Raw genomic sequence first — 571305 nt, 5'->3', positions numbered from 1 at the left:
TGAATGTATTCTGCAAGTCTGCACAACGCTGCCTTTGTCTCTCATCGAGGGGACAGTTAGGCCCCGCCTAAAGCTCATAGGAAATTATGACGCCATTTATATAAAACGCACTTTACGTGTGTATGGGTTGTTGTTTTTTTTTTAACCTTTTGCATGGTACATTTGTACATATACATACAGTGGAACCCCATTATACCGCGATGTAATTGCGTTAATTCGGGGTCAATGGGAAATGAAGCAAAAATTGATGTTACAAAAGATCTATTTGCGACAAATCGCAGCAATCACGCATTATGGCAGAACTTCTGTATATACAACGTTATTGAAACAGTACTGTACTAGTACAGGAAATTATCTAGTGTGGTCTGTTTTCTTAAAACAAACTGCTACTTGCAAAATCAAGAATGATTTGTAGCTATAAAATGTTGATGCTGCCCACATCCTGAGTTTCTAGCCATCTCAAACTAGCCTCTGACACTTTTGGTGGTGGAAGCTGGCTCATCATCATCAGCGTTGTCCAGTGGTGTAGCTGTGACTTTTCACTGCACATGTGCCCATAGGAGCCAAGTTTTCAGAATTATTGGGGGTGCTAAGCCCAATGAAAATAACCCCTCCCTGGACACATACAAGGAATTTTCTCAATATTGGGGGTGCTCAAGCACCCACAGAGTCGGCTCCAATGCATGTGCCACAATTTCTTAGTCACGTGAAACCCAGGCCAGGATATCATTTTGCACAGGTTTGAGTTTTTTTCCAAATATGTTTATGGAATTTTAATTACAAAGTATACAACAAATGTAAATAAAGATTGAACATCATAAACAAGAACGTGGGTATCACATGAGTATCCAAAATTATGAGTACATAAAAATAGACATAAATGTATAAAAAAAAAGTTTGTAGGATATATATCCCAATGGAAAAAGGTATATTATTAAGAAGAAAGAAATGTATCAAGTTTCTTCCAGTTGCGATATTGTCTACTGGAACAAGGAGATTGAAGGTCCAAAATCTTATGTTTCCTAAATAAAATAATCCAGTTCCACCACATATGGTCATCCAACATAGAGTTATCTTTCCAGTGACTGATAATTAATTTTACTGCTACAGAAATAAGGAAGTCAAACAAATATTTAATGCCTCCTCAGCTAACTGCATGTCCTCTGGAGAAAAGCCAAAAAGAATTTCCTGTTGAGCATCATCATTCTCATCAATTGTCGATGAAGGGAATATGGGCCCAAACCTCTTTAACCAGCATTGCTCGATGCAAGTTGCTGAGATAGCATCCCAGGCCTTTCCACCGAGGTGGCAAACCTCCTTCAAGTTGAGTGATGCCCAGCGCTGCATCAACTGTGGCAGTGTTATCTGCCGTCATTCTCTTAATTCACATCTGTAGTTTCTTTTATATCAAATATTTATTGTTATCACGCACATTCAAAGAATACAATTCCAACAGAAAAAAACACATCCAGAAGTATCATCAAGAATTGGTGGAGTAATGACAGTCTTTTCAAAAGTGCTCCCATCCGCCCCCAGAGAAGAATTCAAATACTCCCATTGAACATATAGTTTAAGTACTACTTCCAGTTGTCTGTTTAAAGTATTAAGAAAAGCAGAACGAACCCTAACTGAAAAAGAGTAACAAAACGTTTTTGGACTTTCACACCCCCCTCCTTCGCTGTAAGATGCTCCATGGTAAGGAGTTCGTTAATACATAAGATTCTTCCATTGCATCAAAGTAGGAGGGGTGGGAGAGATCCACTGCAACAAAACACAGTGCTTAGCTATAAGGGCAGCTTTCTGCAGAAATAAGCCCAAGTAACGGGCTTGAGTTCTTTCATGGGCTGATGATCAGAAGCAAATGAAAGCGCTAGAGGCTGTGTTTGCTACTGCCCCATGATCAGAGCCCCTGAGCGCGAGAAACAACGCGCTTGCGGTCTCTGAACGCAACTAGCATGCAAATGCATGCAAAACAGGGCTAAGCTATTCATCCCCAATGATCAGCAACCAGCGCACCAAAGATTGGCACGCTAGCCATGGAAAACCCTATGCCAGCTTGAAGCTGGCGTTAGGGTTTGCAGACCATTGGGGAGGAATGGTGAGCCCTGTCCAATTTGCATGCTAGCGGGCCCCCATTCCCCCCAATGCAGCAGCCCCTGCAGGAACCCCAACCGAACTGACCCCACCCCAGCACCTCTGGTCCCCCCCAACCCCCCCCCCCCCCCCGACAGGTTCACAGGAGGCTACAGATTTGGTGGGTCTCCAGCCCTCCCCAACATCCCTCAGGTGGCCCAGTGGGCCTTGGGTGAATTTCCCCCCCCCCCCCCAGTGGTCTAGCGGCCCTTCCCCACCCCCTACCTTAAGTTGGAGGAGGAAGGTGGCCTCCTTCCATCAGCGCCGCCTGCAAAATGGCAGCACCCAGCCCTAACCAGTGCTTCCTGGGATGCACTGGGCGGGGCTTCACCATATGGTGTGAAGCCCCGCCCAGTGCATTCCAGGATACACTGGGCAGGGCTGGGTGCCGCCAATTTGCAGGCGGCACTGATGGAAGAGGAGAGAAGGTACCCCCCCTCCTCCAACTTAAGGTAGGGGGGTGGGGAAGGGCCGCTAGACCAGGTCAGAGGGATTCACTAGGCCACCAGGGACATACGAGGGATGTTAGGGGGGCTGGAGACCCCCCCCAGATCTCCAGCCCCCTCCCTGAATCTGCGTCAGGAGGACTGGAGGTCCACTGGACCTCCGGACCCCTGTTGCTGGGGGGGGGTCGGGTCAGCTCAGGGTTCCTGACCAGGGCTGCTGAACCGGTGTTGGGGAGGGTCAGGTTGGGGGGACCAGAGGTCCGCCAGACCTCCGGGCACCGGGGGTAGTTGGGGTCTGGTGGTCCCATGGCCCTCCAGGCCCTGTGTTTGACTGGTGTGGGCTTTTGACAGCCCAGACCTGTCAAACAAGTGCGGGAGGATTCAGGCACAATCCTCCCGCACTTCTACCTCATGATCAGAGAGAATTGCTTGCTTAAATTTGGAACAGCACGGGGCTTTTGATTAACTGCCTATCAGAACCCTAGGGTGCATGCCATCTGGTTCAGGTAATTTTACCACTCTTTAATTTGTGAATTTGAGTCAGTACATCTTCCAGGTTCACAGAGATTTCTTTCAGTTCCTCCATATCATCACCCTTGAAAGCCATTTCTGTAAAAGGGAGATCTCGTACATCTTCTTCTATAAAGACAAGCAAAGAATTCATTCAGCCTCTCCACTATGGCCTTGTCCTCCCCGAGTGTCCCTTGTGCTCCTTCATGATCTAACAGTCCCAGGGATTTCTTCACAGGCTTTCTGCTTCTGATGTACCTGAAAAAGTTGTTACTATGAGTTTTTGCCTCTGTAGTACGTTTCTCTTCATATTACTTTTAGCCTTCTTTATCAGTGCTTTCCATCTAACTTGCCAGTGCTTATGCAGCTTCTTATTTTCTTCATTCAAGTCCTTTTTCCATTCTTTGAAGGATGTTCTTTTGGCTCTAATAGCCTCTTTTGCTTCACCTTTTAACCATGCTGGCTGTTGTTTGCTCTTCTTTCCACCTTAGCGTCTGATGTTAGTTAATAAATACGGGCGCCATCATTTCTGACTGAGAAAAGCTAAACTGAACAGCCACGGATGTGGAGGAAGATAAAAGTCTGTCTTCATATTAAAAATTGGTTAATGCTGCATACAATTGACTCTTCTCTCCATTTGACAGAATTGTATTCCACGAGCCCTGATGAAGTGAACGAAGGCCGTGGAAAAGATTAATGGATGGGTCAAGATGTTCTTAAAAGCTAAGTAAAAGCTGATTTATTTTGCTTATATGTACTTCAATAAAGCTATTTTTTGGAACTTGTGCTAATGATGACTACATGAACTGTTGCTTATGTGGCTTGTGAGCGAATAGAGAGTCAGTTGAAGCTTTTCCTTCCATTTTGAACAAAATGTTGAAAATATTTTGGACATTGCTATTGAAGTTATAATTGCTTGAGAAGGTGACAGACATTACTATAATAAAAGTAGGTGGTTGTGAAAAATAGTCTTTATAGAAAATTCTCCCTGGGGAGTGCCCATTTTTGTTTATAGAGGATTCTAATAATTTACTGTGCTGTAAGTAAGTAATTGCTTGATGTGTTTTCATTAACTGCGATTAAATATTTCCTTAGCAAAGGTAGCAACCATTTTTATTTTTTATGTCCTCTTTTTTTTAATCTCCGCAGATATGGTAACCGTATTTTAACAGACAATGAAAAAGGTGCCGGTACTCAGTACCCCCAAGTACCCCCTCAAAAAACAAACAAATCTGGGCCTATCTGAACACGTTAATTGCAGTCTCTCAGCTTCAGGGTAGAGGCATCTGCAGTGACCATCACTGCTTTCCTCATGGGGGGCCCCCTTAATCTAGCTCTGGCCTGTCTTTTATACTTCTCCATGCCCTCCTGGCTCCATCCCTCCCATGTCACTTCCCTCTTGGACGGGACTAGGGTTATAAGGTGGCCCTGATACTGAGGGAGTGTTCTTAAGCGAAAGTGGCAGCATCCTTTACACTCCCTCACAATCTTCTTATGAAAAATAATATGAAAAAAGAAACAGGCAGAAAAGACAGTAAGGGAAGTTTCAGGGCTCCAGTGCCACTCCATAATGTTGCTGGTAGCAGCTGCCATTCTCCCATTTCCTACAGGATTATTATAGAAAGGTTTTCCTTATCTGTATTTATTTTTCTCCCTCAGCTTTGGGAATTGAGTCTCTTAGATATCTTGTTCTTTTACATAGCGCATGAGGAATTCATTTCAGTTGTTATTTTTCTAGTGACCAGACTAGGGGTGGGGTGTGATGAGGTGGTAAGCAAGGCCGGTGCAGCCTATGGATCAGGTGAGGCGCTGGCCCAGTGGCCCAGTGTGCTGGTAGCTAAAGGGTGCCAAACGCCCCAGCCCGTGACATCACCAGCTCATAGGTTAAGAAAAGCTTCTCTTACCGTCAGTCCTGACTCCTAGTATGGAGGGGGCATGGGCTAGAGAATGACACGGGGACAAAGTTTGTCATCGTTCCCACCCCATCCCCATCGGTTCTGTCTCCGTCCCCACCCTGTCCCCACCAGGGGTGTAGCCAGACTTCCGTGGGAGGGGGGTCCAAAGCCCGAGGGGAGGGAGGCACATTTTAGCCCTCCCCCCGGCACCGCCCCCCCCCCCCCCGCCGCCATTGCCACCCCTCCACATCTTTTCCGAACCCCCTCCTGCCGCAAACCCTCCCCCGCCGCCGCCTACCTTCACTTTTGCTGGCGGGGGACCCCACTCCCCGCCAGCCAACGTCCTCTCCGTCCTGCTCCTGCTCTTGTTGCATGCATTGCTGACGTGCAGGACGTCAGACTCAGAGAACAGAGTTCTCTGAGTCTGACGTCGCACGTACAACGTGCAGGACGTCAGCAATGCAAGCAACAGCAGGAGCAGGATGGAGAGGATGTCGGCTGGCGGGGAGTGGGGTCCCCCACCAGCAAAAGTGAAGGTAGGCGGCGGCGGGGGCGGGTTCACCGGGAGGGGGGTCCAGGCTGGAATCTACGGGGGTCCAGGCCCCCTCAGGCCCCACGTAGCTACGCCACTGGTCCCTGCAGGTTCCTTCTCTGTCACCGCCCCGTCCCCACAGTCCCTGTCTCCGTCCCCATGGGCTCTGTCTTCATCTGCAGAAGCCTCGAACAATTATGATTTTATATTTAAATCTTTTTATTAAAGTATAAAAAGGAACAATATGCTGTGTATAAATTACAAATAGAAAACAATCATAACAGCGAGCAGCTATAATAACCTTCCTCCCCACCACTCTCTACCCTTCCAACCCCAACAATAGCTGATTTCTACTACTTCAAGGAATCCTAATCCACCCTGTTATAATGTCCAGGGGTACAAAATACAACCCGTTCTGTATGACCTAGAGGGGAGAAATATGCCCTATTTTTAAATCTGTGGATTAATAGTCATCAACAATCTCAGGATTCAGTCTATCTCTCCTGTCTTCCACAGTCCTTCCTGCAATAGAATATGTCTTCGTAGAAGATGTGCTGGTAGCAAGATGTACAGGATCCCCCATGCAAATTTTGCTAGTTGTGTCCAGCATGTTTGCTAGTTTTTCCAAAATATCAAAATATCGTTGTCTGCATCACTCAAACATAAATAACAGTCCAGTTCATTAACAGGATTCAAAATAGAAAAAGACACGGGGACAAAGTTTGCCCCGTCCCCGTGGGCTCTGTTTCCATCCCTGCCCTCGTGGGATCTGTCCCCATCCCCGCCCCGTGGGATCTGTTCCTGTCCCCATCCCCGCGGTTACTGTGGATCCCCGTCCCTGTGTCATTCTCTAGCACTGGCACCTTCAGTTGGCCTGTGAAGCTGTTTAGGCCTGCCCCCTAGCTGGAGCTCTCTTTTTAGCACAGAGCACCTTGTAACTGTCTTCTACCACCCTGAAGACGGCTGTGAGGCACGCTGGGATTGGACACCCAACATCCAATCCCAGTGTGCCTTGCAGGGAGGAGTGGGACACTGAAGCATTTAAACTGCTTCAACCTCTATCGTAATTTTTTTTTGGCCTGCCTCTGCTGCCACTTGCTTTCTGTGCTCTGCCACTGCCTGCCTGCGCTGCCTTGGCTGCTGCCAGCCTAAAAAGAACAGCTTTTCCACTGGTGCTTAACCTGGTAAGGGGCCCCATCTTGTTCTGAGTCCCAGGGCAGGTGGAAGTTGCTGGTCTAGGGCACCACTGTTATGTTTCAGGGTAGTGAGCCCTTGTCTCGTAACGGAGGTTTACGATAGACTGAATCCTAGCATAGGAGCCAACTTTACAAAATTATTGGGGGTGCTAAGCCCAATGGAAATGACCCCTCCCTGGACACATACAAGCACCCACAGCACCCACAGAGTCGGCTCCAATGAATCCTAGTAAGCAGAGTAGAGACAGGCCAAAATAGGGCCCAAGGTCTGGAACAGGACAAAAGCCAGAGCAGGCCGTACACAAGTAAAACCACAGGGTTCAGGAACCCACTCGCACACAGAAACTAGCGGCTTCTCAGGATTTCACTCACACACAGAAACTGGAAATACTGCTGGAACCCACACTCACAGAGACATCTCAGGACCCACTGGAGCAAAAGCTACCAGGCGGCTAACGACACAAGAGCATCTAGGCTAGTGCCCGATGGGGTTAAGGCCCCTCCCGCCACATGCTGGCAGCGCAATCCTGCTCCTGAGTCACCGTAGGGCTGTGACAGCCACAACCTCTTGAGTTGGCCCTGAGTATCCCTTCCCAGTGTGGTGTGTGTCCCCCCTCCCTATTTTCCCTTTGTGTTTCTCCATTGTTTTTGTGTTCCTATATGGTGTGTTTTGAGTATTAGTTCTATATTATATTGTTTTGGGGATGTGGCACTGTTACATGAGTCCTGAATTATATAATCTGACTGTGTTGTAATGCGCATGCTCAGTTTCATTAAAACGAGCGTGCACAGCGCCTGAAAACAGGACAGGGTGCTAGGCAATGTGAGACCAGCGCGGGACAAACAACCCTCGCCAGCCAAGGTACCTTCGCAGTGGGGGGGGGGGGGGGAGCGGTGGCAGGAGGCAGTGGCGGCCGGGGGAAGCAAAGGTGGTGGCGGGAGGGTGGCTGCAGGGAGGCGAGCCAAAATGTGCCCCCCCACACCTTGGGCTCTGGCCCCCCCCCCTCCCATCAAGGTCTGGCTACGCCCCTGCTTTTGGGAGGCAAAGGAAGAGAGAATGTGACAAACACTGTGCTTACCTTTAACAGTGTTGTCACATGGCCTCCTAACATGCTTCTCACCTCACGTGCCCCTATACACTCTTGCTCTTCTGCTTTGTTTCCCTTTCCTTTCCAAACCGCTCCCTGTGAATATCTCTGCCCCCTACTACATACCATTCTTCCTCCTCTTTCACCTTTGGTCCTATTTTTCTTCTCTCCTCTCTTTCACACTCATCTTCCCTTTTGCTCTGCAGCATTGGTAATGTTGGCACTCCCTTTGCGTACTGCCCCAAAAGAAATATAAATCTTGCGCCACACGGAGGGACAGTTGGAGAGTCTGGATGTGATGCACGGGCCTTAGATTGGGAGCATATGAGGTCCTTGGATAACATATACCTTTCATCTCCACTAGGTGGCAGTCAAGTCTTTAAAGCATCAATTTGTTCGAGTATGGAATGCTGTCTGTAATATTTGCAGAACATTTCTCTGGAAATAAAGGTAAAAAAAATAAGGGATACCCATTCTTGACTTGTTTTTGGTTGCTGTACTTGCAACTACACTACTTTATCCAAGACAGAGAAGTGGCCAAGGGTTAGATAGAACTACAGGGGATGAAAAGGAGAACAAGCCTAACTGATCAGGTTAATGGGATGTATAGATGGTTGTAGCTTTGTGTCTGAGGCTTCGCTTGCCTTGGAGAAAAGGACCACAGCTTCCACAGTGCACTGCGGCTCAGTCTGATCATGAAGGGTTGGAGAGGGATTTCCTCAGCCTAGTTAAGGTTCTCAGCTGATCTCATTTCCTCTCTCATCCCCATAGAACCTGATGCAGACCTAGATTTATCCCCATTGCTTATGAATTTGTATCTCCATCTTTCCCACGTGATGAGTAGAGACTCCATCTCCCTTCAGGCACCGAGTGTAAAACCAGAACTGGATGGGATTCAGAAGGTAAAGCACTGAACCTGCACTCAGGGCCATCACCAGGCACAGAACTTATTTCTAGCATCTGATGATGTGGAGAAAGGAAACCACTCAGTTTTACTTCCTCTGTCCTTGCTCATACGAACATAAGCATTGCCAATACAGGGACAGATCAAAGGTCCATCAAGCCCAGTATCCTGTTTCCAACCATGGCCAATCCAGGTCACAAGTACCTGGCAAGATCCTATAAGAGTAAAACAAATTTTATGCTGCTTAACCTAGAAATAAGCAGTGGATTTTCCCAAGTCCATTTTAATAATGGCTTATGGATTTTTCTTTTAGGAAATGATCCAAAGCTTTTTAAAACCCTGTTAAGCTAACTGCTCTCTACAAATAAAAAGGTAACTGACTTTTGTGCTAGTTGAAAATGAAAAAAGCCCTTCCTCTTTGACCTATGCCCAGTCACAATTTTTGTGAAGGAAAAGGCATGTCCCCTAGTATGTGAGAGAACACTGCAAGCTTGCCCCAGCAGGAACTTGGAATGTGATCCTTGCCGCTTCTTCTGTACTGTGCTGATCCTGGAACATGATTTGGGGATGTCAAGTCTGAACACAGGAAATGTTGGTCCCAGAGGACAACCTGGCATTTCACACGGGAAAAGGGTGAGGAAGCCGGGGCTTGGCATTGTGCCATGGCCTCTCCCAGAGGCAGCGAAGGGGAGACGGAAGAAGAATTCTATAAGTACTTTATGAAAGACAGCAAAAAATAAACCAACTCTGAAATGCTTCTATGCAGGGTGATGGGAAAAGCATTAAATCAGCTGAATTTATATTTATATAGTTCAATTTGGTTTTATGATGAGTTTGTTATTGTAAGTTTTGAATAATGTATATAACTTTGTAAGCCACTTAGGTTTGTAGATAGGCGAGATATAAGAAATTTTAAAATAAATAAAATCAGAAGGGTCTCAAAGGACAATGTGTCAGGATCTATTCCAGACACAGCAATCCTCTTCAGGTTTTTGTTCTGTCCCTTCTCAACCAAGAAGATGCATTTAGAGTTTAGGAGCAGTTGTTCCAATCCTTGGGTTTGGATGGAGGAGAAGATGTTAAACGGACACCTGGGCTTTCTGACCCAGGGCCTGGCACTGAAGCTTGGTGGTAAACTTTCAGCACAGTATCTTTTGTTTGTTTCACGTTAAAGAAAAAAATTATTTCAGTGTAATAAACTAATGAAGTGCATTGCACACAGTATTTTTTAAATTTTATTTATTGGGATTTATTAACAACTTTTATGAAGAGATTCACCCAAGGCTGTGTACAGCAGGTACAGTTTTACATCAAACTTACAATTTTGTTAACAGCATAGCAATAGTAAAATTAACAAATAAAGACATAGAATGAAAGAGGAAAACTTGAAAGCAGCAAATTGAGACCTAATAATAAGACTGCCATGAAAAAAGATTGTAAAAATATACATATTTAACAGCTCTGAAATTCAAATAACAGAGACATAATGCAACATCAGCATAATACTAATATAACACCTAATAAGCACACATTAGAACATTCAGATAACATTGCTATGATACTAATGCTTTTCTGCAATACAGCTTACCATATAGCTGAGGGGCCAAGTGCAGATATATAAATGGAGACAAGATGGGTGGTACAGCGTCAGTTGGGATAAATAAATGGTGGCTGAACTAAAAGCAAGTTCTTTGTACAGTTAATCAAGATATAAGGAACTGGTCAAAGTTACAGCGTGTGTAGCAAGCTAGTTCAGATGCAGAATGGGTGTATAGTCAGTCACCCTATGTATTAAAGGCTTTCACCTGCTTTCTGAGAAGTTCTGAGAGAAGAGGACATTTCTCTGGTAAGTGAACACTATTTTGTTTTGTGCTTTGGGAAATTAAAGATTGGGGTTTAAAGAAGGAATTGTAGGTTAGTGATAGGCAGAATAAAAAGATAAAAAAGCAAATTTTATCAACTAATCTCCATAGTCTTTTCCCCTTAGTTTTAAAACTTGAACTTGTACCACAGCATTGACAGATAGCCTCTAGCAGGCAACTGCAGGGTCTAGTTTAGTATTAAGGGGGAATAAAAAAAGAGAGGGGGGAGGGAGCAAGCAGGACCTAGTTTAGTATTAAGGGGGGAATAAAGAGAGAGAGAGAGAGAAAAGCAAGCATTATTAATTAGTTGCCATATAGTGTACAACCTTTTTCCCATAGTTTTAAACTGAATTTTTTTCTAGAAATAGGCATTTTTCCCATAGTTTTAAACTGAAACCTTTTCTAGAGGTAGAAACTTAACAGCCCAAAACTCTTGTTCTAACAGACAGTTATTTTCTGTTCTGTGGTTGCTGGAGAGGTAGCATGTCCAGTGACCTCAATTAGGTGTTAATTAAGGTGTGGGGAAGTAGACTATTTGCATAGGTTGCTGAGTTAGCTTGAAAGAGCCTGTTTAAAAAAGGCCCCTTAGATTCAAAACTTATCACCCCCTTCCCCTGACAACCCAGCATAATTTATTATTATTACTAACAACATTTGTATAGCGCTACCAGACGCACGCAGTGCTGAACACAAGACATAGAGAGACAGTCCCTGCTCAATAGAGCTTACAATCTAAAAATAATACAGACAGACAAGACAATTAAGGGCGAGGGAAATACTGGGAGAGAAGGAACAAGGGGAGACAATTGAGTAGTAGCTAGGAGCCAAAAGCAGTGGTGAAAAGGTGGGTTTTCAGCATAGATTTGAAAACAGGTAGAGATGGAGTTAGACGTACAGGCTCAGGAAGTCTATTCCAGGCATAAGGTGCAGCGAGGGAAAAGGAACGAAGCCTGGAGTTAGCAGTGGAGGAGAAGGGAGACGACAAGAGAGATTTGTCCAGTGAGCGGAGTTTACGGGGAGGAATGTAGGGAGAGTGGAGAGGTAATGGGGAGCTGTAGAATGGATGCATTTAAAGGTCAGTAAGAGAAGTTTGAATTGTATGCGGAAGCAGACAAGGAGCCAGTGAAGTGACTTGAGGAGTGGGCTAGTATGGGTATAACGATTTTGGCGGAAAATAAGTCGTGCTGCAGAATTTTGGACAGACTGGAGAGGAGAGAGATGGCTGAGAGGAAGACCAGTGAGAAGTAAATTGCAATAATCGAAATGAGAGGTGACAAGGGTTTGAACAAGGGTTCTGGTAGCGTATTCAGGAAGGAAGGGGCGGACTTTTGCTAATGTTGTAGATAAAGAAACGACAGGTTTTGGCGATCTGTTGAATATTTACTTTGGAGTAACCATTATTGCTGCTGTCATACTTCTAGTCAATTCCTCCTCCTTCAGTTTATTGTATTAAACATCTCTGTTAATGGTGTTGCAAGTATCCCCCTGCACTTTTAATACTATCACTAAGGAAACCCTTCTAGGCCTGAGGCCTTACTATCCTTCAGAGATTTAGTAGCTTCTGAGGTTTCCAGTATCAAATTATCTCTGTTCCTGCCCCAGTTTATTTAAGGTAATGCCATCAACATATTCCTATCGTCCAACCCTGAATCCCTGTCTTTTTCATACAATTTTAGATAAAATTCCCTTTATTATCAAAAAAGCATATCTGTTTGATCTCTAATTTTCTGTATTTGTCAGGCCCTTAGTCTCGCTTTGAATATATTAGCCAACAATCTCCCAGCCTCTTTTGATTAAATTTAACTTGTGGGCTATATCTTCTGTCTTCACTGCTTGTACCTCTTTCCTAGCCTCCTGTATTAGTTTATAGTCCCTCTTGGCTAAAGTAGCCTTGTATTTTCTTTCTTGTTCCTTGATCCATCACCTCAATTCCCCTTCCCTTTTAAATTTTTGCCTTTTCTGTTGTGTGGCTTCATCCTCTCCCACAGGATAGGCTTTGTCACTTCCTCAGTATCATTATTCTTAAAATAGCCTGTAGTTCCTGTTCTAAAGCCACATATACCAGCAGGTCATCTAGTAATCACTCATTAATTCTCCAGAAAGTGATTCCTTTCTACTGTTCCTGGTATTTTAGGGAAGCCCACACCAGTGCATTATCAGACCAGGTGATGGAACCTATCAGTCTGTACCTGGAGTGGAGGAGTGGCCTAATGGTTAATGTACTGGCCTAAGAACCTGAGGAACTAGGTTTGATGCCTACTGCAGCTCCTTGTGACCCTGGGCAAGTCACTTAACCGGTGACGTAGCCAGGTGGAGCCACGGGGGCCTGGGCCCCCTCAAATTTGCTCTGGGTCCCTGGTTGGCAGACAGGGGTCCCCAACCCCCGCCAGCTGAAGACTTCATCCAGCGCTGCTATGCGGCACCACCACCACATTGCCTGCCTTGCTCTCCAGGAGTGGAGGAGTAGCCTAGCGGTTAGTGCAGTGGACTTTCATCCTGGGGAACTGAGTTCAGTTCCCACTGCAGCTCCTTGTGACTCTGGGCAAGTCACTTAACCCTCCATTGCCCCTGGTACAAAAAAAGTACCTGAATATATGTAAACCGCTTTGAATGTAGTTGCAAAAAACTCAGAAAGGCCTGGCTATGCTCCTGCACTTAACCCTCCATTGCCCCAAGTACAAAAAAACAAACAAAAAAAAAAGATTGTGAGCCTCCTAGGGACAGAAAGTACCTGTACATAATATATATAAACCACTGTGGTTATATCACAGAATGGCGGTATAGCAAATCCATGACCCTTTTACCTCTTGCACTCCATATCCATTAAGATAATATATGTCCCAAGCGGGTGAGATCCTTTGATACCGAGATGCTCATATTCAATTAGAAAGAAGAAGGAAAGTTGACAATCCCAGTAGAGGAAATAAACAGAAGTGAGAGTGTCCATATTCTTCAGCTTCAACCCTATTATGTCAGTAATGTGCCACAGTACATGCTGACCAATGCCTTGAGTGGTGTGGCAGGGAAAATGCATCACAAGACAAACACGTTTTCAACTGGGCTTTAAATTCATCAAAAGATACCAGATATTATTCTATCAAAGATGACCTGGGATCATAAGAGTTCAGATACCAGGTCATCTTAGTGTTTGTTTCAGTTCAGGGTGTGGTAGGGTGGGAGGGGGGAGAGGGGTGATTTTGACTGCAAATTGTTATTTTGAACAGGGACAAGGGCAATGAGGGGAGAGGGTGGGGGAGCATTCTTATAAAACAAAAATAGGATTATGTGTTCTCCAGCTCTTTGCTTTTTGTTGTCTTTGATTATTATTCTGTTATGTTTGATGGCAGTTATTGTCTAGACTTGATATTTAGTTGATAGTTGTTGGATATATTTGATCCTGAATAAAAAACGTTTAAACTTAAATGTATCAAAAGATGGATGTAAATGCAGGGAAATGGGGAGAGCATTCCATAGTGTTGGTCCACTGACGCTAAAAAATAGTTGATCTAATCTAATCAAATACAGTCTACCTAAAGGAAAGTACTACAAGTTGAGTCTGAGTGGAGGATCTCAGGGCGTGAGAAGGTACATAAGGTATTAGTAGCTGGGAGAGGTATAAAGGGAGGCCACTATGATATACTTTTGATATATAATTTTGAAGGTGATTCTGTGGATAACTGGGAGCCAGTGCACTTCTTTAAGCAGAGGGGTCAAGTGGTCATATTTTCTTAGTGCCTGTGAGTAGTTTTAATTGCAGTGTTTGTATAAGTTGCAGTCGTCTAAGATCCTTAACATGACGACTACGAAATAGAGCACTGCAATAGTCTAAAGAGCTAACGACACTACTCCAGGAGGATGAACTACTGAAAGAGATATTCCCATCCCCACTACTGCTGGCCTTCTGACAGCCACCCGACTTAAAGCACAAACTAGTGAGAAGCAAGCTCCCGATGGAAACTCAAAAAGAAAAGAGTGGTACACATCCTTGCAATATATCCAGCTGCAAACTATGCCAAAACATTTCACAGGATCCCACAGTCATTCACAAAGGAAAAATATTCAACATAAATGAATCCTTCACATGCGCATCCTCCAACATGGTATATATCATTCAATGTAAAAAGTGTGACACCTACCCCACCTTCTTTCCTATGAGACTGTCAATGGAATGCTATGATGTTTCACTTATATATACTGTTATTTATCAACATTTGCTTATCTCTGATCTGAAGAAGGGTTACCTTCAAAAGCTAATCAAAAGTTAGTCCAATAAAAAAAGGTATCATCTTATTTTCTCTGTTTTATTTTATTTCTGTTGATTACCTTTAAAGGTGGACTAACACGGCTACCACATCTCTGTACTCCAGAAATACCTGAATCTCGCAGCCTAGTAATTAGGAGTGATTGATCATTGAGATCAAATGCTACCAAAAGACTTAGGGAGCTCAGGAGCACCTTTAAAGAAAAATAAATCATTTTTATTAAGCTTTTTCAAATACAGAACAATTACAGATGACATCCCTAACCATTCAAACTACCCCCTCCTCCTAGTACCCACCCCCAACATGGAAATACAACTCTTTGGAAGAGAGGTACTTAATTTACATAGTTAATGTTTCTAAACTAACAAACTTCACAAGTGGTACATGATAGAGTTCAAAAAAGTGGACCATATCTTTAAAAAGTAATTCATTTTTTTTTAGCTCCTTCTCCCATGGCAGATGAGCCTTCCATCCATAGTAAATAGTGCATTTGATTGCGCTACTGTGCCAGTGTTGAGGGTCCTGAGTGTATCCATTGTAATAACTTGCAGCACTTTGCCACAAAGATTTTTGCACAAATAAAACAGATTTAGTAATATCCAGTTCTCAGTCATCCTCCAAGTCCAGTAGACACAATTTTGCAATCTTAGGAATGGGTGTTTCACCAGACCTCTTAGATGAACACATATAGAGGAAAAATATCCACCAGAAGGCGGAGAACTCTAGACGCCCCACGGACAACAACAAGAAATGAAATAAAAGTGGGAGGGTGACCAAGGATTCCAAAGACTGAAAGGATATATAATAATAAAGATGTTTATTGAGGTATAAAGACTCGACACAACGTCGTGTTTCGGCCGTTAGGCCTGCATCAGGAGTCTAGAGGGGCATTTTTGATATGACGTCTAAGTCTGACTTTAGATGTTTTGCTCAAAATGTCCAGAATCCGAAGAGCGACTATAGTGATTTTCAAAACTACAAAACATCTATCTTTTTTTTTTTCCGAAAAAGGACACTTGCTAGATGTTGTGCTCTGTGCGTTTATCTTTGTGATCCAGCTTTGAAAAAAAATCATTCAAGTGAAAAGTACACAAAATCAAGCCATTGGGATGTAGGAGGAGCCAGCACTCATAGTAGACTGGCCACAAAGACATCCCAGAAGAGCAATGGGGCGCCCTGGGGGACACTGCAGTGGACTTCAAATACATGCTCTCAGATACACATCTCACTGTTGCTCCCTTATTTGGTATAGTTAGCCCTCTAAAACCTACCAAAACCCCACTGTACACCATTACAATAGCTCTTGTGGCTGCAGGTGACACTTATATGTGGGTACAGTAGATTTTTGGTGGGTTTTGAATGGCTCACACTTTCTACCACAAGTGTGACAGTTAGAGTGGATTATTGGCCTGGGTCCCCATCTCCACAGTGCTCTGCACTGACCACTAGGCTAGTCCAGGGACTTGCTTGTTGCTCTAAAAGGACTGGCTCTAACTGAGGCTGTCAGAGGCTGGTGTGTACTGTTTCTTTCACATCTTTGGGGGGTGGAAGGGGGTCAGTGACCATTGGGGGCTAAGGGGGGTCATTCATGTATTCCTCTAGTGGTCATCTAGAGCACTTTTTGTGACTTAGTCATTATTAAAACAGGTCTAGTTCAAATTGTCTTAGTTTTAGGCCTGGACATTTTTGTTCTGTTCCATTATAACTGAAAAACGTTCAAGTTTTAGGAATGCCGAAATCCCGCCCTGACACACCCCCTTGAGATTTGGATGCACTGCAGACAAACAGCATAGAAAAACGTCTGCAAAATGGGCTTTGAAAATACTGATTTGACCATTTTGGCGAGAAAAACCGCCATCTGCCGGTTTATGCCGCTTTTAATGAGCCCCATAGTTTCTCAAAAGGTGGTAATGTTGGGGCAGGTCCACCAGCAATACCAGTCAGTACCTTCTATGTTCCCACATCTGTGACAGTTACCAGATCGCTCCTCCCAGACTCTGCTGACCCAGATTTGGCATAAATTCCTGCAACTAGATGTAGTCACGCAGATGGGCCCTAGGTGTATTCTATAAACCACACCTAACTTTATTTTTTTTTCGGTGCCAATTTTTAAGGTGCTATATATAGAATCTAACCCAATGTGTCACCTGTATATACTACTAATACTTTTGTGCTGTTAATTATAATAAGTTGTTAACCACATTGAACCTGATCTATTGGGATAATGTGAGATACAAATGAAATAAATAAATATATGATACTGTTTGTATATATTATATATATTCCATATTTAGATTTTAGTTCTGCAAAGGAAAACAGTTTGTGTCTCCTGATTAAACAGTTGAGACAATGCATAGATCCCTTTCCTATCCCAGTCTTGGAACCCCATTCCTTGCAAACCTGGAATAAAATCTTTATTCCCCAGTATTGGCAGATAAGGAGAATACATTCACAATCTGAATCTCTTTCTGCTTGCTCTCCAAGCCCAGCAAACCAAAGTTAAAAGCATGTTATGTCTCAAATGTGCAGGCAAATCACAAACCTTAGAGTGAAGGAGATAATATAGTACAACCTTAAACTTTACATTATGCTCCAAATCCAAATTACAATAAATACCTTTTCCAACCAGCCAATCTGTCGCCTGACGCAGACAGGCAACATTATCAGGCTCATTTTCGAAAGAGAAGGACGTCCATCTTTCGATATAAATCGGAAGATGGACGTCCTTCTCCCAGAGACGTCCAAATCGGTATAATCAAAACCCGATTTTGGACGTCTCTAACTGCAGTCCGTCGCAAGGACATCCACATTTCAAGGGGGTGTGCCAGAGGCGTAGCGAAGGTGGGACTTGGGCATGCCTAACACTTGGACGTCTTTGACCTACAATCAAAAAAAGCAAGGACGTCCATGACGAACACTTGGGACGTTTTCACCCGGACGTGTTTTTTTAACTTATAAGGCACAAAAAGGTGCCTGGAATGACCAGATGACCACCAGAGAGAATCGGGGATGACCTCCCATTACTCCCCAAGTGGTCACTAACCCCTTCCCACCGTCAAAAAATATCTTTAAAAATATTTCGTGCCAGCCTCAGATGTCATACTCAGGTCCATGACAGCGCATGAAGGTCCCAGGAGCAGTTTTAGTGGGTACTGCAGTGCAGTTCAGACAGGTGAACCCAGGCCCATACCCCCCCCCCTACCTGTTACATTTGTGGAGGAAACAGCAAGCTCTCCAAAACCCACCACAAATCCACTGTACCCATATATAGGTGCCCCCCTTCACCCGTAAGGGCTATGGTAGTGGTGTACAGTTGGGGGGTAGTGGGTTTTTTTGGGGGGAGGGGGATTGGGGGGCTCAGCACACAAGGTAAGGGAGCTATGTTCCTGGGATCATTTTATGAAGTCCACTGCAGTGCCCCCTAGGGTGCCCAGTTGGTGTCCTGGCATGTCAGGGGGACCAGTGCACTACAAATGCTGGCTCCTCCCACGTCCAAATGGCTTGCATTTGGACATTTTTGACATGGACATCTTTGGTTTCGAAAATCACCGAATGTCATAAACGTCCATGTCTAGGGACGCCCAAATCTAGGGACGTCCAAATTTAAGGATTTGGATGTCTATGACGGTATTTTCGAAACGAAAGATGAACGTCCATCTTTTTTCGAAAATACGGTTTTCCCCGCCCCTGGATTTGGGCGTTTTGCAAACACATCCAAATCTCAACTTTCACGTTTCTTTCGAAAATGCCCCTCTATGTACTTTAAGATCTGGAAGACGCATGCCTCTGTTTGGGATCAGCAAAGACTGTATTTTAATTCTGGGCTTTTTCCCTGTCCACATAAATTGTCAACATACTGTTTCATAATCTGAGATCTTTAATTTGTAATCTAAGGGGGAGATACTGTAATATATAAAGCCACTTGGGCCGGAGGATCATCTTAACCAATGAAATATGGCCCATCAATGATAACAGAAGTTTCTTCGAATTAGAAAGGAGTCATCTTGATTCCTCTATCAAGGGAATTACATTAGAAGCATATGGAGTGTTTAATTGTCTTGGTATTATCAGTCTTAGATACTTCAACTTTCCCTGCTGCCGTGCAAAAGGAAAGGCTCTCCGGCCCTCTCCTCCTGCAAACAGAGGCCAGCATTGATGATTTAAAGAGAATCCATGTACGTGGAGAACTCAAGAGGTCCCACGGAGAAGCTCAAAATGAGAGGAAAGTGGGAATAAGAACCAGGATATCCAAAGACAGGACCACAGTAGTAACTCAATGAATGAAGGTTTATTGGAACATGAAATGACTCAACACAACGTTGTGTTTCGGCCGAAAGGCCTACATTAGGAGTCTGTATATTTGATAACAAATGAACGTCCAGAAGTAGCAATGATAAATTGTAGTGGTCTTTAAAAAGACTGTTGATTTTAAATGTTTGCAGGATCACGAGTAAGGCACAGAAACGTCCATGGCTAGGGACGTCCAAATCTAGAGATGGCAAAATTTAAGGATTTGGACATCCCTGACGGTATTTTCGAAACAAATAATGGACATCCATCTTGTTTCGAAAATAAGGATTTCCCCGCCCTTGGATTTGGACATTTTGCAAGGACGTCCAAATCGCAACTTGGACATCCCTTTCGAAAATGCCCCTCTTTGTAATCTGGCTGCACTTATTTTTTGCATAGATCTTCAAGTCTGTTTTTATTAGAGAACTAGGCCATGGGCTTTTTTGGGTTCTTGCCTAATTTTGGTATGCTAGTTATCAACCTTGGACTACAAAAACCAGTAATGTCAAACCAAGAAAATATTTATTATAAAGTAAATCAACATTAAAACAGTGCAATCTTAATACCCATCCACCCCTAATACAAACAACTCAGAGAGGGTGGTTGAAGCCTGGAATGCTGTCCCAAGGGAGGTGGTCAAGACAGAAACAATGACGGAATTCAAAAAGGTGTGGAATGAGCCTCTCTCTAATCAGAAAATTGATGGTATGTAAATAGCAAAACTTAAATGTTTGCATATGTGTGGATGTGTCAAGTGGTACTTAGATGGGCAACTCTGGCTGTGAAGAACTAAGGGGTCCTTTTACAAAGCCACGGTAAAAAAAGTGGATTGTGGTAGTGTAGGCATGGGTTTTGGGCGTGCGTTTAAATATTTTTCAGCACACGTACCAACAATTCCTTTTTTTTTTATTTCTCAGAAAATGGATGTGTGGCAAAATCAAAATTGTTGCACGTCCATTTTGGGTGTCTGACCTTACCACCAGCCATAGACCTAGTGGTAAGCAATCTGCATGGTAACGACCTGCGCGCGTCAGATGCCACTTGGCACGTGTCCACTACGCGCAGCAGAAAATAAAAAATAGTTTTTGGACCCGCACCAAAAATGAAATTAACGCAAGAGCCACGCAGTAGTCGGGCAGTAAGTTCATTTTGGCATGCATTGGGCGCGTGTAGATGCTTATGTGGCGTAGTAAAAGGGGCCCTAAGGTCAGTGCTGAGTAGACATGTATGGTCTATGACCTGTATATGGCAATCCGGTTTAGGATGGGCTAGAAGGGGCTTCAACGACAACTTCAGTAGCTGGAATGTGAGGACAGTGCTGGGCAGATTTTTACACTCTGTGTCCCGCAAATGACAAGATTGTACTGCTATGGAGTTACAGCCTGTCTCACTGACACAGACTACTCAATAATTACTGTGGATTCTTTTGGATTTGTATTAGATAAATGAAACCTTTATTAGAGGTGCTAAATTCTACAATGATTAAGGTATATACAATGGTTAGCTATATACACACAATGGATTAGCTATATAAACAATCATTACATCACTGGTCTCTACATCTAAGCAATGCTAAGAGTTCTTAGACCAGGAAAGGAAGCAATAATACATTATATACATACAACATCACTGGTCCTTACATCATCCAGTTTCTTAATATCAGCTGGGGGGACCCGGTTCACAGCGAGAGCCAGGAGCTTCTTTGACCAGGAACAGATCCTCTGCGCAACGCGTCCATTCACAGATGAACCCCCACTCTGCTGTAACAAGCCCCCCTTTTTATTAGGCTTAGAGCTCATGATCAGAGCTAAGGAAAATTACAGAATGCTTCTCTGTTTAGGTAAACAAGCCATACTGTGGGAACATGGTCACATGTTTTCCAAGTCCAGGTGGCCAAGCTGAACTTCCAAAAACAAGCACTATCCTCCCCTTCACATACCAAATTAATTAGAGCTGTGTCTTATCTTCTGCATTCCAACTTATTTTCACACAGTCAAAGTTAAACAATCATTTTTAAACAGAATTACTTCTAACCAACAATATAGACCACGAGTGCAGTGGTCGGTCAAGACAGAGTTGAAAAACAATCTTTAAAATTCAGTTGTATTACAAAGATGGAATCAGATAGGCTGGAGTGGGCTTCAACGGCAACTCTAATAGTTGGAATGTAAGGCCAGTGCCTCCTGGACTTACGGTCCATGTCCCAGAAAGGCCAAAGAAAGACAATGAACAAGTATTTATATCATTTTCCTTATTGGTTTACTCATGAACTGATAATGAATGTGACTGTTGGGCAGACTGGATGAACTGTTCAGGTCTTTTTCTGTCGTCATTTACTATGTTAAACGCATAAAACTGTACTGTATAGTTTTCTTTCCATATATAACTGACTAAGATCCTCTTGATGAAGCTTCAGTAAAATAGTCTGTATAGAGGACTGGGAATGCGCAATATAGTGCTACACTTTGGTGCCCCTGAGGTTACCCATTCTGAATGCAGAAGCTGACTATGGATGTTATTTATATACATTGGTGAACTGGTTGCTGTGTGAGCCTCCCTTTGAAAGTCTGTTTAGTGGAGAGGACAACAGCAGTGTGAACTGTGCAATTTTGAGCTCCTTAGGGAGTCATATATAAAATTTGGACTTTGTATTGTGGTGAGGGAGAAGCATCTCCTTGATCTTAGTCAGTTATATAAGGAAATAAAACTATACAGTATTCATTTTTATTAGAATTTTTGTATTAGGGGTGGGTGGGTATTAAGATTGCATTGTTTTAATTTGATTTAATTTTTTAATAAAAGTATTTTCATGGTTTGATATTACCAGTTTTTGTGATTCTTAGGTTTGTAGGTCTGGTATATTTTGATATATGTGATTGGAACCCATATTTATAATATATTAGTTATCAACACCACATTAAGACCTGATGTAAAAGCCCTTCTCTGGAGGGCATCTGTAAAAGCAGCTTTCAATGTTTGAACTACAGTGATGGGTCGGCATTTTATAATATTCCATCGGCAATCCATCAGGCCCTGGGGTCTTATTATTAGCAGGCTGCACAACAGCCTTTGTTATTTCCACTCTGATCAATGGAGCATTCAACAACTGCAGATTATTATCTTGAAAGACTGGAAGATTCATCCCATGTTAAATAAAAAAAACTCTTGTAATAGGCTTGGATTCCCATGTCTTAATGCATAATCATCACAATTATATACAACTTCTTCCCTATAAAAATAGAGACTGAAGTGGTTTACAAATCATATACCCCCATTTACAAAGCCGTTCTAGTGGCTGCTGGTGCGGTAATTCACTTTGAATGGGCTGTGTCGGCATTGCCGTGCAGCTTTGTAAACAGGAGGGATGGTTAAAAAAAAAACCCACTCAAAATAACACTAAGCTTCTTGGTAAAATTTCTGAAACAAGAATGTCTTTAAATTTCTCCAAAACTGGAGATAGGAATTCCTAACGGACCCAGGAAAAGTGTTCCATGCTGAAGCTGCCCTATATGAGAACGATTGCTCTAAAACTTTCTTAAAATGGATACACTTAATTGAGAGAAACATCAATGTGTAAACTCGACTTTGTCTATAGCTCACCTTTTATCTCTCTCTCTGTATATATATATATATATATATATATATATATACAGTGGTGGAAATAAGTATTTGATCCCTTGCTGATTTTGTAAGTTTGCCCACTGACAAAGACATGAGCAGCCCATAATTGAAGGGTAGGTTATTGGTAACAGTGAGAGATAGCACATCACAAATTAAATCCGGAAAATCACATTGTGGAAAGTATATGAATTTATTTGCATTCTGCAGAGGGAAATAAGTATTTAATCCCTCTGGCAAACAAGACCTAATACATGGTGGCAAAACCCTTGTTGGCAAGCACAGCGGTCAGACGTCTTCTGTAGTTGATGATGAGGTTTGCACACATGTCAGGAGGAATTTTGGTCCACTCCTCTTTGCAGATCATCTCTAAATCATTAAGAGTTCTGGGCTGTCGCTTGGCAACTCGCAGCTTCAGCTCCCTCCATAAGTTTTCAATGGGATTAAGGTCTGGTGACTGGCTAGGCCACTCCATGACCCTAATGTGCTTCTTCCTGAGCCACTCCTTTGTTGCCTTGGCTGTATGTTTTGGGTCATTGTCGTGCTGGAAGACCCAGCCACGACCCATTTTTAAGGCCCTGGCGGAGGGAAGGAGGTTGTCACTCAGAATTGTATGGTACATGGCCCCATCCATTCTCCCATTGATGCGGTGAAGTAGTCCTGTGCCCTTAGCAGAGAAACACCCCCAAAACATAACATTTCCACCTCCATGCTTGACAGTGGGGACGGTGTTCTTTGGGTCATAGGCAGCATTTCTCTTCCTCCAAACACGGCGAGTTGAGTTCATGCCAAAGAGCTCAATTTTTGTCTCATCTGACCACAGCACCTTCTCCCAATCACTCTCGGCATCATCCAGGTGTTCACTGGCAAACTTCAGACGGGCCGTCACATGTGCCTTCCGGAGCAGGGGGACCTTGCGGGCACTGCAGGATTGCAATCCGTTATGTCGTAATGTGTTACCAATGGTTTTCGTGGAGACAGTGGTCCCAGCTGCCTTGAGATCATTGACAAGTTCCCCCCTTGTAGTTGTAGGCTGATTTCTAACCTTCCTCATGATCAAGGATACCCCACGAGGTGAGATTTTGCGTGGAGCCCCAGATCTTTGTCGATTGACAGTCATTTTGTACTTCTTCCATTTTCTTACTATGGCACCAACAGTTGTCTCCTTCTCGCCCAGCGTCTTACTGATGGTTTTGTAGCCCATTCCAGCCTTGTGCAGGTGTATGATCTTGTCCCTGACATCCTTAGACAGCTCCTTGCTCTTGGCCATTTTGTAGAGGTTAGAGTCTGACTGATTCACTGAGTCTGTGGACAGGTGTCTTTCATACAGGTGACCATTGCCGACAGCTGTCTGTCATGCAGGTAACGAGTTGATTTGGAGCATCTACCTGGTCTGTTGGGGCCAGATCTCTTACTGGTTGGTGGGGGATCAAATACTTATTTCCCTCTGCAGAATGCAAATAAATTCATATACTTTCCACAATGTGATTTTCCGGATTTAATTTGTGATGTGCTATCTCTCACTGTTACCAATAACCTACCCTTCAATTATGGGCTGCTCATGTCTTTGTCAGTGGGCAAACTTACAAAATCAGCAAGGGATCAAATACTTATTTCCACCACTGTATATATATATATATGTGTGTGTGTGTGTAACCTAGAACATTTTTAAAAATAAACAGGCTTTTAAACTCGTGGAAGCCAATGAAGTTTCTCAAAAAGCAGGGAAACATGGCCAAATTTTGATCTTCTAAATATTAATCAAGTCGCTGTGTTTTGGACAAATTGCATTTTCTTCGTAACACCCACTGTTATATCTCCATAAAGGGAGTTATAGTAGTTGAGTTGTGATAAAATTGTAAACTGAACTAAAACATGTACCTGCCGTATTATCATATTTAAAGAAACAATGCTTTCCGTAAAACAAGGCTTTTTGATATGAGTGCATTCAATAAATTGTGTGTAGAGAAAGCGTTCCCAGGAGCAGTTTAGCCATCTGCAACCTTGCCATCCAGAGTTCTCTGGACAGAGTCAAAATCTCCTGATGTAATTTCTTATTTTTATACTTTACATATGAAATTCTCTCCTCTCAACTGCTTTCCCTTCCTTCCAAAACAACCTAGGGTTGTCACTGCTGGAAAGGGATTTCTTCCCCTAGGCCCCTAAGGAAACAGCAAAGGAGGGCAGTATTCCAGGGCTTAGTACCAATGCATTCGGCACATGGTCTGAAATGGCTAAGGAGCCTATCTCCACGCTAAACACTTTTGAAAATAAATTTTCTGAAACCATGATGTAATCTAAACTACTCTGGGTGTCTTGGGCTCAAGAGATGAGCATGCTCCTTTTTCAGAGGATGGAGTATACACCACACATCTAAAATGCCCAGAGTACTATTTAAAAACATGTCCTCCCCCATGCTCCCATTCCCTATTCCACAGAATAATTAGTTCTATCTACCACCACCCCATTGAAAATCCCAACCCAACCCAATCCCATACCCTGCTGTCCTGCTACTTGGCCAAGGAGGTTAAAAAAGAGTCCCTACTTGGATTATTAGGTGCTTACAAAGACACCAAAATCAATTATTTCCCCCCAAATTTTCCTTGACTTATCTACTATTCTCATCTGTTAACACTTTCTGCTCTAGAAATGGGACTGCCTTATGGATCAGTATCGCCACACCCACCCTTCTACTTACTGGGCAGGTGGAATTATAGCAATGTCCAACCTATTCTCAAACTTTTTTATGTTGATCATCTGTCAAATGTTTCTTGTAGTAAGGCAACTCCCACCCATTCCCTTTTATCCCCCAAACAGCGCAGTCTTGGTACTGTGGTGATGTCGAAACCGTGTATGATGTGGTTGTAGCACATGTGTTTTATCTAGATTAGGGGTTCTCAACCCTGACCGCAGGACACAACTAGCCAGTCAGGTTTTTAGGATATCCTATATAATAAAAAGCACCCCCAACATTCTGAAGCTGACTCCATGGCACTGTGGCAGTGTAGGGTTCGTAAGTCTGTAGTTCAGCGTTTCATTGGCTCTCACTGTCCCCGCCCTCACGTCGAGGAAATGGAATGCTGCATAGTTGCCAAGCAAACAAATGCGACGTCACAAGAAAGAAGAACCAATCAGACAGAACGGAACTTGGAGGAGGGAAGTGGAGTGGATTGAATGATTCTCTAACAAACAATCATATACAGGGAGGTACGAACATCAGTGGAGGCAAGTGCACAGAACGGAAGGGAAGATAAACATTTAATCACTTTGTCACTCACACACACACACACACACAATCACTCTGTGTATCTCTCTCTTACACTGTCTGTAAAACACACTGTCACTCTCAGTCTCTCACATGGGCAACTGTATGTTGCATTCTCAGGAGTAAGGAGCTCTTCTGATGTGATTGTTAAACTGATTGAAGGGCCTGAACAAGGAAAACTTTTACCACATTGTAACAGTTTACACGAAAAATATTGTATATAAAGAAATCTTACACATGTAAACAACAATTATATTCAGAATACAACCGTGGAAACATTAATGGCGGGAACTCATTACATTGCTAGCGCCCGTTTCATTGCGTTAAGAAACGAGCCTTTTTTTACTAGTCTATAATAAATATGCATGAGATAGATTTGCATAGAATGGAGGCAATGCATGCAAATTTATCTGGCTAAGTGTTTCCTGTGGACTGGATTGAGAGCCCCTGATCTAGATAGATAGTCATGTAGTTGAAGGGAAGCTACATTTTCTGCAACCTTAGAAAGCAAGGGAAGATTGGCAATAGGCCGATAGAACATGTGGAATTACTCTTTAGAATGTTTAAGATGAGGACAGCTGGCCACAGCTTTCCAAGTTGAAGGTACAAGACCATTTGCAAGTACTAATCAAGTGATGTAGGGAAGACAGTATGAATGTCTCTAGACCAGTGGTTTCCAAACCTGATCCTGGAGGCACCCCAGCCAGTCAGGTTTTTCAAGATATCCACAATGAATATTTGTGATAGAGATTTGCATGCATGGCTGCAGGTTTAGAAACCACTTCTTTAGCTGTTTGAACATAGCAGAAGGTAGTGAGTCTTGAAGCGTTGTAGTTGATCTTATTGTTTTTAGTAGTTTAGAGACTACCGAAATCAAGGGAATGTTAAAGGCAGAGTGTACTATAGTGAGAAAGCCGATTAGCTTTCTCAAGAGATGATAGTGTGCCTGAAGGTGAATTTGATGGAAGGGTGTGTAATGTTTGCACTGTAGTGATTTTTGCATGAAATTTTGTTTTCAGCTAAATCCTGAGTGGAAACAAATGAAGAAGGCAATACTGCAGATCCAGAGGAAGTAAGTGTCCGAAAAAATGCTATAAAGTTTGGATGATGATGATGCATTCTCCAATACCCTACAACATTCAGATGCTGAAATAGTCGTCTCAACGTTCTATGCCCCCTGGCCCCGCACTGCCACCATTCCCCAAATTAGCTAAAACAGGATCCACTGTTAGATTGAAATTCCTTTTCTCTTGACAATTAAAGCATTCTCTCCAAAATGTTGGCTCCTTGTTTAGTATTGGGGGGATATTGGGCTCCAGATAGTGCAAAGTACGGCGGTGCAGTTACTTAAAATTTAAAAAATCTTCCAAACATGTGTCGCCACTCTTAGCTGACCAACACTAGTTACCCATTGAACAGCATATTATGTTTAGTATTATGTTATTAATACCAGATATTATGTTTAGTATTTAGGGGGTCTTTTACAAAGGCGTGCTAGTGTTTTTAGCGTGTGCCAATGATTACCATGTGAAACGCTAGAGATGCTCATATGAATATATGGGCAGTTTTTCTTATGCCAATCTTACTAGGAACCTTCTATATGTAAACACTTCAAATTACTCGGTCCTAGGTATACATTTCCCTCCACCACCTTCATCCAATATTCACAATGTTTTAATATTTTTATATTTCAGTTTACCTCAGTGGTGCTCATTGCCCGGTCATTATTTCTGTGGCAATTGCTTTAGCACCCAAATCTTCATCGGCTGTATATAATCATTTATGTATAATTTAAACACTTATCTGTGTAAGTATTCGGACTGGGGGGGTCAAAGATGTCCAGGACGATGAAGATTTGGGTGCTAAAGCAATTGTCACAGAAATAATGACTGGGCAATGAGTACTACTGAGGCAAACTGAAATATAAAAATATTAAGGCACAGGAATATATGGGCATATCTAGCATTTAGCATGCGCATATTTAATACACGCTTTAAAAACGCTAGTCACCTTTGTAAAAGGAGCCCTTAATGCCTTGCAGTTAGAGGGTCCAGTTTATTTAGCTGACTTATTGCAGCAGTATAATCCAACTAAAGATTTTAAGTTGGCTTCTCAAGGTCTCTTGGTGAGACAAGTAATATTAAATTACAGTCTACTTAAAGAGGAGCTTTTGCAATCCTAGGGCCCAACTTTGGAACAAACTACCTTTAGAATTATATCAGATACACTGTTATGCTCGAGTTAAAAAAAAAGTTTAAAGGCTTGGTTTTATAGGAAACTAGTAAAACAGGCCCGTTTCTGACACAAATGAAACGGGCACTAGCAAGGTTTTTCTCAGAGTGTGTATGTTTGAGAGTGTGTGTATGAGAGTGACTGTGTGTGAGAGAGAGTGAATGTGCGAGTGTGTATGACAGAAAGAGAGTGAGACCGCTGGGTGCGAGTGTGTCTCCTCTCTCCCCTGCCCCCCCTCCAGCCACCCAGCCATTCTCCTCTTCCCTGCCCCCCTCCAGCCACCCAGCGATTCTCCATTTTCCCTTGCCCCCCCTCCAGCCACCCAGCGATTGTCCTATCTCCCCTGCCCCCCTCCAGCCACCCAGCGATTGTCCTCTCTCCCCTGCTCCCCCTCCAGCCACCCAGATTCTCCTCGCTCCCCTGCCCCCCTCCAGCCACCCAGAGATTCTCCTCGTTCCCGTTTACCTCCGTCTTTGAAAGCCTTGTCCGTCTGTAGCCTTCCCTTCAACTTTGTTCCCCTGCCCCCCTCCAGCCACCCAGAGGTTCTCCTCGCTCCCCTGCCCCCCCCCTCCAGCCACCCAGAGATTCTCCTCGTTCCCGTTTACCTCCGTCAAAGTGGCCGCATCTGTGAAAGCCCTGCCCGTCTGTAGCCTTCCCTTTAACTTTGTTCCCTCTGAGTCCCACCTGCTGACGTCATTTCCTCTTTCTGCGAGGGCAGGACTCTGAGGGAACAAACTCGAAGGGAAGGCTATAGACGTTGAGGTTGTGCCTCGTGCTGCTATCCTGTGGTTGGTCAGTGCTGTTTGTGATGAACCCGGAAGTGCGTGACGTCAATTCAGGAGATGGATACAGCGTTAGAGGCAGCATGAACCCTTCAAACTTTCACTGCCACGGAGTCAGCTTCAGAACGTTGGAGGTGCTTTTAATTATATAGGATGTTTCTTTGAAGCTAGGTAACATAAGATTGCATGCTATGTATTTTAAATTTGTAATTCACTTCGAGCTTATGGTGAGGCAAAACATTAAGGGCTTCATTTACAATGCCGTGCTAGCAATTCCCATGTGGCAAATGAGGGAGCCCATTCAATTCACATGGGCTTCCTCTCATTTGCCACGCTGGGAATCACTAGCGCGGTTTAATAAAAGAAACCCATGCTTTAAAATGAAGTCTACTGTCAATGCTTCTGAATCCAGCTTTGCCCTTAGTAGAAGATAATGCCCTACCTCTGTTTCTTTGGTGAAGTATAGTTCCCCTCCCACTTTGTGTTGTAGTTAAGTGTTCATCAGATCTCCTAAAGTGGGTTTCCTGAATGAACAGAATATCAGCCTTGGCTGTGCATTCATCCTTAAAGTTCAGACTCCTTTTAAATTTATTTATCAACCTTATATCCTGCCTATCCAATCCATCTAAGCAGGTTACACAACACACACACAACGAAACAACCAGCAAATAACATAAAATAACAAAAACAAAACAAATCTAAACTATAACAGAATTAAAAAAAAAAAACAAAAAAAACCAAACAGAATGCCTCACAAAACAAATATGTTTCAAATGCTTTTTAAACACTGGCAATGCAGTAATCTGGCACATTTCCAAGAGGAAGAGTATTCCAGAACGTGGCCCAACCACAGAAAACATATGCAAATGTTCGTCCTGCCAGTGAACCTTGCGAAACGAGGGGACAACCAAAAAACACCCACCTTGAGATCTCAAATCCCTTGAAGGATGGTAGACCTTCCAGCACTGCACAATGACTGTAGGGACATTATCATGCAAGGCCTTAAAGACAGACATCAAAACTTTAAACTTAAGTTCACCAAACCACTGGAAGCCAATGTAACTGAGCTAATTAAGGAGTGATATACCTTACTCGGCCACCAATTAAATGGTGTGCCGAGATTCTTTATATTCACTGTAGTAACCTGCATCTCTTTAGCTATACTCTCCAAGGACACTCTGAAAACCCTCAGTAGACCAGGCCCCCTACCCTACTTTTAACCCCCCCATCCCTATTCTCCATTCATTCCCCATTTCAACCATAAAGGTGTTCTCCCTAGAAATTGTGATGCTCTGCAACCAGGACACCTTCCTGTTCAATAGGCAATTCCCCAAGCAGACTCCCATCACCAGCCACTATCACACACTTGCTCATCACAGACTGTTATTCAACAACTCAGTCCCTGCTGACTTCCCCCTCACTTCCACATCCCTTCTGCCCCCACCCTTTTTTAAAAATCATTCCCCAGTCCACACCACTCATGTCAAAAACCCAACCATTTGAGGATTACCTATCATCTGTTTTGTGTGCCTTTTTCTCTCTCATATCACCCATTAGGGGCCACCCTGGGCACTCATCCTACCCTGCCAGCCTCTGAAGCCTCAGACCATCTTCAGACACTTTTCCAACAAGGATTCATGTAGGGGTATTGCTTCTGTCCTATGTGGGGTATCTAAGATTTTACTCCGGCATCTTGTAGGGCTTGTACCATTTCATCCAGCGATCACTTTGTATGTCTTTGCACCTGCCATAAATGCCAGGCTGAACGGATCAAGCCATTTATACTGTTTTTGCCCCTTAATTTAATAGTATATATTTTCAGGTCTTCTCCTTTTAAGCTTAATTAGAGAGAAATCAGCATATATTAAGATCTGGTGGCTTTCCTGTTCTAGCACCGACTTCTTCATGATCTAGGCTGTTTTCTGTTTGGTTAAAAAAAATCCTGTATGCAGATAATTTTTCATGACAGGTTCAGCTTTGATGTGCTGAAATCATGGTGAGCCCTATTGGTCTTTCCTTCTATCTGCACCTCTGCTACTTCACCCATAGCTAGTATCCTTGTTCCTTCTCACCCAGTACTTTCCTCGCCCTTAATTGTCTTGTCTGTCTGTCTTTTTAGGTTGTAAGCTCTATCGAGCAGGGAATGTCTCTCTGTGTCAGGTGTTCAGCGCTGCTTGCGTCTGGTAGCACTAAACAAATGTTAATAATAATATGGCCCCACATATGTGCCTAGCAATAGACATGCAATATTTGTAAAGCTCCACTTTGGGGATGCCCCAGTTTCTTAATTTAGTCACGCAACCTGTTTTCCAGGTCTTCAAGCCTTTCTATCTGCTGTTGCTTCTGTTCCAAACTTTTGATTTTCTTCTTCAAATCTAACCATTCTTCGTTCTGCTCATCAAGCAAATTCTCTGTTGCCTCTATGCTGTGCTTCAGTGCTGTCAGCTCCATACAGATTTGATGCGGGATCTCCTGCTTAACATAGTAACATAGTAGATGACGGCAGAAAAAGACCTGCACAGTCCATCCAGTCTGCCCAACAAGATAACTCATATTTGCTGCTTTTTGTGTATACCCTACTTTGATTTGTACCTGTGCTCTTCAAGGCACAGACCGTATAAGTCTGCCCAGCACCATCCCCACCTCCCAACCACCAGCCCCGCCTCCCAACCCCGGCTCCGGCACAGACCGTACAAGTCTGTCCAGCACTATCCCCGCCTCCCAACCACCAGTCCCGCTGCCCACCACCGGCCCTGGCACAGACCGTACAAGTCTGTCCAGCACTATCCCCACCTCCCAACCACCAGCCCCGCCTCACGATCCTGACTAAGCTCCTGAGGATCCATTCCTTCGGCAAAGGATTCCTTTATGCTTATCCCACGCATGTTTGAATTCCGTTACCGTTTTCATTTCCACCACCTCCCGCGGGAGGGCATTCCAAGCATCCACTACTCTCTGCTTCTCCAATCTGACTTCTGCTTTTAGCTCCAAATATCATTCTTGCAGCTCCCCTGTGGTCAGAACCTCTGCAGTATCAATGTGCTCTTGGTTGGGCAGCCTCGCCACTCTCGGGCCCCCGTGGCTCCCACCATCACCATCTTTGTCAATGCATGCTGCTCATGCTTCCTGCCTAGGGTATGAGAAATATTTAAGATGGATCAGTTTACATTTACCAGCCATATGGGTGAGCTCTCTACTCACCAGTTATTTTCATGGAAAAGTCATGTGGGGCATGCAGGAATGTATATTTTATTTGCTTTCAGTCGCCTGGCTTCCCAGAACTTCTCAGCTGCATGACGTTATTTCCTCCATTCAGTTCTATTGTGTTTAGCAAAAATAAACCTCCACCGCTGCTCTAACCTTGGCAGAGCTTTTTCTGTATCCCTACCATGGTAATTATTAGCATGAACCTGATCTATAACAGTATGCTTCAAAGAGGAGACATATCACTGTTCCACGTAATGGCTTACCAATGCAGCTCCAGCCTTTCAGTTTTTTTTCATATAACCCCCCTGATATTCAGCCGGCGGCAGGCAACGCGGTTAGCTGACACCATCGACGCTGACCCCGGATATTCAGTGCCAGGCTGTTTCTAGCGACTGGCATTGAATATCCTTTTTTTTCTGGCTAGTTATGTGACTATTCAGCACTGGCCAGTTAAGTTACTAGCAGGCAAAGATAGGACTGCTATTTATGTGGTCCAGTTTGCCCGCTAAATTTAGCCAGCCAGAGCATGAATATTCACGGGTAGCCGGCAACGTCACACGATCTAGCCGGTTATTGACTAGCACTGATGGAGATAATCAGTTATCTTGCACTGAATGTTAGCGCTTAGCTATTTAACCAGACAGGAGCCATTCTGTTCAACGACTTATGATCTAAATTGATGATTTTACCAGATTATATTACATGGGCCAAAGGTCATGTAAACTACAAAAGTAGAGCTATAACTGGTCATATTTAAAAATGCTGCTAATCATTTCTGTAGCACTGCAAAGAGTATGCAATTCTGTACACGAAACACATAAGACACCATAAGCTCCGTCAGGCAAGAACTATCTATTCAAGACTGACAAACAGGACAAATAAGGAACTAGTGAGTTATTTATTGTGGGAATGATTAAAACAAACATGGGTACTGAGGAGGTGAGTAGGGGGTTAAAAGCAGCCTCAAACCAGAGCCAAACTTCAAGTTCAAGAGCTAACATAATACTAAGTCTGGTCCACCATCATATGACAGACTTCCCAACATCACAGAACTCCCCTGTGCGTAGTAAGAGGTGTTCAAACCAAGTGCAGCTATCCCCAGCTGCATCAACACTGACTTGATGAAGTCAGTGCTACTTCAGCAACCCAGGCATTCCTGCCACTAGCCTGGGGTACTTATAGCTTGCCCTGGGCAAAACCCCCCCCCCCCCCCCCAACTAGCTGCGATCAGTTGTAGCCAGGAAAAGTTCTCACATTTCTTCCAAATCATTACTGAATAAGGTTGTTGCCAATGTCTTATAGATGTATACCATGTTTCCAATAAAAACCTTCCCAAAGTTTTTTTGCCCGAGGGTGTAATAAAACTTGACCTGTGTGACCCAAGAGGCAGTTCGCCAGTTAACCTTCCTCCCTTTTGCCCAAATTCTTAGCTGCTTATAAATTAGGTGAACGGTAATATCAGACCAACCAAAGACTTTATGAAAAGTTGTGAAATGACCGACAAATCATGCCTTGCTATCTGGACCAACTTAATACATGACCGAGCTTCCAAGTCTTCGCCAGTTACATAATGAAGGTGTTGGATTGGCCCTCATTTGCTGAAGGAGTGGAATGAGCTGATCCCACTTCATTCCCCCAACCAGGGGCGTAGCTAGGTGGGGTCACGGGGGCATGGGCCCCCACAGATTCAGCCCTGGCCCCCTCTACTTTCGACCCCCCCCTCCTGCTGCCGCCACCGACCCTCCCCTACCGCCACCAGGTACCTTTGCTGGCAGGGGTCCCCAACCCCTGCCAGCCTTAGTCTTCTTCAGCACTAGTCTCCGGCACATTCGCTGATCTGTGCTGTGAGTCCTGACTGATGTCCTGGGGACTTTAGTCAGGACTCGCAGCACAGATCAGTGAACGCGCCGGAGACTAGTGCTGAAGAAGACTAAGGCTGGCGGGGGTTGGGGACCCCTGCCAGCAAAGGTACCGGACGGTGGCAGCGGCAGAAGAGGGTCAGCGGTGGCGGGGGTCGAGCTAAAATATGCCCCCCCCAACCTTGGGCTCTGGACCCCCCTCCCGCCGAGGTCTGACTACGCCCCTGCCCCCAACACCCATCCAATGCACGTGAATGCACTTGGGAGCCTGCCTTTGAGCAGTGAGCAGCCCATTTATTGTTGCAACCATCTTTATTGGCAAATACGATGCCACAAAACAGCTACAGTATAATGCTATATATCCAGAATAAAGGCAAGCATCAGTATCAAACAACTCAGAACAGCAAGTCTGATATTTTTTTTGTTTTGGTAAAGTCCCACCCCCACCCCAATATAGTGCCCCACACTCCCCCATCCCCTCTGCTCACCAGGGCCGCCGAGAGGGGGAGGCAGGGGGGACAAAATTCCCCAGGCCCGGGGCCTCCAAGGGGGGATCCAGCGCGGAGGTCAGGCTGCCGGCGCTGCAGTCCCCAGTCTCACCTGCCTGCCCTCAGCGCCGTCCGCCACCGGGCCCCCTGCTTTAAAATCGGCAGCACCTCAGCTCCGTTTGGAAAGGCAGATCACCTCCCTTCGGGCCTTCCCTCCCTGTGTCCCGCCCTCGCGGAAACCGGAAGTTACATCAGATGAGGGCGAGGCACAGTGAGGGAAGGCCCGAAGGGAGGCGATCTGCCTTTCCAAACGGAGCTCAGGCACTGCCGATTTTAATGCAGGGGGCCCTGTGGCGGACGGAGCCGAGGGCAGGCAGGTGAGACCGGGGACTGCAGCGGCGGCGGCGGTGGAGAGGGGTGGCCTTGCCCTGGGCACGGCTTAGTCTCTCGGTGGCCCTGCTCCTCACCCTAATTAAGCATTTACCCCCGGATTCTATATAGTGCACCTAGATTTACACACGCTTCTGCACGTAAATCCAGGCGTATTTTATAACTATGTGCATACATGAATTGTTTTAACAAAGTGTGAAGCATTGTTAACAGATCTTAACAAGCAATAATGAGCACTAATTGGCAAAAATTAGAATTTACATATGTATATTTCTAAGCGTATTCTATAATGTACTGCACCTAAATTCTAACATGCACAGTCAAAAAGGGACGTGGTTAAGGGCATGGAAATGGGCATTTCATGGGCGTTCCAAAATCTAGGCACATTGTTATAAAATATGGGCTAGTGCATGTAAATCTACTCTCAGGGATTTACACCAGCTTTTCGTTGGCGTAAATGGACGTGTGTTGACTACGTCGCATGAACTACGCTTAAGCATATCTACGTGCAGTATTTAGAATATGCTTAGGCGTGATTACCTACCGTGTGTTAATTTTATACCCATCAAATCGACTAATTTTTATATATTTAAACATATCACATGTTTGTCTTCAGTATTTATTAGTTACCATATGGTAACTAATAAACACTGAAGATAGACATAGTGTGATATGTTTAAAGATATAAAAATTAGTTGATTTGATGGGTATATAATACAGTGTGACTAATTAATATTGAGTGTAACCCTTGTATTGATATAAAGATTTTCGTGTGTTAATTGTAGGTGCCTTATGCAGAGCCGTAGCGAGGGGAGCTGACACCCGGGGCAGGTCACCGCTGCGCACCCCCCCCCCCCGGGTGCAGCACGGCGCACCCTCCTCCCGCTGGAGTGCACCCCCCCCCGGAGCGCATACCTCCCCCCCCCCCGGAGCGCATACCTGCGGCGAAGGACGGGCGGGAGGGCCAATCCGCCCCGACTGCACGTTGCTGGGGTGTGTCGGCTCCGCGCTGGTTCACTGCTCTCTCTGTCCCGGAACAGGAAGTAACCTGTTCCGGGGCAGAGAGGGCAGTGCACCAGCGCGGAGCCGACACCCCCCAGCGGCGTGCACCCGGGGCGGATGCCCCCCCCCCCCCCCGCTTCCTACGCCACTAGCCTTATGTATAATATCTGGCCCTTAATGCATTAAGAAGAGCACTGCAAAATTTTTGATAGCCTTTTCTTCCAATTGTAGCGTAGTCATTCACTCTGAGCAGGCCCATTTAATAAACGCACATCCAACAGTCCACACCGTTCCACCTCCAGCATCAGGTCCTACAAAATAAAACACCGATGCCATTGGATTAAGGCAAGGGAGAAGAGGCAGTAGGGGACTCAGGTCTAAATAATGTAAGTTTTATATGCTGAAGATTTCCGTCTGCCAATCCTTTGCATAGTGATCGGGGTGGGGGGTGCTTTTGTGGCAGCACTCTGATTCTAAAGGAACGGGTGCTGAAATCCCTGGGATCATGTCCTGCATTCTCAAGATACTTGCCATGAACTGCTGTGAATTGGAATAGTGTCAGCGTGGAACCTTCCTGATGTATGAGAAAAAGCTCACCACCCACTGGTCAATGCAATGTAGGCTTTGATATTCAGTACAGGGCAAGTGGCCCAGGGAAGCCATTTATGTTAATTTTATAACCTGCCCCCACCCTTCTGATCCAGCTTGGATTAGTGAATTGTTAATCTCAAACTTGCATCCTCAAGGACAACATTATGGTGAAGTAACCCCTGTCGCAGACTTTCTTTCTTAGGAGGGGGATACTAATTCACAGATTCTGAAAACACCGAAAAAGGCTAATGAAAATGTAACCCTGAAAAGGCTAACCTAAAAGAAAAGAATGGATACTATGACATACCATACCTTTAAGAGAATCCTACAAGTGATGGGGCACCTCCAATCAGACTTGCGACCCACTTATACTATGAGTTTATCTTGTTGGGTAGTCTGGATGGACCGTACCGGTCTTTATCTGCCGCCATCTACTATGTTATTATGTTACTTCATGACTTCAGCCCACCATAACTTTATCATGAATTTCCTAGCAGGATTCCCCCAACCCACCACCTTCAGTATCAATACAATTCTTTTGTTTGTTTGTTTATTGCATTTGTACCCCACATTTTCCCACCTGGGTAGGTTCGATCTTGCATATACAAAAAAAAATAGCTCAATATGGGTTATGAAAATAAAATAAAACTAGACATACCTAGGATGTACAAAATAATTATACATAAAAGTATACATTTTAGCAGAGATAACATTGAAATAAAAAAAAAGTTTAAGTGCTTCCAAAATAACATAACTAGGTATCGGTCTAAATTCCATTCCACACCCTAGCTCCCTGCTAAAAAAAAGTTTACATATAAGTCTGATTATATCCAATTACCTTCCAAGTTGGAAAATATAAATTTTAATTGTTGTCTTAAATATAAGTTAGCGTTATCACTTGGAGCAAACAGTAAGTCAATCAAGTACTGGGGAGCCTGACCATAAACAATTAAAAAAAACTATAGTACAAATCTTAAAGGTGATCCATGCATGAATTGGAAGCCAATGTGATTTATAAAATAGCCTTGAGATTATTGTATTCAGCTAGAAAATTTGATAACATGACTCTCTCAACATAGGGAATAACTGCAGATAAAGACCTGCATGGTCCATCCAGCCCAACAGTCACATTTGTTACCAAAACATTATTGAACCAACAATCCAATAGTATTATTACTGCTTTTTACTTGCTATATAATGTTTCCCCCACCCCCACTGTGATATACAAGACCCACACTCATATGATATGAATGTGATATAAAATACCAGGGCTTTTTTTGAGGGGGTACTTGGGGATACTGAGTACCAGCACCTTTTCCATTGTCTGCTAAAATTGGCCCATGGTCCCCAAGTTTAAATTAAAAATGTCAGGCTCTGCATACTAATTCTGCCTTGTTATAGATTCTGTGACTGGTTGCAGTGGGCCTGGCTATTGTGGGGTGGGTCTCTCAGTGATCACCCCACCCCTGAAGGTGGCCTGGCATTTGAGTACCGGCACATTTTTCGCTAGAAAAAAACGCACTGTAAAATACACATACTTTCTCCTGATCCATCCTTGCCATTTGCAGGGCTCAGATCATTAAAAAAAAAAACAACAACAAAAAAGTCTGCCCTGCACTGGCCCTAATTCCCAGCTAGAGGAGTTGCCATTGAAACCTACTCCAGCCCATGTTGATCCGTCTTGCCATATACAGGACACAGGTCATAGAAGTCCATCTGGCATTTGCTTCACTTTCCCACTGCTGGATTTTCCATAGAAGCCCTCTCCAGCACATCCTAGTTCCAGAAATGTTCAAGCAAAAGTTCCATATGCATAAACCAGAATATCCAGGAAATTGTCCTTTACATCAAACTTGTTTATAATAAGATACCAAAACCAAATGCCTTTTTGTTGGGGGTGAGGCCCTGTCCTAGCCTACCCACCTGCCACCATCTGAATAGCTTTTTTTGTACTTACATCCATCCACTGGCAGGAAATAATGCCAAATACTCTTTCTCCAGACCATCTGAAAAAAAAAAATAATAATAATACACAGAGTAAAAACTACAAGTTAAAAATGATAATTTGGCACCTTCTAACATATACTGCAGTCTTCAGACTGTAGCCTAGCTTCCTTACACGTGGCCTCCCAGGAGGAAGGCTGGAGCCTGTGCAGTATGCTTGCCTTGTCCCCCCCCCCCCCCCCCCCCAACTTCCCTTTTTATAGGGCAGTAGACTCCTCCCCTACGCCCCACCCTGGAACCAGATTGGAGAGGAATAATTGTCTGTTGCTTCTACTGGAAGAGCTAGAGAGCCTGTCTAGAGCTCAGGTGGTTCCCTTTTTCTGCCTTTTCCCAGCGATTGATTCTGCAGTTCATAGGGCAAGCGTGTAGTGCAACTCCCTATTGCAGTTGGATGTGATTCTTGGTTTCTAGTCACTTCCTTTGCCCTTTGCGCACATTCCTGAGTTTCTTTACATGAGGGAATGTAGATAATGGCAACCCTGTCTCCCACACTGCCCAACTCTGATAATATTTGCCATTCTTTTCTAGTCTGTTCATCCACTGGCAGAGGGAGCACACAGGGCAGAGACAGCACAGGTTTCCCACTTTAATCCTGGCTAGGCACATCCTCAGTTCTAGTACTGTTCCCCTCCTCCTCCCCCGTACATAACTCTGCCAACGCACCTTAATCTTGCCCTGAGCTGCCAAGAGGGAGCAGTTTTTAATAGGATTTTCAGCACATGTTATAGTGAGGTGCCCCTCCCTCCTATTCCAGAAAAGTGAGATCGATAAGGCTCTTTCCCCAACTTCAGGGGCTTAGACTATTGCAGCTTGCTTCTCACAGGTCTCCCACTTAGCCATCTCTCTCCTCTTCAATCTGTTCAAAATTCTGCTGCACGACTAATATTCCGCCGGTGTCATCATGCTCATATTAGCCCTCTCCTCAAGTCACTTCACTGGCTTCCTATCTGTTTCCGCATACAATTCAAACTCCTCTTCTTGACCTATAAGTGCATTCACTCTGCAGCTCCTCAGTACCTCTCCACTCTCGTCTCTCCCTACATTCCTCCCTGGGAACTCAGTTCACTGGGTAAATCTCTCTTATCTGCACTCTTCTCCTCCACTGCTAATTCCAGACTCCGCTCCTTTTATCTTGCTGCACCATATGCCTGGAATAGACTTCCTGAGCCGGTACATCAAGCTCCATCTCTGGCCGTCTTCAAATCTAAGCTAAAGGCCCACCTTTTTGATGCTGCTTTTAACTCCTAACCCTTATTCACTTGTTCAGAACCTTTATTTTATCATCCTCACTTTAATATTCCCTTATCTCTTGTTTGTCCTGTTTGTCTGTCCTGTTTGTAAGCTCTGTCGAGCAGGGATTGTCTCTTCATGTTCAAGTGTACAGCGCTGCGTACGTCTAGTAGCGCTTTAGAAATTATAAGTAATAGTAGGTCATCCCCGCTTCCGAGATGCCCCCATGAACTTTGGTCATCCCCGCGATGGAAAGCAGTTGAGGATGCCCAAAATTGGCTTTCGATTATGCCAATTTGGGCGACCCTGGGAGAAGGACGCCCATCTCCCGATTTGTGTCGAAAGATGGGTGCCCTTCTCTTTCAAAAATAAGCCTGCAAGTTATCCAGTTCCAGGTTGGAGAGCGAGACAGTCCTGGTTTTGAATTTACATACCAAAGCAGTGTGGGGTTTGTGGTGCCTGATCCTGCCTATTGAAATTAGTTCTGCAAGTCCTATAATGCACCAGGATGGGGTAGTCAGAAATCCAGGTGTGGCCCCAAATCTCCAGCCTGGAACTAGGTAGACTGGCATCTCTGCTCCCCTGTGTCCTCCTCTTGCTATCCCCCAGCCTCTGGCCATTGTCACTTCTGAGCCTACTGCATGGCCTCTTGCTACACCTGACTGCGTGATACTTACCAATGCTCACCTCCATCAATGGCTAGTAATACCAGTGCGTTTTTTTCTAGAAAAAAAAGGTGCTGGTACTCAAATGCTAGGCCACCCTTCAGGGGTGGGGTGATCACTCAGGGACCTACCCCAGAATAGCCAGGCCCCCTGCAACCAGTCATAGAATCTATGGCAAGGCAGAATTGGTGTGTAGAGCCTGAGCTTTTTCATTAGAACTGGGTCCATGGGTCAATTTTAGCAGACAATGGAAAAGGTGCCAGTACTCAGTACCCTCAAATACCCCTAAAAAAAGCCCTGCGTAATACTGTCATAGCATGTTTATGGATACTCTGAGGAGGCCACTTGTTTGAGTGCAGGGGATGGTAGATTTCAAGCAATGTACTCAGGTAAATTATTCTACCTGAAAATAGCTCTGCTCTACCTGGCTAAAAGCGTATGTGGGCGTCCATAGCCAGGCACAGAAAAGCATAACGCAAAGCCTGTAATGCAGAAAGGAATGCAAAGAAATAGTGAAGTGATGCTCAAAAGAATCTTATGCAAATGATATGTGTTCTTAATTGGCACTAGCAAACCAAGGGGAGGGTCATACCTGGCACATGCGCCCAAAGGGTTTGCAGGAAGTGCGGCAAATGTGCAAGCACACATTGTCGCTGTAAATTTGAGCCTTTCAAATATAGTTAAAACTTTAATTTAGGGGGGGGGGGCATGTCAAGATGGCGGCCTGAACACGCTTGCTGATCGATCGATATTGTTTGCTGGAGTTTCCTTCAAATTTTGTCCTCTCAATATGCCTCACACCAAGAGAAAGGGGACAGTGAAAGGACAAACGCCGTTGGCCAGAACTTTATCCCCGATTCAGCAGACAATAGATCGATATGCAATTGGAATCCCACTTACCGGATTGGATGGACCCAAGCTGAGAGCCGAAGGAGGAGCGACGACTAACTTGGGATTAGAAACATCGTTATCACCTTTGGATAATAATCCTCCTCCGTGTCCAGCGCTTCTTGGGCGGAGAGCGGAGGCCCAGGCTGAATCGGAAGTCAAAATTGGCCGGACCTTGAACGGCACCGCACCCACCCAGACCGCAGGGGAAACGAACTTGGAGATTTTATCTCCCACTGAGATTACTCTGGAGCATGGGGGTAGACTGGGGGGCGAGGGGGGGCAATGTCCCCCAAACTACGATGACGTGACGACTGGCGCCAATAGTAAAAAAAAAAAAAAAAGCAGGTACGCGCTCGTCTCTGTCCGCTTCGCTTCCCTGTCCTGTCTGCGTCCCACCCGAAAGGAAATGACATCAGACGAAGGCGGGACGCAGACAGAGAGGGCAGGGAAGCGAAGCGGACGGAGAGACGAGCGTGTCTGTCTACCCCCTCTCTTCCTCCCTCCCTTTGGCACAGGCAGCAGTCTTCTTCAGCTTTTCTGTGTTCCTGGCAGCGGTAGCGACGTACACGCTGCCTTCGGCTCTGCCCCGAAGCCTTCTCTTCAAGTTCCTGTTCCTGCATAGGTGGGAACTTGAAGAGAAGACTTCCGGGGCAGACCGAAGGCAGCGTGTATACGTCGCTACCGCTGCCAGGAGCACAGAAAGGCTGAAGAAGACTGCTGCCTGCGCCGGAGGGAGGAAGAAAGAGAGAGGGGGGTAAACGGAGTCACGATCCTGGACCTCGCGGGGGCGGGGGCAGCAGAGGGAAGATGGATGGAACTGGGAGGGGTGGGGAGCAGAGGGAAGATAGATGGGACTGGGAGGTGTGGGGAGCAGGAGATGGATGGGACTGGGAGGGGTGGAAAGCATAGGGAAGGAGCATGCCACCTAGCAGGACTAGGGGCATGCGATGAAACTACAGTGTAGTAAATTTAAAACAAATCGGAGAAAAAATTTTCTTCACCCAACCTATAATTAAACTCTGGAATTCGTTGCCGGAGAAAGTGGTGAAGGCGGTTAGCTTAGCAGCGTTTAAAAAGGGGTTGGACGGTTTCCTAAAGGACAAGTCCATAAACCGCTACTAAATGGACTTGGGAAAAATCCACAATTCCAGGAATAACATGTATAGAATGTTTGTACGTTTGGGAAGCTTGCCAGGTGCCCTTGGCCTGGATTGGCCGCTGTCGTGGACAGGATGGTGGGCTTGATGGACCCTTGGTCTTTTCCCAGTATGGCATTACTTATGTACTTATGATGGGACTGGGAGGGGTAGGGAGCAGAGGGAAGGAGCAAGAGATGGATGGGACTGGGAGAGGAGGTGAGCAGAGGGAAGGAGGAGGAGATGGATGGGACTGGGAGAGGAGGTGAGCAGAGGGAAGGAGCAGGAGATGGATGGGACTGGGAGGGTGGGGAGCAGAGGGAAGGAGCAAGAGATGGATGGGACTGGGAGAGGAGGTGAGCAGAGGGAAGGAGCAGGAGATGGATGGGACTGGGAGGGGTGGGGAGCAGAGGGAAGGAGCATGAGATGGATGGGACTGGGAGGGGTGGGGAGCAGAGGGAAGGAGCAGGAGATGGATGGGACTGGGAGGGTGGGGAGCAGAGGGAAGCCTACTGGAAAGAAGACACTGCATAAAACAGAAGACACTGGGACTAAAGCGAATAGAAAAACTAAATGATCAGACAACAAAGGTAGAAAAAATATTTTATTCAGAATTTATTAATTGAAATATTTCAGCTTTTTGAAATGTGCATCTGTGATATTTTGCCTGTAAATTTCAATTTTTCTGGTATTGCTGCATGCTGAGTCTGACTTCTTGAGTTAACTTTCCAGTTCAGTATTTTGCCTTCATACTTTTTTATTTCTAGTTCCTTGTGTCATGTCTGTTGTGTCATGTGTTTTTCATGTGTGATTAAGGTGCAGTATTCTGCTAGCGTGTAGTATTTGCAGCCCTTTTTGTTTTGCTTTTTTTCACGAGGTAGTGTATTGGTGTTTTAGAGCCTGGTGTAATTACAGTTCTGCCTTTTCACGCATAAGGTTGTAGCTCGTCCTGTCCTTGGAATTAGTGCTGTTATGGTTTAGTAAGGATATGAGTGTGTTTTTGCACAAGTTTGTGTATAGCGTTTTGCAGTGGAGAGATTGTGTGTTGGCCTTACTGAGGTGGCATCAAAACATCAGAAAGGGTTTTAGAGCCTAAATCATGACACACTACCTCTTGAAGGATCTACATATAGAGCCTATGCATTTCTAAGGTCTACACTGGCATAGTATGGGAAAGGGGGTGGGGAAATACTACTGGAGATGAAGAGGGAGTGCTGGGTAAGGAGGAAAGAAGGAAGGAAGGGAGAAAGAGCTGGCTTGATATCTCATACATATTCATTATGGTTATTGCCCCAAAAAGCCAGCTCTTTTTCCCTTCCTTCCTCCATATTAGCATATTCATTTGCATATGTATATATGCAAATTAATATGCTAATATGCTTCGCCCCATTCTTTGCCCCCCCAAATGAAACAGTCAAACTACGCCTATGCTCTGGAGGCAATTTGGAAAGCTCTACACGATTTAAAGTTGATTCTTTAACAATTTCATTAGAAAAGACTAAACAGGAATCATTAATGCAAACGGAACAAATGCAGCATGAGCTGAAAAATTTTAAAGCTACTACTGAGGTTTTGACAACTAATAAATCTATGATACATAGGAAGATAGAACAAATAGAGAACTTAGACGTTTGAACCTGAGAATACTGAATTTTCCTTTTGTAGTGGGAATGAGCTCAGTTGACCTTTTTAAAAAATACCTACAGGAAATATTACTATATCCAGCTTCAGCTATACCTCCATTTAATAAGATTTATTACTTGCCGATACTTTTACAGTCTGAAGCTAGGCCTAATGGCGCAGAACCAATATTCTCAAGGAATTTGCCTTTAAACCAACAAAATACAGAAGGAATTCAGGATATTTCAGCACTACTAGAATAATCAATTTCTGAAGTGGCACAACGTCGAACTTTAATAGTTTCATTTGTATTTGAATAAGACTTGAACTCTGTGATGAAGATATACTTCAAAAACTATTCAAAAACATTTTGTGGTCAAAGAATTTGGATTTTCCCAGATGTTACTAAAACAACACAAGATAGAAGGAAAATTATTTTTGGCTCTTTTTGATGCTGCTTTTAACTCCTAACCCTTATTCACTTTGTTCAGAACCCTTATTTTATCATCCTCACTTTAATATTCCCTTATCTCTTGTTTGTCCTGTTTGTCTGTCCTAATTAGATTGTAAGCTCTGTCGAGCAGGGACTGTCTCTTCATGTTCAAGTGTACAGCGCTGCGTACGTCTAGTAGCGCTTTAGAAATGATAAGTAGTAGTAAGTAGTAGTTTTGGGCGCAACATATCTTCTACCATATCCCTGCAAGTATCTAGTAAAATATATGGGTAATAAATATGTTTTTTTAACCGGCCCATCTTAAAACATTCTTAGACATGAAAAAGCTATCCATTAAACCAAAGGAGCAAGAGAAGGTCAACTGATTATTTAGAGAATTTAATGGGAATACAGGCCAGGCCATTTACTATTGTCGTTCTAGAATATTATTTTTTTGATCCCCTAGTCTATTTAATCACCCTCCTCACATTATTGTGGTCTAAAGAATTGAAAAAATTGATCTAAATATTACCTTGATATATTACTTTATTAAGTTGTACTCAATCTTTTCAATGTATTTCCATTGCATGTTTATCGTGTAAAGATTGTAAAATACATAAATAAAATAATAACAAAACTTTAATTTTTGTAGAAAGCTCATGTTTAAGCGCAGAAAAACAGGCACCAATGTTTTCCTCAGACCTGTGCACACACTTGGTTCTCATTAGCAGCACTCAAACTTGCACAGGCTTTCTGCCACTTGCAAAAGAAGACAAAAACTGCAGTGCAATGTGAAAAACTGACAAGAAATCTTTGCTTGAAAACTACCTATGTTGCCCCTGAGGGCTAGTGTTTCCTTCTATGCATTACAGTGTGTTCATTGAGCATTGGAAAGGAATGCTTACTGACCTCACTAGCATCTAATTTGCGGTAATGTTTAGTGCACAAGTTAACACCCACACTCCAGCCCTTTGAGCATCCTGCACTTTCATGTGCCAAAACTAGTGTGGGCCATTTTTTACCATGGCTTAGTAAAAGGACCCCTTAACCAGCTACGGGTTGCCACATGAAGATAGGACTGACTTTTATACAGTCCTATTTACACGGTTAAGTTCTGAACATGTCATAACAAAACTCTGTAAGCCACATTGAGCCTGCAAATAGATGGGATAATGTGGGATACAAATGCAATAAATAAATAAATAAATAAATATCAGCACTTAACTGGCCAATTACTGACTCCACTCCTGGAATGTCCCCAAAATAACCAGTTTTGACTTTGGCACGAACTGGTTAAGTGCAGTTGAAAATTAGCGGTTAGCCCTGAACAGGCGATTTATCTGGTCCAGAGTTGTTTCTGGCTGATTAAATCGCTTTGAATATCAACCTGGCCATGTTACCCCCCCCCCCCCCCCCCCCCCCCCCCCCCACCAGCCGTCCATGCACATAAGCAGACACAGAGTACTCAGGGGGGCCTTTTTACTAAACTGCACTATAAGGGGCAATGCGCTATTTTTACCTCATGGGTTTCCCACACGCTGAGGCCACTTTAGCTTAGCCATAAAATGACCGCTATTTCAGTTTTTAAACTACACCAATAAACCAGTTTTTAAACTACACCAAGGGAGAGATCTCTAAAAAATAGTCCAAATCTGTACAAATTAGCTGCCAGTATGTGAGGGAAAGTGCTTGTGCAGCTACATGGGTGTTTGAAGACTGGGTCACACAGATTACTAGGAGCAGTGGTTCAGTTAGGACACAGAGCATGGCTTCATCGCACCTCTCTTCCTGGGTTAGGTCCCCTAGGCTCTGACAGAGGACAGGCTGGTTCAGGATACACTGCCCAGCTGTGTGTGTTTTTCCAGAGAACAGCTCACTGACAGTGGGCTAATTAAAACAAGAGATGCAACTGGTAAACTTTCCTTTGAATACAGATAATGCTAGACCCAATTTTCAGCAAGTCAAAAAGAATACTAGTAATGAGCTGAAAAATACTTAACTATCGCAGTCTATTCGATATCAGGAAATAAACTACACTTTTTTCTTATTTAAAGTGGAGAAAACAACCTCAGTAGTCAAGGCTTGGCAGCAGTGTAATAATAGCCAGCGTCAAATTGACTCCGTTCTTATCACCGGTCTGAAAACTCCACTTGCGTGTAAGTAAGGGCTCTAAATGGGGGTTTTTATTTATCCCATTAGAGAATAATATGTTCAACACATGATGTTAGGCAATTGCTTGAATGATAATGTTACTTAGCTTTAACAATTTCGCCCAATGTATAAGTACATTTTTGCTTATACTATCAAGTCTAAGTAAATGACAGGATATTATTGTGATTTCCAGGCAGTGTGACTTGCCGACAGTTACTTGGCCCCCTGAGGAAGCTAATCGTAATAGTGAAACGGTCAGCCCCGTTGGGCGAAATTGTTAAAGCTAAGTAACATTATCATTCAAGCAATTGCCTAACATCATGTGTTGAACATATTATTCTCTAATGGGAGAAATAAAAACCCCCATTTAGAGCCCTTACTTACACGCAAGTGGAGTTTTCAGACCGGTGATAAGAACGGAGTCAATTTGACGCTGGCATTGAGTGCTATTATTACACTGCTGCCAAGCCTTGACTACTGAGGTTATTTTCTCCACTTTAAATAAGAAAAAAGTGTAGTTTATTTCCTGATATCATATAGACTGCGATAGTTAAGTATTTTTCAGCTCATTACTAGTATTAAACTTTCCTTTGAACCTTTGCCTGCTTTAATTAAGTTTGCTAATTCTTAGGTGTTGCCCAATGGGTCAGGTTCTGTCATAGTAACATAGTAAATGATGGCAGATAAAGACCTGAACGGTCCATCCAGTCTGCCCAACAAGATAAACTAATTTTACATGGTATGTGATACTTTATATGTATACTTGAGTTTGATTTGTCCTTGCCATTTTCAGGATACAGACCATAGAAGTCTGCCCAGTGCTGTTCTTGTACTACAAGTTCTGAAGCTAACGTCGAAGGCCTTTAAAATTTAGACACCAGGCCATCCATATCTATTCAGTTACGATCAGGGCGTAGACCGTAGAAGTCTGCCCAGCACCGGTTTTGCTTCCCAGTTACCGGCGTTGCCACCCAATCTCTGCTAAGAAAGATTCTGTAGATCCTTTCCTTCTCAACAGGATTCCTTTGTGTTTACCCCACGCATGTTTGAATTCCATTACTGTTTTCATTTCCACCACCTCCCACAGGAGGGCATTCCATGTATCTACCACCCTTTCCATGAAAAAATACTTCCTGACATTACTTCTGAGTCCCCCCTTCAACCTCAATTCATGTCCTCTAGAACTGAAGTTACTTTAAACGATCTTTGGGACCACTATCAGAGCCCAGGTCTGGGGGGACAAGGGGGAGAAGGGGGGGTTGGAGTGAGGAGGGGTAGAGAGGGGTGGGGGATATTCAGGAGAAGGGGAAAGATAAAGGGGAGGGGGTTATTGTTAAAATTAGTTGATGCGGGACACTATTGTATTTCTTCATGTCGTATCATTTACCTTTCTCCTTTTGGGGAAATATTTGTTTGTTTAGTTCTAACATCAATAAAAAATGTTGAAATATAAAAAGATCTTTGAGACCTTAATTCTCGTATGGAGGAGATGTAAAGTCCATTGTTTAGTCTGTTTCTTTCTCTGAAGTAGTGGACAAATTTGTGAATGTGGATATTAACTTAAAGTCGTTAGATACGTCTGTCTCAGGTTTGGAATCTCAGGTTTCAGCTCTGAAAGCTGCTTCAGTCTCAAATTTGAATGATTCCCATGCAATTCATTTAAAAATAGGAATGATTGAAAATGCCAGAAGAGCTTGTAACCACCAATTCTTGAATTTTTCTAGAATTTATCTCCAGAAATTCTCTTGAGAAAGTACCTCAAGGATATTCTGAATTTACCAACATCTGAGACAATTTCCTTGGATAATTGCTTTTATTTACGTGATAAAAAGAAGCTGCAATTAGAAGAACAAGAAGTTGATCAATTACTAACACCTGAGGTTGATTTAACAACTTTCTTAGAAGACACTCAAGATGTTATTAGTTCAAAGGCTACCTTGCTGGTTACATTTATGAATGAATGAGATAAATGTATGATTTTGAAATTGTTCTTTGGGAAAAAAAATTAATGTTTTTCCAGATGTGTCCAGGGCTACGCAACTCAGAAGGAAGGCCTTGTTGGCTTTGAAATCTTGAGTACTAGCCCTGGGAGCAACTTTCTTCCTTAAATACCCATGAAAAATGTGGGTTACCATATGGCACCAGAAAAAGGAGGACGGATTGAACCAGCCAGGTTTTACTTCCAGTGCTTTCAATGGAAGTAATTGAGCCAGCCAGGTTTTTACTTCCATTGCTTTCAATGGAAAGCAATGGAAGTAAAACCCAGCTGGCTCAATCCGTCCTCCTTTTTCTGGAGCCATATGGTAACCCTTATTACTTGTCAAGATTGTAAGCTCCTTTGAGCAGGGACTGTCCTCTGTGTTAAATTGTACAGCGCTGCGTAACCCTGGTAGCGCTTTAGAAATGTTAAGTAGTAGTAGTAAGGGAAGGAATATGTTTTTTTTTTATTCTTTACAGCTCTAGATTTTTCTTAAAGGACATGAGAAATTATATACTTTCTGATTTGTGGAGTTAAAATATTGAATTGCACCTGATATATGGTTAATTAGATCCGATTATATTGTGATATTTTATTTTTTAATGCTACTTCTCTCTTAACTGGAGCTTGATGGTGGTTCGATATTAATGGTTATGGTTTCCGTGTGAATTTTTTTTGTGTAAATTCCATTGTGTTTATTTTCTGTATGCTTTAGAAAATATTAATAACATTTCAGAAAATACAAAAAATTTAAAACGAGGCAGAATCACTTTATTGCGTTGTTGCTGGTATCTGATTAAGGAGAATTTTATCACAGGCTTTTAAAAATATCCATTAGCATTATTGTGTGGTACTGATGGAGTACACAGCACTGTACACATTGAACATAAAATGCCAGAACTGGATACAGGAAGAAGCAGGAATCACTCACTGTATACCTCTGACGGATATTCACTTTATCTTCTCTGGGGTTGTGTATACTATAGGTGGTGTGTGACTAAACACACAAATATATATGGATATAAAAATATTGTACAGTGCTGTGTTGAGTGTAAGTGCCAATAAATATAACTATTTACTAAGTGTAGCTACATTTTAACAGAATATAGACAAGATTTTTATGGGAGGGTCTTGCTCCAATGCTTAGACTCTTGTTTATTCCAGCATGAAACTGATCCTTTGCTCAGAAGGACCTTTCTTCCATTTCCCCCCCACAACACACACAGGCAGAGGGTTGAGCTTGATGGGGTCTTCAGTAGAGAAATTCAGACAGAAATACTTCTGAGCTTTAAACTTGACTTGAGAGCCTTTCAGAAGTCGATACTGACCTGTTTTATTTTGTCCAGGAAAGGAAGAGAAGCTGGGGGAGGGGGAGCTCTGGGGTTTTTTACCTTTTTTTCATCACACTGATGAAAGGCAGAGCCTGCTCCCCCCCCGAACACTGCCCGGCAGCCCAGGAGCTATGTGAGGAATTCTGGGCCCTGAGCAAGGGGGAGGGGGGGGGGGGGCTGCTTGTGCCGATGATTTCCAGCTGTGCAGGCTGCCAGAGCAAGAATGCGACTTTTCCCCTACAACTGGTGTGACCTCCTGGTTCCCTGCCAGATCTCAGCCGCTCAGAGGTTTCCTGCCAAATCATGCATTTCCTCTTTAGCAAGAAATGGCTGGGTTAGGGTGGGGCGTGGGAGGGAAGGAGAGGTCTCTCTCGGTTATCCATCAGAACAGAGCAGCGCCGGCAAGTTCGGCAACGAATCCCTAGGCCCGAGGGCCCTCGCGACATCACGACGACAGCTGTGGTATGCAGTGGTCCGGTCTGGGGGGTGGGAGGGGCGGGGCTCGGCTGCTCTGCTTTTTTTTTTTGTTTGTTTGTTTTCTTTCAAGCAGCTTAACAAATGCGAGCTGAGCTCTGTTACGGCTAGTGAGAGGAGGATTGCTGTGATTGGGCAGCTCAGATGTATGCTAAGTGTTTGGCCATAAAGTGCATGTGTGATGGTTCCGGGGTGGGGAATGAGGAAAGAGAGTTCTACTTCTAATGGCCCTCAGGTGATTTCCCTTTCTTCCTCTGACACACAAATTCCTGTAGGAGACACGTATGGAAGAACAGGAAACAGACCCCGCTCATTGCCTAGACAGAGTACCTAGAGAATTAGATCAAGGGCATGAGTGGATGTAAATTATAGCAAAGCATTTGCTGCTGTTCCATGCAGGGATTTCGGCTGGGCCCCAAGATGGTGGACAGCATTAGGAACTTGTTGAGGGATGACTGAAAGCAGTGGTAAATGGATTTCACTCAAAGGAAAAGGAGATTAGCAGAGTGCGTTGGGGACCAGTCCTGTTCAATAGGCTTTGAGTGTGATATTGCAGAGAGAAAGGGAATGGGACTTGATATTCTGCCTTTCAGTGTGAGACTGCAGAGGGAAAGGGAATAGGACTTGATATACTGCCTTTCTGTGCTTTTAGCAACTACATTCAAAGTGGTTTGCATAGTATATACAGGTACTTATTTGTACCTGTGGCAATGGAGGGTTGAGTGACTTGCCCAGAGTTACAAGGAGCTATAGTGGGACTTGAACTCAGTTCCCCAGGATCAAGGTCTGCTGCACTGACCACTAGGCTACTCCTCCACTCCTCTGGGCTCTGACAGAGGGGGTAAATGGAGAAGTTTGTCTTTTTGTAGATGGCAAGAGAATGGGAGTAGATGGAGTGAGATATGATCTAAGAAGCAGGGGCGTAGCCAGACAGCCAATTTTGGGTGGGCCTGAGTCCAAGGTGGGTGGGCATGCATGAAAACTAAGCATGTGAAGAGGGGCTGGTGTTGGTTTCAGCTTGAGGCAAGTGCTGCCAGCTGCCGTTTGAAAGAGCACTGGCTGCCTGAGAAGGAGGAAATCTTCAGCCGACGGGGTTTGAGGACCTCAGCAGACCATAGCAAGAGTGCACAAATTTGGGTGGGCCATGGCCACGCCACTGCTAAGAAGGCTTGAGAAGTGGGCTGGTAAAGTAGCAGTTAAGGTTTGTTACAAAAATAGTACAGTGCCATGCACAAGGGACAAAGAGGCCATCAAAAAACAGACGTGGATAATTGATGGATCTAGGATAACGAAACAGTGTAATAAGGATGATTCAGAGCCAGTGACATGCTGGGGTGTACAGGGAGGGGCTTAATCAGCAGAATAAAAGGAGGTATTAATACCCTGCTTGGGGCCCTCACAGCTGTGCTACTTCATTGACTCCAAAGACAGATTTTTTGCCCCCATGGATCAGCAGCTGGCAGAAAGAAGTGGGAGTCTAGAGCCATTGCTGCCCCCAGAGCTGTTAGTTCTTCCACCCCCCTCCAGTCTGCAACAGGACTCAGCGAACAGCACTCCTCACCTGCTGCTTCCTCTGGGAGAGTTTAAAAATATATTTATGTTATAATGGGGGTCTCAAAGCATGAGCTGGCCTATTATACAGCTCTTGAGGCATATAAAAGATCTGTGGTTATTTTTAAGCGGAAGTATTTTGATGAGAAAAATTCTAAAGCTGCATCTCAATCTAAAGAATTATATGCTGTAGTTGATCTTTGGTTGTTCCCAGGTGTCATGGGTTACGTGTTCCGTTTAGTCAGCAATTTGCTTCTTGTTTTCAAGAGAATGCAAAAACGTTTGTTAATACGTTTCAGAGAACCATCTGTAAGGTTTCTGTGGTTGAAATAGAGACTTGGACAGATTTTTTACACCAGTTGAATTGCAGCAAATTATTCAAGTTATGCAAGCCTTAAATAATTTTTTTAGGCCCACTTAATTCTTGTTCTATTTCAGTTTTGAAGGCTTTTAAATCAGATTGAGGCCCTTCTATGACAACCATTATTAACAAAGCTTTTCAAGAAGGAGAAGGTCCTGCTTTAAAGAGGGCAATAGTTTGACCATTATTGAAAAAGATTGAGAATGAATTGCCCGAACTCTAATTTAATGGTTTTTGCTAAGGTTATGGAGAAGTTGGCTTTATCTCAACTGTCATATTTTGTGGAGCAGCAGTTATTTGACACGTCCGTTTGATTTCAGATCTAAACACAATACTGAAACTTTATTAATTTCTATGTTGGATAAATTTTGGGTTTTAATAGAGGGGAAAGTTTTTTTTTTTTCTGATATCATTGGTTGTTGTCGCAACATTTGATACTGTAGAATATGCTCTTTTAATTGAACATTTTAAGTTCATTTGGGATTACTAGTAAGGTGCTGCTGTGGTTTAAATCTGTCTTAGCAGATCACAAATTTTAAATGATTCAGAATTCTTCTAGATCAGAATGGGTCTCAGTAAAATCAGGTGTACCACAAGGTTCTTCTCTTTCTGCTCTTTTGTTCAATTTTTTCATGTGCCCAGTTTGTAAATTACTGGCTAATGTGGGTATTAGTTATCATTTTATATGCAGATGATCATTAGCTTCATTTTTCTGTACCATCTCAAATTGAAGAAGGAACTATATTGATTGAATTGTATCTTAGAACAGTACGAGCCTGGATGATTGTTAATCTTCTTTCTTTGTATATTGAACCCCCCCCCCCCCCCCCCCCCCCCCCCCCCCCCCCCCAAATATTATGGCTGTCTTGTTAGGAGAAAAATGTCCATTATCAAACTTTCAGTTTGAAAATGCATCTCTTCATATTTTGAACTCAGTGAAAAATTTAGGGGTTATTTTGGACTCTGCTTTATCATTAAAGCAACAAATTTCTCTGGTTATTAAGACTGTATTAAAAAATATGATTTATCACAAGACTTCAAAGTTTACTTTCTGCAGAAAAGTTTTGCTCTGTGAGTCAGAGTTATGTTTTGCCTCATTTGGACTACTGTAATGCTTTTTTTCTGTGGTCTTTCACAAGTGTCTTTGAGGACTTTACAGATGGCCCAAAATTCCGCTGCTTGGATAATTAGAGGTATGGGTAGGGTTTATCATGTAACCCTAGAACTTATTAAGCTTCATTGGCTTCCCATTGTTTGGCGTATTAAGTTTAAAATTTTGATGTTAGTTGTTAAGGCCTTATATAATGCCACAGTGGCCAATGCACAAAGTTTGAAAGTTTATCGCTCTTCAAGAGATGTAAGGTCACAAGGCCAGTGTTATTTGGGTGTGCCCTCTTTTCAGCAGTTCCGTCTGGAGGACGATTGTTCCCGGATATTCTTTGTGGTTGGGCCAACTATGCGGAATACTCTTCCTCTAGAAATGAATAAAATTACCTCATTATTGATGTTTAAAAAAAACAAAGGGATCCTTTTACTTAGGTGCGTTGGGTTTTGGGCGCGCACCAATCCATTTTTCATTGCACCTGTAAAAAAGGCCTTTTTAAACTTTTTGCCTAAAATGGACATGCGGCAAAATCAAAATTGCCGTGCATCCATTTTGGGACTGCAACCATACCGCCAGCCATTGACCTAGCGGTAAAGTCTCACGTGGTAACCGGATGGTAATGACCTACGTGCGTCAAATGCCACTTGGCGCACGTCCGATATGTGGGTCCGAAAATAAGAATAATTTTTCAGCTGCACGAATCAGACGTGCGTGAAAAATGAAATTACCTCAAGAGCCACACGGTGGCTGGGCGGTAACTCCATTTTGGCGTGCGTTGGGTTTGCATAGACGCTTACGCAGCTTAGTAAAAGGGCCCTTGTTTTGTGAGGCATTTCATTGAGAAATTGAAGTCAATTATTTGATGAATTCTGCTTTCTTTCTCCATTTTAGGAGTTGTATGTTATATGTATTTTTTTGTTATTTGTTTGTTTTAGATTTATTACTAGATTTAGATGTTGTTATTTATAACCTGCCCTTATCCAGAGCGAGGTACAATATACACTCATAAAAATACATAAAACATACTACACAAACATTTACCAAACAAAACCTAAACTAACATCAAAATTTGTAAACAGATGATCAAAATGTTCAGAATATCAACCTTATACTCAAATAGCGTAAGCAGAAAAAGCCAGACACATCAGGTGTCTCTTCAATTTATGCTTAAATGTCAGCAAATGGGTCTCATGCTTCAGTCCTCGCTGGCAAGCGATTCCATTCAATAGGCCCAGCAATCAAAAAGGACCCTTGTCACATCTAGATGAAATTGATTCATAGCAGGTACAATTAGATTTCCAGCATTCATTGATCGCAGCTGTCTTTGTGGAACATAACGCTGAATAGCACTCTTGAAATACACAGTAGAAGCATGAAACAAAATATGATGAACCAACATCAGCAATTTAAATTTCACCCTAAATGCTACCGGTAACCATCCCATCTGCTTTAAATGAGCTGAAATAGGATCATATTTCTACAAACCTGAAGCAAGGCGTACTGCCGAGTTCTGTACAATTTGCTATGATTGAATACAAGTTGCAGATAACTCTAGATATACAATATTACAGTAATCTAGGCCAGTTAACACCATAGCCTCCACTACTTGCACAAAATCCATTCTTGGAAGCAAATGACGCAATCTACTTACAAGATGTAATTTAAAGATTGAAGTTCGAATCAGGTGCTGAATCTGTGGCTGAAAGGAAAATCCAGAGTCTGTACCTGACTCGATACCCATACAGAGAGATACCTGACCAAAGAAACAAACTCTGGAAATACTAAGGGGGAATCAGCACTCACAAAGAGCAATGCTGTTTTCTTCACATTCAGCTTCAAGCAATTCTTTCCCAACCACAACAGAACTTTCTCAAACACACTCTGCATTTTCTGAACAGCATCATTTTTGAGTCATGTTGAGTGTAAGTTGTAAATAATAAATAGAGATAAATGCACGCCTCTATAGGATGTTTCAGAACCAGGGAGGAAGACAGCAGAGACTGTTTCACATAAAGTGCATAGTAGATGACGGCAGAAAAAGACCTGCACGGTCCATCCAGTCTGCCCAACAAGACAACTCATGTGTGCTACTTTTGTGTATACCCTACTTTGATTTGTACCTGTGCTCTTCAGGGCACAGACCGTATAAGTCTGCCCAGCACTAGCCCCGCCTCCCAACCACCAGCCCCGCCTCCCAACCACTGGCTCTGGCACAGACCGTACAAGTCTGCCCAGCACTATCCCCGCCTCCCAACCACCAGCCCCGCCTCCCAACCACTGGCTCTGGCACAGACCGTACAAGTCTGCCCAGCACTATCCCCGCCTCCCAGCCTCCAGTCCCGCCTCCCACCACTGGCTCTGGCACAGACCGTATAAGTCTGCCCCGCACTATCCCCGCCTCCCACCACCGGCTCTGGCACAGACCGTATAAGTCTGCCCCGCACTATCCCCGCCTCCCAGCCTCCAGTCCCGCCTCCCACCACTGGCTCTGGCACAGACCGTATAAGTCTGCCCCGCACTATCCCCGCCTCCCAACCTCCAGCCCCGCCTCCCACTACCGGCTCTGCTATCCAATCTCGGTTAAGCTCCTGAGGATCCTTTCCTTCTGAACAGGATTCCTTTATGTTTATCCCACGCATGTTTGAATTCCGTTACCGTTTTCCTCTCCACCACCTCCCGCGGGAGGGCATTCCAAGCATCCACCACTCTCTCCGTGAAGAAATACTTCCTGACATTTTTCTTGAGTCTGCCCCCCTTCAATCTCATTTCATGTCCTCTAATCAGTAAGCTTCTACTGGATGATGAGATATACCTGAAAGAACTGGGCAGACTGGAATCTGGATAGGTTGGTAGGTCTTTTTATACTATCAGCCTGTTACTGATGGTCCAGCTCAGATTTTTCCTTTAAGCAGTAACATTGTTTACTTTTTAAAATATTTATATTTATTTTTTTTATTTCATATTATTTGACAAGATTATTCTTATCTTTGAAATACAGCCAAAATAACACTTTTGAGATTAGCTTAAATTAAATACAATCAAGGAAAATTCTCAAAAAGAGAAAGAATAATTAATAAAATTACTTCAGCTAATTAAAGTTTCAAAACAAAATTATTATGCTTTCTTAGAGCACTTTCAAGTAGGGGGGATTAATGAATAGAGAAGATTGCTTAAGTATTAATTTTAAGACAAAACCAAGCTGCAAACCTCTTACTAATATTTCCAAGATGGTATTACAATTGCTTCATATCCAGAAATGATTTTAACTGGTCTGGTGAATAAAAAAACATATTTAGTATTACCCCTTACAGGGGTAGGCTAGAAAGAAAGTTTCTCCTACTTCCATTGTCCTTTTTTTCATAGCTAGAAAAGCTTTTCTTTTCTGTTGTGTTTGTTTTGTTACATCTGGATATATCCACACTTTTTCTCCTTCTAAGAGGGTATTAATATTCTTAAAGTAAAGTTTCATTACTAAGTTAAGATCTTGTTCGAATACGAATGACACTATAAGTGCAGTTCTTTCTGTTGTTTTATCCAAAGTTTGCTCCAGTAAAGCTGTTAAATTATCCAGATCTATATTAGAGTTTCCTGCTTCTCCCATTTTTCCCAATTCCCTCTTGGGGTTTGTAATATAGTATATTTTGTTAATTGGAGGAATAACTTCTAGTGGCATTTTCAATTTTTCATTTAAATATCTCTTGAATAAATCCATCGGGGGAATTCCCTGTGAGTTTAGGGAAATTCAGAAGTTGCAAGTTCAATCTCATATTATAATTTTCTATCTGTTCAATTTTTTGACTTAGCTCAGAATTATCTTTAACCACCAAATGTTTAAACTCTTGAAGTTTTTCAACATTATCTTGTAAGTCCAAAACTTTTACTGCTAGCTCTTGCTTAACAGATTCTACAGTATTTTTCAAGTCCTCGACTTTTAAATTAAGAGTTGCTACTTCACCTGACGATTAGATCTTTTCCAGATTTACCTCCATAACTTTCTCCGGGATCTTAGTCTTGGTTCTCGGCATCTCTTGCAGCGGCACTAGTCCCTCGCGTAGCAGCTCTTCCGATGCACTTCCAGCTACGGTCTGAGTCGCTTCCAGGGCAGCTGCTGACACGGCATGGAGGAAAATGCAATATTGGTGGTGAGAGAGAAATTTCCTCTCCCAGTGATGATTCCACTTCTCTGGTTTTCACCGCTAAGGGATCCGTTTCCCTCAATGTTTGAGAGGTCCCAGTGAGGAATTGCAGGAGCTCTCCTCACAGCGTCTGACTATGCAGCCATCTTGACAGGCCTCCCCCCCCCAGTAACATTGTTTACTATTAGTACTAGCACAGCCCTGTGGGTGTGCTGAGCTTGGGGTAGTTCATTGGGGTGGCCCTCTCCACTTGAACTACCCCAAGCTCAGCACACCCACAGGGCTGTGCTAGTACTAATAGTAGTGCTATAGAAATGATTAGTAGTAGTAAGGAACGGGGTTAGTGGGAAAACCGTATGGCCTAGTCTGGTCCGGCCGGCCCAGCTCGGCCCAGTACTGTCTGACTGTTCAGGCCGCTTCTGTTTCTAGTTTGTCAGCACCCTCAACTAATGTCAGGCGTTAGGATGGGTCCTGGAGCAATTGTTAACACTTTGATGTCTAGCAAAAGTGAAAGTGGTCAAGGCAGTGGGCTCAACGTGAAGAAAGAGAAATTCCAATAAAGAAATCCCAGGGCATTGTGAGATCTCAAAAAGTTTCTGGCAGATCTGTTAATAGATCTCTTCATCTCTTGTTGAGAGACTGGAGTAGTTCCAGAGAGCTAGAGAAGGGGCAGACATTGTCCCTTTTCCTTACAGTAGAATTAGGGAGGAGGCTATTAGTCACAGGCCGATCTCGATCAGATCAAGTCACTTAACCCTCCATTGCCCCAGGTACAAATAAGTACCTGTATATACTATGTAAACCGCTTTGAATGTAGTTGCAAAAACACCCACAGAAAGGCAGTATATCAAGTCCCATTTCCATCCCTTCCCCTTCCCTCTGCTGTGGTTAAATTAACGGAATCGCTCCACTATCATTTCCTTTTGGTAATCTCTCACATCTGGTAGGTTACAGATCTGAGGCAGCACAGGAAAATCATATCATTTTGATCGAAGTTTCATGACTGGGTGATCAGAAACTTAGATCAGGGGAGTTCTGGACATGGTGTACTTGGATTTCAGGAAAGCTGGAATTTGTTGCCAGAGAATGTAGTAAAATGAATAAATTAAATCCCACTGTGAAAGTATATACCAAAATTCAAAAGATGCATAAGAACTGACAATATATTTTTTTGAACTCTGTAGTGACTTGTTTCATGTGAGAACTCATCTCATGATTTGATCAGTTAATAAGCCTTTATTTCAACATAAATATTGTCCTTCATAAATTAGTATTTACTATAATATCCAACTTTATAAAAACATAATGAACTGATACTTAGAGGGGCATTTTCAAAAGGGATGTCCAAGTTTTGATTTGGACATCCTCGCAAAACGTCCCGATCCAGGGGCGGGGAAACTCGTATTTTTGAAACAAGATGGACGTCCATCTTTTGTTTTGAAAATACCGTCAGAGACGTCCAAATCCTTAAATTTGGTCATCCCTAGATTTGGTCGTCCCTAGACATGGACGTTTCTGATTTACAGCGATAATCGAAACCAAGGACGTCAATCTCAGAAACGATCAAATGCAAGCCATTTGGTCGTGGGAGGAGCCAGCATTTCTAGTGCACTGGTCCCCCAGACATGCCAGGACACCAACCGGGCATCCTAGGGAGCACTGCAGTGGACTTCATAAATTGATCCCAGGTACATAACTCCCTTACATTGTGTGCTGAGCCCCCCCCCCCCCCAAACCCCCCAAGACCCACTATCCCCAACTGTACACCACTACCATAGCCCTTACGGGTGAAGGGGGGCACATAGATGTGGGTACAGTGGGTTTGTGGTGGGATTTGGAGGGCTCACAGTTTCCTCCACAAACGTAACAGGTGGGAGGGGATGGGGCTGGGTCCGCCTGTCTGAAATGCACTGCAGCCACTAAAATTGCTTCAGGGACCTGCATACTGTTTTCACGGACCTGAGTATGATATCTGAGGCTGGCACAAAATATTTTTAAAGATTTTTTTTGAGGGTGGGAGTGGGTTAATGACCACTGGGGGAGTGATGGGAGGTCATCCCTGATTCCGGTGGTCATCTGGTCATTTTGGGCACCTTTTGTTACCTTAGTCGTAAGAAAAACAGGTCCAGGTAAAAATGTCCAAGTGCTCATCAGCGACGTCCTTTTTTTCGATTATGGGTCAAGGACATCCAAGTGTTAGGCACTCCTAAGTCCCGCCTTTGCTACGCCTCTGACATGCCCCTGTGAACTTTGGCCTTCCCTGTGATGGAGTGCAGTTGGGTATGTCCAAAATCGGCTTTCGATTATACCGATTTGGATGACCCTGGAAGAAGGACATCCATCTTCCGATTTGTGTTGAAAGATGGGTGTCCTTCTCTTTCGTAAAATGAGCCCAATTGTTTTCAAAGCAGGGCCAGTATATTGACATAGGCCATGATGTTTCACGACCAATTTCACTGCTTCAGGGAAAGGTCATGCTAATGCAAATGCTGTCACTTCTTCCAATATAACCATAATAATTTATCTTGACCTTCCTAATTTGAACAGAGAATGTGGTAAAAGCAGTTAGCTTAGCAGGGTTTACAAAAGGTTTGGATAATTTCCTAAAAGAAAAGGCCATAAGACAGTGGTTCCCAAATCTGATCCTGGAGGCACCCTAGCCAGTCATGTTTTCAGGATATCCGCAATAAATATTCATGAGAGAGATTTGCATGCAGTGGAGGCAGTGCATGCAAATCTCTTATGAATGTTCATTGTGGATATCCTAAAAACCTAATTGGCTGGGGTGCCTCCAGGACCAGGTTTGGGAACCACTGCATTATTAAGATGATCTTAGGAAAAACCATTGCTTATTTCTAGAATAAGCAGTATAAAATCTGTTTTACTGTTCTGGGATCTTGCCAGGTACTTGTAACCTGAATTGGCCACTGTTGGAAACATGATACTGGGCTTGATGGACCTTCGGTCTGTCCCAGTATGGCAGCACTTATGTTCTTTGGTTACTGTCCAGCACAGGGGGCTCATAAATCAACTGAACAGACGAGAGTTATTGCCTAGGTCAGAAACTGGTTGGGTGACATACAACAGAGAGTGTCAGTAAATGGAATTCACTTAGGAGTAAAAAAGGGTGGTTAGCGGAGCTCCTAGGACATTGATCCTGGAGTTGGTTCTGCTCACTGTTATCATCATAGGTGATATTAAGGCAGGACTAGTGGGAAAGATTTGTCTGTTTTTGCAGATGATGCTAATATCTGTAAATGGGTAGACACACAGCCTGAAGGAATAAAAAGATGAGATGTAATCTGATGTAACGAGTAGTCAGGAGTTTTTAATGCAGAAAAGTAGTCTGATCTATTTGGGAAGCAGAAATCCAAGATAGCAGTACATGGAAGGGGAGAAAACTGTTGGGATGAACATATCTTAGTATCTCAAGATAGTGTTCCACTGGCTGTCACCACTGCATGTGACATTATTCTGCTAAAATGCTTAGCAAGAGAGATTATCAGTAGAAATAAGTGGGGAAAGCATGTAGAGCCTGGCTCACAGAATTCTTTTCAACCTTTCTATATGCACCATTGTCTCTGATCCAGAGGGGAGGAGCGTAGGGTGGGTTGACTGGTGCATGTTCCAAACATTCCTTTGGTTTAGAGAGAATTGTAAATTGAAACCAAGTGTGATCATATCAACCATTAGATGTCACTGTCAGCAGATTTCAAAAGGATGCATTTTACTGTTTAAACACAGGCTACCACTATATCAAGACAAGAAGTATTGCCATGCTTGTCCACCACCAAGAGGCTGTACACATAGGAGCGAGTAGCAGTCTGCATGCAGGTAATTCGATAAGGGGGTGCCTAGATTTAGATGCATGGAAAGCACCTTTTCTATAAAGAAAAATAGATGCTTCCTTTTCTTTATAAAATGCTAGTGTAAATGACCAATAATATGTTTATATTGAGGGCATGATCACTCACGGAAACCGTGGAGCTAGTGGAAATGCTTGTGCCTAGATTTCAAGAGACTGCATTATCAGGTCCAGTGCAAGAGGATTGGGTGCCCTAGATGAACCGTCAGTCTTACACTATCCCCCCTTCCCCACCAAAGTAATTTTCAAGTCCCTAGCCTATCAGCTCACCCTTCAAGATTTTGATAATTCAACTCCACAATCATGATCATCCTATAGCAATTCTATACAAACACTTAATTGGACATCATACTTTTAAATATCAAACTTTGCTTTACAGGAGAAAGTTCACACTGATGGTTCTTTGAGTTTGTGTGGCTGACAGGAATTATTGTTTTGTTTTGATTGCAGTAGCTTTTTGCTGTCCCGTAGAAGCTGTCACCCTAGGCTTCTGCCTAGTTTGGCATAATGGTTAGGCCAGCCCCCTCCTCCATGGGTCTGGCATCTCTCCCTCCCTGCATATGGTCTGTAGCCCCGCCCAGTGCATCCCAGGATGCACTGGGTGGGGCTGGGCGCCGCCATTTTGCGGCAGCGTCAACCCAAGGAAGAGGAGGGAGGCAGGCTTTCTCCCTCCTCCAACTAAGGTAGGGGGGCCGGGAGGGGGTTGTCTTTTACGCTGGACCACCAGGGATTGGTCAGACAACGCTGGGGGGGGAGAGGGTGGGCTGGAGGTCTGCCGGACCTCCAGCCCCCCCCCCGTCGCTTGTTGGGGGGGTGTTGACTGGCGGCCACTGGACCACTAGGGAGTCATTTTGTGGGGGTTTGGGGGGGCTGGAGACCCACCGATCTCCAGCCCTCCTTGAACCTGGGGGGGGGGTGGAATCGTCGGGGGGACCGGAGGTTTGCTGGACCTCCAGCCCCCGTTGCTTGGGGCAGGGGTAGTCAGGGCCTGGTGGTCCCATGGACCTCCAGCTCCTGTGTTTGACAGGTTTGGGCTTTTGACAGCCCAGACCTGTCAAACAAGTGCGGGAGGATTGTGCTGAGTGCATGCTCAGACACAATTCTCCCGCACTTCTACCCCATGATCAGAGATAATTGCACTGCTTAAATTTGCATGCATTATCTCTGATTATCGGTGCGGTAAAGCCCCGCGCTGTTCCAGCGCTATTTTAGAGCGCTGTTTGGAACAGCACGGGGCTTTTGATCATCTGCCTGTTAGTGATTAGCAGTAATTGTCTAACCAAGTCTAAATGAACAAAAGACACTTTGGGGCCCTTTTACCAAGCTGTGGGAAAAAGTGCCCTGCGCTGGCGGTAGGGGCTGTTTTTCCTGCATGCCAGGGCCATTTTTACTGCAGTGGGTAAAAAAGCCCCCAGCACACATGGCCATGCGGTAAGAGAATTCTTACCGCATGGCCATGCGACGGGGAGCCATTACTGCCACCCATTGAGGTGGCGATAAGGGCTCCCGTGCTAACTGCCCAATTACTGCCGGGTTACCACCACTTCTGGGGGCGGGGTTATTTCTCCCCCGGAAATGGCGCACGCTCAGGGCGGGACTACCGCTGGCAGCCGCATTGGGCCAGCGGTAGTCCTGAAAGAGTGAGCGGTAAGCCCCCGTTGTGCTTAACGCTGCTCTGCAAAAGGTTGAGGCAGCACGCCTAGAAGCTGGATTTAATGGAATTGCTGTCTGGACTAAATTTGAAATGTATGTAGTTATCATTTTCCAAAAAGACTGAATATGTGGACATGACCATCACATGTGTGCCATACCACCTGCAGTAGAGCAGCTTCTCCAACATAGAGGAGAGAATTGTTCCTGCCATTTATAAAGTCATTGTGGTATAAGATAGGTGGAGTATAGGGTCCTCAGTTGTGTATTAACCAATGTTAATGACATGGACAAGTGAAAGCAGTAAGACCAAAACCATAGACTAGAAATGTTCAACAGGTTATTGTCCTATAAGCTCCTCCCAGAGATCCATCTAACGGAAGCGATGTGGCGGAAGAATCAAGAATAAACTTTTGAATAAACGGTAGATGAAATTTTTGATGGAGACGTTGAAAGTGAGCTTCTTTGAAAAATGCTAACGAATGAGTTATGTGCTCTAAACATACATCAGTCAAAATATGGTGCCGAATTTGGAAATATTGGAAGAGAGAGAGAGCTTTATATTAAGTGTATGAAAGATATCAGATGTAGTTCACAGATGAACATTCAGAAGCAGTTTAGCCAGGGGAAAGTTAGCTAAGTCTAAAGAGAGAACTGCCAAGTCTCCAGAATACTTAGAGTTGTGGTAAAGAATTGTAATGAGGTGTCTAATATTATCTGAGCCGTAACAATTATGTTTAAAGCTGGTTTGGTTCTGGGTGAATACATTCAGTAATAGCATATTCCTGTCTTTGATGTTTTTAGAATAATTGCACAAATGATGGTATTAGCCCATATGGATTACTGTAACATCATCTATTTGAGCTGTAAAGGGGCTATTTTTTAAAATAACTGCAAACGTCGTTAAATGCTACAGCCCAAATGATTTTTAAAAGTTTGAAATTTGAGAGGGCTGTGCCCCTATTGTTACTACTTCACTGGTTGCCGTCACGACCATGTATTATTTTAAAGTTATGTTAATTAGTATTTTTCATTTTACATGGATTTGCCCCAAGTTATATGTCTTTGCTTATTTATGTATCTGAAACTCTTGGCCCCCTGTTTACAAAGCAGTGCGGCATTGCCGACACAGCCCATTCAAAATGAATGGGCTGTGTCGGCAGTACCACACCGCCAGCTGCTAGCATGGCTTTTGTAAACAGGGGCTCTGGTTTGATTCGAGGGACTTCTTGGTATTGCATTATCCTGCTTCTAAGAAGGTTGTTTATAAGAAGGTTTTCTTTACAATATTTGCTTACCAGGTGGCTAATCATTGGACAAAATTTCCACTGGTAATTAGGTATCAGACAAATTATGGTAATTTTTGAAAAATATTTAAAACTTTTTTTATATAGAAGACAATTGATGTCCAGTTTATTCTATCTTTATAAAGTCCTGGGAATGCCCAGCTTCTTATTGTGTAAGCCACACTGAACTGTAAAGGTTATGTGTGGGGTATAAATGTCAAATGTAATGCAATATCGTAATCATTAAAAGCCAGACCAGCAGGGATGGGGACAGTAGTGTAGCCAGGAATTTGTAACAGGATACATCTCCTGCACTTCTTCCTCCCCTCCATACCTTAAAATCACTTCCAGATCTCGTGCAGGCAGCAGCAGAGGCACTCATAGGCTGCTTTGACTTGCACGAGGGCTTCCTCTCTAAACCATCCTGCCCTTCAGAAAACAGGAAGTTGCATCAGAAGGGGTAGAACAGTTCAGAGAGAAAGCCCTGGTGCAGGCCGCAGGCAGGCTATAAGTGCTGCTGCTGCCTGGATGAAGATTCGAGGTGATTTTAAGGCACAGGGTGGCAGGGAATTCTGAGAGTTTTGCAGGAATGGGAAGGGAAGAGAGAGATACCAGACTGTGCATTAAGGGCAAGAGGGAGAACAGAGGGAAATGCAAAGCACTATTAATAGTAATTGACTGACACTTTGACAGGAGGTGTGTACACAACACAAGCACCTTGAATGGCTATGCCACTGGCTAGGGGTTTGGCATCGGGGGGGGGGGGGGGGGGGGGGGGTGCATGGTGAGGAAAGCATGCAGAGCATGCCTTATTAACTGACTTGTAGCCGCTATGTGCTTGTATGTGTATCTTTGTGTGTGTATGCTGTGTGGCATACTGAGGGGGTGTGGGGGCGTGGGTTCAAGGAAAGATAGAACACAATAGGTAGATGCTGTAAAAAGATAGAAGAGAGAAAAGGAATGGCAAATGGAAAGGAAACCTTGGAAACAAAGTTAAGAGAAGACTGACAGAGATGTGCAGAAACCAGAGACTGGAACCAACATGATTAGAAAAATTAAATACCCAGAAAACAAAGGTAGAAAAAATATTTGATTTTGAATGTATTGATTGTAATATATCAGTTTTGGGATATGTGCATCTCTTATGTTCTTGTATTTTGATGAGTATGAGAAGTGCATTTGTTTCTCGTTTCAGTTTGCAGTACATGCAGAGCCTGGCATCTTAAAATTTTCAGTTCAGTTTTATCTGAATACATTTGTAATTTGTGATCACTTATCGTATTCTGCATTTGGTAAAGGTGTGTGTGTGAGAGAGGTGTGGTATTATACTTTCTATATTGGGGTCTGTAGCAGTCTGGCTTGCTGTGTTTTCCCATTAGGAGGGTTCTAGCTGTTCAAGGAGTAATATCTGCATTGCTGCCTTGTCATAGGTAGGGTTGGTACATGTGAGTGTTGGCAGTTAGCACTGTCAGGTTATAGCAGGTTTGCTGTAGGTTCTGAATATACTTTTTTCAGGGTTTCGTATTACTTTATAATGTGCTTGGCAGCAGAAGCTGTGCTGTTGTTAATGATGCATGATATCCAATCATGCGTTTTTTACAGGATTATTCTTGAGGGGAGATGGGATTGTGATTGTTGCTTTAGTAATCAAAATCTTGGGTAGGGTTTCTATGAGCCTGAACCCTGGTTCTTTTAAGTACCTAGCATTTCCTGCTGCTCAAAGCCACTCGATTGCTATTCTCTCTCTCTCCTCTCCACCCCTCCCCCCCCACACTTCTTCCTGGTTCACTCCTTCCTCTTGGGGCTTGACAGTAGGAGAGTGGAGATATGGTGTGATCAGTGGCGTACCAAGGGGGGGGGGCGGTCCGCCCCGGGTGCACGCCGCTGGGGGGGTGCTGCGGCGCGCGCCTGATGCCCTGTCTCAGTCCGATTTCGCAATTTGCATGTGTTCACTGCTCCCTCTGAGTCTGCCCCGGAACAGGTTACTTCCTGTTCCGGGCCAGACTCAGAGGGAGCAGTGAACACAAGCGAATTGCGAACTCGGAGACAGGGCAACAGGCGCGTGCCACGGCACCCCCCCCCCCAGTGGCGTGCACCCGGGGGGGGGGAGGTGTAATTTTGCGGGGGGGGGGGGGGTGCATCGGCGTTCCGGGTGTCAGCTAGGGTCAGAACGCCACTGGGTGTAATGGGTAGTCATTTCTGTAACCTACTCTTTTTGCTGCCAGCATCTCTTCTACCTCACTCAAAGCTCTTTGAATGGCATAGAGTGCTGGAGGCCAAACAGCCAGAGCTTGTGTTAGACATGCCAGGGCCCAGAACAGAAACTTGGGGTCTCAAAGGCCATGATCAGGTTGTGCCACCTTCAGCTTTGGACAGGCTCAGGGCCCCATGTGGTATGGTGGCCCAGGGCAGCTACCCTGGTTGTTACCCCCCCCCCCCCCCCAAACACAAGTCCTGTGCTGAGAACCGTGGACAGAGTAGGCAGTGTAAGTCAGGAAAAATGAATTGGCAAAGTGCTGCGCTCTCTTACTATCAGCTGTAATTGGAAGAGTACAAATACAGACATTGGTGACCGGGTGCCGGAGATCCATCTTTGTTAGCTCTGTATCTGTCTGTGAGGAGAAGGGAGTATCAGTTTGAATGGAGCAATCCTCTAAAAGCTATGTATCAACATTTCTGTGGTGGAGCTGCTGGAACTGCCTCTTCCATAGAAATACATTGGGCCATTTTGGGTTGTAAAGCACCTGCCCACTCATGGATATGAGCCAAGTATCTGTTCTGATCTCTCCTTGTAAGTCCTTATGCTCTTGTCAGTAAAGAAATCTCTGTCCTCCAAACAAACAGTCAGGTCCTGGCCTTGATGAGGTTACCTTCACTTAATCCCTTATGAATCAATCTCTGGTGAGGTTACCCAGAGGGCCTCAACCCAGCCAGCCTCTTTTCCCTCTATGGGGTTCAACAAAAAGGCCCAGCAAAGTTCAAGGAATAGTTCTTTGTGAGAAATTAAAAATATTCAGGAAATCGACCTTTATCTCAAACACACTTATGACATGCAAAAAGAATCCAAAGCAAATATAATTTAGTTAGGATCAGGCCCTACTCTGGCCTGCCTGCTCGCCACCACATAGTGTTGCTTTCAGCTACAACCATCCGCTGGTAGGAAATACTGTCATTTAAGCTTATTCCAAAATATACTAAAATAGGTAACCTGTGGATAAATAAACATATAAACATAGAAAAATGTAGGCAGATAAAGGCCATATAGCCTTTCCAGTCTACCCATCCATGCCATCTACTCTCCCTATCGCTCCTTTAGAGGTCCTATGTACTTGAATTTAGATCCTGTTTTCTTCTCCACCACTTCCACCAGGAGGCTGTTCCATGAATTCACCACCCTTTCCATGAAGAACAAAACAAAATAAAGCCCACAGGTAAAAAGTGAATGACAACATCCATACCTTCTTATCAAGGGTTTTTAGTTTCAGATTTGGCTCCAGCATCCTTCACAATGGCCTTCCCACCAGGAGACTGAGCTCTGTGCCAAACTTTCACTTATTTATTTATTTGTTGCATTTGTATCCCACATTTTCCCACCTATTTGCAGGCTCAATGTGGCTTACAATGTATCATTATTGGTAGATATCAGATTGGAAGATAACAATTGGTGTTACATAGAGATCATTATTATTATTATTATTAATTACATTTGTACCCCGCGCTTTCCCACACATAGCAGGTTCAATGCGGCTTACATAGTAAATAGAATTACAAAGTCTTGAAGGAGAATGTTACATAATAGAATTACACAGGCAGATATAAGAAAAAAAGGCTGAAGAAACTTGCAGCAGAGACAAAAACTCATAGTAACACCTTTTCAGGTACATCAGAAGCAGAAAGCCTGTGAGGGAATCCGTGGGACTGTTAGATCATGAAGGAGCAAAGGGGGCACTAAGGGAGGACAAGGCCATAGCGGAGAGATTGAATGAATTCTTTGCTTTGGTTTTTATGGAAGAAGATGTAAGAAATCTACCTGTACTGGAAATGGTTTTCAAGGGTGATGATATGGAGGAGCTGAAAGAAATCTCAGAGAACCTGGAAGATGTACTGAGCCAAATCGACAAGTTAAAGAGTGATAAATCACCTGGACTGGATGGGCTGGTATACATCCCCAGGGTACTGAAAGAACTCAAACATGAAATCGCTGATCTGTTGTTAGTGATCTGTAATCCGTCGTTAAAATCACCCGTAGTACCTGAAGACTGGAGGGTGGCCAATGTGATCTGGGAAATTACGGACTGGTAAGCCTGACTTCAGTGCCTGGTAAAATAGAGGAAACTATTATAAAATTACGGAATACATAGACAAACGTGGTTCAGTGGAATGGATTCAGCATGCATTCAGTCAAAGGACGTCTTGCCTTACTAATTTGCTTCATTTCTTTGGAGGCGTGAATAAACATTTGGATAATGGTGAGCCGGTTGATGTAGTGCATCTAGATTTTAAGAAACCTTTTGAAAAGTTTCTTGAGAGATTCCTGAGAAAATTGAGTCATGGGATAGGAGGCAATGTTCTGTTGTGGATTAGGAATTGGTTATTGGACAGAAAACAGAGGGTAGGGTTAAATGGCAATTTTCCTCAATGGAGGAGGGTGAATAGTGGAGTGCCACAGGGATCTGTACTGGGACCAGTGGTATTTAACATATTGATAAATGATCTGGAAATCTGAACGAGTGAGGTGATTAAATTTGAAAATAATGCAAAACTATTCAAAGTTGTCAAAACATATGCGGATTGTGTAAAATTGCAAGAAAACCTTAGGAAACTGGAAGATTGGGCATCCAAATGGCAGAAGAAATTTAATGTGGACAAATGCAAAGTGATGCACATTGGGAAGAATAATCCAAATCATAGTTACCTGATGCTAGAGTCCACCTTAGGAGTCAGCATTCAAGAAAAAGATCTAGGTGTCACTGTAGACAATACAATTAAATCTTCTGCCCAGTGTTCGGCGGCGGCCAAAACAAAGCAAACAGGATGCTAGGAATTATTAGGGAAGGGATGCAGAATAAGACCAAGAATATTATGTTTCAATAATTTTTATTGATGACTTAAGAAATCAGCCAATACAAATATTTAGGGAACATTCAAATTCAAATCACAAGAAAAGGAGAAATTCTTCCACATTTTGATTCTCCAATCATTATCATCAACTCTTTTATCATTTTATATCCCACCCCCCCCCCCCCCCCCCCCCCCCTTTATGGTTCCATAATTTTATTGGAGAAGGCAGAAAACATCTTTAACATACAAATGAGTCTGCGTAGTTAACTAACACTGTGTACTTAATGTTTTAACAGGTATAGCGCGTTACCCTTCATCCAACAACAAATGGCTCTCAGCTGTCGAGTCTACCTGAGTTTCTCTCCAGTAACTTTTTACAGTTCTTCCCCTGAGCTTCACCCCACTCTCCTCCCACCCCCTCCAAAGACCAAGAATATTATAATTCCTCTATATCGCTGCATGGTGTGACCTCGCCTTCAGTATTGAGTTGAGTTCTGGTTGCCGTATCTTAAAAAAAAAAGATATAGCGGAATAAGAAAAGGTACAAAGAAGAGCGACCAAAATGATAGGGCTGTTCAGCTTGGAAAAGAGACGGCTGAGGGGGATATGATTGAGGTCTTTAAAATCCTGAGTGGTGTAGAATGGATTTTTCACTCTTTCAGAAAGTACAAAGACCAGGGGACACTCAATGAAGTTACATGGAAGTACTTTTCAAAACAGATAAGAGGAAATATTTTTTCACTGAAAGAATAGTTAAGTTCTGGAACTCGCTGTTGGAGGATGTAGTAATGGTGGGTAGCGTATCTGGGTTTAAAAAAGGTTTGGACAAGTTTCTGGAGGAAAAGTCCATAGTCTGTTATTGAGTTGGACATGAGAAAGCCACTGCTTGCCCCAGGATTGGCAGCATGGAATGTTGCTTCTAATTGGGTTATGACCCAATGTATTTCTATGGAAGAGGCAGTTCCAGCAGCTCCACCATAAAAATGTTGATACATAGCTTTTAGAGGATTGCTCCATTCAAACTGATACTCCCTTCTCCTCACAGACAGATACAGAGCTAACTTGTGATCCAGATTGGCCGCTGTTGGAAACAGGATACTGGACTAGATGGACCATTGTTCTACTCTTACGCTCTCCAAGCACCACCCTGGGCCCATATTAGAGAGGAATACTTGCCTGTTGTTCCTATTTGAGGAACTGGAGGGCCTGACTTTAAAACTCAGGTGATTACTCTTTCCTAACAGATCCCTTAGAAATTGATTCTGCGTTTCACAGATCAAGCCTGTTCTGCAGTTTCCTATTGGGTGTGGAACTGATTCTTGGTTTCTGGTTACCACCTTTATCTCATATTTCTGAGTTCCTTTATTTGAGGGAATGTGGACACCCTCACAGGAGGGATGTTATTTCTCAGGAACCTTGGGTCAAATCTGCTTATTTTCAGATTCAGTGTTTCTTTTCCCTGGTCCCCCCAACACTAAATTTGGTCCAATTCTATTGAGTTTTCAGAGTTATTTTGCCCTTAGATTTTCAAAGACAGACAGGCATTTTTAACTTCTTATGTATAATTTTTTTCCAACATTCTGTTGGGTTGTAAAGAATAAAATGAGCTGGTGAGAGCTCATCTGGAGTACTGTGTCAATTTCTGGATCTAGACATACAGTGGTGGAAATAAGTATTTGATCCCTTGCTGATTTTGTAAGTTTGCCCACTGACAAAGACATGAGCAGCCCATAATTGAAGGGTAGGTTATTGGTAACAGTGAGAGATAGCACATCACAAATTAAATCCGGAAAATCACATTGTGGAAAGTATATGAATTTATTTGCATTCTGCAGAGGGAAATAAGTATTTGATCCCCCACCAACCAGTAAGAGATCTGGCCCCAACAGACCAGGTAGATGCTCCAAATCAACTCGTTACCTGCATGACAGACAGCTGTCGGCAATGGTCACCTGTATGAAAGACACCTGTCCACAGACTCAGTGAATCAGTCAGACTCTAACCTCTACAAAATGGCCAAGAGCAAGGAGCTGTCTAAGGATGTCAGGGACAAGATCATACACCTGCACAAGGCTGGAATGGGCTACAAAACCATCAGTAAGACGCTGTGCGAGAAGGAGACAACTGTTGGTGCCATAGTAAGAAAATGGAAGAAGTACAAAATGACTGTCAATCGACAAAGATCTGGGGCTCCACGCAAAATCTCACCTCGTGGGGTATCCTTGATCATGAGGAAGGTTAGAAATCAGCCTACAACTACAAGGGGGGAACTTGTCAATGATCTCAAGGCAGCTGGGACCACTGTCACCACGAAAACCATTGGTAACACATTACGACATAACGGATTGCAATCCTGCAGTGCCCGCAAGGTCCCCCTGCTCCGGAAGGCACATGTGACGGCCCGTCTGAAGTTTGCCAGTGAACACCTGGATGATGCCGAGAGTGATTGGGAGAAGGTGCTGTGGTCAGATGAGACAAAAATTGAGCTCTTTGGCATGAACTCAACTCGCCGTGTTTGGAGGAAGAGAAATGCTGCCTATGACCCAAAGAACACCGTCCCCACTGTCAAGCATGGAGGTGGAAATGTTATGTTTTGGGGGTGTTTCTCTGCTAAGGGCACAGGACTACTTCACCGCATCAATGGGAGAATGGATGGGGCCATGTACCGTACAATTCTGAGTGACAACCTCCTTCCCTCCGCCAGGGCCTTAAAAATGGGTCATGGCTGGGTCTTCCAGCACAACAATGACCCAAAACATACAGCCAAGGCAACAAAGGAGTGGCTCAGGAAGAAGCACATTAGGGTCATGGAGTGGCCTAGCCAGTCACCAGACCTTAATCCCATTGAAAACTTATGGAGGGAGCTGAAGCTGCGAGTTGCCAAGCGACAGCCCAGAACTCTTAATGATTTAGAGATGATCTGCAAAGAGGAGTGGACCAAAATTCCTCCTGACATGTGTGCAAACCTCATCATCAACTACAGAAGACGTCTGACCGCTGTGCTTGCCAACAAGGGTTTTGCCACCAAGTATTAGGTCTTGTTTGCCAGAGGGATTAAATACTTATTTCCCTCTGCAGAATGCAAATAAATTCATATACTTTCCACAATGTGATTTTCCGGATTTAATTTGTGATGTGCTATCTCTCACTGTTACCAATAACCTACCCTTCAATTATGGGCTGCTCATGTCTTTGTCAGTGGGCAAACTTACAAAATCAGCAAGGGATCAAATACTTATTTCCACCACTGTATTAGAGTTGATCCAGTGAGAGTCTGCCAAAATTGTGCAGAGTCTGCACCAGAGGATGTATGCAATTGTATAAGGATGCAAGGAGAGGAGAAAGACACATTCTGATACCTGCAAAGCATTAATAATTCACAAGAGATAAACATTTTTTTTCAGTGGATAGGAAGTTTAAGAACAAGACCTTGTAGTGATGAAGCTCAAAAGGTGCAGATGGGAGCGTAATAAGAGTGGGACTGAAGATGATCAGCACAACAGCGTTTCCTCATTTAATTAGATTCCCGATGGTAGAGCTGGCTAAGCAGATGGTTCTTTGAAAACTTTACATAGAAACATAGAAAATGAAGGCAGGCCATCGGGCTCATTTTCGAAAGAGATGGACGTCCATCTTCCGACATAAATCGGTACTTGGACATCCATCTCTCAGAGACGTCCAAATCGGTATAATCGAAACCCGATTTTGGACGTCTAGTGAAAGTCCGTCGCAAGAACGTCCAGATCTCAAGGGGGCGTATTGGAGGTGTGGTGAAGGCGAGACATGGGCGCTCCTAAGACTTGGACGTCTTTGAGCCATAATGGAAAAAAGCAGAGACGTCCAAAACTAAAACTTGGACGTTTTCACCCGGACCTGTTTTTATTACAAATAAGGCTCAAAAAGGTGCCCAAAATGACCAGATGACCACTGGAGGGAATCGGGGATGACCTCCCGTTACTCCCCCAGTGGTCACTAACCCCCTCCCACCCTCAAAAAACATCATTAAAAATATTACATGCCAACCTCAGAAGTCATACTCAGGTCCATGGCAGCACATGCAGGTCCCTGGAGCAGTTTTAGTGGATGCAGTGCACTTCAGACAGGTGGACCCAAGCCCATACCCCCCCCCCCCCACCTGTTACTTTTGTGGAGGAAACATTGAGCCCTCCAAAACACACCAGAAACCCTGTGTACTCACATATAGGTGCCCCCCTTTCACCCGTAAGGGCTATGGTAGTGGTGTACAGTTTGGGGTAGTGGGTTTTGGGGGGCTCAGAGCATTTTATGAAGTCCACTGCAGTGCCCCCTAGGGTGCCCGATTGTTGTCCTGGCATGTCAGGAGGACCAGTGTACTACAAATGCTGGCTCCTCCCACGTCCAAATGGCTTGCAAATGACTCTACCCCGGAATAGGAGGAAGTGACAACGGGGGTGGGATCAGCAGACGTGCCAGGCCACCGATGGCTTGAAGTCCTTGAAGTCTCTATTACCCCTCCCCCACGCAGGTGTCATCTCTGTACACTCAAAATAGAGCAAACCAACCTATGAACTGCTGCATCCACATTGTCATTCTTTATTGTTGGTAACATTTTTATTTAATCTCACTTATATTTTCAAACATGCCAGCTTGTGCAGCATACATATGTATACAGAGGGAGTAATAGAATAACTTTTCATAGGTAGAGTAGTAATTTGTTATAAATTGTCATCAGTTTGTAATTTCCAGGGGCTGATCATAAGGACACCCTAGCACGTGTTATATTCATGCAGAGATTTTTTTGCTATGATTACATATTTATTTATTTCTTCAAGTTTGGTTGTAAAAGACATTTTTGTGTGTGTGTGTGTGTGTGGGGGGGGGGTAATCTTTGTCTCCTGGCTGTGTGTTTGCATATAGATGAAGTTAACCAAGTCTATGTCAAGCTTCCTAATATGATTTGGTAACAGCATTTTCTCAGTTATTACCCAAATACGAACACAATTATAATGTTAATAAGTTTTGGATGTTACTGAATTCTGTTATTCTGTCTTACTGTATTTCCAGTTTTGGTGCAGTATCAAACCAATAGACTGTAGTAAAAGAAAAAGACAGCATGTGGGAACTTGCTCCTTTTGTTTTGTGGAAGTGGTATATTATAAAAATGCACTTGCCTTTTCTTATTACTACTATTTCACAGAGAGCTACTGAATAATGAGGGAAGGGCTTCCTTCATGCAGAAGTTCTGTCCTTATATCCAGTCCTTATCCCGTCCTTACATGCATTTGTTGTTGTGGTTCTGTGTTAAAGATAACAAAAAAATCTTTGAAGAAAAAAATCTCATGCTGCTCTTCTTGTTTGTCTGCTTTTTGGGTGAATGAGCAGCTTCATGGCAGGAATATTTTTAAATTTCCTCTGTGCCCTAAGATTGGTGACTTTCTAGCTCTTTGTTCCACAGGCTCAAGGAACTGAGCCGAATAGCTTGGTGTTTTTGGTCTCCTCTGGCAACATAGCTTTAGGATCAGTGTTTTATGAAAACACTAGTAAAAAAGCCCCGTTTCTGATGCAAATGAAACGGGGGCTAGCAATGTTTTCTTCTGTGTGCATGTGGGAGTGTGTGTGTCCCTGCCCTCTGGCCTCTCTCCCCTCCCCCCTCTGAGTCCTTCACTGTTACAGAGCCAGCGATTTGATTTCGTGCTCTGCTGTTTTCCTTCACTGACTGTGTTACAGAGAGGGCGGGGCAGACACTCATAGGGAAACTGGATATCTCGCCCCCTTTACACTTCCGGCTGGAGGCTTCATAGAACGTTGGTGTTTTATATAGAGAGATGTATTTGAATTTGATATCATGTTCTACTTATTCATGTAGGGCCCTTTTTTGTGGTGGTGGTGTTGGGATATGTTTTGCTATGGGCTCCTATGTTTCAGTTAAGCTGAAATGAATCAAATCAAATTGAAAAACCAATTCATACGAGCGAATCAAATTGAATCAAAATATTTTTGAGTGACTCGGACAGCACTAGCTTTTAGCAGGCGTAATGACAGAGCCCAAATCAGCACCGAATGCTGTTCTATAAAGGACTCGCTCCCTTGGCATTCATTTTTTTAGTGCTGAATTTTTGGTGTAATTTATTGAATTCCCTCCATTGTCCATGCAAAATCCGTGGTGTGCAACTGCAAGAGGGGCATGGACAGGTCAGGGGCATGCCTGCAGTTAGGTGCAAGAATTTACATCAGACATTGAGCTATCTTAGGTGCATTCGCCAAACGTTAGGTGTGCGACTGTGGACTTATGCTAATATTCTGTGACAGCAGTTACATATGTAATTGTCGTTATAGAATTGGCACAGCGTGCATCATCCTGACACCTAGCTTTAGGTGATCTGTAGAGAATTACTCCCTCCTTCCACACACACACACACACACACACACTCGCAGAAAAATATTTCTGTCCTGAGCTGTCCAGATAGTTATATAAATAGCAGTGCTGAATATCACCACTCTCCAGATACATCTGGAGATCAGTGGGATGCCTGGATATTTAGCACTGCAGTCTGGATACCATCTCATACTATAGCAGGTTGCCTAAATTTAAGCACCACCCCCCTAATTCTATAAACATTGCCAAAAATTGTGCGTGCAAATTTGGCCACACTCCCAATTTGTGTGTACAATTTAATTAAGTAACAATCTAATTAGCACATAATAGCAATTATTGGCACTTAAGTTAGATTTAATTGGAATATACATGTGTAAATGTAGGGACAGGATCTGTGCCTAAATTTTATTCGTGATTCAAAAAAGGGGAGTGCGGAAATTGGAGGTTCATGGGCAGATTGGGGGTGTTCCTAGCATTTACACATGTTGTTATAGAATAAGGGGGGGAATATGTGTCTAATTGAGACGTGTTTGTTTACACTATATTTCAGTTGGTGCAGTTGACTGCGTCTAAAGTTAGGTGTGATTCTTGGGTGTAAACGCTATTCTATAAACCGTGCCTAACTTTAAGTGTGGCTTATAGAATAGCGTTTTTTTTTTTCAGCACCAGTTTTTAGGTGCCATACATGGAATCTAGCTTCATATGCATGCTTAAATGTATATAACAAAGGAGAGGGAATCTAAAGCATAGGAGTCAAAGCAAATAGACAAAAAAACACAAGGAGCCTTCGAGAATGGGGGCGTCTAACTTCACTTTATTAAACAGACCTGACACGATCTGTGTTTCGGCAAGAGTTGCCTGTGTCAGGGGTCTGATGATGGTGTCTAGTTCCAAGGTGATGAAGGGTCAAAACCAATCCAACGAGGAAAAAACAGCATCATCTTGAAAAAGAGAAATCTGCTAAAAAAAACTTGATTAAATGTCACCAACCTAAAAGCATTCGCTTTTGGCAGTATGTGGTGTTTCTTCAGTGTGGGAAGAACTTTTTAACTTCAGGTTTGTCCCTGCGCTTTTAGGTTGGCGACATTTAATTAAGTTTTTAGCAGATTTGTTTTTTTTTCAAGACAAGACTGTTTTTTCCTCATTGGATTGGTTTTGACCCTTCATCACCTTGGAACTAGACACCATCATTAGACCCCTGATGCAGGCAATTGTTGCCGAAACATGGATCATGTTGGGTCTGTCCAATAATGTGAAGTTGAGATGCCCCCTTTCTTGAAGGCTCCTTGTGCTTTTTTGTCTATGTGCTTAAATGTATAGAATACTAGAAATTACAAAGGTGACTGGGACAGAACAGGAATTATGTGTGCAAGTGTGACCAGAGCACTCAGTGTTCTTTAAAAAAAAAATTATGCATTTTCAAATAGAACACAAAGAACAAAGCGTTGTACACAAAAACAACTATTAATATATAAAGAAATAATAACAAAAGGAAAATTTTAAATTCAACATGATGCGCATGAGTTTGATCAAAAAATACCCTGACTGCACATGCAGCTCAATGTCTATTAAGTGGAGCAGGACACTAGAGACATGATATGATGTGGCCATCATTTGTGAATTGACAGCCCCATTGAGTTCATGTCGATAAGTCATTTTTAAATTGTACAGTAGATTTTGTAATTTGATGTCCTTTACCCCAGCAATTTTTAAGAAGGACCTGATCAAGGATTAGTGTGTCTGTGTGAAATGTTGTGTCAGACGTGGAAAGATGGAGACAGAAACACTTCAACTTTTGAAAACGGCCTTTGGAGAAGATACTCTGAGTTGGGCGACATGTTTTGAGTGCTTCAGGCACTTTAAAGAAGGCAAAACTTTAATCAAAGATAGTGAAAGACTGGGTAGGCCTTCAGCTTCCAAAACCAACAAAAAGGTTATCCAGGTTTGTGAAATTATCACGCTAATCAACAATTGATAGAGAGGTTACAGAAGAAGTAGGAACATCATGCAGGTCTTTGTCAAGATATTTTGACCAATGTTTTGGGCATGAATCATGTTGCTGCAAAGTTTGTTCTTCATCTTTAACAATGTCAGAAGAGCTTTTGGAAAGGGCAGAAACTGACCCAGACTTCTTAGATAACATCGTAAGTTGGATTTATGGCTATGATGTGGAAACAAAGTGTCAGTCATCTCAATGAAAAACACCAAGTTCTCCAAAACCGAAGAAAAGTGAAGTCAAATGTGATAGCACTGATCATCTCATTTTCGATCACCATGGGATTGTTCTTCGTGAATGGGTACCAACAGGTCAAACAGTAAATCAACATTTTTATTTTGAGGTTCTGAAGAGGTTACATGTGTCATTGAGGAAGAAATGGCCTGAAAGAAAAATAGATTGTGGATGCAACATCACGAAAGCACACCTGCTCATGCTTCCCTTCTGGTTCGGCAGTTTTTGGCGAAGAACAAAGTCACCCTAATTCCCCAGCCACCCTAGTTGCCTGAATTGTCCCCATGTGACCTTTTTTTGTTTCCAGAACTGAAAATCTTGTTAAAAGGATGCCGTTTTCAAACAATTAAAGAGATCAGAAGTGGAAAAGACGTTGGTAGCAGTGTATAGTTGCTGCAGGGGACTATTTCGAAAAGGACCATTTTAATTTAGAATAAATTTTTATTAATTAATTTTTATGACATTAGTCCAGGTATTTTTTGATCAAACCTTTTATATATAATTACATCATCAGTCTACAATAAAAGGAGGCATGAATACTATAATCACGAGAGGCTGAAATAGGAAATATACAAAAAGAAAAAGCACAAGTCAACCAGACAGCAAAAATCTATTTTACCCTACTAACTTGGAACTGTGACCCACCAGATCTACTGTCCAAAAAGTGATATAATTGAAAAGGATCAAAGAAATTGAGTATCTTGCACCTAAAGCCAATACTTCCTGTCTCATATGCAGAAACCATTTTCCATCTCTCTTGTGTCCACCTGGAAATATCTGAACTCTGTCTCCCCAAGAACATAGTAGAAGCAGCTTGTCGCAAATCAAGCCTAAGTAAAGTATCTCTGTCCTATAAAAAGACAAAAGATATCTCATCCTGAGATCTTTCTAGAATAGCTGACACATTTAAACTATCAGAACAGAGTTCAGCAGCCACAGGACCCTCCATATTTTCCACTTGATCTAAAAAATATATCTTTTGCACAGGTGGTAAAATGTTTTCAGGATACTTGAGAACTTGTTTTAAGAACTCAGTTTGGGAAAGCTTACAACTAATAAGAAATAAAGTAAAGTAAATATATAAAAAGGGTCACAAATAGTGGACAAGTTAACAGATGGAAAATTAAGAATCCTTAGATTCGAGTCTAGCTCCATTTTCCAAGTTCTCAAGTTTGCGGTGCTTTATAAGAACATTCTGCTGTACTTGGCCCTCCACTACCTTCATCTGGGAGACAGAAAATTCTACCTCAAGCAATTTCTTTCCTTGGGTTCCCACCCGAGAGTCAAGAATTTTTAAAAACAAAGAATTGGCAACTGTGGCAGATACAAAATTTAAACACACCTTGTTAAGGGTTTCTGTTGCTGATCAAATAAATTCCAAATTTATCTTTAATGGTCTCACCAGTGGTTGAAGTGCAAAAAAAAATCTAATCCTCCTCCCATGGTCAGGGCAGAAGTCATGCCAACCTGAGATGGTGCTAGTACAGATCCATCTGGTGCAGTTCCTTTCTTTGCAAGAATTGCTGCTGTTACACCATCCTCCGCTCCCAGAGGGCCTTGCTCCTCCACTGTTGATCTGGAGTTGCTTCTCTCTACTGTCTCCATCAACGCAGTTCCTGATGTGCTGAGCTGACCCAGAAGGAGAGCAGGGCTATGCAGGCTCAACAAAATGTTGCCCTCCATGTCAGGGTTCCTCACCACATCAACCTCCACAAAGACACCCGAATCTGGGGCTAGCTTTGCAAAAGCAGCCATCAAGGTCTGTAAGGGGAGGGGATCCAGGGGGCAAGGAAGGATGGCCTCTGATTTTATCTTTGCGCCTAGTTGTGATAATAATGGAAAATATTCAGATAAAATCCTGCCTTACTCAGGAGCTGCTTACACAAATGTCTTGCTCTGTCACTACCTTGATCATGCACCTATAAGAACATAAGAGTAGCTGTACTGGGTTAGACCAATGGTCCATCTAGCCCAGTATCCTTTTTTCTGAACAGTGGCCAAGCCAGGTCACAAGTACCTGGCAGAAACCCAAATCATGATAACACTCCATACTACAAATCCCAGGGCAAGCAGTTGCTTCCCATGTCTGCCTCAATAGCAGACTATGGACTTTTCCTCCAGGAATTTGTCCAAACCTTTTTTTAACCCAGATACACTAACCGCTATTACCACATCCTCTGGCAGAGTTCCTTCCTGAGCTTAACTATTCTCTGAGTGAAAAAATATTTCCTCCTATTTGTTTTAAAAGTATTTCCATGTAACTTCCTCGAGTGTCCCCTAGTCTTTGTACTTTGGAAAGAGTAAAAAATTGATTTACTTCTACTCGTTCTACACCACTCAGGATTTTGTAGACCTCAGTCATATCTCCCCTCATCCATCTTTTTCAAACTGAAGAGCCTTAACTTCTTTAGCCTTTCATCATATGAGAGGAGTTCCATCCCCTTTATCATTTTGGTTGCTGTTCTTTGAACCTTTTCTAATTCTGCTATATCTTTTTTGAGATACGGTGACCAGAACTGAACGTAATACTCAAGGTATGGATGCACCATGGAGTGACACAAAGGCATTATAGTGTTTTCGGTCTTATTCACCATTGCTTTCCTAATCATTCCTAGCATCCTATTTACTTTTTTGGCCGCAGTTGCACACTGAGCAGAAGATTCAGTGTATACAACAACACCCAGATCTTCTTGAGTGTTGACCCCCAAGGTGGACCCTAGCATCAGGTAACTATGATTCGGATTATTCTTTCCAATGTGCATCACCTTGCATTTGTCCACTTTAAATTTCACCTGCCATTTGTACGCCCAGTCTTCCAATTTCCTAAGGTCTTCCTGCATGTTTTAACAACCTTGAATAATTTAGTATCATCTGCAAATCTGATCACCTCACTCGTCGTTTCGATTTCCATATCATTTATAAATACGTTAAATAGTACCAGTCCCAGTACAAATCCCTGTGGCACGCCACTGTACACCCTCCTCAATTGAGAGAAATGACCATTTAACCCTACCCTCTGTTTTCTGCCTAATTACCAATTCCTAATCCACACCAGAACCTTGCCTCCTATCCCATGACTCTGTAATTTTCTCAGGAGTCTCTCATGAGGAACTTCATTAAAAGTTTTCTGAAAATCTAGATACACTACATCAACTGGCTCACTTTTATCCACATGTTTATTCACGCCTTCAAAGAAATGAAGCAGATTGGTGAGGCAAGACTTCCCTCAGCTGAAACCATGCTGACTGTCCCATTAAATCATGTTTGTCTACGTGATCTGTAATTTTATTCTCTATAATAGTTTCCACTATTTCCAGTATTTTGCCTGGATCACCCCTAGAACCCTTTTAAAAAATCGGCAACACATTGGCCACCCTCCAATCTTCAGGTACTACAGACAATTGTAACAACAGGTTACATATTACTAACATCACATCAGCAATTTCATGCTTGAGTTCTTTGAGTACCCTTGGATGTATGCCATCCGGTCCAGGTAATTTACTACTCTGTAATTTGTCAATTTGGTTCAGTACATCTTCCAGGTTCACCGAGATTTCTTTTAGTTCCTCTGCATCATCACCCTTGAAAACCAATTCCAGTGCAGGCAGATCTCTTACTTCTTCTTCCGTAAAGACAAAAGCAAAGAATTAATTCAGTTTCTCCGCTATGGCCTTGTCCCCCCTGAGCGCCCTTTTTGCTCCTTTGTGATCTAACGGTCCCACGGATTCCCTCGCATGCTTTCTGCTTCTGATGTACCTGAAAAAGTTGTTACTGTGAGTTTTAGCCTCTGTGACAAGTTTGTTTTCATATTCTCTTTTAGCCTTCTTTATTAATGCTTTGCATCTGACTTGCCAGTGCTTATGCTTCTTCTTATTTTCTTTATTTGGGTCCTTTTTCCATTCTTTGAAGGACAATCTGTTTCAAGAGAGGAGGGAAAGGAAGACTCCAGCTGCATTGGCCAGGAATCAAACCCAGGCCTCCACATTGCAGGCAAGAATTCTGTCACCGAACCACCAATGCTTGGCTTGAACTCCTCAGTGGTGTTGTATAAAATATGTGCACGGATGCCTTTGTTTATTTATTTGAACATTTGTTATATCGCCAAATGATCCGAGGATATCAAGGTGGTTTACAAAAAAAAATGTATATAAAGGCCGAGTAGGCCATGGCATATAGACAATAGACATAGCAAATAAAAACAATATATGTAGGGAGAGGGGCAGGGTTGCGCAACAATAAGTACCTAAAATACAACAAAATTTAGAGAACACTGAACACAATAAGATAGGAGAAAAGAAGCAGTGGGCAGGGAGGGGTTTCGGAGTGAGCTAGAGGGAAAATAGCTAAATCAATGTGTCATGAGATAAAGGACTCAAAGGTTTTCCTGAAGAACCATGTTTTCACTGCAGTCTTAAAATTCGGCCGGGAATTGAGGGATCACGAATCTGGGGGTAAGGCATTCCACTGTGAAGGGGTACAGCAACAAAAAGCTATGTCATGAGAGGTTACCAGACATATTTGTGCCAAAGCAGGAGTCATCAGATGGTGGATTCCAGAGGACTTAAGGGAACCAGAAGGCCTGTAAGGGGTTAGGAGAGAGGCCAGATAAGGTGGAGACATGGAATAATAGGCATTGTAAGCATGTAAATGGAAGGGGATATTCTATAAAGGAATCAATGTGCCTAACTGGAGATAAAAAAATGTAAACACACCTTGTTCAGGGTTTCTACGCTGATCAAATCAACTTTGTCTTTAATGGTCTCACCACTCGAAATACGCAGTTATAGAATTGCCCCCGTAGTGACTGGAGATATATTTAAATTCTGTGGTCAGCATTTCAATAAAATGTCAACTGTGGAGTTTAAAATATTGACCTGAACATGCATTGTCCAGTACGCAAAGCCTCTTAAACCAGATGCCATAATTTCTACGATTTTCCCTCTTTCCGTTGATTTATCTGGCAACAGCTCCATCTGTATTGCATATCCGTGTTCATCCCACCATTTTTTCATAGCTGGAGCTCTCAGGCATGTCCAATTAGCTAAAACTATCCTTCATCCCATAAGGAATATATATGTTTTTGGCTATCTGGGCTTCTATGCCAATCTTTATCACAGGAGTAGTATAGAAAAATATTTGAACTTCTGATCACTAGACATATCTGGACCAGTTAAGACTTGTTTTCTCTTTTATATACTCACAAAATTCCCGTATAACAGGGCAGGAGTCAAGAATATATGATAATGTATCTTTATATCCACAATCCCTCCAGTATCTCATTGCCTTCGAAGGTACTGGAGTCATACAACCCCAGCTGAGATTCTTTATTATTAACCTACGACATTGGCTCAGATTACCCTTTTGCTCTCAACTCTTGAGATCTGGCCTCAGTGTCTTTACCTAGCAACTTGTTCTGGGCTCCATTCACGCCTTTTTGCTCCATTCTGAGGCCCATGCCTATTGTCTCATATATTCTGCTTCGCTCCCCTTGAATTTGGCTTTGAGGAACACCACCCTTTCTACCTGGTTTGGGGATCTCGATAATGTTTCCCTATTTGCCTTCTCAAGGATGAAGCCTGTTCATTGGGAAAAAAAGCATATACTGGAAAATCACCCACATTAAACTGGTTTCTGAACTCAGGTCATGAAGAAAATACTCCATCTTTAAACAACTGGGCGAAGGTCTTTAGGGGGTGAGTTAAGATTTCTAGGACAAGCCAGTATTGGAGTAGGTGGTGCTTAGGTTGCCACCCTGCTCTGGCAGCATATGATATGATGTGATATAGTACGTCTATTCTGCCAACTGCCAGCGATTAGGTTCAAAGCAGATTCCAAATATACACAAGAACAGTTATATCAATTTACAAATAAGATATCTGAAAAAAGATAAGTCTTTAAGTTTTTGCAAAAGGAGAAATAAGTAGGCATAATCCTTAGTGTAACTGGCAAAGAGCACCATAGCTAAACAGCCTGATAAGAGAAGGATAATTGTAGTGACCTTTTATGTTTTACACCTGAAAATAATGTAAGAAAGCAGACAATGATCAGCAGCTCTAGAAAAATTAGGAGATATAGGAAAAGCAAATAATGTTACCATGTACTCTGGACACTGACCATCAAACATTTTATATACCCAGTAAGCCAATTTAAAAAGAAATTTGGACATCAATCGGGAGCGAGTGTAAAATAACCAAACTTGAAATCACATGATCAAATCTTTTCTTCTTGAACACCACCTTAGCTGTTGTGTTTTGTAAATTCTGTAATCTATGAATCGACTGAGCTGATAATAATAAATGCCATTGCAATAGTCTAGAGGCGACAGAATAATAGATTGAACTAAAATAGCAAAATGTTTCTCAGACAACAAGGCCTGGATATTCATTAAAAAATACAGCCTTAACCACAGCATTAACCTGAGGAATCAACAATAAAGAGCTCATTTTCAAAGCATTTAGACTTACAAAGTCCCATAAGTTAATATGGAGCTCATTTTCAAAAGAGGAAAAACATCCAAAAAGTGGCATAAATCTGCATTTGGAAGAAGTGAGTCCTAAGTCCTAGTCCAAACAGACCAAAGACAGCTGACAAGCCCTTGGATTCTTCACCTTAACCAACTGCCGTTCCCCGGAGGTTGAGCCCCTAGGTTCAGGCAGCCAGCAGGACTAGTCCACAGCCAGGAAATGCAGACATCAGGAAACAGGCACAGCTCAGGGCAAACAGCAAGCAGACAAGTTGAGTCAGCACAGGCCAAGGCAGGCAGCATGGTCAGAAGTCAGCAAAGGTCAGGGCAGGCAGTGTGGTCAGAGGTCAGCAAGGTCAAGAGAGGGAGCAGGTACAATGTGGTCAGCAGTCAGCAAAAATCAAGACAGACAGCAGGCAGCATGGTCAGAAGTCAGCTAAGGTCAAGGCAGACAGACAAACGAAAGCGCATTCACAGAAGCAGCCAGAAGTTATTGCCGAAGCCCCAAGGGAGCCGCGGAGCCAGAAGAAGAAGGAGCTTGTAGCTGACATCACGAACCATCCGACGGGTCAACGCCATCAAAAATGCAGGGGCAGAGCCCCCTCCCAGAGCTACGGAGACACGTGGGACAGAGGGAGCCGTGCCGCAACGCCCCCAGCCACAGTGTGCCGCTGCTAGCAAGGGACTCCCATGCCTCTACAGTTACCGGTGCTGCCCCCCGCCGGACACCCCCAACACGCTCTCAGGTATGAGGGCATGACACCACCTTGTGGAGTGCCCCAGGTTTCTCCACTTTTTCCATCGTTATTTAATATCTATATGACTACTTTTTTGCCAAGGCATATTGTCCACATATGCAGGCAATATGTTTGTATTAATATTGGTCAAAGAAGACTTACCCCCTTCTCTGTCTCGTGTTTCGTTGTGTATAAATTATGCAAGGGTTCAAATTAAACAAAGAGAAGACAAATTTCCTGTTATACGTCATGTAAAATTTAATGGTGGTAATTTATTACTTGAACCTAAGCAATTGTTGGAAGTTTTGGTGGTTTGGGAGGGTGATCCGACTACGGTGGTAATTCACTTTGGTTAGCACGTAATCTGGCTGCTACTGTATAGGATCTGCCTTGTTAGGGTTTTATTTCCTGCTTGACTCCAGCAATATTGTGGACTAACGGATAATGTTTATTTCCTCTATTAAGTGGGTTTTCTGTATCTCTTTTTTCTGATTTCTTTTTCAAGTTTATGCTTGAATGTTATGGTGAAATTTTAAAATAAAACTTAAACAAAGAGAAGACAAAGCTTCTCTAGGTTAGTCGAAGAGATATCATTCCTACAGAATTGGTTATGTTGGATGGTCTGATTCTGAAGGCAGAGAAAGTATCTGAGATACCTGGAGGCATATTTTCAAAACACTTAGACTTACAAAGTTACATAGAGGGGCATTTTCGATATGACGTCTAAGTCCGACTTTAGACGTTTTGCAAAAATGTCCAAAATCTGAATAAGAACTCATTTTCCAAAAAGAAAAACGTCTATCTTTTGTTTTAGAAAATACTGTTTCTAACAACGTTTTGTGCTTTGGATGTTTTTTTTTTTGTGTGTGTTCATTTTCAAAACAAAAAAGTCCAAGTGAAAAACGTAGAAAATCAAGCCATTGGGATGTAGGAGGGGCCAGCATTTTTAGTAGACTGGTCTTCCAGACATCCCAGAAGAAAAATGGGGCACCCTAGGGGGCACTGCAGTGGACTTCAAAAATATGCTCCCAGGTACATATCTCACCATTGCTCCCTTATCTTGTCTGCTGAGCCCCCCCTAAACCCACTGCCCACAGCTGTACACAATAGCCCTTATGGGTGAAGGGGGCACCTATATGTGGGTACAGTGGGTTTTTGGTGAGTTTTGGAGGGCTCACAGTTTCCCCCACAAACGTGACAGGTAGAGGGAGATAGGGACCAGAGTCCCCCACTCCATAGTGCACTGCACTGACCACTACACTACTCCATGGACCTGCATGCTGCTCTAATAGACCTGGCTCTAACATCTGAATATGTTATAGAGGTTGCTAAATAGGGCCAGATTTAAGATTTTGGCACCCATAGGCAAGACAAGCAGCAGATTCCAGAGGAAGGAGTGTCAGGGATCCCCAAAATTCTAGTGAACTAGAAAAGAAGCAGAGGAAGGCGATAGTATCACAATCATGCACATGGCCCTAAAGAATTTTCTGTTTGTATTTATTGCTTATATAAACCACTTATCATAATTACTAAGTTATGAACAATACAGTCTACACATCACACAACACACAAAAAGAATCCACAATAAAGCAAATGCAATATTTGTACAATCTAAAATCCTCATCCCTAATAAACTGGAGCAAGCTATTCTTTGGCTTGGATATTTGGTGCCTTCAAAATTTGGCACCTTAGGCAGTTGCCAATGTTGCCTATGCCTAAATCTGGGCCTGGTCCACCTGTGTTTGTTGTAGTAACTGGAGCATGATCTGACCGTGCTAAATTATCTTTCTTTACTCTTTCCAGATTGTTATTTAGTTCTAAAGTGGGATGGAAGCCGTGTTAGTCCACTTTTAAAGGTAATAAATAGAAATAAATCAAAACGGAGAAAAGAAAATAAGTTAGTCTAATAAAAAAGATATCATCTTATTTTATTTTTTTTTGTTTTGATTTATTTCTATTTATTACCTTATTTAGTTGTGAATCTATATTTATTGGTGAGTATGAGTAATGCTGACTAGAGACAAATGTATAGTGTCTGATGTGGGGAGATCTCATTCGTCACACATTTAGGACACTCAGGTTCATAGGCATCCCATATAAGAGGCTTTGGGAGGCTAAACCTCGCCGGCTGGAACCGTGACCTTCCCCGTCTGCTGGGCCTGCTGCCTTCCTTAGCTCTCTCTTTCCCATCCCATCCAGTATTGCCTCATTTATTTCTCTCTCCAGGGCAGGTCTTAGGCATGGGCAACAGGGGCGGTCGCACAGGGCCCCGCGCTCCTAAGGGCCCCGCATCTCTGACACGTCTGTCCTCCTGTCTCGGAACACCTCCCTGCATCCACATTTCAGTAGCGAGCACCAGGCAACGGGAGTGATTTCCATATCCCGTCAGCTGCTGAGCCCAGAGCCTCCTCGCTGTTGCATCCCACCCCCTCTTGATGTTACCTCCTGCTTTTGCAATGACGGGATGCAGTAGCGAGGAGGATCTGGGCTTGGCACCTGACAGGATATGAAAATTGATGCCGCTGTCTGCCTCTCTCTACTGAAACGTGGTGGATGCACATCAAGGTACGGGGTGAGGTGGGGTTCTGAGAGCTCTAAACCTCCTTTTAAACTCTGATAAAGTATGGCTTATGGTAGCGGGCGCAGGGGGGGGTGCAGGCATGGGGCCCCACTGAAGTGGTCTGCACAGGGTGCTGCAACTGCTAAGACCGGCCATGTCTCTCTCCCCTCCTATCCCCCCTCCCCCGGTACTCTGCTGCTATCTTACAGCACATTTTGCTCCCTCTCTTCTGTTGCCACTTCTGCCAAGCTTGCATTAGTAAACAAACAGTGAAAGCATGCAGGACCACAGCTCTCCACATGTCACTGCTGCTCCTTCTGCTGGTCCCAGATGTTTTACCTCAGAGGAGGCAGGACTGGCAGAAAAAGCAGCAGTGTGCAGAGCTGCAGTCCCATGTGCTTTCACTGCTTGTTTACTACCATGGGCCCAGCAGCAGGTGGCAACAGGAGGGAGGGAGCAAAAAGTTGTTGTTTGGCAGTAGTGGGGTAGGGGAGTGAGAAAGAGAGGGGCAATACAGGATGGGAGGGGGCAGAAAGAGACAGAGGCAATGCTGGATGTGAGATAGAGAAGGGCAATACTGGACGGGGAAGAGAGAGAGGGGCAGGGGTAATCCTGAATGGTGCAAGGGGGAGAGAGAGACAGGGGTAGTGCTACATGCCAGGAGAGAGACAGACAGGCAATGCTGGATGGTGGGGTGTGGGTGGGAGAGAGAGAGAGAAGCAATACTGCATAGAGAGAAAGACAGGAATAATACTGCATGAGGGAAGAGAGAGACAGACGGGGCAATACTGAATGGTGCGAGGTGGGGGGGAACAATGCTGCATGCCGGGACAGATAGGGACACTGTTGGATAGCTGGAGTAGGGGAGAGAGACAGAGGAGAAGATACTGGGAGAGAGAGAGAGACAGAAAAAGGATGTTGGATGTCAGAAGGGAGAGAGACAAGAGTGGAGATAGTGGATGGCTAGAGAGAGAGACACACAGAGGAGATGCTGGATGGCAGGGTTAGAGAGAGAGAGAGATATAAGATGCTGAAGAGAGGAAAGAGTTACTACTACTACTACTTCTTATCATTTCTATAGCGCTACTAGACGTACGCAGCGCTGTACACTTGAACATGAAGAGACAGTCCCTGCTCGACAGAGCTTACAATCTAATTAGGACAGACAAACAGGACAAACAAGAGATAAGGGAATATTAAAGCGAAGATGATAAAATAAGGGTTCTGAACAACTGAATAAGGGTTAGGAGTTAAAAGCAGCATCAAAAAGGTGGGCTTTTAGCTTAGATTTGAAGACGGCCAGACTGTGGAATAAGAGGATGGAAAATGGGAGGGCCAGAGTGAGAGAAGGAGATGGGAAAGCTGTAGGTTATGAATGAAATCTGGGTGGATAGAGAGGTAGAAAAAAAATGGAAGAAAGCTGAAAGGAACAGATCAGTGTTGGAGCTTGGTGTAGTGGAGGAAATAAAGAAGACAGAGAAAAAGTACGAAATGGACAGGAGAACCCTTGTGAAGAGAGTTAAAAGAAGACAGGAAAGCAGTAACTAGAAACCGGGGCCAACACAATTAGAAAAATTAAATGGCCAGACAACAAAGGTAGAAAAAAGAATTGTATTATTAATTTAGGATGAAATAAGTGGTAGCTATGTTAGTCCACTTTAAAAAGTTAATAAATATAAATTGTATTGGAATAAATTATTATTATTATTATTAGGATTTATTTACTGCATTTTTGAAGGAATTCACTCAAGGCAGTGTACAGATACATTCTCCCCCAGATTCTACAAAGGTCACCCAAATTTGCACACCAAAATTTGGGTGTGATCCTAAGATATGCACACAACTTAATTGGTAAATGAACCAATTAAAGACAATAATTGGGCGCTAACAATCAATTATTGACGTTAATTGGCACCAGTTAGGATTTGCTTGTGCATCTGGCTGTGCACTATTCTGTAACACTGGGTGCCCAAATCCCTGAGCACGCAACCCAAAATAGGGCGTGGCCATGGAAGGGGCATGGGCGGGTCATGGGCATTCTGAAAATTTGCACGCAGAATACCGGCGATGTGAACCTAAATAGGGTGCCAGGAATTATACCCGGTTTCAGCAGGTGTTAGTCCTGGCACCCAAATTTTTGTGCGGGAATTGACGCTCTGGGGGAGATTCTATATATGGTGCCTAAAAAATCAGTGCGGAAAACATTTCCACCTAAGGATATTCTATAAGCGGCGCCTAGATGTAGGTGCGATATATAGAATACACTTAGTTGATATCCCAGCGCCTAAAACTACACGCATCTATTTACACCAATGAAAACATGGCGTAAATCCCCGGCATGTAGATTTAGGCACACAGAGCCATATTTATTATTTTATTTATTTATTTGTTACATTTGTATCCCACATTTTCTCACCTATTTGCAGGCTCAATGTGGCTTACATAGTACCATAAAGGAGTTCACCAATTCTGGTATGAACAATACAGTAATGTTGTGGTAGAATAAGGTTCGTATGTACATACACATTAGGGAATCGTAGAGAGGAAGAGTTTTTATATGTCCATTACGAGCTTTGGTTTCGTTCTGTTGCAGGGTACAGGCATTTAAGTTGGGTAGGTAGGGTATGCTTTTTTGAACAAGTTAGTTTTTAATGATTTCTGGAAGTTTAGGTGATCATAAGTTGTTTTCACGGCTTTTGGTAATGCGTTCCATAGTTGTATGCTTATGTAGGAAAAGCTGGATGCATAGGTTGATTTATATTTGAGTCCTTTGCAGCTTGGGTAGTGGAGATTTAGGTATGTTCTTGTTGATCCTGTTGTGTTTCTGGTTGGTAGGTCTGTGAGGTCTGTCATGTATCCTGGGGCTTCGTCGTAGATAATTTTATGAACCAGGGTGCAGATTTTGAAAGCAATACATTCTTTGATTGGGAGCCAGTGCAGTTTTTCTCGGAGGGGTTTGGTGCTTTCGAATTGCGTTTTTTCCAAATATAAGCCTGGGTGCCGTGTTTTGAGCGGTCTGAAGTTTCTTTATAATTTGTTCTTTGCATCCCGCATAAATTCCGTTGCAGTAGTCTGCATGGCCTAGGACCATTGATTGTATCAAGTTGCGAACTGTTTCCCTCGGGAAGAATGGTTTCACGCGTTTGAGTTTCCACATTGAGTGGAACATTTTCTTTGTTGTAGATTTCACTTGGTTTTCTATATTCTATTACGTTCTCTATATTCTATAACGACATGCGTAAATGTTAGAATGCCCACAAAAAGCCCATTTCCCCTTCTGTCACCAGGCCCCTTTTTCCCTGTGCACATTAAAATTTAGGCGCTCTGCATTACAGAATACGCTCAGCAATTTGTGTGCATAAATTCTAATTGTCAATTAGTGCTCATTATTGCTTGATAAGTGCTGTTAATGCTGATTGGCTTATTATGTTATGCACACTTATAGAATCCGCTTGGATTTCGGTGCAGAACACTAGGTGAGCTGTATAGAATCCGGGGGTAAATGCTGTTCTATAAAGGGCCCTCAGACTGGAACAACCTTTGTAGAACAGAGTTGAGCGCTGTTTTTGTTTCTGGTGTTGATTTTTGATCGCCATTTATGGAATTGGGCTCTTTCCCCTGGATTCTATAAAGGTCACAGAAATTTGAGTGCCAGAATTTGGACGCCAGCCTGAGCTGCATGTGCAGTTTAATTGGTCTAATGAGCCAATTAACAATAATTGAGCGCTAGCAATAATTGATGTTAATTGGCACCAATTAGGATTTGGCTATGTCCTATTCTATAAACACTGTTCGCCCTAATCCCAAAAGGGGGTGTGGCCATGAAAGGGGCGTTCTGAAAATTTGCACGCAGCGTTCTACAATACCACAGATGCGTGCTCAAGTTGGGAGCAAGGAATTATTTCTGATTTCAGCAGGCCTAAGTCCTGGCACCCAAATGTGGTTGTGGGAATGGTCGCTTTGCACTATTATAGAGAACGCTCAGCCTGGAAGGTTTACAGATTTTTTTAGCCAAACCAAACAGGGTGGAAGTCACCCAAAAAAACCCCCAAATATTCAAAACCGATAATAAAAGATAATAGTCCACATGATTTATTCATCCACAGTTGAAAAACCTGAATGCAGCTAGAATAATATGACCCAACAGGGGTCGTGTTTTGGCATGCAAGCTATACACATAGGACCCCTGATGAAAGCTTGCATGCTGAAACACAGCCCCTGTTAGGTCATATTCTTCTAGCAGCATTGAGGTTTTTCCGTTGTGGATGAATAAATCATTTGGACTATTCACTTATATTATGTCTTCAACATCTGTTTTTTTGGGGGGGTGATTTCCACCCTATTTGGTTCATCTCTTCACTTAACTATGGAAGAAGATTTTTTTTTTTTTTTTGTGACTGAGCGTCTATTTTTGAGCTCCATTTACTGGATCTGACCCTTTTGGACTAGTTTTCAGGTCAGGACAGTATACTGCTGTTATAGCATGCTTACTCTGACTAAAGGAAGGAGGTTTTGGCCTCTGAGAGATAGTAAAAAAAAATGTATTTAGTCCAATAAAAAGATATAACCTTATTTTTCATTTAATTTTATTTGTTAATTTTTAATGTAGCAATTGGAATATGTCAGTTTTTGAAATTATTTTGCACAGTACTGAGGGACATATGTCACTGTTTCTATTTCTCTGGTGTTGCACTGTTTAGTTTTCCAATAGATGTATTGATGTTCTGCCCCTGCAATGTTTACGGTGTTGCTTTTTCCTAGGAAGGCCCTTGTTGTGTGACTCCTGGAAGTCAGTACTGTTATGATATGGTGGAATTGCTTTGTAGGTTCTGAGTAATTTTGTAGGGTTATGTATTATTCACTCTGGGCCTCTTTTACAAAGCCGGTGTCACATTTCTTGACCAACAAATGAGCTTCCCAAGCTATCATTCTTTGCATGTCATTTCATACCGTCATATGCAAACACACAGTCACATTTAACAATTCTACCCCCCCCCCCCACACACACACTCCCTACTTTTCTTCCCCTTTCATTGAACTAGGACCTTCACCTGGGCGACCTTAAGGGAGTAGTGATGTCTCTGATGGCAAGCCTATCACCCAGAGCTCAAATGGCTTACATATGCCAATTCCTATTAAACACTCCAAAAGTCAAAATTGAAGACCCCCTCCCCCCGCCATTGCCGACCCCGCCACTAACTTTGACCTCCCCCCCTGCCGACGACCCTCTCGACCTCCCCTCCTGCCGCCAACCCTCCTCCACCGCCGCCTACCTTTGCTGGCGGGGGACCCCAATCCCCGCCAGCCAAGGTCCTCTTCTTCCGGCGCAAGGCTTCGTTCTGTTTCTGAGTCTGACGTCCTGCACGTACAACGCAGGACGTCAGACTCGCAGAAACAGAACGAAGCCTTGCGCCGGAAGAAGAGGACCTCGGCTGGCGGGGGCTGGGGTCCCTTGCCAGCAAAGGTAGGCGACTACGGGTTGGCGGCGGGGGGGGGGTCGAGAGGGTCGTCGGCAGGGGGATCCAGGGCCAAATCTACGGGGGCCCAGGCCCCCATGGCCCCACGTAGCTACGCCACTGATCTGCAGTAAATCACATTTCAAGGAAAGTGAACTTTTCTAAACATTCATGTGCCAACCAGTAGCGTAGCCAGGTTTAGGGCGCGGGGAAGCGGAGAGTGGACTGCCAACGGCACGTATCTCTGTTGGAGTTCCTCAGGGATCTGTCCTTGGACCCCTTCTTTTCTCAATCTACACCTCTTCCCTGGGCTCCCTAATCTCATCTCATGGTTTCCAATATCATCTTTATGCTGACGACACCCAGCTTTATCTCTCCACACCAGACATCACTGCAGAAACCCAGGCCAAAGTATCGGCCTGCTTATCCGACATTGCTGCCTGGATGACCAACCGCCACTTGAAACTGAACATGACCAAGACTGAACTTATTGTCTTCCCTCCCAAACCCACTTCTCCTCTCCCTCCACTCTCTATCTCAGTTGATAACACCCTCATCGTCCCCATCTCATCTGCCCGCAACCTCGGAGTCATCTTCGACTCCTCCCTCTCCTCTGCGCATATCCAGCAGATAGCCAAGACCTGTCGCTTCTTCCTCTATAACATTAACAAAATTCGCCCTTTCCTCTATGAGCACAGCACCCGAACCTTCATCCACTCTCTCATCACCTCTCGCCTTGACTACTGCAACCTACTCCTCACTGGCCTCCCATTTTGCCATCTATCCCCCCTTCAGTCCGTTCAGAACTCTGCTGCATGTCTTATCTTCCACCTGGACCGATATACTCATATCACCCCTCTCCTCAAATCACTTCACTGGCTTCCGATCAGGTACCGCATACAGTTTAAGCTTCTCCTATTAACCTACAAATGCACTCGTTCTGCAGCCCCTCCCTACCTCTCTACCCTCTTCTCCCCTTAAGTTCACACCTGTAGCCTCCGCTCTCAAGACAAATCCCTCCTTTCAGTACCCTTCTCCACCACCGCCAACTCCAGGCTCCGCCCTTTCTGCCTCACCTCACCCCATGCCTGGAATAATCTCCCTGAGCCCATACACCAGGCCCCCTCACTGCCCATCTTCAAAGCCTTGCTCAAAGCCCACCTCTTCATTGTTGCCTTCGGCACCTAACCACCATACCTCTATTCAGGAAATCTAGACTGCCCCAACTTGACATTTCGCCCATTAGATTGTAAGCTCCTTGGAGCAGGGACTGTCCGTTTTGTTAAACTGTACAGCGCTGCGCAACCCTAGTAGTGCTCTAGAAATGTTAAATAGTAGTAGTAGTAGTAGTAGTAAGTGACAGATTTGCATGAAAAGTAGGCACCGGTGCCTTCGGAAGTTCATTTGGGGGACCGAACCCACCTAGCTACGCCTCTGGTGCCAACCTGACAATATTTTGTTTCCAAAGGTTTGTGTATGTTTGTTTCATTAAAAAAAAACTAGCGCCATTGTTTACTCGGCGGTAATCGGGCAGTGCCACGCGCTGCCTGGTTAGCGCAGGAGCCCTTACCGCCACCTCAATGGGTGGCGCTAAGTGCTCTGCCCCGAAATGGCCGTGCAGCAGGTGCTTCATTTGCCGCACCACCATTTCTTAAAAGAAAAACAACCTTTTTACCTGCTGAGGTAAAAGGGGGCCTCAGCGCATGCCAAAAACAATCTTTTACCACAGTTTACTAAAAGGACCCCAAAATATATTGTCAGGTTGGCAAATGAATGTTTAGAAAAGCGTACTGTCTCATGTAGCACTTCTTGTCTCTGTTGCTACTGGTCTATGTTGCTGTGGAGTCCTCAGTGTACTTTTCTCTGTGCTCTGGTGTCCCAGCAATGTTTGGAGTCCCTGCTGTTATACTGTGGCATTCCCTTCTGTCTCCTGCTGGGTCCCACCACTAATCACAGTGCATCTATTCTCTGGCATGGTCTGTCTAGCCTTCCTGTCATCAGATTAACATACCAACAGCTGCAGAACTGGGCACAAGCCTCTAAAACACCAGTGTGCTTCAGGAGCACAAGACCAAACCTGCTTTTGTGTAGGTGGGAATGTTAGGTCATAGACGGACAAATAGTCTAGGTGCATCCATAATGTGCTCTTTGTTGCATTTGTTTTTAGGTGGCGTTCTATAAAAGTATTAGTTTAAACTTTTTTTTTTTTTTTTGCTTTAACATAGAGATTTCTATTTAATTGATGTCTCTATTTCTGGTTGGAAGATCTATAGCCATAGAGTTGGGGTATTCTGTGGTGTTCTTCTTACATCCAAACCTCTTCATGAGTTATTCCCTTACAGCTCTTTCCACTGAGATGCTTACTGTCAATAACAGGCTTCTTTGTTAGTCTTGATTACTTAATAATAATTGACGTGTTCCAACAACCCATCACCAGTGGTGGAAACAAGAAACTCATCCACGCTGGATCGTCCGTTTGTCGGGCCAATAAGGCTACACCAGGTGCTATAGTTCTTGGTCATTAGATGACGAATGGGCTACAGGGCTCAGTTTCCTGTGTTAGGCAGCCAGGGCAAAGAGATATAAAGATACTGGAGGAAAACAAAAATGGAAAAAATGGTCAATTTTCGGAAAATATTATGGAATGTTACTACTTATCAACAATGTCAAAAAGAATATTTCAAAAATGCATGAACCAAATTTGAAAACAAAAATTCCCAGACTCAAATTCTTACAAAGCAGTGACTAATGAATCAACATTGGGTCATTCTTTGAAACAAGGTCTTCACTGAAACAGAATTGGATGCCTTGAAACATGGAGCCAAAGAATATTCTGAACCACCTGAGCCACCCCTATGACATTCTATATCTGTATCTTTTTTTTTTTTCCCCTGATGTTTTTCCGATTTTTTTCTCTAGCCTTTGTTTTTATCTTAATAGAAATACAGAAAAAATATAGGCAGATAAAGACCATGTGGCCTATCCAGTCTGTCCATCAATGCCATCTACTCTCCCTATCACTCCCTTAGAGATCCTATGTACTTTTCCCCATCTTTCTTGAATTCAGATACTGTTTTCATCTCCACCACTTCCAGTGGGAGGCCGTTCCACAAATTCACCACCCTTTCCATGAAGAAATATTTCCTTAGGTTACTTCTGAGTCTATCCCCTTTCACCTTCATCCTATACCCCCTCGTTCCAGAGCTTCCTTTCAATTGAAAGAGACTCACATCCTGTTCTTTTATGCCACAAAAGTATTTAAATGTCTATCTTATCTTCCCTCTCCCGCCTTTCTTCCAAAGTATACGTATTGAGATCTTTAAGTCTTTCCCCATATGCTTTATGATGAAGACCACTGACCATTTTACTAACCGCTCTCTGAACTGACTCCATCCTATATATATATCTTTGAAGGTGCTCCAAAATTGTACACAATATTGTAATTGAGGTCTCAGTAGAGTCTTATACAGGGCATCATCACCTTTTTCCTACTGGCCATTCCTCTCTCTCTCTCTATGCATCCAAGCATCCTACTAGCTTTTGCTTTTCTACATGTTTGGCCATCATAAGATCATCACGTACGATTATACTCAAGTCCTGTTCCTCTTTCGTGTGCAGAGGTTCTTCACCCTCTATACTATACCATTCCCTCATATTTTTGCAGCCCAAATACATGACTCTGTGTGTGGGAGTGTTTTTTTAGCATTAAATCTAAGCTGCCAGATTCCAGACCATTCCTCTAGCTTTGCTAAGTCTTTTCTCATGTTATCCATAGAGGTGTCTACCCTATTGAGGGTTATGGGGGCGACCCTGGGAATAACTCAGCCAGACAAGGTATATAAATGTGAAAATAAATGTTTTATTCACCTGAACCCTGGGGCCTGTTACCTCACAGGCCGGAAACCTCAGATGCAACAGTTTCTCTGGTTTAGTAACAGTCTTGAGTAGGCCTCTGGCTAGCAGGCCAAGCAGTTTGTGACTGGTGGGGCTGTCCTGCCCCAAACACAACCTGCTAAAGTTCTCAGGTCTTCTGAGAACACAGCTTGTAAGCCTTAAAAAGAAGCAAAGTTTGCTTACCTCAGCCAGGTCACAACTTGTATATAGCAATTGCAACTGCATTTGCAGTGGCTCCTAATCTTCCTTCCCTGGGCCTCCTTAACTTCAGCCTGGCCCTGTCTTTTAAAGTCCCAGGTATTGACTGCACGGGTCCTGGCTCACTTCCTCCCGGGGTGGGATCAGTGCTCTTAAGGTGGCCCAGGATAATTAGAGAGGGACTTTTCTTAAGGGTGAGGGGTAGTGTTCTATAAACGCCGTTACACCCAGTCAGTCACTTTAGGGCCCATACTGAGGACACTCAGTTTATTTATTAGTCGTGTATGAGAAACCATGTCAAAGGCTTTGCTAAAATCTAAATACACCACATCTAGTGCTCTACCTTGATCCAATGATATTGTGAAGCACTTTAGATATCTTATAATGACTTTGCAGTATGTCAAATAAACTTGATGATTAGTCCTCTTATAGAATGAATGGACAAAGCTGAAGAGCAAGGAGAAGAAAATTGTTCTGTTGTTCGTGAACATCAAACAAATCATGAAATAGAAAGTGACCAGTTAACCTATCAAGAAAAAGATATGACTGAAAAAATCTGTGACTCACCAAAGATTCCACAAGAATATGATTACCAACACTAAAGCAGGAGAAAAAGAAAAATTTAACTGAAGCTCTGCATGATATCAATACATCAATCAAAACAATTCCCATGGAAACCATTGAAGAAACAAACTACTGTATTCTGCTGCCTCTGTTACTGTACAGGAACTCAGATGTCAAATAAAGAAATCCAAAACAATTTTGAAAAGGATAGCCAGATGGGAAAATAAAACAGCTGCAGGTATATGTGAGCAATTTGAAGAACCTGAAAGGACTACTTAAAAATTAAAGAGCAAAGCTTAATCTCGTTAAAAAATACAACTATATCAGACGTTTCAGAAAAACAAAGCAAAGAATTGTGGAGCAGCACAGAAAATTCAGCAAAAAACAACCAGTGTAGAACAAATCAAGATCAGTTTTATAAAAGCCTTGAAGCTGATCAACAAAACAATGAAACCTCTAAAAGATGTGATAAAGAAAAAAAAAACACCTGAATTTTGGAAATTTTGCAGAACCTCCCCCTCCCCCATTGTGGGAAGACCAAAAAGAACATAATAAACCACCATGGATCAACAAAGTTACGAGACAGTATGAAGGAAACCTGATGACAGATGATGTGATAACAATTGAAATGGTTCAAAAGCAAGCCAGAAAGGTCAAAAACTGAAGTGCCTCTGGAAAAGATGAAGTTCATGGATTCTGGCAAATACACCCGACAAGCTGATATCCCAGAGTAGCAACACAATTGAGCAGCATTCTGCCAACAATTAGTGAAAAATGAATGACAACAGGAAAACCTTTTGTTCCAGAAACTACAGGCCAATAACTTGCCCACCCACCACTTTCAAATTGTTCACTGGAATTATAGCTAAATTAGTATATACCCCTGCTATTTGTACTGGTGGTGATTCCACTAACAAGCAGAGGGCCTCTTTTACAAAACTAGCGATTCTTGGTGTGGCGAATGAGAGGAGGGAATTGCTAGCGCAGCTTTGTAAAAGAAGCCCATACTAAATTAAGCTAGCGGGCTCATTTTCGAAAGAGAAGGATGTCCATCTTTCAACATAAATCGGAAGATGGACGTCCTTCTTCCAGGGATGTCCAAATCGGTATAATCGAAGCTCGATTTAGGACGTCTTCAACTGCACTCTGTCTTAAGGTCGGCCAAAGTTCAAGGGGGCATATCGGAGGCGTAGTGAAGGTAGGACTTGGGTGTACCTAACACTTGGACGTCCTTGACCCATAATCGAAAAAAAACCAAGGACGTCCCTGACGAGCACTTGGGCGTTTTCACCCAGACCTGTTTTTCTTACGAGTCCACTGGAGGGAATCGGGGATGACCTCCCCTTACTCCCCCAGTGGTCTCCAACCCCCTCCCACCGTAAAAAAAATATTTTGTGCCAGCCTCTATGCAAGCCTCAGATGTCATACTCAGGTCCATGACAGCGCATGCAGGTCCCTGGAGCAGTTTTAGTGGGTGCAGTGCACTTCAGACAGGCGGACTCAGCCCCATCCTCCTCCTACCTATTACATTTGTGGAGGAAAGAGCGAGCCCTCCAAAGCCCACCAGAAACCCACTGTACCCACATCTAGGTGCCCCCCTTCACCCGTAAGGGTTATGGTAGTTGTGGTAGTGGGTTTTGGGGGGCTCAGCACACAAGGTAAGAGAGCTATGTACCTGGGAACAATTTATGAAGTCCACTGCAGTGCCACCTAGGGTGCCTGGTTGTTGGCCTGGCATGTCAGGGGGACCAGTGCACTAGAAATGCTGGCTCCTCCCACGACCAAAGGGCTTGCATTTGGTCATTTTTGACATGGACGTCTTTGGCTTCAAAAATCGCCGAAAATCGGAAACATCCATGTCTAGGGATGTCCAAATTTAAGGATTTGGACATCCCTGACAGTATTTTCGAAACGAAAGATGGACATCCATCTTGTTTTGAAAATACGGGTTTCCCTGCCCCTGGATTTGGACGTTTTGCGAGGACATCCAAATCACAACTTGGACGTCCCTTTCGAAAATGCCCCTCTGTGGGTACCAGCTTTCAAAATAAAGTAAAATAAATAACCCATTTACTCTATATGGTTGACCTAAAACTGTGTGGCAAATCAAAAGAGGAATAAATATTTGCGTAACGCAATTCACAACTTTAAGGGTCCTTTTACTAAGCAGTGGTAAGGCTAATGCATGGGTGGCATGCACCATATCGGCACTACTGCTAGGGTAGCGTGGGCACCTGGCGGTAATTCCAAAGTTGACTCGCGCTTTCCCGTGGTAGAAAATAATTTTCTATTTTCTAGCATGGGGGGGCATTCCCAGTGGTAATCAGCAGCACAGCCACATTGCCATGCTCTGCCTGATTACCACATGAGTAGCATGTCAGCCCTTACTGCCAAGGGCTTTTAATTTTAGCACACCACCATTTACTGCTGTATTTTAAAAGAAGGTCGTTTTACTTTCCGTGGTAAAAAAATGGCCCAGCGTTCACCAATACATCCAAACTAGCGTAGGCCACTTTTTACCACAGCTCAGTAAAAAGGGCCCCTTAGTGAAGACACAGTAGTGAAATTTGTGCAAACACTTGACAGGCAGAATCATAGACCTGGAATGAGACTGGGGATCTTGGACTAGACATTGGTGCCCAGGGCAAACCACTTGGATACCGTCAGGATGGTGGTACAGCTTCAAATGTGTTAAAATATTACTTATTACCTTAATACTTATTACTTATTACCTTCAAAAAGGTTACCCTACCGATCCAACGTAAATCCCTACACCCAGCAACACAGCACAACCAATGATCATATTGAACAATATACAATTTTCATTCCCTTCGACCATCACGGTGCCTGACACACACCTACCTAATTCGACCACAATACAACCTGTATTTGTTATTAACCGACTGGCGAACGCCTTTACGGCATTGTGTAAGCCACATTGAGCCTGCAAATAGGTGGGAAAATGGGGGGTACAAATGTAACAAATAAATAAATAGACTATGGTTTATAGCTAATGAATGAAGACTCGTTAAACAATTGGAACTAGAAGGAAATAAGTAGGATTATTAGAGGCTTCAGATTTCCTATATGACCGGGTCATAAAGAGCACTAGCTCAAATTATACCAAAAGTGTTCAGAAAATTCTAAGGGACCCTTTTACAAAGGTGAATAAAGGCCTATGCCCGTGCAGCATGGTATCAAAATCAGCATTACCACCCGGCTAGCGCGCGCACCTGGTGGTAATTCTGAGTTTGGCGTGTGCCAAAAACCCATGGTAGAAAATAATTTTCTGTTTTCTACTGCGGGGGGCTTTTCCCCACCATTGATCGGCAGTTGGTGCGTGCTGGATGGTTACAGTACAGGTAACGCATGAGCTCTTACCACTAAGTCAGTGGGTGGCGTTAAGGGCTCAGGCTGTAAATAGATACAGGCTGGTTTTAATTTTGCCACACGTGCATTTCCCAGCCCCAAACCCCCCTTTTTTCCAGACACGGTGGAGAAATGGTCCAGCTCGTATCCAAAACACATGCTCACACTACCGCAGGCCACTTTTTGACATGCCCTTATAAAAGGGTCCCTAAGTAATGTAATTGACGCTATTGACAAGCTGATTGAAATAAACTTGATTGATTTTTGGTTCAGGTGTATGGGGGGGGGGGGAGTATTTTATTTTTGTAAGTACTTTAAAAAAAGATGATCTGAATTTGGATTGAGTTCTGTATTCCTGATTGTTGCGGTAGGAGCTGGGTATGTTCGTATCTGTGATTCTTAATTGTATGTTTTTGCTTTGATCACCAAAAAAAAAAAAACCTGTTTAAAGTTGATTGAAGAACCAGGAAAGCAGTGACAATAATTCATACCCTACACCAGTGAAGTGACTTTAATTCATTGTATAGACCAAGAATCAAAGGAGGCAGAGGCATGTTTCAAATGAATCAAACTGAGGAAAAAGAAAAGCATGGTCTGAATGACTGCTTTACAGAACGCAAAGAGAACCATGTTAATTCAAGTTTGCAAAGAAAAAATTGTTGAAAACATCAGAATCAAAAACAGAAAGTAAAATGCAAGAAATACAATGCAAGTTCAACAACTGGAAAGACAAGCCATTGCAACAACAGATAAAAAAAATATTGATGGAAAATTTGACAAAACTCTATAATGGCAATGGCTTAAAAGCACACACAAAAAAAGGAATGATCTTACCAGTTCAACAAGCATTACAAACAAACATTAAGGCTAAGACTGAAAAAAAATGTCAAATGACAGCAAAAGCCAATAAAGCAAAAGCAAGGATGATGAAAATGCTGACCATCATCAGTGCCCAAACTTACTATAAACAGCGCTATGATATTGAGTGAAACCATTGGGAATCTTCAAAAAGTATGATTTTACTGCAGCAAATAATTATCATCTATTGGGATCATACCATTGAAAAGGTTATAGAAAATGAGCAGGTCAAGATCTTGTGGCAGTTTAAAATACAAACTGACACTTTTACAAAGGTGAGCCAAAAACTGGCCTGCAGCAGTGTGGGCACATTTTTTTGGCATGTGCCAGACCCTTATTGTACCGCATCTGGAAAAAAGGGATTATTTTAAAGAGCCGGAAAATGGACGTGCAGCAAAATGAAAACAAGCGCATGTCTATTTTTGTCCTGAGACTGTACCACCACCCATTGACTTAGTGGTAAGGTCTCACATGCTACCTGGGCAGTAAGCATGTAGTGCACACCAACTGCCATTCACTGTCAGGTAGGCACCCCGTGGTAGAAAATATGTTTTTGGTGTGTGCCAAATTTGGATTTACCACCCAGGGTATGCGGTAGCCAGGGGATAATGCCAATTTGGCATGTGCCGGATGCACATAGGCCCTTACGCACCTTCGTAAAATAGCCCCTTGGAACACAACTCTCCTGACATCAGGGTCTTAGAAAAGAAAAATGTATGGTTTATAAATATGGCAATAGCCAGTGATAGTAGAAATGATGAAAAACAGATGGAACCCCCCCCCCCCCCACAACAAAATCAAGTGATTTTCAAATTGAAGTAGAAAGAGTTTGTACCCAAAAATTTTTTTGATGTAACCTAGTAAATGTAAGCAGATAAAAAAAACTGTACGGTCCATCCAGCCTGCCCAACAAGGTGGCCAGAGTTGTATCTGGCTCTCTGCTCAAGTTCCAGGTCTTCGTGATTAACCACTGGCATCATAAATAGGGCAGTCGGCAACTTGCCTTACCAACCTCATATGGGCAGTTATAATGATGCAGTCTTGGAATGCACTACCACAATACTGTTGCTTTCAACCAGGGGCGTAGCCACGGGGGCCTGGGACCCTGCAAATTTCGTCTGGGCACCTGCTTTGGCTGGCGGGGCTCCCCAACCCCCACCAGCCGAAGCCTTCGTCAGCGCGGTCTCTGGCGCAGCCACGTTCACTGCCTGCCCCTGCTCTTCTTTCTTCTTGCTCCTCTTTTGCAAGCGTGCACAGGAGGAACAAGAAGAAAGAAGAGCAGGGGGCAGGCAGCGAATGCGGCTGCACCAGAGACTGTGCTGAAGAAGGCTTCGGCTGGTGGGGGGGGGGGGGCAAGGAGGCGAGGCGGTGGGGGGGGCACTCAAAATCATTTATTCACTAATATCAATGTTATAATTCTACTTCTCTCCTCCCCTCCCCCCCATACACATATACAGCACCTGCGATCATAGCAATACATTTGTGCGTATCATATCACAATTTCTCCCTGCCAATTGTGGGGTATAGACCATAGAAGTCTGCCTGGCAATGTTTCTAGTTTCCAACTACTGGAGTTTCTGTCAGAGCCCACTTCAGCCTTGATCCTGATCTGACTTTAGCCATTTGCGGGACCCAGACCATAGAAGTCTGCCTGGCATTGGTCTTACTCGCCTACCTCTGGAGCTATTCTGAGTGTTGCTCTTGGAGCTTCCCTAATTGGACCCCTAAAATTCTTAGAAATGTTAAATTTAAAAGACATGAACCTCATCAATTTTGCAAAAAAAAACTACCCTCCTTGGAATAGTACAAATTTTACGCCAGTTTTTGGGTTGGGCCCAAATTAATAGTTAATAATTAACTACTGAGTATAGGTTATCAACTTTTTATCTAGCTGGTTAATTACTATAGAATTATCTGCCACTAGAATTACATAACATGTCTTCTACAGTTTAGGAAACATCCGGAAGCTTATTTATTCAAGAACGCTTTTGAATAGCAATAATGCTAGATACGAAAGGATGAAAATTTTATATTTTTATTGTATGAGGGGGTCTTTTACTAGGCTACTGTAGTGTGCTGTAATGTTTTTACCTCACAGTAGAAATCAGCTGTCGGTAAACGCCAAGATGCCCTTTATATTCCTACTGATGTCTTGGAGTTTACCGCTAGCTGATTTCTACTGTGAGCTAAAAATGCTACCACGGCTTAGTAAAAGACCCCCTTAGTGATGATATGTGGTTGATTTAATTCTTTATTGTATTTTTTTATGTTTAACCCTCCCCCTCTCTTTTACAAAGCAGTGCAAGTGGCTGCCGGCGTGGTAATGCTGACATGCGGCTTTGTAAAACAGGGGGGGGGGGGGGGGTGTCAGATTTTTAATGCTGCCTTTCTTTTCTTCTAAGCACTATGGATACAATTATGTATATGTTATTGTAAACCACCTAGAATTTTGGAGATAGTGCGGGTTATATATATATATATATATTTTTTTTTTTTAACATAAATACAAATAAAATGTGTGGCATGCACACATGAAGACATAATAATAGTGTATGTTCATAATACACTTTCAGGCTTATTTTCGAAAGAGAAGGGCGCCCATCTTTTGACACAAATCGGGAGTGGGCGTCCTCTCAGGGTCGCCCAAATTGGCATAATCGAAAGCCGATTTTGGGCTTCCCCAATTGTTTCCCATCGCGGGGACGACCAAAGTTCCTGGGGGCGTGTCGAAGGCATAGCGAAGGCGGGACTGGGGCGTTCCTAACAGATCGCCACTCCACCCTTATTCTGAATGTCTTCTTTCCATAACTGTCTGCTTAATTCTTTTCTGCCATCCTTGATCTCTTTGTAACACCAATTGTATCTTTCACCCTGAAATGGCGATGCCATAACAGGTCTTTGTAAGCCACATTGAGCCTGCAAATAGGTGGGAAAATGTGGGATACAAGTGCAATAAATAAATAAATAAATGGGCGTCCTCGAACGATAATGGAAAAAAGAAGGGTGTCCTTGACGAGCACTTGGGCGACTTTACTTGGTCCATTTTTTGTTACAACCAAGCCTCAAAAAGGTGCGCGAACTGACCAGATGACCACCGGAGGGAATCGGGGATGACCTCCCCTGACTCCCCCAGTGGTGACTAACCCCCTCCCACCCTGAAAAAAACAACTTTAAAAACGTTTTTGCCAGCCTGCAATGTCATACTCAGGTCCATCGTAGCAGTATGCAGGTCCCTGGGAAGGGAGGTATGTGTGTGTCAGCGGAGGCATAGTGAAGGTGTGGACGTCCTTCTTTCCAACATTTTGGACGTCCTGAACTGCCCCCCCCCCCCCACAGAGACGGCCAAATTTCAAGGGAGTGGAGTGGAGGAGTGGCCTAGTAGTTAGAGTACTGGTCTTGCAATCCAGAGGTGGCCAGTTCATATCCAACTGCTGCTTCTTGTGATCCAAAATCCAAATAAATAAAGGGGGTGTCACATAAAGGGGGTGTCAGAGGCATAGCAAGCATGGACATCCTTCTCACAGAAACATCCAGAATTTTCATTTTGCCACACGTCCATTTTTGGCAAAAATAAGAAAAGGCATTTTTTTGTAGGTGCGCTGAAAAATGATTCTACGCGTGGCCAAAACATGCATCTACACTACCGCAGGCCATTTTTCAGTGCACCTTAGTAAAAGGACCCCTAAGGGCTTCTTTTACAAAGCCACGCTAGCAATTCCTGTGTGACAAATGAGAGGAAGCCCATAGGAATTGAATGGGCTTCCTCTCATTTGCTGCAACAAGAATCTGTTGCGCGGGCTTTGTAAAAAAAAAAAAAAAAAAGCTCTCAATTAATAAATACTTTAGTATAAATCTCGTTTCTGCACTGGTTTATCAAAAATTAAAATATGGAGGGAAAAGGCCTCAAAGATGTGTCGTGCTCACTGACATATGTCAGGATAAATTCATCATCAGCCTGAAAAAACCTCCTGAAAATCTAATTTGTATTTTATTTTAATTTTTTTTTATTCTACATTTTTTTAAAATCCCAGCAATGATCCTTTATATATTCACTATAATAAACAGAATTGACATTGTTCACAGTCATAGCATAATATCTTTGCAAATGCTAGACTCTGAATTGTATGGCACTTAACCTGCTAATACCGCACAGCCATTTCCTTTAAAAAAAAAAAACTTGTACCTGCTGTGGTAAATTTGTACCCCCCTGTGGTAAAAGGGGGCCTTGGCGAGCAGCAAATCCACATGCCAATGCTACTGCAGGGCCCCTTTCCACAGCTTGGTAAACGGGGCCCTTAATGCAAATGTAAAATACAATTAACAGCCAGTGTTTTGAGGGTCTAGCGTTGTCCGCCTTCAACCTTCCTATACCAAGGCTCATATAAAACAAATCTCATACACTGAAAATCAGTTGCTTCTCCTTCCCTCAAGGCCTCTTTGACCTAACTATCTCCAGTAGACCCATCTGCAGTGACAGTTTTTTTTTTTCATTTCCCGTTAGTTTTTCTAGACTTTGTTAAATGGCCACATATATAAAGCTTGTCTAGAGAAAGCCTAGTCCAGGAGAGCACAGTGTAAGTAATAGATGGCCACCCAGCTTGCCCACTTATTCATAGCCACACTGCTAAGGAGCTATTGCAACTAACGACCATAAAACATGACTGAATGTAAGCTATCACAAAAAGCTCTTGTTGTTTTCCTCCTCTGTACCCCACCATCTTGGCTTGATAAAGATACAAGTCTCTTTAATTCATACCCAGCACTTCTCCCTTCATTTGTCCTTTGCACTGATCTGGACAGCCACAGACACCAGTGTGACTGCTGCCTGAATATCCAGCCTCCTATTTATTTTATTTTTTTTCACATTTACATCCTGCTTTCAAACAAAAGCAGGTAACAAATCAAACATAATAAAATGACATTATACAATATCAAACGACTAATATCAAAATTCTCTCTTTAAGCAATACACAGAGATAATTTCATCTACAGTACATCCAAATCACAAGGGGGCATTCCTAACACTTGTACGTTTTTCTGCCATAGTGGAACAAAACCAAAGTGTCCAGGGCTAAAACTAAGATTTTTTGAGCTAGACCTGTTTTAATAACAACTAATCCACAAAAAAAGTGCCCTAAATGACCAGATGACCACTGGAGGAATAAAGGAATCACCCTTCTCTTACTCCCCTAGTTGTTACTGACCACTCCTATCCAGTGGCGTAGCCACAGGTGGGCCTGTGTGGGCCGGGACCCACCCACATAGGGCTCAGGCCCACCCAACAGTAGTATACGTTTAGCGGTAGCTGGTGGGGATCCTAATCTCTGCCAGCTGAAGACTTCCCCCTGATGGCAACGAAAATGTTGCTCTCCACGATACTGGCACCTACGCATGCTCAGTTTTCTGCGCATGTCTGCTGCAGACTGCCAAGGTGGAGAGAAGCATTTTTCCACCAGCTGAGATATTTTTTTGGTGCGGTGGAGAACACTTGGTGCCCACCTACTTCTTGCCTAGGCCCACCCAAAATCTGCTGTCTGGCTACGCCCTTGCTCCTATCCCCCCAAAATGTGAAAGAAATAGTACATACCAGGCTCTCTGACAGCTTCAGATGTTATGGCCAGTCCTATTGGAGCAGCAAGCAGGTCCCTGGAGTAGCCTAGTGGTTGCTGCCGTGCACTGTAGCGAAGGGGACCCAGGTCCATAATCCACTCTAACTGTTACACTTATGGTGGAAAGTGTGAGCCCTCCAAAACCCACCAGAAACCTACTATACCCACATATATGTGACAACTGCAGCCATAAGGACTATTGTAGTGGTGTACAGTTGGGAACAGTAGGTTTTTGGTTGGGTTTGGAGGACTCGCTATTCAAGAAGGTAACGGTGAGGTGTGTACCTGGGAGCTTTTATGTGAAGTCCACTTCAGTGCCCCCTAGGGTGCCCCATTGCTCTCCTGGGATGTCTGTGTGGCCATTTTACTAAGAATGCTGGCTGCTTCTACATCCCAATGGCATGATTTTGTGCGGTTTTCACTTGGACTTTTTTTTTTTTAATGGACCAAAAAGATAAATGCACAGAGCACAAAAACGTAGTAAGTGGCCAATTTCAATTGCTATATTCACCACTTGGACTCTGGATCTTTTCAGCAAACGTCCAAAGTTGGATTTAGACATCATATAAAAAATGACCTGCATTGCCTTTATAAAATAAAACGAAATGGGGTCAAAGTTCAAAAAGTAATAACAACAATCAAAAAGCACCTAAATATCCATCACTAAGGAGCCCTTTTACCAAGCTGTGGGGAAAGTTGGCCTTAGTGTGCCCTTACTCTGGTTTTCCCCATGCGCTAATGCCATATTTCCCCACAGCCGGAAAATGGACGATTTTCTATTTTCTCAGTTAACGGCCATGTGCTAATGTTAAAAAAAAAAATACAATCTACAAAATCCTAAGCAGAATTGTTCATTTAGAAAGGAACCCCTTTAATACTCTGCCTACATGACAGGTCAGAAAAAATTCCATATACTATATATAGAATGAAAATCCACTTCACGTGTTTGTACTATTATCATGCCAATGGCAATGTTCTTATCCATATCAGTTCATAAGTACAATGTACATATCCAGTGCGTACCTAGCTAAAAAAATGGACAACTTGCAAGCCAGATATGTATAGTGGCTCCCAATTCCCAAATTCTCTTGAAGGCTATCACAAAACGCCTAGCCACCCACCCACCCACCTGCGGTTACTCCACAACCACTTAGAGGGTCTGTCCCCAGCACAGCTCAGGTCCGCCTGCACCTGCCGCTTGTGTTCTCCTTCCGCTGACTGGGTCACAACCACCTCTGGGCAAGTCTTCCGCTCTCAAATGATCCCTAGTGATTTCTAGGTTACTGGGGCCACACTCCCAATGGTCCCACAGTTCCCAGAAAGCACTCACAGACCCAACACACAAACCACCATGATTCTTTATCATCCAGAAAAAGAGGCAATAAACTGAAACTGTTTGTTCTCTTGAAAATTGTACAAAAAAATGTGCAATCAGCAAACAATAACAGGTAACTGAACTATGGATCAATTATAACACTAACTAAACATTTGTTTACTTTCTGAAAAGTACCTGGGAAGATCAGGACATATGATTCACTGAGCCTCAGCAAAGAGATCTGTCTCTCTTTTCTCTCTGGCTAAGACTGAACTCAAAATCAGTAACTGCTAGTTAGCTACAACCCCAGGCCAATCAGAGCCCAGAATACAACATTTCAAAATATACTGCATCTTGCTTCCTGTTCATGTTAAATGAAAGAAAAGAGCATTCAGTTTCTGTAACAGCTTTACAGCAGAGAAACACCACCTGCTGGCCAAATGGAGAACTACACCGCAAGACATAATGCATGAAAATATACAATATATTTTACAGGTTTAAAACACACTTGGACCTTTTTACTGAGCCGCGTAGGTGCCTACGCGCTCCCAACATGTGCCAGTTTGAAACTACTGCCCGGCTACTGTGTGGCCTGGGCGGTAATTTCATTTTGTACACGCGTCTAGTAGGCGCGCCAGAAAATTTCCTACCTGCGGTGCTAACCGAGCGGTAATCAGCATTGTATGAGCACTGATTACTGCCCGGTTAACATGTGATACCTTACCGCTAAGTCAGTGGGTGGTGGTAAGGTAAGGTCTCAGGCTCAAAGTGGACGTGCGCCAAATTTCATTGTGCCACAAGTCCATTTTCGGCCAAAAAAAAAGGGCCTTTTATGCTGATGCGCAGAAAAATGAACTTGTGTTTGTCTACACCAGCACAGGCCACTTTTTGGTGCACCTTAGTAAAAGGACCCCACTGTTTCTTCACAAAGGCGTCTTCTGACAATTAGGAAAAAAATCCTCAGGGTCCTTCACGAAATGGCAAAATCCAGACAAGGGTCTCTGTTTCGCAAATGCTGCCTCAGGTGAAGTGCATTGTCAAAAAACCCCAAAAGGGTTAAAAAGAAAAATCAACATACCGCCAGATTCTATATATGGTGTCTAGCGTGCATGCAAATGTAACTCATGAATATTCATTGTGGATATCCTAAAACCCCAATGGGACTAGCTTGGGAATGGGTGGTTTAATGGAAGTCTGAGGCAATGACATTAAACATAAAATGGTCATGATCTGGAAGCATGGGTAAACACAAAGAGGAACAGGGAGAACTGATGCATCACACAGAGCTGACAAGTGACTCTGTTCCAGGAGGGAAACGTTTTGGCCAGTCCTGTTTTGAACTTGCATCCAACCCACCGTGGGATTTGTAGTCACTGTTTCTAACCCACTGAAATCAGTGCTGCAGGACCTATGATGCAACAGGATGAGAGTGTCAGAAATCTAGGATTGGCCAAAAATCTCGTTCCTGGAACTGGGTAATTTGGAAGCTGTGCATCACGGTTGCTACGCTTCATACTGCAGATGGCACTAGAAGTGACCATTTTTCTGTGCTCCTGTTAATTACTGTGTATATGTGTATAATAGCAGATCTGTCAGTTAAACACTAGGGTCAGCCTCATTACTTTCGAAATTTTCTGCCGGCACAATTACCCGAGGTCATAAGGAATGGAATTTGGTTCATGCTGTACGTGTGTGTGATGTCATCTGTGGCATCAAAACCTGTGTGGGGCGAACTGGGGTTCCTACTATCCTAGTAGCTTCACACCCGGAGATTGCAGAGAAGCTGCTGAAAAGATTTGAAAACATAAGGTGGCATCATGTCCAAACACTCTCCCAGCATCCATGACAGTCTTTCAGATTCGGTTGGGTGTTGCGTATGACTGGTAGCGCTATAGAAATGATTTGTAGTAGTAGTAGGGTTACCATACGTCTGGATTTACCCGGACATGTCCACTTTTTGAGGACATGTCCGGGCGTCCGGACGGCTTTGGCCAGCCTGCCCGTTTGTCCGGATTTCTGGACAAACAGGCTGGCTGGTGGGGGCGGGACTCCCCTCCCCTCCTCTCCCTCTACTATCCATGGTGGTCTAGAGGTACCTCTTCGTCTTCGGGGCTGGAGTGCTGCTACTAGCTGCCCTGCATACTGTGAGTCTGGCTCTCGGCGTTTCAAAATGACCGCCGAGACTTCAACTCTCGGTGGCCATTTTGAAACGCCGAGAGCTGGGCTCACCACAGGATGCAGGGCAGCTGGCAGCAGCGCTCCGGGCAGGAAAGAGGGGGCTCTTTCCTGCCCCGAAGAGGTACCTCTAGACCACCAGGGATAGTAGAGTAAGGGGAGGGGAGGGGGGGGAGTTGAGATGACGGGGGGGGGGGGGCAAGCTGATTGGGGGAGGAGGAGGGGAATATGTGTCAGGGGTGGGGCAAGTGTCCTCTTTTTATGAGGACAAAAAATGGTAACCCTAAGTAGTAGTAATTAATGTTTCCAGCTGATCCACTGCTGCTTTGCCCTGTTGCATGCCAGGATTTGTAGTTCTGGCTTTTGTTAGAGAAATGGAATGATGTGGTTGCTGTGTGAACTCCACTTTGGCAACAGACAGGCTGTAGGTGAATGATTTTTATTACACCAAATATATGTTTTGTAACTGGCTTTTCAGAGTTCTCCCTTTGTCCAGGTTAGTACAGAAATGAGAATTAGAAGAGCCTATAGTTGGATTGAGGGTAAAACCAGGACTAGCTTAGCTTGTTTGGAAAAAGGTGGAGCAGCCTTACAATGTGCGAAGAAGAGGGCGTGTTTGTTTTGCCCTTATCTGAGAGAAAAAGCTGCGCCCTCCCCAAGCAGGCTGCAACAGCACTAGGACCCAGGGGAGCCCGTTGCCGCCCTGGCCCTGAATTCCAGGCTGCTTTGCTTTCCCCTCCCCCTCCCATGCTGACGTCAGCAGCAGCTTGGTTGTCCCTCTCCCAGCTCCTCTCTGCGCTCCAGCGAAAATGCTGCTGTCGGTGACACCAAGGGCAGGACTCACCTCCTTCAGCTACACCAAGAGCAGCAAAAAGGTAAGCGCCCCATAGCCACATTGTCTATCCCCCCACCCTACACGATGCAGCACCCAGCTTGCTCCTGCCCCACTGCCCTCCCGCTCTGATGCCCTTGGAATTAAGGTCTGCCTTTAAAAGCAGTCAGTGGGTGTCAGATTCACCCTTGTGTGTGTGTGTGGCTGTGGTTCTCTCTATCTGCTTCTACGCTGGTGACTCAATCCAGGGCAGCCCTGGATTGAGGATGTGTTTTTAGTCAAGTTTTACTGTCCCTGTGGGGTAAAGTTCTCACCCACTCTTACTGTTGCAGAGAGAGAGAGTATCTAGAACTAGGGAAAAGTTAATCCAGGTTGGGGAGAGTGTGCTTTGCCCGGGTGTAAAAAGGCTTTAGGCTGCATCGCTTTTTGGTTGTTTCTTTTAAGTGTATGCGCCCTGCTCGGTGTGTATGTGCTGAGGGGGCTGAGAGAAACCCCTGTCAGTGTCCCTGAGACAAGTCTCTTGTCGGAGGGATTTAGTAACCGTACAGGCACCGGAAACACGTGAAATGTTGGGTGGCGGAGGAGATGCAGCGGCTGTGTGTGTGTGAAGGGATGAGTAGAGAGATTTCAGTGCCCCGTCGGCGTGAGAGCTTTCCTCCTGCCATGTCTGATCATTGCTCGTCATGCTCATGTGATGCTGTTGCTGCTGCGGCTTCCCTTTTTGTCGTGATTTTTTTCTGTGATGCAGCACGGTGGAGGGGGATGTTTGGCCAGATCTCATGATTCAGTCCTTGCAGATGGAATTGGGGAATACGCTTGTCCATGCTGACTGGTGGCTGAGAAATGTGAGAGTTGGGTGACTGGGGCACGCGTCACCATTTTCACCAATGGTACTAGAAGCCCTGCCTGCAGCGCTCTGCGGTCAGTGGAAGCTTTTCATTCACGTTTGCAGTGTGTTTCCTGGAAACGATTTTTATAGACCAGGCTTCAGGATTCAGATCTGCACTGTGACAGATGAGAGACATTTATGTGCTCTGAGATGTCCGTAGGCTCCATTTCCTTAGAAATGTTTCAAAGCTTCGGCAATAAAGCGGGGAGCCTGAAATCCTCCATCAGTCCACATTGTAGTAAATAGAGACTCGGTCGGAGCAGAACTTCAGGGTTTCATCCAGCTGTGCTCTGGGACGTTGCTGGAGGCTCTAAAGGACTGAAGAAACTGTAGCAATTTGTTGTTGTTGCAGCTACTGTAGCCAATTCCTCATCATAATTCTGAGGCAGGATTATCTTGTGCCTTCTTAATTTTGGAACCAGAAGCCTTAGCAGTGCATTGGCTGGCAGTGGTAGGCGTGACTTGTTTGTAGCAGAGGGTCTGAGGGTTACTGTACTCATGGGTCAAACATGCAGGCAACAGTAGTAAAAGTGTACTGTCTGTATCCAGAGCTCTGCATCTCCATGAGTGCAACCTTCAAATCTAAAGATCTCCCAAGTTTTCTGGCATTTGTGTCTGAATGTTTGAGCTGCTTTCTGGTGAAAGTTTTGGTGCTGGCAAGGAGAAGAAGTGCCCAGTCTCTATCTAGTGAATAACCGTGCAGTGGACGTGGGTGTGCCGTGCCATTAGTTTATGGGATATGTGGTCTATGTATATGCAGTGGTGTAGCTAGGTGGGGCCATGGGGGCCCGGCCCCCCCCCCAATTTAATCTGGACCTCTGGTTTTGCTGGTGGGGGTCCCCAACTCCTGCCAGCTGAAGCCTTCTCCGGCGCAGCTGCATTCCCTGCCCTGCTTTCTCTTCCTCCTGACGTCTGGACATCAGGAGGAAGATAGAACAGGGCAGGGAACGCAGAGGCACTGGAGAAGGCTTCAGCTGGTGAGGGTTGGGGATCCTTGCCAGCCAAGGTATTTTGCTGCTGTGCAGCAGAGCGGCGTGGAGGGGGGGGGGGCGGTGGTGGCAGGGCGGTAGACGAAAATGTGCCCCCCTCCCACTGCGAGGTCTGGCTACGCCCCTGCATGTATGAGCTGTGTTATTGATCCTTCAGGCAGGCTGGCTTCATGTGTGTGCTGTGATGCCACTTTCCGATTTCCTCTGGAAGTGAGAAACAGAATTGCGAGTGTCCTTCACCTTAAAGCTGACAAACCACTACTAAATGGACTTGGGATAAATCCACAATTCCAGGAATAACATGTATAGAATGTTTGTACGTTTGGGAAGCTTGCCAGGTGCCTTTGGCCTGGATTGGCCGCTGTCGTGGAAAGGATGCTGGGCTCGATGGACCCTTGGTCTTTTCCCAGTGTGGCATTACTTATGTACTTATGTAATCTGTTACTGCCATTCCTTGTCTTAAACCTCTTAATAAAATATGTTACAAATGAAAGGATCATGTGAAATTTATAGAAGCGGAGACACTTGTGCGTAGGTTGTCTTGGAAAGGGCTGAAGGCACTTTGATCTAGAGCAATGTGTACAGACCCCCTGCACAGAACTGGGCAGAAGTCTGGTTGAAGGTGCAAAAAATGGGAAAAAGAGGGGGGATGTGGTGTCAGTGGGAGATTTTAACCTGTCACAGCTCTTGAGTGTAACTCCATAAGGGGCAGCAAAAATCAGATGCCAAGATGTAGTGCACTGTGTGCAAGTTCCGTAATGGCATCTGGGCATTCCGTTTTAGAATGCTGGCATAATTTGGCAGTTATGTGCCAACATTTAGGTGTCCACTTGTGCCATGTCGGTAGTAGGTATAAATGCACATTCCTAAATGTGGCATTTTGGTACATAAGTAACAGTATCTGTAGGTAACGCACGTCAACTGTTGGATACACCTATGCCTTGCCTGTGCAGTTCCCCCTGAACACGCTCCTGTGCATTTAAGTGCTCAGCGAGTTGTGTGCTGAAGTTATACCAGTCGATATTTAAAACCCTTTAACCAGCCAGGAATGGCTCCTGGCCAGTTTAAATGGCCCCTAGCCGGCTATCCGATGATAATTCAGCGGGAGAGAGCTGGCTATCTCCCACTGGATAGAACCGGCTAAGTGCTAACCAGCAATATCGCATGATATTACCGGCATCGCTGGCTAAGTTTTGTTGACCAAATCTGGCTGTGTCATTGGCCGGTTAAGTTCAGACCAGCCAAAAATAAACCGATATTCAATGCCAATCGCCAGAAACAGCCCCTGCGTTAACTGTGCCTGGCTCAGCGCTGGCTACCTCCCACGGAGTACCAATTAGTGCCTAACTAGCACTTATGCACGTTAACAGTCGTGTGTACATTCTAGCATTCTATAATTTATGTGTGCAAATTGGTGCCAAACATAAGTACATAAGCATTGCCATGCTGGGACAGACCAAGGGTCCATCGAGCCCAGCACCCTGTCACCGACAGCGGCCAAAAGAACAAGCAATTTGTCCCGCCCATTCTAGAAATACTGTGTTATTCCCTCGTCCATTCAATAACATTCTATGGTTTTTGCTCCAGGAAGCCGTCCAACCCTTTTTTGAAGTCCGCTAAGTTAACGGCCTAATCACCTTTTCTGGCAGCGAATTCCAGAGTTGAACTACACGTTGAGTGAAGAAAAATTTCCTCCGATTCGTTTTAAATTTACTACGCTGCAGCTTCATCGCATGCCCCCTTGTCCCAGTATTTTTGGACAGTGTAAACAGACGCTCCACATCGACCCGTTCCATTCCACTCATTATCTTATAGACCTCTATCATATCTCCCCTCAGCCGCCTTTTCTCCAAGCTGAAGAGCAATCTTCTGGTACCAGCACGACGTCAAGATCACAAACCCAGGGAAAAGTTGTAAATTTGCTGCGCAATAAATTTTACCAACAATTTTTAAAACATGTTTTTAAAAAAATTTCTGGTAAAACTTATTATTGTGCAGCAAATTTACAAGTGACACAACTTTTCCCTGGTTTTGTGATCTTGACGTTGGTTTGGTACTAGAAGATTAGGATTTTCATTCATAGTTTTAACTTTATTATAACATGTTGGTACCAATTTGCACACATAAGTTTTATAGAATGCTAGCATGTGCACACACGACTGTTACGTGCACATCCTGGACTCCCTTCAAGGGTCTTTCATTAGACAAATGAGAATAGACTCCACTTGGAAAAGTACAAAACCTGATTTTTGTGGATTGAGAAAACGTGTCTAATGTTTAACCAGGTACCTACCTACCTGCTTGGACAGTATAGTTTTAGATTGCAGCCAAGGTGATAATCACTCCAGAGTCAGCCCTGGATTTCAAAAATGCTGACATTTAATGAAATAGGCAAGCATTTGGAGAGAAGGCACTGGGAGGGTGACATGATGTAAATAAACTGGCGAAGCAGTGGGCTATATTACAAGGAGCTGTAGAAATAGAAATAAATATCTGTGTTAGAAAATAATTAACAGTAATAAGGGAGAGGAGACCAACTTTTTTTTTTTTTTTTTAAAGAGGTAACTGAGAAAGTAAAGGCGCAAAGATCAACATTCAGGAGGTGCAAGAGGATAGAGAAGCACAGGGCAGACTATAAAGTTGAGCTGGAAGTGTTAGGATACGAAGTTGAGACAAAAAGATGTGAATGGAAAGAAAGAGAGCTAAAGAGGTAAAATTTTGTGACTGGAAAGACAGAGAGCTGAAGAGGTAAAATCTTGTTCAGGTACATCAGTGAATGAAGGAAGAGCAGAGGTGAGATGATATGATGAGAAATGTGTGAAGAGGAATGAGTCAGATACAGAAATATCAAACTAGTAACAGTGCTTGGAGTTTACAGAAGAATGGCCTGTAGGGCCGCTCCTTGAGGGAAAGGTACATATGCTGGTAGGGATAGTGGCCGTGCGTTTGTGTGGAGCTAAAAAAAAAACCCTGACAGTGGACAAAGTCATGAGACTGGACAGGATATCCTGGGATATTAACCCATTAGTGACCAATGTTCCCATAATAAAATCCCATATGGGAACGTTGCGGGGTTACTTTTCACTAAAGTGGGAGTAGCATCAGGCTACCGCAGCAGCCTGGCGGTACTTCTCAACCCCTGTGAGCCCGTTATATCTGGCGCTACAAAACATATTTATTTTGTAGCGCCAGTGTGTAACCGGCAGTAATCGGGCAGTCCACGTGCTACCCGGGTACTGCTGGGTTAGCGTGTGAGCCCTTACTGCCACCTCAGTGGTGGCGGTAAGGGCTCCCCTCCCCCCCTGAAATGGCCACGCGGCAAGTGCCTTACTAGCCGCATGACCATTTCCTGCAGAAAAGAGTGGTGTGGTAGCCGTGTTAGTCTCTACACGTCCGTAAAAACGAGTGGAAATTTTTCTGAAGGAAAGGATAGTGGAGCATCTTAAAGCCAGCAGCTTGCAGGACCCAAGGCAGCATTCATTACACAGCACAACAAAAAAAAAATTTGTTTGTGGGCTAGTGGCAAAAACCATGTTCCTATACTAAATTCAGTGTGCATATTCCAAATCCGAAGTCAGATTTTAACACGTCAGGGAAATTTTGTATGCATAGTTTTGCCCAAATGAATTAAGCACTTGGAAAGCATTGAATATTTTTTTACAGAACGAGTTTTACTCCAACATTACCTGATCTACATCAAAGTTTTCTTAGTAAACAGTATATTGAAAATGTAATTGAATAACAAAATTTCCAAAAGTCTCGTATTCCAGTTTAAAAGTCTTACTTCAGCAAGGCCTAGTACTGTTAAAAAAGTGCTTCAGGCATCTGCTTTTGCGTTTGTGACCGTCAGATTTTCCCGTTGCAAAAACCAGCAGTAGGCCCCCATCACATTGGGATTCCAGCGGCCTTGATATCTGTTCTCCATTGTAGAAATGTCTTTATGGAACCTGCTCTCCATGTTCCAATATATAATGCATAAGTGAATAGGCTTTGAATGTGTAACTTAAATCTAGATGTGTCAGGCAAATTCGGAGTTCATATTTGGGAATTGGCGGGTTCAATTTAGTATAAATCACGTTTTTTTCTGTCAGTAGCAAAATCAATGTTGCGTTGTGCCAGAGGGAGATTTTTTTGCCAGGCTCATCTAATCGCCTTCTTTGATGGGGGTGACCAGAATATTAGCGGGTCGATATTCAGAGTGATTTATTAACTGGCCTGAAATGGCTGCTGGCCAGATAAAATTGCCTGTTTGAGGTTAACCAGCCATTTTCAGCGGCCCTTAACTAGAGAGTGCTTCTGAAATGTCTGGGAGGGTTCTTTGGGTGGAGTCGGCCACTCGGCTGGTTAAGTGTCGATATTCAGAACTCAACCGGCCTATCTGCCCCTTAGCCATATAATTACTAAATATTGCACTTAACCGGTTGTTTTAGCTAACTCCCCCAAAATCGGAAATTCAATGCCGAAGCCCGGACATGGCCCGGCATTATATTTCTGGACATAATGCCAGAGACGGTCAGCAAAATGCTGAGCGTCGCCGGCTGAATTTTGACCTCTGTGTATACAGTGCGCACTGGGGCCCTTTTACAAAGACTGGTAGACTCTATGCACGTGCAGCAGCACGCGCCAAAACGAGACTACCGCCAGGCTAGCGCACCTTCCACCCCCCCCCCCCCCCACCCCGGCGGTAATTTCGGATTTGGCAGCACTCGTACTGCCAGGACAGATTAGTTTATGTCCTACCGCAATCAGCGTTTCCGGCGTTCATCGGCACGTTGGCGCGCACCAACCGGCCACGCGCAGTAGAGGCCACGTTTTGCCATGGCTTAGTAAAAGGACCCCCTGGATGTGGTTTAATTGAATTTCAGCAAAGTTTCTGATACCACCCCCAGAGGGGTTCCATGGGAAAATTGAAGGCCTGGGGGTGGGTTCCAAGTGTAGGACTGAGATAGATACGCTGAAGGATAAAATACAAAAGGTGATGGTGGATGGAATTTATTCTAGGGGTGAGGAAGTTGGATGGATGAGATCCATAGGGACTGAATCAGTCCTGGACCTGTTCTGTTTTATATCTCTTGTGACCAAGATTTGAATTTTGATTTAGGATTTACTTGCGTTTTCAAATCCAGCTCAAGCAAGTTACAATCGGTGTACGAAAGTTTATTTCCTTGTTTAGAAGGGCTGACAGTCTAAGCCAGATTAGCAGAAGAATCGGTTGTTTTGCAGATGCTAAGATATGCGACTTAGTGGACACACCTTGAGGAAGTAAAAGTAATGAGATGCAATTGAAGGAAACCTCTTGGCAAACAAAAGTTTAATACAAACAAATACAGAGTTGCAGATTTTGGGTGCAGAAATCCAAGGGAGTTGTGCATACTTAAGGCGTGATACGTTAATGTGTATGGAACAACAAAGAGACCTCGAGATGATTTTATATTCAATGATTCCAAGGTGGGGAAATGGTGTGATAAGAAGATGGTTGGAACTGGGTTTTCTAGTAAGACTAAGGAGCGGTTTAACTAATTTAAAAGATCCAGAGCATTTTTATCCAGTTTGGGGGCTTAGTTCTGGAAGGATGCATCTAGGGACTGAAGTGATGCCCAGAAGGGCGACCAAGATGTTTCAGAGTCTGTATCAGTAGAGGCTTAGAAATCTAAATATGCATACCCTTCAGGAGACTCAGCCCGATGAAAATTTCAGCTGCTTGTATTGTACTATTGTAATGTGTTTTAAATTGCTTGCTTGAACATCAGTGTTTTAGATAGACCTCAGGCTGGGAGCTACGCAGTCAGTAGGTTCAAATGTCGCTTAGAACATTCCCAATGTCGTGCACTGGTCCATACATATTTAATGCTTCCAATTTTTACATTTATATTCTGTGCTTTGAACTTTTATAGATTGTTAAACTTGTAATCTATAAAATGTTACTTAGGTTATCAGCAAATGGGTCGGCTACAGAGGGTTCTTCAGTACCAATCCTTCAATTGGTAGCATTAAATATGTATGGACCAGTGACTACATTGGGAATGTTCTAAGCAACATTTGAACCTACCGATTGCTTAGCTCCCAGACTGAGGTCTATCTAAAATACTGATGTTCAAGCAAGCAATTTAAAACACTTCCTATATAATAAAAACGCACCTCCAACATTCTGAAGCTGACTGCATGGCTGAGGCATTCCTGCTCTCTGTATCCATGTCCTGAATTGACATCACGTACTTCCGGGTTCATCACAAGCAGAAGTGACCAACCAACCACACGAGGTTTCTCGGCTTCAGAATGTTGGAGGTGCATTCTATTAAATAGGATTGGTCAGTTCCTTGAAGCACAGCCAGAGCTCAGCGTCCTGCACAGTAACGCTCAGACACCAGAGAGAGAGGGGAGCGGGAAGTATCTGTCACACACACACTCTCTCTCTCTCACACACACTCTCTCTCTCAGTCAATGTCTTTGTCTCTTACTCTCACACACACTATGTCTCACACTGTATCACATTCACTCTCTATGTGTCACACAGGTCACTCACACACTCTCTGGTCTCATACAGTCAGTCTCACAGAGAGTCTGTGTCTCACACACACTCTCTCGCACACACTGTATCAGTGTGAAACACACTCTCTCTCACACTGTCTCACATACGCACTTGCACACACACTCTCTCTCACAGACCACACTCGCACCCAGACTCACTCTCTCTCTCTCTCTCTCTCTCACACACTCGCACATTCACTCTCTCACACACAGTCACTCTCACATACATACTCCGAGGAAACCTTGCTAGCGCCCGTTTCATTTGTGTCAGAAACGGGCCTTTTTTACTAGTATTACAATAGTACATACAAGCAGCTGAAATTTTCATCGGGCTGAGTAATAATCTTGAACTGCTTGGTTAACCTGGATTTTGGTCGGTTTTTTTTGCGGGGGGGAGACTGCCCTTGAGGAGAGGACAGGTGAAATATGAATCACATTATATAATAGAGATATTCAGATACTTAAGAGGTATTTAATAATATAAAGGGTATGGATACTGTAGAACAAGGAGACATGATAGGTGTTAAACTGATAAGAGACAGGAAATACTTTTTCATGGAAAGGATGATTGACACATGGACTGACCTCCCATAGTAGATCCTGGTTGCTAAAAGAGTAACCATGTTCAGGAGGACATGGGATACGAACGGAGCATCCTCGATTGCTGAAAACAGAAAGGCCAGCCTGTTTGACCTAGTGATACATTTGTGTAAGGCTTCACAGCACCATATCCGCTTGCTTCAGTAATGGGTGTTGGACAGAATGTAGGGCACAGTTGTTAATGTGAAATGTTAAGTCCTAGCAGTTAACACAAGCATTCACATGGGCAGGTTGTCTCGCATACTGTGATAGTAGAATGGATTAGCAGCCGGGTGTATCTGGCATGTTGCATGTACTAGAGGTCCTAATGGAAATGTAGATGCTCATGTAACCGAGTCTGTCTGGCAGGCTTCACAGTGTACATTTTTGGGTCACAGCCTCACTAGAATTGCTAATATTTTTTGACAATCTTGTGGTTAGATTGTGGGGGGGGGGGGGGGAGAATGGGGGCAGGAAGGAACTGTTGTGTCCTTGTACCCAGGACGGTGATGGTAAGAGGAAGAATGTGAAGAAAAATTGTTTTGGGAGGGATGTGGTTGGGGTGGGGGGTCATACTATGGCTGGCAACTGGTATATATCTTTTAAAGTACAGATGTGATGACTGGGCAGACTGGACAGGCCAGTTGACCCTTTTCTGTTGTTACTGACTTCTTATACGAGTGTATATGTGCATGAATATGTACTCTCGGTTGAAATTCCTCATCCCTCTGATTGAAAAAGGCACTGAGAAAGGGAAATGTCCCTTTTCCCCTCTAAGTGGTCTCTCATTCTCAGGAGCATTACTTGCTCCAGCTTGTTAGATGAGCTGTGTTGATAGAAAGTTCATCTTCTATAGCTAAATGTGTCTTTCTGTTGAGAGTTTTTTTAGTTCAAAGCATTTTTGCTATTTTGAGCTTCCCTCAGTAAATCTGGACCTAGAATCACAAATGTTCTGTAACTGGCTCTCTCTATTAAACCACATCCCTTCTCTGAATTAGCCCCTCCGTTTTTCTTCGTATTTATACCCTTTCCCTGTGCTCATGAATTTGCCTTGGCATGGACATCCTAGCAAGAGTCCGACCCTTCCTCTGGTGTGGTAACTTAGTAAATGTCAGCAGATAAGGACAATAAGCCCGCCCAATCTTCCTTCCTGAGAATATAGCAGAGTTCTGCTGCAGTTTCATGTTAGTCGATCTTGCTGCCTGTTGTTGGGTGCTTCATGATCCATACATGTTGGCTTTATCTACCCTTTTGAAGGTAATTTTATAAGAGGGCACTTTAAGTGGGCAAGTAAAAACCTACAGCAGGCACTCATTTTCAAAAGAAGAAAAATGTCTCAAAAGCGACACAAAGCAGCAGATTGATGTTTGTCAGTTTTTGCAATTGTGAAAATTGTGAGCCTTCCAAATCCACAAATACCAACTGACCGTATAAATAGGAGACACCTGCAGACCTGAGGGCTTTTGTAGGGGGTACAGTAGGGTTTTAGGTTGTTCCTGGAGAGGTCACAATACAAATAAGGGTGGTTAAGGTGGAATTTGGACCTGGTCCCTTTATGTGAAGTCCACTGCACTGACCACTAGGCTGCCCCTCTGCTGGGATGTCTGTCGGACCAGTTTACTAGGATGCTGCCAGACAGACGTCCCTATGGTTTGTTTTTGTGCGTTTTCTCTAGGAAATAGTGATTATTCAAACAAAAAATACGACGTATCTTCTGGTTTAAAAATTGCTATGTTTAGGATGAAATCTTAGATATTTTCCGCAAAACATCTATGATTGGACTTAGACGTCGTATCGAAAATACAGCTGCACGTGTTATTATTGATTCTAGCATAAGTGGCAGAACTCAATCTGGACACGTACCAGTGCTTCGTAAGCAGGTGTAAATGTTTGCATCTAGATTAGCTATTGTATAATCTATGTATTGTACTTGCAAAGTTCAACCCATGGTCCACCCAAACTTCAATCCTGTGCAGGCATACCAATATAATACATGCCTTCGTTCTAAAGCTCATACTTTTACGCGGTCAGTATTTTATAAAAAACACGCACAAAATTACTTTATAAAATATAACAGCGAAATGTTCCATGTGAGTAAGATACAGGGCTAATTCCTCTCTATTCCTTGTCCATTCACACATATTTTTGTTATTATAGTGGGTCATTTTTTTGATTTTTTGTTTTACTATTACAGTTTCAGGATTACTCCACAGCAAGGGAAGCCGCCGCTGTAGAACCAGTGGTAAGTGCTGCCTAGGGTTTGCAGGACATACACTTAGTGATCATAGTATATGCATGGAGAGAAGGTTTTTTTTTTTTTGATGAGACCAAATTGGAACTTTGTGGTCTCCAACCTAAGTTTTATGGCTGGTAAAAAATCAAACATGACACATCATCCTAACACCATCTCTAGCGGTGCCAGCATTATATTGTGAAGGTTCTTTGCAGCAATATGGACAGTGAAGCTTGTGAAGTTCAAGGGAAAGAGGGTGCAAAGTTTGGCCAGACCCTGGAGGAAACCTGTTGCAGTCTGCCACGGGACTGGGGATAAGATTGACCTTTGTCAGCAGGACAATGATCCTAAGCACAAAGCAAAAGCAACAATGGACTGCCTCAGCAAGAAGAAAGTGAAAGTCTGTGAGTGGCCCAGACCTGAATCCCGTGGATAGACTTGAACACAGATGATCCTCATCCAACCTGAAAGAGCCTGACTATTCTGCCAAGAAGAATGAGCAACTGCAGCATCCCACTGTGGATCTTACTGCTGCGAAAGGGACTTCACCAAGTGTTGAGTGAAGGGATGTGAAGACTTAGGCAATCAACACTTTTTGGTTTCTTAGTCTTAGTAACTCTGAACATTTCTCTACATGTGTTTCATGTTGAAAGTTCTATGTGTAGATCGGTTGAAGAAGTCTACTTTTAATGCATTTTGAATTTTGGTTTTAGACAGCAGGATATGAGATACGGCAAGGGTCTGAAGACTGTTTTTGTACAAGGAACCATATAACTAAAATACAAGCTAGGGAAGCACTGAAAGTACACAGAGGTTCTAAATGGACTCAAAGGAAGAGACTGTGAAAGGAGAAGCTGAGGAGGGTCAGGTGGGGGGGGGGGGGGGAAGGTACTGCACAAAGCAGGTCTCGGCTTCATGCCCTACATATTGACTGTTATTCACTCAGGTTTATGATGTATCTAGGAAGGAGAGAGGCACATGTGATTACACATGCTCATAAAGGAGATACTGCATATCTGAGAACCTCCGTAGTGTCACATGATGCTGTGAAGCATTGAGTGTAGAGCCCATATGCTAGCCTGGGCATCCGGCAGTGGCATAGGCCTTGGAACAGGAGGAGCCATCTTGCAAACCCCTTCCTCTCGCCCCATGAAGCCTTTCTTCTCGTACCTTGCATCAGCACGTGTTTAAGTCTTGCTGGCTGGCTTCTGTCTCCTCTGAAAGAAGTTCAGAGAGGGTGGGAGCTGGCAGGCCTTTAGCATCTGACATCTCTGCACCGGGCTCTCCATGCGATGTCTCCAACATCCTTAGAGTTGCCACCCCCAGGGGAGCATGATAGGAGAATAAATACCTTGCGGACACAGCAGGGAAGAATGCATAAGATGGTTGGGGGGGAGGTCAGAATGATGGACACTACGTCCAACATAGAGTTGCCACCCCAGGGGAGCATGATAGGAGAATAAATACCTTGCGGACACAGCAGGGAAGAATGCTGAAGATAGTAGAGGGGAGGTCAGAATGATGGACATTCAGGGGAGGAGAAGAGAAGGCAAGAGAGATGCTGAAGGGGGAGGGAAGCAGACCGCCAAGACCTGTCGTTTCTTTCTTTACAACATCCGTAAAATCCGCCCCTTTCTTTCCGAGCACTCTACCAAAACCCTCATCCACACCCTTGTCACCTCTCGTTTAGACTACTGCAATCTGCTTCTTGCTGGCCTCCCACTTAGTCACCTCTCCCCTCTCCAGTCGGTTCAAAACTCTGCTGCCCGTCTCATCTTCCGCCAGGGTCGCTTTACTCATACTACCCCTCTCCTCAAGACCCTTCACTGGCTCCCTATCCGTTTTCGCATCCTGTTCAAACTTCTTCTACTAACCTATAAAGTATTCACTCTGCTGCTCCCCAGTATCTCTCACACTCGTCCTTCCCTACACCCCTTCCCGTGCACTCCGCTCCATGGATAAATCTTTCTTATCTGTTCCCTTCTCCACTACTGCCAACTCCAGACTTCGCGCCTTCTGTCTCGCTGCACCCTATGCCTGGAATAACTTCCTGAGCCCCTACGTCTTGCCCCATCCTTGGCCACCTTTAAATCTAGACTGAAAGCCCACCTCTTTAACATTGCTTTTGACTCATAACCACTTGTAACCACTCGCCTCCACCTACCCTCCTCTCTTCCTTCCCGTTCACATTAATTGATTTGATTTGCTTACTTTATTTATTTTTTGTCTATTAGATTGTAAGCTCTTTGAGCAGGGACTGTCTTTCTTCTATGTTTGTGCAGCGCTGCGTATGCCTTGCAGCGCTATAGTAATGCTAAATAGTAGTAGTAATAGAGAGAGAGACTGAAGAGAGGAGGGTGAGTGGAGCGGAAGGGAGAGATGCTGGAGACGAGGGTTTAAGAGGGAGGAAAGGAGAAGGATGCTGGAAAGCATGGGGGGAGGAATGCTGTGCACCACAGGGGGGTTTGAATGATAGACACCACAGGAAGAGGGGTGAGAGAAGGGTACAGATGCCAGAGAGAGAAGGGTGAGAGCAGGGGAGGAGCGAGATGCTGTAGGCCATAGAGTAGGTGGAATGGTGGACACTATAGGCAGGGGCAGGGGATGGGAGAAGGGAAGGAGGGGGGTGCCGGGGACCACGGGGGGAGGGAGAGAGATACTGTAGACCATAAGGGGTTGAGGAGGGAGGGGAAGGAGAGAGATGCTGGATAAGATGGGGGGGGGGGGGGGGAAGAGAGAAATGATTTGACATCATGAGAGGGGAGAGAAGAGGATAGATATGTTGAATACCATAGGAGGGGAGTAGGATGGTATGGGGGTGGAACTTGGGCACCCCAAACCAAAAAGCATTCCGTTGCCCCGGGCAATGGTGACTTCCATTTCATCAAGCAGATCAATCCATAGACTGGTGGGTTGTGTCCATCTACCAGCAGGTGGAGATAGAGAGCAATCTTTTACCTCCCTATATGTGGTCATGTGCTGCCGGAAACTCCTCAGTATGTCGATATCAAAGCTCCATCCGCAGGAGTCAGCACTTAGAGAATTACACCCACAAAGGGACACACTGCCCAGCTCACACCGCCAAAGCGGGGAGGGGAATCCGTCCAGCTCATCCCCGCAGAGTGGGGGAGGGACACCACACCCGCCAATGCGGGGGGGATCTGGCTTATCCTGCTACCGCAACCGCGGGAGGAGCTGGCTTACCCAAACACCACCGAAGCAGGAGGGATACAAAGCTACCCTACTGCCGCCCGAAGCGGGAGGAGCGCCGGCATAATTTAGTTATCAATCCAGCCACCATCGAACGGGGGGGAGAGGAATGGCAGCAGCTCACTGTAACTCAGAATCGTCTCACTCGAGGAAACTCCAATTGGAAAAACTTGACACGAAGTTCTCCTGAACGGGAACTGAAGAATAAACTGGAACCTGAAATATAACCAGAACAAAAAACAATACCGATATCTGGGAGGGACTATGGATTGATCTGCTATGATTAATGGAAAGAAAATTATCAGGTATGATACATACTTTTACCCTGCTTAGACACACAAGGATGCCATGCTTCGCTCTTTAAATGGTCATCATCTTGTGCTATCAGGTCCTAAGCAGGCCCACCTGGTACTAGGCGTTGGGCTTTCTACTTTGCAGCTCCATGTTTTACGGAACTCACTGCCTCTTTCTGTCTGAGCTGAATCATCTCTTTAAAAAATTCAAAGCTGCTTTTCAAACCTGGCTTTTTTATCATGCATTTTCTCCTTCATTGGCTGACTGTGATCCCATATTATTGGCTTCTTGACTCTCTCTCTTTTTTTTTTTTCTTTACTATACTTCTCCTTCCCTTTGGCTTCTGTTCCCTTTCCCCCTCCTATACTTTTATTTCCTTCCTTGATTATTTAGAATGGAATAAATGGATTCTATACTTTCCTATTATACTTTGTAGTTCCTTTTACTCTGTTGTTGTTGTATTTTTTAGATTGTAAGCTGCTTTGATCTGCTAGTTAACAAATGTGAATAAACTAAAGTGCTGACCGGGATATTCATCAGGGCTATCCCGCTAGTGCCTCTGAATATCCTTACAGAGCCCCTTAGCATTTGTGTGTTCCTCACCCCCACCTAGTCTTTATACATTTTGAAAGCATAAACAACTATTCCACTTCACTCATGATTGTATAGACCCATCATATATCCCCTCAGCTTTCTCTTCTCCAAGCTGAAGAGCTCCAACCTCTTCAGCCTTTCCTCATATGAGAGCTATTCCATGCCCTTCATCATTTTGGTTGCCCTTCTTTGAATCTTTTCAAATTTCACTATGTCTTGGTTTTTTTTTAGATGTGGTGACAAGAGTCTTTCATGAGGTTCTTTGTCAAATACCTTCTGAAATCCATATACAGTATACCAGCTGGTTCACCTTTATCCACATGCTTTATTCACACCTTCAAAAAAAAAAAAAAAAAAGCAGATTGATGAGGCAAAGGTGTTGCCTTTGTCTTATTAAACTATATGACTATCAATATCTACTATAATAAAACTCACCCTCAGCGTTCTGAGGACACTGACGTCAGTGAAGCCAAGCCACTGACAACAGTTCCTTCAGGTTCGAAGGTTCGTGGTGGTGAAGCCACCAGGCCCCGCCCTCGAGTCAAACGTCATGACAACGAGGGCGGAGCAAACGTTGATGGTGAGTTTTATTACTGTACCTGTGCTCCGCCCTCGCGTCAAAATGCGATGACGTCGAGGGCGGCACAGGAAAATCAACACCCACAAAGAGCAACGCTAATAACAGCGGCGGCAAACGAATCACCTACAACCGCGACGAGCCACGGGGCGGCCCAGGAAAATCGCCACTGATCTCCGTATGTGAGTCACCCCCCCCCCCCCCCCAAAAAAAAAAAAAAAAAAAAAAACCTAGCGCCCGTTTCATGCTCAGAGAAACGGGCCTTCTTTCCTAGTGTGTAATAATTTTATGCACATTGAGAAGAGAAATCCAAACTTACCTGATCCTAGGTTCCACCTTGGGGGTCAGCACCCAAGAAAAAGATCTAGGTGTCATACACAATATGCTACAATCTTCTGCCCAGTGTGTGGCAGTGGCCAAAAAAGTAAACAGAATGATAGGAATAATTAGGAAAGGGATGGTAAATAAGACCAAGAATACTATAATGCCTCCGTATCGCTCCACGGTGTGACCTCACCTTGAGAATTGTGTTCAGTTCTGGTCACTGTATCTCAAAGAAGAGTGACCAAAATGATAAAGGAGATGAAATTCCTCTCATCTATTTATTTTCAGCATGTGATATACTGCAAATTGTCCATTTGTTTCTTTATTTACATACTTGATATACTGCTTTATCTAAAAGCGAGGAAAGGCTTGGGCTCTTCAGCTTGGAAAAGAGATGGCTGTGGGGAGATACGATTTGAGGTCTACAAAATTATAAGTGATGAAGAATGAGTAGAACTGAATCGATCTTTTTTTTTTTTTTTAACTCTTTCAAAAAGTACAAAGACTAGGGGACACTTAATGAAGTTATATAGAAATACTTTTAACACAAATAGGAGGAAATATTTTTCACTCAACGAATAGTTAAACTCTGGAACTCTCTGCCGGAGGATGTGGTAACAGTGTATCTAGATTTAAAAAAGGTTTGGATAAATTCCTGGAGGAAAAGTCCATAGTCTGACATTGAGACAGACATGTGGAAGTTACTGCCTGCCCCATGATTGGTAACATGAAATGTTGCTACTATTTGGGTTTCTACAAGGTACTTGTGACCTGGATTGGCCACTGTTGGAAACAGGATACTGAGGTAGATGGACCATTGGTCTGACCCAATATGGCTGCTATTATGTTCTTATGACAAAATGGTAGAAATTGACAAGCTTACCAGTCTATAATTTCCTGGATCACTCTGGTACCTTTTTTGAAAATTTGCATTTCATTACCCATATTCCAAAGTTTTGAATGATTGTAAATGATTTTAATGATATGTTACAGATTACTAAAAGAAGGACTTCAGTTTCATTTTCTTGAGTTCTTCAGTATTCTTAGATATATACCATCTGGTCCAGATGATTTGTTACTCTTTAGTTTGTCAATCCACTGAGATTTGCTTTTGTTCTTTCAATTCATCACTGTTAAATACAATTTCAGGCATGAATATCTCTCTTACATATTACTCACTAAAGATAGAACATGGCAGTTGGAATTGACTTTCTGCTTTGGCATTTAATTTAATTATTAAAATTTTATTTACTGCCTTTTTGAAAAAAAAAATCACCCAAGGTATACAGCAAACATTATTTGAACATAGGTGACAGACTACAGCAGTAAAAATATTCAAATAACAGTATATTGTATTGCATACTATGCTACTTAAATTGTCAACACAATATGCAATCAAACATCTTAATAGACGGCATAGGGTGTGGTGTAAGCAAAGGTGGAATACATAGCTAAGATAGAGGAACAGGAGTTAGAAAATAAGGGGACTAATTTAAGAAAGGTGCATGAATATTATCTCAGCTAGGGTAAAAGTGGATAAGGAAATCCTGGTACAGTATGTGCGGCTAGTGTTAGTTCTTGTGTGCGCGGCCAGCAAGTTAATTGTATCTTCCATTAAAGACTTGGGAGTAGAGCCAAGCTTTCACCTGCTTCCTGAAGTAGAGAAAGTCTTGCATTGAGCAAAGCCTTTCAGGGAGTTCATTCCAGAGTGTGGGGCAGGGACATAGCCACGAGTAGGCCCAGGCCCACCCACCTTTGCCCGAGGCCCACCCAGAGATGGTGCACCCCATCCACCTACAATCCAGCATCGCTCCCTACTTTCCCTCCAGCAGGTCCGGAATCTACCACTTCTTCCTCCCGCCACCATTGCAGTGCTTGCAGCTTACATTTTCAGGCTGTCCACAATTCACACATGCAGTCTGGGGCCTTCCCTCTGCCACTGTGTCCAACCCTCACATAAACAGGAAGTTGCATCAGAGCGGACTGGATGCAGCAGAAGAGAGGGAAGGCCCTGGAGTGCCTGTGTGAATCGTGGATGGCCCGAAAATGTAAGCTGCAAGCACTGCAGCGGTGGTGGGGAAAGGAGAAGGAAGCGGCAGCGATCCTGGACCTGTGGGAGGGAAGGTAGCGAGCGATGCTGGATTTGGGGAAGGCAAAGATGTGCTGGACTTGAGGGAGGGGTTGCAGGGAAGGGAGAGATGTGCTGGACTTTCTGGGAGGAGGAGAAGGGGGCTACAGGGAAAGGAGAAGTGTGCTGGACTTGTGAGAGGAGGGGGCTGCAGGGAAAAAGAGATGTGCTGGATTTGTAGGAGAAGGGGGGCTGGAAAGAAGGGAGAGAAGTGCTGGACCCATGAGAGGAAGGGGGACTGGAAGGAAGGAAGAGAAGTGCTGGGCTTGCAGGAGGGGGAGAGAAAGGAAGGGAAAGAGATGCCAGACCAAGGGGATGAAGGACGAGAGGATCAAATGCTGAACCCTTAGGAGGAGGGAGGAGGAACCAGCAGGCAGGCAAGTGAAGCCAGATGCTGGAAGGGGGGGGGGGTGAGAGGGAGAGAAGCTGGATGAGGTGGGGTCAGAGAGTAGTACAGTCACATCGGCATGGGGGAGGAAGAGAGGGGAGAAGCTGGACAGGGAAATATAGGGACACGGAGAAAGGGAAATGGGACTTGATATACTGCCTTTCCGAGGTTTTTGCAACTACATTCAAAGTGGTTTACATAGTATATTTAGGTACTTATTTGTTTTTTGTTTTTTTCAATTCTCTTTATTGTCATCGGTACAATACATGCTCATAAGATGCACGATCTGATACAAACCATCAACACTTAGAACAGCATGACCTTCGTCACAGAAATATACACAAATAATATACATGAAGCACAATTGCACTTAACATTTTCTTCTATACCCTTCTCCCCACCCCCCCATATGATCTCCAATGGTGCTAGGAAACCTTACTATCTTATCATTTCCTCTAACTTCTGCCAAAGCAATGCATATTGCCTGCTGTCTGTGTTTGGAGATTTCTTATACAATGTGTTCTCATACTTTGCCATTTCTTTAACCTTCGCCACCCAACAGTTATAGGACACTGGTTCTACCCTTGTCCAACACTGCAGGATAGTTTTTTTAGCTGCCAGGGTAGCCATATATAAAAATCTCCGCTGTGGTTGAGAGAACCCTTGCTCCAGGAGGTCTGCCTGGTCTCCCAACAACAGCGAATGGTAGGACCATTCTACCGTCCCCTGGAGCACTGCGTTCAATACCCCAAAGATTTGGTTCCACAGTTCCAATTTAGGGCATTCCAGGAAACTATGTATGAAGGTACCTATACCTGCCTGGCATTTGGAGCATGTGTCCGATTCCCACAGCTTCATTTTCTTCCCCTTTTCACAAGTAATATATGCCCTATGGAGCAGTTTAAACTGAGTTTCTTGCCAATCCGCACATTTGACAAATTCGGCTAGTGACACAAACAGGAAATTAAATTTGGGTTGCGAATACTCAGTTCCCAATTCTCTATTCCACGCAAAGACAGCTCCTCCCTTCCCACTAGCTGATATAGCCATCTTCGTCAACTTATACCACATAGATAATTTATTGCCCTTCGGGGGTAAGCATAACACCATCTCATCCATTTTTCCATATGTCCATCCCTTCCCATACTTCCTCCACGCCTGTAGCCAATAATGTCGTGCTTGCAGATATTGTAACATTTGATTATTTGGGATCCTCCATGTTTCCTTCACTTGCGAGAAGGGAAGGAAACTATTGCTTTCTGTGGACACCAAATCTCCCCAAGTCACACATCCATTCTCTGCCCATCTTTTAAATACAGAGGGTCCCATGCCCACCGGGAAATCTACCAGTCCCACCATTCTCTGAAAGGGCGAGGCAAACGGGCTTCTATCCTGTCGACTCCTCCACCACTTCCATGCCATGCGGAGCGGTGTAAGAAAGCTAAACTGCTTGTTTGCAATGGTGCCCAGTCCTGGAGAGGTGTGTAATAGATTTATAAACGAATATGGTTTGCACCAGTCCTCCCACCAGTGGTTTGGGGTGAATTTTGATTGGCCACTAATACCTTCATATATTATACGCATCAGGGCTGCCACATTGTAAAGGCGTAGCTCAGGTAGATTAAGGCCACCCCTCTCCCTGTTGAGTATTAACACCTGATGTCCTATGCGTGCACCTTTATGCCTCCATATGAATGATCTTATAGTGATCTTATAGCGTTTAACTATAGAAAAGGTGATTACGACAAAATGAGAAAAATGGTGAAAAAAAGACTGAAAGGAGCAGCTCGCAGAGTAAAAAACTTGCATCAGGCGTGGATGCTGTTTAAAAACACCATCCTGGAGGTTCAGGACAAATATATTCCACGTATTAGAAAAAAGGGAAAAAAGACTAAACGTCAGCCGGCGTGGCTAAACAGTAAGATAAAGGAAATCATTAGAGCCAAAAAACAATCCTTCAGAAAGTGGAGAAGAGAACCAACTGAAAGTAACAGGAAAGATCATAAGGAATGCCAAGCCAAATGCAAAGCGGAGATAAGGAGGGCAAAAAAGGACTTTGAGAAGAAATTAGCGTTGGAAGCAAAAATACATAGTAAAAATTTTTTTAGATACATTAAAAGCAGGAAACCGGCCAAGAGTCGGTTGGGCCGCTGGACGAAAATGGTGTTAAAGGGGCGATCAAGGAGGACAAAGCCGTAGCGGAGAAATTAAATGAATTCTTTGCTTCGGTCTTCACCAAGGAGGATTTGGGGGGGACACCGGTGCCGGAAAGAATATTGAAGCGGGGGAGTCGGAGAAACTAACAAATTCTCTGTAACCTTGGAGGATGTAATGGGTCAGTTCAGCAAGCTGAAGAGTAGTAAATCACCGGGACCTGATGGTATTCATCCCAGAGTATTAATAGAACTAAAAAATGAATTTGCGGAGCTACTGTTAGAATATGCAATCTGTCCCTAAAATCGAGTGTAGTACCGGAAGACTGGAGGGTAGCCAATGTTACTCCGATTTTTAAGAAGGGTTCCAGAGGAGATCCGGGAAATTATAGACCGGTGAGTCTGACGTCGGTGCCGGGCAAGATGGTGGAGGCTATTATTAAGAATAAAATTGCAGAGCATATACAAAAAACATGGACTGATGAGACAAAGTCAGCACGGATTTAGTGAAGGGAAGTCTTGCCTCACCAATCTAATGCATTTTTTTGAGGGGGTAAGCAAACATGTGGACAATGGGGAGCCGGTTGATATTGTATATCTGGATTTTCAGAAGGCGTTTGACAAAGTGCCGCACGAAAGACTCCTGAAGAAATTGCAGAGTCATGGAATCGGAGGTAGGGTATTATTATGGATTAAGAACTGGTTGAAAGATAGGAAGCAGAGAGTAGGATTGCGTGGCCAGTATTCTCAGTGGAGGAGGGTAGTTAGTGGGGTCCCGCAGGGGTCTGTGCTGGGTCCGTTGCTTTTTAATGTATTTATAAATGACCTAGAGATGGGAATAACTAGTGAGGTAATTAAATTCGCCGATGACACAAAATTATTCAGGGTCGTCAAGTCGCAGGAGGAATGTGAACGATTACAGGAGGACCTTGCGAGACTGGGAGAATGGGCGTGCAAGTGGCAGATGAAGTTCAATGTTGACAAGTGCAAAGTGATGCATGTGGGTAAGAGGAACCCGAATTATAGCTACGTCTTGCAAGGTTCCGCGTTAGGAGTTACGGATCAAGAAAGTGATCTGGGTGTCGTCGTCGATGATACGCTGAAACCTTCTGCTCAGTGTGCTGCTGCGGCTAGGAAGCGAATAGAATGTGGGTGTTATTAGGAAGGGTATGGAGTCCAGGTGTGCGGATGTTATAATGCCGTTGTATCGCTCCATGGTGCGACCGCACCTGGAGTATTGTGTTCAGTACTGGTCTCCGTATCTCAAAAAAGATATAGTAGAATTGGAAAAGGTACAGCGAAGGGCGACGAAAATGATAGTGGGGATGGGACGACTTTCCTATGAAGAGAGGCTGAGAAGGCTAGGGCTTTTCAGCTTGGAGAAGAGACGGCTGAGGGGAGATATGATAGAAGTGTATAAATAATGAGTGGAATGGATCGGGTGGATGTGAAGCGACTGTTCACGCTATCCAAAAATACTAGGACTAGAGGGCATGAGTTGAAGCTACAGTGTGGTAATTTAAAACGAATCGGAGAAAATTTTTCTTCACCCAACGTGTAATTAGACTCTGGAATTCGTTGCCGGAGAACGTGGTACGGGCAGTTAGCTTGACGGAGTTTAAAAAGGGGTTAGATAGATTCCTAAAGGACAAGTCCATAGACCGCTATTAAATGGACTTGGAAAAATTCCGCATTTTTAGGTATAACTTGTCTGGAATGTTTTTACGTTTGGGGAGCGTGCCAGGTGCCCTTGACCTGGATTGGCCACTGTCGGTGACAGGATGCTGGGCAAGATAGACCTTTGGTCTTTCCCAGTATGGCACTACTTATGTACTTATGTACTTATGGATCTAAATAGCCTTTCGTCCTGTCTCTTAATCCATATGGGTATTGTTTGCAATGGGTATAATAGCTTTGGCAACAGAACCATCTTGACCAATGCTATTCTTCCATAAAGTGATAGAGGGAGATCTTTCAATCTCTCACAAGTTATCCTGATCTTATCAATTTGTTCCATTATATTTTTCTTATACATCACTAATGGGTTAGTACTCAAAAAGATCCCCAAATAGCGCATTGCCTGTGATACTGGTGGTATAGGGAGACTGCCAAACCTTGAGTTGTCTTGAGTTCCTGATAGTGGAAGTAATTCAGATTTTTCACAATTGACCCTTAACCCCGATACGTCCCCGAACTGCTTTACTAAGAGTAATGCCTGATCCAGGTGAGTAAATGCATCCTGCAGATATAAAAGGATATCATCCGCAAATAAATTGATGCGGATCTCCTTCCCCCCCACCATGAGGCCCCTAATCTTGTCACTCTGCCTTATTTTAATCGCCAACGGTTCAATTGCCATCAGGAACAGGAGTGGCGACAGCGGGCACCCTTGCCTTGTTCCCCTTTGTAACTCAAAGCCTTCTGTTAGGGTGTTATTTATCATCAGCCTCGCTCTTGGTTTAGTGTATAAGGTCTTAACCCACTCAATGAATCTGCCACTAATCCCGTACTGCTCCATCACCCAAAAGAGATACTGCCACGATATGCTGTCGAAGGCTTTTTCCATGTCTAGCCCCGCTATCACCTCATTCCCCTTTGTTCCTTTGTAAGTGTGAATTGCCGCCAATGCCCTGATAAGATTCATTGAGGCGTACCGGCCCGGAACAAATCCCGCCTGATCTTCCTGTACCACCCCGGATAGAGAGAGGTTCATTCGTCGAGCTAGAATAGCTGCTAGAATAACGTCCTGGTTTAATAAGGATATGGGGCGGTAAGATCCCACCTGCCCTGGATCCTTTCCTGGTTTAGGGATGAAAATAATATGTGCTAGATTTTGGTTGTGTTGTCCGTCATCTCCTCCCCCTGATAAATCATTAAAGAAGTCAACCAGTGGTTTAGTAATATCTGTCATTAAGATCTTATAATATTCAGGCCCATATCCGTCTGGGCCTGGGGCTTTAGTCAGCTTTAATGCCTTAATGCCTTGTTTGACCTCCTGCTCTGTTATAGGGGCGCTTAATCGTTGTGCTTGATCTGTGGCCATCTGCGGCACATGCAGGCCCTCAAAGAAAGCATCCCTCTGTAGTGGGTCTAGTTCCCGTTCTGCGTATAAAGATTGGTAGTAGTGAACAAATTGTTTATGTATTTGTGCTTCTTCATGGTACACTCTGCCTGTACTATCCTTTATTGATGTAACAATCTGTCTTTTCCTGTACGGTCGCACTAGGTTTGCCATAAGCTTCCCTGCCTTGTTGCCCCATTGAAAAAGTTTGAATCTCTGAAAATATATGTCCCTTTCAGCTCTGGCATTAAGCAATTGATCAATACATTTACGAAGTCGACCCAATTTCTCCCTGTACTCTTTATCCATGCTTCCCATATGTTGTCTACGCACTTGCTGGTACTCGGCCGACAATGTTAACAACTCTGCCTCTGTTTTTTTCTTTTTCCCAGCAGTGTACGCCAGGATGTGGCCTCTCAATACAACCTTGGCCGCCTCCCAATATACAGTTGGGCTCACTTCCGGGGTTTTATTATCCCTTTGATAATCTGCCCACTTCTCTCTCAAGTATGCTTTGAACGCCTCGTCTCTGTATAGGGTGGGAGAAAACTTCCATACCCTCTCCGTGGCTCCCTTAGTATATTCTATGGAGTACGCGATAGCTGAGTGATCTGACAATGTGTTATCCAGTATGTGTGCTGCTTTTGACACCGGGAATAGGGCCTGTGATACAAGAAAGTAATCTATTCTAGAATACGAATTATGCGGATTGGAGAAAAATGTAAAGTCTGAATCATAAGGGTGTAAAATTCTCCACACATCTATCAACCCCAGTTGGTGTATCAAAAAATTGACTCCCCTATGGTCCCATCCCTTTGTTTTGGATTTACTTGGTTTACAATCAATAGTAGGATCTGCAGTAATATTGAAATCCCCTCCCAAGATTCTCTGGTATTCCGGATACAGCGCCATCTGTGCCACTATATCTGAGAAAAATTTATGGTTGTATGTGTTTGGCCCATATATGTTGCAAAGGCTGATCTTTCGGCCCCTCAGCTCTCCCATCACTATGACATACCTTCCCTCCTTATCTTGTAATACCTTATGGATGGCTAAAGGCAGCTGTTTGTGTACTAAGATAGCAACTCCCCTTTGTCTGCTGTTAAAGGATGAATATACCACCTCTCCCACCCACCCTCTCTTCAGTTTCACATGTTCTGAGCTGGACAAATGGGTTTCTTGGAGAAAGGCGATATCCGCCCCCTCTTTTCTAAGCCAGGACATTATTTTGGTACGTTTAACTGGGGAGTGAATACCATCTACATTCAAAGATAGTATCTTCAAATTAACCATCTCCCACTCTATAGTCTATAATCCTCATGCCGTCCATTCTGCTCTTTTTATGTTCACGGCTGGCCTCCCAGCTGGACCCACCAGGAACCCCCTGCTTCTGAATTTCGGTTTCCATCAAAAAACATCTCCAACTTCCCCTTGCAGGCAATTTATCCCTTTCCCCCCCCCCCCACCCTTCCCTCCCCCTCCCGATTCCCCCTTGCTGTCTCTTTCCCCATCATTCACACAGTCCCTAACTCCTCTCCCTCCCATCCCTCCCTCTTCCCCTTCAAAGCCCTTCTGATTCCTCCTCTTCATCATCCTTCTCCTTCCCGTCTTCATACAGCAAGGAACATACATCTTACTCCCCCCTCGAACTCTTTGCCCAGTTATACACCCCCTAACCCCGTAACATCCCCCCACAGCAAAAATCAACATATCACAACCTATGTACATAACATTCTTATAACTTGCTGGAATTATCTCATTAACTGTTGCTCGAGAACTCTGCACTTTTCTCCGGAACTTTGGTCTAAACCGCCACTGCGCCAGTACATCAGGTCCATGTTTACTACATCACCCACTCGCTTAGTTCCAGACTTCATAGAAGCAGTGTCCTTGATAATAGCCTGATCATAACTTTTTAGCCTGTTTGGGGGGCATGAGTTTTTCTCCTGATATCACAGGTCTGACCCCAGTCACAGGGGATCTCTTAATATCAATATTGCCCCCCGTCCAGGTCTTTCCAGCTAGGCTCTCATTATGCAAACAAGGAATAAATTCAAAGTTAAATCAAACCATTAGATCCCATTCGATCTGTCCCACGAAGAGGTGTCTCCTTCAGCAGTTATTCTCTTGCTGGTACCTCTCTGTTCAATCTCTCCATGAACGCTTTGGCCTCTGCTGCTTCTTGGAACATCAGAGCTTTTCCTTCATGCCACACTCTTAGCTTCGCAGGGTATAGAAGTGAAAATCTGATGCCTTTGCTGTACATCTGAGAGCACGTGGGAGCCATTGCTCGTCTAAGCTGCGCCACCGCCAAGGAGTAATCATTGAACAGTAAGAGTTTATGTCCATTGTATTCTAGTTGCGTTTGTCTAGATCTTCCCTGCTTTAGCAGCGCTTCTTTCTCCCGCCAGTTGGAAAAATGAGCAATTGCTGTTCTGGGTTTATCTCCTTCTTTCCGGCTCCCAATACGATGTGCACGGTCGCATTGCCAAGTGCCGGTTCCTCCTCCTAGGCCCAACTGCGTAGGGAGCCATTCGCTAAAAAATTTGTAAAGTTCTCCCTCTTTCACTTCCTCTGGAAGCCCTACAACTCGCAGATTATTGCGGCGATTTCTGTTCTCTTGTTCCTCCACCTGTGCCTTGAGAGCTGCTGCTTCTTTTTGCAGGGTTTCGATCTGGGCCGCCATACCCGTTGTCGTATCTTCCTGGGCAAGCACACGCTGTTCCACCTCTGTTAGCCTGCGGGCCTGCGTGTCAAACTTCTCATTAATTTCCTCGACCGCAGAATGGATTTTGTTTAATCGGTCCTCCAGTGCCGCCGCTACTGTTGAGGATATCTCTTTCGCCCATTCTCCCGCGTTTTTCTCAGGCCCAGGTAAAGATTCTGGAGACATCGCCATCTTGGCAGCCTTTCCCGCGGGAGTGTGCTTATGTTTTATGGCGCCCTGATTTCTAGTGGGCATACCGCTCGTCCCGTTTCTCCGATTATGATCCGGTTTGTGCTGTGAGTTCTCTGACCCTTCGCGTTATCTTGGGGCCCTTCGGGGTGTAAAAAGGATTTCAAATAGCAGGTTTTTGCAAAGAATTCGAGGGAGCTCTCCCTTCCTGCTGCTGTTCAGGAAGCAGTCATCACGTGACCCCCCAGGTACTTATTTGTACCAGGGGCAATGGAGGGTTAAGTGATTTGCCCAGAGTCACAAGGAGCTGCAGTGGGAATCGAACAGTTCCCCAGGATCAAAGGTCCACTCCACTAACCACTAGGCTACTCCTAGGGAGATGCTGAACATAGAGGAAGATAAACACAGAGATGGAAGAAGATGGATAGTGGACATAGAAGAAATATGAAATGGACAGGAGACCTTGGTGAGCAAGTTAAAAGACAGAGAGAAGCAGAAACCAGAGCCTGGGACCAGCACGATTTGAAAAATAAAATGACCAGACAACAAAAGGTAGAAAAAATAATTAGATTTGAAATGTATATCCTGCGAGAGCCGATGTTGGACATGGCTGGGACCCAGGGCAGAAATTTGGGTGGGGACCCAAAAGCTTACTACCAGGCTGCATCTTCTTCTGCTTGCGGCAGGCTTGTGGCTCTCTCTGGCCAGGAGGCCAAGGGCAATTAACCTAGTTTTACCCCCTTAACACCATCCCTGGCATGGGCTATCTTGATATTTTGCACAGTGTAGGAAGAAATGCATCTCTTCTATTTCTCTAGTGTTGTACTACATGTGCGGTCTGGCTTCTTGGAATTTCGATTGAATTTATGTTTGTTTATTCTGTATTTGGCATTTGTGTTCTGTGTGAGTAACAAAGGTATTCTGTTAGCATGAATTTTTCTATGTAGTATTCTGTAGTAATTTGGCTTGTTCAGTTTTCTCAATAGATGTATTGATATTTTAGGGCCCCACTGGGGCCCTAAAATATCATAGGTAGGATCCTTGTTTTGGATCTTGATGCTGGCATGGTAGATTTGCTCTAGGTTCTGAGTGACTTTTTGTTTGATAGATTTTTCTATTACTTTACATTATGCCTGTTAATGAGATAACATTAGAAATAAAAATTTATGTATGGTGAGTTTTATGGGGAAATGTCCAAGCTCTGCTCGCACAGTTGGAGGAGAGCCAGTGTGTTCATTGCATGCAGAATATCTGGGGGAAGCATATGTGTGTTGGGGTACCATGGCTCAATGGGGGATGAAGAGTGTAGCCTCTTGTATTTCCCCTAACCCTTAATGTGGCCTGCAGCCACTGAAGCCTGCACTGCTACCCTCATTGAAGTTATTGGGAGTGGGGTAGGGATGGGGCATAAGTGCATCAGGTGGCAGGTTTTTCTCTAGTGCCATCCATCTAACCTGTTGGCCCACCCAAAAATTGCCTTCTTGCTATGCCACTGGTGGGGCTACTCCAAAGAAGGCTTGCTGGTGGGTGTCACATCGTGTTTTATCCTTTAAGCATAAGTAATGCCACATTGGGAAAAGACCAAGGGTCCATGGAGCCCAGCATCCTGTCCATGACAGCGGCCAATCCAGGCCAAGGGCACCTGGCAAGCTTCCCAAACGTACAAACATTCTATACATGTTATTCCTGGAATTATGGATTTTTCTCAAGTCCATTTAGTAGTGGTTTATGGACTTGTTCTTTAGGAAACCGTCTAACCCCTTTTTAAACTCTGCTAAGCTAACCGCCTTCACCATGTTCTCCGGCAACGAATTCCAGAGTTTAATTACGCATTGGGTGAAGAAACATTTTCTCCGATTTGTTTTAAATTTACTACACTGTAGTTTCATCGCATGCCCCCTAGTCCTAGTATTTTTGGAAAGCGTGAACAGACGCTTCACATCCACCTGTTCCACTCCACTCATTATTTTATATACCTCTATCATGTCTCCCCTCAGCTGTCTCTTCTCCAAGCTGAAAAGCCCTAGCCTCCTTAGTCTTTCTTCATAGGGAAGTCGTCCATCCCCGCTATCATTTTAGTCGCCCTTCGCTGCACCTTTTCCAATTCTACTATATCTTTCTTGAGATGCGGTGACCAGAATTGAACACAATACTTTGGAGAGGTTGTGGTTAGGGATTCTCCTTGGGAGGACCTTAGTGATCTTGGAGGTTTGTAGATGGAGATCCTGTTCTTTGGCCCATTTTCCTTTAAGGGCCTTAAAGATCAGGCATAGTATTTTAAATTTAGCCCTGTATTGTACACAGCTAGTGAAGTTTTTGCAGAAATAGTGTGATACGGTCACATCGCTTACAACCTTCTGTCTGTCTTGCTGCAGCATTCTGAATCAACTGGAGCTAGTGCAGACCCTTTGTAGTCAGACTAGTATAGAGTATGTTACAGTAATCCAATCTTGATGTTATCATGGTCTGAACCACTGTGACAAGACTTGCCTGCCGAATGTATGGAGAGGCAGCATAGTTGTCCAAAATGATAGAAACTACTCTTGAAGGTTGATTTAGATTTGAGGAATCAGTCTGTGTTGAGTCTAGCTGCATCCAAAGGTTAAGCGGAAGTTTGATCTTTCAAAAGAGATATTTTGATGTTGGAGATGTGCCTACTTGTGATAGGGACTCACAGGAGCTCAGTTTTCCTTGGGTTCAAGCAAAGTTTGTTTTTGGCTCATTCTTGAATGGCTGTTAAAACGGGTAGTCTGTTTATTCAGAGCTGTAGGTAAGTTGGGTTCAATGAGTATGAGTAGCTGCATGTCATTCGTGTAGATATAGAACTGAGTGTCCATCAACTAAATCAACTCATTAGTGGCTTGAGATAGATATTGAGCAGAATAGGCAAGAGTATTGAATATGCATCACTGTTTTTGCTTGGGATTGTGAATGTTCACAGCCCCTGAACTCTTTAACAGTGGTGACTGCTGGACTTACCACAGACTTCTACTGGATCATAACAATCAAATTGGCTCCCAGATGACAACTGGAGCAGACGCGTGACAAATGGAAGATTGATGTTGAAGGATTCAATGACCTAACATAACGAGTTTTCGTCCACCAGTACCTCCATGAAAAACTGGCAAATTCAAACCAACAGCATAAAGAGAATGTCCCTCACATCCACCATAACTGATGCCTGGCAAGAGGCACTTGGATTATCTACTAGGAAACATCAAAACTGGTTTGAAAGTGCTTTTTGTGCTTTACAGAGTGACCTCAACTCCAGGTAAAAGAAACCGAATCATCGGCATGCCAAGAGTGAGGTCTAAAGGAGGGCTGGTGACATGAGGAGCAGATGTCAGTATTCTGTGTGAAATGATTTTCCAACCTACAAGAAATGCTCAGTGTTCTCAAGAGTCATAGTAACATAACAGATAAAGGCACCTAAAGACCAAATGACTTACCCTGTCTGCCTGGTTGTTTCAGTTTACAGTACATTACATTGTGTTCCACATGACACCATGTATCAGAACTGCCAGACTTGGGGGATGGCTCACGGAGAGATAAGACAAAATTTCTCTATTGACTAAGTGTTAAGTGTGAGAAATGGGACTTAGTAAAGGTCAGTGATTGCCTGAAGATCTGTCTGTGAGTGAGTACTTAACACTATTACTGTGACACATAGCCAGACCGCAGTTTTTGTTTTTTTTTGGGGGGGTGGGCACATAATTTCCCTCCCCCTCGCGATACCACATACCCTAGACCCTGCTGCATATGAAACCTGATGGCAATGTTTTTTTCTGGGCTGTTGACAGGCTGGACACTTCTCCCACACATGCTTATTTTTTGTGAAACTGAGCATGTGTGAGGGAGGCCTGCCCCCACTCATGCATGAAAACTAAAACGTGGGGGGGAGGGGGGAGCGATCGGCACATCAGCAGCCCCAGGAATAGTGCTGCTAACGGCCAGGCCTCCGTAGCTTTGCACGGAATAGGGCTTCCGCTGGTGAGGCTTGAGAACTCCTGCCAGCCAAAGCGGCAAACAGCATCTCAATTTTGGGTGGGGGTGGGGGCTGAACCCAAACTGGGGGTGCTGGCCCTGAAGCCCTCCCCCATGGCTAAACCATTGCCATCAGCATAGTGGAGATCACTTCCTGAAGTGCAGGCACTCACTAGAGAGAATACTGAGCATTTCCCATGCATTGGAAGCTATCTCACACAGAATACTTGTGTTGACAAAGAAATCCAACACCACCTCAACTATGCAAGTGCAACCTTGGGTCATCTGAGGAGGATGCAGCACTGGATCCAAACTCAAATTCCTGGTTTATCTAGCAGCTGTGTTCCCCCAGCTCACTGTGTTAAACTGAAATGTGGTCGGTATTCAGGAGACGCCTCAAAATTCTGAAGTATCATCAACATTACTGGGGATGATTCTTTTTAAGGTTGATGCATCTGCCTGCTGACAGGATTTCTCATCCTCCTGCAAGCAAACACAACAAACCCTAAGACAGTGATCAGGTGCCATTTTGGCTGGGTTGATCATGATGTAAGGTTTCTTTCACTCAGCTCAGTCAAAAGGAGGATAGGGAGAGCATATCAAATATCTGTAAGGCCAGCTTATGAAGTACGATGTGGATACTAACGTGTGGGGAGCTCTTCGCTAGGATATCTCCAGCTAGTGGAAGAGTTTTTTTACAAGGATAACAGGAGCTGGGTCCGGGGCAAATAATGTTAGGGGGCCTGCCACCGCCACCACTGCCAACCTCCCCGGTCCCCTACTTGTCTGGAGTTGTTGAATGGCAGGCATCAGTGATCGAGAGATTCTGCTTTGCTGACCACAGGCCCCGTCCTGCCTGTTTCAACATAGGTGGGACACAACAGGAAGAAGTAACCATGGCTGGCAGAGAAGTGTCTCTTGATCACTGCTGCCTGCCGTTCAAAGACTCCAGGCAAGTAGGGGATGGGGGGTGGGAGGGGAAAACGCGGGATCTCACCTGGGCTGCCACTGCTGGGCCACCCTTAGAGGCTGGACCCTGGGAAATCTTGCCCCCTTGCATTCCCTCTTAGCGGCCCTGTTGGAAACATGTGCTGATGTTGCATTACAATTTGTCTGTCGTGGACCAGCCTGATAGCCTTATCTTTGCATTTAAAGATGGTTATCACGGGAAAACAAGGACCCTCAACTTCCTGAGTTCAGCAAGCAATTCTCATCGCTGAAAGATTGACAGTGAGAGGAGGGCCCTTCTATATAATGCAGGATGTTCTTTCCACCTTTGTTTTGCAACATTCCAGAACAATTTAAATAGCTGAATAGCTGGAGATAGTAAACATAGTAGATGATGGCAGAAAAAGACCTGCACGGTCCATCCAGTCTGCCCAACAAGACAAACTCATCTGTGCTACTTTTTGTGTATACCTTACCTTGATTTGTATCTGCCATTTTTAGGGCACAGACCATAGAAGTCTTGCCAAGCACTAGCCCCGCCTCCCCCCACCGGCTTTGCCACCCAATCTTGGCTAAGCTTCTGAGGATCCATTCTTTCTGAAGAGGATTCCTTTATGTTTATCCCACGCATGTTTGAATTCCGTTACCGTTTTCATCTCCACCACCTCCCACGGGAGGGCATTCCAAGTATCCACCACTCTCTCCATGAAAAAATACTTCCTGACATTTTTCTTGAGTCTGCCCCCCTTCAATCTCATTTCATGTCCTCTAGTTCTACCGCCTTCCCATCTAAGGAAAAGGTTTTGTTTGCGGATTAATACCTTTCAAATATTTGAACGTCTGCAAGTCTCTCCTCATACGTCTTGTAACGCAAAACCCATATCATTCTCGTAGCTTTTCTTTGCACAGCTTCAATTCTTTTTACATCCTTAGCAAGATATGGCCTCCAAAACTGAACACAATACTCCAGGTGGGGCCTCACCAACGACTTATACAGGGGCATTAAAATCTCTTTTCTTCTGCTGGTCACACCTCTGTCTATACAGCCTAGCAACCTTCTAGCTATGGCCACCGCCTTGTCACACTGTTTCGTCGCCTTCAGATCCTCAGATACTATCACCCCAAGATCCCTCTCCCCGTCCGTACATATCAGACTCTCACTGCCTAACACATACGTCTCCCATGGATTTCTACTCCTTAAGTGCATCACTTTGCATTTCTTCGCATTGAATTTTAATTGCCAAACCGTAGACCATTCTTTTAGCTTCCGCAGATCCTTTTTCATGTTTTCCACTCCCTCCCGGGTGTCCACTCTGTTACAAATCTTAGTATCATCCGCAAAAAGGCAAACTTTACCTTCTAACCCTTCGGCAGTGTCACTCACAAATATATTGAACAGAATCGGCCCCAGCACCGATCCCTGAGGCACTCCACTACTCACCTTTCTCTCATCCGAGCGAATTCCATTAACCACCACCCTCTGGCGTCTGTCCATCAACCAGTTCCTAATCCAGTTCACCATGTCGGGTCCTATCTTCAGCCCATCAAGTTTATTCAAGAGCCTCCTGAGGGGAACCGCTTCAAAAGCTTTGCTGAAATCTAAGTAGATTACGTCTATAGCACATCCCTGATTCAATTCTCCGGTCACCCAGTCAAAGAATTCAATGAGATTTGTTTGACACGATTTACCTTTGGTAAACCATGTTGTCTCGGATCTTGGCTTCCAGGAAATTCACTATCCTTTCCTTCAGCATTGGTTCCATTACTTTTCCAATAACCGAAGTGAGGCTTACCGGCCTGTAGTTTCCAGCTTCTTTCCTATCACCACTTTTGTGAAGAGGGACCAATCTGTCGTTCTCCAATCCCACAGAACCTCTCCAGTCTCCAAGGATTTAAATCTTTAAGAGGACCCGCCAGAACCTCTCTGAGCTCCTTCAATATCCTTGGGTGGATCCCGTCTGGTCCCACGGCTTTGTCCACCTTTAGCTTTTCAAGTTGTTCATACACTCTCTGTTCCGTGAACAGTGCTCTATCCACTCCGTTCTCATTTGTACTTTTGCCAGTCAATCGCGGTCCTTCTCCAGGATTTTTTTCTGTGATAACAGAACAAAAGTATCTATTTAGCAAATTTGCTTTTTCTTCATCATTATCTACATAGCGGTTCGCAGCATCTTTCAGTCTCACAATTCCCTTTTTAGTCTTCCTCCTTTCACTAATATATCTGAAGACATTTTTGTCACTCCTCCTTACATTTCTAGCCATTTGTTCTTGCGTTTCGCCAAACATATCTCTCTCTTGGCTTATTTCAGTTTCATCCGGTATTCCTCTGTGTTCCTTTTATTGAGTTTTTCTGTATTTCAGGAACGTCAACTCTTTGGCCTTTATTTTCTCGGCCACTTGCTTGGAGAACCATATCGGTTTCCTTTTTCTCTTGGTTTTATTTACTCTCCTTACATAAAGGTTTGTGGCCCTATTATTTTTTTTGTTACATTTGTACCCCGCGCATTCCCACTCATGGCAGGCTCAATGCGGCTTACATGGGGCAATGGAGGGTTAAGTGACTTGCCCAGAGTCACAAGGAGCTGCCTGTGCCTGAAGTGGGAATCGAACTCAGTTCCTCAGTTTCCCAGGACCAAAGTCCACCACCCTAACCACTAGGCCACTCCTAGTGGTCCAAGCTTCTTTCAGCTTGGACCACTGCCCTTCCACTTCTTGTTCGTCCTACCAGCCCATCAGCTCCTTCCTCAGGTATTCCCCCCATTTTACTAAAGTCAGCATATGCTTGAAATCCAGGACTTTGAGTTTTGAGTGGCCACCCTCCACTTCAGCTGTCATATCAAACCAAACCGTTTGATGGTCACTGCTGCCCAGTTGGGCACCCACTCAGACATTTGACACACTATCCCCATTTGTGAGCACCAGATCCAGCGTTGCTCCCTCCCTCATGGGTTTCATCACCATTTGTCTGAGCAGAGCACTTTGAAAAGCATCCACTATCTCTCTACTTCTTTCCCATTATGATTACATTACGGAACCTTCCAATCTACAGCTGGCAGATTGAAATCTCCCATCAATAGAACTGGGTCTGTAGACAAACACCCAAGTGGACAGAGGTTCTCTCCTTGCTTTTTAAGGTGATCCATATCGCGTCTTCCTTTCCCCAGGTCCCTGTCATTTCAGTCGCTGCGTTATCATTTCTCACATACAGAGCTACTCCTCCACCTTTACGACCATCTCTATCCTTCCTAAATAGATGGTTAGCATGTTCCCCCAAAACTAGAATGGTTTGAATTGTTGGACCTTCCTGCCAGTGTCAGAGGGAAGGTTTTAACACAGCCTTTGACTGCTGGGTGGTGGTTAATCTTCACAGACTGTACTGTAGACAGCCCCTGCTTAGTGAAGCTTAAACTGCCTTAAAAAAGGAGGACACAGACAAAACATATGGAATGGAGGTCTCTGAGTTTAACAGTGGGAGTTGCCTATCTTCTGTCTGGTATCAGAGAGGCTCCAGTCTGCATATCAAAAGTCAGTTTCCTCATCTGGCAGCATATAGAGCTCTTGGGTGCTCCCTTTACATCAAATTGAGATTTTTACTGGTTTCTTTAAAGCTGTTCAGTTTCCAGAAAGTTCGTGCATTTGGGATAATGCATTAAAAAAGTTATTTTTTTTCAGAGACACTTTTTATTTTCAAAATGTTATAGTCAAGATTTTTAAAAAATGTGGCCTGTGACCAGACATTTGATAGAGGCAGAAGAAAGAACAGTTGTAAAAGAGATCATAAATAAAGCAAGCATAAGAGAAAATATTAAGGGGTCCTTTTGCAAAGCTGTGGTAAAAAGTGGCCTGTGGTAATGGGGGTGCGTGAAATTGCTGTGTGCTGAGGGTGCTTGTTACCGCAGCCTACAAATGTAACAAAATAAATTATTTTAAAAGGAAGTCGTAAATGACCGTGTGCTAATAAAAATATTGGTGCGTGGCACTTTACTTTGAGCCCTTACTGCCACCTATTTAGCAGGCAGTAAAGGCTCACGTGCTAACATGGTGGTAATCGGACCGCGATGGTTGATTACGGCCGGCCACGCCTATGTCTGTTTTGCCGCAAGCTACCAGTACAGTAGCCCTACCGTGGCTTAGTAAAAGGACCTCTAAGTGGTGGATGAAAGATTAACAGATGCAAGATGTCTGTTATATTAAAAATGACTAATAATCTGGAAATCCCCAGGAGATGGAAGGAGGCTAGGAGATGTAGTGATATGCTAAACTGTTTGTCTTGGAGTCTAATTAAGAAATTACAGATTCCTATTGCAGAACCTAGTTTGATTGATATAACAGAGAAAAAAAAATAAAAGCTAGGCTTGTAGCTCATTGAGTGAAGTATTGTGCTTTTCATTGGTCATATCCATGTTTGTTTGATGTTGCTGGAGAAAACTTTTTTTTTAATTATAGATGTGAGATGTATACAGTATGTAAGCAAAACGGGAAAGTAAATTTGTAACAAGATGTGCAGCCAGTCCTAGGATTTACAATGATCAGTGCCATGCTATCCCGGGCAGAAAAATTTGTACGGAGAGAGCTACCCCTTGAGCCGTACCAGGGATAGAATGGAGGGGGGGGGGGGGGGGGGGGGAAAGGGGCTGCTCTGTTGGGCAGTACATCAGATGGGGGGGGGGGCTGCTTCTTTGAACAGTATAGGCGATGGGATTGGGGAGAGGGCTGCCCCGTTGAACAGTGCGGGGGGGGGGGGGGGGCTGCTTCGTGGGCAGTGCAGGGGATGGGGGGAGAGGAGGGCGCTCCCTAGGGCCAGCAGTCTCGGTGCTGGTTGCAGTGAGTGACGGCGATATATTCTTCCCGGCTCCCAGCCCCAGGAATTCCTGGAATTCCCTGTCCGGAGCCAGTGCCCCGCCTCGCGATGGGAGAAACGAAGTGTCGGAAGGAAGAGGGGGGAGGAGCTACAAGGAAAGGAATCGCTGCTCTGTAAATCTTCTCCCATTGAGAGTTCGAGGGTACCCTGGTCCTGGAGAGCAGTGGGTCTAGGTCCATCTTGGGCACACCGGAGGCAGCTGCGGGAAGGTTCTCCCTGTGGCTCGCAGATGCCCGACTCCCCTGTAGCCTCCCCCCGGGAATGTGCGCTATGGGCCGGTCCGGGCCGCTGGGCGGGGCTTCTGGCGCGCTGCTCTCTATGGGAATTGGTGAGGGCGGCGGAGGCTGCTGCTGCGGCGAACGGGCGGGGGCGGCCCCCAGGTTTGGCAGCCCCGACCGGCCCCTGCCGCTTCTCTCTCTGTCCGGTTCAACAGACGCGGCGGCGCCGGCGCCGTTTCTACGGCAGGGATCATGATTTTTTCCAGCGTGCCTCTAAGGATACCCGCCGGCAAACAGGTAGGCGGATGTCCGCTGACACCGAGGAGGGGATCCGCGCCCCCCCTTCCTTGCCAGAGTGGGCCCTTCCTCTGTCCTCATCCCCACATAGCCTCGGGCACTAGGGATCCTGCTTCCTTTTGGAATGCGGCTGCTAAAAAGTCCCAGAGTGAGTGGCGTCCCTGGCCTGCACACACACCGGGCTGCAGAAGAGAGAATACAGGCAGTAGGAATGCAGACCCCAAACTGAAGAGCTTACTATGCCTGCTTTAAAGTGTGAGAGGGAGGAGGGGGGGGGGGGTGTTTAAGTACCATGCTGGAAATCTCGGGAGTGAGAGGTGGAGTTAGGATTTTGCAACCTGAGTCCTGGGTTTACCTTATTCTAATCCAAATTATGAACGTTTGGGAAGATTTTGATGGGGATAATAAAAGGGCATGTTTTTTCTCCCTGGTGGGCACAGGTTTTCCCCTATGGACTTTTTTTTTTTACTTTGCTGTTTCGCCTGTAAAAGGAAGGGGGTAGAGGAGTATTTTGAAAGCTGCTAGGCCTGTGCCTTTTGTGCACTCAAGGATGGGAGTCACTGATAGCAGAAACACAATTAAGATTCAGACAGTGCCTTAATGCTTTTAGTTCCTTAGACTGGCTGTACCCCTCAGGTACTCCATTCCCCTTATGAATCAAATTCTATGCTTTTTTTTTCCCCATTCACCCCCCCCCCCCCCCCCCAAGTTAAAATAAATAGCTGTAAATGTTTTGCATCTCTTGGGCTTCAGGGGATTGTCTTAAGGCTGCCCATAAAAGCATACCTCCCCTTCAATCTGTTCAGAACTCTGCTGCACGTCTTATCTTCCGCCTGGACCGATATAATATCACCCCTCTCCTTAAGTCACTTCACTGGCTTCCGATCAGGTACCGCATACAGTTCAAGCTTCTGCTAACCTACAAATGCGCCCAATCTGCAGCCCCTCCTTATCTCTCTACCCTCATCTCCCCTTACGTTCCTACCTGTAACCTCCACTCTCAAGACAAATCACTCCTTTCAGTACCCTTCTCCACCACCGCCAACTCCAGGCTCGCCTCACCCCATGCTTGGAATAATCTCCCTGAGCCCATACGCCAGGCCCCCTCCCAGGCCATCTTCAAATCCTTGCTCAAAGCCCACCTCTTCAATGTCGCCTTCGGCACCTAACCACTATACCACTATTCAGGAAATCTAGACTACCCCAACTTGACATTTCGTCCTTTAGATTGTAAGCTCCTTTGAGCAGGGACTGGCCTTCTTTGTTAAACTGTACAGCGCTGCATAACCCTAGTAGCGCTCTAGAAATGTTAAGTAGTAGTAAAATGTAGCTATTCTCAGAAAATAGTTCACCCTCCTTATATCTGATCTACATATTGACTGAGATGTTGTGTTGTGTATGTGTGGAGGCAGGGGTTATTGTTCCAGAGAAAGGTCCCATTGCCTCTGATCACTGCCTTTCCTTAGATTTCTGCACCCCAAATACACAACGTTAGAAGAGAGCAGCATTGACTGGGGATAGGGCAAGTAGGGCCATTGGGATCCCCCAGCAAAGCTGAACAATGTCACTGAGGCACAGCTTCAAGGTGCTCAACACTTGCTGGGTCCATTCCTTAGTTTCTGGTGTGGTACTGAGGGAGGGAGAGAGAGTTCATGAGACAAGATGAGATTGGAGGACCTACATCTCATGTATACCCTAGAGGAAATACTTTCAGGGACAAGATAAGAAATTTATCAAGCAACCGTTAAACAATTATTGACCAATTCAATCTTTATTAATTATCAAAATAATCTAAACATTGTATATCCTGTCATCCAATCACATATACACACTCTCATCCATAACCCACATCCACAACCTAAAATCACTCCACATAATGCTATAAACGTTAAAGGATATAAAACCTATACAAAAACTACTATATGAAGATGTGCAGCAATTCTTTTCATAATGTTGTAGAAAGTCTTTTGCTCAACCTATAAACTCCTTTATGAGCAGATGTAGATAGTCTTTGCTTAACGAGTAGTCTTTGCTTAACGTGTAAATTCTATAATGAGCTCACACTGTGTATTCACCACAGAATCATAACATACGCTGTAGAGTAATTCACAATCTTTGACAAATGCTCAAAGGGTCTGTGGGCTCTATTAAATAGTAGTCGATGAGCACCACAAAAGTCAATCACACAAGTGGCTGCAAGCTCAATAGTAGTGCCAATTCAACTTGAGCAATCTTCTTCACTGCATCCTCCACAGTAAATTCGGCTTAAATAGGCTGATGATGATATTCGGAAAAGACCGACATGACCATGTTTTGCTAACCAAGCGTCTTCAAGGGTCTTTCACTTAGCTGCTATCAGTAGTCAGGAACTCACCCCCAGCAAGCAGCCGGTGTGTGTTCCACATATATAGCAGAAAAAGCAAACTCTCTTCAGAAGTAGTGTTGGTGGTCTTGTGTTATCATCTGTTTCCCTGTATTAGCACCTGCATACAGTTTTTTTTTTTTAATCTTAATGTTCCTTGTGATTCTGGGCAAGTCACTTAACCCTCCATTGCCCCTGGTACAAATAAGTACCTGAATATACTATGTAAACCGCTTTGAGTGTAGTTGCAAAAACCACAGAAAGGTGGTATATCAAGTCCCTTTTCCCTTTAGTTATATTTGACAAAACTTTAATAATCAAAGAATATAGAGGTAAATAAAGGCAGGTTTTGCCAGCCACCAAATGTCCCTGGAGTTCACAGGGGAGTATGGTTGGAGGGGGGGGTGGGGTTGGTGTGCTGTTGTTGAATAATAGTGCAGTTCTTGGAAAGGTCTAATCTGAGGCCCTTCTCCTTCATTTAAATGAAAGTTGGTCTCTCTTTGTAAACAGCAGTAGCACCACCCGGTATTGCTGTTACTGAAATTCGGCAGCTTCTGTGGCCATCCCCAGAGCAGTGCACTTTTAGATCCAATTGGTTCATGTCAGCTGTGATGAGTAGGTAGAGCAGTGGACTGAGACCCAGGGAGGTTCAAATCCACTGCAGCTCGTTGTGGTCTTGGGCAAGTTATTTAACTCTTCGTAGCCTCGGGTACAAACCTAGATTGTAAGTACTCTAGAGACAGGAAAATGCCTACTGTACCTGAATGTAATTCACCTGAGGTACATCTGAAAAGGGATGAGGTGAATATATAATGGAATAAAATTCAAGTCTGTTTACCCAGATGTAATACCATAGCACCTGCCTGATCTTAAGCTTTATCTTGCACCCTTCTCATTGCCTACTGTGGCTTCCTGTTACCACTGGGGCCTATTCAGAATTCACATCTACTTCTTTTTTTCTGTCCAATCTTAAGACCATGTCCTTCACTTTTCAGCCTTTTGCTATCTCTCCTATCTGTCTTCTTGTGACCTCCAGGCTGCTCCTCCTTGGGCCCCTTCTCCATCACCGATTCCCCCCTGCTTTCTACTGTCTTACTGTAGGCCTAGAACCATCTTCTTGAGTAGGTGCATCACATGCCCTTTTTGACATCCTGCCTAAAGATTCACCTCTTTGGAGGCTGCTTTTAAATGTTCAGCCTGCCTCTTCCAGATCACACTACATAATAACAATTATCCCAAACACTTTAATTTCAAATGTCCATATAACAATACTAGCTCCTAATACCCCAGTGCTTCACATCAAACATTTATCAAAAATGGGGATCTTCAGATTTTCAACTCTCCACCATCCGGGACGTTTGTCTCTGTAACTTGGCGTTGCTTACATCCTCATTGATCAACCCGTGCAGAGTTTTTTACTTTTTTTTTTTTCCTTCCATTATACTACTTATATGCTTCTGAATGAATCTATACCAAATGCTTCTTTATAAACATGAACTATAATTCAATTAAAAAACTTAGCTTTGTAACTGTAGTTCAGCAGCATTTTTCCTCCCAAAGCAAACCTCCGCCGACATGGCCAGGTTTCGATCTCCTTCTTCAGGGAAGAGGCATGCTGAGAAAAAAATATAAACCGTTATTCCAGGTCACAGCCATGTTGATATTTGGGAGGCTTCTTCGTCTTATCTGCCTCCTCACAGGATAGGGCTTGTCTTGTGTGTGTATCTGTGCACATCTGGTAGCTCTTTATAGACACAGCATCTGGAGATCCTCTCTTGAGTTCTCTTGGCGCCATTGTCTCCACCAGCTTCAATGCATTTACCGTGCTCTCTGTGAAGAAATATTTTCTGGGGTTAATTTGAAATGGGCCCTGTGAGGCAACTTTGACGACTTCTATATCCTTTGTGCCTCAGAGGTATTTGAATGTCTCGATCCTATCCTATCCTTTTCCTCTTGAGCAGATATATTTAGATCTTGAATCTTGCCTCTGATGGGACTGTGGAGCAGACAGTCGCAGGCCGGCACAGTTCAGATTGAATCGCAATAAGGCTGATGCTGATGGGATGTTCTAGTTTGATTTTGCCAATTTATTGCGTAAGAAAGTAACTCCCCTCATGTGCAGCAAGTTACTGTTACTAATCGGGTAACAAGCAAAGGCATCAACTACTTTGTATCGTCTCCAAATGGAGCTCTTCACCTCCGCAGCGACCTGTTCTGGGTTGAAATTTTGTGTTGGGCAGAAATTCTCGATTTTTTTGTGTGTTTTTTTCCCCTCTCTCTCCCCCCCCTCCCCCCCCCCCCCCCCCCCCCCCCCCCCCATTTTGAGATTTGTTTCTTTTAATGTGTAGTTCTCTGGGGCAAAATTTAATATAAAATGGAAATTTGAGACTTCTTAATTTTCCTGTCTTGTCCGCTTTCTGCAGACATTCTTTTGAAAGAGTTCTTTTCGGAGACATTAGCTATTCCTAACTCTGATGTAGTGGTGGTGGTTGTTTCTAATTGGCTTTTGGCAGTGAGCTGCTTGGATCTCGAATTTTTTAATGGATCATCCTGTTCTGTTTTCACTTTGTACACTTATATTTATTTAGGACAGTAGTACTCAAACCTATTTTGCTTTATGGAGTTCTTTTCTAACTTTGTGATGTTTTAGACTGTACACCGCTTTGGACCTGTTCACCAGTAAAGTCGATATAGCAATTAAAAAAATGCCCTTTCCCTCTTTAATATTAATTTGATTACCGTGATTAGTCATTTTTATGTTAAATGTAGTAGCATTCCTGACTTTTAAATATAGGCGAGACTGTAATGAAAGATTAGGAAATGACAGGATCTTGGTTTTTAGATTCTTTACCTTTTCCCACCAAGTTCTCTTGCAGTCTTATGCTTTCTCTTTTTTATTTTTCCTGCTAAGCCAGTGTGCCTGCACTACTAACTGTGTGTCTCTTGCATGTAAGCGCCTGACTGTTAAAGAAAACTTCCTTTGTGCTTTAATCCCTCAGAGATTTTGTCTCTTAATTGCTCTCCCCCTCCCCCAGAGACCTGGAACAATAATATAATTATCTTATGGAAGTGCTCTGATGCGCCTGCCTCCCCGTGTCCCCGTGTGAACCTTGCTGCTCATGGCCCCTCCTAAGTCCGGGTCTGTGTGTACTTCATAAAAACCTCCTGAGCTGGCTCTAGAGAGTCTGATGAGAGCAATGAGTATCCCTCGTTAAAGGGATTTAACCTACAGTTGGATTTTAGGAGGCACTTAACATGGGATCAGGGGCACTTTTCCTTTCCCCTAGTGTAAGAGGATAAGACATTTGCAGGCCAATTCTCAGAACTCCCGCAGTAAAGCCAACAGTACACATCCCTTACTACTGGAACAGAGCAGAGAATTAGCTCTCCGATTTCTCAAAGGAAATGATATTCAAATGTGCACTGTAAAAGTGAAAGCAGAGGGGAGGAAGGTGCGTGGCGCCTACGCAGAAGTGTCGCAGTAAGCACAGCTCATGCGTGCATGCCGGGGAAACCTAACTATGAATCACACGTTGATGCTGCTCTTCCGCGCTTTTAAATATAAGCTTTTCAATTTGTTTATTTTTTAATGTTTAAGCACAGAAAATGGACGCCAGTGTGTGCTTTCATGTTCAGGTATGCTAGGACTCTGGCGCACATTCCTTTCTCAGTACCAGCACTTCCAGGCTTGCACCGGCTTTCTTCCACTTCCAAAAGAAATCAAAACTGGCAGACTTTTTTTAAAGCCGGAAATCAAAAGAAATCCTCTCTTCAAATCTCTCACCACCAGCTCTGAGCTGGTGTTATTTTTTTCGGCGGTATGAGCAGGGTTTGTGAACTATTCTCTGAGCGTTGGGAAGGCATAGTAGATATTTAACATACGATTGATTACATTTTAAATACAATTTACGGTAAAGTCCTCTTGAGCGTTCCACGCAGATTAATATGTACACCAATCCCGTGTTAACCGGCCTTACCGCCAGTGGTAGGTTTTGAGAATTGGCCTGTTGTATTAAGGTATGTGTGGTCAGAAGTGATGCCAATATTTTAAATAATAAAAGGTGTGCTTATCTGTGCAGGCTGTGTGCAGTTAACCACCATACAGGAAGAGGTTTTGCACAGGAAAATAAATGCCAGGGTAAGAATGTTTGTACATGTTTAAGTCCTGTGTTCATGAAGCTGTTAGCTATTACCAGTGCATCTTTTCTAGCAAAAAAGGTGCCGTTACTCAAATGCTAGGCCACCCTTCAGGGGTGGATGATTACTGAGGGATCCACCCCACACTAGCCAGGCCCCCTGCAACCAGTCACAGAATCTATGACAAAGCAGAATTGGTGTGCAGAGCCTGAGCTCTTTCATTAAAACTTGGGGTCCATGGGTCAATTTTAGCAGACAATGGAAAAGGTGCCGGTACTCAGTACCCCCACAAAAAAAGCCCTCAATGTAGAGAAGTATGTGCGAGTCTTGAAGGCTTAACGGAGAGATTTTTAACACTGGGAATTTAATTTGAGGTGGAATAAAGCATTGAGCCAGCAAATAGGTGGGAAAATGTGGGATACAAATGCAATAAATAAATAACCCTAGTATAGGTTACTGTGCCAGTTTCATATACCAGTATGAGTTATCTGTAATTTTTCTTTTTTCAAGTAAACCCCTTTCCAACCCCCGACATCTTTAAAATGCTTCCAAGTGGACCCACCTTCTCCTGACCATTTCATGAATTAAAAGATGCTGTAGGGAAAATCCCACATCCATCCCAGAGCCCCCAGAAGTGCCCCCCTTGTATACCTTTTAATATACATGGAGGGGGGCACTTCAGGGAGTGGAGGAGCAGCCTAATGGTTAGAACAGGGGGATGAGGACCAGCCAGGGCTCAAATCCCACTGCGGCTCTTTTATGATCGTGGCCAAATGAATTAACTCTCTGCCTCTGAGATTAGGACAGGGAGATACCTAGTGTACCTGAATGAAGCACACCTTGAGCTAATTCTGAAAAGGTGTGAGCTAAATCCAATTTTAAAAAACTTGTTCAAGCATAGATTTTGTTTAGAAAAAAAAATCACTGATCACATATAATCCCTTAACAGAATTCCATTAAAATTTATACAGGGAGTTAGTGCACCTTAGTCTTAATGATGCTAAATGTTTTCCAGTGTCTGTCTTATAAGTGTTTCAGTAAGAATCCTAGCTTTAATCTGGAGGAGGAGAGGCTCTTGCCTCCTTGCGGGTTCCCTCCAGCCAGCATCTACTGCATCTCAACAGTGAGTGGTCCCTTGGCTAGCAGTGACTGAAGTAACGTTCTGTACCTATTATCACGGCTTTATGCGCACACATTTTTTTCTGTATGTGCCCTTTTTCTAATGCTGCAGTAGTTTGCATGCCATTAGTTTACTGTATCAAGAGTAAAGTGTGCAGGTCTATGTCCGATGGATCCCCCCCTCCCCTGAAACAGGAAGTGATGTCAGAAGGGGGAGATACGACAGTCATCGATGGTCTGGACTAATGGTGGCTTCGTGCTTTTGTGCTGGTTTTTATCCCTGGGAAGGGACTGCATGAGGGGAGGAGAAGGAGAGGAGAGAGATGCTGGACTGGCTACTTTTAATGAAGGGCCTCCTGTTAAACTGGGCCTGGGGCAGCTGCCCCTTTTGCCTGGGGGTGAGTGTGGCCCTGAAAGTCTGTGTGGTGAGGGAGTACCATATGTTAAGCTGTGTGCTAAGAATATATGCAGAAAATCAGCATGGTTGAACCAAGGAGCCGAATTAAGCCTAAAAGGATGTAGTGTTACAGGGGCGTGCTTGGTGGTATTTACTTCCAGTTCTTGATGGTCACATTGGTTTGAGTTTTCAGGATATCGCTGAGGAAGATTTAGTTTTATTTAGTTATGCATTTGTACCCCACATTTTCCAATATGTTGGTAGGTTCGATGTGGCTTACAGTTAGCTAAGATAGGATTGAGATTATGTAGGATTCAGGGAGGGTTACAGTTATTTTAGGGTGGAAAGGTCACATTATGAGTAAGACATATTTGCACCCATACTGCCTCTGTTATATAGAAATCTGTCTTATGCTTTGACTTTAGGATCAGACTAAAAACCTGACCTGTTGGTCCTCAAAGGGCTATGGTCAAGTGGCCTAGGCAGTAACTGGGACATGGTGACAACCCGTTCTCTGGTTAAGAGTGATAGGTTCAGATAAGGGAGGCTTCCTCCTTCCTGGTGCACAAAGCAGATGAAGAGCGGGGAGCAGAGGCCCATCGTGGAGACTGATTAGGACAAGGATGCAGGAATTCAGTCCTGGAGTGCCGTAAACAGGCCAGGATTTCAGAATATCCCTAATGAATATGCAGCATTTGTATACGATGGAGGTAGTATCCATTCAATTTATATTAGGGTTATCCTGAAAATCTGGCCTGTTTACGGCACTCGAGGGCTGGATTTCTGCATCCTGCTGTAGGACCTATGAGAACCATTTTGTCCTGGTACAGTGCCACAAACCCCGCTTTATCGCTCTTTCTTCGCCTGTCCTAGGTTGTCTAGTTCTCATCTGCCTGGCATATTTGCCCTCTGCTTTCATGTCTTTGCTCCCCCTCCCTTCCTCCATCTTAATTCCTAGTCTTCTGCAATTGGGAAATCTTTTGGCCCTGGTGGGTGAAATTGACTCTTAAAGGCCAAACTGCCTTGGGCTCAGGCTGTGAGAACTTTGGTTATCCTTAACCCTTGCTTCATGCAGTTCATGTCTACCTTTTTTTTTTTTTTTTTTTTTTAACTGGGAAACTTTGTAATGTCTGTTTTCTTGGGAGGAGAGCCCAGCCTTCCAGGCTTAACAGCATCTCTGTTAACCTTTGCTACTGGTGTAGTAGCATGATCCTAGGGATAAAAGACTACTTCTGTCACTAACATAGTAACATAGTAAATGATAGCAGATAAAGAACAGTACGGTCCATCCAGTCTGCCTAACAAGATAAACTCATTTTACATGGTATGTGATACTTTATATGTATACCAGAGTTTGATTTGTCCTTGTCATTCTCAGGGCACAGACTGTAGAGGTCTGCCCAGCATTGTTCTTGTACTAAATGTTCTGAAGCTAACGTCAAAGCCCCTTAAAATTTACACTTAAGCTCATCCATATCTATTCAGTCGCAATCAGGGCGTAGACCGTTGAAGTCTGCCCAGCACCGGTTTTGCTTCCCAATTACCAATGTCGCCACCCAATCTCCGCTAAGATTCCGTGGATCCATTCCTTATAAACAGGATTCCTTTGTGTTTATCCCATGCATTTTTGAATTCCGTTACTGTTTTTATCTCCGCCACCTCCCGCAGCAGGGCATTGCATGTATCTACCACCCTTTCCATGAAAATATACTTCCTGACATTACTCCTGAGTCTGTCCCCCTTCAACCTCAATTCATGTCCTCTAGTTCTACCGCCTTCCCATCTCACTAAGCAGAGGTTGTCCGTGGCACAGTGTAGACAGACACAGAGAAGGGACCATCTCAAGTAGAGCTTACAGTCTACTTGCTAGATGGATATTTGAGGAGAGAAAATGATGTGAGGGCTAGCCGGCATTCTCTGGGTGAGTAGTTTGTGGTATGTGGTTAGAAATCCTTTTTGTTTTTCAAAGAGGAGCTGAAGTACAGCTGAAGACAAACTGATACCATCCAAATATCCAAAGCGTAGCCTTAGCAGGGCTGTTATACACAGATGTAGCAAAATAATTTCCCTATCATCAAGCCGATCAGTCCATAGACTGGTGGGTTGTGTCCATCTACCAGCAGGTGGAGATAGAGAGCAATCTTTTGCCTCCCTATATGTGGTCATGTGCTGCCGGAAATTCCCCAGTATGTTCTCTATCTCAGCAGGTGTGTGGTCACACAGCTGCAGCTCTGGCTAGGTCTCCAAGCCTAATTGTTTAGGTTTTGTTGAGTACCTGGGGTTGAGGGCTCTTCGTGAGCAAGTGCAAACCTGGTGGTGCCAGGGCCCTTTTCTCCCCCCTCCCGCTGGCTCCATTAAAAAAAAAAAAAATTTTTAAACGTTCAAAATGGAAGTCCATTTGCAGCTGCTCACTGGAACAAGTCGTCGCTGCTCGGAGCAAGAAGCAGGTAATTTTTACCTTTTACTAGCGGGCAGGGGGTTCCCCGAACGGTCTCCACGTGGCTATGGCCGCGGATGGCAAGGGCGTGAAAAGACGCTCCCCGGAACGCGTTCGCGCGCCTAGCGGGGAAGCGGGGGGATCGAAGGTAGTCGCCCTTTTTGGGCGCCCTTTCGGAACCGGGAGAGTTCACTGGTTTTTCCTCCGGCGCGGCGGCCTTTCCCGCCTTAGGCGCCCATCCCCCGCTGGCCGCCCTCCCGGTCGTGACCGGCCACGCAGCTCAGTCGGCTTCTTCTTGGGCCGCCCTCGAGATGGGAGATATTAACAGCTTGGCCGCCCTTGAATCGGGCGACAGAAGTCGGCGAAATTAAAACGCCCTTCTTCCTGCGTGGCTCCTCGGAGTTTCACGCCGGACGCCATTTTGGACGCGCAACACGCCTCTCCCCCGCTACTGGGAGCGCAGATGGAGGGCGCCTCTAGGGCTGCGGCACAGGCTGCAGAAATGCACAGACTGGGGGGTTTCTCCCCTGAGTTCATTTTGCTGCTGCATCAAGCCTTTCTTATGCAGAACACTGCCCCTGCCCACCCCTCTGATCGGGGTGATGAGGCCTCTATGCTTAAGCGCCCTCAGGTGGATCTTCCACCCTCGGGGGACTCGGTCTCCTCTGATGTGGATGATGGCAGCGTGTCTGAGTTCTCCCAGAGATCCTTAGCAGAATCGATGGAAGAGACTGATACTCCGCATCGGCTTTTTTCGCTCAGAGGATTTGCCCAACCTGCTTGTGCAGGCCATGAGCATTTTGAAGATTGCCTCTCCGGAGGAAGGCTCTCTCTCAGCTTCTACTGGCTCCGCCATTATGCTGGGAACGAAGCGCCCGCCTGGAACCTTCCACGTTCATGAAGCCATGCAGACCTTAATTTCAGTGCAATGGGATGCCCCTGAGGCGAGCCTGAAAGTAGGGCTATATCCCGTCTGTACCCCTTTCCTGAGGGGGAACGGGGAAGCCTTTGTCTGGTCCACGGTGGATTCCTTAATCACTGCCGTGACTAAGAAAACGGCGCTGCCGGTGGAAGGTGGCACTGCCCTGAAGGACGCCCAAGACAGGAGAATGGAGGCGGCCTTAAAGTCGTCCTTTGAGGTGGCCGCTCTGAGTTTGCAAGCCTCGGTTTGCGGCTCCTACGTGGCTAGGGCGTGCCTGACTGTTTTGCAGCGGGCTTCCCCCTCGGACCCTTCCTGGAGGGCGGAATGGCCGACCCTGGAGTCGGGTTTGGCCTACTTGGCCGACTTGCTGTATGATGTTTTGAGAGCCTCGGCCAAGGGCATGGCTCAGACAGTCTCTGCGCGGTGGTGGCTCTGGCTTAAGCACTGGTCTGCTGCCATGCCTCTAAATCTCGCCTAGCCAAGTTGCCTTTTAAAGGCAAGCTGCTCTTTGGGAACGAGCTGGACAAGATTGTGACGGAGCTCGGCACGTCCAAGGGCAAGAGGTTGCCGGAGGTCAGGGCTCGGGCCGGCAGTGCCCGTCCTGGTCCCTCTAAGGGCCGATTCCAGGAAGCCCGTCGATATCGCCCGGGCAAGTCGGCCTCCTCTGCCTCCGCTTCCTTCAAATGGAACTTCTCCCCCAAGCAGCATTCCTTTCGTAGGGACCGCCGTCCTGGAGGTTCGTCTTCCGGCCCGCCCCCAGGGTCGCGTACCCAATGACGGGGACCTGGTCCATGGCCTAGTGCAGATAGGAGGAAGGTTGTCCTCGTTTCTGGGCGAGTGGACCAGGGTAACTTCAGACGCTTGGGTTCTGGAAGTCATCAGAGACGGCTACAAGCTAGAGTTCTGCCGACCCCTAAGAGACGGGTTTGTAAACTCTCCTTGCAAGTCTCGGGTCAAAGCAGCTGCCGTGCAGCAGACTTTGAGCAACCTGATCCGCCTGGGCGTGGTGGTCCCGGTGCCAGTAGATCAGCTTGGCAAGGGGCGCTTTGTGGTGCCAAAGAAAGAAGGATGTGCTCGGCCTATTCTCGACCTCAAGGGAGTCGATCAGGCCTTGAAAGTTCGGCACTTCTGGATGGAGACCCTCCGCTCCGTAATAACTGCGGTGAAAAGGGAGAATTCCTGGCCTCCCTGGACATCAAGGAAGCTTACCTACATATTCCCATCTGGCCGCCTCATCAGTGCTTTCTGCGCTTCGCAGTGCTGGGCCGACACTTCCAGTTCAGAGCCCTCCCGTTCGGGTTGGCTACGGCTCCGTGGACCTTCTCCAAAGTGTAATGGTGGTCATCGCGGCCTTCCTCCGCAAGGAGGGAGTGCAAGTCCATCCCTATCTGGATAACTGGCTGATCCGAGCCCCTTCCTATGCGGAGTGCGGGAGAGCTACAGACAGGGTCATTGCTCTTCTGAGCTCCCTGGGATGGATCATCAACTGGGAGAAAAGCCAGGTGCGCCCGACTCAGTCCCTGGAGTATCTGGGAGTTCGATTCGACACCCAAGTGGGCAGAGTGTTCCTGCCGGACAACCGGAGCGTCAAGCTTCAGACCCAGGTGGGCCAGTTCCTAGCCTCCTCTACTCTTCGGGCTTGGGACTATGTGCAGCTGTTGGGCTCCATGACGGCCACGATGGAGGTAGTGCCCTGGGCCAGGGCTCATACGAGACCACTACAGCACTCTCTTCTGCGGCGGTGAACTCCAGTCTCGGAGGATTACGCCGTACGCCTTCCTTTGGATCCAGCGGTGCGGAAGGCGCTGAGCTGGTGGCTGAGACCAGGCAACCTGTCCGCAGGAATGCCTCTTACGACCCCGGAGTGGGTTGTCGTCATGACGGATGCCTGCTTGACGGGCTGGGGAGCCCACTGCCTGGGACGGACAGCGCAGGGGCTCTGGTCTCCTGCAGAGATGAAATGGTCCATCAACCTCCTGGAGCTTCGAGCCATTCGGTTGGCGCTTCTAGAGTTTCTCCCGGTACTGGTGCTGAGGCCTGTACGGGTCCTGTCGGACAATGCCACGGCTGTGGCCTATGTCAATCGCCAGGGAGGTACCAGGAGCGCCCCGCTAGCCAAGGAGGCCATGAAGCTATGCCTGTGGGCGGAAGCGAATCTGGAACAGCTGTCGGCGGCCCATATTGCGGGAGTCATGAATGTCAAGGCGGACTTTCTCAGTCGCCATACCTTGGATCCCGGAGAGTGGCAACTGTCCGCTCGGGCGTTCTTGGACATCACGAAGCACTGGGGCCGGCCGAGCCTGGATCTGATGGCGTCCTCAGCCAGTTGCCAAGTGCTACGTTTTTTCAGCAGAGGACGGGACCCTCGATCTCTGGGAGTCAATGCTCTTCTCCAGCATTGGCCGGCACAGGAGCTTCTCTACGTGTTCCCGCCTTGGCCCATGATGGGCAGGGTGCTAGGCCGAGTGGCAAAGCATCCGGGCCGGGTGATCCTGGTGGGGCCGGATTGGCCCAGACGTCCCTGGTATGCGGACTTGGTCAGACTCTCGGTGGACGGCCCTCTGCGGCTGCCAGCAGAGCGGGGCCTCTTATGTCAGGGTCCCGTGGTGATGGAGGATCCCTCCCCCTTTGGTCTTACGGCCTGGCTATTGAGCGGAAGCGGCTGAGGAAGAAGGGCTTCTCAGACAAGGTCATCGCCACTATGCTGAGAGCGAGGAAGCACTCTACTTCCACCACTTACGCCAGGGTTTGGCGTACCTTTGTGTCGTGGTGCGAGGCAGGCTCTATATCGCCCTTTGCTGCTCCAATATCTTCAGTGTTGGCTTTCCTGCAAGAGGGGCTGGAGAAAGGCCTGTCGCTCAGTTCGCTGAAAGTCCAGGTGGCGGCTCTAGCTTGCTTCAGGGGTCGTCTGAAGGGGGCTTCCCTGGCTTCACAGCCGGATGTGGTACGCTTTCTCAAAGGAGTTAATCACCTGCGCCCCCCTCTGCACTTGATAGTGCCGACGTGGAATCTCAATCTGGTACTACGAACCTTGCAGAAGCCGCCCTTCGAGCCCTTGCCAAGGGCATCGCTGAAGGACCTGACGTTGAAAGCAGTCTTCCTGGTGGCTATCACTTCAGCCAGAAGAGTTTCCGAGCTCCAGGCGCTCTCGTGTAGAGAACCGTTCCTGCGATTCACTGAGGCAGGAGTATAGATTCGCCCAGTGCCTTCCTTCCTGCCCAAGATTGTTTCTCGATTCCATGTGAATCAGCAGCTTTACTTACCCTCCTTTTGTAGGGAGGATTACCCAGAGGAGTACCCTGCGCTCAAATGCCTGGATGTTAGACGGGTTATCATCAGATACTTGGAAGTGACCAATGATTTCCGGAAGTCGGATCATCTGTTCGTGCTGTTCGCAGGCCCTCGTAAGGGTCTGCAGGCATCTAAGCCTACAGTGGCACGTTGGGTCAAGGAGACGATCGCGTCAGCTTATGTGACGGCGGGGAAGTTTCCGCCTATTCAGCTGAAGGCGCACACTCTACTAGAGCACAAGCAGCCTCGATGGCGGAGTCCAGATCTGTCTCCTTGGAAGAGATTTGCAGAGCAGCTACTTGGTCGTCGGCTCATACCTTCTCACGACATTACTGCTTGGATGTGGCTGCTCGGGCCGAGGCCCAGTTTGGGGCTTCAGTGTTCCGTTCAGGGATTTCCATGTCCCGCCCTGGGTGAGTCCTGCTTCGGTACATCCCACCAGCCTATGGATTGATCGGCTTGATGATAGGGAAGGTAAAATTATGTATCATACCTGATAATTTTCTTTCCCTTAATCATAGCCGATCAATCCATAGCCCCTCCCAGATATCTGTATTGTTTGTGTTCTGGTTATATTTCAGGTTCAAGTTCAGTCTTCTTTTCCTGTTCACGAGGACTTCGTGTTCAAGTTCTTCCAATTGAAGTCTCTTCGAGTTGAGACGATTTTGTGTTACAGTGAGCTGCTGCTTCCTCTCCCCCCGTTTCGGCGGTGGCTGGATTGATAACTAAATTATGCTGGTGCTCCCTCCTGCTTCGCGCGGCTGTAGGGTAGCTTTGTATCCCTCCCGCTTCGGCGGTGTTAGGGTAAGCCAGCTCCTCCCGCGGTTGCGGTAGCAGGATAAGCCAGTTCCCCCCGCGTCGGCAGGTGTGGTTTCCTGCCCACCGCCCCGGCGGTGGTGCGCTGGAATATTTCCCCTCCCCCGCTTCGGCGGTGGTGAGTTGGGTAGAGTGTCCCTTTGTGGGTGTAATTCTCTAAGTGCTGAGTCCTGCGGATGGAGCTTTGATATCGACATACTGGGGAATTTCCTGCAGCACATGACCACATATAGGGAGGCAAAAGATTGCTCTCTATCTCCACCTGCTGGTAGATGGGGATTGATCGGCTATGATTAAGGGAAAGAAAATTATCAGGTATGATACATAATTTTACCATTTTATTGGGTGGATTGTGGCTCTCCTTTTGTTTGTCTGACCTGGAATCTTGGGCAGAACACTGGGATGTAGGATGGTGCACCAGCCAAGGTTAGTTTGATAACTGTACAGAGGGAGGGTGCGGGGCAGGAAAGATGAGTGAGATGGTGCTAGGTATGGAAGTGCATGTCCATGGCGTTTCAACACGACTGGGTGCATGTGAGCAGGCAGACCCTGACTAATTCTCTATCTGAACCCTAGAAATGAAAATGTGGTGTTGTACAGGGCTCGCCCCTGTCCCCACTTCTTTTCAATATCCTAATGTGCTCCTTTAGAAAACTGTCCCAGATGATATTGCTCTACTTATTTCTTGGAATGAAACATAAGGTATTGTCCAGCAGTGTGTTAATGTTGGAACATTCAGTTTTTGTGGGAATTAACTCAAAGTATTGTGACCAGATCCTACATCAAAGGTCCCTTTCAGTGATAGGAACAGTCTCCTCCTTTTGAGTCAAATGGGTATTGGGTGTTACCCTGGACCCTAAACTCGCCATGGAGAATCGTGTGGTGGACTTTGGTCCTGGGGAACTGGGTTCGATTCCCACTGCAGGCACAGGCAGCTCCTTGTGATTCTGGGCAAGTCACTTAACCCTCCATTGCCCCAGGTACAAATAAGTACCTGTGTATAATATGTAAGCCGCATTGAACCTGCCATGAGTGGGAAAGCGCAGGGTACAAATGTAAGACAAATAAAACCTTAAATGTATTAGAAAATCTGTTTTATTCAACCAATTTAAGAGCACTGTTGAGGGAGTTTTATTGTCCCAGTTAGATTATTATAATCTTCTTTATATTGGATGTTTTGGAAATTTACAGTAACATTTATAAACCATGCAAAACATAGCAGCTAGATTAATATGTAAAGTGAGGATGTTTGATAGAGTAACTCCCTTGCCGATTAAACAGCATTGGCCTCTAATACAGACCTGTGTCATCTTTAAATTATGTATCTGGTATTTAGAATGAGTAATGGACAAGTGGAGGAGTGGCCTAGTGGTTAGAGTACCAGTCTTGCAATCCAGAGGTGGCCAGTTCAAATCCCGCTGCTGCTCTTTGTGATCTTGGGCTAGTCACTTAACCCTCCATTGCCTCAGGTACAAACTGAGATTGTGAGCCCTCCTGGGACAGAGAAATATCCAGTGTACCTGAATGTGACTCACCTTGAGCTACTACTGAAAAAGGTGTGAGCAAAATTTAAATAAAATAAAAATACGTAAGTCATCTTATAAGCTTCCCTACCTCTGACAGGTTTCTACGAAATAATGAGCAGTTGATCCTGTATTTTCTATCAACAGTGGGTATAAAATATAAAAAGATAATTTACTTCAGTCTTTATATTCAATACCGCAAGCAACTGAAAACTTCTGTTTACGAAAACCCTAAAATTTAACCTGATTTTATATGAATTCATTTTTGTCATTCCCAGTAACCGACTGGCTTCTTTTATTGTAATCCACACTGAGCCTTTTTTTTTTTTTTTTTTTGTTAATTGAAGAATATAAGTGTTTATATTGTATCATCTACAAGAATACCCCTCCCACTCTGCACAGGGCTATACCTGTTCCCCTTTTGTATTAAACCCTTGGTGGCGTGTTTGAGTTGGTCATAATTTTAATAGAAATGAAAAGAAGTTTTGAGAGGTGGGTGTAGGTGCAGGTGTTGCGGGGCTGCTTGTGAACTCGTACACTGAAGTTCCTAGTCCACTCGCCCTCTGTAGAATTCGGTGCTATGATGTGATATTGACCTGAGGACAGCTAAGCTTGCTGCTGCAGGCTTCCCATTGACCTTCGTATTTGCATTAAAATTCTCTGCCTTAATCATATGGCTCTCCAGCTGAATACACCAGCATCTCTCTTCTCTCTGACAATCCCATATACTCTGAACCACAGTATTAGATCAGATGCACACCGTCTAGTAATTATCCTCTATTAAAAAGGCACACTTTGAATCTGTAAGAAACACAGCTTTTTAAAATATTTATGGCTCCTAAATTCTCTGGAATGATTTATCTTTTTTTCCAAATTTTGAAGTCACTACTGAAGGTTAATTCCTTTGAATTAAGATGCATAAATCCATTCCGATTATAATAGATATTTGCATTGCAGATACAGAGTCTGCACTGACTTTGTGTTTGATTATTATAGTTACTCTGTTTCTTTTGCTGTGAATGAGGAGTTTCCTATTAAGAGTCCTTTTTTTTGGTGATTTTAAAAAGTTTACCCAATTGTATTGTACATGGCTCTGATCTGCATAGCCAGTAATGATGGTATATCAAAACTAAATAAACACGAACAGACATTTTCAGCACCGAAGGCGCTCCTTAAATGTTACATACAACAAGACGGCCAGAGTACACAGCAAAAGCCATGCAGAACAAAGCACAAAGGGCTCTCAAGAATGGAACAAGTGGACTTTATTAATGACCTCACACAGACCGTGTTTTGGCGTAAACCAACGCCTGCCTCGGGTCAGTTCAACCAAGCGACACTCGATGCATAGGCTGTTGCACAAAGAAGAATGACTTTGTATAATATAAGTACTTTCTCTAAACTGGAGAGAGAGTTCCTGTTTTGGAGTGGAGTGTCATTGTTCTTTGTGTAACAACCTATGCACTGAATGTTGCTTGGTTGAATTGACCCCTGAGGCAGGCCTTGGTTTACGCCGAAACACAGCCCGTGTTGGGTCATTAATAAAGTCCACTTGTTCCATTCTTGAGAGCCCTTTGTGCTTTTTTTTTTTTCTGGAGTACCTTAAATGTTAAGCACACTGCGGTTGGCCTATTGAAGGAGTAAACCACTTCACTTCATGCCTTCTGTCAGTATTTTTCCTTCTGCCGTCACTCTTCCATAACTTAAAGGCTGTTACTTTATCTTTTGGGGAGGAGGGGGTAATATTCTGCTGTGGTATGTAACAGAACAGGGGTAATGGGAAGAGGGTGCCTGCATCAGCTTCACAGGCAGAGAAAACAAAGGGTTGCCAGTGGTCTAAAGACCAGATCTACAGGGAGGGAACTTTTTTGCTTGTGCACACTTCTGTTTCCATCAGTGTGTTTCAGCTGCCCTCTACACTAGGTAGGTTGCTCCTCACTGTAGCCTGGCTTGCATCCTGAACTCCCAGATCCCCTGGAACCTGTAGTGTTCTTTTGAACCTCTCTCTCCCTCGGGCCAAGTGTATTGGGACTGTTGATGCCTGGCTCTGTTTCACAGGGGTGAGGGGATTACTCCTTTTTTTTTTTCATGTCTTTTGAGGGTAGGGTCATATCTAGGCTGTAGATATCTGTCAGCATTAGTTGCAAAAGCTGTTCCCTCTTTCGTGATCTCCACTAAGACTGAGTTTAGTTAATTATGGGGCAATGGTGGATTGTTCCCTCTCACCCCCAGTTCTTTTCAATGCTACATTCTCCATACCCTCTGTGGTTGATCTCAGCTATCCTAGTTTGGAGTCAGTCACTTCTGTCTTTCGTTGCTTTTGTGCCTGCAGTTTTGTCTTTCTCGTTCTGCCTTTGAGATAAATGGCATTAAATGGAGATGGGCCTCTAGCTGAACTGGGTCTGTTGGCCTGGCTATGTTCACACAGATGCACTCCTAGTTGCAGAGTATAAGACCTGCCCTTTCTGGTATTCCCTGTCTGTGTGGGAGTTCTTTTGGCATGCTTGACTGAAAGAGAATCCTGTACTTTCGCTGGTTCCTGCTTCCCTGAGCTGCTGCAGTACTGGGCCATGTTTTGGTAGGCTTCTCCCCCCCCCCCCCCCCCCCCCCAAGTCTAATAACTTGCCATAGTACAGTGTGCTGGTGGTCTCTGGAAGCCACATAAAGGCCCGAGGTGCCTGCAGAGGGAGACTTGAACAGCCTGGCTTCTTGCAGTTGGTATCTGGCCTTTTGCCTTGGTTTTGTTGCTGTTTGGAATAAAGCCAGAGCTGAGGGCAAATCCAGTGTGCGTAAAACAGCTGTCCAGATGAAGGTGGAACAAAGACACCTAGCTCTGGGCGGGTTGGCTGGCATGGCCTAATCTGAAGAAGGAAAAACAAACTTCAAAAGTACAAGCTTCTCTCTTACACAGCACTTGGAGGAGGGAGGAGGCATATCCTAATGGTTAGTGCAGCGGCCTAGGGAGCTGGGTTTGACTCCCACTGCAGCTCCTAGTAACTCTGAGCAAGTTGCCCCAGGTACAAAATAAGTACATGCATATAATATGTAAACTGCTTTGATTGTGACCTCAGAAAGACAGTATATCAAATCCAGGAGTGGCCTAATGGTTAGTTCAGTGGGCTTTGATCCTGGCGACCTGGGTTTGATTCCCACTGCAGCTCCTTCTGACCTTGGGCAAGTCACTTAACCCTCCATTGCCCCAGGTACAAAAAAACAAAACAAAAAAACTTTAAACTGAGAGCCCTCTAGGGGCAGAGAAAGTACCTACATATAATGTGTACAGCGCTACATAAGTCTAGTAGTGCAATGAAAACAAAAAAGTGAGGACAAGTTGAGGAGGAAATCCAAAAATTTTTTAACTTTATTGGTGATCAAACGACCCGACACGGCTGTGTCGGGTCGTTATTTGATCACCAATAAAGTTAAAAATTTTTTTTATCTACAGCCTAGATATGACCCTACCCTCAAAAGACATGAAATAAAAGGAGTAATCCCCTCACCCCTGTGAAACAGAGCCAGGCATCAACAGTCCCAATACACTAGGCCCGAGGGAGAGAGATGTTCAAAAGAACACTACAGGTTCCAGGGGATCAGGGAGTTCAGGATGCAAGCCAGGCTCCAGTGAGGAGCAACCTACCTAGTGTAGAGGGCAGCTGAAACACACTGATGGAAACAGGAGTGTGCACAAGCAAAAAAAACTTCTTAAGTCTAGTAGTGCTACAGAAATGATTAGAAGTAGCAATGGGCAGGGTCACATGCACAGCCCTGTCACAGGCAAGGGACTGCATAGGCAGTAGCAGTAACACACACACATTGCCTCAGGGTTTGATTCTCAAGTATCCGGGTATGATTTATTTTTAATAATTAAATGAGCTTTATTAGTTAATAATCACTATTATAAAAGTGTTATATTTTCAGTGTAGAACTGCAGTTCTGAATGAGATGAATCGTGTAGTTGTAACTGGCAGATTACATAAAGCATTTCCATGCTGTAAGAAATTCAAGTAAACTATTTTGGGAGCTGTTAGCATTGTGTCCCATTATCAGATTTGTGGCTAGAGAAAATCAAATTGTGTGTCTTTTTATGAGGAGCTGGGACTGGGGGTATGCTGGGTCTGCAGAGGGACTGGACTGTCTTTTCCCTGTTTGGTCTGGGGAGCCAAACCTCTGTCTGCCTCACCTTCCACCCCCCCCCCCCCTTCCCACTATGGGGATTAGTTTTCAACAATTTGGGGAAAAGATTAGTGGTTTCCATTTGTCAATTTGGCACAGTTTGTGGGAACAGGAATGATCTGAGTTTGTGCCAGGCACCACACAGGCCAGAGTCCCATATTACTTTACATACAGACATCATTGCACATGCATGCACGCTTCCTCCCACCCCCACACCCTTTCCCCTGGATATGCCTTGATCTGTGTCCTGCCCCTCAAGAGTCAATATTCCGTTTGCTGCTCCTTGGGTGTTATTTCCAGTTTTGCTTTTCATTACCACGGAGGCATTGCTATGCCACCCACCTTGGAGGAGTATGGGAGTCTTATCTCTGGCTCTACATGGGGAGTGGGGGAGGCAGCCTTCTAGTAGACTCTGTCTTTGAAGTTTGAGGGTTGCTATATTAAACTTCTATGCCACCTTCTTTATAACGAGGTGCGCCCCAATGCGGGTCTCAAGAAGAGTAATATAATTGTGCATGAAGAATGATCCTTGTACAGGAAAGTAACACATTTTCTCTCCTCTTTTTTTCTCTCCAGCAGCCTTATGTTTCGACAGCTCAGCACATGGCTCCACCAAGCCCAAACAGCAGCAGCAGCGGAGGAGGTGGTAGTGGAGGGGAGCAGCTGAGCAAAACAAACCTGTACATCCGAGGGCTTCACCCAGGCACCACTGACCAGGACCTTGTCAAACTCTGCCAGCCGTAAGCAAGCTTCCTCTTCCTTAGATCTCTTCCTCTGCCTTTGCCACAGGACATTTTCATGGGCAGCTCTGCTGGAATCTTTCAGTGCTGATGCACTTGTAGGCCTTTCATTTGAGCTTGAAATCGCCATACCATGTTTTGTTGCTGTGGATGTGTTCAACAGACTCGGGGATGTTGGTGCAGTGGAAAAAGGGGCTCTGCTTATCTGAAGCCCATGCTTTACCCTCAGAGCTGTGAAGGTTGTGGCACTGGTGTTACCTCATGTGACAGGGATCTCTGTGGTCATTTCCTGGCCTTGCCGACCCTCTGGTACCTTCAGTCACCATATGTTCTGGGAGCAGTGCATGTGAGCTGCTTATTTTAAAAAATGATCTGTGTAATAGTATCATAATGGCATCACCCCCCTCCCCTCATAATGGCATTATCCCCCCCCTCCCCATGCTGCTGTACACAGGTGTTGGATCTGTTTTAGAAGATGAGGGGAGGAGAGGGAAGTATGTTGGTTTCATTGCCTGAAACATGATGAGCGCCTTCATTTCACTTTGACTTGTGAGAGCTGGGACTGGCTGCAAAATGGAATCAATATCTATTTGATTTCTTTAAATTTCTCTGGGGAGGGGGTGAAATGGAAGAAGAGGGAAAGGAGCAAAAAGGATCCATGGCTTTGGTCTTTGCTTGGTATCCATTTCTAGCAAATGACTGTTCGCTGACTGGCTTTTTTTTTTTTTTTTTAATCTGGGAGTTTAATGTATAACTGTGTGGCTGGCTCCCCCCTCCCTTTCCAGAGCATCCTGGGGCTGAGGCCTGGGCAGGGAGAGGCCAGGCAGGGGAGAGCTCAGTTCTGGCTCTTAACCTAGCATTACCCCAGCCAGGAATGCAGCAGAAATCTCCTGAGCGCTCACATGCTCAGTCCGCACATGGCGAGATGTGTGCTGAAGCAGGAAAACAATCAGGCTCCCCATCTTGCCTGTTCTAGGCTCCCTTCTTATGCCTCTAATTTATACTGTTAATGTAGAGCTTGGTTTTAGTAGTATTTATTTTAATTTTGGGTTGACAGTAATGTAAAGATTTGAGTGCTAGCCCATCCTTCTTGTCTCCCACTTTTTTCTCTCTCTTCTTGTCTCCTTCTCCCCTTTGCTCCCCTGTTAGGCCCTGGTGGTTTTTTTTTTTTTTTTGGTGGGGGGAGAGGGGAGGATTTTGCTGGATTTTGACACTACAGTCAATTCTCGGTATTCGTGGGGGATAGGTTCCTAAAAACCCTGCAAACACTGAAAATGCGAATACATAACCATTGATCCTACTGGGGGGGGGGGGGGGGGGGCTAGATTGGGAGACCTGTTCACCATACACGTTTGCTATATAAAACACATTTTATGTACCCTCCTTGTTAGTACAGTAACACTGAAAACATTTAAACATAACATATTTAAAAGTTATTGTATAAAATGTATGCTTGAATGCCATTATTTAAAAAAACAACAACCCCAAAATAGCATAAAACTGCAAACACGTGGGTTAAAGGATTCTTCACAGACACACGTCTTAACACAGTGATATCCATGAGAACAAGAAAAACAGTGTTGCCTTGCTGAACCCTCAAAATGTTTTGCCTATCGCACATGGCCGCGACTAGCCGAGAGGCACCCTTGAATAGTGAAAAATGGTTTGCTTATTATTTTGTGCGAATAAGCAAATCCACGAATGTGGAACACGCTAATACCGAGGATTGACTGTGTTTTTGGATTTCCTCTAGCACTGCTGTTTCCCCACAGAGAGGGAATTCTGCTCAAAGGAGAACAAAGTGTGTTTCTGTCCATCTATAAATAGGTGACCTTATATTGAATTTTAGCAGCCATTGAATTTCTGGTGCAGTGGTTCTGAACCTTATGGTCATTTAATTCCGGTATGTGACGGGCCACTATCTAGCTTATTTTTGAAAGGGAAGGACGCCCATCTTCCGACACAAATCGGGAGATGAGCGCCCTTCTCCTGAGGGCGCCCAAATCGGCATAATCGAAAGCCGATTTTTTGCATCCTCAACTGCTTTCCGTCGCGAGGATGACCAAAGTTCACGGGGGCATGTCAGCAGTGTACTGAAGGCGGGACAGGGGCGTGGTTAAGAGATGGGTGTCCTCGGCCGATAATGGAAAAAAGAAGGGCGTCCCTCACGAGCATTTGGTCGACTTTACATGGTCCCTTTTTTTTTCATGACCAAGCCTTGAAAAGGTGCCCAAACTGACCAGATGACCACTGGAGGGAATCGGGGATGACCTCCCCTTACTCCCCCAGTGGTCACCAACCCCCTCCCACCCTTAAAAAAAAATTAAAAACATTTTTTTTCCAGCCTCTATGCCAGCCTCAAATGTCATACCCAGCTCCATCACAGCAGTATGCAGGTCCCTGGAGCAGTTTTTAGTGGGTGCAGTGCACTTCAGGCAGGCGGACCCAGCCCCCCCCCCCCCCCCCCCCCCCCGTTACACTGGTAGTGGTAAATGTGAGCCCTCCAAAATCCACCCGAAACCCACTGTACTCACATGTAGGTGCCCCCCTTCATCCCTAAGGGCTATGGTAGTGGTGTACAGTTGTGGGGATTGGGTGTTGGGGGGCTCAGCACCAAAGGTAAGGGAAGTATGCACCTGGGAGCGATTTGTGAAGTCCACTGCAGTGCCCACTAGGGTGTCCGGTTGGTGTTCTGGCATGTGAGGTGGACCAGTGCACTACGAATGCTGGCTCCTACCACGACCAAATGGCTTGGATTTGGTCATTTCTGAGATGGCCGAAAACCGGGGACGACCATCTCTAAGGTCGACCATCTCAACATTTAGGTCGACCATCTCTAAGGTCAACCTAAATGTTGAGATTTGGGCATCCCTGACCATATTATCGAAATAGATGGACATCCATCTTGTTTTGATAATACGGGTTTCCCCGCCCCTTCGCCGTAACGTCCTTAGAAATGGACATCCCCATTCGATTATGCCCCTCTGTCACCCGCACGTTTATCAAAGGGTTGCACTAAAATATTCATCCTCCCTATTCTTCCCATTACAATTAGGAGCCAAACTTACATTATGTAAATAAGATGCTAAATTTAGAAATTTCAGAGGATACTAGGACATCGACTGCACAGAACTCCCTGGCTGAATGTTTGACACGACAGATTTTAATTAAAACTTGTGAGAAAGTCAGTCTGTGGGCCTCAGCTACCCCCTTGGAAGTGAGTATTCAAAAAGCTGCTGAGCAGGGAAGAAAACAGGACAACTTGGTTAACATTGTCTGGCTATTTAGCTTCTATTTATATGGGCTGAATGCACCATGTAAAATTGTTAGGATAGCTTTAGGTCTGCTATTTATCTGCTCAGATACCTGGATAACTTTGTCCAGCCAATGCTGAGCAGACAAATTGAAATCATGTCCCAAGAGTATTCCCAATGTGGCTTCTCCTTTTTTTGAAAATTCAGGTAAAATTTGGCCAGTCAAGGGAGGTGAAGTTCAACTAAGCAAAGTTGTCCTGCTGATGCTTGAAATGAGCTGAATGAATCTTCTAGATTGCTGACTGCCTCAGTCTCTGTCCTAATGGCAGTCCCCAGTGTTTTACACAGTAAATGCCTCATAATTAGCAGATTAGGGAGTGGGGTGTTCTAGCAGGATGCACTGAAGAATTTTGTGCACATAGGAAGGAGGGGATTCAGTTTTCAAAGAGGAGAATACAACAGTGGTGTGAAAATTGCAGAAAAATTAATGTTTTAGATACCTGTAGATTGAGGCAGGGTGAGGAATGAAGGGACATTCTGACCCCTCAAGGCAAAAACTAGTAACTGTCTGCTAATAAACGTATGAAAAATCAAGAGAATGCATTTTAAACGCAAAGTCAGAGCTTTTATTAAGCCAAGCTATGCTGTCTTTTCAAGTAAAGAGAACAGAACTTTGTTTAGCCAACTTCTGTGCATTAGTGCATGAGGCAAAACCAGCTCAGACTCATTTTTAGTAATTTTGTCAGATACTAGGTTTTACCTTGGGGTGGGGCATCAGCATGCCTTTTGGTCCATGTGGGATCAGTCCAGATGAGTTTTGTCCCTCCTAGCTGGAGATGGAAGCAAAGCAAAACTGTTTTCCCATTAAAGTTTGGTACAGCAAGGATGAAGAAGCAGCTCTTATGGCAGAGGATCTTGAGGGGAGGGATTGTACTTCTACAGTACAGCCAAGGTTGGGGCCTACCGGGGCTCTATAGGTGATGGTTGCTGGTGGCTCCAGGACTCCTGACCTTTAAGACTGCTTTCCTTTTAGGCTAAACTTTTTATGTGAAAATTTCTTTTAAGGAATATCCAGGTTGGCTGCTGCGTAAAGTTTATTAAAAAAAAAAAAGAGAGAGAAAAGATATTTGACAGTTGTAGCAGGCCTTGCTGCTCAAAGGAGGAGCAATAGGACCTGCCCACAATGCTGGTCTTGCTAGGACAGACTTTTTGCAAGCAGCAGAAGAAGCCTTGGAGGCTGAGGTAAGATGAGAACCTTTAGGTCCTGTAGCACATTTTTCCTGTTGCAGAACAGAGGGATGTCTCAAAACAGTATGAAGAAAAAAAGATCACTGGCAATAGTTCACACTCAAAACAAAAAATAGTGATCAACTGCAATCTGCTAGTATATTCAGGAATCAAAATCCCATATTCTTGGTGTCTTTTTCAGGGGGGAAAAAGAGCCTCAGTAGACACAGAAATCGGGGATATGTTCCAAAGAACAATATGCTGAGAGCTTCCTTCAATCGGCTATATTCAATCATTGGCTCATTAAAAACGAACAAACCTAGATTCCGCCATATTATGGGATTTCACTTTTAGTATACTTTTTATTTTTGTATTTTTGCTTTCTTTTAATGTGAATAACAACTTGAATACCACTGCAGATATCATATAATTACATGGAGCGAGCATTTGAGAGATTGAGAGAGACTTAACTTATAAATGGATCATCCCGACGGGGAGTCCGTTTCACATCTACTTCTTCAGGGGATGTCCTGGAACAGTCTCTGACTCAGTGACAGTGCTCTCATTGTTTAAAGCTCGGCAAGCAATGAGAGCACTGTCACTGAGTCAGAGACTGTTCCAGGACTTCCCCTGAAGAAGCAGATGTGAAACGGGCTCTCTGTCAGAATGGTCCATTTATAAGTTGTCTGTCTCTCAAATGCTCGCTCCATGTAATTATACGATACTAGTAAAAAAGGCCCGTTTCCGTTTGAAAGGAAACGGGCGCTAGCAATGTTTTTGGGTTTTTTTGGTAACCATACAGTTGTTAGAAAAGTATTGTGTGTGTGACACAGAGATAGTGTGTGACAGAGTATGTGTGTGTGTGTGTCTCCATATCCTTCTCCTTCCAGCAAGCACTTGCAGGAGCATAGGAGTGGGCATTGAAACAGAGTGTATGTGGGTGTGACAGAGAGACAGTGGCCGACGTGTTGCTGCTGTTGTGCAAAGCTGAAATCCAGTTTCGGAGTCTGACTGACGTCGTAACGTACTACGACGTCAGACTCCGAAACTGGATTTCAGCTTTGCACAACAGCAGCAACACGTCGGCCACGCGGAGGACGAAGATAGAAGAAAGTTAAAGAAGATCTCGGGTCGGCTGGCGGGGGTTGGAGTCCCCCGCCAGCTGAAGAAATATTTTTAAAGGTAGGACTCGGAGGAGGAAGCGGATCTCGGCTGGCGGGGGTTGGGGTCCCCCGCCAGCAAAAGTAAGCGACGGCGGGGAGCGAGGTTTGGCAGCGGGAAGGGAGGGGGGTGTCCGGCAATTGCGGGGGGGGGGGGCTAAAATGTGCCCCCTCCCTCTGGCCCCCCCCTACCGCTGGAGTCCAGATACGCCCCTGCTCAGCATATTGTTCTTTGGAACATATCCCTGATTTCAACATCTACTGAGGCTCTTTCTCCCCCCTGAAAAAGACATCAAGAATATAGAACAGAGGGGTGGCAACACAGATCCGCTGTGGCTAGCATGTATTCTCTTTCTCTCTGGGGAGATGCACAGGGTATGTCTTTGGAGGCCCTTATCCCTGGAGTTTATGCTTAAGATGTATCATGCATACAGCTCTGAGGGGCAGCAGCAATGAGATGCCTGCATCTCCTTTGGCCCAGGGGTCCCAAGTCTAATTGGGGCCGGGGGCCTGTGCATAAGAGATCTAAGTTAGTTCTGGACCATTGTGGGCACCAGAATCCTGTCTGACTTTCCTCAGTCCCAGTGGGACCTGTCCTTTGCAGAGTGACTTACCAGTGAGGGTAGGAGAAGAAGAAAAGAGTGTTTAGAAGTCTTAAGTTGTTTAAAGGGGGAGAATTTGCTCTCTTCCCCCCCCCCCCCCCCCCCCCCCCCATATTTCTCAGGTCATGAAAACCCTGAATATATTTGAGGAATCTGGGGATCTGATTCTCTTGGCACCTGCAGGCCTCCATGGGCTCTTCCCTTGCATCAGGTGCTTAGGGAGTTGATTTTAGCAGTAGGGAAGCATCCAGAGTGTAAGGCTTATGGTGTCCCCAGGCTGTGAGTACATCGTTCTCACTGCTAAGCGAATTGGAGGACAAACTATTGAATCTCCCTAGACTGAAGGCTGTGGTGCCTGTGGTCACCCAGAACACTATCCCAATAAAAGGGTATGCCCTCAAGAATTTGCAAAATCGAAGGCTGGAAGCCTTGCTTAAGCAAATATTTGATATCTCTAGTATGTCCTTCCAGGCCTCAGTTCGGGGGGGGGGGGGGGGGGGGGCGCTACTTGGCAAGGGTCCAGCTATTCTGGAATCAGTAGTCCCCAAGGCATAGTATATGAGGTAATGGTGTTGGGTCCGCTGGGAAACAGTGATCATAACATAATACTTGAGCTGATATCTGGAGTTAAGTCACTACGGAAATCTACTGTAGCAGCATTTACTTTTCAAAAGGGCAACTACGATAAAATAGAAAAATGGTTAAAAGAAGCTAAAAGTATCGGCTGCAAAGGTTAGGACTTTACATCAGGCATGGGTGTTTAAAAATACCATCATAGAAGGCCAGACCATGTATTCCATGTATTAACAAAGCTGGAAAGAAGAGCAAACGACAGCCAGCCTGGTTAAAAGGTGACTTGAAAGAGGCTATTAAAGCCAAAAGAACATCCGTCAAAGAATGGAAAAAATTCGAAAATAAAGAGCAACATAAGCACTGTCAAGCCAGATGCAAAGCATTGATAAAGATACCCACCAGCACAACAGACTACACAAATATCCTTGAATGTCTAGACCCAAAACCCGGAGAATGCCCAGCAGATCGATCATGGACCGACTTTGACACGCTCTCATCAACTGAAATCTCAGCTCGGAAAATACGCCAAATCACAATGCAAATTAGACATCTGCCCTAACAGTCTAATAAGATCCGCACCCAAACAATTCAAAATAGACCTCACGAACCACGTAAATCACAGGCTTCAAAATGGACTCTTTCCCACGGATAAAGGAAACATCCTACTCACTCCGCTACCGAAAGATGCTAAAAAAAGCGCAATGGACCTAACCACCTATCGACCAGTAGCATCTATTCCCCTCATGACCAAACTCATGGAAGGCATAGTGACGAAACAACTTACCGAATACTTAAATAAACACTCAATTCTACAGAAATCTCAATCAGGATTTCGATCGAATCACAGCACCAAAACTGTATTAGTATCCGCAATGAACTCATTCAAACAGGCAATTGCGACTGGTAACAACATCCTCCTCTTACAATTCGACATGTCCAGTGCCTTTGACATGGTTAATCATGATATACTAATACATATACTAGAATACTTCGGAGTAGGAGGCACAGTTCTCAAATGGTTCAAAGGATTCCTGACCACAAGATCATACCAAGTAACAACGAATGCGGACAGATCACCCCCCCTTGGATACCTGAATGTGGAGTCCCCCAGGGATCCCCCGCTCTCACCAACATTATTCAACCTAATGATGATACCTCTAGCCAAACTACTAGCCAATCAAAACCTCAACCCCTACATATATGCAGATGACGTCACAATTTACATTCCGTTCAAACACGATCTAAATGAAATTACCAACGAGATCAACCAAAGCCTCCAAATAATGCACTACTGGGCAGATGCATTCCAGCTAAAACTTAACTCAGAAAAAACACAATGTCTTGTACTCACCTCACAACATAACACAAAAAACTTCTCCACCATAATCACACCATACTGTTCCCTTCCTGTCTCACAAAACTTGAAAATTCTGGGAGTCACCATTGATCGAAACCTCACTCTTGATACCCACGTAAAAAACACGACGAAAAAGATGTTCTACACCATGTGGAAACTCAAGAGTAAAACCTTTCTTCCCGAGATACATCTTCCGTACCCTGGTACAGTCAGTGGTAATAATTTATCTGGACTACTGCAATGCACTGTATGCCGGATGCAGACTATCAAAAAAATCCAAACTGCCCAGAATAAGGCCGCCAGACTCGTATTTGGAAAAACTAAATATGAAAGTGCAAAACCCCTAAGAGAGAAACTTCACTGGCTCCCACTTAAGGAACGCATTGCGTTCAAGATCTGCACGATTGTACACAAAATCATTCACGTAGACGCCCCATTCTACGTGCTAAACCTCGTGGACCTACCTCCCAGAAACGCCACAAGATCATCCCGCAAATTTCTCAACCTGCACTACCCCAGCTGCAAAGGTCTTAAATACAAGCTGATGCATGCCACTACCTTCTCTTACATGAGCACGCAGTTATGGAATGCATTACCTACAGACTTGAAAGCAATCAAAGAAACAACTATCTTTCGAAAATCTTCACATGAGAGGAGCTCCATCTCGTTTATCATTTTGGTTGCTCTTCTTTGAGCCTTTTCCAATTCCACTTTATCTTTTTGAGCTAAGACTAGAATTGAAGGCAATACTCAAGGTGAGGTCACAGAAGCATTATAATATTCTTGGTCTTATTTACCATCCCTTTCCTAATAATTCCTAGCATCCTGTTTGCTTTTTTGGCCACCACCACACACTGGGCAGAAGATTTCAGCATATTGTGTACAATGACATCTAGATCTTTTTCTTGTGTGCATATTCCTAAGGTAGACCCTAGCATCAGTTAACTGTAATTCAGATTATTCTTCTCAATGTGCATCACTTTGCATTTGTCCACATTAAACTTCACCAATCTAATGCATTTTTTTGAGGGGGTAAGCAAACATGTGGACAATGGGGAGCCGGTTGATATTGTATATCTGGATTTTCAGAAGGCGTTTGACAAAGTGCCGCACGAAAGACTCCTGAAGAAATTGCAGAGTCATGGAATCGGAGGTAGGGTATTATTATGGATTAAGAACTGGTTGAAAGATAGGAAGCAGAGAGTAGGATTGCGTGGCCAGTATTCTCAGTGGAGGAGGGTAGTTAGTGGGGTCCCGCAGGGGTCTGTGCTGGGTCCGTTGCTTTTTAATGTATTTATAAATGACCTAGAGATGGGAATAACTAGTGAGGTAATTAAATTCGCTGATGACACAAAATTATTCAGGGTCGTCAAGTCGCAGGAGGAATGTGAACGATTACAGGAGGACCTTGTGAGACTGGGAGATTGGGCGTGCAAGTGGCAGATGAAGTTCAATGTTGACAAGTGCAAAGTGATGCATGTGGGTAAGAGGAACCCGAATTATAGCTACGTCTTGCAAGGTTCTGCGTTAGGAGTTACGGATCAAGAAAGGGATCTGGGTGTCGTCGTCGATGATACGCTGAAACCTTCTGCTCAGTGTGCTGCTGCGGCTAGGAAAGTGAATAGAATGTTGGGTGTCATTAGGAAGGGTATGGAGTCCAGGTGTGCGGATGTTATAATGCCGTTGTATCGCTCCATGGTGCGACCGCACCTGGAGTATTGTGTTCAGTACTGGTCTCCGTATCTCAAAAAAGATATAGTAGAATTGGAAAAGGTACAGCGAAGGGCGACGAAAATGATAGTGGGGATGGGACGACTTTCCTATGAAGAGAGGCTGAGAAGGCTAGGGCTTTTTAGCTTGGAGAAGAGATGGCTGAGGGGAGATATGATAGAAGTGTATAAAATAATGAGTGGAATGGATCGGGTGGATGTGAAGCGACTGTTCACGCTATCCAAAAATACTAGGACTAGAGGGCATGAGTTGAAGCTACAGTGTGGTAAATTTAAAACGAATCGGAGAAAATTTTTCTTCACCCAACGTGTGAATTCTGGAATTCGTTGCCGGAGAACGTGGTGCGGGCGGTTAGCTTGACGGAGTTTAAAAAGGGGTTAGATAGATTCCTAAAGGACAAGTCCATAGACCGCTATTAAATGGACTTGGAAAAATTCCGCATTTTTAGGTATAACTTGTCTGGAATGTTTTTACGTTTGGGGAGCGTGCCAGGTGCCCTTGACCTGGATTGGCCACTGTCGGTGACAGGATGCTGGGCTAGATGGACCTTTGGTCTTTCCCAGTATGGCACTACTTATGTACTTATGTACTTATGTACTTATCTGCCAATTGGATGCCCAGTCTTCCAGTTTCCTAAGGTCTTCCTGCAATTTTTCATAGTCCGCTCGTGCTTTGACAACTTTGAATAGTTTTGTGTGTCGCCTGCAAATTTAATCACTTCACTTGTCATTCCGATTTCCAGATTATTTATTGTTGAAAAATAATTTCAACTGAAACGTAACAAAAACAAAACACGGCAGTGGCAAAAACGATACGGAACCATAAGCCTATTGAAATATAGCAAGCCAGATGGACATAGTGAGAAGTCAGTCCTCCACTCCAAACTTTTCATAGAAAAAAAAAATCCCACCCTACCCATCCAAGGAAATCAGTGCCCCAAATACCAACACGCATGACCTTTACAAATTTAAAAGTCAACTTCCAGATCATTTATAAATATGTTAAATAGTACAGGTCCCTGCAGCACTCCATTATTCACCCTCCTCTATTGAAAAAAAATTGGCCATTTAACCCTACCCTCTGTTTTCTGCCCTGTAACCAATTCCTAATGCACAAAAGAACACTGCCTCCTATCCCATGACTCTAAATTTTTTTTCAAGAGTCTCATGAGGAACTTTCCAAAAGCTTTCTGAAAATCTAGATACACTACATCAACCTTTACCCATGTTTTTTCACATCTTCAAAGAAATGAAGCAAATTGGTGAGGCAAGACCCCCTTGGCTGAACTCATGCTGACTCTGTCCCATGAAATCATGTTTGTTCCGTAATTTTATTCTTAATAGTTTCCACTGGTTTGCATGGCAGTGAAGTCAGGCTTACTGGCCTGCAATTTCCCTATCACCCCTGGAACCCTTTTTAAAAATTGGTATTACATTCGCCACCCTCCAATCTTTAGGGACTACTGATGATTTTAACGACAGGTTACAATCACTAACAGTGGATCAGCAATTTCATGTTTGAGTTCTTGTCGATTTGGCTCAGTACGTCTTCCAGGTTCACCGAGATTTCAGTTCCTCCACATTGAGGCATATTTTCAAAGCACTTTGGGAGGCTAAGTTCCATAGGTTTCTATGGAACTTTGGGAGGCTAAGTGCTTTGAAAATGAGCCTCAACGTCACCTTTGTAAACCATTTCCAATACAGGTAAATATCTTAAATTTTCTTCCATAAAGGCCAAAGCAAAGAATTCATTCAATCTCTCTGCTATGGCCTTGTTCTCCCTGAGTGCCCCTTTATGATCAAACAGGCCCATGGATTCCCCTCACAGGCTTTCTGCTTCTGATGTACATGAAAAAAGTTTTACTGTTAGTTTTTGCCTCTGCAGCAAGGTTTTCCTTCATATTCTCTCTTATTTATTTTGTATTTATTTTATTGCATTTGTATCCCATATTATCCCACCTATTTGCAGGCTCAATGTGGCTTACATAGTTTTGTTAACATTGTCATTTCAGGATATCAGATACGGTTAGTAATGTGTGGCGATTAAGGAAGGGAATAAAGGAGGAGGAAGGGAGTGATTAGGGTAATTATAGAAGGTGGGCTTTCATAATTGAGTGAGTTGGTGAGGTGGCTTAGTGAGGCTATAGGTTCTCATTGTAGGCCTTGTTGAAGAAGAATGTCTTCAGAGATTTTCAAAAGATAGTTGTTTCTTTGATTGCTTTCAAGTCTGTAGGTAATGCATTCCATAACTGTGTGCTCATGTAAGAGAACATCATATCAAGGAGTAGGCTGTGATCAACAGTGTCAAAAGCAGCAGATAGATCGAGAAGGATGAGGATAGACTAGAAACCTTTGAATCTGGCAAGCGCCGTTTCAGTTGAATGAAGAGGGAAAAAGCCAGATTGAAGTGGATCAAGAATAGCTTGAGATGAAAGAAAGTCAAGACAACGGCAGTGATCAGCACGTTCAAGTATCTTGGATAGAGAAGGGAGGAGGGAGATGGGGCGATAGTTGGAAGGACAGGTAGGGCTCAATGAAGGTTTTTTTTTTTAAGGAGCGGTGTGACTATGGCATGTTTGAAGGCATCAGGAACAGTCGCAGTGGAAAGTGAAAGATTGTGGATATGACAGTTGAAAGGGATGACAGTAGGAGAGAGAGATTGTGGATATGACAGTTGAAAGGGATGACAGTAGGAGAGAGAGTGTAAGTAGATGGGTGGGAATAGGATCAGAGGAACTAGTAGTTAGTTTCGCGGAGGAAAGAAGATGTGCAGTTTCCTCTTCAGTGATTTCAGAAAAGTAAGAAGAGGAGGGAGGGCTTGGAGGGTTGAGAGAATGGACTAGATGGACCATTGGTCTGGCCCAGTATGGCTATTCTTATGTTCTTAACCTTTTCTGAGGTCTCCATCTCTAGGCCAAAGACAGTCATGGAATCATGAAATGTAGTCAGGATGTGAGGGCTGGGTGAGTAGTTTTTGTAGCATGGTTAGAAATCCTTCGACTTCCATTAGCAAGGGGCTTACTGAGATGGAGTCAGATTTTCATGGAAGACCCATCTCCATCCTTGCTTATAGCCTGGAGCTTGAGAGGATTAGGCTGAAAAAGGTTATTTGGCAACAGTAATCTTCACTCTGCTGAGGGCCAGAAAGTGATCAACTTCCTTAGTCTAAGTTAGTGTGGAGAGTCTGAAGTATGGCGCCACAAGGCATCTCTTCCCTTTTAAGGTTCTGGCACAAAATATTTTAGCATTCCCCCAGAAGGGACTGGAAAAAGGGTGGTTGCATTGGCAGGGGTACAGTAGATGCAGATCCCATGATAGCTTACCCAGTCTTAAGATTGCCTGGCACAGATGAAATGGACACAATCTATCTTCTGCCATTCAAGACAGTGGAGTGTGCAGATATTGAGAACTGTCAGATGTGAAATGGGTCCTCAGGAGTTGTGATGAAGCACTTTAGGAAACTGGACTGATGGAAAAGGGCAAAGAAAGAAGCTACATCAAAGGCCTCTAGAGCTAGGTCAGTGGTTATAAAAACCTGACTGGCTGGGGGACCTTCGGGATCAGGTTTGGGAACCATTGAGCTAAGCGGACAAGAGGCATTTTGCTTCAGCTAACATCAGCGGAGGGGGGGGTTGTCTGTGGACGAGGATTGCAGGACCACTCTACTAAAACGTAAGCAAAACACAGGCATATACAGCTGTAGAACATTTGCAGGGCAGCCACTCTGTCTTCCTTTCATTACTCTTCAAAGCATTATGGACTAGACATAGATGCCAGGCAAGAAGCCAGGTTTGGCACAGGGATATTGAGAGCTGCTCTGACCTCCTCCCAGCCCGCCTAGATGGAAGCTCCATTTGTCTGAACTGGTCTGTCATCAATGAAGAGGAATGTGAAATCACTCCTATTTTATACATTTCTTTGCATGGCCACAGACCAGGTCAGAACCCACTCAGTCTGTGGTGCGCTCCTTTCTTCCACCTGCAGGAAGTTGTAACAAGGGCCAAGATCTGTGGCTTGGGCCTGCCTGCTAGGGTAGGATGGGGAGGGATTAGGAGGTCTGTCTTAGTCCGGGCCTAACGAACAGATTCAGGATGGGACTCGGTTGTTCTTTTGCCTGACATAGGAGTAATGACTGACTTCCCAGCCACAGACAGTTTTGCGCCATAACCATCTGCTGGCAAAAGGGAATAACCCTTTCATGTGGAATAGTGTGGCAGAACTCAAGGAAAGAAAATAAAATTATCATGAAAGAAAAATTTCCCCTTTCTGTATTCCAGCAGCCAGACTAGGAAGTGATATTGGCTATTAGACTGGTGGATTAGCAGTCCATTCTCTTTCCTTGACCCTGACTGGCTTCCAAATACCAGAATTCCATGGCCAGGGATGTAAGATTAGCTGGTTACATATGCTTATGAAGTTATGGAGATCATTTGGCATGGAATAGTTGAAAAAAAAAGGATATTGGGGTGGATAGGAGCCTGGGAAGAGAAGGATGGAAATAGATGAACAACCTGTAGAACAAGGAGAGTAAGTGCAGTCAGCAGGTTGTAAAAGCTATGAGGAGGAACTAAGGTGGGGGGAGGAAGGAGAGGATGGAGATTTTCTGACAAATTTTAAAAAGAATTGAGAGGGCACAGACAAGGCCCAGGATGTAAGCACAGGCAGCAGGGTCTCTGCAAGAGAGCCAGAGCAGCAGACTGCTAGGGAGCTACACAGGTGGAGGAGATGAGGCCTGTTGGCAGGCCACACCTTAGGGCCTCAGGACTTCTGGGGATTGTGTGTGTTTTTCTTCTCATCAGCGCGGTCATGGCTGGGAAAGCTGCTTAACAGGTGAGCCCATGCTGCCAAGTGACATCAGGGCAAAGGCGCTTCAGTGTAAAAAGAAACAGACCAACAAGCTTGTTAGATCTTATTGAGGAACAGTGAGAAAAGCAGTGATGTAGTGTTTTAAAGGAGTAGCCTACAATTGTTAGTTTAATTCCATGACACCAGAGCAAAAGATCAGCGTTTTCCTTTTTCTAATGTAAAGGAGTAAGTGTATGTATGCATGCATGATTGCTGCTACATAGCTTCTTATTGACAGATAGTGGGGTGCAATGCACACCACACCCATGGACTGGTTCCCTTGCAAAGGCTCATCAAGGTTCCACAGATTGTTCAGAGAGGAGCAGCCCATGTGGTGTAAGAGAAGCCATTTGATTGACTGCAGACCTACATGTTGGGATAGTGCTGGAATCAGTCTGGAAAGTGTGTGTGTGGGGGCGGGGGGGGGGGGGAGGGTTCAGTAAGTTTGGGTTGTTGAAGAGCTGGGAGGAGGGACAGAAGGAGTTGAGGGGTTGATGTAAGTAAATGGGGGATAGGTATGGGGACATTTTAAGTTTATAAGCTTTTCATGGTAATGTTTTGCTGAGATGTCTGTGCACATACATCCATATAGACCACAGCAGGAGTAACCGGTGTGTAGCCCACTGGAGATTTTTAGTGAAAAAATGTTTTAAGTATCCAGTGAACACACATGACTTTAATTGCTCAACAGTTCGCTACTTCAGAAGAAATTCACAGATTTTGATAGTATGAATCATGCTATAACAAGCAAAAAAAAAATTAATGCACACTCACATGGATCATGGATTATGAGGTGCACTAGTGAGGAAATATGGATACCCCTGGACTACAGGCAGTGTCATACAATGATACACAAGGGATAGAAATGCCTGGGGATGGTCTATATTCCCTGCAGTGTGGGATACAGTGAGATAGAAGGGATAGAAATGTCTGGGGATGGTCTTTTATTCCCTGTATTGTCTTGTCTATGGTGGTCTGTTAACTCATAATTCTGGTGACAGAACCTCCAGGGTAGAATCTTACATAACTGGTGGACTGTTTTTGCTATCCTTTTGTAAAGTGCTCAGGATAAAGAAAGAGCTTGGCTCTGTCCCCTGATGTCTCACTTCCTTCACAGAGAGGTGGGGCTGTGAGTCAGAGCCCAGTTCAAATTGAAAACAGATTTAGTATCGCACACACATTATCGAGACAAAATGCCTGAACTTGAAACTCTTCACATGAGCTGCTGTTAAATAGGGTCGGAGAGGTGATGTCTTTCTCCCTAAATGTTCTTGTTGTTAAATCTGTCTAATTTCAAGCACAGCATTGTGGAAACCGCTCAGGTTGTGCATTTTGCTACACCCGGTTGCCTAGTCAGCTTCTTATTCTGGGGGATATTTTATGTATTTTAGTTATTCGCCTTTTCCAAATCAGATTGAATGCCTTTTAGGGACAGGGAAATACCTAGTATACCTGAATGTAACTCGTGCTGACATGAAAGTTTTGCACCTGAGCAATAGTGAGTTAAGTGACCTGCCTAAAGTCACAAGAAGCGCAAGAGGATTTTGAGCCCTTGTCTCCCTGATTCTCAGCACTGGGCTACTTCAGCACTTACAGGTTATTACCTCACTGTGCTGGAGGATGGTCTGTCTCCCCACCCTTGGACCTAACCAAGGTCCATAGTACTGACATTCTTAAGTGCAGGGGTGTAGCCAGACCTTATGGTGAGAGGGGGTCAGAGCCCATGGTTGGGGGCACATTTTGAGTGGCGCCCCACCGCCACGCCTCGCTTCGCCTCACCTCCCCCCCCCCCCCCCCGGCCTCGCAAATACCTTTGCTGGCAAGGGTCCCCAACCCCCGCCAGCTGAAGCCTTCCTTCAGCGCCGTCTCCGGTGCAACCGCGTTCCTGCCCTGCTCTTCTTGCTTCTCCTGTCCTGTGCACGCTCCATCTCAGTTTCACGTAAAGGAGCATCAGCGTACACAGGACAGGAGGAGCAAGAAAAGCAGGGCAGGAACGTGGCTGCGCCAGAGACGGCGCTAAAGAAGTCTTCGGCTGGCAGGGGTTGAGGATCCCCGCCAGCCAAACCAGGGGCCCGGACATAATTAGCGGGGGCCCAGGCCCCGTGGCCCCCCATTGCTACGCCCCTGCTTAAGTGGGCTCTTTCCCACAAAGGACGGAAGGCCAGAAGGGTTATGGGATCAAAATGTCTTTCCTTGCTGCTCTAAATTCTTAGTACAACTATTTGGCTAGTCTTGGTAACTTTGTTCATATTTCCTCCCTCCTTTAGATACGGTAAAATTGTCTCAACAAAGGCCATTCTGGACAAGACTACCAACAAATGCAAAGGTAAGATGAGCTGGTAATCGTCGGAAGTACCTATACTTTTTTTTCTCTGTCTCTCTGTCACCAATGGCATACTTTAAAATTAGAATGGCATACTTAAAGTCAGCCTGCTTGCCTGGGAGAAGGCCCTGGATCCCTTTGCAGTCTGTGATGTAACACACTGGACTCTTATGTCAGGACAGGGAAATTTGTTACTCTGAGAATGTGTGTGGTAAGCTGTTAGCTGCCAGGAAAATTCTGTAAAAGATTATTTCAATGGTGGGGGAGGAAGGGGGTGAGGGCTGCAGCTTTGAGACTCTCTACTGTAGAATGTTTGTTGCCTCATTTCTACGTACAGTGGTGTGAAGGGTTGTGAACCTTAAGTATAAGAATAATTAAAAGTTCTTACCATGATGCCCTTGCAATAAAAAAGCTATAAATTATCCAATTCAGTGGGCCTGTTTAGAATCGGTGTGTGAAATAGCAGTGAACACCTAGTTTCTAGGCATGATTAGTTACCTAATTAGAATCAGGTGCTTAGTAGAGTAACCGACTGCCCTGCAGAGTAAATCTTTACCACATAGTTTCAGCATTCTATCCTGTACAAAGATCCAAAAGATTTTGAGTTGGATGCCACAATGAAAAGAAAATTCAACAGACCCGTGAAAGAGTAGTACAGTGGTGTGAAGGGTTGTGAACCTTAAGTATAAGAATAATTAAAAGTTCTTACCATGATGCCCTTGCAATAAAAAAGCTATAAATTATCCAATTCAGTGGGCCTGTTTAGAATCGGTGTGTGAAATAGCAGTGAACACCTAGTTTCTAGGCATGATTAGTTACCTAATTAGAATCAGGTGCTTAGTAGAGTAACCGACTGCCCTGCAGAGTAAATCTTTACCACATAGTTTCAGCATTCTATCCTGTACAAAGATCCAAAAGATTTTGAGTTGGATGCCACAATGAAAAGAAAATTCAACAGACCCGTGAAAGAGTAGTAGATGCTCCTCTGGCTGAACAGGATTACAAAGCCATTTCTAGACATTTGGAGCTTCATCCATTCACCATCAGACAGTCTACATGTAGAAAAAGGTGACAGCGACCCTACACAGTGGCGGTTATCCTGCTAAGATCACTGCTAGAGCAAACTGAACTTGTCCAAAGAGGCTCAAAGAAACCACGAGGTGTGCTTCTGTCTGCAGCCAAGATCCAAGACATTGCAGAGAGTTGACTGAGACTTGTCAGGCCTACTGACTGTTATCCAGTGCTGCTCATCCATGTTGGTATGAATGATACTGCTAGCTGTCCCACTCAGCATAACATATCAAATGTGATTTCATGGCTCTGGGAGATAAGGTGAAGCAGATAGGTGCCCAGGTGGTGATCTTGTTGATCCTCCCTGTTCAGGTTAAAGGCCGCATCCTGGAGGCGAATGCGTGACTGTGGGTCATCAAGAGCGTTTCGGCTTCTTGGACCATGGGGTGATTTTCCGAGAGCAACTGAGCAGAGATGGTGTTAATCTGTCAGTTCCTGTAGAATGAGAAATAAAGTTTTGGCTCTAGAGACTGAGGGAAGAGTCTGACTTGGATTTAGCGTCTTATCACAGAGACGTAGTACACAGAAAACCACAACTGGCTATAATCTGCTCAGGAAGGACAAGGTAGGAAGAAAGGGAGGAAAAGTGTTTATATCCACTCCTACTTTACCTGAGATAACATTTAATCATTTCTCTGACCTCAGGTGCAACTTTTTTTAAATTAGTGTACTATGCCATACTTTGTGTTGTTGTTTGAATATTTTTACTGCTGTGATTGCCTGTTTGCTTATGTTTGATTTATTCTTACTATGCACTGCTTTCAGTGCAATTCCTTTAAAAAGGCAGGAAATAAATCCTAATAAAATATGTTAAAAATAATAATAAGGTAAAAGAAGTGGATAGATTCAATTGAGGGGCCTTCACAGTGGTATGTTATCAGAGTCTTATAACCTGCCAAATCTCCCAAAAGGAATTCAAGGTGAGGTAACGAAATAAACTTCAACATAAATCAGGATGTAACAAAAAAAAAACCTATTCAATTTAAATGTAGAAAAAAAAATTAAATGATGTATGTTAACTGTTTATAATTAGAAAAAAGTTACATCTTCAAAGCTTTCAGAAAAGCAAAAAGATTCATTATAGATTGTATCTGTACTGGTAAACTGTTCCACAGATGAGTAGCAGAAAATAATTCTTGGTGGACGTGAGGGGATCGCCTGGTGACTTGCCTGCCTGGTGCAAAGGTGGCGGACCTAACGCGTCACCTAGATAGGATTTTAGATAGTGCTGGGGAGGAGTCGGCTGTCTTGGTACATGTGGGTACCAATGACATAGGAAAATGTGGGAGAGAGGTTCTGGAAGCCAAATTTAGGCTCTTAGGTAGAAAGCTCAAATCTAGATCCTCTAGGGTAGCATTTTCTGAAATGCTACCTGTTCCACGCGGAGGGCCAAAGAGACAGGCAGAGTTCCGGAGTATCAATGCATGGATGAGACGATGGTGCAGGGAGGAGAGTTTTAGATTTGTTAGGAACTGGGCAACATTCTGGGGAAGGGGGAGCCTATTCTGAAAGGATGGGCTCTACCTTAACCAGGGTGGGACCAGGCTGCTGGCATCGGCATTTAAAAAGGAGATAGAACAGCTTTTAAACTAGAAACGGGGGGAAGGCCGACAGTCGCTCAAAAGCGCATGGTTCGGGATAAGGTATCTTGCAAGGATACCTCACAAACAGGGAAGATAGGGTTTCTGGATAGTGAGGTTGCAAAACAGACTGTGGTAGGCCAGGTGCCCTTAAATACAACCAAAGATCAGACGACAGATGGCAAATCATTAGTGTCAAGTACTAAGCATCATGCAAATAGGAACAACAAACATACTCTGAAATGTCTATATGCAAATGCTAGGAGTCTAAGAAATAAGATGGGAGAGTTGAAATATATTGCACTAAATGAAAAATTGGATATAATAGGCATTCTCCGAGGACAAGCAGGCTGCTTGTTCTCACTGAGGGGTGACGTCCACGGCAGCCCCTCCAATCGGAAACTTCTCTAGCAAAGTCCTTTGCTAGTCCTCGCGCGCACCGCGCATGCGTGGCCGTCTTCCCGCCCGAAACCGGCTCGAGCCGGCCAGTCTTCTTTTGTCCGCACTCGGTACGGTCGTGTTTCGCCGTGTCGAGCCCCGGAAAGTCGACCTCGCGCGTCCAAATTTATTTTTGACGTGTTTTTTTCTTCGGAAAAAGTTAAAGTGTCGGGAAGTGCTTCGAAACCCCCCCCCCCCCCCCCCCCCCCGGGTTTCAGACCACCCCTTCCCGTACTTCCAGCTTTTTGCCCCCGATAAGTTTTCTTTCGTCGTCGGGGTAGGCCTCTTTTCGGCCTCGGTCGAGATTTTCTCCCTTCTAAATTTTTTGGTGCTCTTTTTCCGTCATTTCGGATTTTGATTTCGCCGGCGTGATTTTTCCGCCCATGACATCGAAGCCTTCCAGCGGCTTCAAGAAGTGCACCCAGTGCGCCCGGGTAATCTCGCTCACTGATAGACACTCGTCGTGTCTTCAGTGTCTGGGGGCCGAGCACCGCCCTCAGAACTGTAGTCTGTGTTCCCTGCTTCAAAGGCGGACTCAGGTAGCGAGATTAGCCCAGTGGAACGTGTTGTTCTCGGGCTCTTCGTCGGCATCGGCACCGGGATCTTCGAGTGCATTGACGTCGTCAGCGTCCAGACCATCTTCCTCGGCCGCCACTGTATCGAGTGCATCGAGGCATCGGGCCTCTGCATCGGCGCCAAGGTATCGGGCGACTGCATCGACGTCGGTGGTACCGGGACCTCGTCTGCTGATGTCGTCGGACGGTGGTGCATCGTCAGGAGTGCAGGTGAGGGCTGTCCATTCCCCTGCTGGTGGCGGTGAGCCTTCGGGTGGGTCTCCTCCTACCCTGAGGGCTCCTGCGGTACAGCCCCCCCGAGACCGACCTCCTTCGGCCTCGGCCCCGAGGAAGCGACGGCTGGATTCTACGTCCTCCTCGTCGGTGCCGGGGAGCTCCGGTGACATGCTTCGGAAGAAGTCGAAGAAGCATTGACACCGGTCGCCTCCCCGCGTCGGCACCGAGAGCTCTGGGTCGCCGAGGGAATCGGCACCCAGCAGGCATCGGCACCGAGAGGACCGCTCACCCTCTGTTCAGGAGGTGTCGATGCGCTCCACTCTGGACAGCCCGGAACAGCCTCCTCGCCCGGAACAGGTTCTGACGTCGACGCCTGCATCGACCTCTTTGCCTTTCTCTGCAGCCGCTCTGAACGAGAGCCTCCGGGCCGTTCTCCCAGAGATTCTGGGAGAGCTGTTGCGCCCTTCCCCTCCGGTACCGGCGGTGCTTGCGCCTCCGGTACCGTCGAGCGTGGCGCCGGCTGGCCCATCGCCCGGGGTGAGGTCCCCGACGTCGGTACCGCGTGCGGTGCCGACTGCGGCCACCTCCCAGGAGGGCTCCCTGACTACGTCGGCGGAGGGAGCTTCGCCGATGCGGGCGAGGGAGTCTACCTCTCGACGCCCCCATCGTGGACGTGGCTCCACGGAGTCGAGCCGGGCGAGGTTGCAGACACAGGTTCGTGAACTTGTGTCTGACACCGAGGGTGAGGCCTCGTGGGAGGAAGAGGAAGACCCCAGATATTTCTCGGACGAGGAGTCTGAGGGTCTTCCGTCTGATCCTACTCCCTCTCCTGAAAGGCAGCTTTCTCCTCCTGAGAGTCTGTCTTTCGCTTCCTTTGTCCGGGAGATGTCTACGGCCATCCCCTTCCCGGTGGTTGTGGAGGACAAGCCCAGGGCTGAAATGTTTGAGCTCCTGGACTATCCTTCTCCACCTAAGGAAGCGTCCACTGTTCCCTTGCACCATGTCCTAAAGAAGACATTGCTTGCGAACTGGACCAAGCCACTAAGTAATCCCCACATTCCCAAGAAGATCGAGTCCCAGTACCGGATCCATGGGGACCCAGAGCTGATGCGCACCCAGTTGCCTCATGACTCTGGAGTTGTGGATTTGGCCCTAAAGAAGGCTAAGAGTTCTAGGGAGCATGCTTCGGCGCCCCCGGGCAAAGACCCTAGAACCTTAGACTCCTTTGGGAGGAAGGCCTACCATTCTTCTATGCTCGTGGCCAAAATTCAGTCGTACCAGCTCTACACGAGCATACATATGCGGAACAATGTGCGGCAGTTGGCGGGCTTGGTTGATGCTCTTCTCCCTGAGCAGGCCAAGCCTTTTCAGGAGGTGGTCAGGCAGCTGAAGGCGTGCAGAAAATTCCTGGCCAGAGGGGTGTATGACACCTTTGATGTTGCGTCCAGGGCCGCTGCTCAAGGTGTGGTGATGCGCAGGCTCTCATGGCTGCGTGCCGCCGACCTGGAGAATAGACTCCAGCAGCGGATTGCGGACTCGCCTTGCCGTGCGGATAACATTTTTGGAGAGAAGGTCGAACAGGTGGTAGAGCATCTCCACCAGCGGGACACCGCATTCGACAAGTTCTCCCGCCGGCAGCCTTCAGCATCTACCTCTACAGGTAGAAGATTTTTTGGGGGAAGGAAGACTGTTCCCTATGCTTCTGGTAAGCGTAGGTACAATCCTCCTTCTCGACAGCCTGCGGCCCAGGCTAAGCCCCAGCGCGCTCGCTCTCGTCAGCAGCGTGCGCCTCAGCAAGGCCCCGCGGCTCCCCAGCAAAAGCAAGGGGCGAGCTTTTGACTGGCTCCAGCAGAGCATAGCCGACATCCAAGTGTCAGTGCCGGGCGACCTGCCAGTCGGGGGGAGGTTGAAAGCTTTTCACCAAAGGTGGCCTCTCATAACCTCCGACCAGTGGGTTCTTCAAATAGTCCGGCAAGGATACACCCTCAATTTGGTCTCAAAACCTCCAAATTGTCCACCGGGAGCTCAGTCTTACAGCTTCCAGCACAAGCAGGTACTTGCAGAAGAACTCTCCGCCCTTCTCAGCGCCAATGCGGTCGAGCCCGTGCCATCCGGGCAAGAAGGGCTGGGATTCTATTCCAGGTACTTCCTTGTGGAAAAGAAAACAGGGGGGATGCGTCCCATCCTAGACCTAAGGGCCCTGAACAAATATCTCGTAAAAGAAAAGTTCAGGATGCTTTCCCTGGGCACCCTTCTCCCCATGATTCAGCAAAACGATTGGCTATGCTCTCTGGACTTGAAGGATGCCTACACACACATCCCGATACTGCCAGCTCACAGACAGTATCTGCGATTTCAGTTGGGCACACGCCACTTCCAGTACTGTGTGCTACCCTTTGGGCTCGCCTCTGCACCCAGGGTGTTCACAAAGTGCCTAGCTGTTGTAGCAGCGGCACTTCGCAGGCTGGGGGTGCACGTGTTCCCATATCTCGACGATTGGCTGGTGAAGAACACATCCGAGGCAGGAGCCCTGCAGTCCATGCAGATGACTATTCGCCTCCTGGAGCTACTGGGGTTTGTGATAAATTATCCAAAGTCCCATCTTCTCCCAGTGCAGAAACTCGAATTCATAGGAGCTCTGCTGGATTCTCGGACGGCTCGCGCCTATCTCCCAGAGACGAGGGCCAACAACTTGTTGTCCCTCGTCTCGCGGGTGCGAGCGTCCCAGCAGATCACAGCTCGGCAGATGTTGAGATTGCTGGGCCACATGGCCTCCACAGTTCATGTGACTCCCATGGCCCGTCTTCACATGAGATCTGCTCAATGGACCCTAGCCTCTCAGTGGTATCAGGCTGCTGGGGGTCTAGAAGACGTGATCCACCTGTCCACGAGTTTTCTCGAATCCCTGTATTGGTGGACAATCTGGTCCAATTTGACTCTGGGACGTCCTTTCCAAATTCCTCAGCCACAAAAAGTGCTGACAACGGATGCGTCTCTCCTGGGATGGGGAGCTCATGTCGATGGGCTTCACACCCAAGGAAGCTGGTCCCTCCAGGAACGTGGTCTACAGATCAATCTCCTGGAGTTGCGAGCGATCTGGAACGCTCTGAAGGCTTTCAGAGATCGGCTGTCCCATCAAATTATCCAAATTCAGACAGACAACCAGGTTGCCATGTACTATGTCAACAAGCAGGGGGGCACCGGATCTCGCCCCCTGTGTCAGGAAGCAGTCAGCATGTGGCTCTGGGCTCGCCGTCTTGGCATGGTGCTCCAAGCCACATATCTGGCAGGCGTAAACAACAGTCTGGCCGACAGACTGAGCCGGATTATGCAACCTCACGAGTGGTCGCTCAACTCCAGAGTGGTGCGCCAGATCTTCCAAGCGTGGGGCACCCCCTTGGTGGATCTCTTCGCATCTCAAGTGAACCACAAAGTCCCTCAGTTCTGTTCCAGGCTTCAGGCCCCCGGCAGACTGGCATCGGATGCCTTCCTCCTGGATTGGGGGGAGGGCCTGCTGTATGCTTATCCTCCCATTCCTCTGGTGGGGAAGACTTTGTTGAAACTCAAGCAAGACCGAGGCACCATGATTCTGATTGCTCCTTTTTGGCCGCGTCAGATCTGGTTCCCTCTTCTTCTGGAGTTATCCTCCGAAGAACCGTGGAGATTGGAGTGTTTTCCGACCCTCATCACGCAGGACGAAGGGGCTCTTCTGCATCCCAGCCTCCGGTCCCTGGCTCTCACGGACTGGATGTTGAGAGCGTAGACTTTGCCTCTTTGGGTCTGTCAGAGGGTGTCTCCCGCGTCTTGCTTGCTTCCAGGAAAGATTCCACTAAGAGGAGTTACTTCTTTCTGTGGAGGAGGTTTGCCGTCTGGTGTGACAGCAAGGCCCTGGCTCCTCGCTCTTGTCCTACACAGACCCTGCTTGAATACCTTCTGCACTTGTCTGAGTCTGGTCTCAAGACCAACTCTGTAAGAGTTCACCTTAGCGCAATCAGTGCATACCATTACCATGTGGAAGGTAAGCCGATCTCAGGACAGCCTTTAGTTGTTCGCTTCATGAGAGGTTTGCTTTTGTCAAAGCCCCCTGTCAAGCCTCCTACAGTGTCATGGGATCTCAATGTCGTTCTCACCCAGCTGATGAAACCTCCTTTTGAGCCACTGAATTCCTGCCATCTGAAGTACTTGACCTGGAAAGTCATTTTCTTGGTGGCAGTTACTTCAGCTCGTAGAGTCAGTGAGCTTCAGGCCCTGGTAGCCCAGGCCCCTTACACCAAATTTCATCATAACAGAGTAGTCCTCCGCACTCACCCTAAGTTCTTGCCAAAGGTCGTGTCGGAGTTCCATCTGAACCAGTCAATTGTCTTGCCAACATTTTTTCCCCGTCCTCATTCCTGCCTGCTGAACGTCAGCTGCACACATTGGACTGCAAGAGAGCATTGGCCTTCTACCTGGAGCGGACACAGCCCCACAGACAGTCCGCCCAATTGTTTGTTTCTTTTGATCCCAATAGGAGGGGAGTGGCTGTAGGGAAACGCACCATATCCAATTGGCTAGCAGATTGCATTTCCTTCACTTACGCCCAGGCGGGGCTGGCTCTTGAGGGTCATGTCACGGCTCATAATGTTAGAGCCATGGCTGCGTCGGTAGCCCACTTGAAGTCAGCCTCCATTGAAGAAATTTGCAAAGCTGCGACGTGGTCATCTGTCCACACATTCACATCTCATTACTGCCTGCAGCAGGATACCCGACGCGACAGTCGGTTCGGGCAGTCAGTTCTTCAGAACCTGTTTGGGCTTTAGGATCCAACTCCACCCCCCGAGGGCCCTGTTTGTTCTGTTCCAGGCTGCACTCTCAGTTAGTTGGTAAATTTTTTAGGTCAATCTCAGTATGTCCTCGCCGTTGCGAGGCCCAATTGACCATGGTTGTTGTTTTGAGTGAGCCTGGGGGCTAGGGATACCCCATCAGTGAGAACAAGCAGCCTGCTTGTCCTCGGAGAAAGCGAATGCTACATACCTGTAGAAGGTATTCTCCGAGGACAGCAGGCTGATTGTTCTCACAAACCCGCCCGCCTCCCCTTTGGAGTTGTGTCTTCCCTTGAAGTGTATTGTCTTGCTACATACTGGACTGGCCGGCTCGAGCCGGTTTCGGGCGGGAAGATGGCCGCGCATGCGCGGTGCGCGTGAGGACTAGCAAAGGACTCTGCTAGAGAAGTTTCCGATTGGAGGGGCTGCCGTGGACGTCACCCCATCAGTGAGAACAATCAGCCTGCTGTCCTCGGAGAATACCTTCTACAGGTATGTAGCATTCGCTTTACTGAGACCTGGTGGAAGGAGGATAACCAGTGGGACACTGTCATACCGGGGTACAAAGTATATCATAGTGATAGGATGGACCGGACTGGTGGAGGGGTAGCACTGTATATTAACGAGAGCCTTGACTCAGATTACAAATTCAGCAGGACACAGATCACACCTTTGAATAATTGTGGGTTGAAATTCCATGTATAAAAGGGAAAAGGACGGTAATAGGAGTATACTACCGTCCACCTCACCAGGATGAGCAGGTAGACGCAGAAATGAGAAAAGAAATCAGAGATGCAAACAAAATGGGCAATGTGATAATAATGGGTGACTCAGTTATCCAAATATAGACTGGGTAAATGTAACATCAGGTCACGCTAGAGAGGTACAATTCCTTGATGAAGTCAAGGACAGCTTTATGGAGCAGCTGGTGCAGGAGCCGACGAGAGAAGGAAAAGTTCTAAACGTGGTCCTTAGTGGAGCGCATGATCTGGTGAGGGACGTTATGGTACTGGGACCGCTTGATAACAGTGATCATAATATGATCAGTTTTGATATCAACCTTGAAGTAACTATACACAGGAAGTCAAATACGTTAGTGTTTAACTTTAAAAAAGGAGACTATGATAAAATGAGAAGAACGGTTAAAAAAAAACTTAGGGGGGGCAACTGAGAGGGTAAAAACTGTACAACAGGCATGGGCGCTGTTCAAAAATACCATCCTGGAGGCCCAGACCAAATTCCGCGAATTAGAAAAGAAAGACGGAAGTCCAAAAGACAGCCGGCGTGGTTGAAAAGTGAGGTGAAGGAAGCTATTAGGGCTAAAAGAAACGCCTTCAGAAAATGGAAGAAGGAACCGTCTGAAAATAACAAGAAGCAGCATAAGGAGTGTCAAAGCAAATGCAAGGCGCAGATAAAGAAGGCAAAGAGGAATTGCGAAAAAAAGATAGCATTAGAGGTTAAAAAAAAACATAGCAAAAAAGTTTTTCGGTATATTAAAAGCAGGAAGCCGGCAAAAGAATTGGTTGGGCCGCTGGATGACACAGGGGAAAAGGGGCGATCAAGGAAGATAAAGATGTAGCGGAGAGATTGAATGAATTCTTTGCTTCGGTCTTCACCGAGGAAGATTTGGGTGGGATACCGGTGTCGGAAATGGTATTTCAAGCGGATGAGTCGGGGAAACTTACTGACTTCACGGTAAACCTGCAGGACGTAATGGGGCAGTTGCAAACTGAAGAGAAGCAAATCTCCTGGACCGGATGGTATTCATCCTAGAGTACTGATGGAACTGAAAAATGAGCTTGCGGAGCTACTGTTAGTGCTAAGCAATTTATCCTTAAAATCGAGCGTGTTACCGGAAGATTGGAGGGTGGCCAATGTAACGCCGATTTTTAAAAAAGGTTCCAGGGGAGATCCGGGAAATTATAGACCGGTGAGTCTGACGTCGGTGCCGGGGAAAATGGTAGAGGCTATTATCAAAAACAAAATTACAGAGCACATCCGAGGACATGGATTACTGAGACCAAGTCAGCACGGCTTTTGTGTGGGGAAATCTTGCCTGACCAATTTACTTAAATTCTTTGAAGAAGTAAACAAACGTGGACAAAGGGGAGCCGGTTGATATTGTGTATCTGGATTTTCAAAAGGCGTTTGACAAGGTACTTCATGAAAGGCTACAGAGGAAATTGGAGGGTCATGGGATAGGAGGAAATGTCCTATTGTGGATTAAAAACTGGCTGAAGGATAGGAAACAGAGAGTGGGGTTAAATGGTCAGTATTCACAATGGAGAAGGGTAGTTAGTGGGGTTCCTCAGGGGTCAGTGCTAGGACCGCTGCTTTTTAACATATTTATAAATGACTAGTAAAAAAGGCCTGTTTCCGAAACCAATGAAACGGGCGCTAGCATGTGGTTTTTTTTGTGTGTCACAGAGTTATTTTGTGTGTGTGTGTGTGGGTGCGGTGTGTGTGCAGGTTGTTGATGTGTGTCTTTTTTTTGTTTTGTTTTGTTTTTTGCTTGGGGGTTGGGGGATGTGCTGTGCTGTGCTGGCAAAGTGGGTTGGATTGGTGTGTTTCTGTTGTGTTGTGTGTGTGTGTGTGGTTTTGTCTGTCAAGGAGGTTTGTGGAGGGGGGTCTTTCTGTTGGTGAAATGTAAATGTGGTTGTAGGGGGTGTCAGCCTTTGTTGAGTGTTGTTTTTTTTTTTCATGGTTTTTTTTTTTGTGTTGTGCTGAGGCAGCAGTGTTGTTTTAGATGGGCGGAAGGTTGAGGAGCACGTTCTTTGTCTGTCGGTATTTTTTGGCCGTTTCAGGGCTGCTGTAGGGGAATGCTGGAAGAGAAATGTGCTGTTGGAAGCAGCGCCATCTTTTTCCATTGGGCTGGGGTTCTGGGCATCCTGGAGGTGGGTGACGGCTTGCCTGAGGACGGGGATGGTTGTTTTAAGTTGGCGGAAGGGAGAAGAGCACGGTCTTGGGCCGTCGGGGGGTGATCCGGTATGTTTAGTCCATTTCAGGCCGGCTGCAGGGGAATGCTGGAACATTTATGTGCTGCAGGAATCAGCGCCGTCTTTTTCCGGGTGCTCGGGGAATCCCCGAGGTGGGAGACAGCTTGGCTGGGGATGGTTGGGCACGTCCTTGGCCGCTTCGGCAAAAGGGGAAGAGGAAGGGGGTGGGGAGTTACCTGCAGCCGCCTGAGAAACCATGTATTCTTTGTTTGTTTTGTATTATTAGTTTGCATTTCTGTTGAAGAAAGAGTGGATGCCTTTCTAATGATGGAGGTGGTGCGTCGGTGTGCGGTTGTTTCGTTAGTTTGGCAGCCAGTCTCCAGCGATTCCTAGGCAGGGAAGGAGTAGGGAAACACGCTCCGCGTGTTTCCCTACTCCTCCCCCTTCCTTGGTCGCTGTTTGCTACTGCCTGGGTCGCGAGTAATCCTTCCAGCTGGGCCGCAGCTTGTCCTTGTCCCAGATGGTGACGGGCACGTTGTTTTCCGGCTCCTCTGACTCCATGTCAAGCGATCCCAAATATAGTCTGTGCTATAGGCCCTCTGGCACTCTTCAGTACTGGCATTAGGCATTTAAAAATTTCCCTCCTCCCCCCCTCTCCCCTGGTCTATTTTTGCACATACCCACAGCAGGAATATTCTTCTCTCGTTCCAGCGGTGGTTCTGTGCTCTCCATGCTGCACAGATAATGAGCCATTCTGCTGGGGAATGCTCCTCCCTTATTGTCACGTAGTTTCCTCTGATTGGTCCGTTTTACGTTGCCTAGTGTTGCCTGGGAACGGTGTTGTGATGGTCCTTTGTGTTTCAGAATGTTGAGGGTGTTTTTTCTGATTGGTCCGTCATGCGAGGGCGGGGCAGAGAGACATGGTCAGTGTTCTGGCTTCACCACCATGAATCCATGAACCCTTCAGTGAGTGACTGAGTGACTTCAGAATGTTGAGGGTGAGTTTTATTATAGTAGATTTAGAGATGGGAATAACTAGCAAGGTAATTAAATTTACTGATGACACAAAGTTATTCAAAGTCATTAACTCGCGACAGGATTGTGAAAAATTTCAAGAGGACCTTAGGAGACTGGGAGACTGGGCGGCTAAATGGCAGGTGACGTTTAATGTGAGCAAGTGCAAGGTGATGCATGTGGGGAAAAAGAACCCGAATTATAGCTACGACATGCAAGGTTCCACGTTAGGAGTTACGGACCAAGAAAGGGATCTGGGTGTCGTCGTCGATTATACATTGAAACCTTCTGCTCAGTGTGATTCTGTGGCAAGGAAAGCGAATAGAATGTTGGGTATTATTAGGAAAGTTATGGGAAACAGGTGTGAGGATGTTATAATGCCGTTGTATCGCTCCATGGTGCGACCGCACCTTGAGTATTGTGTTCAATTGTGGTCGCCGCATCTCAAGAAAGATATAGTAGAATTGGAAAAGGTGCAGCGAAGGGCGACTAAAATGATAGCGGGGATGGGACGACTTCCCTATGAAGAAAGACTAAGGAGGCTAGGGCTCTTCAGCTTGGAGAAGACGGCTGAGGGGAGACATGATAGAGGTATATAAAATAATGAGTGGAGTGGAACAGGTGGATGTGAAGCGTCTGTTCATGCTTTCCAAAAATACTAGGACTAGGGGGTATGCGATGAAACTACAGTGTAGTAAATTTAAAACAAATTGGAGAAAAGTTTTCTTCATCCAACGCATAACTAAACTCTGGAATTCGTTGCCGGAGAACGTGGTGAAGGCGGTTAGTTTAGCAGAGTTTAAAAAGGGGTTAGACGGTTTCCTAAAGAACAAGTCCATAAACCACTACTAAATGGACTTGGAAAAATTCCAGGAATAACATAATAGAATGTTTGTACGTTTGGGAAGCTCGCCAGGTGCCCTTGGCCTTGATTGGCCGCTGTCGTGGACAGGATGCTGGGCTCGATGGACCCTTGGTCTTTTCCCAGTGTGGCATTACTTATGTACTTATGTAAAATGGATACATTTAACAGATGGAAAGACCAAAAGCAAGAAATTACATGATCTCAATAGAGTAAAGTTTTTTTTTAAATCTTAAAACCATTAAAAAATCCGCAGAACAGGTACCATATGAAAATTTAAAAACAAGACATAATACTTTAAAATGAATTTTAGCTCGGAACGGTAACCAATGTAACTTGGTCAGCAAAGGAGAGAGAACAAAAAAACATTCTAGCTGCCGAATATAGCTCTGAAAGGGGAAGTACTATTAAGTGATTTCAGTATGCTAGATGTTGACTGGGGGGGGGGGGGGGTGGAGGTTGGAGTGTGCCTGTTGCAGTGTCATCTAGAAGTAAGGAGATCTTGAATTTTCTACAGAAAATTGTTCCAGCAGTTGGTAATGGAATCCACGTGGGATAGGATCATACTGGACTTAGTGCTTATGAATGGGGGGAGTGTTTCTGATGGATGATCTGGTAACCAATGATTACCGGATTGTGCGGTTCAATATTAAGACACATGTGGACAGGGTTTATTCAAAAGTGAAGGTTCTAGTCCAAAAGAACTAACTTGGTTCAGATGGGGGAATGCCTCAAGGAGGAGGAGTTAGTTGGATGGGAATAGCTGGGGAAAGTAGAAAAGCAGTGGGCCAAACTGAAAAGAACTATTTTAAGGACAACTAAAGAACGTAATGGACATAATACAACTCTTCCGTTGTACGATTCCCTAGTGTGGCTGTGCCACATGAACTTTATCTTACCACAGCATCACTTTGTATTTGTTTACACCGGAGTCTGTAACGCCTCTCCGGTACTATGTAAGCCACATTGAGCCTACAAATAGGTGGGAAAACAACAAACCTAGAAAAATAAGTAAAAGTAAACGGACAAGGAGGCTTCTCTGGTTCTCAAAAGAAGTAGCTGAAAAAATAAGGAAAAAGGTTAGCCTTCATAAACTACAAGAGATCACAGAGAGGAAGATGGGCAACAATATCTGGAAAAGCTAAGGAAGCTGGTAAAGTAGTCAGTATAGCAAAGATGCAAATGAAACTGAAATATCCAATAGAGAAATATTGGGGAGGGGACCAGATATTTTTTAGATTGTTGGTGTTAGAAGGAAGTGCAAAAGTGGCACTGTGAGACTCAAAGGTGAAGGGGAAGACTGTAGAAGCTGATGAGGATAAAGTAAAATTGCTTAATAAATTTCTGTTCTGTGTTCACAGATGAAGGGCCAGGAGTTAGGACCACAGAAGACAAATACAAATAGGAATGGAAGTGTTGTTAGACCCTGAATGATTATCAGAGGACTGTGTTTATGAGGAGCTAGCTAAACTAAAGGTGTACAAAACAATGGGGCTGGATGGCATACATCCGAGGGTCCTGATGGAACTTAGGGAAGTTCTGGCTGCTCCACTTGCTGAGCTTTTCAGTGCTTCTCTAGAATCGACAGTGGTCCCTGAGGACTGGCGAAGGGCAGATGTGGGCCCTCTCCAAAAATAACATAGCTAAAGGGCGGTTAGTCTGACTTCTGTGGTAAGCAAGTTGATGGAAACGCTTCTAAAACGGAGTTGGTGAGGTTTCTGGAATCTTAGTGGACCGTAAGACCCAAGACAGCATGGATGTACTAGAGGCAGTTTTTGTCAGACAAATCTGGTTTAATTTCTTTGATTGGGTGACCAGAAAGTTGGATTGAGGTAGTGAGCTAGATAGTAACATAGTAGATGACGGCAAAAAAAGACCTGCACGGTCCATCCAGTCTGCCCAACAAGATAAACTCACATGTGCTACTTTTTGTGTATACCTTACCTTGATTTGTACCTGTCCTTTTCAGGGCACAGACCATATAAGTCTGCCCAGCACCATCTCCACCTCCCGCCACAGGCTCTGCCACCCAATCTCGGCTAAGCTCCTTAGGATCCATTCCTTCTGAACAGGATTCCTTTATGTTTATCCCACGCATGTTTGAATTCCGTTACCGTTTTCGTTTCCACCACCTCCCGCGGGAGAGCATTCCAAGCATCCACTACTCTCTCCGTGAAAAAATACTTCCTGACATTTTTCTTGAGTCTGCCCCCCTTCAGTCTCATTTCATGTCCTCTTGTTCTACTGCCTTTGCATCTCCGGAAAAGGTTCGTTTGCAGATTAATACCTTTCAAATATTTGAACGTCTGTATCATATCACCCCTGTTTCTCCTTTCCTCCAGAGTATGTGTGTTCAGGTCCACAAGTCTCTCCTCATACGTCTTGTAACGCAAATCCCATACCATTCTCGTAGCTTTTCTTTGCACCGCTTCAATTCTTTTTACATCCTTAGCAAGATACGGCCTCCAAAACTGAACCCAATACTCCAGATGGGACCTCACCAACGACTTATACAAGGGCATCAACACCTCCTTTCTTCTGCTGGTCACACCTCTCTCTATACAGCCGAACAACCTTCTAGCTACTGCCACCGCCTTGTCACACTTTTTCGTCGCCTTCAAATCCTCAGATACTATCACCCCAAGATCCCTCTCTCCATCCGTACCTTCAGACTCTCCCCGCCTAACACATACGTCTCCCGTGGATTTCTACTCCCTAAGTGCAAACACTTTGCATTTCTTCGCATTGAATTTTAATTGCCAAACATTAGACCATTCTTCTAGCTTCCATAGGTCCTTTTTCATGTTTTCCACTCCGGGGGCTGTACTTAGATTTTAGCAATGCCTTTGATACATTTCTGCATAGATGACTTCTAAATAAACTGAGTGCCCTCCTTATGAGCTCTAAAGTATTAGAGTGGGTTAGGAACTGGTTGCGTGGAAGATGACAAAGGGTTTGGGTTGCTTTTTTTTTTTATTTTTTACAAGTGATATTGTGGAAGGACTGTCTGGTAAGGTTTGCCTCTTTGTGGATGATACCAAACTCTGTAATAGGGCAGACACCTCTGATATGGATAATGTGAGGAGGGACCTAGCGAAGCTTGAAGAATGGTCCAGAATTTGGCAGCTATAGCAGCTAAGACTTTAATGCTAAAAAATGCAGGATCATTCACAGGGTTGTGGAGTCAATACACCAAACCTTTGACTCTGACTCCAACTCTTGACTCCTAATGATATTAACTCTTGACTCCTAATGATATTAGACAATTTTTTTTTGCTCTGGATCTAAAGTACTGGTAATTATAGTAGTTGCTCAAGGTGTTATGTCCAGGCACACTGTGCATTTCACTGTCCCTGGAAGGCTCACAGTTTAATATTGTACCTGAGGCAATGGAGGGTTAAGTGACTTGCCCAATATCACAAAGAGCATCAGTGGGATTTGAACCGGGCATCTCTGGATGTCAAGACTGGTGCTTTAACCACTAGGCTACTCCTCCACTCCTATATATAAGTATAAAATGATAAAACATAACACATTTATTTTTATGCTAGAATCAATACATTTTTACTGACCGACAACTCCACCCAAAATTGATTCTGACGCCACAATCCTGGTCATGCATTTGGACTGCAAAATATCAAGGAAGCAATACAGTATAGGGTGTGATGAAAGAGGAGCAAGACTTGGAGATGCCCTAAGGAGGCCACACAAGTAGAAAAGTCAGTAGTAAAAGCCAGAATGATGTTTGGGTGCATAGGGAGAGGAATGAATGACAGGAAAAAGAAAGCGATAGAGTATCTATGTAAGGCTCTTATGAGACCCCATTTTCAGTATTTTGTATAATTCTGGAGACCGCACTTTCAAAAAGGATGGCGTCAGTCCATAGGGCGGGTACTGAAATAGTCAATGGTCTTTGTCATAAAGCATATGGGGATAGACTTAAAGATCTCAATATATATACTTTTGAAAGATAGGCAGGGGTGGGGAAGATATGATGGAGACATTTAAATAGCCCTGTGGTATAAATTCACAGGAGGTGACTTTTTCAACTGAAAGGAGGCACTGGAATAAAGGGGCATATGGTGAAGGTGAAAGGGGCCAGACTCGGATGTAATATAAAGGAATACTTTTACAGAAAGGGTAGAGGATGTGTGGAACGGCCTCCTGGTGAAGATGACGGAGACAAAGTCTATCTGAATTCAAGAAAGCATGGAAAACGTGCATAGGAGAGGAAAGGATAGAGATGGTATGCGTGGGCAGACTGGGTAGACCATATGATCTGTCGTCATTTTATGTTTTAGACTGGCATCTAAAGATCTGTAGGCCTCTCGACTGCGGCTGATGTGAGGTTGCATATGTCAGCAATCGGGGAAAAAATTGGTCTAGAATGGTGGTTGAAAGGATAGCTAGGAAGAAACTACTGCGCTCCAAAAAGAACATTGCTGCCAGCCACAGGTTCATCAAAGAGCATCTGGTTGGCCCACAAGACTTCTGGAATAATGTTCTCTGAACAGATGAGTCAAACATTGAACTTGTTGGTCACAATTTATTTTGTGTGTGTGGCAAAATCCAAAAACTATTTTACAAAGTAAGAACCTCATCTCTAACTGTCCAGCTTGCTAGTGGAAGCAGCTTGGTGTGGGGCCACTTCGTTAGTTTTGCCTAGAGGAGAATTCTGGTTATCTGAGAGATGAAGCTGAGCTGGAAGGGGGTCATACAGCAGAACGACAACCCTAAACATTCAACTCTACCTACAGCGTGGCTAAAGAGGAAGAGATTTTATTTTGGATTGGCCAAGTCAAAAGTCCAAGCCTAAACCCTATTGAAATGTGACGAGACGTAGTGAGCTTGTTCACACAAGAGAACCCTCAAATGTGAAAGGTAACACTGGTTCTATATGGAAGAATCCAGCAAAATTCCTTAAGGGGGTGATGTGAGATTGATCAACAGTTACAGAAAATGTTTAGTGGTAGTTATTGCTGCTCAAGGAGATGCCAGCAACTACTGAATGAAGGGGGTTGCATACTTTTCAGACAAGGATATTTACTTTTAAATTATCACAATATTTTTTGTCTACTTTAGTTATTCAGTGGGGGTTATCTTTATTTCTTATTAGGGTTTAGATTGGGGATTTAATCATGTTTTTCAGTGTAAATGGTTAAAATACAGACTCTCCTAGAGAGTCCATAAACCTTTTCTCAGCACTCTGTGAATTGAGATACTAATAGCCTTCCCAAGGTTTTTTTTCCTTACTGTTAATTAAGCGACTAACAGGTTCTGGTTGGATGTAGTGTCCTGTGCTGTGTTAAATTCATGAGACAAAATGAAAATCTCTTCTACAGATTGCATCAGTTGCTCAGCTAAGACTCTAGGTATTCCCTTCCGGAAGGCATGCACTGGATAATAATGGCAGTCTCTCTCTCCCCAGTGCACTACCTTTTTCCAGTGCTTTGTAGTGTATCTCATGTTGATAAGGTTACCTGGATATCCATACAGACCTGTTGGCCTGCTGCCTTGTTTCCACAAATATCCATTCAGTTTTTTCTTCAGGTTCTCGGAAACAGCACTTAAAATGCCTGAGCTTCTGTTGTACTGATTGGTGTTTGCTTTTCCAGCTTTTGTCTGGGCATTGTAAGGAACATGTACAGAGTACACCTCGCTCCTCGCTGAGAAATTGCTATGCCAGCAGTTTTCTCAGAGTGTTCTACAGAACCACTAGAGGGCACTCCATGCTCCTGTTTAACTCGAGGACCTCTTTCTTCTCTACCCCCTTTTATTACAGAGGAAGAATTTCTAGCTCTTAGCTCCTCTTTGGAGGGAAAATGGATTTCCTTCCTGCTCCTTTCTCTGTCCCAGAAGCATCTCCTCTTCCTTTACTAACAGATTCCTCGTACTATTACTATTCCTGGCTTTACCAATACAAGTAAAAACATATACTGCTAGTTTCCATCTAAGTTTGATGCAGATTACCAAAGAACTATCAGGCATTCCTAGGATTCATAATACAACAAAGTATGCACCGCCCCCCCCCCCCCCCTCAATTAATACAACAAAGTATGCACTGTCCTCACCTGCTTTTTTTTTTTTTTTTTTTTAAAAGGGATATACCACAGTGACTGATACCATCTCATACCCAGGTTCAGATGACACAGGGACTTTGGTGCATGCCTAAGTCTTCATTTATCACCCACTGCACTTTTTCATATTTTGTTTTCAGAATTGTAAATGCAGTTCTTTAATGTTAGTGAAGATTGTGGTGTCTTAAAGGTTGGTTTCCATTATGTTCATTCCCACTATTCCAGGACGAGTGGGTAGTTATGTCCATCGACCAGCAGGTGGAGATAGAAAATACAGAACTGAACACCACTACATAGCTCCCTGCTAGCAACTCAGCTCCTCAGTATCTTCTATCTCCAGCAGGTGGATGGACAGACTGTCTCTGGTTATCAGGCCTTGCTCCTGGTCCAGTTCGTTGACTGGTTCCCAGTTGAGCAGACATACCTGGTGGTGCTTGGGTCCCTGTCATGCCTTCCCCCTGGGATGTTCTGCGCCTTTTCCCTGTTTTTCCTCAGTGTGAGAGCCTACTCAGCAACCAATCTGCTCAGAAGATGAAGAGTCGCAGACAACACAGTGAGTCTGGCAGGCCAGTGCTGCTGCTGTGCCCTGCTGTGGCAGGGGGGTGACTGTGTCCCCGGGTAGCGTGGACCCAGGGTGGTGGGTCCTTTTTGCTGTGCTTCAGGCCTCGGGACATCGATGGGAGCACTGCATGTTGGTGCTACAAAAAAAAAAAACATGGATGAAGTGGAGGAGCAGTTTTAGTGATTGGATCAGTGGAGTGAGAACCAGGGGAGCCTGGTGCAAATCTCACTACTGCTTCTTGAGGTCTTTGGCCGATACAATCAGACTGTGATTCCTCCTAAGACAGAAACTGCCTAATTCCCGATTCTATAAAATAAAGCGGGTGGGTAGCGCGGTGCGCCACATGTTTTCCCGCGCAGCGGCAGTCCCTGGCCATGGCAGCCCCCGCTTAGAGTGCGACCTTCTGCCCGTCATCGGGCTGCTAGGAGCAGTGGACAGTGTTCTTGGACTGCGGCACAGTGTGCAGTCCGGTTTCTGAGCGGAGGAGCTGATTCAGGGCTTGCACATACAGGGCACTCTGTCACAGTGCTTTTCTTTCGACTCCGGTCCCTGATGCAGGACCTCGGCGCTTCGCCTCAGAAAGAGATGGGAATGGTGGCCATTTTGTTTTTCGGCAGAAGTGAAGCCCCTGCGCAGCTGGCTGTGTCGGTGGAGGTCCCTTGGGCTGGGGCTAGGAGCCTCTTCTCCAGCGGGCCTGGCAGCTCCGGCGAGAGAGAGAAGAGATGGGGATCTCCTGCCTGTTCCCAGGGGATTGCGACTGCTGCCCCATGGAGACTTAGTCTCGGATTTCGCTACAGTTGGGCTGCTAGGAGGCGGCCCCCCTGATTTCAGAGGCAATTGCCATGCTCCCTAGGGGAGTTTCCGGAAGGTAGTCAAGCAGCTAGCCTTATGAAGGGCCTCGAGCCCGTTCAGGGTGTTCCCCCATTCACCTGGGCTTTCAAGTTCTACTTGCCGCAGTGTTGAGTGCATCTGACACAAGCCTACAATTTGGGAGGACCGTGGCTCGTTCTTTTTTTCTCTGGTGCCAGAAGGAGGAGATGTTCCCTTACCTAAGTTGGGCTCTGTGTCTGCAGTCACCTACAGTACTTTCCTCCCGGTGTTTGGCGGACTTGCCTTGAGGGATCTACTAGATAGAAAGCTGAAACGGGCTTTGCAGTGCACCTTGAGGTGACTGTTTTGGAGCTGCAGGCTTTTATTTGTGACACTTTGGTGGCACAGGCCTGTTTACAGTGGCATCAGTAGTCCCTTTTCCCAGGGCAGTCCACGGGCTGCCTGGATGGAGGCGGGCTTAGCCTGTCTGATGACCACTGACTGTGTATTTCATTCTTAGTGGTTCAGCCACAGGCATGTCATTGATGCTCTCCGCAAGGCATCAGTTCTGGCTGCGGGCGTGGGTGGCGGTTGCCACTTCCAAGGCCTGCGTGGTCAGGTTACCTCTTTGAGGCACATTTCTCTTTGGGAATGGCCTCAGCAGTTTGGTTCAGGAGCTGGGTGAACGGGCGGGCCCCAGCATTTTGCAGAAGATGCTCCTTGTCCCTCTGCTTGCCTTGTTTTATGACGGCTCCGTGTGTAGGTCTGGTCTTCTCAAGCATGTGTGGAGGCCCCTTCAACAATGGTTCGCCTCCTGTTTTTGTTTTCCTTTATGGTTTAGGTGTTCTTTTGGTTTCCCTGTGAGCTCGAGTGTTTCTCACAGAGGGCAGCACTTTAAGTTTCCGCATCAGATTCTTTGCTCCTGCTTCGTTCCCAGCTTCCAGCCTGGGATTTCGTGCAGGTCCTCGGTTTTGTGGCAGCGGCCCTGGAAGTGGTACCTTACACTCTGATGCGGCCAATTCATAGGGCCCTGTTCAGCCACTGTTCAGAGGGTTACAGCTTCTGGCTTTTCCCCTGGTGGTCGGACAGAGCTGAGGCCCTCATGATCAAAAGCCCCGCGCTGTTCCAAACAGCGCTCTAAAAATAGCGCTGGAACAGCGCGGGGCTTTACCGCACGGATGATCAAAGATAATGCATGCAAATTTAAGCAGCACAATTATCTTTGATTATCATGTAAAAGTGCGGGCGAATTGTGCCGAGCATGCGCTCAGCACAATCCTCCCGCACTTGTTTGACAGGTCTGGGCTGTCAAAAGCCCAAACCTGTCAAACACCCTGCCCCGAGGCCCGAACAAGGGGGGCTGGAGGTCCGTTGGGTCTCCAGCCCCCCCAAACCCCCAGAAAATGTCAAGTGGCTGCCGCCGGCCAAACCCTCTCCCACCCTCCCCCCAGCGGTGTCCTTTTCAATCCCTGGTGGTCCGTGAGGATAAGTAGAAATAGTACTAATAGTAGTAGTGACAGCCCCCCTCCCGGCCCCCCTACCTTTAGTTGGAGGAGGGACACAGCCTGCCTCCCTCCTCTTCCAGTCGACGCCGCCGCAAAATGGCGGCGCCCAGCCCTACTCATTGCATCCTGGGATGCGCTGGGTGGGTCTACAGACCATGTAAGGGTGGGGCTGGGCAGCGTCGACTGGAAGAGGGAGGCAGGCTGCGTCCCTCCTCCAACTGAACATGGGGGGGGGGGGATCTTCGGGGGGACCGGAGGTCCACCGGACCTCCAGCCCCCTGTTTGCGTTTGCTTTGGGGGGGAACAGGGGCCTGCCAACATGCAACTGCATGCTGGACAGGGCTCACCATTCCTCCCCAATGATCGGCAAACCCTAACGCTAGCTCGGAGCTGGCATTGAATTTGCCGCGACCAGCGACCCAATCTTTGGCGCGCTGGACGCTGATCAGTGGGGATGAATGCATTAAGCACTGATTAGCATGCATTTGCAGGCTACTTGCGCTAAGAAACCTGTTTAGCATGCACTTGCATGCTACTTGCGCTACGAGTCCTCAAGTGCGTTGTTTCACGCGCTCGAGGGCTCTGATCATGGGTCGGCAGCAAACTTCGGCGCTAGTAAGGCGTTAACAGCCTCTAACGCCGGAGTTTGCTTTTGATCATGAGGGCCTGAGGTGGTTGGCGGCTTCCCCAGTTGTTGACCCTAGGTAGGCCCTCCCCACTCCTGCCTTGGGAAGTGGGGTCTATGGAGGACAGTTTCTTGGGCTGGGGGTCCTTTGCTGGGGTCCCCTGGCATAAGACTCTTGGTCTCCAGTAGAGGCACATTGGCCCCTTTCCTGTGGAGCTGTGAGTGGTGCGCTAAGCTCTGGAGGCTTTGCCCCGTAGTTGGAAATGCTTTGATGTGGGCCTTTTCGGACATTGCTATGGCATGGGTCTCTTCTACTAGGGGGGGGGGGGGGGGGACTCCTAGCAGTCGGCTGGATTAGGAGCCCAGTTGGTTTTTGGCCGGGGCAGAGACACCTGTTGTGCCTTTCAGCTGTTTGAGCGGTTCCTCACATGGGGACTGACCTTCTTAGCAGGCACGCTCCAACTTCCAGCGAGTGGGAGTTGTCGGTCAAGCCGTTACAGCTGGTGATTTGTTGATGGGGCTTAGTTCTCTTGGCCTATTCCTATGTCACGCTTCCTCAGTTCTTCAGCAGTCGCAGGGAAGAAGACTCGGGGGCTAGACGCCCTGCTGCATTTGTGTCTGAGCGAGGGACTCCCGTGCGCTTTCCGTGCCGAAGTTAGGCCGGGAGTGGGGGAGAGTGGCAGTCCCTCGGGATACAGTTCTCCTGTTCTCCAGCCTGGACATGGCTCCATTGCTATGCAGATCTTGTGAAGCTCCTAGTTGGGGAGCTACTTCGATTCCCTTAGTTTCGAGGTTTCTTCTGTCAGGGCCTGGTGGTCATGGAGGATTCTTCTCCCTTTGGTCTTTCGGCCTGGCCCTTGAGAGGGCTCGGCTGAGGAAGAAGGATTAGTGGATTCAGTCGTGGCTTCTCTGCTTCAGGCTCTTCTTCCTCAGCGCCAGCCAGTTATTTGCGTCCTCCTTGTATTTTTGCGAGAGGGAGTATCGAGGGCTAGCGCTGGGATCCTTGTGGGTTCCAGTGGCAGCCCTGGCTTGGTTTCAGGGTCGTTGGCAGACCTCTTCTTTAGCGGCTCGTCCGGTTGTGATTCGTTTTCAGAGAGGTGCGGGTCGCTTACGCTGCCCTTCGAGTGCCTTTTCTGAATGGGATTTTATGCCGGTCCTTTGGGTGCTGTAGCACTCTCCATTTGTGCCCCATTGCTAGGTGTGCCTGACAGTTCTCGCGTAGAACTCGATGCTATTGGGGCGCTTGAAATGGGGGTCTTGTTTCGGGCAGTTTTGTCCTTCTTGCCCGAGTGCTTGTTGGTTTTTATGTAGTCGGCTATATGCCTCTCGCTGGGCTCTCTTGCGTATTTTCAAGATTCTCGATGTCTTCCGCTATTCGTATAGACCTTTTGGGCAGTTTGGTAAACAGCAGTTGGGTCTCTTGGCATTCAAGACTTCCTTTGCCTGGTGGGTGAAGCTGGCCGTGGTCTCGACCTGTATTCTGGGAGGCTGTTCTCCTCCTCGGGTTGGAAGGCACACTGTCCTGGGCGTGTGTCTATGTCTTGGGCGGAGGCTTCGTTGTCTTCCCTGATGGGTTTTTGTAGGCCAGAGGCGTGGGCTTCTCTGCTTGCCTTCAGTAAGCATGATGGAATAGCATGGGCCAAGCAGTCAGTGGCTGCATTTGGGGCGTCGGTTCTGCGTGTGGCAGGTTCAGCTTCCCACCCTCGTAGGGCTAGCTTTTGAACATCCCACTCATTCTGGAATAGTGGGAATGAACGTAATGGAAGGAGAAATTAGGACTTACCTAATGATTTTCTTTCCATTAGCTCTTCACACTATTCCAGGGGCCCTCCCTTGGTTCGACGCCCTCATTGGTGGCTCTATGCACTGTCTTGTATCCTGTTTTCCAGGGGCCTTGTCTTCGAATGCTTCTTGGGGCTGGATGTGTTGGTTGCTGACCATGCTTCTGATTGGGTGTTCTTCCTTGTTTGAGGACTGATACTGAGGAGCTGAGCTGCTAGCAGAGAGCTATGTAGTGGTGCTCAGTTCTGTATTTTCTATCTCCACCTGCTGGTTGATACACATAACTACCCACTCGTCCTGGAATAGTGTGAAGAACTCATGGAAAGAAAATTATCAGGTAAGTCCTAATTTCTCCTTCCATTACGTTCATTCCCACTATTCCAGAATGAGTGGGATGTTCAAAAGCTAGCTTGCTTGCAATGTTTATTCACCAAGTGGCCTAGTGGTTAGGGTGGTGGACTTTGGTCCTGAGGAACTGAGTTCGATTCCCACTTCAGGGACAAGGCAGCTCCTTGTGACTCTGGGCAAGTCACTTAACCCTCCATTGCCCCATGTAAGCCACATTGAGCCTGCCATGAGTGGGAAAGCGCGGGGTACAAATGTAAAAAAAAAAACCTCTTATGCATTTTCAGCCTGCTGCTAATCTTGTTCTGATAAACTGTTAGGAGGGATAGCTAGGCAAAGGTCTTCCGGGGGCCATGCATGCTCTGCAGAGTGGGGGAGGGAGGGGGTGAGAGACTAGTCTGGAAATGGGGTGAGAAGCCTGAGAATGGAATGGTACTCTCCTAACATCCAGCAATGCAAGCATGTGTGTGGCATATGATTCACAATGCGTGAGGGGACTGGAAATAGAGATGAGGAGAGGGGAAGATTAGGAAAAGTGGTAGCAAGGAGGAGAACATGGAAACAAATGGAGGAACGTGCAGAAAAGAGCATACAGGTAGCAGAGCTCTGGAAGACCAGGCTGTTGCGTGGGAGCAGACCTCGGCCTCTCAAATCATGTACCTGTGTTTTAGTTAAAAGAAAAGCAAAAGGTGCAGTCAGGGTATCTGTGGCAGTGACCCCAATCATTGGTCAGTATGCAGCATTTTGGCTGTTATTTAACCAAGGAAGCCTGACCCATTTGAGGACCAAATTAAGACACTGGTTTCACAGGTTAAGCCATCCCAGAATCCCTTAGCTCCACCTTTTGGAAGTGCAGAGTGAGACATGTCATGCTTCTCCTGGTTGCGGTGACCCCGCGACCCCTTCTGTTCATTGCTGATTCCTGGTGTGCTGTTTCTTCTCTTGCAGGATATGGATTTGTGGATTTTGACAGCCCGGCAGCAGCTCAGAAAGCAGTGACTGCTTTGAAAGCCAGCGGGGTGCAGGCACAGATGGCAAAGGTAAGATTTGTGGCAGTCATTGAACAAGTGTCCACTACCAACTATGGGCTTCTGTGGAACTGGCTTTCAGCGAGGAGGTGAGAGTGAATGCGGCAGCCTAGGCCTTAGATAGCAGTGCTGCGCACATGTGGAAATAGAGGAACATACATCCATACACGCTTGTTTCAACGAGTACTTCTACACATGATTTCACCATGTCCAGAATTATTTAATCCCTCTCCAGCCCCTTCCATTCAAATCCCATCTCTGCTGTTGCTTCTGCAATCCACATATATAAGCTATACGGAGCCTTAGGGCAGGGACTTCTGATCACGTAACTTTGTTTCTCTGAGGACAAGCAGGCTGCTTGTTCTCACTGATGGGTGACGTCCACGGCAGCCCCCTCCAATCGGAAACTTCACTAGCAAAGGCCTTTGCGCCACCGGTACCGTCGAGCGTGGCGCCGGCTGGTCCATTGCCCGGGGTGAGGTCTCCGGCGTCGGTGTCGCGTGCGGTACCGGCTGCTGTCGCCTCCCAGGAAGGCTCCCCGACTACGTCGGCGGAGGGTGCTTCGCCGATGCGGGCGAGGGAGTCTACCTCTCGACGCCCCCATCGTGGACGTGGCTCCACAGAGTCGAGTCGGGCACGGTTGCAGACACAGGTCCGTGAACTTGTGTCTGACACCGAGGGTGAGGCCTCGTGGGAAGAAGAGGAAGACATCAGATATTTCTCTGACGAGGAGTCTGAGGGTCTTCCTTCTGATCCCACTCCCTCTCCTGAAAGACAGCTTTCTCCTCCCGAGAGTCTGTCTTTCGCTTCCTTTGTCCGGGAGATGTCTACGGCCATCCCCTTCCCGGTGGTTGTGGAGGACGAGCCCAGGGCTGAAATGTTTGAGCTCCTGGACTATCCTTCTCCACCTAAGGAAGCGTCCACTGTTCCCATGCACCATGTCCTAAAAAAGACATTGCTGGCGAACTGGACCAAGCCTCTAACTAATCCCCACATTCCCAAGAAGATCGAGTCCCAGTACCGGATCCATGGGGACCCAGAGCTGATGCGCACCCAGTTGCCTCACGACTCTGGAGTTGTGGATTTGGCCCTAAAGAAGGCTAAGAGTTCTAGAGCATGCTTCGGCGCCCCCCGGGCAAAGACTCTAGAACCTTAGACTCCTTTGGGAGGAAGGCCTACCATTCTTCTATGCTCGTGGCCAAAATCCAGTCCTACCAGCTCTGCACGAGCATACACATGCGGAACAATGTGCGGCAGTTGGCGGGCTTGGTGGATGCGCTCCCCCCTGAGCAAGCCAAGCCTTTTCAGGAGGTGGTCAGGCAGCTGAAGGCGTGCAGAAAATTCCTGGCCAGAGGGGTGTATGACACCTTTGATGTTGCGTCCAGGGCCGCTGCTCAAGGTGTGGTGATGCGCAGACTCTCATGGCTGCATGCCTCCGACCTGGAGAATAGACTCCAGCAGCGGATTGCGGACTCGCCTTGCCGTGCGGATAACATTTTTGGAGAAAAAGTCGAACAGGTGGTAGAGCATCTCCACCAGCGGGACACCGCATTCGACAAGTTCTCCCGCCGGCAGCCTTCAGCATCTACCTCTACAGGTAGAAGATTTTTCGGGGGGAAGGAAGACTGTTCCCTACTCTTCTGGTAAGCGTAGGTACAATCCTCCTTCTCAACAGCCTGTGGCTCAGGCTAAGCCCCAGCGCGCTCGCTCTCGTCAGCAGCGTGCGGCGCAGCAAGGCCCCTCGGCTCCCCAGCAAAAGCAAGGGGCGAGCTTTTGACTGGCTCCAGCAGAGCATAGCCGACATCAACGTGTCAGTGCCGGGCGACCTGCCAGTAGGAGGGAGGTTAAAAGCTTTTCACCAAAGGTGGCCTCTGATAACCTCCGACCAGTGGGTTCTCCAAATAGTCCGGCAAGGATACACCCTCAATTTGGCCTCAAAACCTCCAAACTGTCCACCGGGAGCTCAGTCCTACAGCTTCCAGCACAAGCAGGTACTTGCAGAGGAACTCTCCGCCCTTCTCAGCGCCAATGCGGTCAAGCCCGTGCCATCCGGGCAAGAAGGGCTGGGATTTTATTCCAGGTACTTCCTTGTGGAAAAGAAAACAGGGGGGATGCGTCCCATCCTAGACCTAAGGGCCCTGAACAAATATCTGGTCAAAGAAAAGTTCAGGATGCTTTCCCTGGGCACCCTTCTACCCATGATTCGCAAAACGATTGGCTATGCTCTCTGGACTTGAAGGACGCCTATACGCACATCCCGATACTGCCAGCTGACAGTATCTGCGATTTCAGCTGGGCACACGTCACTTCCAGTACTGTATGCTACCCTTTGGGCTCGCCTCTGCGCCCAGAGTGTTCACGAAGTGCTTGGCTGTAGTAGCAGCGGCACTTCGCAGACTGGGAGTACATGTGTTCCCATATCTCGACGATTGGCTGGTGAAGAACACATCCGAGGCAGGAGCCCTGCAGTCCATGCAGATGACTATTCGCCTCCTGGAGCTACTGGGGTTTGTGATAAATTATCCAAAGTCCCATCTTCTCCCAGTGCAGAAACTCGAATTCATAGGAGCTCTGCTGGATTCTCGGACGGCTCGCGCCTATCTCCCAGAGACGAGAGCCAACAACTTGTTGTCCCTCGTCTCGCGGGTGCGAGCGTCCCAGCAGATCACAGCTCGGCAGATGTTGAGATTGCTGGGCCACATGGCCTCCACAGTTCATGTGACTCCCATGGCCCGTCTTCACATGAGATCTGCTCATGGACCCTAGCTTCCCAGTGGTTTCAGGCTGCTGGGGATCTAGAAGACGTGATCCACCTGTCCACGAGTTTTCTCGAATTCCTGTATTGGTGGACGATTTGCTCCAATTTGACTCTGGGACGTCCTTTCCAAATTCCTCAGCCACAAAAAGTGCTGACCACGGATGCGTCTCTCCTGGGATGGGGAGCTCATGTCGATGGGCTTCACACCCAAGTAAGCTGGTCCCTCCAGGAACGCGATCTGCAGATCAATCTTCTGGAGTTACGAGCGATCTGGAACGCTCTGAAGACTTTCAGAGATCGGCTGTCCCACCAAATTATCCAAATTCAGACAGACAACCAGGTTGCCATGTATTACGTCAACAAGCAGGGGGGCACCGGATCTCGCCCCCTGTGTCAGGAAGGCCGTCAGCATGTGGCTCTGGCTCGCCGTCACGGCATGGTGCTCCAAGCCACATATCTGGCAGGCGTAAACAACAGTCTGGCGACAGGTTGAGCAGGATTATGCAACCTCACGAGTGGATGCTCAATTCCCGAGTGGTGCGCCAGATCTTCCAAGCGTGGGCACCCCCTTGGTAGATCTCTTCGCATCTTGAGCCACCACAAACTCCCTCAGTTCTGTTCCAGGCTTCAGGCCCACGGCAGATTGGCATCGGATGCCTTCCTCCTGGACTGGGGGGAGGGTCTGCTGTATGCTTATCCTCCCATACCTCTGGTGGGGAAGACTTTGTTGAAACTCAAGCAAGACCGAGGCACCATGATTCTGATTGCTCCTTTTGGCCGCGTCAGATCTGGTTCCCTCTTCTTCTGGAGTTGTCCTCCGAAGAACCGTGGAGATTGGAGTGTTTTCCCGACCCTCATCACACAGGACGAAGGGGCGCTTCTGCATCCCAGCCTCCGGTCCCCTGGCTCTCACGGCCTGGATGTTGAGAGCGTAGACTTTGCCTCTTTGGGTCTGTCAGAGGGTGTCTCCCGCATCTTGCTTGCTTCCAGGAAAGATTCCACTAAGAGGAGTTACTTCTTTCTATGGAGGAGGTTTGCCGTCTGGTGTGACAGCAAGGCCCTAGATCCTCGCTCTTGTCCTACACAGACCCTGCTTGAATACCTTCTGCACTTGTCTGAGTCTGGTCTCAAGACCAACTCTGTAAGGGTTCACCTTAGTGCAATCAGTGCATACCATTACCGTGTGGAAGGTAAGCCGATCTCAGGACAGCCTTTAGTTGTTCGCTTCATGAGAGGTTTGCTTTTGTCAAAGCCCCCTGTCAAGCCTCCTACAGTGTCATGGGATCTCAATGTCGTTCTCACCCAGCTGATGAAACCTCCTTTTGAGCCACTGAATTCCTGCCATCTGAAGTGCTTGACCTGGAAGGTCATTTTCTTGGTGGCAGTTACTTCAGCTCGTAGAGTCAGTGAGCTTCAGGCCCTGGTAGCCCAGGCCCCTTACACCAAATTTCATCATAATAGAGTAGTCCTCCGCACTCACCCTAAGTTCTTGCCAAAGGTTGTGTCTGAGTTCCATCTGAACCAGTCAATTGTCTTGCCAACATTCTTTCCCCGTCCTCATTCCTGCCCTGCTGAATGTCAGCTGCACACATTGGACTGCAAGAGAGCATTGGCCTTCTACCTGGAGCGGACACAGCCCAACAGACAGTCCGCCCAATTGTTTGTTTCTTTTGATCCCAATAGGAGGGGAGTGGCTGTGGGGAAACGCACCATATCCAATTGGCTAGCAGATTGCATTTCCTTCACTTATGCCCAGGCTGGGCTGGCTCTTGAGGGTCATGTCACGGCTCATAATGTTAGAGCCATGGCAGCGTCGGTAGCCCACTTGAAGTCAGCCACTATTGAAGAAATTTGCAAAGCTGCGATGTGGTCATCTGTCCACACATTCACATCTCATTACTGCCTGCAGCAGGATACCCGACGCGACAGTCGGTTCGGGCAGTCAGTGCTTCAGAACCTGTTCGGGCTTTAGGATCCAACTCCACCCCCCGAGGGCCCTGTTTGTTCTGTTCCAGGCTGCACTCTCAGTTAGTTGGTAATTTTTTAGGTCAATCTCAGTTATGTCCTCGTCGTTGCGAGGCCCAATTGACCATGGTTGTTGTTTTGAGTGAGCCTGGGGGCTAGGGATACCCATCAGTGAGAACAAGCAGCCTGCTTGTCCTCGGAGAAAGCGAATGCTACATACCTGTAGAAGGTATTCTCCGAGGACCAGCAGGCTGATTGTTCTCACAAACCCGCCCGCCTCCCCTTTGGAGTTGTGTCTTCCCTTGCTTTGTTTGCTACATATGGGACTGACGAACACGAGCCGGTTCGGGCGGAAGACGGCCGCGCATGCGCGGTGCGCCTGGGCGCGCGAGGACTAGCAAAGGCCTTTGCTAGTGAAGTTTCCGATTGGAGGGGGCTGCCGTGGACATCACCCATCAGTGAGAACAATCAGCCTGCTGTCCTCGGAGAATACCTTCTACAGGTATGTAGCATTCGCTACATCACCTCCTGCATCATTCTCTCAAGCTTTTTGTCTGTCAAGGTGAGAGACTACGGACATTTAGATGTATGTGTACACAAGCATGGATATAGAGTGGTGATCTTCCATTCCAACTGCTTTTTCCATTTGTTCTGTGACTTACCCAGTCTAGAATACTCGAGAGAAGAGACAGATTCTGGAGACCAGAGGGGGAAGGAAAATAGATTGATGCTGAACACCACTGTGATTGGGGGTGGGAGGGTGGGGATCGAGCCACAAGCCACCCCTTGGTGGTAATGGGTGCATAGTTGAAGTTTGCCTAAGGCATTGGATTCCCTCGGGCTGGCCCTAGTCAGAATATTAATCCCATTTGAAAAAATCTCCTTCACAATGCATCAAAAGTTCTTTTCTAAAAGCTTGTTCCCCTTCCTCCCACCACTCCTCCTCAATCTCTGCTCCGTATATTGATGCATCTGTAAGTACCAAAAAAAAAAATCTGTTCTACACATTATATTCTCTTTGAAGAGAAGCAAAACTCTTATCTAAGATCCCTCCTACCTCTAAAAATTATCCCACTCTAAAAAGCCCTCTATGCTGCCATTCCCAAAATATTGAGCTTTCTATTCCTGCAATGAAATCTCCATTCCCACACAGTGATAAATAATTGGAAACTTATAAGGTTTCTTGTAAGTCCCATCCTTTTACTCACCCAAACCCCAGGCCCAATGGGCCTAACATTTTGCTTCCACCCTCAAATGGGCATGGGGTTGTGTTATGCAAAGCAAAGGACAACTAATACAGCTTGAGCAGCTGAACTTCCAAATGTGCACTCACCAGGTTTGGAAAATATAACCTAGCTAGTCTCTTGTATATTGTAACAAAAAAAAATGAAATTAGAGAGCCTAAGGGTAGGCAGACCGGCCCCCCTCGTATATTGCTTTCTGCATAAGGACTTCTTCTCACTGCTCTTCTACTCCTCCCCCCCCCCCCCCCCCCCCCAAGCAGGCTCACTTGCCCACATGAGCAGCAAACTCTAAGAAGTACATATAACTATTTGGGAGGTATAATCCCTTTTAGAAGGTGATCCCTATCCCTAAGAACGGCAGCTCATATCACTTAGCCAGTTCCACCTTTTAGGAAGGGCCCCTTTCTATGGATGCATTCCAGTCACGTGACCCCCCCCCCCCCCCCCCCCCCAAAATATCACAGGGAGCCCCACCACCATCTCTAGTAATGTGCAGTGCCACAGATGACCCCAATTGACATGTGGTCTGGAAAACCACTCCAAAATTTTCCAGAACTCCCAGAGACACCTCCAGTTCCACTAACAGAATCGGCAACCATCAGCAGATAAGCTGACTTAACTCCTGATCCCCTGTTCTAACACACCTTCCCCCTTCCCCCTTCCCCCAATCTTTTATCAATTTCCTAGCCAAGTGCTGAATACATAACGCAAATAGCCCTGGCTATAAAGGGCATCCTGTCGCATCTCACCTCCTTACTGAAACTGTTGACTTGAATACAAAATATTTATTCCTTTAATTACTAATTCCTAAATCCATGCTTGTTCAGTACATACCATAAATTGTCCTACCCAACTTTATCAAAGGCTTTTTTTTTTATAAATAAATCAATATTATTGGCAAATTCTCCAGGGGAAAAAAAAAAACACAAACAGTGAAAATTGGAGAACAGAAAAAGGGGAAGCTGTAGTCCATTAGAATATATAGACAACAAGAGAAACTATTATCACATGCAGTGTACTCTAATCTGTATGTGGGAAACAAACCTAGGACCACCAGTATCTTCAAAACATGAGTAAAAAGTGTTGCAAAATATAATACTTTTCAATAGAAATCCCAATTAGCAGGAAACGTACAAAAGATAAGAGAGCATGTCAACCAACTCCCATCCTCCTTCCCCAAGTAATGGGCTAAGGAAATATAACAGCTAAACAAGTTATCTCTTTAAAGAAGTAAACCACATAAAATTATCTGTTTAACAATATACTGTGAACCCTATGTGGGAGAGCTGTCCAGTACGGTTCCCAGATATTCTGAAACTGTGTCGATCTCCTGTCATCCCCATTTCTCACATTCCTACATATCATGAACGTTAAGTCAAACAGAGATCTTTTCCAGTAGATGAAACCTGGAGGATGCTTTTCTCTCCAGAAACACAAAATAGCCTTTTTCCCTAGCAACAGGCTCTTTCTTAAGAAAAGTCTATGGCTCTTTGAGCAAATTCTGTTCCAAAGCATGTTGGTTAGTGTGAAGGCAAAGATGTCAGCATACATAGACTGACAGAATGTCCAGATCTGTTTCCACAGGTCCACTACTGATGGATAGTTCCAAAACATGTGACTTAAATTATAGCTCTTGCTATATTGCACTTAGGACAACTACCAACAGTGGTTAGATGTGCTCAAAATGCTCTCCAAGGCAATGTGTAAGTTCAAAGTATACATTTATATCAAAGCTCTCTATGTATCATAGAGACAAATAAACTGGGAATATGTATCTGGTTCAGTTTTAATGATTCTATGTCGATCGTCCCAGATCTTCACTCCAAGCTCCTGCCAAGCCTTCAAAGCAGTACTCAGGAAGGAGATTTAGCAAAATTTATCAAAATGGGGTTAAAGATATTTTCTGCTTCTCTCGTAGTTGGAAACTGCTCTCAAATTTGAGCAGTTTGTGAAGTTAATCCTTTCAAACCAGCAAGATAGTGACATGCCAGAAAATATGAGAACATGGAGGTATAGAGGAGATCAAAAAGCGATCGCAACACCTCAAATTGATTTGTCCTTCTCCACCTAGCATGTATCCCGCCCATTTCAAACCTTTAAGATACCAATTCTGGAAAAGTATGGATTCCATGCAGGCTTAAATCCTCATTGCCAACCAGAGGAAGCAAATGCGATATTGAAACATTACTCCGTAAGCAATGATGACATCTCTTTCAGCTCCTGCTCATATGAGACCATACCACATGTTGACTCATCTATCAGCAGTTGAGGTTCAGAAATTTAAACAGGACTAGATACAAGAATGTTTCTCTTCAGCAGCTGGTAAAAAGAACGGTGTAGTCACATTATTGCTAAATCACTTACAATATTCAGTTATGTCTCACATGCATGTTCAGATGGACACTGGGTCCTGACAGTCTTGCAGATTGCACAAAAGAAAGTTGCTTTATTGAATGCTTACGCACCAAACTCTGATTATCCAGCATTCTTAAACTTTTATCTTCTCAAATTGCTATATCAGGGTCTGATAACATCGTTGTTGGTGGGAATATGAACTTGCCCCAGATGTTTTCATGGACAGAAAATCTTCTGTTAAACCAAAAGTCCTAAAGCGAATACAGCATTGAAATAACTTTTGGATTCCTGGAACTTGGGTGGACTCGTGGAGAATAATGCATCCTACTGACATAGACTTCACATTTCACTCTATTCCACGTAACTCCTTTTCTAGATTAGACTACCTTTTCACCTCTAAGTCTGTGGTTTCTGATATAATAGTGTACCGTTGAACCTATGCATATGTCAGATCATGCTTGCATAACATTCCGATTGGATGTGGAACAAATTAGTATATCTCCCAAACAGTGGAAATTTAACTCTTCTTTATTATTGGACCCTGATTTTACCAGGGGTCTCTGACTGGTACTCAAAATATTTGAGATTAATGATAATCCTTACATGGCGTTCAATATAATATGGGATGCCTACAAAGCCTATTTAACAGGAAAGGTTATTAATATAGTGCTCCGTAAAAATAAAATAAAAAAGGAGGAACTATCTAAACTAGAAGGTGAAATAAAGGCCCTTGTGGGTTTATATTTCAGAAATTCATCCTCGCAGCTCCTGTTATCCATACAAAAACTTTGATTCCAGTATAATCGTATACTCAGTACTGCGGCTGGGATCATGTTATTCTCTAAGCAGCTTACATATTACTCAGAAGCTAATAGAGCAGGAAAAATGTTAGCAAATTATCAAAAGGCAAAAAGACCTGCTACTTATATATATCTGCTATTAAAGATAAACATGAAAAAATTCTTACTAAAAAAGAAGACATCCTCAATCACTTTGTAGATTTTTATACTGAAATTTGTAAATCTCAAAGAAATCCCACTGATCAAAAAATTGCAAACTTTTTTTAGTTCGTTTAAATCTATTTTAATCAGAATCTGACCTGACCTAAATGCACCCTTTACTTTAATTGAGATCAACATGGCTATTGCATCTTTAAAATCGGATAAAGCTCCTGGTGGGGATGGGTACACTATTGAATATTGTAAGCAGTTCTCCAGTTTTCTCTCTCCTACTTTATTGTAACTCTATAATCACTTTGTGTACCAAAACATTGCAAAACAAAAACATATCAGTGTTGTAGAGCACAATTTTCTCTTTCAGATGATACTGTTCACAAGCTGATTCAGGCAGACTCTTTTTTAATAATTGGGCTTTGAACTTTGGTACATTTTACCATTTGCGCTGACAGTGCCAACTTGAAGAGATCCTGCAGGGCGGTTATAGATGCTGGTTAGTTGCAAATCTGGCAGTATTATGTCCAGCACAAGCATAATGCTTGTTCAAAATTTCAAGTCTGTATCTTTATTTGCATGGAAGTTGTTGCGTTCTGAATATTGGTCCAAATATGTTCCAATGAGTCGCGACCAATTTTGATGCACACTTTGAGTCAACTTGTTTGACTGGATTTTGCATCTATAATGTTAAAATGTATTTCATCGGAATTAGCATCAAAAACTGTACAGGATTTGAATTTTTTAGCCATTCTTATAAATGTGTTTGGATTTTATTAGACCCCAAAAATGGCATTTTGGTAAATGTCGCATGCTCACGGACTGACAACCTTTCAGAAAAGGGGGTCTAGATCTGCAACTATTGCAGTTAGACCTCAAATTTTGGGAAACTTCGTTTAACACCTGACTCGTGCAACAGATAAAACTTGAACAAAATTGGAGACATGATGGTGGGAAGGTTTAAACCACTTGGCATGGAATGACCCATATTTATGTAGATGATATCAAATTGTTCTTTAGGATAGAGAATTCTGTGAACGAAAGTATCCAGCTACTATGTTCATGCCTCAAAATGATTAAGCAATGGATGAAAGCAAACCAGCATTGTCTGAATATGGCAAAAACCCAGGCCATTGTCTTATCTTGCTCAGTCCCAGTTAATATTCCCGATTCTTTCCTAATAGAAGATATCAAGATTACGCTGAGCAAGAAAATTAGATCCCTGGGTGTTCTGATAGACTGCTGAAAATGAAATTGAACGTAGCGAAGATGATTAGTACTATATTTCAGGGGCATAGCCAGACCTCGGGGGGGGGGGGGCACTTTTTAGCCGCCTCCTCCCCGCCGCCCCCCCCCCCTCACCGCCACCGACCCCTCCTGCCACTTTGGACCCCCCCCTGCCGCAACCACAATCCTCCCCCGCCACTTTGGACTGCAACCGCAACCCCCCCTCCCCCCCCCCCCCCCCCCCCATCATGTACCTTGTTTGCTGGCAGTGGTCCCCAATCCCTGCCAGCCGAAGAGTCTTCAGCGCCGGTCTATTCCAGTGCCTTCGTTGTGGGATCATCTGTTTCTGACACCTTACGTCCTGCACGGAGCTACATGCACGGTGCAGGACGTAAGGCGTCAGAAACAGATGATCCCACAACAAAGGCGCTGGAGTCGACCGGCGCTGAAGAAATCTTCAGCAGGCGGGGTTTGGGGACCCCCGCCAGCAAACAAGGTACCTAATGTGGCAGGGGGGGGGGGTTAAATGTAGAGGGGCCCAGGGTGTAATCTGTGGGGACCCATGCCCCCACGTAGCTATGCCCCTGCTATATTTCCAAACTAAGACTTGTAAGATGGCTGAAGGACTAACTTCTGAGAATTTGTCTAGTGGTTCAAAGCATAGTAATACCACACTTTGATTACTGTAATGCATTACTGGTAAGCTCACCAAAATATGTTAAAATGCTGCAGCACGTGCTTTCTGGGAATGAACAGTTCGAACACATTACACCCGCTCTTATCGCTTTGCATTGGTTGCCTATTGCTTACAGAGTGCAATATAAGGTTCTGCTGTTAGTATTTAAGGTGTTCACCAACAAAATATTTCCAGTGATCTCAGCAAACTTGTATACACATCAGCCCTCTAGGTCCTTGAGGTCTGCATCCTCTAACCTGCTTGATATCCCCCCTTTCAAGACTTTTTCTAGATAAATACAGGAATTCGATCTTCCATATTGCTGGACCTAAACTGGAATTCCTTACCCAGCCAGCTCCAAGCCTTATGCAATTAGTCAAATTCAAAAAAGCTCTAAAAACTGTTCTTTTCCAGTAAGCCTTTGAGATCCCCTTTAAAGAAGTAAACCTTGAACCTCCATACAATGATAACAGACTTGTTCATGATGTATGTCTGAAAATAACACTGTGAATGTATATTGTTCCTCGCTCAGGATTGTAGATTGTGCAGGTTATACATTTTTAAATAAATGGTAATAAATTAGTATGTGCCCTAAAATGTACTCGGATCTGTCTAGAGAGATCACTAAAATATTGAACTGGTATGTGAGGTTTAGAAAGCCTTATGACCAAAATCACACTTGTGCACACTAAAGGGAGAAGTATTTGCAACATGGTAGCCCCCTCTGCTTTGAAAAAAATTAGTTGGACATTTTAAATGCGGTACAGGTTCGATTTGTGAAGTGACAGTTTGAAAGTTTTTCTGCATCCAGTTATGAAAGAAAAACGTAATTCTTAGGAATTTTTCGAATTGTAACATGGAAAATGTCGCTTATGCTGCTATTCTATCCAAATGAATTTACACTAGGGGGGAAAAAAAAAAAGGAAATGTAAAATCGGAGTTAATATAAAATTGCATGAAAAGAGAGGTCAGAGATCAACCTTGTGTGGGCCATTCAGTACAGACAGGACATAGATTTTCAGATAAAAAATTGTTTTATCCTGAATACTTCATGGAGGGGTGGAAATATAGATTTAAAAACTATTAAGGAGAGAACACTTTATTTGTGATAATACTGTAACCCCTGACGTTTTAAATCAAGAGACTGATTTTGGAATCTTTTTGTAACATCTTTGGGTAGTTGTATGGATTTTGAGAATTTTGTTGAAGCCTCAAAAAGTTGTTTGAACCAAATTTTAAATTATCAGAAGAAAGTGTTGCCTTCAAAAGCTACTGAAAAATATCATAAATTAATAAAAAGGTATCTTGCATTTTTCTTTTTATTTCTGTTTATAAAGTGGACTAACACAGAAACCACAGTGCTTCGTATTAACACCCCCCCTTTTTGCTGTTTGTAGCAACAGGAGCAGGACCCCACTAACCTGTACATCTCCAACCTGCCGGTGACGATGGACGAACAGGAGCTGGAGTCCATGCTGAAGCCATTTGGCCAGGTCATCTCCACCCGTATCCTGCGGGATGCCAGTGGGACCAGTCGGGGGGTAGGCTTTGCCAGGTGAGGACCCCAGTGCATTGGGATCAGTTTGGTAAATGGGGACTAATGTAGGTGATTGCCATATGTCAGTATAACAAACTGAGGCCCTTGCATTAGTGGAACCAGCTTTCAGCATGTGAAGGTCCTTAGTGGGCAGCAGAGGGGTGTGGGGACTTTGGTCTGGGCCTCACCAAGTGAGCCTTTTCAGTCTCAAGACCTGGATCAATCCTAACAGCCTGACCCAGAGGGTTTAAACACATTGCATATGTGGACCAAGTTCACATGGAGCCACTTTGTGATTGCTTTGCTTTGCTTTATTTATTTACTACTACTACTACTACTATTTAGCATTTCTATAGCGCTACAAGGCATACGCAGCGCTGCACAAACATAGAAGAAAGACAGTCCCTGCTCAAAGAGCTTACAATCTAATAGACAAAAAATAAATAAAGTAATCAAATCAATTAATGTGAACGGGAAGGAAGAGAGGAGGGTAGGTGGAGGCGAGTGGTTACAAGTGGTTACGAGTCAAAAGCAGTGTTAAAGAGGTGGGCTTTCAGTCTAGATTTAAAGGTGGCCAAGGATGGGGCAAGACGTAGGGGCTCAGGAAGTTTATTCCAGGCGTAGAGTGCAGCGAGACAGAAGGCGCGAAGTCTGGAGTTGGCAGTAGTGGAGAAGGGAACAGATAAGAAGGATTTATCCATGGAGCGGAGTGCACGGGAAGGGGTGTAGGGAAGGACGAGTGTGGAGAGATACTGGGGAGCAGCAGAGTGAGTACATTTATAGGTTGTAGAAGAAGTTTGATCAGGATGCGAAAACGGATAGGGAGCCAGTGAAGGGTCTTGAGGAGAGGGGTAGTATGAGTAAAGCGACCCTGGCGGAAGACGAGACGGGCAGCAGAGTTTTGAACTGACTGGAGAGGTGACTAAGTGGGAGGCCAGCAAAAAGCAGATTGCAGTAGTCTAAACGAGAGGTGACAAGGGTGTGGATGAGGGTTTTGGTAGAGTGCTCGGAAAGAAAGGGGCGGATTTTACGGATGTTGTAAAGAAAGAAACGACAGGTCTTGGCAATCTGCTGGATATGAGCCTTTTCAATAGTTGTAGCTCTTTCTGTACCTGAGGCAATGGAGGGTTAAGTGACCTGCCTAGGAGCTCAAGGCGCTGGAGTGGGATTTGCACCTTGATTCTCAGCCTGCTGCTCCAGCCACTAGGCTACTCCCTCCAATGGTGTTAGTATACATCTGTGTACTGCACATCCCAGACTGCCCCCTCCCCCACCCACACATACATCTTAATTGCAGGTTTCAGTGTCCCCTCCCTCTCCTTTCAGGATGGAGTCCACGGACAAGTGTGAAGCAATCATTGCACACTTTAATGGAAAGTACATCAAGACCCCGCCAGGAGTTCCAGGTATGTTGAGCTGTTGCTTTGATTTTTCAGTGTTGGGGCTTGGTGCTAGGAGGGCTCATGGGTTGGGGGTGGGGAATTGGGGCAGCAGTAGAGTCACACCTTGTGTGGCAGGGAGTGAGTTGAGGCACACTGGAAAAAGATATCAGGAAGACCTAAACTGAGACCAGGAGCACTCTCCCTTAGTTCTCTGCGTCTTGGGGATGAGGGGGAATGGCAGGGCAGTATGTCAGTGAAGGAGCTCAAGGAGAGAGCATTGCCAGGAAAGAGTGTGATTAGCTGGGGAGGAGAGGGCTGACACCTCAGTGCTGCTGTGCAAAAACTGCACCTTCTCTCTTCAGCCCCATCAGAACCATTACTGTGCAAGTTTGCAGACGGTGGACAGAAAAAACGCCAGAATCAGGGCAAATACTTGCAGAATGGTCGCGTGTGGAGCCGGGATGGGGACTCGGTAAGATATGGTGCATGGTCCTGTGTCTGTCTGTCTGTCCTGCTAGTCATGGGACTTCTGTGTGCATCCCATTAGGAACAGAGCAGTGATCAGCTAATTGGAAGACTGTCATTCAGGTGTTCACTAACAGTGTGTTGTACATCTTACAGGGTGGAATGACTTTGACCTATGACCCTACAACAGCTTTACAGAATGGGTGAGTGTTGCTGTCCATCAGATTGTTTTGTTCTGTCTCCTCTAAACTCCTATGGGTTGCTGCTTTTAGTAGGCCCCCAACTCTCATCCTCTTGGGTGCTGCTCTTGCCAATTTTCTGGCCCTGTTTTCAGAATTGTCTTTGTTCTCCTGACCCCATGTCTCTCGTCCTTTTGCAGGTTTTACACAACTCCGTACAGTATTGCTCCAAACCGAATGATTGCGCAGACGGCGCTGTCCCCTTACCTTCCCTCACCAGTGTCATCCTATCAGGTGAAGGCTCTGCCAGGCGATGTTGAAGGGGGGGGGGTAGGTAGGGATAGCGCTACCTAATCTGAGAAGATATTTCCATTCTGTATTGCTTCCACATTATCCTCCTCCCCCCCCCCCCCCCAAAAAAAAAAAAAAAAAATCACGGGGCAATTTTGGTACTTGTAGTTGTGCATATGCACAGTGCTTTGGGATAGGAGCACTAACATTGACCAAAAATTGTTCTGTGCTGACACCCCAGCAGTAAACTCCTAGGGAAAAGCAGTGTCTTGGCACTGGACTAGTAATTTACTGACTCCTGTTTCCCCTCTGATTTTTCTTTCTCTAGGTTCATAATCCTTCCTGGATGCACCACCAGTCATACCTCATGCAGCCTGCAGTGAGTACCTCTGCTTCCTGCTTCACCTTGCTGGACCCTTGAGGTCATCATGTTGGTGCAGGCAATTAGGATAAGTTTCAGGTCCTGCAGGAGGTTCAGCACGAGATGTGGAACTGTATCCCTTCACTGTCAGACCTCTTCTGCTGTACCTCCTTCATTCCCACCTTCTCTGCACTCACAGTCAGAGGCAGTATCCTGCCTCATTGTGTCCCCAGTGATCGCTTTTTATTTTTCCTTGATCTACCTCTTTCTGACATCCTCTCTTGTATGTCTTCATCTGCAGGGGACGGTTCTGGCCCCCACCATGGACCACACCATATCTATTCAGCCAGCTTCCATGATGGGACCCCTGACCCAACAGCTAGGCCACTTATCTCTTGGCAGCACTGGCACGGTAAGGGGGGAGGCAGACTGAGGGAATAGCAGGGGCTTGAATTGGACAAAGTTCTCCATCCCTTGTTGTGGAAGAGTGATATTCAACACGCACGAGTTTCTGGTGCCCTGTGGGGAAGAGAATGAGTGCCTTATTGTGGTAAATGCTGTATCTTGCCTTGGGTGCACTAGTGAGAATGGCAAGTAATATCCAAATAAACTAAATGGGGTGGGGCTGACTGAGAATTCAATAAAAGAGGTAATGGGCAGTCTCCTGGTAGTTGGAGAGATCAGACAGGAGGTGAGAGGGATGTTGAGGGGGTGATGAAACAAAAACGTCTCCTTACGTAGTAGAAAGGGGAAGCCAGTGAGGGAGATGTTGACGCTTCTGTAAAGGTCATTGAGAGCACAACTAGACCCTTGCGTCCAGTTCTAGCGATACAGTTCATATGGTACAGAGAAGGGCCTTCCAAATGTATCTGTTCCATCAGACCTGGGTCTTCATTATATATATATATATATATATATATATATATATACACACACACACACACAGTAGAGCAAGGCTTCTCAACCCAGTCCTAAGGCCAAACCCAGCCAGTTGAGTTTCCAGGCATCCACAATGAATATGCATAAGATAGACCTGTATGCATTTCCTCTGTATGCAAATCTTTTATGCATATTCATTATGGGTGCCCTGAAAGACTGACTGGCCGGGTGTGGCCTGAGGATTGGATTGAGAAGCATTGTTCTACAGATTAGGAGGGAGAAAGAGCTGCATGAGGAGGAACTTTGAGAAGGAAGGTGGTGTTGTGAGGCTCAGAGGGGATGGATTCAGGAGTAAGATTGGAAAGTATTCCTTTATGGAGAGGGTGTCGAGCGTGCCGAAGGGTCATCTAGGGGGAGACTGTGTAAGTTGAAGCAGCAACTAAATTGAAGAAAACAGGAGCTTAGGCACAAATGGAGAGCCATAAGGGTGCCTGAAATTGCTCCAGGACAGAAATTGGGTAGACTGGATGAGTCTTAAGGTATAAGCTGGTTTTCACTTGTACTTTTTTATTTGGGAAGGGGGAGGACCTGCTCTGCTGACTTCTTTTTGCTTTGATTCCTTTCTGTCAGTACTTGCCGGCCGCCGCTGCTGCTGCTATGCAGGGGACATACATCCCACAGTTCACACACGTGCCTTCTTCCAGCGTTTCAGTTGAGGTAAGAGTGTCTCTGCTTTAGAGAGAGACAAGAGGGCTTCACCTTACTGCTACCCAGAGCAGCTGCATGACCTAGCTTCCAGAAGAGAGACCTTTTGGCCCAGTCCTTCCATTTGAACTCGCTGTACATGAATTTGGTTGTCATTTACCAGCTTCGAGGAGCCCAAATGTATCTAGAGCAGAGCGATGGGCTCTCCTGCTTAAGGGTTCAGAGGCACGATAAGAGAATCACAAAATTGCAGGAAATAATACTTCAAAATATGCAATCTTCAGATTTTTCTCCATTTCTCCTCCTACCCCAATACACAGTTTTCCATGTTTGCTTTCTCTGGACTGTAGACCCATTAAATATATATTTGGAGCAGGCTCTAATGTGCTGGTCTTCCTGAAGTAAGATACAGTGGGGAAACTGCATCATGACCTGTGGGTGTGACACAAGTGTAAATGAAGGGCCCTCAGTGCAGGGTGGGGGGATCCACCTCAGAAGATAAGGGGGATTCCCCTCATTCAATCTCTGGGCTGCTTGGGTGAAATATAGAATTGTTCCTCTGTCATAGTGTAGTCTTGAAGCCAGGGGCGTATCTGAGGTTCGGCGGTAGGGGGGGCAGGGGCTAGAGTGAGGGGGCACATTATAGCCCCCCCTACCGCCGTCAACCCCCCCCCCCCCCCCCCCCCCCCCCCCCCCCCCCCACCGCCGTTAACCCTCCCTCCCCCGCCTACCGCCGTCACCTACCCCGAGGTCCGCTTCCTTTGGCTTTTTAAAATATTGCTTCAGCTGGCGGGGGACCCCAACCCCCCGCCAGCCCAGCCGCGATCTTTAACTTTTTCATCCTCGTCGTGCAGCGCGCTGTGAAAGCTGCATGCATCTTTAGATCCAGTTGGATGGAGTCTTGACGTCGCAGCACGTTGTAACGTCAACGTGCTGTGACGTCAGACTCTATCCAACTGGAACTAAAGATGCATCCAGCTTTCACAGCGCGCTGCACGACGAGGATGAAAAAGTTAAAGATCGCGGCTGGGCTGGCGGGGGGGTTGGGGTCCCCCACCAGCTGAAGCAATATTTTAAAAAGCCAGAGGAAGCGGACCTCGGGGTAGGTGACGGCGGTAGGCGGGGGAGGGAGGGTTAACGGCGGTAGGGGGGTCCGGGGCAAAATCTGCAGGGGCCCAGGCCCCTGTGGCCCCACGCAGATACGCCCCTGCTTGAAGCTAAGATGGTTTTGAGAAGCTGAATGTGTTACAGATCACAAGCAATGTAGCTGATTCTAGTGGTCCTGTTTCCCGACGCTAGAGAAAAGTCTAGAAGAGCTCTCTGAGATCACAAACAACGGCTCACTGCTTCCTTTTCAGAGATCTTGCATATCTCTAGCAGTGGGCCCAGCTAACATTTCTCCAGCTGACAGTTTGTGCCTTTTTCAGCATGCTTGATCATGTAAAGCAGAGCTAGATTCACAGCTCCTTGGGGGGGGGGGGGGGGACACAATGGTGATAGTGCTCTGTAACTGCATGTTGTCAGGATCATCCGTCTCTTGTGAACATGTGACACTTGTTTCCTGCCTCTCATCTGCAGGAGACCAGCGTCCAGCAGCAACAAGTTGCAGTAGAGACTGCCACAGATCACACGGCCTACTCCTATCAATATAACAAGTAACAAGGTAACCTGCCACTTATAACACACAAGACCAAAATGAATTCAATTACATGGCCCGCTCTTACTGGTGCTGAAAGGTGTGGGGGGGGGGGGGAGATTCATGAAGGTTTTTATCCTTTTGGGCTGTGGAGACCCAGGCACTTTTCAGAGGTAGTTTGTGATCCCAGCTTGTACTTTTTCAGTTTTCGCACCCTGTTATCTTCTCTTGGGTAACCACAATGGAGGAGATAATGTGGGCAGTTCCACACTCCTTATAAAAATGTTAGGGGTCGATATTCAAAGTGATCTAACTGGCTAGAAACAGCTCCTGGCTGGTTACATAAGTATTGCCATACTGGGAAAGACCAAAGGTCCATCAAGCCCAGCATCCTGTTTCCAACAGTGGCCAATTCAGGTCACAAATACTTGGCAAGATCCCAAAAAAGTACAAAACATTTTATACTGCTTATCCCAGAAATAGAGGATTTTCCCCAAGTCCATTTAATAATGGTCTGTGAACTTTTCCTTTAGGAAGCCGTCCAAACCTTTTAAAACTCCGCTAAGCTAACCGCCTTTACCACATTCTCTGGCAACGAATTCCAGAGTTTAATTACACGTTCAGTGAAGAAATATTTTCTCTGATTCGTTTTAAATTTACTACATTGTAGCTTCATCGCATGCTCCCTAGTTTTAGTATTTTTGGAAAACGTAAACAGACGCGTCACATCTACCCGTTCAAATCCACTCATTATTTTATAGACCTCTATTATATCTCCGCTCAGCCGGCTTTTCTCCAAGCTAAAGAGCCCTAGCCGCTTTAGCCTTTCCCCTTTATCATTTTCGTCGCCCTTCTCTGCACCTTTTCTAATTCCACTATATCTTTTTTGAGATGTGGCGACCAGAATTGAACACAGTATTCGAGGTACAGTTGCACCATGGAGAGATACAAAGGCATTATAACATCCTTATTCTTGTTTTCCATTCCTTTCCTAATAATACCTAACATTCTATTTGCTTTCTTAGCCACAGCAGCACACTGAACAGAAGGTTTCAACATTTCATCAACAACACCTAGATCCCTTTCTTGGTCTGTGACTCCTAATGTGGAACCTTGCATGACGTAACTATATTTTGGTTCCTCTTTCCCACATGCATCACTTTGCACTTGCTCACATTAAACGTCATCTGCCATTTAGTCGCCCCATCTCCCATTCTCGTAAGATCCTCTCTTGTAATTGTTCACAATCCTCCCGTGATTTAACAACTTTGAATAACTTTGAGTCATCAGCAAATTTAATTACCTCAGTAGTTACTCCCATCTCTAGGTCATCTACTATAATAAAACGCACCCTCAACGTTCTGAGGACACTGACGTCACTGCAGGCACTCACACACCGGTTCGTAAGTTCATGGTGGTGAAGCCACAACACTCACCATGTCTTCATGCCCCGCCCTTACGTCACACGTGATGATGTCGAGGGCGGAACACGAAAACAAGGCAAATGAACGCACGGGGAGCAGTAGTTTCCCTACTCCTCCCCTTCCAACAAATCCCAGCCGCCGCCGATGTGCCCATCACCCCGGCCCCTTTCACCACATCGCCCCGCCCCTGTCAAGGTAGTGCCCCGCCCCCGGTACCACACTCCTCCCCTCAACACCTTTCCTCCCCCCTGTCACCTCCCCTCCCCTTACGCCACTATCCCTGGTGGTCTAGCGGTACCTGTTCGCTCGGGCAGGAACAAAGAAACCCCCGGTTTCCATATCATCATTTTGATCAATCCATAGACTGGTGGGTTGTGTCCATCTACCAGCAGGTGGAGATAGAGAGCAATCCTTTTGCCTCCCTATATGTGGTCATGTGCTGCCGGAAACTCCTCTGTATGTTCTCTATCTCAGCAGGTGGTGGTCACACACAGCAGCAGCTCTGGCTAGGCCTCCAAGCCTAATTTTTAGGTTTTGTTGAGTGCCTGGGGTTGAGGGCTCTTCTTGAGCAAGTGCAAACCTGGTGGCGCCAGGTCCCTCCTTTTCTCCCCCCTCCCGCTAGCTCCGTTAAAAAAAAAAAAATTTTGGACGTCCTTAAGGGCGTTTATTTCGACGTTTATTTAAACGTTTATTGCAGCTACTCACTGGGACACCAGGTCGTTACAGCTCGGAGCGAGAAGCAGGTAATTTTTACCTTTTTATAGCGGGCAGGGGGTTCCCCGATCTCCACGTGGCCTATGGCGTCGGAGGGCGAGGGCGCGAAGAATCGCTCCCCGGACCGCGTGTGCGCTTCTAGCGGGGATGCGGGGGTTTTAAAGTCTGATTCGCCCTTGTTGGGTGTCAGTTTGGAGGCCGGTCAGTGTCCCGGGTCTTCCTCCGGCGCGGCGGTTTTTCCCGCCATAAACGCCCATCCCCCGCTGCTCGCCTCCGCCATCTTGGCCGGCCACTCTGCTCGGACGGCTTCTTCTTGGGCCGCCCTTGAGCTGGGAGACGTTCATGCCATGGCCGCCCTTGATTTGGGCGACGGCAAAAAAGCGGCTAAAGTTAAGCGCCGTTCTTCCCGCGCGGCTCCTTTGCGGAGTGTCGCGCCGGACGCCATCTTGGATGCGCAGCATGTTGCTCCCCCGCTCTTGCGAGCGCCGGTTGAGGGTGCGTCTAGGGCTGTGGCCCAGGCTGCTGAAATACACAGTCTGGGGGGTTTCTCCCCCGAGTTTATTTTGCTGCTGCATCAGGCCTTCCTTATGCAAAACGCTGCCCCTTCTCCCTTGTCCGATAACGGGGTTGAGGCCCCCGGAAGTAAACGCCCTCGGGTGGATTCCCAGGCCTTAGAGGACGCTGTTTCCTCTGATGTAGATGAGGGCAGCGTATCTGAGTTCTCCCAACGGTCCTTTGGGGATTCCTTGGAGGAGACGGATTCCCGCTCGGATGGAGCGGATGACCCCTCTGCAGCGCCGATCTTTCGCTCAGAGGATTTGCCCAACCTGTTACTGCAGGCCATGAGCATTTTGAAGATTTCCTCGCCAGAGGACGTCTCTCCCTCAGCCCCTGTTGGCTCTGCCATTATGCTGGGGACGAAGCACCCGCCTAGAACCTTCCACGTGCATGATGCCATGCACACCTTAATTTCGGCTCAATGGGATGTCCTGGAAGCGAGCCTCAAAGTGGCTAGGGCTATGTCCCGCCTCTATCCTTTGCCTGAAAGTGAACGTGAGGCCTTTATTTGGCCTACCGTGGATTCTTTAATCACTGCGGTGACTAAGAAAACGGCGTTGCCGGTGGAAGGTGGCACGGCCCTAAAGGACGCCCAAGACAGAAGATTGGAAGCGGCTTTAAGGTCGTCCTTCGAGGCGGCTGCCTTAAGTTTGCAGGCCTCAGTTTGCGGCTCCTATGTGGCCAGGGCGTGCCTGACGATTGTGCAGCGGGCTTCCCCCTCGGATGGCCGGCCGGCCCTGGAATCGGGCTTGGCTTATTTGGCAGACTTACTGTATGATGTCTTGAGAGCCTCGGCTAAAGGTATGGCTCAGACAGTCTCTGCGCGGCGCTGGCTTTGGCTGAAACATTGGTCTGCGGACCACGCCTCTAAGTCCCGCCTGGCTAAGTTGCCTTTTGAAGGCAAGCTGCTCTTTGGGGTCGAGCTGGACAAAATCGTGACCGATCTCAGCACGTCTAAGGGCAAGAGGTTACCAGAGGTCAGGGCTCGGGCCAGTGCTCGCCCCGGTATCTCCAGACGACGGTTTCAAGAAGCCCGTCGGTACCGCCCGGGCAAGTCGGGCTCCTCTGCCCCCTCTTCCTTCAAAAGGAACTTCTCCCCCAAGCAGCATTCCTTTCGCAGAGACCGCCGTCCCGGAGGTACGCCCTCCGGTCCTCCCCCAGGGTCTCGTACCCAATGACGGGGTCCTGGTCCATGGCCCAGTGCAGATTGGAGGACGCCTGTCCTCGTTTCTGGGCGAGTGGACCAAAGTAACTTCAGACGCTTGGGTGCTGGAAGTCATCAGAGACGGCTACAAGCTAGAGTTCTGCCGACCCTTAAGAGACGGGTTTGTACTCTCTCCCTGCAAGTCTCCGGTCAAAGCTGTGGCAGTGCAGCAGACCTTGGACAACCTGATCCGCCTGGGTGCGGTCGTTCCGGTGCCAGAAAATCAGCTTGGCAAGGGACGTTACTCCATTTACTTTGTGGTACCAAAGAAAGGAGGTTCTGTCCGGCCTATCCTCGACCTCAAAGGGGTCAATCGGGCCTTGAAAGTGCGGCACTTTCGCATGGAGACTCTCCGCTCTGTTATAGCGGCAGTGAAGGCAGGAGAGTTCTTGGCTTCCTTGGACATCAAGGAAGCGTACCTGCATATTCCCATCTGGCCTCCTCATCAACGCTTTCTGCGTTTTGCAGTCCTGGGCCGACACTTCCAGTTCAGAGCCCTCCCTTTCGGGTTGGCTACTGCTCCGCGGACCTTCTCCAAAGTAATGGTGGTCATCGCGGCCTTCCTGCGAAAGGAAGGAGTACAAGTCCATCCTTATCTGGACGACTGGTTGATCCGAGCCCCCTCTTATGCAGAGTGCGGCAAAGCTGTGGACCGGGTGGTTGCTCTTTTGAGCTCCCTGGGGTGGATCATCAACTGGGAGAAGAGCCAGCTGCGCCCGACTCAGTCCCTGGAGTATCTGGGAGTTCGATTCGACACCCAGGTGGGCAGAGTGTTCCTGCCAGACAATCGGATTGTCAAGCTTCAGGCTCAGGTGGACCAGTTCCTAGTAGCCTCTCCTCTTCGGGCTTGGGACTATGTGCAGCTGTTGGGCTCTATGACGGCCACGATGGAAGTAGTGCCCTGGGCCAGGGCTCATATGAGACCACTACAACACTCTCTGCTGCAGCGCTGGACTCCGATGTCGGAGGATTATGCTGTGCGCCTTCCCTTGGACCCAGCAGTGCGCAAGACGCTGAGCTGGTGGATGCAGACAGACAAGTTGTCTGCAGGAATGCCTCTGGTGACCCCGGAGTGGATTGTCGTCACGACGGACGCCTCTTTGTCGGGCTGGGGAGCCCACTGCTTGGGAAGGACAGCGCAGGGGCTCTGGTCTCCTGCAGAGGCAAAGTGGTCTATCAACCTCCTGGAACTCAGAGCCATTCGGTTGGCGCTTTTGGAGTTCATCCCGGTACTGGTGTTGGAGCCAGTACGGGTCCTGTCGGACAATGCCACGGCTGTGGCCTATGTCAACCGCCAGGGAGGTACCAAGAGCGCCCCTCTAGCCAAGGAGGCCATGAATCTATGCCAGTGGGCGGAAGCGAACCTGGAACAGCTGTCAGCGGCCCACATTGCCGGAGTCATGAATGTCAAGGCGGACTTTCTCAGTCGCCATACCTTGGAGCCCGGAGAGTGGCAGCTATCTGCTCAGGCGTTCTTGGACATCACGAAGCGCTGGGGCCAGCCGAGCCTAGATCTGATGGCGTCTTCGGCCAATTGCCAAGTGCCGCGCTTTTTCAGCAGAGGACGGGACCCTCGATCCCTGGGAGTAGATGCTCTTCTCCAACAGTGGCCGACACAAGAGCTTCTCTATGTGTTCCCGCCCTGGCCCATGTTGGGCAGGGTGCTAGACCGGGTGGCAAAGCATCCGGGCCGGATAATCCTGGTGGGTCCGGACTGGCCCAGACGTCCCTGGTATGCGGACTTGATCAGGCTCTCAGTCGACGATCCTCTGCGGCTGCCAGTGGAGCAGGGCCTGTTACATCAGGGTCATTACGGCCTGGCTATTGAGCGGCAGCGTCTGAGAAAGAAGGGCTTCTCAGACAAGGTCATTGCCACTATGCTGAGAGCGAGGAAGCGCTCTACTTCTACTGCTTACGCCAGGGTTTGGCGTATCTTTGCAGTGTGGTGTGAAGCAGGCTCACTTTCTCCCTTCACTGCTCCAATTTGTTCAGTGTTGGCGTTCCTGCACGAAGGTCTGGAGAAAGGCCTGTCACTCAGTTCCCTTAAAGTCCAGGTAGCGGCTGTGGCTTGCTTCAGGGGCCGCCTGAAGGGTGCTTCCCTGGCTTCGCAGCCAGATGTGGTGCGCTTTCTCAAGGGAGTTAATCACCTGCACCCTCCTCTGCACTCAGTGGTGCCTGCGTGGAATCTCAACCTGGTGCTAAGAGCCTTGCAGAAGCCGCCGTTTGAACCCTTGTCGAGGGCATCTCTGAAAGACCTGACGTTGAAAGCAGTCTTTTTGGTGGCTATCACTTCAGCCAGAAGAGTTTCCGAGCTCCAGGCGCTCTCATGTAGAGAGCCTTTTCTGCAGTTCACTGAGGCAGGAGTGACTATTCGCACAGTGCCTTCCTTCCTGCCCAAGATTGTTTCTCGCTTCCATGTGAATCAGCAGCTCTGTCTCCCTTCCTTTCGTAGGGAGGACTACCCAGAGGAATACTCTGCTCTCAAATATCTGGATGTGAGACGTGTCATCATCAGATACTTGGAAGTGACCAATGATTTCCGGAAATCGGATCATCTGTTTGTCCTGTTTGCAGGTCCTCGTAAGGGTCTGCAGGCTGCTAAGCCTACAGTGGCAAGATGGGTCAAGGAAGCCATTGCAGCGGCTTATGTGGCCGCGGGGAAGGTGCCGCCTATCCAGCTGAAGGCTCACTCCACTAGAGCTCAGGCGGCCTCGATGGCAGAGGCCGGGTCCGTCTCCTTGGAAGAGATTTGCAAGGCGGCAACTTGGGCTTCGGCCCATACCTTCTCCAGGCATTACCGCTTGACTGTGGCTGCTCGGGCGGAGGCCCGGTTTGGAGCTTCAGTGTTGCGGTCAGGGATTTCAATGTCCCGCCCTGGGTGAGTACTGCTTCAGTACATCCCACCAGTCTATGGATTGATCAGCATGATGATATGGAAGGTAAAATTATGTATCATACCTGATAATTTTCTTTCCATTAATCATAGCTGATCAATCCATAGCCCCTCCCAGATATCTGTACTGTTTATATTCTGGTTGCATTTCAGGTTCAAGTTTAGTCTTCAGTTCCTGTTCAGGAGGACTTCGTGTTCAAGTTTTTCAATGAATTCTTCAAGAGTTGAGACGAATTTGTGTTACAGTGAGCTGCTGCATTCCTCTCCCCTCCGTTTTACGGGGCTGGATTGAGACTTAAATTCTGCCGGCGCTCCCTCCCACTTCGTGCGGCAGTAGGGCAGCTTTGTACCCCTCCCGCTTCGGCGGTGTTAGGGTCAGTCAGCTCCTCCCGCGGTTGCAGTTGCAGGATAAGCCAGATCCCCCTGCATCGGCGGGTGTGGTGTCCCTCCCCCGCTCCGCGGGGATGAGTTGGACGGATTCCCCTCCCCCACTTGTGTGGGGATGAGCTGGGTTAATTCCCCTCCCCCGTTTGGGCGGTGGTGAGCTGGGCAGAGTGTCCCTTTGTGGGTGTAATTCTCTAAGTGCTGAGTTCTGCGGATGGAGCTTGGATATTGACATACTGAGGAGTTTCCGGCAGCACATGACCACATATAGGGAGGCAAAAGGATTGCTCTCTATCTCCACCTGCTGGTAGATGGACACAACCCACCAGTCTATGGATTGATCAGCTATGATTAATGGAAAGAAAATTATCAGGTATGATACATAATTTTACCTTCCTGCCCGGAGCGCTGCTGCTAGTTGCCCGGCTGCATCGTGTCTGAGGCCGGCTCTCGGCGATTCAAAATGGCCGCCGAGTTGAAGCTGCCTCACGAGACTTCAACTCTCGGCGGCCATTTTGAAACGCCGAGAGCCGGACTCCCACACGATGCACCACAGCCGTCATCCCTGTTCACTAACAAAAAAAAACAGATCCGAGAGCTGCCCGAGCAGCACCAGCAGTGCCCGCACGTTCTGGCCGATCAGCGACCCATACTCTCCGCTCACCTCCGGCGCAAGCAGCTGCAGCCCCAGTCGCTCCACTGTGCGCTTCAGGAAAGGCATGGCACCAGAACAGTCCCGCTCCCTCACAGCTCCGGGGGTGGGGGGGGGGGGGGGGGAAGCACTGCACTCACATTTGGGAAAAGCTCAGCCAGCGCGGCAAAAAAAAAGAAACCCACAAAACTAAAACTTTTGGATTGGGAGGATGGAGATAGAGATTTGGACATTGGGTGAAAAGGGTGAGCAGGTAATGAATGATTGGGAGGATGGAGATGGAGACTTGGACATTGGGTGAAAAGGGTGAGCAGGTAATGACATAATGGAAGACAGGATGGGGAGCTACAAGGAAAAGGATGATGCACTGAGGTTGAGGAACATGATGGGAAAAGGGGGAATTGATGTGCAAGGGAGTGCCCACACACTGTCTCACAAACACACCCACCCACACTGTGTATCTCACACACACACACAACATGTGTCTTGGGGGTCCTGAGACCTGGGAGGGGGGTCCCTGAGACCAGAGGGGGGGAGGGGGGGGGTCCCTAAGACCACAAAGAGGGGGGAAGGGGGGTTCTCAGACCACAGGGGAGGGGGTCCTGACACCTGAGAGGGGGGAGAGGGGAGGACACATACGCACTAGCACACACTCATTCGCACATACACACACTATCTCACAGACACACTCGCACCCACTCTCTGACACACACACACACTTGCACATTCACTCTCTCTCACACAGTCACTCTCACCGACACTCTCTCAAACATACACACTCCGCGGAAAATCTTGCTAGCGCCCGTTTCATTTGTGCCAGAAACGGGCCTTTTTTACTAGTTTATAAATATGTTAAAAAGCAGCGGTCCCAGCACAGACCCCTGGGGAACCCCCCACTAACTATCCTTCTCCATTGAAAATACTGACCATTTAACCCTACTCTCTGTTTTCTATCTTTTAACTAGTTTTTCATCCACAATAGAACACTACCTCCTATCCCATGACTCTCCATTTTCCTCTGGAGTCTTTCATGAGGTACTTTGTCAAACGCCTTCTGAAAATCCAGATACGCAATATCAACCGGCTCACCTTTATCCATGTTTGTTCACCCCTTCAGAGAAATGTAGTAGATTGGTGAGGCAAGATTTCCCTTCGCTAAATCCATGTTGACTTTGAATATGCTCTGTAATTTTGTTCTTAATAGTCTACCATTTTGCCCGGCACCGACATCAGACTCGTCGGTCTGTAATTTCCCGGATCTCCTCTGAAACTTTTTTTAAAAATCGGTGTTACATTGGCCACCCTCCAAACTTCCAGTACCACACTCAATTTTAAGGATAAATTACATATTACTAACAATAGCTCCGCAAGTTCATTTTTCAGTTCTATCAGTACTCTGGGATGAATACCATCAGGTCCAGGAGATTTGCTGTTCTTCAGTTTGTAGAACTGCCCCATTACATCCTCCAGGATTACAGAAAATTCATAAAGTTTCTCCGGCTCGTCAGCTTTGAATACCATTTCTGGCACGGGTATCCCACCCAAATCTTCCTCAGTGAAGACGGAAGCAAAGAATTCATTTAATCTCTCCGCTATGGCTTTGTCTTCACTTCTCGGTCATCTAGTGGTCCAACCGATTCTTTTGCCGGCTTCCTGCTGTTAATATACTTTAAAAAAATTTTTTTACTATGTGTTTTGGCCTCCAACAAAATATTTTTTTCAAAGTCCCTCTTAGCCTTCCTTATCATTGCTTTGCATTTGACTTGATATTCCTTATGCTCTTTCTTATTATTTTCAGTTGGTTCCTTCTTCCATTTTCTGAAGGATTTTCTTTTAGCTCTAATAGCTTCCTTCACCTCACTTTTTAACCATGCCAGCTGTCGTTTGGTCTTCCGTCCTCCTTTTTTAATACGCGGAATATATTTGGCCTGGGCTTCCAGGATGGTGTTTTTGAACAGCATCCATGCCTGATGTAAATTTTTGACCCTCGCAGCTGCTCTGAGTGTTTTTTTTCCACTGTTCTTCTCATTTTATCATAGTCTCCTTTTTTTTAAGTTAAACGCTAATGTATTTGATTTCCTTTGTAAACTTACTTCAAAGCTAATATCAAATCCGATCATATTATGATCACCGTTATCAAGCGACTCCAGCACCATTACCTCCCGCACCAGATCATGGGACTAGGTCTAGAATTTTTCCTTCTCTCGTCGGCTCGTGTACCAGCTGCTCCATAAAGCAGTCCTTGATTTTATCAAGGAATTTTACCTCTCTAGCGTGCCCCGATGTTACTTTTACCCAGTCAATATCGGGGTAATTGAAATCACCCATTATTATTGTGTTGCCCGGTTTGTTTGAGTCCCTAATTTCCTTTAACATTTCTGCATCCGTCTGTTCATCCTAGCCAGGCGGATTTGATAGTACACTCCTATCACTATCCTTTTCCCCTTTACACGTGGAATTTCAATCCATAGTGATTCCAAGAAGTGTTTTGTTCCCTGCAGAATTTTCAATCTATTTAATTCAAGGCTCTCCTTAATATACAATGCTACCCCTCTAATTCGATCCACCCTATCACTGCGATATAATTTGTACCCCGGTATGACAGTGTCCCACTGGTTATCCTCCTTCCACCAGGTCTCAGAGATGCCTATTATATCTAATTTTTCATTTAGTGCAATATATTCTAACTCTCCCATCTTATTTCTTAGGCTCCTGCCTAAGTTTTTAGTGGTTAAATTGGACCGCATAAAGTCCTATCTTTGTGGTATTTCTTATGTGGTTAAGTGCTGAATATATCACACTTAATCGCTTAAGAGAGAGCTGGCCGCATAAACCTGGCACCTGGACATGGCTCAGTATTGAATTTCTGGGAATAGCACTAGTGGCAGCTTAAAAAAAAACAAAAAAAAAACAAACCTGCTGCTGCTTGCTGAATATCACCTTTTATTTTTTCAGACGCAGATAACTTTATTGATTTTTATATCTGTTGCCAAAGAAATATATTAAGTGGTTTAAAGTAAAAATTAATAATTTAAACTTTTTTATTCTCTTGTAGGTTTGTTGCAGTAAGAAGTACCAGGCAGGCGAGGTTTGATTCTGCAACTTCCACAACCCACCATGGTGGTTTCTTATGCTGGCTGAACAATGGAGGAAAAAAAAACTGATATTTTTTTCTTTCTTTTGCAAAGAAACTTTTTTTTTTTTTTTTTTTTGTAAACTGCAATAGGCTTTCTACACTGAGGCACCAAAGGAGATGAACTGAAGAAAACAGAGACATTACACCCTTCTTCCCTTCCAAGAAAGAGACAATAAAACATCACAGAAGTCTGTTTTCATGAGGACATTTTTTAAAGGAAAATATTCAGTCACCTAAGCTTTTAACAGTTCTTTTCCACCCAAATTTGAAATCATTTTTGATGCAAAAGAGCAAAATAGTTTTTTGGTTTGTTTTTTTTGTTGTTGTTGTTGTTTGTTTTTTTAATTTCCCCCTCATTCTTAACCTTGTATTTTTTTCTTTGTTTTAAAGATCATCTTTAGGAACGAAAGATATGCAAACTGTTCTTTTTGATGTGTTTTTGAGGACTTTTGTTTTATTTTTGTTTTTAAAGCTATGAATTTTGTACAGAAGACTGCATTTCCTACCCTTGACCCTCTCTCCTGATGCTGGGTAGCTTCAGCTATAGCAAAGATGCTATTTTTTTATTTTTTTATTCTTTATTTTATAAAGAACAAACACTAAGTGTTGGAAATTAGTGACTTTTTCACAGACAAGGAGGATGCGGTGGCAGAACCTTTTGCTCGAGAATGGAAACTTTACGTGGAGCATAGCGTGTGACTGAGGGCCCATGTTGTTGCCTGATGTGCGATTCTGGCCCTGAACTCTCCCCCTCATCTCCGTTTGCTCCTTCAGATCTTGCTTGAGATTTTTTAAAAAAATGTTCTTATTTGTTGTACCATGGATGTTTTCTGCCTCTGTGCTACTGTTGGTCAGTTGCTAGCAGAATGGTCCAGCTTGGAACATGTGGCAATAGGGAGTGGGGGCAGGGGTCAGTTTCACACTGAGTTGGAACTTTTGGTGAAGTGGCCCCCGGATAGGCAAAAGGGTGGAGGGGAGGGGGTGACTGGATGGGACACAGAGCATGCACATTGTTTTAAGCCACCTCTGAGTTTTTATTTTTATTTTTTGAGTGACTCGTCTTGACTGGTAAGAGGCTTTAATAACCAAACGGGGCACAGCCCTTATCTATAAGCTCCAAAGGGAGTGGTCTTTGAAGTTGCCTACCTTCCAGTGTATTGCAATAGCTGATTTCTTTTGTTTTTTTTAAAGCTGAGTGAAAAGATGTCTGTACATCAGCTGCTGGTGTCATCTTAACTCTTAGGGGAGATGGGGGTGGATCTGTTGGTGCCACATAACACTGGGGGAGAACAGGTGTATGGCTGGGGCCACCTGACCTCAAGACAAGATTGTGACACGAATTTCTGGATCTCAATACAACTTGCTGTCTCTTCCTTCTCACTTCTGTTCATCCTTCCCTCTTCCCCTTAGTCCCTCATTTTGTCCTGACATGGTTCCCTTCAGCTTTTCCCTAAGATTACTTTGAACACTAAACTGACTGTCCAGGATTGAGGGCAGGTTCTCTGAGCTCCCTTCAGCCCCAGTTTAGCAGCAGAGCAAAGCAGTCCTTGAGCATTCTATTTTTGATCCAAGTCTGTTTTTCTCTTCTTTCCCAGTCAGTAAGAGGAGTTGACAAAACAAAGCGCCGAACCACACTTAAGGCTGGAGCAAAACTCTCCCGGTGTCATGGAGTCTGATTTGATGCTTCAGCTGCAGTGGCTGGCTAACTACTGCTTTTCTACGTGTGTCCCCCCCCCCCCCCCCCCCCCCCCAGATTCCTCCATTGTTTGGCATAGCGCATAAAAATGATGTAAAAGAGAAGGCAGGCGATGCTAGAGGCGACTCGGGCAGCAGAATTTCCTGCTGTCCTGTCTGTCTTCATCTTCTATGTTTGAGTGACCAGGAAACACGCTTTGTCTTGAAAGCCAAGAATTGATTAACTTTTTTTTTTTTTTTTTTTAATTTGTGGGGGAATTTTGTCTTGTAGATTTTGTAGGTTTTAAATTTGTATTTCTTTGGACAAATATGTTTCAGTGCATTGGACAATCAGAGCAAAAAGGAGAAAACACTATAGGAATAATATATAAGTGCAGAGGATGTATTATTGTTAATATATGTTTGGAGGATGGCAGGGGTTGTGGTGCTACAGGTTGCAGCAGGGGTATTGGCCCAGTAGATGTTTTTATTGTGTGTGGGTATGCGTGAAGGACGTTAATGGGGAATCTGGTTGCATTTTAAGAAATAGTGAAGTCTTTTAATGTTCCGCGGACTTTACAAAGAAATCTCCTCGACCTACCTAATTGAGAAATTTTGTTGCTGAGGCTTCCACATAATACATGTTACCACTTAGGAGTCCAGCGTTTGTCAGAGTAAGAGGGGAAACTTGGACTAAAACGTCATTAGTTGCTTTGTTTTAAAATTGAAATCCTCTAGAAGAATGATGCTGGGGCTGGTAGTTAGATAAATGCAATGGTTGAAAGCTGAACATTGTTTATAAATGCCCAGGAAAGACTGAAGTGGTTGAAAATCATTCTGCAGTGAGTACACCTCTGAACCTGGCTAACTTTTTTTTTTTTTGTGGGGTTTTTTTTTGTGTGTTTGTGTAGTGACTCCAGGTTCCTGAGCAAAGCACTGACATTTGGCATAGCCTGGACTGAACCTTTTTCTGATGGCAGCAGGTTTGGACTGTGTCAATGCTCCAAGACGGTCCTAGAATTGACATTTTAAAAATATATATTTAAAAAAGTCGGTGGCCAGAGAGGATGGCATCTGTCACAGGTTAATCATTTTGATGTGTACCCCAATACTGTGCAGTGTATTGTGTGAAGAGGGGACCAGAAACCTGAAATTCTATTTTTAAGTTTAAAAAATTAAATAAATGTGGTGATTCTGCCCCTTACTGCTTTAGGAAATACTTCTCCTTTTGGGCTGACCCTTGGGTTTTTAGGCTTTTTTTTTTAACCCAGAGAATCTTGTTTTAAAATGAGGGCTGCCATTTAAACCCGCTCCCTCCACCCCACCACCAAGCTGTGGCCAGTCCCTGCAATGTGCAGCCTGAAGGAAGCAGAGGGTAGTTCTGCCAGTGCTGAAATCCAGGCAGGCTGGCCCATAGCCATGACACCCCTAAATGTGACTGGCCAATTTTGTATCTCAAAGAGCAATCTCCCATTTAGTGGGGGTGGGGGTGGGGATTCATCCAGTCCCAGTGCATTTCAGTGGGGCTATACACTGTCTCACTTTCATCACATGTCCTAAAGCTGCTTCAAAATAACCAACCTAGCAATAGCTGTTCAGTTGGAGATGTTCCACCAACAGAGAGAGTGCTTATTGTATATAAAACGGGTGCAGGGCGTCCAAAACCTTTGTGTGAAAATATACCTCCTGCATATCCTGAAAACCTGGAGGAACAGCTTAAAAACCTCAGAGAGATCTGATATTGTACATAGATTATACTGCAAAGGTAGACATGATGGCATGGTTGTGACAGGGCTCTTTCTGTATCTCATAGTTTTTGACTGGTGTGTGAAGTCTGTATTATAGATAAACTAGGAAAAAATGCCCGTTTCTGAGTGCAATGAAACGGGCGCTAGCAAGGGACCCCCCTCCCTCCGAGCTACTTGCCTTGTTCGGGGTTCGCGTTCGCCTCGCGTTGCGGCCCTCGAGTGTTATAGCTCCGCCCTCGACGTCATGACATTTTGACGCGAGGGCGGTGCAGACACTCCAGGGCACACCGGATATCTCGGGCGCCTCAACTTCCGTGGAGGCTTCAGAACGTTGGGGTTGCCTTTTATATAGAGAGATAGGGTTGATATGATGGATAAAATGGGGGAATCGGATAGGCAGACAAGTAGAGACCTGTAAAAAGGGGTGAAAGAGATGGGAAACAAGGCCAAGTCACTTAATCATCCATTCCCTCAGGTACAAATTTAGATTTTAGGCAGTCCGGGAATAGGAAAGTAGATACTGTAGGTGAATGTAACCCACATTGACCTACAAATGAAAAAGGCATGAGCTAGATCCAAAATCCTTATCTCTTCCGTTGGTATGATTAGATGCAAACCAAACTGAATTGCCTTTGGGAGAGTACAGTGGACTCCACTGGATTTCTAGACTGCACCTTTGACCCTCCAGGCCCCTCCCCATTCACAGCAGGTGCACCTGAGTCCAGCGCCGTCTCCTCAGCATGGGCCAGAGAGAGCATGCCATGTGGATCTGCCTTCCCATCTCTGTCACAAGGAGTTATGGTTCTTGTCACTTAGTTGTTTGGCTGTCTACACAGCAAAGTGTGGCTCCCCCACCCCAACCTTTGCTGCAAGGACCAACAGTGGGAGCTTGCCTGCTGCTACCCTCTGCCGGCTACAGTGCAATGCTGATGCATGAGCTCAGACTGCTAGTATAAGTCTCCATGAGGTCATGAGCAGCTTGCTAAATGCATCTGTGCCTTTTCAGTCCCAAAATAGCCAGTGCTCTGACAGTCCTGCAGCCCTGTTTAAGTTCTCACACCAGTGACTTCATTTTTTTCTTTTTGTTAATGGTGGGGCCTAGGTTAACATGGCTAAATAGGTAATTTAGATGTTGACATCACCTCCAGCTCTCCTCTGAGTGGCTTAGCTTGACTCCGAAGTAGTGGGGCCATAGCCCACCCATGACTGCACCCCTGCTTGTCGATTTTTATGTTGCGGTTGTGTCTCACTTCTGCCAAATCTGTGGCTTAATTAAACATGTCTGCTATATCCCTGACTGCATCATGTGCTGCAATGGCATCCATACATAATTCGGAATTTGCTAGTAGAGACCTACTTTCTTTAAAAGAAAACAGAGAGGCTTTGCCATATTACATCATGGCCTCAATAAGGAGGACAGGAACCCACTTAAAATGTACTACATCTCAGCTCGGGTCAAAGAGGTACCATAGTCAGCTTCTAGCTCAACCCCTACAGCTGGATCATGGCTAAAAAGAGATGATAGCATTTTTACCTTCTATTCTCCACTCCCCCCCCCCCCCCCCCCCCCCCCACCAACTTGGCAACATGCAGAATATAGGCAAATGGCTTCTTTTCTCAGATGCAGAATAGCTGAAGTGAAGGATGTCCCAAAGTGGGTTGGGGGGGGGGGGGGTCCTGAAGCCATCTGTGGAGACAAATTCCACCCAGGCAACACTGAATATTCAGCTGAATACATATCCAAGACTGCCTTAAGAGATCAGGGTAAACCAAAACTGACAGTCAGTGACACAGCATTGACTAGCATAAGGCTTTTTGCTAGGAAGTCTGAATTTTGTCAGTCGCTATGAAGACACCTGTGTTGGTTGAGTGGAAGTCCATCATGGGTGAAACTTTGGGAAGGACAGTGTTGGATCTGCCAGCTCTCTACAGAATAACGGGCAGCCAGCCCTCTTTCATTTTCAACTTGTGTCAAGAAGCAGCATTGGATGTGTAGTCACTTCCTGCATGGACAATAGCAGGACTACATGTCCCAGATTGTGTGAGAGGTTGGCCTAGCTTCAGGTGTTTGACCAGAGCAGACTGTATGAACTGTGAGGTAATTTAACCGGAAGATTCTATATAGACTAATTTAAAGTTGCATTCGGTTTTTGGGTTTTTTTTTTTTTAAGAATTTGCTATTGTACAAATTGAGGAAGTTTAAAATTATTTTTGTAAACAAGAATTTTTTTTAATTTAGAGATTAGTTTTCAAGGCAGTAATATTATAGGTTTATTGTGTGGAAGCTGTGCTTTTGCAAGGAGGGGTATACAATACACCCATAGGTTCAGGTCTTATCCTACACCTAGAGAAACGTGATGGCAACAGGCAATGAGGGAGTTGGAGGTGCATCGTCTGTCCTCCAGAATTATCCTACTGGGATTTTAAAAATGCATTTTTCCTGTTAGCCTTTTTGTGGGGTATTTTTTCATTTTTGTTTTTCAGTTCATATTAATAGAACTTAGGATTGATTCATTGATTTTTGTCTTGCTTTTTCAAGACTCTACTCTGATTCCAAGTTTCCCTGTTTCTCTTAGATACTTTTACTCCGTTTTGGTTTGAGAGTAAAATCTCCCATGACCAAATGTCTTGTAAGGATATGAACAGATAATCACACCCTCTGGAAAGCCTTTACTCTTAGCATACTGTAGATTTTTTTTTTAAAGTTTAAAGGAATGTGATTTGTTTATATGACAGCATTTAGCCCCCATGAAATATGGATGTGGGAGCCCACCTGAGTATGGGTTAAGATGTGTAAAGGAATGCGAGTGAGGTCCATTTTGACTTGGTCATCTTGATTAACTCCATGTTCACCCATCATTATAAACCAGCACTGGCAGGATTCTAGTGGCTTTTTCTCCTACATTTCAGCAGAACATATTAAATACGGGATCAATATTCAGCTGGCAGTGGTGAGCAAGTTTTTAGCTGCTGCCAGTACTGTTCTTGGATATTCAGTGCCAGGCCACGGCATTGAGTATTTGGGTTTATGCGGCCAGCTATCTTTAACTGCCTAATCGACAGTATGTAAAGATAGGACTGTGCTATGTGGTGTGATTTGGCCGCTTTACTTGGGCAGGTGAATGCTAAATAAATACTTAACTGCATTGCTGACTCCGCCCCCTGATCGCCTACAAAATGGCCGGCTTTGAGTTTAGCAGGCTGTACCTGATACTCAGCGGCCCTAACTAAGTGCCATGCAGTATCAATGGATAGCCCTGCACAAGCGTTTCAGCCACAGGAGCCATTTCATGCTGATTCAATCACTTCAAATAGTATTGACTTGTTGAGTTCTTCTAATTCACATTGGTATATATAATTTTGTGTTCCCTTAAGTCAGAGTTTCTTAATTCGGTCCTGGAGTACCTCCTTGTCAGGTATTCACTATGAATATGGATGAAATGTTTGCATACAATGGAGACAGTGTATGCAAATCAATCTCCTATGTGTTCCTTGTGGGATATCTTGAAAACCTCAGTGGCAAGGGAGTACTGCCTTCAGTGACAATCAGGTGAGGCGGGGCTGGACTCCCTCATCCTGGGCCTGTAGGAACTGTGGCAGAGTGATCAGTTCGAGATTGGGAGTGACTACCTCTGTGGCAAAAGAACACTGTAGCAGTGTTTAGGTTTGCGTTAAAATAAATGTAAATCTACAACGGTAACGTCTTCAAGCTCAGCCTTTGAAGACTGTCGTTTTACAGCTGCCTCCATTCCCACTTCTGTACAGTTCATGCAGTCCTTAAGATAGTGCTTTAAAAGCAGCCTCTCGGCATACAAGGGGCTGTATACTCTGGCATATTATATGATGCTGCTAGATTGAAACGTCTCTATTTGGAGATAAGATGACTAAAAAGGTATGCTACACTGACATACTGGAGTTATTTTATATTACCAAAGATTTTAAATGCTGTTCAGTAGGCAGAGGATATGCTGTTGCTTCTGCTTATGGCAGTGTTTTTTTTTTAGTTGTCCCTTTTTCCTTTCTGACTACATTTTCTTGTTGGTTATGTGAGCTGGTCATAATCAGAAACTAACTTCCCTCCCTTTTTCATTGGATGGCTTTGGTTCAGGAGTTCTACACAACAGTACGGTTTCTTTGGCTCTGCAGGCAGATCCTGTTACCCATTTCTATGATTTCAGCTTTCACCGTGATCATTACGATCGCCGGCGCCCTCTCTCTGTTCCTGCTCTGGGCTACTTGTCACCTTGTGGCATCATTGCCAACACTATGATAGAAAGTTGGGCATGTTTACTGGTTAACATGACTCGTTTGCACTGTCACCATTTCTTTGCTGTTTAAATGTGTGGTTTGTTTGGGGGGTTTTTTTTGGTCGATGGAGATGGCTAAACAAATTTACACAAAATCGCTGAGAAGATTATGCCTATCCAGGAGTGTTTGTGGATGTGATAGGTGAGTTATGGGCCTATGGTAAAGGATCAGGCACATTGTGAGAGGGCTCTTTTTACTTAACATAGGTCATCCTTCAAAGGAAAGAAATGTGTATTTAACAACTATTTGCTCACGGTTGTGTGTAAAATCCCTCTGCTCCTAGATGATCCCAAGAAGAACTTGGTTTTCAAAGACTTGGTTACTGGAATGATTTTGAGTATTTTTTTGTAAGCATTCTCTCTACCTCTGTGCCAATAAGGAATAGTATAATGTTGCTTATGGTAGCAGTTCATTTTCATGCCCTCGTGAGCATAATTCACTTACTAAAAACAATAGAAGTATGGAAATATGTCTGTATTTTCTGCCTAGCAAAAGAGAAACAGTTGAAATGTGCAAATGTTCATCTTAACCACTACTGCCAGTATACATACATGGAAAGCCAGAAACTATGATCCAATTAAAGGGTCACAGCTTTTATTTATCGCCATCAGGGCTGCCAAGGAAGGGGGTGGGGAGAATTGGGCCTGGCCTCCAAGGGGGGGGGGGGGGGGGTCCAGCACCGGCAAAGCTTCTGGAGGCAGGCAGAAGGTTCTGCTCCCTCGGTCTATATCTCTCTCCTGCTTCTGAGTATTGGGACACAGGTGATTGGTCCCAGCACACAGGAGCAGGAGAGTGACACGCACGCTGAGGGAGGAGCAGACATAGGAAGGTAAGGGGGCGATGGTGGATGCGGCTGCTGCAGCCCTGCCTCAGGCCTAGCTCTTTTTCTTAGTGGCCTGACCACCACCCCTTCACACTCCAATCCCCACTAAATCTATTAGGAAGGAGACCTAGGAATAAGATGGGAACTTAAGGACTAAATAAAGTAGAGCTGAGGATTATAGTGATAACTTTGAAATCATTAATTTTTTATTTTGTAGTTTAAGAGGCTCTCCATTTTCCATGTTTGCCCACCCTCGCCTCAAGAGTTCTGTTGAAGCAACGTGGTGGATATCAAGTATCTCTTAGTTGAAGGGTTTTTGGTGAAGGCTACAGCTAAACCATAGTTAAAACACTAAGAGGCATATTTTCAAAGCACTTAGCCTTGGAAATTTGGAAGGCTAAGTGCTTTGAAAATATGCCTCCAAGGGACCTTTTTCCGAAAGTGCACTAAGCAGTTAATGCGTGAATTAGTGCACTGCACGGCCAAGACGTGGTAACTGCATTCTGTGTTGGCTTATGGGTGTTCACTGCACACTGGCAGTTCAGTAGGAACAGATGCACTTACCCCTGCTTCAAGGGAAGGCGTTAAGTGCGTCTGTACTAACGGCAACCAGTCATAATGTTAAGTGCATCTGTACTAACGGCAACCAGTCATAATGCATAACTGCAGAAGCAAGGCTGAGCACTTCTCCAACAGCTACTGCACTGCCAGTTAATATGTTAAAATCTTACTGCTGCTATGTCAGGGGCCCCTTAGTGTGAAAATTCAGGTATAAAAGCAAATTTTAAAGAGAGACCTTATTATGCCATCTGCCCCTCAGGTGGCTGCCTCAATCTGTAAGGCTGGGATTATCCGTATTCTTAGTGCACTGGTTTTGTACCTCCCCCCCCCCCCCCTTCTTTGAAGCACAGGGGGTTCACTTAGATGTCAAGGTTAAAAAAAAACACACACACACACACAAGTGGTACCTGTTTCCTAAAGGTGTACAGGCCAAAAGTGGAGTGGAAGAGAAGCCTAATGGTTAATGCGTTGGCCTGAGAGCCAGAGGAACTGGGTTCACTTCTCATTGCAGATCATTGGGACTCTGGATAAGTCACTTACCCCTCAGTTGCCCCAGGTACAAAATAAGTACCTGTTTATAATATGTAAACCGCTTTGATCATAAGCACAGAAAGGCAGTATATCAAATCCCTTCCCCTTGATTAGTTTTGCATTTTGCTTAGGAGAGTTTTTTTTATTTTTTGTTTGAGACAATGTCATCATTAGGAAATAGTGACTTCTTCAGCAGGGCTTTCCTGTTCTGGTTTATGGGAAATGTTTCAAATGAAGACGCATTCCGCTGTGAGCTCTGGCAAATGATAGTACTCATGCTTTGAACTTTTTAATGTCTGCATCTCTTACTGAACTAGCAGGACAAGCTTTCAATCAAAATGTAAACCTAGCAGTTGCTTGCTGTTGTCCATATTTTACACTAATCTTCACTAAATGTTTTCAGCAAGCTGCAACGCGTGTACATTTTCCTTTTGGAAAGGAGGAGAAATTCTGTGAATCGTAGAACAGCCCTGTCACCTGTCTTATGTCCCCCAGCACCTTCAGATCAGTTGCAGATGCCATCAGCCATGAGGCTTGTTTGCTTCTTCCACTGGCGTTTAGGATGTCAGCTCTTTAAGGTTACTGAAGGGGCATGAGGAGACCGAAAACCTTTGACAAGAAACCTGCGCTAGTGTCACAGCTGGAGGGAGTTTCATTGTTAGTACAGCAGGAGCCTTTTGTTTTCTAGCCTGAGTTTATAGGTGTCTGGCTGTGTACACCATACAGTACAGCTGCATGAAGAGGTCAGGGTACTGAATGTGTTAACAGCACTGGTCATGTGAACTGACTCTATTAATGCAAAATCTATGGTAATGAGATGCAAGGTATGCCGAATAGCTCCTTACCAATTACAGAAAGAAATGCAGCTATTAAAAGTTGCATTAATGCGGGGGGGGGGGGGGGGGGGGGGGGCATATTAGTGCTGTTGATTAATCAGTGTTTTTAACATTTATGATTGAATGTGCAAATATTAATGTTTGATTAAAATATCAGTACTATTAACATTTGACCTCTGCAGCCTGAGCACCTGGTGATCTAAGGTAGGACAGGCAGGAGCCAAGTCATGTTGCTTATGCCCATTCTGGTGTTGGGTTTTGCTGTCCCAACTTTACTGAATTAATAACCGGGCACCAGGCTGAATATTGCCACTATCCAGTTGACTGCCCAGTGTGCCATGGTGGTCAGTGGGTCCAGTCAGTGGCACTATCTGTAGAGCAATTAAAAATGCAATTAAATCTAATAAAAAAAATTTTTTAGTTGGGCAATCAAATTTTTAATTGCAATTAAATAACTATTGTTTTGCATTACTATGTGCATCATCCATTATAAATTATACTGCATTGAGAGTTACTGTTAATGCAGTTTGGTATATTGATTTTATGTTCTCTGCTGCCCCCTGGTGATGGTGGTAATGTACTGCCATATAGTGGTAGGTAGGAGCCACACCTTAACAGCAGCTTCTCCCCCCCCCCCCCCCCCTTCTCCCCTTGCAAAGTAGTGCTCAAGTTTCTCTTTAACAGGGTGCAGTGTTTTTGCTTTGAAACATGTGTCTGATTTATCTTGCTTCTAATCCAGGGATATCTATTTTTAGAAAATTATTAGTGAGATCATATGTTGAATTGCAGAGCTAGTTTGTTGGTAAATATGAAGTCCCTATTGCAGAAGAGATTTACAAATTTTGATATGAATCCTATAACATGCTGACAAATTCATGCAGCCTGAAGCTAGGGATTTCTGACTGTGGCCCACTGTTTGGGGGAAGGGAGGGGAAATCCGTCCTTAGCTATTTGCCCCCCTTATATTCTAGTCTTTCCTAGGGTGTGTTCATCGGTCTGGAAATTGTAACCTTCTAACCCACAGTACCCAATCAGCTGCTAGCTTGAATTAGTACAAAGTGACCTTTCTATTTAGTGAGTAAACCAGCAACATCGCACCTCCTACATGGGGGGGGGGGGGGGGGGAAATGTGGGCTAGGGGCATCAGTTGCTTTTTAGGGGTTAGGCAGAGACTACGGAGATCTTATGGTGATTACCACAGCTTCCTTTTTTCCTAAAAGGCACTAGTGGTTCTTGTTTTAGAGAGATCTTTAATATTTTTGAAGGGGGGTGGGTGGTAGCAGTTAGGGGATAAGCCTTTTTCTTTTAGTCCTGACCACGGCTGTCGAGGGTAGGCTTGGTGGGGGCCAGAGGAGGAGGAATTTTGTTGCAGACAGGTTTAGCTGTTAGTTTCCAGGTAGGAAGTTTTGCTTGCTGTTACAGTAATCTATTTTCTTTTGTATGTTTCATATTTCAGTGACTGTCCAGAACCTACTCTCTCCATTCCTGTTTCTTTTTCACCTTTCATCTACCTCACCAGCTGTCGGCAGCACATAGCTTCAGGACTTGGCCTTGTTTGTAAACTGCAGGGCTGACTTCTCAGAGAACTGGGGCTCAGAAAGAAGTCTTCCTGTTCTACCCCCACCCTCCCACCAATTGGGCCCCTTGTTCTCCTAGAGGGAGAGTTTAATGGCTTCCAATACTCCTTTTATTGCTGCTATTATAGGAAAGACTGTAAAAATGTGGAGTTTGTGTATTTTTTTTTTTAACCTGAGGGTTGTTTCCTTTCACGTTTTAATACAAGCCCTTCTGCAGTTGCAGGTTGCTAGAGGTGAGAGAGGGCAGGGTGAAAGGGGAGGGTTGGTGTTGTGCTTAATCTATAGTACCCAATCTATCTTAACCCTAGCAGGGGAACCAACAGGCACCTTAAAACTGATTACACCATAGGAGAAGGGCCATGTATATGGGGGCAGGCCTGATCTACAACTTGCTGTGTTTAAGGATCTTTTAGAAGGGAGTTGAGCTAGTATCAGAATGTAGGTGGTGTACATTGGTGTGGCAGTCTGTTATTGTTGCATAATCACACAACCTGTTGTAGCCTTTGAAGATAGTCTGTGTCTTTTATACCTAGATGCTTCTGGGCATGCCTGTAGTAGGGTGCAAATACCAGGTTTTTACTGGGTTTTGACTCTGACACATAGTTTCTCATGACCCTACACTAGGCATGCTTGCAAGATCTCAGTTGTTATCTATAAGGAGAAAATATTCTATACAAGCCAAGTGGAACTGTTATGTTACCAAATCTTGTGTTTGTGGTTGGCTCTTAACCTGCCTGAACTACACCTAAGAAGTGTCTCAATTATGGCAGCCTTGGAGCTTTTAGTTTCTTTTGGAAACAGGGAAGGTAATATTCTTACAGTTGCTGGAAATTGTGCAGGCCACTTTAGGCACTGTAAGGCCATAGGGTATGCCACAGTCTGCACCCTGCTTCAATCTTTCTCTCTCTCTCTCACACCTAACCAACAGGCAGGAACTAACCGTTTAATTTATACCTAGCAACATTTTGTACAGGTTTGTAAACTGTGTTTTGGTTTTGTTTTTTACAAAGTTGGTTTTGAATTTTATATTGGCTCCTGTATGCCTTTTTTTCCCTTACCTTACCCTGCTAAAGATTCATTCATTCCTGATCTTGCCCACCTCCCTTTTGAGCTAACAGTCACAGCTGATCTTATTTTAAGAAAAAATGTCTGCTGTTTTTAAATAAAAGATGAAATCTGCAAACCTGTTTCACTGTGCATATTATGCTGCTTGCAAGGAGCATAATTTAAGGGGCTAGCTTTTTGCATGAACTGAAGAGCTGTTATCCTCCTGCAAAAAGGTAAAGCAAATCCACCTCCATTGGGGGTTCTCAACCCAGTTCTTGGGACATACCCAGCAGGTCTAATTTCAGGATACCTACAACGAATGTGTATGAGAGAAATGTGTATAGAATGGGGCCTAGATGCACAAAAGTCCCTTTAAGAATCTGTATTTCCGGGCGATTTAGGGGAGTCAGTTGGTGAGCTGAGCATGCACAGAGCAGTCAATTGCTATGTGTGGTTGCTCAGTGCATGCTACAGACGGCTCTTATACACGCAGACAAGCAGTGTGTGAAAGCAGTAGATGAAACCCCCCCCCCCCCATTTTTAACATCAGGGTTTGGTTCCACCCCCAGCTGTTTGTTCTATTGGCTGGCTGACACCCTAGAATGCCCATCTTCCTGAAGATGGACTCTCATTGGCTGGCTGCTGTCCCAAATCCTCCCTGCAGGGCTTCCCTGATGATATCACTAGAGCTGTGAACTGATTGGATCTGAACTTACTGGTGTCTCCAGTAGTGAGTGGGTGGGACATACCAGGCTGACACTGTCCATTAGTTTAGCCCCTCTCTGTGCTTCTAGCATGGGAGATACAGTTTCCCCACAGATGCTGTTCTTGTCTTCCTTGCATTTTTGGTAAGTCACCATTACTTTTATGCTTTACATTTTGGTACTATGTCGTCGTCGTTCCCCCCCCCCCCCCCCCCCCATTTCTTGCCAGTAAAATGTCATTTGAAAAAGAAGCATGGCACAGCTTTCATACACACAAAGAAGCTGTGTGTATGCGGATGTACCTTTTTTTTTTTTTTTTGTACTCATCTTCCCTGCCTTGTTTCTCCGTTTCTCCTACTTGCAACAATGAAGAACGACAGCTCCAGCCCTCCTGTTAAAATTTCCACAGTAAAGGTAGGGACTGTTTTTGTGCATGGGGGTTGGAAATGGCTGTGCACTGCCATGCATACACATTATAATAGCTTTGCATTCTATTTTTGTTAGCTGCTACCATGACAGGAAAGTGGTTTGGAGAACCCTTTTGTGCATGTCACATTTTACTACTTGCTAAACTACCTAGAACTAGTTTAAAAACCACAGTGCTGGCTTGTTAGGTTTAGTACAGCTGGCCCTGAGTGCCTTAAGGAACTCTGAATTGTATTAATAATATACAGCAGCAAACCTAGCTGTAGTGGATAGAAAGCAGAAGCTATATAAAATGTTCTGTACAATGTTGCTCCCCATGGTTTCACCGTGAATGGAGGGAGGGGAGGCATTTCCTACCCTTCTAAGCATGCAATGCTTCCCAAATCTTTATTCTCTGACCCATTTTAAAACTTCATGTGTCCCAGCTGATGACAAAAATAAAACAGCTTATCCTGTACCCACCCCCCTTCTTCACCAAAGCACGCAGTCAGCACAGGCCCCTGTCTGACTGTGTGTATTCACAGATCCCAAATGGGGGCTTTGTGAATACAAAGAGGAGTGGTAGGGCCTAGTCACTGCCTCACAGTCCCCACTACTAGGTGTAGGTTGCAGTGGAGGTCCAGAGGGACAGTAGCCCTATATGTGTAACACCATCCACGGCGGAGAGAACCCCAGCTGGGAACCAGTGTATGGAGAAAGACTACACCCCAATACAAAATGAATCACCACCTCCTCCCCACCCCCAACCAGATACAAGCCATCATAACAAACGTGGGTGTTTTTTTATTCAACTGCCACGCATGGTCTAAGGTCAGACTTAATAAACATCACATTGCAACATGATTTCTAAACTCTCTTTTAAAAATTAGATTGGTCCTAAAAATATAGAAAGAAATAACTTTTAAATTCACAAAAACTGTACATTATCAAAAGTTTCACTAAAACAAACACATTGGGTTCTATTAAAAAAAAAAATGGGGTAGGGAGAAGGGGTAAAGAAGAATGCCCCTTACGTGGAAAAGGACCCTCTGAACCTGGATTTTTAACTCTCTAGTTTTAAAATTGATGGACCGCAGTAACCAGGGGTGGAATGAATAGGGCAGTGGCTTTGTCTTAATTAAAACAAAAACTTTTTAAAAGCAAGAAAAACATATGTATCATGGGACTTCCAGCAAAAGCTACAGGTTATCCAAAATTGAAAGTTTATATTAGGGTTTTGTGTGGAAACATACACTGATTTGTAAATGCCCCAGAACTGGTGGCTCTGCAATGTCCTTGCTTGTATGCAAGGGCTGTTAGTCACTAGGGAGCAGCCAGGCCCTCAGCAACATAAATTTTGGACACCTTTCCCAGTACAAACACATACAACTCTGCCCCCCTCCCCCCTTTTTTTTTTTTTTTTTGAGATTATTACATAAAAACATTAATTTTGTAAAACCAGTTGCAGAGAGCCTTTTACAAGGGGAAATACAAATGTTCCATTATCCACAGCCTTAAGAGCTCCTGTAGCCTTACTGATCAGGAATCTGAGACCACTGGATACAGTGCCTTAATTGGCTGAGAATTTGAGGCCTGCCTCCAAAATGCTAATGAGCCTGGTCACATCAGGCATCATCTATGGGTAGAAATGGAAAAATTAGCATAAAATAAAATAAAACTTTCCAAATAAAAGATTCTGGAGACAGCTGAGCGCAGAAAGTGACATCACAAACATTACATAAACATTTCCCATAAGAATAGTTCATAATATTACTTTAAAAAATATATATATATATAAACAACAAACAGAGCCATTGCTTGTTACAGTGCAGTTTAGATAAAATATAAATATTTATGTATATTATAAAGTCAATTCAAATAAATCTTCAATCCATCTCATTCAAAATGCAAACAGAAGTGCACTGAGGTTAGCTGATATAATATTGATGATAACAAAGAAAGGCTACTTAAAAATAAGCAGGGGCAGACATGGAGTGAGACACACTTTATTAAACCTACCTCTTCTCCTCCCCCCCCCCCCCCCACACACACACACTAATAATACCTCTATTCCAGTGCTTATGTGATGAGTCTAGACAAGGGGAAATTCACCACCCCCCCCACTACCATATTTCACTTTTTCTGTTCACATGGCTGGGGGGTGGGGGCATCAGGAATGTCCCCAATATCTCCTGCTTTTATGGGAATATAATCAGTCTGTTTTGCAGGGTGAGGGATGGGGGATCCCAGCAGTCCTAAGTCTAATGGGATGTTGTGTGCTCATTATTACCAGCCTGCTTGGACAACTGCCTTTCTTCTCCAATCAGTACCCGTAATCTTGACTCTGGCAGCATTGCTGACTAGACATGGCAGTGCCACTTGGCTGCCCTCTACCTGCACCCTCAGCTTAGAGATACAGGTCAGTGAACAGAAAATGGCTACTAACAAAAGTGTTGTTACAAAGGCTATGGGATGGGCTGACTAAAAGCTACAATACTGAGGCCCCTTGGAGAAAGCAAGGCCCATAGGGAAAGTAGCCTCAGTCAGCCTGTGTGAGACACACCACAGGGAAAAACTAGTGTTTCCCCCCCCCCCCCCCCCCCCCCCAGACAATTATTTCTAGCAGAGTTGTGAAATTTTCCCTCTAGATTCGTTGGGGGCTGGTAGGAAGTATTTACAGCAATTAAAATAAAAGAATAAATATATTTTACCCCAACACTTTGTCAACAAGTGGCTGGTGCTGAGCTGATCCAGTGCCACAAAAATATATACATCACTATGTACAGGAAAAGCAGTGCAAAGTGCCACAGTAGTGTCATGGTCAAGCACGCTCCCAAAATATTAAGACTTTTTGGACTAAAATTACAAAGTAAACCTAAGAAAAATAAAAAGAAGACAAAAGAAAAGTGGTCTGGGCCAGAACCTCAACACAACATTACAGTGATTGAAGATGCTAGGACACTGACATGGGGTGGGCTGGCCCAACAGAAGAACGCTATATAAAAAAAGGACTGGCCTTAACCCAACTCCTCCCCCCCCACAACATGGCACTAGTTTGGTGTCACTGGACCTAAATTTTAAAGTGCTGCTGGAAGGTGCTCTTCTATGACACAGAGGCAGTGAGGAAGGGCAAAGTGACAGCACAGACTACAGTGGAGGTAAGACTCAACAGAATTACCCTGAAAAGTGCAAAGCACATAAAACAAAATCCACAAACTTTAGCAGAAGGGAGACACTGCTCTATCTCATACCAGCCCCTAGGAACAGGCCATATCGCAGCAAGCAGAGTGAAATCATGAAAAACTCCATCCAGGCCAGGCCACTAACTTTCAACAGAGATATTGTCTGACTACTCACCCATGGTCCAGTGTTGCCAGGTAGTTGTGGAAAAATAAGAATGTTAGCGCTTGTTTTTTAAGCCAATCAGTTCCTAAAAATAAGCCCAATTTTTTAGGTCTTATAAAGTATGGCCTGGGTGGCAGAAGGCAGCCCTAATACAGGGGCAGTGCATTTTGTGATTAAAGCCTTCCATATAGCCAATGAGGACAGGAAAAGGCAGGACTGAGCACCAGCTGCCACACTTACTTGCAATGTTATCACAGCGACAATTATGGGCAATCAGTGTGTATAGCAAGTCAAATAAAAACAAACTACTAGTAAAAACAAACCCAAAAACAAGCTACTTGTGAGTTCAGAAAAAAACCCCCAAACAAACCCAAACTTGCGGGAAATAAGCTAAGTTGATAACACTGCCATGGTCCCACAGCGTTGAACTATATACATTCTGCGAAACTAGCACTGCACAGCATGCCCTGCCATTGGGACAGCTGGCTTTAATTTAGTAAATAGCTGCCAATTGTTGCAGACTGTTTGAAGGCTAAGTGACAGATTTCTGAGCACTATCAGCAGAGAAGGCCCTATAGAGAAACAAGCTAAAGCAGACCAGAGGAAGCAAGACTCTGCTAAGCTGCATCCTTGAGAGAAAATGTAATTTGTTGACACTGTTTTTGTCATAAAATGCTTAGATGTGAACATAAAAAGAGTCTAAGCAGACAGGGCAATGTTTTCAAACCCTAACAAAATGGGGCTAAAGGGGCAGTGAGTGATTCTTATATATCTTATTTATTTATTGGAATTTATTAACCGCCTTTATGAAGAGAGTCACCCAAGGCGGTATGGATGGTTCCTTGGGTTCTTAGTGAGGAAAGGAAGAGAGGCAAGAACTCAAGAGGTAGGAAATAGGAAAAAGGTGAGAGAGATGGGCAATTCCTGGAGGCAGCAATACTGAGCAGTCAGTCCCCATTGCCACAGAGAAAGGCAGAAGCTTTACTGGCCTGTAATACATCAACATTTCAACAGCACAGAACAGGGATAGGCATGACACGTGCTCAGTTCACAAAGAGTGCTACCTCTAGAATTCCATCCCCCTCAAACACATTCACTAGTAAACTATTGCTATTATTAAATATACCCAGCTATTTCTTTTCCTTTTTGTTTAATTAAAAAATAAAACACTGAATTTTTTTTTTGGCTTACAGTCCATGGTGGGTTTTTTTTCCTCCCTTGGTGCATCTGTGAAAAAAATGTTTGAACTCTTGCTGCTTCTGTTGCAAGAAACAATTTTCTTCCTGCATGCCAACACACAGAGTGAGGAGGACATGAGGCAAAGATGGAGAGAGGGCGTTTATGTCCCCAGCTGCACCACGCAAGGATCCCAGGTTTTAAGAGGGAGGGAGGGGTAGTGCAGAGAAACTTTGGCCCACCCCTTAGTCAGTGATCGGCCTGCTGTCTTCCCTGATAAAACTCTGCCCAGCGACTCTCATAGAATTTCCTCAGAGAGAGGCCAGCCTTTCCTACTTCCGAGTCATCTTCATTGAAGGTCTGACAGTTGTCAAACACCAGCATAGCATCTGCGGCAAACTCCTCACAGCTGGAGTACCTGGACAGACAAAACATACAGCAGGGTTAATACTTGGGGGGGGGGGGGGGGGGGGCACCAACTCTAAACAGAGCAAGATTATTTTTTTATATAATTAACAATAATAAAACTCCAACTGTGTAACTTCTGCAACATCGGGTATCACAAACAAGCAACTCAACTGATTTCTTTATAGTTGTTCTCTCCTCCAAATGCAGTTAACCAATCCATACAGAATTCTATATTAAATTACTATTTTATTTAACTCTCTCCCCCTCATCCAAACTTGTGTAGCTGCTAACTACTACTACTTATCATTTCTTTCTCCGAGGACAAGCAGGCTGCTTGTTCTCACAACTGGGTTGACGTCCACGGCAGCCCCCACCAACCGGACAAAACTTTGCGGGCGGTCCCGCACACAGGGTACGCCCACCGCGCATGCGCGGTCGTCTTCCCGCCCGTGCGCGACCGTTCCCGCTCAGTCTTTTCCGCGCTGGAGAGAGCCGCGAAGTTTTTCTCCTTCGTTGTTCTCCATTTTCTGTTTTATTTTATCTAAAAAAAAACAAACAAAAAAAAAACGCCGAACTTTGTTTCCCCTCGTCTTTTAGCGGGGGCGTCGCGTTGCGGCTTTGTGGCCGCACGGTCGATTTATTTTCGAGGTGTGAATTCTACCGCCACCATAAACGACTTTGACTTCGCCGACGCGATTTTTCCGTCGATGTCCTCGAAGGTCCCGAGTGGATTTAAAAAGTGTGGTCGATGCGGCCGGCATATCTCGCAGACCGACACTCACGCTTGGTGCCTCCAGTGCCTCGGGCCGGAGCACGATACCAAGACGTGCACCTTGTGTCTCGGTCTCCGGAAACTGACACAAGTAGCGAGGCAAGTTCTTTGGGACCGTCTTTTTGGAACTTGCGCCGGCCCCTCGATGTCGACTTCGACGGCATCGGTATCGACGGCCGGATCTCCGGTACCGATGTCCACGAAATCGGCACCGACCCCAGGAGCACAGGTCCCGTCGGCCCGCCGGTCCTCCGGAGACGGCAGGGGTGAGAGGCCGCGTGGGCAATCAGCCCCGGTCACTCCCTCTACCCAGGGCCCTCGGGACCGAACCCTGTCGGACCCGATCCCTCGAGGCCGAGGGGGATCTACGTCCTCCTCTTCTGTTCCACCAAGCGCTGATGACGGGCACCGTAAAAAGGCGAAGAAGCACCGTCATCGGATGATTCGATGCCGAGGAAGCGGCAGCACCGAGAGGAGAGGTCCCCCGTCGGTGGTAGAGGTATCGTCACGCCAGGGTGCCAGCACTTCGGTGCCGTCTCCTGGACCCGACAAGCTTCCGGCACCAACACCTCTACCGGCCCCCTCACCTTTCCCGACTGCGGGCCTAGACGAGTGCCTCCGAGCCATCCTTCCGGGGATCCTGGAAGGGCTGATACGCCAGACTGTGCCAGCGCCGGGGGTGCTTGCGCCCTCGGCGCCGTTGATGGAGGCGCCGCGTGCTCTAGGCCGGTGCCGAGGCCTTCGACGCCACGCAGGTGGAGTCCCCGTCGACGTCGATGGAGGGAGCTTCATCCCCGCCGGCGCGGGAGTCCACCGCTCGACGACGCCACCGAGGCCTCGGTGCTTCGACGTCAAGCCGGGCCCGGTTGAGGACTGAGTTGCAGGAGCTCATGTCCGACACCGAGGAAGAGGCCTCGTGGGGGGAGGAGGAGGACCCCAGATATTTCTCCTCAGAGGAGTCTGTGGGCCTTCCCTCCGACCCCACTCCTTCACCAGAGAGAAAGCTCTCGCCACCTGAGAGCCTCTCCTTTGCCTCCTTCGTCAGGGATATGTCTATTTGCATTCCCTTTCCTGTGGTCTCTGTGGATGAGCCGAGGGCTGAGATGCTCGAGGTCCTCGACTACAGTGGGGGAAATAAGTATTTGATCCCTTGCTGATTTTGTAAGTTTGCCCACTGACAAAGACATGAGCAGCCCATAATTGAAGGGTAGGTTATTGGTAACAGTGAGAGATAGCACATCACAAATTAAATCCGGAAAATCACATTGTGGAAAGTATATGAATTTATTTGCATTCTGCAGAGGGAAATAAGTATTTGATCCCCCACCAACCAGTAAGAGATCTGGCCCCTACAGACCAGGTAGATGCTCCAAATCAACTCGTTACCTGCATGACAGACAGCTGTCGGCAATGGTCACCTGTATGAAAGACACCTGTCCACAGACTCAGTGAATCAGTCAGACTCTAACCTCTACAAAATGGCCAAGAGCAAGGAGCTGTCTAAGGATGTCAGGGACAAGATCATACACCTGCACAAGGCTGGAATGGGCTACAAAACCATCAGTAAGACGCTGGGCGAGAAGGAGACAACTGTTGGTGCCATAGTAAGAAAATGGAAGAAGTACAAAATGACTGTCAATCGACAAAGATCTGGGGCTCCACGCAAAATCTCACCTCGTGGGGTATCCTTGATCATGAGGAAGGTTAGAAATCAGCCTACAACTACAAGGGGGGAACTTGTCAATGATCTCAAGGCAGCTGGGACCACTGTCACCACGAAAACCATTGGTAACACATTACGACATAACGGATTGCAATCCTGCAGTGCCCGCAAGGTCCCCCTGCTCCGGAAGGCACATGTGACGGCCCGTCTGAAGTTTGCCAGTGAACACCTGGATGATGCCGAGAGTGATTGGGAGAAGGTGCTGTGGTCGGATGAGACAAAAATTGAGCTCTTTGGCATGAACTCAACTCGCCGTGTTTGGAGGAAGAGAAATGCTGCCTATGACCCAAAGAACACCGTCCCCACTGTCAAGCATGGAGGTGGAAATGTTATGTTTTGGGGGGTGTTTCTCTGCTAAGGGCACAGGACTACTTCACCGCATCAATGGGAGAATGGATGGGGCCATGTACCGTACAATTCTGAGTGACAACCTCCTTCCCTCCGCCAGGGCCTTAAAAATGGGTCGTGGCTGGGTCTTCCAGCACGACAATGACCCAAAACATACAGCCAAGGCAACAAAGGAGTGGCTCAGGAAGAAGCACATTAGGGTCATGGAGTGGCCTAGCCAGTCACCAGACCTTAATCCCATTGAAAACTTATGGAGGGAGCTGAAGCTGCGAGTTGCCAAGCGACAGCCCAGAACTCTTAATGATTTAGAGATGATCTGCAAAGAGGAGTGGACCAAAATTCCTCCTGACATGTGTGCAAACCTCATCATCAACTACAGAAGACGTCTGACCGCTGTGCTTGCCAACAAGGGTTTTGCCACCAAGTATTAGGTCTTGTTTGCCAGAGGGATCAAATACTTATTTCCCTCTGCAGAATGCAAATAAATTCATATACTTTCCACAATGTGATTTTCCGGATTTAATTTGTGATGTGCTATCTCTCACTGTTACCAATAACCTACCCTTCAATTATGGGCTGCTCATGTCTTTGTCAGTGGGCAAACTTACAAAATCAGCAAGGGATCAAATACTTATTTCCCCCACTGTATCTATCACCACCTAGAGAGTCCTCCACGGTGCCGTTGCACAATGTCCTCAAAGAGACGCTGCTTCGGAACTGGTTGAGACCATTATCTAATCCCACCATTCCCAAGAAAGCGGAGTCCCCATACAGGATCCACTCGGACCCAGAGTTAAGGCGGCCTCAATTGCCTCATGACTCGACGGTCGTGGACTCTGCTCTCAAGAGGGCACGGAGTTCGAGGGATACCGCTTCGGCGCCCCCGGGGCGGGAGTCTCGCACTCTGGACTCGTTTGGGAGGAAGGCCTACCAATCTTCCATGTTCATGACCCGCATCCAGTCTTACCAGCTCTACACGAGCATACACATGCGGAATAATGTGAAGCAACTGGCGGACCTGGTCGACAAGCTCCAGCCGGAGCAGTCCAGGCCTTTTCAGGAGGTGGTCAAGCAGCTGAAGGCGTGCAGAAAGTTCCTGTCCAGGGGTATATACGACACCTGTGACGTGGCATCTCGTGCTGCAGCCCAAGGTATAGTGATGCGCAGGCTCTCATGGCTGCGTGCCTCTGACCTGGACAACCGCACCCAGCAGAGACTGGCCGATGTCCCTTGCCGGGGGGATAATATTTTTGGTGAGAAGGTCGAGCAGTTGGTGGACCAACTGCATCAGCGAGAAACCGCCCTCGACAAACTCTCTCACCGGGCGCCTTCAGCATCCACCTCAGCAGGTGGACGTTTTTCCCGGCCAGGCAGGCTGCGCCCTACGCCTATAACAAGCGTAGGTACACCCAGCCGGCCCGAAGGCCTCATCAGGCACAGGGACAGTCCCAGCACGCTCGTTCCCGTCAACAGCGTGCGCCTAAGCAGCCCCCTGCGCCTCCACAGCAAAAGCCGGGGACGGGCTTTTGACTGGATCCACGGGAACATAGCCGCCATCAAAGTGTCCGTACCGGACGATCTGCCAGTCGGGGGGAGGTTAAAACTTTTTCACCAAAGATGTCCTCTTATAACCTCCGACCAGTGGGTTCTCCAAATAGTGCGGTGCGGATACGCCCTGAATTTGGCCTCCCCTCCACCAAATTGTCCTCTGGGAGCTCAATCCTTCAGCTCCCATCACAAGCAGGTACTTGCAGAGGAACTCTCCGCCCTTCTCAGCGCCAATGCGGTCGAGCCCACACCACCCGGGCAGGAAGGGCAGGGATTCTATTCCAGGTACTTCCTTGTGGAAAAGAAAACAGGGGGGATGCGCCCCATCCTAGACCTGAGAGGCCTGAACAAATACCTGGTCAAAGAGAAGTTCAGGATGCTTTCCTTGGGCACCCTTCTGCCAATGATTCAGAAAAACGATTGGCTATGTTCCCTGGATTTAAAGGACGCATACACTCACATCCCGATACTGCCAGCTCACAGACAGTATCTCAGATTCTGCCTGGGCACACGGCACTTTCAGTATTGTGTGCTGCCCTTTGGGCTCGCCTCTGCCCCACGGGTGTTCACGAAGTGCCTCGTGGTGGTTGCGGCGTATCTACGCAAGCTGGGAGTGCACGTGTTCCCATATCTTGATGATTGGCTGGTCAAGAACACCTCGGAGGCTGGAGCTCTCCGGTCCATGCAGTACACTATTCACCTCCTGGAGCTGCTGGGGTTTGTGATAAATTACCCAAAGTCCCATCTCCAGCCAGCCCAATCTCTGGAATTCATAGGAGCTCTGCTGAATACTCAGACGGCTCAGGCCTTCCTTCCCGAAGCGAAGGCCAACAACCTCCTGTCCCTGGCTTCCCAGACCAGAGCGTCTCAGCAGATCACAGCTCGGCAGATGTTGAGACTCCTAGGTCATATGGCCTCCACAGTTCATGTGACTCCCATGGCTCGTCTCCACATGAGATCTGCTCAATGGACCCTAGCTTCCCAGTGGTGCCAAGCCACCGGGAATCTAGCAGATGCCATCCGCCTCCACCAATTGCCGCACTTCACTGTACTGGTGGACCGTTCGGACCAATTTGACCTGGGGACGCCCATTCCAAATTCCACAGCCCACGAAAGTGCTGACGACGGATGCGTCTCTCCTGGGGTGGGGAGCTCATGTCGATGGGCTTCACACCCAAGGATTGTGGTCCCTCCAGGAAAAGGATCTGCAGATCAACCTCCTGGAGCTCCGAGCGGTCTGGAATGCACTGAAGGCTTTCAGAGATCGGCTGTCCTGTCAAATTATCCAAATTCGGACAGACAATCAGGTTGCAATGTATTACATCAACAAGCAGGGGGGCACCGGATCTCGCCCCCTGTGTCAGGAAGCCGTCGGGATGTGGCGTTGGGCTTGCCAGTTCGGCATGCTTCTCCAAGCCACATACCTGGCAGGTGTAAACAACATTCTCCGAGGACAAGCAGGCTGCTTGTTCTCACGACTGGGTTGACGTCCGCGGCAGCCCCCACCAACCGGAAGAAGCTTCGCGGGACGGTCGGCACGCAGGGCACGCCCACCGCGCATGCGCGGCCGTCTTCCCGCCCGTGCGCGACCGCTCCCGCCAGTTACTTTTTTTCCTCGACTGAGAGAGTTGTGCAATTGCCTCTCTCTCTGTTCAGCCGCCGGATTTTCGACCGCGTTTACACGGATCGTCGCTTTTGGATTCCCGTTCGGTTTCCTCTTTTCTTTTCTTTCTTTTGTCTTAAAAAAAAAAAAAAAAAAAAAAGATTTCGCGCGTGTGGAGCACGCGCTCCCCTTTTCCCTCGCTTCTAGCGGGGACGCCACGTTGCGGCCTAGTGGCCGCTCGGTCGGTTAGTTTTTTCGTGGTGTGATTTTAGCCACCATTGCCGACTTTGACTTCGCCGACGCGATTTTTCCGTCGATGTCCTCGAAGGTCCCGAGTGGATTTAAAAAGTGTGGTCGCTGCGGCCGGCCGATCTCGCAGACCGACACCCACGCTTGGTGCCTCCAGTGCCTCGGGCCGGAGCACAATCTCAAGTCGTGCGCTTTGTGTCTCGGTCTCCGGAAACGGACTCAGGTTGCGAGGCAAGTTCTACGGGACCGTCTTTTTGGAACTTGCGCCGGCCCCTCGACGTCGACCTCGACGGCATCGGTATCGAAGGCCGGTTCTTCGGTACCGGTATCGATGCCCGAGACATCGGCACCGATGGCAGCGACCCCAGGAGAACAGGTCCCGTCGGCCCGCCGGTCCGCCGGTGAGAGTGGGGTTGAGAGACCGCGTGGGCAGTCGGCCCCGGTCACTCCCTCAGCTCGTGAGCCACGGGACCGAACCCTGTCGGACCCGGTACCTCGAGACCGAGGGGGATCGACCTCCTCCTCCTCCATGCCCTCCGGCGCCGGTGACGTGCACCGGAAAAAGGACAAGAAGCGCCGTCACCGGGAGCCCTCGGTGCACCCTGAGGAGGAGTCGACGCCGAAGCGTCATCGCAGAGAGGAGAGATCTCCGTCGGTGGTGGAGGTACCGACGCGTCGGGGTTCCGGCACCTCGGTGCCGTCTCCTGGCCCCCAGCAGCTTCTGGCACCGACACCCTTACCGGCCCCACCGCCTTTCCCGGCAGCGGGCCTGGACGAGTGCCTCAGAGCCATCCTTCCGGGGATCCTGGAAGGGCTGATGCGCCAGGCTCTGCCGGCGTCGGGGGTGCTTGCGCCCCCGACGCCGATGACTGTGGCGCCGGCGAGCTCTAGCCCGGCGCCGGGGCTGTCGACACCGCCGCCGCTTGCGGTGCCGGTCTCGACCGCCACGCAGGTGGAGTCGACGTCGATGGAGGGAGCTCCGTCCCCGCCGGCGCGGGAGTCCACCCGCTCGACAACACCGAGACCTCGGTGCCTCGACGTCGAGCCGGGCCCGGTACCGGACTCAGCTACATGAGCTAATGTCCGATACCGAGGATGAGGACTCGTGGGGGGAAGAGGAGGACCCGAGATATTTCTCCTCAGAGGAGTCTACGGGCCTTCCCTCGGACCCCACGCCATCACCGGAGAGGAAGCTCTCCCCTCCTGAGAGTCTCTCCTTTGCCTCCTTTGTGCGGGATATGTCTATTAGCATTCCCTTCCCCGTGGTCTCTGTGGAAGAGCCGAGGGCCGAGATGCTCGAGGTCCTCGACTATCCATCACCACCTAGAGAGTCCTCCACGGTACCGCTGCACAATGTCCTGAAGGAGACGCTGCTTCGGAACTGGGTGCGACCATTAACTAACCCCACCATTCCCAAGAAAGCAGAGTCCCAGTACAGGATCCACTCTGACCCAGAGCTCATGCGGCCCCAGTTGCCCCATGACTCAGCGGTCGTGGATTCTGCTCTCAAGAGGGCACGGAGTTCGAGGGATACCGCCTCGGCGCCCCCGGGGCGGGAGTCTCGCACTCTGGACTCGTTTGGGAGGAAGGCCTACCAATCCTCCATGCTCGTGACCCGCATCCAATCCTACCTGCTCTATATGAGCATCCACATGCGGACCAATGTGCAACAGCTGGCGGACCTGGTCGATAAGCTCCCGCCGGAGCAGTCCAGGCCATATCAGGAGGTGGTCAGGCAGCTGAAGGCGTGCAGAAAGTTCCTGTCCAGGGGGATTTTTGACACCTGTGACATGGCATCTCGTGCTGCGGCCCAAGGTATAGTGATGCGCAGGCTCTCATGGCTGCGTGCCTCTGACCTGGACAACCGCACCCAGCAGAGACTGGCTGACGTCCCTTGCCGGGGGGATAACATTTTTGGTGAGAAGGTCGAGCAGATGGTTGACCAACTGCATCAGCGGGAAACCGCTCTCGACAAGCTCTCCCACCGGGCGCCTTCAGCACCCGCCCCCACGGGCGGGCGTTTTTCCCGGGCCCGGCAGGCTGCACCCTATTCTTTTGCGAAGCGTAGGTACAACCAGCCGGCCCGAAGGCCTCGTCAGGCACAGGGACAGCCCCAGCGCGCTCGTTCCCGTCAACAGCGTGCGCCTAAGCAGCCCCCTGCGCCTCCACAGCAAAAGCCGGGGACGGGCTTTTGACTGGATCCACGGGAACATAGCCGCCATCAAAGTGTCCGTACCGGACGATCTGCCGGTCGGAGGGAGGTTAAAATTTTTTCACCAAAGGTGGCCTCTCATAACCTCCGACCAGTGGGTTCTCCAAATAGTGCGGTGCGGATACGCCCTGAATTTGGCCTCCCTGCCTCCAAATTGTCCTCCGGGAGCTCAGTCTTTCAGCTCCCATCACAAGCAGGTACTTGCAGAGGAACTCTCCGCCCTTCTCAGCGCCAATGCGGTCGAGCCCGTACCACCCGGGCAGGAAGGGCAGGGATTCTATTCCAGGTACTTCCTTGTGGAAAAGAAAACAGGGGGGATGCGTCCCATCCTAGACCTGAGAGGCCTGAACAAATTCCTGGTCAAAGAAAAGTTCAGGATGCTTTCCTTGGGCACCCTGCTGCCAATGATTCAGAAAAACGATTGGCTATGTTCCCTGGATTTAAAGGACGCATATACTCACATACCGATACTGCCAGCTCACAGACAGTATCTCAGATTCCGCCTGGGCGCACGGCACTTTCAGTATTGTGTGCTGCCCTTTGGGCTCGCCTCCGCCCCACGAGTGTTTACCAAGTGCCTCGTGGTGGTAGCGGCCTACCTACGCAAGCTGGGAGTGCACGTGTTCCCATATCTCGACGATTGGCTGGTCAAGAACACCTCGGAGGCAGGAGCCCTCCGGTCCATGCAGTGCACTATTCAACTTCTGGAGCTGCTGGGGTTTGTGATAAATTACCCAAAGTCCCATCTCCAGCCATCCCAGTCTCTGGAATTCATAGGAGCGCTGCTGAATACCCAGACGGCTCAGGCCTACCTTCCCGAAGCGAGGGCCACCAATCTCCTGGCCCTGGCTTCGCAGACCAGAGCGTCTCAGCAGGTCACAGCTCGGCAGATGTTGAGACTTCTGGGTCATATGGCCTCCACAGTTCATGTGACTCCCATGGCTCGTCTTCACATGAGATCTGCTCAATGGACCCTAGCTTCCCAGTGGTTCCAAGCCACTGGAAATCTAGAGGATGTCATCCGCCTCTCCACCAGTTGCCGCACTTCACTGCTCTGGTGGACCATACGGACCAATTTGACCCTGGGACGTCCATTCCAAATTCCGCAGCCCACGAAAGTGCTGACAACGGATGCATCTCGCCTGGGGTGGGGAGCCCATGTCGATGGGCTTCACACCCAGGGTATGTGGTCCCTCCAGGAAAAGGATCTGCAGATCAACCTCCTGGAGCTCCGAGCGATCTGGAACGCACTGAAGGCTTTCAGAGATCGGCTGTCCTGCCAAATTATCCAAATTCGGACAGACAATCAGGTTGCAATGTATTACGTCAACAAGCAGGGGGGCACCGGATCTCGCCCCCTGTGTCAGGAGGCCGTCGGGATGTGGCGTTGGGCGTGTCGGTTCGGCATGCTCCTCCAAGCCACGTACCTGGCAGGCGTAAACAACAGTCTGGCCGACAGACTGAGCAGAGTCATGCAACCGCACGAGTGGTCGCTCCATGCCAGAGTGGTACGCAAGATCTTCCGAGAGTGGGGCACCCCCTCGGTGGACCTTTTCGCCTCTCAGACCAACCACAAGCTGCCTCTGTTCTGTTCCAGACTTCAGGCACACGGCAGGCTAGCGTCGGACGCCTTTCTCCTCCATTGGGGGACCGGCCTCCTGTATGCTTATCCTCCCCTACCTTTGGTGGGGAAGACCTTACTGAAGCTCAAGCAAGACCGCGGCACCATGATTCTGATAGCGCCCTTTTGGCCCCGTCAGATCTGGTTCCCTCTTCTTCTGGAGTTGTCCTCCGAGGAACCGTGGAGATTGGAGTGTTTTCCGACTCTCATCTCGCAGAACGACGGAGCGTTGCTGCACCCCAACCTTCAGTCCCTGGCTCTCACGGCCTGGATGTTGAGGGCGTAGACTTCACTGCGTTGGGTCTGTCTGAGGGTGTCTCCCGGGTCTTGCTTGCCTCTAGGAAGGATTCCACTAAAAAGAGTTACTTTTTCAAGTGGAGGAGGTTTGTCGTGTGGTGTGAGAGCAAGGCCCTAGAACCTCGTTCTTGCCCTGCACAGAACCTGCTTGAATACCTTCTGCACTTATCAGAGTCTGGCCTCAAGACCAACTCAGTAAGGAATCACCTTAGTGCGATTAGTGCTTACCATTATCGTGTGGAAGGTAAAGCCATCTCTGGAGAGCCTTTAGTCGTTCGATTCATGAGAGGCTTGCTTTTGTCAAAGCCCCCTATCAAGCCTCCTACTGTGTCATGGGATCTCAACGTCGTCCTCACCCAGCTGATGAAACCTCCTTTTGAGCCACTGAATACCTGCCATCTGAAGTACTTGACCTGGAAGGTCATTTTCTTGGTGGCAGTTACTTCAGCTCGTAGGGTCAGTGAGCTTCAAGCCCTAGTAGCTCATGCTCCATATACCAAATTTCATCACAACAGAGTAGTGCTCCGCACCCACCCAAAGTTCCTGCCGAAGGTGGTGTCGGAGTTCCATCTTAACCAGTCAATTGTCTTGCCAACATTCTTCCCCAGGCCGCATACCCGCCCTGCTGAACGTCAGTTGCACACATTGGACTGCAAGAGAGCATTGGCCTTCTACTTGGAGCGGACACAGCCCAACAGACAGTCCGCCCAATTGTTTATTTCTTTCGACCCTAACAGGCTAGGGGTCGCTGTCGGGAAACGCACCATCTCCAATTGGTTAGCAGATTGCATTTCCTTCACTTACGCCCAGGCTGGGCTGACTCTTGAGGGTCATGTCACGGCTCATAGTGTCAGAGCCATGGCAGCGTCGGTGGCCCACTTGAAGTCAGCCACTATTGAAGAGATCTGCAAGGCTGCGACGTGGTCATCTGTCCACACATTCACATCTCATTACTGCCTCCAGCAGGATACCCGACGCGACAGTCGGTTCGGGCAGTCGGTGCTGCAGAATCTGTTTGGGGTGTAAATCCAACTCCACCCTCCAGGACCCGAATTTATTCTGGTCAGGCTGCACTCTCAGTTAGTTGTTCTTCGTAGGTCAATTTCTGTTATACCCTCGCCGTTGCGAGGTTCCATTGACCTGGGTTCTTGTTTTGAGTGAGCCTGAGAGCTAGGGATACCCCAGTCGTGAGAACAAGCAGCCTGCTTGTCCTCGGAGAAAGGGTATGATACATACCTGTAGCAGTTGTTCTCCGAGGACAGCAGGCTGATTGTTCTCACCTACCCTCCCTCCTCCCCTTTGGAGTTGCGTTTTCTTCATTTTTGCTAGTCATTCAACTGGCGGGAGCGGTCGCGCACGGGCGGGAAGACGGCCGCGCATGCGCGGTGGGCGTGCCCTGCGTGCCGACCGTCCCGCGAAGCTTCTTCCGGTTGGTGGGGGCTGCCGCGGACGTCAACCCAGTCGTGAGAACAATCAGCCTGCTGTCCTCGGAGAACAACTGCTACAGGTATGTATCATACCCTGTCTGGCCGACAGACTGAGCAGAGTCATGCAACTGCACGAGTGGTCGCTCCATTCCAGAGTGGTATGCAAGATCTTCCGAGAGTGGGGCACCCCCTCGGTGGACCTTTTCGCCTCTCAGACCAACCACAAGCTGCCTCTGTTCTGTTCCAGACTACAGGCACACGGCAGGCTAGCGTCAGATGCCTTTCTCCTCCATTGGGGGACCGGCCTCCTGTATGCTTATCCTCCCATACCTTTGGTGGGGAAGACTTACTGAAGCTCAAGCAAGACCACGGCACCATGATTCTGATAGTGCCTTTTTGGCCCCACCAGATCTGGTTCCCTCTTCTTCTGAAGTTGTCCTCCGAGGAACCGTGGAGATTGGAGTGTTTTCCGACTCTCATCTCGCAGAACGACGGAGCGCTTCTGCACTCCAACCTTCAGTCTCTGGCTCTCACGGCCTGGATGTTGAGGGCGTAGACTTCGCTTCGTTGGGTCTGTCTAAGGGTGTCTCCCGTGTCTTGCTTGCCTCTAGGAAGGATTCCACTAAAGAGTTACTTTTTCAAGTGGAGGTGGTTTGTCGTCTGGTGTGAGAGCAAGGCCCTAGAACCTCGTTCTTGTCCTGCACAGAACCTGCTTGAATACCTTCTGCACTTATCAGAGTCTGGCCTCAAGACCAACTCAGTAAGGAATCACCTTAGTGCGTTTAGTGCTTACCATTATCGTGTGGAGGGTAAAGCCATCTCTGGAGAGCCTTTAGTCGTTCGATTCATGAGAGGCTTGCTTTTGTCAAGGCCCCCTGTCAAGCCTCCAGCAGTGTCATGGGATCTCAACGTCGTCCTCACCCAGCTGATGAAACCTCCTTTTGAGCCACTGAATTCATGCCATCTGAAGTACTTGACCTGGAAGGTCATTTTCTTGGTGGCAGTTACTTCAGCTCGTAGGGGCAGTGAGCTTCAAGCCCTGGTAGCTCATGCTCCGTATACTAAATTTCATCATAACAGAGTAGTGCTCCGTACTCACCCTAAGTTCCTGCCAAAGGTGGTGTCGGAGTTCCATCTTAACCAGTCAATTGTCTTGCCAACATTCTTTCCCAGACCGCATACCCGCCCTGCTGAACGTCAGTTGCACACATTGGACTGCAAAAGAGCATTGGCCTTCTACTTGGAGCGGACACAGCCCCACAGACAGTCCGCCCAATTGTTTGTTTCTTTCGACCCCAATAGGAAAGGGGTCGCTGTCGGGAAACGCACCATCTCCAATTGGCTAGCAGATTGCATTTCCTTCACTTACGCCCAGGCTGGGCTGACTCTTGAGGGTCATGTCACGGCTCATAGTGTCAGAGCCATGGCAGCGTCGGTGGCCCATTTGAAGTCAGCCACTATTGAAGAGATTTGCAAGGCTGCGACATGGTCATCTGTTCACACATTCACATCACAATACTGCCTCCAGCAGGATACCCGACGCGACAGTCGGTTCAGGCAGTCGGTGCTGCAGAATCTGTTAGGGGTTTAAATCCAACTCCACCCTCCAGGACCCGAATTTATTCTGTTCAGGCTGCACTCTCAGTTAGTTGTTCTTCGTAGGTCAATTTCTGTTATACCCTCGCCGTTGCGAGGTTCCATTGACCTGGGTTCTTGTTTTGAGTGAGCCTGAGAGCTAGGGATACCCCAGTCGTGAGAACAAGCAGCCTGCTTGTCCTCGGAGAAAGCGAATGATACATACCTGTAGCAGGTGTTCTCCGAGGACAGCAGGCTGATTGTTGTCACTTACCCTCCCTCCCCCCCTTTGGAGTTGCGTTTTTACTCATTTTTGCTTGTCATTCAACTGAGCGGGAATGGTCGCGCACGGGCAGGAAGACGGCTGCGCATGCGCAGTGGGCGTACCCTGTGTGCGGGACCGCCCACAAAGTTTTGTTCCGGTTGGTGGGGGCTGCCGTGGACGTCAACCCAGTCGTGAGAACAATCAGCCTGCTGTCCTCGGAGAACACCTGCTACAGGTATGTATCATTCGCTATAGTGCTACAAGGCATACGCAGCAGTGTATACCATACACAAAAGACAGTCCCTGCTCAAAGAGCTTACAATCTAGATAAGACAGGTAAAACAGACAGAACAATAAGGGTAAGGGAATAAAGAGGTGAGGATAAAAGGACAGGGCAAGTGAGTAGTGGTTAGGAGTCAAACGCAGTGGTAAAGAGGTGGGCTTTAAGTTTGGACTTGAAAACGGCCAAAGACGGGGCTAGACGTACAGGCTCGGGTAGTCTATTCCAGGCAAGAGCTGCTAACCTACACAATGCCACCTCCCTCCCCTTCTCCTTTGAGTACAGGTCTGCCCAGACCTCCTGCCATCATGCTTTTAGATTCTGACTGTACCACTTAAACAATACTAGGATATTTGGGTCATTTTTATAACTTTGTGATGCCTCTAAGCTGAAATCTTGCACATGACAATTATCTCCCTTAGCTTTTTTTTTTTTTTTTAAGCATTAATGATTCTTCAGTTTGGATGTGTTAGGTCTTTACTTGATGATATAATGGAGTTCTTTTCTCTCTTTATGTTTTATTGTAAACCACTGTGATCTCAAATTTTAATAAACTAAAAATACCTTTCCCTGATCCCAATATAATGCTATTAAGACTTCAAATTTCTACTTCATTATATGCAAAAAATTTATTCACGTGTGAGTTTGCATCTCCTGTTGCTAAACCATAATAACTGACTGCTTTCAGGAGTCACTCGCTCTAATCCCCCCCCCCCCCCCCCCCCCCCCCCCACGCAAACATCCCATACCAAGTCAATCCATACTATTTGAACTTTTGGGCAGTTCCACCACATATGCAAATAGTTGCCTTCTTGGCCACACCCCCTCCAGCAATCACTCCTCTATCCCCCTTTCCATCCACTTATTTTCTTCAGACATTAAATATGTTCGACTGCACTTTATGAAAGAAGGGAGCGACAAGTACAGAAGACCACAAACCTCCGCAGAGGTAAAGCCAAACAGTCACAGCGAAGGAGACAAAACAGATGATAAAAAAACTTCTACTGGAGTCACAGTTCACAGCAAAAATGTATTACTAAAACCTGGACTCGACACGAGTCGTGTTTCGGCCACTCCAGCCTGCCTCAGGAGTCCCTGTATATTTGACGTTTGGAGATGGTGTTCATCTTGCTTTGACGACGCACTTTCGTGTCAAGGAGATTTTTGAATCATAGCTTTATTCTGTCACACACTTTTGACTGCAGTTCTCTCTTCCAGGAATTGCCATAGAAATAATATACAGGGACTCCTGAGGCAGGCCAAAGTGGCCGAAACACGACTCGTGTCGAGTCCAGGTTTTAGTAATAAACTTTTGCTGTGAACTGTGAATCCAGTAGAAGTTTTTTCATCATCTATTTTGTCTCCTTTGCTGTGACTGTTTGCTTCAACTGCACTTTATAGCAGTTCTCCTTATCCCTTATCGCCCTCCCAAGGTCTTTTTCCCATTCTGGAGTATATTTCACTCTCTTACTCTTCAGAGAGAGGAGTCCATAAAGGTTTGAGAGTAGGCCTCTCCCATCTTTGTTTCAGTACCAGTAAGCTTTATTCCCTCTTAGCAGCTTTTTCTTTCCTTATATAATCTCTGATCTGCAAGTAAAGCGAAGTTACTTACCTGTAGCAGGTATTCTCCACGGACAGCAGGCTGATTGTTCTGATGGGTGACGTCCGACGGCAGCCCCAGGATCGGAGATCTTCCTAGCAACAAAGTTTGCTAGCCCTCGCGCGACCGTCAAGTAGAAAGCAAAGACAAGGGAAGACACAACTCCAAAGAGGAGGTGGGCGAGTTTGTGAGAACAATCAGCCTGCTGTCCACGGAGAATACATGCTACAGGTAAGTACCTTCGCTTTCTCCAAGGACAAGCAGTCTGCTTGTTCTCACTGATGGGGGTATCCCTAGCCCCCAGGCTCACGCAAAACAACAAACACTGGTCAATTGGGCCTCGCAACGGCGAGGACATAACTGAGATTGACCTAAACAGAAAGTAACTGAGAGTGCAGCCTGGAACAGAATAAAAATGGGCCTAGGGGGGTGGAGTTAGATTCTAAACCCCAAACAGATTCTGCAGCACCGACTGCCCAAACCGACTGTCGCGTCGGGTATCCTGCTGGAGGCAGTAATGAGATGTGAATGTGTGGACAGATGACCATGTCGCAGCCTTGCAAATCTCTTCAATACTGGCTGACTTCAAGTGAGCCACTGATGCTGCCATGGCTCTAACACTATGAGCCGTGACTTGACCCTGAAGAGTCAGCTCAGCTTGGGCATAAGTGAAGGAAATGCAATCTGCTAGCCAATTGGAAATGATGCATTTCCCCACAGCCACTCCCCTTCTGTTGGGGTCGAAAGAAACAAACATTTGGGCGGACTGACTGAAGGGGCTTGTCCGCTCCACATAGAAGGCCGATGCTCTCTTGCAGTCCAATGTGTGCAACTGACGTTCAGCAGGGCGGGTATGAGGACGTGGAAAAAATGTTGGCAAGACAATTGACTGGTTCAGATGGAACTCCGATACCACCTTTGGCAAGAACTTAGGGTAAGTGTGGAGGATGTCATGATGAAATTTAGTATAGGGACCATGGGCTACCAAGGCCTGGAGCTCACTGACTCTACAAACTGAAGTAACAGCCACCAAGAAAATGACCTTCCAGGTCAAATACTTCAGATGGCAGGAATGCAGTGGCTCAAAAGGAGCTTTCATCAGCTGGGTGAGAACGACGTTGAGATCCCATGACACCGTAGGAGGTTTGACAGGGGGCTTTGACAAAAGCAAACCTCTCATGAATCGAACAACTAAAGGCTGTCCAGAGATAGGCTTACCCTCCACACGATAATGATAAGCACTAATAGCACTAAGATGAACTCTTACAGAGTTGGTCTTAAGACCAGACTCTGACAAGTGCAGAAGGTATTCAAGCAGGGTCTGTGTAGGACAAGGACAAGGATCTTGGGTTGTGCTATCACACCAGACGGCAAACCTCTTCCATTTAAAAAAGTAACACCTCTTTGTGGAATCTTTCCTGGAAGTAAGCAAGACTCGGGAGACACCCTCAGAAAGACCCAAGGAAGCAAAATCTATGCTCTCAACATCCAGGCCGTGAAAGCCAGAGACCGGAGGTTGGGATGCAGAAGCGCCCCTTCGTTCTGAGGTTTGGAAAACACTCCAATCACCACGGTTCTTCGGAGGATAACTCCAGAAGAAGAGGGAACCAAATCTGACGCATCCAGAAAGAAGCAATCAGAATCATGGTTTCACAATCTTGCCTGAGTTTCAGCAAAGTCTTCTCCACCAGAGGTATGGGAGGATATGCATACAGAAGGCCCCTCCCCCAATGAAGGAGAAATGCATCTGACGCTAGTCTGTCGTGGGCCTGAAGCCTGGAACAGAACTGAGGGACCTTGTGATTGATCTGAGTGGCAAAAAGATCTACCGAGGGGGTGCCCCACTCCTGGAAGATCTTGCGAACCACGCCCGAGTTGAGCAACCACTCGTGAGGTTGCATTATCCTGCTCAACCTGTTGGCCAGACCGTTGTTTATGCCTGCCAGATACGTGGCTTGGAGAAACATGCCGTGACGGCTTCCCGACACAGGGGGCGAGATCCGGTGCCCCCCTGCTTGTTTGACATAGTACATGGCAACCTGATTGTCTGTCTCAATTTGAATAATTTGATTGGATAGCCGATCTCTGAAAGCCTTTAGGGCATTTCAGATCGCTTGCAACTCCAGGAGATTGATCTGAAGACCTGTTTCCTGGAGGGACCAAAGTCCTTGAGTGTGAAGCCCATCTACATGGGCTATCCACCCCAGGAGAGATGCATCCGTTGTCAGCAATTTTTGTGGCTGAGGAATTTGAAAGGGACGTCCCAAGGTCAAATTGGATCGCATTGTCCACCATAGCAGGGAATTATGAAAAGCGGTGGACAACTGGATTGCATCCTCTAGATCCCCTGCAGCTTGATACCACTGGGAAGCTAGGGTCCATTGAGCTGATCTCATGTGAAGACGGGCCATGGGAGTCACATGAACTGTGGAGGCCATATGGCTCAGGAGCCTCAACATCTGCCGAGCTGTGATCTGCTGAGACGCTCTGGCCAAGGAAACCAGCGACAGAAGATTGTCTGCCCTCGCTTCAGGGAGGTAGGCATGAGCCGTCTGCGAGTCCAGCAGGGCTCCTATGAATTCTAGTCTCTGAACTGGAAGAAGGTGGGACTTTGAGTAATTTATGACAAACCCCAGTAGCTCCAGGAGTTGAATAGTCATCTGCATGGACTGTAGAGCTCCTGCGTCCGAGGTATTCTTCACCAGCCAATCGTCGAGATAAGGGAACACATGCACTCCCAGCCTGCGTAGTGACGCTACAACGACCGCCAGGCATTTGGTGAACACCCGGGGAGCAGAGGCGAGCCCAAAGGGCAGCACACAATACTGAAAGTGCTGTGTTCCCAGACGGAATCGAAGATACTGCCTGTGAGCTGGCAGTATCGGGATGTGTGTACAAGCATCCTTTAAGTCCAGAGAGCATAGCCAGTCGTTTTTCTGAATCATGGGAAGAAGGGTGCCCAGGGAAAGCATCCTGAACTTTTCTCAGATCAGATATTTGTTCAGGACCCTTAGGTCTAGGATGGGACACATCCCCATGTTTTCTTTTGCACAAGGAAGTAGCTGGAATAGAATCCCAGCCCTTCTTGCCCCGGTGGCACGGGCTCGACTGCATTGGCGCTAAGAAGAACGGAGAGTTCCTCTGCAAGTACCTGCCTGTGCTGGAAGCTGAAGGACTAGTGGGCAATTTGGAGGTTTGGAGATCAAATTGAGGGAGTATCCTAGCCAGACTATTAGAAGAACCCACCGATCAGAGGTTATAAGAGGCCACCTTTGGTGAAAAAATGCTAACCTCCCCCGACCGGTAGATCGTCCGGCACGGACACTTTTGACACTTTTATTGCGGCTATGCTCGCCTGGAGCCAATCCAAAGCCCGTCCCTTGCTTTTGCTGGGGAGCTGCAGGGGCCTGTCGAAGCGCACGCTATTGACGTGAACGAGCGTGCTGGGGTTGAGCCTGAGCAGGCTGTCGGGAAGGTGGATTGTACCTATGCTTATTATAAGTATAGGGAGCATTCCTCCTTCCCCCGTAAAAACGTCTACCTGATGAGGTAGATGCTGAAGGCGCCCAGTGGGAGATTTTGTCGAGTGCAGTTTCCCGCTGGTGCAGCTGCTCTACCACCTGCTCGACTTTCTCGCCGAAAATATTATCCCCTCAGCAAGGAACATCCACAAGCCGCTGCTGGACTCGATTGTCCAGGTCAGAGGCACGCAGCCATGAGGCTGCGCATCACTATACTCTGAGCAGCGGCCCTGGATGCCACATCAAAAGAGTCACAAGCACCCCTGGCCAGGAATTTACGACACGCCTTCAGCTGCCTGACCACCTCCTGAAAAGGCTTGGCCTGCTCCAAAGGGAGCTGATTGACCAAGTCCGCCAGTTGCTTCACATTATTCCGCAAGTGGATGCTCGTGTAGAGCTGGTACGACTGAATCTTGGACACGAGCATAGAGGAGTGATAGGCCTTCCTCCCAAAAGAATCCAGAGTTTGAGATTCCCGCCCCGGGGGTGCCTTCTTGGCTCTCTTGAGAGCGGAATCCACAACCGCAGAGTCGTGAGGTAACTGGGACTTCATCAACTCCGGGTCCCCATGAATCCGATACTAAGACTCAACCTTCTTAGGGATGGTGGGATTAGATAATGGTTTCATCCAGTTCATGAGCAATGTCTGCTTGAGTACATTATGCAGAGGAACAGTGGAGGACTCCTTAGGTGGTGAAGGATAGTAGTCCAGGACCTCGAACATCTCGGCCCTGGGCTCATCCTCAGATACCACAGGGAAGGGAATGGCCGTAGACATTTCCCGCACAAAAAGGGACCTCGAACATCTCGGCCCTGGGCTCATCCTCAGATACCACAGGGAAGGGAATGGCCGTAGACATTTCCCGCACAAAAAGAAAGACAGACTCTCCGGGGGAGAAAGCTTTCTCTTTGGCGAAGGAGTAGGGTCAGAGGGAAGACCACAAGACTCCTCAGAAGAAAAATATCTTGGGTCCTCCTCTGCTTCCCACGAGGCCTCTCCCTCGGTGTCGGACATGAGTTCTCTAACTGCAGTCCGAAGCCGGGCCCGTCTCGACGCCGAACAACCATGTCCTCGATGACAATGTCAAGAAGTCAACTCCCGTGCCGGCGGCGATGAAGCTCCCTCCATTGATGTCAACGGGGAGTCAACTTGGGTGGCAGCCGAGGCTGACGCCGCAAGCGGCACCGACGTCAGAGACCTTACCACAGGCGGGGAGCCAGCCGCCGCATCTATCAACAGTACCCGGTACTGCAGCAGCCCTTCCAGAATCCCTGGAAGAATGACTCAGAGGCGTTCGTCAAGAGTATCTGTCGAGAAAGGCTGTGGGATCGGTGCAGGAGTCGAAGCCAGAATCTGCCGAGGACAAGGAGGCGGTACCGGGCTATCCGGAGATCGGCGCATCGACACCTCTTGAATGGAGGGTGAGTGGTCCTCCCGGCGTCGACGCTTCACGGGTGCCGAATCCCTCGACGCCCCACAGCTCTCGGTACCGTGACGAGAAGGAGACTGACGGTGCTTCTTCGCCTTCACACGAGGCACGTCACCAGTACCCCTCGGTACCGATGAGGACGTGGAATCCACACGCCTCCTCAGAGGTCGATCCCGATGGGCCTGCACCACAGGAGCCCTCGAGGCAGGTGGAGACCCACTCGATGGCTCACTGCTGCCAGTGTGTGATGGTCTCTGGACAGCCATTACCTGCGCTCCTGACGTCGATGCAATCTCAGGTGCTGACATCAACACCGCTGTCTATGCCGAAGTACCGGGCAAAGCTCCAGACGTTCCCGCAGAGTTTGTCTCGACGCCTGTGTCCGCTTTTTAAGGGTAAGACACAACTTACACGCGTCAGGACGATGCTCGGCCCCAAGGCACTGAATACACCACGCGTGTGGGTCGGTGCCTGAGATTGCCCGGTTGCACCGAGTGCACTTCTTGAAGACGCTGGCGATCCTCGATGTCATCGACGGAAAAATAGCAGCGGCAAAATCAAAATTCGCGATGGTGCCAAAAGAAGGGCACAAAAAGGGAGAAAACCCTTACGGGCGGCCAAAAAGGCTGCACATGCAAACGAAAGGAAACTTAGAGGGACAAACTAAGAAATAAAGGAAAGTTTTTTGTTTTGTTTTTTTAACGCGAAACTGACACAAACAAACATGAAGAAAACTCGGCGAAAAACCCGCCAAAGTGAAGACTCTTCTTCTCTGGGGCAACAGAGCAACCGAAAAACAGCCGCTCTGACCGCAGAAAAAAGAAGACTGAAGCGGGACTCTCACACGACAGATGGGAATATGGCCACGCACCCGCGCGCTAGAAGGCTCTAGCAAGCTTTGTTGCTAGGAAGATTTTCCGGACCTGGGGCTGCCGTGGACATCACCCGCATGTGAGAACAAGCAGCCTGCTTGTCTTCGGAGAATGAAGATTTTCAATATGGCTGGGTAGAGCAACATAAATTTGATGTGTTTCTCATGGAGCAACGTGCAGATAGGGGTAAACCTCCGATGAGTCTGTAGCGAGCCACAGTAGGCCTGAAAATTTTTTACTGGCTATCCCTGGTATTGCAGAATTTCTCTCTTCAAACAATATCCACATAGAATAAAGATCTGTTTTCTCAGTTTCTTCTTTTAGCTGCTGCTCTAGGGCAGAGAATGTTACCTTAACACTGGGAGCCACATCTTCAAGAGCAGACACTTGCTGCTCAAGCTCTCCAGCCCATCGAGTAGTATCAATCAACATTGCTTCAAGGTTGGCAAGTTGATTTATTAATTGTCCAAATTTGGGCTTCAACGCTTGTCTCACTGCCTGAGTAAGCTGCTGCAGTTGTTGAAAGCTGGGGCCGGAAGTGTAGCCTCCTCCATTTTGTGCTCCAGTGTTTTCAAGTTTCTTTTGTCACTCGTTGCCCCTTACCAGTCATAGATTCTCCCGAAATGCAAAGATATTTGTTCATGTGGCATTAGCCCTGTAAAGAGGGTGTTTTGGGATTCAAGGATGTCTTGTTTGTAGCAGAAAATAGTGGTTTTGGACTTGGGGACCCCAGAGAGGATTTTCTAGCATTTGCTTCCCCTCACTGCATCACATGATCTCCATGCTTGCTTTTTTTTTTTTTTTTTTAACTAAATCTTCTATTCAGACAGGAACAAAGTGCTAAAAGATGCTATTTTCCTTGTCGATTGGTGCTAAACTAGTGTCACAATACAGTATTTTTAACAACAGGTACCAGTTACCACCTTTTCCAGTGAGATCCCTAGTCCAAAATACAATCAAGTGCCAGCTATAAGTTTAAACTTTGCTCAGGAGGAGGAGGAGGAGGATTCTGGCAAGAGTGTCACAGATCTCCTACTTCAAAGATCAAGATCAACAGTGCCTCACTCTCAGAGTCCAGCGCAACACTTTCAGTACTTGTTCTCCGGCCACTTCTGTTACCCAGTCAGTCTAATTGCTGGTCCCTGCCCTTAGCTGTACTACCATGTCTGTGCCAAGGCTGCCTCTTACCCTCCAGACAGCAGCTTCTCCCGCATGGTGGAGAAGTCCATGGGATGCTTGATGATCTTCCTGTATCCAGGGACCAGCCTGGGGTTAACAGGCTCCAGGAAAGGCCAAGCATCATCGTGAGACTCCAGTTCCATCAGAATAATCCTAATAAAAAAAAATAATAATAATAATAAATTCTTAACATAAGCACACAACTTGCTGCTGCTCGATAAAGAAGGAAACTCTATAGTTGCATTATGTAAGCTCTTCTCCCCCTCCATAAGCCATCAGAATAAAACATAAGTCTCTCAAGTTCAGCAGAACCAACAGAGCTTCAGGTCTGGCCCAATCTAAATTCTTAACAGCAAGAACTTATATTCGAGTTCAGCACAACACAATACAGTACGCCTGATTCAGTACGCAGCATGCTGTGAAACACCTGCTCACTCACAGAAGGTGCAGTCTATATTTTGGCTTGAAGGGAGTCACATAGCACGCTAACAACACCTGAGAGGAGCATGCCAGAGCGTGGAGGTGGTAAGGTCTGTGTATGATGCTGGGGGTATCAGGGAGCATGTGTTTAGTACTCGGACATGGGAGAGGGGAAATGTTGCAAAGTGCATAGTACATGCTCACTCGCAGGAGGTGAGGTCGACATGGTGGTTTCTCATGGATATTCGCCGCCGCCGCTTCAAGGGAGAGAGTCCTTCACTTGAGTAATGAGACATCACTGATATGCCACCATTCTCTCGCCGCCGTGTCCCTAACCCCTTTTTAGGACCATCATCCTCTAGGATGTCAAATATTCTCCTACTCTTCCGTTTCGTTGGGCGTTGTGTGCTTAGTGAATTAAAATAATCCCCGTTTTCCTGCTGAGAAAAGAGAAGTAGAGAGCATTCTAAGAAACATTTCTATACCTGCTGTTGCCATTTTCCCCTTCCCGTTACCTACTCTGGAGATGCAGACAGGGCAGAACCAGTCTCCCTCAGGGACCTCTGTGATCTTGGGACGGAGGCAATAGGTGTGGCAACCACGATCGCAGAAGTCACACAGCAGCAGGTACTCGTCATCGTCTCCCTTCCGGCACACCAGGCATTTCTAAAATTGCAAAACCAGGAGGTGGTGACCAATCAGGCATACGACCCCAGGCCCTAAAGGGCAACTAACAGCTTCTTCTCAAAGCAGGGTTTAGGTACATAAAACATTATTATTAAATACTTCTGGAGAAACAGGAAAAGGCACTGTCTGGAAAAGTATGGGCTGTACACTAATGCCCACAGTATGGGGGAGTAATTATATTGGGCCACAGACTATACAGGAAAGACTGGATAGAAGAAAAGGGGGAAGAGTGGCACTACATATATAAAAAATATTAAAGAGAACTGCAGGGTATATGAGGTATGGAGGAGGTTCTGAGGGTTAATCTGGAACGAGGGAATAAAACATTTAATCTAATTCAATCTACTTTAATCCATTTGCTTATATTCCACTTACTCCCCATTAAGGGTCCAAGACAGACCTATATATATAAAAGGCACCTCCAACGTTCCATTGAAGCCTCAAGCCGGAAACTTGAGGCGCCCGAGATATCCGGTTTGGCCTGCAGTCAGTGTAGCTCCGCCCTCGCGTCAAAATACGATGACGTAGAGGGCGGGGCGGGCCTGCAGTCAGTGTACCTCCGCCCTCGCGTCAAAACGCGATGACGTAGAGGGTGGGGTGGGGAAGGCACAACGCACGAGTTCCAGAGATTCTGTGACAGCAGTGGGGAGAGCGCTGCGAACTTTAATCACAAACTCGCAACCAAGTGACTGAGGGAGGGAGAGGGGGGGTATGGAACTCAGAAGGGAGGCACGGAGCGGGGGTCTGGAACTCGGGAGGGATGGAGGATGGTGGGGGGGGGGGGGGGTTACCTTGCTAGCGCCCGTTTCATTTTTTTCCGAAACGGGCATTTCTTACTAGTTATAAATAAAGGCTGGTACACTAACTAGGAACAACAAATTCTAAAATATACGTTTACAAACATAAACTTAAAAAAGTGTTTAAGGATCGACAAAAGGACTACTATGAACTCTTATATCTAATGGTAGTGTATTCCAAACTAATACAGTCTGATAGCTAAAAGTGCTCAAACAGCTTTTTAAAATATACTCCAGAAACAGAAGGGAAATATAGGATTAAATTAACCTTAGCCCTTGAAGTTTGGACAGGCTTAGAAAAAGAGTATAGTTGAGCTATTCAGGGCAGGCTTAACCACTGGACCAGGTGAGGCTCTAGTCCAGGGTGCCAGCAATTAAGGGCACCAAAATACCCAGCCTCTGTCCTCCTTCGTCTACAGGTTAAGCCTTTTCTCTCCCCCCTCCCTGGTCTGTGGGTCCAGCACTGCTCCCTCACCTCTATCACTTCCCTGTGGTCCTGTAAAGTTTACATCTGTCGCCAGCAGCAGCGATACAACAGGCTGCCTTCAGCCAGCCCCTGGGTCTTCCCTCTGTTACATCCTGCTTCCTCAGATGCAATTTCCTGTAGGTGGGATGCAGCAGAGGGAAGAACCAGGGGCTGGCTGAAGGCAGCCAGTCATGGTGCTGTGATCTTTGTAAACTTTACAGGATCGCAGGGGAGTGAGAAAAGTCAGGGAGCAGTGCCGGATATTTGAAAATTTCCTATGAAAGAGGATGTGCTATTGTTAGGTGACTTCAATCTGCTGGGTTTTGATTGGGACATCCCAGATCTAGTGTTGTCTAGGACAGTGTTTCCCAGGTCCTGAGGGTACACTCTTGCCAGTCCGGTTTTCAGGATATCCATAATGAATATGAATGACATTGATTTGCATATACACTGCCTCCATTGTATGCCAATTTCTTTCATGCACATTCATTTTGATATCCTGAAAACCTGACTGGCAAAAGAGGGCTCCAGGACCGACTTGGGAAACACTGGTCTAGCACTGGTCTAGGAGTAGGGAGATCCTGACTTTTCTGCTGACAGAACTGTTTTGGCAACTGCTAACAGAACACAGCTGAGAGGCTGCTGTACATCACACCGTTCCCTGTCTTCTTGCAGCACCTCATGATTTTAGATAGGCTGCTTTCACTTCCATTCCCTCTTTTCTTCCTTCCTCTCCCTGTCAAAACTTTGTTGCTGACAGAAGCAGCTAATATCCACCTCTGAAATCGTTGCTGTTGAATCTGCCTTCTGAGAGGGATGTACTGTCCGATAAGCCTGATGCTACTTTCTCTCTTTTCTGCAGTACTGGCAGCCTGATAAGTACCTATATATAATATCTAAACTGCTTTGACTGTAACCACAGAAAGCCGATATATCAAATCTCATCTGCACCTCCCCTCCTTCACCTCCCAGGCCAGTCCCTTCTCTTTCTTCCATGGCTTCTGGCATCCCAGGGCCAGATTCCTCTACATTTGTCTCTTGATGCTGCACAGCACAGTTTCTGGGGTTCTTCTCTGTACCTCATGGTGTTCCTGATGGCATGATATGGACCGAAAACTGCAGGCCCAAATCCAAGGTTGGCAGGAAGAAAATAGTACAAGGTCTGTTTAGGATACAAGTCTATTGACAACAATACTCAGGTAAGTCTGCTCTGCAGGAAGAGAGATTCAGGGCTCTGCTGATCACAGAAGAGCAGAGGTAAAGGGGAGAGATACAAACAGGAAAAGAGAGGGAAAAGAAACAGCACAGGGAGAGGGGAAATTCAGGAGGCTCCAAAACCAGGGATGGGAGAGTGAGAGGGGATGATTTAAAGGAAATAGTTAAGAGAAATGAGTGGATGGTTAGAGAGAGAGGGTCAATGTGGGGATAACTATGGCACTTCTTGTGATCCCCTCATGCACTTAAGGTCTATGGAACTAGGAAATCTACTTTTGGAGCATTGTACTACAATGGTGGAATGATCAGCCCCTTTATTATGGCTGGATTCTTTCCTCAAGAAGCTTAAACGGGCCCATAGTTTGATTGAGAGCCAAATTGCTATAAAAGGGTTGTCAAAATGTAATAGCATCCTGAATTTGTATTTATTTATAATTCCCCTTTTTCCAAGGTGGTGTATAAAAAATATACATAATCAATATACAACATGCAAAATCAAAAAAATGTGTAAATCAAGATTTTTTTTTAAATGCCTCTAAGCCAGCATTAAATAAAACCAATTTTTAAAAAAAACACAGAAAGGGGGAAGAGCCAAGATGGTGGTATGACGTGCTGCTTTAGTGGGTTGTTCTCTGAGATACGTGTTGCTGAGAATCTTCATTTTCCTGCTATGTCTCCGAAGCCAAAAAGGAAGGGCAAGGTGGTTTCTCCAATCCCCTCCCACCCTGCTGCTGTTCTGGCTCAGAGTAAAATCACTGCTTATGCAGCATGAGTGAATGTGAAAGGAGGGAGAGTTGCTCTTGCTGCTTGCTTGCCTGAGGGAAGGATGAGAGACTTGGAAGAAGAGTTTTTGCTTAGCTCCCCTCTGCAGCTGCCTCTGACACTGAATCCTGCCCAGTCAAGTCAGGTTTCAAACCCAAAACTCTGCCAGAGGTGTTTGCCCATAGTTTGGAGAGGCTCCGGTATCTGGAGAGGCAAATATTTCTGGAATATCCGATTTGTAAAGCTGCCAGTTGTGACCCTGGATTCGATTTGGAATGTTTTGGTAAGATTAGACAATTCATTATTAAATTGTTCTAAGGAGCTGAATGCTCTATTGCTCAAAAGCAAAACCTAGCAAACAAAAGAAAAGCTGGGGAAATTCCAGGGGAAACTGGAGATCATAAAAAAAGATTTGACTGGAGTACAGAAATGGGGAGCTGAGTTAGTTAAAAATAGGATCATTTGTAACAGAAGGCTAGAATATCTTGAAAACTATGCTAAATGCTTGAACTTAAGATTCTTAAATTTTCCCAAGATACAAGAAGTTCACACAGAGACACTTAAGAAATACTTTATTGAAGTGTTAAAGATCTCTTCAGAGTTAACTCCACCTATTGTTAATATATTTTACTTGCCTAAAGGAAATCAATCCTTGGAGACTGATTCCCCCCTGGATATGAACCTGTCTTTCTAGAATCTTCTGAAGAGCTAGTACAGGGGAGATGGACACTTATAGATTCCTTTATGTTTGAATAAGATATCAATACTATCATGCTGTTTGTTTCTTCGGAACTCCCCAGTTTTGTTTCATGGACAGAAAATTTGGATATATCCTAACTTTGCAAAACGAACCCAGAACGTTGTAAATTGTTTCTTGCTATGAAAGAGGAGGCTTGCAGTTCGGGTGCTTCTTTTTTCCTTTGCTATCCCTGCAAGTGCATGGGGAGTAGTTATATTTTTTATGTTCCTAAATAGTTGAGATTTTTTTTTGGATTCTAAGAAATTGCTTAACCTAATTGTTTCAACTCCTAACTGAATTGAGGATGGATAGACTGTAGTCATACTTGTATTCCATTTGCCTAAAATTTTGGGGGTTTTTTCCCTTTATTACTCCCTATAATTTTCTCTCCTACCCCCTGATTTTACTTAGTGGTCTAACAGAGCTTTGAAAGTAATTTCTAAATTACGTCTGTTTTATAGACTGTTTTTGGTTATATATTATTTAGCTCATATTGCTATAGCAAGTTTTACTCCACGGTTCTTCGGAAGACAACTCCAGAAGAAGAGGGAACCAGATCTGACAGGGCCAAAAGGGCGCGATCAGAATCATGGTGCCACGGTCTTGCTTGAGTTTCAGCAAAGTCTTCCCCACCAAAGGTATGGGAGGATACGCGTACAGAAGGCCGGTCCCCCAATGCAGGAGGAAGGTGTCCGATGCTAGCCTGGAACAGAATTGAGGCAGCTTGTGGTTGGTCTGCGTGGCAAAAAGATCCACCTAGGGGGTGCCCCACGCCCGGAAGATCTTGCGTACCACACTCGAATTGAGCGACCACTCGTGCGGTTGCATAAGTCTGCTCAACCTGTCGGCCAGACTGTTGTTTACGCCTGTCAGGTATGTGGCCTGGAGGAGCATGCCGTGCCGGCGAGCCCAGTGCCACATCCCAACGGCTTCCTGACACAAGGGGCGAGATCCGGTGCCCCCCTACCCCCGCTTGTTGATGTAGTACATCGCAACCTGATTGTCTGTCCGAATTTGGATAACTTGAAAGGACAGCCGATCTCTGAAAGCCTTGAGCGCGTTCCAGACCGCTCTCAACTCCAGGAGGTTGATCTGCAGACCTAATTCCTGGAGGGACCACAGTCCTTGAGTGTGAAGCCCATTGACATGGGCTCCCCACCCCAGGAGAGATGCATCCGTCATCAGCAATTTTTGCGGCTGAGGAATTTGGAAAGGACGTCCCAAAGTCAAATTGGACCGAATTGTCCACCAGTGGAGTGAATTGCGGAAACTGGTGGGCAGTCGGATTGCATCCTCTAGATTCTCCATAGCCTGATACCACTGGGAAGCTAGGGTCCATTGAGTTGATCTCATGTGAAGACGAGCCATGGGAGTCACATGAACTGTAGAGGCCATATGGCCCAGGAGTCTCAACATCTGCCGAGCTGTGATCTGCTAGGACGCTCTTGCCCGGGAGGCAAGGGACAGAAGATTCTGCGCTCTCGCCTCGGGGAGATAGGCATGAGCCGTCTGTGAATTCAGCAGTGCTCCAATGAATTCGAGTGACTAGACAGGGCGGAAATGGGACTTTGGGTAATTTATCACAAACCCCAGTAGCTCCAGAAGTTGAATAGTCACCTGCATGGACTGAAGAGCTGCTGCCTCCGAGGTGCTCTTCACCACCCAATCGTCGAGATAAGAGAACACATGCACCCCCAGCTTGCGCAGTGACACCGCAACCACCACCAGGCATTTTGTGAACACCCGGGCACAGAGGCGAGCCCAAAGGGCAGCACACAATACTAGAAATGCTATGTTCCCAGACGGAATCGAAGATACTGTCTGTGAGCTGGCAGTATCGGAATGTGAGTATAAGCATCCTTTAAATCCAGGGAGAATAGCCAGTCATTTTTCTGAATCAGGGGAAGAAGGGTGCCCAGGGAAAGCATCCTGAACTTTTCTCGGACCGGATATTTGTTCAGGCCCCTCAAGTCTAGGATGGGACGCATCTCCCCTGTTTTCTTTTCCACAAGGAAGTACCTGGAATAGAATCCCAGCCCTTCTTGCCCGGGTGGCACGGGCTCGACCGCATTGGCACTGAGAAGGGCGGAGAGTTCCTCTGCAAGTACCTGACTGTGGTGGGAGCTGAAAGACTGAACTCCCGGTGGACAATTTGGCGGAATGGAGATCGAATTGAGGGCGTACCCGCACCGCACTATTTGTAGAACCCACTGGTCGGAAGTTACGAGAGGCCACCTTTGGTGAAAAAAATTTTAACCTCCCCCTCAACTGGTAGATTGTCCAGCACGGGCACTTTTATGGCGGCTATTCTCTCCCGGATCCAGTCAAAAGCCCGTCCCTTGCTTTTGCTGGGGAGCTGCCAGGGCCTGCTTGGTCGCATGCTGTTGACGCGAATAAGTGCGCTAGGGCTGAGCCTGGGAAGGCTGACGGGAAGGAGGATTGTACCTACGCTTAGTATAAGCGTAAGAAGCAGTCTTCTTTCCTCTGAAAAATCGTCTACCTGAAGAGGTAGATGCTGAAGGCGCCCGGTTGGAAGAGATTGTCGAGGGCGGTTTCCCGCTGGTGAAGCTGTTCGACCAACTGCTCGACTTTCTCACCAAAAATATTATCCCCCAGCAAGGGACATCTGTGTCCGGTTGTCCAGGTCAGAGGCACGCAGCCATGAGAGTCTGTGCATCACTATACCTTGGGTAGCGGATCTGGATGCAACATCATAAGTGTTATAAATACCCCTGGACAGGAATTTGCGACACACCTTCAGCTGCCTGACCACCTCCTGAAAAGGCCTGGACTGCTCCGGAGGAAGCTTGTCAACCAGGTCCGCCAGTTGCCTCACATTATTCCGCATGTGGATGCTCGTGTAGAGCTGGTAAGACTGGATCTTGGTCATGAGCATGGAGGAATGATAGGCCTTCCTCCCAAAAGAGTCTCGCGCCCTGGGGGCGCCGAGGCAGTATCCCTCAAACTCTTGGCTCTCTTGAGAGCAGAATCCACCACCGCGGAGTCATGTGGCAACTGAGTCCTCATCAATTCCGGGTCGCTGTGGATCCTATACTGGGACTCTGCTTTCTTCGGGATGGTGGGGTTAGATAAGGGCTTCAGCAGTGTCTCCTTTAGGGCATTGTGCAACGGTACCGTGGAAGACTCTCTAGGTGGTGATGGAAAGTTGAGGACCTCGAGCATCTCAGTCCTCGGCTCATCCACAGTAACCATGGGGAAGGGAATGCTCACAGACATGTCCCTAACAAAGGAGGCAAAGGAAAGGCTCTCTGGTGGCGAAAGCTTCCTTTCCGGTGAAGGAGTGGGGTCAGAGGGAAGATCACAGGACTCCTCGGAAGAGAAATACCTGGGGTCCTCCTCCTTCCCCCAAGAGGCCTCCTCCTCGGTGTCGGACATGAGCTCCCTGACTTCAGTCCGAAGCCGGGCCCGTCTCGAGTCAGAGGAACCAAGTTCTCAATGATGACGTCGAGAGGTGGACTCCCGCGCTGGCGGGGATGAAGCTCCCTCCATCGACGTCAACGGAAATTCCACCTGAGTGGCGGCCGAGACCGATGCCGCAAGCGATACCAGTGTCGGCGACCGCATCACAGAGCCAGAGCCAGCTGGCGCTTCCATCAACGGTGCCGAGGGCACAAGCACCCCCGGCACTGGGAGAGACTGGCGCAGTAGCCCTTCCAGGATACCTGGAAGAATGGCCCGGAGGCGCTTGTCCAGAGTCTCTGTCAGGAAAGGCTGAGGGGCCGGTGCAGGAGTCGGAGATAGAATCTGCACAGGGCCAGGCGGCGGTACCGGACTGCCCGACGACTGACGCATCAACACCTCCTGGATGGAGGGGGAGTGGTCCTCCTGGCGTCGACGCTTCTTGGGGGCAGAATCCGGATATGGCATCAACCTCAAGAACCACAGGCCTGATGACCACCTCTCGCTGGGAGCAGTTGAGTAAGCCTCGTCAGTTCCTGCTGGGCAGGCCCATCGGGACAGACCCTTTTCGGATCCGATCCCGAGGAGGCGTGTGGATTCCCGTCCTTCTCTTCGGTACCGCGGAGCACCGATGACGTGCATCGAAAGAAACAAGCTAAGAAGCATCGTCATAGGTCGCCCCCTTCTCACGGTACCGTCGACACCGAAAAGCCGGGCCAAGCACCAAAAAGATGATCCCCCTGAGCTTGTCTCGCCACCTGTGTCCGCTTTTTTAAGCACGCTTTGGGGTTATGCTCAGGCCCAAGGCTCTGAAGGCACCAAGTGTGGGTGTCGGAAAGCGAGATTGCCCGGCCGCACCAACCACACTTCTTGAAGCTGCTGCGAATCCTTGATGTCATCAACGGAAAAATCGCGGTGGCGAGGTCAAAATCGTCGATGGTGGCGGTAAAAAGGGCCACAAAAGGGGAAGAACGCGGACACGCGGCCAAAAGGGCTGCGACGGTGGTGAAAGGAAACTTAAGACGGCCAAAACTAGAACACTACAGGTAAAAAATTTTTTTAACTTTTTGAAACGAAAGAAAAGAAAGCGCGGACGGCGCCACTAAACAAGGAAAAAATGCGAACAAATCACCAGATGGTTTCCGAGGGCTGAGAGGAGAGGGACGCAACGCAGTCTCTCTCCACCGCGGAAAACGAAAAACTGAGTGGGAGCGGTCGCACATGGGCGGGAAGATGGCCGCGCATGCGCGGTGGGCATGCCCCACACGCGGGACCTCCCGTGACACTTTTTGAGTTTGCTGTGAAACTCTTCCGGTTGGAGGAGGCTGCCGTGGACGTCACCCAGTCATGAGAACAAGCAGCCTGCTTGTCCTCGGAGAAACTCTGATCTTCTCTTCTGCTGATGTTTCAGTTTCTGTGAAGATCATCTAGTAGGGATATGAGAACCATTTCCGTTCCATAACTGGTTCTGAATCCAAATTGACATGGATCTAGCCCGTTTCTCTCTTCTATCCAACTGTTAAGTTAAACACAGACTGTTTGTTCTATAAGTTTTCCTAGAAATGGGATGTTAGATACTGACCGGTATCTTTCAAGCTTGTTCTGGTCAAGATTGTTCTTCAGCAGAGGATAATTCACTGCTCCTTTTAAAGCTGTTGGTAGCTGTCCATTAGAAAGGAGATGAGTTCACAATTTTTGTGGCACCTTCCGGTAACGATACCGGAACTTGCCTGCTGCACTGTATTTGATGGTGTCTTGTGTGGGAATTCTGTGAGCTCTTGGGTCCTGCTGGAGGCGGAGGTATAGGTAACTGCTGGCCTCCAAAGGACAGCCAAACAACCCCTAGACTTCACCCGCGGCGACCGCCGTTCACCGGGAGTTGAGCTCCCAGCTGCAGGCAGCCAACGGGACTTCTGGAACCGCAGGGGTTGGCGGACTGGCTAGACGAGAGAGGCAGGAGCAAGCGAGGATAGTCATAAACAAGCAGTGGTCAGGGCTGGCAGCAAGTGAGGATAGTCAGAAACAAGCAGTGGTCAGGGCTGGCAGCAAGCGAGGATTATCAGGAACAAGCAGTGGTCAGGGCTGGCAGCAAGCGAGGATTATCAGGAACAAGCAGTGGTCAAAATCAGGAACACATACAAAAGGTCCAAGTGCACTGCAACTACCCAGGAACGGAATAGAAGCCGAAGCACAGAAGGACTGAAGGCAAGGCTTTAAATAGGGAGGCAGAGTCAACCATTCTCAGCTGAATCCAACATGGCTGCCCCCACAGGAGATCTCCAAGGACCAAATATGGGCTTCCTTCCTGTCCTTGTTACTCTAAGATGGCTGGACCCCCTGAGCTAACCAAGATAGCTACTGCCATTGATCCAACCCAGATGACGGCTGCCAGAACTAGGAAACCGAAATAGACCTTCCTAAGCCTGATCCTTGTCCCTTTCCGATGGAACTGCGGAACGACCTAGTCGGGAGGTGTGTCGAACAGGTGAGGGACGTGACAGATGGGCAGGGGCTGAGGGAGCAGATAGCTGGTAGCTAGTCAAAGGCCTCTTAGGATTTTGTCAAGGCCTTTCTCTGTTATTGGGTTCAAAGAGTCTCAAATGCCTGTGTGAGTAGGGAGCAAGTTTGTGTGCTCCTGGTTAGCTGAGTGGGCACTGTGTGGGACTGCCTGTAAATCCTGGAAGACAATTTTATTGGCAAAGTATACAACAAAATTATTGCAGTTTAGTTGTGACTGGGCAGGCTCGTTCTGTTGTCGGGGTTGCAGTAGGCTGTTTACTGGCTTAACAGGTACATGGAAGCTCTGGGATGAGGGGGCATGGGTTAAAGGTGAAAGGGGACATACTCAGGAGTAACCTAAAAAAAAATACTTCTTCACGGAAAGGGTTGTGAATTCATGGAACGGTTTCCCAGTGGAGACAAAGACTATATTTGAATGCATAAAAGCTTAGGACAAGCACACAGGTCCTGAATGTCTGAATGCATTGGGAAGCCCTTAGAAGGACCTCTAAGCCCTATCATGATCGACGAAGATGGAACTCCTGACACCAAAGCAGAAGGCTCCTCAATGGAAAGAACTGCCAGTGCCTCAGAAACAAGAGTACTGAGTTCCTCTTTATGAAACAACCTCAGGACTTTCGGATCATCCCCCTCCTCAAGAGGGAGCTCTCCCTCCTCTAATGACTCCTTCAATGATGTCTCCTGAATAGACTGATACTATATCTGTGCCCCCCCCCCCCCGGAGGTCTAATTGAAATCTCTTAGGAGCCGGAGGGGCAGCAGAACAAGGAACTAAAGCACTTGCAGCAACTCTGTCTCTCAATCTCACATCAGAAAACAAGGAAGATTCTTCATCTAAATCTGACACAATAAATTTAGGAACAGGTTCAGAGTTCAGATGATGGCCCTGAAGTAGAATATGAAAATAGGGTGAGCCAGGCACTTTTCTCTGACTCAATGATAGCTAAATCCACTTGGTTCATGTGACATGTTGGTGAAAGCCAGAGAATCTGCCTTTCATTTGAGAGAACACAAGTCCAACCATGAAATGATATGGATCCAGCCAACATACTTGTTCAACTAACTCAACTCAAGCAGATTGTGGAAAATCTTCTCTGAAGCTACAGGTAGGGCAGAGAGAGTCAGAAACAAACTATTAATAAACTACTGTCCCCACTCCAGTAGCCTTTAACTCAACCCCCCCCCCCCCCCCAAAAAAAAAAATGCCTCCAAATGGTCACATCTATATTAGAGAGAAATCTGAGATTAAAAATACAATCTCAAGTTTTCTGAACAGGATAATTACTCAGTAGTCTGCTGCAGAAGAAAAGGGGTCATTACACCCAGAGAAGTCTGTGTACTTCTTTTTTTCTTTAAAATAAGCTGGCTAGGAGACTACATTTTTTGCCTTCTCAAAAAATGTGTAGGACTAAAAAAAAAAAAAAAAGAAGTTTTAATCACAGTTAGGGTTCTCTCTATCCACAAAGAAGGAATTTGTTCAGAAGAGAACCAGAGAAATACTGGGAGGCCAGAAATAAATGCAGTCAGACACGATATTGATTTTCCATCCAAAAAAAAAAATTAGCTTCTGCACCATCTTGCCATTTTCTCAGCACACAAGCATTTTCTCAAAACAGACAGCACGCAGCACTAAATCAGTGGCTCTCACTCCCAGATGCTTTCCAGGGATTCATCTACACACAGAACTGCAATTCAGTCCTACAAAAGCTGTGCAGCATCAGCACGATGAAAACAGCTCCTGCTGGCAAGCGTTGCAGCTGTGGTTTTCCTGTTTATAGTGTAAGAACACAACAGTTGCTCACATAGATTCCAGCCCAAGTCCTGTTGCCTTGATTGAGCCCCCAGGACCAGAGAAGAGGATGTCAGCTATTCAGATTGTTCCTGTCATTGCACTATCCTGCCGTTATGATCCCATCCACATCAGTAGACAGCAATAAAATTCATCACAGACCAACAGAAGAGTGGGAAGCAGCAGTGCCCCTCAGATACAACTGATTTTTCTGCGTTCCTCAGTTTCCACTGTGAGTCTTATTCTACTGATACAGGGTCTTATTTTACTGATACAAGCATCTACACTAGTGAGAGGGGGTAAAATATGACACTGTTACGTGAGTGTCAGCATGGATAGGAGCCTCAGAATAGAGCTCAAAGATGAGCTTCAGTACCTGCTCTTTGATTAAAGGGGAAGGGAAAGAAGGCCCTCTCCCCACTTACCACCTTAGTGATAGACTTCTCCCAGGAGATAGATTTCTCCAGCTGATACAGGCACAAGGAGACCTGTGCAGCACTTCGACACCTCTCTAGGGTCTGTCTCCAGGTGCGTAACCGGGGCGTGATTAAATACTCTCTGGGATAAAAGAAAGAAGGCACATTACTTCAGTTCCTTCATCACTCTTCTCAACCAGTTTATTGTAGAAACATGTGCCACGATCCAGTAACAGCAAGACAAGGGCAATATAATTAGGGCTTCTGTCATTATGTGTCTACAAATTGTAAAATGTAGTGGGTCAATACTGAGCTGGTGGTGGTCAACGTTTTTATAAATGCTGACTGCCACCAACTAATTTAGACCCAGATATTCAGTGCTGGGCCATATCCAGGCACTGGCACTGAATATCAGGCCAGTGATGGTACCCAAAAGTTATGTAAGTATGATCAAAATTCAGTGCAGTATCCACATAGCTAATTGGATAAAGGCAAGATTGCTATTTATGTGGTCCTACTTGCCTTGTTAGATATGTGGGCGCTGGCATTGAATATTGACAGTGCCCACATAACTCCTGGCTCCACCTAGACTCTAACCCAGACTGATGTAGCGTGGCCTGGACAGCACTGTAGCGGTCACAGATGATATTAAGGTGGCTATTTTAGAATTTCTATGTTTTGGATAACTGTTTTGCATGGACGTCTAAATCCTGATTTTACAAAGCCAGGATATAGATGTCTAGAACTACAGTATGTCCATATGACAAGGAGGAGTGGTCTGGGCAGGACTAGGGAGTGGCCAAAAGATGGACATCCAACTCCGATTACAGAAAGGGATGGGATGTCCAAGTCCAAAAAGATGGATATATGTATTTAGACTTGGTACTCAGCATGTCCAGGTTACAGAAAAGTGCTCTGATTGAGCAGTTCTCCACTGGAGTCACAGTAGTTTAGTGTTTAGTTTAGTTCATTAAAAATTTGATATACCGCCCTTTGCAGGGGTATCACAGCAAGGTAGGTTGCTGTTCCAGGAGAGGGCTATCAAGCGGGTTGGCAAATGGGAAAGCAAGGCAAAAAAAGTGGGCTTTCAAGAGTGATTTAAAATGGCAAAAAGACAGCTCTGAGTGTAGGGCTAAAAGGAAGGCATTCCAGAGGGTCGAGACTAGGTAGAAGAAAGCAGAGTAGTGGGTGGATTCCAAGCGAGATAAATGGACTGGGGGAATAGCAAGGAGGAAAGCGGAAAGGGACCGAAGAGGACGGGAAAGGGTATAGGGGGAGATGACGGAGGTGTAAGGTAGGAGGGAGAAACAGAATGCAGAGCCTTAAAAGATAAAATCAGAAGTTTAAATTGAATTTGAAAGGGGATAGGAAACCAACGGTGTTGTGCAAAAAGAGGAGAGATGATCAGATCTATTTGTATGACTAAGGAGACAGACAGCGGTGTTTTTGAACTGTCTGCAAACGAGAAAGAGGAACCTTGGGAAGACCAGTAAAAATGACATTGCAATAATCCAAACGGGAAGCGACCAAAGAAGAGAGGAGTGTGGCACAAGAGGAATCATCAAGGTAAGTCTGGTGAGAGTGGATTCGGCAGAGAAAGAAGAAAAAAGACTTTACACTAAAGGAGACAAGAGAAGAGAAAGAAAGCTGGGAGTCAAAGGTCACACCAAGATACTTAAGAGAATTAGAAAGGGAAGTGCCAGATAAAGTGGGAACAGAGGTAGGAGGAGAGGAATTACTCGAAATCCAGAGGGCAACAGATTTGGATGGATTTAGAACTAAATGGTTAGACGTTAACTAACAAGAAATAACAGACAAACAGGACTGGAGGGATGCGAGATTAGGATTGGGTGGGTGGTGGGAAACCAAGAGAATATCATCTGCATAGATGTAAAATCTAATAAAGAAGAAATGTATCAAAGTTGCCAAAGGGGCCAAGAAAACATTTAAAAACTTGGGTGAAAAGTAAAGAACCCTGGGGTACACCATGATGGAGACAATGAGTGCGGGAGCAAGCACTGGGGAGTGAAACAAAAAAGGAGTGGTCACTGAGGAAGGAGGTAAACCAACTGAGGACAGAGCCAGAAATACCTATAGAAGAGAGACAGGACAGAAGTAGGACATGACTAACAAGATCAAAAGCAGCAGTAAGATCAAGAGAAACAACAATAGTGGAAAGGCTACGGTCGAAAGCAGAATGGAGATTGTTGAGGAGAGAGATGACAATCGTTTCTGTGGAGTGACTACTACGGACCCCAGATTGGAAAGGAGAAAGGAGGATACAAGGTGCTGAGACAACTGGTCAAGGACTATTTTCTCAGTAAGTTTGGAGAGGAAAGGGAGATTAGAAATAGGCCTGTAATTAGAAAGAGCAGAAGGGTCGAGGGAGGATTTCTTTAATGACAGTGGTCGTCCAAGAGGAGGGAACAAACCCAAATGACAAATTATTTGTGATCGTGGTGAAAGCCAGAGGAAGGAAACCGTGACAATTAAGAGAGATCCAGTGGGAGAGAACAGGGTCTAGAGAACAGGTGATTTTCTGGCAAGAATGAAAGCATCTTTCAAAAGCATATTTGTCTGTCCCTGGAGTTCTCACAATTTAAAAAAATAAAAAGAAATAAATAAAAAGAAAGAAAGGAAAAAGAAGATAACAAATAGCTACAATGGGATTTGAACAGGCAATCTCAGGCTCTCTGCCCAAGTTCTCAGAATCCGGCATATCCAACAGACCCTCCCGGTGTCTGCATCGTATTTATTTCTATTAAAAATCTTTGTTTTAGAAAAAAAAATGTAAATCAGGAACTCTGTACCTTTGTTTATGCTCTGTTTGAGGGGTATATGCAGCGTTTTCCATATTATCCGACTTTTCAGTTACCCGACAACGGGTCGGTCCCGTTTAGATTGGATAATCGAGACTGTATTGCACTTGGATATCCATTTCTCATGTATTTTAAAACAGGATGTATGTCGGCAGATCCTGTTCTAAAATACATGAGAAACAGATGTCCATATCCGACATACAGACTTAGATATCCTTTCTAAAATTCCATTGTAAACATCACTGCCCAGTTGTGTTGCTGAATATCCTCTCCTGATCCGCTCAGTGCAATTTAACCGAGCAGGAGCCCAAAATCAGAAACTCTAGGTACAACAGCCATAAAACCAATACAAAAATTATCCAAAGATGCTACAGTGCATGGGCTCTCCAGGTCATATAGGTCCATTCCTCAAATGCAATCCTACTTCAGAAGGCACCCAGATATTGTCCAACTTTGCAAGAGAAAATGGGAGGTTGTCTGTAAAGGTCATAGATACTGCTCCATGTGGTGTCTCCTCCCTATTAAAGACAAGATCTCTTCTGTTGTTGTACAAACATGTCTTTAAGGCAAAGAAACTGTAAAGGGGGAGTTCAATACTCACACTTCTGTCTGGCCGAGCTCTGGGGCATCAGGATGGGTCACAATCACTTTTTCTGTTACAACTTCACTCTGCACCCAGAGCGGCGCCTTCAAGTACCTTCGCTCTACATTCTCCTCTAGTGCGGCCAGCCGCAGCACTGCCAGGTCCAGTGGGTGGGTGGCTTCCCGCTGCAACATCACCCCTTCCTTCTTCACCCTGATCGTGATGTCATCCAGGGGGTCCAGCTTGTGCTCATAGTATTGCAGGTCCTCCCGAGTCGAGTCTGGGTTCAGACACATCCACCCCTGCAGAGGAAATGGTCAAAGCCAGTCAATTTGAGGAGTCCTGCTCTCATATCTAGGGCTTTCACAAAATTGACTACAGAGACCTATTTCATTGAGTTAGCTGTGTACCTTCTCCTTTTCATACAAACTAACTTGTGTATTTACACACAGAATATATACAAAGAAGGACAAGGCCTTAAACATCTTTGATAGCTTTGTGAAGGTATCTGCTTCCCTGACTACTATGTCCTTCAGCTAATTTTGCAGAAATAAAGGTTTAAGATGTAGGTGATCTCTTTTTATTAGAGTAATTTAAAACATTTCTGACTAGCTTTCAAGAGCTATGCTATCTTCACTGGGTCAGTAAGGCATCTACGTATCCAAGTGGATTAATAGAGCAACTTTAGTCAAGCTAATTTTATAGATTTCTTTTATGACCTGGCAGTTTTCTCCTGCTTCTTTGGGCTCCAGCTCAGTCAGAACCAGGGCTACAATCCAGCACCATACACATTCCTTTACAAGCACTTGGGCACTTCTCTCCTCATTTATATCCACGAACTTTCTCTATGACAGTGTATCTAGTGTGGTCACTGAAACAGTGGTCCTGAGCTGGGGGCATGTGTGTTTATCTGCATTGTCTCTGCCTATACTTTTTTGTATCTGTGCTGCTTTTATGTCTTGTGTATGTCCCAGACCTGGAAGTGAGGGCGGGGGTGGTTAGAATAGGGTAGTACCCAAACATTCTAATCAGGAGAAAACTGCCAGGTCATAAAAGAAATCTGTAATAGCAACAGATTTCAAAAAGATAAATTTTATAGTTTAATCAACAGGTGCCATTGTCCACATCCAGAACCCACTGATTGGATGTTATCTGGGCCCTCGTCCCAGAAAAGAACAATTGACCCCCTATCCACTTCAAGGAGGAGTGGACCCCCAAGACCTCATTTTGGCCCTCTAGAGATGCCCAGAGCCTTCTGGCCCTGGGAACTTTTCTTGTGGTCGAAACAATAAGACAACCTCCCTGGAGTCCTGGACCTTACTGGGGTGGTAAAGCCTGGTTTCCCAAGAGGAGTCAAACAGGCAGATGATCAAAAGCCCCGTACTGTTCCAAACAGTGCTCTAAAATAGCGCTGGAACAGCGTGGGGCGCTATTAGACCTATGATCAGAGATAATGCATGCAAATTTACGCAGCGCAATTATCTCTGATCATGGGGTAGAAGTGCGGGCAAATTGTGTCTGAGCATGAGCTCAGCACAATCCTCCCCGTACTTGTCTGACAGGTCTGGGCTGTCAAAAGCCCAAACCTGCCAAACACAGGGGCTGGAGGTCCATGGGACCACCAGGCCCTGACTATCCCTGCCCAGAGCAATGGGGGCTGGAGGTCCGGCGGACTTCCAGTCCCACCCGACGATTCCCCCCCCCCCCCAAGGTTCAGGGAGAGCTGAAGACCCGGTGGGTCTCCAGCCCCCCCCCTCCAAACCCCTGGAAAATGGTCCCTGGTGGTCCAGATGCCGCCGGCCAAACCCCCACCCCTCCCAGCGAGCGATGGGGGGGGCTGGAAGTCCGGCAGACCTCCAGCCCACCCCAACTCCCCCCCCCCCCCCAGCGTTGTCAGTTGAACCCCTGATGGTCCAGCGTGAAAAAGAACCCCCTCACGGCCCTCCTACCTTTGTTGGAGGAGGGAGGTAGCCTGCCTCCCTCCTCTTCCTTGTGTTGACGATGCTGCAAAATGGCGGCACCCAGCCCCACCCAGTGCATCTTGGGATGCGCTGGGCGGGGCTACAGACCATATGTCTGCTTGGGTTACGGAGATTGTAACCGAAGTAAAACAGGCCATTGATGCCTCGCTGGATAAGTGTTTGCAATGTGTAACTGATAAACTGGACATTGGAGTCACTAAAAGGAGAATTCACTGCACACTGTCATTGTGTGTCTGATATTGAAGACAGTGTGCAACAGCTTTCCACTTCCAACGAGGACCTGCATAACAAAGTTCGTATACTGGAAGATAAACTGGATGACACTGAAAATCGGTCTCGGAGGGGAAACTTACGTTTCGTAGGACTACCTGAAAAGATTGCTGAATCGGGCTCTTGGAGTCCTGGTTGGTCTCTACATTGCAATTACAATCTGAAGCGGGCACCCTGCATATTGAAAGAGCCCATTGGCTAGGCCCTCGCGAGTCTGCTGAAGTGCGTCCCCGAGTAGTTATCTTTAAGCTCTTGAAATACATGCACAAAGCTGAAATCGTACGGGCTATTCGAAGTAAAGGGCCACTTACCTTTGAAAATAAGCCAGTGCTGTGCTTTCAAGATTTTTCATCTAGAGTTTCCCTTCTGAGAAAGGCCTATGCTCCGATATGTGCTGAGTTACACCAACGTTACATTCAATTTGCTCTTCTATACCCAGCCCGTCTTAAAGTGTTTACAGAAGGTAAGCCACAAATCTTCGAAGAAGCAGACTGGGCTAAAATCTTTCTTCAAAATCTTCTGTCTTCGAGCAATCAATCTTGACCGCTAAATCTGAGGAAGTTTGGCTGTTGTGGGCCCACATAGGGCTAACTGCTATTCTTTCTGGAATGCCATTTGGAATGCTCTTTACTATGTTTGGATGATGGATCTCCTGGGACTAGATCTTAGTACTTCAACTGTGGACCAACAAGGCTGCACAACTGGCGGAAAGATTAATACGTGGAGTTTTTCTATCAGTTTTGCATTTTGTGAATAGACTGAACATCTCAAGATGTTTCCTTTTTTTTCTCTCCTCCCCACATTATGGGCTATCTTGTGGTAGCGTTTTCGACATTGGACCTCGATGGCTGTGACTCTATTTGATCTCATTGAAACTCCTGCCTTGCTTAGTTGAAGCACCTTTAGGGTCCAGGACCTAGTGACATTGGGCGCGGGGATACACTTGTTATAACACTATTTCTACAATATGGCTTTTGTGGTATCCTGGGGTCATCTGTGGATCCTTTTTCGCGGATATGGGGAAGTATAAACTAAGAAACTGTATAAGGTAGATATGATTTCTAAACTGTGTAGATGCTGAAGCTGGCTTTATTGCTGGGCTCATGCGAAAGGAATATTCAATGCAAGCCTTTATGTTACGTATTTTAGGATTTTCTGACAGTTTTATAATGTACATTTTTTTTTAAATTCTTGTAGTTCACGTGTATAGAGATGTAAATATTAATCATTACATGCATAAACCAGATGTACTTTCAACTTGTTAGCATTGTATACGTTTTGAAAGGTGGGTGGGATTCCAGGGGCGAGATTCCCACGTGGACCTCGTCCTAACGTGAGCGTTGTATGATGGGAGGGATGATACAAGGGCAGGTGGGTGGTAGGGATGGAGGGAATTATGTTTGTGTTGGTTGGGTGTAAGGATCGGAAACAGAATATTTCTTTTTGTGTCGGAGTGTTTTGGTTTCTTTTCTTTTCAGGAGGTAGGCTCGAACCTTCTATGGGTTGAGCAGGGCTCCTATGAACTCCAATCGCTGGACAGGGTGTAGATGAGACTTGGGTTTAAAATGAACCCTAGTAGCTCTAGCACCCGAATAGTCATCCGCATACACGCCCGAGCACTATCTTCTGAGGTGCTCTTCACTAGCCAATCGTCGAGATACAGGAACACATGGACTCCAAGTCTGTGTAGCGATGCTGCAATTACCGCTAGACACTTATTGAAGACCCTGGGAGCTGACGTGAGACCAAAAGGCAACACGCGATACTGAAAGTGATGTGTTCTCAGCCGAAATCGAAGATACTTCTGGTCGGCTAGAAGTATAAGGATGTGAGTATATGCATCCTTTAAGTCTACAGAGCATAGCCAATCGTTTTTCTGAACCATTGGAAGAAGGGTGCCCAGGGAGCTAACAGGTTCCCCTCACTACCTCATCTCCTACACAAGGTTCGATCAAATCCAGCTGGGATACCAAGGTGAAAGCCATACTAGACAAAATTGCTCAGTTTACCACTAAAAAAGGTCTGAACCATTGGGAGAAGGGTGCCCAGGGTGTTAACAGATTCCCTCACTACCTCATCTCCTACACAAGGTTCGATCAAATCCAGCTGGGATACCAAGGTGAAAGCCATACTAGACAAAATTGCTCAGTTTACCACTAAAACGGTCAAGACGTCCAGAAATTCACCATGGTTTACAGAGGAACTATCCATCCTAAAAAGGGAATGTTGACGCCTTGAAAAGCAAAGGGGAAAAACCAAAGATACTACTGATAGATCTAAATGGAAGTCAGCCTTCCAACGCTACAAAAAGAAGGTAGCTGATTCAAAATGTCAGTACTATAGTAGCCTAATAGGTCAAGATGATCTTGACTACAAAAAACTTTTCTCTTTAGTTAAAAAAAACTAGCTCCCACTAATGATGATGAACATTCGCAGAAAATACGTCCCACCACCCAAGACCTAGATGATCATTTCACCAATAAGATCCTCCAAATTAGGTCTCAACTAACTAAAGCTAATCCAACAGAGGAAAATAGTCCGACCCACAGTTCAGCATCATTCGCCAGAGATCCTACAATCCAAGGACTCAAAACTGACCAAAACTGGGAATCTTTTCAACCACTAACAGCTGAGGAATTAAGATCACTGCTGTTGAAATGCTCCCGAGCCAACTGCTCGCTGGATCAATGCCCAAAATACCTACACAAATCCATCCCTGTGGAAGCAGTAAACTGGTTACTCGATGATCTCAATGAGTTGTTAAAAACTAGCTCTCTTCCTCCTGATATGGGCAAAATTGTTCTCACACCGCTGTTGAAGGGATCTGGGCTAGATGCAACATCGCCTGCAAACTACCATCCAGTGGCAAGAATACCCATTTTTACTAAAGTATTAGAAACCTACATCAGTAAACAACTCTCTTTATATCTATAAATATTTTCTATATTACACTGGTCACAATTTGGCTTCAGATCATCACATAGTACGGAATTATTGCTGCTAGGTCTAACTACATATGTCAAACAACAACTATGCAAAGGCGACCAAGTAATTCTTCTCCAATTCAATATATCGGATGCGTTCGATGCGGCTGACACACATTGCTACTCGAACGCCTGAATCAGATAGGAATAACAGAGACTGTGATCAAATGGTACAGTGAATTTCTTTCAAATAGAAGCTATTCTGTCAAGCAAAACAACTTCCAACTACTGGTCTCCTAACTGCGGGGTCCTGAAGGAATCCCCCCCCCCTCTCAACTATCCTTTTCAATCTGTTTATGACATCCCTTGCCTCCGTACAACAGGGTCTTAATGAACTACTATTATACTATGCGGATGACATCCTGCTTCCCTTACCAGTGACTGCATCAAAGAAAGATACAGCTCAGTCTGCAGCGAATGGCATGACTGCTGATGGCACCTGGACTCTGACCAATAAACTGAAACTGAATGTGCAAATAAACCAAGGTCCTGTGGTTCCGAAATCAGGGAGTTGAGGTCCCAACATCAATATCTTTGTCCAATGGTCAAAGCTTTACAGTCGAGTCTGAAATCAGAATACTAGGTGTCTTGCTTGATTCTTCACTCACCTTCTCTTCCCATATTAACCAGCAATGGAAGAAAACACTATTCAAAATGAGACAGAAGCATCTAGTCAAATCATTCTTCGACCAAAAAACCTTTGCACTACTAGTCATGTTAGTCCTACCTCATTTGGATTTCTGTAACATTCTATTTCTTGGTATTACGTGTCAATATCAGAAAAAACTGCAAATCATACAGAATACAGCTGCTAGACTAATATACAGATTGAACAGATATACTAGTGTTTCAACTCATCTGAACAAACTGCACTGGCTTCCCATAGCAGAAAGACTCAGGTTCAAAGCTGCTTGTTTAGTTTTTAAAATCTGAACTGCTGACTAAAACCACTTTGCTACGTTTGGTCCAGTCTAACAGACTGAAAGAACAACTGGTGCTAGCGTCACCATTTCAAAAGACGGTTCGAAATAGCCCTGTAGTTGGAGTTAAAATATGGAACTCTCTACCTATTGCCATCAGAACAGAAAACAGCTACCTTAACTTCAGGAAGAGGATAAAAACCTCTCTCTTCCCAAAGACTGCTTCATAACAATCCATTGACTTCTACCTCCTAGTATCATCTGTTATCCTTTCCTATAATGTTTTTGGTCTCATGCATTACACCAATGGTCTCTAATTGTTCTCATACCTCACACTAACATTATTGGCTTTTGTCTAACCTAGAATGTAAACCGCTCTGTACCCTGGAAAGGGGATATTAGTGGTATACATGAATTGATGTGATTTAATTTATGCAAGACTTTTGTGGTCTTAGGCTCACAAATTATTAGGTTTATTTCATTTGATGTACCACCCTTCAGCATAATCAGAGCAGAGTACAATTATCAAACAATTTCTCAAAGGAAAGAAGAAAAAAAGAGAAATAAGAGTAGAATTACATCTTCCAGGGCAGGCGTCAGTGCAAGCCCTCCCTTCAGGGCAAGGACAGGAAGGGAATGCTTGGATAAACAGGTAAGTTTTTAAAAGGGACCTGTACTAGGAGTAGGATTGTTCAGACCGGAGGTCTGTTGGGAGGGCATTTCATAGGGTAGGGACGGCACAGAAAGGCTGAATGGTGAGTCAATTAAAGAGAGTAGTGCAGTGGGGGCAGAGCCAGTCCAGATGAGAGAGGGCTGATCGGAGGACTCGAGATGGGAGTATAGGGAGAGATGAGGGTGAAGAAATAAGAAGGGATGCCTGAGTGTAGTACTTTGTGTGTGAGAGTGAAAATCTTGAATTGAATCAGATACAGGACACGGAAACAGTGGTGGGAAACCAATAAGGAAGTAATGTGATCCGATTTGTGTGAACACAATGGTAAACAGAAAGCAGTATTTTGTATTGTTTGGAGACGCCTGAGGAATGACCCTTTTCCTTCAATTTTCTTATAATCATCATAATAAGTTTGAGGGTAGTATTTTTCATGTTCCTTGACCCTAATTTATTTGAACAGTTTCCTAGTTGCCAAGGAACCTTCCCTTAATGTGGTTGTACCTCCTCTCCTGCTTAAGGAGAAATTAGATCTTACCTGCTAATTTGCTTTCCTTTAGTCCCTCCGGACCGGACCAGGATTGGACTGTTGGGTTGTGCCCGCCTACCAGCAGGTGGAGACTGAGAAAAAACTCTGACTCTAGAGAGCCAATAGGAGCCCTGGCCATGTGACCTTAGCCTCAGTATTTGAATAACAAAGCAGGAAAGAAAGAAAGAACTTCTGTGCCGTATGGAATCCTAGCAGCCACAAATTCCTCGGCAAAACTGAGTACTAGAGCTCACCAGCAACTCTCACCAGAGAAGTGGTATGGCCCATTTGTATTAGAGCTCGCCAGCAACTCTCACCAGAGAAGTGGCATGGCCCATTCATATTAGAGCTCACCAGTAACTCTCACCAGAGAAGTGGTATGACTCACTTAAGGTTTCATATATATTCCATCAACTGAGCTCACCAGCAACTCACCAAAGAAGTGGTATGACCCATTAAGGTTTTATATATATATATTCCAGCAACTGAGCTCACCAGCAACTCTCGGCAGAGAAGTGGTATGACATATTTAAGGCTTTATATATATTCCAGCAACTGAACTCACCAGCAACTCTCACCAGAGAAGTGGTATGACATATTTAAGGCTTTATATATATTCCAGCAACTGAACTCACCTGCAACTCTCACCAGAGAAGTGGTATGACCCATTAAGGTTTTATATATATTCCAGCAACCGAGCTCACCAGCAACCACCAGAGAAGTGGTATGGACCACGCAAAGTCTTTTTTTTTTTTGTTTGTTTTTTAAACATTCCACGTGTGGTAAAGGAACGAATACACTTCCAAACTTAATAAAAGAATCTAAAGAGTTGATAGAACATGGGAGGGGCCTGGTCCGGTCCGGAGGGACTAAAGGAAAGCAAATTAGCAGGTAAGATCTAATTTCTCCTTCCTTAGCATCCCTCCGGACCGGACCAGGATTGGACTGTTGGGAAGTACCAAAGCAGTAATCTTACGGGAGGGACAGACATTGAGAATGTGGTAGAGTCCCTGAAGACACCCAAACTAGGATGAATACGAAGCCAAAGCTTGACAATCCAAGAACCGCCAATAAACTAAATAGAATGACTACAAAGCAAAAAAGCTGAAGCTGAAAAGTCCAAGCGACGCTGAACATTGTCCCCTACCAAGTGGCCGCTATATATTGTCCCCTACCGCATCAGTGCAGCGCAAAGGACAGAGAGACTCGAGAAAAAAAACGACTGAAAGAAGGATGACAAAGGTAGAAGCAGAGCCGCCTGGCAACAAAAAACTGCAATGAATCTACCTCAGCTGAGAAAGTGGAAACCGAAATCCTGAAGTACAATACTCCAGATATTGTAGACTATTGCTGACCTAGCAACAGATTGGAAGTATGTAAAGCCTGTCAGTGAAAAAGTACCTGATCACTAGAAGCTAAATAGGTAAAAACAAGAATGCAGTTAAATACTATGCAGAAGAAGAAGGTACCTAAATCCTTGCTGCAAACTAGACTGAAGGTCCAAATAAACTGACAGCCGCTGCAGTTACCCAACATGAAAAAAAAAAACATATCTCAGAGCGCAATTCAACTGAGAGAGAAAGAATCATCTGTAGCTGTTGCCTCTGCCAGCCAATCACCTGAGACTCTTGTCGTAGACCCCAATTAGTGAAAACGGGAATAAATCAACAGTAGAAACTTGTTAGTACCTTTCATCTGTTAGAAACATATAGAAGTCCATAAAACACTACACAGTTCCAGGAACAACATGTATAGAATGTTTGTACGTTTAGGAATCTAGCCAGGTGCTCATGGTCTGGATTGGCCGTGGACAGAAAGGTGGGCTCAATAGGACCTTTGAGCTTTTCCCAGTGTGGAATTACATATGTACTTATGTAGTAGAACTATAAATATACATATATATTTTCACAGATGCAGCCATCAAAAAACTGGTCACTGTGTATATGCTCCCGGCATACCTGCAGGAAGAATGCTCAATCTCAACCACCAGACCACTAGTGAGAATACAGAGGCCAACTGAGCGAAGGGATTCCATCAGAGATAAATATCTGGATACGAGAGGGCATCTATCTCTGCCGCTGACAAGTCTTTTTAGCAAGAGAGTAAGCAAGGCACATGGAAGGTCAGAGCGAAAAGAAATAGTTGTAGAACTGGGACCTCCCCTTAAGGTACTATCCACTGAGAACTCTTTTTTTTTTCAATGGTCACGAAATTGACAGAGTGAAAAGCTGCCCAAAAAAGACTACCGAGACTCCAAAGCGAATGAAGAAAAAATTCCTTCTTGGGAGCTAGAAAGTAAAATTTTACTCTGCAAAATAGAGCAAGGTAATGGCCGAAGGCCCAAGAACATCCAGAGAAAACAGAAAGTGGGACGCTTGTAGAGAAGACAAAAACAGTCTGCGCCAACTTGACTAAACAAAGAGAGAAAAAATAGAAACATGCTATGAAATCTAATGAGATCACACGAGAGCTCAAAAGAGAGCTCAAATGAGAGACCTGGCTACATGCACCCCATAACCTAGGGTGTGCCCGAAATGCACCACCCGTTGCTTGACCTGACAACTCTGCCAATAAGACTGTCTGTAATGAACCAGACATCTATGGAAAGGATGAAACGACGAGACGTAGTTTCATGAGCGCCGCTGCTACTACGACCATAACTTAAGAAAAAAGTGCGCGGAGCCGACACGAGACCGAAGAGCAGGGCAAGAAAACTGGTAATGAGGACCTTATCATCCTCGTATCACGGACATTACTCCTCCTATACTGAGATGTACTAAGATGTACCGACCCACATCCATAAGAAATGAATGTGGTACTTGCAACCTGGATTGACCACAACTGAGAACAGGATGCTGGGCTTAATGGACTCTTAGACTTTCCCCGTATGACCATACTCATATACTAATAGCAAAAATGCACAGGAAGTGAAAGAATCCCCTTCCAATTGAAAGGAAGGTCTGGAATGAGGACATATAGAATGAAAATGAAAGGATCACCATATGTTGAGCGTGGACTGAGACACACTGGCCTTTAATTTTACCGGATCTCCCCAAACCTCGTATCATGTCATGCCTCCTTCCTCACTGAGATGTATAGAGATGAACAGATGCACACTCACAAGATATGAATGTGGTATTTGCAATCTGGATTGACCCCATCTGAAAACAGGATGGGGACTCTTGGCCTTTCCCATTATGGCAACACTTATGCCCTTATGGCAAAAAATGCACAGAAAATGAGTGAATCTCCTTCCAAGAGAAAAAAACTCTGGAGAGAGGAAGAATAAAATGAAAATGAAAAAGAATAGACTTGGAAAATACCTATTACGGAAAAGGTGGTGAATTTGTGCCACAGGAGACAAGACTGTACCTGACGTCAAGAAAGCTTGAAACAAGACCCTAAAATCTGTAAGGAAGAGAAAGGGATAGCAGATGTTATGGATGGTCATACTGGACAAAACCAGAATGTTTACCATGTGCCCAGACTGAATAGATAGAGGAAACAAAAATACAAGTAGATGGCGTGAGGACCTCCCACTATCCTTAAGTGGGAGAAAATGCAAATTGACCTGATAACTTTACTCCCTAAGTGGACATATATCTTGTAAGTCCTAGAAGAAAACTAAGATAACACATGAAAAACTCCAAGACAGTTGGAAAGTAGAGAAGACGTGAATAAAACATGCCTTCTAAAGCATCTGAGAAAACTGGGTGCTCGGTAGACAGGACTGAGTCTCCTAGAATATGAGAACCATCTGAACCATGTAGCCTATGCAGCTGTCATCTGCTATGCCAAAGAGAACGCATAGCCATGAAAGAAAATTGCTGAAAGGAAGTAAGACCTTATGTCTAGAATTGCAAAGTACGCAACAATTGAGTATCAGACAATGTATTTCATTGCACATGGCATCTGAACCATATAGCCTAGGCTCTAGAGAACGTTTGTTAAGATCTTAAAACACTGTATAAGAACATAGCCACGGAGGAAAATTTCCTGAAAGGAATTAAGATCTTATGTCCAGCATTGTAAAGTACCAAACAATGGCACCTGAACCAGATAGCCTATGCCATAGAAAATGTTTGTTAAGTTCTTAAAACACTGTATAACATCATAGCCATAAAGGGAAATGTTTGAAAGGAACTAAGATATTATGGCCAGATTTGTAAAGTACTAATCAATTGACTATTAGACAATGTAGTCCTATTCACCAGGAAATGAGAAAGACACAGAGTGACACACACTGGACCTCCATAAAAACTGCGCTAGACAATAGCAAAGACCTTTCCTCCAAACATCACACACAAGGGAAAGGAATAGGAAATTGGTTATTTTGGAGCTGAGATATAATTTAATTCTCCCCATTGTCTAAAACAGAGAATTCCCGACTGAGCTGCACTTTGAATCGGAGTCTTGCCAAGAACAAAGAAATCGCCAACTGAGCTGCACTTTAATTCACAACATTGCTAGCAACCAAAAAGTCCCCGACAGAGAAAAAACAGAGGGAAAAACAAAATGAGCGCCATTCGCATCGTAACATTTCGTTTTTTTGTTTTTTTTTTTTAAAAATACATGTAAAAATTAATTGCGGGGAAAATATACTACCAATTGCCCCAACTACCAGAGAAACAATATCTCCTTTCCATTGCACAAACAGCCAAACACAGTAAAAGCAGAAAAACGCTGCCGCGTCAAGGGAAATTGCAGCTGCAGGCAAAACAATGGCGGCCAAGCGCGCCAAAATGAGAAGAATAAAGTTCGGGGGAGAAAACCACTGACCAGACCGACGAAGAAGCAGGAAATCCGTGCCGCTGAAAAACAGATAACCTCCGATGCCGCACAAAACATGGTTTAGCCTTTGGCCCGACAGGAACCGTCAATACAGCTCCCAAGCTATACAGACCTGTCCAAGAGCGAGCACGCGCTTAACAGTTCGCGCCTCTCTCTCTCTTTTTTTTTTTTTTTACAACTACCGCCGCTAACAACGCCGGATAGCAGAGGAAAAATAATGAAGATAACAAAAAACCGCCGATTAAAGTCACAGACGCTGACTTTTCACTTTTTTTATTTTTATTTTTTTAAATAGCTCCGCCAGAAAAGAAAATAAAGACTCTTCAAACAGAATAAGACAGAAGAGCTACCTGCTCGTTATAAGACTGGGGAAAGCAAAAACTACTTCCTTTAAATTCCTTTCATTTGAATTAATTTTTTAAATTTTCTTTTACTTGATTTAATTCTTTAAAAACAGCTGCCTATTAAAAGTGGCTGCCTCTCCCAAAGACGGTACACCTTTCCAGAGAAAGGGACGGCCCTTCCCTGCTAAGCCAGGGAGATGGGGAGGAAGGGGGGTGGACTCGAGACACCCGAGTTTAACACCCCAGAGGCTGTCAAAGAAAGAAAAGAAACCCTGTCAAGCCTCTAATTATGATTCCAGGCACAGAAAAAGTATTATAAATATATCTGTAATATCTTATAGAGAAAAAGAGAGAGAGAGACTAATGGGCTCACTTCCTACCTGCTGGGAGACTGAGAAAATACTGGGGCTAAGGTCACATGGCCAGGGCTCCTATTGGCTCTCTAGAGTCAGAGTTTTTTCTCAGTCTCCACCTGCTGGTAGGCGGGCACAACCCAACAGTCCAATCCTGGTCCGGTCCGGAGGGATGCTAAGGAATAGGGTCTTGCTAATGTCTGTGTTATTTTGGTAGCTGCTCTTGCATGTTTATTTTTTTTTCCCCCTTTTTCTTTAAGAGAATTGCAGGAGCAGGATGTTCATGATGGGACATCCTTGTATACCACAACTCACTGAATTTTTAAAAACCTCTGTATATTCTTGTGTGATTGCGTGTCTGTTGGCTGGAAGAGTAGAGAAGGGGGGAGAACCAATTTTCTAACTGTTGTGTTTCAGTGTATCAAAGTTTCTATGTTGCAGATGATGCAACTGCTTCTCCCATAAAAATGCAGAGCCATATTTTTAGGAAGCTTATTTCTCTGGAGTCCTCAAGTCTGATCCAGCCTATTTTCAAAATGTCTTTTAAACAGACTAGTTTTGTCTCCACACTATTTAAAGTTTTGAGAGTTATGTCCCAGACATTCTTGATGCCTTAACTTCTATTGGGTTGGAAAGAATAAAAAGGCACCTATTTTATAAAAGATGTCTTTATGGCTTTATACAATAGGCTCCCAGAACTGTCCCCAATAGCACACAAAATTTTCCCACATTAATTTACACCAGGGGCGTATCTGCGTGGGGCCACAGGGGCCTGGGCCCCCCGCAGATTTCGCCCTGGCCCCCCTCCCCGCCGTCAACCCTCCCCCGCTGCTTACTTTTGCTGGCGGGGGGCCCCAACCCCCGCCAGCCGAGGTCCGACCCGCAATTTCCGTATTTCGTCTTCCTCCGTGGCCATGTGCTTCAAGGAAGTAACGCTGCAGTGCTGATTCGTTGAATCCAGTTCGGCATCTGACGTCGCAGCACGTCAGACGCCGAACTGGATTCAACAAATCAGCACTGCGTTACTTCCTTGAAGCACATGGCCACGGAGGAAGACGAAACACGGAGATTGCAGGTCGGACCTCGGCTGGCGGGGGTTGGGGCCCCCCGCCAGCAAAAGTAAGCAGCGGGGGAGGGTTGACGGCGGGGAGGGGGTGGAGAGAGGCGGCGGCGGCGGGGGGGGGGAGGGAGGCAAAAATGTGCCCCCCCTCTCTGGCTCTGGCCCCCCCTACCGCCGGATTCCAGATACGCCCCTGATTTACACCTGCTCCTAAGGGAGGCATACAGTGTAATTCCACCCAAGCTACCCAAACTAAGTCGCCAAGAAAGCCTAAGAGCAGATAGTATGAAGGTATATATGTTCTCGTTGGCAAGTGTGATTGTATACATGTATGGCCCCATGCAACTTTATAAGAGCCATTTGTTTGCCAAACCTGAAGAGAGCACCTGAAAATTCTTCAATCTGAAAGGCCTCTAGGAGAAGTGAGGTTCATACTTAAACCCTGATTGCAACGTCCACCCTAGGCCTCTACACACACAGCCCTTCCCACACAGCCCTTACCCTGATCTGCAGGTCTGACATCAGCACTCGCTGCTCCAGGTCTTCCACCCACTGCAGAATGGACAGGTCCACCTCGTATGTCCGATCTGGGACAGACCACTTCCTCAGTGTTTCCCAACATACAGGGTTCCCTGGCCCAGATCTAAACTGAAAGATGGGATCTAGACAGGAGACATTATAGAGCACAAATTACTGCATTATCTGGTTCCTTCATCTTTCATTGTCACAGGAAACTAGTGTGTGAAAAGAAATGGCATAGATCAAATAGGGTCTGTGATACTACAAGAAGGGAAAATGGGCAAATTAAAAAACCTTGAGGTCAATCTGGTATCATATGATACTACAAGAAGGGAAAATGGGCAAATTAAAAAACCTTGAGGTCAATCTGGTATCATATTCTCACACTCATTGCTGCAAAATTGAGCTCTCATTTATACTGGAGTCCCATGGGCTGAAACAAGGGGAGATAATATTTTGAAAGGCAGCCTGACATTTTGATATAAACTAGCAGCATATTAAATTCCTAAATAAGCTAAACTAAGACATGCCCTTACATTATCAGGCCTGTACCAGAAGCACAGCACTGTGTCCTGGCACTTACCATTAGCAGGCCGAATGCAAACTTCCCTGAGGTACTCCTTGTGTTTTGTGAGGTGTTTGTGCAGCGTCTTCTCACGGACCCCACGTGGATGGAGTGCTTTTAAGACCTCTTCAAGCTCATCTGGGTCCTTTATCCACCACCAACCTCTCTGCATCTCTGTGAAAGAAGAGCACAGAGAGAAAGCACCTTTATACTTCACAAGCATCATTATCTTTCCCCCCATATGAATATCATCCACCTACTGCTTCTTCACCCATTCCAACATACCACAAATTCATTTCATTCAAAAGTCAATAAAGTCTACCTAATGCTCTCTTTCCACACCCCCACACAACTTCCCAGCTGCTCCTTACTGTTTGACCCTTCGCTGAAGCCCCTCTCCCTCACCTTGAGGAATGGGTTGTGCTGTGAGCTGTGTGAGGTATTTCTGTTCAACATGCTTGAAGAACTTGGTTGGGGGCCGGCCCCGTCGCTTAGGCTGTCCTGGCACCAGGTGTCCTGGAGGAGGGGGTGGGCTCAGGGTCTTTTCAGGGCTGTCACGCACTTTCCAGGATGCCTTGCGGGACCTAGTGCTGGCATGCAGCAGGGTAGAAGAGGCAGTAGGAGAGAGGCTGACCCCTGTGGGGGCATCAGAAACCCCAATATCCTGAAACGAGATACACGTTCACAATTACAAGGATGTAGTACAGAGGTTTAGCTGGGTTCCTGGCATCAGTCACTAATATAGCCTTTATATCAGTGAGTGCTACAATACTCCAAGTGATTCTTCACATCCCTTTTCAAGAGATTGATAATTACAGAGCACCAAGGGGCATTCAAAAATTACCAACTTGGGTGACAGCAACACATGGACTGTTCTACTACAGTCCCCACAAGAAATTCCCCCATGAGATACTTTTAAAATAACCCTAAACCATCTATCCCCCTTTAAATAACTTATACAGAACCTTCATACATGAATGTGTGAGCACCCCCACACACACATAGCATAAGCCAATCAGATGCCACTTCTTATGATTTTAGTGGCCAGTTTGTAAGTAAGCCTAATAGCATTTAACGAAAAAAAAAAAAAGAACAGAAACGCTGTAAAAAAATGTTGTATGAGTTTGCTCTCTCTCACATTATGGGCTAAAACTCCATGAAGTTGCATCAAGCAAGAGCTGGGGACTGTCTTGATGTCTTGGTGCCTAAAATCTCAGCAAAGCCAGTCTAGCTGTGCACGGGGAGGGTTATTTTATAATAGGGCACAAAGGCTGAGAAAGCAGAAAAATGAATATGGAGAAATGATGTCTTACCTGAAAATGTTCTTTCCTTTAGTCCTAACAAAAAAAACAGCACCACGGGCCTTTAAAAATGGAACACAGTTCTTTAATGAATGAGCCTTGACAAAAAGACCCGACACGGGCCGTGTTTCGGTGACTAGCACCTGCGTCAGGGGTCACAGTGATGACGTGGAAAACTTGGGGAATAACTCGAATATATTCCTCTACAATATATTATTCCTTATCCCACGTCTCATGTAGTAAAAGCTACAAAGCACCAAGGCACTTTCACTTTTGATACAGAAAGTGAAAGTGCCTTGGTGCTTTGTAGCTTTTACTACATGAGACGTGGGGTAAGGAATAATATATTGTAGAGGAATATATTCGAGTTATTCCCCAAGTTTTCCACGTCATCACTGTGACCCCTGACGCAGGTGCTAGTCACCGAAACACGGCCCGTGTCGGGTCTTTTTGTCAAGGCTCATTCATTAAAGAACTGTGTTCCATTTTTAAAGGCCCGTGGTGCTGTTTTTTTTGTTTGGACTTTAGTTTGTACTTTGTTCCCTCTCTTTTGTTCTTTCCTTTAGTCCTACCAGAGCAGTCCAGAACATGTGTGTTTATGTCCATCGACCAGCAGATGGAGACAGAGAAACAAAGTAGTTCTATGTGATTTGGCCCCTAGGAGTACTGTGCAGCCATAGAATAGTCAGTATTTCGAACAACCGAGTAATGGTGTTCAAGTTCACATTTCTGGTCAAATATTGTATGTATTCCAATACTTTTAGCAACAAGGCATTGTTGTACTCTGCTTACACAGTTTCTCCAACTAGGTCAGAAGCTGCCTCAAAATTCAACACTTCCGGTCAAATACTGTATTCACTTATTACATTTATCAACAAAGTCATCTTGTACTCTACTGACACACAGTTCTCCAACTGGTTTAAGGGCTACCTCAAAATTCAAGGAGATCGGTTAGAGGAACTGTAAAATAGAAGCATTTTGAATTGAGAAACTTGTCCATTAATGTTTACTAAGGAAGGGCTTCTGAACTGGTCTGGTAGTAATAAAGGAAAGAAAATGATCAGGTATGACATAATTTCTCCTTCCTTAGTGTCCACACAAGACCAATCAAGAACATGTGGTATGTAGCAAAGCACTCATGAAATTAAGTGGGACTTGAAAATCCCTGCCAGTTAGAAGCCAACCGAATTTCATTTTGATGCAAAAACAGGCCCAAAATCCATGTTCAGCCTTATTTTGGTTCTGGGCTGGAACCGAAACTATGTGCACAGTCCCTACATGCTACCAACACAGCCCCCCTTCCAGGCCTATCTTATCATTGGTGGGTAGTAGGCACAGGTCAAAATAGCTTTCGGAACTTCCAGCTGCCGTTGGAGGTCCCAGTAGCCATTTTGAGTTTGGAGCTGGCACAGGCAGGAGCGACTGAGGATCGCTCCTGCCCATGCCAGTTCCAATCTCAAAATGGCTTCTGGGACCAGCAGCAGCTGGCTGTACACAGACGTGAGTGGGGACCCTCCTGCACCCACTATCCACCGACAATATAGGCCCAGGAGGGGGCAGCCGCTGGGGGTGTAGGTTCGGGAGGGAGGCTACCGCCTTGGGGGGAGGGTGTGGGTCCAGAAGGGAGCTCTTTTTGTTAAGGTGGTGAGGAGGTAGTGGGGCTGTTGGGGCAGGGGAAGTTTTGCTTTCAGCTTCTGCCAAAACTGAGAGACCAATTTCAATTGAAGATTCAGTTTCAGCAGAAACTGAAGATCCTGTTTTCGGAAGAGAGTGGGAAGGAGAGAAGAGCTCCAATATGCAAGTGAGGTCACTCGACCAATTAATTCAATAAAGAATTGAAGCCACAATCCAAACCAGAAAGCAGTTATACAATATTCATGAAATTTTCATTTTCTATAAAAGAAGGACGGAGGGAAATAAAGAGTGTGGCATACTTTAGTTAAGTATTTGTAACACAGGATGGCAATATAATGGGGATGGTAATTTTACTAAAGAGAAGCATGAAGAGGTGTTACTCCACATAGAGAAAACAGGTCACAGGACAAAAATTGTGGACCTGTGCGGTTTTGGATTAGGCTCAGTGCTAGATGAGCAAGACCGCGCTCACCCTCCTGATATCGTCTTCCTACTCCTAGGCCAGACAAAATGCAACAGTTAAGCCGCTGAACTATCACGCAGATGCAGCATGTCATAGTCTTTATTCATAGATATACTGGGAGGAATGGAGAGAAGCTCTTCACCCTGGAAAAGAGATAGCTGAGGGGGGATACGATTGAGGTCTATAAAATCATGAGTGTTGTAGAATGGGTAAAAGTGAATCGATTTTTCAAGTACAAAGACCAGGGGACACAATGAAATTACATGGAAATACTTTAAAAACAAATAGGAGGAAATACTTTTTCAGTCAAAGAATAGTTAAGCTCTGGAACTCGTTGACGGAGGATGCTGTAACAGCGGTTCATGTATCTGGATTTTAAAAAGGTTTGAAAACGTTCCTGGAGGAACAGTCCACAGTCTGTTATGGGGGAAACCACTGCATGCCCCGGGATTGGTAGCATGGAATTTTGCTACTAATTGGGTTTCTGCCAGGTACTTGTGACCTGGATTGGCCACTGTTGGAAGCAGGATACTGGGCTAGATGGACCATTGGTCTGACCCAGTATGGCTATTCTTGTGTTTTTAAATACTCCAGCAGATACAATGTACTGCTACGACCTTCCTGCAGTGTGCTAGCTGCTTGTATTCCCAGGCAAAGTGGAAGAAATGTAGGGAAGCAAAATGCAATCACATAGCTGGTATCTACCAGCCTTCCTGCCTGCTCCTAGGCTGGCAAATTATTCCAACAAAATCTAAACAGCCAAGACATACATGCAGCATAAGAACCTGTATTTCCCAGGGGTACGGGAAACAAGTGGAAAGAGGGAGGGAGGGAGAGCAAACACTTAGAACTCTCTGCCTTAGTGCCATTCCTAGACTGTACCATATCTTTCCAGGAGATTACCCGATGCAAGAACAGTTACTTCTGAAGATAACATGTTTAACAGACAGGCAAGTAAGGCAGCAAGGAGATGGAAAATCCTTTACTAAAGGCCTCTGTAGAAGAATTATCCTTCCCCAGAAATGCCACATAAGCCGTAAAACAAGAGAGGAGGAGAAATTTGGCAACTATAGTGTTAACGCCAAATTAGAGGAAGCCGCAAATAGTGCTTTAGAGACACCATGTCTCAAAGCAGGCCAGTCAAACATGAGAATGAAAAAAGGTTTTTCTGCAGCCAGGCCTGGAAGAAGGTCACTGAGACACTTGTGATGGACTGAAGGTACAGCCAGCACTAACAAACTCTTTGCAGTTTCACCTTCTCTGTATCCTTTTTTTTTTTCCTAACTGTCGGCTGTTCAAAAAATCGGCACTCAAGGATACAGAGGATACACCCCAGAGCCGACGGCAATGCTCCTCGCAGCAGAAGGAAAGAGAAGCGGGAGAGACCCAGCCACCCGGGAGTAACACCCTGGGGTAAACGTGGCCCCCACAGCCCATGGCACTGCCAAGAGTCAAATTATTATAATAACCCAAGCATTAGGACTCTACGGCACCACAGCATTCAAGTACACCTAAAAAGTGGAGAAAAAACCTCAGATGAACCACTCAGAAAACCACAGTTTTAAGGTGTAGGCTTGGCTCAGCATCACAGAGAAAAAATCTCCACTATACAAGGTGCACAAAATTACTTTTCAAATGTCAAAAAGAGTCATAAACACAGGGTTAGGATCATAGGAGAAACATTTATCAAACAATGTCCTGGTTTAAGCACATAGATATTCAACACTCAATCTTCACTTCCATTGATCACAAGCTAACCAGCGTGTCCATAGATTCCAGAAACCCAACAGGGATTTCCCATTTCGCAGGAGCTGTGTCAGGGGTAACACAGGGAATAATAATCCTGTGTCATAGCCACTATATGTCTAACACCAGTGGGTAACCGACAAAAAAAACACACCAAACTCTTCAGTTAAATATCTTCTGGCACCGCCTCACACTACACAGAACAACCAATATACGCTACCCAACTCAAGTGACGTCACTGTAGCCACCTTCAGAAGAAGGCGGACCATTCAACCCGAACGTTTAAACAATCAGGTTCCACAGAATTGAAAAAGAATATCCACTTCTGTTCTGCTTGATGTAAAAGGCGGCCAAAATCACCACGTCACTGGGACTGCTACACTTGTTCCAAAACTATACATTGCAACTCATCAAACTGATGCTTAAAGCGTTCACAGTGTATCACCAGGGGGGGCTTCTCATTTACAGGTTCTAAGCCAAGAGCAATTTTCTATCAATCTGTTTTCAGAGCTCTAGTAGTCTGTCCGATGTATACCAAATCACAGGGGCATTGAATCAAACATATAACCCCTGCCGACTCACAGTTTACATAAGATCTCAACATGCATTTCTTACCAGATCTAGAATGAAAGAATTCCTTCTTCTCCAACATAATCTGACATACAGAGCAGTGCCCACATTTCACGTTGCCCAATACTATCTTTAGCTCTCTTCAGTGTCCAAACATCATTAGGGCTTAGCAGATCACCCAAATTACATCCCCTTTGATAGGAGAACAAAAGGTGAACTTGCTCAAAAACAGGGTGCACTTTCAATAGTTCAAAAAGCCTTTTGATCGCATGACTAATTCTAGTCTATTTGCATTATATTTCATCATAAAAGGTAGAATCTCATCTTGTTCTAATTTATTTGAGCTTCAGTGAATTTTTTGTCATTGCCAAGAGTCAGCTAAAACCAAAGATTTGTTTTCTTAGTACCCACAAATTAAATTAGCAATGTTCCAGCAGATTAAAAAAAACAAACAAAAAAAAAAAACAAGTACCCTGGGGTCTCCTCAGCATGTACAGGCTGCATGTCCACAATCTGCTGGATATTGAGAACATATTGGCTGGCTAGGAACTATACAGTGCTCTTTTTCAGGTTCAAAATCAAGTGTTCTCCGTCTCCATATGCTGGTAAACATGCATAACCCCAAGCATCTGAACTGGTCTGGAGTACCACTATGGAAATCAGTGGGTAGGCAGGAACAAGTGATTTAACAGGGCAAGAGGTTCTCCTGGCTGGTTAAATGGCTTTGAATATTAACAAAGAGAAGGTAAAGGGGAGATAAACAGGGAGGAAGGTTGGAGATATCCCCTAAGCTCCCAGACCTATAAAAACAATTTTGAGCTAAAGATTAACCCCCTGCTCTACTGGGTTCCAGTTCTTCAACTGGTCCAGGATCAAATTAAAGTACCTAGTCCAAGTACCTAGTCCAGAAGCAGCACAGTCCGTCTCACCATACGCTGGAAACAGAGAAATACTGTGCATTCTATGGCTGCACAGTATCCTTAGGGGGGCAAATCACACAGAACTACTTTGTTTCTCTGTCTCTATCTGCTGGTCAACAGACATAACCCACATAAGAGTTATTTATTTATTTATTTATTACATTTGTATCCCGCGCTTTCCCACTTAAAGCAGGTTCAATGCGGCTTACATAGTAATAGGGAATACAGAATATGGTAGAGAGAGTAAAAATTAAGTATAACCGAGTAGTAGAATAGATAAGTAGATAAAGATAGGTAGTGGAGAAGGGATTAAGGTGGGAGATATAGACTGGGTCAATGTAGTTGTTGAGTAGATGGGTTCATTAATTTGGGTCACTTGGATAGGCTTGCTTGAATAAATGGGTTTTTATTGCTTTCTGGAAGGGTAGATGGTCACGGATTGATTGGATAGGTCTGGGGAGGGCATTCCAGAGTTGGCTTCCGAAGAAGGAGAAATTGGATCCATAATATGTTTTGTACTTGAGTCCTTTACAGCTGGGGTAGTGCAGGTTAAGGTAATTTCGCGAAGATTCAGCCATACTGGGACAGACTAAAGGTCCATCAAACCCAGTATTCTGTTTTCAACAGTGGCCAATCCAGGTCACAAGTACCTGGTATGTCTCAGAACAGTAAAGCGAAGTTACTTACCTGTAGCAGGTATTCTCCATGGACAGCAGGTCATATATTCTCACACATGGGTAATGCGGTCCCATGTTGCCCAGTCCGGAGCTTGTAACAAGCTTTTAAAAACAGAGTCTTCTAGAGTGCGAGCAGCGTTCCACTGCACATGTGAGAGTGCCCTCCAGGACGCCGCTCAAATGCGAAAGCATCAGTATAATACTTAAGCATAAAAGAAAAAAGGATACTCCTAGGCGAGGTGGAAGGGTCTGTGAGAATATATGGCTTGCTGTCCTAGGAGAATATCTGATACAGGTAAGTATCTTCACTTTATCCAAGGACAAGCAGGCCAATATTCTCACATGTGGGGAATCCCTAGCTACCAGGCTCACTGGAACCAAAAATCAATGATGAATTGCACTTTGCAAAGGTGAGGTTCAAACATAGGAATCAGAAATAAATGCAAGACGTCAGAAGTGCAGCCTGGGACAGAATTAAAAATGGGCCAAGGCAGGTGGAGTTGGATCCCAGAACCTCCCAAAACTCAAATGAAGTTATTCCTAAGGATGCAAACCGACTGTTATGTCGGTCAAGAAGCAGAAGGCATGCTACTTGAATCAAATGAGAAGAGAATCTGTAGAATGAAAACTACATAGTAAGCCTGCAAATTCTCGGAAGGAAGCTAACAGCTGAGTTAGGGCTCGAGCACTGCGATCAACAAGAGGATCCACCTGGATAACACAGCTGAGTGAAAGAAAAGGAAAGTGAATAGAAATTGTGGGTTCTAGATTGCAACTAAATAAAAGGTTGGCCAACGAACACTTGCAGTGCAAAGGATGCAGCACACGCACACCAGAGCAGAAGATCATGATAATTACCACTGCAAAGAAAAGACCAACAAAAGCTGATACAAGGACTCTGTTTGTGGGAAATCCAGTGGAGTGCAACAGAAAAGAAAAAATAGAACTGTTACTAGGTTCAAAATGGAGTGACCCAGCAATCTGAAGTAAGATACACCAAACCAGAACTCAAGAAGCAAAATCTTGAGAGAGAACAGTGAAACAGGCAGCTGACAACACCCGCCTCTGCAGCAGACAAGGACCACTCAGGGAGAAAGGAGATGGAACTCGAGTCTCCATAATACACACGAAAGCGTGAGTGTGGAAATAAGAAACAACCCACTTTGAAGCGAAAAGTAGAGCGAATAGAAAAAAGGATGCCTACATGAGGAAAAAGAGCACAGGGTATAGCGAGATGAGCCCCCACCGAGTCGGGCTCAAATGACATTCAGAAAGATGTAGAAGGTATCGAAATAGTACCTGTGCAGGCAAAAAGAATATCTCGTGTCAGCCGGTATACCGAATGGCAAACAGCCTCCAGCAGAAAAAGGAACACCTTGTAAGACAAGCACACCATGTGGACAACAGCAGAAGAGCTCACAAGAAGTCATGTAAAACCGTGAACAGCCAAGATGTAGAGTTCATGAACCAGAAGACAGAATGAACAAAAACTCCTCAAGCTGTGTGATGAGGGTCAGGGACACCTAAAGCCCCAAGATTCTCAGTAAGAGAACTGAAGATGAAGAGAAAAACAAATCCAGCGAGCCAGGAAGAACTAAAGAGAAAACCGTCGACGGAGGCACCAAGCCCGTATCCTCGGCTGTGGTTTCGCTAGATAGTAGATAGGGACAGTGGGAATCACATTCTTCCATTCATGCACGTCACTAGTGAGATGACGCGGCAGTTGGCCATCTTAAGAGAATCATAAGAACTCCTGCCATCAACCTGCTGCTGTAAGAGTGAAAAAATATGGATAAAATGACCAAACTCCTAAGGAGAGGAGGGCAGTTACAGAGGACTAGTGTAGACTAGGGTCCTGAAGCAGGACTGAGGAATGGCAAGATGAAAGATCAAGAGATGTAAGAATGGCCAAGCGGCAAATAGCAAAAAAACCAGCACAGAGTTGAAAGATCTCATAGATAAAACCGATGTGAAGAGGCCTCCATGAATGGGTTCAGTGCTGCACAGAGGGCCGAAGGAGTAACCTATAAGAAGCAGGGAACATTGGATGAATCTCAAGGGGAGGGCCCCTTTAAACATCCGGATTGTTCCCTGCCTTAGAGTGTGCAACTTGCTGGCCACCTGCAGGCTGAGAACAAAGGCCCAAGTGCCGTTCAAGAGAAAAGTAGTAAGCAGACGAAGAACATAGTACAAGCTAAGTTATCATGATTTTTATTATAAGATGAACTTTCCTAACTGAATACCTACTCCATTCTGTCTCCTCTACCTTACTATGCATTTCTTTTTTTCCAGAACTGGTAATCACCACTACGGAACTATGTAAGCCACATTGAGCCTGCAAATAGGTGGGAAAATGTGGGATACAAATGTTATAAATAAATAAATAGTGATCAGTAGGCCTGGTAGTTCCGAAATTTGGAAAGGAGAGCTGAACCGTAACTGACCTTGAACATTGAGCAGGGAGTACCGGAAAGGAATTATAATAAAGGGAAAACCAGCAGAAACAGTGGTAGTTGAATCCCTACTGTTAGGTGTTCTGGCCTAGGTCAGAGGTAACATCTCTATCCATTACACTATTGCTAAAAATTAGAAGACATGCACCGCTACTACTAAGATAGGAAGCAAGAAGGCGTGGGAGCACACGGATCATATTGTACAGCGGTATAGGGTCCCAATAACACTCAGGAAACTAGAATCCAGTAGGCAACTCGGCTATAAATGGAAGAATGAGAGTGTCACTCATGGAAATAAAAACTTGCTAGCAACTACCGAGGAGTGGCCAGTAGACTAACTGGAAAAGCGCAACAAGAGTGATCGCTCTCCTGACACTGAAAACACCAAGGCTGGTGGGGGGGAGATGCAGTGCCACAGAAATGCATCCCAAATGGACCTCTGAGCATCATACATGAGCAAGCTCTCCACTAGCCAAATGGCCAGAAAGGAAAATATGTTGCCTTCACAAATAGCACAGGAACGCAAAGTGGACAGGTACACACATGATGAAAAGGTAGAGGTAAGATCCTGGAATCACAGGTCTGCAAGGTGCTTGCTGCACTGAGATCCGAAGAAAGGTGCTCTCAATGGTAATTTACCAGCTAGGGCCTTGCCCCCCAAAAAAGCAGTTTCCCTTCAACTGATTGGGCCTCCGTGATGGCACTGGTCCAGCAGTCTAGCTCTCCAGAGATAGCGACAAGTTTGTCCCTCGCCATGGCTGAAGAGATAGCCAGGTTAAGGTACACGCCAAGGACAAGAACAAAAGTGCTGGAGTTGAGCCTAGCGAGATGTGGAAGAAATGGTGTACTCATTCCACCGCAACCGGAGGGAGTGCTGCCTAAATTGTCGACAAAAACCTCTGAGATAAAGAGGGAGGTGTGTCTTTGAAAAAGTCAGCCACCGTTGTCAATGTGCCCTAGGACAGTGTGAACTCCCTAGCATGGGTACCCATTCGTCCACTGTAGAACTGTCAAGGGAAATTAAAGACAGGAAGCCATAAGGGTGAGTGTAGCCTCTCACTGGTAGCTGAGACCCAGTAAGACACAGGACAAGGTGTCACTAGACCCAAATAAAAATACACCTGGTAGTGTCCGGCCAACTTGCAAAGTGGATGATCGATTTCAGAGGGGAGAGAGAAGTTGGTAACCTAGGGTGACACATATTAGGCCAAAGAAGAATACACTCATGAAGAACCGGTATGGCTGAAGACTGAAGGGCAGCCAGCGAAATGAAGCTAAGTTGGTAGCATGGCCAACTGGGGGTGGGGGGGGGGGGGGGTAAACAGCCAAATCGCTATAACCTCTAGCTTGCATATCCAACCACCATGGAGCAAGAAGGCTACTGGCTGACAAATCCAGGGAAGCCAAGAAGAGATACAAAGATTCTCTCTCCTTGGGGGGGGGGGAGGAGTAGCGACAGACAGGGCCTCCAAATCTTTTCAGAAACATCAGGGAGAGGTGAAGGAGGGGGTAGATCCCAGTTCCCCAGAAAGAGATGCAAAGTCCAGGAGGCCAAATTGAGTTCCGGATCAAACCTCTACACAAGGGAGTAGGATGGCAGCTGCCATAACTTCTGCAGATGGATGGAGGTGAGAAGGTCAGATGGCATGCCTCAGGATGTCTGCTCAGAAGAACATCAGAGATTTTGCACGGTGTTAGACAGGAACTGTCCTAAGGGGACTGAGACCAAAGAGGCGTCGACAGAGACCAGAGCTCCAATAAGGACGTCAAGGTAGTATTCCAGTCCCGGTCGACCATCAGTGCTGGTGCTGCATGCAACAACACCGACACCGCAGGTCGCACTCGATGGACTGACTCAAGAGGCATGGTGGGCACAAGCACACACGACGTTGATGCCTTTGACAGGAACAAACAAAAAAATCCCAGAGTGTCGATGCAGACGCCGAGACTGTCGATCAACGTGGCAATCGATGCTGGTGCCGCATGCAACAGCAGAGCCGCAGGTCTTATCCGAGGCACATGCACTGACTGAAGAAACATGGCAGGAGCACGCACCCGCACCCGCAATGTCGATGCCTTTGAGAGAAACAAACGACAAGCCCCAGAGTGTCAACGCAGACGCCGAGACAAGCTGCAACAGCAGTAGGGCTACAGGCTGAGGACAAAACTGTTAAAAGGAGGAGCATGGCACATGCAAGCACCACGAACACTCGTGCACTATGCAGAAATCAGATGCACCCCTTAGGTAAAGCCCCGACGGGGCTATGTGGAGAAGCATTGCTGACGCAAGTACCCTGAATACCAATGCACTCTGAAGGACTTCGGACCCTCAGCTTCTTCCACTTAGATGTTGAGCCATCGACAGGGCATCGAGATCTGATACAGTGCCTGGGAGACACTGGCACTTGACACCCAAAGAGCTGGTATCAATGACAATCTATGTTGCCGATCTTGGCCTATTTGTCCTCAGAGAAAACAGATTTTATGCTGCTTATCCTAGAAGTAAGCAGTGGATTTTCCCAACTCCATCTTAATAATGGCTTATGGACTCTTCTTTTAGAAAATTATCCAAACCTTTTTTAAACCCTGCTAACAGCTTTTAACACATTCTCTAACAATGAATTCCAGAGTTTAATTACAAGTTAGGTAAAGAAATATTTCCTCTGGTTTCTTTTAAATTTACTACTTAGTAGATTCATTGCATGTCCCCTAGTTCTAGTATTTTTGTAAGAGTAAACAAGCAATTTACCTCTACCTGTTCCACTCCAAGCAGGCACCGAAACTCAAAGCAAATCGGGTTTGCAACGTTTCATTTAGACTGGTTTTAGCCAGTCTAAATGAAATGTTTTGCTCTGTGCAATGTACAGAGGCTTTTGGCTACTGATTAACCGTGCATGGAAGCAGTGACCGAAAGTTCCATGGTGATGAGCTCGCTTGTATTAAAACAAGCTCATTAGCTATTCTGTGCAATGAACAAAAAACTGGCCCACGGAAAACAGGGAAAAAACAGCAGCTCCGGAGTTGTCGCTGAAGTTCTCGTGCTACTTTCCTGTCAGTGCCTGAGCGCTGATTGGCTCAGGCAATGACAGGAAAGTCTGCTATCGCAGTCCCTCCCCAACCTTTACAAAAACCCCTGTGGTCCGGTGGACCCCCCCATACCTGAAAGTTTCCCAGGGGGTACGGAGAACTGCACACCCCACCTCCCCAAACTTGAAAATTTCCCAGGGCGTCTGGTGGACCTCCCTCCATCCAAAAAATACTCTAGTGGTCAAGCGGGCCCACTAACCCCCCCCCCCCTAATTTAACACTAGGCCCTGGTGGTCTAGTGCAATCCCACCCCACCCCCTCATATCTGTAGTCAGAGACAGGAGGGAGATATACTCCTTCCTGACTCTGGGCCTGCCTGCTGCAAAATGACGGTGCCCCATCCAGGAGGGACTAAGTACCATCTAAGGAAAATGGGTGCATAAGGATGCACTGAGCAGAGGCAGGGTGCCACCATTTTGCAGAAGGCGGGCCCAGAGGCAGGAGGGAGTAGACCCCCCCTCCTGTCTCCCACTACAGATATGAGGGGGGAGGTCGGAGGGGGAGCAGTGAGCCCACTGGATCAGCAGGGTAGTTTTTGGAGGTGGGGGAGGTTAGGGGGTCCACAAGAGCACCTAGGAAGCTGTCATTTTTTTTGGGGGGGGGGGGAGGGAGAGCGGATGCACAAAAGCTATCTGGCAGAACAATGGGATACATGTTCAGCGCATGTGCTAGGTATCCAAGTCGGCGCGACCGATGCACGAAGGTATTTCTGTGCATCTCATTTGCATGCCATCTCCTTTGTGCATCGGTCGCTGTTTGTGACTTGGTAAGTTCTTCCGCGGTTGCCATACTTAATGGCAACCTTTGTGCGTCGGCCCATCAGTATTTTGTAGACCTCTATCATATCTCCTCTCAGCCATCTCTTCTCCAAGCTGAAGAGCCCTAGCCTCTTTAGCCTTTCCTCATAGGGAAGTCGTCCCATCCCCTTTATCATTTTCATCGCCCTTCTCTGTACCTTTTCTAATTCCGCTATATCTTTTTTTGAGATCCGGTGACCAGAATTGCACACAGTATTTGAGCTGCACATGCTCCAAAAGCAAGTGTAACTTTGTATTATGGACCTGCAGAAATGGGCACAAATACAGGTAGTTTATAAGGTATACACTTTTGGGTGTCTCCTTTTAAGCACCTGGTAGAAGCCTATTCTATAAGGGAACGTAGAAGCCTGGATTTCATTAGAGAATACTAATTTAACTTGGTATCAGTGCTCCTACAATTCAGGAACTTGCACTTACACCAGCCAGCAAGCTGTTCTACGCGTGAGCACCTAAATGTGGCAAACTTACAGTATTCTGTTAAGCTACGTGTTGTTGGTAGCCCCGCTGATGTTGCTGCCCATGCTTCACCCATAGGTACACTCCCTTGCTAGACAGCATGCTTGCATATACAGGTTTAAGTGCTCACCTGTGTGCATATATGCTAGTATTCTAAACATTTACATGTGCAATGGGTGCATAAATGTTAGCAGCTGGCTTATAGACTTGCCCTTTTTAGTGCTGATTCCACATCTGCCCCACCCATTCTCCACCCCCAATATGCCTACAAATCTCTCACACAGAAGTAGGAACTATGTTATCCTAGTGCCTAATTTTATATGAGCACTAGTAAAAAAGGCCCGTTTCTGACACAAATGAAACGGGCGCTAGCAAGGTTTTCCTCGGAGTGTGTGTGTTTGGGAGAGTGTATGTGAGAGTGAGTGTTTGAGAGTCAAGAGTGAAAGTGTGAGTCCAATCCATGCTCCTCTGTCACCTGGCCCCTCCATTCATCCCTATCCAGCAATTCCGCTGTCTCCCTGAGGCCTGCCCTGCAATCCATATGCATCCATGGCCATCTGTCCCCTCCATTCATCCCTATCCAGCAATTCCCCTCTCCCTGAGTCCTGCCCTTCCAATCCATGCCCATCCATGCTCCTTTGTCACCTGGCCCCTCCATTTTTCCCTATCCAGCATTTCCCCTCTCTGCCTGAGGCCTGCCCTGCAATCCATATCCATCCATGGCCATGTGTCCCCTCCATTCATCCCTATCCAGCAATTCCCCTCTCCCTGAGTCCTGCCCTTCCAATCCATGCTCCTCTTTCACCTGGCCCCTCCATTCATCCCTATCCAGCAATTCCCCTCTCTGCCTGAGGCCTGCCCTGCAATCCATATGCATCCATGCCCATCTGTGCCCTCCATTCATCCCTATCCAGCAATTCCCCTCTCCCTGAGTCCTGCCCTTCCAATCCATGCCCATCCATGCTCATCTGTCACCTCGCCCCTCCATTTTTCCCTATCCAGCATTTCCCCTCTCTGCCTGAGGCCTGCCCTGCAATCCATATGCATCCATGCCCATCTGTCCCCTCCATTCATCCCTATTCAGCAATTCCCGTCTCCCTGAGTCCTGCCCTTCCAATCCATGCCCATCCATGCTCATCTGTCACCTGGCCCCTCCATTTTTCCCTATCCAGCAATTGCCCTGTCTCCGTGAGGCCTGCCCTGCAATCCATATCCATCCATGCCCATCTGTCCCCTCTATTCATCCCTATCCAGCAATTTCCCTCTCTCCCTGAGTCCTGCCCTCCCAATCCATGCCCATCCATGCTCCTCTGTCCCCTGCCCCCTCCATTCATCCCTTTCCAGCAATTGCCCTCTCTCCCTGAGCCCTGCCCTCCCAATCCATGCTCCTCTGTCCCCTGCCGCCTCCATTCATCGTTTTCCAGCAAGTCCCCTGTCTCCCTTCCATGACCCCCCCTTGCATCCATGCTCCTCTCTCTCCCATGTCCCACTCCCAGCCTGGGCCGCCCTCTTCTCCCCCACCCCCCCCCCCTTCGCATCCATGGTATCGTTTCTCCCTTGCCCTCCCGCTCCCATTGTTTTTCTTTTGTGGCCACCCTCTTCGCTCCCCCCAACATGTTTTTTTTTTTTTTTTCTTGTTTTTAAATGTACCTCCGTGGCGGTTCCGGCAGCGAAGCGTCAGGGAAGGAGGCGGTGCTCCCGACGTCTAGGTTTCCCTTCGCTGTGTTCCGCCTTCTTTTGACGTCATCCTTGACGTCAGAAGAAGGCGGAACACAGCGAAGGGAAGGCTAGACGTTGAGAGCGCCGCCTCCTTCCCTGACGCTTCGCTGCCGAGCGTTGCGATTGGTTGAGTGTCATTGCTCCGCCCTCGACGTCATCACGTTTGACGCGTGGGCGGGGCAGACACAATGCGATCTCACCCCCTTCACTTTTGGCTAAAAGAGGCTTCATTCGAACGTTGGAGGTGCGTTTTATATAGAGAGATATGTGCTGGAGCAATTTTATAAGTGCCTAGCTGAGCATGTACAACACAGTTGTGCATGCTCAAGTCACTTATTTCCTTTATTGTATTTCATACTCCACCTTCCTCAAAAAATTGCAATAAGGTGAATTATATAGTACTAACATTACAGAAATCAATTTAAAACAATTCTAAAATACAATATTACATAACAGCTAAAAAATTACACCTATTTAAAATATAGGCTTCCATTTCTTCCTGAATTTTAAATTATTTGGCTGCTCCCTAATCTCCAAATAAAAGTCATTCTTAAACTGAGGGCCCACATTATCTAAAAGTCTGTTTTCTAGTCATTTTCAATCTAATCGCTGCAGGTGAAGGCAACTTTAATACAAATTGTCTGAGATAACTGAAGTAACCTTGCCTGTTTATAAAGCCATCAAAACTTCTGCTAACAACTGCAGTAAACCTGTATAATAAAATTTGTATACCAAACGTAATAAATTTAATTCTTATCTCAACTGGCCACTACTGAAATTGTATCAACCAAGCTCACCTATAAAATTATAAAATTACACCCAAAATGTCAGTGATAAAACATGCATCGCTATAAAAGTTGAGCTGTTGATACAAGTCTGGCATATTGCCAGTAAAAAAACCAAAAAAACAAACAGCAGCAGCAACAAAAACAAACTAAAAACCTATTTTCATGCATTGGCAATCCTGTTTTTAACTGTCCCAGTGTTCCAAACATTGTAGTTCCTAGGGAGACCTTAAAATGTTTTACCTCTTAGGAAGCTGCCGAGTAGAGAGTTTTTTTTTACCTGTCTCACTGCAGGAACTGGGGCTGCAGACCTGGCACATGGAAGTTTGTAAGACTGAGGCACTGCCCTTGGGATGGGGGAATCTTCCTGGGAGGTAGAAACAAGTGAGGGGGACAGAGTGAAGGGGTCACAGGGTGTCCGGGGAAGCAATTTAAACCATTGGCCCTGCTTCTCCGCTGTATCTCTGGTAGATTCAGTGTTAGTGCTACTGTTTTCCAAAATGTCCAAGGGAGGCGATGAAAGCTCCTCAGGAGTCAAGAAATTAGGGTTAGGCTTTCTGGGGCTGTTTTCAGGAGTGAGAACTGCACTGGGTATGAAACAATTCTGTGTCTGGCTTAGCCATGATAAGAACGCTGACTGGCTGAGGTCATGCTGGCTCTGGTTTGTAAGGAATATGCCATTGGGAGGCTCGGCTTCAAGTTCCACCTTGGTCAATCGCCTCTGCTTAGTTCTCTCCTTTTCCTCTGGAGCAGGCACAGCTTTCCTAGGTCGGCCACGGGATCTGGCAGGGAAGCAGCTTCTGGCACCACTGATGGGTTCCTCCATTCGCTCAGCTTTCAAAGGTGGGCTGTCAGGGAGCAAAGATTTCAGATCTTCCATCTTCTCTGAGGCAGCATTCTCGGGAAGAACTAAAAAGAGACAATCAGCCATTAACAGCAGCAGTATTCTATGCCCACAGGCATTAGCATTTGTAGTATGGGCTAGGAATATTGCAAATGAGCAAAAATTCAATGGCAACCATAAAATCTGAACTGCCTGCCAACATTTTTTGCAGCTGTCTGTTAAATGGCTGCTCTCATTGAAAGGTTATAAACCACATTAGCTCTCTCCTGCTAGCAGACCAGCACAGAGCAACCAGCATGGAGTCCAAAATATGGTTTCAGAACTCAAAATAATAATCTTCCATTATGGCTTAGAGAATTTCCTTATTTTATGTTTCGTAAAGCTTTGAAAGCCTTTTTACGTACTAAGTTTTCTGTATAATTTTATGTTGATTACTATATTTGTACTGTCCTTCAGGTGTTGAGGCCTTCTTTTATTATTGGGATCTGCTTAGAAATTTGCAGAATTAAAATTATTGGAATATAAGATTCTAAATAGAATACAAAATAGCCCTTTACTGTTATACAGATTAAGACATTCACGGGTGTGTAGTAAAAACACAAAACTATGCATGACACCACATCACCATCCTACAAAAACGGGCTCTGAGCCACAACTCAAACTAGGTAACCTCAAAACAAAATTCCAGCCTTCCTCCCTTAAGTTAACTGGATCACAACTTTATTTCAAGTGAGCTTCACACTGTATTAAGTATAGGCTATAGGCTTTGAAGTCTATAGAGCAGAGGTGTCAATGTTTAATGTTTCGTGTACATTATGAAGTAATCTGACTAGGATTAGATGGAATAGCAATAAATAAATAAATTTCAATGTTGAGCCACACTGGAAAAAAATGAACTACATGACAGCCAGGGAGGGAGGGAGGGAGGTCCCTCTAGTGTGCTGCCCTTTGTGATGGGAAGCACATTTGCACATTAAAGTGAAATTTAAAACCTACCTGTTAATTTCCTTTCCTTGAGTCCTGCCAGACCAGTCCAGACAAGTGAATTATGGGGGTCTTTTACTAAAGATTAGCTCAAGTTATGTGCAACAGGGCCCATTTTATTCGTATGGGCCCTGGTGCAAATAACTTGAGCTAACCTTTAGTAAAAGACCACCTATGTTTCCCTGCCAGTAGACAGAGACACAGAAAAAATTCAGAGCTGACTTCGCTCCCTTTTTAGAGGGTTGGAACTGCTTTTTGCTTTTCAGTAAACCCATGTAAAAACTTAAGAACCCAAGATGAAAAATATATCAGAGACAACAACAAATTGTTCTGTTTGAGCTACCTAAACAGTCAAAACCAAATCTGTCAAAGCAATGGAGTGCATACATAGGGTTTTAAGCATGTACAATAAGCATACATTACTGAAACCAAGAAGATACTATTGATATTAACAGGCCCTCAATGTGAAACCAAAACAGGATGTATTGTAGAGTAGTGACAGAGTCAAAGTTAAGGAGGAACTATCGTATCCTAGTGACATATTATTTTGCAAGTGAAGCCAGAGTCTTGTAAGCAAATAATATACAGTTCAACATTTCAATTAGCAGCTATTGAATTCTGCTGAAATGGAACACAGCTATTAAAGAAATAGCTAATGAATAGCCATGAGAGACAGTTCTTCAAGCAAAGGCAGATTTGATTAAAAGAGATAGAATGACCTTTGTAAGGAAAGTAAAAGATAAACTATAATAAGTAAGAAAATTCAAGGGTAGGTTTCTGGACTGATCTGCTCGGACTAAACAAAAGAAAATTTTTAGGTAAGACTTAATTTTGTCCTTCCTTAGCATCCCACAGATCAGTCCAGAACTTGAGGGCTGTAGCAAAGCAGCTCACAAATAGGGTAGGTGACCATACCTGTAATTCAAGAAGCTTAACCAAAAGCATGGGAAGACTGTAACCAACAGAGTAAGAAAGGAGTAAAGGGTAAAGGCAACACCAGCTACACCAAGGGGTTGCCACCTTATAAACATTCAGTAGGAAGGCCTAGAATACTGAAAGGCATAGGAGTGACTGGAGATCATTCCTGCACCAACTAGCCACTAGACCACCAGTGTGGTATGGTAGGCTCGGGGGCGGGGGCAGACTACAGATAGGTATGGGAGTGGGCACGGTGGAGGGAGGGAATGTTTTGGTTAAAACTAAGCGGCAAATTTCGGCCGCATATTCAGTTTCCGTCAAAACCAAATAAAAACCCTGGTTTCGGTAACGCTCTGTGCTATGAGATTACAGAACCAAAGATTTAGAGAAGCTGAAGTCAGCCAGTACAGTAAAACTGAATAGATGGGACAATAAATGGCCCAAGTTCCACAATATTATGATCCTCAGACACAGCAGACACTGTGAAACTCAAAGACCCCATTTATAACATGAAGGAAGGCACAGTAATACCAAGGAGGTTAGATTGAGAACAGGAGACGGTACGAGGCTATCTATCCTATTATATGGGTTGAAGCCAGTAGGCGTAGCCACAAATATACCCAAAACAATAGCAAACACTATTGAAAGCAATAGTAAAAGATTATTAGAAATAAGGGACTGCCTATGCATGGTCCATCTACAAAAAGTCAAAAGCTGTTCCAGTTGGATAGGCAGTGCCTCAACAGTTGGAGGACAAAAGATTTTTTTTTAAATTTTACTTATTTGACAGCTTTGCAATTTATTTGCATTACCACTGGATCTGAAAAATATTCATGACCTCATCAACTTTCAAAAATCTTTAAAGACTTTCCTTTATAACAAGACTTACCATATCAATAATTGGAAATCCAATACACCACTAATTACCTGATAATCTGTCTGCCTTCTGATTTACTGAATTAATTATATCCATTTCCTTTATAACAAGACTTCCCATAATAATCAATAATAGGAATTCCAATACATCACCAATTACTTGATAATCTGTCTGCCTTCTGATTTATTGAATTGATTAGATACATTATGTTTCACTTGTTCTTTATGTAACCAATTGTTTATCTACTCTTGATTGGCGCTTGTTATGATATATTATTGTAAGCCACAATGAGTCTTCAAATAGGTGGGAAAATGTGGGATACAAATGCAACAAATAAATAAATAAATAAATTTGAGAGTGTCCCATATGTAGATAGAAATATAATGAAATCAAAATTGAATATCACTAAAACAGCTTCAAAAATTATCGTAGCTGGTGGAAACAGCTCAAATGAAGGCGTATTTTGTGCTCATTTTTCTACACTGTTCTATACAATACAGTAATACAATGTCAAATTTCGGAGAGGATATCCTGTTCACTGATAGGTTTATCTTAACTGTTGTTGTAATAACTAACTGAGAGTGCAGCCTGGAACAGAACAAAAATGGGTCTAGGGGGGGTGGAGTTGGATTCTAAACCCCAAACAGATTCTGCAGCACCGACTGCCCAAACCAACTGTTGCGTCGAGTGTCCTGCTGAAGGCAGTAGTGAGATGTGAATGTGTAGACTGATGACCACGTTGCAGCCTTGCAAATCTCTTCAATGGACGCTGACTTTAAGTGAGCCACTGACGCAGCCATGGCTCTAACATTATGAGCCGTGACATGGCCCTCTAGCGTAAGCCCAGCTTGGGCATAAGTGAAGGAAATGCAATCAGCTAGCCAACTGGAGTGGAGGAGTGGCCTAGTGGTTGGAGCACCAGTCTTGCAATCCCCAGAGGTGGCTGGTTCAAATCCCACTGCTACTCCCTGTGATCTTGGCCAAGTCACTTAACCCTCCATTGCCTCAGGTACAAACTTAGATTGTGAGCCCTCCTGGGACAGAGAAATATCCAGTGTACCTGAATGTAACTCACCGTGAACTACTACTGAAAAAGGTATGAGCAAAATCTAAATAAATAAATAAAATAAATTGGAGATAGTGCGTTTTCCGATGGAGACTCCCCTCCTGTTGAGATTGAAAGAAACAAACTGGGCGGACTGTCTAAAGGGCTTTGTCCGCTCCACATAAAAGGCCAATGCTCTCTTGCAGTCCAAGGTATGCAAACTGCTTTCGCCAGGGTGGGTATGAGGATGGGGAAAGAATGTTGGCAACACAATTGACTGGTTCAGATGGAACTCCGACAGCAACTTTGGCAGGAACTTAGGGTGCATGCGGAGGACTACTCTGTTCTGATGAAATTTGATATAAGGTGCATGTACTACCAAGGCCTGAAGCTCACTGACTTTACGAGCTGAAGTAACAGCCACCAAGAAAATTACCTTCCAGGTCAAGTACTTCAGATGGCAGGTATTCAGTGGCTCAAAAGCAGCTTTCATCAGCTGAGTAAGAACGCCGTTGAGATCCCATGACACTGGTGGAGGTTTGAAAGGGGGCTTTGACAAAAGCAAACCTATCATAAAGCGAACAACTAAAGGCTGTCCAGAGATAGGCTTACCCTCTACACGGCAATGAAAAGCACTAATCGCACTAAGGTGAACTCTTACGGAGTTGGCCTTGAGGCCAGACTCCAATAAGTGTAGAAGGTATTCAAGCAGGGTCTGTGCAGGACAAGAAAGGGGATCTAGGGCCTTGCTGTCACACCAGACGGCAAACTTCCTCCATTTGAAAGAGTAACACCTCTTCATGGAATCTTTTCTGGAAGCAAGCAAGACTCAGGAGACATCCTCTGAAAGACCCAAGGAGGCGAATTCTAAGCTCTCAACATCCAGGCTGTGAGAGCCAGAGACTGGAGGTTGGGATGTAGAAGCAACCCCTCATTCTGAGTGTTGGAAAACATTCCAATCTCCACAGTTCCTCGGAGGACAACTCCAGAAGAGGGAACCAAATATGAAGCGGCCAGAAGGGTGCAATCAGGATCATGGTTCCGCAATCTTGCTTGAGTTTCAGCAAAGTCTTCCCTACTAAAGGTATGGGAGGATACGCATACAGAAAGCCTGCCCCCCAATGCAAGAGAAAGGCACCTGACGCTAGTCTGTCGTGGACCTGAAGTCTGGAACAGAACTGAGGGACCTTGTGATTGATCTGAGTGGCAAAAAAATCCACCGAATGGGTGCCCCACGCTTGGAAGATCTTGCGGGCAACGCCCATGTTCAGTGACCACTCGTGAGGTTATCCTGCTCAACCTGTCGGCCAGACTGTTGTTTACGCCTGCCAGATAAGTAGCCTGGAGAAACATGCCGTGACGGTGCGCCCAAAGCCACATCTGAACGGCCTCCTGACACAGAGGGCAAGATCTGGTGCCCCCTGCTTGTTGGTGTAATACATGGCAACCTGATTGTCTGTCTGAATCAATATAATTTGGTTGGACAGTCGATCCCCTGAAAGCCTTTAGAGCATTCCAGATCGCTTGCAATTCCAGGAGATTGATTTGAAGACCTTTTTCCTGAAAGGACCAAGATAGGGGAGGAAAAGAGAAAACAGATATGCTCAACCTTCAGGGGATAGAAAAATGCTGGACTGGGGGAGGGGGGGAAGGTTCCCTGGCTGCAGATACAGACTAATTTTTTTTTTTTTGGGGGGGGGGGGGAGACCAGATAGTTCAGTGAGGTGGATTAAATAACTTTGAGGACTGGGAATGGCTCATGAACTGTATTGTTTGACACCCCTGCTATACAACATTAAACCATCAGAACAGTGTAAATGTAGCATGGTGGCTTGTACTTAAAAACTACAAAGATGTTCATTCATATAGTGCAAAGTTCTTCCCCATTCCCCCAGGGTTTAAAGGTATCTACCAACTCTGCATAGATCTCAATGTGCAAAGTCTACCAGTATCCCCTGTGCACTGAAAGACTTACACACCTGGTGAAGAGTCGGATCCCTCCACAAAGATCCCTCCCAGTCGAGGTAGGACCCAGTAGCGTCTCCGGAAACGATCTTGCCCCAGTATGACCGTGCGAAGAGCCTGTGAGGCATGCAGCAGCTTCTTCCGGAAGAAACTCTGCCGCTGGGGAAAGACAAGGAGGCTTAGGGAGGCAAGCTGAATGCATAGGGTGGGGGGGGGGAGGGGGGGAGCAGGAGCACTTTCCTTGATAGAATGAAAAGAAAGAAGCCAAGGTAATGAACTCTTACTGCAAGGCAGTATGAAGAACAGGGGTACAAAATGAATGCTAGCACTGTACTAATTAACAAGAGGAGTTCTACCTGAGTGAATGCTGCTTTTAGAAGGAACCTGGTTTGAGGCCTCACTCAAAGGTACCAGGAACAAAATGAAGTGTTTAAAGCCCTGAGTTATCACACTGCCATAAACAAATTATAGTTACTAATAAGCAGCATTTCCATGTGAAACTGTTTAAACCTCATAGCAAATTGTAGCTAAAGGAAGGAAGAATCTGGAACTATTTGCTGCCTGCACACCTGTAACTATTAGTTACCTTGGTCAGCTTTTCAATCTGCCTCTCCAGCTCCAGAATGCTGGCTGCAGAGGGGCTGCCACCCTAAGAAAGAGGAGGATATTTAAGCATAAAAGTGAATCATTATATTTAAAAACTCGAAATAAATCTTTTATTGTTTCAATGGGAAGACAGCATGGTCTTTTTCCACTGGCATTGTCTATGCTTGAAGAGTTCCCAACAGCCTAGTTTCTCCTCACTAGTGCCCAGAAGATTGAAAGCCCGGCGCTGTTCCAAACAGTGCTCTAAAAATAGTGCTGGAACACCGCATGGCTTTACTGCCCCTATGATCAGAGATATTAGCATGCAAATTTATGCTATTATCTCTGATCATAGGGTAGGCAGGCACAATCCTCCCACACTTGAACAGCATAGCCCTGATGGCCTAGTGCCCCCACTGAACCCCCACCCCAAGCCAATGACATGGGGGCTGGAGATCCAGGAGCCCTCCAGTCCCCCCTCCCCCCCCCCGACACAAGTTCAGAGGGTGCTGGAGATCCAGGGCTACTTGCGCTAAGAGCCCAGTTTAGAATGCATCTGTATGCTAGTTGTGTTCAGAGCCCACAAGGAGAAATTAGATCTTACCTGCTAATTTGCTTTCCTTTAGTCCCTCCGGACCGGACCAGGATTGGACTGTTGGGTTGTGCCCACCTACCAGCAGGTGGAGACTGAGAAAAAACTCTGACTCTAGAGAGCCAATAGGAGCCCTGGCCATGTGACCTTAGCCTCAGTATTTGAATAACAAAGCAGGAAAGAAAGAAAGAACTTCTGTGCCGTATGGAATCCTAGCAGCCACAAATTCCTCGGCAAAACCGAGTACTAGAGCTCACCAGCAACTCTCACCAGAGAAGTGGTATGGCCCATTTGTATTAGAGCTCACCAGCAACTCTCACCAGAGAAGTGGCATGGCCCATTCATATTAGAGCTCACCAGCAACTCTCACCAGAGAAGTAGTATGACTCAAGGTTTTATATATATTCCATCAACTGAGCTCACCAGCAACTCTCACCAGAGAAGTGGCATGGCCCATTCATATTAGAGCTCACCAGCAACTCTCACCAGAGAAGTGGCATGGCCCATTCATATTAGAGCTCACCAGCAACTCTCACCAGAGAAGTGGTATGACTCACTTAAGGTTTCATATATATTCCATCAACTGAGCTCACCAGCAACTCTCACCAGAGAAGTGGTATGACCCATTAAGGTTTTATATATATATATTCCAGCAACTGAGCTCACCAGCAACTCTCGGCAGAGAAGTGGTATGACATATTTAAGGCTTTATATATATTCCAGCAACTGAACTCACCAGCAACTCTCACCAGAGAAGTGGTATGACCCATTAAGGTTTTATATATATTCCAGCAACCGAGCTCACCAGCAACCACCAGAGAAGTGGTATGGACCACGCAAAATCTTTTTTTTTTTTTTTTTTTTTAAACATTCCACGTGTGGTAAAGGAACGAGTACACTTCCAAACTTAATAAAAGAATCTAAAGAGTTGATAGAACACGGGAGGGGCCTGGTCCGGTCCGGAGGGACTAAAGGAAAGCAAATTAGCAGGTAAGATCTAATTTCTCCTTCCTTAGCATCCCTCCGGACCGGACCAGGATTGGACTGTTGGGAAGTACCAAAGCAGTAATCTTACGGGAGGGACAGACATTGAGAATGTGGTAGAGTCCCTGAAGACACCCAAACTAGGATTAATACGAAGCCAAAGCTTGACGATCCAAGAACCGCCAATAAACTAAATAGAATGACTACAAAGCAAAAAAGCTGAGGCTGAAAAGTCCAAGCGACGCTGAACATTGTCCCCTACCAAGTGGCCGCTATATATTGTCCCCTACCGCATCAGTGCAGCGCAAAGGACAGAGAGACTCGAGAAAAAACGACTGAAAGAAGGATGACAAAGGTAGAAGCAGAGCCGCCTGGAAACAAAAAATTGCAATGAAACTACCTCAGCTGAGAAAGTGGAAACCGAAATCCTGAAGTACAATACTCCAGATATTGTAGACTATTGCTGACCTAGCAACAGATTGGAAGTATGTCAAGCCTGTCAGTGAGAAAGTACCTGATCACTAGAAGCTAAATAGGTAAAAACAAGAATGCAGTTAAATAGTATGCAGAAGAAGAAGGTACCTAAATCCTTGCTGCAAACTAGACTGAAGGTCCAAATAAACTGACAGCCGCTGCAGTTACCCAACATGAAAAAAAAAAAACATATCTCAGAGCGCAATTCAACTGAGAGAGAAAGAATCATCTGTAGCTGTTGCCTCTGCAAGCCAATCACCTGAGACTCTTGTCGTAGACCCCAATTAGTGAAAACGGGAATAAATCAACAGTAGACACTTGTTAGTACCTTTCATCTGTTAGAAACATATAGAAGTCCATAAAACACTACACAGTTCCAGGAACAACATGTATAGAATGTTTGTACGTTTAGGAATCTAGCCAGGTGCTCATGGTCTGGATTGGCCGTGGACAGAAAGGTGGGCTCAATAGGACCTTTGAGCTTTTCCCAGTGTGGAATTACATATGTACTTATGTAGTAGAACTATAAATATACATATATATTTTCACAGATGCAGCCATCAAAAAACTGGTCACTGTGTATATGCTCCCGGCACACCTGCAGGAAGAATGCTCAATCTCAACCACCAGACCACTAGTGAGAATACAGAGGCCAACTGAGCGGAGGGATTCCATCAGAGATAAATATCTGGATAGGAGAGGGCATCTATCTCTGCCGCTGACAAGTCTTTTTAGCAAGAGAGTAAGCGAGGCACATGGAAGGTCAGAGCGAAAAGAAATAGTTGTAGAACTGGGACCTCCCCTTAAGGTACTATCCACTGAGAACTCTTTTTTTTTTTTTTTTTTTCTTCAATGGTCACAAAATTGACAGAGTGAAAAGCTGCCCAAAAAAGACTACCGAGACTCCAAAGCGAATGAAGAAAAAATTCCTTCTTGGGAGCTAGAAAGTAAAATTTTACTCTGCAAAATAGAGCAAGGTAATGGCCGAAGGCCCAAGAACATCCAGAGAAAACAGAAAGTGGGACGCTTGTAGAGAAGACAAAAACAGTCTGCGCCAACTTGACTAAACAAAGAGAGAAAAAATAGAAACATGCTATGAAATCTAATGAGATCACACGAGAGCTCAAAAGAGAGCTCAAATGAGAGACCTGGCTACATGCACCCCATAACCTAGGGTGTGCCTGAAATGCACCACCTGTTGCTTGACCTGACAACTCTGCCAATAAGACTGTCTGTAATGAACCAGACATCTATGGAAAGGATGAAACGACGAGACGTAGTTTCATGAGCGCCGCTGCTACTATGACCATAACTTAAGAAAAAAGTGCGCGGAGCCGACGCGAGACCGAAGAGCAGGGCAAGAAAACTGGTAATGAGGACCTTATCATCCTCGTATCACGGACATTACTCCTCCTATACTGAGCTGTACTAAGATGTACCGACCCACATCCATAAGAAATGAATGTGGTACTTGCAACCTGGATTGACCACAACTGAGAACAGGATGCTGGGGTTAATGGACTCTTAGACTTTCCCCGTATGACCATACTCATATACTAATAGCAAAAATGCACAGGAAGTGAAAGAATCCCCTTCCAATTGAAAGGAAGGTCTGGAATGAGGACATATAGAATGAAAATGAAAGGATCACCATATGTTGAGCGTGGACTGAGACACACTGGCCTTTAATTTTACCGGATCTCCCCAAACCTCGTATCATGTCATGTCTCCTTCCTCACTGAGATGTACAGAGATGAACAGATGCACACTCACAAGAATGAATGTGGTATTTGCAATCTGGATTGACCCCATCTGAAAACAGGATGGGGACTCTTGGCCTTTCCCATTATGGCAACACTTATGCCCTTATGGCAAAAAATGCACAGAAAATGAGTGAATCTCCTTCCAAGAGAAAAAAACTCTGGAGAGAGGAAGAATAAAATGAAAATGAAAAGGAATAGACCTGGAAAATACCTATTACGGAAAAGGTGGTGAATTTGTGCCACAGGAGACAAGACTGTACCTGACGTCAAGAAAGCCTGAAACAAGACCCTAAAATCTGTAAGGAAGAGAAAGGGATAGCAGATGTTATGGATGGTCATACTGGACAAAACCAGAATGTTTACCATGTGCCCAGGCTGAATAGATAGAGGAAACAAAAATACAAGTAGATGGCATGAGGACCTCCCACTATCCTTAAGTGGGAGAAAATGCAAATTGACCTGATAACTTTACTCCCTAAGTGGACATATATCTTGTAAGTCCTAGAAGAAAACTAAGATAACACATGAGAAACTCCAAGACAGTTGGAAAGTAGAGAAGATGTGAATAAAACATGCCTTCTAAGGCATCTGAGAAAACTGGGTGTTCGGTAGACAGGACTGAGTCTCCTAGAATATGAGAACCATCTGAACCATGTAGCCTATGCAACTGTCATCTGCTATGCCAAAGAGAACGCATAGCCATGAAAGAAAATTGCTGAAAGGAAGTAAGACCGTATGTCCAGAATTGTAAAGTACGCAACAATTGAGTATCAGACAATGTATTTCATTGCACATGGCATCTGAACCATATAGCCTACGCTCTAGAGAACGTTTGTTAAGATCTTAAAACACTGTATAAGAACATAGCCACGGAGGAAAATTTCCTGAAAGGAATTAAGATCTTATGTCCAGCATTGTAAAGTACCAAACAATGGCACCTGAACCAGATAGCCTATGCCATAGAAAATGTTTGTTAAGTTCTTAAAACACTGTATAACATCATAGCCATGAAGGGAAATGCTTGAAAGGAGCTAAGATATTATGGCCAGATTTGTAAAGTACTAATCAATTGACTATTAGACAATGTAGTCCTATTCACCAGGAAATGAGAAAGACACAGAGTGACACACACTGGACCTCCATAAAAAATGCGCTAGACAATAGCAAAGACCTTTCCTCCAAACATCACACACAAGGGAAAGGAATAGGAAATTGGTTATTTTGGAGCTGAGATATAATTTAATTCGCCCCATTGTCTAAAACAGAGAATTCCCGACTGAGCTGCACTTTGAAATCGGAGTCTTGCCAAGAACAAAGAAATCGCCAACTGAGCTGCACTTTAATTCACAACATTGCTAGCAACCAAAAAGTCCCCGACGGAGAAAAAACAGAGGGAAAAACAAAATGAGCGCCATTCGCATCGTAACATTTCGTTTTTTTTTTTTTTGTTTTGTTTTTTTTTTTTAATAGCTTGAAAAATACATGTAAAAATTAATTGCGGGGAAAATATACTACCAATTGCCCCAACTACCGGAGAAACAATATCTCCTTTCCATTGCACAAACAGCCAAACACAGTAAAAGCAGAAAAACGCTGCCGCATCAATGGAAATTGCAGCTGCAAGCAAAACAATGGCGGCCAAGCGCGCCAAAATGAGAAGAATAAAGTTCGGGGGAGAAAACCACTGACCAGACCGACGAAGAAGCAGGAAATCCGTGCCGCTGAAAAACAGATAACCTCCGATGTCGCACAAAACATGGTTTAGCCTCTGGCCCGACAGGAACCGTCAATACAGCTCCCAAGCTATACAGACCTGTCCAAGAGCGAGCACGCGCTTAACAGTTCGTGCCTCTTCTTTTTTTTTTTTTTTTTTACAACTACCGCCGCTAACAACGCCGGATAGCAGAGGAAAAATAATGAAGATAACAAAAAACCACCGATTAAAGTCACAGACGCTGACTTTTCATTTTTTTTTTTTTTTTTTTTTTTTTAATAGCTCCGCCAGAAAAGAAAATAAAGACTCTTCAAACAGAATAAGACAGAAGAGCTACCTGCTCGTTATAAGCCTGGGGAAATCAAAAACTACTTCCTTTAAATTCCTTTCATTTGAATTAATTCTTTTAATTTTCTTTTACTTGATTTAATTCTTTAAAAACAGCTGCCTATTAAAAGTGGCTGCCTCTCCCAAAGACGGTACACCTTTCCAGAGAAAGGGACGGCCCTTCCCTGCTAAGCCAGGGAGATGGGGAGGAAGGGGGGTGGACTCGAGACACCCGAGTTTAACACCCCAGAGGCTGTCAAAGAAAGAAAAGAAACCCTGTCAAGCCTCTAATTACGATTCCAGGCACAGAAGAAGTATTATAAATATATCTGTAATATCTTATAGTGAAAAAGAGAGAGAGAGACTAATGGGCTCACTTCCTACCTGCTGAGAGACTGAGAAAATACTGAGGCTAAGGTCACATGGCCAGGGCTCCTATTGGCTCTCTAGAGTCAGAGTTTTTTCTCAGTCTCCACCTGCTGGTAGGTGGGCACAACCCAACAGTCCAATCCTGGTCCGGTCCGGAGGGATGCTAAGGAAGAACGTTGTTTCACACGCTCGGGGACTCTGATCATGGGGGCGGGAGCAAACGCAGGCGTTAGTATGGCGCTAATAGCCTCTTGTGCCTTTGTTTGCTTCTGATCATCGGCCCATAGGTTCTTTGAAGGAAAACATTTATCCACCTGTTAAACAATTGTGACCATCTCTAGGAAAACAGAAAACAAAAAGTGAGGTTTTAATGCATTCTATTAGAGCAAACAATTTGCAATACAAGTCTAAACCCCATCCTTTCATGTAAAAAAATTAAAAAGGTACAGAAGTTCAAACATAAAACTGCTTTTGGACCTATGATGTGAAAATCAGCCACTCTCAACATTATAGATCCACAGCTTTAGACATGTTTTCCCTGAAAGGGTCACAGTTTTCTTGAAGAAAGGATTAATATGCCAAAAGATGAACATTCCCTATGCTGATACATAATCGTAACTGCCCCAACTCCATATCGCTTTTGAGTTTTGACTGCACAAATGGTCAGTCGTGAAACAAGCCCTCGGTCAACCTATAGTATACTAGTTCACTGCTCCTTCACACCTCCTCATCCTTGCGGGATTTTCGCCCCTCATCCACTGGCTCCATGCTGGCATCTTCCAACATATGTGAACTGTACTGCAGCTGCCCTTCCTCCAGACCTAATTCTGACTCTGGGCACCCTGTTTTCTTTGCTAGGGCAAACTTCAACCTGTAGAGGAGGATACAAAGGGGGTAATTTTAAAAGCCATTTCTGTGGATAAAACTATGGTTTACATGCAAAAATATTTTTTTCTAATTTTGTCCAAAGAACATGCACTTATGCTTATGAGGTTTTTCTGACCTGAACAGAGGCAGGGCTAGAGCAGGTTTGGACTTAAGCACAATACTTTACATAAAATACACAACACTTTACACAAAATAAAAAGGGAAATTTGTGTATGCCAAAGAGGTGTGTATGTGCACGTGTATTTTGATGGGGTATTTTTCAGACGGGAACATACGTGTATACTTTCCCATACAAAACTGGAGTAACTTAAGTTTATATCTGCCACACAAGTTAGGTGGTCTGTTAAAAACAAATTATCCTCAAAATGAAAAACACGATCAGGGATTGTGCTGGTAATGCAGGTAGCACCTGTAATATTGCAACTGTGCAGCCTCTGTATAGATCCAACTTCTTGAATACATATGGACACAGTACTATTGTCACTGGTAGGTGAATGGTTCACAACTGTACCCCAAATAGAGCAGGTTTTAACTGGGATTCATGACTGTACAGTCATGCTAGTGCTGGAATCCAAGCATTCTGTCTGCTGCGGTCCACTACCTGCGCAATTTCCCCTCGATGATCCATTTGCTCTTCCTGTAATTGGACATGTTCTCCAGAGTCCTATCAATTTCACTGCAATGCAGAAAATGAGTGTTGTTAAGAGGATGAAAAATGGAACTGGCAAAATGCACAGAAAATCCTGCTGCTTTCTGGGATCCTGCCAGATACTTGTAACCTGGATTGGCCACTGCAGGAAACAGAATACTGGGCTACAGGGACCAATATGGCAATTCTTATTGTGTTGTATAAAGAAATTAGATCTTACCTGATAATTTTACTTCTATTAGTCCTTCCCACTATTCCTGGAATAACTGTTTCCATTAACAAGCAGGTGGAGACAAAGAACTGAAAACCGAGCAGAGACATCTCTCCTCTCTCTTGGTATCTAGTCCAGCTCCTCAGTATTTACACAGACAAGCAATAAGGAGATACTCAGAATAAACACAACAATCTTAAACAAATCACTAACCTAACACTAACCAGACAAGCAAATATATGTGGACCTCTCTTATTCTGGACAACTTGCAGAGAACAAGAGATATTCAGGAAGCACCATGCAAGGCGATAGTCGTTATTTGACCCATTACTTCACACTGACTAAACATCTGAGAAACCTTGGGCGGGACTCTGAAATAGTGTGGAGGACAAATGATAAGAAAATTATCAGGTAAGACTTAATTTCTCTTTCCATTACATAGCTTCCCACTATTCCACAACATGTGGGATGTTCAAAAGCAATTCCTAGAATTGCGTTTGAACATCCTACATGGGTGATATCCTGGCACCACTCTCCTTAAGACCAAAGTCCCAAACTAGCTTCCGAGCACACCGCAACATCCACCCTGTAATGCTTGGCAAAGGTATGCAATATTGACCATGTTGCTGCCTTATAAATATCCGCCGGAAACAGTAAGGCAGTCTCCGACCAGGATGTTGCTGTACGCCCGAGATGCCTGCTTCCCCACAAGCAAATAAGCTAACGTGATAATCTCCTTCAGCCATCTAGCAATTGTGGGCTCTCTATTTACCAAAATCACAGTCTGTCCGATTTGCAAAACTCATTTGTGACTTCCAGTTATCTAATGAGGACTCTTCATACATCGAGAAGCTTCAAGGAAGAATAGTGAGCCTCTTCATCCTCTCCGGAGTCTGTATAGTTAGTCTGCTCTTCTTGAAACTGATCACCTAAACCGACAGCAGAAAACAGTCAACTTTGTCAGTAGCCGCCATGCTATCTGAATAGGACAATGCATGAATGAGCCAGTTGTCGAGATACAGGTGAATTCTGATTCCCTGGTGCTGAAGAAAGGACACCGCCACCATCATCATAACCTTGGTAAGCATTCTTGGTGCCATGGCGAGACCAAAGGGCAAAGACCTGAACTGAAAGTGATGGCCCAGTACCGCAATATGTAGAAATCTCTAATGCAGCTTAAACCAAGCCTATGACTGCTCTTAGTGTCTCCATGCGAAAGCAGAACGCTCGGAGGCAGCAGTTTAGACCTTTGAGATCTAAGACTGGACGAATGATGCCTTCCTTCTTTGGGACAATGAAGTAGATGGAATATCTGTTTTGCCCGTTTGGCCTAGGGAACTGGAACACCAGCAAGGAATCTACGGTGGCCTGAATCTTGACTGCATTGGATCCCTTTTGACAAGGAAACTGCAAGGAGAGAGGAGCAACCAGGTGGAAGAACTCCAACTTGTAACCTTCTGCATGAACATCCAGAACCCACTGGTCTGACGTGATTCTGGCCCACTCCTCCCAAAACTCCTGAAAATGTCCTCCCACCAGAGGAAGAGAAGAGTGGACCAGCCTCGCATCATTGTGAATCTCTGGAGAACTTCCTGTCTACACAAAAGGAAGATTGACGTGCCTGAAAGTGGGACTTCTGACCATATTGCTTTTCAAAATTGAAAGCCCCCTGAAGACGGACAACCAGAGTCTTTCGGCTCATTCTCTGTGGCTTAGTTTCCCCCAGTTATTTCACCAAGTTACTGAGATCTTTTCCAAATAGCCACTTGCCCCGAAAGGGCAGTTTAACTAGACGTAACTCTGACGCTGCATCCACTGCCGCAACCAGAGTTGCCAATGTGCCATGACAGCCAAAGACATTTTGCAAAGGGTTTTTTATTCCTAGTGTTGGTGCAGTGTGCAGCGGCAGACGGATTACTCAATGAACGGTCTTTTTCAAGACCATTTTTCAGATCCTGTCTGCAGATTTTTTATTTGGCACTTGTTTTGAGCATTGAGATTTTTTGATTATAACTAATGATAATCTCAATCCACTCTTTACCTTAATCATCAGACTCCTGATGTAGGCCATCTGGCTGAAACACAACGTTGTGTCGAGTCTTTTTCTATGTATAATTGATTATTATTATTATTATTAGTTTTAAAACTATTAAACGTTATATATTTTAATTTTAGCTTGGTTTCAGTGTTTGGATAGCCTGGCTCATATTCCCACCTTTTTTATTTTCATTTTACGCCTCATGGGATCTATTGAGTTCTCCACGTACGTGGATTCTCTCTAGCAAGCCATAACACATCATAAACAGAATCTATCGAGTAGGCCAACCCCGCTTCCATCTGAGCATTATGGTACCTTTCTTGTGTTGCCGACTGCTGATGCCACTTTTTTTTTTTTTTGTTACATTTGTACCCCGCGCTTTCCCACTCATGGCAGGCTCAATGCGGCTTACACGGGGCAATGGAGGATTAAGTGACTTGCCCAGAGTCACAAGGAGCTGCCTGTGCCTGAAGTGGGAATTGAACTCAGTTCCTCAGTTCCCCAGGACCAAAGTCCACCACCCTAATCACTAGGCCACTCCTCCACTCCACTCCACTTCAGGCATGCTCTTGCCACGAACAAGCTGCACACTGTCGCTTGAACACCGAAAGAGGCCACTTCAAAGGCTTGTTTCAGCGAGCCTTTTAGTTTCCAATTCTGTAGGTCTTTTAGGACAATGCCCCCTTCCAACAGTAAGGTGGTCTTCTTATCACCGCTGTAACTAGGGAGCCCACCTTGGGAAGCTGCAATTTATCTTTCTTTTCCAGAAGTAATAGGTAGAGGCCCAGCTCTTCCCACTCTCAGCCCAGCATCCGTTGAGACCCATTCTGCTGTAAATCAGGTCCTAAATGTCTAGATGCATTGGGAAGGCCTTACAAGGACCTCTAAGCCCCTCATGATCGACGAAGATGGAACTCATGAAACCGAAGCAGAAGGCTCCTCTATGGAAAGCACTGCCAATGCCTAAGAAATAACAGTACTGAGCTCTTCTTCATGAACCTCAACTTTCGGATCATCCCCCTCCTCAGGAGGGAGCTCTTCCTGACAAATGGCCCTGACAACATGGTGCCCATTCCCGCACTCTTGCATCAAACTGCGCACCAGCCCTGCTGGAGAGCCCAAAAACCTAAGCATATTCAGATGCTGTGCAAAATCAGAAGATGTGCTGCCACTGACCATTTCCTCCATATCCTGTGGGATTCCAGGCTTGTATGCACTGCGCCCTGACGCCAGCTGGTGGGTCCCACAGTAAGAACACTGCTTAACTGCCTCTGCGGGAGCTGCCATTCACCCTGACTGTCACAAGCCCAGCACAACGTGTACCAAGCAGTGAGTCAGGATCCCTCCCCCTGCACCAAGTAGAACTTGCAGCCCTCTAAGCAGTTCTGAATCAAACTTTAGTCAGACTTACCACTGCCGGCTGCTCCCCCAAACTCACAGTCTCCACAGTTCTTACCACAGATGAGAAAGGCTCAGGACTGATACTCTGTCCCATGCACTCCAGCAAACCTCTTTCCTTCTCCTTTCATTTTTTATTTTTTAAGGTTGTTGTGCTGGAAAAGGAGGGCTCCACAGGAAGCAGGGGAGAGATTCAATCCACCCGCAAAGCTCAACTGGGGACCAGTTGACCAACTGGACCAGGAACAAAGCATTCAGGAAACAGAAGCTGAAAAGTATGTCCATCCACGTGCTGGAGACAGAAAATACTGAGGAGCTGGACTGGATGCAGAGAGATATATGTCTCAGCTCAGTTTTCAGTTCTCTACCTCCACCTGCTAGTTGATGGACCAACTATCCCACAGGTTCTGGAACACTGGGAAGTTACGTAATGTAATATTTTTTTTAAAGAAATTTGGGCTGCTACTGCATTCCGCTGAAGCAACGGAAGTCAAAAGGCAAGAAGCAGAGTCCCCCATGGCTGATCACCTCCGCCCCCCCCCCCCCCCCCCCCCGTAACAGGAGCAGCATTTGGCGACTTCTGCAGGAGCTTCTAAATGCACTGTATCCAACCTTTATCTGAGGTGCGCCAGCTACTGCCATTAACTTAGCCTATTGCTGCGCCCTAGTCTGCAAATAAAAACAGTCTCTGATACCGGAGAAAACCAATGACACCCAGGAATAGCCTCTGAAAGGAAAGAATCCTACTTTGCTGCCCCAGAAAGCAATAACTTACAGTTTAGTAGCTTTTCACCCATGAGAAATATATTCTCTTGCCTTCAAACTATTAATTGTTCCTTACTGAAAGAAATACTTTCAGTCTCAGGAAGAAAATCACTGAAGGCCAAACTGGCAGCAGATAGGCAAGAGAAGAGGGAGAAATTCTCAGAGTCCTCTGAGATGTCCCTTAGAGTTCAAAAAGGACAGGAACCTTTCCCTTAGTCTCAACTGGGTACCAGTTCTCCAACTGGCCCAAGAAATTCCTTACCACAGCAATCCAAGCACACAGTCTACAAGTCACCATCTACTGGAGACAGAGACATAAAGACCCAAGGCTGCACTGTACTCTTATAGGGATGAACCCACAAATCTTTAGTTTATGTCTCCATCTGCTGCTTAATGGGCCAAACCACAGGTTGTGGATTAGTCTGATAAGGATGCGACAGAATGGGGGCTTGGCTTTTGGAACAGAGCACAACACTCCGCAGCCTCTAAGTGTCCTTCATAAGCAGTAAATTCTACCTATGGCCACATGTGCACACAGATACAAAGCTGTTTCTTCCAAATAGCAAATCCCCCCTCCCCCACACAGTCTCATGGTGACCAAAAGTGTAAAAGCCATATAGAAGCATAGCATATATTCAATACCTACTCTTGAAACCCCATCGCTCCTTCTACAAATCTACATTGGAAGGCACTCCTGAAGCCAGGTTTCCTCACTATTTTTTAGAAACAGAACATCAGCACACTGGAACAAGTGATATGGCTTAGACCAACAACATACTTTATGATGATGGTGCTGCTGTTGAGCTCGCTGACTATGAAGGCTAAGATAGTAGCCTTAACATCTGGTGGGTGGGCCTGGAAGGGCTTGCTGCGTAGGCTGTCACACAGCTGCAGATCTGCTCCATAGGCCTCCAGGAAAATCCTCAGCACCTCAGATACAGTGTCTCGATTCAGCCCAATCTCAGAAATTTTCTCCCCCAGGATCTTCAGCGACTGCAGGGAGACATATACACACTGCATGAAGTGGAATGCTGGGGAAGAAACTAGACACCTTTTCCCTACACTTCAGACATCAACTACCCTATACTGTGGGATTAGAAACATGTTGATGTATAGATTCAAAACAGAGAAAAATCTGATGGCACAAGCAACTCTGGGGGTAGGAAGGCAAAGCTGTAAGTGCACACCTATTTGGTATATCCCTACCATAATTAAAGACATAGATAGAGAAAATCTCTCAATTACTCTGTTCTCAGTCTGGAAGACTCTACTGTGCTATTCGACTAGTGACCTGCACCTACAACAGGCTACCTGGTCTGTCAAATATCAAGGGTCTACAGAGTAATGATGGTTAATGTCAGTGACTCTATTATGACAAAAGTCTCCTGTCTTCTCATTTTTGTGGTTTTGGAAAGGGATGCAGCTCACCTAGGGAGTAATTTACCACAGAAGGTAACATGTGGCCATATGTATTTTCTCTAGAAACACAACTAGGCATGGGCTGGAGAACCTGGGGCACTCAAACTGGTAAAGCACAGACATTAAACCTCAGATCCTTCTGGCAGCAGGTAATTTATACCAACTATTCCATAACATTACCACTTCCACCTCTGCGTACTGTAGCCCACATATTATATTGTTTATTACATTCCAATTTGAAAATTTAAGTCAGGTAAAACTGGCATCATAATGTAAAAGGGGGACAGTCTTTGAGACAGCTTGGTATAGCAAAACATGCATGTCAGATATTGAGTCCCTAACCAGCAGCTTTTTCATCATCAGATGATAGTTTGTAAGTGAATGAGAGCTATTGAATTAATCCTTTTTGAAGATATTAGTAAAGAATTATTATGAAAAGTAATTTTATTAATAATATTATATAAGGGTGGGCTATTAACGCATTAATAATGCTGTTAATACGTTAATTTTTAAACGCAAACTGTGTTTTCTAACGCTGCCCTTTTTTTAACGCAGGCTCCAGATTTTTCAGCTTCCTCAGCACAGCCTCAAAGTCCTTATCTTCCCCTTCACAGGTGGCTCTGCAGATACTTGAGCTGCACCGTGCAGTAAGTCTCATGGGACTTGAAACCGTGAGGCTTCCCCAACTTCCTGCATGGCGCGGGCAGTATTTGCAGTGCAGAGCCTGGCCGTGCACTGCAGGGGAAGATAAGGACTTTGAGGCTGTGCTGAGGAAACTGAAAAAATCTGGAGCCTGCATGAAAAAAATAGGGCAGCGTAAAAAAAAAAAAAAACACATTTGAGGCTGTGCCGAGGAAGCTGAAACAATACAGATATGGAGCCTGCTGAGGCTGTGCCAAGGAAGCTGAAAAAATCCAGAGCCCTAGCCAACTCTAGAGGTAAACGAGGAGAGAGGGGGAGAGAAACTGTGTAAAAGCTGGGGAGGGAGGCATGAGAGAAGCTGGGTAAAGGCTGAGAGAAAGGCTGAGGAGGGGGCCATGAGAGAAACTGTGTGAAGGCTCAAGAGAGAGACATGAGAGAAGCTACTACTACTATTTATCATTTCTATAGCGCTACAAGGCATACACAGTGCTTTACACCTTAGTGAAGGCTGAGGAGGGGGGCATGAGAGAAACTGTGTGAACGCTGGGGAGGGGGCCATGACAGAAGCTGGATGAAGGCTGGGAAGGGGGGCAACAAGAGAAGCTAGGTGAAGGCTGAAACTGTGTGAAGGCTGGAGAGAAGGACGTGAGAAAAGCTGGGAGAAGAATGAGGAGGGGGGTATGAGAGAAAATGTGAAGGCTGGGGAGGTGGCCATGAGAAAATCTGGGTGAAGGCTGAGAGAAACTGTGTGAATACAATTTTAAAAGGCATTATGAGTCCATCTGCCACTTTGTGCCACTATTTTCAGTTTAGTATAAAATTTTGTGTGAAACTTTACTTTTTATTGCCCAAAATGCATGTTGTGATTAAGCGCAATAACCCCTAATATTATACTGAGTTGCTGATGAGGAGGTGGGTGCTGGAAATCTCACTGATTACATACAGTAAAGTTCAGTGAGTTGCCCCACTGAGGCAATTAATATATAATATAATATTTAATAAATGATATAATCTGGTTGGCTACAGTATGTGGAAGTGTTGCTATTTCACTGGACTGATTTAATTAAGCCTGACAAGAGGGTATTACCACTTACACAGCATCTTTTATGTGACAAAGAGTTTCTCACTTATGGTTTTAGCATTACACAATAGAACACATTTGTGGTTCTGTCAATGAAATCTCAAATGTACTTCTTGTCTAAAAGCAAAAAGGGATATATTTCAGTACCTGGTAATAGGGAGGTAGTCCAGGATCTCTCATCGCTGCACCCAGCATTTTCACTAGCAGGTCTTGGACTTCCCCCAGACAGTCTCCTGCATTGTAAAGGCCCTTCTGCAGCGTACACAGACTGGGAACTTCCCGGGTTACATCAAAGCCAAGCACTTTTCCGTAACTGTGCAGGAATTCCACCACGGTAAGACAATCTGAGAAAGCACGGCTGGTCAGGAAAACGTCAGGAATTCGGGAAAAGTCAGGCAAAGGCTGTGGTAAGAGAGAAGGATGTTAAAATGCCATTATTCAACAAACATTTAATCTTCTTATAACCTCTTTCGAAAAGATAAACCAACAGCCCAAAAAACTCAACAAATACACATCTCCTTACCATGCCCCTGCCCCCCTGGGTGTGATCAGAAATACACACCTGATGGTCTGTCAAACTCATGTCCTCTGTTGGCTTCTTCATTTCCTCCAGAATGAGTTGCTGACGTTTTCGTTCCTCCAGCCGGCGCTGAGTTAGCACCTTCTTATCCACCTTCCTCACCACAACCTTCAGCTTCTCCTTCTCTTTCTCCTTTTTTCCTTTCGCTGGCTTTGTTTTCCCTTTCTCTAACTCCTTATTTGCCTTTATAGAGATGGGGAAAAATGAGCAAATATTAAAAGACATTCCATGTCAGCCTGGTGGCTCAGTGGCAACGCTGTGCGCTGGCATAAGGAGTACCCAAGGTTAATTTTGAAGCAAGATTTCTGCTCCCTAGGCTGGCTGGTTGGGGAGGCTCTCCCCATTCTCTGCGCACAAGTCTATAGGCTCTCCTCCTATCCCCTCCACCTCTGTACCCATGCACACTTTACAGGCTCTCTGTCCTCCCTCCATCCCTTTCCCATGCACAGTTCATGGACTTGCCATCCATATACGTTCATTTCCCCACCTTAACTTTTTTCTTTGTTTCTTTCTGCTTTGTGATCTTGGCCTCTTGTTTTCTTCTGTTTCTTTCCTATACACACAATATTAATGGAAACCTTAATTAATTCATTACATTCAATTTTGCATTTTGCTCACAAACTTGCAAATAGACAGCAAAGCCAGGATTGAGGTGCAATGGCAGAGCTGTGTGCGGGGTTCCAGTTTTACAATAGCAGAAGTTCCAAAGCAGAGCTGAAGATGCACTGACAGAACCCCATGGAAGGGAGAGGGGAGAATCCTTAGCGCTGGAATACCAGGGGGTGCTGCAAGGCAGAAATGAGGTGCAGTAAGTGGTCTCCATCTTGGAGCAGTATAAGCTTCTACAGGGCATGATTAAGATGCACTGGGTATAAAGGATGCTTGTTTAGTTCAGGCCAGCTCTTTGTCATGTTATGTAGCATAGATAGATCATTACACTTATCTTTAATATAATAATTTGTACCTCAATGTTCTATGGCTGGCTGGCTATCTGGATTCGTAACATCCTGACGTCAGCAAGCCTCCAGTGTTCCTTTCACTCTCACTGTCCCCGCCCTCGTGTAAAGATGAAATGACATCAGAGGAGGGCGGAACAGTGAGAGGGAAGGGAACGCTAGAGGCGAACTGACGTCAGGATGTTACGAACGAAAGCAAGTGAAGGGGAAATGGGACTTGATATACCACCTTTCTGAAGTTTTTGCAACTACATTCAAAGCGGTTTACATATATTCAGGTACTTATTTTGTACCAGGGACAATGGAGGGTTAAGTGACTTGCCCAGAGTCACAAGGAGCTGCAGTGGGATTGAAGGCAACGGAAAGCTGGAGGGGAGGGCACGCGAGCCCAACCTGCCTGCAGGGAACGCTGGATGGGAGGGCAGGGCAGAGGAGAATCGCTGGGAAGGGCAGAATCGCAGGACACGGATGGGAGGGCACGGCACAGGACAATCACTGGACATGGAGGGAAGGACAGAATCGTGGGACATCGAAGGGAGGGGACGGGCAAGGCAGAGGAGAATCGATGGACATGGATGGGATGGGAGGAGAGAATCACGGGACACGGATGGGAGGGCAGGGCAGAGGAGAATCGCTGGACATGGAGGGGAGAATCGCGGGACACAGATGGGAGGGCAGGGCACAGGACAATCGCTGGACATAGAGAGGAGGACAGAATCGCGGGACATTGAGAGGAGGGGAGGGCAGGGCAGAGGAGAATCGATAGACATGAATGGGATGGGAGGGGAGGGCAGGGCAGAGGAGAATCGCTGGACATGGAGGGGAGGCCAGAATCGTGGGACACGGAGGGGAGGGCAGGGGCACAGGAGAATCGCTGGACATGTAGGGGAGGACAGAGGAGAATCGTTGCACATGGAGGGGAGGGCAGGGGAGAGAGGAGAAATCTCTTCGACAAGAGCCTTAAAAACATAAATCGCCATTACATGATAGCCTTGCTAGTGCCCGTTTCATTTTTTGGAGAAACTGACCTTTTTTACTAGTTTTAGCCATAAAATGTGCTTCATCTGCAACATAAAACTGAAAAAATACTATTTCCACCAATACCTTTCGCCGCATTTTCTTCTTGATCTTGCTCAACTTTAATTTGTCTTCATCACTCAGCACCTCTGAAAAGGTTATGGGAACAAGGGAAAGAACATCAGGACAATAAGATACTTTAGTCTGCAAGGACCTGGAATGAGACGGATGCCATTTCTAATCCTTTCCTTCCTGGATGCTGGCCTTCTGGGCAGCAGTTTTTGCATTTGTTTCTGACAGCTCCCTTGGAGCCCTCAAGCCTTTTCTCGCCTGTCTTCTCTGTCATTGGGAAGTTCTGGGGCCATTCCTCCCTATCTCCCAGTTTTTCTGTTAGCAGGGAGCTCTCTGCCCATACCTTGAGCTTCCAGTTTCTTCATGGTTTTGGCCTCAATTTTGCTCAGCAAATCTCTATCCTTGACTTTGGGAGGCCGCCCCCTGCCACGCTTCACCTTCTGATGCTCCTTTGCCCTCATCTTTTCAATGTTGCGGGGACGCCCCCTCTTCCCAGTTATAGACAGGATTCGTGATGGAATTTCTTCACAGTTCAGCTTCACCCACTGCAAACCCTGACCAAAAAAAAAACAGAACATCCTGAACTCCTGAGAGCTTTCAGAATCTGTCAAGTACACATGCTGGAAACTGTTGTCAGTCACTACGCAGTGTGCTGCCTGGTTATTATTTATTTCTTTAGATTTTGCTCACACCTTTTCCAGTAGTAGCTCAAGGTGAGTTACATTCAGGTACTCTGGATATTTCTCTGTCCCAGGAGGGCTCACAATCTAAGTTTGTACCTGAGGCAATGGAGGGTTAAGTGACTTGCCCAAGATCACAAGGAGCAGCAGTGGGATTTGAACCGGCCACCTCTGGATTGCAAGACCGGTGCTCTAATCACTAGGCCACTCCTCTACTTGTCCTTCCCTACGCCCCTTCCCGTGCACTCCGCTCCATGGATAAATCCTTCTTATCTGTTCCCTTCTCCACTGCTGCCAACTCCAGACTTCGCGCCTTCTGTCTCGCTGCACCCTACGCCTGGAATAAACTTCCTGAGCCCCTACGTCTTGCCCCATCCTTGGCCACCTTTAAATCTAGACTGAAAGCCCACCTCTTTAACATTGCTTTTGACTCTTAACCACTCGCCTCCACCTACCCTCCTCTCCTCCTTCCTGTACACATTAATTGATTTGATTTGCTTACTTTATTTTTTGTCTATTAGATTGTAAGCTCTTTGAGCAGGGACTGTCTTTCTTCTATGTTTGTGCAGCGCTGCGTACGCCTTGTAGCGCTATAGAAATGCTAAATAGTAGTAGTAGTAGTACGCAACCATACCCTCAGGCCCCGATACTGAAAAGTAAACTTGTGGGCTAGAGGCAAATTCCATACACTTATCCTGTAATCCATCCCCCTCCTGCCTCTTCTACCCTTGTCCACACATCTCCTACTCCTTCACCCCTGTCCTTCTCTACCTACCCATCACTTTTGTCTATTCTGTTATACTTAACTTTTATTTTCTTTATCAATATCCTGTAATCCCTATTACTATGTAAGCCACATTGAACCTGCTTTGAGTGGGAAAGCGCGGGGTACAAATGTAATAATAATTAGTGCTGTACTAGCACACGCATTTACCTGCACAGAATGTTCAGAGAGATCTAGTGCAGGAAACAATGAGCGCACCAGGCACTAGCACAGACAGCATGCAAAAGTAGTCAAGCTCATGTTAATGAGGTCATTTTGTATTCCTCCCTAATGCTCAAAAGAAGAGCACCCAAAACAAAACTGCCTTACCACTGCAAAAAATAACACCTGGTCGTGAGAAACAGCAGCCCCATGCAAAAGTACACACTGGCGTCTGTTTCCTGCATCTAAATATAGGCGTCCAAGTTTTAAAAAAAAATTATATTTGGGCCACAGAAAACAGATGCCAATGTGTGCTTCACATTCAGTTTTACCAAGCGCATGTGCACAGGAGCCGAGCTTACTGCGAAACTGTTCCACGCATGCACCAATCACAATTCTGCTGTGCCAAAGCACAATCCTCCTGCTGAACTCCCTAATGCTCAACGCTATGTGCACCTATATCTGCATCTCATTAGCATTGAGCATTAGAGCGTTGTTCTTCTGCGCTGTTCCTGAACTATTTTTACGATGCTATTCGGAACAGCGCCAGAGTTTTGAGCATCAGGGCCTCAGTGAGCACTGTGGATGAAGGACCTTTAGGGCCAGGAATTGCAAGCGTGATTCCTGTTTTCAACTTCTATTCTTGTAACTCTGTATCATTTACATTCCTGCAGTAAGAAGATGCATTCTACTGCATGAAATACGCACCTCTAGAGTATCACGCTCCTCGTAGAAGTCTCCAACAGGCATCCTGGGGCTGAAGCTGAAATGTTCTCTCTGGACAGGAAGGCTGGTATTCCGAGTGAGATACTGCATTGAAAAAAGATTGGAGAAAATTCTGTCTCCACAATGTGCTGCCAGAATAGAGATTCCTCTGCAATGCCTCTTCCTCTCTTACCTTGTTTAAGAATATGGCTCCTCTTCTCTCTATTGATTAGGGCACTACAGAAGCACAGGGATATACCTCTTCACTCTACACAAGGCAGGATACCACATACATGACAGCAAAGGTATACTCCTCCCCTCTCCCAACACAAGGCACCATTCTTGTGCCAGAACAGGGATATCCCTATCCATCTCAGGGTGGGACATCATACTCATGCTACCTGCTTTGTCTTTATTTGCTCAAAATCCCTTTATATCTGAGGTGCTGAACTCTAATTCTGGAGGGCCACAAACCAATCAAGTTTTCAGGCTAATAATAATATGCATGAGACATATATCCATGCACTGCTCCCAGTGCAAGCAAATAGGAAAAGCTGACTCTTACCTGTTAACTTTCTTTCCTTGAGCTCTACCAGATCAATACAGAGTGAATGGGTTATGCCCCTCAGCCAACAGATAGAGTCAGAGAACAAGCTGTGATCTTTGTCCTATATAGGTGCGAAGAAACAGTGTGTTTTAAGCCTGTAAAATTATTTTCCTATTTTAATTATGTCCTGAAGTGTATTTCGCCTATTTGGTCAGCAGGTGGTGGTTCCTTTGCTATAAAGCTCATATAGGGAACTGAATGTTCTTTTTCTTTAACACAAGCAAGAAGCAAGCACTAGTATACTTTCAAATCTTGTTGACTGGGCTCTGATTGGCCCAGGAGCTCATTTCCTTTAGAGTGTACTGATTTTGCCTTCAGTCTTGGCCTGGAAGAAGAGGGAGACAGATGCCTGGAAGAAGAGGGAGACAGATCTCTTTGCTAAGGTTCTGTGGACAATTATATGTCCTGATCTTCCCAAGTACTGTTTAGACAGTATATAGATGTTTAGTTAGTGTTATAATTGATCCATATTTCAGTTACCTGTTACTGTTTTCCAATTGCACATTTTTGTCCACTGTTCCAAGTTCTGAGAATAAACACAACTATTTGTTCGTTCTGCCTGTCTGGACTGATAAAGAATCCTGTTGGTTTGTGTGTTGGGTCTGTGAGTGCTTTCTGGGAACTGTGGGACCACTGGGAGTGTGGCTCCAGTAACCTAGAAATCACTGGGGATAATTGGAGAGGCGGTTGTGACCCAGTCGGTGGGAGGAGGGTGCTAGTGTACAGCACAAGCTGCAGGTGCAGGCGGACCTGAGATATGCTGGGGATAGACCCTTTAAGTGGCCGCGGGGTAACCCCATGCGGGTGGCTAGGCATTTTCATCCTCTGCCGCCAGCACCATCCTCTGAACTCCCCTCTCCCTCACGTGACGCAAGATGCAGTGTCCCGCCCCTCCATGCCGTCACCATCCTGCTTTCCTCCAAGGCGCCCCTCTCGCTGTGTCCAGTCGCACTGGCCACCGGTTCTAGCATAGAGACTGTCCCGAAGGGACATGGTTTCGGCTGACGTCTTGTTTCCCGTTTTACTCGGGGCCGATGGATAAGCTGAAGACTTTGCTGTTGACTGTTCTCAGAGTGTTCCTGCTGCTCTGGGGCCCAGGTAAGAGATGCAGCTCCACAAAGGGCAGATGTGAAGAGGAAGGAGGTCAAAACAGAGCATGGGGTGTGAGAGGGAGACACAGAGAATTGGAAAAGTGGGTGCGATGCAGCGGATGGAAAGATAAAAGGGTACAGATCTAAAAAAGTATGTGAAGCGATATAGCACCAAGAGACAGCAGGTCGGGGCTGGGCTTAACTGCACTGATGGTAGTTAGTTGGAAGGGTGATGAGGTGCTAGAAGCACAAAGCTGCCACTCTTCTCTCCCTTCCCCCACATAATCCTATGTCTGCCTTTCACTGAATGCTATTTAGCTTTAATTACCCACCCCCTCCAAATTTGAGCTCAAAGCAAGTTGGGGTACACTAGATAATTTCCCCTCCAAAAGGGCTGATAATCTATTGTGCCTAAGTCACAAAAAGATGTGTGACTGGGCAAACTTGGATTTTAACCTTGGCTTCCCTGGCTTAGAGTCAGCTGCTGTAGTTAATAGGCCATTTCTTAAATTATATGGCTGCTAGGGTATCTGTTCTTCTTGACCTGAAATCATCATGGATGAAGCTGAGGAAGGGGCTAAAGGGACATTTTTTTTACCCTGTCTATTAAAGTGAGGCCAATATGCTAATATTATTTCAATCAACTTGAATCAAATCTAAAAACCAATATTTTTGAGTGAATTGAATTTAATCGAATCAAAATTTTTTTGACTGAATGAGACAGCACTACCATGCACTGCTGTCCTTCAATTTTCCGAGCCACTGGCAGCATCAGTGAGGTAAACACACTGCCTTCAGTGGCCCGAAAGCTCTGCTCTGCTACAATTTCCTGTCCCGCCCAGGCGGGACGCTGCAACAGAGGAAAAGATTCCTGGGCCACTGAAAACAGTGTTTAGCCCAGAAAATTGAAGAAGGGGAACGGTGAAGGACAGCGGTGCAGGGAGCCGGAACAGGAGACGTCAAAAAGCTGAAGCCAATTAAGCAGGTCTCCCTTTCCCTCTCCTCTGCTCAGCTGTCCATCATTCCCATTCACCCAAAACAAAACAAGCAAACCTATGAGCTGCTCTATCCAGGCTGTCGACCTTTATTGTTGGTACCATTTTTATTTGATCTTGCTTATATTTTCAAACATGCCGACTTTACAGCATGCGGAGGTACACAGGGGAAGCACTGAGTAATTAGTTCTAAATTGTAAATCATTGTATCATTTGGAGGAGCTGGTTATAGGGACCGCTTGTATTCATGCAGAGATGTTTTCACCTAGTAAAGGACCACTTGTGTTGTTCACCTAGTAAAGGGTCACCAAAACAAACACAATGTTAGAGAATCAAGTGCTTAACAATCAGACTTACTATTTATAAGTACAATTTAAAAACAAAACATTAATTAGATTGACACCTGAGAGAATTTAACCTCTTTTTTTCCTTTGCCTACATCAAAAGAAAAAGATGGCATGTGAGAACTTTCTCCTTCTGTTTTGTGGATTGCATGGTTTATTATAAAAATGCACTTGCCTTTTTATTACTACTATTTCACAGAGAGGTATTAAATAATGAGGGAAGGGCTTCCTTCATGGAGAAGTTCGGTCCAGAGTCAGTCTGAATGTGGCAGCATTGTCCAATTCAGCCCACTTCTTCTTTTTTTTTTAATAAACCAAGGTCTGTCAGGTGAGGGGAGTTGGGGGGGGGGGGGTTGCAGGCAGGAAGGAAAACCCTAGGCCTTCAAGATCCAAAAGGGACAAAGAAACAGTGCAGGTTAAGGGGAAAGACATGGCCTCCTCCAGGCATCCCTCAGACAAGCAGACACCACTGGCTCAACCCTAGATGTCCATCCTGAACATATTCGCTCAACTGGAAGCCCAGTTCTCCAGCTGAGCCTGGAAGCCTTCCCAGTCAGACTGAACTCTGTTCAGGATGCCTGTCTACCATCTGCTTGACACAGAGAATACTGAGCATGTGGTGGCTACAAAGTGACCTACTGTGATGTGAAAAAGTATTTACTCCTCCTGATTTACCCCATTATTGCATATATGTCACAATGAATGGTTTCTGTTCTTTAAACAAAGGGCAATATTAGACAAAGGGAAAAGAAGTAAACCCATAACACAGTTTTCAAATTATTATATATTTGGGGCTGGAACTCTGCTGGAACTCAGCATCTTGGCTGGCACTCAAACTCGGCAAAAGCTCGGCTAGGAGTGCCACTTGAACAGGAATCGAAGGCTCAGTTAGAAGCACCACTCGACCTGGACTCAGAGGTTTGACTGGAAGCGTCACTTGGACTGGCATCAGAGGCTCGGTTCGAAGTGCGACTCGGACTGGACTCCGAGGCTTGAGTGGGAGCGTCACTTGCCCGAGGATTGGAGGCTCAGTTCGAAGCGCCACCCGAACTGGCATCGGAGGCTTGGTTAGCAGCGTCACTTGGACTGGACTCTGAGGCTTGAGTGGAAGCACCACTTGAACTGGGATTGGAGGCTCAGTTAGACGCATCCCGTGGACTGGACTGGACTCCAAGGCTTGAGTGGGAGCGCCACTTGAACTGGGATTGGAGGCTCAGTTAGCGCGTCCCGTGGACTGGACTCCGAGGCTTGAGTGGGACCGCCACTTGAACAGGACTCATGGCTTGACTGGAACTGGAACTCAGCATGGACTCAGCGGCTTGGACTCCTGAGCAATTCGGCTGACAGCATCCCTCCGGATGGACTGACGGTACGCCTGGACCTCGGGATTCGCATTACGCTTTCTTTCGATGGCAGCTTCCCGAGTATCCCGCAGAGCAGGGTCGGAGACAAGTAGGTGGCGATACTCACAGAGCGGGGTCCTAGGATCAATGACCGAAACTGGGTTTTCCACAAGCCCAAGCTGCCTGACACGCTTCCTCTCTGCTGAAGCTTCAGGCAGCCCCTTCAAGAGTGGATCAGACAAAAGTTTTCCACGATACACCTCCAGGGTCATGAGAAGATCAGGAACAATAATAACGCCAGACCCGAACTTCACAAGGGAAACAAGAGCAGAGGTTCTAGGCCAGAGGCCCAGCAGGAAGGGTGATCTTGCCGAGCTCATGGCATCTGCATACTGTCACGATTTCAAAGCTGGAACTAGGTTTGTGAGCCCTTGGGCCACTGCCGAGGAGTGGCAGTGGCAGGCAAACCCACCCCACACATGGATAAGGCAGAACTCTGACAGGGCCAGCTAGCCTTCACCTACATTTAGCCACCGTTCCTCAGGAGTTGAGCCCCTGAGTGCAGGTGGCCGGCAGGACTTACTGGACAAGGCTGGAACTGGATTCCAGCAGGATACACACAGGGACTAGAGCACACAGGGAGGCTAGGACTCTCAGACAGACAAGGGACAGATCTGAAAGCTGCAAGCAGCCACTGAAACAGGGAACAAACACAGATAGATAAGAGACAGAACCAAAAGCTGTCAGGCAGCCACTGAACAAGAAACACAGACAACCTAGCACTAGACCAAGACATACACACAAGAGCAAGACTGGGAAACAAGCAATACAGTAAATAAGCAGTACATAACACAAAGCTACACGAAGACTAAACTAGAATCAGGCAGGGAACTAGAGCAAGAAACTAAACTAGACAGAAGCGCACAAGCACTAACATACCAGGGCCTTAGACGATGCAAAGGCAACGGCAGAGAGATTCCAAATGGCTAATAAGCCCAGCAGCAACTGAGGCTCAGCTGCAGCAATCACCAGGCCACTACGGGAGCTGTGCAGGGTCAAACAAGACAGACAAATCTGGCAGCCTGGAAGATCCGGACTGGACTGGGCTAAAGTCTGGAACGGGCGATAGTCCATAGCAGCCACCGGTTCTGGCCACCAGAGGGTGAGGTGAGCACAGACGTAACACCACGTTTGATTGTTGGCACAATGTTCTTACTGTGGAATGTTGTATTTGCTTTACACCAGACATACGGGGAGCTGTATTGTCCAAAGTGTTGCACTTTGACTCATCTGTTCATAGAACATTATCTCAAAAGGTTTGAGGATCATCCAGTTGTATTTTTGCAAATGTGAGATGAGCACTAATATTACTCTTGGACAGCAGTGGTTTCCGCCTTGCTACTCTCCCATGAATCTCATTGCTGCCCAGTCTCTTTCTTATTGTGGAATCATAAACACTGTCCTTAGCTGAAGCTAGAGCGTCCCTGCAGTTCTTTGGATTTTCTTCTCAGAAATGTTGTGGCTTCTCAAATTATTTGTTGTTGCACCTTGGAGTAATTTTGGCAGGCCAGCCACTCATAGGAACATAAGAATAACCACTGTATAGCCCCCCCTCGCCTATTAAAGGGGGGCTATACACCATACTGAGTCAGACCAATGGTTCATCTAGCCCAGTATCCTGCTTCTAACAGTGGCCAATCCAGGTCAAAAGACCTGGCAGAAACCCAATTAGTAGCAACATTCTATGCTACCAATCCTGGGGCAAGCAGTAGCTTCCCCCACGCCCATCTCAATAAAGACTGTGCTGTTCAGAGAGTATTCTATATTTCTTAAATTGAGAGTTATTGATTAGGCTGTGCTGTTCTGGAGAATACTATTAAATATTAGGCCAAGGGTCATTGATCAGGACTGTTCATTGAAAGCAGTTGTTTTGTTTTTATGTGCGTTTGTTTTGTTTTTTTATATTATGAATGTTTGCTGTAACCCGCTCCAGGAACTTGTCCAAACCTTTTTTTAAACCCAGATACGCTAACCGCTGTTACCACATCCTCCGGCAACGAGTTCCAGCGTTTAATTATTCTTTGAGTGAAAAAATATTTCCTCCTATTTGTTTCATTGAGTGTCCCCTGGTCTTTGTATTTTTCACTTTTACCCATTCTACACCACTCAGGACTTCATAGACCTCAATCATATCCCCCCCCCCTCAACCGTCTCTTTTCCAAGCTGAAGAGCTCTAACCTCTTTAGCCTTTCCTCATATAGGAGGAGTTTCATCGCCTTTATCATTTTGGTCGCTCTTCTTTTAACCTTTTCTAATTCCACTATACCTTTTTTGAGAGATGGCAAATTGAATGCAATATTCAAGGTGAGGTCATACCATGGAGCAATACAGAGGCTTTATAATATTCTTGGTCTTATTTTGCATCCCTTTCCTAATAATTCCTAGCACCATTTGCTTTTATGGCTGCCGACACACACAGAGCAGAAGATTTCAGCATACTATCTACAATGACACCTAGATCTTTTTCTTGAGTGCTGACTCCTAAGGTGGACCCTAGAATCAGGTAACTATAATTTGAATTATTCTTCCCAACTTGCATCACTCTGCATTTGTCCACATTACATTTCATCTGCCAGATGTGTGCCTGTTCCTCTTTGGGGTTCCCGCGCCTCCCTGGATTTTTATTGCCCTTTTGTGGACTTACTTTGGGGTTAGCAGTCCTCTTCATTTTCTTGTTCGATGTTCATGGACAAATTTGTCACCACAGGAGCAGGATCTATGTCGGGGAATGGCGCTAAGCAGCACAAAGAGAAATCACGTGGAGACGACAAGATGGCATCCGCAGAAGCCCCCAACGCTCAGTCGTTCACCCCTCTGCAGCTCACGCAGATCACAGAGGTGGTGGGGAAAGCATTGGAGCCAAAACTACCCGCTGCACAAATGACTTGGAGGAGCGGGTGTCAGCAGCAGATGATGTGGGGACTCGAGCAGAAACACAACTGGCAATGCTGAAGAAACAGGTACAAGAGCAGTCTGACAAACTGGATGAACTTGAAAATCGGTCCCAGAGGGATAACCTCTGGATTGTGGGCCTGCCAAAAACCCCGCTCGAGCACAAATTGGGCACCCTGTTAGAGCGATGACTCTCTTCAGAATTCATCCTCTCTGATAACGTGAGCCCCTTCTGTATGGAGCGGGCCCACAGTGTGGGACGCATTAAAGAAGGCGGCAACCACCCGAGAGTTGTGTTTATCAAAATACACAATTGTGACAAAACAGTAGGTTTTTAAGCCTGGTATACATATAAAGTATCGCATACCACGTAAAATGAGTTTATCTTGTTGGGCAGACTGGATGGACTGTACAGGAAATCTTTATCTGCAGTAATTTACTATGTTACTATGTAAAACTGTATTATTTCTTGAAGTGTATTTCTCTAGTTTGGCCAGAGGGTGGTGCATGTTTATGTTTAAAGCTGTTACAGAGAGGGAGAGCGGTGACGTCACGTCCGGCAATGGCGGCATGATCAAATAGCTCCACATGACCCCTGACAAAAAATTAGCTTGCACCCAGCCGAAATAGCGAAAACGCCGGCTAATCTAGCATACCTGATTGGCATCGACTTAGCTGTCAGCTCTATGGCCGGGAAAGGGCAGATCTCATCTCGCAAATTGTTAAAAGAGTTTGCATATTGATCACAAGCCCCTGCAAACAAGATGGCGACTGCAGCGGGGCCCACAAGTACCGCAGCAGCTCAGGCGGATGAGCAGACACACTGTGGAGTACCTGAGGTTGTAGAACAACGTCTGTGAATTTCACAAACGTTTGGAGGAGATTCGATCAGATACTAAAGGAGCGCAAGAGGAACTCTCAGCGCTGGCAACAGATCTTCAGGGTGAAATCTTGGAATTGGGTCACTGCTTAGAGGATGTGGACAATAGGGTTGAAGATCAGCAAGAAGCTATATCCACGCTTGAATCATCCATGCTGGAGCAGCAGGCCCTGCGTACGTTTCTATCAGATAAAGTGGAAGATCTAGAGAATCGAGGTCGTAGAGCAAATATACGCATCCAGGAAATACCTGAACAAGCTGAATATATTAATTATGAGCAGGTGACTCAACAGATTGCAAGTATACTTCTATCGTCGGAGGGTCAAGATATGCCTCCGGAATCGATTAAAATTGAACTGGCTGGGCTCATTTTCAAAAGAGAAGAATGCCCATCTTTAGACATAAATCGGAAGATGGACATCCTTCTCCCAGGGTCGTCCAAATCGGTATAATCAAAAGCCAATTTTGGAGATCCCCAACTGCTTTCCGTCGCAGGGACGTTCAAAGTTCAAGGGGGCGTGTTGGAGGCGTAGCAAAGGCGGGACTTGGGCATGCGGTCATGTTTTTCTTACGACCAAGGCACAAAAAGGTGCTCGAAATGACCAGATGACCACCAGAGAGAATCGGGGATGACCTCCCATTACTCCCCCAGTGGTCACTAACCCCCTCCCACCCTCAAAAAATATCTTTCAAAATATTGATTGCCAGCCTCTATGCCAGCCTTAAATGTCATACTCAGGTCCAAGACAGCAGTATGCAGGTCCCTGGAGCAGTTTTAGTGGGTGCAGTGCACTTCAGGCAGGCAGACCCAGGCCCATACCCCCCCCCCCACCTGTTACGTTTGTGGAGGGAACAGTGCGCCCTCCAAAACCCACTACAAACGCACTGTACCCACATCTAGGTGCCCCCCTTCACCCGTAAGGGCAATGGTACTGGTGTACAGTTGTGGGTAGTGGTTTTTTTTTTGGGGGGGCTCAGCACACAAGGTAAGGGAGCTATGTACCTGGGAGCTATTTATGAAGTCCACTGCAGTGCCCCCTAGGGTGCCCAGTTGGTGTCCTGGCATGTCAGGGGGACCCAGTGCACTACAAACGCTGGCTCCTCCCACGACCAAATAGCTTGCATTTGGTCGTTTCTGAGATGGATGTCCTTGGTTTCGAAAATCTCTAAAAATCAGAAATGTCCATGTCTAGGGACGACCATCTCTAAGGACGACCAAATTTCAGGATTTAGACGTCCCTGACCATATTATCAAAATGAAAGATGGACATCCATCTTGTTTCAAAAATACGGGTTTCCACGCCCCTGGATCGGGACGTTTTGCGAGGACGTCCAAATCGAAACATGGACGTCCCGTTCGAAAATGCCCCTCAGAGTGGCCTCCCGCCCGAGAGCAAATGTACCTAGAGATATTGTAGCTTGCTTTCTGGAATATAAAACCAAAGAGTTGATTTTGGCAAAGATTCACAAGTCTGCTCCCTTGCAGTGGGAAACATTTCCAATAGAGATATACCAGCATTTGGACCCCACAACATTAAAGCAGAGATCAGAATTGCGATGTTTTACTAAATATCTCCGAGAAAAGGGAGTCAAATATCACTGGCAACACCCATTTGCTCTAGCTTTCTATATGGAGGGGAAGTTACAGCGGGTACATAGCTTGGAAGAAGCTTGTGCATTCCTACCGGAGGTTGATCCCCCGCTGATAAAGTGGGGGAGAGCTCCGGGGCAGCTAAACCCAGAAGAGAACGACTGTCCTACCCATGGTGGGCACAAATAGCACAGGGTAAGGGTCAACTTACTAAACAACATTCTGGATTACAGCTTTCCTCATGTGGAAGAAAGATGACCTGACAAGTTCAGTGCATTCAACATGGTAAGTCACGGAATACTGCTAAACAGGGCCGTGCCTAGGGTCTCTGGCGCCCCCCCCCCCCCCCCCCCCCCCCCGTGAAAATGATCGCTCACCACTTGCCACACTGACAGGAATTGTCAGCAATATTCTTAGAAACAAATTGCTATACATTGCAAAATAAGATAGCAGATGTAAATTCTCAAAGTGGACATATTCCAAACACTAAAATGAAAATAAAATGATTTTTTTCTACCTTTGTTGTCTGGTGACTTTCTTTTTCTGATCATGCTGGCCCAGTATCTGATTCTGCTGCTATCTGTCCTCTTAACTCCGTTTCCAGGGCTTCCTTTCCATTTATTTCTTTCCTTTCCTCCTTTCTTCTTCATTTCTGGTCCTCAGCTTCTGCCTATTTTCTTCATCCATGTGCAGTTTTTCTCCTCTCTTCCTTTTCCCTCATTTCATCTCCTTCATCTCTCTTCCCTCCCCTCTATGTCCAGCAATTTCTCCTCTCTCCCTGAGCCCTGCCCTCCCATCCATGCTCCTCTGTCCCCTGCCCCCTCCATTCATCCCTATCCAGCAATTCCCCTCTCTCCCTGAGCCCTGCCCTGCAATCCATATCCATCCATGCTCCTCTGTCACCTGCCCCCTCCATTCATCCCTATCCAGCAATTCCCCTCTCTCCCTGAGCCCTGCCCTGCAATCCATATCCATCCATGCCCATGTCCCCTCCATTCAAACCTATCCAGCAATTCCCCTCTCTCCCTGAGCCCTGCCCTCCCAATCCATGCCCATCCATGCTCCTCTGTCCCCTGCCCCCTCCATTCATCCTTTTCCAGCAATTCCCCTCTCTCCCTGAGCCCTGCCCTGCAATCCATATCCATCCATGTCCATCTGTCCCCTCCATTCATCCCTATCCAGCAATTCCCCTCTCCCTGAGCCCTGCCCTCCCAATCCATGCCCATCCATGCTCCTCTGTCCCCTGCCCCCTCCATTCATCCTTTTCCAGCAATTCCCCTCGCTCCCTGAGCCCTGCCCCTCCCATCCATGCTCCTCTGTCACCCTCCATTAATCCCTATCCAGCAATTCCCCTCTCTCCCTTCCATGACCCCCCCCCTCGCATCCATGCTCCTCTCTCTCCTCTCGCTCCCATGTCCCATCATGTCCCAGTTGGCCTGGCCTGGCCCGCCCTCTTCTCCCCTCCCCCTTCGCATCCATGCTCTCGTCTCTCCCCTGCCCTCCCGCTCCCATTGTTCAACTTTCCGCCCTCTTCTCCCCCCCCCCCCCACATCCCTTTTCTTTTTTTTTTCTTTTTAAATTTACCTCCGTGGCAGCGCAGCGTCAGTGAAGGAGGTGGTGCTCCCGACGTCTCTAGCCTTCCCTTCGCTGTGTTCCGCCTTCTTCTGACGTAATGCAGAGGGAAGTGCCCCCCTGCCATGCTTACCGTGTTGGCACGGCCCTGCTGCTAAATATCTTAGATTACTTCGGAGTAGGAGGAAACGTGCTCAGCTGGTTTAGAGGTTTCCTAACTGCAAGAACATATCAAGTGAATTCTAATTCGATTACATCAGCTCCATGGAAACCTGAATGTGGAGTTCCCCAAGGATCACCATTATCACTGACTCTCTTTATCTAATGATAACACCTCTGGCCAAATTGTTATCTAACCAAGGCCTCAATCCATACATATACGCAGATGATGTGACGATTTACATCCCATTCAAATATGATTTAAATGAAATCACTAATAACATTTACCACTGCTTCGATATCATGAACTCATGGGCGGATGCATTTCAATTAAAACTCAATGCCGAAAAAACACAATGCCTTATCCTATCATCACAATATAAGTAAAACTACTACGATAACCACACCAAACGTCTCCCTACCTGTATCAGACAGCTTGAAAATCCTTGGAGTCACCATTGACCGAAACCTCACATTGGAAAGCCATGCAAAAAACATAACAAAGAAAATGTTCCACTCAATGTGGAAACTCAAAAGAGTAAGACCTTTCTTCCAAAGAGTCATATTTCGCAGTCTGGTACAATCACTGGTGCTAAGTCACCTAGATTACTGCAATACACTTTACGCTGGCTGTAAAGAACAAATCATAAAAAAACTTCAAACAGCCCAAAACACTGCAGCCAGACTCATATTTTGTTTTACCAAATTCGGAAGTGCCACACCCTTAAGAGAAAAACTACATTGGCTTCCTCTTAGGGAACGTATCACGTTCAAGGTTTGCACCCTGATTCATAAAGTTATTTATGGAGATGCCCCGGTCTACATGTTAGACCTTATTGACTTACCACCCAGGAACACTAAAAGATCTTCACGCACATTCCTAAATCTCCACTTCCCTAGCTGCAAAGGACTAAAATATAAATTAACACATTCATCCAGTTTCTCTTATATAGGAACACAGCTTTGGAATGCATTACCACTTGATGTGAAAAAAATAAGTGATGTAATCAACTTTCGGCAATCACTGAAGGCATATCTCTTCAATAGAACATATCACAATGACCCTTCACGTGAACTTTAGTAAATTACTGTTTTAATTGTTATTTCATTATTGATTTTGTTATACCCAATGCTTTATCTCACTATCCAGCTTATTTTTTAAGGAGATTGCCGGCCATCTTCCGACACAAATTGGGAGATGGTCGGCAATCTCGTGAAGTCGGCCAAATCGGTATAATTGAAAGCCGATTTTGGCCGGCTTCAACTGCTTTCCGTCGCAGAGCCGGCCAAACTTCAAGGGGGTGTGTCGGTAGGGTAGTGGGGGCGGGACGGGGGCGTGCTCACGAGATGGCCAGCTTCGCCCGATAATGGAAAAAAGAAAGCCAGCCTTGACGAGCATTTCACCGGCTTTACTTGGTCCCTTTTTTTTCACGACCAAGCTTCAAAAAGGAGCCCCAACTGACCAAATGACCACCAGAGGGAATTGGGGATAACCTCCCCTTACTCCCCCAGTGGTCACCAACCCCCTCCCACCCAAACAAATGTCATATCCAGCTCCCTGACAGCAGTATGCAGGTCCCTGGAGCAGTTTTATTGGGTGCAGTGCACTTCAGGCAGGTGGACCCAGGCCCATCCCCCCCTACCTGTTATACTTGTGGTGGTAAATATTGAGCTCTCCAAACCCCCAAACCCACTGTACCCACATCTAGGTGCCCCCCTTCATCCCTAAGGGCTATGGTAGTGGTGTACAGTTGTGGGGAGTGGGTTTTAGGGGGGATTTGGGGGACTCAACACACAAGGTAAGGGAGCTAAGCACCTGGGAGCTATTTTTGAAGTCCACTGCAGTGCCCCCTAGGGTGCCCAGTTGGTGTCCTGGCATATTAGGAGGACCAGTGCACTACAAATGCTGGCTCCTCCCACGATCAAGTGGCTTGGATTTGGCCGGGTCTGAGATGGCCGGCTTCGGTTTCCATTATGGGCGAAAACCGAAGCCGGCCATCTCAAATCCGGCGATCTCGACATTTACCTGGCCATCTTTTTCGAAAATACGGTTCGCTCTGCCCATTTACGGAGCCGGCCCCAGTGATGGCCGCCCATAGAGATGGCTAGCCCCGTTCAATTATGCCCCTCCACGTTACTCATATTCTTGTGTAATTATTAATTGTATCTTTACTCAGCTATGGCAATAGCCAGGACAGAATATTGTAAGCCACATTGAGCCTACAAATAGATGGGAAAATGTGGGATACAAATGCAACAAATAAATAAAATAAATAAAAATGTTCTGCTGGTAGTTGGACATAACCCATTAGTCTGGACTGGTCTGGTAGAGATGAGAAGGAATTATCAATTAAATTTGATCAATTGGCTGATTGAGTAACTAAGAAGGCAGTTACTTTTCACATGAGCACTATGGGTGTTGGATAATTTTGTTCCTTACATAAATGAAGTTATAATTTAAAAACTGTGTTTTGTATGTTTTATTAGCTTCCTCTCTCTAATATTACATTTTGTTTAAAAATCCGAAACCACTGAGTGTGAAATATATGCAATAATAGGGGATAACGACTTTTTCACATGACTGTACATAGGGCAGGGATTACAACTTATTCTCTGCCTCCATCTGCTGGTTGAAGGGTGTAATTCATTCATTCTGGACTGGTCGACAAAAAGAAAAATATCATGCTTATTCATTATGGATATCCTGAAAACTTGACTGGTTGAGCCCTTCAGGATTTAGTTTGATACCCCTGTTTTATATGCTTGTAATATCTGTTAGGTAATCCAGAAACACAGCATGTCCTCCACAAAACAAAACAACAGCATGCCTGCTATGTCTTCACAAGGAACAAGAAGTATTACCTTGATAACTTCCGGGAACTGCTTCATCCTTTTTCCACAAGGCCCATAATACCAGGTCTCTCCCTGCCAGCGGTGGTTACCCTTCTTGATGCGAACCTCTCGCTTCCAACTGCATGAGACACACAAATAATGTCTGGACATACCTTTGCTTCGTAATTTTGTGAGTTTGCAAGTGACAGCAAAGTCTGGTTCTTCCTAACTCCAGAGAAGCTGCTGGTATTACACATACCGGCATTTATCATGCATGCATCAATACCTGATGCACATGCTCAAACTTTACAGATGCAAGGAATTGCACACAGGAAGGATGAAAGGAGAAATTAGGCCTTACCAGCTAATCTGCTATCCTTTAATCCCTCTGGACCGGTCAAGACTGATGGGTTATGCACATCTATTAGTAGGTGGAGACTGAGAACACCTGACTTCTGAGTGAGCCTATATGTAGCCTATGCAGACCCTAGAGAGCTAGTATTTCAATAACGAAGCAGAAGTAGCCAACCCCAACCTGTCCCTCTCAGTGCTCGGCTACCAAAGAATACCACCACACACAAATAGCTCACTTCTTGAGAATGCAGTCTGCTCATTAATCATAAATTGTTGTCCATGTTCTTTTTTTTGTGGAAACAGCCTCAAAATAGAAAGACAACCAACGAAAAAGGTTGTAATGCATACTGTCAAACACAAGTACACTCTTCCTACCTATATACATTCACAGGATGCGTCCTGGACTGGTCCGCAGGGACTAAAGTACAACAAATTAGAAGGTAAGGCCTAATTTCTCCTTCCTTATTACCTCTCTGGACCAGTCCAGACTAATGGAAAATACCAAAGCAGTGACTGTCGTGGGAGGACATTCAAAAATCCCACAGTTAATACTGTCGCCCTAAACTTCACATCCTGGTGAGCATGAATATCGACCCAATAATGCCACACAAACAGGCATATTTTCAAAGCACTTAGCCACCCAAAGTTCCATAGAAACCTATGGAACTTTGGAAGGCTAAGTGCTTTGAAAATATGCCTAAAAGGAACGCAAAGACCACCAAATGGCTGCCTGTGATGGAACTAAGGAATACTCTGCCCACAAAGCTGCCTGCCCCCTGGAGGAATGCACTTCGAGTGCTGGAGGCACTGGTCTCCCACTCAAAATATACACTGACTCTATGGCCCCCTTTATCCACCAAGCAATCACCACCTTGGAGGCTGGTTCACCATGCTTAAGCCCTCCAAACAGGACAAACAGTCTGTTTGACTGCCGAAAGTCTTTCATCCTCTGTACATACTCATGCAACATCCTCCTGATACCCAGACAGAACAACTGATGCTGCTCCTCATTACCCTTTGCGTTCCCAAACACTGGAATGCCAAAGATCGATTAATATGAAAAAACACCACCACCTTATGAAGAAAAGAAGGAAAGAAATCCTTCTGGCAGAAGAAACAGCCACTAGGAACATCATCTTCAGAGTGAGATCCTTGATGGTACGCGTCAACAAAGGTTCAAACAGAGTCTTAACCAAAGCTGTGAGTTACAAAAGACCCAAGCTCTGAAATTCACTACCCCTCCATATTAAGAACCAACCTACCCCTGCTGCATAAAAAAAAAAAAAAAAAAAAAAAACACGTTTAGGCCCACCTCTTCTCCAAGGTTTTTGACTCCACAACTACTTAAACCTTATGTTCCATCTTTCCCCATTCATCTTGCTCTCCTCTTTTTTTTCACCTTCTCCTAATTTTTTTTATATAAACTACATAGAAGTCTTCTTAGACCAACTGCAGTAAATCAAGTGCAATGAATAAATAAATACATTTAAATCCCACAAAGGAATTAATGGGCGACAAAAAGGACCAAAGAAACTTTACTGCTCTAAGAAATCTTTGCATGTCCGAGTGTGAAGTCAACCTCTTTCCCCACACCTTATCTTTGAAGCAAGCCAAAGATGCCACTTGAACCTTGAGGGATGATAAGGCCAGCCCTTTTTCCAGTCTATTCTGCAGAAACTCCAAAATATCAACCACAGAGAAACTTAATGAAACCAATCAATGCTCCTTACACCAACCTTCAAAGATTTGCCACACAAAGATATAAGCCAAGAAAGTAGATCTTCTTTATGACTTTAGAACTGTAGGAATCACTCTGATAGAAAACCATTTCTTGAGCAGATTCGCCCTCTCAAGACCCAAGCTGTAAGACAAAATGGAGCCAGATCTGGCAACTGAACCAGTTCCTGCACCAAAAGGCCACCTGATAGGGAGAGAGCCAGGGGCCCCTCTCTCCACCAGCTGCACTAGATCTCCGTACCGTGGCCTTCTGGGCCAGTCCAGAGCTACCAACACCACCAGATCTTAAAGACACTCGATCCTCTGAACAACCTGACCTATTAACAGCCAGGGAGGAAACACATAGAGGAGGCCACTGGGCAGCCAGAGTTGTACAAGATCATTGATGTCTTCCAACCTTGACTTCCTCCAACTGAAAAATCTGGGTTTTTTTGCATTTGACAAGGAGGCCATGAAATCCATCAAGGGCCAACCCCATACATGCACTACGAGATTGAAGGCCTCCTGAATCAGGCTCCATTCTCCTGGGTCCAGCATGTCTACTCAGATAATTGACCTGCTACATGGGCTCCTGACAGATCCACCAGGTGAACTTCTGTACATACCATGAGTAGCGTAGCTTCCACTGCCACCAGTCAGCTTTTTGTACTGCATTAATTGACAAACGCCACTGCCATCGCATTGTCGGATATCACGAGCACTGCTCTGACCTCTAGCAGGTTCTGAAAGAATAGTAAGGCTAGGTGAACCGCTGTTTCCAAACTGTTGATGGACCACTGAGCCTCCTCTTCTGACCAGCATCCCTGAGCCACTTGCTCCGGACAACTGGCGCCCCAGACGCTGAGGCTCACATTCACAGTGAGGCTCAAGCCCTTCCCTAAGTTGGAAGTGTGCAGCCACCAGCACACACTACTGCACACCGTGCCCCTAGTGGCAATCTCTACTCCAAATTCTGGCACTGGAGAGACCAACAAGACAACAGTGCTGCCTGAAGTGCCGACATATGGGCTCAAGCCCACTGTACCAGCTCCAGCATCACTGCCACGGACCCCAAGACCTGGGAATAGTCCTTGGCTCACTGGGACCTCGACGTCAGAAGATATCAAATCTGTTCCTGTAGCCTATGAACCCTGGCCACTGGGAGGAAAATGTGACCCAGTCGACTACTGAACCAAACTCCCAGATATTCTAAAATCTGAGAAGGCATGAGGGTGCTCTTGGACGGACTGACCACCCATCCCAAGGTCTCCAAAAACTGTACCATGCGAACTGTGCCTCTGCTGCTTTCCTGAGAGGACTTTACCCAACTCAACCAATTGTCCAGAAACAGGATTCCTCTTTCCCGAGAGCCACTGCCACTATGACCATCACCTTGGAAAAAATGCATGAAGCAGTTGCCAACCCAAGAGGGAACACACAGAATTGAAAGTACTGTCCCAACACTGCAAATCAAAGGAACTTCTGGTGACTCTACAAAATTAAGATATGCAGATACACCTCCATAAGGTCCAGGGAAGTAAGAAACTCCCCTTTGCGTACTGCTAGTATCACTGACAGAAGTTTCCATATGAAAGCTGGGTACCTTCAGGGCCTGGTTTATTCTCTAGAGATACACAATCAGACAAAAGGAACCTCCCTTTTTTTTGAACCACAAAGTAGACTGACTAATTTCCAGTACCCCTTTCAGTCTTCAGGACAAGCAGCACCAGTCTCTCCAGAGTCTCCCTGACTGCCCCCGCCAAAATGGCAGGAAGACCTTAGGAAACTGAAAGACTGGGCATTCAAATGGCAGATAAAATTTAATATGGACAAATGCAAAATGATGCACATTGGGAAGAAAAATCCAAATTATAGTTACCTGATGTTAGGGTCCACCTTAGAAATCAGCACTTAAGAAAAAGATTTAGGTATCATTGTAAACAATACACTGAAATTATATGCCCAGTATGTGGCAACGTCCCAAAAAACAAACAGGATGCTAGGAATAATTAGGAAAGGGATGCAAAATAGGACCAAGAATATTATAATGCCTTTGTATCGCTCCATGGTGCAACCTCACCTCGAGTATTGCGTTCATTTCTGGTTGCCGTATCTCAAAAAAGATATACTAGAATTAGAAAAAGTTCAAAGAATAGTTAAGCTCTGGAACTCGTTGCCAGAGGATATGGTAACAGCTGTAAGCGTATTTAGGCTTAAAAAAAAGGTTTGGACAAGTTCCTGGAAGAAAAGTTCATAGTCTGTTATTCAGAAGGAAATGGGGGAAGCCACAGCTTTCCCCGGGATTGATAGCATGGAATGTTGCTACTAATTGGGTTTCTGCCAGGTACTTGTGACTTGGCTTGGCCACTATTGGAAACAGGATACTGGGATAGATGGACCATTGGTCTGACCCAGTATGGCTATTCTTATGTTGGATTTAGAAGCCACATCGGCTGACCACCCACTTAGCCACAATGACCTACCATGCCACAACCGCAAAGCCATAAATTTCACTAACACTCAAAGTAAATCATACATAGCATCCACAAAGAAGGACGCACTCATCTCAGTCTTGGTGACCTCCTGATCTACTGACACTGCCCCATCCATTGACCTATTAAAGACCTTCTCTGCCCACCGAAAACAATCCCTAGCCATCAGAACTCTACAGGCAGAAGCTTGAATCGCTAGTGCAGCAACATCAAAGCCAGGATTGGACATTAATTAACAATACCATCTTAGAATGCATTTGTTTTTGTTTCTTTGTATTAAAAAAGGTGCAAAGACGGAAAAATGAAGCCAGCAAGGTTAAAAGGTTAAAGAGGCTATTAGAGCTAAAAGAACGTATTTAAAAAAAAAAAAATAGAAAAATGATCCAAATTAAGAAAACAGAAAGCAGTATAAGCACTGGCAAGTTAGATGTAAAGCACTGATAAAGAAGTCTAAAAGAGCATTTAAAAAGCTTGCCACAGAGGCAAAAACTGATAGTAAATTTTTTTTCAAGTAAATTAGAAACAGAAAGCCTATGAGGAAGTCAGTAAAACCATACTGCCATCCACTGGAACAGCCATCTTCTTTGTAACTGTGGGCACCAATGCATCTACAATAGAGGGCTGAAGGGATTTCTTATTCTGATCCATCAAGGGATACAACAAACCATCAAGATAGTATGGAGCATCAGGACAGTCCCACTGGGCCTGAATAATATCTCTGATGCCCTGATACATAGGGGAGGATCTGAATAACTTATGTATTCCTTTGATCAGTGGATCTACCTTATGAGGAACCACCTCCGAGGGTTTCTCTTCAAAATGTAATATGGACGAAACCTGAGAGATGAGCTCATGCAGCTCATCCATGTAAAAAATATAGACCACTGACAAATCTTCACTTGAAGGCAGCTCTTGCATCCAGGAACCCCTCAGCCTGCTCGCTGATCAAGTCTCCCTGCTTCTGATCCTCCTCAGAGAAATCAGACAGCTCCTCCATAAGATCCTGCTCCCATTCCAGCCTCTGCTTTCTGGGAATGCTGGGTCCCTCTTGTGGAATATCCTGTGACAAAGGCTCTTTAATCATGCCATTTCTGAGACAAAATGCCTTATACGTGACAAAGATAAAGATGGAGGAAAAACGCAAATCTGAAGCTTTCCTAGGCCTTCCTACAGGCAAACTGGACTTCTAGCTACAGGCCAAACTCCAGCCGAAGTGGCTGCTCTGAATCCTGAGATGATGGTGCTATTGCCATATCCACTGAACTTTCTCCATGCACAATTCTGGAATCCTCACTACCCTAGGCAGCGGGCCAGGGACCCGAAACTGGAGCCGTTACATTTCTGGATGACTCAGAACTGCCGTACAGTCTGCAAGGGCAGTCAGAAACCTCTACTCCCCTGCAGCCGCAAGATTTACAGCAATGGAGCTTGTCCATGCTCATAGCGCCAATCTCTCTCTGCCCTCTCAGCCTGTCACAACCTCCTGCCCCAAAAGCCACGTTGAAGCAGAAGTTGAAGCAGAACCAAGCGCTAACCAGGCTGCACTGCAGAGCTTTTAAGTTAGCCTCTTCCACACTCTGCTCTTTTTTTTTTTTTCATTCACAGGCACTTACAGACAGGGGCAAGGCCAGACTTGCCATTTTGAGTGGGCCCAGAGTTAACCTGGGTGGGCCCTTCCCACCTACATCACCATACATACATACATATAATACAGTCTTTTATAACCTTCCCCTCCGCCCTTGGATCCATCTCTCCCTCTCTCTCTTCCCTTCCATCCCCTCTGCCCCTACTCACGTCTTCATCTTTCTCCCTCTCCTCTGCCCCAGACCCAGTATCTGCTCTCCCCCCCCCCCCCACACCCTTACGGTGGCTTCTGCCCATCTCTCTCTCTCTGAAACCCCTTCCCCCCCCAGGGTCTATCTCAGAGCTGTCACCGATTCCTGTAGGCAACCTGCGCTAGCCTTGCAGGTTTCCCTCTACCGTGTCTCCCACCAGTGAAGAAACAGGAAGAGACACCATCAATGGCAGGAAACGGTAGAGGGATGCCTGCATGGCCAATGCAGGCTGCCTATAGGAAATTGCCACCAATGCAGCTCTGAGGTAGATTTGGGGGGGAGGGGGTTCAGAGAGAGATAGGCAGATACTGTGCCATGAGCGGAGAAGAGAGCGAGGGGAGTGAGATGCCACCACTAAGGTCCTTTGGGGGCCATATGGGTCACTAGACTAGATGGGCCTGTGCCCACCCAGGCTCACCTGTAGCTACACCACTGCTTACAGGCACCCAAGGCTTCCCAAGGGGAGCTGAGGCACACAATGGCCATCTTCACCACCACCCCCAGAGCTGAGGGAGATAGCACCCTGCACAGATGGTAGGGGGGTACCTGGTCACCCAAGGGTGGCACCCCAGAGGAAAGAGAGACCCCTGCAGGCCTCAGCCCTAATCACTAGACTGTTTAAGAGCCCTGAGCAGAGTAGAAAGAGAACAATCCAGAGAAGAGCCTCAAAACCCTGTTTGTTTGTTTTTTTTAATTAAGGAAGGACCCCTTAATCCTACCTAAACCAAGACTGTACAGGCTATCCACATCTATCACCTGCTGGGGACTGAGAAATATTGGCTCTCTAGGGTCTGCATAGGCTACATTTAGGCTCAGTCAAAAGTAAGGAGTTCTCAATCTCCACCTGCTAGTAGGTATGCATAACCCATCAGTCTAGACCAGTCGAGATGATAAGGAATCACCAAATTACAACTTTCTCCCTATCACAATCCTTCTCCCACAGAGCAATGGTAAATTGGCTGAAAATATTAGGCTCAGGTACAGCGATAGAGATGGACAGACCTACCCGTGCTTCAGTGGAATGAGCACCTCCTCAACTGTGGCCATCCGTCTCCTCACACTGTCACCTGTGGAGACAATAAAATCCTCTGTTTGGAAACCATTCCAGTACTCCCAGCCACTAATGGAAAAGATGAGGATCAGAGCAAGCTGGGGAATGCAGTTACCACTTGCAGATGCACTGACTGGGACTGGGACTCCTCCCCTGCCATCATCACTATCCTTCCTCATTTCCACCTCCTCTCCAGTGGCAATGGTGGGCTCTGGATAGCTGCCGACAATTCTCTCTTCCAGTGAGATATTATGGAACTCCTCCTCCAGCACTGGGGCTGTATTCAAGACCTCGGTTTCTTCCTGCTCCACTTCACATTCATTGTTCAGCTCAAAGCTGCTATCTGTGAAAGAGACAGATTCACCTCAGAGAGAAACGAGTGGTTAATAGCTCAATAACTAGCAGAGGTACAAAGAGCCTCTCTCTCATCTCTAGAATAAGGTGGCTCTGGAGCTAGATACAAAGCTTGTCATTTCTAAGATTAGAAAATTAAGGGCATGGGCACAGGGATACATAAACTGTCACATCTAGGACTGGAGAACTCAGGGAATGGAAACATGGATGCAGAACCAGTAATGGCTAGAAGAGGATGATTCAGGAAGAGAGAGAGCCCTAAACAACCACAGATTACAAGTTTAGCTGAAGAAAACTCAGTAGGAGAGGGACTAATCACATTTGATGAAATCAATTTTATATCCTCCATTTGCCTTCATGCATTCCACCCAAATTCATATCATCAGCATGCAAAAGTTTGCCGTATTTCCTGGCCTTGAGGTTCTACTAGCTTTTGGATGGGAGATTTGGAACTCAATTACTGTTCTAGTGCTGCTTTGAGAAGTGGAGCAGAATGCCACAGTGGTACGAGATCAGATGGTCAGGACTGCATTTACATGTGAAAGCTAGGCCAAGTGATGCCAGAACTGGAATACCTTGCATGACAGACTCCTCCAGAACTGGAGAGGATGCAGTGGCCGCAAAAAGCACACTAGAGTTCTGGCTCTCTTCCGCCATGATGTCAAAGGTGGCAGAGTTGTTGAATGTGGGGCACTCCAGTGCTGACAGGTCATCTGCTGGAGCTACCAGTGCCGTCTTCTCATCCTCACTTATCAGCTCTGACCCTTCCATGTCACAGAGTCCGCCATTCTCTGTCTCTGTGGCACCAGAGTGGGGGGAATCAGAAAAAAATATAGAGATTATGATAAAAACAATTTTACTATGTGCAGGTCTTTCTAAACAAATCATATCCATACCAGAAACACAATAACAAAAATCAGCCCAGGGAAACTACTTTTGAGGTGAAAGTAGAAGAGCATTTAACATCAATCCACATCTGGCAAACTTCATCCCAAAACTCAGAAGTCTCATTAGTGGTAATGACACACTGGCCACATTTAAAATGTCCTTTTCTCGGATCAAACATCAGATTGACAAAGCATACATCATTTTTGGGCAAATAGATAATGAACTGAAAACATTTTCCAGTGTCTTTGGATAATTTTAGCTATCTCCGGAGACAAATTAGTGTATTTTAATATACAAGAAATAGCCAAATCTGATAAAGGTTGGTCTTGAGTGTCCTGTAACAAGAATTCACGATAATTATAAAGAGCTCTTTTATATGAATGTTTAATAACTTTTTTGGGTATCCACACTCCAATAACTTATTCTTTAATTGTTCAGAAGCCTCCGTATTATTTCAGTAGAGAAAGGGTATGATACATACCTGTAGCAGTTGTTCTCCGAGGACAGCAGGCTGATTGTTCTCACGACTGGGTGACGTCCGCGGCAGCCCCCACCAACCGGAAATAAGCTTCGCGGGACGGTCGACACGCAGGGCACGCCCACCGCGCATGCGCGGCCGTCTTCCCGCCCGTGCGCGACCGCTCCCGCCAGTTGAATGACTAGCAAAAAATATGAAATACACAACTCCAAAGGGGAGGAGGGAGGGAAGGTGAGAACAATCAGCCTGCTGTCCTCGGAGAACAACTGCTACAGGTATGTATCATACCCTTTCTCCGAGGACAAGCAGGCTGCTTGTTCTCACGACTGGGGTATCCCTAGCTCTCAGGCTCACTCAAAACAAGAACCCAGGTCAATTGAACCTCGCAACGGCGAGGGAACAACAGAAATTGACCTACGAAGAACAACTAACTGAGAGTGCAGCCTGACCAGAATAAATTCGGGTCCTGGAGGGTGGAGTTGGATTTACACCCCAAACAGATTCTGCAGCACCGACTGCCCGAACCGACTGTCGCGTCGGGTATCCTGCTGGAGGCAGTAATGAGATGTGAATGTGTGGACAGATGACCACGTCGCAGCCTTGCAGATCTCTTCAATAGTGGCTGACTTCAAGTGGGCCACTGACGCTGCCATGGCTCTGACACTATGAGCCGTGACATGACCCTCAAGAGTCAGCCCAGCCTGGGCGTAAGTGAAGGAAATGCAATCTGCTAGCCAATTAGAGATGGTGCGTTTCCCGACAGCGACCCCTAGCCTGTTAGGGTCGAAAGAAACAAACAATTGGGCGGACTGTCTGTAGGGCTGTGTCCGCTCCAAGTAGAAGGCCAATGCTCTCTTGCAGTCCAATGTGTGCAACTGACGTTCAGCAGGGCGGGTATGCGGCCTGGGGAAGAAAGTTGGCAAGACAATTGACTGGTTAAGATGGAACTCCGACACCACCTTCGGCAGGAACTTTGGGTGGGTGCGGAGCACTACTCTGTTGTGATGAAATTTGGTATATGGAGCATGAGCTACTAGGGCTTGAAGCTCACTGACCCTACGAGCTGAAGTAACTGCCACCAAGAAAATGACCTTCCAGGTCAAGTACTTCAGATGGTAGGTATTCAGTGGCTCAAAAGGAGGTTTCATCAGCTGGGTGAGGACGACGTTGAGATCCCATGACACAACAGGAGGCTTGATAGGGGGCTTTGACAAAAGCAAGCCTCTCATGAATCGAACGACTAAGGCTCTCCAGAGATGGCTTTTCCTTCCACACGATAATGGTAAGCACTAATCGCACTAAGGTGATTCCTTACTGAGTTGGTCTTGAGGCCAGACTCTGATAAGTGCAGAAGGTATTCAAGCAGGTTCTGTGCAGGGCAAGAACGAGGTTCTAGGGCCATGCTCTCACACCACACGACAAACCTCCTCCACTTGAAAAAGTAACTCTTTTTAGTGGAATCCTTCCTAGAGGCAAGCAAGACCCGGGAGACACCCTCAGACAGACCCAACGCAGTGAAGTCTACGCCCTCAACATCCAGGCCGTGAGAGCCAGAGACTGAAGGTTGGGGTGCAGCAACGCTCCGTCGTTCTGCGAAATGAGAGTCGGAAACACTCCAATCTCCACGGTTCTTCGGAGGACAACTCCAGAAGAAGAGGGAACCAGATCTGACGGGGCCAAAAGGGCGCGATCAGAATCATGGTGCCGCGGTCTTGCTTGAGCTTCAGTAAGGTCTTCCCCACCAAAGGTATGGGAGGATAAGCATACAGGAGGCCGGTCCCCCAATGGAGGAGAAAGGCATCCGACGCTAGCCTGCCGTGTGCCTGAAGTCTGGAACAGAACAGAGGCAGCTTGTGGTTGGTCTGAGAGGCGAAAAGGTCCACCGAGGGGGTGCCCCACGCTCGGAAGATCTTGCGTACCACTCTGGCATGGAGCGACCACTCGTGCGGTTGCATGACTCTGCTCAGTCTGTCGGCCAGACTGTTGTTTACGCCTGCCAGGTACGTGGCTTGGAGGAGCATGCCGAACCGACACGCCCAACGCCACATCCCGACGGCCTCCTGGCACAGGGGGGCGAGATCCGGTGCCCCCTGCTTGTTGACGTAATACATTGCAACCTGATTGTCTGTCCGAATTTGGATAATTTGACAGGACAGCCGATCTCTGAAAGCCTTCAGTGCGTTCCAGATCGCTCGGAGCTCCAGGAGGTTGATCTGCAGATCCTTTTCCTGGAGGGACCACAGACCCTGAGTGTGGAGCCCATCGACATGGGCTCCCCACCCCAGGCGAGATGCATCCGTCGTCAGCACTTTCGTGGGCTGCGGAATTTGGAATGGACGTCCCAGGGTCAAATTGGTCCGGATGGTCCACCAGAGCAGTGAAGTGCGGCAACTGGTGGAGAGGCGGATGACATCTTCTAGATTCCCGGTGGCTTGAAACCACTGGGAAGCTAGGGTCCATTGAGCAGATCTCATGTGAAGACGAGCCATGGGAGTCACATGAACTGTGGAGGCCATATGACCCAGAAGTCTCAACATCTGCCGAGCTGTGATCTGCTGAGACGCTCTGGTCTGCGAAGCCAGGGCCAAGAGATTGGTAGCCCTCGCTTCGGGAAGGTAGGCCTGAGCCGTCTGGTTATTCAGCAGCGCTCCTATGAATTCCAGAGACTGAGTAGGCTGGAGATGGGACTTTGGGTAATTGATCACAAACCCCAGCAGCTCCAGAAGTTGAATAGTGCACTGCATGGACCGGAGGGCTCCTGCCTCCGAGGTGCTCTTGACCAGCCAATCGTCGAGATATGGGAACACGTGCACTCCCAGCTTGCGTAGATACGCCGCCACTACCACGAGGCACTTTGTAAACACTCGTGGGGCAGAGGCGAGCCCAAAGGGCAGCACACAATACTGAAAGTGCCGTGCGCCCAGGCGGAATCTGAGATACTGTCTGTGAGCTGGCAGTATCGGGATGTGAGTGTATGCGTCCTTTAAATCCAGGGAACATAGCCAATCGTTTTTCTGAATCATTGGCAGAAGGGTGCCCAAGGAAAGCATCCTGAACTTTTCTTTGACCAGGAATTTGTTCAGGCCTCTCAGGTCTAGGATGGGACGCATCCCCCCTGTTTTCTTTTCCACAAGGAAGTACCTGGAATAGAATCCCTGCCCTTCCTGCCCGGGTGGTACGGGCTCGACCGCATTGGCGCTGAGAAGGGCGGAGAGTTCCTCTGCAAGTACCTGCTTGTGAAGGGAGCTGAAAGACTGAGCTCCCGGAGGACAATTGGAGGCAGGGAGGCCAAATTCAGGGCGTATCCGCACCGCACTATTTGGAGAACCCACTGGTCGGAGGTTATGAGAGGCCACCTTTGGTGAAAAAATTTTAACCTCCCTCCGACCGGCAGATCGTCCGGTACGGACACTTGTAGGGCGGCTATGTTCCCGTGGATCCAGTCAAAAGCCCGTCCCCGGCTTTTGCTGTGGAGGCGCAGGGGGCTGCTTAGGCGCACGCTGTTGACGAGAACGAGCGCGCTGGGGCTGTCCCTGTGCCTGGCGAGGCCTTCGGGCCGGCTGGTTGTACTACGCTTTGCAAAAGAATAGGGTGCAGCCTGCCGTGCCCGGGAAAAACGCCCACCCGTGGGGGCGGGTGCTGAAGGCGCCCGGTGGGAGAGCTTGTCGAGAGCGGTTTCCCGCTGATGCAGTTGGTCCACCATCTGCTCGACCTTCTCACCGAAAATGTTATCCCCCCGGCAAGGGACGTCAGCCAGGTCTCTGCTGGTGCGGTTGTCCAGGTCAGAGGCACGCAGCCATGAGAGCCTGCGCATCACTATACCTTGGGCCGCAGCACGAGATGCCACGTCACAGGTGTCAAAAATCCCCCTGGACAGGAACTTTCTGCACGCCTTCAGCTGCCTGACCACCTCCTGATAAGGCCTGGACTGCTCCGGCGGGAGCTTATCGACCAGGTCCGCCAGCTGTTGCACATTGGTCCGCATGTGGATGCTCATATAGAGCAGGTAAGATTGGATGCGGGTCACGAGCATGGAGGATTGGTAGGCCTTCCTCCCAAATGAGTCCAGAGTGCGAGACTCCCGCCCCGGGGGCGCCGAGGCGGTATCCCTCGAACTCCGTGCCCTCTTGAGAGCAGAATCCACGACCGCTGAGTCATGGGGCAACTGGGGCCGCATGAGCTCTGGTCAGAGTGGATCCTGTACTGGACTCTGCTTTCTTGGGAATGGTGGGATTAGTTAGTGGTCGCACCCAGTCCGGAGCAGCGTCTCCTTCAGGACATTGTGCAGCGGTACCGTGGAGGACTCTCTAGGTGGTGATGGATAGTCGAGGACCTCGAGCATCTCGGGCCCTCGGCTCTTCCACAGAGACCACGGGAAAGGGAATGCTTATAGACATATCCCGCACAAAGGAGGCAAAGGAGAGACTCTCAGGAGGTGAGAGCTTCCTCTCCGGTGACGGCGTGGGGTCCGAGGGAAGGCCCGTAGACTCCTCTGAGGAGAAATATCTCGGGTCCTCCTCTTCCCCCCACGAGTCCTCATCCTCGGTATCGGACATTAGCTCATGTAGCTGCGTCCGGTACCGGGCCCGGCTCGACGTCGAGGCACCGAGGTCTCGGTGTCGTCGAGCGGTGGACTCCCGCGCCGGCGGGGACGGAGCTCCCTCCATCGACGTCGACGGGGACTCCACCTGCGTGGCTGTCGAGACCGGCACCGCAAGCGGCGGCGGTGTCGACTGCCCCGGCGCCGGGCTAGAGCTCGCCGGCGCCACAGTCATCGGCGCCGAGGGCGCAAGCACCCCCGGCGCCGGCACAGCCTGGCGCATCAGCCCTTCCAGGATCCCCGGAAGGATGGCTCTGAGGCACTCGTCCAGGCCCGCTGCCGGGAAAGGCGGTGGGGCCGGTAAGGGTGTCGGTGCCGGAAGCTGCTGGGGGCCAGGAGACGGCACCGAGGTGCCGGAACCCCGACACGTCGGTACCTCCACCACCGACGGAGATCTCTCCTCTCTGCGATGACGCTTCGGCGTCGACTCCTCTTCAGGGTGCACCGAGGGCTCCCGGTGACGGCGCTTCTTGTCTTTTTTCCGGTGCACGTCACCGGTGCCGGAGGGCATGGAGGAGGAGGAGGTCGATCCCCCTCGGTCTCGGGGTACCGGGTCCGACAGGGTTCGGTCCCGTGGCTCACGAGTTGAGGGAGTGACCGGGGCCGACTGCCCACGCGGTCTCTCTACCCCACTCTCGCCGGCGGACCGGCGGGCCGACGGGACCTGTTCTCCTGGGGTCGCTGCCATCGGTGCCGATGTCTCGGGCATCGATACCGGTACCGAAGAACCGGTCTTCGATACCGATGCCGTCGAGGTCGACGTCGAGGGGCCGGCGCAAGTTCCAAAAAGACGGTCCCGCAGAACTTGCCTCGCAACCTGAGTCCGTTTCCGGAGACCGAGACACAAAACGCACGACTTGAGATTGTGCTCCGGCCCGAGGCACTGGAGGCACCAAGCGTGGGTGTCGGTCTGCGAGATCGGCCGGCCGCAGCGACCACACTTTTTAAATCCACTCGGGACCTTCGAGGACATCGACGGAAAAATCGCGTCGGCGAAGTCAAAGTCGGCAATGGTGGCTAAAATCACACCACGAAAACTGAAACCGACCGAGCGGCCACTAGCCGCAACGAGGCGTCCCCGCTAGAAAGCGAGGGAAAAAAAAGGAGCGCGTGCTCCACACGCGCAAAATTCTTTTTTTTTTTTTTTTTTTTTTTAATAAAAGAGAAAGAAGAAGAAGAAGAGGCCGAACAGGCCAAAAGCGACGATCCGCGTAAACGCGGTCGAAAAAATCCGGCGGCTGAAACGAGAGAGAGGGGAAAACACAACTCTCTCAGTCGCGGAAAAAAAGTAACTGGCGGGAGCGGTCGCGCACGGGCGGGAAGACGGCCGCGCATGCGCGGTGGGCGTGCCCTGCGTGTCGACCGTCCCGCGAAGCTTATTTCCGGTTGGTGGGGGCTGCCGCGGACGTCACCCAGTCGTGAGAACAAGCAGCCTGCTTGTCCTCGGAGAATCACAAATACACCAACAGTGCAAAAATTGAGCAAAGGGCAACTATTTTTAGTGTGGTGTGGATGCATACTATCATAGGCTAGAAGTGTGTTACAATCCGTTGGTTTAGTATAAACAAAAATTTCAAGAAAACCAGCACAATTCCTGACCTTCACATCCAGAAACAAATAGTATGCTGAAATTTAATAGTAGGATGGCATGCATTTAAAGAGTCCATAAACTGACCTAGCAACTCCACTGTATCAAGCCAAATGGCAAATATATCATCTATAAAACGCTATCAACATTTCACGTTTAAATAGGCACATTTTATAGATTATTTTATTCTCCAGATGGGCCATAAATAAATTAGCCACCAAGGGGGGGGGGGCAAACGATGACCCCATTGCTATCCCCAAAAGTTGCAAAAATAAATCTCCGTTAAACCTAAAATAGTTATTCTGTAAAGCTAAACTTGGCAACTGAAGAATAAAATCTGTAGGTACCAGCACTGGTTGAGAACGCTGATTTAAAACAGATTCTATCACTGCAATAGCTTCTCCTTGTGGTATAGCAGTATACAACAACTGCATATTCATTGTAACTAACAAGGCAGTAGGCAGTACATTTTGAAGATCTTGAATTTTCCTAAGAAAATTAGTTGCATCTTTAATAAAAGGGAGGATGAGGGGAACCATATGAGCCAGGAAACAGTCTACTTATTTACAGGAATGCTCCAGAAGAGAATCAAGTGCCGAGACAACAGGATGTCCCGGTGGTTAAGTGTTTTGTGAATCTTCAGGAATAAATATAAAATAGGTATTTTTGCATTCTTGTGGTTCAAAAAAGAGAATGCATTCTGAATAAGAAGCCCTGAGTTAAGGCTCATGATGCTACCACATGGAGTTGCTGAAGCAAGCTATCAGTAGGGTCTTCACTTCACTTCTGATAAACATTATCAGATAACTGTCACTCCACTTCCATCATATAGTCATGTTAATTAAGAAGAACCACCACGTTGCCTTTGTCAGACCGGTGAATAATAACATTGGGATCATTATTTAAAGATTGTACAGCCTGTCTTTCTTGAGAAGATAAATTCTGGCTACAATAGGCTTTTCTTCCTATGAGGGAGTTGTTTTCTACTATGGCTTTTTTCAGAGCATCCTATGAAACCTGTGGTAGAAGCCTATGGTGGAATGTCATCTTTGTAGGCTTCCAAGGCAGTTGAGGTTTCGTTTGTTAATTTATTTTAACGGACAGCTTGCAATCCTCTCTTGTTATTGTCTTGAGCAAAAAATAGGTTTTGTTGTTATATTTTACATATTTATAAATGATCTGGAAATCGGAACAAGTGAGGTGACTAAATCTGCAGATGACACAAAACTATTCAAGGTTGTTAAAACACATGCGGACTGTGAAAAATTGCAGGAAGACCTTAGGAAACTAGAAGACTGGCATCCAAATGGCAGATGAAATTTAACGTGGACAAATGCAAAGTTATGCACATTGAGAATAATAATCCGAATCATAGATACCTGATGCTAGGGTCCACCTTGGGGGTCAGCATCCAAGAAAAAGATCTAGGTGTTGTTGTAGACAATATGCCAAAATCTTCTGCCCAGTGTGCAGCGGTGGCCAAAAAAAGCGGATGATAGGAATTATTAGGAAAGGAATAGTAGATAAGACCGAGAATATTATAGTGCCTCTGTATCATCCCATGGTGCAACCTCACCTTGAGTATTGTGTTCGATTCTGGTCGCCGTATCTCAAAAAAGATATAGCAGAATTAGAAAAAGTTCAAAGAAGAACGAACAAAATGATAATGGGGGTGGAACACCTCTCATAAGAGGAAAGGCAAAAGAAGTTAGGGCTCTTCAGCTTGGAAAAGAGACGGCTGAGGGGAGATATGATTGCGGTCTACAAAATCCTGAGTGGTGTAGAACAAGCAGAAGGAATCAATTTTTTACTCTTTCAAAAAATACAAAGACTAGGGGACATTCAATGAAGTTACATGGAAATACTTTTAAAACAAATAGGAGGAAATATTTTTTCACTCAACGAATAGTTAAGCTCTGGATTGAACTCTGTGCCAGAGGATGTAGTAACAGCGGTTAGTGTATCTGGGTTTAAAAAAGATTTGGACAAGTTCCTGGAGGAAAAGTCCATAGTCTGCTATTGAGACAGACATGGGGAAGTCACTGCTTGCCCTGAGATCGGTACCATGGAATTTTACTACTATTTGGGTTTCTGCCAGGTACTTGTGACCTGGATTCCACTGTTGGAAATAGGATACTGGGCTAGACAGACCATTGGTCTAAGCCAGTATGGCTTTTCTTATGTTCCTATGCTGCATGTTTTCCACACATATAATCTGTAAGGTGTTGAAAGTGCTGTTCTAATATATAAAATTTTCACAAGACTCATATTTAGGCACAAAAGAACAGGCACTGGCATGCTCCACATTTACCACAATTTTCCCACACATATATATTGAATACATTTAGCCTGAAAATGTGATGAAGTTTTGCGTGATGAAAACATCCACTGTGATGAAATGTTACTTGATGAACTGGCTTGGTGATGAAGTGATATAGTGATGAAGTGTCCATACATCATATTCCCTTATCTTGATAACTGTTTGATATCAGCACGATCACAACAGTGTAACAATCTCTCCAAGGCTCACAATGTTAGGGCCATGGCTACGTCGGTAGACCACTTGAGGTCAGCCTCCATTGAAGAAATTTGCAAGGCTGCTATGTGGTCTTCGGTCCACACATTCACATCTCACTACTGCCATGAGCAGGATACCCAACACAACAGTCGGTTTGGACAGACAGTTCTGCAGAATTTGTTTGGGGTCTAGAGTCTAACTCCACCCTCCTAGTCCTGTTTTGTTCTGTTGCAGGCTGCACTCTCACTCAGATTGTATATAGTTTCAGGTTAATCTGTGTTTGACCTTGTCGTTACGTGGTCCAATTGACCAGTGATGATTATTGTTTTCAGTGAGCCTGGTAGCTAGAGATTCCCACACATAAGAATCATGGGCCTGCTTGTCCTCGGAGAAAGCGAAGATACTTACCTGTAAGCAGGTATTCTCCAAGGACAGCAGGCCTTATTTCTCACATACCCTCCCACCTCCCCTTTGAGTTGTCTCCTCTGTTCTTTTATGCTCTACTATTATACTGACGGTCCTGTGCTCTAGCAGCAGACGGGAAGGCACTCATATAGGCGAGGCGGAGCGTAACACGCGCCAAAATGCTCTGTAAAAGCTTGTCACAAGCTCCAGACTTGAAGGTGCTGAAAAAGGGGCAAAGCACCAGAGAAAAATTTAAGGAAGAACCCAACCAAAGCTACTACTACTATTTAGCATTTCTATAGCGCTACTCAGGCCTAAACGCAGTCTACTGAGCGCAGTAAAATAAAGGAAACTTAAGAAAGGGGAAAATAAACTAAAAATGTAAGAAAGAATACTCCAAACGAGGTACAAAATACAACAAACTAAACAAAAACCGGGAAGGCACAAAAAGAAGCTCTCATAGAAAACCAAACTAGCAGCTGTGAGAAGAGAAAAACGCGTCCACCCCTCACCACTTAAAAAACCAGAACTGGTGGTCCTGCGCTCTCACTGCAGGTGGGAAGACATTCACGCATGCACGGTACAGCACGACTCACGCTCCAAATAGCTCTCTAAAAGCTTGCCACAAGCTCCAGACCAGGCAACGCGGATCGTGTTACCCACAAGTGAGAAATAGGCCTGCTTGTCCTCGGGAAAAAAGGGGTTTTTTTGTGCGTGAAAGAGAATACTGTGTGCTAAAGTTTTCTAATGCAATGCTTACTGCATCGAGGCCTAAGTGGACACCTGAGGCAATGGAAGATAAAAGGCCCTTATTTTAGAAGTATCTCAACAAGTTGATAGCAGCATTTACAAGCACAGATTACATACACAACACAGACATCCCACCCGCAGACAAACTTGCTAACTACTTTAACGAAAAAATAATAAAACTACGCAGCACACTTCCTCATCACAATACCGACATCGAAATCTTCTTCAACGATCTGGACCCATCCTCCGAAGGATACCCAGCTGACCGCATTTGGACAACATTTAATCTCCTCAGCACCGAATCAGTTACACAAGCGACTCACAGGTTCACCAAGACCCACTGCAAACTGGATACATGTCCCAGTCATCTACTCAAGTCTGCCCCAGACCGCTTCATAGCAGACCCTACATCCCATCTAAACTTCATGTTACAACAAAGTCTCTTCCCTGAGGAACATGGCAACATCCTACTCACCCCAATACCAAAAGACACCAAGAAAAGCACAAACGATATTACCAATTACCGCCCAGTTGTGTCTATCCCATTAGTAGTAAAAATGATGGAGAGCTTCGTGACTAAACAGCTTACGGAATACCTGGACAAGTTCTCAATACTACATAATTCACAATCAGGATTCCGATCCCACCATAGCACCAAAACTGTCCTAGTCACCCTCCTGGCCAAATTCAAGCAAGAGATTGCCACAGGCAAAAGCATACTCCTCCTCCAGTTCGACATGTCGAGCGCATTCGACATGGTAAACCACAACATACTACTAAGAATACTAGGCCACTTCAGGATTGAAGGAAATGTACTTAACTGGATCAAAGGCTTTCTAACCACCAGAACTTATCAAGTAAAATCAAAGTCAAACATATCACCACCGTGGAAAGCAGTCTGCAGAGTACCTCAAGGATCACCATTATCACCAATACTCTTCAACATGATGATGATTCCAACCGAGGCCTTAACCCATTCATTTACGCAGATGATGCTACAATATACATCCCCTTCAGACATGATCTGACAGAAATAACCAACAAAATCAACGATAGTCTGAACATCATGGACTCCTGGGCAAACTCATTCCAACTGAAACTGAACACCGAAAAAACACATTGCCTCATCCTCTCCTCTCCATATAACAAATACAAACCCACAACCATAAATACTCCAGGACATACCCGCCCTACCAACAGTTTGAAAATACTCGGTGTCACACTCGATCGCAACCTTACCCTCGAGAGCCAAGTAAACTCTGTAACAAAGAAAATGTTCTATTCAATGTGGAAGCTCAAACGATTAAAACCTTTCTTCCCAAGAGCAACTTTTCGATATCTAATACAATCAATGGTCCTAGTCCATGCAGATTATTGCAACAGAATCTACGCGGGCTGCAAAGAACAACTCATAAAAAAACTCCAGACCGCCCAAAATACAGCAGCCAGGCTGATATTCAGCAAAACAGGCTTCGAAAGTGCCAAACCCCTCTGAGAAAAGTTGCACTGGCTCCCAATCAAAGAGCAGATCATCTTCAAAATCTGCACCTTAGTCCACAAAATCATATACGGCGTAGTCCCAGAATACATGTCAGACCTCATAGACTTATCAATAAGAAACAAAGTCAGATCATCAAGATCCTACCTAAACCTACACTACCCAAATTGCAAAGGACTGAAATGCAAAACAACTTATGCAGCCGGCTTCTCTTACATTTAGCGCACAACTATGGAATGGGCTTCCAAAAGCTGTGAAAACAATCCATGACCACTTGAACTTCAGGAAATCACTAAAAACCAACCTCTTCAAAAAGGCCTACCCCAACAACCCCAAGTAACCCTCTTCACCTACCAACACAGCATAACTATGATCGCACAGGACAACACGCAATCTTCATCCATTTCGACCCTCCACTTACAGTATACCTCATACGATCACTATACAACTCTGTGGATAAGAAATACTGACTGGGCAAACACCTTTGAAGGTACTATGTAAGCCACATTGAGCCTGCAAATAGGTGGGAAAATGTGGCGTACAAATGCAATAAATAAATAAATACACATATACATATTTATTTTTAGAAAGCCATTATCTATATATGGAAATCTATACCATACAGAGATTTCAAAGGGGTGTGGTATTGGTAAGGCAAAAATCTATACATGTATACATACAAAGGGAATACACGTCTATGGGGCCAGGAACACACACGCAGGGAAAAACAACCTGTACGTTTCAATTCTGATCTATACATTCTACACAATGTGACTTGAACAAGGTCACAAGGCATGCCAGTGGCAGATGCAGGATTTGAACCTTAGCTTACCTGTTGCTCTAACCACTAGGACACTTATATATATATACTGTACTTCAAACGTTTTTACACCAACCACCACGTATACCTAGATTGTCTACACTAGTCAATTTAAAACACATACATACATAAATAAATAAATAAAAGAGGCAAACAACCCTCAGTTTGGTAGTTACCATCTGTGTGGCGGCACATATTCTGTTTGTCAATTGAGAAGATGAAGTGTAACAAAGATTCTCTGTGGACAGCTTGGTAATGCAGCCACAAAATTCCTCCCACCTTTTTCCTCGGAGCTGAAGCTCCATCCAGCTCTAGTACTAATCGAGGAAAGGTCCAACACAAGAAGACCCATGCATGCCCAGAAAATTCCATGGAGTATTCTGAGCTCTGGAGAGCAGAAGTCCATCCTGTATCCATCTGAGGAAGTAGACATCTATGTGGCTGCATTATCCTTATGACTACAGGCAAACAGGGGGCATGCGATGAAGCTACAATGTAGTAAATTTAAAACGAATCTGAGAAAATTTTTCTTCACTCAACGTGTAATTAAACTCTGCAATTCGTTGCCACAGAATGTGGTAAAGGCGGTTAGCTTAGCGGAGTTTTAAAAAGGTTTGGACGGCTTCCTAAAGGAAAAGTCCATAAACTGTTATTAAATGGACTTGGGGAAAATCCACTATTTCTGGGATAAGCAGTATAAAATGTTTTGTACATTTTGGGGATCTTGCCAGGTATTTGTGACCTGGATTGGCCACTGTTGGAAACAGGATGCTGGGCTCGATGGACCTTTGGTCTCTCCCAGTATGGCAATACTTATGTACTCCACTGTATGAAGTAAAAGGTGTGCTCTTCCAGAGAAAAACACCATATAATCATCCACAGAAAGACATGCTCTTTCATCATCACAGAAAGCAGATATACACAACACACTATATTCAGCAGAAAGAAGAGAACACTGATGCTGAACTGAAATACTGATTTTAGGAAAGAGCAAACTGTTCACATCTGCAACTGGAACATGTGGCTTACCTCTGGATAAGTCTGGGCCAAATGGTTCCAGGTTGTCCGAGCTCAACAGGTGCAAGTCATCCAGCTGCTCACTGAGGGGCGTGGGGTCATCCAGGCAGCTAATGTCTGGGGCTGGAAGCAGCTCAGCTGCTTCCAGTACTGGGGCTGCTCCACTGTAGTTGCACACTTTAAGATCTTAAACAACAAAAATAAACATTCTACACTTGAAGCACCAAAAGTTATGATGAATTAAACACACAAGGAAAGCTTGTAAAAGTGGGACAGGGCTGGCACCAGAACCCTCCTCATGGTTCCTAGTAGTTTATAAACATCCCTTTATAACTCTGGATTCTCATGTTCCACCACTAACTCCTCTGGGCTGGGAATCTTCTACCCTCTGTGCCTGGTGCAAGTTTTGTGTGCCTTGTGGATTTCTTTCCTATTTCCCTTTACTAGTATATTGCTGTGTACACTGCTGCTGCTCCAGAAAGATCTCAAACTCCCAACTTCAGAACCAAGAATGAGATAACCTCTACACTCACTGTATACAGGCTAAAAGTTAGGCCCATCTCTAAAATTACTAGCCGTTAAGCCCGTTAAAACGGGCGAGTATTGGTATGGGGGTTTTCCAAGGCCCCCTCCCCTCACCGCTGCAAGACCTCCTCCCCCCACCTCGCCGCTGCAAGGCCCCCTGCCCTCCCTCCTTCCCTGCCAGCTCCAAGGCCCCCCTCCATCCCTCCCTCCCAGCTCCAAGGCCCCAGTCCCTCCCCCCTCCCAGCTCCAAGGCCCCCTGCCCTCCCTCCCAGTTCCAAGGCCCCATTCCCTCCCAGCTACAAAGGCCCCCCTCCCCTCCCCCCAGCTCAAAGGGCCCCTTGCCTGCCCTCCCAGTTCCAAGGAGAAATTAGATCTTACCTGCTAATTTGCTTTCCTTTAGTCCCTCCGGACCGGACCAGGATTGGACTGATGGGTTGTGCTCGCCTACCAGCAGGTGGAGACTGAGAAAAACTCTGACTCTAGAGAACCAATAGGAGCCCTGGCCATGTGACCTTAGCCTCAGTATTTGAATAACAAAGCAGGAAAGAAAGAAAGAAAGACCATCTGTGCCGTATGGAATCCTAGCAGCCACAAAGCACTCGGCAATGCCAAGTATCAGAGCTCACCAACAACTCTTACCAGAGAAGTGGTATGGCCCGATTTGTACTACAGCTCACCAGCAACTCTCACCAGAGAAGTGGTATGGCTCCCTTGTATTATAGCTCACCAGCAACTCTCACCAGAGAAGTGGTATGGCTCACTTGTCTTATAGCTCACCAGCAACTCTCACCAGAGAAGTGGTATGGCTCACTTAAAGTTTCACATATATATACTAGCATGGCTTATTTAAAGGTTCACATATATATATACCAGCAATTGGGTACCCCAGCAACTCTCACCAGAGAAGTGGTATGTCCCTTTTGTAGGAAAGCTCACCAGCAACTCCTACCAGAGAAGTGGTATGGCTCACTTGAATTAGAACTCACCAGCAACTCTCAGCACAGAAGTGCTAAGGACCTCAAAGTTCTATACATATATAGATATATAAATATATACATACATATATAGATAGATATATAAATACATACATACACATATATTCCAGCAACTGAACCCACCAGCAACTCCGACCAGAGACGTGGTGGCATGGTCCACTTAAAGTCCTATATATGTACAAGCGTCTTTTTTTTTTTTTTTTTTTAATACCCCGTTGAAAAAGTGACAAAATATGGGAGGGGCCTGGTACGGTCCGGAGGGACTAAAGGAAAGCAAATTAGCAGGTAAGATCTAATTTCTCCTTCCTTAGCGTCCCTCCGGACCGGACCAGGATTGGACTGATGGGAAGTACCAAAGCAGTAACCTTAAGGGAGGGACCCTTTCAAACCCCTAAGCATCTCCGAGTTGCATAGATCACCTCCTGGCGACAATGAACATGTAGAGTGTATATCAATCAAAAGAGAATGAAGATAAGCTCAAAATGGCATCGTACAAAATGTGCACCTAGTGCACCAAAAATCGCTGTGCAAAGGAAAGAACCCCGCTTCTCAAGATGGAGCATATGTTATAACACTCTCAGGAAATGGTCCCCCAGTGAGTAGACAAATAGAAGGTATGAATTCCTTAATACGTCGAGATATAGTGAGGCCGAAACAACGGCAACCTTACCTTGACTAGAAGTACCAAAAGGAAGGACCAAATAGCTTGTAACAGCTCTCTAAATATATAAGATCTGTTTTAATATGTAAAGCATATATAAAGCATATAATTTCCTGTGATCTTGAACGCCAGTAGAAGAGTCCAGACCAGTAAGAAAAAAGTGATTGGAAAAGATGAAAAATGGGAAACTAAGGTAGAGTGAAAAAGAAATACCCAGGTGAAGAAGTACCTCTTACCTAGACGTACTAGCTGATTGGAAAAAAAGAAAACCTGTATGAGAGAAACTTGCAGTCCTGACCCTGCTAGCTGAAGCCATGGCTACTAACAACAGTGTCTGAAAGGAGAAAGAAACCTTAAAGGAAACAAGATGATTTTGAATTATCGTGCGAAGAAGAATAACACCCTGTCCCTCTGACAATGTCACTAAGGCACAGAGGCTAAAAGCTGAGAAGAGAATACTGCAACTACAAAAGATGCCATCCTGCTTAGCAAGGCTGAATGCCTGTCCCAGACTGAGAGCATGCACCAGCCTGAGCAAGAGAGAAACAAAGAGGCCGGACTGGGGAAGAGAGAAGGTCCTCTAGAGAAAACAGAAAACCCCCTCGGCTCCATAAAAAGTCAAGATGACAACCTAAAAGGCAGCCTGGTATATCTGCAAGGAAAAAAAACAAACAAACAAACAAAAAACATAAGGGTTACGCCCCTGAGATCCAAATATCTAAGCGAAATGCCCGACCTGAAGAGAAGGCCACCATGCCAGAAGGGGATGGCATGCTACAGGGCTGGTCAGATGGTAGATCCATACAAATGACTCCCCTTGAATAAAACAGACATCAGCCATGAAATAAACCAAACGTCAGTGCGGATGTGAACCCACCTAGGAGGCAGGACGATTAGAGTCAGAGTGAGAACCGAAGCTGGGCCTCCCCGATGACATCTCACTGCACTGTTCGCTAGATTACCCCTTAGGCAGCTTACAGAGAAAAGTGAAAACATGCAAAAATAAAATGACATACATGTCAATCGTGTAAAGGGGGGCACATGCAAGCCCTGTAAAGAAACAGAATGACCAGATACAGTGGTGGAAATAAGAATTTGATCCCTTGCTGATTTTGTAAGTTTGCCCACTGACAAAGACATGAGCAGCCCATAATTGAAGGGTAGGTTATTGGTAACAGTGAGAGATAGCACATCACAAATTAAATCCGGAAAATCACATTGTGGAAAGTATATGAATTTATTTGCATTCTGCAGAGGGAAATAAGTATTTAATCCCTCTGGCAAACAAGACCTAATACTTGGTGGCAAAACCCTTGTTGGCAAGCACAGCGGTCAGACGTCTTCTGTAGTTGATGATGAGGTTTGCACACATGTCAGGAGGAATTTTGGTCCACTCCTCTTTGCAGATCATCTCTAAATCATTAAGAGTTCTGGGCTGTCGCTTGGCAACTCGCAGCTTCAGCTCCCTCCATAAGTTTTCAATGGGATTAAGGTCTGGTGACTGGCTAGGCCACTCCATGACCCTAATGTGCTTCTTCCTGAGCCACTCCTTTGTTGCCTTGGCTGTATGTTTTGGGTCATTGTCGTGCTGGAAGACCCAGCCACGACCCATTTTTAAGGCCCTGGCGGAGGGAAGGAGGTTGTCACTCAGAATTGTACGGTACATGGCCCCATCCATTCTCCCATTGATGCGGTGAAGTAGTCCTGTGCCCTTAGCAGAGAAACACCCCCAAAACATAACATTTCCACCTCCACGCTTGACAGTGGGGATGGTGTTCTTTGGGTCATAGGCAGCATTTCTCTTCCTCCAAACACGGCGAGTTGAGTTCATGCCAAAGAGCTCAATTTTTGTCTCATCTGACCACAGCACCTTCTCCCAATCACTCTCGGCATCATCCAGGTGTTCACTGGCAAACTTCAGACGGGCCGTCACATGTGCCTTCCGGAGCAGGGGGACCTTGCGGGCACTGCAGGATTGCAATCCGTTATGTCGTAATGTGTTACCAATGGTTTTCGTGGTGACAGTGGTCCCAGCTGCCTTGAGATCATTGACAAGTTCCCCCCTTGTAGTTGTAGGCTGATTTCTAACCTTCCTCATGATCAAGGATACCCCACGAGGTGAGATTTTGCGTGGAGCCCCAGATCTTTGTCGATTGACAGTCATTTTGTACTTCTTCCATTTTCTTACTATGGCACCAACAGTTGTCTCCTTCTCGCCCAGCGTCTTACTGATGGTTTTGTAGCCCATTCCAGCCTTGTGCAGGTGTATGATCTTGTCCCTGACATCCTTAGACAGCTCCTTGCTCTTGGCCATTTTGTAGAGGTTAGAGTCTGACTGATTCACTGAGTCTGTGGACAGGTGTCTTTCATACAGGTGACCATTGCCGACAGCTGTCTGTCATGCAGGTAACGAGTTGATTTGGAGCATCTACCTGGTCTGTAGGGGCCAGATCTCTTACTGGTTGGTGGGGGATCAAATACTTATTTCCCTCTGCAGAATGCAAATAAATTCATATACTTTCCACAATGTGATTTTTCCGGATTTAATTTGTGATGTGCTATCTCTCACTGTTACCAATAACCTACCCTTCAATTATGGGCTGCTCATGTCTTTGTCAGTGGGCAAACTTACAAAATCAGCAAGGGATCAAATACTTATTTCCACCACTGTAGTAGAACTGTCCGAGGAAAGGATGTACCTTCAATACACAAGAAGACCAGAGACCTACCAGGGGCCTCAATATGTAGCCTAAGAAGGCAACAGACCTACCAGGAGACCGAAGACCATTCTGAAAGAACATAAGCTAGAAACAGTCCTGCCAGAGAGCAGGATTGAGTCTTTGAAGAAACCTAAGATGATAACAGTCCTATGAGAGTACAGAAAGAGCATTCCGGACTAACATAACATGGCAACAATGCTGACCAAAGACAGAGTGCTCAGAATAAAACGCTAGCCCTCAGGGATACCTCCTTGCTCCGAGAGCGACTGACAGTCCCCTAGTTGCAATGTAAAGAGACCACATGGTAGTCCTGGAAGTAAAACCAAATGCCAGGAGGAATGTCCTACTCAACTAATGCCGAAAAGAAGAGCAGCAGTCTCGGGGAAAAAAAACAAAAGGGAAGCTGCAAATGCTTCAGAACACTCAAAAAGATAAAGAGCACGGGAGTGCAGCTCATGAGACTGCAAAAGGCAATTGCCCAGGGGAAAAAAACCTTGCAACTATGTCGCATGTAACCCCAAAATATTGTGGAGACTGCGAAATATTTAGACGACTCTTGACCACCAGTACTAGGCATCCTGAGAACCATAAAAATTGCACTTCTCAGTCTGCGACTTGCTGACTTGTCGACAAGAGGTTTTTTTTTTTTTTTTTTTTTAAATAGCTAGCTGACTCGCCATGAGTGAAGAAGAATCTCCCCTTTTCTGAGAGGTAGCATAACTATGATGAACTTTTAGAGACTGGAAAACAGTGCCGTGAAGGGACATTATTGCGCATTGTGAGCTGGTCACACTTCCAGGACCCAGCCCGGGCGGACCCTGCTTAGCTTCCTTCACACCGGGCTCTATACTTCTCAGAAACTCTCCTAAGAGAAATATGCAGAAAAGTTTGTATCAAAAAATGTGCTGCACGAAGCTTCACTATGGATCGAAGGCTTTCATGAAAAAGACTTGAGACTTTGAGAGCGCTCTTGACAGCATTTAGAATTGAAATAGGAGGAAGGAAAATTCCTTCTTAGGAACTAGGTTCTTGTGATAAAGATTTGAGACATTGAGAGTGCGCATGACGGCAGTGAGATTCCAAATAGGAGGAAGGGAGATCCATTCTTAGGAACTAGAAATTAAAATTACATTCGGAAGAATCAAGAGAGAAAATGGTCTAAGATCCAAGAGTCTATGTAGGGAGACCCCTACTTCACATGCCTTGCCGTGAGAGCGATAGAGAAAGGAGGCGAAATGAAAAGCATAACCATCTAAAAATAAAACCGCAAGAACTCCTGGACAGAGGAAATAAGAAGATGACTGTCATGTAAGAGTAGCCTGCAACTATGATTTCATGACACAAAGTTAAACAGGTGAGAGTGGCATGTACCTATGATAACATCCTTACTGCCCCCATGCCTGTGGAAGAACAAACGTATAGCTAACATATAGGAAATATCCTGGTATGGAAAGCAACCTTTCGAAAAATGCTATAACAAAAAAAAACACAACTGTGAACTACCTTCCCACAGTCACATTGGAGCCGACTCTGTGGGTGCTGTGGGTGCTTGAGCACCCCCGATATTGAGAAAAACTCATGTATATGTCCAGGGAGGGGTCATTTTCATTGGACTTAGCACCCCCAATAATTTTGAAAAGTTGGCTCCTAGCCCACAGACAAATGCCACCCGAGATTATAAAGAAACAAACATCAAACAGGCTGGCCAAGTAATGCATATATAGTGGGACACAGACGTACAGGAGTCCCAGAAAGAGAAATAAATTACTAAAACTGGGACCTGCACCCAGTTCTGTAGCCCACCTTTTGATGCTGCTTTTAACTCCTAACCCTTATTCACTCTGTTCAGGACCCTTATTTTAAACCTGCTCACTTTAAAATCTCCTTATCTCTTGTTTGTTCTGTCTGACCTAATGAGATTGTAAGATCTGAGGAGCAGGGACTGTCTCTTCATATTCAAGTGTACAGCGCTGCGTTTTTCTAGTAGCGCTTTAGAAATGATAAATAGTAGTAGTAGCAGCTTCAGAGACTGTAGTGCTGACTATTAGGCTACAGCAACCAGCTACTCAACATTAAAAACATAAAAAGCAAAGAAATGACCCCCCTAAAGAACATAGGCGACTCCTGAGAAAGATCAGCCCCAAACGGCCCGAAGACGGCGAAAAAGAAAGTCCCGACGCACCCCCCAGCGGCGCACAATATTTACAGGAGCCGGAAGAGGAGATCCCCGACGCTGGCATACAGCGCGTCTCAGCTTCTCGGACATGACGGTAACGCACGTGCACGCGCGTACCCGATTCGCGCCAAAATCTCTTTTTTTTTTTTCTTTTTTTTTTTAAGCCCTGCTCCGCCGAACAAACCGCTTAGGGAAGAACACAAACGGCAGTGCTAAATAAAATACAGCTCAACTCAAAGAGGGCTGAAAACAAAATGCTGCCGCTTACTCTTTTTATTTTTTTTTTTTTTACACAGCTGACTCACAGCATTCCCATGCAATCAAACGGAGCTGTCTGCTCATTCAGTCAGTGGGGACAAGTTGTCTTTAATTTTTTTTTTTTTTACACCTAAACTCCTCCAAATTACTGCTGCCTCTTTTTTTTTTTTTTTTAACCAGCTAGATAAAATAGACACCTAAAACAGCAACCAGAGCTGCCTGCTCGTTAAAGTAATGGGGAAAACTCCGCTGAAGAGTAATAGAACAACACATAGCTGTCTGCTCGTTAGAAGCCGGGGGATGTAGCTTGCTCCTTAAAATGCTTATAAGATTTAACTTTCTATAGTGGCTGCCTCTCCCAAAGACATACACCTTTCTAAACAAAGGGTAGTCCTTCCCAGCTATGTATGGGAGATGGGGAGGAAGGGGGGAGGGACCCGGAGACATCCGAGTTTGACACCCCCAGAGGCTGTAAAAGAAAGGAAAAGAAGTCCCTACCTGACCAGCGTCTAACAGAGAATTCCTAGGCACAGAAGAAGAGGTAGCAATGTTGTTCTTATTGTAAACCTCTAAAAGAGAAAGAGAGAGACTAATGGGCTCGCTTCCTACCTGCTGGGAGACTGAGAAAATACTGAGGCTAAGGTCACATGGCCAGGGCTCCTATTGGTTCTCTAGAGTCAGAGTTTTTCTCAGTCTCCACCTGCTGGTAGGCGAGCACAACCCATCAGTCCACAATCCTGGTCCGGTCCGGAGGGACGCTAAGGAAGGCCCCATTCCCTCCCAGCTCCAAGGGCCCCCCTCCGTCCCTCCCTCCCAGCCAGCTCCAAGGCCCCCTTCTGTCCCTCCCTCCCAGCTCCAAGGCCCCCCTGCTTCTGATCTCCCATGTCCAGCATCCTCCCTCCTTCCCTGCCAGCTGCAAGGCCCTCTGTCCCTCCCTCCCAGCTCCCTCTGTCCCTCCATGTCCAGCATTTCTCCTGCCCTCCCTCCCCCCCCCCCCAAGGTCGCCGCTACCGGTCCCCCCCCCCCCCCCCGGAGTCGTCGTCGCTGCCGCCACCCCTCCACCCAGGCCAGGCCTTCTGTTCGCTAGTGAACTTACAGCGCCGAAACCGCAGCAGGCAGATCAGCTGAGCTCCCATCGGCCTTCCTTCTCTGCCTGTGTCCCGCCCTCGTGTGACGTAACGTCGGCGAGGGCGGGACACAGGCAGGGAAGGAAGGCCAACGGGAGCTCAGCTGATCTGCCTGCTGCGGTTTCGGTGCTGTAAGTTCAATAGCGAAGAGAGGGCCCGGGCCAGGTGGAGGGGGGCGGCGGCGACTCCGGGTGGTGGGAGCGGTGGCAGCGACCTCGGGGGGGGGGGGGGGGAGTGGTAGCGACCTCGGCGGTTCCCTCCCTCCCCTTCGCGCAGTTTCCCTCTCTGTCCCGCCCCCGACATCATGTATTGACGCGGGGGCAGGACAGAGAGGGAAGTCTCTACTGCGCATTTGTGGGTGAGTACGGTCACTCGCAATTTATAAGTTTGATGTGGATCACTAATCAAAAGAACTTATGCAGTTGGACACCACTTAATCCGAGCTGCCTTAACAGATAATTATGGCTGTATAAATCATTCAGCAGCCAAAACTATCCATCTGAAAAGGGGGCAGGATATGTGGCATTCCCAGGCACTTAGACTTCTAACTTACACATATAAGTGGCAATATTCAGCTGCTAAACATCAGTTAGATGGCCAAGCGGGCCACACAAATAGCAGGTATTACTTGAATTGTCTAGCTTAGATGGCTCAAGTTACAGGAGTACATTCAGCAGTGCCACATAGACAGTATCACTGTACATAGGTATGATTTGAGAACACCTAGGTTATAGGTTATACACTTCAAATCCTACTGACTTCCTGATCTTTACACCACAAGGCGTCCCTTATCAGCTAATAGCTTTCACCATTCAAAGGGCCATGGCAGTCAGAGAACTGGAAGGAACTACATGGTCCAATTTCAGAAAAACACTGCTTGATGAGTTCAAAAGGCTCTCTGAAGCAGTGAAGACTGAACTGCAGAGTTTCTGTCCCATTCCCTTCCCTACCACCCTTCTGACACCCCATAACCAGAAGTAAACTGCCCAATACTGAGCAGAGCAGTTATACCAGACCGTGAATTTCCCACTTCTTCAAGGAGTTTACTGTGTATTGAAAACATCATGCTAAGATAGCTTTACATAAAGAGGCCATTCATTTCCTCAGGCAACCCAGAGGAAGTCACAGGCATTTTCATCTCACTTTCCTTTTTTATCCTTTATATTTCCAGGGCTGGAATGCAGTACCATGAGTCTTCATTTGCACCTCTCCAGGGATTTTTCACTATTTTATATCTCCTCCCTTCCCTAAACTGGCTGCAGTACTGTCATTGCAGCAACAGTCCTTAGCTAGGGGCCAGGCACCAGGGCTCCTTCAAGAACCAGCCAACAATGAGCTCTAAATCCAGCCACCAGGTATCACCATTGAGTGCTGTGGGGCCTCCTCTCTCCAGAAGCTGTAAATGCTGCATCTGCTAGACCCCCAGCCCCAATCAATCCCTGAAGCAGAAGACCAGAGCCAGGAATCGAACCCAGGTTCCTCTGCCCTTTCATTTCTAATGGAAAATTGAATACATACACAAAGTTGTAATTCAAAATCACAACTTTGTATATCTTTTTCTTCCCTTGTTGAGGACAATCTGTATGGATGTTTTAAATAAGTTTTGTATATATTTCTTCCTACTTCCTGCTAGTTCCTGTATGTGGTCAGTGGAAGGCTGTTTGCACTGTCAAGTCTCTGCCTCCTGTATATGTTGGGACACACATTATTTCACACTTTTGGTCAGAAATCCTCGTACCCCAGACTCCTCAAATGGATCCCAAAAGCCATAAGCAAGTTGGACTGCTGAGACACTGTACCTGGCTGTGTTGCTTCTAAATCCAAGCTTTCCACCAGAGCTGTGCCACTCTCTGGGACAACAGAGGGCATCTCCTCCCTGGCTGCCACCTCGGCTGGCTGTTCGCTGTCCTCCTCCTGCACACAGTTGGAAGGTGAGACATTCTGAGCACTGGAAGCCAGCTGGGGTGCCACACAGAATGTAGGGGGCTCATTTGGAATCACTGCTAAACCTTCTTCATGGAAAGAATTGTACAGCTCCTGGGAGTTGAAACTGAGCCCGATGGAGCTCTGGCTGCTATTCCCCCAGAACTCTTGGCCTCCCTTTTGGATGGCATGGTGCCCCCCAGCACCTGCTTGTCGGCTTGCACCAATTAGGCCGTTCAGTGTGTATTGTCTAAGCCCAGGGAATTGGGATGTGTGTGAACTGTCCTTCAGGCTCCCAGCCGCAGTGGGATGATACTGTTTATAGTTCCAGAGATATTCATAGCCCACAGGATGGCTGAGGAGTGATGAGTCGGAGGAATGCGTAGCCGATGTGGTCGTATGCGATACTGTGGAAACACCATTAATATTTATGTCCCCATTGAAGCCTGAAAAAAGAAACCAAACAAAAACTATAATGAAAGAGAGAAAACAGAAAATGGTGGCAACACTTATTCAGAGAATCCTTAGTAAAAGAATTAGCACCGAGGTTGGAAATGGAGCCTCCCATTACATATCAGTTTGAGCCTCACTAGGTTGTATTAGAAACTTGTTTGGCCTGAGACAAGTAGCTGATAGTGAAAACTGGATCACCACAATCTGAAGCCCTTTTCTGTTGCATTAATACATGTGCACAGTGCTATGATGACTTGGAGAGATAAGGTCAGGCATCTTTCCAGCTGACAACCATAACACCTAAGACTCGGACACTGTGCAGTTTTAGGAGCAAAGTGGGATTGGGGCTGACCAGCATTTGGATGATAAATCGATAAAACATGGAGGAAGGTTGGTAGCTCAATACCATAAACAGCTAACACACTACCTCAGAATGGTGCTAGCGAAGGGGTTCTCAATCTAATCCTCAGGACACACCTACCAGAACCCTTATCCACACTCTTATCACCTCTCGTCTTGATTATTGTAACCTGCTTCTCGCCGGCCTCCCTCTTAGCCATCTCTCTCCTCTTCAATCAGTCCAAAACTCTGCTGCGCAACTCATTTTCCGCCAAAGTCGCTATGCTCACATTAGCTCTCTCCTTAAATCACTTCACTGGCTCCCTATCCGTTTCCGCATTCAATTCAAGCTTCTCTTGTTGACCTATAAGTGCATTCACTCTGCCGCTCCCCAGTACCTCTCCACTCTTGTCCCTCCCTACGCCCCCTCTTGGGTACTCCGTTCTGTAGATAAATCTCTCTTATCTGTCCCCTTCTCCTCTACTGCTAATTCCAGACTCTGTCCCTTTTATCTTGCTGTACCTCTCACCTGGAATAGACTACCCGAGCCTGTACGTCTACCCCTGCCTTTGGCCGTTTTCAAGTCCAAACTTCAAGCCCACCTCTTTACCACTGTTTTTGACTCCTAACCACTACTCACTTGCCCTGTCCTTTTATCCTCACCTCTTTATTCCCTTACCCTTATTGATCTGTCTGTTTACCTGTCTTATCTAGATTGTAAGCTCTTTGAGCAGGGACTGTCTTTTTGTGTATGGTGTACAGCGCTGCGTATGCCTTGTAGCGCTACAGAAATGATAAGTAGTAGTAGTAGACACACCTAGCCAGTTTGGTTTGTCCCCAATAGTATGCATGCAATTCGCATACATAGTCTTCATTATATGCAAGTCTATCTCATGAATATTCAGTGGGGACATCCTGAAAATCTGACTGGCTAGGTGTGTGCCAAGGACTGGGTTGAGAACCACTGTGCCCTTCCTCTAAACTGGTGCAGACTCAACGCCCACAGCACTGGAGGCAGTGTGCTGCTTTGACATGACATGTTAGGAAATCTCTAAGGAAATCCAACACTCTATACATCAGATTGCTAGTTCACTTGGCATCCAATTAAACATTGCGCTTCCCTTATAGTGCTAGTAGAGGAATTACAGACTGCAATGTTGTCAGGACTGTAACTGCATATACCTTCTCCACTGCAACACTCACCTTTTCCTTGAGAAGTGAAGTTTATAGAACTCCCATTTGTGTACAGATTCTCCATAGAAGAAGGGGAAGGCTTGAGTCCTGAAGCAGCTGACACTGAGGAAAGGCCAGTACAGCTAAAATGATTATTGGCTTCCATTTCTGTGAGAAGAAATATACAAAGCAAAACATGAGTCCTCTGATTATAGGGTAGGTAATAGGTACACCTCCCCAGAACTCACATTTCATTCTAAAACTTTCAATGCAAACCACCAAAAACAGAGATGCCAGGACTGCAATTACCCTAACAAGCAGGCTGCTTTTTAGCAGAGTGATAAGTAAAATAAATATTCTTTTGAAATGCAAATTAATCACTCAGGGCCCACTTTATTAAGACTTTTTACCACTCTGTGTCTATGGAAGGTAATAAGTTGAAATAAAACAAAAAAGAAGATAAAAGGATACATTTTTATTGGACTAACAATACATTTTTTGACTAGCTTTTGAAGGCAACACCTTCTTTTTTTGGTCAGAAATGAGCAAAAGATGACAAATATCAGACTATATAAGTGAAACATAAAAGCATTCCAATGCCAGTCTCAGGAGGAAAGGTAGGGGTGGGGGTAGGTGAAAAACAGAGAGAGATGGATGGGTATTCAAAGGATGACAAAGCAGCATAATTTTATGCTTTGTAATGTGATAGGAAACCCAGATCTTTCTTAATCCTGTCTGGTGAGTTTCAAATTATTTACCATTTTAACTTTAAAGTTCTTTCATCCCTGGATTCTTTTAAAAATGTCTTTTAGTATTGACCATAAAGTCTTTGATGCAGTGCTCTGGTCTTGCAAAGTGTCTGTGTAAGTTGATTCTCATCTTTAGCATCTGGCCTGTCTCCCCAAGGCCTACACTCGCAACCACTTTCACATACGTGTGCACCAAAACCTAGAACTCTCTACCGAAAGACTTAAAAGGAATGAACAACTACCTAACATTGCGAAAACAACTGAAAGCTCATCTCTTCAGGAAATTTCTTTCTGGCAAAATCACATAGCTAAGGAGATCCCAGCCACCACACCACACCACACCACGTCACACCAGTGGCGTAGCCACAGGTGGGCCTGGGTGGGATCAGGCCCACCCAACAGTAGCACACATTTAGCGGTAGCTGATGGGGATCTCAAGCTCGGCCAGCTGAAGACTTGCCCCCTGATGGTAACAAAAACGCTACTCTCCACGATACTGCACACACTCAGTTTTCAGCGCATGCCTGCTGCATACTGCCAAGGTGGAAGGAAGCATTTTCCCGCCAGCTGAAATATTTTTTTTGGTGGTGGTTGGAAGGGGGGAGAACACTTGGTTCCCACCCACTTCTTGCCTAGGCCCACCCAAGATTTGTTGTCTGGCTATGCCCCTGCGTCACACAATCACAGACATAATTGGAACCAGGCTCGCAATGACCCTCTCAATTTGTAACTTGTCAACCTAAGTTAACTGCAAGTCACACTGAACTTACCACAAGTTTGGAAAATGTGGGGTACAAATGCAGAAATAAATAAATAAATAGAATCCATAGAACCTGAAAATTGGAGGGTGGCCAATGTTAACAGTGATTTTTAAGAAAGGTTCCAGGGGTGATCCGACCAATTACAGACTGGTAAGCCTGATATCAGTGCCGGGCAAAATAGTGGAAACTATTATAAAGAATAAAACACATAGATAAACATGGTTTAATGGGACAGAGTCAGCATGGGTTCACCAAGGGAAGTCTTGTCTCACCAATTTGCTTCATTCCTTTGAAGGTGTGAATAAACATGTGGATAAGGGTGAGCTGGTTCATGTAGTATATCAAAATTTTCAGAAACCTTTTGACAAAGATCTTGAGACACTCCTGAGAAAATGAAAGAGTCATGGGATAGGAGCAATGTTCTGTTGTGGATTAGGAATTGGTTATTGACAGAAAACAGAAGGTAGGGTTAAATGGCCATTTTTCTCAATGGAGGAGGGTGAATAGTGGAGTGCCACAGGGATATGTATTGAGACCAGTGCTATTTAACATAGTTATACATTTTCTGGAAATCGGAACAAGTGAGGTGATTAAATTTGCAGATGACACAAAAATATTCAAAGTTGTTAAAACATGCAGACTATGAAAAATTGCAGGAAAACCTTAGGAAATTGGAAGACTGGACATCCAAATGGCAGATGAAATTTATGTTTAAATCTGTTTTATTAATTGAAAAACCACTACAATCTATAGGATACGCATAGAACGCAACTAAATACATAAAGCGAAACATCTATATCCACACTCTTCAAACAGTTATATGTTTTCCCCCCGTCCCTCCTTCCCTCCCCTTGTTATAACCTTTCAACATACCACAACATACAGCAGTAGATTTAATACAATAACTTCCCTACCTCTGGCAGATGAAATTTAATGTGGACAAATGCAAAGTGATGCACATTGGGAAGAATAATCTGAATTATAGTTATCTGATGCTAGAGTCCACCTTAGGAGTCAGCACCCAAGAAAAACATCTAGGTGTCACTGTAGACAATACGCTGAAATCTTCTGCCCAGTGTGCGGCAGCGGCCAAAAATGTAAATAGGATGCTAGGAAATATTAGGAAAGGGATGGTAAATAAGACCCTGAATACTGTAATGCCTCTGTATCGCTCCATTGCATTCAATTCTGGTCACCATATCTCAAAAAACATATAGTGGAATTAGAAAAGGAAAGCAACCAAAATGATAAAGGGGATGGAACTCCTCCCATATGAGGAAAAGCTAAAGAGGTTAGGGCTCTGCAGCTTGGAAAAGAGATGGTGGCTGAGGGAAGATATTTTTGAGGATTACAAAATTCTGAGTGGTGTAGAATGAGTAGAAGTGAATCAATTTCTTACTCTTTCAGAAAGTGCAAAGACTAGAGGACACTCAATGAAAGTTGCATGGAAATGCTTTTAAAATAGGAGAAAATATTTTTTCACTCAACAAAAAAGTTAAGCTATAGAACTCATTGCCAGATGGCATGATAACAGCAGTGAGTGTATCTATGTTTAAAAAATGGTTTGGACAAGTTCCTGGAGGAAAAGTCCATAGTCTGCTACTGAGAAAGACATGAGGAAGCCACTGCTTGCCCTGGGATTGGTAGCATAGAATGTTGCTATTATTTGAGTTTCTGTCAGGTACTTGTGACCTGGATTGGCAACTGTAGGAAACAGGATACTGGGCTAGAAAGACCATTGGTCTGACCCAGTATGGCTATTCTTATGTTTTTATGTCTTTGGGGGCCACTACTGGCCCTCAGGCCTTGCACTGAAGAACACTGCAGAATACAGTCATAGGCCCTGCCTCCTCCTCCTGCACAGGTTTCCCATTAGGCCCGTTCTTTCAATACATACCATCCTACAATCAAATTCAAAAGTGACTACTTCCCAGAAAAAGTCAATTTTTTGGACACCACAGTTTCAATCAGAAATGGCTATACACAAACATCTATATACAGGAAACCTACACACAAATGCAGTTACCACCATTCACATACACAAATTAATCCATTATACACAGCCAAATCACAAGATACCACCGTATCTGCTCTGACCCAGGGGACAGAGATAAACACCTCAAAATCCTGACTGAATCCTTCAAACAAAAAGGCTACAACCCCACAATAATCTCCAAGAATGTTGCGTCCTCCCTTAAAACACCCAGGGAAAAATTATTACAATACAAGAAAAAGAAAGCCACAGACAGAATCCACCTTGTAGTGACATACAACCCAGAGCTAGAAAAATTAAGAAAAATCATAAAAGATCTACAGCCACTACTCCAAGAGGATGGACTACTGAAAGAGAGATTCCCATCCCCACTAGTGCTGGCCTTCCGACAGCCACCCGACTTAAAACACAAACTAATGGACGCAAGCTCCCGATAAAAACTCAAAAAGACGAGAGTGGTACACATCCTTGCAATATATCCAGCTGCAAACTATCCCAAAACATTTCAAAGGATCTCACAGTCATTCACAAAGGAAAAATATTCAACAGAAAGGAATCCTTCACATGCGCATCTTCCAATATGGTATATATCATTCAATGTAAAAAGTGTGACAAAGGGTGCTATATTGGAGAAACAAGTCAGATGCTAAAGAGGATATTTCATTTACACAGACATCATATGAAAAATGCCAGTGCCAACCAGGATGTCACCTCTATGAGGCAGTACTTTACAAAACCAGAACACTGTATCAATGATTTTATGGTGAGAATACTAAAAGGAAACTTTAAGACAATCCAGGAACGTAAGACCTTTGAAGTCAGAATGATTAAATATTTTGACACCCACTAGACAGGACTTAAAGATCTGGGTTTTCTAGCCCATTATAAACCATAAAATTCTACTGCTTTGTCAACCTGTTATCACCATGCATCTTTCCCTGTCTCTCAGCCACCCAGCTCCCATGTTTCTCAACTTACCTACCCCACCCTCTTCCTATGAGACTGTTGTTGAAATGCTTTGATGTTTCACTTATATATATTGTAATTTATCAACATTTGCTTATCTCTGATCTGAAGAAGGGTTACCTTCAAAAGCTAATCAAAAGTTAGTCCAATAAAAAAGGTATCATCTTATTTTATTTTCTCTGTTTTATTTTATTTCTATTGATTACCAGTAGGCCAGAAACCTATGTAGGAGGCTGGGGCCCATGACTGCACACTGACTAGTGCTGTTTCCCTGCTCTGAATGAATGGGGGAAATGGAGGGCAAGATGAGGGACAGTGGAAGCTTGTTATTTTGTTAGACCAATGTCTTGGATCATGTGAATTTAAGAAATAAAATAGTGTAAAACTGGATATTATCTTAGAAAGTACTCCAATAAGATGTTTCAGGAAGAGTGGTCACATCATACTACAATCCTTTTTATTCCCCTCCCCTTGAAGGAAGTAATTTTCCATTTTGTTCTCATATACCTGCTGTAACTAATCCATCCCCAACAGATACATAAGAACATAAGCATCACCGTTCTGAATCAGACCAATGGCCCATCTAGCTCAGCATCCTACTTCTAACAGTGGCCAATCCATATCACCACTAGAGGCTGATCAAAACTGCTTTTTTCAGTTTCGGCCGAAACCGAAACTGCAGCTGAAATGTCTACTGTTCAGCCAAAGCCGAAACCAAAACCTAAAGCTTACTGTATAAATGTGAACCAACAAGACCCACTGGGGATTGTCAGAACTTGCAGTCGGCAGCCCTCTGCTAAACCCACAAGAGATTAATACCCTCCAGTCCCAGGAACTGCAAACACAGGCTGACAACTGGAAGAGCCATTTTAACAAGGCTTCTCAACAATACCATAACGTTTTCTTCTTTACTATGTATGTACGCACCTTAATGCAATACCACTTTAATCCTTATGTCGAAAACGATCTCTCTATAATTGATGACCTAACAGATGTTACAATCTAATCTATCACTCAGAAACCTATATGCAATACCATAATGTATTATTCTTTACCATGCATGTACGCACCTTAATGCAATACCATTTGTAATTCTGTTAACTGGAAATGGCAACCGCCACTACGGCAAATGTAAGCCACATTGAGCCTGCAAATTGGTGGGAAAATGTGGGATACAAATGCTACAAATAAATAAGTCTGGTATGTTTAGGTTCCCCAAGTCAATGCAGCTGTAGTTTAATATTCTCCGAGATAGGAACTTTGTGAGAGCATGTAAAAAAAAAAAATCATAATTACCAGCTTTTTATGTTTACCCAAACTGTGCACAAGTAACAATAGAAAGTAGCACTGAGATGTTTCCCGTTTTGTATTTAGTTAAAGGACAAGCTTGACATAGATTCTTACTAAAACAGGGTAAAGGAGTTCTTACACCAGCCTGATGCACAATTCAGAATAAAAAAAAGCCCATTCATGTTACTGAATGTGAGGACTATATGCTCTGAAAAATTACAATGAAGAGCAATACATTTCTCAAATTATTTTCCAATATATAAACTTAATTTTGTTGTAATATCATTTCCCTACTATAAGCTGACCAATTATTGTGCTTGCAAACAATCACTGCAAGTTCCTTTTTCATAGAATCCAGCTTCTGCACCTCACAAGTTTGCTCAAATTTCTGCATCTTAATCATACCCAACACAGCCTGGAAATTCTTTAAAATCACCCAAATAGAATCCAAGCCAGATTATATATAGCGAATGCTACATACCTGTAGAAGGTATTCTCCGAGGACAGCAGGCTGATTGTTCTCACTGATGGGTGACGTCCTCGGCAGCCCCTCCAATCGGAATCTTCCTAGCAAAGTCCTTTGCTAGCTCTCGCGCGCCCGCGCGCACCGCGCATGCGCGGCCGTCTTCCCGCCCGAAACCGGCTCGAGCCGGCCAGTCCAGTATGTAGCAAGACAATACACTTCAAGGGAAGACACAACTCCAAAAGGGGAGGCGGGCGGGTTTGTGAGAACAATCAGCCTGCTGTCCTCGGAGAATACCTTCTACAGGTATGTAGCATTCGCTTTCTCCGAGGACAAGCAGGCTGCTTGTTCTCACTGATGGGGTATCCCTAGCCCCCAGGCTCACTCAAAACAACAACCAAGGTCAATTGGGCCTCGCAACGGCGAGGACATAACTGAGATTGACCTAAAAAATTTACCAACTAACTGAGAGTGCAGCCTGGAACAGAACAAACAGGGCCCTCGGGGGGTGGAGTTGGATCCTAAAGCCCAAACAGGTTCTGAAGAACTGACTGCCCGAACCGACTGTCGCGTCGGGTATCCTGCTGCAGGCAGTAATGCGATGTGAATGTGTGGACAGATGACCACGTCGCAGCTTTGCAAATTTCTTCAATGGAGGCTGACTTCAAGTGGGCTACCGACGCAGCCATGGCTCTAACATTATGAGCCGTGACATGACCCTCAAGAGCCAGCCCCGCCTGGGCGTAAGTGAAGGAAATGCAATCTGCTAGCCAATTGGATATGGTGCGTTTCCCTACAGCCACTCCCCTCCTATTGGGATCAAAAGAAACAAACAATTGGGCGGACTGTCTGTGGGGCTGTGTCCGCTCCAGGTAGAAGGCCAATGCTCTCTTGCAGTCCAATGTGTGCAGCTGACGTTCAGCAGGGCAGGAATGAGGACGGGGAAAGAATGTTGGCAAGACAATTGACTGGTTCAGATGGAACTCCGACACGACCTTTGGCAAGAACTTAGGGTGAGTGCGGAGGACTACTCTGTTATGATGAAATTTGGTGTAAGGGGCCTGGGCTACCAGGGCCTGAAGCTCACTGACCCTACGAGCTGAAGTAACTGCCACCAAGAAAATGACCTTCCAGGTCAAGTACTTCAGATGGCAGGAATTCAGTGGCTCAAAAGGAGATTTCATCAGCTGGGTGAGAACGACATTGAGATCCCATGACACTGTAGGAGGCTTGACAGGGGGCTTTGACAAAAGCAAACCTCTCATGAAGCGAACAACTAAAGGCTGTCCTGAGATCGGCTTACCTTCCACATGGTAATGGTATGCACTGATTGCGCTAAGGTGAACCCTTACAGAGTTGGTCTTGAGACCAGACTCAGACAAGTGCAGAAGGTATTCAAGCAGGGTCTGTGTAGGACAAGAGCGAGGAGCTAGGGCCTTGCTGTCACACCAGACGGCAAACCTCCTCCACAGAAAGAAGTAACTCCTCTTGGTGGAATCTTTCCTGGAAGCAAGCAAGACGCGGGAGACACCCTCTGACAGACCCAAAGAGGCAAAGTCTACGCTCTCAACATCCAGGCCGTGAGAGCCAGGGACCGGAGGCTGGGATGCAGAAGAGCCCCTTCGTTCTGCGTGATGAGGGTCGGAAAACACTCCAATCTCCACGGTTCTTCGGAGGATAACTCCAGAAGAAGAGGGAACCAGATCTGACGCGGCCAAAAAGGAGCAATCAGAATCATGGTGCCTCGGTCTTGCTTGAGTTTCAACAAAGTCTTTCCCACCAGAGGAATGGGAGGATAAGCATACAGCAGGCCCTCCCCCCAATCCAGGAGGAAGGCATCCGATGCTAGTCTGCCGGGGGCCTGAAGCCTGGAACAGAACTGAGGGACTTTGTGGTTCACTCGAGATGCGAAGAGATCCACCAAGGGGGTGCCCCACGCTTGGAAGATCTGGCGCACCACTCTGGAGTTGAGCGACCACTCGTGAGGTTGCATAATCCGGCTCAGTCTGTCGGCCAGACCGTTGTTTATGCCTGCCAGATATGTGGCTTGGAGAACCATGCCGAGACGGCGAGCCCAAAGCCACATGCTGACGGCTTCCTGACACAGGGGGCGAGATCCGGTGCCCCCCTGCTTGTTGACATAGTACATGGCAACCTGGTTGTCTGTCTGAATTTGGATAATTTGATGGGACAGCCGATCTCTGAAAGCCTTCAGAGCGTTCCAGATCGCTCGCAACTCCAGGAGATTGATCTGTAGACCGCGTTCCTGGAGGGACCAGCTTCCTTGGGTGTGAAGCCCATCGACATGAGCTCCCCATCCCAGGAGAGACGCATCCGTTGTCAGCACTTTTTGTGGCTGAGGAATTTGGAAAGGACGTCCCAGAGTCAAATTGGACCAGATTGTCCACCAATACAGGGATTCGAGAAAACTCGTGGACAGGTGGATCACGTCTTCTAGACCCCCAGCAGCCTGATACCACTGGGAGGCTAGGGTCCATTGAGCAGATCTCATGTGAAGACGGGCCATGGGAGTCACATGAACTGTGGAGGCCATGTGGCCCAGCAATCTCAACATCTGCCGAGCTGTGATCTGCTGGGACGCTCGCACCCGCGAGACGAGGGACAACAAGTTGTTGGCCCTTGTCTCTGGGAGATAGGCGCGAGCCGTCCGAGAATCCAGCAGGGCTCCTATGAATTCGAGTTTCTGCACTGGGAGAAGATGGGACTTTGGGTAATTTATTACAAACCCCAGTAGCTCCAGGAGGCGAATAGTCATCTGCATGGACTGCAGGGCTCCTGCCTCGGACGTGTTCTTCACCAGCCAATCGTCGAGATATGGGAACACGTGCACTCCCAGCCTGCGAAGTGCCGCTGCTACCACAGCTAGGCACTTTGTGAATACTCTGGGCGCAGAGGCGAGCCCAAAGGGTAGCACACAGTACTGGAAGTGGCGGGTGCCCAACTGAAATCGCAGATACTGTCTGTGAGCTGGCAGTATCGGGATGTGTGTGTAGGCATCCTTCAAGTCCAGAGAGCATAGCCAATCGTTTTGCTGAATCATGGGGAGAAGGGTGCCCAGGGAAAGCATCCTGAACTTTTCTTTTACGAGATATTTGTTCAGGGCCCTTAGGTCTAGGATGGGACGCATCCCCCCTGTTTTCTTTTCCACAAGGAAGTACCTGGAATAGAATCCCAGCCCTTCTTGCCCGGATGGCACGGGCTCGACCGCATTGGCGCTGAGAAGGGCGGAGAGTTCCTCTGCAAGTACCTGCTTGTGCTGGAAGCTGTAAGACTGAGCTCCCGGTGGACAATTTGGAGGTTTGGAGGCCAAATTGAGGGTGTATCCTTGCCGGACTATTTTCAGAACCCACTGATCGGAGGTTATGAGAGGCCACCTTTGGTGAAAAGCTTTCAACCTCCCTCCGACTGGCAGGTCGCCCGACACTGACACTTGGATGTCGGCTATGCTCTGCTGGAGCCAGTCAAAAGCTCGCCCCTTGCTTTTGCTGGGGAGCCGCGGGGCCTTGCTGAGGCGCACGCTGCTGACGAGAGCGAGCGCGCTGGGGCTTAGCCTGGGCCGCAGGCTGTCGGGAAGGAGGATTGTACCTACGCTTACCAGAAGTATAGGGAACAGTCTTCCTTCCCCCGAAAAATCGTCTACCTGTAGAGGTAGAAGCTGAAGGCTGCCGGCGGGAGAACTTGTCGAATGCGGTGTCCCGCTGGTGGAGAGACTCTACCACCTGCTCGACTTTTTCTCCAAAAATGTTGTCCGCACGGCAAGGCGAGTCCGCAATCCGCTGCTGGATTCTATTCTCCAGGTCGGCGGCACGCAGCCATGAGAGCCTGCGCATCACCACACCTTGAGCAGCGGCCCTGGACGCAACATCAAAAGTGTCATAAACTCCTCTGGCCAGGAATTTTCTGCACGCCTTCAGCTGCCTGACCACCTCCTGAAAAGGCTTGGCTTGCTCAGGGGGAAGAGCATCAACCAAGCCCGCCAACTGTCGCACATTATTCCGCATGTGTATGCTCGTGTAGAGCTGGTAAGACTGAATTTTGGCCACGAGCATAGAGGAATGGTAGGCCTTCCTCCCAAAGGAGTCTAAGGTTCTAGAGTCTTTGCCCGGGGGCGCCGAAGCATGCTCCCTAGAACTCTTAGCCTTCTTTAGGGCCAGATCCACAACTCCAGAGTCGTGAGGCAACTGAGTGCGCATCAGCTCTGGGTCCCCATGGATCCGGTACTGGGACTCGATCTTCTTGGGGATGTGGGGATTAGTTAAAGGCTTGGTCCAGTTCGCCAGCAATGTCTTTTTGAGGACATGGTGCAGGGGAACAGTGGACGCTTCCTTAGGTGGAGAAGGATAGTCCAGGAGCTCAAACATTTCAGCCCTGGGCTCGTCCTCCACAACCACCGGGAAGGGGATGGCCGTAGACATCTCCCGGACAAAGGAAGCAAAAGACAGACTCTCGGGAGGAGAAAGCTGCCTTTCAGGAGAGGGAGTGGGATCAGAAGGAAGACCCTCACTCCTCGTCAGAGAAATATCTGGGATCTTCTTCTTCTTCCCACGAGGCCTCACCCTCGGTGTCAGACACAAGTTCACGGACCTGCGTCTGCAACCGCGCCCGGCTCGACTCCGTGGAGCCACGTCCACGATGGGGGCGTCGAGAGGTAGACTCCCTCGCCCGCATCGGCGAAGCTCCCTCCGCCGACGTAGTCGGGGAGCCCTCCTGGGAGGTGGCCGCAGTCGGCACCGCACGCGGTACCGACGTCGGGGATCTCACCCCGGGCGATGGGCCAGCCGGCGCCATGCTCGACGGTACCGGAGGCGCAAGCACCGCCGGTACCGGAGGGGTAGGGCGCAACAGCTCTCCCAGAATCTCTGGGAGAACGGCCCGGAGGCTCTCGTTCAGAGCGGCTGCAGAGAAAGGCATGGAGGTCGATGCAGGCGTCGACGTCAGAACCTGTTCCGGGCGTGGAGGCTGTTCCGGGCTGTCCAGAGTGGAGCGCATCGACACCTCTTGAACAGAGGGTGAGCGGTCCTCTCGGTGCCGATGCCTGCTGGGTGCCGACTCCCTCGGCGACCCAGAGCTCTCGGTGCCGACGAGGGAAGGGGACCGGTGTCGATGCTTCTTCGACTTCTTCCGAAGCATGTCACCGGAGCTTCCCGGCACCGACGAGGAGGACGTAGAATCCATCCGTCGCTTCCTCGGGGCCGAGACCGAAGAGGGTCGATCTCGGGGGGGCTGTACCGCAGGAGCCCTCAGGGTAGGAGGAGACCCACCCGAGGGCTCACCGCCACCAGCAGGGGAAAGGACAGCCCTCACCTGCACTCCACTCGATGCACCACCGTCCGACGACATCAGGAGACGAGGTCCCGGTACCACCGACGTCGATGCAGCTATCCGATGTCTCGGCGCCGATGCAGAGGGCCGATGCCTCGATGCACTCGATGCACTGGCAGCCAAGGATGAAGGTCTGGACGCTGATGACGTCGATGCACACGATGACCCCGGTGCCGATGCCGACGAAGCGCCCGAGAACAAAACGTTCCACTGGGCCAATCTCGCTACTTGAGTCCGCCTCTGTAACAGGGAACACAGACTACAGTTCTGGGGACGGTGCTCGGCCCCCAGACACTGAAGACACGAAGAGTGCCTATCAGTGAGCGAGATTACCCGGGCGCACTGGGTGCACTTCTTGAAGCCGCTGGAAGGCTTCGATGTCATGGGCGGAAAAATCACGCCGGCGAAGTCAAAATCCGAAATGACGAATTTGGAGCACCAAAACTTTAAGGGAGAGAAAAAATCTCGACCGAGGCCGAAAAGAGGCCTACCCCGACGACGAAAGAAAACTTACCGGGGCAAAACTGGAAGTACGGGAAGGGGAAAATGAAACCCAAGGGGGTTTTCGGAGCACTTCCCGACAGCTAGAAAACTTTTCCGAAGAAAAAACACGTCAATAAAACACGGACGCGCGAGGTCGACTCTCCGGGGCTCGACACGACAAAAAACACAGCCGTACCGAGTGCGGACGAAAGAAGACTGGCCGGCTCGAGCCGGTTTCGGGCGGGAAGACGGCCGCGCGGGCGCGCGAGAGCTAGCAAAGGACTTTGCTAGGAAGATTCCGATTGGAGGGGCTGCCGAGGACGTCACCCATCAGTGAGAACAAGCAGCCTGCTTGTCCTCGGAGAAATATAATAATTTAAATAGTGAAAAAAAAACATACTTTACCTCCGAGCAAAATAGCCTCCCCACACATGGACCTCAGCTAATGAAAACTGAAACTAAAAGCCACAGTGCTTTTACAATGGCTGACTTTGTGCCACATTTGGAGTGACAGCTGACTCCTAAGGAGCTCATCATCCCAAATTTACAGACAAATTCCTGCTAAACCTGTATCATAACTATTTATTTGGAGTACTCTATTTACCATATAAACTACCATGCAAGATCATAACTGCATTATCGCATTACAGGGGGAGAAAAAAAAGAATGCGAGTAGCTCCCTATCCGTTTCCGCATTCAATTCAAACTTCTCTTACTGACCTATAAGTGCATTCACTCTACCACTCCACTCTTGTCTCTCCCTACGCCCCCCCCTCGGGTACTCCGTTCTGTGGATAAATCTCTCTTGTCTGTCCCCTTCTCCTCTACTGCTAATTCCAGACTCCATTCCTTTTATTTCGCTGCACCTCACGCCTGGAATAGACTTCCCGAGCTTGTACGTCTAGCCCCGTCTTTGGCCGTTTTCAAATCCAGGCTAAAAGCCCACCTCTTTACCGCTGCTTTGGACTCCTAATCATTACTCAATTGCCATGTACCCTCTTATCCCCACCTCTTTAATTCCCTTACCTCTTAGTTGTTCTGTCTGTTGACTTGTCCTACTTAGATTGTGAGCTCTTTGAGCAGGGACTATCTTTTTCATGTATGATGTACAGCACTGCGTATGCCTTGTAGCGCTATAGAAGTGATAAGTAGTAGTAGTAGACAAAGCACACATTTTCAGCTTCCACTGAAAACACGTGGTCAGTTTTGGCCGAAACCGAAACCATGATCACAGCTTTTCGGAAGAAACTGAAAGCAGTCATAAAAAAAGGATTTTGGACCAGTTTTAGCACCTTAAGCTAAATCAAAACCAAAACCTGGTCATCCTCTAATCACAAGTACCTGTCAGAATCCCAAAGAGTAGATTCTATGCTACTGATCCCAGCTCTAGCTAGCTCTTAAAATCCTCCATAAGTAGGACTTTCACATAATCCGATGCTTAACTGGCCTCACACTCAGAAAATACATCCTAATGTCTCCTTTCAGTCTCCCAATGTGGTAATTTAAGCCCACTGGAACTCTTAATGTACTTCAAAAACTTCAACAAGAAGGAGAAGGCAAAAACCTCCATGAATGGAGTGAACCACAAAGTCAATCAAAAAGTGGAGTCAGTTGAGAAAAATTGGAATCAGGTGATTATTTATTGGACTCAGCAACTGTAAATAAGGGTAAACCCAACACAGCTGTGTTTTGGCATACAGATATGCCTGCATTAGGGGTAATATCTCTACAAACAAAAATAAAAAAACTGTATGAACGAACAACAGTGGTGGAAATTAACACAATCTCGAACAGATACATATTGGAACATCAGAGACATGTAAATGGACAACGTAAGGGGCCCTTTTACTAAGGTATGCCGAAAAATGGGCTGCGCTAGTATAGGTGCATTTTGAGCACACGCACATCCATTTTTCAGTGCACCTGTAAAAAACGCCTTTTTTTTTAATTTTTGCCGAAAATGGGCATGCAGCAAAATAAAAATTGGCGCTTGTCCATTTTGAGTCTGAGACCTTACCGCCAGCCATTTACTTAGCGGTAAGGTCTCACGCATTAATTGTGCAGTAATCGTCTATGCGCGTAGAATGACGATTACCACCCTGTTTCTGCCACACGCCAGAAAATAAAAATTATTTTCCGGTGCACGTAGCAGACGTGCGTCAAAAATGAAATTACTGCAAGGGCCACGTGGTAGCTGGGCGGTACCTCAAAACTGACGCGCATTGGGCGTGCTTAGGCGACTACATAGCTTAGTAAAAGGGCCCCTAAATTTGCTGTCTAAGCAAGTCATGTATAATGCTGCTTTAACACAAACAAAGAAAATAAAAATAACAGTAATATAACATACAAAAATCCCTTTGAGAAAATCCTTTCATAAAAAATATATGTGCTTAGTTCAACATTGAGCTTGCAAAAAGGTGGGATATTGTGGGATACAAATGCAATAAATAAATAAATAAATAAACAAGAGGCGCATACCTCGTATAAAAAGTGAGTGTTGAAAAGAAGAGTCAAAAACACTGGTTCTATATTCAATAATGCACTTGGAAACAACTTTGATGAAGCTGAGCAAGTAAAAATCCTCTTAAAATGAAACAATTGAAAATGATTACTTCACTGAAACTATAAATACTGAAATAGAAAATGTAAAACACTTCAGACAAAATACGCCAAGTGTGAAAAAGCCGCTACCAACTATTATAATCATTTGGGCAAAAAGTGAAAATAAAAGTCCATAACTAATCTGTACAATGCTTTTAAGACTGAAGCACCATAGTGCTTAGTGCCACTGGTACAAAACATGTGGTGTATTTAAGCGCTGTGAAACAATAATGAATACTAAATGAATGGGAAAATTAGGTTCTTACCATGATAATTTTCTTTCCTTTAGTCATAGCAGATGAAGCCATTATGTATGGGTTGTGTCCATCAACCAGCAGGGGGAGATAGAGAGCACTCAACTTTTCACAGTGCCTCATGGCCAGCTAGCTCCACTGCCTCTTCAGTATTTGAAGCTTCCAAAGCAATATGGCAAACCGCAATGGGAATAACATGAACTTTCCTCACAGCGAACGATGGCCCCTTAACAAGGGCATGAACTCAAAAAAGGAGGGAATGAACTCATCCTCCTGGAGGGAATAAACTCGTCCTCCACTTTGTATAAACGGAGGGAATACTTGCATCCTCCTGGAGGGAATAAACTCATCCTCCCAAAACATGAAATGGAGGGAATGAACTCATCCTCCTATAACTATAACAAGAATCCTGAAGACTGTTCCGACTCCCCAAGGAAGGAATATAACTTCAGGAAACAAGAACAGCACCTAAAATCAGAATCACTGCAATACAGACAATACAGACAATCATACAGGGAGGGCTCATGGCTTCATCTGCTATGACTAAAGGAAAGAAAATTATCATGGTAAGAACCTAATTTTCCCTTCCTTATCATCAAGCAGATGAAGCCATTACGTTTGGGATGTAACAAAGCAATCCCTAAATAGGGTGGCAACAAGCCACACCACGCGCTAGCACCTGTGCTCCAAAACGCGCATCCCTCCTGGCAGCCACATCCAGCCTGTAATGTCGGGCGAAAGAGAGCTTAGAAGCCCATGTTGCAGCACTGCAAATCTCATGAAGAGATAGTGCTCCAGTTTCTGCCCAGGAAGAGGAAATCGCTCTTGTGGAATGTGCCTTAAAGGCTTCAGGCGGAGCCCGGCCAGAAAGCAGATATGCTGAAAAGATAGCTTCTTTGAGCCAAAGGGCAATAGTGGCTTTAGACGCTGAAGACCCTCTGCGAGGACCTGCAAACAGCACAAAAAGATGATCAGAGGTCCTGAAAGAATTTGTAATTCGCAGATACTGCAACAGAGTCCTGCGCACATCCAAAAGGTGCAACTGCCCAAATAAATCTGGAAACTCCTCCTCAACAAAGGAGGGAAGAAAAACAGGCTGGTTTAGGTGAAATGCTGAACTCACCTTAGGCATGAAGGAAGGCACGGTCCGAACCGTGACCCCTGACTCTGAGAATTGCAGAAAAGGGTCTCTACAGGACAGCGCCTGGAGCTCTGACACCCGTCTCGCCGAGGTAATGGCCACTAAAATGACGGCCTTCAGTGTCAAATCTTTCTCTGAAGCACGCCGAAGCGGTTCAAAGGGAGCCCCCTGAAGGGCCTTCAATACTAACCCCAGGTTCCAAGCTGGACAAGGTGCCCACACGGGATGACGGAGCCGAAGCTCCCCTCTAAGAAACCGTGCCACATCTGGATGAGCAGCTAAGGACACGCCTTCAACCTTGCCACGCAGGGAGGCCAATGCTGCCACTTGCACCCGCAGGGAATTATAGGCCAAGCCTTTGTGTACACCATCCTGCAAAAAGTCCAGAATCGGCGAGACAGGAACCCGCAACGGAGAAAGCGCTCTTGAAACACACCAGACTTCAAACTGGCGCCAAATCCTGGCATAAGCCATGGAAGTGGAGCGCTTATGGGCCTGCAGGAGAGTGGAAATTACCTTATTTGAGTAGCCTTTATCTCTCAATTGTGCCCTCTCAATCGCCATGCCATAAGACCAAAGCGGCAGGCGTCCTCCATGGCCACCGGACCCTGTGACAACAGGTGCGGAACCAGAGGTAATGGAAAGGGAGCCTCCAACAGCATCTGTCGGAGGTCCGCATACCAAGGCCTCCTGGGCCAATCCGGGGCGATGAGCACCACTTCTCCTGGATGCAGCCGAATCCGCAGGAGCACTTGCCCTATCAAGGGCCAAGGAAGGAAGACATACAGCAAGCCCAGGGGCCAGGGTTGAGCCAAGGCATCCAACCCGGCAGAGCGAGGATCCCGCCATCTGCTGAAAAAGCACGTGACTTTGGCATTGGAACTGGTCACCATAAGATCCATCACTGGCTTGCCCCATTTGGCACATATCTGCAGGAATACATCGTCTGTTAGTTCCCACTCCGCTGGATCGATCTGATGCCTGCTTAGATAGTCGGCTTGCACGTTGCTCTGACCTGCAATGTGAGCTGCTGACAGGGACTGTAGATGCAGCTCGGTCCAGTGGCAAATTTGTTCGGCCTGCGCGTCTAGAGCTCTGCACTGAGTTTCGCCTTGTCGATTTATGTAGGCCACTGCTGTCGTGTTGTCCGACATCACTCGGACAGCCAATCCTTCCAGGGTCACTTGAAAGGCCAGAAGAGCCAGAAACACCGCTTTCAACTCCAGGCGGTTGATAGACAACTCCCACTCGTCGGGCGTCCACAGACCCTGGGCATGCTTCCCCTGGAAATGTGCGCCCCAGTCCTTCAGGCTGTCATCTGTCACCACTAGGCACCAATCGGGGAGCGCCAGCGGCACTGATAATCCTGAGATACTGGAGACCATCGTTGAAGTAGAGAATACTGTAGAGGTCTCAGGTGCGCTCTCACCCATGGCACCACTTCCAAGGTGGCCGTCATCGATCCCAACAGCTGGACAATGTCCCAAGCTCGCGGGCGGCGCATCCTCAGGAGCAGACGGACCTGATTCTGAAGCTTGCACCACCTTTGCTCGGGAAGAAACATGTAGCCCGAGGCTGTGTCGAACCTGGCCCCCAAATATTCTAGAGATTGTGAGGGGGTCAGGTAACTTTTGGCCATATTGATGACCCAGCTCAGAGATTGAAGGACTGAAACCACTCTGGCTGTAGCTAGATGACTCTCTTTTTCTGAGTCTGCTCTGATGAGCCAGTCGTCTAGGTACGGGTGAACCCGGATACCCTCTCGCCTGAGAAAGGCAGCTACTACCACCATTACCTTGGAGAAGGTTCGGGGAGCTGTGGCGAGGCCAAAAGGCAAGGCCCGAAACTGGAAATGTTTTCCCAACACCGCAAACCGCAGAAACTTCTGGTGCGGGGGCCAAATTGGTATGTGCAAGTAAGCTTCTTTCAGGTCCAGAGACGTGAGAAACTCTCCTGGCTGTACCGCCGCAATGACAGAGCGCAGGGTTTCCATGTGAAAATGCCGCACTCAGAAGGGGAATTAGCCCTTCTGCGTTTATCAGGAGGATAAGAAACAGGCAAAGCCAACTCCAAAAGGCCAGGATCCACCGGGGGGGGCAGGCAGAGGGTCCGAAGATCCCTGTGGAACAGCTCTTTTAAGCATGTACGCCCTATGCAGCATTAAAACAAAATCAGAGGAGAAAAACGCTCCCTGACCGCCCGGATCCTGCCCAGGGCTATCAGCTCTATTAGTAGCCTCACTCAGAGGACCCCACCCCCGGATTCAGGGCTCTCCGTCGCAACGGAGGCCGCGCCATGTGGAAAATCCAAAATGGCGTCCGCTGCCAGCTCAGAGCGCAAAAGATCGCCGCTCGCCATGCTCGGGCCGGTTCTACCGTCTGTACAGCACGAATTAGAGGCCCGCTGCTGATTTGCGCTTGCCACATTTAGAATAGCACTTTACAGTCTCCGCAGCCATCGCCGAAAACGGCGGTAAAATTAAAAAATGGCGGTTCGCACCAAAAACGTCCCGATCGCGGGCCCACCCCGGAGGAATCAGAAAACACTCTTACCTCACTAGACCGAGTATCACAGCTCCGGTCCTGCAGAAGAATCTCAAGAAAAAAACCTCTTTTCCAAGATCGCTGCGCTAAAGCACGACGCGCCTTTAATTATTTATTTTTTATTTACTTTTTTTTTTTACGCTGTGAGGAAAGCAGAGGCAAAAGAGGTAAATAAAAACACTCCGGAGGCTCAGATAAGTGGGAAAGGCAGGGAAAGGCGAACCAATGTGCCTGCATCCACTGAGTGGGAAAGGACAGGAAAAAGCAAGCTAATATGTCCACATCCACGGGGGCATGGGTAAGGCAGGGAAAGGGATGACCTATGTGCCTTCAAAGTGAAGCTGCTATAGCCTCTAACACCCCGGCTAACAACTGGCAAGCCAGGAGCCACCCCCAGGCAGATTTTTGATGGAGCTCGAAAAAGCTGCAGCCACCCTGCTTGGGGAGATAGAGAATACTGAAGAGGCAGTGGAGCTAGCTGGCCATGAGGCACTGTGAAAAGTTGAGGGCTCTCTATCTCCCCCTGCTGGTTGATGGACACAACCCATATGTAATGGCTTCATCTGCTTGATGACAAGGAAATACTCGTTTTAATGTCAGAGTACACACCGTATTTGGTTTAATTTTGACTTATTCTCTTTAAGCAAGCTTTTACAATTGGCAGTTCCAGCCTTGTTGAGACCTACTACTACTACTACTATTTAGCATTTCTATAGCGCTACAAGGCATACGCAGCGCTGTACAAACATAGAAGAAAGACAGTCCCTGCTCAAAGAGCTTACAATCTAATAGACAAAAAATAAATAAAGTAAGCAAATCAAATCAATTAATGTGAACGGGAAGGAAGAGAGGAGGGTAGGTGGAGGCGAGTGGTTACAAGTGGTTACGAGTCAAAAGCAATGTTAAAGAGGTGGGCTTTCAGTCTAGATTTAAAGGTGGCCAAGGATGGGGCAAGACGTAGGGGCTCAGGAAGTTTATTCCAGGCGTAGGGTGCAGCGAGACAGAAGGCGCGAAGTCTGGAGTTGGCAGTAGTGGAGAAGGGAACAGATAAGAAGGATTTATCCATGGAGCGGAGTGCACGGGAAGGGGTGTAGGGAAGGACGAGTGTGGAGAGATACTGGGGAGCAGCAGAGTGAATACATTTATAGGTTAGTAGAAGAAGTTTGAACAGGATGCGAAAACGGATAGGGAGCCAGTGAAGGGTCTCGAGGAGAGGGGTAGTATGAGTAAAGCGACCCTGGCGGAAGATGAGACGGGCAGCAGAGTTTTGAACCGACTGGAGAGGGGAGAGGTGACTAAGTGGGAGGCCAGCAAGAAGCAGATTGCAGTAGTCTAAACGAGAGGTGACAAGGGTGTGGATGAGGGTTTTGGTAGAGTGCTCGGAAAGAAAGGGGCGGATTTTACGGATGTTGTAAAGAAAGAAACGACAGGTCTTGGCGGTCTGCTGGATATGAGCAGAGAAGGAGAGAGAAGAGTCAAAGATGACCCCAAGGTTTCGAGCTGAGGAGACCTCTCTGGATACAGTTATCTGAATAACCCCTAAGTTGAAATGTTAGACATCTCAGAGGCCTTTGATTCGAAGTCATCAAAATTGGAGCATAATCGCCTTAATCTTAAAAATTGGCAAAATGGAAGATTGCGTTTAAGCGCACTAGGATGTGACCTTTCAAAGTGCAAATACTTGTTTCTGTCTGTCGGCTTGCGAAAGATAGTAGTTTCTAGGAAATATGTGCCTTTCCTAATGAGAATATATAAAAATGAAATCTGTTGAAAATCAAAATTACTTTTAAATTTAAGATGTGGATCTCTGCTGTTCATCTATTCTAGAAACCTTTGTAATGCACTCGTACCACCTTTCCACAGAATGAAAATATCATCTATATATCTACAATAGAATCTGATGTTTTCCGAGAAAGGGTTATCAGTCAAGAAACAAAGTCTTCAATATTGGCCACATACAAATTCGCTAGATCGGGTGCCATGGATGCACCCATGGACGTCCCCTTAATCTGCTGAAAAAATTGATTTTCAAAACAAAAGTAATTTTTTGTGAGGGAAATGGTGGCGAAGGTTACAATGAGGCGACTGGGAATTCTGCAATGAATTGTTCGTTGCCTCAGATATTTTTCTATAATGGTAAGGGCTTCAATCTCATTTATATAAGTATAAAGCAACTCTATATCCATAGTTACCAAATGAATATCAGACAGGTCACCATCAAAACCTTCAAGTAAATTAATGATATGCACATAAGTCCTATAATTTTAGAACAAATGATTTGAGAAAAAAAAAATCTACAAAATCAGAGCGGGGTTCTAAGAGAGAACCATTAACGGATATAATAGGACTTCCTGGAGGTTCGAAAGGGAATTATGGATTTTAGGAAGAATTTATATTGTTGGGGGTAACAGGAAATTCGACTGTCAGAAAAGACTTCTCCTTTATAGTTAAGTATCTGGCTTGGTGAACATATTCTGCTAGTACTTTAATCTCATTTTTTAGCTCGTCAGTGGAATTCTCACGCAATGGTAAAGAGTATTCACAGTCAAAAATCTATCATTTTATTTCTCTCACATATGCATCTCTAAGTCTAAGTGCTTTGAAAATGAGGCCAATGGAGGGGCATTTTTGATATGACATCCAAGTTCAACTTTAAGGTCATTTTCGAAAAAGAAAAACGTCTATCTTTTTTTTTTTTTTTCCGAAAATACTGTTTCGAACAAGGTTTTGTGCTCTGGATGTTTTGTTTTTTGGTCCATTTTCGAAAAGAAAAAAAAAGTGCAAAACATAGAGATTTATGCCACTGGGATGTAGGAACCACCAGCATTTTTAGTAGACTGGTCCCCCAGACCTCCCAGGAGAGCAATGGGGCACCCTAAAGGGCACTTCTGTGCACTTCAAGAAAATGCTCCCAGGTGCACATCTCAGCTTTGCTCCCTTATCTTGTCCCCTGAGCCCTCCAAAACCCACCCAAAACACGCTGTCCCCCACTACAATAGCCCTTATGGGTGAAGGGAGCACTCATATGGGGGTACAGTGTTTTGGTGACTTTGGGAGGGGTCACAGTTTCCACAAGTGTGACAGGCAGAAGGAGACAGGGACTTGGGTACCCCACTCCATAGTGCACTGCACTGACCACTACACTACTCCAGGCATCTGCATGCTGCTCTAATAGACCTGACTTTAACATCTGAGGCTGCATAGAGGCTGGTAACTAATATTTTTATTCACTTCTTTTTTTTTTTGGGTGGGGGCGGGGAATCATCCGTTCATTTAGGGCACCTTTTTGTGCCTTACTTGTTCTGAAAACAGGTCTAGACCAAAACATCTTAATTTTAGTTTTGTTTGGTTCCATTATGGCTGTAAAACGTCCAAGTGTTAGGCATGCCCCCAACACGCTCCCTTGTGATCTGGACACACTGCAGACGAATTGCATAGATGTCTTCAAAACAGGTTTTGAAATACCAATTTGGACATTTTGAGAAGAAAAATGTCCATATGGTTTATGACCCTTTTTGGACGTTTTTCTCTTTCGAAATTGAACCCCTGAGTAACCTATGGAACTTTGTAAGTCTAAGTACTTTGAAAATGAGCCCCATAGTAACCAATGTAACCTTTTAAGTCTATGTGCTTTGAAAATGAGAACCATGGTGTTAAAAAAAAAGTGGGCCACTCACAAAGAAATAAAAGACTGAGCAAAGACAGCTCCTGTGACAGGCAAGCAGGGATAGGTGAAGCACTGTCAGATTACAGCTGTAGGAACCTTAAAATACTAGAATAATAAACCTTTTTTTCTAGAGCAATGAATTATGATAAGAAGCTCCAAGGGGGCAGTCAGTAACAACATGAAATATGTTTTTATACAAGGGTTAAAGGATGTCAGAATGGATGGTGGAAAGTAAAACAGTAAAGTTACAAATACCATAAACATGACCTAGTGGAATACAAGCCATAGCATGGTGGGTATCTCCCTAAAGGCAGTGGCAGAATTATACTGAACCTCCCAAATTCAATGAACATGGGAAATCCAATTGTTTTGAAAATGGCCTCACAAGCTTTGATGGCTGTGTATAATCAGAGAACTTGATAATACCATGAATGAGGCCTGGGTGTTGGCTTTAATGCTGATCTTGTAAGAATCACAGATGTAAATATATAGGGGGTAATTATCTACAGTTAGATGCCAGGATGCTGCATGCTAAGCATGAATTCTATATCAGTAGTTATGTGTGTAACTGCTGTTAAAGAATACTAGACTAAATCTGCAATTACACATGTACCTTAGGCTCAACCGCTTACACCATGACAAAGGCTGTATTAAATGTCCGCAACTAACCCTCCCTGTTTAGAAAGCTGCACAGCAATACCGACACAACCCATTCAAAGTGAATGGGCTGTGTCAGCATTATTGCATCAGCAGCTGCTAGCACAGCTTTGTAAACAAGAGTGTTAGTTATGCGCTAAGGTTACAGAATACCCACAGTTATATGTGCAAATGCTGGGCATGCCCTTGATTCGCCCGTGCACCTCCCATGTCCTCACCCTCCTTGCAGTTACACACTATGGGCCAGAACCAATAAATGGCACCCAAAGTTAGGCATCAGGAAGAAGCCAGACTAAGCGTTATTTTATAAGGGCACTCCAAGCTAAGCACTCTTTATAGACTAGCGCTTATAATGGATTTCCACTCCCAACTTTGGGCTCAAGTACTTATGCCTGCTGAAACCTGGTGTAAATTCTGACATGTGACTGAAAGCCCACCTCTTTAACATTGCTTTTGACTCGTAACCACTCGCCTCCACCTACCCTCCTCTCTTCCTTCCCGTTCACATTAATTGATTTGATTTGCTTACTTTATTTATTTTTTGTCTATTAGATTGTAAGCTCTTTGAGCAGGGACTGTCTTTCTTCTATGTTTGTGCAGCGCTGTGTACGCCTTGTAGCGCTATAGAAATGCTAAATAGTAGTAGTAATCCCAGTATTCTATAAACACTGCGCCTAAATTTTGGCAATGCCCCACGCATGGCTACACCCCCTTTTGAGTTGCATGTGAGACAACTTAGGCATGGTTATATGCAGGTCAGGCAGATCAGTGCACAAATCCTAATTAGTCAATTATCAATTAACATCTCATTAACTAGTTTGTACACAGATCTGAGATCTGTGCCCAAATTGGGTGACCTTTATGGCATCTGAGGGTACAGAATTTGCATGACAAGGTTATAAATCAAGTGCAATTACGCACATAATTATAAAGTAGTGCCAATTAATTGGTTAGTGCCAATTAGCTGCATATGTATCAATTAAGTTGCACACATAACTAAGTATTCTATAATCTGCACACACAATTTTATATGCAAAGCATAAAATTGTGTGCACAGAATAAGGAGGATAATGGGTAACCAATGGAGACAACAGTAGCCAGTTCCAGACGGGGATTGACAGGTCACGTGAAAGGTAAGACTGAGGCGCGAGTCGGCTGGTGTTTAGTTTAACTGAGGCACATATAAAGCTCCACACCTAATCTAAGTAAAAGAATTGCAACTGAGTTGACTGGATGGGCCGATTTGCTCTTTTCCTGCCGTTTACTGTTAGAAAAGCGTGTAGAGAAGCAGCACAGGTCGAGGGGTGGAGGGGGACGGTTGAGGGAAAAGATAAGATATTCAGGGGCTCCCAGAGGCAGGGAGAGAGATTCGGGGATTCCTCCGTCCTAGTACACAGCTAGCAAGGAAAGAGACTCCCTAGCAACACCCCTCCCCCATCCAGCCCACAGGAAGATAATAGATGCCGGACAGGCCGCGGCTATTTCCAAAAACGAAAATACTGAAAAGCGCCGGCATTCTCGCTGCCCCAAACCCTCCCTGCGCCTCCCAGGAGCCCCCTCCCCTAGCTGCGAGAGAGCAATGGGAGCCGGCTCACCTGGCCGGGGGCGGAGGATAGCAGTGAGACACGGCAGCAGCGACGCTCCGAGGCCGCATAAAATAGAACCCCAGAGCCGGAAGTGACAGTGAGCGGCGCGAAGAGGAGGCGGAGTCTGAGCGCCGCGGGGTCCTAGTGCCCGCAGGTAGAAGGAGATAAGCGCAGGCTCTCTGCTGCTGCAGCATAGTCGGCAGCGCTATGGATCCGCGTATCCCCTCATACAGCCCGTTGCAGTGGACGAGATCAGACGGCACTGCGCCCACGACAGATTCCTGCAGCGAGGGGGGGAAAAAAAAGCCCATACCATGCCCACTTAAATAGCTCCTCCTCCTGTGCAAATCCCAAAAACAGAGCCCTGAAAGCCAGGGATGCAAGCCTTTTCCTCCCCTCTTGTCTCTCCCACGATGGGGGAATGGAATCATTCTTTTCTCTTCTACGTGGTGACTGCTGGCGACCTAGAAAGCGTAGTGTGTGGGTGGTTTGTGGTTGGGGCAAGGCAGGGACACATCCCCAGGTGGTCCAGGGACGTAGGAAGTATGCTGCGCAGCATAAAAATAGAAACAGAACATTTATGTGACTGTTTCTGATGCATTGACTACAGCAACAATACCAAGAAACATGCGTTGGGATTAAAAAAAAAAAAAAAAGGGAGGTTATCCAACATCAGCCTAGACAGCCCAGTGGTTCCCAAACCTGGTCGTGGAGACGCCCCAGCCACTCAGGTTTTCAGAATAACAATGAATATTCATGAAAGAAGATTTGCATGCACTGCCTCCACTGCATGCAAATCTCTCACGAATATCCATTGTGGGTAGCCTGAAAACCTGACTGGCTGGGGTATCTCCAGGGCCAGGCTTGGGAACCACTGGCCTAGAGATTTTGATTCCCAAGAGTGCTAAAGAAGGATAACAACGCTGAGAGAAGTGCACAGAATATACCCGCGACTCTGGACCTTCTCACCATGTGACCACCATGGCTTTGTTACTTAACCTCCTACTCAAACTCTCGTGACCTCAGTTCCGCTGTGTAGTCGCTAACTTTCCAGCAGAGGGAGGGTTAACGCAGACGGATCTGTAAACGACAGCGGCGGCTACTTCGGGATCTTCCCAAAAAAGAATCATTCCAGTCTTAAGGTGGTACTTTTAACCGATCCGAGCATCCAGCAGATCTGGCTTTTACACCGCCCCCCCTCGAAATATTTTAATCTTAACGTCTCTGCATCATTAAAAAAATTTTTAACTGCAATACTAGCTCTAGAGACCGTTTGGGCTCCAGCTCCAGATAGGTCTAAGAAAGGACCCACGTGGCCTAAGTTCAGACCTCCTATAAATCCACTCCTTTGTAGGATTTTAATGCTGCTCCAATCAGCGGTACCACTGTATTCATCATTACGTTAGTTTGAATTTATTAACCTTTATTTCTATTTTTACCTTCACTGTTCAGGGATGGAATGTGAAGATGTGACATCGAACCGTGTAGGACGTCATCATCAACTCAGTGTGCGCAACAGGACAGTCCTACAAAGCCCTTTAAAGCGTTTAATGGAGGATACGCGACAACTAGAGCTTTTTCTGTGAGCGTATCTCGGGACCCCCGGTCTCCTCCCCCCCCCCCCCTCACCGTATCCTAGAATCACTACTATTGGGGAGCTCCGATACTTCCGCTTGTCTCAACTGCAAGGTGCTTTGGGAGCAGATGTGCTACCCTCCACGTCAGAAATGAGACATTACAAGCGTACAAATCACTCATCCCAGCTGAGCTCATCTCTGGCGTCTCTCTATCGCCTTTGGAGAATCAGACCGGAGCCATTTTTAGCAAAACTATTATCTATTGGGGAGAAAAAACTATCCCGTTACCAAAAACACTCATTAACATACCCGATCATTAGTACACAAATATCAAGTGCAGAGGCTTTCTCCAAAGCGTCATTTGTCTGTTGATGCTGTGGTAGCTATTATATTCGCATTTTTAATGTTGACGGATTCCTTTATAGCAAACGAAGGGCTGGTTAATTGTAGTTTTGCGGTTTCCTGTGCGCGCACGCACACGTATGCTCCTGCTGGCACACCTCAAGGAAGGTGACTGCTAGATTTGCTCTAATTCAGGCTGCAGTCTTCTCTTCAGAGACATGCAGAAAAGGGAAATGGACGCTGAATTAACCGGATGTTTCATTTAAAGGTCAGCAGCAAGGCCTAGCAAGCAAGCACCAACCACTCTCCCAGGTCTCCTGAAAGCAACGTACATCAAGCTCTGATTCCTTTACGACAGTTTAGAAGCAAACAAAGAATGCATCTATTCTTAGAACTATGTTCATATTGTTAGTGATGGGTTATAGTTCAATTGTTTTTAAAGGAAAAACAGAAAACGTCATTTTTTTTTTAAGAACTTAAAAAGCCTACCCTAACTTCTTAAAATCAAAGAGTTGCTAACGCTGCAGGCTCTTATCACTGAAAAGTTTTAAGAGAGAGTTCTTAAACTCTCTAACATGTTTTGTAAACGATATTACTGAAGGGCAGTCTGATGGTGTGGATAACATGAGGAAGAACTTAGCAAACCTAGAGGAATGGTCTAGAATTTGACAGCTTAGATTTAATGCTAAAAAATGCAGGCACAACAGTGACAGCCCTAAAATACAAGATTCTACTTTTGAAAAGTTCCAGGAGGGACATGGTGGGGTGGGGGAGGGAGAGATTGGGTGTTATATTCCATAAGTGAATCTGGGCACAGATCTACCCAAAGTAGAATAGATAAATTTGTTGCCTGGCTAGTTTGGACCTTACGGACCAAACTGGGCTGACAGTGATTCTTAAAACATAATAAAAGTCTTGTTTGGTCACATCAAGCTCCATAGAGGCCATCATTTTGTCTCTGAGGCCAATACAGAAAGCCACGCAGTAGAGCTGTGTTGCCAATGGCTAACCATGCAGCTCCTACTATAAAATTAGCGAGAAAATATGCCACAGTGATGCACTAAACAAATGAAGTGTAAATTTAAAGCGCACAGAACCTGTACACTAATCAGGGAAAGCCTGCTAGACACATGCACATAAAGACTAAAGGGTAAGGGCAGCTTTACTGTGTGCATGTCCCAAGAAAATGAAAGTGCCTACACATATCTACACGTTATTCCGTGCATAAATATTAGCCTCATAAAAATTGCTTGCAAATACAATTTTCCAAAGCTAATATATACATGTACAACGCCATTCCAGTTCATATGCAGACATGCTGGTACTTCATTTTCTTCAGACACACCTCCCTGAGAAAATTACCTGCCAGAGGAGAAAAAAAAAAAAAGAGTAAATCCCCAAAACTGGTATTAAATCTTCTCAACCAAGTCTTCTACGCTGCCTCAGTCCTGGCACTGAATTTCTCATGTTTTGTGCATGTTAAAATCCTGTGAGTTGTGGAGGAATACCCTATGGTCATTTCTGTTCATTTTAATATGCTGTGCATTCATGTATACTGTGCGAGTTAACTTCTATGCTGAACCCTTTTCTGTATTGTGTGCCTGGTAATATACATGTACACTTTGTGAAATCTGCACGCTTTCTGCATCAGCAGCCAGTCCAAGTCACAGGTACCCGCCAGATCCCACAAAACGGATTTATTTCTCATAGCTCAGTTCCCATTTAGCCTGTCTTCCTGAGGGAGGTGTTCCATTCCCTTTATCAATATCACTCTTCTAGACTAATGTAATACAAGTCATATTCCGTAATAAGCCTCTTGACTTTTATGTGGATTACATAAAGACAACCAGGCATACCAGGCTCCAAATGATGGAACTCAATACCAAAGATCACAAAAAGAAATGAAAACATACCTCTTAAAAAAAATTCTACAACAAATAACTTAGCTATCGCTGTCCATTCCCAGAAGCTTAGCCGGTGGTGGGAGGCAGGGCTAGTGGTTGGGAGGTGGGGATAGTGCTGGGCAGACTTATACGGTCTGTGCCAGAGCAGGTGGTGGGAGGCGGGGATAGTGCTGGGCAGACTTATACGGTCTGTGCCCTGAAAAAGACAGGTACAAATCAAGATAAGGTATACACAAAAAATGACAACGTGAGTTTATCTTATTGGGCAGACTGGATGGACCGTGCAGGTCTTTTTCTGCCGTCATCTACTATGTTACTAAGTTACTTATAAGTCCCAACCAAAATGTAAACTGCAATTGTAAGTCATCGCTGTAAGTCTCAACCGAACTGTAAAGTGTAAACCAATACTGAAACTGTTAACCAGAATGTAATTTGTAAGCCACTTTGAACTGAACTTGTTTTTCGATAAGGGTGGGATACAAGAATGCATAAATAAATAAATAAATAATTGCACACATACCTGGGAAACTAGATAAGTTATAAATCACATAATAATGAAAGTTAAGATAGATATTTCTTAAATAACAATGTTTTTAAAGATTTTCAAAATAATAGCTGTTAAATTGTCTAATAGTTGAAGGTAAAGTATTCCATATCCTAACTCTACAAATGAGAAGGCTGATTGAAATGATCTAAAAAAACCTAACCCCCCTATTTACTAAGCCATGCAACAATGTCGACAAAGCCCATTCAAAGTGAATGGGCTGTGTCAGCGCTAGCGCAGCTTAGTAAACAGGGAGGGTAATTGTTTTAACAGAGGCTAAATGAAGTATCAAAGTCTCTCAATTTCCTGATGTTATCAACAGCTGGAAAAATTTATAAGAGACAGCATATATTCAGGCGCCATACCACATATGATCTTGAATATCATAACACAAATGTTGAAGTCTATTCTACCTTGAATAGGAAGACAATGAATCTTTTCTAGTTCCACTATATCCTTTTTGAGATGGGGCAACCAGAACTGCACACAGTACTCAAGGTGTGGTTGCACCAAGGCATAGTATATTTTTGGCTATGAGATTTGATATACTACCTTTTCTGTAGTACAATCAAAGCAGTTTTCATTTATTTCTCTGTCTCCAGTGTCCCCACAATCTAAGTAATGATATTCTCAGTTTTGTTCTCATCACTTTTCAAATAATCCCCAATATTATTCTATTTGAATTTTGAGCAGCCATGACCTGCTGGGATGAAAGGTTTGATGTATTATGCACAATGGCTCCAAGATCATTTTCTTGGGTAGCAACGCCAACTCCAACATTATATACCTGTAGTTCGGATTATTTTCCTTGTGGGCTCTTGTCCACATGAAATTTCATCTGCCAATTATAAGCCCAGACTTCTAGTCTCAAAAGATTCTTCTGCCAATCCTCATAATCCTCTGCCGTTCTAACAATCTTTGTATTTTCCAAAAATTGATTGCCTCATTCCTTTCTCCAGACCATTTAGGAATATGTTAAATAGCATCGGTCTCCGTACAGATCCTTGGGATACTCTACTAATGAGTCTTTTCCATGTGGTTAACTAACCATTTAGTCCTTTTCTCTGTTTCATGATTTCTAGCCAGTTTGCACTCCACAAAAGGCCACTGCCTTCTATCTCGTGAGTTTTTAATTTCCTAAGAGTCTCTCATGAGGGACTCTAATAAATGCCTTCTGCAAATTTAAATACACTATGGTTAAGTGCTTCTTTTCTTCCCGCATATGAACAAATGTCATGATATAGATTGAGGAATCCTGATGTTTACAAATTTTATTGCATACAGGTAAAAATACAAAAAAAAGTTATAAGTTCGACTGAAAATTAAAAATTATTGGACTGTTAGGTTTTTCTGGCCGATGATAGAAAAAACGCTGGTTGTTGTTGGGTCATGGAATAACAGCCAGATGCATAAAACTTAGAAAGCCAGCATCATGGTTTTTACACTGGTTCTATCCGGTTTAGCGAGCAAGGAGTTCAGTGAGGCATGCACAAAAGGGTTCTATGAGCTCTTTTCCTGTCATGATAGCTGCTAACGAGAATTGTATGCGAAGTTTATTATAATGAGCTAATTACTATTCAAATGTGCATTCAAAGTGATGCACAGCCGTTTTCCAAGTGATGCCCAGAAGCAGCCCCTACCTTTACCGTGGAAAATTTAATAGAAGGTCTGGAGCTGTCGGTCCTGACAGTTCTTTATTGTTGTAAGTACTCCACAGCTGCTCCAGGGTCTGCCATGCTGCAGGAGAAATACGCTGGGGAGAGGCAAGACGCATCGGAGCAAGGAGATTGTTGACTGTGGCAGTGAAGTGTGGGATTAGTGGCGGGTGCCACTTTTTCCTCACGCCCTCTCTCTGGCGGTGGGGAGGCAGGGAAGATGTGAGCCTCAACATGACAGTCCACCCATCAGCTGCTGCCCCAGCCCTGGAAGCACACTGCCGAGCACACCCCACAGCAGTTTTGAGAAAAAAGAAAAAAAGCTACACTGGAGTTCATACACGCAGCTTCCAAGCGTGTATAAAAGCCATATACTAGCGCCGCTCTGAGCATGCACACAGCAGCAACACTTAGCGATTGGCTGTTCTGCACATGCTCAGCTGACCAACTGGCTTCGCTCCTATCGAGCTGCTCACTGCTTTTGCAAGCAGCTCATTTGCATACAACTTACTTTGGGAATCGCTCTGTATTTCCAAATTGGTAATTTTTTACAGAGGTAGAAATACCAGGCGGTTCTTTCTGGGGACCTTTATGCATCAAGTTCCCAAATCTTGAAATAAGTATTTCCAGGTGAAACTGAGGCATTTTCTTCCAACAAATTTGAAATGTTTATATAAATAGAGTAATTGAGTTCCTTATAGTGAAGAATAAAAGTTGTTCCACTATTGTGCAAGTTGAGCTCATTTTCAAAGCACATAAAGCTAAATGGAGACTTTGGATGTTTTTTGCTCAAAACATCCAGAATCCAAATAGCAAATACAGCTATTTTCGAAACAGCAAGATGTTTTGTGGTCTGTGCGTTTATCTTTTTGGTCAACAACAACAAAAGTCAAAGTGAAAAAAATGCACAAAAATCAAGCCATTGGGATGTAGGAGGAGCCAACATTTTTAGTAGACTGGTCACACAGACATCCCAGCAGAGCAGTGGGGCACCTAGGGGGGCACTGCAGTGAACTTCATAAAAGCTCCCAGGTACACATCTCACCATTGCTCCCTTATATTGTATAGTAAGCCCTCTAAAACCCACCAAAAACCTACTGTACACCAGTACAATAGCCCTTATGGCTGCAGGTGTCACCTGTATGTGGGTACAGTAGGTTTTTGGAGGGCCCACACATTCTACCACAAGTGTAACAGAGTGGATTATGGGACCGAGTCCCCTTCTCCACAGTGCCCTGCATTTACCACTAGGCTCCAGGGACCTGTTTGCTGCTCTAATAGGACTATCTATAACATCTGAGGTTTTCATGGAGGATGGTATGTACTGTTTGTTTTATATTTGGGGGGGGGGCATTCCTTTCATTTAGGGCATTTTTTGTGGCTTAAGACGTTATTAAAACAGGTCTAGCTCAAAATTCCACCTTAAAAACGCCCCCTTGAGATCTGGATGCCCTGCAGATGGTGATCCGATCTCTAGACCACAGTTAGATCCTTTTCAGGTTTTTCTTTTAAAGCTATATGACATAATGTCTCTCATACACTACTATAATGCAGTTACTTATTAATTTCTAACCTTGGATATCTTTCCCAACTCATACTAACAAAATGCAGCTTAATCCCTCCCACCCACCCCTCTACCCACCCACCCCTAGGGTGATAGTTCTTATATACCCTCCCAAGCAACCTAATCTGCCTGCAGATAACTGCTCTGTCTCTGTGTTCAGGCTCTTCACCTCCTTTCCTCCCACATTTTTCAAACATAGTGGGTGTGACTTGTTCTTACTGGGCAGTGCCTACCTGCCTGCTGCCTAGTGCCTACCATTCCAGTTTTAAGCCTCTAATCCAGCTCTGCCGTTCTATCTATCACTTAACACCTCAGTCACTACATATATACCCATAACACCTCAGTTACTACTTATGGCCCCTTTACACATTCTCTTCCTTGCCCTGTCCCTTCCTAATCTTTTTCCCCTCCCCCTACCGCTGTCTACCACTGGAACTCACTGCCCACCCATGTCCTCTCCCATCTTGCTCACTACTGCAATACCCTACTCACCCCCGTCCCTCACCACCTCACCATCTCTCCTGTCCCCCTCCTCCTTCCTAGCTCTCAACCTTCAACACTTCCTTCCTGCCATTAACCCATCCCCATTCCTCCTAAGCGCATCCCGTCTTCGTCGCCTTCGTCGCCCTACCTCCCCCACCCTCCTCCGCACTCTCTTGCTCCTCCTCCTGCTATCCGCAGGAGACATCAATCCCAATCCAGGTCCCCCACACCTGTCTTCGTCCTATCCATGCAAACGTTTCCGGGATGTCTCCAATCTCATATCTATTCCCCTCCTCCCCCCCTCTTCCCTCCCCTTCTCATGTGCACTGTGGAATGCCCACTCGGTCTGCAACAAACTTCCCTTCACCCACGATCTCTTCATCTCTCATTCCCTTCACCTGCTTGCCCTAACTGAAACCTGGCTCTCCCCTGACGACTCTGCCTCAGTTGCGGCTCTATGCCATGGAGGCTATCTCTTCTCCCATACTCCCCGCCTAGTTGGCCGTGGAGGAGGCGTCGGGTTACTACTCTCGCCCTCCTGTAGCTTCCAACCCCTCCTCCTACCACAGTCTCACTGCTTCTCATCCTTTGAAGTCCACTCCATCCGTCTATTCTACCCGTTGCCACTCAGAGTGGCAGTCATTTACCGCCCCCCTGATAAATCCCTCCCTTCCTTCCTCACCGACTTCGATGCCTGGCTTTCTGTTTTTCTTGAACCCTCATCTCCATCCCTCATTCTCGGAGACTTCAACATACACGTTGATGACCTGTCCAACTCTCACGCTTCTCAGTTCCTCACTCTAACATCCTCCTTCAACCTCCAGCTTTGTTCCACCACCCCTACTCACCGTGATGGCCATTGCCTTGACCTCGTCCTCTCCTCTTCCGGCTCACCCTCCAATTTCCACACCTCAGCTCTTCCTGTCTCTGATCATCACCTGATCACCTTCACACTTCTTCACCCTCCCCCTCAGCCCCGCCCAACATTAACCACTACTTCCAGGAATCTCCAGATTATTGACCCTCCCACCTTATCATCTAGTATTTCTAATCTCCTCCCCTCCATCATGTCCTCCGAGTCTGTTGACGAGGCTGTCTCCGCTTACAATGCCACTCTCTCCTCTGCTCTGGACACCCTTGCACCATCCACCTCCCGTCCCACAAGGCGTACTAATCCCCAGCCCTGGCTGACCCCTTGCATCCGTTACCTTCGCTCCTGCGCCCGATCTGCTGAACGCCTCTGGAGGAAATCTCGCACCCATTCAGATTTCCTTCACTACAAATTCATGCTATCCTCCTTCCAGTCCTCACTATTCCTTGCCAAACAGGACTATTACACCCAATTGACTAATTCTCTCAGCTCTAACCCTCGTCGTCTCTTCGCCACCCTTAACTCCCTCCTCAAAGTGCCCTCCGCTCCCACCCCCCCGTCACTCTCTCCTCAATCACTGGCTGACTACTTCCGCGACAAGGTGCAAAAGATCAACCTTGAGTTCACTACCAAGCCACCTCCTCCTCTTCACCCTCCAACCCTCTCCCTCAACCAACCAACCCAGACCTCCTTCTCCTCCTTTCCTGATATCTCCGAGGAGGAACCGCCCGCCTTCTTTCCTCCTCAAAATGCACCACTTGTTCCTCTGATCCCATCCCCACCAACTTACTTAACACCATCTCTCCTACTATCACCCCCTCCATCTGTCATATCCTCAACCTCTCTCTCTCCACTGCAACTGTCCCCGACACCTTCAAGCATGCTGTAGTCACGCCACTCCTCAAAAAACCATCACTAGACCCTACCTGTCCCTCCAACTACCGCCCCATCTCCCTCCTACCCTTCCTCTCCAAGACACTTGAGCGCGCAGTCCACAGCCGCTGCCTTGATTTTCTCTCCTCTCATGCCATCCTTGATCCGCTTCAATCCGGTTTTCGCCCTCTTCACTCGACAGAAACAGCACTTTCTAAAGTCTGTAATGACCTGTTCCTTGCCAAATCCAGAGGCCACTACTCCATCCTCATCCTCCTGGATCTATCCGCCGCTTTTGACACTGTCAATCATGACTTACTTCTTGCCACACTGTCCTCATTTGGGTTCCAGGGCTCTGTCCTCTCCTGGTTCTCCTCCTATCTCTCCCCACCGCACCTTCAAAGTTCACTCTCATGGATCTTCCTCCACCCCCATCCCCTTATCTGTTGGTGTTCCCCAGGGATCGGTCCTTGGACCCCCTCTCTTCTCAATCTACACCTCTTCCCTGGGCTCCCTGATCTCATCTCATGGTTTCCAGTATCATCTCTATGCTGATGACACCCAACTGTATCTCTCCACACCAGACATCACCGCGGAGACCCAGGCAAAGGTATCGGCCTGCTTATCCGACATTGCTGCCTGGATGTCCAACCGCCACCTGAAACTGAACATGTCCAAGACCGAGCTTATCGTCTTTCCACCAAAACCCACTTCTCCTCTTCCTCCACTTTCTATCTCAGTTGATAACACCCTCATCCTCCCCGTCTCATCTGCCCGCAACCTCGGAGTCATCTTTGACTCCTCTCTTTCCTTCTCTGCGCATATCCAGCAGATAGCCAAGACCTGTCGCTTCTTCCTCTTTAACATCAGCAAAATTCGCCCTTTCCTCTCTGAACACACCACCCGAACTCTCGTCCACGCTCTCATTACCTCTCGCCTGGACTACTGCAACTTACTCCTCACCGGCCTCCCACTTAGCCATCTATCCCCCCTTCAGTCTGTTCAGAACTCTGCTGCACGTCTCATATTCCGCCAGAACCGATATACTCATATCACCCCTCTCCTCAGGTCACTTCACTGGCTTCCGATCAGATACCGCATTCAATTCAAGCTTCTCCTTCTTACCTACAAATGCACTCAGTCTGCTGCCCCTCACTACCTCTCTACCCTCATCTCCCCTTACGTTCCCGCCCGTAACCTCCGTTCACAGGATAAATCCCTCCTCTCAGTACCCTTCTCCACCACCGCCAACTCCAGGCTCCGCTCATTCTGCCTCGCCTCACCCTATGCTTGGAACAACCTTCCTGAACCCTTACGCCAAGCCCCCTCCCTGCCCATCTTCAAGTCTTTGCTTAAAGCCCACCTCTTCAATGCTGCATTCGGCACCTAACCCTTACCGTTCAGTGAATCCAGACTGCCCCAATTTGACTGCCCCTATCGGACCGACCGTTCACTTGTCTATTAGATTGTAAGCTCTTTGAGCAGGGACTGTCTCTCTTTGTTAAATTGTACAGCGCTGCGTAACCCTAGTAGCGCTCTAGAAATGTTAAGTAGTAGTAGTAGTAGTAGTTAATTGGCCCGATCGCTGTTTGTGGTTTCTTCCATAAATATATATATACCTTTTTATTCCCCCTCTCCCCTTTTTTTTACATTTGGGCCACCAATTATGCTGCTTCCCCTCTATTTGGAATAAGACCAATACAAGTATTTCTAACTTTATAGTTTTTTTTAACTAACATTTGTCACTAAAAGGTTTCTATTATTATTGTTTAGAACTCTTCCTTTTTATTTCATAAGAAAGAAGTTTGGTTGCTGCATTCAGTATCCATTTCATGTTAGATCACATTTGGTGAGTTATAACATTGTTAATCACAGTATTCATTTCATATTTGGTGAGATGTAATAACGCTAAATAACAATCTTTCATTTGTTCACATATGAACATTGGTCTAGTTTAAAGATTCAATGTGTCAGCAAAGTCTCTTTCTGTTTAGACAATAGGACTGTCACATTACAAGATATAGATACAAATATATTTTATTTTCAGACTTCATAAGTATGTTTATTCCACATTCACACCATTCATTTTTCTATTTTTGAAATGTATTTTGGGTATTTAATTCACATAGTTAAAATACTCTGTTGCCAATCCGATCTCTCTGGTTGTAATTATGTGACCATGTTTCAGTCTGTTTTTAATAGACTATGTTAATGTTTATTTATGATGCAATAATTTTTTGGTCCAGAGATTTTATATGTCTGTCTCGCACATGATGCCCATTTTATAGTTTTATAGATATGTTTTACAATATCATCTCTAATCACACTAATAAGCTTAAGTATCTATGTTGTAATCTAAGTTTTTACCTGTTTTTGATTTATATTGTATCTAGTTTATATCCATTTATAGTTATGTTTTATTTTTTTTTCTTACATTTGTACCCCGCGCTTTCCCACTCATAGCAGGTTCAATGCGGCTTACTTATTATATACAGGTACTTATTTGTACCTGGGGCAATGGAGGGTTAAGTGACTTGCCCAGAGTCACACGGAGCTGCCTATGCCTGCAGTGGAAATTGAACCCAGTTCCCCAGGACCAAAGTCCACCACGCTAACCACCCCAATATCATCTCTAATCACGCTAATAAGCTTAAGTGTCTATGTTGTAATCTAAGTTTTTACCTATTTTTGATTTATATTGTTATCTATGTTTAATACAGATACCTGACGCAAGCACTGTGCTCCACATTGGAAAATCAATTTTTATCATTAAAGGAATTGTGTCCCGTTTCTGAAGGCTCCTAGTGCTTTCTGCTGTATCTTTTCCCATGCACAAACACATTAGCGCAACTCAATACATATGCAATCATTGCATGAGTTTTCTAGATCATTTAGGTCCCTTTCCTTCATCAGAGAGAAGCAATATTGAAGTATACAATGTTATATTTTTATACAAACCACACAAAATTTAAAATACTGAAGAGCAAGCACACATGCAAGTTAGCATGGGTGGTATAGTAAGTTTCGATAAACTATAAAATGCCTACCATACACCTAAACCCAAGATGTTACCTGCATATCCAGAACATCACTGTTGTGTTTGATGTCACATAGCAACTGATTATCACCTTCATAACCACCATCTGTGTTCAAGCTTCCAAAAATCACCAACAGACCAGACTGAAACTTTATTTTCCACCTTGATAACGTCTCCCCTGAAGGACAGTAGAGGGCAACAAACTGATTCAGCAGCCAAAGTTTTCCGCATGGTATCAACTGAAACAGAAAATGGTGTCACACCCTCCCCCACCCCCAGCAGACAGCATGTCCTCTCACAACCAGAAGGCCCTCCCCCCAGGCCCACCTTTAAATGTTCTGGTGGTCTAGTGGCCTCTTCCAGGCAGGAATGATCCCCACTCACTCCTGCCCCTGCTGGTTCCTCAGTCAAAATGGCTGCCAGGACTTCCCACAGCAGTCTCGTGAGACAGATGCTGGAGGTTACAGCAGTCATTTTGAGATTGGAACTGGTGTGAGTTGGATCAATCCTCAGTGAAGCCTGCTCCCCGCTGGTTTCAATCTCAAAATGGCTGCCAGTATCTCCAGCAGCCGGCAGCCATTTAGACTGAGGAACCAGTGGGGGTATAAGAACATATGAATAGCCATACTGGGTCAAACTAATGATCCATCTAGCCCAGTATCCTGCTTCCAACAGTGGCCAATCCATGCCACAAATAACTGGTAGAAACTCAAATAGTAGCAACATTCCATGCTACCAATTCCAGGTCAAGCAGTGGCTTCCCCCATATCTATCTCAATAGCAAGCTATGGACTTTCCCTCCAAGAACGTGTCCAAACCTTCTTCAAACCCAGATACGCTAACCACCGTTACCACATCCTCCAGCAACAAGTTCCAGAGCTTAACTATTCGTTAAAAGTATTTCCATGTAATTTCACTGACTGTCCCTGGTCTTTGTACTTTTTTGAAAGGGTGAAAAATCAATTTCACTTTTAAGTTTCCAAATTTATTTAGCATTTGCTACCCACCCTGTTTTACCCATTCTACACCACTCAAGATTTTGTAGACCTCAATCAAATCCCCCTTCAGCCATCTCTTTTCCAAGCTGAAGAGCCCTATAGTTTTTCCTTATATGAGAAGAATTCCATCCCCTTTATCATTTTGGTTGCTCTTTGAACCTTTTCGAATTCCGCTATATCTTTGAGTATATATGCATTAGTCAAGGTGAGGTCACACCAAGGAGCAACACAGAGGCATTATAATATTCTTGGTTTTATTTACCATCCCTTTCCTAATAATTCCTAGCATCCTGTTTACTTTTTTGGCCACTGCTGCCGCACACTGGACAGAAGATTTCAGCTTGATGTCTACAATGAATCCTAGATCTTTTTCTTGGGTGCTGACTCCTAAGGTGGACCCTAGCATCAGGTAACTATGATTTGGATTATTTTTCCCAATGTGCATCACTTTGCATTTGTCCACATTAAATTTCATTTGCCCTTTGGATGACTTGTCTTCCAGTTTCCTAAGGTCTTCCTGCAATTTTTCACAGGCCGCATGAGTTTTGACAACTTTGAATAGTTTTGTCATCTGCAAATTTAATCACCTCACTGGTCGTTCCGATTTCCAGATCATTTATAAATATGTTAATCAGCATCGGTCCCAGTACTGATCCCTGCGGCATTCCATTATTCACCCTCCTCCATTGAGAAAAATGGCCATTTAAACTTATCCTCTGTTTTCTGTCCAATAACCAATTCCTAATCCACAAAAGGACATTGCCTCCTATCCCATGACTTTTTAAATTTTCTCAGGAGTCTCTCATGAGGATCTTTGTCGAAAGCTTTCTGAACATCTAGATACACTACCTAAACCAGCTCACCTTTACCCACGTTTATTTACGCCTTCAAAAAAATGAAACAAATTGGTGAGGCAAGACTTCCTTTGGCTGAACTCAAGCTGACAGGTCTGTGATTTCCCAGATCACCCCTGGAACGTTTTTTTTTACATTGGCCACCCTCCAATCTTCAGGTACTACAGATGATTTTAATGACAAGTTACAGATGCAGTTTGGAGTTCTTTCAGTACCCTGGGGTGTATACCATCCAGTCCAGGTGATTTATCACTCTTTAACTTGTTGGTTTGGCTTAGTATGTCTTCCAGGTTCTTTCAGTTCCTCCACATTGTTACCCTTGAAAACCATTTCTGGTACAGGTAGATCTCTTACATCTTCTTCTGTAAAGACTGAAGCGAAGAATTCATTCAATCTCTCTGCTATGGCCTTATGCTCCCCGAGTGCCCCTTTTTGCTCCTTCATGATCTAATGGTCCCATGGATTCTGTCATAGGCTTTCTACTTCTGATATACCTGAAAAAGCTATTACTATGAGTTTTTGTCTCCACAGCAAGCTTTTCTTTATATTCACTTTTAGCCTTCTTTATCAATGTTTTGCATCTAGCTTGCCAGTGCTTACCTTGCTTCTTATTTTCTTCATTCGGATCCTCTTTCCATTCTTTGAAGGATGTTCTATTGGCTCTAGTAGCCTCTTTCACTTCAACTTTTACCATGCTGGCTGTCGTTTGCGCTTCTTTCTACCTTTGTTAAAATGTGGAATACATCTGGTCTGAGCTTCCACAACAGTATTTTTAAACAACGTCCATGCCTGATTTAAAGTCCTGGGGATCACTCCTGCCTGGAAAAAGCTACTAAGCATTTAACGGTGGACCTGGGGAGGGCCTTTTGAGTGGTGGGAGGAGGAGGAACATGTGGCCAGCCTGATGGGACTAAGGACTGAGAGGACTTGTGGGGGTGGGGGGCAGGCAGAGATTTGGGGGGGGGGGGGGGGTAGTTTCAGCTGAAAATGCAGTGGCATTTCCGGCCAAAACAGAAACATGACTTAACACGGATTTTGGGTTGGGTTCAGTGCCAAAACTGAAATTTAGTCATCCTCTACTAAGAACAGCAGACAAGGGCCTATACAATCTGTCCAGTCTACCCAACAAAGGAGCCATAGCCACATTCATTATCAATACATGATTAAACCAACAATATTGCTAATTAACAACATTTTACTTTCTAGTTTCATCCTTAAGATGTCTTCCCCTCCCCCAATCGAGATTCATATCATATGCTATGACTGGATGCTGTGTGTGTGATACTTGATCATGTTCTGTCCTTGCGACTTTCAAGACACAGACTGTAAAAATCTGCACAGCACTGGCCTTCCCAACTGCTGGAGTTGCTGTCGAAGCCCATTCCAGCCCATCCAGATCTGTCTTGCCATTTTTGGCACACAGACCTCGGAAGTCAGGCTGACATTGGTCTTGCTTCCCAACTACTGGAGTTGCCATCTAAGCATCCCTCCTAGGAATGGCCTGCTGCCTGAGGCCAGCAGTGAGCTGCCACCCTGGCTCCTCCACCGCCACCCTCCGACATCTCCCCCCCTTCCTTCCCCAACCTCCTTCCCCAAATTTACCTTTTTTGTTGTTTCTTAAATGGCAGCAGCAGCGATGCCCATAGGGTGCCCTGTCATCTGTACCGGCCCCTTCTCTACTGCGGCCTGCCTCGGAGGAATCAGGAAGTTACATCAGAGAGGTGGGGTAGAGAGAAGGGGCTACCGGTAGGGCAGCCTATGGGAATTGCTGCAGTTGCTGCCTTTTAAAAAATGACAACATAAAAGGTAAATTCGGGGAGGGGGTTGGGGAAGGAAAGGCAGAGGGTGATGCCACCTCAGAAGAGTGCCACCTGAGGCCCCCACCTCAGTTAGCCTAATGGTAGGGCTGCCACTGATCCCTTCTGCCTATCTTAACACATCAATAGTGATGAGATAACAACATTTAAATTCTGATTCCATCTTCTTTCTATATATGGATCCTCTATGTTTATCCCACCTCTACCTGGAGGGCATTTCAGGCATCCACCAGCCTTTCCTTGAAAAGGAGTTTTCTGATGTTAACTCCTAAATCTACTACCCTGCAAATTCAATTCATGTCCTCTGGTGCTACCACTTCCCTATCTCTGGAAAAGATTTGTATATTAATACCTTTCAAGTATTTAAATGTCTGTATACGGTCTTATACGGTCTGTGCCAGAGCCGGTGATGGGAGGCGGGGCTGGTGGTTGGGAGGCGATAGTGCTGGGCAGACTTATACGGTCTGTGCCAGAGCCGGTGGTGGGAGGCAGGGATAGTGCTGGGCAGACTTATACGGTCTGTGCCAGAGCTGGTGGTTGGGAGGCGGGGATAGTGCTGGGCAGACTTGTACGGTCTGTGCCCTGAAGAGCACAGGTACAAATCAAAGTAGGGTATACACAAAAAGTAGCACACATGAGTTGTCTTGTTGGGCAGACTGGATGGACCGTGCAGGTCTTTATTCTGCCGTCATCTACTATGTTACTATGTATCATACTCTATCTCCTCTATTCCTCCTTTCTTCTTGGGCAGGGGTTCTCGGTCCAGCCCTTGGAACTCATCTAGCCAGTCAGGTTTTCAGAATATCCAGAATGAATATGCATGAGATACTATGCAAATCAATATTGTAACTATCCTGAAAACCTGACTGGTCAGGTGTGTCCCGAGATTGGGTTGAGAACCATTGTTCTAGGATATACATATTCAGGTCTTCAAGTCTCTTCTCATAGGCATCTTGAAGCAAAACCCATACCATTTTTATTACCTTCCTCTGAACTGTTTCAAGTCTTTATGTCCTTGGTGCGATATAGCCTCCAAAACTGAGCACAATACTCCAAGTGGGGCATCACCAAAGACTTCTACAGAAGTATTACTTCCTCATTTCTTCTGCAGATATAATGCCTCTCACTATGCAGCCTAGCATCCTTCTGGCTTTGGCTACCGCCTCATCACATTGTTTCACCACCTTGAGATCCTCGGACACTATCACACCAAGGTCCCTCCCCCAGTCTGTGCATATCAGCCTACCACTGCTAATTCATACAGCTCCTTTGGATGTTTACTTCCCAAGCGAATCACTTTGTGGAACCTCTTTGCATTACATTTCAATTGCCAAACATTAAACCAGTCTTCTAGTTTTTGCAGATTATTTCTCATATTGTCTACTGCCTCCGGGGGTGTCCAATCTTTGTGTCATCCACAACAAGGCAAACTCTTCCTTCTAACCCTTCAGCAATGTCACTCAGATTATATATATATTTTTTAACAGAATCGGCCCCAGTCCCAATCCCTGAGGCACTCCACAACTCACCTTTCTTTCCTCCGAGTGAATTCCATTCACCAACCTATCAACCAATTTCTGATCCAACTTACCATCTCAGTTCCCATCCCCAAGCCAGAAACAGTATAAAGGCTTTGCTCTATTATATCTTCTACATATAGTTTAGTTACTTTGAATCATCACCATCAAAGAAGGTTTCCAGTGTGGATAGGACCCCAAAACCTTCTCAGCCAAGATCCAGGCAAAAAAAATGTGTTTAATTTTTCTGCTATTGCCTTATCTTTCCTGAGTGCTCCTTTTACCCCTTGGTAGTCCAGTAGTCCAACTGGTTCCCTCATGGACCCTTTTGCTTCAGATGTGTTTGAAACACATTTTAGTATTCTTGCTCCTATAGCAAGTTTCCTTTCAAAGTCTCTCTTGGCCTGTCTTATTAAAGGAAATCACCAACGAAATCAACCAAAGCTTCCAAATCATGCATCTGGGCGGACGCATTTCAGCTAAAACTCAACGCAGAAAAAACACAATGTCTCATACTCACCTCACAACACAACACAAACAAATTCACCACCTTAACCACCCCAATCTTTTCCCTCCCCATCTCAAACAATCTGAAAATTCTGGAAGTTACTATTGACCGAAATCTTACACTTTGTTTTGGGGGGTTTTTTTTCGTTACATTTGTACCCCGCGCTTTCCCACTCATGGCAGGCTCAATGCGGCTTACATGGGGCAATGGAGGGTTAAGTGACTTACCCAGAGTAAATCACGCGAAGAATACAACCAAGAAAATGTTCCACTCCATGTGGAAACTCAAAAGAGTAAAACCTTTCTTTCCAAGAGCCATCTTTCGGAACCTAGTACAGTCAATGGTACTAAGTCACCTGGACTATTGTAATGCACTGTACGCTGGCTGTAAAGAACAAGTCATCAAGAAACTGCAAACAGCCCAGAACACCGCAGCCAGACTCATATTTAGTAAAACAAAATATGAAAGTGCAAAACCCCTAAGAAAGAAACTACACTGGCTCCCTCTGAAAGAACGTTTCGTGTTCAAGATATGCACGATTGTTCATAAAATCATTTACGGAGATGCGCCAACCTACATGCTAGACCTCATGGACCTACCACCCAGGAATACTAAAAGATCTTCCCACACCTTTCACTTCCCCAGCTGTAAGGGATTAAAATACAAATTAGCACATGTGACCAGTTTTTCTTACATAAGTACGCAGCTGTGGAATACACTTCCAACCCACTTGAGAACGATCACCGAATTAAGTCATTTCCGCAAATCTCTGAAAACTCATCTCTTTAACAGAGCCTACCACGAAAACCCATAACCAACTATTATGTCAACATCTACTCACTTACTCAAAATATATCTTTCTATAACTATCTAACCAAACCCTCCTGTTTCCTTGATTTCTTTGTAACACCAATTGTATTCTCTACCCTGGAATGGCGATGCCATAACAGGTCTTTGTAAGCCACATTGAGCCTGCAAATAGGTGGGAAAATGTGGGATACAAGTGCAATAAATAAATAAATATTACATTTTTACATGTAACTTGCCAGTGCTTGTCTCATCCCTACTTTCTTCATTGGGATCTGCTTTCCATTTTCTGAAAGATGAGGAAGAGGAGGTGGTGAAACCCAAAAGCCCATCATTAAAATACTCTGGTCATCATCTGGCTTTCTTTCAACATTTTCTAAAGTGTGGGATGCGTTTTATTAAGACTTCCCAAGTGGTCTTCTTACATGATGTCCACACCTCATACAAAAACTTTTGGCCCTAATACTGGCACCCTTTTAGTTTTTTTTTTCTAAATTTCCTCATTTTATCACAGTCTCCCTTTTTAAAATGTAAGTACTATAGCAGTAGCATTGTTAACATCTTCAGTCCAGCAATTAAAAATCTGATCACAATTGCCTAGTGGCTCCATCACCATTAACCTTCGCACCAGGTCCTGCATACCAGTAAGAATTAGATCTAAAGTTCCTTCCCTCTGGTCAGATCCTGGACCAACTGCTCCATGAAGCAGTCATTTATGGCATCTAGAAACTTTACTTCCCTGGCATATACCAATGATACATTTACCCAGTCAACACTGGAGTACTTGAAATCTCCAATTATTATTGTGTCAGTAAATTTTGTTAACCTTCCTAATTTCTGTTAACGTTTCACTATCTCTTCACCCTTTCCGGGATGTATAACTCCACTAGTATGCTCCTCATCATCACACATGGAATTTCTATCCATAAAGATTCCACATTGCATTTTGCTTCCTATGCCGTCCTTAGCACATAGCATCACCCCTCCACTAGTTTGATCTACGTTGTCTTTGCAATATAATTTGTACCCCTGTACCACGTTATCCCATTGGTTAAACATAAGAACGTAAAGTATTGCCATACTGGAACAGACCGAAGGTAAGCCCAGCATCCTGCTTACAACAGTGGCCAATCCAGGTTACAAGTACCTGACAAGATCCCAAAACAGTACAATACATTTTATGCTGCTTATCCTAGAAATAAAGTAAAACAAAAAATGGCTCTGCTTTGTCTGATAATGTCTTTGTAAAAATACACAACCTAGAGCAGACAAAACAAATTTACTGCAACAGGAATATATTGATTATTGAAGGTGTCTCATATCGTCACATAGACATGTTTATGCCATATTTCTTTTCAGCTCACAAGCTTGTGACATTGTGTAATCATAGACCACCTCCAGCCAACCAATCGTGCACAATATCTACCTCTTATAAAAACCTCAGTGTCAAAGTGTCCATCTGTTTTACTCGACTAAATATATTTTTTTCAACCAAAATTTTTTGTGTGCACTGCTGTTCAAAAATTAAACACTATTGCAATAAATTTACTAATGATGCAAAAATCAACTTAACTTGATAGCTCTGGGCATTGTACGCCGTCTTCTTGGGCTGGAGCTTATCACATTTCAAGGGTTCAATGTATCCAACATTCATAAAGTCTCCGGTATCGCTGTAAGCCCGACAGGACCCTGTTTCGCGGTCAACTGCTTTTTCAAGGGCATATAATTCTGAAACACTGAGAACAAAACTTTACCATCGACATCCTCACGATTTCAGCCTACCTTGTACATAAAAGCGATAACTGGTCTCACTTCAACAGCATCTGATATCGGTATACAACCAGTCAAAATGGCGCTGGCGTCTTTGTTTTAAAGTCTTTAAGCCCCGCCTATTAAAGCGGTACGTCACAATCAGCTGTTTTAATTAAAAGAAACAGTTCCATTGGAGACTCAGTGGATTTACCGTTTAAATAAAACAGATGGACACTTTGACACTGAGGATTTTATAAGAGGTAGATATTGTGCACGATTGGTTGGCTGGAGGTGGTCTATGATTACACAATGTCACAAGCTTGTGAGCTGAAAAGAAATATGGCATAAACATGTCTATGTGACGATATGAGACACCTTCAATAATCAATATATTCCTGTTGCAGTAAATTTGTTTTGTCTGCTCTAGGTTGTGTATCCTAGAAATAAAGCAGTGGAATTTCTCCAAGTCCATTTTAATAATGGCATATTAACTTTTTTTTTAGGAAGTTAGCCAAACATTTTTTTAAACCCCGCTAATTGCTTTTACTACATTCTCAGAGTTTAATTCCAGAGTTTAATTACATGTTGAGTGAAGAAATATTTTCTCTGATTCGTTATAAATTTACTACTTTGTAGCTTCTTTGCATGCGCCCAGTCCTAGTATTTTTGGAAAGAGTAAACAATTTGCCAGGTCTCAAAGATGTCTATTATGTACACTTTTTCATTTACTGCCATACACTCTGACTCTCCCATCTTATTTTAGATTTTTTGCATTTGCATACAGACAATTGAAAGAATGGTTTTTACTTGTATTTACAAGAAGTAGCCGTTGATATGGATGATTTGGAAGTATCTCTGTTCTTTACACAACTACTGTTGGTTTACTTTAGCTTTTATCATAACCACTCTGCTGTAAACCGTCTTGACTTTATACTGCAAATAAGGCGGTTTAGCAAGCCTGAAATAAACAACAAACATTCTATTTGGCCAGTATCACTTGAAAGTACTTTAAACCAACTCTGAGCAACTATCGGATTTCACCGGGTTCTAGTTTATTAAAGCTGCTATCTCCCTTTTAAAGGTTAGTACCAGCAGCCTAGGCCACCAGGGCTACAGATACCGTAGAGGCACAGGGCGGGTGGGAGGGTCCCAGCCCCTGCACCTTCTCTATACCTGATGGCCAACGAAAGGTGTGCATTCATTGAGGTCTTAAGAGGAGACAATTTGTGGCCCTCACTGAGCATCATAGTTGCAAGGACTGGTTCAGTTAGATTTGGGGAGGGGGAGGGGGAGGGTGCCTCAGCGAGAACGGTTAAACAAAAATGGAGAAAATCCTTGGCTAGCTGTAAGTCCAGTATAGGCTAATTCCAACTGAGCTGGAAGCCCAAAAGCACAGGAGAGAAATAAAGGTTACTCACTATAAAAGCACAAAAAAACAACCCCAAAGCTTAAGGTGATACCGTTTTATCAGACTAACCTAATAAATAATGCATTTAGAGGCCCTTTTACTAAAGTGCATTAAATGTTGCAGTTACTATGCCTTAACGCATGAAATTTAACATATGGTAAGTGCAAATTTAACACAGAAGCTGTGGGGGGGGGGGGGGGGGGGGGAATTTCTTTTGTAGGTTGCATGTTAAAATGTCCATTAGCACTTGCTAGTGTGGTCACAGTGCAGATACACTTAACACCTCTCCATGCCCATGTCCTGCCTAGTTACACCACTAATTCCATTAAAACACAAATTAGCATACGCTAATCCTCTTCCTCAGGTCAGAAAAGAGCATAAGATGGCAGTATACCAGAATGTACATAAGTGAATCATGAAGGCTCTAGGTCAGTTCCCACCTGGACAGTTCCCACCCACCAATTCTCATCTGGACAATTCCCACCACACCAGGGAGGACAATGCCCACCTATAACCCAAAAAATACAAACAAACTAGGACAAGTGGAGGAGTGGCCTAGTGGTTAGAGCACTGGTCTTGCAATCCAGAAGGGGCCGGTTCAAATCCCACTGCTGCTCCTTGTGATCTTGGGCAAGTCACTTAACCCTCCATTGCCTCAGGTACAAACTTAGATTGTGAGCCCTCCTGGGACAGAGAAAGGTCCAGTGTACCTGGCAACACGGCTGCGCAGGCTTCTGTTTCTGTGAGTCTGACGTCCTGCACGTACGTGCAGGACGTCAGACTCACAGAAACAGAAGCCTGCGCTTGCAGATCAGCCATGATTCTGGAATCCTAAAGAGTGACAAGATTCCATGCAGAATCTCAAAGAGTAGCAACATTCCATGTAGAACCCTAAAGAATAACAAGTGGAGTGGTTAGAGCACCGCTCTTGCAACCCAGAGGTGGCCGGTTCAAATCCCACTGCTGCTCCTTGTGATCTTGGGCAAGTCACTTAACCCTCCATTGCCTCAGGTACAAACTTAGATTGTGAGCCCTCCTGGGACAGAGAAAGATCCAGTGTACCTGGCAACACAGCTGCGCAGGCTTCTGTTTCTGTGAGTCTGACGTCCTGCACGTACGTGCAGGACGTCAGACTCACAGAAACAGAAGCCTGCGCTTGCAGATCAGCCATGATTCTGGAATCCTAAAGAGTGACAAGATTCCTTGCAGAATCTCAAAGAGTAGCAACATTCCATGTAGAACCCTAAGAATAACAAGTGGAGTGGTTAGAGCACCGCTCTTGCAACCCAGAGGTGGCCGGTTCAAATCCCACTGCTGCTCCTTGTGATCTTGGGCAAGTCACTTAACCCTCCATTGCCTCAGGTACAAACTTAGATTGTGAGCCCTCCTGGGACAGAGAAAGATCCAGCGTACCTGAACGTAACACGTAACTCACCTTGAGCTACTACTGAAAAAGGTGTGAGCAAAATCTAAATAAATAAATAAGTAAACTCCCGCCTTTCTCTCTTTCACCCTCCCATGTTATCATTTACACATCCCTTTCCCCTTCCAGACATGCAGTTTGTGTGGGGATGCAATGTCCCCCACGGCCCCTCCCCAAACTAGGTTTCAACCTAATTCATGTTTAATCTGGGAGCTGAATGACATAAGTAAATAAATAAATAAATAAATACAAACTGCAGTTCATGTGGGGGGGGGGGCAATGCCCCCCCACATACCCCCAAACTAGGTTTCAACCTAATTCAGCCCCTCAAAATGACACACTGATTACAATTTATAACAAATTATTTCTCTACCTATAAAAAATTATTCCGTTATTATACGTCCTCTGTGTACATCCGTATGCTGCTCTAACCTCCTTGTTCCAGGTGCATTAAAACAAACAAACAAAAAAAAACCCACCAGGACTTAAGGGACCCAATACAAGAAAGAAGCTATGGTCTGTAAGAAAAAAGGCTAGGGAGGATGGGAAATGACTGGGGGGGAGGAGTCCTTAGTAGGAATTGTACCCTTTAAGTGGGAATTATCCCAGGGGCATTGTCCTAGGTGAGAATTGGTGGGTGGGAACTCACCTGATACCATCATGAAAGCACTGCAATGTCAGTCTGAAGGGAAAAAGAGGAGGGAGTGACCTTCAGACTGTCACTGGATCACTTTCGTAATTCACTGATACCTTCCAGTATTGTCATCTCCTCTGCTCAGGAAACTACACTGGCTCCCTATAAAAGCCAGAACAACCTTTAAACTTTGCGTATTCATTTTCAAAACTTTATATGGGTTAACCCCAGATTATATGCAACTTTTAATTAATCTATCTTTACATAATGCTCTTCCTGGTTCCAGAAACTATTTAACTCTCTATTATCCTAGTTGCAAAAAAAGTTGTATATAAATCAGTTTTTACGGCAGGGTTCCCTTACCAATGTACCAAATGGTGGAACTGCCTCCCAAAACTAGTCAGATGGGAGTATAATTATTTTAAATTCTGGAAATCCTTAAAAACCTTTCTTTTTAAGGAGTTTTTTTTTTTACTGATGGACCTCACCCTATAAGGAGGAATCCTAATGCAAAGTGCCCATTTCCATTCTTTTTCACTTCATAATGTTATCTTTTCAAATAAATTATCCCATTCTATTTAAACTATTGCTTAATTCAAACTTGCAAGTCTTTTATACTGATGTATTCACCGATTAATTTGTACTGTTAGTTTAATAATCTGTTAGCCACACTGAACCCGATTTGATTGGGAAAATGTGGGACATGAATGAAATAAACAAACTGTAAGAAAAAATTATGCAAGAGCAGTTAACATATGCCAATTCACATGTTAACCCCCTAATGCTATAACCTTGTAGATTAGGCATGCAAATTTATGTGTACAATTTATAGAATGTCAGTTGTGAACACAGTTTAACAAATTGGCTGTTAACTGGAGCTAACAGCCCATTATTGGCTTTAATGCATGTTAATTAGTGCTAATTGGCACCAGTTAGCAGTTGCACACACAACTGCCCTTAATCACTGGAGAGGCATGGGCGGGTCAGAGTGTGCCTTGGAGTCAGGCATGCAGGTCACAGGGTGTCTGTCAGTGAGAGATCAGAAGGCTTCAGATGTTGCAGTCAAACTGATTTTTAACGCTTGGAAATATGACCACGTGACCCCCACTTTTGCAGAGTATTGAATATTATCCAAATTTTTATTATCGATTTATAAAGCTTTTCAGACTGGTTCGCCTCCATTTTTGTCTCTGTATTTACGTCACACACTCCTGCTCAAACATTGTGTTGAGCTCAACATTTGACTGTTCTTTCCTTTAAATGTGGGCTATGAAATACCCCCTGAGCCCCTACGTCTTGCCCCATCCTTGGCCACCTTTAAATCTAGACTGAAAGCCCACCTCTTTAACATTGCTTTTGACTTGTAACCACTCGCCTCCACCTACCCTCCTCCCTGTACACATTAATTGATTTGATTACTTTATTTTTTTGTCTATTAGATTATAAGCTCTTTGAGCAGGGACTGTCTTTCTTCTATGTTTGTGCAGCGCTGCGTATGCCTTGTAGCGCTATAGAAATGCTAAATAGTAGTAGTAGTAGTAATAACTCTACATTTAGTGTTGTAGAAACATGACGTCTAGGCGTACTTCATTTCAGCACTGATTTTTTTTTAGGCGCGATATATAGAATCTAGTCCTTAGTGCCTAACGCGCATTAGAAAAAGGGCCCCTTACTACTTCTGTATTTTTGGACTTGTTCTCGGGACCTAAAATCCTCTTCCTCAGGTTAGAATAGAGGGAGCAAAAGATGACAATACTAGAAGGTATTGGTAAATTACGAAAGTGATCCAGTGACAGTCTGGTCACCCCCTCCTCTTTTTCCCCTTCAGACTGACATTGCAGTACTTTCATAATTCACTTATGTATATTCTGGTATACTGCCATCTTTTGCTCACTCTTTTCTGACCTGAGGAAGAGGATTACCGTATGCTAATTTGTGTTTTTAAGGGAATCTGGTGTTAGGGACCTAACTAGGTAGGGCATGGGCGTCATACGGCCATGGAGAGGTGTTAAGAAAGTTTGTAAACAAAATAAGTGTTTTTATAAAGGTTAGGTGGCATTTGAACATGTAAAAAGCTATCTTATACGAAAACAGTGATTGGCCAGAGCAAGGGTGGATTTTTATCACCTAATTCTAAAAAGCTGCGCATCCAACTAGCGTGCAAATTTGTGCACGCAACTTAATGACTCAAGTAGCGGCTAATTTGAAAAATGAACTTGTGGAACTATTGTTAGTAATATGTAATTTATCTTTAATAATTGAGCATGGTACTGGAAGATTGGAGGGTGCCAATGTAACGACAATTTTTTTTAAGGGTTCAGAGGAGATCCCGGAAATTATAGACCGGTGAGCCTGACGTTGGTGCCGGGCAAAATGGTAGAGACTACTATAAAGAACAAAATGACGGAGCATATTCAAAAGCATGGATTAATGAGACAAGGCAGTGGCGTAGCTACATGGGGCTACGGGGGCCTAGGCCCCCGTAGATTTGGCCCTGGACCCCCCTGCCGACAACCCTCTCGACCCCCCCCTCCTGCCGACAACCCTCCCCCACCGTCCGCTACCTTTGCTGGCGGGGGACCCCAACCCCCGCCAGCCGAGGTCCTCTTCTTCCGGCGCAAGGCTTCGTTTTGTTTCTGTGAGTCTGACGTCCTGCACGGATGTCAGACTCACAGAAACAGAACAAACCCTTGCGCCAGAAGAAGAGGACCTCAGCTGGCGGGGGTTGGGGGTCCCCCGCCACCAAAGGTAGGCGACGGCGGGGGAGGTTTGACGGCGGCGTCGCCGCCGGGGGGGGGGGGTCTAAAATGTGCCCCCTCACCTCGAGCTCTGGACCTCCCTCCCGCCGAAGTCTGGCTACACCCCTGAGACAGTCAACATGGATTTAGTGAAGGGAAATCTTGTCTCACCACTATTACGTTTCTTTGAAGGGGTGAACAAACATGTGGATAAAGGTGAGCCAGTTGATACTGTGTAACTAGATTTTCAAAATGCGTTTGACAATGTACCTCATGAAAGACTCCAGAGGAAATCGGAAAGTCATGGGATAGGAGGTAGTGTTCTATTGTGGATTAAAAACTGGTTAAAAGATAGAAAACAGAGAGTAGGGTTAAATGCTCAGTATTCTCAATGAAGAAGGGTAGATAGAGGGGTTCCCCAGAGGTCTGCTTTTTAACATATTTATAAATGACCTAGAGATGGGAGTAACTAGTGAGGTAATTAAATTTGCTGATGACACAAAGTTATTCAAAGTTGTTAAATCAAAAGAGGATTGTGAAAAATTACAAGAGGACCTTACCTTACTTGGAGACTGGGCGTCTAAATGGCAGATGACGTTTAACGTGAGCAAGTGCAAAGTGATGCATGTGGGAAAGAGGAACCCAAATTATAGCTATGTAATGCAAGGTTCCACATTAGGAGTCACCGACCAAGAAAGGGATCTAGGTGTCATCATTGATGGTACGTTGAAACCTTCTGCTCAGTGTGCTAAGGCAGCTTCCAATATTCTATTCCATTCTGGTCACTGCATCTCAAAAAAGATATAGTGGAATTAGAAAAGGTACAGTGAAGGGCGACGAAAATGATACAGGGGATGGGACGACTTCCCTGTGAGGAAAGGCTGAAGCGGCTAGGGCTCTTCAGATTGGAGAAAAGACTGCTGAGGGGAGATATGATAAGAGGTCTATAAAATAATGAGCGGAGTGGAATTGGTTTGTTTACTCTTTCCAAAAATACTAGGACTAGGGGGCATGCGATGAAGCTACAAAATAGTAAATTTAAAACGAACTGGAGAAAATGTTTCTTCACTCAACGTGTAATTAAACTCTGGAATTCGTTGCTAGAGAATGTGGTAATGGTGGTTAGCTTAACGGGGTTTAAAAAAAGGTTTGGATGGCTTCCTAAAGGAAAATCCACAGACCATTATTAAAATTACTTGGGGAAAATCCACTGCTTATTTTTGGGATAAGCAGCATAATATGTATTGAGCTTTTTTGGGATCTTGCCAGATATTTGTGACCTGGATTGGCCACTGTTGGAAACAGGATGCTGAGCTTGATGGGCTTTTGGTCTGTCCCAGTGTGGCAATACTTATGTACTTATTAAGTTACATGCGTAATTGCTCTTGGTTGGTATTCTATAATTTGTGCACAAAATCTTCCAGAGCACGCAACTTCAAGGGGGTGTCAACCTGGGAGGGGAATATGTGGGTCAGGGGCATATCAGGCAGTTACACACGTGAATTATAGAATACTAGTATTTATGCTCACAACTAAAGTTAGGGCGTGTAAATACAGACAGGCTACTATTTTATTGGCAGGTGTACACACTACTGCCTTTATAGAATTTGCGCTTGTCATGCCTCATGCTGGCGCCAACTATGCAATCTATAGAGAATTACCCCCTTTAATATATATACGTACTTTGTATTTCGTGAAATATATTTCACAAGCTTTTGCTATCATCAATTCCACCTCCTCCACATCAGGCATAAGTGTGTGAGCTAACTGCTCCTCTGGATCTGGGCTTTCAACGCGTTAAATGAGGAGATAATTGTACTTCGTTCTCTTTTCACACAGCTGAAAATTAAAAAAAAAAAAAAAGAGAGAAGTTGAAATATTGTTCCAGGGAGAATCAAAAACAACATATCACATCTCTTCCTGGCTGCCCTGCTCCCCCACTAGGCCTTTTCATCTCCCACACCCATCCTGCTGCACTCTGTAGTGCCATCAAACGATTTCTTCTACACTAGCACTGAGAAATACTGGGCCAATGCCAAAAACCGAAGCAGATCCGAAACAGTATGCCAATTTTTCTATTCCGCCCCTGGCTTCTACTCTTCCAGACCACAGCATGCTGGGGTCTGTAGTCTTACTGTAAGTATAAGGCTGCTAATCTCAATTTGTTTTGGGCATGAAAACAAGGTAAGAAATAAAATGTCTGCCTCTTAGGGTCATCTTAAATTAGAAATGACGCCTATTAATTATTATTTTCAAATGTAAGCATATACAGTGAAACTAGCATGTGTGGCAATGGAGGAACAGGAAATGACATGTGGCCCTTTTAAAACGTGCTGCAGTATCAGTGGACTTCTTAGTTTCTTTCTCTGCCCTTTTTCTTCGCGTTTCTGTGGCCTACAAGCTGCAGGGCCAGGGTGCTGGAGATCCTCCCGGAGGGTCACACAGCACATCAGCAGAAGCACACCGTGAAATAATAATAATAATTCAATACTACTAACCATGCCAGAAAGAAGATCCTCGAGGGGGAAAAAAGGCAGATATTCTGAAGCCTGATTCCAAGAATCTGTGCAACAAAAGACAAGGTCACCCTCAGAGCTCACGAACGGCCATTTAACAATTACTCGTTATTCCTCCAATAAGGAAAAGAAACAAATATTTTCCTTGAGAAAAAAAATTGCACCTTTCAATCCGATTCCTCCTACTCTCAACATTGTTATACATTTATATTTTTAAAAAGCCTCTGAACCGCGAGGCAGAAAAAAATGGCAGATTCTGTGGTTAATATCAGTAAGTGTTTGCTTTTCAGCGATCTCTTAATTAAGCAACAACAACAAAACCAAAATTACACATTAAGGTTTCCAACTCCATCCGTCTTCCAGCGAATCTTTGAAAACACAGGACGTCAGGTATCCGGAGAAAAGGGATCGGGCCAGGAGAGAGTTCCCTTCTCATCTATTTTGGGAGGAAGGGGTGCGGCGGCGCCTCAATAGTGTTTGCAAATAACGCCTAAGGGTGGGGGACAAGAGGGTGGCTTGAAGCGCTCCCAAAACCGGAAGGGCTTTGGGACCCGGGAGACGCCCGGCAGTTGCAGGAAATGATACAGCCCAGCCAGGCAGCAGCGATACAAGAAAGTGAGATCTGAAAGGTTGCTTGTTACAACAGCAGCAACAACCAAATATGATTCAGGGTGGAATAGAAGAAAAAGGCGCCATAGAGGTGTGTAGAGGAGAGAGGCCTTACCGAGAAGCCCGATCCCCGTACAGCTTTCCGAGATCCAAGGTGTGGAGGGAGAGTGTGGGTGCCCCTCTGCTGCACTCCTCCTGTCTCTGTGGCTCTGGAAGCAGGTGGCTGATAGAGCCCTAGAGCTGATGTCACAGCAGCCCCAGCCAACAGCAATATTAACATGAATTATTTAAAGATGCAGGGATCCATTTGCAGCCAGTCTGATTACAAATAAGAAGAAAAAAAATACACCCAAATATATTAAGTTCAGATGCTAAGGACATAGGTTTGAAGTTATCCCCACACGTTCCAAACTGCCAAATAATTTTGCACCAATACATTTAATAAATATGCAATAAAAGTAGAGGAGAAGGGAGTGATGACTTAACGTTTCTTGTAATGATTCATAATATATTTGATATCGAGCTAGGAAATAAATGCACAATAACAGTATGTGTAATCAGAGCAAACAAAGAAAATGACAGCAGATAAAGACCATGGGGCCCTCATAGGGCCGGTCCAACCCAGTAAGCGAGGTAAGCATGGCAGGAGGGCGCCACCATGCCATGTTTACCCTCACCACTTACCTCAGCTCCCGGACCTCGACAGCAGCCCTGCCTTCGGTTTCCTGCTCCAGTACCCGCGCCGCCCTGGGGCATTTAAATCTTGTATTTAAATTTACCTCCGTCGCAGCAGCTGCGCAGCATCAGTGAAAGCGCTGCTGCCCAACGTCTCTAGCTTTCCCTTCGCTCGTTCATTCCCTCTCAGTGTCCCGCCCTTGCAAGGAAATGACGTCAGATGATGGCGGGACTCTGAGGGAACGAACGAGTGAAGGGAAGGCTGGGAGACATCGGCAGCAGCGCTTTCACTGACGCTGCACAGCTGCTGCGACGTCGGAGGTAAATTTAAACACAAGATTTAAACCAGAGAAGAGGGCGGGCAGGTGGACATAGGAGCGGGAGGGCAGGGGAGAGAGGAGCATTGATCGATGGACATGGATGGGAGGGTAGGGCCCAGGGAGAGAGGAGAAATTCCTGGACATGGAGGGGAGGGGAGGGAGGAGAATTGCTGGATATGGATGGATGAAGGAGGGAAGGGGAGAGAGGAGCATCGATGGACAAAGATGGACATGGATGGGAGGGCAGGGCCCAGGGAAGAGAAGAGAAATTGCTGGACATGGAGGGGAGGGCAGGGGAGAGAGAGGAGAAATGCTGGATATGGATGGATGGAGGGGGGAAGCCGGGGAGAGGAGAATTGCTGGATATGGATGGATAGATGGATGGAGGGCAGGGGAGTTGCTGGACATGGGTGGATGGATGGAGAGGAGGGAAGGGAAGACAGGTAATATTTTCAATGATGCCATGGCTAGTAAAAGGGGTGTGACTACTGTAGGGGCAGAGCCATAATGATCCCGTCCCTGGATGGGTAGGGGCGCTGACTAATAGGCTGCAGGAGGGCGCCAGAAACCCTAGGACCGGCCCTGGCTCATACCGAAGCTTAGCGTGCGCTAACAGAATTTGTGCACGCTAAACACTAAGGGCCTCTTCCCATTTTATACCTTCTTAGCATTGAGCACACACTAACTCTAAGCTGTAGTAAAAGGTCCCCCATATGACCTATTTAGTCTACCATCTAATCTACTACTACTACTTAACATTTCTATAGCGCTGCTAGGGTTACGCAGCGCTGTACAATTTAACATAAAAGGACAGGCCCTGCTCAAAGAGCTATCTCCACTATCCCTTGATACAGTTCCATGAAAATAATTTCCAAGTGATTCTTTTCCTTCTTGAATTTTTAAGCTAATAAAGGAGAAGCAATAATAGCCTCTCAGATTTGGATAAGGGGATGTTTTCTTTTGAGGGCAACAAGGAACAAAGCTGCCCCACAGGAGGCTTTGTGGCTAGCAAGCTGTTTATGTTGGGAGGTGGAAGAACAGCACACTAGAAACCTGTATTGTAGCATTTCTTTTTTGATAAACCAATGCTTTAAGCTCAGTTCCCAGGTCTGTAATTATGATCCCACCTCTCTTGATTCTTCTCTAGCAAGGTCTCATCAGGGAGCCATCATATGTGTCCTCTCTGCCTGTTTCCCGTAGTTCCTTTCATATGTGGGAGAAGTTCAGGAGCACCCTCTAGTGACTGGAAAAGCAGGATGCAACTCTCAACTGAGTTAATTGTTAGTTTTCACTAGGTATAGCTATAATAAGAGAAGCACTTTAATTTTTTTTTTCAATCCATACCTTGTGTATAACAATCTCTGGAGCAAATGTTTCCCTATGCATATCATCCTCAGTCACAATTTATTCCCTTTAAAGTGATGTATGTGTGTGTCTGTCATTGTGACCTGTGTACACCAATTGCACAGGTGATTATTACATTATTTTACTCATTGGTGCTGTTATTAATAGTACAACAGTTGTACAGTAACTTCACCCTGACACAGGTCTGAGTTGGTGGTGTCGCTCACGTATGTGTCACTGGGGACAGCCCAAAGCAACTCACCACTATAGTCAGTGAGCAGATGCTTGTATGGCCAGAAGAGATCTTAAACTGTAATGAAATAGTCCCTGAGCCTGAAGGCATAACTTGTACAATCTTCTATTGCTACCTGTTAAAAATTATATACCATCAGCTAGCCCTTAGCAATTGCCATGCAGGAAACCTGGATTTACTGTGACCGGTACATATGAGGGCACGGTGGATGCAACATTTGCAGACTTTCAAAAAGAGGTATACTAAACCACTGTGCAACAGTGACAGCTACTGGCCGGCTCAAGAATGCACGTGGAGGGAAACACCATCCTTAATAATAGAACAGAATTGCTTAACAATTATTTTCTGATGAAGGGCCACGAGTTGGACTTCAGAATACAAACAGAGAGACAGGTAGACTTCTGGTTTGGAGTGCACCAGAGGTAGACGCATGTGAATGGTGCTCTGGAGATTTCGCCTGTTTTCCTCCTGAACTATGACCCTGGAAGAATAAGTTTAAGACTGCAGCAGAATAAAACCTAAACCAGGTAAAGGAGAAACGTTCAAAACCATTAAAGAAATGTATGCTGCTTAAACCAGCAAGCAAGGTTATGCCACAGTGGGAAGGACGGCACAGCATACCTGAGATAAGCTGTCAGCAGTGAGAGGGAAGAAGGTCTGACTCTGGCTGAAGAAGTCCTGAGCCTATTGCTGAGGGAGATTAGAGACCTCAAAGAGGAAATTCTGCAGTTAATGGAAAGTTCAAGGCTCTGGTTTCCCAACATTTTACAAGATAGAGAGACACATAAACAAACTTGAGGACAGGCAGGAGAGGGTGTTGTGATCCTGGATGGTGAGCCCTAGGACCATAGCCAGATTCACAACCACAGCAGACAGGTCACTTCCAGAGTAGAAGGAGAGGAAGCAGGACAGGAGCTGACATGACAGGAAGCTAGGAGACAAAGCAGAAGTTTGGCAGGCAAGAACCAGGAGACAAACGGAACTCGGCAAACACGAACCAGGAAACAAGCTGGAAAAACGTGTATAGGTTATTGTTATTTATTACACTAAAGAGCTACATTAGCACATGCATTTATGCCTTCTATTGACATGCTATTGACACCTAAATGTTAGCACATACATGCTGACACGCTAGAATTCCATAATGGAATCTGGGTGCCCAGACACCATTATAGAATTCACAGTCAACACGATGGATTTTGAGGCCTAACTTTTAGTGCCCTTTCTAGAATTGCCCCCTTAGTATCCAGCACAATTGATGGTAGAAAATGGGATAAAGAAATTTCTCGCTACCTCTGAAGCTGCAGCAAAAACACTTGGCTAGGCTCCGAATGAAACCAGTGTGTGCGAGCCTGCCTCAAAAAGGGCTTGAAAGGCCCAACGAGATTCCCAGCACAATCAGCTGCTGCCCAGAGGCAGAATTCCAAGGACCTGGTCCCAAATTTGTTTTGAAGGAATTGAATGTGGTCCCGGTACAGGGGGGAGATGAAGTGTCTGATCTCAATGATCTACAAGAGGAGTCCCAGGTGGAAGCAGGGGCCAACTGTAGCCAGAAGAGTAGTTTGGTGGCTGAGGACACTGCTTGAGAAGTGAATGGTCATCCGTTTGATTCTGCTGCTTCCTTCTTGAAGACTGGATGAACAAAGATCACAGAAAAAAAAAACCACGTTTTCCCACAACCTACAGTTTTGTTCCTTTTTTCTGCTTGCAAAAATAACATTTCAGAGGATTTGAAGCAAGGCAGCTGTATGAGCAGCACTGGTATAAAAGTTGACCCATACAATCATTTAACATGTGTTTGGACCTCTCCAGACTCCATTGACTGACTCAGTTCTATTAACTTCTTCCCCACTGCCGTAACGAAGATGGTGATGCCCATAAAGGGGTGGCTGGTGAGACACAGAAGCTAAGTGAGGCGTTATGGAGAAAGCAACAATGAGAAATTTAACCAACAAAACCCTAGGGGGATGTGCAGACTGGGGAACCTGGGGTTTGGGATTTTGAGTGCTCAGCTGGGGATAAGGGGAGAATAGGAAAGTGTGTATGGGAGTGAAGGGCTGTTAGGTAGGAAGTATGTGTAATGATTGGTGTGTTGGTGTGAATGTTTGGTGTTGTAAATATGGTTAAAGGGAGAGTTAAAAGTTCTGTGGGGGGGCATGAAGATGATAACTGAAAATGAAAAATAAAGATGTCACTTAAGGTTGCAAACATTTAAATGTGATGGGGGTACATAGCCCAATAAAGAGAAAAAGGATACCAAAACATTTGAGAGATCATAAGATAAATACAGTGTTGGGAGCGGAGCAAGATGGCTGTTGCTGATTTCAAGTTGTGAGAGCTGAGCTGATAGTTTACCTGCAAATCTGGTTTCTTTTGGTTCTCCAGTTTGTTGGCCATGACTACAGCCCCAAAATCGGGTCTGATGGATCAGTGCCCACCGTCTGAGAGTGTCTCTGTGGTCACACTGCTGGGTGTCCCCATAAAGCCTGGTGAATAGGCCTCTTCCTTGGCATCTGAGATATCATGAAGCCCAGGCAAAGGGCAGGCTCCTCCTAATCCAGCTGCTGGAAGATCTGTCCCCATCAATGATTTAATGCTCCTGGTGGAGATTTTGGCAGCATCTTAGAATAGTAGCGACTGGGGCTTGCTCATTCCCATTCCGGTTAAAAGCCAAAAATGGCAACTGTGACTGACACGGGAAGTCACGGCTGCCATTTCACTACGCAGCAGGTGGGGCAGGAGCAACTCGGACTCACTTTTACTCCGAAGAGGCTTTTAGAAGGTAGGCCTGTGGAGGGCCTACGAATGAGGTGCTATGAGAAGACTTCCAGAGAGGGAAAGAATGTCACTGTAAGTATTTGCTGGGAGATTGCTTTAAACTTGGGGAAAGATAGACTTAAGAGTTAAATAGGTAACCTCAGTTACTTATTTTAAGTTACTCTGCTTATGTAGCAAATGCAATTTAGGGAATAATTTCTCAACATTGAAAGTCTCTGTTACAATTCCCTAGGCCTAGTATTTTAAAGGGACTGTTTTAGAGTTTACCATAGTATTAGTATAGAACACAGCTAATAGTCACACAGTAAACCTCAGTTGAGAGTTTAAATCCCTCCCATTCACCCCAGCCCTGATCTCTGATTTATAGGCCCTTGAACCAATTAGGAGGCTAGAAAGTTAATTAGGGAATCTCTATCAGCTAGTAATTAGCTCTTAGAATTAGAATCTACTTAGGTTCATAGAGGTGAACCTATTTATTTATCAAAATTATATCCACAGCTCTGGGTGGGTTACAAGAGAACATATACAATTATAATTAACAAAAAAAAGAGAGAGAGAGAACTGCACCCCCCCCCCCCCCAACAAAAAAAAAAACATTGCATACATTAAATATCATAATAAAACTAATATAAATTTTAGACAAAAACTGATATCAAAATTAAAATATCATGCTAGTTACAATGAACATACCAGTTATTAAATCTCATTACCATATTCTTCTTGAAATAACCATGTGGATGATATGTAAGATAAAAGCTAGTATCCTGAACAAGAGAAAAACTTGTTTATTCAATGGCACAGTTTTGTTCTCCTTAAAATATTCCTTGAAGCACTAGCAGCTCTTCTGTTGTGGTACATAAGTATTGCCATACTGGGAAAGACCAAAGGTCCATCAAGCCCAGCATCCTGTTTCCAACAGTGGCCAATCCAGGTCACAAATACCTGACAAGATCCCAAAAAAGTACAAAACACTTTATGCTGCTTAGCCCAGAAATAGAGGATTTTCCCCAAGTCCATTTAATAATGGTCTATGGACTTTTCCTTTAGGAAGCAGTCCAAACCTTTTTTAAACTCCGCTAACCTAACCGCCTTTACCACATTCTCTGACAACGAATTCCAGAGTTTAATTACACATTGAGTGAAGAAACATTTTCTCCAATTCATTTTAAATTTACTATATTGTAGCTTCATTGCATGCCACCTAGTCCTAGTATTTTTGGAAAGCATAAACAGACGCTTCACATCTACCCGTTCAACTCCACTCATTATTTCATAGCCCTCTATCATATCTCCCCTCAGCCGCCTTTTCTCCAAGCTGAAGAGCCCTAGCTGCTTTAGCCTTTCCTCATAGGGAAGTCATCCCATCCTCTTTATCATTTTTGTCGCCCTTCTCTGCACCTTTTCTAATTCCATTATATCTTTTTTGAGATGCGGCGACCAGAATTGAACACAATATTCGAGGTGCAGTTGCACCATGGAGTGATACAAAGGCATTATAACATCCTCATTTTTGTTTTCCATTCCTTTCCTAATAATACCCAACATTCTATTTGCTTTCATAGCTGCAGCAGCACACTGAGCAGAAGGTTTCAACGTATCATCAACGACGACACCTAGATCCCTTTCTTGGTCCGTGACTCCTAACGTTGAACCTTGCATGACATAGCTATAATTTGGGTTCCTCTTTCCCACATGCATCATTTTGCACTTGCTCACATTAAACGTCATCTGCCATTTAGACGCTCAGTCTCCCAGTCTCGTAAGGTCCTCTTGTAATTTTTCACAATCCTCTGGCGATTTAACGACTTTAAATAACTTTGTGTCATCAGCAAATTTAATTACCTCACTAGTTACTTCCATCTCTAGGTCATATGTTAAATATGTTAAATAAATATGTTATTTATTTAATAAAATAAATATTTATTTTAGGTAATAAAATAAATATGTTAAAAAGCAGCAGTCCCAGCACAGACCCCTGGGGAACCCCAATAACTACCCTTCTCTATTGAGAATACTGACCATTTAACCCTACTCTCTGTTTTCTATCTTTTAACCAGTTTTTAATCCACAATAGAACACTACCTCCTATCCCATGACTCTCCAATTTCCTCTGGAGTCTTTCATGAGGTACTTTGTCAAACGCCTTCTGAAAATCCAGATACACAATATCAACTGGCTCATCTATATCCACATGTTTGTTCACCCCTTCAAAGAAATGTAGTAAATTGGTGAGGCAAGAGTTCCCGTCACTAAATCCATGTTGACTTTGTCTCATTAATCCATGCTTTTGAATATGCTCTGTAATTTTGTTCTTAATAATAGTCTCTACCCTTTAGCCCGGCACCGACGTCAGACTCACCGGTCTATAATTTCCCGGATCTCCTCTGGAACCTTTTAAAACAATTGTCGTTATATTGGCCACCCTCCAATCTTCCGGTACCACACTCAATTTTAAGGATAAATTACATATTACTAACAATAGCTCTGCAAGCTAATTTTTCAGTTCTATCAGTACTCTGGGATGAATACCATCCGGTCCAGGAGATTTGCTACTCTTCAGTTTGTAGAACTGCCCCATTACATCCTCCAGGTTTACAGAGAATTCATTAAGTTTCTCCGACTCATCAGCTTTGAATATCATTTCTGGCACCAGTATCCCACCCAAATCTTCCTCGGTGAAGACCAAAGCAAAGAATTCATTTAATCTCTCCGCTATGGCTATGGCTTTGTCTTTCCTGATCGCCCCTTTTACTCCTCGGTCATCTAGCGGTCCAACCGATTCCTTTGCCGGCTTCCTGCTTTTAATACACCTAAAAAAATGTTTACTATGAGGCATATTTTCAAAGCACTTAGCCTCCCAAAGTTCCATAGAAACCTATGGAACTTAGCCTCCCAAAGTGCTTTGAAAATATGCCTCTATGTGTTTTTGCCTCCAACGCAATTTTTTTTTTCGAAGTCCCTCTTAGCTTTCCTTATCATCGCTTTGAATTTAACTTGACATTCCTTATGCTGTTTCTTATTATTTTCAGTCAGTTCCTTCTTCCATTTTCTGAAGGATTTTCATTTAGCTCTAATAGCTTCCTTCACCTCACTTTTTAGCCACACCGGCTGTCATTTGGTCTTCCGTCCTCCTATTTTAATACGCGGAATATATTTGGCCTGGGCTTCCAGGATGGTGTTTTTGAACAGCATCCACGCCTGATGTAAATTTTTGACCATTCTTCTCATTTTATCATAGTCTCCTTTTTTAAAGTTAAACGCTAACGTATTTTATTTCCTATGTATACTAACTTCAAAGCTAATATCAAATCCGATCATATTATGATCACTGTTATCAAGTGGCCCCAGCACCATTACCTCTCGCACCAGATCATGCGCTCCACTAAGGCCTAGGTCTAGAATTTTTCCTTCTCTCGTCATCTCCTGTACCAGCTGCTCCATAAAGCTGTGCTTGATTTCATCAAGGAATTTTACCTCCCTAGCGTGCCCCGATGTTACATTTACCCAGTCAATATTGAGGTAATTGAAATCACTCATTATTATTGTGTTGCCCAGTTTGTTTGAGTCCCTAATTTCCTTTACATTTCTGCATCCATGTAAAGACCAGAGCTGCCAAGGAAGCCTGATCTCTGAGAGGGCGATTTTAAGACCCACTCTGCCCAGCCCCACCCCAGCCATATCCACTTTCCCTCCTGGCATTTCAATTCTACAGCACCAACAAGCCACTTCCCCCTCAATGTCATTTCTTGATGACACAGAACCAGTCTTGTGATAAGAGCTATAAGTAGAGAATGACATGGGGGTGGGGACCTACGGTTAACTGAGTTTTTTTTTCACCGTTCTCATTTTATCATAGTCTCCTTTTTTTTTTAAAGTTAAACACTAACGTATTTGATTTCCTATGTATAATTACTTCAAAGCTAATATCAAATCCGATCATATTATGATCACTGTTATCAAGCAGCCCCAGCACCATTATCTCCCGCACCTGATCATGCACTCCACTAAGGACTAGGTATAGAATTTTTCCTTCTCTCATCGGTTCCTGTACCTGCAGCTCCATAAAGCAGTCCTTGATTTAATCAAGGAATTTTACCTCCCTAGTGTGCCCCGATGTTAAATTTACCCAGTCAATATCGGGGTAATTGAAATCACTCATGATTATTGTGTTGCCCAGTTTGTTTCCCTCCCTAATTTCCTTTAACATTTCTGCATCCGTCTGGTCATCCTGGCCAGGCGGACGGTAGAACACTCCTATCAATATCCTTTTCCCCTTTACACATGGAATTTCAATCCACAGTGATTCCAAGAAGTGTTTTGTTTACTGCAGAATTTTCAATCTATTTGATTCAAGGCTCTCCTTAATATACAATGCTACCCCTCCACCAATTCGATCCACCCTATCACTACGATATAATTTGTACCCCGGTATGACAGTGTCCCACTGGTTATCCTCCTTCCACCAGGTCTCAGAGATGCCTATTATATCTAATTTTTAATTAAGTGCAATATATGTTGCCCAGTTCCTAACAAATCTAAAACCCTCCTCCCTGCCCCATCATCTCATCCACGCATTGAGACTCCAGAGCTCTACCTGTCTGTTGGGCCCTGCTCGTGGAACGGGTAGCATTTTCTAGAGGTTCTGGATTTGAGCTTTCTACCTAAGAGCCTAAATTTGGCTTCCAGAACCTCTCTCCCACATTTTCCTATGTCATTGGTACCCACATGTACCAAGACAGCAGGCTCCTCCCCAGCACTATCTAAAATCCTATCTAGGTAACACGTGAGGTCCGCCACCTTCGCACCAGGCAGGCAAGTGACCAGGCGATCCTCACGTCCACCAGCCACCCAGCTATCTATATGCCTAATGATCGAATCATCAACTACAACAGCTGTCCTAACTTTTCCCTCCTAGGCAGCACCTGGAGACATATCCTTAGTGTGAGAGGATAGTACATCCCCTGGTTGGCAGGTCCTGGCTACAGGAGTACTTCCTACTTCACAAGGGTGATGCTCTCCTTCTAGGAGACCTCCGTCCTCCAAGGTAGCACAGGGGCTACCAGACCGGAGGTGGGACTTCTCTACAACATCCCTGTAGGTCTCCTCTAGGTATTAAGGGGTCGTGCCCCAGAAGGGTTGGCTTAGGGGGGACTGTAGGAGGAGGAGCTGTAAAAACAGGGCAACGCTTTGCCCAATATTAAGCTACTGAACTAGGTACACCAGAGCACAAGCATTCTGCCAGTTGTTGAGTCCAGGCACAGCCACTAGGGAGCCCCCTAGTGGTAACAACTTACAGTACACCTAAAGTTATACATATAAGTGGGAGCCCTGCCCATTGCCTGCCCATGCTTTACATCAACAAAGTAGTGAGGTGAATACAGCAAAGATGTTAAAGGATCAAGGAGCTTTATCTAAGTCACAAATACGACACATGTAGGACCCGACATGGCCATGCTTCAGCATGTGAGCTTGCCTCAGGGGTCATCAAACCTGTAAGCATATATCACTTGGAATGCAAGTGACAAATGTTTAAACAAAAGCAGTCCTGTGTTAAATCAATTGCTGTGCCTGTGGCACTCCTGCTCTGCTCAGCGTTAACAGCTCCGATAAACCAGTGACTTTGTTGATGTCTACGCATCCGTGAGGTTTTAGATCTTCTCCTCCTCTTTTTGTTCTGCCCATGCTTTACTCATGTGTATGCTCCCCTACATTTACACTACGCCACTTATGCACGTCCTTATGGCACCCACCCTGCTAACACTTAAGCTTGCAAGTGCTAATATTTTGTAAATTTACATATTCAAGAAGCATTTAAATACAGGCACCCAATTATAGAACTGCTTTTTTAATGTTTATGGTTTTATGTAATTTATTTATTTTTATTTATGACATTTATATCCCACAGTATTCCCGCCCATGGGCAGGCTCAATGTGGTGTACAATAGTTAATAAGTCCATTCCTAACATATTCCGCAGTATCTTTATTGGATTCGTTGAGGATTACAAGACAAGAGACATCTAAAAAAAAAGAAAAACCTTAAAAGTGATACAATATAAAAATGTAACTGAATCTATATCTGAGAATAAAAGAGCCTTCAACTGTTTTCTAAATAAAAAATAAGACAGAATAGAACTGATCTGATGAGGAATACCATTCCAAATGTTTACAGCTAAATATTGAAAAGAGTTGCTCAAATAGCTCTTAAACTTAACACCTTGGGGATTGGAAACACGAAAGTATTTAGATGAGCAGATTGAAAAGCCCTTCTGTAGACAACAGAATCAAATACTTAGATAAGCAAATTGAATTTTGTCCCACTAAAGATTTTTTAAACATACAGGCTATTTTAAACTTTATGCACAAGGAAACTGGTAGCCAATGTTGTGTTTTAAGAAAAGGGGATAGTCTCAAATTATTGGCCATCTCCTTTCTGCTGTGTATTAATATAGTGTGAAGGTTTCCCTGTATTTATTTCTATGTTCATCTCTCTTCACCTACAATTACTCTTGTTTATTTATAAATTGCTTTTGACATACAACCTAATGAGGGGACGCTTCCTTACTCTCCTTACCAAGCATCCATCTACTTATTTATTTATTACATTTGTAACCCACATAGCAGTAGGCTCAATGTGGCTTACAGGTTCCGGAGAGGAGAGTACCAACTCCGGGAATATATACAGAGTGGAAAATAGAGTAACAGTAGGTGCAAGGAAGCTGATAAGGTTCTGGAAAAGAGAATACAACTCTGGGATGAATATATAGTAGCATATAGAGAGAAGTAATCCCAATGTAAGTCTCCGGGGATGGGACTACAGCTTCTAGTGAGCAATACAGAGTAGGATAACGGTAGAAGTACACTTAATTATAACTGGAGTGGTAAAATTCGTACAGTTTGAAGTAATAGGATTATGTGGAAGGGGTATTGTTCATTTCTTAGATCAAAAGATGTGATGCATTGTTCATGAATTACTTCGGGTCTGCTGGGTAGGCTTTCCGGAAGAGGTGAGTCTTGAGGTCTTTTCTAAATTTTAGATGGGTGTTCACAGTTCTAATGTTTCTAGGTAAAGCGTTCCAAAGCTGGGTGCTAATGTAGGAAAAGCTGGATGCATATGTTGATTTGTATTTTAGTCCTTTACAGTTTGGGTAATATAGGTTTAGAAACGTTCTTGATGATTCGATGATGTTTCTAGTTGGTAACTCAATAAGTTCAGTCATGTAGGTTGGGGCCAGACCATGGATTATTTTGTGGACCAGAGTGCAAATTTTGAAGGCTATTCGTTCCTTGATTGATAGCCAGTGCAGTATTTCGTGAAGGGGTTTAGCACTTTCGAATCTTGTCGTTCCGAAAATGAGTCTAGCTGGTAATGGTATGACTAGTATATTACCTTTGTCTTCCTTACTGCTTGTCTCTGCATCCATCCTCCCTGCCTTTCTCTCTGGCATAACATCTGCCCTCCTGTGTATTCCCACAGCACACATTCTCTCAGGGTTTCCACTTACTGCCTCCAGCCACTTCCTTTCCATTCCTCCATCTGTCCCCTTGTTCCACCACTAGCATCTGCTCTCTAACTCTCTCCCTCCCATCACCAGTGCTGTCTCTCAGGCTCTTTCTTCCCTGCCTTTGAACCTCAGATCCCTCCCCCCACTGTTCTATTTCCTCCAGTGGCACCTGCAGATGTGCACATGCTCAAACCTCATGAATGACATGTAATGCTGGTGATCTTGCAGGATCATAAGACCATAATAATTGCCACACTGGGCCAGACCAAAAGTTGATCCGGCCCAGCATCCTGTCTTTAAACCCCAAACTCTATAATAAAAACTAAATATTAGCAGGAAGGGGCAAGATGGCACCCTTGAGGCAAGATGTTCTAGTCACACATCCAGTTACTGCAAATATGCCAAAGAAACGCCGTGGAAAGGTTGTTCCAGCAGCTTCAATGTCAGCTTCTTCTACACCAAGATTGATTCAGACTAAACTTTAGGGTTTTGCGATGGTGTCATCGTCTGGGGATCCACTGCAGGCACGCCCAGCAGAAGCATCTGCTTCTCTGCCTCCAGTTAGCAGCATTTCGCTGTCCCCAGAGGAGCGGGAACTGCTGAAGGATCCAGCCGCACAGAGAGAGAGGACTGAACAGGGATCTCTGTCGACTTCTGAGGCAACAATCTCATTGGTTTTCTCTCTAGCCGCTAAGCCTCCTGCTGAAGCTGCGATCTGTCATCCTAGCAGCTTGGAAGAAGCAAGAAATAAGACCAGCGGCGGTATGGGTATTCCATCGGCTGTTACAACAAGGGAGGAGGGAGTGTCTACGAGTGTAGTGAGGGCTCCAGTATCTGGTATGACTACCTTTGCACTGGTAAGACCTGAAGTATTCTCATTTGAATAAATTTGGAAAACTATAGTGTTGTTGGGACAATCTCTGTCTGACCAGATGAATGTAGAGGCAACTGGACTGGGTGCTTTTGAACAGCATGTGGATTCTCAGGAGTCACAATTACTACTGGTGCAAAATTCTATTCAGGGAATGGATACTGAATTAAAATCTGCAGGCTCGTTAGTAACCTCATTGGTGAAAGGAGCTGCTAATATTGAATTTAAAGTTGCAAATTTAGAGAACTCTATTCAAAGGAGAAATCTTAGTCTTATTAACTTTCCAAAAATACCTGGTATCTCCCTTGAAAAAATGTTTAGACATTGTGAAGAAACAGTATGTTTTGAGCCTGTAAAATGTATTAGATATTTTCCTGTTTTGATTATGTCCTGAAGTGTATTTCTCCTATTTGGCCAGCAGGTGGTGTTTCTTTGCTGTAAAGCTGGTACAGGGAACTGAATGTTCTTTTCTTTTAACATAAGCAGGAAGTAAGCAGCAGTATACTTTTAAATCTTGTTGACTGAGCTCTGATTGGCCTGGAGTTTTAAAAATTACCCAGTAGTACTGGCTGTTGCTTTATTCTTAGCCTGGGAGAAGAGAGAGACAGATCTCTTTGCTGAGGCTCTGTGAACAGTTATTTATCCTGATCTTACCAGGTACTGTTTAGACAGTATACAGATGTTTAGTTAGTGTTATAATTGATCCATACTTCAGTTACCTGTTATGGTTTGCTATTTGCACTATTTTGTTTTGTTACATTTGTACCCCGCGCTTTCCCACTCATGGCAGGCTCAATGCGGCTTACATGGGGCAATGGAGGATTAAGTGACTTGCCCAGAGTCATTTTGTTCCACTGTTCAATATTTTTAAGAGAATAAACATATTTGTTTGTTTGTCCTGTTTGTCTGGACTGATAAATAATCCTGGTGGTTTGTGTGTTGGGTCTGTGAGTGCTTTCTGGGAACTGTGGACACTAGGAATGTGGCCCCAGTAATCTAGAAATCACTGTGGATAATTTGAGAGCGGGAAATTCACTCAGAGGTGGTTGGGACCCAGTTGGTAGGAGGAGGCTGCTAGTGTAGAGCACAAGTGGCAGGTGCAAGCGGGCCTGAGCTGTGCTGGGGATAGACCCCCCTAAGTGGCTGCAAGGTAACCCCAGGTGTGTGGCTAGATGTTTTGTGACAGATTTGTTCTTCTTTCTTTCTGCCCCCCCCCCCCCCCCCCCTTAAGAGAAAGATCCCTGACTGCAGGCTCCACAGACTGCTGATCGGGTCTCGATAGTCCAGTGTCAGGGGAGTTCCATTCTGGCCATCAGTGTTATGTTCACTGCCTTTCCGGTGCTGTATGGTGAAGTTGTACATTTGCAGGGACAGGGTCCACCGGAGTAGCTTCCTATTTTCTCCTGAGACCCTCTTCAGCCAGACTAATGGATTGTGATCTGTGTTGACAGTAAAGTCTCACCCATACAGATATGGTTATAACTTCTTGAGGGCCCACACTAAGGCCAGATACTCCTTTTCAATAGTGGCATAGCCTACCTCTCTGTCAAGGAGTTTGTGACTTAGATACACAATGGGGTGCTCCTCCCCTCTGCTATTCACTTGACTGAGTACAGCCCCAATGCCATATGCTAAGGCATCAGTCTGCACCACAAATCTTTGCCGGTAATCAGGTGCAGCTAGTACTGGATCGGTAGCTAATGCTGTCTTTAATTTTTGGAAGGCCGCTTCACATTCTTGCGACCAGGTAACGATTTAGGGTAGTCTCTCAGGGGTTTGGCTATAGTGCTGTAGTGAGGCACAAACTTCCTGTAATATCCCGCTGTTCCCAGGAAGGCCAATACTTGCTTTTTAGTTTGGGGAGTGGGCCAGTCTTGTATAGTTTCCACCTTTGCTGGTTCAGGCTTCAGCTGTCCACCTCCCACTCTGTGCCCTAAAAATTGCACTTCTGCCATTCCCTTCTGACATTTGCTGGGTTTTATAGTCAGAATATCTTGACACTCTTCTGGTAGGCTGCACCCAGCTGGCCCCATAGCTGTGCGATGTGCATAGGCCTTTAAAATATTTACATGAAAAGTATGCTGCTTTCTGTCTTGAGAATCCATAGATATAATCTAGTTTGTATCATTCAAGCACCTTATGATCTTGTAAGGTCCCGCCCAATTAGCTTGGAGTTTATTCTGATGAACTGGGACTAAAACAAGTACCTGCCAGCCCTCATAAAACTCTCTATTCTGGGCCATACGATCATTGCTTAGTTTGGGCTGCCTGCAAGTTATCTCTGACAAAACCAGTGCTTTTTTTGTGCCGGTACGCAACGGTACGGTGTACCGGCACCTTTTTTTTTTTTGAAGAAAGCAAAGAAAAAGGAGACAAAAATGACAAATGGCACAGAAGAGTTAAGCGAAAACAAAGGAAAGGAGAATCACAGACTGGGACCAATATAGAAAGAAAAACAGTCACCAGACAACAAAGGTAGAAAGAAATCATTTTATTTTCATTTTAGTGTTTGTAATATGTCCAATTTGAGAATTTACATTGGCTGTCTTATTTTGAACTGGGTATACTGGAGCTGTAAGAGCTTACAGAGATTATTTATAATGAAAAAAATCACGTTATTTTTTTCTCCTATAGTACTGTAATATTTTCAATGATGTCTGTTTATATGCGCCATGGCTGGTGTAGGGGGTGTGGTTAATGTGGGTGTGGCTATCATAGGGGTGGAGCCATATGTGGTGACCCCGCCCATAATGAGTACCGGCACCTTTTTTTGTACAAAAAAAGCACTGGACAAAACCCACAAGTTCTTCTAATCTTTGCCGCATATTAACTACATATTCAATTACAGGGGTGTCAGAGGTATCAATTTCCCTCTCCCAATGTTATCTTTTATGTCAAGGGGCCCTCTCACCCTCCGTCCATAAAGCAACTCAGGGGAGAACCCTGTAGACTCCTGAGGTACTTCTCTGTATGCAAACAGTAGGTAGGGCAAGTATTTCTCCCAGTCATGGTCTTCTGTTTCTACAAAAGTATTTGTGTGCTTTAATGTACCATTACATCTCTCTTCCAATCCATTAGTTTCAGGGTGATATGGTGTGGTACACGTACAGTTTTCACTCCATAGTGTGCCCACCGATTCTGGATCAATTCATAAACTGTGTCCCTTGGTCTGAGAGTATTTCTCATGGATATCCTCTCCGGGAAAATATTTCTAGCAGGGCAGTGGCAATTTTCTCTGATTCTATGGAGGATAAGGCTACCGCTTCAGGATATCTGGTAGCAAAGTCCACCAGTGCCAATACTTATCTTTTCCTGGTCCGGCTAGGGACAGCTGGAGGCCCCACTATATCCACAGCTATTCTCTCAAAGGGCTCACTGATAATGGGTAAAGGTTTCAGGGGAGCTCGGGGGTGATCTTGGTCTTATCCACTCTTTGGCATGCATCACAGGTTTGGCAATAGCTACGGCTCAAGGTACTCCTGGCCAATAGAAATTCTGGGTCAATCTAGTGTGTCACCCCCTGATGTCCTGCTAGTGGAATATCATGTGCAATCTGAAGAAGTTGCTCTTTGTATGCCCTGGGCACTATAAGCTGCTTGCTTGCTGTCCAGGGCCTATTAGGGTTAGCAGGATCAGTCTCCCTGTACAACAAGCCCCTTTCCATAGGATACGATCTTTACAAGTCTCACTGATTGACCCTGACCTGGAAGCCCTGAGGCAGAGGGCTGGTCAACCAAAGTGCTGTGCTTCCTGAAAAGCATGCCTCTGTCCTATATCAGTATCCATATCTGGATGGGTCTCTGTTAGTGACTCTGACAAATCAGGCTTATCAGTCTGATCAAAAGGTGTGACAGTTAAGTCAGGCTGTTCCATACTCACTGCCCCAGTCACCTCTGGAACTGGTGCCGCTGGAAGCACTAGAGCGCCTCCTCCTGTCACTTGGTCAGCTGGTTCCACCTGGACTGGTTCAGGATCTGGAACTGGAGAGGTGATCTCTGTTGCTTCTGCTTGTTGTGCTGCCGGGCCTGACTACGGGTCACCATAGCGGAAATGCTGGCTTCGCTATCAAGGGTAATGTTTGTTGGACCTATGTTGGTCCACACAGCATTGGTACCAGCATGTACTTCATTAAGCCTACTTCTCTGTATCAAGGCTTGGTACCCCAATCCAGGAATACTTGAACAATGGGTACAGTCTCTCTGGATTCATTGGCTAGCACTACCTCTGCAGTGCACCCTGGAAGAATAGCATCTTCCAGCACTGGTCATAGCAAAGTCATGCTACAGCCACTGTCCACAAGCCCTGCCACCTGGGTCTGATTCACAGTTACTGGGGTGCTGTAGTGTTGTGGAATCTATCTGCTTCCTTGCTAGATGAATGGCCAGTAACTTTTTGTGCTGTGGCAACTATGTGGGCCTCCTTCGTGGCATCGGATAGGTGTCAGATACAGTACAATAATTAAGTCTCCAGCTTAGGTGCAGGAACTAGAATGCTCTGTACTGCAGACTTGGAATTATCTGGCAATCCGCTTTGAAATGTCCTGTGCGCCCACATTGGTAACAAGGACGTTCATGCCTAAAGTCTTTAGGTTTTGGGGAACACTGGAGGGTCTGCTGACAGTCTCTGAGGTTGCAGGAATATTTGGCTTACAGCCCTGGCTGCTTTTAGGTCCCAGCAGCTGCGGATAAGGACAGTTTCTCTTTGACAACCAGGGACGGTTAGCTATAAAGATGTCAGCCAACTCAGCCGCCTTCTCTGGAGTATGGGCTGGTGATCTTGAACATGTTGCCTCACATCTGGACGACAACGCTGAAGAAACTGCTCCAGGACCATCAGGCTTTGGCAGTCCTCCAGGGTTTTAACTTCAGTTCCACTGAGTCACTGCTGGTGCTGGTATCTTAGCTGGATTACAAACTCACTGTGAGTATCATCCACCCTTTTTTGCAAAGTCCAGAACTTTAAACTGCAGGTCTCAGGGGTAATGGCGTAATGGTTCAACAAAGCTTTGCGCATCTCCTCAAGCTGGGAGCATATCTCCATGGACAGTACTTGTTACACACAATACAAAAATATGGGTAACTTAATTTCAATATAGTTGTAGCATCACATACATTCAAATATCATCACAACTATAAACATTTACAAAAAAAAAAAATTCAAATTTATATAAACAAATTAAAAAATTATTCCAAACTACTATTACTGTTGCAATAGTGTTATTGCCCTACTTATATATGCATATACATTATACTATTAAAACATGACAACTCTGGTAGAGTAATAATTGTGTCCACACCCCCACCTATAGAACTCAATTGAAAATTCCAATGGACAATGATGTACTTATCTCAAACATCCTTTTGATAAACTTGCCAACAAAGTCCACACTGCTGACCACCTCGGCAGCTCCGATATCAATGCACAACCAGCAGTCACAAAATAATTAGTGGACCTTCTCCATACCAGTACTCCAAATCATGATGAAAAAATATTCAAAATATCCAGTATTCAGGGGTGTTACGACACCTAGATTGTCGTCCATAGTATTGTACTTCTCCTAGAGCTGATGCTCCCTCATAACGGCACTCTTCCTTCAAAGTTCACCACACCCTACAAGATCCGTGTTTCGCTCTGTAAGCGTCATCAGGGGCTGGATCTCTAAATATAAAAACACAACCACTATTGCACTCCACTGTCCTTATATAATAATTCAAAACCCCAAAACCTAAATATACAATATAAAATTCAAACCAATTTTATAATATTTCACAGGCAAAATGGCAGTTGGGAACTCATCATCAGGCTCTCATTGTACATGGCGGGCACCCAAAAGATGCCCACACATAAGCATGGCGCCTGCCGGAGATTCAGCATAATATATCCAATAGGGACACACGCCCTACACGCTCAATCAATCAACTGCCTTGTTGAGCTCTCAGGGTGTGACAGTATTCCACATGAAAATTAAATACTGTTCCTTCCTAGACAAAAGTAGTGGAATATTCCCACCCCTGGGTCCTATCACGACATAAAACCACAAATTTTAAATCATAAACTGAATGGCCTGCCTCCACCCAGTGACACACAAGGGGGGGTTCCATTTGTTGAACACATAAATTACTTAAATGCTGGGCTATATGATATTTAACTTTCTGGATAGTTTGCCCAATGTACCACATATTGCAGGGACAGCATATCCTATATACACACTGAATACTACTAGATTGGGAATGCAATCTATAAACACGACTCTCAGAATGTGGTATAATGATCTGATTTACCTGTAATGCATAACAGAAATACATACAGCGCTCATAAATATAGTGTCCCCATTCTCGTTGATCATTCAAAGTCATACCATTAGAAATATGCCTAAATAACATTTTCCCTAAATTCTTCCCAAGGGTATACGCAAACATCGGAATATCCTGAAACTGAGGATGTATAGACAGGATAGACCAATGTTTCCTAATTATATCAGTGATCAAATGAGAAGAATAAGGCAATATACAAGGGAGGCGCTGTTCTTTCACCATAGTTGACTGTTGTAACCATTGTCGTTGAGCATTATAAGCTCGCTTGACAGCCCTACATATGATTTTGAAAGAGTGCCCACGTTGTTTGAACGGAGTAATCATAAAACTGGCTTGTTCCTGAAAATCCCGACTGGAACTACACAATCTACATATACACAGAAACTGACTGCCAGGTATGCTATTCTTCAAATTTGGGGGATGGTGACTGTGATAATGCAAGATGGCATTATGGTCAGTATCTTTTTTAAATGATCATGTAACAAACTGACCATCCAACAAATATTGACATCCAAAAAATTGACACCAGACCCTCCCACATGATGGACAAATTTAATATTAGTATCTCTGGAATTTAAATACTTGATGAACTGTTGCAAACTAGACACCGTCCCCCTCCAAATAAGAAGGTCTACAAAATCCTGAGTGGTGTAGAATGAGTAGAAACAAATCGATTTTTTTACTTGTTCCAAAAGTACAAAGACCAGGGACACTCGAGGAAATTACATGGAAATACTTTTAAAACAAATAGGAAGAAATATTTTTTCACTCAATGAATAGTTAAGCTCTGGAACTCTTAGCCGGAGGATGTGGTCCATAGACCACTACTAAATGGACTTGGGAAAAATCCACTATTTCGGGAATAACATGTATAAAATGTTTGTACGTTTGGGTAGCTTGCCAGGTGCCCTTGACCTGGATTGGCCGCTGTCGGGGGACAGGATGCTGGGCTCGATGGACCTTTGGTCTTTTCCCAGTATGGCATTACTTATGTCTTAAAAAAGGTTTGGACAAATTCCTGAAGGAAAAGTCCATAGTCTGCTACTGAGACAGACATGGGAAGCAACTGCTTGCCCTGGGATTTGTAGTATGGAATATTACCACAATTTGGGTTTCTGCCAGGTACTTGTGACCTGGTGTGGCCACTGTTTGGAAAACAGGAAACTGGGCTAGATGGACCACTGGTTTGACCCAGTATGGCTACTCTTATGTTCTTAAGAGGATTGTGACGCTTACGAGACTGGGCATCCAAATGGCTGATGCATCACTTTGCACTTGCTCACATTAAATGTCATGTAGAAAAGAGGAACCCAAACTATAGCTATATGTTGCAAAGTTTATGTATGTATTTATTTATGTGTTTATTTATGACATTTATACCCAGTGGTGTGCTGGTAAATGTTTAACAGGTTCTCTTCCCCCCACCCCCCGTCACACTCACCCCTTTTGTCTGTCCCCAAAACCCCTCCCCATGGCACACTCACCATTTTACTCTGCCCCCAAACTCTCCACCCCATGGCAAACTCACCCTTTTTGATGTCTATGTATCATGTAGTTTCACGTGGTTGACCTTAGACTGCAGACTCGACAGACCCACTTCCTGTGCTTGTCTAAGGATTGGGATCGGCAGTGATGAAAGCAGATTAGTCAAGTTTAAACACCATAGATTCGGAAGTGAATTAACAGCAACAATGAGAAGCTGATTTTGGACACGAGGACGAAACAGGATTGAGCATTCTTAATTGTTGCTTTGAGAATGATGGACTAAACACTCGAAGGAAACATCATAGATCAAGCACAGTAGGTGGGACTGATTATTGGACTGGTGTGAAAAGCACAAGGACATTTCAATCAGTAACATCAAAGTTTGGATAATATTGTGTGTTAAAAAAGTGTATGTGCAGCCAAGGATAAGCTCAATATTTATTTATTTATTGCATTTGTATCCCACATTTTCCCACCTATTTGCAGGCTCAATGTGGCTTACAGAGATCTGTTATGGCATCGCCATTCCAGGATATCAGATACAATTGGTGATGCAAAGAGATTAGGATGGGAAAAAAGATCTAAGAAAATAGATATAAAAAGATGACTTTCAACTGGGGTTGATTGGTGAGGTAGTATAGTTAAGCTATGGGTCCTCTTTGTAGGTCTTGTTGAAGTCTTGTATCTGGATAGCATGCATAGGATTTTATGGCTCATGTTTAGTTAGTATGAATGGTAGGAGTGAATGCAGTAGGACAATACAAGAGGTAGAATATAGGGTGATAATATGTATTCTAATTGTGAAAAATAATATTGAGTATAAAATAAAGAAAAATTATACAGATATAAAGTGGTTACGTAGTAATAATATAAGATAATATATAAAGAGTAACCAAATTAGACTAATAGAGTTATAGATACATTGTTCTTGAGATGTGCCTTACATTCCAGCCTGTTCTTTGAGATATACCAGGAAAGTCACTTTTGGTCAAAGCCAGGGGATTTAAAAAATGTATTATCGATTAAAGCAAGACTGAAAAGCAATTTTTAATATTTTCCATCACACTCCCCTCTTCCCTTTCCCTCTGTCTGTCATTCATTCGTATTCACAATAAATTGTAATCTATCTTTCCATATAGTTACTCCCTCACTTCAGGCTGCTATAATCCCACACTGAACTATAGTTCTTTTGGCCACTCTTAAGTGTTCAGGTAATCCCAATAACATCTTTTTTTGGGTCAAAGCTCAATACCCCTCAGTCTATCAGATTTTGAAACAAGAGCCAAGGATTTGAGAATTATGGGTTGGGGGGGATCTCAACTGTGTCAGGTCACATGGACAGGTTGAGGCCTGTTAATAAATGCTACAGGATGTGAAAACCTTTAATCTGTACATGTGTGGCAAGAGCAGAATGGAAGGAATAGAGATTATACCTTTTACGTGATTAAAAATGACTTATCGGATAGTAAGAAAGGATCAAAGTTATTACTTCTGTTCCACTAAGATACACCCAGTGGTGGTCAGAGGAAATTTGTGAACGTGCAACTGTCTGTGGCTCAATGAGTAAAGGGGTGGCAGGTTAATGTTAACCTACTGCAAAAATTAGACACAATGGCTCTTACTTGAGACCAATCCACTGGAATAGTGGTGGGCCATGCTACATAGCTTAAACCAGCTGAAAAGCACTAACTAGGCCTGATAACCAGCTGATGGCCTTATAGCAGAGAGCCTGCAAGAGCAGGACTGCTTGGTGAGTCTTATTGAAACCTGGTACAACTTTCAAATTGAGTGTAACACTTAAGATGTAGAAATTAATGACAAAAATGGTAAAAAGCTTGGTTCTTAAAATGGAGTTTGTCTTTATAAAATGGCAGCCAGAGTCACAAGATATGGAACTGATCTCTTCATCTTAGAAGAGATGGTTGCACAAGATTAGGAACAGTCCATATTAGGAGTTAGTTGCAAGACAGGAGAAAGATTAAGAAACAGGTGGACACCTGACCTGTGGTTAAGATAAAAGGAGCTATTAGAATTTACCCCCCTTATACAAGTGACCCCTAATGATATATCAAGCCTTGGTGTATTTTGGAATAGTGATTGTTGTAATTGCAGCTCTTGCCAAAACTCTAGGATTAATTTTGTTACTTACTTTAGTCATTAGCCATGTTTAAACATAAAAACTACCAACATGATGTGCCTAGTCCTCCTGCTGTGTGTGTTCACCATGCCCATTGTACAAGGAACACAGAGTTTAGAAAGTTTTCTGCAGAAAATAATACCCAACTACAAAATAACATTACCCACTACTAGGGAGACGATTACAGTAACCCTTGATGTGTGTGCCTACACTATGTGTGGTGAACATCCTGTGCAGCAATATCTGTCAGCTTTTGAGATATACCTGTGTCCCTTTTCCACATGCGGAAGTTGGGCACAAGTATGGTGGTACACAGGTACATGGGTTCCCTATTCAGGTAATGAAATTCCAGATCTCAAAAAGAGTATTTCTATTATGAAGCCACGAGTGTTTAACAGTTGTCCAATGACCAAGTGTAATCAGGTTGCTATCACTTTGAGAGGAATAACTGCTGTTACGTACAGAACCTATTCCTTAGGAATTGATACCACAGGCAGGGATCCTATTGGCAAATTTCAGATTATTCCCCCTCCCCAACCAGAAAAGAACCCCTTGATGCCAACCAAGATCCCAGAAGTAACGATTCCCTATCAAGCTGTACCAATTAATAATTCCAAAGATTTAATGGCACTAGAAACAGGGTTTGGGGATACTAATCTGTGGCTCGAATGGGCCCATTATACTACAAAGAGTTTGAATGTTTCTAACTGTTATTTTTGTGCCCATGCAAGGGCAGAACCAACAGTAGTCCCCTTTCCTTTAGATCTTTACAATGATCCAGATGGTTTTTGGTGTATGTTGGAGCTATTACAGGTAAAAGCTGAAATTAATCAGTCTTGTCAACATCTTGACAAACATCACCCCTACTTACCCCCTCGGATGAGGGTACCACCTGCATTCAGGATTCCAGACCCTGCTACAAGGTATCACACATGTCTGGAACGATATGGAGTTAGAAATACACGGTTTCTGGGAAATTTGACCAACTGCAATACCACCCTAGAAAGAGGGGCTCTGCGAGGTCTGAACCTCACAGACTTTTCACAGGCTAGAGCAGATATATGGTGGTATTGTGGAACCCACACCATCCACCATACACTTCACAGAAGTTGGACAGGCAGATGTGCCCTAGTCAAATTGGTAATTCCAATCGTTATAGCATTTGATTCCTCCTCATAGCAGCTCTTCCTCACGAGTGAAGAGACATGCAATGCCCGGATCTTTTGATGATCGGGTTTATATAGACGCAATTGGAGTTCCAAGAGGGGTCCCTGATGAGTTCAAAGCCAGAAACCAGATTGCTGCAGGGTTCGAATCTGCCTTCTTTTGGTGGTCTACGATTAACAAGAACGTAGATTGGATTAACTATATATATTACAACCAGCAGAGATTTGTAAATTATACCAGAGATGCGGTTCAAGGAATCGCAGCGCAATTAGACGCCACTAGCAGAATGACGTTAGAAAATCGATTAGTGCTTGACCAGATATTAGCGGCCGATGGCGGGGTGTGCCGCAAAATAGGTACACAGTGTTGCACCTTTATCCCCAACAATACTGCTCCAGATGGATCAATTACCAGAGCTTTGAAAGGCCTTACCTCACTGTCGAAGGAATTGGCTGAGAACTCTGGTGTTGATACATCTTGGACTGGTTGGATGGATAAAGCATTTGGTAAATGGAAGACATTTATCATTTCTGCAGCCACCACCGTAATCATAGTGGTTGCAATTTTTGTATTAGTAGGATGCTGCATAATCCCTTGTGCTAGAGGCTTAGTAGAACGCTTAATTGAAACTGCCATAACCAAGAAAACAACCACAGGGCAATATGTCCTGTACGAAAATCTCCTTCCCAACACCACAGGAGATAACACATTGGACTATCTCCCTATGAGATGGACCAATCGCTATGCAAATGCTAGAGACAATGTAGAAATGTCTGCAACTGTATAATCAGGTAATAGCACACAGGGATGCAATATAATAACGTAAGGCTTCATAAAATGATGTGATCAATAATCAATATGACTATGTAATCCATGCAAATGTATACTCAAGATATAATCAGCATATAACCAAAGAATTAATGATTGTTAGCAATATACAGTGGGGGAAATAAGTATTTGATCCCTTGCTGATTTTGTAAGTTTGCCCACTGACAAAGACATGAGCAGCCCATAATTGAAGGGTAGGTTATTGGTAACAGTGAGAGATAGCACATCACAAATTAAATCCGGAAAATCACATTGTGGAAAGTATATGAATTTATTTGCATTCTGCAGAGGGAAATAAGTATTTGATCCCCCACCAACCAGTAAGAAATCTGGCCCCTACAGACGAGGTAGATGCTCCAAATCAACTCGTTACCTGCATGACAGACAGCTGTCGGCAATGGTCACCTGTATGAAAGACACCTGTCCACAGACTCAGTGAATCAGTCAGACTCTAACCTCTACAAAATGGCCAAGAGCAAGGAGCTGTCTAAGGATGTCAGGGACAAGATCATACACCTGCACAAGGCTGGAATGGGCTACAAAACCATCAGTAAGACGCTGGGCGAGAAGGAGACAACTGTTGGTGCCATAGTAAGAAAATGGAAGAAGTACAAAATGACTGTCAATCGACAAAGATCTGGGGCTCCACGCAAAATCTCACCTCGTGGGGTATCCTTGATCATGAGGAAGGTTAGAAATCAGCCTACAACTACAAGGGGGGAACTTGTCAATGATCTCAAGGCAGCTGGGACCACTGTCACCACGAAAACCATTGGTAACACATTACGACATAACGGATTGCAATCCTGCAGTGCCCGCAAGGTCCCCCTGCTCCGGAAGGCACATGTGACGGCCCGTCTGAAGTTTGCCAGTGAACACCTGGATGATGCCGAGAGTGATTGGGAGAAGGTGCTGTGGTCAGATGAGACAAAAATTGAGCTCTTTGGCATGAACTCAACTCGCCGTGTTTGGAGGAAGAGAAATGCTGCCTATGACCCAAAGAACACCGTCCCCACTGTCAAGCATGGAGGTGGAAATGTTATGTTTTGGGGGTGTTTCTCTGCTAAGGGCACAGGACTACTTCACCGCATCAATGGGAGAATGGATGGGGCCATGTACCGTACAATTCTGAGTGACAACCTCCTTCCCTCCGCCAGGGCCTTAAAAATGGGTCGTGGCTGGGTCTTCCAGCACGACAATGACCCAAAACATACAGCCAAGGCAACAAAGGAGTGGCTCAGGAAGAAGCACATTAGGGTCATGGAGTGGCCTAGCCAGTCACCAGACCTTAATCCCATTGAAAACTTATGGAGGGAGCTGAAGCTGCGAGTTGCCAAGCGACAGCCCAGAACTCTTAATGATTTAGAGATGATCTGCAAAGAGGAGTGGACCAAAATTCCTCCTGACATGTGTGCAAACCTCATCATCAACTACAGAAGACGTCTGACCGCTGTGCTTGCCAACAAGGGTTTTGCCACCAAGTATTAGGTCTTGTTTGCCAGAGGGATCAAATACTTATTTCCCTCTGCAGAATGCAAATAAATTCATATACTTTCCACAATGTGATTTTCCGGATTTAATTTGTGATGTGCTATCTCTCACTGTTACCAATAACCTACCCTTCAATTATGGGCTGCTCATGTCTTTGTCAGTGGGCAAACTTACAAAATCAGCAAGGGATCAAATACTTATTTCCCCCACTGTATGTACATACATATGTAAGAGTAAGATTAAACCTGCATATTAATAGGTTGAAAGATATTATTGTTGTAATCATAGTATGTAACTTAATCGCAGATATGGGTAAGCCCCAAGAAGAATTGGAGTAACCGAAGTAGTGCCTATGTTGTGACCTGAATGCCAAAATTTTGACCATACCGGTTTTTAATTAGACTCTCCAATTCAATAGTTTTATAGAATACCTTCTGGAATGGATGGTACCATGGTACGTTAACCCTGGTGTCACCCTATGAGATAGGGTGAAGAGGGGAATGTTAATATGTGTTAAAGCTTGAGACCAATCCACTGGAATAGTGGTGGGCCATGCTACATAGCTTAAACCAGCTGAAAAGCACTAACTAGGCCTGATAACCAGCTGATGGCCTTATAGCAGAGAGCCTGCAAGAGCAGGACTGCTTGGTGAGTCTTATTGAAACCTGGTACAATTTTCAAATTGAGTGTAACACTTAAGATGTAGAAATTAATGACAAAAATGGTAAAAAGCTTGGTTCTTAAAATGGAGTTTGTCTTTATAAAATGGCAGCCAGAGTCACAAGATATGGAACTGATCTCTTCATCTTAGAAGAGATGGTTGCACAAGATTAGGAACAGTCCATATTAGGAGTTAGTTGCAAGACAGGAGAAAGATTAAGAAACAGGTGGACACCTGACCTGTGGTTAAGATAAAAAAAATCCCTCTCCATAGATTTGTATGGGGACCAAATACTATATAAGAAGTGGGCATCAGAGCTATCGTTGGAACATTTTTCCCCAACGAATCTTCCAACGGCGAAGCTCTGGCCGGTTGAACCCAGAATCTGTCTGATGTCTGTATCAAACTGAAGTCCTGATTTGGGTGAGAATAAAAGCCTATTTCTTTCACTAAACTGTTTCAGTCTTTGTTTCAATCTATTCTCTCTCCTCCACCTGTTTCACAGAATACTGCACACACAAATAAGATTCTTTCTTACTCATATAGATCTCATGTGGGAACATAAATGGCCAAAGATTCATTTAGATCCAGATAGACAGAAAGCTGTGGTCATGGGAATTAGATTTGAACTGCGCCTTCTGTCACCCCCCCCCCCTACGCCTCCATGACCGGAGGCGTTCCTTAGAACCCTGAGACATAACACCATGGAATGGGGTGTCACTGGAATTCAGGGAGGGGGTGATTAACAAGATCTTAGAAGAGCAAACCCTCTGTACACCCCCGTGGGGAAGGGTCCTGCGGGGGGGTCTAGAGAGGGGTAAATAAAAACATACTGTAGAAGTCAGTCACAAGTTACATGTGTAAATGTTGCGTACACATGTAAAGACCAGAGCTGCCAAGGGAGCCTGATCTCTGAGAGGGCGATTTTAAGACCCACTCTGCCCAGCCCCACCCCAGCCATATCCACTTTCCCTCCTGGCATTTCAATTCTACAGCACCAACAAGCCACTTCCCCCTCAATGTCATTTCCTGGTGTCACAGAACCAGTCTTGTGATAAGAGCTATGAGTTGAGAATGACATGGGGGTGGGGACCTACGGTTAACTGAGTTTTTTTTTCACCGTTCTCATTTTATCATAGTCTCCTTTTTTTTTTAAGTTAAACACTAACGTATTTGATTTCCTATGTATAATTACTTCAAAGCTAATATCAAATCTGATCATATTATGATCACTGTTATCAAGCAGCCCTAGCACCATTATCTCCCGCACCTGATCATGCGCTCCACTAAGGACTAGGTATAGAATTTTTCCTTCTCTCATCAGCTCCTATACCAGCAGCTCCATAAAGCAGTCCTTGATTTAATCAAGGAATTTTACCTCCCTAGCGTGCCCCGATGTTAAATTTACCCAGTCAATATCGGGGTAATTGAAATCACTCATGATTATTGTGTTGTCCAGTTTGTTTCCATCCCTAATTTCCTTTAACGTTTCTGCATCCGTCTGGTCATCCTGGCCAGGCGGACGGTAGAACACTCCTATCAATATCCTTTTCCCCTTTACACATGGAATTTCAATCCACAGTTATTCCAAGAAGTGTTTTGTTTCCTGCAGAATTTCCATCTATTTGATTCAAGGCTCTTGTTAATATACAATGCTACCCCTCCACCAATTCAATCCACCCTATCAGAAACATGAGTCGTACAGAGCCGGCACAGCAAGGTAACATGGAGAAGATGGATCCCAATGATGAAATGTTCACTACTGAAGCGGCTGCAACCAAACCCCATCACACAGAAGTAGGAGAGACTAGAGTAACCAAAACACTGAAATAAATCCGACAAGGACAACATCTGGTCTAGTATGATTGAAGAAAATGATCAGGTAAGAACATCATGTCTCCTTCCTTGTCATCTACACCACGCCACGTCAGACTAATGGGATGTAGCAAATCAATCTCCTTAGTAGGGCAGGAGAAACTAAAGAAGAATCAAGAAGGTTAACACCACCAACACAGGAAGATATGACAGCAAAGAACACCCCACTGTCGCAGGAAACAAGCTAAGAAACAAGGCAACAAACTCTCATTAGACTATAAGAGCAAAACTAGAAGTTCACAAGGTATGGTGCACCACAGCATGAAGAAACATAGCCAGAAGGACACACCAAGAACACCCTGACTGACAGAATAGCAGAGGAACCAGTAATGATGCCAGTGGCATGGGTCCTGGAACATTTGAGCGGTGAGGCCTTGAGAACACTATAAAACAGTGTAGAAGAGCAGGAAAAACTACTGCTGACAAGGAACAGACAGCAACTGTGAGGACCTCAGCAGAGGGAAGACATAATCATGCTTCTTGCTAATAGGAAGCCCCAGCCTACCTTGAGCCTACACTAAGTGCTGTGTTAAAAAAAATTTGCTGTTGAAGTAGAAACAGTGAAGGTCCGGTCCAGATAACACAATGTCAGATAGACCAGTCAGAAATACAATCCCTCGAGAAAACCATGAGAGTACCAAGTCAGATGCAGAAACAAGAAAACAGCATGAGCAATCCCTTATAGAGCAAAAGAAAAGGTCATTTCCCATAGGGAAGGAGAATGTCTCAGCTGCAATATTTGACCACTGGATGGCACTGTTATATTGCTCTGCTATACACTATTTTAGTCACAACAAAAAGGTTCTTCGGCTATTCCGATTTGTACATTTTATTTCTTTTCACCAGAGAGCATGTTTAAACAATCACATATATGGAAAGTAGCTAGTTTTTAATTCATTTTACCTTTTTATTTTTGGGATCCTACACATTCCACATCGGTCATTTCACATTGCTTGCTAGTTTACTGAAGTTTCTATCACACCATACACATCCTTTCAACCTATGACACAAGGCTGTCACTTCACTTCTACTTAAATGACAGTTGATTTCCTGGTGTGCTGTCTTGGTCTGTGCACCTAGACGTGACCCTCTCAGCAATTCTGCCTTTAATGCACCTTTTTTTCAAGATAAGGTAAAAAAACAAAAATCAATTGGTTGTATATTCATAGTATTTTCACATTGGAGAATTACAGCATTTTTATGTACAGTGTGTTTTGTTTGACTTTCTATTAAAATTCTCTCTCAGCAGTTATGGTTTGTTACAGGCACATACTATTTCATACTTACATAATTCACAATTCTGTTGGTATAAGCTGGTTGCCTGTTCATTAAAAACTTTCAGCTCTCTCTTCTATACACTTGATCACATTTTCCTCAATCCAAGGCTGCACTTTTATTTTATAAATACATTATCACATCATGTAGCAGTATTTTTATTTGCCTTATTTACTGAAGGTTGAGTAGTTCCGTTTATACATTTTGTTCTGCTTTTTTTCTGTACTAAGGCTCTTTGGTGATATCTTTTACTTAGTCATATGTAGTAGCATCAGGTGCTAGTGCTAATTTTGCCCTTTGTTAGTGGCAGGATCACCCCTATGCACCAGTGCATTGCTTACAGGCATTCTGTTCTCCACTCTTTTCCCCTTCTATTTCTTTTACACACATTCTCTTCATTTTTGCAGCCACATTTACACATCATACTTACTCTGATGGTAGGTACATTTGTCTTTACACACAAAGTTCCTTTAGTCGCATTTTATAATGCAACAGTTTTATACACACATCTTCATTCGCATCACACTCCTGTTGTTTTGGGTCCTGTTTACTAAGCTGTGCTAGCGTTTTTAGCACGCTAAACACTAAATCACCCATAGGAACATATGGGCGACTAGCATTTAGTGCACACTACAAACGCTAGTGCAGCTTAGTAAACAGGGCCCTTTGTTTTTACTCTTATTATTCAACTAGTAAAAAAGGCCTGTTTCTGACACAAATGAAATGGGCGCTAGCAAGGTTTTCCTCGGCTCCCTTGCAGCCACCCATGTCAAGCGACCCTCCTCTCCCCCTGCGCCCACTGCAGCCACCCATGTCCAGCAAACCTCCTCTTTCCCCTGCCCCCTCCTGTCACCCATGTCCAGCGACCCTGCTCTCTCCTCTGCCCCCCCTCCAGCCACCCATGTCCAGTGACCCTCTGCCCCCCCTGCAGTCACCCATGTCCAGCGACCCTCCTCTGGACATGGATCAGCTGTGAGGCATGTTTTTTTTTCCCTCCCCAGGTTCTGAAGTTGACATCATAATGGCTACGGTGATGTCAGCCTAATCTACGGAACCTAGCAGACCAACTCAGAATGAGCCACGGTCCCAGGCAGCAAGTCAGAACATTGGAGGTGAGAATTATTATATAGAATTCTCTCTTTAGAGTAGTACATGTATTACATTACTTTTATTTATGTAAATTTCTCTATTCGTAAGGACGCCTCAAGAAGTCAGTGTAGACGAAACACAGCCCATGTTGGGTCACTTGTAGCAATGGATCCTGCTTTACGTTTGATGAATAAACTTTAGCAGGCTGATCAGCTGACGACTTGGTGGTTTTGGATTTTCCACTGTTTTTGCTTGTCTGGTTTCCCTTGTGGAAGAGGTGGTCTGCTGTTTTTCGTTGGGTAAAACCAGTCTATAGTCATTAACTGAACATAATGTTTACGACTATTTAAACAGTAGAGTCAAACAATGGAGATAATAGGCACTCCATTATGGTAAGCTTTAACTGTGAGGAGCAAAGTCCTGAGCTCAACTGACAACCAATGATATTTTTTTAAGCAATGGAGGTACATGAGAAAGCCAATTCATATGACAGAGAAGTCTTATAGCGCACTTCAGAAGATCAGAAAATACCTGCATATACAATGTTACAATAATCCAATCGTGATATGAACAGAGCAAGGAGTGAACATGATTAAACAGTTCACACTCTACAACTGATGGACAAAAAAAAAATCCAGATTTGGAAGGGGGGGGGGGGGGGAAGAAACTCAAACAATTTTACAATTCCTTCAATACATACCATCCTACAATCAGATTCAAAATTGACTACTCCCCAGAAAAAGTCAATTTTTTGGACACCACAGTCTCAATCAGCGATGGCTATACACAAACATCCATATACAAGAAACCCAAAGACAAATGCAGCTACCTCCACAACTCCAGCTTCCACCCTTCACATACGAAAAGATCCATTATTTACAGCCAAGCCACAAGATACCACTGTATCTGCCCTGACTGCATCCTTCGAACAGAAAGGCTACAACCCCAAATAATCTCCAAGAATATTGCCTCCTCCCTCAAAACACCCAGGGAAAATCTGCTACAGTACTAAGAAAAAGAAAAGCCACAGACAAAATCCCCCTTATAGTGACATACAACCCAGAGCTGGAAAAATTAAGAAACATCATAAGATCTGCAGCCTCTACTCCAGGAGGATGAATTACTGAGATATTCCCATCCCCACCAGTGCTGGTTTTCCGACAGCCACCCAACTTAAAACACAAGCTAATTAGAAGTAAACTCCCAACACAGACTCTAAAAGAAAAGAATTGCACACATCCTTGCAATATATCCAGCTGCAAACTATGGTGAAATTAGGCCTTACCTGCTAATTTTCTTTCCTCTAGACCCTCCAGACCGGTCAAGACGCATGGGTTATGCTCGCCTACCAGCAGAGGGAGACTGAGAACACTAACTTCAACTGTGTACATATAACCTGTGCCCATCCCACAAAAGCCAGTATACACTTGTTATGGTATAAGCCAATCATCAGAATTAAATGTGTAGCATGATATTTTGCTGGATTATATATACACCAATATATTTGTGCAGCTTTTATATATTTGACACTGCAGCAGAGAGAATAGTTTCATTTCAAGCCCCTCTCTCCCCATCCCTTTTTCTGGGAACTTCTGAGAGCAGGGATAGTCAATTACAAACACTTAACAAAGACAAAAGAGCTTCCTCTGCCCTCCCACCTAACAAAAGCTTGACTAAGGTGGGCACCTGAATTCCCCATTGAAAACAAAGAACTCAGAGGAAAACCATAAACAGGACATTTGCTTGTCAAAGGTATACCTGCCCCTCCCATCAGCTTTTAGACATGTGCAGAAAGGAAGGACTTGTAATGTGTATCTGCTCCAGAGACTGAGCAGGAAGCCCTGTACATCAAAAGACCATTTGCCAGCAAAATCCAGACAGCTAGTCTCGTGATGTCATAAGACATGAGACCAAGACTCAGGGGTCGTGTGCAGACATGAGACCAAGATACCACAATGCTTTGCAAATGCCCAAGGGTCGTGTGGAAACCAGGACAAAGATCCACATGGCATATCCTCCTGCAGCTTGCAAGGTATAAAAGGACAAGCTGTTTCCCCAAGAGACGCTCTCTCTCTCTTCTCTCTTCAAGACTCTCCCTCCAGGAGATTCTCTCTTCAGCACCAATCCAGATGCCTTGCTCCTGATCTGCAGTTCACCTGCCTCATGGCTCTTCAATGGACCACAAAATGCTTTTGCAACAGACTGCTTTGTAAGTTATAACTTTTGATCTAGACCTGCTACTCTACCTTGCCTTACTTAAGCACAGATTATCTGTAAAAGATCTCTTAAAACCTACCTCTCGTGTGCAATTGTATATTAAATCAACCTTTTTGAAGCTAAAATTACGGTCTCTTTGTGTTCTGAGTATATGGTATCTTATATATATACTTAATTTATTTAATTTATTGCAATTATCATCTTTGGTGATTGGTGGAGAAATTAATATCCTAAAACTTATAAATACAGCACCTGCTCTTAAATTATAAACAGTAGCGAGTGCTCTCTAGAGCTCTTTCCCCCAAGATAATAAATCATTTCTTGTAACACACTTAGCAAAGCAGAGAAAACCCCCTGCAACCTGAACTCTGAATCTAGAAAACCCCTGTACCTGGAAAACCAATAGTCAACACCAACAGTGTGCTCAGACAGACGGAACGTCAAGCGCCCCGCTCTGTCAAGTATTATGGGCGAAGAAAACTCTCCGGCCCAGTGAAAGAAAAGGAATAGTCATAGCAGAACACGGCTCAAATACTTCTGATACGAACAATATCTCTGAAAATCCATAGGGCGGGCTCTTGACCGGTCTGGAGGGTCTAGAGGAAAGAAAATTAGCAGGTAAGGCCTAATTTCACCTTCCTCAGCGACCCTCCAGACCGGTCAAGACGCGTGGGAAGTACCAAAGCAGTAGAAACTTAAGGGTGGGACCCTCGAAACGCAGAAGACAGCACAGCCGCTCCAAAACATGCATCCTCTTTTGCCTGAACATCAATCCTATAATACTTCACAAAGGAATGAATGGACGACCATGCCACTGCCTTACAAATATCCTGCGGAGGAACAAAACTACTCTCCGCCCAGGAAGCAGCAACCCCCCGAGTTGAATGCGCCTTAAGTAACGGGGGCACCGAACGCCGCGTCAACAAATAAGCCGAGGCAATAGCCTCCTTCAACCACCTAGCCAGAGTCCCCTTGGAGGCCGCAGCCCCTCTCTTGGGACCTCCAAACAAAACGAACAACCTATCCGAAGCCCGGAATTCTCTCGTTCTGCTCAAATAGGACCGCAAGGCGCGCTGAACATCCAACTTAGCCAACCGACGCTGAGAGGCATCCCCCGAACGATCCCCCAACACCGGTAACGAAATCACTTGATTCACATGGAACGCTGAAACCACCTTAGGAACAAAGGAAAGAACCGTCCTCAAAGTCACTTTCTCTTTCGCAAAGGACAGAAAAGGCTCCCTACAAGACAAGGCTTGCAACTCTGAAATTCTACGAGCGGAAGCAATGGCCACCAGAAAAACAGTCTTCAAGGTAAGATCCTTACATGTGATGGACGCCAATGGTTCAAACGGAGGACCCACCAGAGTCTCCAAGACCAAATTCAAATCCCAAGGCGGAACCATCGGACGACGGGGCGGCCGAATCAACTTCACTGCCCTCAGGAACTGCCCTACGTCCGGAGAAGCTGCCAAGGAGACTCCTCGAATCTTACCTCTGAAACAAGACAAAGCGGAAACCTGCACCTTCAGGGAAGAAAGGGAGAGCCCCCTGTCCAAACCATCCTGCAAAAACTCCAAAACCTCCATCACCGAAGCCCGCAAAGGGACAACATTCCGTTCAAGACACCAACTCTCAAAGATGCGCCACACCCGCACATAAGCCAACGATGTGGACTTCTTATGCGACCGCAACATTGTATCAATGACCCTGGCCGAGAAACCCTTCTTTCTCAATCTGTGCCTTTCAAGAGCCAAGCCGTAAGCAAGAATGGGGAGGGGTCGGCCATCTCGATCGGCCCCTGCACCAGTCTCACCCGAGACCCCAGGGGAAAAGGATCCTGCACTAACAACCGCATCAGATCTCCGTACCATGGCCGACGAGGCCAATTGGGCGCTATCAGAATCACTAAGCCGGGATGACGACCGATCCGCTGCACCACGTGGCCCACCAGCGGCCACGGCGGAAACACATAGAGCAACTGCTGAGTCGGCCACGGCAGAACCAACGCGTCGAGACCCTCGGCTCGAGCATCTCTTCGACGACTGAAGTACCGCGCGACCTGCGCATTGTCGGCCAATGCCATGAGATCCAACACCGGCCGACCCCACTGCAACACTATCCGCTCGAACACTGAGTGATGGAGAGCCCACTCTCCGGGATCCAACATGTGCCTGCTCAGATAATCCGCGTCCACATTGTCCACTCCTGCTACATGGCCTGCCGAAAGAGCCTGAAGATGAGCCTCTGCCCACCCCAACAACTCCGCCGCCTCTACAGCTAATCCTGGGCTCTTCGTCCCCCCCTGCCGATTCACATAAGCAACGGCCGTGGCATTGTTGGAAAGAACTCTGACCTCCTTGCCCTCTAGCAGACTCTGGAAGGACCGAAGAGCCAACCGAATTGCTCGAGTCTCCAGGTGGTTGATGGACCACGACGCCTCTTCCGACGTCCATCGCCCTTGGGCCACCTGCCCTAGACAATGCGCCCCACAGCCTAACAGACTCGTATCCGTGGTCAATACCACCCAATTCAGCACCTCTAGCGGCATACCCTTCGCTAGATTAGGAGTGTGAAGCCACCAGCGGAGACTGCACCGAACCATCTCCGGCTGCACTAGCCGCTCCTCCAACTGGGACTGAGGGGACCAACGAGTCAACAACGAACTCTGCAACTGTCTCATGTGGGCCCTGGCCCAAGGTACTACTTCTATAGACGCAGCCATCAGACCTAACACCTGAAGATACTCCCGCGCCGCAGGCGCCCTCTGAGCTCGGAGCTGACGTATCTGAACCTGCAGTTTGGAAATGCGAGGAGCCGTCAAAAACACCCGGCCTCGCTCCGTGTCGAAACGAACTCCCAGATATTCTAGAGACTGTGACGGAACTAGGTGACTCTTGGCCAGATTGACAACCCAACCCAGCGACTGCAAAAAGGTCACCACCCGGGCGGTAGCCTCCTCGCTCTCCGCCTGAGTTTTGGCTCAAATTAACCAGTCGTCGAGATACGGATGCACCAAAATGCCCTGCAACCGTAAAGCCTCTGCCACAACCACCATCACCTTGGAGAAAGTGCGAGGAGCTGTAGCCAGGCCGAACGGGAGCGCACAAAACTGAAAGTGACTCCTTAACACCACAAAACGAAAAAAAACGCTGGTGCGCCTCTAGAATGGGGATGTGTAAATAAGCTTCTGTCAAATCCAATGAAGTCAGAAATTCCCCTTCCTGAACCGCTACAATGACCGAGCGCAACGTTTCCATCCGAAAGGAAGGAATCTTTAGAGCCGCATTGACCCTCTTGAGGTCTAAAATGGGCCGAAAAGAATCCTCTTTCTTTGGCACCACGAAGTAAATGGAGTAACAACCGGTACCTCGTTCTTCTGGCGGAACAGGCACCACAGCGCCTAAATCTACCAGACGTGACAGAGTGTCTCGCACTGCCCTTGCCTTGCGCCTTGAATGACAGGGAGAGATGAGAAAGAAATCGGACAGAGGACCGTTGAACTCCAGCGCGTACCCGTCTCGCACTATCTGCAGCACCCACTGGTCTGACGTGATTTGGGCCCACCTCTGGTAAAACAAGCGTAAGCGAGCCCCCACACGAACCAGAGGCTGGACCCCCAAACCATCATTGCGACACACGGGACGTGCTGGCCGCTCCCGAAGAGGCAGCTCACCCCCCCCCCCCCCGGCGGCCCCCACGAAAGGGCTGGGTTCTCTGAAAATAACGACCCCGGATTCCCCCCCCGAGGACCTACCCGGCCAATACTGTCTAGCTTCCTGAAAACAGCCTCGCACCGCAGAGCCCCTAGACGCCTTAGGCCGAATCTCTGGAAGCCACGGGATCTTAGCATCACCAAGACCCCTAACCAACTTATCCAATTAGTCTCCAAAAAGCAAAGCGCCCTTAAAAGGAAGCGAACACAACTTTGCCTTGGACGCGGCATCTGCCAGCCAGCCCCGCAACCACAGGGCCCTTCGAGCCGCCACTGCGAGGGTCATGTTCTTTGCCGATGCACGCAACAAATCATATAGCGCATCTGCCAAGAAGGACGAGCCCATCTCCAACTTTGCCAAATCCTGCACTAAGGCGGCTCTATCAACCTGCGGAACATCTAGCAGCCGCTCAGCCCAGCGGAAACATGCTTGAGCCACTAGACCTCCACAAACTGAAGCCTGCAAAGCCAGCGCCAATAAATCAAAACTGCGCTTCAGAAATGTCTCCAATTTCCTGTCCTGAGGGTCCCGCAAGGCAGTCCCTCCATCTACAGGAATTGCAGTAGCCTTAGTCACCGCCGTCACTACGGCATCCACAGTCGGAGGCTTTAAAGAATCTTTATCCTCCTGCGGAAGAGGATAGAGCTTAGCCATGGCCCGTGCCACCTTACACGGCGCCTCCGGCGAGAGCCATTCCTGCGTCACCATCTCTCTAAGATCCGCATTCATAGGAAATGTACGAGAGACCCTTCGGATCCCCTTAACCAGCGGGTCCTGCTTTTCGGAGGGAGCCGGATCTACTGCCGGATCAAATTTGAGTGTAGCAGACACCTGCTCAATAAGATCCGCCAAACACAGCAAAGGCGGTATTAAGAGGTGAGATTATTGCGTACACAAGCCACCAGAAAAAGACATGGGAGAGGGACATGCAAAGGTTGGAAAAAGACATTACCCGCTTGAGACGCGAGTATGGACACCACCATAATATTCTGCTGAAAGCTAAGCTTCTAGAAATGCAGCAAACACTAAATGAGAGAATACATAATAAAACACAAAAGAATCATATGTATTATAGGTATCAATTATACAAATTTGCAAATAAAAGTGGTAGGATGATGGCCAGGATGGCAAACCCAAGACAAGGAAATTACAAAATAAACGCGCTATACTCTTCAAGAGGGGTATTAGAAAATAAGGATGATTGTATAAATCGTATCATGCAAAAATATTATCAGAAGCTTTATGCTTCACCTGACCCGCCCCCAATGGACAGTGAGATCTATCTAGCGGGGCAAGATCTCCCGCAGATAGATGCACAGAGCCTAACCATGCTGAATGCTCCCATGTCTGTTGAGGAGGTATCATGGGCAATACAGCAAGCGCCCCTAGGAAAGGCCCCAGGCCCTGATGGATATAGGGGAGAATTATATAAATTGATGAAGGAGGAAGTAGTAGAACCCCTTACTGCAATGTTTAACACGATAGTGCAAGAGCAACGAATGCCCATGTCATTACGAACGGCGCAGATTATAGTTCTTCCAAAACCAGGGAGAGATGTACAAAAACCTGAATCATACAGACCTATTTCGTTATTAAACTTTGAAGCAAAATTGTTTGCAAAAGTCCTGGCAAACCGCCTGTCCCGAATACTACCAGATGTTATAGAGGACTCGCAGGTAGGATTTGTACAGGGCAGAACCATCACTAAAAATGTAAGAAAGATATTGGTAACATTGGAGGAGGTATCTACAAAGGCCACACCATCAATATTAGTCAGTTTTGACGCCGAAAAGGCGTTCGACAGGGTGGTTTGGGATTTTTTATTTGGCACGCTAGACGCGTATGGCATAAGAGGATCATTCCAGGATGCAATTAGAGCATTATATTACCTCCCACAGGCTCAGGTGTGGGTTAATGGAATTTTATCCCCTTCATTCCCTATCCATAGGGGGACCAGGCAGGGTTGCCCCATGTCACCCTTATTGTTTGTGTTAACGCTAGACCCACTGCTTAGAGATATCCAATGTAACCCTGATGTGCAGGGAGTCAGGGTGGGTACAAAAAGTTTTAAAATAGCGGCTTTCGCTGATGATTTGTTGGCACATGTGACTTCTCCTGAAACATCACTGAAGGCGCTATTAGAATGTATGGCAGAGTATGGGGATTTCTCTGGCTTTAAGCTAAACCTGGAAAAATCAGAAGCCTTATGCAGGAAGGAGGCTCAAGTGGGAGAGTGGCACAGACAGCTTCCATTGAGATGGGCAGAGGAATCCTTTCGCTATCTAGGGGTGCGATTAACTATGGATACTACCACTCTGTATAGGATAAATGTTGACAAGCTGTTACAGGATACCAAAAGTGTTCTGGAGAGATGGAACCACTTGCCTTTATCACTAATAGGCAGAATAAATCTCTTCAAAATGATCATATTCCCGAGATGGCTCTATATCATGCAGGTGTTGCCAATACATATATTAGGTAAAGATTTACGGAAATTAAATAGGATGTGTCGGCAATTTGTGTGGGGGGGGAAGAAGTCTAAAATACGATTTGAATACTTATATGATGGATGGGCTCAGGGTGGGCTAGGTTTCCCCTGTATTAAGCGATATAATCAGGCGTGCCTTTTGAGACATATCAGGGATTGGACACTTAATACACATCAACACACACCGACGAACTGGGAACGAGCGCTATTTGACCCCTGGCATTTGAATTTTCTTCTACAGGCAAAAACAAAGAGTTTGCCAAATACCTGTAGAAGAAGTATACTGTTGCAACCATTGCGACGTGTCTGGCAGTTCCTCATGCACAGCTGGAGACAAGACCCTAATGTTAGTGATCAACTTCCAATACAGGGGAATAGGGACTTCCCCCCCGGGTTAGAGAAAGGGATAATGGCTAGATGGTCGGAAATGGGCATCACTTTATTTGAACACTTAATGAATGAAGAGGGAAACCTGCATAGCTTTCAGAATCTGCAGCAGAGACAGGTATTGGCCCAGAAGGACTATTATACATACAGACAATTGCATCATTACTGGCATAGTTTAGATCAGGCAGCCCTGGGCACAAAATTGGGTCAGAAGATACGTGAATTCCTGGAAGGGGATGCACATGGACAGGTATCAATATCGAGCTTACATAAAGCTCTAGTCCCACTCGGACCTCCCAGAACATATGAGAAGCTTAAAGACACATGGAGCAAAGACTTGGGATATGAGCTGAAAGGAATAAATTTTGTGAAACTAATCAAAGGCATACCTGGGCAGGTAGGGGGGGGCAGAATTACAAGAGAGTCAATTCAGGGTCATTCATCGAGGCTATATAACACAATCCCAGGCTGTAAGAGCGGGATGGAGCTCTGATCCCCAATGCCTTAAATGCCATAGAGAGAGGAACACATTTTTGCATGCATTTTGGAGGTGCGATAAAATAAAAACATTTTGGAGAGCGATACAGGAGTACCTAGAACAAGTATTGGGGCAAAAGGTGCACCCCTCTTGGAGAGGAGTACTCTTGAACAAAAATAATGCATATGGGATATCGGATAAAAACTTGGAGGGATTTTTATGTAAAGCATTTGCAGTGGGCAAAAAATGCATATTGAGACACTGGATGCAGGCAGAGCCACCCTCTGTTTGGCTATGAAGGAATAAGCTACATGAGCTAATGCTGTGGGAGGCAAGGGACGCATATGATAACTTGAGGAGAAGAAAGAAATTTCTTAATGTTTGGACTCATTATTTGCAAAATATATCCCATAAGGCCAGAAGTGCTATACTTAATAGACTAGGACCGATATAATGAAGTTATGAGCCCCTCGTGTAAGCGAATAAGGACTGGACAAGGTTTGACAAGAGTGTCAGTAGGATGTATGAAGCTCCAATCCAGAGGGTAATGTTTCATTTTCCTGGGGGGGGGGGGGGGGGGGAAGGGGTAAATGTTAAAAAAGCGATGGGATAGACACGCTGTAAGATACGTTGCTGTTATAGAAATATTGGTAAGGTATACACTGTAAGCATTTAATATGTTTGAATTGAAGTTTGTCCATCAATAAAAACCGTTTATACATAAGATCCGCCAATTCCTCCCTGTGAAAAATGCGGACCACCGACGGATCCTCCCCGGGCACTGTCTCTCTATCTGGCCCAGACAAGGACCCCTCCTCCTCTTCCAGGGGACTAAAGTCGCCCTCTGACTCCGGAGGAGAAAAACAGTCCAAGTCCTCAGCCCACTCAACACGTGGCCTCTTAGCGCTCAAGCCCGCCCCCAGACTAAGGGGCTCCGTGCGCGACGGTCCCGCCTGCCAGGCCTGAAATAAGGACCAAAAAATTCCGGGGGGAAACCCATCCTTCCCAAAACGTCCCCTCCAGAAGCACCAGCCACCGGGCTGCCCTGAGGTCTGCCGACTAAATCCGGAATTCTCAGGCCCGAATCCAAGATGGCGGCGGTTCCCGCCAAAACCGGGACTGCCGCTGAACCGCTAGCCGGAGCCCCTGCAACCTCCTGCAAGGCTGGCGCGGGAAGCTCCGCCGCTAACACCGGCGGAGCGGAGGACTGAGTCTTCGGTTCCCCGCAAAAGCGGCAGGAACCGCCAATCGCATCGACCCCCCGACGCGCGCAAAAATGACAGCGAAGCGGCTTCGTGGACATCCTCGAGCCAATTCCTCCCCAAAGGTAAAAGAAACGGGAACTCACCCCAAAGAAGCCACTCACAGCTCACCTAGAACGGCTGACCAGCTCCGGCACTCCGGAGTGCAGCTGCACAGCTCTCCACACCGTCTGGGTCTTTATGAAGTCTTTTTTTTTTTTTTTAACTTTATTGCAGCACAATTTGAGCCCTGCTGCTATTAAATCCCTGGCACTCAAGGCTGCAATATAAAAACTGCAGCCGAGGCACAAAGCTGCCCAAACAGGAGAGCTAGCTCGGGGGAGGGACCCGGCCACCCGGGTGTGACACCCCAGAGGGGACAATGGCAGGCCCCACCGGCACTACCAACCCCCAGCACACAGAGTAGTCCAGGCACAGGGATGCTCCTCAGGAACGATCAATAGACCAGCCTAAAACTCTCAACTGATCCCTGACTCCTACCAGACCGGACAAGCTGCACAGGCTGCCTGTCTACCCTCTGCTGAGACTGAGAAAATACTGGCTTTTGTGGGATGGGCACAGGTTATATGTACATAGTTGGTTAGTGTTCTCAGTCTCCCTCTGCTGGTAGGTGAGCATAACCCACGCGTCTTGACCGGTCTGGAGGGTCGCTGAGGAAGCCAAAATCTCTCACAGGACCCCACGATCATTCACAAAGGAAAAATATTCAACATTAAGGAATCTTTCACATGCTCATCTTCCAATGTGGTATATATCATTCAGTGTAAAAAATGCGATGAAGGCTGCAACATTGGAGAAACAAGTCAGATGCTAAAGAAGAGATTTAATTTACATAGACATCATATGAAAAATGCCAGTACAAACAAAGATGTCACGCCTGTGGGACAGCACTTTACAAAACCAGAACACTGTACCAGTGATTTCATGGTAAGGATCCTGAAAGGGAACTTTTTAAAACAATACAGGAACGTTAAGACCTTTGAAGTCAAAATTATTAAATACTTTGACACCCACCAAACAGGACTTATAGATCTGGGTTTTCTAGCCCATTACAAAGCATAAAATTGTATTGCCTTGTATTGCTCTCCTGCCTCCCTGAGTCTCACCTATCCACCCCCATCCTGTTAGACTGTCACTGAAATGCTTTGATGTTTCACTCATCCCCTGTCTCCATGCATATAGACTGTGAATGAAATGCTTTGATGTTTCACTCATATATACTGTCATCTATCAACATTTGCTTACTTCCGATCTGACGAAGAAGGGCAACCTTCAAAAGCTAATCAAGAAATGTATTAAGTTATGTCCAATAAAAAAGGTATCATCTTATTTTCTTTTCCATGATTTATTTTGTTTTATTTCTATTGATTAGATTTAATGCTGAAACCTGATGTGCAAAAAATGAGAATCAAAAATATGTGCAAGGTAGCAGAAAAAGTAGTAGTAATATGTAGTTAGTAATATGTAATTTATCTTTAAAATCGAGAATGGTACCGGAAGAATGGAGGGTGGCCAATGTAACGCCGATTTTTAAAAAAAAGGTTCCAGAGGAGATCCGGGAAATTACAGACCGGTGTGGAATACAGAATATTACAAAGAACAAAATTGCATAGCATATTCAAAAGCATGGGTTAATGAAACAAAGACGACATGGATTCAGTAAAGGGAAATCATGTCTCACCAATGTATTACATTTCTTTGAAGCCGGATGATATTGTGTATCTGGATTTTCAAAAGGCATCTGACAAAGTACCTCATGAAAGACTCCAGAGAAAATTGGAGTCATGGGCTAGGAGGTACTGTCCTATTGTGGATTAAAAAACTGGTTAAAAGATAGAAAACAGACAGTAGGGTTAAATGGTCTGTATTCTCAATGGAGAAGGGTAGTGGGGCTCCCCAGGGGTCTGTGCTGGGACCGCTGCTTTTTAACATATTTATAAATGACCTAGAGATGGGAGTAACTAGTGAGGTAATTACATTTGCTGATGACACAAAGTTATTCAAAGTTGTTAAATCAAAAGAGGATTGTGAAAAATTACAAGAGGACCTTACAAGACTGGGCATCTAAATGGCAGATGTTTAATGTGAGCAAGTATAAAGTGATGCATGTGGAAAAGAGGAACCCAAGCTACGTAATGCAAGGTTCCACATTAGGAGTCACTGACCAAGAAAGGAATCTAGGGGTCATCGTTGATATGTTGAAACCTTCTGCTCAGTGTGGTGCAGCGGCTAAGAAAGCAAATAGAATGTTAGGAATTATTAGGAAAGGAATGGAAAACAAAAAGGAGGACGTTATAATGCCTTTGTATTGCTCCATGGATCAACCGCACCTCAAACATTGTGTTCAATTCTGGTCGCCGCCTCTCAAAAAAGATATAGTGGAATTAGAAAAGTGCAGAGAAGGGCGACGAAAATGATAAAGGGGATGAGACAACTTCCCTATCAGGAAAGGCGAAAGTGGCTACAGCTCTTCAGCTTGGAGAAAAGACAGCCGAGGGGAGATATGATAGAAGTCTATAAAATTAGTGGAGTGGAATGGGTAGATGTGAAGTGTTTGTTTACTCTTTCCAAAAATACTAGGATTAGGGGGCATTTAATTAAGCTACAAATTTAAAATGAATCTGAGAAAATCTTTCTTCACTCAACATGTAATTAAACTCTGGAATTTGTCGCCAGAGAACGTGGTAAAGGCGGTTAGCTTAGTGGGGATTAAAAAAGGTTTGGACGGCTTCCTAAGGGAAAAGTCCATAGACCATTATTAAAATGGACTTGTAGAAAATTCACTGCTTATTTCTGGGATAAGCAGCATAAAATGTTTTGTACTTTTTGGGGATCTTGCCAGGTATTTGTGACCTAGATTGGCCACTGTTGGAAACAGGATGCTGGGCTTGATGGACCTTTGGTCTGTCCCAGTATGGCAATACTTACGTTATAACTGGTGTAATTAAGTATCTAAGAAATGTAAAACTGATGAACAGGAGAGAAATCCTGAAAGCCAACAAGCTACATTCTTTTTGGGATTTAAGACGAGATGGTTGTCCAACAACCAACGAGCGCTCTAGCAAGTCTGCAGCAATGCTACAGCAGGGTTAACTGGATTTGTATGAAACAGGAGAACATCGTGTAGAGGTAGACATTGCAGATTCTCAAAATTAATCTTGCCAAAGGACTCAAACAAATTTAAGAAAAAGGGTGGGGTGGGGAACAGAACAGAATCCTGTGGGACACCACACTAAGTGCTGTGTTAAAAAAAATTTGCTGTTGAAGTAGAAACAGTGAAGGTCCGGTCCAGATAACACAATGTCAGATAGACCAGTCAGAAATACAGGCAAGCAAGAATGGTTGATAAATGCAGATAACTCTTGCTATTTCATTAGATTTATCTGATGCTGGTCCAAGTGTGCATGAACCTCACGAAGAATTGCTATTATTACAGTTTCCATACTACAGTGTGTCCTCAAGCCAGATTGTCAGGGGTGTAGGCTGAGGTGTGCTCAACAAACTGACAATTGAAGAAAAAACACCTTTTCAGTTATTTTAAAAAGAATACATAAATTTGAAACCAGTCTATAATTAGCTGGTAGTGGGATCTACTGATTGTTTCTTAAGAACTGGTTTAAAAACAGCATGCTTCCAATAAGGAGGAACCAAGCCACAAGTCGGATTGACTATAGTGAGAACAGAAGGAAGACAATCTAATTCTGGAAGATTAATCCAAGAGAATAGTATGGTGGCATCTAAACTGGAAGTCCTGAGTCTCATTGAGGCAAGCACCTTGTGTAGTAAAGTAATTGTTTGGGATTGGAATTAAGACAATTATCACATTACCTACCAAAGATAATGGTCCAGCCTCTAATTGAGTAACAGGAGAAAGACAAAGAGAAATAGAGGAACTAGAGACAGGAGACTGAAAAATTTGATGCTGACCAAGGCAAGGCACCCATAGCAAAGCAAATGTTAGAAACAAAGTACTGAGCAAGACTATCTACTGAAGGAGTCAAGATAACTGTGGTTTGTGATATGGGACTTATCAGGGAGCAAAACATAGAATAAAGTTCCCTAATAGGATTGATAACTATAGCTTTAAGACAACAATTTTTTCTTAGCTTGCTTCAGGTGATAGTTGTAACCTTGTTGGCATGCCTTACAAAGCTGAAGAGCAGAGGGATCATGTCATGCTCTCCAGGCCTGAAGAACCTGGAGTTTAAGGAGTTAGCTGCTGTGATACCATGGCTGCCTGTGAATGAGGGGCTGAAACCAGTGCATATTCATAGTATCAGTAAGGACATCATTTCAGCATTGAACTCGGTCAACAAGGGGCCTAGTGTACCATAGCTGCTAATGTGAATAAGGGACTGAAACTGGTGCTACGGAACCATTCTATTTATAGTATCAGTAAGGACATCATTCCAGCACTTGGTCAACAAGACCCTGAAGAGTTATACAATAATACCCCACTCCTCAATTTCCCCCTCCCTTTATCCCCAACCTTCCACTATCCCTATAACTCCAACTTAGAATCAAACTACTACAAAAAAAACAAAAACACAACTTTATCACCTATCCTTTCCAGAAAGCCAGAAGTCAAAAGTAGGATGATTCAATTGCCCGGGAGAAGGTCCAGCCCCTGGTCCCAGGAAACAAGGAAGGGTCTGTACCCTTATAACCCCTTTCAAGTCAAAACGGACTGCTTTTTTTGTCTTTTTTTTTTTTTTAATGGCAGATACACAAAAGTACACATCCTACCATTGGAGTCCCTGGTGACAGTCTGGCCAGCATTCCAATAAAATTTAAAGGGAGTTTGTAATAAAGCTCTGGAAGATAACGAGGAAAGATAAAGATCCCATATGGACAAAAATTTATTTTTACGTTTTAATGATGTGCCCACATTAAGTTCTTCCAGAAGCATATGCTTAATGTTGACACTGCTTGATGTTTACACAAAATTTCATTCACTAACATCTCCAGGCATTACCAACCATTACCAAATACGACCAACATGAATATCAACAAATTACTCATGATAATCTACTTCCTCCCCCTAATATACCACGCATGGACCACTCCCAATATAAATAACAATTTACCCACAGCACATAAAACCCTACAGACAACCTAACTACAGCTCACAAGTCCAAAAGAATAACAACTAAAAGGAAAAACAAATACATTCGGAAATAACCAACAGAAAGGAAAGAAAGGATATAACAACCAAATACCAAGAAAACAGGCAAATAATAAAAATTAACACAACCATGTCTCAAACTGAACCTTACCGACCAATCCAAATGGGATACGTAAACGCCAGATCAGTAGTAAATAAAACAGAGACTATAACAGACTGGATCACCACAGACAATCTCGACCTATTCATCACTGAAACCTGGATTCATGACCTTAAAGACCCCATAATCTTAAACTTATGCCCACCAGAATACAAAATTACCCACTGAACAAGAAACGGAAAAAGAGGAGGAGGAATAGCCATAATATACAAATCCGAATTCACCATCACAGCCACAGCCGAATCCATTTCGCCACAACTTGAAATCGCCTCGGTAAGAATTAATCACCCTAACTTGCAGGAACACCTCAACGCAGTCCTGCTCAACAGACCGCCAGGCAACTGGCAAGACTCCCAAACACACTTCATGGACTTTATCTCGAACACTTGTGTCTCTACCTCAAATCTTATCATAATAGGAGATATCAATCTGCACCTTGAAGATCATAACTCAACAAGCACCCAAGAATGCGAAGAGTTCCTACAACTATGAGATTTTCACAGGACAAACAAGCAGCCAACTCACAACAAAGGACACACACTAGACACTGTCACACACAAATTTGACCCGACTTAAACCTTATACTAACATACACAAAATGGACACCTGCACCGTGGTCCAACCACTATAAAGCAAACATCTCCCTCCAATGGTGAATGAAAGACTTACCGAATAAACAAGAACGAAAAACCTATACTACGAGAGGAAAAATACACCCGGTAATATTCTGGCAACAGATCTATAACGAATGGACAACAAAAACAGACATAATCCAATTCCTCTTAGAATGGGACGACAGATGCAGAGCTATTTTAGACAACATTGCCCCAACCCAAACCAGAACCTCAAATAGAAAAAATGCAATACCATGGTTCAATGAAGAGCTGAAAAAACTTAAAAAACAAGTTAGAAGGCTAGAACGTGCATGGAATAAAAAAAAAGACGACACCACACTTAATGCCTGGAAACAACTCCAAAGAAAATACAAACATACCATAAGACAAACTAAAAGACTGTACTACAAAACTGTAATTGGACCAAACTACAAGGACACACACAAACTCTTCCAACTCGTGAATAAACTACTAGATACCACACCAGTCACAACCAACAGCAAAGACGCACCAGGAGCAGACAATCTCGCGAGATACTTCAACGAGAAAATCGTACAACTGCGACTTAAGATGCCTATCAGTACCATCGACTATGTTGAACTCCTCGACTGTCTAGACCCAGACCCTGGCATTTACCCAGCAGACAGAACCTGGACCGACTTCGAGACACTATCAGAGGATATCATCTCCCAAACGCTCAAAAGATTTGCCAAATCCCATTGTAAACTAGACATATGTCCAAACAACCTGATGACATCTGCTCCTCAACAATTTATAAACAGACAAAATGAAACACCTGAATTATGTTACAAAATGGGCTCTTCCCGAAGGAGAAAGGAAATATTCTACTCACCCCCATACCCAAAGACGCAAAGAAAAGTGCCAGTGAACTAACCAACTACAGGCCAGTAGCATCCATTCCCTTACTAACCAAACTAACGGAAGGGTTGGTGACCAAACAACTCACAAACTATTTAAATGAATTCTCAATACTCCACGACTTCCAATCAGGATTTCGGTCAAACCATAGTACTGAAACAGTACTAGTTACTCTCATGACTAAATTCAAACATAGTAACATAGTAGATGACGGCAGAAAAAGACCTGCACGGTCCATCCAGTCTGCCCAAGAAGATAAATTCATATGTGCTACATTTTTTATTTGTAGTGTCCTCTTCAGTGCACAGACCATATAAGTCTGGCCAGCCCTATCCCCGCCTCCCAACCACCAACCCCGCCTCCCAACCACCAGCTCTGGCACAGACCGTATAAGTCTGCCCAGCACTATCCCTGCCACCCACCACCGGCTCTGGCACAGACCGTATAAGTCTGCCCAGCACTATCCCCGCCGCCCAACCACCAGCCCCGGCACAGACCGTATAAGTCTGCCCAGCACTAGTCCCGCCTCCCAACCACCAGCCCCAGCACAGACCGTATATGTCTGCCCACACTAGCCCCGCCTCCCAACCACCAGCTCTGCCACCCATTCTTGCACCCACCCATGATTGCAACTGGAACATACTTCTTCTACAATTTGACATGTCAAGCGCTTTCGACATGGTTGATCATGGAATACTACTACATATCCTTGAGTACTTCGGAATTGGAGGTAACGTCCTCAATTGGTTCAAGGGATTCCCTAACCACACGATCATACCAAGTGACATCTAACTCAACTACTTCAGCCACATGGATACCTGAATGCGGAGTCCCACAGGGATCCCCCCTCTCGCCGACCCTATTCAACTTAATGATGATACCCTTGGCCAAACTATTATCAAACCAAAACCTTAACCCATACATATACACAGACGACGTAACGATCTACATCCCATTTAAGCATGATCTAAAGGAAATTTCCAACGACATCAACCAAAGTCTCCATATCATGCATTCATGGGCGGATGCTTTTCAACTGTAACTTAATGCAGAAAAACCCCAATGCCTAATACTCACCTCTCAACATAACAAGAACAAATTCACAGCCATCAACACACCAAATCTGAACCTTCCTATTTCAGACAACCTAAAAATTCTTCGATCGACACCTAACACTCGAAAGCCACGCGAAAAACACAACCAAGAAGATGTTCCACTCAATGTGGAAATTAAAAAGAGTAAGACCCTTCTTCCCAAGGAATGTTTTCCGTAACCTGGTACAATCAATGGTGTTCAGTCATCTAGATTACTGCAACACACTCTACGCCGGCTATAAAGAGCAAATAATCAAGAAACTTCAGACAACCCAGAACACTGCAGCTAGACTCATATTCGGCAAAACAAAATATGAAAGCGCTAAGCCCCTATGAGAAAAACTACATTGGTCCCACTTAAAGAACACATCACATTCAAAATTTGCTCCCTAGTTCACAAAATCATTCATGGAGATGCAGCAGCCTACATGTCAGACCTGATAAACTTACCACCCAGGAATGCCAAAAGATCATCCCGCACATTCCTTGATCTGCACTTCCCTAACTGCAAAGGTCTAAAATACAAATTAATGCACGCGTCAAACTTTACCTACTTAAGTACACAGTTATGGAACACACTGCCGAACAACTTCAAAACGATCTACGAACTAACGAACTTCCGTAAACTACTGAAGACCCATCTCTTTAACAAGGCTTACCACAAAGATCAACCAATGTGAATATACATAACTCCTCCACACATAGTTAGAACTGTCTATATCTGCTTGTTATACAACTATCATGTCTTATCATTATCATGTTGCCAAATATTCTTCTGTAACACTAAATGCCTAACTTCTATTATATTTCCACTATTCATGATGTATTGTAAGCCACATTGAGCCTGCAAAGAGGTGGGGAAATGTGGGATACAAGCAATAAATAAATAAATAAAATATGGTGATGGGGCATATTGCGCCAACCCCAATAAGGCGCCTCTGATACTGTCCATAATTTCAAAATAGATTTTTTTGCCTAATAAAGCCACCTTATGAATAAGGAGATAGTGATCTCTATTCTGCAAATGAAAAACATCTTGGCAGTCCAAGACCCACTGCGGGTAGTGGAATAGTAGAACCTAGTAGGCTCTCCAGAAAAAGTGAACTATCCATCGCCAAAAATGCAGGATAACCATGCATTCCCAGAAAGCATGAATAAAAGAATTATGTAAGTTATTGTATTTATGGCACACAGGAGAATCTATGCCACACAAATGAAAACAATTGATTTTGTGAAAAAATATGCCCTGTATAAGATTCAAAACTGGCATTCCTGTAGATCAGCCACAAGCGTCAGCTATGGAATTCAGGATATCCAGAGATATCTAGTAACTCCAGAGATCTGTGTAAATCTGTCACCCATTTAGCTTGAATATGTGATTTTTGCAAGGGAAGTTGTAAAATGGCTTAATGAAGTACCAAGACTAATAAATGGTCCCAGTCTTCTCTGCACAAGGAAAACTGCAATTTCAAAGCATAACCTTCAACTAATGCTGTCTGTTCCAGAGATGTTATTTATTTATTTATTTGCATTTGTATCCCACATTTTCCCACCTCTTTGCGGGCTCAGTGTGGCTTACAATAAGATATGAATAATGAGAATACAGTTGTTACAAATTGGTTATGGGTTACATTGTACAAGTTATGCGAGATAATCGAATTATCATTAGGAATATCACAATGGGACATCAACATTGAGACTTTGGGAGGAGACAATGGGAAGCTTAAGGGCAGTGTTAAGACACAGAGGCACATGGTGTACATATTTCTGTAAGTATATGTATGAGTAATGTGGAATTAGGGGGGATGAGAGATCATAAGTGGATGTGTGATGCATTGATGTGAGTGTGGACTCTATGTGTTTTGGTTATTTCCGTAAATTGTCTCAAACAGATGGGTCTTCAGTAATCTGCGGAAGGATGCTTGTTCGTGGATCGCTCTTAAGTTGCATGGCAGTGTGTTCCAAAGCTGCGTGCTCGTGTGAGAAAAGGTTGACGCGTGTAGCGTCTTGTATTTCACGCCCTTGAAAGTAGGGAAATGGAGGTTGAGGTATGTTCGGGAAGATCTCCTAGCATTTCTGGGTGGTAGGTCAATCAACTCGGACATGTAGGCTGGGGCTTCGCCGTGAATGATCTTGTGGACTAGTGTGCATACCTTAAAAGTGATGCGTTCCTTCAGTGGAAGCCAGTGTAGTTTCTCTCGTAGTGGTGTTGCCCTTTCATATTTTGGTTTTCTGAAGATGAGTCTGGCTGCTGTGTTCTGGGCTGTTTGAAGTTTCCTCAGTGTTTGCTCTTTGCAGCCTGCATATAATGAGTTGCAGTAATCCAGATGGCTGAGGACGAGGGATTGCACTAGGTTACGAAAGACGAATCTTGGGAAGAATGGTCTTATCCTTTTCAGTTTCCACATGCAGTAGAACATCTTCTTAGTTGTGTTGTTTGCGTGGGTTTCAAGTGTTATGTGGCGGTCGATAGTGACTCCAAGGATTTTTAGCGTTTCTGAGATTGGAAGGTTTAGGTTTGGTGTATTTATCGCGTTGAATTCGTTAGTGTTGTATTGGGAGGTGAGTACCAGACATTGTTTTTTTTCTGCATTTAATTTCAGACGGAATGTGTCTGCCCATGTGTTCATGATGTGTAGGCTTTGATTGATTTCGTTGAAGGTTTCTTTGATGTCTTGTATGTACTGGCATAATTGATTGTATGCAAAGCGGTCTCTAATTTGTGCAAGGACCTCTCCTCTTAAACTTGGTAATGGCAAGTGATACATCAGGTAAAAGCACGATAGAGGTATCTGATTCCCAAATCCACCCCCCCCCCCCCCCCCATATCTCCTAAAGGCAGCATTATCAATACTCGGATTAAAGTCCACATTTCCCTGGATAGGTAGTAGGGCTGAAGTATGTGTAGAAATCCCCCAGGAAGTGGTAAGGGTCCTCCAGCGATTCTGTAGAGGCTAATAAAACATGACCCCATGCCGACCCAGGAAGCCATCTTCCATGTACCTGCAAGAGATATCCCAAATTCCAAGGGACAAAAATTGTGGCTTCTACTTCTATTGGGGTGTAATCTTCTCTTTCTAGAAAGAGAACTAATATCCTAAGTGTTGCCCAAACAGGCCAGGTTATATTTAGCAAGACCTGGTAATCCCCCCCCCCCCCCCCCCCCATTTTACAGTTACCAAACAGCCTCGTTGCAAGTTTAGATTTCTTACCACTCCAAAGGAAACAGGAGAGGTGACAATACAAAACATGGTGGTCTTTTTTTCAGGAGAAAAAGAGGCAGCATTTGAAATGTATGGAGCCACCTGGGAAATTCCACTATCGGGAACAAATGGATTCTGCCATGAAATCCCAAGGATAATGACTGCCAACTGGCCCGCATGGATATGGTGGCGTCTAATTGACGGGAAATAAGCTGATACAACTCGGAAGGTGTCATTGATAAATTAATACCTACATAACAGAAGGAGTGCTGGGCCCAGCATAACGGAAAAGTGCCCACCCAGTCCTGCTTCACCCTGATGAAACCAGAGCCAGGGACTTCTGGAGATTCTCCACACTCCTGAAAAAAAACAGTCATCATGGTGTCTAAGGAATGTTGGGGATTGGTCAGATAAACCAAGAGATCATCTTCAAAGGCTGAGATTTTAAATGCCACTGATCTAAAGGGATCTCAGGATTCCCAAACACCTCTAATCAAAGGATTGAGAACTAAGACAAATAGAAATGGGGACAGGAGGCATCACTGTCGTGTTGTGCGCCTAACTGGAAAGGACTGAGAATAAAGGCCATTCACCCACATCATTGCCTCCGGGACAGAGTATATGACTTACCACTTCAAAGAACAGCCCCGTGATTCCATAGGCTTGAAGTGACTGAAAAAGAAACTGCCAAGAGACATGGTCGAAAGCCTTCTCGGCATCAAAACTGACCGAAATAGAGGGTAGTTTACGGGAATACACTGCCTCCAGGAATGCCAAAATAAGTTGAATGTTTTTTTTGTGGCTGTCTGTCCCTTGACAAACCCTACTCTAGACAACTGCCACCAGATCAGGCAGTATTTTAGCCAAGCAACTGCCCAAAAATTTTGCAAAAACTTTAGCCTCCAAGTTCAGCAATGAGATTGGCCTACACGAATTAGGTGAACAGGGGACCCATCATCTGTGCCAATCGGATTGAGTCTGGAAGTATTTTATGAGTGATCATATGGAGAAATACAATAGTAATGTGGGGGCAATATGGTTGAGGATGATCTTATAAAATTCAGCTCATTAGCCACCTGGTCCTGGTGCCTTGTTTAACATACTTCCCTGAAGGGCTAATCCAAGCTCACTATGCATGAAAGGGGCGTTAAGCATTTCTATCTGTGAGGGCATCACCCTGGGCAAACATATCAAGATACATTACCATCTAAATTGGCGCTGTGTACAGTCATTCATAGAAACATTTAAAGAGCACTACTATGTCTGCATTCCAGAGGAAGTTTTCACTCCTCTGTCCCCTTTTAATTGCAAGATTCTTGAAGAGCCACGGTGCATTTTCAGCAGATGAGCCAACGGTTCCCCACTTTTCCTCCCCATGAAGATGTAGTTTATATTTGTAATAGGTTACAGATTACACAGTCCACTGATTTAGCAATGTATTAAGAGCTGCTTGTGAGGCTAATAAGGCTGAGCAAACAGCTGAGGATTTAGTGCATCCAAATGCAATCCTCTCTCTAACTGTAGGATTTTCCTCTCTCATTTTACGCTTGTGAGCTACATGAGTGATGATTGCTCTCTGGAACACTGCCTTGGCTGTGTCCCAAAAAGGAATAGGTTTATGACACGTGGGCGGTATTATGTTCTAAATACTCTTTCCATTTATTCACCAAGAATGAGTGAAATCCAGCATCCCAGTAAAGATCTAAAGGAAAGTGCCAATGGCAAGGCCTAGTACTAGTGCATGGGATTGAACGCCACAGAAACCCACATCATATTGTGGTCCGAAATACCATAGGGTCCTATTTTGGAGGATTAGAGTTGTGAGAAGAGAGAATGGGAGGCCTCTTGTTGACAGGTATGTGAACCAGTACAAATCTACCTTCTGGGCCCTGTGAAACAGAATGAATTTGCAGTTAATGACTTCCGGAATAAAATCAGTACTCCTGCTTTCCTTTGAAATTTTTGCTCTGCCAAGGAAAGGCGAGTCTCTTGGAGCATGGCTATGACAATTTTGTGGCATTGTAAAAAAATGTAAATCTTTTGATGTTTTATAGAAGTGACCCCCAGTCTCCCAGCACACCACCACCCCCCCAATCTTGTCCAGACTTGCAACCGCCCCAGAACTTCCCTCCATCCAGACGAGAGAAAACCAAACTTACTCAAGGGATTCTGGTTCCCTTGCAAACATTCCCTCCCCTTCCCAGTCCCTCCCCCAATGCCTTATACACCTTCATTGGTGTATCTGTCCCCTTCTACAATAGCAAGTTCCCCATCACCCCTTCATCTCAAAGTCATTGGTCTATAAAGTCTCCAAGCTCTCTAGGGGAAAGGGAGCGAACATAGGCCTCTAGGGTCAGTGGAAAATGAAAAAGTTATAGGAGTCTATGAAGATGTGAGGTGAATACGCATCTGGTAATCAACCTCAGTATGCCCAGATCATAACAGGCCTTCCATGAGATGTTCCCAAACCTGTGTTCTAGTATAATAAAATCTCCTAGAGAGATAGCATTCTGACAGTATGCAGATAAGCAAAGCAGTCCATGCTAGGTCACTGCCTAGAATCCCTTACCAGAGTCCATACAAAAGTATGGTAATCCATTAGCTCAATGACCTGCTGGTCTAATATTTTCAACATGCCGCACAGCTTCAGCCTCAAAGATCAAGGTGGTGCCACTACGAGTTATCCATAGTTTAGATGGAAATGCCAGCACGAATTTTATCCAGCACTGGATCAATTTAGAACAAATTAGGGAAAAGGCTCATCTGGCCGTTGAAACTGCCGCCAAATAGTCTTGACAACATAGGATATCAGCTCCCTCATGTTGTAGCTTAGTACTACTCCTTAGTGCCTTAGTATCTCTTGTTTATGGGCATAATTTAAAAGTTTTAAAATTACCACCCTTGGCTTCATTTGATTTTCTTGCAGGCACCTAAGCGGTACGCTCTTTCTATCCAGAGAGGGCCTGCTGTTTGAGAGAGCTGCAGCGAGTCTGTTAGCCATTGCTCCAAAAAGGAGCAGAGGTCTTTGTCCAAGATGGACTCCGAGAGCCCTCCCAAGCAGAGATTGCTCCTTCTGGAATGATTCTCCAAGTCTGCATAACCGGGACGCATGTTGTGGGGCTAAGAGTTTCCAAGTGGTGCACTGCATCCTCCACCTCGCTTACCTACTGCTGCAAAGCTTGGACATCTTTGTATAGGGTGGTAAATTAAACCTCCATCTGGCTCAACTTATCTATGATTTGTTAAAAATTGGGCCTCCATGGAGGATTTAATTGCTGCAGTAACCTCCACTATGATCACCGCTGCCAACACAGCGCCAGTGTGTGGCGAGGGTGACGCATGTCCGTCACTTTAGTCTCCACAACACAAGTCTTCTGGCTGTCGTTTCTCACAAGTCTGGAAACTATCCATAAGGCAGACTTTCAACAACGTACATGCCAGATGAGAAACACGTTCCTGTAGATTTTAAAATGCAGGCATTCCAATAAATATGCAGCTTAGTAGGCTGGAGCAGGAGCCTCTCTGACCTGTCTTTACTTCATCATTCCCAAACCAGAAAGCCTGTTGTCTGCATTTAAATATAAGCTTTTCAAATGAAAAAACATTTTTTTTGAAAAGCTTACATTTTAAAGGTACAGAACAGTGCCAGTGTGTGCTTTACTTCCAGGTTTGCCTGGCGCATGCATACAAGAGCTGTGCTTATCGTGAAGCTTGTGTACATGCACCAGGCATTTACCTCCTCCTTGCTTTCAGTCATACAGGACACATATCATTTGAATCTTTTTACAGTTGAGCATTGGGGAGCCATTTTTCAGTGCTGCTCCCGCAGTATTGATCGAGCACTGTTCCAGATAGTGCAGAGTTCTGAGCAGCGGCCACCAGTTCTTCAGTGTTTGGAGGTCAGAGAAGACCCTGTGGTGGAAGAATTGGAGTAGAAGCAGAACACAAGAGCTAAGACAAGATAAAGTACCAGATACCTGGTCTCATTCCCTTCACAAAGCAGCTGTCGATAACCCCCCCTTGTCCTACTGCTCAACGTTTCACCCAATTTTACTGTAAACTCCAGTATAGCTAACTTGCTCAACAAACTGCTTTAGGTAACACTACTAAACATTTCTAGAGCGCTACTAGGGTTACGCAGTGCTGTACAATTTAACAAAGAGAGACAGCCCCTGCTCAAAGAGCTTACAATCTAATAGACAAGTGAACGGTCGGTCCGATAGGGGCAGTCAAATTGGGGCAGTCTGGATTCACTGAACGGTAAGGGTTAGGTGCCGAACCCCCTAGACGCCAAAAACAGACCCCATTTCACTTCTTGCACTGGTACCATGATTTCTTCCACTTTCAACATAAGAATCCTGCACAAGATGGCACACTGACAAGGCCAAGTACCAGTCAACTGTTTTCATGGATGTTTTTATTGGAAATGTTAAATACTCTGTAGACAGAGAAGGGGAGCTAGAGTTCTCCCCATGGAGCTGAATAACATACAAAGGTACACCAAAATGACTTTGTGCAAACCAGAGTGCTTTGGGGTGGGGTGGAGCCAGTTGGATCAGGAAGTCTTAAGAATGCTCTTCTGCCAGTTTCTCTGCCTTTGTCACAGCCTCTTCAATAGGACCCACCATATAGAAAGACTGCTCAGGGAGATGGTCATAGACACCTGCAAGTCAAGGACAAAGGCAGTTACATATGAGGTGTCTCCAAATTGCTGGGCAGAAATGCCTCCTTAGGGATGGTGGCTGGAGTTAAAACACTACAAAACATTCATGTTGCTAAATGTATTGCATAAACATGTCTAAAAAGTGTTCCTGGACCATAAAGTCAGTTTTCTGTAGTAATATTTAACAATGTTCCCCCAATTTATAAACATCTTGATTCATTGCCAAAGACCTTCACCATACAGAATGCTTGCAAACCACAGACAGGATGGTCTGTTCACAGCTGAACAGTGAGCTAGAATGGAATACATCATTTACTTATGTTCTAGATTAGAGGAAATACTAAATTAAACTCATTAAACTGAAGTTTCCAATTTCAGTCAAAAAAGTTCTTAGCTGCTACAGAATTAAATTTCTAGCTGCTATCAGCCGGGCTGGGAACTCACCTGTCAGGATCTGCTGGAATCCTTTGATAGTTTCCTTCAGTGGTACCAGTTTACCCAAATGGCCTGTGAACACTTCAGCCACCTGGAAAGGCTGGGATAAGAAGCGCTGAATCTTACGGGCACGGGCTACAGTCAGCTTATCTTCCTCAGACAGTTCATCCATACCCAATATGGCAATAATATCCTGCAGGGACTTGTAATCCTAGATAAACAGGACAGGGTAAGAGGAACAGAACCATGAACTACTGAACTGTGTACAAACACTGGCTGCAGAAGGTACAATGATAAATATTACTGCCCGAGATCTCAATTAGATGGGCTTCAACTCCTTTTTCTGAGTGTCCTGTCTGTCCATTTATTTTTATTTAGTATACAGAATTAATACTCTCTGGCAGTATTTTATAAAAGGCTCTGCTGAAAATGCAGAGCCTTTTCTAAAATAGCAAATACATGCATTCCTGCATATCCTTACGTAACACAGTAGCAGCAGCCACTTTCAAATATACATACACAAAAAAGCAACACCAATTTGACCAATTCCACATGTAGTGACTACTTTAAAATCCATAAGGGTTACCAATAACTCTGGAAGCCACTTTTTTAAATTTGGAGACCGAAATTAAAAATGGTAGATTAAGGAGCATTTCTTAATTGCTCGTAAAAAGCCCTGGCTAAAAACAAGCACTTTTTTTTAAACATCTGTGCAATCCAAACGGTGAAATTTAAATATGTATTTCATACATGTCTGCCCAATCCAAACCAAATCCTTTTAATATCTGCATTCTGGGGATTTACAACTGTAAAATAGCAACTTTCTGAAGTTGCCATTACTACATGTATGTAGTCTACATAAATACCACTAGCTCCACATGCAGGTACTTCTAAGAATGTTTCCTTTTTGTCTTCTTCTCCAAAATACATGTATGTTCATATCACACTGCAGAAAGTACTCAAACCATTCCAACATGTAGACAGAATACATGTCAAACTGCAAAGCACTGAAGTTACACCCTTTACAAAGTTATTTATGTTGTCCTATTCAAGCTATTGTATATCTTGTGTTTGCATAGCACCTTAGGGGAAAGAAAATAACAGTTTCTTACCTGCAGTATTTTTTGCACACCACGGGCTACTTCATAGTGCTCCTGCCCTACAATATTGGGGTCCATTATACGGGAAGTAGAATCTAGAGGATCCACAGCAGGGTAAATACCCAACTCTGCAATGGCACGAGACAACACTGTGGTGGCATCCAAGTGGGCAAAGGTGGTGGCTGGAGCAGGGTCAGTCAAGTCATCAGCAGGTACATAAATAGCCTAGAACATAAGTCATAGTGGTCAGAGCAATGGTCCATCTAGCCCAGAATCCTGCTTCCAACAGTGGCCAATCCAGGTCACGAGTACCTGACAAACTCAGAATTACTTCACAAGGCACAGCCCTGGCTTTAAAGGTGCCAGTAATAGGCACAACCAAAAGCCTAAATCCCAAGGGAAAAACCCAGGGCCTAGAGGGACAGCACCCTATCCAAAAGGAAAAAAAATGTAAAAAAAAAACAAAAATAGCCTTGTCAAGATTGAGCCAGAATGTTTAGAAGGACTTTGCTCAACTACTTTATCTCTGCTCACACAAAGACTTTTGTGAAACCAGTATCCTTCTACTTAAAGATTCCAGCTCAGTCAGAATCAGCCTCTGTTGAACTGGCATCTTGAGCCTTTATTACGTTTTACTCTTCCTTTCTTTTTGTGCACTCCCTGACCAGATGTGGCCAAGGGTTCTTTCTGGAACCCTGCAAAGTCCATAAAAAGCCACTATTATATGTGGGACAGACTTTCCTTACGGGCTGTAAATGCGGCTTCCACAGTGTCCCAACTAGCTCAGGGAGGAGGCAACTAAACCCAGGACTCTAAATTAGGTGCTGCACATTGCTATTCAGAAAACAAATTGACCAGTGTCTCTTCCAAAACATTATAGAACAGCTCAGATTTTACACCAAAAAATAGTGCTCTTCTCCACCTCTGAAGAGCCAAGATTAGTTGCACTCCCAGTCAGACTCACCTGCACTGATGTGATGGAACCCTTCCTTGTGGTGGTGATTCTCTCCTGCATGGTACCCATGTCTGTAGCTAGGGTTGGCTGATATCCTACAGCAGAGGGGATACGGCCCAGCAAAGCTGACACCTGAAACAGGCAGAGAACCAATGGATGAGAAACTACAAATTCCAATGCCTCCCGTTAACACTTTTTAAAATGTATACATTTACAAAATTCTTACAAGCAACCTGCCTGCATATGGTATTTGTTAACATGCATAATTCCTACCCAAAATAAGGTGAAACCATTGATGAGAGGTCCCTCTATTAGAGAGAACAGAAGTGGGGGACCATACTAATAAGAGCAATTATATGAAAACAAAATCTAAAATCTCACCCTGAAATACACTGAGACTCCCCCCGCCACACAATAGCCAAAGCTAGTCCTGATATCACAGAAGCAGAATGGCCAGAAACAGTATTGATTTTTGTGCTAAAAGGTATACTAGCCAAGGAACCCTAATCTTCACTTTCTTCTTGTCCATGAAGGTGAAACCTCCCTGCCCTAAGACCAGTAGCTCTGCTCTCCCAGACACCATCTTGGTTCTCCAGTTAACACTTTCAAAAATTAAGTCTAACTAAAGTCAATGAAAAATTACAACAGTAAAACCAAATGATCAAGAGTGAACATTATTTTAAGACATATTAAGAGTTTCTGTCCCTAGTGTCAACTAAAAGTTGAACTGTGAAAACATACTTGTAGCCAGTGTTTTAATGCTCTGTGCACCATTCTCTGAGCTCTGGAGTGCTCAGCAGCATGTATATTTACCTCAGAGCCTGCCTGGGTGAACCTGAAGATGTTGTCAATGAAGAGAAGCACATCCTGCCCCTCCTGATCTCTGAAATATTCTGCAACAGTAAGACCTGTCAGAGCAACTCGGGCACGGGCACCAGGGGGCTCATTCATCTGTCCATATACCAGAGCTACCTACAAAGGACACAAGACAGGTATAATGTTCAGTTACAGAATAAAGCAGTGAAATATGGCCCTGCATCTCTCAATTTTAGACAAATAGGCAAGGGTGGGGGGGGGGGGGAATGGGAGTAACTCCCATTTATGCTTTCTTCCCTGAAATGCAGCTACCCAGAACCTCCCCCCATCTTCCTGTGTCCACACCATGACTTTTGGTGCTACCACCACAGAAGTAGCATCGAGCTGAAAGATTTCAGCATGTGCCACACAATTTTTCAGTGCGCTACAGGCTTGGTGCAGGACTGCTGGTGTGCCCCATGTTAAAAGTTCTTTCAACTTGCTGGTATAGCTGCAAGGCTAGCACTACTCAAACAGCAGGCCCAGACAGCCCCATCAAAATTTAGGATCGAGGAAGGTGCCTTTTCCTAAGTTTCAGCTGGGAGAGGTGACTTCAGTGCTGACAAATACATCATTATTAATGAGCACATAGTGAAAGAGTGGATAACAGCAGATAAAGACCTGTACATTACATCCCATCTGCCCAACAAAAATTCCCTGGCCTGATATTCAAAATGATTTAAACAGCCAGGAGAGGCTCCTGGCTACTTAAATCACTTGTCTACGGCTAACTGGGCATTTTCAGTGGCACTATCCAATTAATTAATGAAAATGCCCCATTAGCTCTCAAGCTGACACCAGCTATTTTGGGGATGTTTCGGGGGAGAAGTCAGCATTAACTAGGTTCTTCAAAGCCAGTTTGCCAAATATTACACTTAACCAGTTATGTTTTAGCCAGCTGCTTATACCCAAAGTTCAATGCTGGAGCCTGAACATGGACCGGCACTGAATTTCCTGGTTTAACACAGGGAGTGGTCAACAAAAATGCCTGGCACTAGTCTTATTTCTCAACCACTACTATTGGGCATTTGGAAGCTATGCTTAACATTTTCTTGTACGAGTTTTTTTTTTTTTTGCTGAAACCTATAAAGAACTAGCATATGCTACACAGCATATGCTAAGCTATTTATTTGTTTGAGCTAATCAGGGCTGAGTTAGGCAGGTTATGCTGACTGAAAGCTGGTATCACTCTGCTGGTGTTACCTTAACATTACATGACATGACATGTAGCACCATTCTACCACAGTGAAAATGGACTTATCAGCATTTTTTTTATAAAGTTGCACTGAGGAAATAAATTGTTAGATGTTAAGGACAATAACTATGAAAATAACCCAAGTGGTTAAATATGATTCTCCATTGGGCTGGGCACGTGTAATAATTTTCAAATATTTTGGGGAAATTTTCAGCTAAGTGCTTTTGAGCCGATTTAATGTTTTGAGAGCATTCACCTTAAGTACAACAATTTCAGAAACATCTGCTTTTTACATTGTAATCCATGGTTTAGGGAGACTATGTCTAACAATTTAAAAAGCTGCACCTTCAAACCAAAAAATCATGTCTTACCTGTTTTCTTTAGCTGCAGCAGATGAATCCTCAGATGTGTGGGATGTAGCAAAGCAGTCCTAAAGCAGGATGAGCACCTGAAGCTTCTGCGAATAGCATCAAAAACTTGGGAAGATGCCTCTGACCCAGCAGAGACAACCACTCAATTCACCTAAGCTAGGCAAGAAAGAACCGACGCCTCTGTACCAAGTTCCTCGCAGGTCTTCCGCCTAGCAAACCACTAGAGCTGAGGAAGAAGGCGCCTGGAATCTGGACAGGAGTACACACTTGAAATTATGCTCTTGCAATAGTTGCCCGACTCTAGCATCCCTAGGGGATCAGAGCAAAACACAAACAAAAGACCAACTGAAGGAAGAGTGCCAGAGAACCTAGCCAACCATAAGCGAGGAGAAGCTACATAAACTAAGGGAATGGAGACAAATCATTGCCCTGTAAGGCCGAAGAGTGGCTATTATCCTAGAGCCCAAACCCCCAAAGAATGCAGCCGTCATAATTGAAGTGCACACCTGCAAGAACCCCAAGGCAATCGAAAAGAAAGGGCAAAAATGTCCCCTTAGGAAGAAGGGAAACAAGAGTGTTCCACGTCCCCCTTAGACGCCGTCGAAAAAATAGCAACAGAGAAATCTGGGGGTTCAAGACCCAGGCTAGAAAAACAGCAGGAACTATGAGTAATATGAGGTTACTCCAGACAACAGTACCTGGAATGAGAAAACAAGGGAGAGCTGGCCCCGACTGGAAGAACGTGGAGCAGCATGCTCAGGAAGACGTTGCCCCGCCGAAACACGTCATCCCATCAGACACCAGCATGCCCAGAACTGGAGATGGAGCAATCGCTGTCTGAAGCTGTATCTGCCACCCAGAGAGGCACTCCCAGTCAACAATGGCAAAAAAATGCCAAAGATATCTACAAAGGTGATGCCCATCTAGAAACATACAAGAAAATTGCCCAAAATACAGCTCAATCTGCATCCCCGGACAGTAAGGAGGTCTCAACCCCTAGAGCACAGGAAAAAATCCAAAACTGAGAACCAGACATAACTCACGAGTAGCATGCTGTCTACTGAGAGCGCAAATTGCGGAAACTGCAAAGTGGGAAGGAAAAGGAGAGGGGAAACCAGTCTGAAAGGCTGAGACAAGCAGGAAGGAGGAGAGCACCAGTCGAGAAGGTCCACTAGAGAAGTTCAACAGGTATACTGATTCAAGGAAGAACCTCAAGCACAAAAACCCTATCGCCAAGAACTGGCTAGGTTCCTGACACCAGCACCTGAGTACGGAAAAGGTAACCAGACCTGGGTAGCATCCTGCCCATGAGTAACAGAAAGCAATTGTTCTACAAAGTCAAAGGCTAAAACAAACAATCCTAGGCATAGCCAGCCCTAAGGGGAAAACCACCAGTTGACAAAGAAAAAACACCAATCCCAATGCCGAAGCACAGGAAGAAGCTAGGAGGAAATTGGCAGCCTCAAAAGAAGAAATATGCCCCTTACAGAAATGCCAACCATGGCTTAATCTGCCAGCCAAACTGGAAGGCCAACCCTCCCCTCAGGGAAAAATATATATATAATGCCCCTGTCAAAAGCCAAAGGACAGGACCATAAAAAGCAAATAGTTCCCCAAGAAAAGTAAATCACAGCCGCTGAAAGTGGGAATCTGTAGATACACCCCCTACAGAATCAGAAAGATAAGAACCCCCTGGAGAAACCCCAGAGCAGACAGCATAAATCCCAGGGAAAAAAGTAAATCAGACAGTCCAAAACGAGAAGAAATCCCCTGCTGTGCACCTAGGAGAGAAGAGAAGAAAGCCCTCATTCCCACAACGCAGGAGAGACATCATGGTGTCCGAACATAGGAAAAGCATGTAAGGAGGCTGTAATAGCTGGATGTGTGGCAGAAGCTGGCAAGAAACAGCAGCAACATGAAGAACGGGCATGGCAGCAACCTACTGCAAATCTGTGGAGATTTCCTGTCCCACACCCCATGGTCCATTGAAAGGCGACATCCTCAGGAAACCAGAGGAGACCCGAGACCCTAACAGGAGAAGGCACATTGAACCTAGTAGCCCTGGAATTAGCAGTGAAGCACCTCACGCCAGCACAACAGATATGCAATCCCCGAAAAGAAGGTTCACCGGAAGGTCAAGTCCTCTGGGTTTACTCAGCTCTTGGACTAAGGCCAGATAAGACAGAAAGGATGTAACCGAAGCTGCAAACATACTATGTCCATAAGCTAAGCAACTGCTCCAGCACAATACACAGAAGCCTCCACAGCTGTCCCAAGGCTTGGTTAGAGCCAGCCCCCTGCAGAGGGTGTCAAAAATAGGAGGAATGGCTGTGACCCAGAACCAGCTGGTCTGGTGGTCAAATGAGCTCACCCCTGTGGCAGAGCTTGCCTGAGAAATAGAATACGGCAGAACGTAGTAATGTGCCCTAAAGAGCTAGCTGCAGCGGTCTGGAGCCAGGCCTTGTTGGGTCACGGAGCTCTCTCTGGTTGGTGCCATAACCAGGACACCATACTGCTCTACAGAAGAAACTCTGCCCAAATCCCCAGACCTCCAACAGAATGGGAAAGGCGCCAACATTGCAGACAGCTGGGCTTGACCTTATTTATGACATTTATATCCCGCATTAGCCCGAGTAGAACTCAGGTTCAATGTGGCTTACATAACAATTAGAAAAAACATGAATATGTTCAAACTATATTAACAGAAAGTAAAATACATAATATGTTAGAACAGATGTAATTAAACAGATGTAATTAACAGATATTAGGAACAGATGTAATTAAATTCTTGGGGGCCAGTCATGAAGCAGCGCCAGTGGCTATCCACACGCCAGTGCCCACACATCCCATTATGTACTGATTCCTTTGCAATGAACCCCTGAACTAAAGCAGATTCACTTGGAACTAGAAAGATCAAACCACCAGACATGAAGCTACTTGGAAGAGGCCATGAGGCTTGCTGGGATCCAGGACTACTCCGTGCTAGAACGGGCTCAACTAGAGCTGTGGCCACCTGCGTTTCCCGTCCTACAAAGCGGTGCACGGCATAAAACACCGGTGAAGGCTGGCCCGTACACGCCACCACTACAGAAGCGAGCCTGGACAGGAGAGACGTGTCCTCAGACTAAGAGAAGGAGAAAGCACGAGAAAAAAAAAAAAAAGTTGCAAGACAGTGTCAGCTGCTTTCAAAGAGCCCTACAGAACATGCTGCATTCCCACGTCAAAACTCACTATGGCCGTTACAAACAAGAAAGACCCAGTGCAAATCACCCAATGCTGCCCTCTTGATTGGCAATCAAAACAGCGCTTAACAATCCTTACTGTATTCAGCCAAGCTGTAGAACAGTGGTTCCCAGACCTGGTCCTGGAGGCACCCCAGCCAGTCAGGTTTTCAGGATACTCGCAAAGAATATTCATGAGAGAGATTTGCATGTAGTTGAGGTACTGCATGCACATTTCTCATGAATATTCATTGTAGGTATCCTGAAAACATGACTGGGGTGCCTCCGGGACCAGGTCTGGAAACCACTGCTGTAGACAAAAGCAAATGAAAAGGTAACAATCACCACAGAGCTGCAAATCCAGGCGTCAGTTGCTGCTTATTCAGCTGCATAAAGCAGTCTCCACACTCTCTCAGTCACAGCCATACAGACTAGTGAAGTGCCAGTATTCCATCCTTGTTTTTTTTGTGAGGAAGGAGTCACAAAGGAAAATGGCTAAAGAGAAGGGATGGGAAAGGGACCCAGGGTGACCAGGTGTAGCCCCACTCAATTACACACCCCTCAGCTCAATTAAACTGGGGAACCCAGAATAGGAGCTGTAACCAGATGAGGCCAGGAGCTTGTGAGATACCGTCCACTTGCCTGCTGGAGATAGAGAATACTGAATGGCCAGGGAGCATACCATCCCAACACTCTGCTCTACCTTCACCTACTGGTAGATAAACACAACCCACATATCTCTGGATTAATCTGCTGCTGACGCCAAGGAAAAGCATAATAAACACAAACCAAGTTTCTTTTTCCTTTTAACTAGAAGTTTTTCTAATTTCCAAATGAACTGGTTTTACTGGACAGGTACAAAAACAAGGGAGAATGATAACACCTGTACTAGATTTGGTGGCAGATAAGGAATGTATCTTTACAATCTTGTCCTGAAGAAGAGATTAGCTCTAAGAGAAACACTCACCTTGGATGATGTGTCCTTCAAGTTAATGACACCAGACTCAATCATTTCATGGTACAAGTCATTACCCTCACGGGTACGCTCTCCAACACCAGCAAACACCGAGTAGCCACCATGTGCTTTAGCCACATTGTTAATCAGTTCCATGATTAATACAGTCTTGCCGACACCAGCACCACCAAACAAACCTGTGTTAAAACACAATGCTGGCTTAATCACGCAGTAAAAGCCAGGCACATATCCCCATAAACTTGGTTGTTTTCCTTCTCAGAACAAATTGCTGACTTCAGCAAACTCAGAAGAACGAAAGTCAATGTCAAATCATCAGTGAAGGACACAGAATCATTTAATATAAACTGACATGGGATCCCATTTCCTGAGGTGGAAGCTAGTTTGTTGCCAACTGAAGAATCTAACACACACAGCTAAACAGTCTTACAAAGCAGTTCTATCTTATTCTTGCTTCCATGATTTTCAGAAGTGGTGTAGCAATGTAGTGCAGTGTGCCGACTTCACTATACGTGCTGTGTTTTAATTTCAGTACTCCTATTTTCTAAAACAAGAAATAACCCAACTCCAAACACCACACATCAGGGCTTTATGGCAAATTTTATTTTCATTCGACCTACCTATCTTACCACCTTTAGCATACGGTGCCAGCAAGTCAACAACCTTAATGCCCGTGACTAAGATTTCCTGCTCTACACTCATCTCCACAAACTCAGGGGCTTCAGCATGGATAGCAGCAAACCTGCAAAGTAGAACAGCACAGTCAGAATGCAATAAGCATGATCTAGCTATCCTTTTCACATCCTAGGTGAGCAAGCGAATACAGGTCTAGCCAGGAAGCTAGTATAAAGGCTCAGTTGCCATAAAGAGCATAGGCCACCATTGAGCACAGTGGCTGGACCTACATAGCAAAAAAGGACCAATAACAGAGGCTCCCAGTGGATGTAGACATAGTGCAGGAGAGGGGGTGGGATAGCCATACTTGGACAGAGCAGGCTAACAGAAGCCCTACCCATCACAATTAAAGATTAAAATTAAGACCATACATCTATTATGCGTTATGAGTATGTTGTCACTTCAAGTCTATTGATTAGATAACAATGATCATAGGGGAGTTTAATCACAGCAACAGAACTGCACTGACACATTAAGGGGGTGGAAACTGAACAGGTAGGCTTAAGTGTTACTGGACTGGAGGGCACCAAGGCCTATTAGAGACTTTAGCAACTCAGGTTGCCAACAAATGGAGAGGACTTGAGCCAAGTAATGAGTTAAGTTAGGGGTGGTTTGGGGAAAGATGATGTATGCCTCCACCTCACTTTATACATGGAACTGTTATCACATACCTTTAGTGCAGTGTTTCTCAACTCAGTCCTTAGCATACACCTAGCCAATTGTGTTTTTATGATGCCCACAATTAATACACATAAGAACTTTGCATGCAAATCTCTCATGCACATTCACTGTGGGTATCCTGAAAACCTGACTGTGGTGTGTTCCGAGGACTGGGTTGAGAACACCTACTTTACTGGTACAGCTCAGAGGAAGATGCCTCTGGGCAACCCCTTTCCTAGCTGAGTTATAGTTAGAAAGATTCTAGTTGCACAGGTTTTGCCCCCTACCCCTGACCAATAGGGGCGAAAAACAGTGATGTAACCATGGGGAGGCAGGGCCATGGCAATCCCCACCAGCCATGAAAGCGGAGGGAGCTAAGTTACCTTGCCAGCCAAAGACGGCTCCTGCATGAGTCTTGCATGTGTGAATGAGACGCGCTTAATTCAGTAGGCGTGCTTCGGCCACTAACGCCTGATCTCTGCCATCACCATCACAATAAAATATTACCTTTGATGGCAGGGGAGGGAGAAGAGAAAACCGGGCCCCCTCAGTCCACCTCTGAGAACCCCCAAAATGAGCTTCTGGATACGTCCCTGGATGGAAGCATAACACACTTGCAATGTTCCATTTTATACATTAACATGGAAAGCTGCTGTGGCCTTTTGTCACCTACAGATTAAAGCAACCTGTATGCATAAGAAATACTATGACGGACTACTATCTTGAGGACACCAGCTACAATGGAATGGAGTGGGCTGGATCATGTATACCAGGCCATAAGTACAACATAACCATGTTAAGAACAAAACCCTCCAGGTTTATTCTAGGGCTAAAACAAATGGTTAAACGAACAAAAAACTCTGCAGATCAGACTAACATGCATTTGTGTACTTCTTAACCCTTTAGATAGGGCACAGATATAACACTACTGAACAGTCAGAAGTCAGTTTAAATAACTAGAAATAATTTTTCTGAGAAATGGAAAATTACTCAGGTCACAATGGAGCAGCAAAGGAATAAACATACTGTTTGGTTGTTATTGGACCTCTCTCATCAATGGGTTCCCCAATGACATTCATAATTCTTCCCAGAGTCTCGGGACCAACTGGGATTCTGATGGGTGTTCCAGAGTCCAGGACTTTCTGACCTCTCACCAAGCCTTCGGTACCATCCATGGCAATAGTACGAACTGTATTTTCACCTAGAATAAAGCAGAATAGAATATGCACACAGAGCAGGTCCCATGGGTATAACCTCCCATTCGTCTTTAACCACACACTTCTCAGATCAGCAGTAGCTTCAGCTAACTCAGAAGAACGAAAGTCATACTAGTAGATCATCAGAGAAGAACAGTCTTTATTTTTACATAAATACTTGTATTAATAGTAATAACTCACCTAAATGTTGAGCAACCTCTAGGACCAGCCTGGTGTCTCGACCCTGAACCTCCAGTGAATTCAGGATGGGAGGCAGCCCTTCATCAAACTGGACATCCACCACAGCACCAATGACAGCCACAATTCGGCCAGTGGCACCACTAGCTTTCGCTGCAGGTGACGTCTGTGCTGCATAATCCCTCCCTGGGGGAGGAAAGGGGGGGAAAGAGGAATTATCAAAATATTTAATTGATACAGAACACAGCTGCTAGACTAATATACAGATTTAATAGATATACTAGTGATTCAACTCATCTAAACAAACTGCACTGGCTTCCTGTAGCAGAAAGACAACTTTAAATCTGCTCGTTTAGTTTTTCAAATACTACAGGGCTTCACATCTGAACTGCTAAGACCACTTCAGTCTATGTCTAGTTCAGTCTAAGAGACAAACAACAATTGATGTCAGCATTACCATTCCAAAAGTCAATTAGAAATCAGAAGATTTTCAGCTCTTTATTCCTCATTCTTGGGAATCAAAATATGGAACTCTCTACCTATTGCCATCAGAACAGAAAACAGCTACCTCAGTTTCAGGAAGAGACTAAAAACCTCTCTGTTCCCAAAGACTGTTTCATAATAATCCATCGTGACTTCTAATTCCTAATATCATCCACTATCCTTTCCTTTAATGTTTTTAGTCTCATGCATTACACCAATGGTCTCTAATGTTTCTCAAATCTCACACTATTTGCTTTTAGCTCACACAGAATGTAAACCGCACTGAGGCCCCAATGCACAAAGACAGCAGTAAAATATGGCTGCCTCACTAAAATTTAGCGAATCGCTAACAACCAGCGATGCACAAAGGGGATCCCATGCAAATGAGCTGCATGGATCCCCCTTTGTGCATTCTCGCTGTTTGCGAGTTCGAGCTATCAAATCCATTTGACAGTTCTGATGCATTGGACCTCCCTGATCCCCCCACCTACCTACCTATTACAAACATTTTCCTTAGTGGTCCAGTGGACCGCGACCCCCAAACCTTTTAAAAGCATTTTCCCTGGTGGTCCAGTGGATCAAACTCCTTCCCCTACACTTCCACACACACTCCCTCCCACGCCTGACCCCCATCCTGCACCTCCCTGTACCTTTACAACAAGGTGAAGGCAGGAGGGCAGGAGCAATGGCTCCTTCCTCGGGCCCTCCAGGAACAAAATGGCGGCAGCCAAACCCTGCCCAGTGCATTCTGGAATGCACTGGGTGGGGCTAAACACCATATGAGTTTTTTTTCCTTCTATGGTGTTTAGCCCCACCCAGTGCATCCCAGAATGCACTGTGCAGGGCCTGGGCGCCACCATTTTGTTCCGGACTGGCCTGAGACAAAAGCTCTTGCCCTCCACCTTGTTGTAAAGATACAGGGAGGGACAGGGTACGAGAGGGTGTGTGTACACACACACTGGGGAAGGAGTTCAATTCACTAGACCACCAGGGAAAATGTTTTTAAAAGGTTCAGGGGGGTCACGGTCCACCAGGGAAAATGCTTTTAAAAAGGTTCAGGGGGGTCACGGTCCACTGGACCACCAGGGAAATTTAACAACAAATTCAGAGGGGGGGGGGGGTGCCAGGAGGTGAGAAGTAGGAAACAAGCAGGCAACCTTTGCAGCTACCTGCTTGTGCTTCTCTCCTCTCAGACAGCTCAAGAGCAGCTGTAAAATTTGCTTGTTAAATTAGGGCTGCTCTGGAACCGTGCATCCCCTGGAATACACATTAGAATATGAATGAGCTCATTAGAATATATTTCCATAGGTTTCTCAGGGCTAGATGCACTAAACTTAACGAGCCAGCAACGTGGGTTTTAAACTGGTTCTAGCCAGTTTAATGTGCAAGTAGTAAACAGGGACATGCACAAAAGGGCACTGTCCTGTCACGGTAGCAGCTAACGAAAACGGAATGCAGATGAGCAAATTCATATTATAATGTGTTTAATTTGTATTGTAATGAGAAGCACTACCATTTTCCCGATTGCCCTACCGTGGAAAACCTAACAGGAGGTCTGCACCTCTCGTTGGAGCTGCTGTGAGGGAATCGGAAGAAAAAAATAAAAGATAAACCCTGCAAGTAAGGTGAGAGATTTGCCTGTTTCATTCTTGACATCTCTCTCTGCGATCAGCTCACTTCAGTCTGCTAGGACTGTAGTACTCGGGAAGCCTGCACTTTAGACAGCAGTGTGAAGCTGTTTAACCATCATCCCCACCCCCGATCCTCAAACCCATAGCTCCCTCTAGTGAGGACGCTTGCTTTGAAAGGCGGTACGTACCCTGAGCTTAACTGATCGTGCTGGGCGTTCGATGGAGGGGGTGATGGCGGCAGCCATGGCTGGAGCCGAGAGCGCGAGCCAGGGCTCCCCTTTGCTGCTGTAGCCCGGCACTATCTGCTCGCTGGCCGCCTGCGCCGCACAGCTAATCTTAAGGCTGCATCCTGGCGCGATGGCTGGGCTGGCAGTGCTCGGGCATGGAGCGCCGGGTGCTCTCTCCCCAGGCACTCTTAGTAAATGTGTAAAGAAGGCACGGATGACATCGCCCTTCTGCAGCGGGATCGGACGTGCTGCTAACACCAGAGTCAGCGCAGCACCAGGGCGCCACGTTCCCACAGGCAGGAGTGCAAGTACCAGAGATGCCCCGTGCAAAACCGATCCGCCTCCCCTCAGCAAGAACAGGCGCGCCTATTGCAAATTTCTGTTTTAACCTGATCAGTAGTGCTTGTTTCAGGAGGCAAGCAAAGCACAATTCAGAAGTTTATTTTGAAGCAGAATTCGGGCTGGTGCGGACTCTCCAGATTTCACTGTAGGAGCTGCAAGAGGGGATTGCTGGGAGCGGCCTGCCCTTCTCTCCGGACACCGGACTGAAGATAGCTGACAATGGTGCTCGATCTTGGCTGCCGACTGGCTTGGAAGGAAATTGCATGCAAATGAGCTAGCAGCAACCAGCTCATTTGCATGCAGTTTCCTTGATACATGCCCGTTTCTTACCAATTCGCTAAGGAATCGGTAAGGGAAGGACATATGTTTTTGTTCGTGCATCTACCCCTTAGTGGATAACAGAACACATTCAAAATACCTTTGTGCATTACTAAGTAATGGCTAAAACCAGTCTAAAGCAAATGTTAATAGCACTGTAAGCGTTGTGCATCTGGCCCTGACCCCTGGAAAGAGGATATTAGCGGTATACAATAATTGATTTGAATGTTTACATGATACATAAAATATATATTAACATTTTGATTACATTCACATGCTTATAGTTACACTTTTTTTTAGCTTTATGTCGGTGCTCTCTGTGTTTATTAAAACCATGCCATTTAACCTGCAACACGTTCAACCAACCAAAGTGAAGTAGACTGCTATCAACTATCAAACTGAAGGGTGTAAAAGGAGCCTGATTTCCCCTATAGGTACGGAGCTGGACAGTAAAGATTCAGATATATTGCTCCCCCCACCCACCTCCTGCCTATCAATCTTCCAGCAGGCATTTCCTCCCCATTCAAGGGTACCCCATGGAGAACCGGAGAATCTGCTATCCCAACCATCCCACTGCCAACCGGGACCTCTACGGAGATGCTCCCGCCCTCCAACCGACCTCAAGGCCTCAATGACAGCACGAGGTCACGGGCTGCTACCCCGCAGGGCTCACTTACGTGCTCCCAAGGCCGCTGATACTGCTGGCGCCCCATTCCGCAAAGGCAGCTGCAGGCGGCAAACCGCTGGGCACGAGGCACCTCTCAACGCTTGCAAGGCCCCGACTGAACAGCGACTCACAGCTCCCAACATGGCGACACCGGCGACGAGCTCTCCGCCGAGTGAGATAGATTGAGAGAAACAGAACAGCGCCTGCGCAGTGCGCTCACTGCGCTCCAAAGACAGGTCAGCCCGGCAGGCTACGTCACGGGGCGGGTACTTACTCTCCCATTGGAGGAAGAAGGCGCCATTCACTACCGCACCAGAGTATAGCCGGAGGGGGTTCGAAGTTATACAAGAGGGGGCGGGGTAACTGTAAGTAAAATGTGATTGGCCGAGAGGAGCTCAGAGAATAACGCAACAAGGGCGCATAGTAGTAGTTTGAGGGACGAGAAATCACAGCGCCAGCCAGGCTCTTAGCTACTTCTACAGATAGGATATGGAGGGTGACCTCTATCTGTTGTCGCTCTTTGGCTTACCTTGGCGGAGGGGTTCTCAACCCAGCCTTGGAGACATACTCAGCCTGTCAGGTTTTCAGAATGCCCAAAAATTATTATGCATGAAGATTTTTACATACAGTTGAGGCAGTGTATGCAAATATATGTCATGCATAGTAATTGTGGATAAGTTGAAAACCAGACTGGCTTCAGAAGTCCTGTCTTAAGGGCCCCAATGCTCAGAAGTAAACACAGGTGCTAGAGTCCATTAGCACCACACTAGCACACTATGCGGAAAGGCCTTCAACACAGGAAAGAACAACTCAAATAGCATGCTCATATAGACAGATGAATGTAAATGTTGGTCTGTTTCTGGAATGTCTGGAAAGCAGTGCTACTGATCTGTTTCCCCCTCCCCTCCCCTCCCCTCCCCTCCCCCCCAAACAGTCTTGTGAACAGGGCCACCAGACAAGGAAGATATGCCAGATGACTATCCAAGAGTGCCATATAGTAGCAGCGTAATGTGCTGGCAGCAGGCGCTCTCATCAAGACCTATGGCTAGTACTGGCCTACTGCTGAAAACTTGCCCTATAAATTAAATGTTAAAATTCAGGCCCCTGTAAGATTGCTTAACTGTACTCTTTTTTTTTTTATTTTTTTTATTTATAAATTTCAGTTTTACAAGCATAAAAACTTGTTCAAAGAAAAATTTAAATTTAGAGGTTACAAAAATTCAGGAAAATCTATTTTCATCATAAATATTCCTCTAATCAATACAAGTCCACCATAAGGGAGTTCAAAAATACAAATAAGTTGAAGCAAATAAACAAGCAATTAACATTTAAAGAGAGTGAATAGACGCATCTAGCCGTTATTATATTACTATTGAACATTATTACTAGTTGGAAAACTAGTTCCAACTGTCCTTTTAGATGTTATAAAAGTCTCAAGTTGAATAGGATCAAAAAACGCAAACTTTTCGGTTTGGTAGGTGACTAAGCATTTGCAAGGGAATTTAAGGAAAAATGTTGCCCCCAAAGTGAGCACTTCTCGTTTCTTCTGGCGCAGCTGTGTTTCCCTTGATACATCCGGAAAGATGCTGATCTTTAAGCCTTTAAAATGTTTTGCCGAATTTTTATAGAATAATCTTAATATCCAAGTTTTATCCGGAGATAAAACTACCGTAACTATCAAAGTAGCAGGTGTTACTTGTTCAGTGTCCGAAAGCTCTAATAGAGCTGATACATCCAAAGGTTGGGTTTCTAGTTGTTGTAAGTTCCTAGATGGAATATAAAATACTTGTGCCAGAGGAGGCATGTCCTCTTCCTTTATTTGAAGAGTTTCTTTAAAGTATAACTTTAACATCTCTTTAGGAGCTATAGTGTTCAAATAAGGAAAATTAAGAAATCGAAGGTTATTACTTCTGGAAAAATTTTCCATTATTTCCGCTTTTCGTCTTAAATTACTTAAATCTTTCACAACTACATTTTGAACTTCCTGTAGTTGTTGAATATCTTTGGCTTGTTGTCCCACCTGTGAATTTAAATATTTTACTTTATCTTACAACTTTTCAACATCTTGTTTAACCTTCTGCATTTGGGGTACTAAAGCTTTGCCCAAATCCATTATAAGTATCCAAAGGGATTCAAGTCACTTCGGGGGGTTTGATTTGTGTTAAATCAAATGAGAAGGCTCCTACCTCCGTCAGTTGTTGTTGCAGTACGTTTCCTGGTCGACTTGAGCTAAATCTCTCCTCCGTTGATATTCCGTTCAGCTCAGCTTTCTCCTGATCTTCAATCGCCCCCGGCGTCCCTACTGCTACCTCTTCTTCCGGAGTTCGACTCGGAGACGCCGCCACCAAAGGAGAAAGCTCGCGAAACACAGGAGGAGGAGGAGGAGGTGTTTGAGCGTCCAGGCTCAATGAAACTTCCAGCTCAAGTGTCTCTCGCATGCCTTCAACTGCTGCGGGAGGCAACAGCGAGCCGCCCGTCGGCGTACTAGCGGCCTGGGCCCGCTGTAGGAACGATTCAATCGTGCCGCTTCGAATCGGGGTTCCAAGTCGCTGAGGGCCGATAGCCGCGGCTTTCCCCCTTCTTTTCGGCATTATGAGGTAATGTTATGCTTAACTGTACTCTTCAGGATATTTTTAAGGGATGTATGATATGAACATCATTTGCTTTGTTCTCATTGGTTATGAAAAGTGCAGAATGAGTAAAATTAAATGTATTTCCTGACATTCCTATGTGTTGTATCTTTACTAGACTTGTAAGTCTGTAAGTTCCTCAACAGCGGGGATGGTCAATTAAGAGTCTACAGTGCTGCATGTGCTACCTGATCTGAAAATTAGCTAATTTGGATAATCTGGATAATTTGGGTCTGTGCCAGAGCCGGTGATGGGAGGCGGGACTGGTGGTTGGGAGGCGGGAAATACTGCTGGGCAGACTTGTACTGTCTGTGCCCTGAAAAAGGCAGGTACAAATCAAGGTAAGGTATAAATACACATATGAGTTTATCTTGTTGGGCAGACTGGATGGACCATGCAGGTCTTTTTCTGCCGTCATCTAATATGTTACTATGTAATCTGCATTAGGATGTCTATCCAGATGAGTTTAAGGCCCCTTTCCTCCTCCAGTAGGCTCCGAATAGTGAGGGAAACCCTGCACAGCACAGCCCTCAGTCTTCCTGGTAACCAGGCTCTTTCTCCACATCAGAGCCGGTGGTGGGAGGCGGGGCTGGTGGTTGGGAGGTGGGGCTAGTGCTGGGCAGACTTCTATGGTCTGTGCCCTGAAAATGGCAGATACAAATCAAGGTAAGGTATACACAAAAAGTAGCACATATGAGTTTATCTTGTTGGGATGACTGGATGGACCGTGCAGGTCTTTTTCTGCCGTCATCTACTATTTTACTATGTTATCATTGTTTTGACACCTCACTTGACAAATAAACTGTCTTTTTATGAGCATAAGTGCAGTCATTCCCTTTGATAATGTCTTTAATCTGGCTGGCATGAGGTTTTGGATGATGCTGTCCCAGTGCAGCGCTGAAGGAGAATTGCTCACTGCTGGGGCCCAGACTCCCCTCACTACCCAGAAGGTCCATCGATAACCACAGTGATCATAAAGTGCTTCCTCACTGGTCCTGTGCGAACATGCTGGGCACATCCCCCCCCCCCCCCCCTTACTTCCCAATGCACACTGAGCATTGGAAAATTCTTTGTCGGCAGTGGGAGGGTAGTGTTTTCCAGCACCATTTTGTACAGCACTGGATTTTTGAGCATCGTGCCCTGAGAGAACACATTTGGATATACCCAGAGTAACTGAAGGGCCAATGCAGAAAGCTACCCCAGGCCTAACTACAGGGTTACTGAGGGTTGTATGCTTGTGTTAATGGCAGAGCAATGCAGAGCGGTTGAGTGCATGGAAGATGTGGATGCACATTGCATTAAAATGTATAGTAATTAAGCCATTAAATATTCTGCAGCAATGCACAAAAGGAAATACTGGCTCTTGGTATGCAAATAACGCATTGCCACCTTGTTTCCTCCTCTCCCCTTACTGTTAAGCAACTCTCTCGCTCCTTCACCACCACCCTGGTCCTTTATCTGGTGGAGCAATTGTATTACAATGTTTGCAAAGATTGTTTTCCTTTGTTTTTGTTTTTTTTCACTTACTGTCATTCAGGCTGTTTACTTACTGACGTACTTTACCATTTAATATATATGTTGTTTTGATCTGTTTTATATAGACTCCTGACGCGGGCCTGACCGGCCAAAACACAGCTGTGTCGAGTCCTTTTCTCCCCAATTCTGCATCATTTTTTATGGTTAATAAATATTTTTAAGTGTTTATAACCAAAGTGTTGTCTTCATTTTTATTCATTTTTTATATACATTTTTTATTTGTATTATTTTTTAGTCATCTTCGCTGTTTTGTCCATTACAATTTAAGAACATGGTTAACAAGGCAAGGCCAGTGGTAATGGGTTGCCAATAAACATCACCACACAAGGAACGTCATAAATAATTGTTTTTAATTATCATACTAATAATTAAAAGCCAAACAAATATCAATTTTATACATTCCTTTTCCAGGATTTTAACATTCTGACATTGAATACCACTAAAACAGTTTTCAGATAAGTACAACTCTATTTCAGTTAAACACTGACACCCTTAGTAGTCAATTAGCTTTAATAGTTCAGTTCTCTGTTTATAGGGATAGCGTTGGCCATCTTTGAAGATCTTCAGATCTTAGGTTTTCTTCTTAACTCTTCTTCCTCTTTTCCTTCTGAGGCAGCTTGGGCAGAGAAATCATATTAATTTTAAATTTGGTTCAGTCCTATAAAGTGGAAGAATGCCATCCGGGTTTAATTACTCAGAAGTCTAGCTTTTGCTAGACTAGAGGTTAGAAAGGTCAGAGAGAAATGAAACTTTCTTTGTCCCTTTTTGAGTGATGGATTGTTAAGGCTAGTTCATATTTACCACATCTGGATGCCATTCAATCTCGAGGGGATCAGCAAGCAAGGCATACTGGACAGTTTCGCAGGCAGTTTAACGCTGTTTAGAAGGAGATAGTGTAGGTTTAAATAATTCTAGATGATTTAGATTTTGTCTTACAAGGAATTCTGATTTCTGCTTATTTTAAAATATGTTTTATTCTGTTTAATTAATAAGTTCTATTTCTATGTAGAATATCTTTTTAATTCAGTGTCTGACTTTCAAGTGAGCTTTGTCTGCAGTTTAAGAGGTCATCATCTGGTTTGAATTATCCACAGTCCTAGCTAGGTGAAAGAGGTCAGGACAAGTCAACTCTCTTCTCCTTGATGAATAGCTAAATGTAGGACTGGCCTCCTGAAAGTAATAACAAACCATGTCTGTGTGCCATTAAGTAAGATTGGCCCCTCAATGAACCCAGTTTAAGCTATGACTGGGATTATGTGAATAATAATAAAATGCAGGAGATAGGTGCCACATTGTCTAGTTTGAGAGGCCCCAGGTCATAGGTCAGTTTAGGAAATATCTCAAACCTATGTAACTGATATTTTTAAGTAATGTGTAGAGATAATTAGTTCAAGACAGGGTAATCAATCTATTCTTTACCATCTGGTGAGAAAGGGGGGCTAGAGAGGTTTAGGACCCTATATAAATGGGAACAGAAGCAGCTTACGTTAGAAGAGAAGGAGCTGAGACGAGAGAGACAAGACGACAGAGAGCTCAGAAGAAGAGACACAGAAGGACAGGACACAGAGAGAGCTAGAGCTGATGTCCTACTTTGTTTGCTGGCAAATAAAGAAGATTTCTCTCTCATTCTGGTGTGTGGTGTTTGACTCCTGAAGTACCACAGATTCTGCTAACAATAGTGGTAATTCCTGCAACACTTCCTAATCTGACTTTTAAGAAAAGCCTGTCAACCTTATGTGTGTACCTTTTAATGTATCCAGCTTCAGCACATCTTTATTTTTATTTTTGTCTATAATTTCATAACAAAAAAAAAAAAAAAACAGAAAATTGTGATCCCCTAAACTAATTATCCCATTCCTCAGTATTTCTCACTCTGTACTCTCTCTCAGTGTAAATATCACACAGCTCACACAAATCCCAGAGGAGCGGCTTAGTGGTTAGAGCACCAGTCTTGCAACCCAGAGGTGGCCGGTTCAAATCCCACTGCTGTTCCATGTGATCTTGGGCAAGTCACTTAACCCTCCATTACCTCAGGTACAAACTTAGATTGTGAGCCCTCCTGGGACAGAAAAATATCCAGAGTACCTGAACGTAACTCACCTTGAGCTACTACTGAAAAAGGTGTGAGCACAATCTAAATACTATCCTTATTAATAGTATAAATCCTTTCTGCAGCACTTAGACTCTCTCAGGCAACCAAATTCCCAATCTAAACTACACTTCTTCACCTTTTCTCTCACCAACAGTTTCCTCAGTTTCACACACTACTCTAAAATTCCTTAAACTAAGCATTTTTTGTTTTGTTTTGTTTACTGACTCAGACACCTTCTACCTCACGTACGTCTCCTTTACAGGTTCCTTGCCAACTGCCTCTCCAGAAACAACAGTATCACCAGCATTGGAATGTTTCCCCTGTATCCAAGGAGCCACAAAGCATGTGAGCCACATCACTCTCTCCGTTGTACAGCTCTTTTCTTAAGCAGCCTTCTTCTCTAATGACCCAGGGCTGAACACATCCAGCCTGGCAGCCCCGAAGGTAAAAAATAACATTTCACCCTTTAGATTACATTTAAGCATCTCACCCTAGATTGCTGGTAGACAGCCAGCCAACAGAACCTTCCGTCTGCCAATCCCACGTCCTCTGCTTTTACTTTCTGTTTCTGAAGGAAACATGGCTGGATCCCACCTCCTCTGTTTCTACTTTCTGTTTCTGAAGGAGCATGACTGGATCCCACCTCCTCTGTTTCTACTTTCTGTTTCTGAAGGAGGCATGACTGGTAGAGGGAAGATCCTGTGTGCTGGCCGGTGATGCTGCTACTGGCGATCTAGGGTGACATACTTAAAGGACCAGGGGAGAGGTGAGGGAGAGAGAGTTGCTGAACCGCTTCACTCCTGACTCCAGCAACCCCATTGGGACCATCAGGGATACAGGTAACCCCCACCTACCTAGACCTCAGGGGCTTTTGGGGGGGGGGGGGCTTTGATTCTCACCGGCTGGAGGGAGGTGGTAGTTAGAAAAGGGGTCTTATTCTGGAGGCCAGGAGGAGGATCAGGGCTTCTTTAACGTTCAAATGTAGTTATCTGGGTCCTGGCTAATATTCAGCTGGGGCCTGCATAACTGTCTTATGTGGGCCCTGGCTGAATATTGGCCAGGAGCCGCATAGGCTCCAGTAGCCATGTAGCAGCAAGGCCCCTGCCTATATAATCACTAACAGAGCTGGTAACAACCTGAGCACCAGATATGTCAAGCCATGTATCAATACAGCATGAACTGTGTCCTGATTTTACCAAGGTCCTTGCTTCAGGAAGAAGGAATTACCTATGAACTGCTTGCCTAATGCAATCATCTAACAAAACATTCTTGCTCAGTGGCATGTACCCCAGGTCAGGCTAACCCTGCCACTTTGTTGCCTGGGCATGCCACAGAGCCCACATCCCTGGACTGTTCAGTGTCTGAGTGTGGGGACTTTCCTGCATTCCAAGAACTGCCTCTTCAGGGTCATAAGTGTGGTTTCTGAGAACTGAATGTTCAGAACATAGGGAGGAGCTCACTGATCTTCAAGGATAATGCCTCCCCCAGAATGGTATGAAGAAGTGCTGGAAACCAAGGAGTGTAAGCTGGTTTTTCCATCGAGCCTGAATTACCACCATTCAGGTTTCTACCAGCCATCCTCTGTGCAGCACTTCTGGGACCTGCCAGGCAGGGGTGGCCCGACCATTAGGCCACGTGAGGTGGGGGCCTTCAGGTGGTACTCTACAGCAGTGTCATCTCAGGGAGCAGCTTCACGTCACTTTACCTCTTCACAGTAACATTCCAAACCCGGCAGCGATTCCCATACGCTGCCTGCCACTGCCAGCACCCACCTCTTCCCTTTACTGTGCCTCTCTGAAGTAACTTCCTGTTTTGTCAGAGGCTCAGGCAGCCGCAGTAAAGGGAAGAGGCGGGTGCCGGCAGCAGGGCAGTGTATGGGAATTGCTGCCGGGTTTGGAACATCACTGTGATAAGATAAAACGCCCGGGGGGGGGGGGGGGGGGGGGAGGGTGCAGCATGTTAGCTCTGCCTCAGGCAGCATCTTGCCTTGGGCCGGCCCTGCTGCTAGGGATCTTCTGTATCTAGCTGTTCATCAGGTGTCCTGCATCGACATTACCTGCTATCCTTGTCTATATCTAGGTTGTATGCCAGCTCTATTATTGCTAAAGGGTAGTAATAGGAGGCCTAACCCCAGGGTTTAATATGCATTCACTCTGACTGATAAGAACCTTTATCTTTTATTTTCCTGAGTTATCTTGCATTTGCATATAATTATTAGTTACTTATGTTCTCACATTTGGTTGTTTCACTTGCTTGTAAATAAATAGCCTTTATTTTTATAATAATTGGCTTGTTTCCTTGTCAGTTCCCGCAGCAGTAGAACTTGGATTTGTTTAATTTGAGGGGCAGGATTTTAGAAATCCTGATACAGCTACCATTACACAATTTGCCCTTTCCATTATAGTGCATACAAATAGCACTATTTTGTAAGTAGCTCCACCAACGTCCACCAACATAGTAATTAAAAATAATAATTTACTGACAAGCCTGTAGCATTGTACCCTTATAATTGCTTTCTAATTTGAAACACAAGTATAGCTTTCAGTTGTCAGTATTCCACTGTGTAGTTTTTTTTTTTTTTATTCTTTATTTATGCAATTTTCAGTACATTTCCAAAGCGTACTTTGTCAAGTAACATGCCATTAATTCTCAATAAACAATTTTTAGGGGAACAATACCCCAACCATTTTTAAATTAGCCCTGCAGTAGTCCACAAGCTAGGGGGAGACTGACTGTAATACCTTAATAGAGGATAAGGCTTCAAAAGAAAGAAATAAACTATAATAACAAAAAGATGGATATCAAAAGTTATGATTACACATTATTATTCCAACTTTAGATAAACAACTCTGCTAACATTTGGGGAGCCTTGCATCTATAAATGTACGTAACTGAGATGGTTCAAAGAAATGATACATCGTATTGTCTAATCGTATAACACATTTACATGGAAATCTTAATTGAAACTTAATTCCCAGGGATAGAGTCTCTTGTCTCATAGACAGAAATTTTTTCCTTCTTTCTTGTGTCACCCTTGACACATCCGGAAATATCTGGATCCTTTCTCCCATAAAAGATACTGGAGCTTTTTGTTTTAAGAAAAGTCGTAAAACTGCCCTCCTTATCCTGAAGAAAAACGAATGAAACCAACAAAGTTGATCGAAAGTCTACTACAGAAGTGTAGCTAGGTGGGGCGCAGGGGGAGCGGTCGCTCCCCTAAACAGCTGATTTGAAAAAATGGCGCCTATGCGCCTCGTGGCAATATTTTTTTCTGCTTCCTCCCTCCCTGAAGCTGCGCTTTGCAAGGCTGGAAAATCTCCTGTTCTCTCTCTGCCGCCGGCCTTAGTCCCACCCCCTCTAGCGTCAGAGGGAGGACCAGCCTACAGGCCTCTATGGATGTGTAGGCATCATTTACAAAATCAGAATTTTAATACATTTGTATGATTTGTTGTCATCTCCGCTTCACTCTATTTTTTTTTTTTTTTGTGTGTGGGGGGGGGGAGGGGGGATATGGAGTTTGTAATACATAATAGAAGGTGCAGAGTTTTGCTGAGATTATATTCGATCCTGTTGAGAATCCAGATTTCACTCCGGAGTCCCACACAAAAGAATTTGTTGAATGATGCTATCAGTTATAATGTTGGTTTTACCTGATAGCTGAAACTAGCTGGAAGGGGATGATTTCTTTATGCATAGAAGGCCCTGCTGTCTTTCTGGGACGAGGAAGCTACATTACATTGCTAATTTAAAACTGAGTAGGTTGAACTCCGAGTCCTATCCTTTCACCATCCTTACACCATCTGTGTAGGAATGTGTAACGGTGCAGCTTGTTCCAGTTTCCCAATAGTAGGTATATTGGTGCTCCAGAGCCCAGTGTACTTATATAGCACTGTCGTCTGATAGGTGGGTTAGGGCTGTTATGGTGTGGTAAGTATTGTGTTCTAAGGCAGTCCTGGAGTACCCCCTTGTCAGTCAGGTTTTCAGGATAGCCACAATAAATATGCATGACATTGATTTGCATATACTGCCTCCATTACATGCAAATGTTTTTTCATGCAGATTCATTGTGGATAGCCTGAAAACCTGAATGGCAAGGGGGTACTCCAGGACCACCTGTGAAAACACTTCTCTAGGTCCCACTGTAATATTTATAGTACTGCCTTTTCATAGGTGGGTTAGGGCTGTTATGGTGTGGTAAGATTTCAGTATAGGTTTTGGGTGTCTTTTTGCAGGGGTTTGTGTTATTTCACAAAGTGTCTAGCCCTATTTGAAAGTAGACTCTGGGGCAAGGACCATCTTTGTTGGCCCTTGGCACCCAAAATAAAAAATGCTCCAGACTAGTGTTCTTCACATCCTGTAGAGTCACCACACAAACAAAAGACCATCTTGATTTAAATAAGGTGTCTAGCAGTGGAAGGACTGGGTGTGCTATTCCTGAGGTGATGGTCTCGATTTGAATATTTTTATTTGAAGTTAAGATAGGTTGTCTGCTCTGGCCAGTCCAGGGACCTCTTCTGCATCCTGCCTCCTGATGTAACTTACTGTTTCCTTGTAGGCAGGATGCAACAGAGGCAGCCTGTATTAATCATTGCCCGCCACAGCCCTTGAGCAACAACACAAACACTTCTGTCTAGCTGACACCAACCGGCACCTATTTTATAAAAGTCTGCTCCCCCTGAGATCAAAACCTGGCTACACCTCTGGTCTACTATTTCTTGCGAAGTTTAGAGAATAGCAGAAACATCCAAACTTTCAGAGGAAACATTTGCAGGTAATCGATCAGAAGCTCTATTTTCTCGATTGGGCAGATAATAAATCTTTGGCAATGGAGGAAATGTATCTTCAGAGTAATGGAGAATTCATTTTAAAAATCTTTGAAATATTTCTTTAATTGGGGAGTATTTAACAGATGGAAAATTAAAAAATCTCAAGTTTAAAGCTCTTGCCCCATTTTCCAAATTCTCCAATTTTCGTTGTGCTATCTCAGCATTTGAAAGCAATTTAGTCTCCAATTCTTTTACTTGGGTTAAGGACGTCTCAAATTTTTTAATATTAGATTCCTGAAGACTAGTTTGAGACTGAAGAGAGTCTATCCTTACAGTGTTTTGAATTTGTTTTGGTAACAAAAGCAAGGCATACCTTGTGCAATGACTCCATGGCAGTCCACAAAGAGTCTAAAGTTACCGTTGGTGGTTTTTCCAAGGCAAGTAGGGCTGTCTCAGGTATAAGTCGTGTTTCCTCCTCCTGCATCGCGACAAATTTCTTCTCTGAGGCAAGTTCTCCTTCTCCTACTTCTCCGGTGGCAATCAGAGGGTCGGTAGTCTGGGCTGTAACCCCCGGCTGGGGCAGTGTCAAAGACCGAGGAAGATTCTCCTCCACGCGAGTCTCCGCCGTTACTTCCGATGGTTTGTCGCGTTGCTCTCCTGGTTGACTTCCTGCCACCGCCTCCCTCCTAGTTGGACTTCGCGGACTGAGTGAAATTTCACTCTTCAAGCCGGAGCTCCTCTCCGCTCCGGCTAATGGACTGTGTAGTTTATACGTATTCCAGAACATAGTGTCCTTGACTAATAACTCAGAGAATGAAACAGAAAGGTTTCACTTTTAAACTTCTGTGAGCTGTGAGAAAAATACACCATTAACTCTTTGTGACCATATTAGTAAAATAGTTCTTCTGCTTTCTTTTTGGGTTTCATTGTATGCTACAGTTAATCTATTCAAGGGGCATACAGTTGAATCTGTTTGTAGCCCTAATTAATAAGTTGTTTATTTGGTGTTGAATTCATAAGCATCCTAGATAACGGACATACTGTTGCCCCTACCGAGAAACAGCAATCCAGTTTAAGGGCCCATTGCATTAGCTATATTTTCTCCATGTATCAAGCCACTTGAAGGCCTTGCTGTGGCAGGCTCAGAGGAGCCATTCCCCCATGCTGTGGACAGGGTATCCTTAGCTGCCAGTAGTAGTGGCTGACAGTGTCAGACTTGTGAGTTCTTGAACCAAGTAGAGCGCTGCTGAGCCTGGTACTCGGACCAGGTTCCGTTTGGCGGCCAGACAACCCCGGGTTTCACCTGCGCTGACTGCTGTTCCCCAGAGGTCGAGCCCCTAGGTGCAGGTAGCCTGCAGGACGTACGAGAGCAGGGAGCGGGGTGGTAAACGTAACAGCCAGACAGGCAGCAGGCAAGAGAGTGATCCAGGTATAGGCAATGTCAATAGGCAAACAACAGGAAAGAGAGTAATCCAGGCACAAGTAAAGTCAATAGGCAGGCAGCAGGTCAAGAGAGTAATCCAGGTACGGGCGAAGTCAATAGGCAGGCAGCAGGTCAAGAGAGTAATCCAGGTACGGGTGAAGTCAATAGGCAGGCAGCAGGTCAAGAAAGTAATCCAGGTACGGGTGAAGTCAGTAGGCAGACAGCAGGTCAAGAGAGTAATCCAGGTACTGGCGAAGTCAGTAGGCAGACAGCAGGTCAAGAGAGTAATCCAGGTATAGGCAAAGTCAGTAGGCAGGCAGCAAGTCAAGACAGTAATCCAGATACGGGCAAAGTCACAGTAGGCAGGCAGCAGGTCAAGAGAGTAATCCAGGTATGGGCAAAGTCAGTAGGCAGGCAGCAGGTCAAGAGAGTAATCCAGGCACAGGCAAAATCAGCAACGAGGGACAAAGTAGAGAAGAAGCACACTACTGAGTAACACCTACCAAAGTAGAAGCCGAAGCAAGGAGTCCAGGAAGAGCTCAGCTGATAATGCTGGCATCTGACATCAGCAGGGACCAGCAGGGAGAAGGAGCACAGCCATAGGACAAGAGCAGGGGAAGGAGGAACCGGAAGACCAATAGGCGAGAAGCAAGGGAAGCCATGCAGAGAGAGAGCAGACTCAAGTGCGTGGAAGCAAAGCAATCAAGGAGCCTGGAAGTCAGGCAGAGAGAGAGAGAGCAGACACAGGTGCATGGAAGCAAAGCAATCAAGGAGCCTGCAGCCAGAGAAGAACTACACACACATGGCTCAGGGCTGTGCCAGTCAAGTGTGCGTGTTGACAGGACCCTGTGCAGCCCGAGGATGCCGCTTGCATTGAGGTAGGGGACATGACAGACAGGCAGCATATGTGGGTGTGCTGTGTAAGGCCATTATTTCAGAGAACATGTTATCAGTTAGTCACTTCTGTGACTCTCTGTTGGCAGAAGAAAAAAAATATCCCCCTCTGCAGGTATTAACTGAAGCAGCATGTTTATATATGTTAACAGGCGCGCCCGCAGTCCGAAGAGAGGAAAAGGAGGTGGATTGAACTGAAGCAAGCTGTTCAGGAGAGAAAGAAAAAGGGAAACTGTGCGAAAAGAGGTAGAGGAAGACAGTAATTAAGGACAAGGAGTCTTGGACTTTTCATATTTGAACTCAAGTATTATAGGTATGGCAGCAATCCGTAAGAAGCTTGTGATTGTTGGTGGTGGTGCCTACGGGAAGACTTGCTTGCTCATAGTCTTCAGCAAAGATCAGTTCCAAGAGGTCTATGTCACCACAGTTTTTGAGAACTATGTGGCAGACATCGAAGTGGACTCAAAACAGGTAGAACTTGCACTCTGGGACACAGCTGGACAGGAGGACTATGATCGCCTGCGACCGTCTCATACCCTGACACAGATTGTAACAAGAAATGATTTATACTTGGGGATAGCTAGAGCACTCGCTATATTTATAATTTCTAATTCTCCACCAGTTGCCAATTAAAGCAACAAGATTCACAACTGCAATTAATAAAAGGAATTAAGTATATTTATTGGATTACATTAACCTGCATTACCAGGTCTAAGAGCATGTGTAAAAAAAAGAATATATATTTAGCTTCAAAAGGAGTTTATTTTAAAATACAATTGCAGCGATTAATGTTGCAGCGAGGAGTCTTACAGAGAATCTGTGCTTAAAGTAGGTAGCCGTTTTTTAAATCAGAAGTTATAACTTACAGAACAGTCTTTGTTGTAGAACATGCTGTGGTCCAGTGAAGAGCCATGAGGCAGAGGCAGGTCCTCACAGCAGGCAGGTGGGCTGCAGGTCCCCAGAGCAGCAGATTTCCAAGAGCAGGTTCCTAAGAAGAAGCAGATTCCCAAGAAGAATCGAGAGCTGGGCTTTTCCAGGCTTTTATACAGTCTGTTTGCAGGGAAATACAAGTGCATGTCCTGTGTGCATTTGCTTCCTGGTTTGCACTCGACCCTGGGTAGTTGCAAAGCATTGTGGTCTCATGTCCTATGACATCACAAGACTTCCTGTCTGGAATTTGCTGACAAATGGTCTTTTGAAGGCTTCCTGTCTCAATCTCTGTAGCAGATACACATTATACTTTCCTTTTGTCAATAGGTGTGTGGATTCCCACCTTCACAGGTATCTACTGGTTACCTTTGATCCTTTGTTCTGTTGACCAGCCAGGCTTTTGATCAGAGGAAGAAAGTTAAACCTTTGAAGCAGCCTCTTACTTGTTTGTCCTTTTGTTAAGTAGTAGAGGTGTTAATGGCTTTTAGGTGAACGCCTAGCCAAGCTTTTATTAACAGTCCTTCAAGTGGGAGGGGGAGAGGAAGTTTGAAGACTTCTGAAATAGTGCCTTTTGTCCTTTTAAATTTTCCCAAAGGGAGGGGGAAGAGAGACTTGAAATGAAAGCCAGATCAGTTTATGATGATTCTGTCCCAATAAGTCTTTAAAAGCTGTATTTCTATATTGGTGTCTGATTCAGCACAATTAATAATTATGCTACACATTTAATTCTGATGATTAAACTCATATCACGCTACAAGATGTCATCCTCATGTGCTTCTCTATAGACAGTCCAGACAGCTTAGAAAACATCCCAGAGAAGTGGACCCCAGAGGTGAAGCACTTCTGCCCCAATGTGCCCATCATCCTGGTGGGGAACAAGAAGGACCTATGGAATGATGAGCACACACGCAGGGAGTTGGCAAAGATGAAACAGGAGCCAGTGAAGCCAGAGGAAGGACGAGACATGGCCAATCACAACAATGCTTTTGGATACCTGGAGTGCTCAGCAAAGACCAAAGATGGTGTGCGAGAGGTCTTTGAAATGACTACACGGGCTGCCCTCCAAGCTAAGCATGGCCGCAAGAGAAACGCTTGCCAGCTTCTGTGAGGAACCTAGATGGAAGGGGGAAAATTATTATTTTGAGGGGCATTACACTTTTTTCCATCTTTCCTCCCCTCTCCAGCTGCACGCTCTTCTGGTTCTTCCCCTTCCCTCTGCCAGCAATTCAGAAGTTTTGGCAGTAAGAGTAAGCAAGATAGGAGGTGGTAGATGGGGTGGGGGTTGATTTTTGTACGTCTGAATTTAGATTCTGAAGGTTGTCCCCATTTCCTTCCCGCACCTAAAAAAAAAAAACCTGGGGTGACTAAGTGTGGGTACAGGAAAGAATGGGTCTGAGCAGCCTTTGCTGTCTCTTCCTCTCCTCTTTTTAAGTTCCTGAAATCATTGCCTTTTCTGTATCTGGGGCAAAGAGGAAGAAAATAAAATCTGCCCCTCCTGAAGCTGGTTTAACTGAAGACTAGAAAATGCAAAAGGATATGGTTAGCTAGCTCTGAAGAAGTTACCCTATAAACACACTTTTTTATAGCACAATCCATTGGGAAGGTCTGAGAGCCGGTGGCCATATTTGGTGACTCCCCTGAAAGGGTGGTTTGTTTGTTTTTTTCCTCTCTTCTCAAAAAAAAAAATTTTTTTCCCCTTCTAATACAGAAAGGATGGAATGAGCATTTTTGGTCCTTTGCCAGAGTGCGCAGCTAGTTATGGCAGGGCATGCTCAAGTTTGATCAAAGGTCAGAAGGTGTATTTTGTGATTCCTTTATGATTTATCCCCCTGTTTCTCCTAGGCCTGTGCCTACCAGATCCTCACAACTGCATTTGAATTAAAGCATCTGTGGTTTAAATTGGGACTTGATTTCTGACCATTGCATATAGTATATAAACCATCTGTCATCTCATCCCAGCTTATTCAGGTCATGCTAAGGCCAGCGTGGTGTGGAGGGAGCAGTTGTCCCACAATGTGGAGCTAATGAGGAAGAGACTTTCCCTTGATTCCCCCCCTTAAAAAACCCCCCACAGTATTTGTATAACCTGTGCCAGCTGTAACTAAAGAATAGATGGCTGGTGTACTGAACTTGACACCACCCCAGTTTTCCCTTTCTTCCCCTGCCTTTCAAGGACTAATTCTGCCTTTTTCTAGCAAATCTTTAATCATACTGATTTAAGGGGGGGAAAGAATATTTACAATAAAAAAAAAAAAAAAAAAAATTTTTATATATGTTAACAATGAGAGGTTAAGGAGAGTACTTGAAAAGTGAACAGGACGCAGCTGTAGGCTCTCATGCAAGCACAGCTGAAGATGTAGTTCTTGTGTTTTCATCCAGATACAGTCTAAATATCTACAGGATTCTTTCATGCACGCTAGCTCCTGGGTGTACCAGGGATTTATAGCTATTCGTGGGACCTTTTGTTCTTCAATTGGCGCTGTCATCAAGGGAGGCTTGAAATGTCATATTCAAGTTGGCTACCAGCTCCTCTGAGGGGGAGGCTGTGTCCTGGTTGAGTTTCAATCCTATCCCTTCCCACAGTTTTGTTCCATCTATTTTACCTCTGGATAGTAATTTCCCTCTTTGTATCTTTGCTTGTTTGGCCTGAATGATGGGAAGAGTAAATTCTTGGTTTGTGATCTGAACATAAGAGTAGCCATACTGGGTTAGACCAATGGTCCATGTAGCCCAGTATCCTGTTTCTAACAGTGGCCACTCCAGGTCACAAGTACCTGGCAGAAACCCAAATAGTAACAAGATTCCATGCTATTGATCCCAGGGCAAGCAGTGGCTTCCCCATGTCTATCTCAATAGCAGACTATTGACTTTTCCTCCAGGAACTTGTTCAAACTCTTTTTAAACTCAGATACACTAACTGCTGATACCACATCCTCCAGCAACAAGTTCCAGAGCTTAACTATTTGTTGAGTGAAAAAATATTTCCTCCTGTTTGTTTTAAAAGTATTTTCATGTGACTGGAGGATTGGCCTAGTGGTTAGGGTGGTGGACTTTGGTCCTGGGGAACTGAGTTCGATTCCCAGTTCAGGCACAGGTAGCTCCTTGTGACTCTGGGCAAATCACTTAACCCTCCATTGCCCCATGTAAGCCACATTGAGCCTGCCATGAATGGGAAAGCGCGGGGTACAAATGTAACAAACAAAAAAAAGTCCTCTAGTCTTTTGTATTTTTTTAAAGAGTAAAAAATCAATTAACTTCTACTCTTTCTACACCATTCAGGATTTTGAAGATATCCCCCCCAATTGCCATCTCTTTTCTAAGCTGAAGAGCCTTAACCTCTTTAGCCTTTCCTCATATGAAAAGAGTACCAGATAAGGGTGGATAAGCTCCCCATTTTCTGAACCAGATCCAGTAACTGCGTGAGAGCAAGAACAGCATCAAATAGATGACCTCCCCTATGGGAGGAGCCCTTACTGATTAGTTTAAGGTCCAGATCTTTTAGAAAGCATAGTAGGGATTGAACTTCCTGGCATTCCTAGTGTTCCAGATGTATAGTTAGAGATCTCCTACAATAATAGTTGCCAGGTTCCTCGAAAATTTTACAAAACTGGACATGAAACTCAGCCAGATTTAGTATAGGCTCATTCCTCTCCCAAATATGGGAGGCCCAGGCAAGAGCAAGACGAGTAAGGAGGGAAATGAGAAAGGCCAGTTTGGCTGTATCAGAAACAAAGTTTCTTGCTTGAAATTTGAATACAATTTGACATTAGTTCAAGAACCCCCAGAAGGTCTTTTGATTCCCATTGTAGTGAAGAGGTGGGGCAACACAGATCCCCATGCCACTGGGGACAACAGCTGGTCCCGGTTCTGCAACAGGAGATGAGGCTACCGCTACAGCTACATCCAGCCCTTGGATATTGTCCATCCAATGGGTCATTTGCATGGCTATGGATGCAGCAGCTATAGAGCAGATGACTCTTTCAAGCTCATGGCCTTCGCAAGCTGTTATGAATCTGGGTGATGAGCCCTAGGACCGTAGCCAGACACCTGACCACGGCAGTCAGGTAATTTCCGGAGTAGAAGGCGAGGAGGAAAGTCACAAGCTAGGCACAGCAGGAGGCTAGGAGACAAGGCTGAAGCTTGGTAAGGCAGGGACCAGTAGACAAACTGAACTTAGCCAGCAGGACAGGAGCCAAGCAGACTTGGCCAGCAGGAACCAGGAGACTAGCAGAACCAGTTGCAAAGGCACTTGAGGTAGAGCTGGGCTTGCCTAAAAGTGCCCTAAGCATAAGCATCGCCATGCTGGGACAGACCAAGGGTCCATCGAGCCCAGCACCCTGTCACCGACAGCGGCCAAAAGAACAAGCAATTTGTCCCACCCATCCTAGAAATACTGTATTATTCCCTCGTCCACTCAATAACATTCTATGGCTTTTTCCTCCAGGAAGCCATCCAACCCTTTTTTGAAGTCCACTAAGTTAACCGCCTTAACCACCTTTTCTGGCAGCGAATTCCAGAGTTTAACTATGCGTTGCGTGAAGAAAAATTTCCTCTGACTCATTTTAAATTTATCACACTGCAGCTTCATTGCATGCCCCCTTGTCCTAGTATTTTTGGAAAGAGTAAACAGATGCTCCACATCAACCCGTTCCATTCCATTCATTATCTTATAGACCTCTATCATATCTCCCCTCAGCCACCTTTTCTCCAAGCTGAAGAGCCCTAGCCTCTTCAGCCTATCCTGATAGGGAAGTCGTCCCATCCCCTGTATCATCTTTGTCGCCCTTATCTGCACCTTTTCCAATTCCACTATGTCTTTTTTGAGGTGCGGCGACCAGAATTGAACACAATACTTGAGGTGCGGTCGCACCATGGAGCGATACAACAGCAGAATAATATCCTTATTTTTGTTTTCAATCCCTTTCCTAATGATACCCAACATTCTATTTGCTTTCCTAGCCGCAGCAGCACATTGAGCAGAAGTTTTCAACGTTATCATCAATGATGACACCTAGATCCCTTTCTCGGTCCGGGACTCCCAATGCTGAACCTTGCATGACGTAGTTATAGTTTGGGTTCCTCTTTCCCACATGCATCACTTTGCATTTGTTCACATTAAATGTCATCTGCCATTTAGACGCCCAGTCTCCCAGTCTCATAAGGTCCTCTTGTAGTTTTTCACAATCTTCCCGCGATTTGACAACTTTGAATAACTTTGTGTCATTGGCAAATTTGATTACCTCACTAGTTACCCCCATCTCTAGGTCATTTATGATTATGTTAAAAAGCAGAGGTCCCAGCACCGATCCCTGAGGGACCCCGCTAACTACCCTTCTCCATTGCGAATATTGACCTTTTAATCCTATTCTGTTTCCTATCTTTCAACCAGTTTTTAATCCACAGTAAGACACTACCTCCGATCCCATGCCCATAAGCTCACTCTACCACACTCCTCTGTCGTCCCACTGCTAGCCCTATAACACTCAGGCTGTGGCGTGTGTACACTAGTTGGGCATGCTTGACCGTGGATGTGGAAGGATGCCATTCCCAAGCTGCTCCATGGGTAAGTGCAGTGGAGTCAGGGCCAGGATCATGGCAGCCCTGTAACAGGTTTTCATTAGATTAAACAGTTCTATAAAGGAGGATGTACACGTCACGCCAGGTGATTGCCAGCGAACGCTAAGCTGTTTGGCAGCTATTCTAGTGAGACACATATATTTTCTGAGCCAGAGTCTTCTATAACGATTTTTGTCAGTTCGTGCACACAGCCTTTTTAAAGGTAGAGTGTTTTTGAATAAAGGTGCGCTTAATTGAATACTCTTCAAGGACTGATATTACCAGAAAACACATACATGGTGTAACAGACTCCTGATGCAGGCCAGTTGGGCCGAAACACAGCTGTGTTGAGTCATATCACCTTAATAAATTTATTTAGTTTTTTCCATTTTGCTTGTGTTGTCCTTTTTTTTATTTTTGTATTTCATTTATAGTTTTGTTTTGTATAGTTTTTTCTTCCATTTGTGTATTTTGCATTTTTCACTTTTCATTATTTTTTATTTTTCCACTGTTCTTCTTTTTTTATCTTTGGCTTTCTTCTTTTTTTCCTTTTTTTTTCCTTTTTTTCCGTTTTTTGCATCATCTTCGCTGTTTTTGATTACTTAGCCCTGTAACAGGACCATATTCTCTCTACACGTCTGCAATGTCTTTTCACCTCCAAAATATTTGAAGTGAACCACCAGGGAGATAGTTTATTTATTTAATACAGCAAGTTCAAATGAAACGTACACTTACCATCCTATTATTGATAGATGTAGAAAAATATTTTGATAGGGTGTACTTGCCCTTCATTAGAATAGCCATACAAATTTGCTAAATAGATACTTTTGTTCTGTTTTCACAGAAGAAAATCCTGGAGAAGGATCGCGATTGACTGGCAAAAGCACTAATGAGAATGGAGTAGATAGAGCACATTCACAGAAGAGAATGTGTATGAGCAACTTGAAAATCTAAAGGTGGATATAGGACTGGACGGGATCCACCCCAGGATATTGAGGGAGCTCGGAGAGGTTCTGGCATGTCCTCTTAAAGATTTGTTTAATAAATCCTTGGAGACGGGAGAGGTTCCGTGGGATTGGAGAACAGCAGATGTAGTCTCTCTTCACAAAAGTGGTGATAGGGAAGAAGCTGGAAACTACAGGCCGGCAAGCCTCACTTTGGTTATTGGAAAAGTAATGGAAGCAATGCTGAAGGAAAGGATAGTGAATTTCCTGGAAGCCAATAAGTTGCAAGATCAGAAACAATATGGTTTTACCAAAGGTAAATCGTGCCAAACGAATCTCATTGAATTCTTTGACTGGGTGACCGGAGAATTGAATCATGGACGTGCTATAGACGTAATCTACTTAGATTTCAGCAAAGCTTTTGACACGGTTCCCCACAGGAGGCTCTTGAATAAACTTGACAGGCTGAAGATAGGACCCAACGTGGTGAACTGGATTAGAAACTGGTTGACGGACAGATGCCAGAGGGTGGTGTTTAATGGAATTCGCTTGGATGAGGGAAAGGTGAGTAGTGGAGTCAGTGGCGATCCTATGTCGGCTGCCACCCGGGGCAGATCGCAGCTGCGCACCCCCCCCGGGTGCAGCGGCGTCCGTCCCCGTCCCCACAGGGTGCAGTTGCCACCCGGAGCGGATCGCCGCTGCGCACTCCCCCCCCGGGTGCAGCAGCGTCTGTCCCCGTCCCCTCGGGGTGCAGCATGACACCCCCCCAGCGCAATGACACCCCCTCCCCGGCGCATCAACCCCCCCCCCCCCCGGGTGCATTCTTGGCTGCTGGAGGGTGCAGAAAGCAGCCGTGCGCTTGTCGGCTCCACTGGCTCCCTCTGCCCTGGAAGAGGAAGTAACCTGTTCCGGGGCAGAGGGAGCAGGGAACCAGCGGAGCTGACAGGCGCGCTGCTGCTCTCTGCACCCTCCAGCAGCGTGCACCCGGGGCGGATCGCCCCCACCACCCCGCCCTTGCTACGCCACTGAGTGGAGTGCCTCAGGGATCGGTGCTGGGGCCGATTCTGTTCAATGAGGTCATTTTGGCAAAATGTAGAAAAATTGTCGGCCACTTCAAACATAGCCCTGCAAATCAAGTGAAGGAGCACCAGTGAAAACTTAATTTGAATTCTGAAATACTTGTTCAGGATGCGTCTACTAGGTGGAATTGTATCCTAGACATGATCAAGAGACTGGTTTGGAACAAAGAAGTGGTGATGGCACTACAAACTGTATATTTTTTTTTACAAATTTGTAATTCTTTATATTGTTACTATGTAAGCCGCATTGAGCCTGCCATGTGTGGGAAAGCGCGGGATACAAATGTAATAAATAAATAAATAAAATATATTTGTGAGTGACATTGCCGAAGGGCTAGAAGGTAAAGTTTGCCTTTTTGCAGATGATACTAAGATTTGTAACAGAGTGGACACCCAGGAGGGAGTGGAAAACATGAAAAAGGATCTGCAGAAGCTAGAAGAATGGTCTAAGGTTTGGCAATTAGTAGCACATACTTAGGGTGTAGAAATCCATGGGAGACGTATGTTTTAGGCAGTGAGAGTCTGATATGTACCGACGGGGAGAGGGATCTTGGGGTGAAAGTATCTGAGTATCTGAAGGCGACGAAACAGTATGACAAGGCGATGGCGTAGCTAGAAGGCTGCTAGGCTGTATAGAGAGAGGTGTGACCAGCAGAAGTAAAGAGGTTTTAATGCCCCTGTATAAGTCATTGGTGAGGCCCCACCTGGAGTACTGTGTTCAGTTTTGGAGGCCTTATCTTGCTAAGAATTGAAGCGGTACAAAGAAAAGCTACAAGAATAGTATGGGATTTGCGTTACAAGACGTATGAGGAGAGACTTGCTGACCTGAACATGTATACCCTGGAGGAAAGGAGAAACAGGGATATGATATGATACAGACATTCAAATATTTGAAAGGTATTAATCCGCAAACGAACCTTTTCCTTAGATGGGAAGGCGGTAGAACTAGAGGACACAAAATGAGATTGAAGGGGGGCAGACTCAAGAAAAATGTCAGGAAGTATTTTTTCACAGAGAGAGTGGTGGATACTTGGAATGCCCTCCCGCGGGAGGTGGTGGAGATGAAAACGGTAACGGAATTAAAAAAAAAAATGTGTGGGATAAACATAAAGGAATCCTGTTCAGAAGGAATGGATCCTCAGAAGCTTAGCGGAGATTGGGTGGTGGGAAGCAGGGCTAGTGCTGGGCAGACTTCTACGGTCTGTGCCCTGAAAATGGCAGAAACAAATCAAGGTCAGGTATACACAAAAAGTAGCATTTATGAGTTTATCTTGCTGGGCAGACTGGATGGACTGTGCAGGTCTTTTTCTGCCGTCATCTACTATGTTACTATGTAAATTGAACACACTATCTTGCCGTCTTGGAAAAAATGGGCATTATGGGCCACTATCTTACCTGGGTACATTTGTTATATAGACACCCCATGGCTAGTTTAAAGATTAATGGTTCCATTACTAAGCCCTTTGAATTGCACCATGGCATCCATCAGGGTTGTGCGGTATCGCTCTTACTATCTGCGGTTTCCATCGAACCCGTGGCTCAAGTGGGAATCAGGGGGTTGATGGAGGACTATATCAATATAAAATTATGTTGCTTGCAGATGACATTCTTCTTACTCTGACTGATCCTAAAGAGCTCCTCCCCTGGGTGACCCGGCATTAGCTAAGTATCATCAGGCTTCCAGTTTTAAAGCTAATATGTCCAAGTCAGAGATACTGAACCTTAACTTGGCAGAACCAGAGGTTTCTCATTTGAAGCAAAAATTCCCCTTCCACTGGGCTTGTCACAAAATACCTAGCCACCCACCTGGGGCTACCTCGCAGCCCCTTAGAGGGTCTATCCCCAGCACAGCTCAGGTCCGCCTGCACCTGCTGCTTGTGCTCTACACTAGCACCCTCCTTCCATTGACTGGGTCTCAACCACCTCTGGGCAAGTCTCCCGCTCTCAAGATGTTCCCTAGTGATTTATAGGTTACTGGGGCCACACTCCCAGTGGTCTCACAGTTCCTAGAAAGCACTCACAGACCCAACACACAAACCACCAGGATTGTCAGTCCAGACAAGCAGCAGCAATAAACTAAAAATGTTTATTATCATAAAAATATTGAACAGTGAACCATAAAAACGGGTCAAAAACAGCATGTAACAGGTAACTTAATATGAATAAATTATAAAACTATCTAAACATTTGTTTACTATCTAAATAGTACCTGGGGAGATCAGGACATATAGCTGCTCACAGATGTAGAAATGTACTGTAATTTATGCCCTGCAAGATCCAGCAAGACCAGGTCTAAGGATCTGAAGTACTGAATAAAAATAGATGGGTTAAAGTTCCCATAGTGTCAACAGTCTGGCCAGCTATGGGCAATCATGAGCTGGAGAGATAAGTGGTTAATAGCAAACAAGACAAAGGGACGGTCTGAAGAAATCTCTAGGGTATTGTGTGTAAAGAGATGAAGCAATCTAGGTGGTTAGAACGGAATGAGCAGAGTATGCGAAATGACATGTACACGTTTATGCAAGGGTGGGGGGAAGCAGAGGTGGAGCAGGTGAGTGGAAAAGCAAGGTTCATGCAGTGATCGTGCTGTGAAGCCAACCAATGACAATGGAGGAAAACTATAAACAAGAGTCTGGTAGGCTGGTTGGTGGAAGTTATGTTAATTGGGACATGATACCATAAATTCATGTGCTATAGTAACAGTCATGTGATATGGTCACATACACATAGTTATATAACATATAAAAGGAATAATTTATCACTGCAACAACAGGAATCTTGCTAGCACTGCATAGCATTTTTGCTCTAGGCTGGTAAATTCCTCCATAGGAACAATAGAAAGGAAAAAGACTATTTGTATATGTTACTTATGAATTGTAATTGACAAAGCAGCAATTAGATGTCTTTTTTCCTATTTGTAATAAATAAGCTGCTATGATAAATTTATGATTGGCTAATGGTGTATCTCTTCCATCCAAATTATTTTATCCAGGGAATAAATGTCTGAAAGTTTAACCTTGCATCTTGTAGCCTGTCTGATAAGGAGGCATAAGGTTAAACACAGCCAAGGAGTTTTTCTCCAAGCAAGGAAAACTTCTCTAAGGCTAAAGTGCAGTCCCTGTCCAAGGGGCAGGGGTCGGGATTACACAGGTTATCAAATATAATTGCTTACAGGGCCTCAGCAAAGAGATCCTTCTCTCTTTTCTCCCTGGCTAAGACTGGAGAAAAAAACCAGCAAATCCTAGATGAATTGAGCTCCTGGGCCAATCAAAGCCCAGAACAACATGTTTTAAAAGTAGCTGTCCACATCACTGCAGGTTACCTCAGCCATGTTAACTAAAGAAAGAACAGCCATTACTCTATAACAGCTTTAAACAAACATGCACTACTTGCTGGCCAAAGTAGAGAAATTATTTAAATACAGTTTACAGGCTTAAAATCCAGTTTTGTCAAAGAGATATATTGAATAATTCGGAGTTCATATTACAGCCTCATTGGACAGCTTATATGAAACTAATTTTCCCTTTAAGCTGTGAAATGGAGGAATTGGACCGATGGGAGGGATTAAATATATCCTGGATAGGAAGAATTCAAGTAGTAAAAATGATGATACTGCCAAAAATACTTTGTTTTTTGTTTTTTTTTAACTCTTCCACTACTTATTTCTAAACGCTTTTTCTTTCAATTAAATTGTAAAAGTTTTGTATACATCTGGAAAATGTACCCACAGGGTGTGTTGAACAATGCTATTTCAATCTAAACTTAAGCGGGGTATGGGTGTTCAAGCCTCCTGAAATCTGTTACTGTAAGATCTCAGTATCTTGATGTATAACCTCAGCACATCAATACACCCTGAAGTCTCTTTATATTTCTGAAATGTCCTTTATTGAATAACAAACAGTTTACTCACAAATCAGAAGAGGTGCCTCTTAGCACAGAACCTTCATATTCTGAAAGCTGTCTCAATGGATCGAATCAGAGACCTGAGGAAAAAGGGCAGTTATATTGCTGAGGTAGAAAAGCAGTCACACAGGCAGAGCAGCTCACAGATGGGAGATTGAAAGTGCAATATCTCAATGGCAAGATATGTATGAGGTAAAAAAAACAAGTTATCTCCAGGGAGTCTATGAGGACAAGTGCTGACAGAAATAAGATGGAGACAGCTACCAAGTCAGTCAGAATATCATAAATATCTTGCCACTGAGATATTGCACTTTCGCTGATACGTGCATAGCTGGTCTTTATTGATGACTAGTAAAAAAGGCCCGTTTCGGAAAGAAATGAAACGGGCGCTAGCCAGGTTTTCCTCGTAGTGTGTAGAAGCGCTGCCGGGCCGCCTCCTCTTCCACATTGCGCCCTCTCTCCCGCCTCCTCTTCGTCGTTCCGCCCTCTCTCCTGCTTTCGGCTACTGATTGGCTCCTTGAATGTGCTCCGCCCTCAACGTCATGACGTTTGACGCGAGGGCGGGGCCCACAGACTGCTACAGAGCTTCGAACCCGCCTCCTCTTCGTCGTTCCGCCCTCTCTCCTGCTTTCGGCTACTGATTGGCTCCTTGAATGTGCTCCGCCCTCAACGTCATTACGTTTGACGCGAGGGCGGGGCCCACAGACTGTGCTACAGAGCTTCGAACAAACGAACTGGCTTCATTGACGTCAGTGGTCAATGGAACGTTGAGAGTGTTTTTTATGTCCAGATGGGGCGTGGCCTAGGGCGCAGATGGGCGTGGCTGAGTGCGGGAGTCCAAATAGCCTAGGTCAGGAGCCACAGTTGGAGTGAGGTGAGCTTCAGAACGTCTGAGGGGGATTCAGAATGTCTGAGGGGGATTTTATTTATATAGATAGACAAGCTTCCTTGTCTGCCCATGCCTTTGAGGCATTAGGCATGTTCTCCTCCACCTCTGCCCTTAGCTTGTTTAATTTCTCACTATACCCTTCCTGTTTGACTTGATAAATTTCCAAGGATTTCTGAGTTAACTTGTGAGTTCTTCTCTCTCTGACCCCTTGCTGGGCCTGAAAAGAAAGGGTGTTCCCCTTATCTGCACTGCTTTCTGGCTGCTCTTGCGTCTCTGGAGCATGGGCCACTCTATCTGGTGCGGTCTGTTCAGCTTTGAAATCTGCCATCCTGTGATTGCTTACTTATCTGGATTAGGTGTAGAATTAGCTCTTATATGAAAGGTGGGTAAAGGTATAGAGATTACTCTGAATAAACTGTGTTGAGCCCTATTTGCTTGCAGCTGCTTCTATCTCTCTACACAGACTTAAGGAAAGAGACTGCCTCTCAGCTAGTAAAATCAGTAGTGGATCAAGTTTCAATGGCAAGTGATGATCAGAGAAGGGAGAGGAAGGAGTAGCACTTATTAAAACACCTCCCTAATCCTCTCTTAGCCCTAACCACACCCAGTGAACAAACAGTGTTGCAAATGTCTAGCTTGGCTGGCAGTAGGCAGAAGAAGGGGGGGGGGGGGGGGGAGTAGCATATCTCTCAGCAAGGTACCTCCCCTACTCTGTCTTTTAGCCCTGAATAGGAAGAATTCAAGTGGTAAAAATGATACTGCCCAAAATACTTTGTGTTTTGACCCTTCCACTACTTATTCCTAAACGCTTTTTCTTTCAATTAAATTGTAAAAGTTCTGTATACATCTGGAAAAAGTACCCACAGGGTGTGTTGAACAATGCTATTTCAATCTAAACTTAAGCGGGGTATGGGTGTTCCTAATTTTTTAGTTTATTATAGGGCAGAACAATTAAGAGTCCTGGCTGGATGAACATAAGAATAGCCATACTAGGTCAGACCAATGGTCCATCTAGCCCAGTATCCTGTTTCCAACAGTGACCAATCCAGGTCACAAGTACCCGACAGAAACCCAAATAGTAGCAACATTCCATGCTATCAATCCCAAGGCAAGCAGTGGCTTACCCCATATCCATCTCAATAGCAGACTATGGACTGTTCCTCCAAGAACTTTATACATTTTTTAAAACCAGATATGTTAACTGCTGTTACCACATCCTCTCTCAGGCAATGAACTTCAGAATTTAACTATTCTTTAAGTGAAAAATATTTATTTCTATTTGTTTTAAAATTATTTCCATATAATTTAATTGAGTGTCCCCTGGTAGCTGTACTTTTTGAAAGAGTGAAAATTCTACTACACTGTTTTTAGGCTGCTTGTATCCCTTCCCAGATTAGCATAAACCAGCCATTCTCAACTGGGAAGAGTAAAAGAAACCAAGGCTACATGAATATGAAAAAAGCAATTATTTTATTACCAAGAGTAAATTACAATTACAAATGCTAGGTTCTCATGGGGAGCGCAGGGGACACAAACATGTGGTCTACCTCTGCCTCTCCCCATCGTAATGCTCTTGTACAGTGATGGCGAACCTATGGCAAGCGTGCCAGAGAGGGCACGCAGAGCCCTCTCCCTTGGCATGCGCGCCATCGCTGGTCCGCCCACTCTCCCTCCCTCCCAGCATCAGGCCTGCCTCCCGCCCTCCCTCCAACCAAACAAGCAACCATCAACCCGCTCGCCCATCCTCCCTCCCAGCACCAAAGCGTACCTCCTCGGAGTTCATTCAGGCGGCGTGCATCAGCAGCGAAGCGCGTGTTCTTCGCTTGGCGCGGCTTCCTTTCTGTCTCTATGGGCGGGACCAGAGCTTGAGTGACAGAAGGGAAGGAAGGCGCGCCGAGCGAAGAACATGCGCTTCGCTGCCGACGCACGCCGCCTGAATGAACTCCGAGGAGGTACGCTTTTAAAATTTAAGAGGGGGGGGGTTCCTGGTGCTGGGAGGGAGGATGGGCGGGCTGATGGTTGCTTGTTTGGTTGGAGGGAGGGCGGGAGGCAGGCCTGATGTTGGGTGCTGGGTGGGAGGGAGGCCTGATGTTGGGTGCTGGGAGGGAGGCCTGATGTTGGGTGCTAGGTGGGAGGGAGGCCTGATGGTGGGTGCTGGGTGGGAGGGAAGCCTGATGGTGGGTGCTGGATGGGAGGGAGGCCTGGTGCTGGGAGGGCAGGGGGGAGAGGAGGGTTGCTGGACATTTGTGGCTGGAGGGGAGAAGAGGGTTGCTGGACATGGATGGAGGGCAAGAAATGAAGAAGAAAGGAGGAAAGTAAAGAAATAAATGGAAAGGAAGCCCTGGAAACGGAGTTAAGAGAACAGATAGAGAGCAGCAGAATCAGCGACTAGAACCAATATGGATAGAAAAACAAAATCACCAGACAACAAAGGTAGGAAAAATAATTTTATTTTCATTTTAGTGTTTGGAATATGTCGAATTTGAGAATTTACATCTGCTTATTTTGCACTGGGTATACTGGAGCTGTAACGGCTTACAGAAATGATTTATAATGGAAGAAAATCATGTTATTTTTTTCTCCTATACTAATATAATATTTTCAATGATGTCTGTTTATATGCACCATAGCTGGTGTAAGGGGTGTGGCTATCATAGGGGTGGAGTCATATGTGGTGACCCCGCCCATAATGAGTACTGGCACTTTGCGATAATTCGATTTTGGGTTGCTGTTTGGGCACTCGGTCTCTGAAAGGTTCGCCATCACTGCTCTAGTACAATTGTTTATATACCTTTTATGTTAAGCAAGGCTTCACATTACTTCAGCACTTATCTTCTTCAGGCATCATTCTGTTCTCATCATCAATTTTCCCTCAGGTCGCCAAATCCACATTCTCTTGTTTATACTAGTTTCTTTTCCCAAGGCCTGCTTGTAGGGGTACCATAAATTCCAGAGATCATGCAGGCTCTTCAGCTTGGACAAGAGACAGCTGAGCGGAGATATGATTGTGGACTACAAATTCTTGAGTGGTGTAGAAATTATGAGCACAAGTTATGCATTATGGAATGGGTTAAAAGGTTAGAGATTGATAATTCTGGAGTCTGTCAGAGATGGGTTAAGCTGACTAAGAAAGATTCACAGTTCTAGTGGCCTAAAGAAGGTACTCTGGAGACATGTTCGTTGAACTCTAAAGTGTTTTTCCTTTGCCAGAAGGGCTTGCTTTTTTCTAGTCTCTTCTGTTCAGATCCCTTTTAGAGGCAAGAAGGGAGTGCCCTATATATACACTGTGCAGCAGTGGAGAACTGTGGTGCAACTTAAAAAAAAATCATATGCAGCCACACAGCCTAGAGGAAACATTGGCCAGGAGCCAGCATGTATATGAGGGCACAAGTGCATGTGTCACGCTGAATGCATGTGACTTAGCATGTCTGGAATTGGAGTTACTTACATTCAAAATAAGCAAAAATATTGGCCATAACTAGAAAGACTTGCATGGTGGGGGGGGGGGGGGGGGGGGGGGGTTGGAATCTTGAGCATTCCCGCTACCAGCACATCTTCTGAGAGCACATTTTCTATTGTGGGAAGGTCTGTGGAAGAAAGGAGAACTAGTCTGAATTCTGAGGGTGTTGATGACTTATTCAGCCACGGATTAAAATCATAACGTTATTTTGATTAAAAATGTAAACATATACGTTTAATATGTTTTTCTTTGGATACAAGCCTACAAAAGGCTTTATATAATATATAAAATTGCAAAACATGCAGAGGTGGGATCATACCATGCAGGGGGCAGGGTGCAGGATACAAACTGTCCCTGTATTATTTTATGAGCCATGACTGAACCCTCAAGAGTCATAAGTACATAAGTAATGCCATACTGGGAAAAGACCAAGGGTCCATCGAGCCCAGCATCCTGTCCACGACAGCGGCCAATCCAGGCCAAGGGCACCTGGCAAGCTTCCCAAACGTTCAAACATTCTATACATGTTATTCCTGGAATTTTGGATTTTTCCAAGTCCGTTTAGTAGCGGTTTATGGACTTGTCCTTTAGGAAACCGTCCAACCCCTTTTTAAACTCTGCTAAGCTAACCGCCTTCACCACTTTCTCCGGCAACGAATTCCAGAGTTTAATTACACGTTGGGTGAAGAAACATTTTCTCCGATTTGTTTTAAATTTACTACACTGTAGTTTCATCGCATGCCCCCTAGTCCTAGTATTTTTGGAAAGTGTGAACAGACGCTTCACATCCACCTGTTCCACTCCACTCATTATTTTATATACCTCTATCATGTCTCCCCTCAGCCGTCTCTTCTCCAAGCTGAATAGCCCTAGCCTCCTTAGTCTTTCTTCATAGGGAAGTCGTCCCATCCCCGCTATCATTTTAGTCGCCCTTCGCTGCACCTTTTCCAATTCTACTATATCTTTCTTGAGATGCGGCGACCAGAATTCAACACAATACTCAAGGTGCGGTCGCACCATGGAGCGATACAACGGCATTATAACATCCTCACACCTGTTTTCCATACCTTTCCTAATAATACCCAACATTCTATTCGCTTTCTTAGCCGCAGCAGCACACTGAGCAGAAGGTTTCAGTGTGTTATCGACGACGACACCCAGATCCCTTTCTTGGTCCGTAACTCCTAACGTGGAACCTTGCATGACGTAGCTATAATTCGGGATCTTTTTTCCCACATGCATCACCTTGCACTTGCTCACATTAAACATCAGTCAGCCTGGTTTGGGCATTAAAAAAAAGGGTTTATAAATGTTTGTATAATTTCCTAAAAGTCCATACACCATTAAGATGGACTTGGGAAAATCCACTGCTTATTTCTAGGATAAGCAGCATAAAATCTGTTTTACTGTTCTGGGATGTTGCCTGGTAAATGTGACCTGGATTAGCTACTGTTGGAAACAGGATACTGGGCTTGATGGACCCTCAGTCTGTCCCAGCATGGCAACTGTTATGTTATTAAAGAAGATGCATTATGCAAGCCAACTGGATAAAGTGTGTTTATGATTGGCTGATCCTGCACTGTTGAGATTAAAAGAAACAAAAAGCTGGGTGGACCGTCTCTTGGCTTTAGTCCTTTCCAGATAGAAGGCAAAGGCTCTCTTATAGTCCAAGTGCAGTTTGCTTTTACCAGGATGAGCACACAATCAACCAACATACATAGAAGAAAAGGATAAAAATAAATTAAACAAAAAGAAACCATAACTACCTAGGCCACAGTGATACCATCAGGCAGCAATGTTCCAAATGCTACAGTGAAAAAAGAAAAAATTATATCTTATCTGACAATTTTATTTCCTTTAGTCACAGCATACGAACCTAGGAACTGATGGGTTATGTCTGTCTACCAGTAGGTGGAGATAGA

General features: G+C 45.4%; 3 protein-coding genes, 2 non-coding genes and 1 pseudogene across 9 annotated transcripts; 2 read left to right on the top strand and 4 right to left on the bottom strand.

The window, feature by feature from the left end:
* Positions 1–112068: 112068 nt before the first annotated feature.
* RBMS2 (RNA binding motif single stranded interacting protein 2) lies at positions 112069–248994 on the top strand. 5 transcript variants are annotated; one of them, XR_003941473.1, is made up of 15 exons: positions 112069–112138; positions 171000–171163; positions 188179–188237; positions 214383–214474; positions 227035–227192; positions 228501–228580; positions 228919–229028; positions 229178–229224; positions 229401–229494; positions 229820–229870; positions 230154–230264; positions 231362–231448; positions 233015–233099; positions 243957–245291; positions 247891–248994. XR_003941473.1 is itself a non-coding variant. In XM_030196696.1 (14 exons), exons 1-13 carry the CDS (start codon positions 112073–112075, stop codon positions 233093–233095), a joined length of 1200 nt encoding a protein of 399 aa, XP_030052556.1. In that variant the 5' UTR covers positions 112069–112072; the 3' UTR covers positions 233096–233099; positions 243957–245757. The 5 variants fall into 5 exon arrangements, 4 of the variants coding, with proteins under 4 accessions (XP_030052556.1, XP_030052559.1, XP_030052558.1 ...); XM_030196696.1 differs by lacking the exon at positions 247891–248994 and having other exon boundaries at positions 243957–245757; XM_030196699.1 differs by lacking the exon at positions 247891–248994 and having other exon boundaries at positions 112074–112138; positions 171003–171163; positions 243957–245757.
* Positions 248995–260852: 11858 nt separating this feature from the next.
* On the bottom strand, positions 260853–465868 carry BAZ2A (bromodomain adjacent to zinc finger domain 2A). Its single transcript, XM_030196700.1, has 30 exons — positions 464801–465868; positions 463986–464141; positions 410530–410667; positions 408411–408980; positions 398162–398335; positions 384163–384384; positions 383349–383576; positions 383189–383249; positions 375816–375924; positions 361423–361524; positions 359453–359663; positions 359125–359186; positions 357552–357617; positions 357047–357247; positions 356632–356886; positions 354121–354335; positions 348883–348957; positions 348117–348264; positions 341172–341234; positions 340600–340744; positions 334233–334861; positions 317728–317986; positions 317341–317496; positions 316740–316900; positions 302354–302637; positions 298943–299075; positions 286642–286788; positions 286327–286562; positions 285712–285855; positions 260853–263190 (listed from the first exon to the last, which is right to left on the bottom strand). The coding sequence occupies exons 3-30, from the start codon at positions 410663–410665 to the stop codon at positions 263022–263024; spliced, it is 5361 nt and encodes a 1786-aa protein (XP_030052560.1). The 5' UTR covers positions 410666–410667; positions 463986–464141; positions 464801–465868; the 3' UTR covers positions 260853–263021.
* A 57648-nt stretch (positions 465869–523516) lies between these two features.
* Positions 523517–539482, bottom strand: ATP5F1B (ATP synthase F1 subunit beta). Its single transcript, XM_030196695.1, has 10 exons — positions 539292–539482; positions 535617–535799; positions 535246–535420; positions 533505–533626; positions 532879–533063; positions 527083–527241; positions 526279–526401; positions 525327–525539; positions 524224–524425; positions 523517–523779 (listed from the first exon to the last, which is right to left on the bottom strand). Exons 1-10 carry the CDS (start codon positions 539422–539424, stop codon positions 523682–523684), a joined length of 1593 nt encoding a protein of 530 aa, XP_030052555.1. The 5' UTR covers positions 539425–539482; the 3' UTR covers positions 523517–523681.
* On the bottom strand, positions 533138–533209 carry LOC115467438. The gene has a single exon (XR_003941730.1). It is a non-coding gene; the product is annotated as a small nucleolar RNA SNORD59 (small nucleolar RNA).
* Positions 535497–535568, bottom strand: LOC115467439. The gene has a single exon (XR_003941731.1). It is a non-coding gene; the product is annotated as a small nucleolar RNA SNORD59 (small nucleolar RNA).
* A 13321-nt stretch (positions 539483–552803) lies between the features above and the next one.
* LOC115464304 lies at positions 552804–554762 on the top strand (annotated as a pseudogene).
* Positions 554763–571305: the final 16543 nt, after the last annotated feature.

The sequence above is a fragment of the Microcaecilia unicolor genome, chromosome 3, assembly GCF_901765095.1.
Source record: "Microcaecilia unicolor chromosome 3, aMicUni1.1, whole genome shotgun sequence".
Taxonomy (NCBI): domain Eukaryota; kingdom Metazoa; phylum Chordata; class Amphibia; order Gymnophiona; family Siphonopidae; genus Microcaecilia; species Microcaecilia unicolor.
Note: the sequence above shows the minus strand (reverse complement) of the source record. Positions and strands in the feature narration are given on the sequence as shown.

Coding starts and splice junctions, on each gene's coding strand:
- RBMS2 (XM_030196696.1), top strand. CDS start 112,073: ATGCTGCTGTCGGTGACACCAAGGGCAGGACTCACCTCCTTCAGCTAC. Junction 229,495..229,819: donor CACCAGTGTCATCCTATCAG/GTGAAGGCTCTG, acceptor TTCTTTCTCTAG/GTTCATAATCCTTCCTGGAT. Junction 230,265..231,361: donor CTCTTGGCAGCACTGGCACG/GTAAGGGGGGAG, acceptor CCTTTCTGTCAG/TACTTGCCGGCCGCCGCTGC.
- BAZ2A (XM_030196700.1), bottom strand. CDS start 410,665: ATGGAAGCCAATAATCATTTTAGCTGTACTGGCCTTTCCTCAGTGTCA. Junction 356,887..357,046: donor TGAGTTTGACAGACCATCAG/GTGTGTATTTCT, acceptor CTCTTACCACAG/CCTTTGCCTGACTTTTCCCG. Junction 334,862..340,599: donor GGGATCCGACTCTTCACCAG/GTGTGTAAGTCT, acceptor GTCTCTTTTTAG/TTCTTCCCGAGAATGCTGCC.
- ATP5F1B (XM_030196695.1), bottom strand. CDS start 539,424: ATGTTGGGAGCTGTGAGTCGCTGTTCAGTCGGGGCCTTGCAAGCGTTG. Junction 527,242..532,878: donor TGAAGGACACATCATCCAAG/GTGAGTGTTTCT, acceptor TGTCCTTTGTAG/GTAGCTCTGGTATATGGACA. Junction 523,780..524,223: donor ATTCCAGCAGATCCTGACAG/GTGAGTTCCCAG, acceptor CTTGACTTGCAG/GTGTCTATGACCATCTCCCT.